The 576,716-nt window shown below is 42.5% G+C and overlaps 4 protein-coding genes and 1 long non-coding RNA gene across 6 annotated transcripts; all 5 read right to left on the bottom strand.

The window, feature by feature from the left end:
* Window positions 1–25,568: 25,568 nt before the first annotated feature.
* LOC147203326 (catenin beta-1) lies at window positions 25,569–39,659 on the bottom strand. Of its 2 annotated transcripts, none has more exons than XM_086113388.1 (17): window positions 39,491–39,659; window positions 31,684–31,735; window positions 31,075–31,302; window positions 30,738–30,991; window positions 30,423–30,661; window positions 29,882–30,083; window positions 29,650–29,794; window positions 29,420–29,523; window positions 29,131–29,265; window positions 28,535–28,738; window positions 28,295–28,453; window positions 28,042–28,161; window positions 27,800–27,950; window positions 27,154–27,275; window positions 27,015–27,075; window positions 26,440–26,692; window positions 25,569–26,270 (listed from the first exon to the last, which is right to left on the bottom strand). In XM_086113388.1, the coding sequence occupies exons 2-16, from the start codon at window positions 31,694–31,696 to the stop codon at window positions 26,478–26,480; spliced, it is 2,352 nt and encodes a 783-aa protein (XP_085969514.1). In that variant the 5' UTR covers window positions 31,697–31,735; window positions 39,491–39,659; the 3' UTR covers window positions 25,569–26,270; window positions 26,440–26,477. The 2 variants fall into 2 exon arrangements, with proteins under 2 accessions (XP_085969514.1, XP_085969515.1); XM_086113389.1 differs by having other exon boundaries at window positions 26,440–26,662.
* An 11,204-nt stretch (window positions 39,660–50,863) lies between these two features.
* Window positions 50,864–58,527, bottom strand: LOC147203325 (uncharacterized). Its single transcript, XR_015101191.1, has 3 exons — window positions 58,267–58,527; window positions 52,455–52,542; window positions 50,864–51,778 (listed from the first exon to the last, which is right to left on the bottom strand). It is a non-coding gene; the product is annotated as an uncharacterized LOC147203325 (long non-coding RNA).
* Window positions 58,528–139,032: 80,505 nt separating this feature from the next.
* On the bottom strand, window positions 139,033–151,847 carry LOC147203324 (protein lifeguard 1). The gene is made up of 11 exons (XM_086114398.1): window positions 151,777–151,847; window positions 150,620–150,740; window positions 149,331–149,499; window positions 145,157–145,235; window positions 143,869–143,922; window positions 143,484–143,574; window positions 143,327–143,364; window positions 142,637–142,724; window positions 140,884–140,973; window positions 140,508–140,555; window positions 139,033–139,700 (listed from the first exon to the last, which is right to left on the bottom strand). Exons 2-11 carry the CDS (start codon window positions 150,719–150,721, stop codon window positions 139,548–139,550), a joined length of 912 nt encoding a protein of 303 aa, XP_085970524.1. The 5' UTR covers window positions 150,722–150,740; window positions 151,777–151,847; the 3' UTR covers window positions 139,033–139,547.
* Window positions 151,848–161,460: 9,613 nt separating this feature from the next.
* LOC147203323 (CUB and sushi domain-containing protein 3-like) lies at window positions 161,461–460,527 on the bottom strand. The gene is made up of 64 exons (XM_086114399.1): window positions 460,454–460,527; window positions 459,967–460,054; window positions 459,352–459,476; window positions 458,851–458,972; window positions 454,108–454,211; window positions 453,314–453,426; window positions 452,907–453,089; window positions 451,946–452,272; window positions 451,229–451,423; window positions 450,981–451,119; window positions 448,027–448,214; window positions 442,993–443,181; window positions 437,647–437,763; window positions 432,085–432,300; window positions 430,633–430,821; window positions 427,680–427,849; window positions 426,767–426,923; window positions 415,304–415,495; window positions 411,184–411,310; window positions 407,856–408,058; window positions 405,087–405,278; window positions 404,373–404,511; window positions 402,923–403,110; window positions 402,432–402,626; window positions 399,914–400,030; window positions 368,805–368,918; window positions 364,911–365,006; window positions 364,338–364,541; window positions 352,296–352,420; window positions 352,081–352,177; window positions 349,213–349,317; window positions 334,615–334,733; window positions 333,900–333,969; window positions 332,558–332,674; window positions 331,836–332,045; window positions 330,919–331,107; window positions 329,658–329,835; window positions 323,490–323,635; window positions 323,013–323,093; window positions 322,525–322,638; window positions 306,350–306,538; window positions 305,923–306,069; window positions 303,414–303,602; window positions 295,013–295,198; window positions 293,254–293,448; window positions 292,207–292,380; window positions 288,648–288,821; window positions 287,876–288,049; window positions 279,145–279,330; window positions 276,974–277,147; window positions 261,591–261,773; window positions 258,573–258,749; window positions 243,544–243,726; window positions 212,307–212,480; window positions 209,765–209,938; window positions 209,439–209,512; window positions 203,626–203,737; window positions 189,430–189,609; window positions 187,033–187,098; window positions 180,226–180,384; window positions 179,569–179,681; window positions 175,737–175,824; window positions 170,546–170,687; window positions 161,461–169,300 (listed from the first exon to the last, which is right to left on the bottom strand). Coding segments are annotated over exons 1-64 (9,714 nt in total). The 5' UTR covers window positions 460,455–460,527; the 3' UTR covers window positions 161,461–169,140.
* A 5,481-nt stretch (window positions 460,528–466,008) lies between these two features.
* csmd1a (CUB and Sushi multiple domains 1a) lies at window positions 466,009–570,113 on the bottom strand. Its single transcript, XM_086113412.1, has 7 exons — window positions 570,059–570,113; window positions 569,642–569,864; window positions 534,282–534,394; window positions 520,440–520,634; window positions 493,362–493,590; window positions 467,312–467,424; window positions 466,009–466,028 (listed from the first exon to the last, which is right to left on the bottom strand). Exons 1-7 carry the CDS (start codon window positions 570,111–570,113, stop codon window positions 466,009–466,011), a joined length of 948 nt encoding a protein of 315 aa, XP_085969538.1.
* Between the last annotated feature and the right edge of the window lie 6,603 nt (window positions 570,114–576,716).

Raw genomic sequence — 576,716 nt, 5'->3', positions numbered from 1 at the left:
ATATTTACTGAAATAACAATTTCGATTTTCAATTTTACATGAACATTTTCACTTGGAGCAGTTATTCACACATAATCTCTCACACAATATTACTGCCTATCAACAACAATGAAAAAAATATTTTGCCACACCACAGCTCCTTTAACAGCTCTTTTTAGGGAATCAAAACAGAGCAATATAAAATTATAAAGTGCACATCGAAGGTAAACTAGTACTCAGCCTATAGTGGTTTAAGCCATGGTTGCATACTTCGTTTTTCTCAAGTTTGCTTTGAACACAGCAGTCAGGCTATGTTGATTCTGTTGGTCCTTCTTGCGCGGAAGTCTCTCTATGGTTTTGTATAGACATCATTTCAGATGACTACACTTGGTTCGAGGCACAACACAACACTGGAGACATTTTATTTTCAGTGTGTTCGCTACGACTGCCCCGCTGAACTCTCGACGTGCCTCATCGCACAGTCACTGTCAGACGAACACAGAGAAGCGCCACCCCTTTTATTTATATGGACACGGAACACGGTAACCTTCCACACAAAATAGTTCCAAACAAGTAACAATGGCGTCAGTGTCATACATCGTACTCAACAGGCTACCTGCTCTTTATTCACCAGATGCTCATCAACCTCGTCTCTTATTTCTCTCCTGAAACAGTGTCTTCTCCCGCTTGGTGTACCTTAGCCTTCTCCGCTACATACAATCGCTGTACACAGCTTGTAATGGAGGCTCTCGTTGGCAATCCGTAGTGGAGTCGTTCGAAGCAATGCAAATGATTTCAGCTTGAGTCAAGCTGTGGACAATGTTGACAGGCTTGCATGCAGTAGCCATACATTTAGCTATGGCTTCAGCAAATTTGTTCTTCGTCGTGTCTTCCCTTTTCTTCGCTTTGAAATGATCCATAGCTGTCTGTCTTAGACGAGGGGGCGGAGTACTCACATCAGCTGTGTGCTTGGCCATTAAGTGGTATTTCAGACTCGACGTGCTCTGATGATAGCTCCGTTTACGACTGCAAAACATACAGGTAACTTTGGTCTTGTCAGTGGAACAATCTGGCAGTTTTTATATATATATAGGCGGTGTCCCCCGCCTACTGCCCGAAGACGGCTGGGATAGGCTCCCGCGACCCTAGTGAGGATTAAGCGGTTCGGAAAATGAATGAATGAATGAATGAAATATATATACACACACACACACTCACCTCTCTCACACCTGTGTGTGTGTGCAGATTTTGTGTGGATACATATTTGTTTATGTTTAAATGTATGTGCTGCGATTGTTCAAGGTGTCCCCCCGCCAACTGCCCGACGGCAGCTGGTATAGGCTCCAGAATAAGCGGTTCAGAAAATGGATGGATGGATAAATGGTTGGTTAAATATTTGTGTATAGCTGAGAGTTTTGTAATGGGTAGGGTTTTTTCTATATTAAGGTTATTGTTTTACCTTTGGAAAAAAAACAAAAAACAAAAAAGATAACGATGGAAGATGATGAAAGTACATCTTTTTTCATTTCGAATATCTTTCAATTCTGATGGATATGTAACATTTGGATTGACATAAAGAGCAATGAAGTATCTTGGATAAATAAATCATAATCAAATTAAATGAAAAAAGACTCAGGGCTCTGTTATCAATTTTTAACAACAACAACATTCAACCACTATTAACACAAGACCTACACCATGTACAGTATCTGTAGAGGCAGAGTTAAATGATGTCTTTTATTTCCTTTATTACATCCTTCCTTCCTGAACAATTTATCAGTTTGAAAGTGTGATAAAAAGTCACTAGAACTCATCACTTTGTCCTGTCGATTATAGTGTCCCACAACGAAGGTAAAAGTACAGTGAAAAAGGAAAAGGCAGGCTTATTTGTCATCATACTCGGCTGTCCAAGCACTCCAGCGGTTGCCTGAAGCCGTTTCCTCCGAGGCAGGGCCACGACCGTCAGGCCAGGTGGCCGCCGAAGCAGCCCTAGCTGCAGCTCTCATTCAAGTGAATGGAACCCTGCCAGCGGTGCATGCACTCATGAAATATTTTACTCCAAACTTCAAGATTTATTATAAAAATGTTTTTAGAGTTTAGGAGGCTTTGGCTTGTTGTACAGGTCCAACCTATACTATTTTTCAGTCATCATATTGTGAAATTTGGGCGCTTGTGCACCAATATTTGGTGCCCCGTAGAGCACTGGCTTACCCTGGCTTTCGGGCAAGATAAACCTGGAGGCTTGCAAGGCTCTGGGGGAAACCCTGTCCCTTATCAAACCCCAAAAAGACTGCTGGCGTTGTTAACAAAGCAAGGCAAAAAAAAAAAAAAAATGCAAAAAGAGAACATCTGTCAAACATTCATTCATTTTCTGTACCATGAAGTCAATGTGCTAACCACTGGACTACCAGGCCGCCCCTGGCAAACATTATTCAAGCAAATCATCATAATCCGCATGTTCATTTGAAATCGAATAATCACTTAAACCCCCTAGAACATAGGTGTCAAACTCAGGTCCTGGAGGGCCGCTGCCCTGCATGTTTTCCAAGTCTCCCTGTTGCAACACACCTGATTCAAATGAACAGGTTCAATGTCAGGCTTGCGCAGAGCTTGCTGATGATCTGATCATTTGAATCAGGTGTGTTGCAACAGGAAGACTTGGAAAACATGCAGGGCAGCGGCCCTCCAGAACCTGAGTTTGACACCTATGCCCTAGAACCTTCCTCAGATGTGCACTAGAGTTTTGCAGCTTCTGTGATTGGCTGGCAACCAGTTCAGGGTGTCACTCGCCTGCTGCCCCAAGAAAGCTGGGACAGGCTTCGGCACGCCCACGACCCTTGTGAGGATCAGCAGATTAGAAATTGGATGGATGGATGGATTTTTGCAGTTTCTGATTGACCAGCTTGCTAGAGCTAAGGCTCTCATTTCAAACATTACATTTGACCCCTCAGTCCATGTCTCTTTGTTCGGCAGAGTTAAATTCCTTTGAAGCCATTTCATGAGCCAGATAAAGCCATATGGGTCCCCATATGACTTTGTACCTCCTCAATTCTTTAAGGAAATTCTCCCAAGATTAGTAAATCGGTTTTGTCCATGATCAACGGCAGTCTGTCTTTTGATGTAGTCCCCGAACAATTTCATCATGCTGTAATGTCTGAAGAGCAGAGGTGCCCTACCTTATTTGACCGAAGGTCTACAATTCCGCGATCCCGCCGTTCCTGTATGTGCACACATACACTCATGCACGCATACACGTGTGCGTACGCATGCACACACATGCCATGACAAGCAACAACTCTAACGTACACTAACATGAACAAAACTGAAAAATAAACAATACAAGAGAAGACTGAGTTTGTTGAAAGCAAATCACTGCCCACTATCCTTCCATCCATCCATTTTCAACCCCACTTCACCTGAACAGGGTTGTGGGGAGTTGCCGGAGCGTATATAAGCTGACTTCGGGCAGAAGACAGACTATACCAGGGGTGCCCAACCAGTCGACTGTGGTCGACCAGTCGATTCCAAAGCGACCGCAAGGTGTGTCGGGGAAAAAAAAAAAGTATATTTTTGTTTTTTTTTAAATGACATGACAGGAAGTCAGTGTTGCCAATTTAGCGACTTTGATGCTATATGTAGTGAGTATGCAGACCTTCTCAAGCGACTCTTTAAAAAAAAAGTGACTAGTGACAATCTAGCGACTTTTTCTGGTGTTATTGGAGACTTTTGGAGTCTGTGTGGTGAAATCACGTTGTTCTCAATGAGCAGCGCCGGGTGCTGTTGTGGCCCCTGCCCCAAATGAAACCGCTGCTGGCTGATCGCGGTAGGTTTACAATCCGGGTTGGATGTAAATGTAAAACTTTTGTTTGTCTAAAATAAAAAACCATCAACAAATAAAAATTACAAAAGAACAAAAGATAAGAGAAAAAACATCCCCTCCCAAGTAAATCACATGCCCTGATGACATCATTTAGCGACATTTAGGACAGCCAACAGCTAATTTCCTTACCGATGAGTTGGATATGCTGTTGGAAGTTGACAGCTGTTAACAGTAGCGAGCAGCTAGTGATTACAGCGGTTATCACCCCGAAACATCAACAAGGCTGAGAGGTAACAAGCCAAGAACGACCATTTTCACCCCAAGTGGGAGCAAGATTATTTTTTTGTTTATTCTCATTCAAAGCCTGTTTTGATTTGCAATGCAACGGTGGCTTTGGTGAAGAAAGCGAATCTGGAGCGTCATTTCACAACGGTACACAGGAGCTACGAGACATAAACGTGCAAAAGTGCATGTAAACGTGCCACAAAAGTGCGGGATTTGAAAGCACAGCTTGCAGCACGGCAGTCAATCTTCACCAAACTGAAGATGCAGAGCAAGGCTGCAACTACAGTATTGCTTTGTAACGGGTCAGTCACGTGCTTGTCAAACATAACAAGCCATTCAAAGATGGCGATATTGTGAAGGAAGCCTTTCTCAAGGCAGCGGATGCCTTTTTGATCACTTTAAAAATAAAACAGAGATCGTGGACGCCATTAAAGGAGTGCAACTCGCCCGCAATACTGCTTCAAGGCGATGTGAGGAACAACTCAGCAAGGATATTGATCCATGTGAGCGATTTTCCCTCCAATTTGACCAGTCAGTCGACTGATATGGTGGATGTGGCACAATTGTGTGTTTTCAACAGAATGACATGAGCACCAATGAAGGGCTACTCACCATTTTGCCATTAAAAGGACACACCAGGGGTGAGGATATTTTTAATGCTTTCATGGGATTTGTTAGCGGAACAAAACTGCGGCTCTTCAAGCTGATCTCCATCACAACTGATGGGGCGCCGTCTATGGTGGGCCGCACCAGTGGGTTCATTGCAATATGCAAAGACAGTGAACCTATCCCGGATATCCTGAGTTATCATTGAATAATTCCCCAGCAAGTGTTGTGTGGAAAGATTTTAGATATGATGCATGCAGTTAAAATCTTTCTTGGATGAACAGGTCATGGAGGTTTTTCAGTCACGTTTTAACATGGTGCATAGTACAGTGGCAGCCCTGTAATGAGTTTTTAATGATACCATCCAGGGAAATGTCACTGGAGATTACATGTGTCTTGTTTTGATGGATTTGACTGCAGCATTTGACATGGTGGACCACAGAATTCTGCTGGCTCATTTTGAGCACCAGATGGGCATTAGTGGTAGCACTCAAAAGTGGTTTAGATTCTATTTGGCAGGCAGGATTTTTTTGTGTTAGCCTTGGTTGCTCTGAGGGCCACTTTGCCTCTCTGTTGTATGGTGTTCTACAGGATTCTATTTTAGGGCCCCTGCTGTTTTCACTGTATTTTCTGCCCATAGGTCAATCCTAAGAAAAAATTGTATTTCCTTCCACTGCTCTGCGGATGTCAGTCAGATCTATGTCCTGCTAAGAAAAAAGGATGCCTTTTCCTTAATGCCTGTCCTTCATCCATCCATTTTCTGAACCGCTTTATCCTCAGAAGGGTCGCGGGGGGCGCTGGAGCCCATCCCAGCTGTCTTCGGGCAGCAGGCGGGGGAACACCCTGAACCTGTTGCCAGCCAATTGCAGGGCGCATATGAACGAAAAACCATCTGCGCTCACACTCACAGCAAGAGACAATTTATAGTGTTCAATCAGCCTGCCATGCATGTTTTTGGAGTGTGGGAGGAAACCGGAGTACCTGGAGAAAACCCACGCAGGCCCGGGAGAACATGCAAACTCCACACAGGAAGGCCGGAAATGGGATCGAACCCAAGGACCTCTGCACTGTGAAGTCAACGCGTTATCCACTGGACCAAGAAAACATGACCTGATCACCATCCCTTCAATATACTGTTTTCAAAGATCCCTATCAGTCATGAGCCCTCACCAGGACCACCCGTCCTGTCAAGAGGAAATAAAATGTTTAAAAAGTTGAGTTTTGCTGCATTTTTTGTTTGGTCTATCTAACATTGATAGCTTTCTGGCGGTGTCATAGAATGTGTCGCCACGTATATGTAACTGAAACAAAACTTCAGGTACAATCTGATGTTTCACTTTCTCAAGGTGCCTGACTTAGTACAGTCTCTGGAACATGTAGGAATGCTTAAATCGACAGGAGAATACACAGAAGACCAGATTTGACAGGGAGGGCACTAATACTAGTTTTTTGCTCCACCCAGACTGTGTATCAGGAAAGAAGGTACATTAATGACTGACTTAAGTGGATGCAAGAATCCACACAGTAAGAAAAGCACACAACTCCACGTCTCCTTAGTCTCTTCCAAGTAGTATACTAAGACTTACATAAATAGCAGAGTCAATAGTGAACAACAACCTACAATTGGCTATGCTGGGATTTATGGCCTTGTAAGAAAACATGACCTGATCACCATCCCTTCAATATACTGTTTTCAAAGATCCCTATCAGTCATGAGCCCTCACTTTTCTGCGCCCCTGTGACAACCTTATTAATGTGCCTCAAGCTCCAGCATAACACAGGGTTATAGTGTGTTATATTGATTCACCTTGAATTACTGTATTTTTAGATACAACATTAAGCCAATTTGACTAAAAAGGGTCATTTGGGGCAAAAATGTAAAGTGTATTATGTGCATAATTGAACTGATGTTTGGAGAGGTGAATCGGGTCGAATATATTTTGCATACAGAAAATTCCAATATTTATGTGGTTTCATACTCATTTTATGTTTTTATAATATATATAATAATCATAAAGTGCTGCACAATAAGTATTCTGATTAGCAACCCTCGAATAATGCCCACCTCAAGTTGTATACACCAATCGACATGTATTATGTCCGATTACTTGACATTTTGTGGATATCAGTGAGAAAATTAGAGCTGTCATTATCAAATCTTTTTAGAATTGATTATTCTATAGCATAATAGAGTAATCTGATGAATTTGCGTTGAAATGTTTCCCACAGAGTCTGGCAATCCACACAGCAACACACCTTTGCATGCCATTGCAAATACCATTTAATATTTGTTAAAGTCAATGTAACGTAACACTGTATTGTATTCATTTAAAATAAAATAAAATTTCACATACCAAAAATTTATTTGTAAAAATCAATCAATAAATAAAAAAATGGGGGGAGGGGTTTGCCCTGGTGGAGGGAGTGGGTTAGCGAGTGAAGAGTGCATCGGCACTTGCTCAATGTGAGTGCGCTGACATCTCACTGTCGGAATGAGTACGTGCTTGCCTAACACTGACTTTTTTTTTTTTTTTTTTAATGATCCCTTTGTCCATACCCTGTTAAAGTATGCAAAGCAAAAATGTCACCTGATCCCTAAATGACCCAGGACAAATTGCTCTGGCGGTTATTTACTGAACCCTAGTTACATTCTTAACTTGTTTTATGTAGACTGGAAATGTTGAGAAATCTTGTCACCATCACATGGTGCTGGGGAAGCTTCGGAGCAGAAATGTGGTGTGGGCCTATTTTCGTGGTCGACCTATCCGACTTAGTCACCGTTTTTGCCCAACCCGAGCCCAATAAACAACTGAAAAGGTAACAGCAATTTTTGACAAAGGTTAGAATAAGGTGAAGTTCATTCTCACTAACAGAAGCAACTTTTACTCAGACACGTGTCAAACGTTGTGCTCATCCATATGTTTTGCTATGGTTAGCTGTCCACTGAGAGCCAGGAGGTGTGGGAGGAGTCTATTCCATGTCTGTCTTTGCTGGTGCAGTTGTATGGAGGAAATCATGACTGCCTGTAACCTTCTTGTTCATTCACCCATCTTCTATGCATGTATTTGCTGTTAACCATTTGATAAAATGGTTAACAGCACATTCTCACTCACTAGTCAAACCATTACTCTGTGTTACAAATGATTTTGCATAAAGGATTTCATAGAAGGTGGTCGAGTGGTTAGCGCGTCCACCTCACAGTGCAGAGATGCAGGGTTCGATTTCAGCTTCCTGTGTGGAGTTTGCCTGCGTGGGTTTTCTCTGGGGACTCCGGTTTCCTCCCACATTCCAAAAACATGCATGGCAGGCTGATTGAACACTGGGGTCAGAAAATGGATGGATTTCATGTCATAAAAATTAGAATCATACAATTTCAGATTTTTTTTTTTTTGCTTTCTGCTGTCTATTTAAAGCAGTTTTGATCATTTCCCATTGACATCCATCCATCCATTTTCTGATCCGCCTTATCCTCACAAGGGTCACGAGGCGTACTGGAGCCTATCCCAGCCGTCTTCGGGCAGTAAGCGGTCAACACCCTGAACCGGTTGCCGGCCAATCGCAGGGCACACACAGACAAACAACCATCCGTGCTCACACTCTCACAGGGGAGGAAACCGGAGTAACCAGAGAAAACCAGCATGCACACAGAAAGGCCGAAGCCGGAATCGAACCCTTCACCTCTAAACTGTGAGAGCAGCGTGCTAATGCGTGGCACGCCGTGCTGCCTCGCCTCCGTGCCGCCTCGCCTTGAAATTCTCAACTTTAATTTATTAAACATGCATAACCAATCCATCCATCCATCCATCCATCCATGGATGGATTATCTGATCTGCTTATACTCATGATCAAACAATATTTTTGCTTATTTGGAATGCGTATTTGGAACCGTGAGTCGCCGCTTGGAATTGAAATGGATTTCCATGGGACAGGAGAAGTGAACCAATCTCTTTTTTCGTCAATGGATGCTACAGCTTCTTGTTGACTTTGAAACTTAGCTTGTAGCCGACGTGTGCACATTTTGAGCATGACGTCTCTGATCCACTGGTTAAAGGACACTTTGATTCTCTCCTCTTTCATCTGAAACTGCTTCAAACAACAAAGCGTGTGACGGAAAAGTGGTTAGGACTGCACGACTGTCCGTGTTTTATGTTATGTGTTGTGTTTATTATTTTACTTTATGTTAACTGTTTTGTTAAACGCTTTGTTACAGCTGCCGCTGTTGTGAAAGCGCTATATAAATCAGCATGTATATTTTGTCTTTACTACTTTTGTATATATCATTGCATGAAACAACTATATGAAGAGACATGCTTTGATGATTACAATTGCATTCAAGGGTAACGTTGTGAAGAAAATCTGTTCAGAGAGAACAGCAATATGCTACTCAAAGTTAAGAGTCGCAACAGCTACGACATGCAACTTTATCCGGAGAATGAAACTACAGACGCAGGTAAGCTAACTTCACATTAAGCTCATTGATAATGAAAACAAATAGTAATACTCCTCTGGCCATGATGGACTGAATTGAAACTGGAAACTATACTATTAAAAGAGAAGGATTGCGAACAAGTTAGGATGAACGTATTTTTAACTCATGACATCGCCGAGTCCGCCATATTTGATGCAGCTGGTCCGCCCATAAAATAAACCAAGGTTATGTACAAAGTGCAAAAAATTAATTCCTCTCATTTGGCCATTTGCAGGCACAATCCATCCATCCATCCATCCATTTTCTGATCCACTTTTCTAATCCGCCTTATCCTCACAAGGGTCGCGCGGTGTGCTGGAGCCTATCCCAGCTGTCTTCAGGCAGTAGGCAGGGGACACCCTGAAGCGGTTGCCAGCCAATAGCAGGGCGCACAGAGACGAACAACCATTCATGCTCACAATCACATCTAGGGACAATTTAGAGTGTTCAGTCAGCCTGCCATGCATGTTTTTGGAATGTGGGAGGAAACCGGAGTACCCGGAGAAAACCCACGCAGGCTCGGAGAGAAGAGCTGGAACTGAACCCAGTATCTCTGCACTGTGAGGTCAACCCGCTAACCACTGGACCACCGGGCCGCCGGCACTATACATACCCAGCGAATGTGTTGTTTTCCTCACATGAGTGAAGTGATCTGGGGCTCAGCGAATCATTTGCAAATGTGACATGTCACAATAACATTGAAATGTGAAAACATTTCTCAATTTAAAAAGTGACAGTCACAAAATAAATGTGAATGTGTATGAATGTATTCAAGAAATTTTCAAATTTAGTCCATCTTTATCTGGAATCTTTTCTGTCGAGAAATTGTGACGAATGAATGGAGGTTCACAATCCTTTGTAATCGTGGTGGGGGGGGGGGGGGGGGGGTTTGTGTGTTTATTTAACGTTCAAGCCTTTAAATTCCAGTAGAGCAGTTAAATATGGCACACAGTGCACCTGCCGGTTTGTCAAGCAAACTTTAAGGCTATATTCAAACAAAACCATATGTTGCTTGGTCGCCTCTCTTCCCCCCCCCCCCCTCCCCCCCACCTCAATTTTCACACCTGCGCAGTGGGGATCCGCAGGTGGCGTATTCCAGCCTCAGGGTTGGAGGCGCTGGTGAGCGATGTCTGTCATCCTGTGGTTAACACTGGTATTACATCTGTCAATGGCTCAGCAACAGTAAACTTTTTTTTTTATTCCGAATTTAATCAAGGGCCACTCTGCGTGTGGTTTGGGGCGGTGTGTGGCCCACAGGCCACCAATTGCCTATTCCTGCTCTAAATCATCCAGCGACTTTGGTCCTCTCCTCTGCGCTCAGCTCTTTAGCCCTCTCCACAGGTTTTCAGTGGGGACTGAGATGGCCATGGGTGGAGCTTGAATCTGTGTCTGGTAAACTACAATTTTCAGTCTGAGGGTATGCCTCTGCAATACAAATTGAATTCGAAATCTTAAATAATTATGAAAGTCACTGTATTTGGGGCAAACAATGCATGTAATTTTCAAATCTGATGATTGCGTATGTTTCGTCCCATATAAGCAGGCGCTTTCAATATTCATCCTCACAGTTCGTTACCACATGGGCAGCTGTAAACACACCTACAAATATAAGGGGAAAAAAACAACGTATTGATTTTTCTCAATAACATACTCGGTGTGTACTAATGATACATCTATTTCATCAATGTCAGCCCTGCTGTCTAAATACATGTCGACCATTAGACACTGGACTCGCAACACATTGATGCACTGACTAAGATGATAAATGCACCTTCTGAGGAAATGAGCCAGAGAAAATGTTGCATTTATTTTGTAATTGCCTTGTGTCATCAAAAATTTGGAGAGGTTTTGAAAAATATGTGGGAAGCAATGGTCATACCATTGCAATTGTAATGTAAAATATCCAATTGCCAATTTTGTTCATGATGACAAGTCTTTGTTCTTTGCAATCAATCTTATGAGGTTATTCGGCAAACATCGAATAAAAATCCCTTACAATATTTCATGTACTTTTTAGTAGTTTAGTCTCCATGTCAGACCTTGAAATTAACAAACAAGAAGTGCTCGTACATTGCAGTTCCTTTTGGAATTTTCCCCCCGTGGACCTCATATGAAAGTTACAGTGCCTTGTGGGGTTTTTTTTCTCTTTTTGCGTCGCTTATTTCTTCTTATTCTTATTATTGATATATTTACACTTTGTAAACAACAATTGTATACTGTACTTGTAAAAGTTTGATTCAAAATCTCAATAAAAATATCAACATCAATCATTCAAAAATAAAACAAACAAACAAACACACATTGGATTTTACAAGAAAGGAAATCATCTTGACAAGACAGTTTCTGGGTCCAGCCTTTGCAAATGCAGAGTGAAATACAGCGGGAACACGACTATTTATCGAAGCATTTCGTCCGTCGCCATGGTATGACAAACCGCAACAAGCTCGAATGAATCAACCACGGCACAGATCAAAAAGGTTTATTCTAAAAGTCACTCATAAATCTCCTCATGCTTCTAGAATTACTTATTATTGCGGAGCAGGCAGAGAAGTGTCTTACTGTCTTGTCTTGTCGACCAGCTAATATTTTTGAAAAATAACGTGAAAGCCTTTGGCGGCATTTTTTACTGTCACATACAGTTGTTCCTTAACCCTTTCAGGGACAGCGGTTACTACAGTGGACAGCTTATTTTATCTGGTTACAGGGTGCATGAAAAGGTGAAAGAGAATCACAGTAACAGGATAATTTATTGTGAAAATATCCAAGTTTAATCGTGGTGTTTATTTTTTTGTACCCCCAAAATAGAATGTTGAATATTGCTCAGATATATGAAACACTTTATCAAAAAGGTTTGCTTCCATTGCTTTTTTAATGCATAAAAAGAACCAACTTATTGTGATCATAAGGTAAATTAAGTTCGTTTATAAAAAGAGAACTAGCTTGCTCTATTCCACTTTTTTATGCTAGAATATTAAGAGAGCTAGCTTGGTCTCATATCAGTGTTTTTTTTTAACATATTGGAATCAGTAAAGCTGAGTTGGTTTTAAAATCAAATCAAATGAAATGCTCATTAAAGCTCAAAAAAGACTAAGTAGGCAAGCAGAGTGCAGGTGGTGCGAAACCAAAATCCAGGTTCATTATGACATATACAAAGACAGTTTTCAAATCTACAAACAGGAATTGAAAAATGCAAGACAATCATTCTTTTCAGAGGTTGTCAACGGAAACAGTAATAATGCCCGTACATTGTTTTCTGTTGTAGATGGACTGACAAACCCACAACATCAGATTCTTCTGAAATGCTGTACAAGTCATGTAAGGACTTTATAGCGTTTTTCACAGATAAAAACAGATAAGAAAACAGGTAAAAGGGTCCCTCTCAGTCACTTTACAGTTTGTTTTCTACTTATTCTTGAACATTTTAACCTTCTACACTGCACAACTTTAAAAGAAATAGTTTTAAAGTTTAAAATAATCTACAGTACAACATGTCACATATCAGTGGTGCTTCACCTTGTGAGAGGTACCGAACCCAACCAGTTCATATGCACATTCAACGAACCCTTTATTAGTGAAAAATAAAAATATGATTCAAGAAGTTAAAGTGTGTCTTCTGCCCAAATTGAGTCATGCCTGTATAACTTTCTCACGTCCGCAGTGAAACTCTGTTTTGTAGCCAGATGTGTCCTTGAAATGCCAACTCATCAGTTAACCTTGCTAAATCGGAATGCGCCAGTTGATACAAGCTAGAATCGGTTTAGACAGAAACGAAAGTCCCGACGTCGCAAAACAGTTCCGGTACCGCCCTTCTGATTATTGTATTGTATATACAGTAAATATGTTGTGAGTCCTTTGTGTCTTCGCACTTGTGATCTGCTACAGCCATCGTCTGTAACTCACTTGGGTAGGACGAGATAAGTTTTTTACTTCTTCCTACTCCCTTGAACATAATAACTGTGTTGAATGAAGATTGATTTCTTTCTTTTTACTTTTTTTTATCTACCTTATTTTCTGTCAAATTATTACTGTATATATGTTTTATGTTCAATAAACAAACAAACAAACAAACAAACAAACTTGTGCCCGGAATATTCTGCAAAGAAAACCTTTGAAGAAACTGTTCATCGTGTCCAGCCTGTATTCGGATAACCAACATTCTCAATACCCGTAATTCAATGCACACCCGGAGGAAAAAAAGGCCACCTTCCTCCAACAAAGTGTTCCTTTAGTTTTGAGTTGCTCAACTTGGCATGACAAATCATGCAGATAGGACAGTGACTCCCATCACTTTCCATGATGTGAATCCATGTTGTAAATATTCGTGATTTTTTTATTTTATTTTTTTCCTTGACATAGCCTGTATTAAAAAAACTCTAAGAAAAAAATCCAGATGAACACAACTTTACATTTCTGCATCATCACATCACTATAATCCCTTACTTGCATGAAGTAAATGCATTTGTAAAATCCCGAGTGGATGGACAGGAATTTTCTCAAATTCAATCCTGTCATGATTCGGTTTAGGGACCAACAGGTGGCACTGTAGGGCTCCCCCGGCAGCTGCACACCTGTTGGTCATAACTAATTAGGGCCTTAAAAGGACTCCCAGCCCGAACACTCAGTGTTGGGTCATTGTTGCTTCTTGCTACTGTCATGTGTGTTGCTGTTTGCTCTTAGTTTCTGTCATGTTTAGTTCATTGTTATGTTTTAGCTTTAGTCATGGTTTTTGTTTGATACTTTGGACTTTGTTTGTTTTGGATGTAGTTTTCTTTGTTTTAAATACAATTCTTCAAATACACCCTGCTCCTCCCTCCTGCCTGCTTTTTGGGGTCCACCACCACCTCGCATACGTGACAAATCCAGAAGACAGAAGAGATTGTTTTTGGCCTCAAAAATGAAAGGTCCAACATTCGCGCTCACCTTGACCCTATGAGATTGGATGTTACAAATCAAGCCAGAAATCTTGGTGCAATTATTGACTCGGACCTGAATTTTAACAACTACTGAAAAGCTATTAAAATGAGTAAATATGCCTATTCCCATTCCACTCAAATTAAGGTTTTTCTGGTTCGACAAGCTACAGAATAAACGTGTTAATGTTTTTATTTTCAGTAGGCTAGGTTTCTGTAATGGTGTCTTTACAAGTCTTAATTAAAAAAAAATAGAAAAAAATAAATAACAATCAGGCAACTGCAGCAGATGTAAAATGCTGCCGCTAGAGTCCTTTCAAACATCAGGAAACTGGACCACAAATCACTCCACTGGATTCCTATGAGTCAAAGAACAGATTTTAACCCTTTCATGCGGCAATAATGATAACCTGTCCACTGTAGTAACCGCTGTCCATGAAAGGGTTAACATCTCACTATTGGTCTATAAATCGGTGAATCTGTCTTGGACCAAAATACTTTCAAGATGTACTATTACCCTACAAAGCATCCAGACTCCTCAGGCTGTCTGGAACAGTTCTTTTGTGTGTTCCCAGAAGCAGAAGCAAACAAAGTGAAGCAACGTTTAATTACTATGCTCCTCACCTGTGGAACAAACTCCCCGAATACGTGAGGTCTGCTCAACCTGTCAGTTTGTTTAAATCTGGGCTGAAAACTGTTTATGGTTGACGCTGGCATCCTCATAAATCTATCCTTTATTCTCTTGTTTTAATCCTCATTTGCATGCATCTTCTAATTTATCTAGACTCGGGGTTGGGATCTCTAGTTCCTTGAGAGACATATACTGCCCGTTTTAGATCTCGCCCGATACCAACACACGTGATTCAATTGATCATGATCGTTTCAGGCTTCTACAGCGCTTACTGATGAGCTGATCGTTTGAATCAGATGTGGATGTAGAAGTACAGATTGATGTAAAACAGGCCAGATATGGCTCTCGGGGAACCGGAGTTTCCTACCCCTGGTCTAGACTGATGCTTGGTTTAAATAATTAAAATCGAATCATTTTATATCAGGTGTGCCAAAACTTTTTTGACGGAAGATCTAGTCTTCGATCAACCAACCTCCCGCGATCGACCCGTTACTGCGCATACGCACGCACTTACCCACGCATGCCCTGATGAGCAACAGCCATAACAGCCGCTAAGATGCACGAAACAGAAAAATAAAGTAGACACAAGAGTTGATGCGTTTGCGAAAAAGAAATCGCTGCCTACCTTGTGAGAGACCTGAGGCGGAGGCATGCAACGCATTTTTGCAGTCTGTTAACTATCCTAGCTCATGCGTACAGTTTTGAAATGCTTCTCTCGACCCTGCAGATTGCCATTCTTTGCGAGTGCCATCGGTGAATTGTACAATAAAACAAACTTTGAATGATAATAATAATAATAAAAGCTATATTGCAACAGCTCTGATCGCCAGCTGCAATTGCAGACTGCTTAGCGCTAACAGCTTCCAGTGACGCAGGTCACACGCTACCGTCGGTTAAAGGTGACCTGCTTTATTTTACTTTTTGTGAAAGTAACACAAAAAATATATTACTAACATGTACAGAGACACACAAATGTTTTGTTGTTTTTTTTTTCCTCTACACCCCTCGCAATCGACTTGGGACCAGTCCGCGAGCTACCGGTCAATCGTGATCAACGTAATGGGTACCCCTCTTTTAGATAGTCATCTAAAATAATTTTTATTTTTGGAATGTCTTATCAGTTTGTCTTTCTGCAATGCCTTTAATGTTTTATGTAACACATTTTGAATTGTCTTGTACTGTACATTAAATAACAAATAACTTGCCCTGCTTTTTATTACATGCCACAGGCCGAAAAAAATGGATGGTGGGCTACAAATGGCGCACCCGTTGGAGTTCGGACACCTCTGCTCGAAGTTTCTCATGGTGTGAATGCTTGTCTTGTCTGTCTTTAACATTACGCAGGTGGTCAAAATGTTGTGGGTTATGTGCCGCATGGTGCGCATAACCTCTCCAAATAAATCAGAGGCGAGAGTTTTACAGTTTTAATTATCAATTACAAGTTTTGGAAGAAAAAGAAAAATGGATGCATCCCCTTTTGACCAAAGGCTGTGTTTTCTCTAATCTGATTTTCAATCAGTTGGTGGACAATAGACAGTCATTATCTGCAACATATGCATGAGCACTGAATTAGTCCCAATGACTCACACACATTGACATTCTCTGTCCAACACACACCTGCACACTCAGAGAAATGATTGCCCTTCAACAAAGACTTTTTAATTATCTTTCATTGATTTCAGGCCTTTGTTAATCTAAATCAAAGATCCCGCTAATGGTTGCAAAAAAAAAAAAAAAGTGGGGGAGTGTGGAGACAGTTAGATGTGGGGGTGAATCATGTCTGAATCACTGCAATTTCCATCCAAGCCTGTTTTTGTTTTTTTGGACACGATTTGGAAATGCGTGAAGAGATTACAAATTAAATGAAAAGAAAAGGTTGATAGGAAAACACATTTAATCTGACTAAAAAAACTTTTGTTCCCTTTTCATTCACTCCCTCCAGCTTTACTTAAATGTGTTCTGGTGAGATCTCGAAATTGAGACTGCATGACACTTTTTTTCTTGTTGATGTGTTTGTATGAATGATATACTGTACACTACTGTATTTTCATTGCCACTTGCTCATGCGCCATGAAAATACATTTTACATTTTATATCAAAATATTGAAACTATTACCGGTAAGCTTTTTTTTTTTTGTGAACAGGAAAATGTGTGAATCTGTAAATCTTTACTGTGCGTGCTGGCTTATTTTATTTGTATTCATTTACTTATATCATTGGGAAAGTGCACATTAATCAACACAAGAATAAACAGTGTAAGTGCGCCGGACCGAGCATCAATGCTAATTTTCAGTCGTAGTCCCAAGGCGTGTTTCTAAAATAGCAGTGTGAGACACATAAAACTTTAAAACCACAATGACAGAAATAAGAACCAAATAAGTAAGACATGATAAAACAGACTATACAAACAATTGCAGTCCTCCGTTACAAGACAAAAGGACAGACAAATCACTGACAGCAACAAATTTGCTGGCCAGAAGCCCACTGGAACGGGCTGGAGTCTGGAAACGGTGTTTCATGGGTGCATGTTTAATGTGTTTTTAGCCAACGTAAGGTTTTTTTTGTTTTGTTTTTTGAAAAGAGGAAAGTTGTCACAGTCTCTACTGTGTATTGGCAACTTATTCCAGGAATGCGTTCCTATTACGGAGGTGACCATTTGACCGAATTTTGTTCTACATCTTGTATTGCAATCAGCTCTGGTCAAGGCCCGAGTTCTCAGTCCTTCACTGTTCCTCCTCTGAATGCATTATCTGAAGGCGGGGGTGCAAGTGCATTTAAAACTTTGTAAATGAAACAAGCATCCACAAAGATCCATGAGCGTGGGTATGTGTGCATGGGTGAGTGAGAGTGAGTAGGTGACTGGCTTCTTGCCGGGGGATTTATAAGGACTTCAATGACCGTAGGGTGTTTTTGTAACATCATTCGAAAGTTGTTCAGAAGGCTTCTTTAGTGATAGTATACACATGGCATGGAATCATTCACAGTGTAGTGGTTCCCTTTCCTGACTTTTGTGCAGTCAGTACGGGTTCAGTCGCACTCAGTGATGGTGTAAAGGTGAATGGGTACAGTTGTTTGTCCAGATGTGCCCTGTGCTTGACTGCCAACCAATCGAGAGCTGTCTCTCAGGCCATGAATTGGCTTGATGATAGAGTTGATGCAAATAGGATCCATCCCTTTTCTTTGTCGCTTGACCTCAAACTGGCCACAGGTGATCTGGAAACTAGTACAACTGTTGTCGGGAAAGAAGTGGGGTGAAACATGGACTCGTGGCCAACCACTTGCCTATATCTGAAGTGGGGAAATACAGTCAAAAGTCAGGCAGTTGTACGATTCAAAGTTCGAACAGCGATGGTGCGGTGCTATAACTCAGAAATCACACGGGGGCAGGGCAAACATTGACAAACAACCATCGGAGCTCACAATCACACCTATGGACAATTTAGAGTGCCCCATTAAGCTGCCATGCATGTTTTTGGAATGTGGGAGGAAACCGGAGAAACACACGCAGGTGCGGGAAACATGCAAACTCCACACAGGAGCTGGAATGGAACCCATGACATTTGCACTGTGAGGTGGACATGCTTTCCAGTTGACCACTGTGCCGCCCAAAATTAGAAAAATAAATTTTTGTCGGGAAGGGGTGGAGTTTGTGATTTACCCGCCGGAAATGACCTCATCCAAAAAGTTGGGGATCTTGGTTCTTACCCTGTGACTTCTTTATGATGGGGCAGCATAAATTCTGTTTTTATACAATGACGTTAATGACGTCGTTGTACAAAAATTTAATTATTTTAAACCCCGTTCCTATAAGAAGGCTACAATGAAAAATAATACAGGGGATGCTTGACTTTCGACTAAAAAGTTTTGTTCCTACATCTTGTTATAATCCAGTCGTGTACGTCAGTCAAAACACACCTTCGCCTTGCCCTTGATCACTAAAGCAATTGTAAAGTGATAATTCTTGTAAAAGCCACAAATAATTTAGACCAGGAGCAAAAAAAAAAGTAATGTTTAACCAATGCTGTGAGATGCTTGCATGTCTGCCGAATCTCATCAAATAGCTTACAATTTTTATTTATTTATTTATTTTATTGCATCCTTGTAAATCAAGAAAACGAGACTCTGGGTGAGTTGTTCGCTGCTGCGCAACTGTGATTATCTCATTCAAGTTGTGTCTTTCTGATACGACAAGAAAACCAACAAGAAGTGACTTGGAATCAACATTAGTAAAACAAAGTCCCAACTAGACAGCTGGCAGTGGGGAGTTTGAAGATGACACTACAAAGTGCAAAGCCTTTGCGTGTGTACACGCAACGACTAATTGGACATGCCCCACAAGTTCACAATCTGGAGCTCCCTGTGAAGAAGAAAAAAAAAAGTTGTTTCTCACGTAAAACAAGTCTCCTGTGAGATTTAATAAGCTCCAGCTCCATTTTCTCCATGGTCAATGATGGGTCCTGCCGTTTTAAGTGTCATCCTGATAACAGGCAACCCAGTTGACAAATGTAACAAGAGTCGAAATTAACCCTTTCAGGGACAACGGTCACTACAGGTTATTATTATTGTTGCATGAAAGAGTTAATTGTGTGTGTTTTTCTTCGAATTGTCTAATTAGCGATTTCAGGAGATTATTATTATTATTATTATTATTATTAATATTTTTCTGCCATGGCCTTTGTTATACACTTTGTGGAACTTTTTTAAATGTGTCAATGTGAATAGTTATTTCTTTGTGGGACAGCATGGTGGTCGATGCCTCACAATGCCTTCCTGTGTGGAGTTTGCATGTTCTCCCTGTGCCTGCGTGGGTTTTTTCCCACATTCCCAAAACATTCTAAATTGAACACTCTAAATTGTGAGTGTGAGCGCGCATGGTTGTTTGTCTCTGTGTGCCCTGCGATTGGCTGGCAATAAGTTCAGGTGTTCAATAAACACACTACAAAGGCATGAAATGTTCAAACTGATCAACTTTTTTTAAACACCTGTTTAAATTAACCTGTTGACTTGCGGAATGTTCCAAAACTTTTTTTTGAGCATTTCTCAATTGTCCAAGTCTTTTATCGCCCCTGTCCCCGCTTTGTTGGATCTTGTCACCAAATTCGTAATGAGAGAATATTTGTTTTTAAAAAAAAGTTCATCACTTTGAACATTTAATGTCTTTGTAGTGTGTTTATATGAATATAGATTTTAAAAAAGGATTGGCAAATCATTTCATTATTTTTTAAATTGACACCTTACAAAGTAACATTTTAATTGGGGTTTGTAGAACCCCCCCCCCCCCCCATCCCTCTTCTGGCTGTCGTCTTTCTTATTCATTTGTTATGCATTTTTCCTTTCTCCTTTCCTCTCCCCTCATCGCATCTGTGGCAAGATGAAAGCCGAGTTCAGCTGTAGTGTTTGAAGGGGCCGACCCTGGCACACTCCGACTGCTTCTGCCATAGGAGGAGTGGGGCACAGGTTTTAGAAAGAAAAAAAAAGGCGGCAAATGAGAACCGCAAAGGGAGGTAAAAGCAGCGAGGAGAGCTTTCTATTCAGGGATGAGTGGAGCTGGAAAAAACAAGCAAATGATGTCATTCAGACTTTACCATGGCAACCTGAGGAATGCCTTTTCCCCTCAAAAGCTCAAGCCTGGCCAATTGTGAAGGAGGACAGCATTGTTCTCCATCCTGAAGAAAAGCCTTTTAGGCCAAAACCTGACCAGTCCATACTTGTGTTTAATCAAAAATGAAACCATCTACTCATTCGGTGATCTAAAGATTTTCAATCCAATTTAAACCCGTTTTTGTGGGAGACACGTTCCAGAATCACCAATACATTAAAATCTGTGGGACAGAGACTATGTATAGATATGTTTTACCCATCCCACATACACACATTTCAATATATTCAAATACCAGAATAAAAAACCCCTTAAATGTGTGTATTTTCCAATACAGTCGAGTTCTAACATTAATAAATTGCCAAAGTCACATTTGAAAAAAGGTTGTTTTTTTTATTTGGTTGTTTTTTTTTTCTGAAAAATCTCCCTATTGATGTGGCTAAAAAGCAAAGTGTATGCAGGAAAAGTGATTAAGATTGCACGACTGTCTGTGTCTTATGTGTTTTGTTGTGTTATTTTGACTTCAAGATGGCGCTGCGAGAGTGGCTGCCTTTCCAGCAGCTCCTATTTATTTTGTTCTTCTACTTCTTCCTCTCATAACTTTGCTGCTGTGAAGTGGGAATTTCTCCATTGTGAGACTATTAAAAGTTTTCTTATCTTATCTTAAAATCAGCCACATCATTAGTTAAACAGCCCATTCAATTCTACCCCTTTAAATAAATCATAAATAAATATATTTGTTTTGTGTGTGTGTGTGTGTGTGTGTGTGTGTGTGTGTGTGTGTGTGTGTGTGTGTGTGTTTCCAGAAATAACGACAGGCCAGGGGTGTCAAACTCATTTTTGTTGCAGGCCACATTGGAGATAGGTTTTCCCTCAGTGGGCTGTTACGACAGTACAGTGAAACCAAATAAATGTTGTCTCTTTGCATAACTTGTACACAACCAATTGATGGATTACAAGTTTGGAAATCACTCAAATCAACTATTTGTTTGTTAAATTACACATTTTAGCAAGTACCATGGAAGTTGTTATTATTGATTTGCTTTCCCGGGCCACTTAAAATGATGTGGCGGGCCACATCTGGCCCCCGGGCCTTGAGTTTGACACCTATGTTACAACCATTCAAAATTCTAATTCTAAATGATAATTTTGTTGCTATTACTATCATTATTATCACGATGTATTGTTTTCTGTCCAATCTTTAGTCACAACAAAGTTTGCAGGAAAAGTATGGTACTTCATTTTCTGGCATCTGCCGCAGGTTTAATAATGATGCCAAGCTCAATAATTATCCTAAAACTTTGAGGGTCTCTTGTTTCCGAGCACATGGATTTTCAAGGTTTTCTGAAGCCTCTGGGAGCCGTGTTGATTCGGTTGATTATGTAGGTTTTAATTAACTTAGGACGCTGCCGGCATGGCTGTCAGGTTGTCCCTCACAGACAAGGGAAGGGTGTACAGGGGTGGGAAAGAAGCAGATTACAGTCAAAGTGGGTCAGAACAAAACTCCACTATATCAAGAAAGGCCAAGGCTCCGCGATAGTGTGCAGCGCTTTGCCTTCCTGGGTGGAACGTCATTTCAGCTCACTCTATGCTAATTTTGTCAAGGATAAAACCAAGATATTCTGTTAAAAGTTACTCAGAGAAATTCATTTTTATGAGCATATAACCATTTGCCCCTACACACTCTAATCTAGTGGTGTCAAACATACGGCCCACAGGCCGGTTCCATCAGGCCCGCGGGATAATTTAAAAGTGAAAACAATGCATAAAAGAAACGGAATTAATACGCTTATAAATGAAATGTATTTTTTAATAAGGTGCAATTCATGGAGTATCCACTAGGGGATACACTGTTTTGATCAGAGTAGAAGACAACAATGTTTTGATCAGAGAAGAAGACAATAGCAGTCTCAGTCTGTCACTGAGAGAGACCCAACACAGCAGACACTATCAAGGGCATGTGAATACTTTATTCTTTACACATAGATGAGCACTCTCCTTATTTTGTAAAGTGGAGGCTGGGATTAAATGTAGATTTTATATGCACATGTGTAAATGGTTTAAAAATTCCTGTATAATTCTCGTTTAATCTTAAAGTGCATTACTATATTTTTCAATACCAATTACTTGTTAAAATGTTGTGCCTTTGTACAATCAGTGGGATCAGTTCCAATGCATATATGTGAATGATACAAGTAAATTGCACATTTGTCTAAGTAAATCTAAGGTGCTTCATGAAATGTTTTGTAAAAGATATGTTCATTCAATTTCAACATTTTCCTAATGTTCTTGTGCTTCCGTAGACCAAAACAAAGGAAAGACATATTTTGGTTAATTATAGCAGAGTGTGGTATAATTTTAATGGTCCGGCCCACTTGACATCTACCGAGGCCGTATGTGGCCCACAATGTGAAATGAGTTTGACACCCCTACTCTAATCCAACTTCAATACCTGACTGAATAGTCACTGCTATGGACGTGAACGACTTGACTCGTGTCAAGACAAACCCTTTCATAGCTATTTCAAGCTTTCATTAAGCACGTAGACAAATCAGCCTCAACATTAGCTGCATGTGCTGAATCGATTGGGAGCCAAATGAAGAAATTAATTAAATCCAATTAAGTGTTTGACTATATAAAGAAGTTTTCATTAAACATTTTTTTATCATTGTGGTTATGTGGTTGACAATACTGTACCATATAGAGTTGTTTTTAATATTTTGCCCTCATGTAGCTATATGAGGTTCTTACAACATCCAGCGATGGCCTCCATTGTGCGGCTTTGCAATGGGGGTTTTTTGGGGGGGAGGGGGGAATCATCAAAAAAACTCAATTATGTGCAGCCTTTTCTTACCCCCCTTATTTTTTCTTCCCCCACTAGAAGATGAAATCCTGCAAGAGATTGCCACAAAAGAATGAATGCTGACCCATTTACCAAGACAGAGGTCAAGAAGCCATTTTCGTTTACCTGGAGATTGATGTTTATATATGTAGCTTACATTTTAGTTATTTTAATATGCCTTGAAAAGAAAATGTGTTCTACGCGTTCAATGTTTTTACTGTTTTAAAATGTTTTGATTCGATGATATTGCAACAGTGTCAATTATTTTTGCCATGTTACAGCCTCTTGATCTGAAAAATAACTGCAGCAGTTACAACAGTGGAACCAAGTCACATATTAATCAAGTTTATATAATCTTACTATTAATTTTGGCAATTTCAAATGGGATTAATACATACAGCAGGCGGCCCGTGGTCGTCTGGTTTGCGCATCAGCCTCACAGCGCAGAGGTGCAGGGTTCAATTCCGGCTCCGGCCTTCCTGTGAGGAGTTTGGATGTTCTCCCTTGCCTGCATGGATTTCTCAAGGCACTCCGGCTTCCTCCCACATTCCAAAAACATGCATGGCAGGCTAATGGACCATTCAAATTATTCCCTTGGTATGAGTGTGAGCGCAGATGGTTGTTGGTCCATGTGTGCCCTGCGATTGGCTGGCAACCAGTTCAGGGTGTAACCCGCGTACTGGCTGAAGACAGCTGGGATGGGCTCCAGCATGCCCCGCAACCCTTGTGAGTATCAGCGGATCAGAAAGTGGATGGATGGATAAATACAGTGAGGCCCTTTCCGATGAAAGTCAAGCAAAGGCCCGATTAACATCTCCCTGAAAGACTATCTTCACTGACCGATTATCCTGTGGTGCAGGGTGTGTTAAAAGTGATGCTTTTCCTGACCAACCTATTCAGCAACTCGTCGGCACCATCGGGTATTTCTGTGTATTATGTACCGTCACAAACGGGAAAGACAATGCTAGAGTCAGGTGACCTGAAGTTTGTGCTGTTGTCTGAAGCAAATAGGGGAGCAACTGCTTGTGTTGAGTGTGGGAACACCCCCACCCAAGTCATTAACCACAGTGGACAAGGAGCTAACGGGTGGCCTCACTTCTGTTACATTGTGTATTTTCCAGCAGTCTGGATGCCATGCGGCACCGTGCTGCCTCTCACAGACCGGTTTTAGTACTATGAAATCTGGTTTGTGAGAGGAGGCTCACAATTGTCAGTGGAGATCTGTGTGGAGTGCTATTGGTCATCTTGAGTATAGCATGCACAGAACAGCAGTACAGCCATTATTTTGTTTGGTGGGGGGTGTTTCACACTAAGAATTTGGATGAGATTGACTTGCTTCCCAAATGATCAGCTCATCAGCAAGCTCTGCAGAAGCCTGATATTGATCCTGTTCATTTGAATCAGGTGTGTTGCAACAGAGAGAGAGAGATGGAAAACATGCAGGACGGCTGCCCAGCAGGACCGGCGTTTGACACCTATGCACTGTGATGTTCACATCTTTGTATTAATACTACACAGCTCAAAAAAAATAAAGGGAACACAATACATCCTAGATATCCATTAAGAAAATGTTCCAGTTAATAATCTTAATCATATAGTGACCAAGGTAAAATTATCCCAGTACATGTCTGATTTTGAAATTAAGTTGGAAACTGAATACAGTACAGACTGATCTAACTTCAGTGAAAATTCCTCAGGATACATCAAAATCAGGCTCAACAAATGTATTACCTCCATGTGCCTGGCCATGCTCCCGGTAAGAGGATGAATTGTCTCTTGAGTGATCCTCTCCCAAACCAGGATAAAAGCATCAGCCACCTTCTGGACAGTCTATGGTACAATGCTATGTTGATGTCTGGAATGAAACTTAATGCCTCAGATATGCTCAGTTCGATTCAGGTTTGGGAAACGGGTGGGACAGTCCACAGCATCAATTCCATCATTCGTGTGGCTGAAGTGTGTCATCAGAAGAAACCCTGTGCCCACTGAACCAACTTATGTTCTCATTTCTGTAGTTAACAGCAGTCAGGGTACCTCTGACAAGGACAAAGAGAGCTGTGCAGCATCCCAGAGAAAGGCCTCCTCAAATCGTTACGAACCTTCTGCCAAAGGAGTGAAATCAGCCAGAAAGGTTGAGAGCAGGGAAATCGTCTGCAGACACCACCTGCAGAAGCACTCCTTGATCGAGGTCGTCTTTGTAATTGCCTCTCATTTCCACCCGTTACCTCTTCCAGTTGCACAACAGTGGCTGAAATGGAGTCTCAATCAAGCATAGCTAGATAACTGGACAGGCTGATTTGTCAAAACGTACTTCACTTGGAATTCCATTGTGCTGTTTTGGTGTGCCCTTTACTTTTTGAGCAGTGTACAATCCAAGTGACATGTGATTGGCGTTAAAACAATGCTTGAAGGAAAAGGGTGCAGCCAGTTGAAATAATGAGTCCATTTTATTGATTCAGAACACAGCAGGCTACAGCAATGACCTCCTCAAACTAAACTAGCCCCCCACCCCCCTTTAGTAACAGACCAGTAACAGCCCTCCGTCAGCTTGGCCAGCTACACCCCCTTTGGAACAGCAGAGACACCTTGGTGTCCATCTTTAAAGCAAGAAAATAGCTTGATATTTGGACCATGACTTCCAATGTTTTATACAAAAGCTACACAATGTTACAATGCAAATGATTTACCTTAGCGTTTTGGACACCATTTAAAATGTGGTCATGTACATTACTTGGGTGGAGCATCATCACCAAAAAAACAAAACAAAAAAAAACCACTAGGACTGCAAACAAAACAAATGGCATAATATGGAGAAATGTGAGGAGAAAAAAAAAGGCTAAAATCATTTTTGTACCATTACAGACTTAATGGGAAAGATGTAAAAACAAAAGAATAAAAAATGGAAAAGTACATAAAAAGGGTATTTCAAACGCAAACAAATCCAAATCCATGTGTGGCATCAGGATTTCAAGTCAACCGACCATCCTCTGGCGAAAACCAGAAGAAAACTCAAATTTGTCCCAATGGAGCTCCTATAGACAGGATGGGTCATCGTCAGGCACTTTCTAAAACCCGGCCTCCTCCATGTGGGAGAATCAAGATTCAGGTTCATCCGGATCACATAATACAGCTGCAAAGAAAAGCGATTGTGAGAGGAAATATCAGGTAGGAGAAAACACACTTTTAAGCAGCACACAGGTTGGTAATTAGGAGTGCAGTGCGAGCATGCAGCAGCCTCAGTGAGTTCAACTAATGCCGTCAGGCAAAGATGGACCCGAGTGGGTCAGGATCCATCTTACCTAGAGTAGGAAGTGTTGAGTTATGCTGGTCTTGGTATTTACAAGTCTGTGTCAAACCAGGCCAGTTGGTTGGAGTCACCAGGTGGTAGGCCTTCAATCAGTTCCTGGGAGTGACCCAGGTCAGGAAGCCCCTCAACAGGGGGGTAGTCCTGACCGGGGTGGTGGCCCCCACCCAGGTCATGGTCCATCATGGGCTCCATGCCCATCGAGTCTGTGCCGTAACCTGCCGAGTGGAAGGAACGGTAGCTTGGGTCTGGTAGGTGGTGTGGGGGAGGGGGAGTGGAGGGCAAGAGAAGCATAGCGGCTGTTAGAAGCATGTTAACAAACCAGGCGCTCACACAGTATGCTAGCAACACACAGCAAAACACACCACAACTGCACCACACCCCATGAATCAGCTCCCACTGTTCCACTGACTTGCCACGCTATCAAAAAACAGACACTACTAGTTTCCACCCAAATTAGTCAGTATGGTGTCAGGGATTGAACCCTCTACAGCAGAACTTCTAGGAGAGAGGATACTCTTGGGAACCGTGTGACAGTGGAGCAATGGGACTGGGGTCATTTTAACTTACCTTCTTGCCTGTAGGCCAGAGGCTCTCCCTGAGCACCAATGTCCAGACCAAGCTCTGCAGTCTGTAGACAAAAGAGAGTTGCAATAAATCTTTGTATCCACACAAACGTGTCGAACAAACGTGACTATGTGCTTCCTACTTCGTTCCAGGCCATTGGTTCCGTCCTGAAGAGCGAGCTTGTGAGTTCTACTGAGAGGCGTTTCTTGTAGTCTTGAGGTTTGTCCTCCGACATACGGAACAGGACTGCTGCTGCATACGTGGCTGAGAAGAGATGTGTGGTGACAGGTTAGCTTTCTATTCTGCACATTTGAGCAATGCGTAGAGAACAACAAACCTGCCTTATGCTCACTTGCGACTAGGGGTGCCACAGAGAGACGCATGATTTGCTGGGCACCGCTTTTTTACAACAAACAGATGCTCTTCCTGACACAGCCCACGCAATATTCTATCCGGGCTTGTACTGTACAGTATCAAATAAGTGTCCTACTGAAATGCTATTAATCAATTCCTTTTTTTTTTTGTTGTCTGTCCTCTTCAAACAACAGCTAAAAATGCTCTCCTTGCTCACGTGCAAGGAAGGACATTACAGTACTTTCATTGCTCCATTTTCTTTTTTCACATCACTTAAGCAGCTCGTTTGCCACTCAAACTTTGCCTGACAACACACCACAAATATGACCAAGCAACCACTCGTAAGTCAAGGTACAGTACAATAGTAATCTAAATTGAAATAATGTGACCATTAACGTTCTTTTTCAGACTGAAAAGCTGTCACATGGGCGTACCAACTCCTTCGTTGCGGCTGTGCAAGAGCTCTGTGAGCGGGGCGGTGGCTCCCTCGGCCTCGATGGCCTCAGCGGCCTCTTTGTCCTGGGCCAGTTCACACAGGACACCCGCTGCCACACGCTGGATGTTCTCAATGGGAGAATACAACAGCTGTACACAGATACATGAGATGTTTGTTCAAATCATGCTTGGGTGTTTGACAGCCAAACAGCAACTGAATTAATGTGACTTTTCATTTTACCTGTACAAAGAGTGGAATTGTGTTAAGTCCTCGAATGACTATTCTGTTGTGGACATCTCTGGCCAGGATGTGAAGGGCTCCTGTACAACCCTCCACGATCTCCTCCATGCGAACTCCCTCCTAAAACCACAACACACACAAACCGTAAACCAGTACCCAAGGTACTCTCAGTAGAGAGAACAACACAAGCGGCTCTTGTAGCAGGGTTACTGATGCGCACGTCTATGTGTTTGAGACATTTGTATTCGCTCACCACAAACTGCTGCTGTGTGCCACCCATACTGGTGCGTCTCTGTGTGTCCTGGTGTGCTCTGACCAGCAGCTGAACCAGCCTGGGAATGGCTCCCTGTTCCCTCAGAGGAGCGTGGTTTGCAGGGCACAGTGCCAGGTTCCGGATCAGACCAACTGTAGCCTGAGGGAGGCACATTTGCATGTCAGCCACATTTAAAAAAAAAAAAAAATCAACTTCACAAAAGCAAAACCATGTGTGTACCTTAATGAGGGGCCAATGTGATGGCGGATGCAACAATTTGACCACAACTGGCAGCCCATAATGCAGCCTGACTGCATTCTGGGCCATCTCTGCATCTTGGTGCCGTGATGTGAGGTGACGCAGAGCGCAGATGGCCGGTTCTGTGATGTCTTCCCTGTCTCCGGCCCGAAGCACAGTGCGAACCAGAGCCTCAATGCCACCCACCTACACAGGAATAAAATGATGCAAGAAGCAGTATGAGGAATTGCCTCTTTACCCTTATGCCCTTCGAAAAAAACTAAACCGAACCTACGCGTTTTACAATGTTTGAAAATTGTGTATATTGCATTATTCCAGCATGTGTTTTTTTATTTTCAATCACTCAAAATGTTCAGCGGCATCTGTGCCATCCATACATATATAGTTTATATTAATTCCTTGGGATTTTTTGCCCTTTATGGACAATAAAAGCAGTTCTGTGCTATGACACTTCAAAGAAATATTGCATTCTTTGTAAACGGTCGACTATGAGGGTTTAAATTTCACACTTTGCTCAGTTAACAATAAGCAAGGAAAACTACAAATACATTTCAATCCAAAACTGTGCGAGTACCAACCTGGCAGACCATCATCTTGTTCTTATAGTTGTTGCAAGTCAGGTTTGAGAGGATGCCGGCAGCACAGGTCACCACATTAATGTCATCACTACCGAGAAGTTGCACCAGGGTCCCCAAGAGACCCTCCATACCCTCCTGTGAGACAAATGGTGCAAATGAGCACAGCAGGAACAATTCAAGAACAGTAGATCACCATTTAAAACATTTCCTTTACTCGCTTTAACTGCAACCACTACAAAAGCGCAAGTAGTCCGAGTCAAGCTTTTCATGCTCGTGATCCGGGCTTCACCTGCTTGGTGGCAGCATCCGATAAATTCCTGAGAGTCCAGAGACAGTTTTGGACCAGTCTCTGGCTTGGGTCTGTAAGGTGGAGTCCAAGAGCCTGCATGCCTCCTGAGCAAAGAGACAACCATGAAATATAAACTGCAAAGCACAATTTAAAAACTGTCATATAAATAACAGTTTATGGTGCCAGCTAGTGGTGAAAAAGTTGCTCATGACTTCTAAATTCAAACATACCAGCTTCTACAATGGCAGGTTTATTACTGGAGCATACTGACAGGACTTTGAGTACTCTGCTCGTGGTCCACAGCAATTTCTCATAGGTGTACGTCCTCATTATGTTGACCAATGCTTGGGGCCCCCCGCTGGCCAGGATTATTAACTAGAAGACAGACAACATTTTTCCATTTTAATCTCGCCACAATTATCTGACATTTTTCCAGCACAACTGACGAGGCGGTGAACTCACCTTGCTTTCCTGGTTTCCATAGGCCAAGATTTGAAGACAATCTGTGGTGATGGCGAGGAACTTGACATTTGTTTTGTTGAGCAGGGCCACCATTTTCTGAAGACCACCGGCCAAACGGACTGCCATCTTAGCTCCTTCCTGGTGCAGTAGGAGGTTGTGAAGAGTGGTGATGGCATAAAACAGGACAGAGTCCACTGGTGAACTGCAAAGCAGAAAAAGGATTATCGGATTACAATTCATCTGGGAAACAGGAACTGGATTATAAATTGTTTCCTCTCACCAGTGACTGTTTGGCAGCACAAATTGCCAATTAATTTTGCAGTTCCCCCCCCCCCCCTCCTGCAACACTACATTACCTACCACAGTGAATAGAGGAGGCTATGCAGATACTGTCAAAACATGGTATAAACATTTCAAGAATTCTGACAAGCCTCTATGTATCGCACCATGTTTCCCATGCTAAATTACTAATTATTTCAAAGCCGTTACAAATATCACGATAGCCTTTCCAGCACAAATATCCATCAATTTTCACATGTACCCAAGCATTTTGACTAGCGCCGGGATTCCTCCAGACTTGAAGATAGCCAACAGCCCCTCTCTGTGATGGGAGAGGTTGTGGAGAGTCCCTGCAGTGCAGCGGGCTGTCTCTACGTCGTTTGTGTTCTGCATTGTCCTGACGATGGCTGACACCATCTGAGGGGAGCGCATGATGGCGTGACGGGAAGCTTCTTTTTTCGATAGCTGGTGTACCATCACGGCTGCTTTGTTCACAACAACCTACAACGAGATGTAATATTGTTGATCAGTGACAGCAGAGCGTTGTACAGCATGATGCGCCATTGATGACAACTACCTGGTCCTCATCATTGAGTAATTTGGTGAGCTCTGGTATTGCTCTGGTTGCGAGCTCAGCGTCGTCCTGGTAGTTGATCAGATTGACCACGGCATGTTTGAGCATTTGTGAAGGTTCTGCTAGTCTCTGGACGTTGGTAGGATTTGCTGCGTCATATTGTGTGGAAGGAATCTGCATGCCCTCCTCAAGAGTCTCTGGGAACATTGCTGCACGCACCCTCTGAGCGCGGGTCATGGCATACTGACCATCCAAGTCTGGAAGAGATCGAAGGTTTCTCCCCAAATACAATTTGCCAAGATCCGAAATTATTGACCCAATGGCAGCCATTGGGACTCACCTTGTACTTGATCCTGGGAGAAATTCTGGTTGAAGCCATGCTCCCACTCGAACATGACCTGGTTGTTGTCAAGATCCTCGTCTTCAGGATTTCCTTTGCCGCTGAGGGAGGGAGCTGTAGTCGTGGCTCCTGAATGGATGCCTGAATCCAGGTAGGACTGTTGTTGCCAGTGGCTGACTGCTGCCTTCCGGTCTGGCTCCATGGCCATGTCCAGCTCCATCAAATCAGCTAAAAGGGGACAAGCGTATGTATATAAAACCAGCCTATGCTGAAAAAAAAAAAAAAAACTAAACCTAGAAGAATCAATTTGGCACAGCAGATTTCAAGAGATCAACTAGTACATTTTGGTAATCCATGTAAATCCTCTTCAATGCAACACCAGGATGGAGAGATATTTGGAGTGCCATTTTAGGATTTGTCAAAAGTGTTTGTTGAGATAGCTGTCGTCAAACCCAAATATGGTAATTAAGGAAATTATTTGAACACCTTATTTGCTTCTAAAACTAAGAGCATATGTGGGCATTTGAAAATGCATGACTGTATTCTTTGTGTTCATATGTAACAGACGCAATATAAAAGGTCCATGCATGTGTTGAAGTTTCAACTCACCCTGGGAAGCCATGTTCCTTTCCTTAAACCACGGCCGTCACAGCTTCCTGATCTGAAACAGACAGGAAAGAACCATCAGCCTCAGTGACCTCTCGCTTACTTTCGTTCCAGGCTCATTGTTAATGATTACACCAAAAACAACTGCAACATGCTCACTTCACGCAAATGGAATCTGCGTCCTAGTCCCTGCCGAAACAGATGAGACGGTGCCAATTTTCCGTCTTGACCTTTGTTTTTAGTCTTGTGTAAAATCCACCCAAGCAAATTGCAGCTTGCATGCAAGGCCCACATTAAGCATGGCAGCTAGGTAGTACTTATGTTAGAGGAAGGGTGGGAAGTGACTCAACTTGGTAGAAGGAAAATAAGCAGTGGGAGAAAATGGGCGTACATATCCACTGCCTTTGAAGCAGAAATTAACACTGTAGCACAGAGTTTTGGACTGTTTTACTGAATCATTTGTTATACATTTATATCAACTCAGGCTGGACAATAATCGACACTAAATTGTGATTTTAACTTCCAACCATCTATAAAAGCATTTTTAAAATCCAACAAAAGCAACATACATGCATAGAAATGAAAGTGGACTTTCCTGAAAATACAAATGTGTGTGTATATACATATATATATATATATATATATATACACACACACACACTTATACATATATGTATATATTATACACACACAATTTTAACTGGCTTACCAGGTTTGTCGACCTTTCTAATGTAGTTGGACAAAAAAATCTCCGTTCAAGTCCTTTTCCACAAGCCATGACCACTTGCACGTATTCCTAACACTCGTGTCTATTGCACCTATGTCAGCTTGCCTGTCTACCTGTTTGAACATTGCGCCGATCACGTACCTCGCCGATCACGCATGAATTAGTTTACACAAAACGCTCTTCAAATACTCAACATTTAATGATTAATCTGCCTATCGTGTGCACATGTGCACCCTTTGTGGCTTCCGTCCTCACCAAAATTTCGAAATCTCCGAGATATGGCAAGGCCATAAGAATGCGAGGTGTGTTACTGTTACGAATGTTCGTGCCTCAACATAGCTACGCTCGTGAAAGCAAAACAACGAACTCAAAATGCGTGTTCGTTCAATGTTGTCAACTAATATCCGGATTAATTTTAGGCAAATTTTCCAGAGGAAATTTCATGAAAATCCGGAATTCTGGAGGACTTTCATCTCTACATGCAGAACAGTTCGGTGCGTAACAAGTACCAGACATGAAAGTACCCTGAATACACCATGTTGCTAGCTAGCTAGGGCTCAGCGATACATCTTTATTGTATCGAAATCGTGATCCACACATTCAATATTGAAATCAAGACGGTATCTGTCACGTTACCTAACCATGCTTGTGTTGTGTTTATATCTCAGTTCAACCAACCACATTCCTCCGTCCAAGTTTGGCATTGATCGACAAAACCAGCAGATGACAATCATCTTGCGGGGGTGAGAGAGGAGGGGAAACACGCCGTACGAGCAAGTGACACACGCAGCTGCTGTTGCCTTGACAGCACACATGCAAGAAGTCCACTTCCATCTTTGCTGTCACGTATATACGAACGGTATACTTATATTTTTTATAATATTACCTGATCATATTTATAATTTCAAAATTACCAGTGGATAAAATAGATCTTGTAAAAATGTTCGTGCAGCCCACGCTGATTTGTTCACTTGAATGGGCCGACGAGACGGGCTGCGTCCCATTTCTGTCACATTGTGCATCTTTGTTCACTGCCACGATCTTTTTGTGGGTTAATAAGTCATACAATGTAATATATTGTTTGGCCACCCTCAAAACGCGATCCAGGCATAGATCATGTCGCTGGGAGTTTACCTATCACATTGCCATGTAATAATAAATGGATACACAACCATCGCCATGTACAGGGATGAGTGGTCAACTCTTTTTCAAGCCACACAACATCTATACACACACTGAATCGTGCTTGTACATATTGGTAGAGACAACACACATGATGCAGTTCACACATGCTTGCATGCAGGCAAACAAAACAAATACTTCTGTTGTAGCATAAAATTATTATTGTAGGACAGTTGCGGTACAATGTGAATTTAATTTATTGCTGATTGCAGAGATGAAAGTTGACTTTTCAGAAAATTCCGGAATATATACATGTACACACACACACACACACACACACACCTGGCCGATCACGCATGAATTAGTTTACACAAAACGCTATTCAAATACCCGACATTCAATGATTAATCTTCCTTTTGTGTGCACACGTGCACCCTTTGTGGCTTCCGTTCTTGCCGAAATTTCGAAATCTCTGACATCGAGGCCATGAGAATGCAAGGCGAGGGTATGACTGTTGTGGCGACGCCACTCAAGCTGAGCGAGTCTCAGCAGTCGATAGACCGCTGCTCTCTGCTGTGCATGCTTCAGCGCGAACATGTACGCAAGCGCGTCTTTTGATTCCAACCAATCAGCACCGACGCAACGACGTCACACACGACATCAGCTAAGCTAAACTAGCCGAGACGACACTCGAAGTCGGACGGACACGTTTTTCTGTCAATCTGTGCGTTTCCCTTTTTGTCCAAATATACTTTTTGCGACAACTGTCTTGTCCATGGTGTCTTTTATTCGTTCCAGTGGGGTTTAGCGAGTGTGTTTATAAAGAGACGAAAATCTCTTTACTGTTACGAGTGTTTGTCTCAACGTGGCTACGCTCGTGAAAGCTAAACAACAAACTCAAACGTGTCTTCGTTCAATGTTGTCAACTAATATCCGGATTAATTTGAGGCAATTTCTCCTCAATTCTCCGGAGAGATTTTCATTGAAATTTGAAAAACCCGGAATTCCGGGAAAAGAGGACTTTCATCTCTGTGATTGTTAATGTTGATAACTGGCAGTCAGTTACTAAAAAAAAAACAAAAAACATCCACATCCTTTTGGATTTATATTTTTATAATGCTTAGTTTTCAATGGACCGACAGTAATATTGTTATCCTATAATTACATCAATCTGGAAAAAAATATTGTGATTATATTTTTAGCACATCACTCAACCCAATTGCTGGCAAAGCAAATATGTAGCGTATGCGATTGCTTTGTCCCGAAGCACCCTTTAAGCTCTTTAATAACACCCCAGTTTACTGGAAAAATAAACACACAACAAAAATAATTCCATTCATTGTATATTTAAATTTGAAAATTTTAAAAACATTAACGGTGATAATGCTCAAGTCAATGTAAAATGCCATTCAAATGCTAATGGTCATTCGCGTCAACTTCAGGAGTGGTATTCCTTCCCCAAAAAATAAAATAATAACCCACAAGTCTGTGGAAACAAATGCACGCAGGTAAGATAACACTACTCAAATGCATCATTTCGTCCCAATCTGTGTAAAGTTGAGTTACTGTAGTTATACTCCGAGTTAAATCGTACCACCTTTCTTCTGTTCTCATTTTCAGGGTGTATTTCATCCAAGCATGGCACCACACTGCCCATAAGAGGCCAAAACGTGCAGTGACAGCCAATATTTGTATTTTTTTTAATTGGTATTATTTTCGTATTGTCTTATTTTACTGTCTTACCAATTTAATTTTTACTGTCTTACTAATTTATCTTCCCATTGTCCTTACAAGTTATATTTAAAGTTGGAAAGGAATTTTCCTTTACTCAAAATTCAAGGATAAAAAGACCCAAGAACTTTTTTTATTTATACCAACACACATTTCCACATGACAGGAAACAATCCAAGGTCCCTTGTTAGACCAGCAAGTCCCAAGACCAAAAGTTAAATAAATATGATGGAGAAAAGGGAAATGCTGAGGCATGAAAATGCACGACGGTTGAATTTCACATATTTACACGGTCATTTTGTACCTGACAAAAACAATAGCGTGTTCAAGAATCAAGTGTTAAACGTGCAGGGATGAATGGGGTTGAGGCTATGATGGGAATTTAGAGAAAGCGCCATATAAATAAAGATATTGTATGGTTGAATTTTAGTGGTTGAATAAATACAATATTTTGAAATTATTTTTTCCAATCATGATTTCAATCTCAATCAACATAACGGATTTTCACCCTCCCATAATCTTCCAGCCCTCATCTAATAATAATACATTTTATTTCTAAGCGCCTTTCAAGACACCAAAGGACGCTTTACAATAACAAAAAACACAAAACAATATGAACAAATACAAAGAGTCAAAGTTGTCACAGCCTCCCGAACTAACTAAACACAGATCAAAGTAACATAGCTCTAGGGTGGTGGTGAGTGTTTATCAGCTTGGAAAGTTTATACGATTCCAAGTCGTCACCATGAAGTCTGATTTGCAAGTGGCTCGGCTCTGTAAAATAGCTACAACTCTGTCAGCAAGAGAGAAATGGTGGACTACTCGGGTTTCTTTCCGAGTATTCAGTTGGCAGTGCAACACTTTGAAAGTAACCCATTTCCAGATGACTATGGAAACTGCTGTGGTAATTTGTTCAGTAACGTCTGTAAAAAGAGAATTTGAGATTTTAGCAACTCACACTTAGATTTAACATGTCACTTTGTAGAGAGCACACATGCTTGACAATTGCATCTTTCAGCGCAAGAGTCATATCAATTAGACAAAATTTTCCATACCTTGTCCAACTGGGTAATGTACGCACACAACATTTAAATGAGGGCTGCGCAATAACGACAAAATGGTAATGATTGTTAAATCACAATTCTTCATCATGACAGGGAAAACCCATCTATTTTTGTTACAGTACAACATTTTCCATGCAGGATGAGACTAGTATAACAGATCATTATTTTAGAATAGATTTTTTTAATTGCCCAAGTTTTTATTTAGGCTCCTGCTTTAGGGAATGCCGGCTTGTTATTTAGGCAGCTTGAAGCCTTAGCTCTGGTAGTTGGGCTACTAGTTGAGAGTGCTTGATTAGCGGTGCTGCAGCATTTCATCATGGAAGACAATGTCATGATTAAAATTTGATGAATGTTGCAGTGCTAGTTCAAATTGAATAAAGTGACTGTGCCGCTTGTTTTTCCCCAAGATAGAAGGGCCGTTGGAAGTCATCATACGGAAAGGTAGCATTCAAAATCTGCATGGCCCGCGTGCCTGTCATACATACACACCCCTGCTGAAAAAACAGCATCTTTCAATTAGACAACATCCCGAGGCCAGGCGATCTGCTAAGAACACCAAACTAGCAAAGTATGTTATTTAAAAATAAAAAGGGTCAACAGCTCTTTAAATTCACCCTACCTAGGGATGTTTGTTTTAAAACGGAGCGACAGCTTTTTATACAATACTGTATTGATCAAATTGCTGTGGCTGCATTTTTAGCCGTTTTGTTTTGACACCAACAAACGTACCTCACCCAAAACGTTAGTCCCATCAACTCTCACTGCAGTCATTTAAATTGTGCCAACATGCAAAGAGGAGGCAAAACTCGCGGACTTCCATTTACATACACACAGCTCCAAATTTTAGCTGCAAAACTAAAATAATCTCCAATCCGGCTGTTGGTATGTTGTTTCATCCCACAAAGCCCTCAATTTTAATTCACTGTTCACACGCCATCCTCAAGCTTGAGAAGCGAGAACTCACTTAGCCCAAACCCCCTTTTTAATGGGAGCCATATGTGCAACACTAGACTTCCTACAAATCAAAGCACATCATTCACACAAGTAGAAAAGTGGCTCTTTGCATCCGGCTTTGAAAGATGAGCCAAAAAAAAAAAAATATCCATCGTAGTCTTCAATTGACAGCAAACAAATGGCAACCTTACCCTCAAGCTGAACAGACTAAACCATCGACCAAGTCAAGGCAATGCAAGCTTCATGTTCCAACAAAAACTGAATGGGGGTTTCTTTGAAGCCATATGTGATGTCTACAGTTCACTGCCTGGTCTAGACTAGAAGCCATAAAACACCACTAGTCCTTGGTGTCACAAGGCAGTTAGGCTGCATCAAAGCATTTCAGTGACTTGTGTACTGAGGCCAAAAAAGTAAATACATAAAAATAGGAACTGACAACCATGGTGTTCATTTTTTTCACATTTGAATGGGGGGGATCAACAAAAAGTAGAACAACAGAAGATTAATTCTACCATTGGGTCAAATCCACAATGCGGTCAACTAGAGCCACTTACATTTTTGGCAGAATCAATAATCTATATATATGATATGATGAAAAGCATTTAGAAAATTAACAGCCAAAAACTATGCAATAAATTGTGAATAGTAACACGGATCTCAATAACACACATGAGGTGCTAGCCCAATGAATGTAATCATAATCATCAGCAGAGTTGAGTGGTCACACGAGAAAATGTGGGAAGAGCAAGAATGTTCAAACATAACCAATTCCAGCGCTATATATGCATTCAACAAGCTGCATTTAAGGAAGGAGCAGGAGGTGGAAGCAGCTACATGGACATTGGTTGACGGTCAGCGAAGCAATTTGCAGGGTCAGCAGGCATCTTACTATACAATGAGCTGAATGGCAGCAGCCTCTTTTTGCAACATAAGGTGGCCGTCTCCGGTGCGTGATGAAGGATGGCACAGCAAAACGGCCAACGAGACTCAATCTTTTTTGCTAGATACTATTAAAATATTCTAATGTAAAAAGCGTAAGCTACATATATTTGCGTCAAAACCTATTTTCTAACACATTTCTTTGTACAGTCCTTTCCGTTAGTATACTACAATGGAGTTCAAAGTCATGTTTGTTGTGTTAGAACATTTGATTAACTTCAATCAAAAACGTACATCAAAAATGTTGGCTTTTACTCCAGTTAATTCGTCCTTCGATAGTAAAAGAAATTTCAATGAAACGGTTGAATTGGGGTCATTTTGATTACCTCAACCGATTTCGGCTTTTTCCATTTAAATTCACATCAGATTGCAGTAACACTCAATGCGCTTTGAGCTCTGTACCACTATTTTAGAAAATTGAGATTGAAGTTGTACGAGGTACGTCTCGTTCGGAGAAGACTCGAAGGCACGTCAACGACGGAGCGGAGCCGCATTGAGAACTTTAGCTGATACGAAACGCAGTCGCCCCTCTCGCACAGCTGCTGGCTGCCCCGACTTGGTTGTTCCAACACTCCTGACTCGAATTTCACACTCAGGCTCCACCTCATCTTCCTCCCAAAGCAGGCTGGGAGGAATGTGTGGGGCTTTGTTTTAAAAAACGACACGAAAACATACTGCCGTTAAAAGAGTAGACATTTCAACATGATGCTCAAGGGGTTTCGGTTCTGTCAAAAATTACTTTATTTTCAAATAAGGGGTGTAGCGGTTAAACACAAATGTTTCGCGAAACTTCTTTTGACGACCGTTGATAACTTCGTTTCGCTGTAAAAAAAAAAAAAGAAAAAAAACAAGTAGAAAAAATGCCCACGCATAGATTGAGAAATGCGTGCTATAAAATGGCAGCAAAACCAAAGGGGGGAAAGTCCTAAAACCATATGTCAGTAAAGTGGAATGTGGCCAACAATCTACGTGCTAACGTTGATTTCAGTTGATTGCTTTTAGGTACTTATCGTAAGATTCGAGACAGACATTGCCGTTTGGTTATATTCATTGATGTACGCGGAATACCCTTCGGCGGAAGTTAAAATTAAACTAATTCACTTTAACTACGACAAATAGTCATTATGCCCGCGAAGTGGCGGCTACTATGTCCCCAACGGAATCCATAAATGCAGCTGCAGAGTCCGACCGGCTTGTGTTGGAAGACCCTCAATTCCGGTAAGGTCTCACTGAGAGGCGGACACAATCAGTGTAGTTTAATGTTGCTGCCTACCCGTATGAAACGTAGCAAATCCTCACACTTGGATTCAGATGGAAGAAAAAAGTAACTCTGTAAAAGTCAAGGAAAATTTCACGCCGAAAATCAGCGGGAGCCCTCGTCTACTCCCTCCGTAGTCAGTCAGTCACGTCTGGTCCAGGAAGGTGCCGACTGGAAAATGTAAGATGGCGGCGGATTTATATAGACCGCAGAACGCCTCACGGTGACCACGTATCCTGCAGTTTGCTTGGATAAACTAGAAACTCTAAATCGGCAAGTCTATAAATCTGACAATTTAACACATAGAAATAATGACACATTATGATGATTGTGTAGATATTTAAATTATGCCGAATTATGACGGATATAAGCAAAAACTATATTCTCCACAACACGAGCATGAATACACAGTTAAATCAAGTTCCGGCAGATTTGAGGGGAGGAAACGTGCTCCCATTCCCAACTCACCAAACCACTTGTAATGCGCTGGAAAGGACATTTTCAACACATAAGAAAATACAGACACATACAGTTTACACGATGGGATCCTGTTAATCTGTTAATTATAACACAACTGCCGAATCCTTTCTTTTGCGTGCTCACCAAAGTTTTTTTTTAAGTTTTAAAAGTTCTACGCAAAATTACAGTTGTGCATCATGTTTATATGTAGAACTTTTAACCTTTGTAATATGTTAGAAAGCTAACCACACCTTTAGTGTTCGTGAGTCGAATTTGCCCCATGATTTAAAAGCACTAGTTATAATCCAATGCTGTTTTTCATCACAAAACTATCTTGGTATGTATTCATATCCACAGAAACACTGATTTTTCTTTTTTTCTTTTTTTGTTCTACAGATCATTTATCATACAATAAACCACTGGTTTTCGGTGACAAAAACTGGTTAAATTCACTAATTATATTTCCTAGAGAGACTAAATGAGTAATTATAATATCCATGTCTGAAAAACTCATTCAGTATTGGAGTACACCTCCCCCAAAAAGTATTGTATCATGCTCTTTTTTTTTAAATGATTAAGAATAGTGGCATATATGGTGCAATGGGTCAAAACTGATCTATATTTATGGTAGGATAAAGCGAAAAAGTAATTTCCTCTTCATAAAACCAACTTTATTTTAATCAGAATTGCAAGTGCAAATTTATAATTAAACCACAAAGTCAATTGTGAAAAACAATGAGTGAGTTTTGGGCTAGTGTGTGTGTGTGTGTGTGTGTGTGTGTGTGTGTGTGTGTGTGTGCGCACTTTTATGTCTGTTCGATTGCGTGAACCATACCTGAACCACGAAAAACTATATGGTGCCAGGGCTTGTAGTTGTGTATGAACCATAAACTAAACGTTGAATAACAATGCATTGTTGGAGAACCATAAATTGAACTTTGAGAGACAAAGTGAGTGTGTGTGTGTGTGTGTGTGTGTGTGTTGTTTATAGCGTGTGTGATGGTTATAGTGTGCTCATTGCAAATATATTCCTTACAATTCTTTTATTTCTGTCAATTTCTCCACCCATTTGTCCCAAACATCCCTGACGGGAGCAAGTTTATCATTCGTTCAACAAGAAACTCTTTTCTCCCTGTTGTCCAGGCTGAGCACTGTTGTTGAAGAGAGATTGTGGCTTGAAAAATAGAGCCGCTTTACTCACTCCCATAAACTGGCAGTAGCTTCATTACAGGAGCTTCACATCGCAGTAAGAAGCAACAGTCCCATGTAGGCACTCATTTGCATTTTATCCATCTCAATCCAGCTATTCTCTCTCTTTCAGCTACTCTTCTCACTTGCATGCTGGTCAGATCAAGCAGGATTTTCTGTCTGAGGAAGTTGTGGAAAGAACAGCTCAAACGTTGACTTGACGTCTTGGGCATGCGAAGCAGCATATCTAGTGGGCCCTGCAGTCATTTTGAGGATGTCCTACATTGGGTGTCAAGAGGCCTTGATGGCCATGAAATGTCACCTTTTCTTCGCTTGAAGACCGCTCTTTCAGCATCTGTGAAATCTGGGTCCTCCTCATTAGATGTGCACTTCATACTGAACGTCATCCTCAGACACATCCTCCTCAGCCTCACTTTCTTCACTGTCTTAAGGATCACTGTCATGACCGAAGATATGATCCAGCACCTCGTGAACAGTGTACCTCTTGCTCATGCTAACTCATGCTTCAACAGAACGCAACTGATAATAATTCACCCAAGTCCTTTTATATATGCAAATGTTAATTTTTTTAAATTCAAATTGAATGAATATGTAATTGTAAAAAAATCTACCAAAGTTTGAGTTCATGTGGGGTGAAGAGGGCCTTCGTGTATATGTGTTGCAATATTCAACTGAAATGATTTGAGTTCACATGGGGGGAGGTGTGGTGAGGGGGCCCTGTATATATGTGTGTGTGTGTTGTGCGGCACATTGAGCCACATTTGATGGACAGAGCAATCCACATCTTTAAAAAAAAAAAAAAAGCCATTACTCTTTGCCAGATCATATTTGACTCAAAACACCACAAATGTTACTTTTTCTCTGACCTTTAGAATTTACTAAAAGGATGAAAATTAATTTTGTTGCATTAAAATAGTCGTGTCTGAGGATTAGAGGAAGCCTCATTTCAGTACAAAAACTAAATAGTACTTTATATATATATATATATATAAACTTGCAAACGGGTCAATTTCAATCCGAACACAACACATGCTCACAGTGAAAATGTAACACAATAACAGAACAGTCCATTGACAATTGAGGTATTTGAGATATTCTACTCATAAATACAGTACCAACTGGAAGACCCATTGACTGGACCTATGTAATCTCTTATTTTAACCCTTTTACTACAATCCCATTACTGTGGATTTTGTGTTGCTTCTCTGTTAGTACGTATGTGTAAAATATAAAACACATATGTCGTATAAAGCGATGTCCTGCACTATGAATAAATTGCCATCAAGGCCGAACCTGCCTGGAGTTTAGGTTGCCAACCATGAGAACATTTGTGCTCATTTAAATGTATATGTATTCATTTTTTTTTAGGAAAAATGACTGGAATGACAAACTTTTGAAACCAGTGTGACATAAATAAATTACATGTCCAACTTAATCTGCTGTTGTAAACACAACCACTCACAGGTACACTGTGTTTTCCGCGTGTACATGGAAGTTTGTTCGTGCTTAATAGATATTTACATTTGAGGCCACCACTATTCATTCACGACACAATAATGATGTACCGTAAACTGTAAACGGCACAGTCCTCCTCCTCCTCCTGGGCAATCGGCCCCCGTCATGGACTTGAATCGCCCCCCCCCCCCCCCCCCCCCCGGTCCCAAACCCGCTATGACTCTCGCTGGTTCCTCGCAAGATTCACACCCAGTGCGGGCGAAAGGGCCCTTGCCTGATTATTATTTAGGGAAGGTTGTAGGGCGGCTACTCCCACTCTCCTCCGTTCCAGTGGGGCGAGCGCTGGGCGCCTCACCTTCCAGTGAGACCCCAACTCCTTCCCTGCAGGCTGGTGGGCATTTCGCTGCGTCTGGGGCCCAAGAGCCCCGGCATTCCCCCCTCGCGCCACTCGGAGGCATCCGACCACACGACGTAAACGGCACTGTGATTTGATGACAATCATCATCATCATCATCATAATAACAATAATATCTATAAATGTGTTGAATATTAATCTCTTCTGTGGTGTTCCCCAGAGTCCAATTTTGAGAATAGTTTACTTTTATATCCAACCTCTCCCCGTGATATTTCAAAAGCATGCAATCTAATTTTGAATAGTTTCTCTTTATCATGATTATAGTTTCATAAAACTTAACAAGAAACACAACAATAAAATAAGTGCTGTAAGATTTTATTGTTGGAACATAATATTAGCAGCGGGTCATTTGCCACTTGTGAACTTCCTTAACAACACTCTTTGATTAGGTTTCAATGTAACGCCAGCAGATGTCAGCAGCCATTTTTTTCAGAAGCAAGTATATCAAAAGCAGTATCTATACATACCAAGAATCAGGCTGAACTCACCCCCAATAAAATTCAGCAAAAGTGCAATTATTGGATAACTTGAAAAAAAATTACCCTGAATGACTATCCTGTGGTGTGGTTTTGTCTTTTTTTTCTCCCTGTCCTATCTGTTCGAAAAACGGCCAGGGCCGACAATGGTAAATGTTAATTCTGGACAATGTTTCGACCACAGATCCTTTTGTGTGTTGTCAACACCGAATTCAGCCAAGCCAGTGAATTTGTGATTGTGGCATAAAAAAGAAGACAATTTGGAGGCAACCTGAAATTGTTGCTGGAAATAAACAGAGCAACTGGTTAAGTTGGGTGTTTGTACAACATGCCTTGCAAGTCGTCCACCACAATAACAAAGCATTTACCACAGTCGTGTCAAAACAAGATATGCCTAGCTCGGTGCCTCCCACAGGTCAGTTTTGATTCGATGACAGAAATCACTTTTGGGGGAGGAGACTAACGATTATCAGTCAAGATATTGTAAAACGGACTGCTAGCCAATTAGGAAGCAACCTGAAGCTGTTGCCCTCAACAGAGGAATAACTGGTTGTGCTGAGTGTTCATATAACATGTCTATAAAGTCATTCACCACACTAAAAAGGTTTTGAGGATGACACAGAATGTCGTTACAAGATAAGCAAACCGTCTGCCTAGCATCTTGTATTTCTTCTTCTACTAATACCAAGTATGGCTCCAGAGATCTTTTGCTCCCTGTCCTAAAGGCGGGTTGGACTACTACAAAGCGGGGCTGAGTAATTCATATATCGATATATTTTAAAATATGAAATAATATATGTTTTAAAAGTCTTTTTTTGGTAACGATGCCACATTGGATGGAAACCATTTCAGGGTGTAACCTGCCGACTGCCTGAAGACAGCTGGGATAGGCTCCAGCACACCTGCAACTCTCGTGAGGAGAAGCAGATTAGACAATGAATGGATGGATGGATGCCAGATAGGGCTGTTGCATTTGTTGTCTTCTGAGTTAGAATAAGTGGCGAAACACCAGCAGTATGTAAGGAGGGTCTGAGATTGTGAAGGTTTTTCACATGGGTCGGACTTAAAAGCATATTTTACACATTTAGTAGGAATATAGATAATTACACGATGGGAAAGGCACAGAAAGTACAACTGATTGAAGGGATCAACCAACATGTTTACTACACCCATCTTCTGAATGTTGCGCTTGTTGTACTCGAGGCTGGCAAGTAAGCTGGACAGATCAAACACCACCTAACTTTTGAAGAGAGGCAAGATACACCCTTGAATGGTGGCCACCTTCACCTCTGTCCTTAACCTATGCTTTGGTAGGTTAGTTCCTGGCCAGCGCAATAATCTTTTGGAGTGGAAGAAGCTCATATGTAAGGACTTGGGTTTTGGAACTAGATGACATGGTTCAAGTCTCATTGTGGACGAAATGTAAAAATGTCAACTTCTTGTTGGAGAGATCCTTATTTCTTTCTGGGTGCCTTTGAGCAAGACACAATTTCCCACGAAAGAGGGGAAGCACTACTTGGTTGCCACTTCTATTCTGACTTGCTTGACTATATGCACGTAATTTTTTTCAATGTGTTTTGTGCGCAACGGAAAATATGTCAGAGTGTAAATGAAATCCCTTGAGGGATTATAATCAGTTAAAGTAAAATAAAAACATTTTGGGGACGTGGAAGAATCTCCCCAAAAGAGGGCCTTATCCAAATCCAATCCATATTCAACTTGAGCCCAGAACCTTTCACCTGTGAGGTAGACATGTTATTAATGAACATTATTACGTTATAAAATCTAAATCTGTTTGATTTTACTCCATTTGGATATTTGGTGGCAGACTAGTTGTCACATCTGCCTTACAGCTCAGAGGCTGTGAGTTCAAACCAGGGCTCCAGCCTTTCTGTGTGGAGATTGCGTATCCTTCCTGTGCCTGCATGGGTTATCTCCAGGTACTTTGGTTTCCTCATGCATCACAAAAACTTGCAAGGTAGGGTAATTGAAGACTCTAAGTTGTCCATCAGTGTGAACGCGAGTGTGAATTGTTTGTCTGTTTGTGCCCCGTGATTGGCTGGTGATCTGTTCAGGGTGTACCCCGCATTTTGCCCAGACAGCTGGGATAGACTCCAGCATACCTTTGTGAGGGTAAGTGAAAAGAATGGATGCATATGATCGGTGAAACACAGTATTGTTTGCTTTGTTTTTCAGTCTCCAGCTGTGCATTCCATCACAGGTCGCACCTGTCTCAAATCTGGCCTCGTTACCTGTCTGCTTTAAAAGCCAGGCCACACCGACAAGTGACTGTCAGATTAATAGCCTTGCTCATGAGTCTGTCTCCAAGTGTTTCATTTTCTAGATGTTCTTGACATTTTGCCTCATAAATTCTCACAATGTTTTTTCCTCAGTATCATTCCATGTAAATAGTTGTTGTTGTATTTAACTTTGTTTTCGCGCATATTGGATTTCCTAGTCCTTTGAGTTTGACAAGCGATTTATGTTTTTCTCATTCCTTGCCTTTTGCAAACTATTTTGGTTTTTCGCTTTTTACATTTTTTTTGTTACCAGAGTCCTTTGTTGTACTTTCTCACTCTCACATTCTTTATAATTTTTATTGATTTATTTGTCAAATCTCTTGTCTGGGCCTATGTTTGTTCAATCCAATTCTGTCCAAGTCATTCCGGACATCTGACAGATTTGTATAATTTGGCAGATGATTACATTTGTAATTACAGTTTACAGGATTTTAATTATCACCATAAAAACTCACCACAAACTCCTGAAAGAGTGAAAAGGCAAACAATATAGTGGAGCGTTTACTTAGTTGATGAAACAATGACAAGTGGTGGATGATAAACTCTGTAGTGTGAAAACTATCATTTAATGTCACCCTGCCACCCCCCCCCCCCAAAAAAAAAGCAACCAACTGCTGTTTCTCTCACCCTTCATTTCTCAGACATGCGTGAGCAATTCTCTTTCTTCTTCCACTGACCACACCCCCCTGACACACTCAACCTAATCACAAATCAGATGTTAAAGTTGAATAAATAACATAACATATATATATATATACCGTATTTTCACGACTATAAGGCGCCATTAAAAGTCTAAAATTTTCTCCAAAATGGACAGGACGCCTTATGATGCGGAGCGTCTTGTCTATGTGCTGAGTTCCAAAACCTGACTGACAGCCGACACGCTGTTTATATAGAGAAAAGGCGGAAGTGACTGTGGACAGGCATGCGGCAAAGAAGTCGGCCAATCAGTGAAGGGTGGGCGTGTATATATACATATATGGAGAGAAAGAGAGCGAAAAGGCAGACGTGAGTGACAGGCATGCGGGGAAGCAGTCCGCCAATGAGTGAAGGGTGGGCGTGTAAGTGGACGCTAAAGGTACGCTACAAACAGGTACCAACACCTGTATAGAGTGTGGCTATGTGCATTGTTGCAAAACAACTTCGGTTTTGGTTTCTAAGAACCCCCGAAAATAAATTCTACAAAGAGACACGCCTACGAAGCTCAGTTCAAACTTCAAGCCATCGGTTATGCTTTTGGCATGCGTGCCCATCTCACAGCAGCGGTGAAAAACCAAGTCAAGCAAATGAACTCTGAGCTTGCCGTTATTCCCGGAGCCTTGACTAAAGAACTCCAACCGCTGGACATCGGCATCAACCGGGCGTTCAAAGTAAAGTTGCGAACGGCATGGGAACAATGAATGATCGATGGCAAACACAACTTTACAAAGAGTGAGAGGCAGCGCCGGGCGAGTTACGCTACAATTTGCGAATGGATTGTGGCTGCTTGGACGAGCGTGTCTGCTTGCACTGTTGTTCGAGTTTTTGGCAAAGCCGGCATCATTTCTGTGGAGCCACATGGCAATGAGAGTGACTGACAACGAGAGGGAACACGGCGTTTTTGATGGATTACCGGTACTTGCACAATTGTTCAATTCTGATACAGAGGATGAGGACTTTGATGGATTTCTGGGTGATGATTGATCGAAAAACGTGAGTACATTGTACGATGGCTAAATAAAATACAAAGGAACTCAGTTTTCCGTTGCCTTTTTAAAAACGTGTTTTTAGCTTGTATCTGTATGTCTTGGCATGCTACAAGCTAACGTGTTTTTAGCGTGCGCGCATGCATGCCGTATGTTTAAGCTGGCGTATGTTTTACCACTTTAAAATTGCGCCCAATAATACAGTGCGTTTTGTCTATGTGTAAAATACAGAAATAGCACCCATTAATGAGACTGCGCCCAACCATACGGTGCGTCGAATGGTCGTGAAAATACGGTATATATATATATATATATATATATGCAACAGAATATATATATATATATATATATATATATATATATATATATATATATACTGTATATTCTGTTGCTAGTTTTTGACCAGTAAAAAAAAAAAAAGATACACAAACATAATAAAATCTACTACTACTACTACTACTACTATTACTTTGTAATTGGATGGTTGAGGGCATGGAGGCAGAAGTTCCGTCTGTCTGCACAAAGGCTTTATTCTCGAAACAAAGCTAAAAATAGATTCGTTTTCAGGCTCACATATACACTATGGCAGCACAGAACCACCCTGGAGTGAGGGTGTGTGGAGGTTGTGTTTGCTGTAATATCTTATTTCTCAAATCCGATCAATGTCATTGATGGACCACACAAATTATGACTTACAGTTGATCAGTGATTTTGCATAAAATGCTAAATATTCCGGTTGATCAGATTGGTTTTAAAGCTAGTGGTAACCACTTGCACCACTGTGCGAAAAGAGTATAAAAGGAACTGTCCAGGGAAGATGGCTCATTTTTCATTTAAATACTCTATGTCAGTGGTGCCCAAACCTTTTTGAAATTTTTATTTTTTAAATACTTTTCGTGAAAATTAGACTGATAGGATGATTAGGGTGCAGTGCACATTAACACAAAAAATATATTACTAACATGCACAAAGACACACAAATGGTTGTTTGTTTTTTTTCTCCTCTACACCCCTCGCGATCATCTTGGGACCAGTCTGCGAGCTCCCAGTCGATCGTGATTGACGTAATGGGCACCCCTGCTCAATGTATTTCTGATCAGTAATATAATATTGATTTGTATTTCCAATTTGATGGATTTGTTTTGGAAAAATCGGTAAAAACTAACAACTCTCAAACCACTATTTCTGCTCAGCGATATAGCCATATCCCCCCACATGGTGCCATGTCTTGATGAGGGTCAGTGGAGAAATCAGACACAGTTTGTCTATTCAAAATCATTGTACATACACTGTCAACAATGTCACTTGACTGAGGATGGACCCCTTAGCTGGAGGTCCAGTGCCCCGAATTTTTCAGTCCATCCATCCATCCATCCATCCATCCATCCATTTTCTGCACTGCATTTCTTCACTAGGGTCATGGGTGTGCTTGATTTTTCAAAGTCCGACTTTGAAATTTTGCCAAGCCAATCTCCAGGGGGGTGTTGTGCAGCTGCCTATCCAATATTGATGCAAGCGGCCACTTCAGCGAGTGCATGCTGCACCGTGACATAGAGCTCCAATTTCTGGCAGGAGAGAAGCCAGTGTTCACCCCAGTAACTTCGGCTGCATAAGCGGCGTTCACCTGACTGCTTTCCGTATTTTGGAGCTCCATGTCTGGCCGGTATCAAGACAATTTTGTTACTTTCACCTCGGTAGCCAAACGCTGAGTGGCGAAGGTTCTCAAGTGTGTGCACCAGTAGCAAATGTTTTTTTTTTCCATCAGTGTTCATTCAAGGTTGCAACTGGTTGTCGTCCGCTAACAATTGTAATGGTGTCAAACAGTTTTCTTGTCCAAAATATATTTTTAAATCTGTTCAAAATTTGATGGCAGCAAGAAAAACAGTTTGCGACCATTAATCTTTTCAGGGACAGCGGTTCCTACAGTAGACAGCTTATCATGTTATCAGGTCCGAGGGTGCATGACAGGGTTCAAACAGTTTGGCAATGTCTGGTGAATGTCTTTGCAACTCATTGCCACCGTTTGCAATATTGAACGAATGCTGGTTAAAAAACAAAAACAACAACAACAACAACAACAAAAATGCTACATGAGCACACACATGGAAACCTTCACGAGTGAGATATGGACTGAACTGCGCACTTGCTAGATGCAGTGGTGTTAGCCAGTTAGCTATGGAAGCTGGCTGCCTGCCTATAGAGTTAAAAACAAACAAACATAAACATCACTAACTGTCTTAAAACTACGATGAATCGTCACCGACGTTGGTATGCACATCCCTACTATTGTCCACTTCAACCTGTAAAAGTATAAAGAATGATTGGCACAATATTTTCAGTTTTGTGGAGTTGATAATGTCTTTTCCTCAAAGAAGCTCAGATTAATTGTCAATAAAATCCAAAATATTGTGCTGATTTTTTTCCAAAGGTTGAAGTACACACAAGGAGAGCTGTGCATCAGGATTTTGTTGATTGGTCGCCGTTTTCAAAAATGGGTGACAATAAACCATGACAAAGAAAGCCAATAAACAATATTGCAATGCTTGTCTCCTTGCTTCAATGACGTAGTCAGGCTGATATGTGAAAAATCAGTGCTCACCCATCAATAATAAATGTAATTAAGATGTGTTTAAGAAAAAAACCACATTAAATTCAATGTTCAGCCCAACAAACGATCCCTTTTACAAAGGAAACAATGTCTCATGTAGAAATGTTTATCTATTTTACAGAATGAATTTTATGTGGCAATTTTCATCCATCCATCCATTTTCCAATCCGCTTTGTCCTCATGAGGGTCGTGGGCGTGCTGGAGCCTATCCCAGCCATCTTGGGCAGTAGGCGGGGCACACCCCGAACTGGTTGCCAGCCAATCACAGAGTATAAATTCACAAACAACCTTTCACACACACACAATCACATCTAGGGACTATTTGCGGACCGTGCATATTGTTTTTTTTCTTTTTGTTTTATTTTGAATGTGGGACGAAAGCGGAGTACCTGGAGAAAAGGCTGGAGCTGGAATCATATCCTGCACCTCTGCACTGTGAGGCAGATGTGCTAACCAGTCAGTCACCATGGCACCCAGCAGTTTTCACAGCTTAAAAAAAACAAAAAAACAACAACTTTCGATTGAATCTTTTTTTTTTCTAGCTGTACTGCCCATACCATGGTTGTCACAAGGCTTTTTTCAAGCATGGGAATGGCAAAAAGAAATCCCAAAATCCCAGGAGAACTGAACACCACACACAATGCACCAAGAGGAGCGGTTCTTTTCTCTCGCGGTGAAAAAGAGGGGCTGGACACAGGAATACATTGGGGCAGACACACGCCCACACACTCACACCCCCCCCCCCCCCCCCAACCCTGTCCCCCAAACACAAACACAGCAACCATAGAAGCGCATCACGGTAGTACTTGGAAGGAATGTTTGTTTTGGACAGACATTCCTACAAAGAGTTTCAGCTTTTTTGAAAAGCAAGGTAAAACAGAACTTCAATCCCTCAACCTCTGATATATAAATATATATTTTTAAATATGACACGGCTCTCCCAAGTTTATTCAATCACTTAGAGCCTAAATATGTTCTGTTGTTGATGAATCATTTATTTTGCAAATCAATTGTCTTCTGTTTTGTGCTCTTTTGTTTATGTCCGGATGGATGCCAGTAACACAAATCAGATGTACCGAAAGGTACAATAATGTAACCTAAACCTTTGACAATATACCACGCTGAGCCTTGTTTCCCTTGAAAGAACAGTAATCTCCATTTAGGAGTGACTTTTCAAAGAGGTCCAGTTGTAATCCAGCGTTTGAAGGCGTAGGAAACAGATTTTAGGACCCACATTTGACAAGTTCTCAGGGGAGGACATGCAAGAATTCCATTTGACCCCGAGGGATTATGTCGATAGGGTATTATGGGTTGATACAGGAAACAAACAAAAAAAAAACCCGACAACCTTGCTGACTTTGTGAGAAAAAAAAATAGAAAGTGAAGTGGTTCTATAGTGTTTTTTTTTTTTTTAGCTGGAGACTAGACAGATGTAGCAATGGGCAAACACACTATACCCTCGATAGAGTGATGATATGAAATGCACTCCTTGGCGGTGACATCAGCCGCAATGGCATTTCACCTGACTTCAATGCATCCCGTGTTATTGCAGCAGCGGACAAGGCTCAGTCCTTGCATCTATACTGCATTAGTCGTTGCCATGGTAAATGTCCTCCATGCCGGCGGTTCAAGAGAGGCGATATTCTCCTCGACGGCTCCTGGCAGCACAGGAAACTGTGGGTCTCAGGGACAGAAGCTGTAAACCAGTAAAATACAATTTGTAAATCCAAGTTACGTGCAAACACCAATAAAAATCCAACCTCGATGAGTTTTCTTTCCTTTTCCATCATCTGTCGAGAGCACTTTGCAGATGGTTATGTCAAATATGTTTCATGTACCAATGTTTATTCGTAGTCAGGGCCTGCAAAGGAGAGGCTTTACACTGTATTTCTATGACCATGAAATTGTGAGAATGCAGCAGGCCCACTAAACTGTACCAAATATCCCTCTTATATTTCAGTACACTGTCTTGTTCATGTCCACATGGAGTGATGACGTTGAGGGGTTTAACGCCTTTAAAAGTCATTCATCTGACGGATTATGGTCAACGGATGCCCATTACAGTCATTCACAGCTGCATTTTAGGGCCATTTTCATCACTTCCACAGCACACACCCTACTGAGGACTCCTTTATTGTTGCCATTGCTATGACGTCATCTCGCGTTGCACAAAACAGAATCCCACGGATTGAAGGGACGTTGGGCACTTTTTACGCAGGTCAAAAAGAAGTGGTTCAGTTTAGACAGTGATAAAGCGCAATAATGTACAGAATTTAAGTTTCCTTCATTCGGTATACACAGATGAATGAATGAATTAACTGATACCTAAAATTGCATCTTAAAAATCATTTCAATGTGATAATTTTACTTACATTTTCCAGCGCCGACTTGCTCCCTAATGTAGGACAGTATCATACACACTCAGAGATGCTTCATTTGGGACCAAATGAGACTAAATTCCTGAAATCCAATAAAAAACAGTGAGGGTAATGTTTAGTTTTGATATTAATCATTAAATCTTTATTGTGTTTATTCAACAATGTTTTTTTTAAATTCCAAAATGGAAAATTCAGCCATCACTCTGCTGTGTGTATCATGTTTATTGTTATGGTTGTAGTTTGTTGTGTAGATTTGCATGTAATTGGCATAAATGTGACTCTGATATTAGAATATTTTACTCATGAAGAAATGTATCCCTGCAAACACAGAGAAAGGCTGAACCATTGTTATGAAATTAAAAATTAAGACATGGCAAGCTCGGTCAAATTCAAGCAATAAAACTGACGTAAAATACCGCGCATTCCATTTATCTCAAATCATCACTCTGCAGCATAAATCAACGTGCACGGCTGGCTGTAGCTCACCTTCAGTTCATTCAATTTAGAATGGATTTTTTTTCTCCAAATACTGAGACGGACACGGGGGCTTATATCAATGTTGCTTCAACTTAAGTCTCGTGAGTAAATCAAGTGCAAGTTTCTATTCACCTATAGGATGGGCTGGACCGAGAAGGTATTGAGACCCTCCCTCTTCCCTGCTAAATCTGCTTCTGACACATCAAGCTTGTGGAGCCTTTTCTTGTACAAAATATATTTGGAATTGTCCTTTAAACTTGCTCCAAAGCAGCTTATAGGCAACAATATCGAATTGGCCCACAGACGACCCCTAGCATGACTGATCCTCATAGTGTGTGTGTGTGTGTGTGTGTGTGTGTGTGTGTGTGTGTGTGCGCGCGCGTGCTGTGGCTCATGAGAGAGGAGAATGCATGACAGAGAAAAAAAGAATGTAAAATAGACACAAGACAAAGAGTATTGTGGAAGCTAAACCCATTTAAAAAACACATGCGCATGCACGTGTGCGTGCACACACACACGCACACGGGTGCGCGCACACACACACACACGCGCGCGCACACATACGCGCGCACACACTTATGCGCGCGTGCACGCACGCTGACAAGAACACTTTTTTGTTTACATAGGCATTGGACATGAATAGCAGCCGAAAGCTTGGGCCTCAATGAGAGCTAACGGGGTTGAATGGGACTGATAGATTCAATGGTGAAGAGAGGAGCCCTCTTTTCAATGTTAAAAGGCCATTTAGGTTAATCCAATGTCTGTGGTCATTGACTATAAAATGGCACGCTGTCGTCCAAGCAAAATATTGCAGCACAAATAAGAGGATGACAGAAAACCTGGCTTGTTTATGTTCTACAAAATAAGAATAAACAACGTGTGAATGTAACACAATTAAAGCAGTCGCATACACATTCTACACAAAATACTTTGGTACCGAGACTACTTCAAATTGGCAGTGTATATCCAGCATTTTCGTCCATGAAGAATAAAACTCCTAAGCCCCAAAAATATGGCAAAGCTAAATTTGAAAGAAAAACCCAAGATTTCATGTGCAGTATTAACCAGGTTGACATTTAACCTCCTCTCTGCTAAAACTAGTTAAACAAGGGAAAAAATGGGAGCAATTTCAGCAGTGTAAGAAAATAATATAAAAGCAAGGCCTTTCAAGCAAAGTAAAATAAAGTTGATTCAGTTGACTTATGCTGACCCGTTAGGTCAGCTGATGTGCATACACCGACGTGTTATAAAGTCAAGAAATTGCCCTTACAAAGACATGACAGTACATTTATTCTTATTTGAAATAACAATTATGCCGCATAATAATAAATCTAAAAGCTTTTGATTCATCTGATGTGTTGTTAATTTAGTGCTCTTTAATCGTCTGATCAAAGGCATGATGATGTATTTTTCATCAGGAGTCTCATCAATACGAGACGCTTGCTTTTAAAATATCCATATAGATGTACTCACATGATCCAACGGTGAAGGGATTTTTTTTAATCAGTTTTGTATTTTGGTTTTTTTTTTAAAGAAATAAAAGCAAGCTTGCATTTTTAATAATATTCGAAAGTTGCTTGCACACTTTTCATAGATGATGTTGTGCATTAAACTGAATTTTGGAGTTTCATTGAAAGCATGGCTCAAGCCCACCGGGCTAATTATTTGGAGGACACTGATTATAATAATCAATTTAATTAATGACTATATACTATCTTCAAACCTAATTTGTGGAATTTTAAATTATGAAATTATATATATATATATATATATATATATATGCACACACACACACTAAGGCAATAAGCGTCGTAGATTTTGTTTGTAACTCACATGTTTCATCCACTAATAATCTTCAGAATCATTTTTTCTTTCCAGACAAAATTAAAAATGAAACACTATGCAATGATTCTAAATGATTGTGGTGCTGTTTTCCCCCCCACTGTAATGGTTCTTTTATTTAGCTGTGCAGTATATTTTCACCTGCACTGTAGCATGTGTTTGCAAATACACTCCTCCGCACTGCTCCGTCTCGACAGCTACGTCACTCAGACACGCAATTTAGCCTGTCTCGCTTATGGTTTTACATTGCCTCGAGAATTAAAAATTGCAGCACTTTAAAAATGCTGACATGTGCACTGCCAACACTTAAAAACATTTTTTTATTTTACACATACACAAATCTCTTAAAATGATAAGACAATGAATTCATAGTCTTTAATTCCTGTAGTTTTATTTAGTTGTTGCTTGGAATTTCAAGATTCCGCTCAGATTTTTATTTTTTAAAAAGTAAAGGTGATTTTGCATTTCTTTCTCTGATTAAAAATGTTAATCCAATTTGGCTTCATAACGCGCGCACTATACACTCGCACCATTGAACATTAAATATGTAATATGTGCTTAAAATATGGCGCTTGATTTTGCCTCCATTCATGCTTTAATAAATGGGATTATGCAACGGTTTGGCAGTAATGCAGTGAAACATAAAAAAAATGCTGTATTGTATGAAAATTGGAAGAGACAGAGGTGACAGAAGCTTGTAAACAACGGTTCTGGTTGCCACTTTGACTGTGTGTCTCACACACTGCACTGTTAATCCACTTAAAAAGACAACAGACAACAGGCCGACTGATGTGGGGGCTCCGAGCCTCGCGCAGCGTATTCCAACCATTTTTAAAAATGGAAAAAAAAACCTCATTTTGCATTTTTCCTATAACTGTAAAATGATGACGTTCAGGAAATAAATGCTTAAAATTCTGAAATGCAGAGATTAAAGGGGGAAAAAAAAGGGCCCAGCTGTGGTTTATATAATTTTTCACGGTGCCGTCTCACTTGCGCTTTCTCTCTCCTCAACATTACCTTAACAAAAGCCACACACACACACACACGCACACACACACACACACACACACACACACACACTCTAGCTGTGTGACAGACAGAGAGACAAAATGGCTGAATAGTGATGGAGGGGCGGCGTGTTCTCTTATATGTCGACTAATCAGGCAGCACTAATGTGTCAACACTGCACTCGCACACTCATCAGCGTAAGGACAATGTGACACAGACTAAGAGTAAAACCAACTCCTTATTTATCTCCAGACAATGAATCGGCTTCAAGGTTCATTACCTGCCATAAAAATCAGTCACAAAATATCAGGAAAATGCATTCAAAGAAACAACACCATGTTCAGTTTTAGATTTTCATGCGCGCTGTATTTTCACGTGAACGGTGAGAGCTTTTGAAAAGACATCTCCACAGTGACGGAGAAAGGCTCGCCGTCGGCTTCCTTTTGAAGCTTGCCGCAGCGCCACTGATAGCCTCCATTCAGTGTCATCACCATTCTGCAAAAGTGGCCTGTATCAAACCCTGCTGCATTTGGGTTCAAAAAGAATGCATAAGCCTTAAATGTGCCATCACAGTTGTGTGGATGTGGAACCAAAACAGGCCATTGGTTACATGACAAAAAAATAAATGCATTTAATAAGCTATTTAGTTGTATTGTATTTTTCAGTCGCTAGAGCACGAGCGAAACGGATTGACGTGGGGTGATCAGCAATATCCTTGAGAATAGAAATGCATGAAAAGCAAGGAAAAGAGATGCTGGGCGAGCAAGGCAGAGAAGTGACTATAGAATCCGTCGCTAATCCTATAAGAGTGAGCATGTGTGAGCGTGTGCAGGAAATGTCATGGAATACAAGCTAAAATGAAAGTCTTACTGCATCTGCATTACAGTTATTCCCACTAAAGTGAAAAATGTACTCGCTGAGGCCTGCTACCCGACATATGATCTCTGTGTGGCTCGACGCCTATACACATCAGCACTGTGAGATGCATGAGAAAATATAGCAGTTTTTTTAGCATTTAGTTTCCGGGAAATTTGCATCGAGCAGAAGAAGGTGATTGTTATTTGAGATGGGTCCTACTTGACGTTTTATTAAAAGCTATAATACTGACTTTCCATCCTTCCGACCGAATAATTGAGCATTGACATTTTGGAGCCAGCCAAAAGTGTGAAAACTGTAAGAAATGCGACCTGTTTTTGCTACTGGCCTCCAAATACGTTGGTCATGATGGGCAAGAAAGAGGTCGGAACCCCCTGCCTTCTGTTCTATGACTTAGAATGTATGTGGCAACAAAAACAACAGCTGATTCTGCAGACAGGTGGACAGAAGCTCGCAATTGGCTACTGATGTGTTAACGCGTCACTATGAACCAATCTGGACAGGTTCCATTTGCAAAGCGCAGCACGACTGTTGTAACCTACACCTCCTGTGACACATTCACACTCATGTCAAGAGACAAAGATGAAGTCGGACCTAATGGCAAAAGCTGAAAGGATGTTGACAGAAAGAAATATTGCCACAATGCTTCGCGCAAACAAAAATGACAAAGCAGCCTCTTCTGTCTCGTAAAGCCACCCGCTCAAATCATCTTTCTCCTCCTCCATCTTAGCGCTGGCAGGTCGACAGGGAGACAAAGAGCCGCTGCTGCAGTGTGAAAATATCCTGACGTAGCTTGCTTCTCCTTGGCTCAAGTGAGTGTGTGAATGTGTATGTGTGTGTGTGTGTGTGTCTGTCTGTTTCAGGGTTTTACAGCTCCTTGATGATACCCCCCTGTGTTTACAATAAACAGGTACAGTAGTTAACATTTTCACCGTTGTAAGTTGCTGTAAGTTCCTTTTTCTAAGTACGCATTCCCACTACTTCGATACCTTCTTGCATGTTTTACATTTGCGAGCTCCAAAATGCCAATGTGGAGATATTAGCCAAAATAAGGTGAATTTGGAGCAAATCGGTTCTCGCTACTCAACCCACTTCAGGCAACCCACCCCCACCCACTGCACATCACCCACTCCTCTCCCGTCCTCTCCTCCTCTACTATTCCGACTCTACGACGCCATACGATATGAAAATAATTGTATACACGATAAGAGGTGGTGAGATTAGATCACGTATGGTCTCACAAATCACATGAAGGTCTAAACTGTGTGGCAAATACTATACACGGCTGAATAATGATGCATTTTGCTTCCAAATGGTGCAGGAGACAGATCATCATTGCTCTCACTGTAATATATCGTAGCACATGCACGATCTGGATCCAGCAGTTCGTGAGACATCAGAGACAAAATGGCTACTATGACTTGAGACATTTTTACAAAGTGCTCATCGTGATTTATTTACCCTCCACCTCCATCTGAGCACAACTATAAGGATTGAGTAACTCAATCCATGCTCCAGGCAATGTATTTAATGCTGACAGAAACACAAGAAAATGCAAATACACTAGGTTTGTAACAACTTGCAATGTTGTGTATACTCTCACCTATTTGAGGATGTTTCTTCCGGGATGACCACAATCTGTATGAGATTTTGAATTAATAAAAATATTTCAGATAATCCAGTCCCACCCCGCGAGGTAAGGGTTAAAACGAAAAAGCAAAATGTTTGAAAATAATCGACAAACTAGATATTTCAAAAGTGGCATTTTCGTATGACTAATCGAAAAACGATCATGCTGAAAGTGAAGGAGGTGAAATAGGGAGACGTGCTAGCACATCCCTGGTCAACTTCAAACTTTGGGAACAGGAGCAACAGATGAAGTGGTGGTGCATTGTGGAGAGTATTAAAGTGGGGGACACCCCAAAATCTCTCCCGCTGTGTGTGTATGTGTTTGTTTGCGTGTGTGAGTGTGACAGCAGGGAGCAGCTCAGCGCAGGACGCGGCACGCAGCAAGGGGCCATTAGACATGGTGGAGTGACCCACTTAAAAGGCTAAAACACACATGCACGCACACACGCGCGCACACACACACACACACACACACACACACACACACACACACACACGCACACACACACACACACACCCAAACCATGAAACTTTCTTTTCTTGCAGCCACTGTGCCATGAGAACCAGAAAGCTGTGATTCTTAAGTAACAGGTTTAAAGTGGCCTTAGCCGCATAGTTTTCACAGATTTGGTGGGCAACTGTTGCTACAGGTCAATAAACACAATTGTCCAATCATGTCTTTTCTTGTGATGATGCACATTCTTCTTGATTTTCAGAGAAAAATACTTCTTTTGTACTGGCTTATAGCATTTGTAATAAGAGGGGCCTCTTCTCATGGGAATTTAGTGGTTTTTACACCAAAGTAATTTACCCCCGAAGAAGAAAAATGAGAACGTTTAGGGGGATACATACATGTAAAAACATATAAATGAATCAATTTTTCGATCCGCTCCTCACAAGGGTCGTGGGCATGTTGGAGCCTATCCCAGCTGTCTTCGGGCACTAGGCGGGGGACACCCTGAACCGGTCACAGGACACACAGAGACAAACAACCATCCGCGCTCACACTCACACCTTGGGACAATTATATATATATATGTGTATGGCCGGCTGGATGGGCAAGTGGTTAACGCGCCGACCTCACATTGCAGAGGTACCGGGTTCGATTCCAGCTCCGGCCTCCCTGTGTGGAGTTTGCATGTTCTCCCCGTGCCTGTGTGGGTTTTCTCCGGGTACTCCGGTTTCCTCCCACATTCCAAAAACGTGCATGGCAGGCTGATTGAACACTCTAAAATTGTCCCTAGGTGTGAATGTGAGCGTGGATGGTTGTTCGTCTCTGTGTACCCTGCTATTGGCTGGCAACCGATTCAGGGTGTCCCTCGCCTACTGCCCGAAGACAGCTGGGATAGGCTCCAGCACCCCCCGCGACCCTTGTGAGGATAAGTGGATCGTAAAATCGATGGATGTATGGATAGATTTACCACTGTCGGTAATTTGGGAAAGCTGTGACAGATTGCACATTGGGTGGTACATAATACATTTATTAAGCAATCAAAAACTCATAAAATAATAAGAAAATGAGAAAATGTACACTAAAAACCTAGTTTATTGCGATATATTTATCACCAACGAACCAAAAATGGGAATTTTGAAAGTCGCTAGAGCAAGATTAACATGTACAACTTCAATTACGTACACCATCTATGAGCTGTTACGCAAAGGGTGTTTAGGATGTTGCTTTGAGTTGCATCAGCTCACAATAAAATACAGGTACTGTCGTTGTTGTTGTTGTTGTTTCTTCAACGAAGGCTATCATTTACAATTTTACAGTACAGTATCATTGAGTGGTCCAACTCATGTCCAAATCAGCAAAAAGACAACACAAATATCAGTCGGTCGTCATTCGATTAACCCCAGACGAATAGATAAAATGATTGTAAGATCCTTTATTTTATTAGTACAAAATGCTCAAAATGTTGGTGCATTGTGCAGTTTATTCCTCAGCTCCCAGTTATTAGTGTATTTATTATTCCATCCAGATAAGCCTTTTCATCATTGTAATTATGTCTTCGAATAAGAACATCAGGTTCTCAAGCAACTCCACAACAATGTGGGCTTCCACAATAATTCTTGTGCCACGTCTTTTTTTCCCCCCACTGTGATAATTACTATTTGGCTGCGCCGCTCTACTTCCTCACAGCAGACAGATTGTTGAGTTGGTGAGTTGGCCTGCAGTTCTAAAACTCTCCTCCTTTCATTATTCTTATCTGCCCATATCTCCCTCGCCTTCCCCCACCACACACACACACACACACACACACACACACACACACACACGCACATGCACACGCACGCTCGCACACACACGCTCACACACATTTATGCATACACTGCCAGAGGGATTTGCAGCAGCAAGGCGGCAAGCGAATGTGTGTAGGTGTGTGTGTGTGTGGTGTACGCTCACAGCAGGGAGTTGCCAATTACAGCAGTGATTAAAACCCAGCAGTGTGGAAAGAGAGGCTGGGAGAATGGGAGCGAGAGGCTGGTGGAAAGAACAAGGAGCAAAACATATGTACTGACAGATAGAGATACAATGCAACGTGTTTCTCCACATGCAGCCTTCTCCATAATAGCGACAGAATAGCGGTTGTTATGATATTTGTGGACAGCCTGGGGAAAACATGTCAGGAAATGGGTTTTGGCAATTTTGGGTGTGAAGCCTGAGGGCAATCTGTGCAAATGTGAGTGCACTTTTGTCAAAAAAGGCCATCATCATTATAGAATGTAGCATCATACCCATAATGATACCCAAAGTGCATTTCCTCCGTGAGTAAATAAAAGGCTGACAAAGTTTTGTGACAAAATGCGATGCTTTGTGTTGTTTTGCACAGAGTCTGACCAATAAAAAATATGTGTAATTAGCCTCACTGGCATTGACTTTATTAAGAGACAGAAATGACTTTTTAGCATTCGTTAACTTGGTTTATGAAATGCTTGTTCCTCCTAGAAATAATCCACAAAGTTTCTGTTGCCTCATTTAAGTTCCACCTATCTTTTAATCTGGTCAATAACGTCTGAACTGTGGCAGCTTCAGGATGTGCTCTTGTTGATGGTTTACTGCTGGGGTGCCCAATACGTCGATCGCGACTGTTAGCTTGTGGACTGGTCCCAAGCCAATCGCTTGGGGTACAGAGGGGAAACACCCCCAAAACAAAACATTTGTGTGTCTGTGTGCATTATATTAATGTGATATATTTTTGGGTCTGTGCACACTGCACCCTTAGCATCCTATCAGTCGAACTTTCACAACAAGTATGAAAAAAAAAAATCATAATAAAAAAGCAGGTCACCTTGAACCTACGGTGGCACGTGACCTGCATCACCGGAGGTTGTTAGCGGTCAGCAGTCTGCAATTGCAGCTTGCAATCATAGCTGTTGTGCTATATCTTTTATTGTTGTTATTATTCAAATTCAGAGTTTGTTTCATGTACAATTCACCAAGGGCACTGGCAAAGAATCTGGAGGGCCGAGAGACACATTTAAAAACGGTACACGTGAGCTACGATTGTTAACACTCTGCAAAAGTGTGTTCTATGCCTCCACGTCAGGTCTCGACGAAGGTAGGCAGTGGCTTCCTTTTCACAAACCCACAAACTCTTATGTCTCCTTTCTTGTTTCTGTTTTGTTTATCTTAGGGGCCGTTATGGCTGTTACTCATCATGGCATGCGTGTAAGTGCGTGAGGTAACGGGTCAATCGCGGGAGGTTGGTCGATCGAAAAATAGACCTTTGGTCAAAAAAGATTGGGCACCCCTGGATAGTGGCTTGTAGCAAAAACAGCATCTTGATCATTGCCGCAGCAACCCAGAAGCACTCATTTTGGTCGTCTACAATCAGGGGTGCACATAGTACAGGTGCGCATTCACACTACAAATGTAAAAGCGTACCAGATTCAAGCCTGTTACTTTACATTTGTGCACCAAGCATTCTGCATGCAAAATACTTCGCCTTTCACCTTTGTCAAGGGTGTAACCGAAAGGCAAAAGTTATTAAACCTGCCAACGCAGCCTGTATTCTTTACATTACTGCATAACACTGTCACACTTGACTTTAGTGCACATTCGTTGTGGGATTTGTCGTCAGCTCCACGATCTGTCTCTTTGAGTGTCCTTCATCCGGACTGATTTTATGTGGCGTGCGGTATGTTAATTGTGTTATTTCCACTTACAGGTCAAGGCCGACTGGTGCTGGTTCCTTGTATGTGCAATATGTTCTGATTCCACAGGACAACATTTCTTTGACACTAACCGATAAAAAAAATAAATAAATAATTATGTGAAATGGTTTTATCTTGGCATGATGACATTTAAATAATTGGAATTTGCGCTCCCTTGTGGAGTCGCCATCTGTAGAAGAAATTGTCTGTGTGTGTGTTGTCTTTGTTCGGGAATGTTGTGAAAAGGATGTATTTTTTGGAAGCATGGCGAGGAAGAGGTCCAAAGTCTCAGGTATGCAGCAATTTTGAGTGAAAAGTAAGGGAGAGGAGGATATATGAGCAAATGATGCAGGTATAAGACAGCCTTATTCTTAATGTCTGTAGTATGCTCTTATGGGTGAGGAGGTTTACAACTCTGTGTGTGAGGGTCTGGGGGGTTGGCGGGTGGTAGAGGCCGAGAGGGGTAGTTGGTGGGAGGGATGGCAATACAGTATGAATAACTTCACACTCCTCTGAGCCTCAGCACACAGGCACAGACATGAAAGGTGAATGTGATACAAGATGGTGATGCGGTGTAATTATGAAAAAGAAGAGGCAGAGAAGATCCCCTACGAAAGCCCTTTTCTCACTGCTCATTCATTGTGTATGTGCTGAGTGGCGGGCACCACAGAATAGAGTCTTGGTGGGCGACGAGGCAGAATTAGGAGGATTACAAAATGGAAAGGAATTTAAAAATGCTTTATTCTAGACAAGTGACGCGGTGACATCAGACAAGCAATTTCAATAGGTGAGGAGCAGGCAGGGTGGTTTAGTGCTATTTTGCTGGCCTTTGACAGGTGGAAAATTAAAGGAAAATTAAACATGAGGAAAATTAAAGCTGCCTGAATATATTTGGTTGTGTCAATGTCTCGAGCTTTTGGACATATTAAAGCTGACATACAGCGATGTGTTTAAGAAGACACTGCTCTCTCTTCAGACTTAAGGGGTAAGTCAAGTCAACAATTTTCTTTACAATATGTTCTTGGTGGCCCTGGTGGTCGAGTGGTTAGCGCATCGACGTCACAGTCCAGAGGTCCAAGGCGGATGTACTTGTGTGCCAACTACAACATTTGGCCTTCCTATGTGGAGTTTGCATGTTCACCCTGTTCCTGCGTGGGTTTTCTCCAAGTGATCTGGTTTCCTCCCACATTCCAAAAACATGCATGGGAGGTTAATCACCTCGGCACTGACCTCTGCACTGTGAGGTTGACGCGCTAACCACTGGACCACCGATAATAATAATGTGTTCAATTATTTTATTGCTAACAATGATTCAGGGAGATTGTCCCACTGTTGCCATAGTTATGAATGAACTCAACTCAACTCAACTGTATTTATAGAGCACTTTCAAACAGCCATCGCTGCATACAAAGTGCTGTTCATGGGGCAGCTAAATACGATGATATGGGAGAAACTTTAATCACATCTGCTACAACTTATAGTTGGGGCCCTACTTTTGTGCCCAACGCAAGTTAAGCGCCAAGTGCAGTGACGAAAACATGCGTTTGTTTTGTGTGTGTGTGTTCGTGGTGGTGACTGGTTGCTTCGAGCGGACAGCAGAAAAAAACAAAGTTCAAACATTGTTCGTCAGTCTGCTGACCAATGTTTGTGTTGGCTGCTACTGTATACACCTTGGTTCCGATTCCCTAAGCCTGCTCCTATTGTACGTTCGAATGTATGAAAAAAATGTAGGCTAAATGCTAACAACATAGATTTTTTTCCCCATAATGCCACAGGGTATTGACTTGCTGTATTTGCCATTTGGCCTACATGATACCAATACATGATGCAAGTAAATTATGTAAACATTGTTTGTAAGATTTGTATGTATTTATTTATTTATTTATTTTTGTCTGCAGTGCATGATTTCCGTTTGGCACTCTTTTTTTTCTGATAATGTCACATGGCAAGTTTTTGGCATTGGCGGTAAACATTCTATATTAGGAAAACGTGTGTGTGTGTGCGCGCGTGTGTCTCTCTCTTACTGTCACTCTAATCCCCCCCGCCCCCCCCCCCACACACACACACAACATAAATAGGTGAAACATACATTTAATATCTTACTTTTCCATTTAACCTTTGAAATTCGAGAAAATAAAAAGAAATATTTTTGCCCCAATCAATCAAGTGATTGCATTGGGGCATCCATTGTTGTTGAGTGTTTCATCCTATTATTAGTCATTCATTCATTCATCTTCCGAACTGCTTTATCCTCACTAGGGTCGCGGTGGGTGCTGGAGCCTATCCCAGCTGTCTTCAGGCAGTAGGCGGGGGACACCCTGAATCGGTCGCCAGCCAATCGCAGGGCACACAGAGACAAACAACCATCCACGCCCACACTCACACCTAGGGACAATTTAGAGTGTTCAATCGGCCTGCCAAGCATGTTTTTGGAATGTGGGAGGAAACCGGAGTACCTGGAGAAAACCCACGCAGGCACGGGGAGAGCATGCAAACTCCACACTGGGAGACCGGAGCTGGAATTGAACTTCTGTGAAGTCTACGTGCTAACCACTGGACTACCGGGCCGCCCATCCTATTATTAATGATGATGATGATGATGATGATGATTACTATTATTATAAGTAGTAGTAGTAGTAGTAGTAGTAGTAGTATAACGGCATGGAGGTCAAATCCATCTCACAGTGCAGAGGTCATGGGCAGCTGTCTTTGGATAGTAGGCGGGGTATACCCTGAACTGGTTGCCAGCCAATCGCAGCACATACATAGGCAAACAAACATCCACGCTGAAAATGTTTCATTAACCTACTGTGAATGTTTTTGCAATGTGGACGGAAACCAGCATGGAAAAGATGCAAACCCCCACACAGGAATGCCGCAACCCATAATTCAACCCATGACCTCTGCACTGTGAGGTGGACGTGCTAACCAGTCCACTACCACGTCGCCTAATAAATTATAATTTTCAGACAAATTAAGTGAAATGACAGCATGCCTGTGACCCTCGTGAGGATAAAGTGGTTCAAATAATGAATGAATGAATGATGGATGATTTCCCAAGGCACTCTTGATCATCTTTCACATTAGAGTGCCAAAGCACTGAGGGCATGCAGACAGAGGCGCCAAAGGGCCAGAGGCCCCATGAACCCCTGCAAAAATAGATGATGAGCGGACATACTGCTGTGCAATAAAGGGCATCAACTTTGAAAAACCTCTGTCCGCACCAGAACAGCGGTCCCCGGTTGACGGGGAGAAAGATTAAAATTAGCCGCATGTCTGGCGCCGATAGTGCATGAATGCGCTTGTTGAAGGGGCATCCATTTTCTATCCAGAGGGCATAAACTTAAAAAAAAACCTTCGTCCGCATGGTGTTCTGTTTCCCATTGACGCTTGGACATGTATAGTAACTATGTTTTTATCACATGTTATGTTGGTATTTTACCAATTTGTTATCTGCATATGTTCAGAAATCGACTAAAAGGTGGATTTTAAACAGAATCTGGATTGCAAAACAATTATTATTATTTGATTTATCACATCGAAAGCAGGCAGTTACAGTGGATGTTCTTCTGGCAAGTGGCAGGTTAGCGCGCTATCTGCAGTGCTCACAAACTCACCCCCTGCTGTGTTTAATCAATATCATTCTGAATTCAGGCCTTCACGCATGCCAATGGACACACACTCATACACACACAAAAGCATGCACGCACACATACATGCAGACTTTCCGATATCTTTGTGTACACTAAGGGAATACAGTATGAGTAACTTCACACTCCTCAGCACACAGGCACCAACATGAAAGGTGGATGTGTGTGTGTGTGTGTGTGTGTGTGTGTGTGTGTGTGTGTGTGTGTGTGTGCGTGCGTGCGTGCGTGCGTGCGCGCGCACATGTGCACGTCCAACAACGGGTTAGGACGTCCACCTCACAGTGTAGAGGGTTTGTTTCCTGTGTGAAGTTGATCTCCCCGTGCCTGTGTGGATTTTCTCCGGGTACTCTGATTTCCTCCCACATTCCCAAAACATTTTTGGCAGCTTAATGGAACACTCCAAATTCTCCAAAGGGATGACAGTGAGCGTGAATATTTGTTCGTTTATGTGTGCCTTGCGATTGGCTGGCAACATGTTCAGGGTGTCCCCCACCTACTGGCCGAAGACACTCCAGCATGCCTGCAACCCTCATGAGGACAAGCGGATCAGATAAAGGATGGATGGTTGGATTTACTTGAGAATACAAATGATACATCCATCCATCTATCCATTTTCCACCGCTTATCCGGGGTCGGGTCGCGGGGGCAGCAGCTTTAGGAGGGAAGCCCAGACTTCCCTCTCCCCAGCCACTTCTTCAAGCTCTTCCTGGCGGATCCCGAGGCGTTCCCAGGCCAGCTGGGTGACATAGTCTCTCCAGCGTGTCCTGGGTCGTCCCCGAGGTCTCCTGCCAGTGGGACATGCCCGGAACATCTCACCAGGGAGGCGTCCAGGAGGCATCCTAATGAGATGCCCGAGCCACAGATGTGGATGAGAAGCGGCTCGACTCTGAGCCCCTCCCGGATGACCGAGCTTCTCACCTTATCTCTAAGGGAGAGCCCAGACACCCTGCGGAGAAAACTCAACAAATGATACAAAATAATTTTACTGTATTACATTTAGTTGCCTTTTCTTTACTACTTCCATTTTTATCTATAGTATTTATTAATTTGTTGCTTACTCAACGGTGGCCTCGTGGTCCAGTGGTTAGCGCTTCAATCTCACAGTACAGAAGTGCAGGGTTCGATTCTGGCTGTGGCCTCCCTGTGTGGAGTTTGCATGTTCTCCCCGTGCCTGCGTGGGTTTTCTCCGGGTACTCTGGTTTCCTCCCACATTCCAAAAACATGCATGGTAGGCTGATTGAACACTCTAAATTGTCCTTAAGTGTATGAACGCAGATGATTGTTCGTCTATGTGTGCCCTGCGATTGACTGGCAACCCCGCCTCCTGCCTGAAGATAACTGGGATAGGCTCTATCAACCCATGTAGCCACGGGGAAAAGATTGAAACTCCACACAGGAAGGCCGGAATCGAAACTTGGACCTTTGTACTGTCATGTGGATATGTTAACCAGTCGTCCATCATGCCACTTATTATTATTACAAGTACCAGGATTAATATTACTGTAATCCCAAAATGCCCCAAATTATCAGGAAGGGCCCCAAAATGAACATGACGTTATCCAAATCAACAGGACATGACCCAGAGGTGTCTCATAATCAAAAGGAAGCGACCCAGAAGTGTCATAAAATTAACAGTAAGTGATCAAAAGTCAACAGGAAGTGACCCAGAAGTTCCCCAATATCAACAGGAAATACCACCAAATCAATAGGAAGTGACATTAAAAGAAGAGGAAGCGGCCTGCAAGTGCCCCAAAATCAACAGAAAGTTTCCCCTCACTGAAAAGGTCGTGGCCTCTTAGTTCCCAAAAATCAACAGCAAACGAAACACAAGTGCCCTTAAAATAAAAAAGAAGTGCCCCAAAACCAACAGAAAGTCTCCCAAAGATGGGTAAATACATTGTGTCAAATGGAGAACGAGTAAGCCCTCCTTCTCAGGATTTATGACTGACTTTAAAATGTTTTTCTTATGCCTTAAGAAAATGGAAAAAAGCGATCATGTGAGGAAAATATGTACAGACATTGCAAAATATCAATTGTTTGGATTTTTTCCCTTAATTATGTTCCGATGTGTTTGTATTGTCCTTTGTGAGTGTTTGTATTTTCAATGTTCCAAAATTAATTGAAAAAAAAGTACCCCAAAATCAACAGGAAGTGACCCCCCAAATAAAGAGAAAGTGACCTGAAAGTGCCCCAAATTCAACCGAAATTGACCAAAAAATATTTCAAATTCGAGAAGAAGGGCCTCAAAATGTACAGGAAGTCAGAGTCAATACGTCAGTGCAGAAGCGTAGCTCGTCATTTTGGGGCCCAAGGCAAACCCAGCCATGGAGCCCTCCACATCCACATGTAGTACATGCCTTTCCGACAGTATTAGTTACATTTTGACAAAAGGTGTGTATGTAATTTGGGACAATTTTTTCCCACAATTTTTTAATTTTAATGATTGTGAAAAGTGTGAATTTGGGAAAATTCTTCATTTTCCAGCACTACATAAATGTCTTAAAATTCGTCATCTGGATGATTATAAAACAAAGGAATCAGCTTCAGTGCTTTTAATGTAAGTGATAAGAACATGAATCAACATTCAACATTGTTAACCATTTCAACTGCTTTAATAGCATTACTCACATCTTTATGATTAACAGGGGTCACTCGTGTCAGTTGTCAGTCTCCATTTTTTTACTCTATTACATCCTCGTAGACTGAAATATGGCTCCTTTTTTTTCCAATGACACGTTTCCTCTACATTTGCATGGAACAACATCCAGGTGATAAACATTGAATGGCTGCCACTGAAGCACTTTGCCTTGCACGCTTCCAAATGCTTTACAGTCAATATTTGCTCAAAATTAGATTAAAAAAGCTGACTTTCAATTAGAAAGCTGTGGGAGGTAGTTAATTATTTTTCCTGTGAAAAAATCCTGGGGGATACACAGGGCAGAGGTGTGAGGCTTCGTGAGCATAAATGTAAGTCGCACACTTATTTACGAGATGCTTCTGGGCCTCTCATTCCCATCCCGGTTGCTTATTTCCAGCGGGTGAAAAATAACTCGGAAATATGAAAATTGGCGGCTGTATGATGGAGGATAATGAAGTGTAAGACAGAGCTGGCCCTCTCCTTTCCCCTGTCCTGCTCTGTTTTCAGGATGTTTTCTGTCCCTCCTGACACGTCTCTGCCTCGGCTGACACACCCACCTACAACACACTCACACACACGCCATCATGCAGATCCCCTGCTGTGACAGCAAACATTCATCGCGCATGATCACCATGACGATATGGAAATATGAATTATGCATAGAAGCAGCCTCGCCTCGACTGTGGGTACAAAGCCATGTGGGTGATATTCTCATTTCAAATCATATGGGAAATATCTCCTTAGTATTAATAATATAATAATCTACACCACTACATCACGTTGTGCTCTTGACTTGCAAATATGTGCGCTACGGAAGGTTTAACACACACACACACACACACACACACACACACACACACCTATTTGATTGATTGACACCTAATTTGATATACATGATGAATATCAAATTCCAGCACATTTGTGTGCTTAATCGCAAATGTTATATTCCTTATCACTGGCATTTCCCACTTGACCTTTTATTAAACTCTTGAAGCCGCCGGCGGTGAATGTAATTATATTTTGCTGATGTCGCTTTTAAGATTCTTGAGTGTCATTTCAAGGTCACCATCGAGTTCAATAGCCCAACAAAGAGAGTGCGTCACAGTCATATGAACATGTTCTACAGTTCTGTGCAGTGATAAGAATAACAGTATAATCCCAAATATATTGTGCAAGAGCAGTCCATCAGTAAAAATGTAATGTTAAGGAATAGTTTGGTGTTATTTTAAAACCCTGCCTCGTAGGACCTGTCCAACATGTCGGCTATTATTAGATATTTGTCTAAAACCAATCTGGCGCTGAGATTACTGAAGTAGCAACGGTTCCCATGTTGACAGGCAGACAAAAGACACGTCTGGCTATATTTGCCACGGGAAAAGACTGGCCGGTTCTGAACGGGAGAAAAAGAAAACAAAAAAAATGGGGTAACAGCAGCAAAATGCCCAAAGAGACAAAAACATGGGACATTTGCACCGCCTGAGCCATAAGTATAATACATCTTATTGAAAGTTTTGAACACAATAAGGTACTATGAAGCAGGCAATGCCATTAGGATGATAAACAAGATTTTAGATGGGTGAAAATAAGCAATCTTTGGACTAAGATGTATTGTGAATTAACATCACGTCAGCACACTATTGTGTGGTTCCTCATTTAGGCCTTTGCAGCAGGAAGATCCTTCTGTCACTTCCTTTCTGGTACGCTGTTAGAATCCGTAAAATGCTCACATCAAAGAAAGAAGCTAATAGACAAAACCTGTCCGGCAAATTGGCAGCATCCAACCAGTCTTATAAAAAGCATGTCATTAAATCCATTTTGGTTGATGTTATTATTTGTCTTTCAGACATCCTCTGCATGCAAAGCAAAAATAGCCATTTTACGAGTAGGGATCTTATCAAATAAAACATTAGACGAATATTAAATATGTCAAAATTCAAAGGAAAATAGTTTGCTGTCTGATGACATTTACGATAAATGAAAAACTTTGCCTCGGTGGCAATGACAGTACGCAAAGTGTTCAAAGTATCAACATCTTTACATTTACAGACTGCATCTAGGTTGAACCCATCATATTTTCAAGCATTCAACGAAAATAATAAAATTGTATTATATTCACTCTTTATTTAAATTACAGCTCTACCACAATACTCTACATCAATATATTACCATTGTGATTTGTAATGGAACTGTCTCCCATTAAAAAAATAGAAATAATATACTCAATTGAAGTTACTTAATATTCTTTAAACAGATGCAAACATTTTTCCCCCTCTAAAGTAGCTCGATCACAACGTTGTAATCATAACAACTCGCCATTCTTCCTGTAAACTTTTAGAGTCAACATAAATTAACAGCAATGACCAACTTTTTAAATTAATTGGCATTCTTCCCTGGCATTAATTATTTTTTTTAATGCTTTTACAGCAATATGCTAACAGCCTACGTCTATCTAATTATCTCCAGAGCGTGGCAAAGTTTTGACATAAGTGTGCCCGATGAGGAGAGATGACAGGCGGCTGTGCAGATGCGGATGTGAATGTGTCATTTGGGTGGGTGTGATGATGTCGCCGTTCCCACAACTGTCTGCTGACACCTCCTCAGAATGCAAGAACCCTCTCTCACCCTGCATAATTTAAAAATGGAGATAGGGGGGGCAGGGGGGGACTCAGGTATTCTACCCCAATGTCAGGCTAGAAAACCACCGCAAAGCCAAACTAATTACTAACACTCTCTATACTCGCTTTCCTCATCTATCTGTCTCACTTTCGCTTTGCGTTTTCTTTCTTTGGGCTTCAGTAACGAGAAGAAACTGAAGAGGTTCTGTTCCTGCTCCTGCCCCATCCCCGTCTCCCCTCTCATGCTTGCCAGAAGGAATATGATTAGCGCAGTGGAGAGCTGAGAACCATAGTTTGCCACACACACACACATACACACACACACACACACACACACACACACACACACACACAAACACACACACACACAGACACACACACACACACACACACACACACACACACACACACATTATTCCCCTCAGTGCTGCAGCAAGAGGAGATGGAGGAGAGGTGAGACAGGGTGGGGCTGTTAATGAGGCCAGAAAACACAGAAGCCCAGTGGTAGTTCAGTTCGTTAGTTCCTGTGTTGAGCGTGCATGATCCCCCTTGTTTGTCAGGGTTTCCTCCCACAGCTCAAACACACACACACACACACACACACACATGCGCAACCGGGGGCTCGTGCATTGAAATTGCCCCGAAGTGGGACTGTTTGTCAGTCTCAATGTGCCGAGGCGACCTGCATGCAGTTTCGCTATGGCTTCTGCACAACGCTCTCTGCATACTTCTCCTATGGCTGTGAGCCTGCACTGTGATAATTATCAAGGTCCAAAAGGGTTGATAGTCCTCATGGCAGGAGAATTTTGCGGGATATATTCAGAACTGTCACAGGTGACATTACTATGTATTAAACAAGACCACCGAATGCGGCAACCATAGTTCATCAGATTCCATACATCGAGGTCAGTTTGAAGGCCATGCTCACACATGATAATGCTTTTCAATGAGTTATTGCAGTTTTTACTTTTGTTTTGTTCAGTTTGCTTGCTGTCACTTTAACATGACTTTGTACTCTCAATGGCTCCTCCCTATTTAAACATTGAATGGATAATGATGGATTGTATGAATGTTAGGAAGAAGGAAAGGGCAATTTTACTCTCATAGCAACAGACTGTTACGTGTACATGTAAAAAAAAATGAGGCTAGCATCATGGTTTGATGCATACCTAACAAAAATACAAAATTTAAAAAATAATAATAAATAAAACTGTACAAACAAAACTGCAGAAATACACACAAGGTAGGTTGACAGTGACATACAGTCAGCTTCTTGGATGGTGAGGCACTGACAATAGAGTCAGATTTAGAAATGTATAAGTCAAACAGGGTGGCGTGACAGTCTGACAATATATATATTTTTAAAGCAATTCTAAAGGACGGTAGTCCAGTTTTGAAAAATGTTCAATGTCAGACATGATATCTTCCATTTTTGGCTTTTTCTTTCCTTTTTTAAAGGAAAATTTGTAGCTACCGGGATATGCTAATTCTCTGTGTAAAGACCCTTCATCGATGGGGGCAGTCATATTGACCTCACCTTACACTTTTTTTTTTGTCCTCGGTTTTATGTAATCAGCAAAACTAATCTCTAATAAAACACAAGCCTGATAATGGAAAATTTGAGTGCATATTAAAATTGTTTGAAAACATAATGCTGGAGACATGCCAAGAAACTGAAAAAGGGACTGGCCAATTACAATCATTCTCAAACCAATTCATGAGGGATTGCGCAAGGTGAGCTGAGCTGAGCTGCTCGCTGCCTCACTTGGCGTCCACACTTCGCTTACATCGACTGTAAAAATATGTTATACTGACTGTCCACAAACTCCGTTTATTCCTTCCAATGACTTCAATGCAATAAAAGTCTAAAACTAAATAAGAAGAGGTGGGGGTGAGTGAGAGATTTTGTGCTTCAGCGGCACATTGAAGGAATGCAGCAGTGGATGAGAAGGGAGGAAGAGGTGTGGTCAGGGGGCTGATGTGAAAGCCAGGAGGTCACAGAGGTTCCCTTTAAATTTACAACAAACCACAGACACTGAATGTCTCCTCCAAAAGGCTGAATGACTGATTATAATGGCTGCCTGTTTCAATCTCATCCCCTCAGCCTCACAGGGTCTCTTTCTTTAGGCGCAACGCGGCCAGAGCATTAAACGTGCCGGCAGCCCTGCAATTTCCAATTACAATTTAGGCATTTAGTTGACGCCCTTATCCGAAAAGAGGGACAATAGCACTACAAAAGGGCTGGTGTGTGTGTGTGTGTGTGTGTGTGTGTGTGTGTGTGTGTGTGTGTGTGTGTGTGTGTGTGTGTGTGAGAATCCTGTGATCCTGATTGGGAGTAGGATGGACAAGAGGACTTAAGAGCAGGTGCAGCCGAAACAAGTTCAAAGAGGATCTGGAAAGGCAATAAGAGAACAGGACAATACAAGCCTGCAACAACATGTGTGACGAATAGAAGAAAGTAGCAGAGCCGCAAAGAAGCATCACCAATAGTGGATTTTTTTTTCTTTTGTTTTTCTTTGAATGAATACACCTTTCCAGACACAACAAATTACAGCATTCCTTGCTCTTCACACGGATAATAAAGCACACTTTTGATTGTCAGCCTCCATGATGGTGACTTCTGTTTCCAGCCACATCAACTGCACTGCATCATACCGTGGTGTGAATAGTTTTTGGTTACGTCATTCAGCTCCATGAGAGAGGCCGCCTCTTAGGCATATTGCAGCAAATCTGCCCCGTAGCAAACGCACGGTGGAAATCGATATGATAAGATGGTTTTGCGATATCTTGCCAACGATACAGTGATATATTGGAAGAAACACAGCTACAATACATATATTTATGACTGAATGAAAAATATGCAGAAGAACATACAATGCCATTTTTTTTCTTTTTAGAATTTCTCTAATGTTTTTGTTTTAAACATCCCAACAAAGAAAAAAGTCAGCAAATTGGTTTTGTCGCAGAGCATTATCGAAAAAAAAACCCATTCTAAAATCAAGTACCATGACAGATTTCTCAAACACACATCAAACTATGCAAATATTAGATGTATGCAGTAGGGAACTACAAGTGCATCACTGTAGGTGGTAAATTTCTAATGTTTTGGACAACATTATCGCATTGAATGCATGCTTTTATTTTTCCATACTATCTTCGATTCATATACTGTACATGCACTTATTGTGTAACTATGTTTATTACATTAAAAGAATACTGAGTGAGGCAAGAATACATTTTTCAGATTTAAAAATACAGCACTTTTACATGGCAGATTTTGCAGTCGTAAGTAAAGTAAGGACGAGCATCTTTTCACCGTCATTGTTTTGTGTTTGCCGTTGGTGCTTTAAAACCTTTGAACAGACTGATAGGAATGGCTGGCACCAGGCACAATTTTCTCAGTCCTTTACGCTCGATAGCAAACTAGCATGCCACATTGACACAATGCAAACTATGAGATCACCAAGTTATTGCATTTATGTATTTCCATTGATAAATAAAGGGTGTAGACCAGTGATTAATTTCAATGGCATCAATGAAGTAACAGCGATCATTTCGATTCTTGAAGGCCGGTCGCATGAAAATGGCATGTCATCAGATAGCTGTAACAAACAAACCTTGTGTGGCCTTCTAGACAAATCGTGGGTAGATGTGAGGATGACGGATTGTAATTTTAAAGATGGTTTGGCTGTCTGTTAAAATACATCAACCGAAAAGAAATTGACACTAGTAGTCACCAGGAGGTTGTAATAGTGCAGCACAGGCAACTAGCCATATTTAACAGCTGATGCCAAAATATGCTTGCTTGTGTAAAGGTCCACAATAGCCCCCCTCCCCCCCCCGCATCTCTCTCACAATCTCTCCCTCTCTCTCTCTCTCTCTCTCTCACACACACACACACAAACAAACAAAATAAAATCCGTATTAGTTCCTGTCCACTCAGATATGATTGTTCGGTGTCATTTTCTTTGCCAAGGAAGGACTGATCGTGAAGATATTTCTTTACAAATGGGAAAACAAAGGTTTTTAGAGAATAACCTTTGAAAAAAAATGTGAGAAGCATTCTATCCAAGTGAATAATTGATGAAATTGCTTTTGATAGAGAAGGGTCATTTTAAACAAGTGCATAGTTGTGAATTTTCTCAATAGCTTCCCACTGCTTTCATGTTGATGAGTATGATGTGGGTAAATCTTGAGTTATGATCAAAATTTAATAATATTCTCTATAATTGCCATTAAGTATTTATTGGGTCTTTGCATTTCCATTGACATGTTCGCAAATGTGGCCCTAAGATATATTCTGATTTTAAAATCAGTCACATGCGAATATGCTTCATAACGGGAACATCATGTCAAGATTTGCATACTCTATGTCATAAATGCCATTTGTCTTGTGTAATGATTGGCTTGAGAGGGCTCGTGTCTCCTCCCTGTTTTCTCCACACTTTCTGCACAAACCAATTGTTGCCTCCTTAAGTAGCTAAGAATGCATGGAGACTTAAAGTCAGAAGAGAAATGTTACAACACGCTGATCAATGCCACGTGACTTTCATTCGGAAATAAAACAAATACCATTCTTACAACAACGTAGCGTTATGCTGTATTTAAGTCGCACATTTTATTTCGCAAGAGTGTTTTCCAATCCAAAGGCCGTCATTAAAATAAAGATCAAGTCTCATCAAACCAGCACACCCTAAAGCTGAATGCTTGCACTTATTTCACGCAAATAAACGAAGCAAAAGGATAGTATGTGCTGTGGAAAAAAAAAAGTCCCCGTGGAAACTGTGCAGGGAATGACTTGAACGCAGCTAACATTCAACAAAATAAAAGCAGTGTAGAGCAAAAGGGGTACTCACCGAGGATAAACGTAGCAGTAGCTTCCAACCACAGAATGTCGACTATCCTGTCAGGGTGCAAGCTAGCTGCCGTAGCTTCAGCTCAGCGTTATTTGTCAGCCAAATCCTTGAAGAACAAGAAGCCTTCTCTGTGCCTAAACCTGCCGACAGAGAAGGCAGCTTTGAAGGCCCCCAACTGAGCTCGGCACACGGCTTTGAAGCCAATGGAAAACTCGGCTCTATGGGGCCAAATGAAAATGAGCAAGGGCAAACTTGTACACGGCTGAGAAGATTGCCAGTAGTATTATTTTACCGGTCATGTTCATGGGTATCCAACAGTAGTCAAACAAACGGGCTTGTTGTATTATAGGTGGGAACTCCCATCTAACCTGATCTATTTTTGATGACTGTTAAGGAAGTATAGCTACATTGAAAAAAAAAAGTATGGTCTATTTAATCAAAGATCATCATACAGCGACATGGCCTTTCAAGTGATACCTTTTGGCAGACATTTCACACAGTATTTGAGGTTCAAAGCCAGATGTGGTCGAACCATTCACTGTCGGATGTTATTTTTCTGTGTAATAGTTTGTCACAATAAAATACATTTTGAAGTTGTATCATGAATCTAAAATCAAGCTACTCGAATTCTTAACGTTGCTATCATTTCCCCCCCCCCCTATTTTTAAGGCCGAGTGTGACTAACAAACGTGTATTCAGGGATATATTTTTAAGTGATTTAGTTTGAAAAAACAAAACAAAACAAAACAATTTGGTCGTGTTGATTGAACTGCAATATGTGATGGTTTACGTCAGACCACCTCGTCATTGTTGAATATAAAACAAACCACACTTGATGTATGTGTATTTTGAGGAGGCTGTGGGTGACTTTTTGCGCACACATGTAATCAGATCACTTGGCCTAGACTCCATTTGTCACTCTCTCCCGCTCTGCCTTCTTTCGCAGAGTCCTTTACAAACACACAAACCATCTCCAGCAAACAAAACAGGGGACACGTTTCTGTGATGTCCTGACTCATTCTGCTCCTTTCCTCTCCAAAACCAACATGCACATAATAGGGCTTTGTTGGGACCGCCTTAATGTTTCTAATGTTATGTAAATGAGGGAGGACCAGGGCAAGAAAGGAGACGAGAGGAACCGAGTGGAGGAGGAGGAGGCCGAGTGTTTGTATGTCCGAGGAGGCCGCTAAGCTGCCATTACCAAGGGATTAGGCAAATGCTGCTGTTGTATCGATGCTGGTTCGACAGCGAACCACCAACCCTAATCCCTCCTTCTTCTCTTTTCGACAACGCCTTGGCGACGCCTCTTCTCCTCCTCCTCTCCTCCTCTTTACATCATTCCCTTCTTTACACAGCAGTTTGTAAAAAAAAAAACAAATCACAGAACCTCCAGTTTTCCCATGCATACACATGCATGAACCCGTACTCCAAAAGAAAAATCATCACCCATACAAGAGTTTACTTGGGCCACAGCCAGTGTAAATGTGCGCTTGTGGTTGTGTGTGTTTATTGATTTGCCTGGCATATGATGTGTGTTTGTGAATGCGTAAGAAGCGATCGATACTAAAAGCCAGAGAGTGAATTCCTGGTTCATCTCTGCTGTGTTTGCTTTCAGCTTCCCAATAAAATCCATGACCTTGTGGCTTCTCAACGCTTCGATTCTTCAGCTCATGTTTGCTGTGGTGAGTCTGAGCCAGACTGCTACAAGTGACTCCTCACATGGGGGATTCATACAATCAGCTGTGTGTGTTTGTCTTCGAAATAGGTTTATAATTTAACGATAAACCATGATCAAATGTTGAATATTTATCATTTTATATTGCAGCTATAGTCAATACGATGTTTAGCTCATTTTAGAGTCTCTGTAGCCAGCCATCTTTGATTCAACTTGGATTCAGTTCATGCAACAGCACAGCGATAGCATCAGCACCCAATATAAAAAAGGGAAGTGTTATTGATATGTTCTCACCATGCTCGAAACTCATGACTGTGACATTTTTCATTCTTGTTTTTAAAGTCCACTTGGCTACTCGTCAACAAGCAACACTTTTTGTTCTGTTTCATATTTATTTGTGATGCATTATTTGCACACTGCCAGTTCGTGTAGCAAACCTGCCTCTTTTGAATAAGAGAACATGTGCCATGATTTCTTATGATGCATTCTGATTCTCGGAATTTGAAATAACTACAAATAGCCTTGTTTAAAATCTATCAAGCAGGGATGGCTCCAGGATTTTTTTCTCTCCTGGGGCTAAAGGCAGCCTTGACTGATACAGTACATTGAGGGTCTGAGAAAATAATGTACACACATATTTTAGAATATCAAATAAAACGCTGGAGGGGCTGAACTGGGGCTACGCAAATTTCTGAGGGTGCTACAGCACCGATGTAGAACCTGGTATCTAGTGATTGAAACCAGAAAAAACTGCACCTCTGAACTATTTGGGGTTGCTGATTATGCATATTTCTTCAGTATAAAACATCTGTAATGTTTTGTAATGTTGCAATGCTGTGCGTATGCTATATACATATATATATATATATATATATATATATATATGATGAAAGAGGTGAAAGCCATAGAGAGAGATTTGACAAGATTGGCCCCCGTCCCCCAACAGTGGTGTACCATCTGGGCCTTCAAGGCCTTGTCTCCTTCTCTGCAGGCCAACATCTTATCAAAAGCACTGACCTGCGTTTAAAAATTGGTATAAATTTGTAAAATATTTTAGAAATTTATTGCCAACTGTCTTTTGTCTTCATTCAATATTGTGTCTGCATCACAGCTTAAAGTCCTGATTGTTCTTATTGTCTTTTTTGTCCAATCAGATTTCAGCTTCTATTTGTTGATATATTGGCGCTAACTTCCCAAGCCTTCAGACACAGGATTGCAGGCTCCGTACAAACGGAACAATGATATATTCTTTTTTTTTTTTTTAAAGAATCTGAACCACTTTCGAGTAGGTCAGTACTTTTCTGTCCTCTAATTGATTCAAAATGACTGTGGGAGTCAAGCTGGGAACGGAATACTGTACATAATGGAAAATTAATTTTCATGGTGCACTCAAAAAAAATAAAATAAAAATAAAACCTGGACATTGTGAGGATAGGTCAGAGAACCCTTGTAGCTGCTTGACTTGGTGGTAAATGCATAGTAGTTTAAGTGAATACTGTACTGAAAAGTGTCCTAAAATGTGATTGAGAGTGTGAATGGTTGTATGTCTCTGTGTGCCCTGGGATTGGCTGGCAACCAGTTCAGGAGTGTAGCCCACTCTACTGGATGGAAGTTTGCAAAAAATTCAAAAGGATTTGATAAACAATAAAATAGAGGGGCCATTTAAATACACATTGTCTCTGTTTATTGTTAAACTTTAAGTAGACTTCCTGTGTGGACTTTGGATGTTCTCCCCTCTCTGCGTGATTTCTCGCGGGGTACTTTGGTTTCCTCCCACATTCCAAAAACATGCATGGCAGGTTTATTGGAGCACTCTACATTGTCAGTGTGTAAGTGTGAGTGGGAATGGTTGTTTTTCTATGTGTGCCCTGCTGGCAACCAGTATTATATACTGTATATATATATATACAGTATATATAAATAAAATACTGTTCTTTTTGCCAGGTACCAAATCTCGTGTGCAATTCAAGCCTCTTGTATTTTAATTGTGCAACAATCATAACCTTTGATGAGGTGCATCTTGCAAACATCAAGCATTGAATAATACCCTCATCTCTTTATCATATTTATTTATGTGCTTGGGCTTACTGGGCTGGCCTAGTTTTTTGGGGATTTCATGCCATGTCATGTGAAAATGTGTGTTGGTTTGACAAAAAATAAAAATAAAAAAGTATTGGATCTTTGTATCCTTGAATTTTGAGGACGGCAAAATTCCTTGAATCTTTGAAAACTCAATTTTAAATATAACTACGAAGATAAATAACTATAAATAAAATAAATTTGTTCTAAAGTAAAATAAAAATATACTTACATACTAGCAATTGAAAAAAAAAAGCTACAAAACCAAATACCAGCTGTTCCTGCGTGTTTTGGCCTCTTCGGGACCAACAGAAGGATGTTGCAATTTAACTCAATTAAGAGAACTTGTTTTTCTCAGATTGGGAATGTGCTTTTGAGTCATGTTATCTTGTGTGTATGTGTTTCCACAGCATTTGTAAGTCAATACTTGTTACTTGAAGTACGATCACTTCCGGAGCCGATGATAATTTAACATTAGCATTCGAACGAAGCATGTTTTGTATTTAAATACACCATGTGTTCTTTTTTGTGTGTTTTTACTAGACAGTAAACTCCAGCTGGGGTATCATTAAACACCTTAAAGAACGCTTTGGGAAAGCAGAATCATCTAGACGCCACAACATGGGGCATTTAGGGCAGCAGTCCTCAACCGCCGGGCTGCGGACCGGTATCGGTCCGCGGGTCATTTGGTGCCGGGCTGCACAGAAAGAATAAATAACTTACATTCCTTCCGTTTTTTTCATTTCAAAATCTGAAAGATGTTTTATTTAGAAAAATTACCGGATTCTCAGTTATATCAGTCCACAGTATGTCACTCTTGACGCAGGTGAATGGGCGCTTCTCGGTCACGCGTTAGGTTACCGCATAAAAAACAAACGTCTTTGAAAAGTTTTTTCGGGAAGGGGAAAAGGCCCAGCCAGGAGACAGAAGAGGAGCCTGTGACTTTCAAGAAAGAGAAGGCTACATTTAATAGACAGTATGAAGGAGTCCTATTTCAAATACGGCTTTATCTCAACGGGAGATTGACACGCACCAAGCCTAGTCTGCATAATAAGCGGCGATGGTGAGTCGTATTTTTCATGCACTTTTTATTTGCAATGTTTCTTATTTTTAAGGCACGTTTAAATGCTACCATAGCGACCAGAGAATGTTGTGGCCAGACAGGACGTGCCTCGTGTCATGAAATTATTATGTTTCGAAAATACCCCACTTTTCATGCAAGTCATATCATATTGTATTGTTGTATCTATCCGACCTTAAAGGCCAAATGCCTGAAAATATTGTCTGACATGAAACCGGTCCCTGGGGCAAAAAAGGTTGGGGACCTCTCAATTAGGGTACTTTCACAGCATAAAGAACACGTTGATTGTTATTCATACTGATTTAAAGATCGGGAGATGCCAAAATCAAAAGTGTGATCTCATTTTTGATTAAACATACAGCCCTAATAGATAGATAGCATGGCCACTTCACAGTGCACATGTGCAGGGCTCGATTCCAGGCCCCGGCATGTTGTTTGCATGTTTGGCCCGTGCCCGCTTGGGTTTTCCCCAGGTGCTCCGGTTTCCTCCTACATTCCAAAATAATGCACTGTATGTTAATGGAACACTAAATTGTCCCTAAATGTGATTTTGAGCGTGAATGTTTATTTGTCGATTTGTGCACTGCGATTGGCTGGTAACCGGTTCAGGGTGTCCTCCACCTACCGCCTGAAGAACGCTGGGATATGCTACAGTACAGCTGCGACCCTCTCGAGGATAAACTGATTAAAAAAATGGATGGATTCAAATTTTATAGTGGACCTTCTCATGCCTGTCGCTAGACAATTCTTATTAAAATCTAAATATTCTGGAAATTAATTCCTCTAATGATGTCTACGGAACCAGAAAAAGAACTTGTTAAAACAATAGAAAGCAGTCTGTACATCTCTGTCCTGGCCAAATCAACCACAGTTCAGCAACAACAGGTACAGATGGATACGAGTCAGGACAGCATAAAATGAGGCTCCCAAATGCACTTGCCACCCAGAGTCACAGCTCATGGTGAGTACCCACTTAGTTTGATGATGGTTTCCACAAATTTGGAAGTGTAGAATTGTCCAAAATGTCTCAGAGTTAAAAAAAAAAATTAAGTTGAAGAGAATTCTATCAAGTATCAAATTTGAAATTAGTGACACATAGTTCATTGTGTGCGCTTACAGTAAAACATTTTGTTCCAACAGCATAGGAAACTGTTCATTTCTCATTTACAAGACAGCAGAGAAAATATAAGCAATGCATTTGAAGGGATGTGTTGAAAGTATGACCAAATAATTTCTATGTGGGCCATGACCAATGAGTCAGTACAGCTCAGTCTAAAGAACACCTACAAGATATGCAAAAGCTATTCCGAGCCAAGTTAGCTGCAAGGGTGCGTGTGGAGTAAGTGTTTGTGTGCATGGTGGCATCGTTGCAGGCAGAACCCGAAATACTCAATTATCACATTAACACATCCTGGAAGTAGCCGAGAGGCTAAACACACATCACGTAGGCCGCCACATACTCACGGGCACACACACTTTCCTTGCATATCTGTGGAAGCGCAGCCCCCTGCTGAGAAGCTCAAACACACGGAAGGTGGGGGTGGTTGTGCTGATGGCTGGAGGAATATGAGGCTGGTTAGTGACATTGAGCCCAAGGTTGAACACAAACCATGCATTCTGCTATGCTATGGGCTATCATGTTCAGATTGACAGCTAAGTTGTTTTACAAAAAAACAGTCATCTCATTATTTTTGATGAGATGGCACATGTGGCCATAGGGGGAATCCTGACTCCAGCAGTCGTCATCATACAAGGCAGCATCGCCACTTCTACGTAATGGTTGCTGCGTGACATTCATTTGGATGTCAACCTTGCAGACAGGCAACTCTCCGATCCAAGAAGCTTTAGCAGAGCAGCTTTGGCTGGCTCGATACTCAAAACTACATTGGATTTGTCAAGGACGAGAAAATGCAGCTTTGTGGCCACAAAGTCGCCCACACACATTTTGCATAACTGTTGGCTCGTCAGTTGAGTCCGATTAATTTTGTCACAAGATCCATCCATTGATCCAGCCATCCATTATCCCAACTGCTTATTCTCACAAGGGTCGCGGGTTCGCTGGAGCCAATGAACCCTTAACCCTGAAAAGGTTGCCAGCCAATCGCAGGGCACTCATGGACAAACATCCTGTCACACTTGCAGTCACATCTTAGAGATATTTAGATGTTCCATTCAGCTACCATGCATGTTTTTGTAATGTGGGAGGAAACCGGAGCACTCGGAGAAAACCCACACAGGCATGAGGAGAATGTAAAAAACTCCACATAGGAAGGCCAGAGCCCGGATTTGAACCCTGGACCTCTGTACTGTGAGGTGGGCGTGCTAACCAGTGACTATACTGACATCATCTAAAACAGGGATGCCCAAACTTTTTTGACGGAAGATCTACTTTTCGATCAACCAGCCTCCCGCGATTGATCCGTTCCCGCAGACGCACACACTTACATAGGCATGCCATGATGAGCATCAGCCATAACGACCCCTTAGATGAATAAAACAGAAACAAGAGATTATGAGTTTGTTAAGAGGAAATCAATACCTACCTTCGTGGGAGAGCTGACGTGAAGGCATGAGATGCACTTTTGCAGCCTGTGAACTATCATAGCTCATGTGTACCGTTTTTAAACGCTTCTCCTGGCCGTCCAGATTGCCATTCTTTGCGAGTACCAGTGGTGAATTGTGCACGAAAAAACACTTTGCCTGATAATAATAACAGTCAAGGCTACATCGCAAGAGCTCTGATCGCAAGCTGCAATTGCAGACTGCTGAGCGCTAACAACTTCAAGTGACGCAGGTCACACGCCACCATACGTTAAAGGTGACCTGCTTTCTTTTATTTCATTCATTCATTCATCTTCCGAACCGCTTCATCCTCATTAGGGTCGCGGGGGGTGCTGGAGCCTATCCCAGCTGTCTTCGGGCAGTAGGCGGGGGACACCCCGAATTGGTTGCCAGCCAATCGCAGGGCACACAGAGACAAACAACCATGCACGCCCGCACTCACACCTAAGGACAATTTAGAGTGTTCAATCAGCCTGCAATGCATGTTTTTGGAATGTGGGAGGAAACCGGAGCACCCGGAGAAAACCCACACAGGCCCGGGGAGAACATGCAAACTCCACACAGGGAGGCCGGAGCTGGAATCGAACCCGGTACCTCTGCACTGTGAAGTCGACGTGCTAACCACTGGACTACCGGGCCGCCCTTTCTTTTATTTGTTTTTTAAAATATTTTGGGGTGCAATGTGCATTATCACCAAAAGTATATTACTAACATGCACAAATGTTTGTTTTTGTTGGGGGTTTTTTTGTTTTGTTTTGTTTTGTTTTTTCCTCAACACCCCTCACGATCGACTTGGGACCAGTCCGCGAGCTACCGGTCAATCGCGATCGACGTAATGGGCACCCCTGATCTAAAACAACAAAATCATCACCCACAGTTTGATTTTGTTCACAGGGAGTTTTTATATCCCTGAACTCTTGACATCAATCACATTTGCACGAATGTGAACAGCTGTATGCTGTAATAGATTATGTACTCCGGTATTCTATTCTGTTGTATTCTGATAATTAGTCATTATATTTTAACGAGATTTTCTCATAATCTGTGATTCCATCCAGTCTGTGGGTGTGTTTCTCCTCTGTCTGTCACTAACCGTATCAAATTAAATGTTTCTTTCCTGCATTGACTGTCTTTTCATTTCAACCTTTAAGGGACAGTGGTTACTACATGGCCAGATTATCATGTTATCAGGTTACAGGTTGCATGAAAGAGTTAAATAGGCATCAGTGTTTCTTGCAGAACCACTCACTAGTTGTGATATCCCTCAGCAGGGCCACTTCTCCCTAAATGCAGAACCCACACTGTGTGGCGCTTCTCATCTTTCGGAGTGGGCCACATTTTGCACGAGGGGACGCCATTACGGAAATGTGCAATGGAGGGTGAAACAGGTATGTGCCACCCATTGCGCATAAGCACTCGCGTGTTGTGCCAGAATGAAGGCAGTTTGCTTTAGGAAAGAGAGAGGCAATTGTTGTGGCAATGATGAAACTTACCATCTGACCAATCAGAGGGAACGATCCGACCCGCATTTGCAGAGTAGTACTTGGGGCCCTATTTTGGTGCCCAGTACAAGTCTAGCACAAAGCTCAGTCTAATTGTGCACATGGGTGGAGTTTCCTTTCTTCCGGCATTTTTCTAGACTGGCGCAGGTAAAAGAGGGTGTTTTCGCAATTGCGAGAGGGAACACGGCTGCCATTAAGCAATGAACTGTGCTGAATTTCATTTGAAATAGAGAGGAAATACTTTCAAGAGATGTAACGCTTAAATTACATAATGTGATTCGTGTCGAGCTTTTATTAAATTGCTTAATAAATGTCCTTTTAAATGTTCATTTAATTGGACACATGAGGGTTTCATGAAAAAAAAGACGACAGTGAATTTATTGTACATTTTAAACGATTCCATTTCTTTGACTTTAACTTGTGTTCTTCTTCACTACCATACAGTAGGTGCAGCTGATTTTCTTCCATCAATAATAACATAACCACTGTACACATTGTCATTTTCATTAACAAAACATCAAACCAATATCATATCCCAAATTAATCTGCATATCATTGTGATAACTTTCAGTATTTAACACTTGCTGTCCGCCACTTCATGGCCCTGATCATGTCACTTAGGCCAATGTTGCGGTTTTCCCCTTGAGTGAAATGTGGACTTTTAGGTAAAGAACACCCAGGTTAGGTGGGCCAGTGGTCAGCGCGCCGACCTCACAGTGCAGAGGTTGTGGTTCGATCCCGACTCTGGCCTTCCTGTGTGGAGTTTGCATGTCCTCCTCATGCCAATGTGGGTTTTCTCCGGGTACTCCGGTTTCCCTCCCACATTCTAAAAACATGCATGGCAGGCTGATTGAACACTCTAAATTGTCCCGTGCGTGTGAACGGGGATGGTTGTTCATCTCTATGTGCCCTGCGATTGGCTGGCCACCGGTTCAGGGTGTCCCCCAGATCGGAAAATGGATGGATGGAAGAGAACCTGAACTAAAGCAAGAGAGGACTTTGAGATTTTCACCACAATCCTTTTCTCATAGTCTTTTCTTGTTTACCTCAAATTCTAAAAGGGTTAGGGCATATGTTAATTTCCAAAAATAAATACAGTTTATTATTCATTCTTTCACTATCTACGTTTTTCATGCCCACCTGTCACAACTGCAAAAACAGGGTGATTTAATTGGATGCAGGGGCCCAGCCATGCCAAAAAGCTGAAGTGAGAGGAGCCAAGATAGGTTGCAATAAACTAAATAAATCATTGCTCTGCATAATTGCATCAGTGCCTTTAATCCTTTTATCAGTGTAGTCCATAACTGTTTGCTAGACTTTAACAACTATCGTAGGCCTACTATTAAACTGTATTTCAAAATATAATTTTTAGATCCATGTTAAACATTGATTTAGTTAGACATACTGGAATTTTGGGAGTTGTATTACCAAGGTCGTCAATGCTGAAGGTATTGCAGTATATTAGCCACAGCATTAATTACCGGTATGTCATCAGGCCTAATAAAGCTCTATCAACAAAAAAAAATGTCTAAGATGGTAAGTGTTGCTCTCTCTCTCTCTCTCTCTCTCAGTCTTGTCATAAACTATATAAAAACATGCAGAAATAAAAGAACAAAAACTTTTCAATAATTCCCTTGTGTTGAGAGTGTCGATCAAAAGGGAGCTTTACCTCTTTATGGCCACAACTCTATTGGATGTCATTAGATTGTGAAGGTACTGTATACCTAACGTGACGGCTGGGTGTATCTTATTGAGTTGTTTTTCACTCAGCTACCTCATTTATTATTCCGCCTCTAGTGAGTCTGTTCTGGCTCATACCCATCACACATTTGGCCTCCGCAACTAACAGCTGATCCAATTAACTCTCTACAGATTCCTTTGGCCAACCGAGACTTTCACCGGGGCACCTGAGTGTGTGTGGGTCAGGTGTGGTAGACTCGTTAATTGTCACATTGTGACTGAATATGTGCTGGAGATATGTGCGTGTGCGTGTGTGCGTGTGTATATGCATGTGCCTCAATACGTAACCTCCAGTGTTGGAGAGGGGTCAGGTGTGCTCCATCCCCCTAAGCTAACTGACCCATCTAAATGTGTGTGTTTGGTCAACTGTGGTGTAGTCGGTTTGAGAATTTGGGGATTAACTTGAGCTCACCTGGAACACCTACTGCTTCAAGTTTAACAGATGATGACAAAATGGTTGAAAAATCACAGTTGTCATTCTCTCATACTGTTTTGGGTTGCTTGGAGCTCAGCAGATGAATGGGGTTTGCACAGAAGGCTGAATACATGGCCGCTGTGTGATGCTGTGCATGGCCCACTAGAGTTTCATCAACAACGTGGTGATTGATCCACAAAAGTGGAGCCTGGAGTTACACTGTGCACATGTCAATGTGCTCTTTTGACAGAGCAGATAACAGTCATTTGATTCCCGTTTCTGCTTAGCTACCCAGTTTGTATGCAACCTGCAGCTCTGTGTTTCTGCCTCTTCTGTCACTCGTGCACATACAAACATCTTTTAATCTTTTGGCCTTTCATCTCAACTGAACTGACATCCACTATGAATTATTATTCAAACCCAGCCTTAGTTTATGATATCAGAGGAAAAATCGAAACAGTCTCACAATTTGGTTTTTCAGTTGTGTCACACATGGCAGTGTGATGCTGTGTATGCAAAGTATGTCAGTTTGTCCCAACTATTATTCAGGCAAGGCAGTCTCTTTATTTTTTTTTCACTATATGAACAGTCTCAAAATTATATACAGGTATACCGTAAAAAATCTTCACAATTTACTCAGCGATTCTAGTGGGCCTCTTCAAGGTCAACTGTGATGTAATTTTAGAAAATCCCAAATGAAATATTTTTTAATGACAGAAGTAAAGTAATTGAACAAAATTCATTCACTAAAGCATGAGAAAATCATTAATTTTCTAAATTTGACAATGTAATACAAGTGAGATCCTGATGAGCGTCAAACGTGGAAATGTGACAGGACAAGAATAGTGGGGCTCACTAATGAAAGTGTTCAAAGCCAGTCAGAAATCGATTCGGAAAGCGATGTTTCAAACTTATCTGAGGGGATCCAGGTGTTTGAAGAGTTGCGCAAAATGTTGTGCCTGAATAGCTGGACATGGCGTGAGGACGAGACCCATCGGGATTGGAAGAACGCTAAGCTATTTCGGCTGCGGTTATTAGACTAGCGTTCTTGTTTGCAATTTGATGCTGTGCTGTGCTGTAAATTGCGCACAATGAGATGACCTATTTGGTCCATGTATTGCCGCTAGCACAAGTCGTAGTGGGTTGGTGTCCTTCATTGTCATTGCTGAGGTAGCTCTGTCAGCCTTGTCGGTGCGCTTCCCTTTTTGCTGTCACTTTGTCTGAGCCTGCCTTTCTGGAATCCAAAACGTTATTAGGTTTGGTTCAGAACGTGACACTCCACACATTACGGTATATCTTCAGCATTGTTAGTTGTGAACCATTACAGAGGATTCCATCCATGCACTCTTGTAGTTTGAATGTTTTTGTAGAAGATTACATCCATGTACACGTATAATACTGTACTTTGAATTGAATGTTTTCATAAACAACAACCATTGATTAGCACACCTACCTTTTTTGCAAATCCGGTTGAGTAAACAGAGGGCTTTGAAGTGCCTGAAACAAAGAATGCTTATTGACACCAGTGTGAAATTCATTTGTTTTGCAAGAACGAAACTGTTTCATTCCCATTTTCATTGTTTTGCGCGTTGCTGTGGGTCTAGCTATGAACCTGGGTGGGTTGCATAAAAAAAAAAATTATTGAAAAAACCACCTTAACTACCGTTTGCTTGAACTAATATAACCAGTGGTTCTGAAGCTGGGTTCAATCGAACCCTGGGGGTTCGGTGAATCGGTCCCAGGGTTTCGACGGAGCCTCTGCCATGGAGCTTAGGACACACCCGACTCAAGATGTCAATTAGTTATGACACATCGGCTTGGCCATCGCTGGCTGAAGATGATCACATTGTATTACTTGTCCAATCAGTGCTGCGGGAAATTTAGTTCGCTCGGTTGTGCCCGTGTGACTGTCGTGATAGTATGTCATCCAATTTTAAAAACCTTCCTTTAATTTACTTTTTTCTGTTTTTAATAAATGTGTTTTGGATTTGTAAAAAAATCGTATTTTTATTTTTCACTAATGGGGTTCGGTGAATGTGCATATGAACTGTTTGGGTTTGGTACCTCTAACAAGGTTAAGAACCACTGCCCTAGGTAGAACTCAAAAGCTGGTTGGTCAAGTTCAATTTAGACCTGACCTTTAAATTCAACACAAAGCTAATAGGTGGATACACGGGTAAATGGTAACTTCTGCCATTTCCTGGAAGACATTTCATTGTTCTGTCTGTCATAATATGTCGATGGCATAGATAAATGATAAATGACTATAGAGTAAATAAATAAACAATTTCACAATAAATAAACAATCCTTTTTGGACAAATTAAGTGAAACTGGATAATTTCCCAACGCATAATTGATCATATCTTACAGCACACTAATGTGCCACGGTACGGTAGTTGGGAATCTCTGCCCTATCTATAAACAGTATGTTGTGCTACTAGCACTGGATGACAACAACAATTCAAGGCTGGTTGTTTTAAAAATACAGAAGTAATTATTTCTTATCCCTCCCCCACTCCATCACCCAAATGTTCTTTAGAATGAAATAAAATGCCAGTATTTCACTCAATAAAACATATTCAATGTACAGTTATTTTTTATCAACAAGAGGTGTGCTTGCACAAGAAGAAGTTGTATGCTGTGGCTCAAATGTAGCGCCGCATGTGAGCATGCAGAGTCTTTGTTCAAAAGTATTTCAGTGTTTTATTTATTAATCCTAGTTGTCTAGTTGTGATAAATTCCTAGATGTTTGGTAATTTATCATTAGATTATCTACTGTGAGCAAGCGGCTGCAGTGGGAGAGGGGAGCGGCACAGGTGGCATGGAGCCGCAGTAGTGCCAAGGGCATCAGATTGGCATGTGGCACACAGCCAACCAAACATAACATATGCCAATGGGGGGGGGGGGGGGGGGGTAGAGAGAGAGAGAGAGAGAGAGAGGCAAAGCAACAGAATGGAGATGGATGAATAACAGCCCACAGGTCTCTTGTTTTGCACCATATGCTTTCAGCATCTCTGTCTACCTGTCTGTGTGTCTCACTATCTTTCCGTTGTGGAACAAAGTGCTGTCAGTGGTCAACTGTCAGGACCAAGATGATGGCCGTCCTTGGCCCCTAAACATCCAACTCACACAGCCATCCTATACCCAAGTGTGCAAACAAATACCCACATTGGGCCAGCACCAGATTGTGTCATTATCATACTCATCAATTATGTAAACAATTATGTATACAATGTAACGACGGACACACAAATGAATTACACAAGGAACACATAGACATTCACAGGCATTTACAAATCTGATTTTGTACAGCGTGTGATGGTAATCAAGCCAATTCAATTCTATTCTGCTCTAATTATATCCTTTTATTGTAAGGATCTGTTGTGGGGGCAGGCATGGTCTTCACATTTGAAGAAGTTATTCATTGGCAATGTTGTATGGCAGAGTCAGATATTTACTTTGGGATTCAGGGTTATAGTGGGGAAAAATGAAGGGAAAACAAAAATCAATGTTATCCCAAACAATATTCATGTAGCCACCAAAGGCATGATTTTATTAAAATGTCTCAAAAATAATTATGCTCTCACCAGGCATATTTTGTATCCACTAACAGTACAGTATAATCTAATAGCACTGTATAATCTACTAAAATGTGATACGGTATCAAAAGAACACATTACTAAGATTTTGTTACCTTACGTTCGAAAACATCATGCTATGACGCGGTACAATTTGAGAACCACTGTCAAATCTAGCCACAACAAATTGACAAATTGATGACTCTCTGGCAGTCAATAAACATACCTTTATTTTTTGTGAAGACAAGATTTATGAGACAATTCTATATTGTATAAATGTACCTAATATTGTGGCTGGCTGGTACACACTTATTCATCTATCTGCACTGTAGAGTCTTTCAGTGGAAACACATTGGCAGGAGGAGAATATGAAACAAATGCAACGCGTGCATATTTAATTTGTTTGTCAGCTCGAGTCCAGAGTAAGTGGGGCTGCTTTTGAGCGGATTTGCCATTTTCATTAAAACGAACACACGCTTACATATAGGCCTACGCATGCACGCGCTACGCACACCTTGCTGAGTGAGCCTTTCCGAACGGTGCAAAGGCGATTTCGCTGAAATTTAGATTGAGCCAAGGGGGAGGAAAGCAGGACAGCAGAGCCAAAAGATGGTGGCTACGAAAGATAATGAGAACAGACAATTTATGATAACGTTAGCATTACAATTTATTTCAGAGTGATGCTGAGGTGTGGAGCATCAAGCATTTCGGCATTGCATTTGAGCATTAAAATCATTTAATTAATCTTCTGTAAATTGGTTCCATAAAAAGCAGACGTACGTACATATTTTGTCATTATTTAAAATGGCTTGGAAATGTAGAGTGTATGCGTACCCCTACCACCCCCCCACCCACCAGTAGCACTGATGAGAAATTATGACCCCTTCCATCGTTGAAATCAGGGGTCTAAAACTTGCACCCCGTGAGCCATTTACAGGCAACACTTGACAAGTTTATTAGCATGTCCCCCGTCGTTTCTGCCATCTCGTTGCCTTGGGCTCTTTGTGTTTTTTTTCTTTTTTTCTTTTCGTCTGTATGTGCCCTGCGATGGCTGGCAACCAGTTCAGGACGTTCTCAGCCTACTGCCTGAACATGGGCTTCAGCACGCCTCCAAGACCCTTGTGAAGATAGGCGGATCAAGAAATGGATGGATGGATGGTTTAAATTGATCATCTCTGGTCTTGAGTATCAGTTTCAGTCTTAGTACAACTTCTTGTAAATCAAGCTGCCTGACAAGGTTGGCTGTACCATAGTAAGAACTTGAACATGGACCTGCATACCACTGCATATTTGAAAAGTGACAGACTGCAAAAAAGACAAAGAGGTTGGCTGCTTTCAATTAACATCACTCTCAATGGCCTCTCCCATTTGCTGACGAGTGAGTGTATAATTGAGTGCCGTCTATTGGAGTCAGGCAGGGCCCTGAAAAGACAAAAAGACAGCAGTCAGGTCTTTCTCTTTGTTTTATCATTCTATCTGTGCTATCCCCTCCAATGTCCTCTGCAGAGATACCTATCACACCAGATTATAAATTGGATACTTATACAATTAGACATACAGGGGAACTCATTGCTGAAACAATATGTGGTTTAATCAGACAATACGCACTGAACAATTGAGCCAGAGGACGATGACAATGTTTTTTTGTTGTTGTTTTTTGGTTGTTCTTTTTTTTTCAGCAACGCAAAGCAATGAGGCACAAAAGAGCTATGCCAATCAGAACAGTAGATCTTGGCTCACAGATTTGGTTTTAAAATGAATTTTGAAGCCTTTTTGGACAAGCAACTAAATCCTCAGAGGTTAGGCTGTCCTACAAGAAGTAAATGAAGTGTTTCTTTTTCAATTATGATTGAATAAGACAATAGTTGGAGCAGGGAGAAGAGTTACAGCAAGAGTTCTCTACAGCCCATCTCCAGAGAACTCAGACAGAAAAGTAAGACAAAATGAGCTGATATATGAATGTCACATAACAAAAATTGTGTTTGTTCTTTTGACTATGAATGGAGGTCAACATAACTGCTCACCTTGACTTTTCTGGGCAATTGGGGAACCACTCGGGGCTCAATAAAAACAGCCCCACAGGCCAATGGAAAAAGTTGGCATTTGCCAAGCATGCCCGCTAGGCTGTTTGAATGATAAATTAGGGGCTCTGGCGCTGTGCCCCTAAGCGGAGAACTGGCAGAAACAGGCAGTCAGACCGACATACTTCTTAGTCCCAAATCAACAACATAAAGATTTTGCTATGAGTTTAATTTAGTCAACCGTAGCATTGTCATTGTTTTCCACTGGTTTCAGCGTTTGATGACTGGTACAAAATTGGTTGAAACCAGAGATTTTAAATATATACAGTGTATATATATATATATATATATATATATATATATTAGAGCTTAGCGCATTTTTATCGGCATTCATTTAAATGAATTTTAACGTGATTAATTTTTTTTCTCGCGAGATTAACGCGACACACGTCACAGCGGATTTTACGTTGCTCAAAAAATAAACCGGAAACAAAACAACAAGCGCGCTGCAGAAGTCCAGGCCCATGTCTGTTTTGCCAGCCACGGCAGCGCGAGACACCGAAACGGATACTTAAAGAGTTTCTAAATGGAAACTTTACTTTTATAAAGTTGCCAGATAGTTCCATTGACAAGACCAAAGTTACCTGAATGTTTTGCAGTCGTAAACTGAGCTATCATCATCGCATGTCGAGTTTGAAATACCACTTAATGGCCAAGCACACAGCTGATGTGAGTACTCCGCCCCCTCGTCTAAGACAGACAGCTATGGATCATTTCAAAGCGAAGAAAATGGATGACACGACGAAGAACATATTTGCTGAAGCCATAGCTAAATGTATGGCTACTGCATGCAAGCCTGTCAACATGTCCACAGCTCGACTCAAGGTGAAAGGTAAATATTTTTTCATATATATATTAGAGCTGTCAAACGATTAAAATATTTATTCGAATTAAAAACGCAACTGTCGAAATTAACTCAAATTAACTGAAAATTAATCATGATTACTCACGCATTTTTTATCGTTTCTGAATTTCCTTTTATATTCTTTTGTCCTATTTCCCCCCATTTTAATGCTCTCATCAACATGAAATCATGAATCAGTTTTCTATGTGCAAAATGCAAATATTTACTGAAATAACAATTTCGATTTTCAATTTTACATGAACATTTTTCACTTGGAGCAGTTATTCACACATAATCTCTCACACAATATTATTGTCCATCAACAACAGTGAAAACAATATTTTGTCACACAACAGCTGTTTTAACAGCTCTTTTTATGGAATCAAAACAGAGCAATATAACATTATAAAGTGCACATCTAAGGTAAACTAGTACTCAGCCTATATTGGATTTAAGCCATGGTTGCATACTTCGTTTTTACTCAAGTTTGCTTTGAACACAGCAGTCAGGCTATGTTGATTCTGTTGGTACTTCTTGCGCGGAAGTCTCTCTAAGGTTTAGTGTGGACATCATTTCAGATGACTACACTTGGTTTGATGACAACACTTGAGACGTTTTATTTTCAGTGTGGTCGCTAGGTCGCTACCACTGCACCGCTGAACTCTCATCGTGCCTCAGCGCACTGTCCCTGTCAGACAAACACAGAGAAGCTCCACCCCCATTATTTATATGGACACGGAACACGGTAACCTTCCACGCAAAATAGTTCCAAACAAGTAACAATCGTGTCAGTGGCATACATCGAACTCAACAGAATACCTGCTCTTTATTCACCAGAGGCTCAACCTAGTCTCTTATTACTCTCCCGAAACAGTGTCTTCTCCCGTTTGGTGTACCTTAGCCTTCTGCGCTACGTACAATTTCTGTTCATAGCTTGTAATGGAGGCTCTCGCTGGCAATCCGTAGTGGAGTCGTTCGATGCAATGCGAATGATTTCAGCTTGAGTCTGGCTGTTGACAATGGTGACAGGCTTGCATGCAGTAGCCATACATTTAGCTCTGGCTTCAGCAAATTTGTTCTTTGTCGTGTTATCCATTTTCTTTGCTTTGAAATGATCCATAGCTGTCTGTCTTAGACGAGGGGGCGGAGTACTCACATCAGCTGTGTGCTTGGCCATTAAGTGGTATTTCAGACTCGACGTGCTATGATGATAGCTCAGTTTACTCCTGCAAAACATCCAGGTAACTTTGGTCTTGTCAGTGGAACTATCTGGTAACTTTTTAAAAGTAAACTTTCCATTCATAAACTCTTTAAGTATCCGTTTTCGGTGTCTCGCGCTGCCGTGGCTGGCAAAACAGACATGTGCGTGGACCTGTGCAGCACGCTTGTTGTTTTGTTTTTGGTTTATTTATAGAGCAACGTAACATCCGCTGTGACGTGTGCCGCGTTAATCTCGCGAGAAAAAATTTAATCCCGTTAAAATTCATTTAGATTAATGCCGATAATAATGCGCTAAACTGACAGCTCTAATATATATATACAGTATATACAGTATATATATACTGTATATTTTGGGGGGGGGGGGGTGCCCTCCATTTTGGAAGCCTTTGGATGATAATAAAGGCATTTTGAGATCCCTAACCTTAAATACTTTCAAATTTGATAAGCTATGGTTTCAACTTCTGCATGTGAAATGGGTTGCAGTTACCTTCACATGCTCCGAAAGTCTTGGCACTGTTCTCTTGTGAATTGTCGATTAAAGTCCATATCCCACTGAGGGGAGAACGTTAGCAATTGTTTGCAAACGTTCAAAATTGTTTGGATGTTCAAAATTTCCTTGGGGCAAGAAAAACCTTTAAAAGTGTTAGAAAACGTCAAGAGAACGTTTGCGAGCTTGAACGAACCCTGACGAGGACTCAACATATATAAACTTCGCCAACACTCACAAACAGTCGGCCCTCCGTGGGATACGGGCTGAAGGGGAGAAAGTGGAGTCAATTCTGTTCGAGTAGCGGTGGTGACCTGGCACAAATGGCTCCCTAGGCTGGCAGGCACACTGCCTCTTCTGAAGGTCCTAGCAGCAATTTAGACAAGGCATTTAAGATGTATGCCTCATCTTACATCCAGGGATATGAAGGAATAAATATGTTCCTTTTTGCTTATGCATTGACTAAAGATGGTCAAGATGCTCAAAAACAATTCCAATTACAGTGGTGAGTGACAGAACATGTGTATGGTATGGCAGTAACCTAAATATGAACATCTCCAGTTGTTTTCGCAAATTGTGTCACATGGCTAAGATTGACTGACTGTCTGTGTTTTGTTATGTGTTGTGTTATATTATTTTGTTATTTTATGTTAACTGTTCATGTTAAGAAACCTGCCTTGGGACTATGATTGTAAACTAGCATTTATGCTCAGTCTGGCGCATTTACACTGTTGTGTTGATTAATGTGCACTGTCCCAATGAAATTAAATAAATTCATTAATTAATCAATTAATTCATGTATATTGGAGTTTTTTTCCCCCAAATCTCTTTTTGGTTTTATTATATCTGTCAAACAAAGTTACACAGACATGGTAAGTGTGCAGCCTATCAGCTTTATGTCTGTAAAGAAGCACAAAAATTACTCTTAGAGTGAATGTAGGGCTGCCTCACATAAGGGGGGTAGGCTTACCAACATCTTAACTGACATAGAGCCGTCAGTGGATCTGCACACTGATGAATTGGTGTAATTCAAATATAGGACTCGATATGTGTCGACAGCATAGCTGCGCTCCAGTGTAAAAACATGCATATCCTGATTTTTGTGCCAATGTAGGCCCCAATGCACTTGTTTGGTGATTTGGGTCATCTTTCTGCACCATAGAGGGCATTCTGGCATTGCGAGGGCATTTCTTTTGACATGCACCTGTCAACTTGATGGCTGAAAGTAGGCAAAGCTTTACACGTGCTAGAACTACGTATAAGGATTGGAGCAAGGCAGCGTAACATGATTTTGATGAATTTGATCAAGGTGCAGACAGATAGATTCTGAACTTTGCAGATATGTGTAGTGGATGTCATCGCTGCAATAGCATTCTCTACGGTACAACATCCAAACTACTCAATAAACTACAGTACATCCAGAATGCCGCCGCCCGCCTACTCACCCACACCCGCACTCGTGATCACATCACCCCTGTCCTTAAAAAACTCCACTGGCTCCCCGTTCCCCAGCGTATTCAATTTAAACTGCTCCTACTTACCTGTAAAGCCCTTCACAATCAGGCCCCCTCCTACCTTTCCGACCTTCTTCACCAATACACTCCTTCCCGCAGTCTCCGCTCCTTGCCATCCCCGTGACCGAGCTCAAAACCTGGGGGTACCGAGCTTTTTCTGTCACCACCCCCACCCTCTGGAACACTCTACCACAACACATCCGCAACTGTACTGACCTCCAATCCTTCAAATCATCTCTTAAAACTCATCAACTGCAAAAATACCAAAACTGCATCTAGCCTGCCTTAGATTGGCTCTTACCAAGAGTCAAGAGTCAAGTCATACCTTTTTCACTCGCATTCTAATGTGGCAATTCAATCCAAACTGTTTAAACTAAATTCTGAAGAGAGAACGATACAACAGCAGTGGCTTGAATGAAGTACTTTTTATCTTCGAAAGAAAAATCGGTGAATCAAATGTGCAGTACACTGCATCATCTACATAACTCAGGATGCAGCTTGAAACGCAACGAAGCGCTTGCAAAAATATTGGCAACACAACACACTGATGAACAAGGAGAGGCGGCCCGTATCCTTGTTGAATACTGTTTATGTTTCTGGATCTAAGGAGGTGTAATGGTATCTCGAACGTGTGTGTGTGTGTGTGTGTGTGTGTGTTGTGTGGGCATGCAATGGTCTGCTCAGTGTTTCATGGTGGCAAAGTAGTCTCATCTCACACCCTAGTGGACTGCACAGCCTGTACCCCCCTGATAACACACACACACACACATACACACACACACACACACACACATTGGCACACAGTTACAGTGATCCCTCGCTCTAACGCGGTTCACTTTCCACAGCTTTGCTGTTTCACTGATTTTTTTAGTGCAGTTTTTGAAATGCTTTTAAACAGTTAATTGCGTTCTGCATCTTGATTGGCGAAGGCACTGACAGACGTGAACAGTCTCCGCACCTCGTCTCTGTACAGCTTGCCAAATTTACCTTTGCACATTTTTGGTCTTTGGTTTCATTGTATCAGTGACGGATGCTGGTCTGTCAAGGAGGGAAGCTCAATTTCGGCCTACATCATATAATGTGTCCGTTTATTTGTACGTGAATTCTACTCTCAGTTCCTTTTCAAAAAAATGAGGTTGCCGTCACCATATGATCGGTGATTGGCTCATTTCGCTGTCAATCAAAAGGAGATTCAGCCTAACTAAATAACTGCAAAAAATAAAGCTGACTATCAAGTACCAAGTACAACTTTTTTGTCAATTGTGCTGAAACATACAGCACATTTGAAATGTCGTCCCTCTCACATTTTTTTTTGCTTTTTTTTAATAAATCCTACTTCATGGATTTCACTTATCACTGGTATTTTTTGGAGCGGAACCCCCGCGATAAATGAGGGATTACTGTATACAGTAAATTGAGTGCTATTGTAGTTTGTAGTGTTATTTGGACCTGGTTAAGTACTTCGCCTGGTAACCATATCTGCAGATTGGAAACTGACCAGCCAGTGGACACCACTCAGCCGCTCAGTGTTTCACAACATCACCTTTTGCCATGCATTTTCTCCTGTCACTCAGTTTTGCTGGGTAAAAAAAAGGAAAACTTAAAATAGCTCTACTTTAATTAAAAAAAAAAACAAGTTCTAATATCTAATATTTCCTAGAGACTATGAAATGCCATTTCTAAATGTCAATTGAATTTATTAAGGCATAAAAAAAAATCCCAAACTACCTGGCCCAATGTGAAGTCATTGCCCGCCCCCTTGTTAAATCACAAAGTAACTGTGACTAACGACAATTAGAGAGAACTGTGTTCACTTTCACAGGCAACACCCAAGCACTACATTTGTTGAACCAAGAAATCACGTAAACAGAATCTGTCAGACAAAATGAAGTCGGCTACAAGATTTCAAAAATCAAACGCGTTGTGCCACGATCCAAAGAAATTCAAGAAGAAAAGAAGTTATTGAAATCAATCAGTCTGGAAAAGTTTACAAAGCCATTTCCAAGACTCTGTGGCACCAGTGAAATACTGTCAGAGCCATTTTCCACAAATGGAGAAAATTGGGAACAGTCACACACATTCCCAGAGGTGGTCAACCAACTAAAATTACTACAGGAGTGCGACGACAGAAGTTGCAACCTAGAACAACATTAAAAGAACTCCAGACCTTGCGGCCTCAGTTCAAGTCAGGGTTCATATCTCTACCATAAGAAAGACACTGGCCAAAAATAATAATTAATGGAAGAGTTCCCAGGTAAAAACTACTGCTGTGCAACAACAACACAAAGGCTCTTCTCACATTTGCCCAAAGACATCTTAATGATCCTCAACACTTTTGGAAAAAACATTCTGTGGACTGATGAGTCAAAATTGACGTTTTTAGAAGAAGTGTGGCCCAATATGTCTAGGGCAGTAGTTCTTAAGCTGTGTTCGATCTAACCCTAGGGGTTCGGTTAATCAGTCTCAGAGGTTTGACGGAGCCTCTGTCATGGATGGGAAGACACACCCGACTCAACATGTCAATTAATTATGACATGCCCGCTTGGCCATCACTGGCTCCAGATGATCACATTACATTGCTTGTCCAATTTTTTTTGAAAAAGTATACTTATATCACCCATCCATCCATTTTTCAATCCACTTTATCCTCACAAGGGTCGGGGGGCTGCTGGAGCCTATCCCAGCCGTCTTCGGGCACAGGACACCCTGAACCGGGCACACAGAGACGAACAGCCATCCGCATTCACACTCACACCGAGTAACAAATTTGAGTGTTCAATCATGCCATGCATGTTTTTGGAATGTGGGAGGAAACCAGAGTACCCGGAGAAAAGTCACGCAGGCCCAGGGAGAACATGCAAACTCCACACAGGAAGGCCGGGGCCGGGATCGAACTCAGGACCTCTGGACTGTGAGGTCAACACGCTAATCACTGGACCATCAGGCCGCCTATCCTTATCTCTTGAAATTTTATTTACCGGTCCTTTTTTCTGTATTTAATGCAGTTTTTCTTATACCTTGAATTTGTAAAAAAAAAATACATATATCTATTTTGCACTAATGAAGGGTTCGGTGAATGTGCATATTGACTGGTTGGGTTCGGCACCTCTAAGACGGTTAAGAACCACTGGTCTAGGGTAAAAATGGCACAGTATTTGATAAAAAGAACATCATGCTGACAGTGAAGCATGATTCAGTGTGATGGTCTGTGGCTGCTTTGCTAGCCCAGGACTAGGACAATTTGCTGTGATTGATGGGACAATGGCCCTGCGATTGGCTGGCAACTGATTCAGGGTGTCCCCCGCCTACTGCCCGAAGACGGCTGGGATAGGCTCCAGCACCCCCCGCGACCCTAGTGAGGATCAAGCGGTTCGGAAAATGGATGGATGGATGGATGGGACAATGAGTTCTGCTGCCTCCCAAAAAATCCTGAAGGAGAACATCCGGCAATCAGTTTGCGCCCTCAAACTCAAGCACTCTTGGATCATGCAGCAAGACAACGATCCAAAACACACCAACAATTCCACCCCTGAATGGCTAAAAAAACAAAATTAAGGTTTTCGAGTGGCCAAGTCAAAGTCTGGATATGAATCTAACTGATATACGGGCATTTCAAGCAAGAAAACCCTCCCATGTGGCAGTGTTGAAGCAATTCTGTGAAAAAGAGTGGGCGATGTAAAAGACTCATCACCAATTATTACAAACACTTGATTTCAGTTCTTGTTGCCAAGGATGGCACAACCCATTATTAGGTTGAGGGTAGGTTTAATAAATTAAATTGGAAATTGCATTTTTTTTATTTCCTTGGGTTGTCTCTGTGTGATATTAAAACTGGTTTGATGAACTGAAACCTTTGTATGTGATAGATATGCAAAGAACACAGAAATCAGGAAGGAGGCAAATGCTTTTTCACGGCACTGTAGTTAGTGCTTGCACTCGTATTTGAATGCTGCTTGAGCGTTGCATCTCCCTCCCTTTTTGTGCCACTTTAATAACACTTTAATGAGAAGGGTGCGTTTTCATTTTGCATGATGCGCACAACATGTCATTAACTATAAATCAGGGAGCCGCAGTGCAGAACACAAACATGAATTATCTGAATTACGTTAATTGGAGATGACTTGTGACCTGCTGGTGTAGCGCAAATGAGACAACAAATTAGAATAACTAGGATTTAGGTTCATTGTATTCAAATTATTATTTTCTGAAGTACTCGACTCAATTGACTTAGATTTTACAAGGAATGATTCAAACATGGCAATAATTTGTCAGCCACCTGCAGAGGCCTTGGCATACACATGGATGGAAAAATAAACAAATATAATTAATGAGGCTGCATGTGTACAGTTTAACTAGGTTGCAGGCTATTTGTCTGTTTATTTTGGCACCGTCAGCAAAATATCCAGAGACACCCAAAACATAAACCAAGAGGATAAACCAAGCAGGGTATTGCAGCCACCGGGTGTAAGTATATTTATGGGTTGGAAACTTACAACATGATTGCTTTTTGTCTTCTTGTTGAACAACTTTGTTTTTGCTTGAACGTTTATGTTTCCACAAGTATGTGTTTTTGCATACTTTCTGAAACACATCTCAAGGACAGAACAAAGCTGACAGTTCTAAAATGGCACACATGATCTTCGTTTTTGATGACAAACTCTTGGCAACCCAAGAGTATTGTTTATTTTGGCTGTATTGCACTAAAAATGTGAGCTCGATTCAGAGATGAAGCCAGCATCGTATTTAGATGATTTTCACCATCTCCAGTGACTTGTTAAAAACAACAAAAACAACTCGAGCAACTTATGCGGATGCGTTCTAGACAAACATTCATGAATGCTTTATTTTTAATATTTTTTGCAATCAAAAAGACAAAACAAGTAGACATCACACATCTCCCACAGGCAATAGCTCACCTTTGGTGCATACTCGGCATTCAAATGCTGTACCGTGTAGAGCTATGAATTGATGACAACCTGACTTCTACATTGGCAGCAGACACAGACACACACGCACACACCAAGACTGCAGATCCAAATTGACAATTGGAAGCAATAGCAGACATACATATTTGGGTTTTGTGAAAAGTTGCTAATATTTAGTTTGTTGATCACAGTGTCGAGTAACAACTCTGCTAATGATACACATTTCAATTCACACTTCATTTTGGGATATGGCTTTCTAGATTTCAGTCCAAGCAGGCGAGCAGGTCTCTTTCTCTCCGTTATCTCCCTATGCCCCCTCCCAAAACCCCCCAACCAGATCCCCACGACATGGCCCATTGCTATCACACCATTCATTATCACTGTGCACTCAAGAGAGCAGAGAAAGCAGAGAAACTGAGGTGAGGGGATTTTGATAAGGGAGGGAAGTGGAAGATGGAAAAGGTGAGAGAGAGAGCGAGAGAGCGAGAGAGAGAGAGAGAGAGAGACAGAGAGGTACAGAGAGTTTTTGCTATCTGCTGAAATATTCATGTTGGTGCCAGCAGATTTTCCATTCCCCACTCAGCAGGGGGCTTGTGTTTGATACATCTCTCTCTCTCTTTCTCTCTCTCTCTCTCTCTCTCTCTCTCTCTCTCTCTCTCTCTAATGCTTGGCCTCAACCCCCCCCCCCTCCCCAGCCACGCCAAACCACCCCGCAACACAATCCCCCCCGCCAACCCCCATCCTCTCTTAACTAGTCAGGGTAGTTGACTGTAAATGCTCATCTAGAGATGGAGGCGGTCTCTTTCTCCAACACAAGCCTGTCAAAGCAGCTGCGACTCTTAATTGGACGTTTCTGCATTGACTGAAACTGACAGTACTCTTAGGATATAAGCTATTGTTTATACATTACCATTTTATTATCAATAACTTGTAAAACTTCATTGACTCTCTCATAAATGTTAAAATAATTGAGAAAATTTATGAGCATCGCTGTTTACTATCAGACACTCAAGTGATGTTGAGTTGAGGTGAGTGAGCCTCCATCATCCATTTTATCAATCTAATTATTTATTGGTCTGTTTGATGATTCTACAAAGCAAAAACATTGTAAAACACATTTTAGTGTACAAGTAAATATAGATGATGTTGAAACATATTGCTGTTGCGCAGGGCCGAGCAGACACATTTGGAGGGGCGTGGATTTTTTTTTCTTTTCAATTGCAGTCACATCATAAATGCAATATTCACACAAAATACTCATTTTGTATACTTTATTTTTTTTTTTGAAGGATGGGCAAAGCAAAGACGTCCCTTTAATTGTCCCTAACCGGGTTAAGTGCCTTCGGTCACCCAATTCACTGACTGACAAAAACATGCCCAGGCTGTCTTGCGTGTGTAATCTGCCAAGACACTACTTCAGACCGAATGTGAAATATGAGCAAAAAACGTCTCGTGTATGTTCACCGTGTTTGTATGCGGGAGGGAGTGACTTCACTTTGCTTCAAGCGGACACAGGAGCATTCGTCCTCCGTCCCAAAAAGTTTACTCATCGGCAGTGAGTCTGGTGATGGCAGCCAAGTGCTAACTTGAACAGTTGTAAACAATTTAATAAAGCTAGTTAAGAAAGCTGAGTGTGGTGCGTGCTTCTCCGCCCCGTCCAGTGGCGGATGCTGGTCTGTCAAAGAGGGGAAGCTCAATTTTGACCGACATCATAAAATATGTCCGTTTATTTATACGTGAATTCTACTTTCCGTTCCTTTTCAAGAAAATGATCTGTGACCCTGTCATACCAACAAGGCGTCTTTTCCAGGGACTTAATTAGTGTCCTACAACTTCAGGAACTACAATAAAACCCACCAGAAATAAAAGATTAATTTGTCGCGAGTTGTTTACAACAAAGAGTGTCGCTAAAATGATTAGGAGAAGTCTCCAGCTCAACTCAGAACAGAATCCGAATTGAAAAATTGCTCACACGGACGCCTACACTAAAAGGTCGGTGATTGGCTCATTTCGATGTCAATCAAACTGGCACACAGGCTCAGACAGATCATCCAATCTGATGCAGAAAAGGCTGGCGTCCGGTACCGTCCCACTGCCATCCAGTCCCAGAGACGCCGAGCGTCTGTGGGCGGGACAAAAATCAGCTTGTATCCAATGACTCGTCTCCGTTCAACGCATTGGGAAAACCTACCATGAACTCTCGAGACCTCGGCATCCGGGCAGTAGACGCTCTGCGGGCGCTCAGCGTCCACCGTTTAAAGCACAGCGAAGCTGCGGGAATGAATGAGAAGGGAGTCGCGTCGTAACCAGTAAGAAGAAGCTGATTCGGAACAAAGGTTGAGCACGTTGTAGCGCATATTTAGTCAATGACATGTACTGTACACACAATGAAATTTACATTCATATATTTGATCACTTATTCTTTGACATTTTAGGGGAAGCAGAGCTTCCCTTGCAGTCCGAGAGCAATCGCCACTGGTCCCGTCCCATCACAATATATCTGTGGGTGTTTCTTTTTTGTGGTTTTTTTTTTTCATTTGCTGTGTCTTCTTATTCATCGTTTTCGACACCAATGTAAGGAGGCCAAAAGTTCATTTCAAGCTACTAGGGCGAAATGCGCTAAGGACAAAAGTTGCATTGCAACGCTTCAAACACATCACTGGCAGTGTTGTGTCCAAGGACCGGCAACCCGAGGCCAAGGCCAAGGCCAAGGACTTGACTCCGAGGCCAAGGCCAAGGACTTGGAAAATTTTCCGAGGCAAGGCCAAGGCCAAGGACTTGAGAAATTTTCCAAGGCCAAGGACCAAGGACTGATTTTGAAGCGGAGGCCTAGCCGAGGACATGTATAAAACAATGCTATCATACCACTTGGCAGGTCTTCATGATTTGCAACACCCCTCCATGTTTTTATTCAAAGAGTAGAACAGTCAGGGTATGTGTTATTTATACTGAGAAAAAAAATAAAAGCATATGATATACTGTACATTTATGAATTAATGTTTTAGTGCAGTAGTTTCTTAATATGAAGTAAATCAACACTCAACAGGCATGACATGGCACGGAAGACAAGTTGAGAAATGACTTTACATAGAAGTCAATCACTGAGTGCAGAAAAAGCGGTAATCTCTCAGTGATAATTTTACAGTTGCAGTGAGTTGCAGGGACTCGCTGATCAGAAAGGTATGAGTCCCATTATGCATTGAGAGAGTAAGTATTGATGTGGCTTGACATCCTCTTCCCAAGACGATGCATGTGTAATCTACGATCAATTTGACGAAATAATTTAACACACGTCATCATTACTTCTACCAACAGTTAACATTAGCATTACTACACCTTGTGACGAATGTTTTATTCATAAAGTTACCATGCTACAACCAGTAAATTATAGAATAACCAATACTGTTTCATAATATTTTTCACAGCGATTAGCCTACAAATCTCATGACCTCGTAATCGTGCCTCTCGTCGTATCTCGCTCTCGTGTTCTGTGCATACATCCCGGGTGAGTTTAGTGATACGCCCTTTGGACGATTCATACGAAAAATCTGACTGGCATGCCCATTTCTTAAATGTCATAATTAGTAGACCTTTGTGAGTTTTTTTTGCCGCCAACTCAAACTTTCATCTTTGCGGACTTAAATAGCAATCCGCATGCGCACATAACGTGATCTGTTGCGTCCCCCCCAACACTGAAAACAAAACAAAAAATAAAGTAAATTAGAAGAAAGACACTCACACACCACACCACAAACACACATACAGGCACAGTGAAATTGCGTTGATCACACAGTCAACTCGTGTGCGGTGACTTTTATGGTTAAACTATTTTTCGGTACCGTTAAAATGACGCCACGGAAACGACACGCTACCGGTAACGATTGTTATCGTGAAATCCTCAGGCTTGCCGTCGTTTTTTTTTTTGTTTGTTTGTTTTGACTGAGAAATTTCCTTGCGTCCCAAAAACACACATTATTTGGAACTTTGCGTCCCATGGGAAAAATATGCGTCTTGGACGCGGAGGGAACGAGATGGCTGAATCTTTAAACATTCTCTGAGTACTACTATTATTACCACTAATACTACATTAATTAATTCAATACCTTCAACTTCACAACAATAATAATTAAATCAACCATGATTTTAAACTATGTATTATCAATATTGATAATACATAGTTTAAAATCATGGTTGATGTTCATGTTGATGATCATGTTTGGAATAATGAATATTCAATATTCATTATTCCAAACATGAGAAAGCATTCAGCAAACAACTGGAATCGAGCAAAACGACTCCAAATCCCAACGGCCAAACCTGGACGTGAAGTGCCGGCATTATTGACTCCAGCTGTAACGCAAATTACTTGGTTCAAACAAACATTCTCGACCGCACAAACGTGACGACTGTGCAAAAATAACTAAATAAAAGACACCACTGTTACAGAAAGGCTTTACATGTTATTTAAACTGCCAATCGCGAACGGAACGAACCGTGATTGAAACTGTGATGCCGCTCTTTACACGTTGCGCTGACTGTCACCCGTCAGTGTCAGCCCCGCCCCTCTTACAGCGCCAGATAAATTCATCAACATGGGTACCCCTGGATGGATTTTGTTTGGTTTCTTCATTTTTGCGGTCCTCTGGCCGACTTTATACATGTGGACGAAGGATTAGAGGCTCTAATCCTTCGTTGTGTCCGAGGACCGGCATCCCAAGGCCAAGGACCAAGGACTTGACTCTGAGGCCAAGACCAAGGACCGCCCTTCGGTCCTCGAGCCAGTCCTCGAGGGCCAAGGCCAAGGACAAAGGACTTGACTCTGAGGCCAAGGCCAAGGACTAAGGACCGCACTTCGGTCCTCGAGCCGGTCCTCGAGGGCCAAGGACCGGCTCGAGGAACACATTACTGATCATTGGTTACTCAACCGTGCGAACTGCATTGGGAACGCACCGGCAGAGCACAAGGAGGTGTGGGTGGACTTGTTTTATTAAAGACAACACTCGACTCCCTTGCTTCGCTGCTGAGGGGAGGGTTGTTTCAACACCTGGCGATATCTGCAGTCAAAGAGCACCGCCCTTGCCAGCTTTAACAAGCTGGTCTTCCTCAAGGTGTCACGTTTTGCGAGATGGTAGTTGTAGGACCCCAAAAAGCAGGGAGGCAGGGTGGATTGACCAAAATGTATTTAACAAAAAATACTCACAGGAGTACAGTGGAAAAAACACGAAGTCGAAGTACTCAAAAATGCCTGGAAATCACAAGTATCAAACCAAATTACAGCCGGAAACAAAACATGACAGGAGCACATGTATGCTCACATACTCACAGCTCACAATGACCCAACAAAGACTGGCAGAAACTCAGGGAACTAAATACAAGCTAAGTGACGAGACAACGAGAAACACCTGGACAACACACAAAGGGTTGAGGGAGCTAATTGGTTACACACAAGGAACACTGATAACGAGAACAGGTGGCGAAAAAAGGGCACATGAGGAATCAAAACCAAACGTAACCAGATCGAAACATAACAGTACCCCCCGCCCCCTCAAGGGACGGATCCCAGACGTCCCAAAGTCACCCAGTGGCCGGACTCTGTGGAAACAGGGCGGGACGCAACACTTGCGTCACCGGGGACGGGAACAGAGGGCGGCAGCAACCTTTGCCTCGCCGGGAACAGGGACGGGCGACGGCAACCCTTGCCTCGCCGGGAATAGGGACGGAGCGACAGCAACCCTTGCCTCGCCGGGAATAGGGACTGAGGGTGACGGCAACCTTTGCCTCGCCAGGAACAGGGACGGGCGACGGCAACCCTTGCCTCGCCGGGAATAGGGACGGAGGGCGGCGGCAACCCTTGCCTTGCCGGAAACAGAAAAGAGGCAGTGGGACCAGGCCTCTAGTCCTGCGGGGTCCAGTAAGTTGGGTCATTCTGTCACGTTTTGCGAGATGGTAGTTGTAGGACCCCAAAAAGCAGGGAGGAGCAGGGTGGATTGACCAAAATGTATTTAACAAAAAATACACACAGGAGTACAGTGGAAAAAACACGAAGTCGAAGTACCCAAAAATGCCTGGAAATCACAAGTATCAAACCAAATTACAGCAGGAAACAAAACATGACAGGAGCACATGTATGCTCACATACTCACAGCTCACAATGACCCAACAAAGACTGGCAGAAACTCAGGGAACTAAATACAAGCTAAGTGACGAGACAACGAGAAACACCTGGACAACACACAAAGGGTTGAGGGAGCTAATTGGTTACACACAAGGAACACTCATAACGAGAACAGGTGGCGAAAAAAGGGCACATGAGGAATCAAAACCAAACGTAACCAGATCGAAACATAACACAAGGGGAACATGTCCCTATTGGGGTAACCAATAGGGATTCATAGGACAATGCTGGGTTATTTATACCCATTGCACTGGGTTAAGGATTCGACCACTCAGCACGAGTTTGATGCAACAAGGGGTAAAATGTGTCTTTTTTTCCCGTCTGATAAGTTAAAAGCTACCAAGGAATTCATTACAAAGTTATCAATATCCATCCATCCAGTTTCTGATCTGCTTATCCGCACAAGGGTCGCGGGGCATGCTGGTTCCCATCCCAGCTGTCTTCGGGCAGTAGGCAGGGGACACCCTGAACCGGTTGCCAGCCAATCTTAGGGCACACAGTGACGAACAACCATCCACGCTCACACTCACACCTCGGGGCAATTTGGAGTGTTACAATTAGTCTGTCATGCATGTTTTTGGAATGTGAGAGGAAACCGGAGTACCCGGAGAAAACCCACGCAGGTATGGGGAGAGCATGCAAACTTGACAGTGATTAAAAATAATTTAAAAATTCTTACCAACTTTTCCCTGTCAGGGGATGCCAAGTCATTCACATGGTGTGTTTGGAACAGTTTTAATACTGGACACTTCTCTTTGAAAAACCCAGTGTTGTCCATGGTTGGACCACCCACCCTGACTGGGATTTGATCATTGACTCCATTGTCCAAAGTCATGATATTACCCACTGAGCCATGCAGCTGTCTCGAAAAAAAAAATGGCAACCAGATTCAGCTTTTCAGGATGCCACAATCCAACCTAATCTGCTGGGTCAAAAATAATTAGCCCAACATTTTTTAGTGTGTGCATATTCACTAACCATCTCATGTTTTTTTCCTGGGCCATGGTAGGAGTTAAAATAATAATCAAAATTCTATTTGATTCCTTTTATTATTTTTTGATGAAGATGGAGGTGCTCAAAGAGTAATTTTCTAATTTATTCATACTTCATGAATGTATTTCAAGGTGAAAATTGTGTGCATCATGATGCTTTTAGTTAATAATGAAGGATGTTTCTAATCATATGGCTACCTTGTTCGCAAATTGAGAAAGCCAAAATAAAATACTGGAAAAGTAGTCAGTAAGATAAAGTGCAGTTTTGTACCACTCTAACCTCCAGTCAAATCAACTCCTCTTGGACATTGTCAATAAAAATGATTAAGCGGCCCCCTTTGTGAAGGTAACAACAACAATAACAATAATCATAAACATAGTTACATCACATTCCATCCAATGTTGCAACCAGCGAATTGATGAAAATATGAAGCGTTCAGCAACTGAACCACTGGCCTCTCCACACTGCCAAGAGGAGCTTCCAAGGCAAGCACTGCACTGGCGGTCTCAGTGGACGCACTTGCGCTGTTTTCAAATTGATGGCAGGCCTGGTGGTTAAACAGGGAGGGGCTGCCTGGATAGTGATTGTAGGTTTGCATATACTCTGTGTGCCTGCATACAGCATGTGTGTTGCCAGCGTGGATTTGTCTGCTGTGGGATGTGGCAGATGTTTTAGAGGCAAGGCTTAACATGTGTGTGTGTGCGTGTGTGTATGTGTGTGTGTGTGCGTGTGTGTGTGTGTCTTTAAGTGCGTGCATTAAAATATCTTCATCAGAGCAGGATGCCACATTGGCCAATTACAGTGCTGCATCTGGCCTCGTACACATTAATGTGTGTGTGTGTGTGTGTTTTGAAGGGATGTGGGTTCATGCAGAGTTTAGGTTATTTACAGGATTTGAATAAAAGGAGCAGTGTGTGTATGTGTCAGTGACAATGATACAAGACTGTGTGAATCTAATCACACTGCAAACTGAAGAGGAAGCAGAGAACAGAAGAAGGGGGCAAGAGTGAATGGGGAAGAGGAGTTTATAAGTGAAGGAGACAATGGTGGGAAAGCTAGCGGGGAGGGGGGGGCGGGGTGGATAGAGACCCTCAAGTAAAGGTTTGTCATTTTGAGAAAATACAGTATGGGACTGCCTGTCTCTTTACAGTCAGTGTGTAACTCAAATAATGTACAGTCATTTTTGTTTCGAAAAACTAGTTTTGCAAAGGTTTGCCTGCAATAATCTTAATTGCTGTTATTAGAATCACAAAATTAGGAATATTCAACCAATGGTTAGCATTGGGTTAAAGGATAATCATATTACTTAGAATTAAATATGGGGTTCACAAAAATAAGTAAATGTCAATCTACGATAATTGATCGACTCAAGAAGGCTTGCCAGGTGTCAAGGAAACCAAGAAAACATCTAAATGGGAAGGTTATTTTGTTTGCATAATCTTAAAAACAAATCCCTCATTTTGTGTGCCATTTGAGTGTTGTGATTCATACAACTGGATTTTTGTCATCTCGTTACTTTTAATCTCTCGTTGAGCGGCTTGCGTCTGGTATTGCTGCCTGCCATCGCTTGAAGCCAAGCAGCATTTAATTCCTCTGATTAATGCAATGCAAATACAAATAAAATGCTAAAATTGATTTTAAGATTTTGGGTAACATGATTGGTAGACTTGAAGATCACTCATCAGTATACTCTACTTTTAAATGCATTTCTTTATGCCCACTACGTGCAATTTGAAATGAATGTGAAATAAATCTGTTTGGAATTTTTAAAATACAAAATATGAGGAATAATTTGCCCCGAACAATTGCATGGACAGTGTTCCTAAAATCCCCAAGCACACCAAAGTCATGATTGGATTCTTTTGTCCCTCCTCACTCTGCCCCTACCAGACCTGCGGCCTATTGGCGGATACTGTGTGTAACTATTGCCCTCCAGCGGATTGGACTAGTCACTACCACTAACCCATGTATTACGAGACAGTGATTTTTTATTTTTATTTTTTTAATAATTGAATATTCCTGTCAGCTCGGCACTCCAAACTTGTGTTTCTGGAATAAATGCTCGGAAAGTTAAAATCCGAAATTTGAGTGTACATGTGAGACCATCGAATCAACGTTTGTTTTACTAAAAATAACTCTTCTAAGGCCCGACCCTCGTGAGGATAAACGGATTAGAAATATGGATGGAACCGTTGACCTTTTTTAACTCATCTGAAAGTCGTGTGGGAGTTGAAAAGGCACTCCCGTTGACAGCAACTTGAACACTCACTTTTAGTTACATTTTTTGGAAATCTTTATTAGTGTAATAGTAACAAAAAAAAAATTCTCTCCCAGGGTTTAAGGCTTGACTGATTTGTGGGGGTGTTGAGAAAAAAGCCAATTTTCATCACTTCACTTGAGAGGTTCTCTCGTTTTTTCTTTCCCAATAAACTTGTGGCACGCACCACAAGCATGCGTACGTAACTGAAAATATGGAGTAAGCATTTTTGAGTGGCAAACTTGTTCGAAAGTATTTGCAAAGTACGTTCGTACGTATTGATAAAATGTAGGCTAAATGCAAAAAACATACCATATGTGCGAAAATGTATTAAGTAAGCATTGATTACAAGTCATTTTGATAGTTTTATTATGTCCGCAAGCAGTGGCGGTTCTGGGGGGGAGGCCAACGGGGGCCAGTGCCCCTGTAGCACCGATTCTGGCCCCCCCTGTGGCCCCCCCTCCGAGCGCAGATTACGCAGTCGTGCCGAGTCGCCGACGCGAAAGGTGGAACCAAAGTGCGTGATTTAACATTCTAGTCGGACCCTTTAGTGCGCTGCGCCATTTAAAAATGAGCGGGAAAATGAGAAGCAGTCCGCAGAGAAGGAAATTACCACGACACGAGTGCTATTTGCGTGTGTGTGTGTGTGTGCGTGTGTGTGCGTGTGTGTGTGCGCGCGTGTGTGCGCGCGTGAGCGCGTGTGTGTGAGTGTGTGTGTGCGTGTGATTGTGTGCGTGTGATTGTGTGCGCGTGTGTGTGTGTGTGTGTGTGTGTGCGTGTAACTTTTTTAGTCTCCCTTTTTATTTTAATTTTTATTTAACAGGATCCATACATAAGACATTGCCTTTTAAAATTTGGATAATTATATGCATGTAAAACATCTAGCTTCAGTGTATTTGCAATTTTTGTCCCCGGCAGGCTGGTACCATATCATCCCCTGGCTTGAATATTCTCAACAGACGTATTGTTACGCTTGCAGACATTTTAGCCCTCCTAATACTGTTTTTTTCACATCACTGTAATGTTATGACTACAATTTCAAAGTCTGAAGAAATAAAAAGTCAAATACGATTTCGAATCTGTCTTTTTAGCCCTGGGTTGAATGTGCCCCCCCCCCCATCAAAACCCCTGGCCCCAGCTCGGCCCCCTCAGTGAAATTGATCCAGAACCGCCCCTGTCCGCAAGTGCATGATACCCCCGCCCCCACCCCCACGCCCCCAATAATGCCACGGGGCATTGAAAAAATTGCAATGTTCTCAGCATTCAGCCTACATTTTTTATCAATACATTTCAACTTTGGAAATACATTCGAACGTGTTTCCCAATACGTTTGGACGTGTACTAATTCAAAAATGAAGGCACAAGTCACTGAGACACTCACACTCGCCCTCCCAACGCTCACAAACACACAACGGGGTACAGCTGCAGCACAAACACGGGGACAGGAAATGTATTGGGCTACTTGTCAGCTTTTTCATGATTTTAAACTGTCAGGTTTATCCAATTTGACACTCAGGAATAAACAAAAGGAGGAGACAGGAGACTCGATTCTGGTACCAGGAGGGAACGAGGAGAAGCATTCGGTTTCAGTTCTCCGCACGTAACCCTAATGATCTCCCCCTTCACCTCCTCATTTATTGGGAAAGCTACTACATAGGTGTGTCCAACCTAAAGGGTGGGGGCTGTTGAACACACACTGAACTTGTTTGACTGTGTGTGTGTATGTGAGTGCAAATTACGTACATGTGTGCAATTGTCACAAAAACATCATGCCGCAGCTGGTGTTGATGGCTCCATTCACTGTTCACCCTTGCTCACTGTTTAGTCTTAACACTTATCTCGTCCCAACCACGTCCTCGGAAAGGTGGTTGCGTCCCTAAACTTCCACACAGTGCACCAAGCATTCTTGATTATAAAAGTGAGTATATAATGGATAAAATGTGAGTACATAATAAAGTATGTATCTTTATTAAAAGCAGAAGCGTTCTTCATTGCAGGCATAGTCAATTAATGATTGCAAGCATAAGCGTTCTTCTTTGCAAGCATAATCAATTTATCATGTCAGGCATAAGCGAATGTATGATGACTAAAAATAATCAATCCAACATAAACTTGAATAAATGAATAAATAAGTGGGTTGGGGGACTGAACGGGGCACAACATTTTTCAGATGGGGACATAGCCCCCCCCCCCCTAGTGTTGGTATATCTCCGTGCATCCTTTGGAACGTGGAAAAATACAGTACAGTTGTAGATTTGTTGAAATATAAATGTTCCTGATGACGCATCTCCTTTATGCATCACTCTGTTTTGGGATGCTGATTCGGTTTTTGACTGTTGTTGAACTGTCTTCAAACCTTCATCTGTGTTGTTCTGAATGATATAGAAATGTTCCTGAAAACAGAAGGATTTACAGAAAAAAGGAAAACGTGGAAACGGCGAGTTTCACCAGCTGATTGGACTTGTCAAAATGTTCTCCCTCTGAACTACATCTTATGACCAAAACATCCCACTCCTCTCTGTGCTCACACATTTATTTTAAGATTGCTTGATGATGTTTATTGACACAACTAGAGAGTACATAATTGTTTTTATTGAACGCTGTACTTCATTATCAGCGCACAGGGGTGTGCGACGCACAGTTGCTGCCCGGGGCCGAATCAGGTCAAAACACGTTCATCAACACGGGTGGAGTGGGTGTTGCTGACAATTTGTTGTGTGGAGCAATCAGTAGCGGATGCTTGTCTGTCAAGGAGGGGAAGCTCAATTTCGGCCTACATCATAAAATGTGTCCGCTTTTTATACGTGAATTCTACTCTCCATTCCTTTTCAAGAAAATGATCTGTGACCCTGTCATACCAACAAGGCATCTTTTCCAGGGTCTTAACCAGTGGCGGATGCTGGTCTGTCAAGGAGGGGAAGCTCAATATCGGCCTACATCATAAAATGTGTCCATTTATTTTTAACAAGGCGTCTTTTCCAGGGTCTTAACTGTGGTGATATACAGTAAGTCAGTCTGCGAACACAAGCAATTACAATAAAACCCACCAGAAATAAAATATTAATCTGTCGCTAGTCGTTTTCAACAAAGAGAGTGTCGCTAAAATGATAAGAAGTCTCCAGTTCAACTCAGAACAGAATGAGAATTGAAAAATGCTCCCACGGATGCCGACACCAAAAGATCGGTGATTGGCTCATTTCGCTGTCAATCAAAAAGAGATTCTGCCCCATAAGGGGTGTTCACACGGCACGCATTTGCTCCGGCGCTGCACCGATATATTTTGTTGCGATATATTTTGCACCGCAGCAAATTGTGTGGAGCGTGCATCGGTGCATCGGTGCAGCCCCACTTGCGTTCACACGGCAGTTTCTGCAGCGGAGCAAAACGACAGAAAACAAATGAGCTGTCGTATTGGTTCTTTTTAAAACGTATACACAACTCAAGCGACTACTGGACAGGCACATCCTTCTCCTTCTCGGTCTCCGTGCCTTCTGCTCGAGAGTGACCGCCCCCGAAAACGTAAATCAAGATGACTTCAATGACACTCAGAAAAGCAAACACATCATGCGCCAAACAGAAAATCAAGAGAGGAAATCACAAAATAAATTATATGGGAGGCGGGGGGTTGTGAACACACAACAAAGGAACAAACTACACTAGCAACTCCGAGACAGTCCAGTCTCCTACAAAAGGAAAGATTTTACCAGCCAAGTCTTGTGTCGTTATTAAACAAACACATGACGGAAGTCCGACAGAGCACGAAAGCAACGCATTCTCACTGTACGTAAACTCTTCACAAGCATTTGCTCTGGAGCAAATTTAACCCAGTTGCGTTCACACGTGCAAATTTACACCGGTGCTGCTTCGCAAACGAGCATTTGCTCTGGAGCAAATTTTTAAACCACCTCCCTGAGGTCGATCAAATTTGGTCCGGTGTAAGCTGTTTTCCGGGGCTACGCCGGAGCTAATTTGCACGTGTGAACGCTCTACTGGGGCAGCCCCGGCGTAGCACCGGACCAAATCTTGCCGTGTGAACACCCCTAGACAGATCATCCAATCATCATGCAGAAAAGCTCAGCGTCCGGGCCAGCCCATAAACGCCCACTGCCCATAGACTCCCAGAGATGCTGAGCGTCCGATGGGCGGGACAAAACCAGCATTTTATCCAACGACTCATCTCGTTTCAAAGCAATGGGACAACCTACCCTGAACTCTCTCGACGCCCAGCATCCACGCTGTCGACGCTCAGCGTCCACACAGTTTAAAGCACAGTGAAACCTGCGGGAATGAATGAGAAGAGAGTCGTGTCGTAACCAGTAATAAAAAGCTGATTCGGAACAAAAGTTTAGCGCGTTGTAGCGCATATTTAGTCAATGACATGTCCACACAATTGTACGTACACACATATATTAGATCACTTATCTTTTGACATTTTAGGGGAAGCTGAGCTTCCCTTGCAGTCTTAGAGCAATCGCCTCCACTGGAGTTGCATGAGTTTATTTCGCTATTGGCTAAAATGCACATCAAACTTCTTTTGGATGCTCAGGCCCATCATGGGATCTGACCCCCTTTTTTTGCACGCACCCGTCATTATAGCTGAGTGCTTCATTGTATTTTTCTTGTTTTGCATAACAGTGTCCACGAACAGAAGTGAAGGGCCGACAATTTCAACCGTTAGTCCAGAAGTGCCCCACTTGTCGATCATGGTCGACTCATGGACTGCAGACCTTTAAGAAGACTTAAACATCCATCCATCCATTTTCTGATCTGCTTTATCCTCACACAGGTCGCGGGCATGCTAGAGCCAATCCCAACTGTCTTCGGGCACGAACAACCATCTGTCCTCACACTCACACTTGGGACGATTTAGAGTGATCCGTTAACCTACCATGCATGTTTTTGGAATGTGGGAGGAAACCGGAGTACCCGGAGAAAACCCACACAGGCACGAGGAGAACATTCAAACTCCATACAGGAAGGCTGGAGCTGGAATCGAAATCTGCACCTCTGCACAGTGACGCCGACGCGCTAAGCAGTTGACCACCGGGCCGAGACTTAAACATCCATCCATCCACTTTCCGAACCGCTTACAGGTGGCACTGTAGGGCTCTCGCTGCAGCTGCACACCTGTTGGTCGTTAGGTAATCCATCCATCTATCCATTATCCGAACCGCTTAATCCTCACAAGGGTCGCGGGGGGTGCTGGAGCCTAACCCAGCTGTCTACGGGCAGTAGGCGGGGGACACCCTGAATCGTTTGCCAGCCAATCACAGGGCACACAGAGACGAACAACCATCCACGCTCACATTCACACCTAGGGACAATTTTAGAGAGTTCAATCAGCCTGCCATGCATGTTTTTGGAATGTGGGAGGAAACCGGAGTACCCGGAGAAAACCCACGCAGGCCCGGGGAGAACATGCAAACTCCACACAGGGAGGCCGGAGCTGGAATCGAACCCGGTACCTCTGCACTGTGAAGTCGACGTGCTAACCACTGGTCTACCGGGCCGCCCGAGACTTAAACATTTACTTAAAAAAAAAAAAATCTAAATCCAGATTATTTTATTTTGTACAACCATTTGATGAAATAAAATGAGAGTAATTTCAATGCACCCTTTTTTTTTGTGGAGCATAGTTTAATTCGTAATATCTCTGTTGAGTTATTCTGACACTATGTGATCAACTCTGTGAAAATGCACCTAGTCTCGATACAATTTAATTCTGACAATGTTAAAATTGAGAGCGAAATTCAAATCCCAACAATTTAACTTTTATGCTTTTCACACTCCATTGTTTTGTTGTGCATGTATCATCAACAAAAACCACACATGCATGGAAGCACACGACACTGGGAATTTTGGGGATATTGATGACAAGAATAGTGTCTTGTATTTATGCTTTTAATCCACCACATGACCACATTTTATATTCACGCCTGCCGATTTAGGATTTTTTTGGGGGGGGGGGGGTGCCTTTGTTTTGTTTCTCAATTGAATGAAGCATGTTGTAGCGCCGTGCGTGAGCAAGTCTGACTCACAGTCTTTGTTTCTGGGTGCGAAAATCAAATCAGGCCTTTCATTGTGGAGTTTGCATGTGCTTGTGTTGGTTTTCGTGAGCTACAATAGCTTCCCACAGTCCAAAAACATCCCTGTTAGGTTAATTGAAGATGCTGAATTGGATCAATGACTGCTTCTTGCCTAAATTCAGCTGGGCTCGACTCCAGCTAACCCACAACCTTAAACAGGATAAGCGGAGGAAAACAGATGCATAGGTAAATGCCAATTGGGAACTATATTGAAATGTTTATGAAGTGTGTCCTGTCCATGAGAAAGTACAGTACCGTATTTATCAGATTCCAAAAGGGAGTGGCCTTCTTGGGTTCCGGCACATCGTCTCACTGAGGGGAAAAAGACAATCTGCATCAGGGCATCATCACCGGACGGATACATTTCATTTAGAATTTCAAAGTGTATTTCTTTTGTTTAGGACAAATTTTTCCAATATTCAGTTCAATTTTTTAAAAAGTTTTTATTTAGTTTTATAGGGGGCGGCCCGGTAGTCGAGTGGTTAGCACGTCGACTTCACAGTGCAGAGGTACCGGCCGGGTTCGATTCCAGCTCTGGCCTCCCTGTGTGGAGTTTGCATGTTCTCCCCGTGCTTGCGTGGGTTTTCTCCGGGTCCTCCGGTTTCCTCCCACATTCCAAACACATGCATGGCAGGCTGATTGAACACTCCAAATTGTCCCTAGGTGTGGGTGTGTGCGCGAATGGTTGTTCATTTCTGTGTGCCCTGTGATTGGCTGGCAACTGGTTCAGGGTGTCCCCCGCCTACTGCCCGTAGACGGCTGGGATAAGCTCCAGCACCCCCCACGACCCTTGTGAGGAGAAAGCGGTTCAGTTAATGGATGGATGGATGGATAGTTTTATGGGAAAGAAGTGATTGTTTAGAGTCACAATGTCTAAACTCAAGACATTTTCTGAGAGTTTTGTTTGGAGTGGTGGTTTTTTTTCTAAGACGTTTTGATGAAGTATTTGAAATATTGAGTAGCTTTGTGTTCTAAATCTGGTTGCTTTAATTTTTAATTTAAATTGCTTTAAAATCGTAGAAAATTCAGTGCTTTGGTGAAGGGCACAAAAATGTGCAAATGAGATCCATTTTCCCCAACTCTCCACTAGATGGCAGAATGACCACACACATTAATCCATCCAGGTCAGCAAAAAGAATGATTTTCTCATGTAAAGAATATATCTGCTGTTCCATCTTGGTGTTTGATGTAGTGTAAAATTGTGGTTGTACATAAGTTGCCAGCTTAGTAGGACTTGTTTATGAAAGGAGGAAGAACTGTCAGTTTATCAACAATAAGATCACACTGAGGGACAAATTTACTACCTCCCATTTTCTTGAAGACACCTTTGGAGACACGGAACCAGATGCTATAATTTTCAACTGGGAACGACTTGAAGTATTGAAATTTTTGTACGGCGTTTAAACCTACCAAATCAATTGCCTGGAATCCACATTCATTATATTCTTTTACAATTTCAGATTTTTTGATGGCATGGACTTTTGTTTTTCCAGATAAAATTGCATTTTGTTGCTTTATTGATTTTATTAATTTTGGTATAGCCATAAAATAAATACAGGGTGTCCATAAAGTCTCTTTACCATTTCAAAAATTGTTTTTTTTAACCTCTTTTAATACATTTCTACATGGGCACCATTAGTTGCACGAAGCACATCAAGACGGTACTCGATTTCTTGCCATGTTCGCTGTAGTATATGCACCCAGGATTTTAGAGTAACTGAAACTGCCAATCACAGTTGATGAGATCAACACTGTGTTTCTCTTACAGTTGTACAGCTTTCTCGGTGAAACTTGGCCTCATCAATTGTGGCAATGGCATCAGTAATCCTTTGCTTTAGGTCAGTAATGTCCCTTATCTTTATTCGAGACACTATATCTTTAACACAGCCCGATAGAAATAAGGCGAGGAATTGGCCCATCCCTTCCAATCCACCGGTCTGGAAATGTTTGATTGAGGAACCCACGAACATGCAGCCTCTAATGTGGTGGTGCACCATCTTGCTGAAAAATGATGGTTGGTTGAAGGTCATTCAGTTGTGGTGCCACATATAAGGTCAAGGTAAACATTTACAGAAATTTTGTAGGGGGTTCTTCAACATCACCTCTTTCACAAACAGGATCCCTGAAACACACAAATGTAGTGTAGTTAAAAATAATAATAATAATAACTTTAATAAACACTGAATACAATATAATAAATCTGAATACAATATCTAATCAATTGCATTTTTAATACATTTTTTAAATGGTAAAGAGACTTTATGGACACCGTGGACATCCTGCCAGAGATTCCAATTTAGGTAGGTATGTTCTTCCAAAAACGGTGTGTGTGTGTGTGTGTGTATATTCATTCATTCATTCATTTTCCGAACCACTTTATCCTCACAAGGGTCGCGGGGGGTGCTGGAGCCTATCCCAGCTGTCTTCGGGCAGTCGGCGGAGGATACCCTGAACCGGTTGCCAGCCAATCACATTCACAATCACACCTGGGTACAATTTAGACTATTCCATGAACCTGCCATGCATGTCTTTGGAATGTATTTATTGTATTTATTTATTCATCTATTTATTTCATTGGGACAGTGCACATTAACCAACACAAGAATAAACAGTGTAAATGCGCCGGACTGAGCAATCATGCTAATTTTCAGCCATAGTCACAAGGCAGGTTTCTAAAATAGCACAGTGAGACATTTAAAACTTTAAGACGACAATGGCAGGAACAAAAACACATAGGTAAGACATCATGAAAGAAACGATACAAAAAGTTGCAGTTCTCAATTACGAGACAAAAGGACAGGACAGCCAAATCACAGCTACAAATTTGCAAGCCAGAAACCCACTGGAACGGGCTGGAGTCTGGAAACTGAGTTTAATGTGTGCATGTTTGAGGTATTTTTAGACAATGTTTAAGGTTTTTAAAATGTTTTTTTTTTTTTTTAAGTGGAAAGTTATCACAGTTTCTAATGTGTATTGGCAACTTATTCCAGGATTGCGTTCCTCTTCGGAGGTGACCATTTGACCGAATTTTGTTCTCCATTTTGTTACATTGCAATCACCTCTGGTCAAGGCCCGAGTTCTCAGTTCTTCACTGTTTCTCCTCTGAATGAATTTATCCAAAGGTGGGGGTGTAAGCGCATTTAAAACTTTGAGACAGGCATCCACAAGGATCTGGTAGCTGTCCAGGTCGAGAATGTGAAGGTTTTTTTTAGAATGATACAATGAATGAATGAACTCCCTTCATCGCTTTCAACTTCAGGGGAGAAAGAGGAGAAGTCCTGGACAGCTGCAGGGTGATGCAATCTAGGTGTTAAACTACTGCTGCTTCATGGCCAAGCATAAATAAGTACACACATGGACAATATTGTTGGTCCCCTCTTTCAATGAAAGAAAGAAAGACAAAAATGATGCTACCCTGACAAAAGATCGAAACTAAGTCAGTCTATTTGAAAGGGTGACAAGTAGTCAGGGCGGCCTCTGCACTTCACAGTGCAGCGGTACCGGGTTTGATTCCAGCTCCAGCTTTCCTGTGTGGAGTTTGCATGTTCTCCCCGTGCCTGAGTGGGCTTTCTCCAGGTCCTCCGGTTTCCTCCCACATTCCAAAAACATGCATGGCAGGCTGATTGAAACACTCCAAATTGTCCCTCGGTGTGAGTGTGAGCGCGGATGGTTGTTCGTCTCTGTGTGACCTGCGATTGGCTGGCAACCGGTTCGGGATGTACCCCGCCTACTGCCCGAACACAGCTGGGATAGGCTCCAGCAAACCCAGCGACCCTTGTGAGCATCAAGCAGTTTGAAAAATGGATGGATGGATGGGCAAGTAGTCACGTGCCAAAAATGGACTACAGGAAATAAAGGAGAGAGTTGCCTCAGAAAATTGAAAAGAAAATTATAGACCAGCATGTTCAAGGTAGAGGCTACAAGCAGCTTGAGTTCAAGTCTTAAGCCAGGCGTGAAACATTTCCCAACTTCTAACACCAAGCCCAACACCAATAATTAAATCACCATTCCTCATTGTCCTGTGTTAAAATTCCAATGGTTCTGACATTTCTTTCTTGCTAGGAAAGCTTTTGGTTGTTCACAGACAGAACCACTGTCCTTTTTGAATTGGAATGAGAGAAGCTAACTGGCACGTCATGTGCATGTGTTCTCATTTTAACATGAAAATGCTATGAAGAAAATGTTGCTCCCATTAGGAGACAAAGAGAGGGTGACGCAAATAGGATAGTAGGATGAAAAGCATTCACATGTCCGTGGTCTCTTAATTCAATTCAACTGTATTTATAGAACACTTTCAAACAGCAATCGCTGCATACGCTTCTACGTTCAGCTCGAGAGGCGTTCATGTAAAGGTCCAGATTCGTGATTTATTTTTTATTTTTTGTGGGAAGGCGAGGGGGGGGGTACTCCAGAAAACAAATGCATACTTTGCTTACATAGAAATGCTCATGCGTCACAATGAGATGTCTTTCCCTACAATTAGTCTGGTTCAGATATGTTTTGTGTTCCAAATCCAATTCATTCCTTTTTTTTTTTCTGTGACTTAATGTTGCAGCTCCGAAACAAAGAGAGCTGCAGCGGTGGAATTTATCTTGCCTGATTCTGAGCCCAACACCCCTACACCTGAAAGCCTGGGAGCCCCCGGGAACAAGAGGTGCCTCCTGACGAATTTCACTTTTTGTTGTTTTAGCATAAAAAAGACACAAAAAAAGGCGTTGGACTACAACAAACGGTATTCTAGTTATGATGGGGGATTCTGTGTATGACAGTAATCACCCACAAAACATGCTAATCTGTAGTCCTTCCATTTGATCACTGGGTGCCAGTATAAGGAGGATTTCGTCCTGGATTAAAAAAAAGCCAATAATTCCTCTATTCACAAACTGTTCTGTCCACAGTAAAAGTTTCGGGATATTTCATAAAGGTTGAAAAAAGGGGTTCATAACATTTCTTGATTTGAAACATCATAATTCATGTTTTTCCACGTAAAAGGTAATTGTGTTTAAAATCTCGATCCAGTACAGTAAATATTCCCATCCCCGGAATTCTGTGGAAAGGAATATCCTTCACCCGGAATAAAAACCTATGCATTAACATTTTGACTACGATATTACGTGTTACCGGAACTTGCGTAAGCGGAAATTCCACTACCCGTAACCCGGATGGAGGTGTAATGCCGCGGGAGCTTAAATACACGTAACGCCCACCCGATGCGACGGAAAATACACAACGCTGAAACAAGTTTTCACTTCGCGTTTTTCGATCATTAGATTCTAAACGACGACGAGTTTTTATTACCGTGCGTTTTACTCTAATTGCGAAAGATTTTAACTTTATTCACTTAGGTCCCGTAGATCACGACACTAGCTTAAAAAGCAATGCCCACTCGACACGACGGAAGAAACGTGTTCGCTTCGCTGTTTTCATTCATCAGATCCGAAACGACGACGTGTAAGTGACTTTTTATTGGCGTGCGTTTTATTGTAAATGTGAATGATTTTAACTTTATTCACTTGCGTCCTGTCGATCGTGGCATCGAAACGTAGAAGAACTGTAATGACCGTAGCGGAGCGAGTGAAATGCATCCATTTGAGCGAGGCTGGACACAAAGTAAAAAGCATCCAGGAGACACTTGCAGTCGGAAAGACGCAAATCTACGAAACTTTAAAAAACAAGGCATCGATTCAACTCCTGATGACAAGCCACCATCCAGCAAGGAAGCAATGCAAATGGCAACAAAAATCCTTCAGTATGCACAAGAATCATCAGACATCGGTGATCAATGGGACAGTTACTTGCAACTAGCAAGAAAACTGTATGACATGCAGGCAAATAAACCAAAGAATGCATCCAACAAAACAATCCAAAATACACATTTTTTTCCCAAGACAGAAAAAAAATAAACATTAAAATACTGTACGTATTTTACTGTTGTGATTTTTTTGGGATACACCTGTATTGCAGTTTTTTTTGTTATATAAACAGTTTTTGGACAGTATATTTTTGTATTTTATTGATTGTGTTGTTACACGTGCATTTTGTCAACATACTTGCAGGTTCATAAAGGACATGTACCATGCTCATGAATTTCTGTTATCAGGACAAATTGGACAGCGAAAACACGAGTCCGTACTAGAGAATATTTACTGTAATCGCAATGCAATGTGGGTAGCAGACGTCGTGTTTCGTCAGACGAGGAGCTGCAGAAAACCTCACTGTGATTGTTCTAACTGGTCCTCCTGCGTTATACAGTATTCCCTTTCTGTACACCTTCGAAAGCAAAGACTGTAAGCCTGTTTGTCTTTAGAGGTACAGTATTTAGGAATCTGTTTCGGAGATCGTTTTCTCTCAAATGTCGTCCCTTTAAACTGTTGGCTCGGAACACTGCGTACGAAAGTAGCAATACCGCTAAGCTAATGCTAACGAGCTAATTAGCATGTGAAAGGATCGCGAAAGTGCCTTGATTATCGTTGAGAGCTGCATTTATGTCTGTTGTTTGGCACTAGACAATTTGTGTTGTATTTATTTACAAGACGGTAATGCATGTTTTGAATCTGTTTATTCTAGCCCTTATGCAGGAGTTTACAATATTTTGAACATATTTTGGACTGTCGGACAGTTGGACATCACAGCCAAAAACAGTGAAAACCCCACAAAGCTGAAATTTTGCATCGGATGTCAAAAAGGGTCAAAATTCAACATAACACTTTGCTGGACATTTTTGAACATTGCGGTTGGTATTTATTACATCGTGGCGGTAAAATGCCAAAATTTGTCACGTTGACACCCATTATAAATACCAATTTTCAATATACTGTACTGTAAACTTGGTGTTTTATCATGCATTTCTCGCAATTTCCGCTAAAATCACATCACTGACGACTCACGAAAGCGATCAGAGAGAATTGTGCCACTAGTTTTTAACTCTTTTTTCCACGAGATGGCGCTAGAGCCTAACAGATATTTCTCCTGTCAGCCATTGCGTCACAGGCAAACACCATTTAGAATCAAATAAACGCCCTAATTTGTTGAGAGATGTCTATGTGCATCTGTGTGTATGGATGTGATCTTACGTGCGCGTCACAGAACAGGACTGAATAAACACATCAAAGCAGTACTTATCCGCCATTTTGTGCACGTTTCAATGTATGGTGGTACGCGTCTGGAAGGAGCTACAAGTCAGGCTCAGCTCATTCGTACAACCACATTAGAAGTCCGACTTGTGTTCATAGTACATAAACACGCGAATGTGGCACGCGCGCGCACGTGCAAACCAATGTAATTCAGTTTATAGAGCATTGCTGGCTGGGCGTTTTTTTTTTTTTTTTTTTTTTTAAATCCGGTGTTATTTGGAGAAAATAAATGCATGGTCCGGCTGTGTGGTCACGCGAACGCGCTGCGCACAGGCAAAACAGCCACGTTTTACGAGTGTCCGTACGGCCATTTGAATTGATGGGCTCGTCAGTCTTTTTTCTAGTCTGTATGAAAATAGAACGCGCAATGTGCATTTGTGCACGTGCATGTACAGTGCCCTGGGCGTGTGTGGCATGTTTCAGATTGCAGCACGTGCAAACGAATATAATGCATTGCAATGAGCATTATTGGCTGGGCGTTTTTTTTGAAAATCGTGTTATTTTTTTGAAAATCAACTTTTACATCGGTCGAAATTTCATCAATTACATGTCGGAGGAGTACAGGAACTTGGTGCACGTAAACGCACCAAAAGTACATCAACATCATCTGTCACACTCAGGGGCAGGGCTATGAATGCAAAATAATCTTTTCTTGTTGTTTTGAATCGCTGATTGGTCTGTGGTGGAATTTTTTCCCCTACGACTGTATCCCATTGGATCGGTGCATTCCAAAGTCAGTTTATAAATACAAGCCGGCTCGTTAGAAGCCTTTTTCCACCACTAACACTCAGAAATGGCAAAATGCTTTTCCACTGCAGACGCACGGCAGGCAATATTAAATATGGATGAGATCCGTTCAACTGACTCTTCCATCGTAACATCTAAGGAGGAGTTTGATGAGGATTTTTCCCCTCATAGGTACGAGGAGGAGGAGGAGTCTGAGGAGTGCGTCATGGACGAGATTGAGGAGGACGACGGCGAGGAAGATGATGGCGAGGATGACGAGCAACCAACCAATTGGCCATCCAAAAACCACAAGTTGTTTTGGGCGCCAAGCTACGAGGCTGTGGGACATTATGTCCCGTCTTCCATCCCCTCGCCGGGCGCAACGTTGTTTGCAACAGCCAGAATTAGCATCCCCGAGACGGCGTTCACCCTTTTTTTCCCCTGATGAACTGAAGGATCAGATTTTTTAAAACACCAACCTACAGGGACGCCGGACAATAGCAGGTTGGTCAAACTTGACAAAAGGTGAATTCCGGGCTTACTTGGGGCTGCTAATTTTGGCTGGGGTGCATCATTCTCACAACGAGGCGACAATGAGCATCTTGGACGTGAAAATGGGGCGTCCGAGGTTTGCGCAAACAATGACGCACGGGCGGTTCTGTCACATCAACCGCGCCGTGCGTTTTGATGACAAACTGCGCAGGCCTCGTCAGCATTACAAGTTGTCGCCAGTCACTGAGCTGTGGGACAAATGGAGCAGCCAGCTCCAAAAATGCTTCAACCTGGGGAGGGATGTCTGCGTGGATGAGCCGCTGGTCAAGCAATACATCTCCAAGCCAGCGAAGTATGGCATCAAAATATGGATGCTATGCGACGTCAACACCTCCTATGCCTGGAAGCTGGAGGTGTATGTCTGAAAGACTCCAGGAGGAGAGCGCACTAAAAACATGGGCATGTAGACAGCCCTCAGACTGTGTGACTCTTTGGAGGGGCACAGAATCAGCAAGGACAACCTTTTTTGTTCGGTCCCGCTGGCTCTTGAGCTGCTGTAAAAATAAAAACACTGGTTGGGACCATCAGAAAAAAACGAGCCAGAGCTTCCTCCACAGCTCCTCCGGCTTCATAACAGAAAGGTGAAGTCCAGTGGTTTTGCATTCACCAAAACCATGGCCCCGGTGTCCTACTTGGATGAAACATCGTGAACCATGGCTGGAGGAGGGTCCAAAACAAAAGCCACAAATTATTTTGGCTTACAACAAATGCAAGGGTGCAGTGGATCACCTGGACCAAGTAAGCACACGTTTTGTCTGGGATCATCTCCAGCACGTGTTCTATAAAGCTGTCTTGTCATCTGATGTTTTGTTTTGCAGGCCTCTTACACAACCCGGAGGCGAACACAAAGGTGGCCCATGTGCCTCTTTCTACCACATGATTGACATTTCTTTGTTCAATGCTTTTGTTTTGTTTTATTTCCATCAATCCCAGATGGAATGAGAAAAAACTTCACAAAGGAGGCTTTTCTCAGTGAGGTAGGAATGGCCCTCACTGAGCCTGAAAATGTACAAGGAGGGCAAAGAGGGCTCCAGGTGTAGCTGCACAGCAGGCTGGAGCAGCAGCGGTACGAAGAGGACCTGTGAAGCCATTTCAAGCTTCAAATTTTTGTGGCAGATGTGAGAAGGCAATCTGCCACAAACACACTATGCCTATTTAGATTGTTTAAAAAAAAAAAGTTATAATGTGTTTGTTCTTCGTTCTTGTAGTAGTTGCTGGTTGTTTTGTTTGTTATTAAGTATGTTACTTAAACATTTTTCATAGTTTTTGTGACTTTATAACTTTTTCAAGGTTCTAATTACAATGTACAACATTTTTTTCCACTATATACACGCAATACACAATATCGGCCATATAGAGTTAAGAGTTACTTATATAGAGTCATAACACAATATTCATTTTGTTATTCATAAAGAAGAAAAAAGCAATACGAACTATATATGTATGGCTAGGCCTGATGCCACTGAACATTTTGAGGGGTTAAAAGTGAAACAACCTTCAAAAATGACTTAGTTATCACACCTCAAAAGCGCAGCCATGATTTGGATAACTACCATGAGCCGACGTCACATCACCCCCGTATGAGGGCTCGTTTCACTCTACATTTTCATCGAGCTGATGTCACAGTTGTTCTGTATGCTGTCAAGACGACTGAAATAAAGGAGCGAGATGCTTGGTTTCCTGGCTCATGAAGATTTGAGTTTGGCTTGCTGTTGACCTATGTTAACGTACTCAGTGCATGTAACAGGACACAAACCTATATGTATTTTACACCTCAAGCCCTGAAAGTTTTTTGTTTGTTTTAACATTGTGCACAGTTCTTGAATATAAAATGGAGATATTAAGAAATGACTCTACAAAATACGTTCTGACTCTCACATCTGCTTCAGAATCATTTTGTTCATTTTTCACACATCATTGAGGTATATCATGTCGAGGCAAACATGACATTGAAATACCATTTCACACAGACATATGACTAGAAGAAATCTGACACTCCATTACAAAACCGTCAACCCACCACAGAGTGGGGGTGGGGGGGGAGCATGCTGCTGCATTGCATGAAGGGGCTTGCTTGTAGCTTCGGTATCTCAAAGCCTACAACATATTGACGACTTTTTGGACCGAAGATCGACTTTTCGATCAACCAACCTCCTGCGATCGACCCGTTACCGCGCTCGCACACGCACCATGATGAGCAACAGGCTGACACGGAGGCATGCGACGCACTTTTGCAGTCTGTTAAATATCGTAGCTCACACGCACCGTTTTAAAGTGCTTCCCTTGGCCCTCCAGATTCCTATTCTCTGCCCGTGCCCTCAGTGCATTGTACACGAAACAAACTCTGAATGAGAATTATGATGATAAAAGAGAGAGCGCAACAGCTCTGATCACAAGCTGCGATTGCATACTGCTGAACGCTAACAACTTCCGATGACACAGTTCACGTACCACCGTAGGTTAAAGATTTACATGCTTTTATTTTTTTAATACTTTTTGTGAAAATGAGACTGATAGGATAATTAGAGTGCAGTGTACATTAAAACACAAAAAAAATATTACTAACATGCACAAAGATACACAAATGGTTGGTGTATTCTCCTCTACACCCCTTACGATCGACTTGGCGCCAGTCTGCAATCTACCGGTCGATCACGATCGACGTAATGGGCACCCCTGATGTATTCCATATGCAAATCTCAAAAGGGCCTCCTAAAAATGGGGCACATGGAGCAGTGACTATAAATCAATTAAATATGTTCAGTTATTGAGTTTCATTCTTGTGATTATATTAATGCATGATCCATTTGAATCATTTTGACATATTTAAGTGGCTTGTAAAAGTTCTTCAAGTGTCAGGACTTAATATGATATACTTTGACTTGACCGCTTGCGAGTTGAGGTATTTCTTGCCAAATTTTACAATTTCACAGCAAGTAGCGCAGGGGTGTCAAACTCATTTCACATTGTGGGCCACATACGGCCTTGGTAGATGTCAAGTGGGCCGGACCATTAAAATGATACCATACTCTGCTATAAATAACCAAAATAATATGTCTTCCCTTTGTTTTGGTCTAAAGAAGCACAAGAACATTAGGAAAATGTTGAAATTTAATGAACATATCTTTTAGAAAACATTTCATGAAGCACCTTAGAGTTCCTTAAACAAATGTGCAATTTACTAAATTATCATTCACATATATGCATTGCAACTGATCCCACTGATTGAACGAAGGCACAAAACAATAACAAGTAATTGGTATTGGAAAATATAGTAATGCACTTTAAGATTAAACGAGAATATAAAGGAATTTTTCAACCATTTACACATGCACATACAAAATCTAAATGTAATCCCTGCCTACACCTTACAAACGAAGGAGAGTGCTATTAAATGTGTAAAGAATAAAGTATTCACGTCCTTGATACTGTCTGCTGTGTTGGGTCTGTCTCAGTGACAGACTCAGACTGCTGTTGTCTTCTTCTCTGATCAAAACAATGTTGTCTTCTACTCTGATCAAAATAGTGTGTCCCCTAGCGGATACTCCATGAATTGCACCTTATTAAAAATATTCCTTCTGTGTCTTTTATGCATTTTCACTTTGAAATGATCCTGCGAGCCTGATCGAACCTCCTTGGGGGGGGGGGGGGCAGTTCCAGCCCGCGGGCCGTATGTTTGACACCCCTGAAGTCGTGGATATTACCTGTGAGATTAATCTGCCATTGTATATTCCATTTTGCTGATATAAATTCACTACAGCCTGCTTTCACCAAATACATTTTTAGGAAGTCTTGAGTTATGCATCCCGAAGAACCCTGTTGAATAGCTGTTTTAGGGAATATGTGGAAGAAAAATGGTTGACATTTTGATCACAAAATCTATTTTAGCAATTTGTTTGATATATCAGGTTTACTTTAAGACTGCTTATGATACATTACAAGCTGTAACGGTGGTGTATGACGAAGAAGAAACAACCCATGTATCTTTATTGTGTTTATTATGTGTCATTCGTATCACAGGGGTGGCACGGTGGTCAGCTGGTTTGCACAACGGCCTCACAGTGCAGAAGTCCAGGGTTCGACTGTAGCTCCGGCCTTCCTGTGTGGGGTTTGCATGTTCTCCTGGAGCCTGCGTGGGTTTTCTCTGGGTACTCCTGTTTCCTCCCACATTACAAAATGTGCTCTTAAATATTTGGCATACAACCAAGTAATACAAATATAAACATAAGACACTGTACTTCATACAAAAATTCCGACAAGTATTACGGGTCCCAAGCTGTTGGGCGACTGTCGTGGTAATTTGTGCACCCTGAACGGTCTATGAAGATATTTATCTGAAAATATATACACAGAAGGGAGACAATGAGGCCATGACTTCTGCTGTTCACATCCAGTTTGCATTTGAGGCAATACAGGAAGTCCACCACGCAAACCACTGGATGACAACAACTCGCAACAAAATCCCGTGACAGGCCATGTTTCCTCAACAGCCTCAGGAAGTACATGCTCTGCTGGGCCTTTTTCAGGATGGAGTTCCTCCCACTTCATGTCTTGGGAGACTGTGATTCCCAGGAACTTGAAGGTCTCGACAGTTGACGCAGGGCAGTTGGATAATTTGAAGCAGTGGTGGCCAACCCGTGGCTCACAAGCCGCATGCTGCGGCTTTCACACGACAAGCGTTGAAAACGCCTCGGCAGTGGGAATGCCATTCAAACAACGGTGCTAAATACACAGAATGTACTACGTCAGCCTATCATCAATCCCTTTACTTGATTGACATAGAGGGCAACCAATCAGATGACTGAATCACCACTCATGCGCAAACAACGGCGCTAGCGCAAAGCTAGTCAGCGAATTACCTCTGATGTCAAGGCAGGGGTGCCCAATACGTCGATCGCATTTGACCGGGAGCCAGCGGACTGGTCCCAAGTCGACCGCAAGGGGTGGGAGGCGGAAATGGGTGGGGGGGGGGGGGGGATTTGTGTGTTTGTTTCTTTAGCTTTCGTTCATGTTCAGGCCGTTCTGGCTGTTGCTCTTCGTGGCGTGCGTGCATATGTTCGCCAGTGCATGGTTGGGCACCCGCGTGCGTGCGTGCATGCGTGCTTGCGCGTGCGCGCGAGGACTGGATGCCCACATGTATGTGGCTCTTTGCAGTAACACAGTAAAAAAATGGCTCTTTGTCTCTGACTGGTTGGCCACCCTTGGTTTGAAACATACATCGGCCCTTAAACATTCATTCACTACTGATGCAGATGACACGCGGACCGCCACCTGGGTGGCATAGAGGTCAACTGGTTAGCATGTCCGCCTTGCAGTGCAGAGGTGCAGGGTTAGATTCCTGCTCTGGCCTTCCTGTGTGAAATTTGCATGCTCTGCCGATGCGTGTGTGGGATTTCTCAGAGTATCCCGGTTTCCTTCCACATTCCCAAAACATGCATGGAAGGTTAATGGAACACTCCAAATTGCCCCTCTGTGTTATTGTGAGCACAAATGTTTGTTCTTCTTTGCGATTGGCCGACAACCAATTCAAGGTGTCTCCTGCCTACTGCCTGAAGACAGCTGGGATAAGCTTCAGCACTTCCGCGACACTAGTGAGGATAAGCAGATTACAAAAAGGATGGATGGATGGATTAAATGACATGTCTTCCATTATCTATGAATGGGCAACGTGGGACCGTATTGTTACAGATTTCATTGAGACTTACTTAATTGTACTTAAAATCACCTGAATGCTAAAATGAAAGTAACACACTTGGGCTGATTTCATTTGTGTCACAAATTTCTATTCAATGATTTGTTCTGTTTTGATGTATAGGTGGTGTGAATTTTGTTGTTCCTTACCTACATCGTGTAACTTTTTTAAAATCTAAGGTTTTGGACAGGTGTGAATACTGCTATGACCACCATCTGCACAGCTGATATTGCTCACCAAGGGATGCTCAGGGAGTTTGTGTGAATGCTCACCGTGTGGAAAATTAGAGGAAACATTGGTCATCGGTATAATACTCATCTTCATCAATCAGGATTATTTGTTTTGAAGTGGTCATCTGGTTCAAGATTATTTTCAGGATCAAAGATTTTATGTTCAACATATTCAAAGGTTATTCGATGTATTATTTCAGTATGTGCATTAGCAGTTTCATTGGTGTTTCTAAGATTTCCTGCTCTGGTATGGCGTTAAACTAGTCTCTCAACATGCTGCTTAGTGATACTGCAGATGCTGCTGCTGTCTTGGCTTGCTAGTACAGGGATGAATTATTACGTTTATCATAACGTAATCAGGCAATTTCTCCTCTGTAATTTGTCACATTCAATTTTGGCATCAGTTCTTTTGTGTCTGATGGCTGCTTCGAAATCCTCATTTGTTAATACATTTGATGCCTTGAGGTACTTTGCTTTTTGGTAAAACCCTTGGAATATCTTTCTTTTTTTAAATCTGACAACAAACCTGGGGCTGATCCTCTCAGGTTCAGGTTTCCCTGTGTGCTCGCTGTAACATGTGGTGGTGTGAGTTGAGGAGGTAATTAGCCATGGACATGTGTTGTTGGATAGCCGATAAATTTTCTCCAAAATAGACGTGATGCCGAATAATGTGGGTGAATTGCGTACGCACCAAATCCCAAAATGTGTGAATGTTGTGTAACTTCGATGAGCGCTCTGCTTCACTGACTGATGTTGTGCCGACACGCTGCTTATATAGAAGAAAGATAACTGATGACAGCATGCGGACGTTCAACGGGGAAGGGTGGGCGTGAAAGAGGACGCTAAAGGCATGCCCCCAGTAGGTGTATATAATGCCGGTATGTGCATTTTGCAAAATAACATCCCAAAATCACACCTATGAAGAGACACGCCTACAAAGCACAGTTCAAATTGCAAGTGTTCAGTTAGCCGGAGGAACATGGCAATCAAGAAGCCGAGAGAATTTAAGATCAAGGAATCCATGGTTCACACTCCACCTTTTCCAACTGAGGACTTTGATTTGGAGGGGATGATTTTTAACCCATTGGCTTCACACTCAGTTGCAATCTGCTCCAGTTAGAGTTGAACAGCATGGCTGAAAGCAGCCAACAGTAACACATCATTTGCAAGAGGAAAAGAAATACTGAGACCATAGAACCGCACACCGTCGACACTGTGGCTATAGTTATAAATTCTGTCCATAAAGGTTTTGAACAGAATCAGTGACAAAGAGCAACCTTGGTGGAGTCCAACCCTCACTGGAAATGAATCCGACTTACTGCTGGCAATGCAGACAGTATCCATACAAGGATCGAACTGCCCCTATTAGGTCATCTGATAACCCATACTCCTAGAGCACCCTCCACAAGATCCAGCGGGGTCCACGGTCGAATACCTTCTCCAAGTCTACAAAGCACGCGAAGACTGGTTGAGCGAAATCCCATGCACCCTTATCGAACTGCAGCCAAGGGTGTCCTGGTGCCAAGTCCACATAGTGACACCCTATATTTGAACATTGTATTCGTTATGGACAATCCTTAATGAGCACAGACGTCCAGTAAAAAAACACACTCTGGTTCTGATCAGGGGGGCCATTCCTCCCATTCACACCCCTCCAGGTCTCATTGCCATTGCCCACGTGAGCATTGAAGTCACCCAGCAAAACATCGGAGTCTCCAGAACACTCTCCAGATTTTCCTTCCCAGGACTCCAAAAAGGGTCGGTACTCTGAACTGCAATTTGGTGCATAAGAACTAACAGTCAGGACCTCTCCGCTCACCTAAAAACACCCCTTGTCTGGAAGCGGGTTACCGGAGCCTCCCTCTGTAGACCTGCCTGGAAGTGGGGTGAAAGCTGAGCGTCTGGTAGCCAGGCCTGCACCCATGGGGGCCGGCCGTTCTCAGTCCGAAAGGACAATGTGGGTCCCCTTCCCATGGGCTCACCACCTGCAGGAGGGTCCACAGGGGTCAGGCGCATAGTGAGCTGGACGGCGGCCAAAGGTGCGGACTTGGCGGTCAGGTCCCCAGCTACAAAAGCTGGCTCTAGGGAATTGGATTGTCACCTCTGTGACGGGGAAAGAGCTTGAGCTACTGTGCGAGGAAGAGAAGTTTTGACTAGATATAGTCGGACTAGGCCCCACACACAGCTTCGACTTTGGTACCAGTCCTCTCGAGAGGGGTTGGACTGTTTTCCACTCTTGCCTACGGTGAGAAACGCAAAGCAGCTATGGGCATACTTATTGCCCTCTGGTTTAGCCCCCGTACATTGGACGAGAGGGTAGCCTTCCTCCTGGATTCTTTTTTTTTTTATTCATCATGAGGACTCTCTGAGCTGTCCTTGGTCTGTCTTGGTTCGACCTATTTGCCATGGGTGACCCTGCCAGGGGTATAAAACCCCAGACAATTTGGCTCCTAGGATCATTGGGACACGCAAACCCCTCCACCACAATAAGGACGGGTGTTTCCTTTGATCAGAATATTGAAAAAAAATCTTAAAAATTCAGAATCTTTCAATTTTGAAAATAGTGCAACATGATGTAAAGTCAAGAGTCACATTTCAGTGTTTATTGTTGGAAAAATAGCACTGACTGTACATGCAGTACTTTCAATAACTTGTAGCTTGCTGTCTGGGATGTGACTGAAAAATAATCTGTCATTAAATATGTGATAAACTGGGCTTGTGTGATAGATTCAGGGCTGGATTGGCATATAAGTATTACATATCAGTCAATGTATTGACTATTCTTTTTTTTCTTCTTTACTCTTCAAAATAAAGACCTAGAGGAAAAAGGCTGAATTTAGGTAATTTTATTTTAAAATGTAATTTTTAACCTCAAATAAGAGTTTTGAAGAATTATGAAAAGGTCAAATTAATTGATTCATTTAAAGATTAAGGAACTACTTTATAAAGATAATGTGCTTTGTAGGGCTGAGTGAGTCACAATGCGCATTTTATATTATTCAGGATTTGTTTTACACATTTAAAGTAAGAACAAGAATTGAATTGATTAATAATAAAAAAATCAATAAATCCCAACTACCAAGAAGAAAAGTACCATTCATAATATTTGGTCGTAAAAGCCGCTTTTGTGATCCATATTAAGTTATAATTGTGGCACAAATCCAAAGACATACTGTAGCCTCTGCCAACAGCACTCAGAATGATGGGGTCGGTGTTTGTTTCCTGAGTTTTTTAATCGATATTAGCTTGAGTGCAATTTCTACTGATATTGGTCAGGTGTCTATTGCGATAGTTTGTGAAATTGAACCATTGCCCAGCCTTAGTAACCCATATCCATAAACTTGCTTAATTCACTCATAACAAAAATAGGATCAAGTCTAAATAAAAAGCAACGTTTTGATGACTTATTTGACTAGATAATGCTATTTTATTTGCCATTGTTTTGCTTATAGTTTACTTCTACCTCATGCATTTGCCGGCTAACAGCTATTTAGCATCGACGCCACTTTGCATACAGCGATTGATGGCTCATTGTTATGTTTCTGTCTGGTTACCGTTGGTTTTGTTTCCTCATGTGCCCTTTTTGTCCCCACCTGTTCTCGTCATCAGTGTCCCTTGTGTTTAACCAATCAGCTCCCTCAACCCTTTGTGTCTTGTCCAGGTGTTTCTCCTTGTCTCGTCACTTTGCTAGTATTTAGTTCCCTGAGTTCTGTCAGTCTTTGTTGGGTCATTGTGAGCTGTGAGTATGTGAGCATATGTGTGCTCCTGTCATGTTTTGTTTCCTGTCTTAGTTTTGTTTGTTCCTTGTGATTAGTGATGGCCAAATGAAGCCCCATGAAGCAATGAAGCTTTGCAGCCAATTGGTTTGCACATGTAGCAAAGCTTCATGGTGCATTATACTCTATGGCGTCATCAAGTGGTCCAGAAGCCCAACAGGTCAACAGTGTTAAGAATTCAATGGCTATTTGCCTAAGAAAGATATGAATGTTTGTTTGTTTGTTTGTTTGTTTGTTTGTTTGTTTGTCTGTTTATTGAGCATATATATTACATACAATAACAGGTTGACAAAAGTCAAACAAAAATTGGGAAAGGAAAATTTGATAGTAGATAAAAGAAAAAACACACATCATCACAGTTGTATGCTCAAAGGAGTAGGAAGAAGTAAATAACTTATCTAGTCCTACCCCTTATTATGTAGCAATTTGAATTGATCATCTTTCAAAACAAAGAAGAAAAAGAAAAATCTACATATCATCAAATACTTTTACCCTTATGTATACTATACTTTTCTATTTATACACCTTTTGGTTTGTATATATATAGTTATTCTTTCTCTTTTTTTATTTCAATTTTCTCATATTCATTATAATTAGCATTTCTTGAATACAATTGATAAGTTGATCAAAATCCAAAACAAGAACAAACAGTTGTATTACTATATTTTATAAGTATATCAAATTTATCTTCTTAATTCTGATTCATGTAGTTTTTTTGTACTAATCTTTTGAATTTGTTTTTGAACTCCTCCAATGATTTAATCATTTTCAGGTCCGTTTCAAGCTTATTCCACAGATTGACACCTATTACTGATACACACCTTTGCTTGATGTTTGTTCTTGTTCTGGATTTTTTGTATTGATTAGTACCCCTTAGATTATAACAGCTCTCTCTAATTTCAAAAAGCTGCTGGATATTTTGGCAAAGGAGATTGTTATGTGCTTTATACATTAATTGGGTGATTTTGAAGTCAACCAGGTCGTAGAATTTCATTGTTTAATTTGATGAATATTGGATTTGTGGGTTCTATATATTTAGACCTATTGATTATTCTGATTGCTTTTTTTGTAGTTTTAAAACAGGGAGTGTGTTTGTTTTACAGGCTTTCCCCCATATTTCTACACAGTAGGTCATATATGGGAGTAATAATGAGTAATATAATGTATACAAGGAGCTCTTATTCAACACATCCTTAGTTTTGTGGAGTATCCCGATAGTTTTGGATATTTTTCTTTTAATGTTTTCTATGTGTGGCTTCCAGGGTAGTTTTGTATCTATTACTCGTCCAAGAAACTTATTTTCATAGACTCGTTCTATTTCAATTGAATTTATCTTTATTTTAACTTGGTCTTTGATTGGTCTCGTGCCAAAAACAACTAACTTAGTTTTTGTTAAATTTAAAGATAGTTTATTTCTGTCGAACCAGTTTTTTAATTTAGTCAATTCATTTTCCACAGTTTTCAGGAGTTGTTTCATATTTTTTCCAGAGCAGTAAAAGGTTGTGTCATCTGCGAATAGGACGCATTTGAATCGTTTTGACACACTACAGATATCATTTATATATAAAATGAATAGTTTTGGTCCAAGCACTGACCCCTGAAGCACTCCATGGATAATCTTCAGTAAGTTGGATTTTTTGTTTTTGAACTGCACATACTGATATCTGTTTTCTAAATAACTTTCAATCCATTTATATGCTGTGCCTCTGATACCATATCCCTCTAATTTATTCAATAATATAGTATGGTCTATTGTATCAAAAGCTTTTTTTAGATCTAGAAAAATCCCGACCGTGAATTCTTTATTATCTATATTAGTAGCTAATGCTTCCACAAACTCCATTGCTGCCATTAAGGTGGTCCGTTTTTCTCTGAAGCCATATTGATTTTCACTTAATAGCATATGTTTATATATGAAGTTGTCAAGTCTGTTCTTGTGTTAGTAATTTAGTATGTGAACAAAATACAACAAATGCTAAGGATAATTTGTTATTCATTTTCATTTAGAAATAATAGTTTTCCCACAATGGCTGGCTTTAAACGGTTTCTTTTTTTCGACAATATTTCACCAGCTTTAGAAAATATTCTTTCACAAGGCACGGATGAAGCTGGGGTGCAGAGAAATGCGAGTGCCAGTTTATATAAATTTGGGTAGGCATGGCCCAGTTTCATGGCTCTCCTTGCTCTCATGCAAGGCTCTATAATGCCTCAACATAGATGAGGTGTTATTGTTGTATACAAGTTCCCTTGCACACAACAGACACTTCACCTGTGCAATAACAATAGTTAGACAAACAAGAACAAGCGAAAAGCTGCATTGTCACATTTATATTTACGTAGTTTTTCTCCCTTACCTTATTGGAAGCAATCAAATCAAAATTTTCCCATACAGGGGAGGATCGCCTTTTTCACGCAGGTTCCATCGCAAGCAACGGACAAGGCTCAAAAAAGATTGCACTCGTTGCACTGTTGCGCACAGGTGTAACAAGTCCAGGAGGCCGAAATCCACAAAATGTGAGATAACGCCATTGTGTTTTGCAACCTATTTATACCGTAGTCTGTACTGTGTTTGCAATGCGTCGGACCACTTACAAAGCGTCAATGCAAATCAGCCGGCCAGCGAGGCTTCACACGTCATCATTTCCGGGTTTTGCCGAAATGAAGTGCGCCTCGATACAAGCTTTGTGGAAACGCCCCTCCCATTACTCGACACAAGCTTCGGAGCCTCGACCCATTTCGTCCCATCACTACTTGTGATTTCCAGGCATTTTTTGAATACTCCGACTTAGTGTTTTTTCTCCTGTGTGTATGCCCGCAGGACCAGATGCCTGGTCCCACTGCCTCCGTTTCCTGTTTCCGGCGAGGCAAGGGTTGCGTTGCCCTCCGTCCCTGTTCCCTGCGAGGCAAGGGTTGCCGTCGCCCTGAGTTCCTTTCCCCGGCAAGGCAAGGGTTGCGTCCCGCCCTCCCGCCCGCCCTGTTTCCGCCGAGTCAAGCCACTGGGTGACTTTGGGACATCTGGGATCCGGCCCTTGAGGGAGGGGTACTGTTATGTTTCTGTTACAGTTGGTTTTGTTTCCTCATGTGCCCTTTTTGTCCCGACCTGTTCTCGTCACTAGTGTCCCTTGTGTTGAACCAATTAGCTCTCTCAACCCTTTGTCTTGTCCAGGTGTTTCTCGTTGTCTCGTCACTTTGCTTGTATTTAGTTCCCTGAGTTCTGTTAGTCTTTGTTGGGTCATTGTGAGCTGTGAATATGTGAGCATATGTGTGCTTCTGTCATGTTTTGTTTCCTGTCTTAGTTTTGCAAATGCACCATTGATCTAACTTGCAAATGGCAAAACTACAGCAAACATAAACTAGTTAGAAGTTAAAACAGTTTGGTGCTTTACAATAAGTTCCAAAGGTAATATCATCATTGTGGATTGCCACAGAGCTCCCTGCAGATAAAGAGTGACCTTGAGGACCTGGGACCTTCTTTGATATGAACTTTGATGCAAGACAGGCTAAACTAAGATAACCTTTATTAGTCTCACAATAAGGAAATAAGCATAATTTCAGGATCGATAGTGGACACAGGAAAAAAAAATAGCACAAAAGGCACAGAATATGTGCCCTTCGTATATGCCACAGGTGTCAAAGTCAAGGCCCGAGGGCCAGATCTGGCCAGCAACATCATTTTATGTGGCCCGCGAAAGCAAATCAAGCATGTCAAGTTCCATGATGCTTGCTAAAGTCTGAACCAAAATTTCAAATTGTCATATGTAATCCACAATAACAGTCATTATTCTTGATTTCTGATTTTAAGTTATTCATCAATTTGTTTTGCACTGTGTATGTAATATGTGGAGGGGTTTAAACATTTATACGGTTTCCCAAAATTCATAACGGCCCTCCAAGGGAAACCATAACTACAATGTGGCCCGCAGCAAAAAAGAGTTTGACACCCCTGGTATATGCTTGAGCATAAACATTGAGTATTAGTTTAGTTTATGCAAAGGCAACGTCAGGAAAGCTAGCTATCAGCGGCAGAGATTGATAAATTTTAGCAAGAAAAGGAACAAGACAACAATGTCCAGGTAGAGGCTGAGAGCAGCAAACACATACTCCTCAGGAGAGACCTCATATTTTCTGTGTTTCCCACCCACGATGAGCTGGGTATCAAACACCAGGTACTGCAGAGATAGAGAGAGAGAGAATGTGCTTCAACAGCAGCAGTGATGACAGCTCGTTTGTGTGATTAAAGAGATATTGTGCCGGCAAGGGGAAACAGTTGGAAAGAAACAAACAGAGCAGTAGTTCGAGCGGAGGTCTAATAGTCATAGTTGATGTTGCACAGGGCCGGCCTGGTGGTCCATTGGTTAGGGTGTCGACCTCACAGTGCAGAGGTACCAGGTTCAATTCCAGCTTCGGCCTCCCCTGTGTGGAGTTTGAATGTTCTCCCCATTCTCCCCACATTCCAAAAACATGCATGGCAGGCTGACTGAACACTCAAAAAATTGTCCCCATGTGTGAGTGTGAGCGTGAGCGTGGTTGGTTGTTCGTCTCTGTGTGCCCTGCGATTGGCTGGCAACCGGTTCAGGGTGTCTCCCACCTACTGCCCCGAAGACGGCTGGGATAGGCTCCAGCACGCCACCTCCCGCAACCCTTGTGAGGATAAAGCGCATCGGAAAAATGGATGTTGCACAGCTGAAAGTAAGCCTGTTCGGTTCTGTCAGCAGTGCAATTGCAAAGAGATGGCAGCAAAATTAAACCCCCCATTGTTAAGAGGTGTATGACTGAAATAAAAGGACACAAGGAAATCAGAGTCCATCTGTTTGCTACTCAAACTGGAAATGGAGGTATGCAACTTGGCCCTTGGATCAAATTTTGCATCTCATTCACACTGGTGACATCAATCTCTATTTGATGGTTATTTAGTTCACTTGGAAAGGTCAATGTTGGGGAGCTTATTTCATTCCTGACAGGTGCAGAGTACTCACCAAGGAAAACAGCAAGGTGCCCAGGCAGGCATAGGCAATGTAAGCAAACTGTTCAAAGACAAAATTGTCAGAGGAATTCTTAACTGCAAGAATACAAATATTGCAAAAAAATGTTCTACAGCTGTGTCTCAGTACAAGTCCTTCTATCTGGAGTTTTGGCTCCAGATCATTTGCCTGATGAAAAATGGCTATCAATGCCAATTGTAATTATAAATAGCTGGCCTGATGCAAAGGAATGTGCTGTTGCTGTTGAGTAAACTGCTATGTATCCTATAGGATGTTTTGTGAGAGATCAATGCAGCTTTTGTTGTTTTGTCTGTTTATTCCAGAAGTGTCTCACTGCTATCATGGATGCAAACATGCCTGCATCATTTACCTGCGATCGAAAGATTGCACAAAGCAGTCCAAAGGAAAAGAGAGTCCAGCCAAACACCCACAGGCTTCCACTTGCCATGGTGAAGTCATACTAGTGACACAGAGAGAAAGACAGACAGACCGACAGACAGAGAGAGAGAGGCGGGGGAAGAGAGAGAGCGAGAGAGAGAGAGAGAGAGAGAGAGAGAGAGAGGGAGAAAGTCACCAGCCTTGAAAAATACACAGCACTGTTGGCAGAACATCTTTCATTTATGCTCATTACCACAATAAAGGCCACTCAAGGTCATCGAACATTACAGCCAGGCTGCAAGGCATCCCGGATTACTGAGTGATGAGGACACATTGCAGTTCAACACGTGAAACTACTCACAATTATGGGTATAATGATCCTGGATAATTAATCAACCAGATGCAACACTGACACAGAGGAAGGGAGGCAGCAATTTAGCCTGCCTGCCCTATTCAGAGAGACAGAAAAAGATGGCAGCTACCACAGGAGAATCACTATCCATGATTACCCGACCTGCAAGTGCAAGATGAATATAAAGTGTAAAACAAAACTCACAAAAAAGTAACAAGATCTATCATAGTTAATCTGTTACATGCCTATTAAACTTGATTTGGTGCCTATTAATCTGTGGAATAGTGAGGATTCAAGCATTACTTAGAACACTGCTGACATTATCCATGTCTAACATGCCTACTTTTAATTTATTGGCAGGTCACGCTGCATCCTACAGATATTATGTCACTACTTGCACACATAATACAGTACTGCAGGGGTGCCGGTTACATCGGTCGTGATCGACCGGTAGCTCTCGGACTGGTCCCAAGTCGATCACGAGGGGTTGCGAGGAGGAAAGAAATCAAACAAACATTTGTGTGTCTCAGTGTGTGTTAGTATTATATATTTTTTTTGTGTTAATGCACACTGCACCCTAATCATCCTATCCGTCTCACTTTCACAAAAAGTATTACAAAAAAAAAAAAAACAGGTCATCTTTAACGTACGGTGGCACGTGACCTGCGTCACCGGAAGTTCTTAGTGTTCAGCAGTCTGCAATTGCTGCTTGTGAACAGAGCTGTTGCGCTGTATCTTTTATCGTTATAATTATTCTCATTCAGAGTGTGTTTCATATACAATTCACAGATGGCACGGACAAAGAATGGGAATCTGGAGGGCCGAGAAAAGCATTTTAAAACGGAACGCGTGAGCTACAATAGTTAACAGGCTGTTGCTCATCATGCATGCGTGTGTATGTGCGTGCATGTGCAGGGTAACGGGTCGATCGCGGTCCCTGCGGTACTGCACATCATGTCACACTTACATTTTACAATCCAGATCAGGATTTTCCACCTTAAACTCTAAGGCGGCTAACTGGGCTGAACTTTACCACGTAGTTGAAAAGTAACCTTCGTAACATGAACCCACCAATAAATAAATACATAAATAAATAAGGGGTGGGGTTGCAGCAGGTATTGTAGATTAGTCTTTTTCAGGGTCACTGGGGGATTGCGTTGTGCCAGGAACAAGGATGACACCTGATTGACGAATGCACTGATTTTAACAGTAATAATTCTATTGCCAGGGGAGAGAGCTCATTGAGGTTTGAAGCTTTGCTGATGCTCAGTTGCTCAGTTTATCACCTTTAACTGCCATATCTTATCCCACTTATCCCGGAGCCAAGTCACTGCGGTTTTATGATGACAGACCTGCTGCTGCCAAGTGAAAATGAGTGTGTGATGCACCTCACCTTTGACTGCATTGCAAATACACTCAGCGAGAAGGACACAAACGCTGTCGCACCCACGGCCCACAGAACAGGTTCAGCTGAGAAGAACCTGCAGATAGCCAAATGAAACAAAAGGTGACTATAGTTTGAGGGACACCCCCATAGTTTCAGAACTGAGAAGCATTGACAGAAGGCCTCAGTCCTGCATGCTTGTCGCATAAAAATGTGATATTATTTCCTTTGTGTCTCGGCTAGAGATGGCGCCCACAAGACATGCAACATGATGTAATGCTCAGCCTCATTTTATATTAGTTTCCCTTACGACAGACTTCCATGAATATGATGATTGCAATGCATTATTCACAGTAAGCCTTCAACTGAAACTGTGCATCAAATCACTCATACATCACATTCTGTCTTTGAACCATGTGTTTCTTTATTCTGAAAGTACTTTCCCTGGCATTTTTACATGCTTTGTGTATTAAGCAAGTAGGGAGGAAAGAAGATGAATGGAGGGTAGGACAGGCGGCCGGGTATGTTTTTGTTTTGTTTTTAAATCTCAGGTTTTTGAACTGTATTTCTTTATATAGGTAAGCCTTAGGTCGATATCCCGGTTTGGTAGGTGTAAAGTAGATAGATCACATTTGCGCAGTACCGAGAAGATTTGCAGAAAGACCAGCACGAGGCTGGAGAACAAATGCAGGTACTCACACTGTGACTGATCCCAGCATCAAGCCCTCTGCAATAGTCTGTCACAAATGTGGAGGGAGAGAAAGAGAAAAACATGTAAATAAGAGGAAAAAACAGCCAGTAAACGAAAGCAGGTGAGGTGAGGCTTTGATTTAATGGCTGCCTGTGTGCCACTCACAAACAAACCCAGGGTGATGAAATTGAGGGGGACCCGACGGCGAATGTTGTCACAGCAGGACAAGACCACAATGAGTACGGTCACCGTCGCCCTATTTCAAACGCAATATTGGGGCTACAGTATTGTAAACAGCAAATGAAGCGAGTACAAAGAGCCAAAAAATACAAACGAAATAGCACTAACGTTAAGCATGACTTTACACAAGGTGTGATTTATTCACAGTGGAGCCAGCATTTTCATCTACTGAACTCAGTGCCCTGACAACTCTGATTTACTTGTGTGGTTTTTATGAGCAACATTTTCATTTATTTGACGTACCAACAAGAGAAATGTCGGTATCTAACATGTTCAAACAATCTGAATAAATGTTTTTTTGATGGCTTACATCATGGCATAGGAGAACCAGTTGTTGGTCCACGTCCATTCCTTTAGAGAATCCCTGTTATTTGGAGAAGAAAAATGGGAGATGAATGCTGCGTTTAATAGAGTTGCTATTTCTTTGACAGAGACGCTAGAATCATCGCATTAAATATTAACAGAGGACAGAGCATCATGCACATGGGAGCTGAATGCAATTTATGAAAAGAAATTACTATTGCAGCATTGCACTGTATCCATTATGCAACACATAAAGCTCAATAACAACTGCAAGCAAACATATAGGGAGACTTTCTATTTTGCACTCTACCAACTTGCCTCATCTGTTTACTTCAAAAAGCTTCTTAACCAATATCCCTGTGGAAGGTTGTGACATGGGTCAAGAAAAAATAAATAAATTATGATGCACAAGTAAAAGGTGCAGATCCAAGATTATTTAGTAATTAATCAAAGCAATACAATATCCCCCCCCCAAATTTGCAACCGTCAACTTGTTTCCCACTCTGGTTCTATTTCGTACCATATTACATGAAACGTGAGGAGACGGACAAGGAAATGATGTGGACTTACTTAAAAGTGAAAAACTATTTTACTTTTTGGTAGGCTTAATGATATCCCAGCAGACAAGTTTAGGGTGAATTAAATAGTCAGATAAAAATATAAAAAGGTAATAATGGTAAGACCGTAATTTTAACTGGGATTGTTATTGAACCTAATTGCACTGCTGAAAAACCTATATTACAATAAAATTGGGGTTAACTTAGATTTCTATTTCTTTTTAAATTAAATACTGCACAATATGTGTTACTGTATTCTGATTTGGAGGGCTCCCTCTAGGGAAACACCCGGCGCATATATCACTCGCTAAAATATCAATAATCAATAAAAAACATGAAAAATTATCAACATGAAAGAGCTCTAAAGAATTTATTCTAAACAAATAAATACATGACAGATTAAAATGTAAGAGCAATGTAAAAAGACATCCTAATGAAAGACTGAAAGTACAAAAATAAGTAAAAGTAAATAAATAAATATTAGTTAAAAACTTTTTAAAAAGTTAAGAAAGAAGATAAATATTCGTTCAAAGCCAGATCAAAAAGGCGGATCTTGAGCCTAGTTTTAAAAACATGAACATTCCCTGGAGGTTCTCTGACACGCTGTTCATACACAGAGGCCGTAAAACTGAGAAGATGCCTTCCTGCATGTGCATGACCTGACTTTTGTAATGACTAAAAGGCCGGAACCAGAGGACCTCAAAGCTTGCGAGGTTTCATCAGGCAACGGTACCTCACCAGTACAGAAAAGCACAGATGATCCCAACAGTCACCAGCAGCTGAATCATCAAGGTCAGGTAGACTTTCCTTATGAAAGCTGGTGAGAAAGAGAGTGCGAGGATACTGTAAGCAGAAACTTTAATGAAATGTGCAAATCAGTGTGAGTAAGAAGGTTGGCATGTGTTTATAGAATGAATGTATAAGTGCTACATAACTTTGTTCTGCATCTGACCAACCAGTGTTATATTTCAAAAGATTTGTATGTGTGGGAGGTGAAGAGCTGAGATAGATTACAGCAATGATCGGTGAAGCATTTCTACTTTTAACTTAATTTAGGAGGACTTTATGCTCTGCATGTGCTTGCGTGGGTATTGTTTGGGTATTCTGGCTTCCTCTCACTTTCCAAAAACATGCATGTTTGGTGACAAGTTGTGATCAGGTTGCAGTCTTAGAGCAATCGCCTCTAAGACTCCATTCAGCTTCCCCGAAAACGTCAAAAGATAAGTGATCAAATATATGTGTGTACATGTCATTGATTAATATGCGCTGCAACGCGCTCAACTTTTGTTCCGAATCAGCTTTTTATTACTAGTTACGACGCGACTCTCTTCTCATTCATTCCTGTAGCTTCACTGTGCTTTAAACTGTGTGGGGGCTGAGCGTCAACAGCGCGGATGCTGGGGGTCCAGAAAGTTCATGGTAGGTTGACCCAATGCATTGAAAGGAGACGAGTCGTTGGATAAATGCTGGTTTTTGTCCCGCCCATGGACGCTCAGCATCTCTGGGAGTCTATGGGCAGTGGGCGTGTATCGGCCGGCCAGGACGCTGAGCTTTTCTGCATGATGATTGGATGACCTGTCTGAGGCTGTATCTCTTTTTGATTGACAGCAAAATGAGCCAATCACCGATCTTTTGGTGTAGGCTTCCGTGGTAGCATTTTTCAATTCTCATTCTGTTCCGAGTTGAACTGGAGACTTCTTATCATTTAAGCGACACTCTCTTTGTTGAAAACGACTAGCGACAGATTAATATTTTATTTCTGGTGGGTTTTACTGTAGTTGCGTGTGTTCGCAGACTGATTTATATCACCACAGTTAAGACCCTGGAAAAGACGCTTTGTTGATATGACAGGGTCACAGATCATTTTCTTGAAAAGGAACAGAGAGTAGAATTCACATTTTATGATGTAGGCCGAAATTGAGCTTCCCCTCCTTGACAGACCAGCATCCGCCACTGATATATATATATATATATATATATATATATATATATACACAGTATATATATGGCTCTCACTGAAATATATTTCCAAATAGTTTGCTTTTATAGCTCTCTTAGTAAAAAAGGTTCCCAACCCCTGCTCTAACCCCTGGTGATATTTACTTTACTTATTTAGTTTTATAGGTCTTGTCCTTTATTTCAGCATCTTTAGTTCTCAATTTTGTAAATGTTTTATATGAAATGTTTTTCTCTTTCATGTGTTCTCTAATCTTTTGTCATCCGTGGCTTACCTGCCGGTAAGCCCTTGTACTTCCTGCTGACATTAGATAATGGAATACGCTTATCATTCAAGGAGATCATAGTAGACTGGACTGCATCTTATGCAATATTTGGGTCTTTGTTTGGAATGACCTTGGACCAGTTATGATTTTCTCGCTGGAAGGAACGTTGTGGTCTTATTTTTGAAATGTGAGTTGTTGAGTTTATTTTTAATCAAAATAATTATGAAAAACTGCAAAGTATTTCATGGTCAATATTATTTATAATATATAATTGTCTATTAACGTGGCTGTGTCAACTGTTTTTCTACTAGGTTACTGGGAAAAGACTGTTGCTGTACATTACAGTATATTTATAAAGTTTTTTTTTTATATGTCCATTTGGATTTTTAACAGGTCAATGTTAAAATCACATTTTTTAATCATTTGGGTAGCTAAGCATATCAGTTTTATTTGTTTTTTATAGAATGTGTCGAGACATGATCCTGATGTTCTATAAACGCAATTTATAAACGCAAGCATGTGATGCTTTTTTAACATGTAATTCAATAGTTAAACATTCCATCACGTTCTCCATTGAGTATGTTGAGCTGTCGATTTTACTACATCTAAGAGACATCTAAGAGATGCATATTGCGCATCCCACCCTTTCTATTTTCCATCTATTTTCCATTTCTATTTTCTATTTATTTGTCACGTTGACCGTGGACCCCAAAAAGCAGGGAGGAGCAGGGTGGGTGACCAAAATGTATTTAAGAAAAATGCAAACAGGAATACACTGGAGAAAGTAACTCAAAAACTCACTCAAATAAAGTCCAACAAATCACAGGAAACCAAGTAGCAAACAAAACCTAAGACTGAAAACAAAACATGTCACATGCGCATAGCAACAACAACAGCGACAGTGACAGTGACAGTGACAGCAACAAACAAACAAACACAAACAATGACCCAACAATGAGTGGTCGGGCGGGAGTCCTTTTATCCAACTAATTACATAACGACCAACAGGTGTGTAGCTGCAGGGGGAGCCCTACAGTGCCACCTGTTGGTCACAAACAGAAGCATGACAGTTTTTTTTTTGTTGTTATTAGAAATTCTGTGATTATTTTGGAAAAAAATGATTGCCTGGGTCCAACTTAGTCTCGGGATCGAATGTCTCGTGGTCAGCATATTCAAAGGTTTGGAAATCCATTTTTTTAGGATATGGATTTACTATTGCAGTTGAGTGTAAGAGTTTTGTTGGTCAGGTGGTTGATTTACAGTTCTCAGCATGCCGCATGACGGTGTTGAACTTGAACCTGTTGTGTACATTAAGTACTGGTGTGAGGGTAAAATATTAGTTTGTCATGCCGCAAGTAGGCATTGTCCTCTCTGTCACGTGCAGCTTTTAATGTTGGGGGTAATTATTCTTCTTATTTGATGCATGGCACCTGCTAAATCCTCATTTTTAGAGATGTTGGAGCCTTTTTAATATTTTGATCTCCGCACGATCCTTATTCTGTCTTTGTATTTTTCAAGTTTCACCACAACTGGCCTAGGTCTAATTCTGCCGAATCTCGCAGTGCGGTGAGCTCCCTCATCTCGATCTTCCCTTGTAACTGCAACGTAAAGACTGCTTAATTGAAGACTCCAAATTGTCCATCGCTGTGAATGTTATGTGAATGGTTGTTTGTTAATTGGAGGGGAAGCTCAATTTCGGACTACATCATAAAATGTGTCCGTTTATTTATACGTGAATTCTACTCTCCGTTCCTTTTCAGAAAAATGAGAAGGTTGCCTTCACCATAAGATCGGTGATTGGCTCATTTCGCTGTCAATCAAAAAGAGATTCAGCTCAGACAGATCATCCATTCATCATGCAGAGAAGATCGGTGATTCCTGGCCAGCCTCTAAACGCCCACTGTCCATAGACTCCCAGAGACGTTGAGCGTCCGATGGGTGGGACAAAACCAGCATTTATCCAATGACTCGTCTCGTTTCAATGCATTGGGACAACCTACACTGAACTCTCTAGACGCCCAGCGTCCGCGCGGTCGACGCTCAGCATCCACACAATTTAAAGCACAGTGAAGCTGCGGGAATGAATGAGAAGAGAGTCGCGTCGTAACCAGTAATAAGAAGCTGATTCAGGACAAAAGTTGAGCGCATTGTAGCGCATACTTAGTCAATGACATGTCCACACAATTGTATGTACACACATTTATTTGATCACTTTTTTTGACATTTTAGGGGAAGCTCAGCTTCCATTGCAGTCTTAGAGCAATCGCCTCTGGTCACAATACTGTCTTAATCTTAGCCTCAGCCACCAGGGCTGTGATTCACAAGACACCAAAGTCTGACAAATTACACATTCACAGATTTTTCACTATATGACACACACAGCGTATTATAAAGCTCAACTTTTGATCTGAAAGGTCGATTGCACAGTGACCGTTCATGATATATTCAAATGCAGCTTTGACCATGTGTGATGACATGTTTAAATTGAAATAAAATGTTTTAATGGCTGCAAAATAGACTCCAGCTCACCTAATAAGGATAAGCGGAGTAGAAAATGGATAGATGGATGGTGTTCCAAAGCCAATGAGATCATAAATATCAGCATTGTCCTGATTTCAGCTCTTGAAGGTACAGTTGGTCCAGTCAAACTAAAACAACGGTGCTTCTTTTTACATGCTACTCATGCTTACCTCTTCGTATAGTAGAATCTGCAAAAACACTCTCCTGAAAGCCGGTAGAGTAGACTGGTGGCGCTTGGTCAAACTGCTGCTCATCCCCAGCAGCTGCTTGTCTTTCTGAGTAGACTGTGTTTTCATAGCTGCAGGGTGGAGTCACCACCGCAATACCTCCATTCCCCACCTAGTACACAGAAACATTTCAGCGCATGCAAAGAAAGAGTCAATGTTTGGAGTAACCAAGGTCAGCTAGCTCATTGATGAGTAAAATCAGTTTCGTTTAAAATAATTTCTTTTGTGTGCTACCAGTTAGTTTCAACTGATTGTATTTGAATTTCAAAAGATATTGTCCTATTTCACAGAGAAATTCAGTTGATTATAAAATGTACCCGACCTAAGATTTGTGCCAGTCATCAATTATTAACCAAAACCATATGGTCCTGTCATACGTTCTCCTTCCAGACCAAAAGTTGCGCTCCTTTAGCACAACGGTTTCAATATATTGTGATGTTTTTGTTGAAGATCATGGATGGATGGAAGGCAATGAATGACAGATATTTTCAGTTCACTGTATGTTTATGGGAGGCACGGAGGGTGACTAGTTAGCACTTCTCACAGTCCAGTGTTCCTGGGTTCGAGCCTGTCTGAAGTTTGCATGTTCTCACCTTGCCTGTGTGGGGTTTCTTCGCCCCCCCCCCCCCCCACACACACACGGTAGGTTTATTAAACACTCTAAATTGTCCCCAGATGTGATTGCAAGTGCGAATGGCTGTGTGTGCCCTGCGATTGGCTGGCAACCGGTTCAGGGTGTCCCCTGCCTACTGCCCAAAGACAGCTGGGATAGGCTCCAGCACACCATCAGTGCTCTCGCAGTTATATGCCATTGTGTAACATTTTGGGATTTGTTGCGATTCCCATTTTAAATGATCAAACACAGGATAGCCAATTCTCTGTTCAAAACGCTGTCACCTGGTTGTCAACATTTTGTCGTTATCAAAATAACTTGCCCTCTTTTCCGCCCATTTGTCATGTCATGTAATTTCAACATGACTTAGTCTGTATAGGGTTGGAGTTGCAGGAGGGTATCCCAGCTAATTTTGGCAGATAGGCAGATCGCACCCTGAACTGGTCGCCAGCCAGTCAGAGGGCACACATTGAATCCCAAGTCAGGCGAGTGTCCCATTACACCATCAGCGACATTCCGGTAATGAAACGATTAATCTTTACAATGGGAGGCCATACATAAAAGAAAGATAGAAATTTGTCTTAAATGTGCAACAAAATAAATACAAAAATTACCCCACCTGATACGTCTGTCCTGTGTATGATTTCTTCTCACAGTCAGGATTGTAGGGTGGAGGTGAAGGTCCATCGTAATCATTTCTGCGACTATTGACATCATCCATTTTTCTCAAAGCCGAGTGACTTTTGGGCAACAGAAGCACACGAGAACATCGGTCGTGGTAGTGAACATGTGACATAAACTCATAATTTGGAATAGTGTCAGTGCTTTCATTGGTGATTTTCCTTTGGCGATTGGGCCAATGTCAGAGAAAAATTAAAGATTTATTTCAAAACAAGACATTATGCAAACGCAACGAGCCATATAAGTATTCACCTTCCTGATTATGGCTCTCAGGATGCGTTTTAAAATGCCCAATATGTACAGAATATTTGCTAATCACATCGGTGGGTCATTGATCTCAGGTGGAGTACAGAGACACAATAACCAGGATTTCCTTTTTGCATCCAGTCAGGGGGGTGGGGGGGGGTAGTCATAATAAAATATTTGACACAAAAGAGAGTAATTAATGACAAACATGGGTTTATTTGGTCATTTAGACAAATTAAACCAATTTTAAACTCCATAGGTACATTATAATACTGAACATTGAGATCCACTATCAAAGCTGCATTAAACTGGTCTTGGAAGTAAAAATTCAAGAATATGTTTAAGTGTTTCTACTTGGTAGTACTGCACTGCATTACACAGAGAGGTATATTCATTCATTGTTGGGGAAAACAGAAACACATTCACGTTTCTGTCATGAAACTGCAGCTCTCCACCACTGCAGTACATAACCAGAATCCGAAACATGTGACCAAAACTGAACATTTTTGGTATCACTGGAAGGCGTACCAAGTGAATTGTCAAGACTCAAAAAAAGTGGAGTGCTGCATAGCATTTATGATAATGTCACCATCATAACAAATCAAACTACATTAAAGAAAATTTACCTGAAGTGATCTATTGTGAACATCTTAAAATGGGAAGTACATGTATCCGAGTTCCCGAAAGGTCACTTGCATACATTGGACACAATAAAATGTTACAATTGCTCAAAGTATCTGTTCTGATTTTCAAGCCCCCGTGCCACACACACACACACCTCCCCTGAAAAAACTGTTGACTTTGTTTTTTTCACTCAAATAATCGAAAGGCAGTCGAAACGAGTCTCACCTCGGTTTGTGTAAGCCGCAATTTTAGTCTCCTCTGCTCTTCCTGTGTTGTCAGCAAGCCTGAGGGCAAAGTCTACCTGCGCATTTCCATAGAGCGAGGACAGTGTTTTCGCTGCAGGCGGAAAGGATGTAGACCTCATTAGGCTCAATGGAATATTCAAACCGAGGTCTTAAAATGCCATTAAACTAACTTGTTTGGCATTTTCTCAGTGCACAGCGCCTATTTCTTCCGTAATCCTTACCTGCAGGCTGTCAAAATAACATGCGTAACCTACTCCGCTTCTAAAAAGTCTTTCTGAAATCTTGATTTCCTGCCATGCTCAATCAATTGTTGATGATAGCAGAAGAGGAAAATGCAGTATGAATCTCAGTAAATCAGTTTATTTGTATTATGTATTTATTTACTTATTTATTGGTGCTTATGGGAGGGGGGGGGGGATTTTTGTAGCCATCCAGGGACAGTCCATTCCTAATCGTATGTAACGGGATGACAGTACATCACCTTCTCTACAGAGAGGTAGAGCCAGCAAAGGCACAATACTGCTGAAAATACATGAAGCAATGTAGGTCAACCCAGTCTTAATGCTTCTCCTTGGGGAATTTTAACTGAAGGGGATGCAGTGAAAACCACAAGAGAATTGAGAAAAGTTGAGTTCACGCAAATACATGTATCCACACGTTAAATATACACTACGTAATATCAAACATACTAATTCATGACAAGCATCCAAATCTAACAAAGGCTTTTCTGCAGAGGACAAAAGCGAGAGTAGTGTTTCATGTTATGCTAGTGTTAAAAATCAAAACCCGAATGCATTGAATTGGTTGCTATTGTCATGATTTCTCTTTTTGTTTAGATTACATTTGGTTTTGTTTCCCCAAATGCTTTTTGTCTTCCTCAGTTGGTTTTGTTTCCACTTGTAGTCATCCTTGTAGGATGCCTTGTGTTAACCAATCAGCTCACTCAACCCTTTGTGTCTTGTGCAGGTGTTCCTTGTTGTCTTGTCTGTTTGCTTGCATTTACTTCCCAGTCTTGGCCGGATTTTTTTTTCTTTTTGTGCGTGTTGCTGTCATGTCATTTTGTGCTTCCGTCATGGCTTTTTGGTTGTTTGTTACTTTGGTTTATTGCCATTTTCAGTTTTGAGTTTAGTTTTTCCACTGCACCCCTGCAAGTGTGTGCGTGTGTGTGTGTGTGTGTGTGTGTTTATTAATTTATTTTTTTAGTACGGCTATTAAAGCCGATTCATTTAAAACCATTTTAAAGTCAGACTAAGACATGTGACACGCTGCACAATTTAAGCCAAGGGCAACCAAAACAGCTTGCCTACACCTATTTTATAATCCTCCAAAACAAATATACACAATCAGTCCTTCTCAGTCTTAATTGACTCTGGGCGCATATTTTACAGCTGAAAAATCTTGCCACCAAAATATAAGAAAGTTTTGGCCTATTCATACTGATAATGATGACCTCCTTTCTATTCATTTACATTGTTTTTTTTCTTTTTCTCTTTAACTCTGTTCAGTTGAACATAAAATGTACCATTCTGTTGTATAAATCCCTGTGGTTTACTGTCACTGGACCTTCTGTCATTGAGTGGAAGATGATTTAATTGTTCCGTGTGTCATATGTAGCTGGCATTGATTGAATAAAGATACGTATTTGGAGTAAATAATACATTTCAAACCAATTAGATGACATTGGGTATTTTCACGCAATATGATCTCACATTCGCATGTGCTGCTGAACAGTAGGAAGGAGTCTGTGCTTTCATTCTGTGGAAATTGTATCCCTTTGGACAAGAGATCCTGCCTCACGAACTCCCATGTAGTTTGTCCCAATGTTGTTTGATCGGGAGGAGGTCAGAGCTGTTGAGGGTTTTTCTTAACCAACCTCACCCAACCCCACTTTTTAGGACCTTGGTTTGTGCCCAGTTATGCTGCAATGCAAAAGCGCATTCTGCTGGAAATCTAAATTTTTTGAAAATGTTGCGGAATGAAAACCTGAGATTCAGAGAGAGACAATCGAAAAAGGCTTTGCCAACCTTATTTCAAATGATTTGGTTGGCTTTGTTGTGAAACCTCAAATCACCATCCAGGCACTCAAGTGAAGAGACATCTATTTACATAATGTTTCGACTCAGAATTTTTCTTTCACTTCATTCATCCTAGCACCATGGCGGAGACACATACAGTACGTCATGCCACCACTGGGGAGCACTATACCCCTGTGCTTTTGCGACTAATTGTACTGATTGGGTTGAAGGGTTCTCAGTTCCTTCAGAAGACATGGCATGTGGCACCAGCAATATGGAGTTAGAATTTCTAACTGCCAGGTCAAGTGTTTTCTTTTCTTTACATCCCCGTCTGACACGATGAGCCTTTTTTCACGGAATGTTGAAAGTGTGAAAGGAGTTCTTGCCTTGTTTCCACTTAAGCGTGAGCACAATGCCTTCGAGGGCAGGCAGTTAAACATATTCCCGCTCGGTTCCCTGCTGATTGGCGTGTCAATCAACCCAGGCTAGATTTGCACTGCTTGCTGAAATGTGATGAGATTGCTCTCACCTATTCATGAGATCTCAGTCGGATTTGAAGCGCTTGGCATAACATTTACAATTGAACAGGCTGCCGAAAGCAAGCCTGTGTTGACAAACCAAACAGCGTGAAGTCCAGTTTGGGCTGCCATTCACCACAGAGCTGATAGTCTTGATGCTCTTCAAATAGCAGTGACACATGAGGCCGAGCTACGTGGAGTAGGATGTGAAGAGCACAGGCCTGTGTCCAGACCATACTACAAAACTTGAGGAACCTCCACAGAGATTCAGTCAAATGCCCGTGAGGTAATTAATAATTCGACCAAAACCTGAGAAAAATCCACCTCAATTAAAGCAAAAAAAAAAAAATAATAACCAGGCCACAGGTGTCATCTATCAAGGGATCAACGCAAAAAGATGTATGATGTCAAACAAAACATCAAACAAAGTTTGAGTGTTTTTTTTTAATGTAAGATGTTAAAATGTGAGATACATTGATGCTGATTGACTGACCTTCATACACTATGCCTTAGTTATTTGTCTTTTAAAGTGAGAGTTATGGCTTTTTATAAGAGAGCTTCCGTTTTCATTTGTCTTATATCACAATATGAATAGGTGGTTACATTTTTGGCTCCATGCAGTTTTTTTTTCTATTCCTGTGCTTCCTGTTTAATTTAAAGATTCAACACCTATAGGTGACACTCCTTTACCTTTGTCATTGTTGAGCCTTCCTGAATATATCACAGGGCGTCTGATCGGTTAAACTTATGTGTGTTCATCTGTTGTTTTGGCATCTGCTTTAAAGCCTGCTCAAGATTTACAGTTTATTTTTTTCGTGGTGGAAACAAGACATTTAGTGAAAGCAAAATGTAATTGCAAATGGTCGAACACGTGTTATACAAAGCAACACAAATATGACTATTTTTATCGGCAGGACTGGGCTTCCATAGTTAACAAATGCCCTTTGCTTTAAAAATTCACTGTTGGCAAGTTTTGATTTATACATTAAAATAAAATCCACGCCAATATTTTTCTTTTGTCATCTTGTTGCCTTATGTACACTTATGTGCAGTAGTTATGTATATATGGATGGGTGTATGCATGCATATATTTGTGTGTGCGTGCGTGTGTGTGTGTGTGTGTGTGTGTGTGTGTGTGTGTGTGTGTGTGTGTGTGTGTGTGTTTGATGAAGCCCCTCCGGCACAGCACCGTCATTGCAATCAAAGGACTTTAAAAGGACTTCAAAGCTGGATGTCACAATGTCAGATTATTCATACTTGCTCACTATCCTAGTACCAAGTGTTCGACTTTCTAGGCCAGGGGTCGGCAACCCAAAATGTTGAAAAAAACCCAAAAAAGAAATATGTCTGGAGCCGCAAAAAAATAAAAGCCTTTGATAAAACTTAGAATGAAGGAAACACATGCTGTATGTATGTAGGAGACTGGACTGTCTCAGAATTGTTTATGTGATTCATTCCTTTGTTTTGTGTTCACAAACGCTCCCATAGAATTTATTTTGTGATTTCTTCACATGATTTTCTGCTTTGGTGCATTATTTTCGCTTTTCTTAGCGTCATTGAAGTGATCATTAATTTCCATTTTTCGGAGGCTGTCTTTGAATGCCTCTCGAGTCAAACGAGAGGAGAGAAGGCACAGTCTGGCAGACGTGTTTGTCAAGACTGTTAAAAGCATAAATAAAGTGTACGTTTTAAAAAAACAACACCACAGCTCTCCTTTTTTCGGAGCTGCAACATGTATCTATATCAGGGGTGGCCAACCAGTCAGAGACGAAGAGCCAATTTTTTTACTGTGTTACTGCAAAGAGCCGCATCATACCCTTCCTCGCGTGCACGTGCAGACACACACACTTTTTTGGCCAAAAATCGACTTTTGAAGAGACCAACTTTCCACGAACGACCCGATCGTGCACGTGCAAGCATACACACACGCACACACACACACAGGCGCGCGCGCACGCACGCGGGTGCCCACCACAGCACTCGCGTGTGCCCATATGCACACACACTACGATGAGCAACAGTCGGGACGGGCCGAAAATGAACGAACGCTAACGATACAAACAAACAAATCTTTTTTCCCTCCCATGCCTTGCGGTCGACTCGGGACCAGTTCGCTGGCTCCCGGTCAATTCTGATCGACGTATTTGGCACCTGGCATCTGCCTTAAAATCAGAGGTAATTCGCTGACGAGTTTAGCGCTTAGCGCCGTTGTTTGCGCATGAGCTGTGATGCAGTCATTTGATTGGTTGCCCTCTCTGTCAATCAAGTACCGGGATTGATGATAGGCTGACGTAGTACGTTTTGTGTACTTGGCGCCTTGTTTGAATGGCATCGCCACTGCCGAGGTGTTTTCGACAAAGATATCTATATGAGCTATATTAGCCTCTTTTCAAAATGACTAAGTTTGCTACAATTACACGATGAGCCTTCATGATTAAATGGTGTTTTTTTTTCGTGCAGTGCATTCTGTAGAGCAGGGGTGCCCAACCTTTTTTGACCGAAGATCTACTTTTCATTCAACCAACCTACCGCGATAGACCCGCACATACACAACACACCTACAGACGCATGACGTCTGAAGCGGAGGCATGGGACTCACTTTTGCAGCGTTTTTGACTATCGTAGCTCACGTGTACCGTTTCATCCTGGCTCTTTGTTGCCAGCGACTTCTGTTGTACTTTTTCGGTGTTGTTTTTCTGTAATACATTTCTTGTTTATCATTTATCCTACATTCGTGGGATCCGTTCTTATAGGTTCGCACCCGAATCTGACAGGCTATTGAAGTCATTGGTCTGCCCTCAATCGGCATGAAAAGGTTTGAACATTGGTTTTTATTTTAATCTAAGCAATCCATCCATCCATTTTCTAATCTGTTTATTCTCACAAGGGTCGCGGGTATGTTGAAGCCTATCCCAGCTGTCTTCTGGCAGTAGGTGGGGTCTACCCTGAACTGGTTGCCATCCCATTTCAGGGCACACATAGACTAACAACCATCCACGCCCACACTCACACCTAGGGACAATTTAGAGTGTTCCATTAACCTGCCAAGCTCGTTTTTAGAATGTGGGAGGAAACCGGAGTACCTGGAGAAAACCCACACAGGCACATGGAGATCATGCAAACTGCACACAAGAAGGCTGGAACTGGAATCGAACCCTGCACCTCTGCACTGTAAGGCTGACACGCTAACCACTCGATCACCGGGCTGCCCTTGATAAGATCTGATGATTAAAAAACATATTTCCTTCACAGAAGGTTTCGCTACCACTACAATAAAAATAAGTTGGTAGATGTCTTCAGGCCTAGACTTATCAAATATTAACAAGGCATGATCATGTGGGTTACAGCAGTCTTTGTAGTCAAGACAATTCCAAATTTTAAAGTAAATTAAAAATGGTGGCCTGTTTGTCTAACATATGGCACCAAGAGACTTTTTGAAGGTCTTGGCCTGTTAAATATACCACCAGATTGTCATTGATCTAGGTGAAACATACAACTCGAGGTGCTTTGTTAAACACTTCTTGGGGGGGCGCTGATGAGCCTTTTTTTTTTAAATTGCACAATCAACCAATAACATATTGATGCTTTTGCCAGGCCTGATATGTGTGCAAAGTTTCACGAATTTTTGCATGTTTAAACACTCAAAATCAGCTTTGTTTTAATGGCAGACTGCACATTGTCACGGCAACAGCGGTTTGCAAAAATTCACACACTTTGTGTGGCAAAATCATGAAGGCTAAAACACTCTTCTGAGAAAATATGAGGTAAATCTTGTTAACCATCTCGAAGAAAAACATCAAAGAATAAAACATATTTCCTTTAGCCAGTAGATGGCACTGCCATGACAATGAAAAATAAGTTCGTAAATGTCTTCATACCTGGACTATCATCAAATGTAAATGGTAAACGGGCTGTTGCTTGTATAGTGATTTTCTACCCCGTGTACTCAAAGTGTTTCACACTGTTACCTCATTACAGCAACAATACAGCCTCCCAATTGGGGACACCAAAGGATGGGAATCCGGGGTGTACCTTATATTTTGGCCAGTTAGGCCACCCCATTAGGCACGCCTAGGAACATGAATATGGTCAAAATATTGGTGACAACTAGGAATGAGAATCCGAGGTGCATCTAATATTTTGATCAAGATGGCCACACCATTGGGGAAGTCTACACCAGTTAGTCCGAACCTTAATCGAACCAAAAGTAGATACAATACTTTGTATTGCTGTGGCCCTTTTATGCTTTGAGCCTTCATTCTGTCAGGCTCGATGTCTCACAGTATATAAACTCTGATTACTCAGTGACACGTTGTCAGTTTGTCGAGCTTTCTCTCAGTTTGAGTGTCAGCTTTTCTCTGTCCGTGTCTTCTGCATCCAGCCCTGCTCTCTCGAGTTAATTTGTATTTTCGTAGACAAGGACTTTTACTTTTCCAATTATGTGTCATCTCAGCCTCTGGGTCCAAATTCTGCCTCTCATGAGACACTTTGTGCAATCTAATAGAACCTAATTTTGTTCTCTATGTCACAATAACTTGCTGGCATAGATGGATGAACAAAGATAGGTTATTTGTTAATTTTTTTGATCAATTAATTGAAATGTGATCATTTCCGCGCACACTTGAAGAGCTCTCAGGGCATACCATTTAGCCCTGGCCCACTGGTTGAGGATTACTGGTGTACACACACTAGAATGGCTAGCCCATTGGCGGCACAAAAAAAAACACAAGGTGAAACACTCACGGCAGTCTCAATTGGAAACAGGAAGCTAGAGAACAACTGGAGAGCAGAGACACATGTGGAGCAGATTCATTCATTCACTCATTCATTTTCCGAACCTCTTTATCCTCACTCGGGTCGCGGGAGGTGCTGGAGACCCTCCCAGCTATCTTCGGGCGGTAGGCGGGGGACACCCTGAACCGGTTGCCAGCCAATCAATCGCAGGGCACACAGAAAAGAACAACCATTCGTGCTCACACTCACACCTAGATACAATTTGGAGTGTTCAATCAGCCTGCCATGCATGTTTTTGGAATGTGGGAGGAAACCGGAGGACCTGGAGAAACGCACGCAAGCACAGGGAGAACATGCAAACTCCACACAGGGAGGCCGGAGCTGGAATCCCGGTACCTCTGCACTCTGACGTCGACGTGCTAACCACTCCACTACTGGGCCGCCCTTCTGGAGCAGATGTATCGGCAAAATCATCTGGTATAGGGAGAGAGTTTGGAACTAGCTTGAGAAGCCATCTGATTGCCTGCAGGTGTGGTTTAATGAGCCCTGCTCTCCAGCAGCTCTGCCCCGCCTTCCTGCATTGCCCTGGCTGAGAGACTGAGAAGGAATTTTGGTTTTTTGAGAACACTCAAGACAAGAAAAGAGTACAAATCACAACCATAACACTCAGCCTTTACACAATAAAGTACTGAATCGGAATAACCTACCTGTGAAGGCCTTAACCTTCACACAAATACAGCCTACTTACCGGATAAACTGCTGGTTCTTCTCTGGTTGTGCAGGGCAGATTCAAAATTAGGTGCTCGTAGACATGCAGCTTGTCTTCCATTTACTGAATCGGATATGCTGGACTCCGATTGGCTTTGCCTACACGGCTGTCATGCGATTTTGTAGCGTTGCTTCTATTTTGTGCAGTTTTGGTCCACAAGGCCCGGGCGTGTCCCATCCCAAGTCCGGCGCACAGTCACGTCTGTTCCTATGTTTGCAATTATGTTAAAATTAGACTCTGTATTATTTTTAGTATGACTGTAGTATACAATGCTTTGTCTTTACCCTGTAATGCCTAACCCTTCAAGGAATAGCCAGAAAAATCTGATTTTTGGGAACTGAGATGTTCATTAAAACCCTTATAACAAAATCCACCAAAATATTTTTGTCATATGTTGTTTTAGATATTTGTCGTATCACATTGATAAGCATTATGTAGATTACATCTGAAAATGATAATTTGGGGAAAATCATATTTTAATAAACCTGCAGTACCAAATTTGATACAGATGATTTAATGCAATATAAAGAATGAGTTACTTAATGAAGTTGCATGTTATCAAATTTGATACAAATGGCATTATAAGGTTAACACTGACATGCATATATGTTTTTTAGGATGACAATATGTAATCATGTTGTGCAAATTGTAGAACAATCTCAGATGTTTGGCTTTTTTTCTGCTTCATGTCGCATGACAACTGTCATTCTTGTTGCCTGTTGCTGCTTCACACCACCTTGTGGCAAAGCAATGCTCTGAATTGCTATTTAAAAAAAATATACCTGTATATTTTTTTAATGGGATCACGGAACCAAAGGGTTAAATGCATGTCGAGCGTAAATGTAGCATACGTCTACCACGTCATTTGCTGACAGACTGTGACTGAGTGTGGTAGCTTGCCACCTCTTTAATCACAAGTGGACTACAATGACTTGAGGAACCAAGTTAAAGGCATGGAGAGGTCCTGCCTTTAAAATGTTAAATTTATATTTATATTGCCTTTATAATGTTAAATATGTTAATATGCAGGACCTCTTCACACACTGAAGAGGTCCTGCAAATGAATACATGGACCAAATGTATCTCACAAAGCATTCTGCAACCAAGAACTTAAGCGGGGAATCGGAGGAGCACATCAAAAGGTTCTCTCACCTTAAAAAAAATCAATAAATGGTCATTTAAATCCACAATTATTACACTGTTGCTTTAAACAAATTAAAATCAGGGTGGCACCGCCATATTTTCAAAATAAGTTTCCACTTTCAAGACTGACCGATGTTGTCTTAGGCACGCAAAAAAATATGCACGGTGGGAATACAATCACTGACTCATCAATTGTTTGAATATGTGGCAAATGTGTTAAAATCGTTATTGTTCAAAAGAATTATTGGTACAGTATGTTGTTGCCGGCAACCGTGTGTGGAGGTTCCCTTGGACAGTGGTAATATCAATTCTGAACTGAGCAGTGGTCAGCAAAAGGAAAACTCATAAAAATGAAGAAAGATGGGCAACTGCAGCAACATTTAGTTCTCTCTCAGGGCTTACATTCTAATAAGTGTTGCAAAGTAGCGAGCTTCATTATTCACACAGTGATGTTTGTAATGAGAAAGAAAAAAAAAGAGCAACGCTGAACTTGATTTTGTATTTTATTATATAAATTAAGGTCATTGTCAATTAAGGTCATGTACATTGCTGCTAAAGAAAAAAAATATACAAAACATTTTATAATCATATATGACATTTACATGTGAATTTGACAGATTTTCAATAACTTACAAATGCATTATTTGAATAAAAAATATATTTCTTTACAAAACATCTGTGTATGTACATATTCATTTATAATATTTCAGAAGGGTATAGCAATGTTTGAAGGTTATTTCTGATCTGAACTTACCGGTACTCTGCTTTCACCAGATGCATCTTTTAAATCCTCCTCCATAAGAAATATGCGCCTTGTAAACTATGTTACATATTGAGAACACAAGACATCTCACCAAAGAATTCCATCAAGTCTGAAAAGTGTGTAAATGTACAAAATGTAACAGCAATGACAGAGGTACAAAGTACAACAGTGAATCAATCGCCTCAAAGCCCACATGCAGTTGAACCATGAAACTATGAGCACATACGCTCACGTGCACTTTTGCTCAGCATCGTATTACATACAGCACACAGTATGTGGATTAATGCAGTAAATGTTATGCCTCCCTTGAAAACATGCCCAAACATTATTAAAGGCACTCCTATGTTGTCGAAAGGATCAAACAGATGGAAAATCTCATACTGATGGTGGTTCATGTTTGTGCGATTCTTCTTTGTTCATGTTTGTTGCACATTTATTGGCAGCAGCTGATGACTCACTGTCAGTGGGCATCAATGAACAAGATCAAGGCCTTGTACTCATCAAGCGTTTTACAATGTGCACGTCGATCGAGAACACAAAATGACATATAATAAGTGCTCACTTACATTTGCTAGGTAAAGGTACTGAGTGAGATCGGAAATGTGGGGAACCCCCCCCCCCCCCCCCCAAAAACAGCCAATTAAGCTGCAGCAATGGTGTGTGTGCTGTGTATGCTCCTGGAATAGGGTAAATAAAATAAACAAAAAACAAAATCAATAAAAATATGTAAAGGATGGGGGTTACTGGACATTTCCATCCATGGACGCTCGGGACCAGCAGGGTAGAGTGTGACTTATAAGAAAGAATTGGCTGCATACAATGGGCAGATCTCAAGTCTCTGAATTGCAACGTTCCTAGCTCCTTCCTTCTTGATTACTAGGACGTTGTTCTCATGCCGCCATATTCAGGACCATCTCAGTTGTCTTAAATGTGCATCAAGTTACGTGTATGAAGGTGAATACAGGTAGACATGTGACCCGCTGTTTTGGGGCTGGGTGCCCATGATGACGCTAAGCTCGTAGGGACGACGTGTCTCGATGGCAAAAAACAGAAATAATGAAGATGCTGGCACACTGTGCTGCACACCAGAGGCAAGATCTTAAGCTTCGGGTCAGGTCGGGCCTAAAATGTCAATCGTTGCTTCGGGTCGGGCTTCTCTCTCTCGCTGACTTTTTAAAAATAAATATATGTTTATAAAAATGTGTACTAAAACGATGTGTGGATACTCAACTAAGGAATACTTGTTTTAAAATAAATAATTTGCATAAAACAGAGAAGGCGCTGTCATGTAATTGCGATATAACAACTAAACAGGAGCCGCAGAGCCAGAGCATGCTCTGCGCACGTGAACGCCACCCTCTTAATAATCTTCCCCTCTGCAAGTCTGCATCTTTTTTTGCCCAATATGGAGGAGCAAGAAGTTAAGGATAAACTGAAGACAGGAGAACTGAAAAAACAAACACGCACCGGAAAGAGTGAGTTGTGGAAAAGCTTCAAATTGATTGTTGAAAATGCTACAGAACCTTGCGTTGGCTTCGCCGAATGAAGTCAATGTGGCGCTTTGCTTTCATATGAGAGCAAAAAGACTGGCACCTCGAAGCTGAGCAGGCATTTAAACAGCTGTACTGGCAAAATTGATGATCGTCAAACATCTATATTATCACTTGTTTCAAAAAAACGCCCCTCTTCGCGCTAAGCAGGCCATCACAGACAAGTGTGTGGACTTTTGCTGTCAGGACCTTAGACCATTTTCAGTAGTTCATGGCAAACGTTTCAAAAGTCTGGCCTAAGAACTGATCAATGTTGGGTCAACTTGCTTATTTATATATTATGTTAAATTACTCTTTACAGCAGGCTTGATTTTACTGTGATTTTTTTTTTAATTCCTATTTATTTTGTTTCAATGCTTCTTAAAGCAGGTTGTTTTTTGTGTGTTCCGATGCAAATCATTAAAATAAAGAACGTGATTCTTTATTTATTTATCTGGTTTATTTATGCCGATTTATTGTATTTCTGTGTTCTTGCTCTTCGATCATTTCATTAGATTTTCCATTTTCAGACCAAATTACAGATAACGAAAATTGAAACCTTTATGTAAAATTCTGTTCAAACAAAACTATCGAAATAACAATTTCATATATCTTTTCCCATTTATTTGATTTGCATTCTATTTAAAGCCTAGTGGGCTGCAGTATTTCTCCGTGTAAATAAGCAAATGCGCATCCAGATCTCTCTTTGTCTGGCCTCTTATTCTGTGTTTCAAAGTTATTTTGTTGTGCAAATGTATTATCATGTTCATTAAAAATATGGAGATTATTTTAACGTTGAGAAATCTGCCAAAAATACCATGGGATAAATTGAACTAAAAATTGCAGGCCATGAAATTTTCATAAAGTGTTGAAACTTGTACGTAGATATCTGGATGAATGCAGAATGCCCTGTCAGTGTCAGAGCTAGTAGTGTGGGGCCATGATGCGCAAGAAACACCGTGAGAAAATCAGTATCTTGTCACAACTGACTGTGATGTTGCTACCCAAACATCACAGTGCACTGAGGCGTTTCGAGGCCGTGAATAGTTTTGGCCACGAGAGACCGTGGTTCGCAAAAAAAACGGAAGTCGCCTCATCACAACACGTACTGTACTAAACTCTTGCAATGACAATTCAAAGAACTCCTTTCTGTCTCTGTCTATTATCCACCCATTATTGTTCTTCTTTGTCTCGCTGCTTCTCTCGCTTAAAGTGCCGCGCTCGATTCTTAAGTACGTACTGCTGCTGTGGTTTATGGCCCAATTTTCAACCCGTCAAAATGACGGACGGCCTTAAATTTTTCCCGTCAACTCTTAAAAAAATCCATCAATGATGGAAAATTGCCGGTTAATGTACTCTCTGCAGAAACAGAAATATAAAAGATGTAAATGTTTATACAGTCTTGTTTAACTTAGATTTCGTTACAAAAGACAGGCTTTAATTTGTTCTCATAAATCACACCTCCTCCTCCCGAGTCCTCACAAATAAAATAGGACATTTCGGGTTTTCTTCGGGCTCAGGCGTGCAAATCAAGTTAATTGGTCGGGCTTGGGCTTTAATACCCGCGGGCCGGGTCGGGCTGGATTTTTTTGGCCCGATCTTACCTCTACTGCATACGGTTGCACACAAAGCTCTACAATTACGACAAGGGAACTGGAAATAAGCTTTCAAAGGCCAAATTATTTTGGGTTTTTATTTTCAAATGTTCTGTCTTGATAGCACATGTTTTGGGATTGACAAAAGATTAAACCTCATGAAATGAGCAATAAGCAAAATAAGACTTAATTTCAATGAGCATGTCACACAGGCTACAGCGTGCTGGCCTATCTCCATATCTGTGAGTAGGAGGATCGACCATCAAGTAGGTTCTACGGGCTAGTTCAAATCGAGGGGTCACTGTATCAAATGTAGAAGGTTATGGTGCCTCGACAATGACATATGAAAATATGTGTGTGTGTGCGTGTGTGTGTGTGTGTGTGTGTGTGTGTGCAACACAAATGGAAGAAATACTTAAAATTTGGTAATCTTCCATTTTATTCAATTCTTGATTATTTTAGTTAGAGTAAGATATCTTGCTGAGTGTCTGTTCTATTCTGGATAGTTTTTAAGCCTAAAATGATTAAATGACATGGGCTCATGGTAACCACACGTAACCTACCACCTATTTCTAAGGTACGTAGTAATTATTTTGTCAAATGTACTTAGCAACAAAGAACTCGAGTCATATAACTTGACTTGAGCCGACTTGAATCGCTCATTTCTTGACTTGCGACATGCTTGGCATAAACTTCTGAAATCGCGACTTGATTTTGACTTGAACTCATTCTGTTTACATTTAAAAATCAATTTTACTTAATTAAAAAATATATATATTGTGCACCTTTTGTTTTCGAGGGCTGAGGCTACCCTCATAAAGCGAGTGATATATGGAGGATGCTCCAAAGAAGAATAGGTTTGGTTTCAAGGATTATCTTTCTGGTTAAACTGGGAAAAAGACAATAGCAATGTTCAACATTTGCAACTCAAGGATTAGAAAACAACATGTACGACTTTTCCCTCCACCTTTCAGACACAGCTTAGCTTGCTGTGTAAACTGTGAAGTTAAGCTAGCTTAATTAGCTCAACAGTTTAGCTTATCAATAGCTGATCAAATTTAAACTAAACTTCATGCCACTTGTGAATTTAAGTGAGAAGGCAATAAAGTGATAGATCAGACATTATGGAGACTGTTATCTTGAAATGCTTCCATTAAAAAAAGCGATTGCAGTTAAAGCATAGAAATGTGTACAGACAGACTCTTGTGGCGTTTTGAGATGTCAGTGTCCAGCATCATTGATGTTGCATGGCAGCCTGTAACCTAATGCATGTCAACTTGACAAAACTTAATAAAGCAACAACCTACAAAGTTGGACAAAGTCAGTGCCTCGAATTGATCAATTTACGCACACAAACAGATTTGCTAAACACACTGGTCCCAAAAACAACACCATTGTGTTGTTCAGGGGTGCCCAAACTTTTTGGACCGAAGATCTACTTTTCGATCAACTAACCTCACGGGATCTACCCTTACTGGCACGCACGCGCACGCACGCACGCACACACACGCACGCGCACACACACACACACACACACACACACATACACGCACACGCACACGCCATGATGAGAAACAGCCTGAAACTGAGGCATGCGATGCACTTTTGCAGCCTGTTAACTATCGTAGCTCACACGTACCGTTTTAAAGTGCTTCCCTGGGCCCTCCTCGGTTCATATTCTTTGCCCGTGCCCTCGGTGAATTGTACACGAAGCAAACTCTGAATGAGAATTATGACGATAAAAGAGAGAGCGCAACAGCTCTTATCACAAGCTGCAATTGCAGACTGCTGAGTGCTAACAACGTCCGGTGACGTAATCACGCGCCACCGTAAATTCAAGATTTACCTGCTTTATTTTATTTTTTAAATATTTATTTTGTGAAAATGAGACTGATAGGATGATTAGGGTGCAGCGTACATTTACACAAAAAAATATTACTAACATGTACAAAGACACACAAATGGTTGTTTGTTTGTTTTTTCTCCTCGACACTCCTCGGATCTACTTCGGACCTGTCTTAGATCTGCCGGTAGATCAGGATCGACGTAATGGGCACCCCTGGTGTAGTTTGTAAATCTGCTAATTACGATACACAGTTACTCATGAATAAAGTATTACGTCAATATTTATAATCATAGTTATGTGAGATACTGTAAGCAAACGTAAGTTTAAAAAATGCATTCTCCTATATATCATGATACATAACTTAATTTGATACCCTTAAGTTGTTAATTTTTAGAGATATAAATTTACTTTTTGTATGTTCATTTAACTTTTAGTTGGAAATGTATTTTTTGTGCGATATATACAGTATATTTCTTATCATGATAATATTGTGACTGAGCAAGATTGTATGACTTGACTGAAGACTTGTGAAAGCTACATAATGACGAGACTCAATTTGCTTGAAATTTGGAGGCGACCCAACTCGACTTGACTTGTTTAATATTTTTTCTACAGCAGCTTGAGACTTGCAGTTTATGATTTCAGGCTTGCACGTATGCAACTTACTTCCATCTCTGAGTTGCAGTGTTGATTTTATTTTAATTTACTGTAATCCCACTTGAGTCTTAGGGCATTACGTGGACATTTGTCATGAAAGTAATAATTGGGCGACAGTGACTGATGACTTATAAAGCATCAATGGTGTGATGAGACATCTAATAGTGTTGCCTCCATATAATGAACGAGGAATTTGTCCCTCCTCCTGACGTGCTTCTCTGTCAGTCTCCTCATCACTATGATACTAACATGGGGAAGGAGAACCTAGGAAGTTGCAAATGGAGAAGTAACATGAGCCCATAATGTGTGCACTATAAGGCACAGCTTCCCTCAAAACAACAAGCACAATAACTTGTACTCAACAATAAAGATGTGGAAGTTGCATCTTGGAGTAATATAAGAAATCAAGAAAGCGTAAGAGCTAATCTTAACTAAACTTAAAATGACAGATTGATATTTGGCATATTTGGCTTGTGATCATGTATGAAATGTTCTAAAACCTGGTCAACACTGCTGCACAAATGCTTAAAATTGACGCTAAATAGACCCTGTAAAAATGATGCACAAATGTTTCCCTTTGAGATCATGGATGCCTCTTGAGAGGGGTTTCATTCACTTTAAGAGTGGAGTTACATATAATGATCCAAATACAGCCCATGAAAATAAATTACTTTGGATCATTTCAATATACTTGTTGAAACCTTCCCCCAATATGACCAACACACTCAAAAGTCGAGACTTATGCAGAGCACTTTCAACACTCACATTTAAACACATTTCTGTGGATGAACAAATTAATAGCACACAAACATAGTGGTAAACATAAAATAAATAATCTGACAATACTGCACCTTAAAAGTGAAATCTTTCCAATTGGAACTCGAAAAGTGGCACTACACTTCAGTAATTAAACTGAGGCCCACATAATTTAAAAACAACTTTAAAAAGATGAGAGACCCAACCATAGTCGAAGAGAAGAAACTTCTCATTTTCCTGCCACTTGGAAAATAATACACCTCAATGTTGAGGCTTAAAACAAAACAGAATGTGTGGGACTCATACATCCACAAAAAGGTTTATATCCATTTTCTGATCCATTTATCCTCACAAGGGTCGCTGGGAGTGCTGGGACCCATCCCAGCTGTCTTCAGGCAGGGTACACCTTGAAGTGGCTGCCAACTCATTGCAGGGCTCACAGAGACGGGCAACCAAACACGCTCACACTCAACACCCAGGGACATTTTAGAGTGTTCCATGAACCTGTCACGCATGTTTTTGGAATGTGGGAGGAAACCAGAGTACCCAGAGAAAACCCACGCAGGCACTGGGAGAACATGCAAACTCCACACAGGAAACCCTGCACGTCTGCACTGTGAGGCCAACAGACTAACCAGTCAACCACCGGGCTGCCCTGATGTGGACATGAAAATCAAATTCAAAATGTCTCACTTGGGATTGTGATATAATTACCCGAAAATGCATACAACTATTTGACCAGAGGCTCTTATCTCAACACTCACAGAGTGTAGCAAGCCCCTCATCTTCTTCGCCAACTTATAAGAAGGCGATGAGGCATTCTTCTTCCTCATTTCCATTTCTTACCTTTTGTGTGTACACTGCAAATGGCAAGGGACCCCTCATTGTTGGTGAAAGTGTGCTTTGTATTTCTGAGCAGCTCTCTGACATTGTTTGGCATTAACCAGAAAAAAACTCTAAATAAATCCATATATATTCATGTTAAGGAAACAAAGTCTTTCTTGCAGATGCTGCAGGCATCAAACCATGGTGCAGATGGTGTTGAGACTGGGGTCAAAGCGGACGACTTTCCCCTCGGCAGTTTTTGTGTTGGTGTTGTACATGGGATTCTCAAATGTAGCCTGTCCGTTGTTGTTCTCGTGCACAGAACATCCTGTGTACTGCGCTTTGTCCGTTTTCCTGTGGATTAAGGAAAGTCTTGCAAATTATTTGAAGGAAAGCGTCCCAATTATCCTTCCTCTTTCTGAACCAATAAACATGTGTCCATTAGCCCGCTGTGGACAGCTGCAGTTCGTAAATGAGCCCCAATGGCAATTATTTTTGAAAAGAACACTGCTAACTAACATAATGAGTGGAAAAGTAACCTACATAACGCAAATATACAATGCTCCAACATTTTACAATGCAAACTATAGTGGTACCTGTACTTACAAAATTATTACGTTCTGGAAGATATTTCTTCATGAGAAAATGTAAGTAGAGACGCATTTTCCATGTAAATGCCCTTATCCGTTCCAAGCCCACCAAAATTCAGACACAAATGCTTTATGAAGCATAAAAATGCATCAAAATATGTAACAAATACATGTTACATTTAGATTATTGCACAATAAAATGAGAGTTGTGCATAATGTAAAAAACAAAGAATAAAGAATAACAATGATGGCCATTTAACTTAATTGCGTCCTCATCGTTTTTCGCCCTGTTTAGTTCATGTTCCCTCTCAGAAGTGGTTTTTGCCTGGTATTTTGAAAAGAACTGATGCAAGGACATTTGCGTTTGTTGGCTTTTAACAATCCTTCGAAAATGTCCAAGGCAAACATCAGCATAGTGAGCGATCGATCGCTTGAATGGTGAACACCTTTTCTGGGTGATTCACATTTACGTAAAACTATCGGAACGCCTCATGGCCGGAGAGGCGAATGACGAGGACGCTGCATAAACACATATCTATCCACACACACACACACACACACACACACACACACACACACACACACACACACACACACACACACACACATTTGGTAGAGGTTCCTCTTAGCCAATGGGATGCCAGGATGATGCTCAGTAATCGCCAGTGGCAAAGCAGTTATAAGTATGTTGCGTTCAGGAACCTCAGAGCTGCGACGCATCCCATACACTGTATTTTTACCTTTCGTATGTTGAAATTTCATTTGTAACAAGAGGCATTATTTTCCTGTTGAGGTGTATCGTAACTTGAAAATTTCGTATCAAGAGACGTTCGTAAGTAGAGGTACCACTGTATATTAGAAAGCATGGCATATGCTTCTGTTTAGAAGTGAATTGGATGATCACAAGTTGACCATTATTGCATCATTGATTTAAATCTTGCAAAAAAATGATAGTGTACTGTATCTAGTGAAGAAATGGATGGATTGTGGAAATGGATAGATCACATACCTCTGTTTGTAGAGATAAAAACCAAGTCCAGCCAAGATGAGGGAAAAGAAAGGCACAAGGATCGCAACAGCAACAGAACTGCTGTTGGTGGATGTATTGGTTTCAGGGTCACTGAGCGTAAAATTCTCTCTCACACTCAAACCTGGACAAAAAGGCAATAAAATAATTAAAATGGGTGTCAATAGTGAATGTTAGGAGGGGTATATGGTCCTCACCAAAAAGAAAAAAAACATTATGCAAATTTAGTTGACATTACCCCTCCCTGAGCTGTCATCTTATTGTGTCGGATGTGTTTGTGTGTCCCAGTGATCCTAGGAGGTAAACCGTGTTCAATTTCATGCCCGTGGTGGGGTCAAAATGTCCAGACAAAACACGACTCAAAAGAATTTCAATGATGGCTCCTTTTAATGGATCCAAGGCCAGAGGTGGGGCTTCAGGGCATGGAACCGGTGGCCTGCGAGCTGCTAAGGGTTTGTCCAGGCAAAGCCCCAAAAGATAATGTGAGTCTCCCTCCCCATGGGTTCAGCACCTGTGGCAGGGGCCAATGGGCTCGGATGCCAAGTGAGCTGGCATGGGGGCACTGCTGACCTCCATTAGAGATGTTGTGAGTAGGGTGGGAGAACGCTTCAAAGACCTCCTCAATTCCACCGACACACCTTCCTATGAGGAAGCTCAGTCTGGGGACTCTGTGGTGGGCTCTCCTATCTCTGCCGTTTATGTTGCCAAAGTGGTTAAAAAGCTCCTCTGTGGTAGGGCCTTTGGGGTTGTTTCAGCCTGTGTTCCTAAAGGCTCTGGAAGTTGTGGGGCTGTCCTGGTTGACACACCCCTTCAACATCGCATGGACATTCAGGACAGTATCTTTGGATAGCAAACCCTCTTTTGCAGTCCCCCTTTTTAAGAAGGCGGACTCTAGGGTGTGTTCTACGTACAGAGGGATCAAGCTCCTCAGCCTTCTTGGTAAGGTCTATTCACGTGTGCTGAAGAGGAGGATCTGTCCGGAAGTTTACTGTCAGATTCTGGAGAAGCATTGTGTTTTTCGTCCTGACTGTGGTGCATGTGGACCAGCGCTACTCTCTCAGCAGGTACCTGGAGTGTATATGAGAATTTGCCCAGCCAGTCTTCGTGTGCTTTCTGGACTTGGAGAAGGCAAGTCCACCAAAGTACAACCAGTATCAACTGTTTTGTCCACACTGCTGGCAGTAATTCATATTCATTTCCAGTGAGGGTTGGACTCCTCCAAATGACTTTTCTCAGCAGTTCTGTTCATAACATCTATGAACAAAATTGCGCAACTGAGGCATTGAGGGGGTCCGTGTTGGTGACCTGAGTATTATCCATCCATCCATCCATTTTCCGATCCGCTTTATCCTCACAAGGGTCGCGGGGGGTGCTGGAGCCTATTCCAGCTGTCTTCGGGCAGTAGGTGGGGGACACTCTGAACCGGTTGCCAGCCAATCGCAGGGCACACAGAGACAAACAACCATCCGCGCTCACACTCACACCTAAGGACAATTTTGAGTGTTCAATCAGCCTTCCATGCATGTTGTTGGAAGGTCGGGGGAAACCGGAGTACCCGGAGAAAACCCACGCAGGCCCAGGGAGAACATGCAAATTCCACACACGAAGGCCGGAGCCGGGATTGAACCCACGACCTCTGCACTATGAGGTCGACGCGTGAACCATTGGATCACCGGGCCGACCTCCTCAGTATTATGTCTCTGCTTTTTACAGAAGATGTGGTTCTGTTGGCTTCATCAAGCCACAATCTCCGAGTCTCGCTAACAGCACTTGGCAGCTCAGTGTGGAGCAGTTGGGTTGAAAAACACCACTTCAAATTCAGATTCATTGTCCTTATTTGGAATAGGGTGGAATGTCCTCTCGCAGTCAAGATCTTTCTTCACGTGGAAGAGTTGTATCCTGGGGTCTTGTTCACAAGCGAAGGAAGAATGGTGGAGGAGATTGACAGGCACATCTTTGCAACATCTGAAGCAATGCTGAGTCTGCATTGATCAATTGTGGTAAGAAAGTGAAGACGAAAGGAAAAGCTTTTACTTTATGGGTTGATCTAGTTTCTTACTTGTAAATTTCCCCAGTGTGGGACTAATAAAGGATATCTTATCTTATCTTATCTTATCTTACCAACCAAAGAACAAGGTTGCAGATACAAGTGGCCGAAATTAGTTGCCTATGCAGGTTGTCTGGGTTCTTTATTTGAGACAGGGTGATCTGGAAGGGGCATAGAGTTGAGCCGCTGCTCCCTAGCATTGAGAGTAGACAGAAGAGGAAGTTCTGGTGAAGTGTCCTACTTGGAGGAAATCCTGGAGGCCACCCAGGACACACTGGAGAGACTATGAACCCTATTTTTTTCAGACTGCTTCCTGTGCGGCCAGTGTAAAAACGGTCGCAAATTAACTTCCATGCCAGGGCAAGTTCAGTTTACATTGTTTGGGAATTTGACAGCATTTACAGCAAAACATTTTAGGGCCAAAGTATCGTCTTCAATTTAAGTTGCTCCCCCATTTATAAATGTGTCAGAAATGCTGGTACGAGCGGCAAAGTTTAATCCAAGTTGAATGTTCTATCATCTTAATTGTCTCTTACATTAACTTGTACATACCTCAAAGAATTCAAGCTGTTAGATAATTATAGTTATAAAAGAGAAGCTGCTTGCTGGATTACATATGATCCGATTACTTGAGTAATCACTCGTACTGTTGATTCACAAAATAATCACTTGCACCCATTTTTACGCTTAGTGCACGGTACCTGACAACTAAATTAGAACCCTTTATCCACAAATGTTAAAACTAGACAATGCAAAGCAAAAGCCATATATCAGCAACACCCAGAAACGCTGCTTCTCTGGGCCCAAGCTTATCTGAGATGGACAAACGCAAAGTGGAAAATGTGTTGTGGTCTGAAAGTCAGTACGTAAAATTGTTCTTGGAAAGTTTGAACATCGTGTCCTCCAGGCGAAAGAAGAAAAAAACCATCCAGATTGCAAAGTTTAAAGGTTATTGAGTCTAAATTATCGTCTTCAATTATAGTCGAATAAAGTAAAATTCCTTGAAAAAAAAGTCACAATTTTCCACTCAACATGGAAGCCAGACTGATGCTCATGCAAATCAGCACCCGTGAATATTTAACAAAGGTAAGAAGAAATATTGTTCAGATGTGTCACTTTTGTACATCTGTGTTCCCTGTCTTATAGCAAAGATTCCATGACTTTAAAATTACCTGTACAATATTCTATTCTTGTACATGAAACTCTGCCTATGGTAACATCTACTGTTGCTCCAATGTGTTTTTGCTGTGCTGTCGTTATTTCTGTTTTTTTGTTTCCTGTTTAATCCGTGCATTTTGCAAGCACTTTTTGCCAAGTAAATCAATTTGGTAACTTTCCTGGAGTTTATATTTTTTTGTATGTATGCACTCTGGCTGGTGAGCGTATGCATACAAACAATTTTAGAAGTATTATTTTGAACATATATTTACACTACACACTGATTTTTAACCGGGTCAGTTGCAGTCTCAGTCTGTCACTGACGGACTCCTGTTTCCCTGACAACTGATGGAAACACACACCATGTATGGTGCATGTTTGTATGCAGGGGCGAATATACACTGGGGTTGCTTTTAGCAGATTGCATTGACGATGGGTTGATCTCATTCCTCTAATTAAGGCGTGTCAAACGTATTTTTTGTCGCGGGCCACATTGTAGTTATACGGTTTGCCTTGGAGGGCCATTATGAATTTTGGGAAACCATATAAATGTTCAATCACCTCCACATATTACATACACAGTGCCCAACAAATTGATGGATAACTAGTTTTAAAATCAGAAGTCAAGAATAATGACTGTGATTGTGAATTTCATATGAGAATTTAAAATTTTGGTCCAGACTTCAACAAGCATCCATTAACATGCTTGATTTGCTTTCACGGGCCACATAAAATGATGTGGCGGCCAGATCTGGCCCCCAGGCTTTGACTTTGACAACTGCACTCTAATTGCTTGTTCCTGGGTCCTAGCTCCTCTGCCTAAATGCCAGCACCTTTCACCAGGAGCGAGGAGGTAGAAGTGTTTTGGGGTAATGAGGCAATGGATCCTTGATATCATCATTTGATCGCAACGTCAGCTACAGATGACAAATGTCACAAATGCTCTGTCTGTGTGTCAGAATTATGACTATCACCACAAATCTCCCCTTTCTGTTTTATGTTTCAAGTGGGATTAAATGAAAGTCAAATATCAACACTGTTCCACTGCAGATGCACTGGACTGGCTGTTGAGAACATAGAAATCTATTATCTTTGTTTGAGTGTAATGTTTGATGTATGTGTATATATTTGTATATAAACCTTTATGGTTATAGTTTTCTTTTATAATTGGGTGAAATGATTTATCTCAAAAATATTTTATAAACAATTACTTCCAGTTTGGGTCAGGAATGCCTGATGACGAGTCAGTGAGTGATTGTTCGCTGGAGATAAAAACAAGAGCATCATGTTGTGTCATGAAATTTTATTATGTTTGATTTATATACTACTGGTTTAGAGGACGCTCAGTGTGTGTTATATTTTGCCCCCTAATTGAATGTATCAGTCAAAGACATTCTTGTAAATATTAATTGATGATTTTATTTAGTTTTCATGGTGTCCTATAACGGACGAGCAATAAAACAATTGTGGACATCAGAACGAGGCCTGGTTCTTGACCGGAGTAGATACACTGCTCATGCTGCAAATGCACGTGGCGAAGTAAGTTGTATGTTCTCTACACCTGACATGCCGACGCCGAAGATCTGACAGTGGTGATGAACTGTAATTTTGTGAAAATAATGATGAAAGATTGACCGACTGGGTGACAGTCATAAAATAGCGGTGATGAACTGTAATTTAGTGATGATGGAAGCGCGTTTAAAATACCAATGATGGAGTGACGGACTGACATGACAGACTGATGATGACGGACGGATGGCCCTGGTCACTGTCGAATGACGGACGAGCAAAATTTACTGACGTGCCCGCTTCTGCATTCATCTACAGGTATCTGTCTTCTCAACATAGTCATTGTAGTTCTTAGGTAAAATGCCTCCAATGTGTCATGAAAATGTAAATCGCACAATCGAAAGAAGCTATTGCAAGACATGCAAATTAGACTTCTCACACACACTGGCGAAGACATACCTAGTCTCTGTAGTCCAAACTGTCCGTAGTCTTTAGCCTGTATAAAGCCTTGGTAGACAAAGTTGCTGCCTTCAGGCTCAGCTGAAACCTGGAAAAGTGGGGGAAAAAGCAGAACTAAAGAGAGTGTTTTGTTTCAGCTACATGTGTAGAATTGTGATTTTTTTTGGCGGTGCGGCCAATTTTGTGTCACTGTTTTCGTGCTGGGTGCAAGTCAAGAACAAAAAGCAGTGTGTGCACATAGGTGGTTGACTTTATTTTGATATTTTGCTGTACTTTGCGCCGGTACATTTGGGCATAACAGAAGTCTTTGCTTTTGTGCACCACTCTGAGATGGAAGCGGACTTTTCTCGGCCAATCCTTGCAGCATCTCTCATTTGCATCACATTCATGGCGGTTGTAGAGCACACCAAGGTCCGCCGTGCCTGACTGAACCACCCAACTTGGGGATCGAACCCAGCACAGACTAACCGCTGAGCTCAAAGTCCAGGCTGCCGGCTCGCAGAAATGGATATACGTTGGCATCTGTTAGTACCCGGAGAAAACCCATGCAGGCACGGGGAGAACATGCAAACTCCACACAGGAAGGGCGGAGCTGGAATTGAACCTCTGCACTGTGAGGTCGACGCAATAACCACTCGACCACCGGGCCATGAGTTGCAACGTAAGAGGACTAAACCATCCTATGTAAAGTGCTCGCCTATGTGAAGACATTGAAAGCAAGAGGTACTATTTTTTCAAGAAACGCACAGGGCATCAAATAGATCTAAATTAAAGAGAGGAGCATATCACAATCTCCATTTCTGAACTAAATTCAAAATTTTTGTGGTACAGCTATTGTGATTGGTAAACTTGTACACACACAAAGATCGTTAGAGACAAAAATTTGTTTTGTTACTGTACAGCAGGGGTGTTCCAAGTTTGGTTCTCAAAGGCCGGTGTCCTGCCTGTTTTCCATCTCCCCCGGCTGCAACACACCTGATTCAAATCATCAGGATCGTTCTAATGCTGCTTCATAGCTAGCTGATGAGCTGATCATTTGATTCAGGTGTGCTGCAGCTGGAAAACAGGCAGGATAGCGACCATCCAGGCCCGTAGCTGGACGTGCCTGCTGTGCAGTGTTGGCCATAAAATATGCTGGTGATATGTTTAGTTGCTATGGGCCAAACTGGAGTAACCCAAATTATAGGGTCATCTATCTAAAATGGCTACACACCACTTAATCTTACTTGATGCTGTTATTGATCCATCGCTAGATTGCTCCAAAACCTTATTCGGTCATCCGTCTAAATCTGTGTCAATCATGAAAAAAAAATCTTAAATGAGCCTGAAATCGTAATCTCATTCGAGATGCATAAAGCCTTTAGTTAAATTTGTCTAATTTTAGTATTTTTCTTTTTCAAGGTTTATTCTTGATCTTACCAGAAATTTAATTTAGACCTTGTAGATTTGAACCTTTGTGACCTGACTTGGACTCGATATAGGTGGACTTGACTACAGCCCTATTGGGCGCGAAGGTGGTTCTTGAAAAAGAATCTGGTGGGCTGGCCCTACCCAATTTCCTGCATAACAGCTGGGCAGCGAATGTAGACAGATTATTTGAATGGTGTAGAACAGGGGTGTCCAAAGTCGGTCCTCAAGGGCCGCTGTCCTGCCTATTTTCCAGCTCTACCAGAGCAACACACCTGATTCAAATCATCAGGATCGTTCGAATGCTGCTTCAGAGCTGGCTGATGAGCTGATCATCGGAATCAGGTGTGTTTCAGGCGAGAGAGCTGGAAAACAGGCAGGACAGCGGCCCTCCAGGCCTGGAGCTGGACATGTCTGGTGTAGAACCCTTATTGAAGGGGTGTGGCTAGGACTGGACTCTTGTGGAACAAATATTCTTGAATTTCAACCTTTCCAATTTAATTGATATGTGCCCCTCTACTTTTTGTAGTGGCTTCACGTACCAACAATTCGATTCTAGGAGGATGCCAGTGTACAGAATGCCAACATTTCGATCACACACAAGCTATGATGTCAATGCTTTTAGTTGGTAATTTTCTCTTTGAACCCTCTCTGATGGACACGACTTTTTATATCTGGACCAAAAATGGCGAAAGAAGCGTGAGGGACCTGTTTGTAGATGTCTCATAGGTCTTTTTGGATTATTATTTAGAGGTATCCGATGCAAATTTATTAGGTTAATTGTTGTGTGGCCTTATCTCTAATCCTTCTTTTTAACTTCCCCCCTTGCTATTTTTTGTGTTCATTATGTGACTTTGTCTTCTGTTTGATTCATTTTCCATTTGCAATGATGTTGAAGGTGACCTATATGGTGGAATAGAGGTCAACCAAATCCGACTTAATCATATATTATTTCGTAAATTACCGCCCTTGTATCACATAATGGAAGTGTTCTTTGTTGGAAAAAACAGTACAAAAAAAAATGAAAAGAGTGACATTTTAAGAAAAAACATAACCGCTCTCCTTCTGCCTCAAAAATGGTTTGATCCACCCCATGCTTCCCATCTTTTCTAGACTGTCTTCTGAGGGATGAGCATGATTTGTCCAGAGCTAAACCTTCCAGTCATACCTATAGTCTGGTGGTGAAAGTATGGCTATTTTTTTGTCACTTTTTAAGTACTGTACACCAAATGGTGATTGTGTGCGCCACGCCCAGTCTCTTGTCATAAGTCGGAGGGCACTGTCTTCTGATTGGTCAATGCTGAAGAATCGATCAAAGGATGATGAAGGACATGCCATACTATGCGGCAAGATAAACAAAAATTCTGACATGCTAGACTTTCGTCCCTGTGGTCGTGAAGCGTGTGTGTGTGTGTGTGTGTGTGTGTGTGTGTGTGTATATCTACAGTCAGGTAGCCTCATCATGGATATTAGATGGAGTGCCAGGTTCCTTTAAGAGCGTTGATGGTCTATCGAGAATGATGGATCAATATATCATTATATCGTTATATTGTTTATTAAATATGAAGCACATTTTTGGTTATCTTATTACCCATTTCAACTAATACATTGTAAAAAATAAATAAATAAAAAGGCCCGACTGGCGTTTAAGGGACATAAGTGAAAAATCCACAAGCAAATGGAAGGCCACCATTGCATTTACCAACTGCTCCCACGCCTCCTCAATGCTACATCGGCCATCTGTTTAATTTAATCCATGCCCGCCGTGGCATACAGTGGCTGTTTTATAACATTTAATGTGTGTGTGTGTGGTTGTCATGGCATATTGCTCTCTTTAAGCAGAAAAATGGGAAGGACCCCCATGCTGAACTGAATGTCCCCTTATTGGATGTGCTTTGTTCAGCACCCCTAAAATTCTGATCCTCGAATAAACCCTGGATCCTTGTCTGGTAATTCACTGCTCTTACTCAGAAATTGTCAGTGGGGAACACTGACCAAAAAGACAGTGTAAATATATGCAAAAAAAGAAGAAATGATTCACTCCTTTGTGGTCATTGTTTCTACACATGCATCTGTTCTCCTGGTGCTGTAAGAATGTCATAGGATAGAAAAAAGTGCTTGTGTTTTTCAACTGTGTAAATCTAGCCATATAAGAAGTGATCCAAATGATAAATACGCACACATTTTCTTTTTACAGCACACAAAATTTGACCGATGCATTTTCATAGTGGGTACAAACTACTCAGACCACCATGGGTTTGGGGGCATCTTCCCAACACACATGGCTAGGGTGCCTTGCTCAAAGGTACGTCAGGCATGTGCTGCACATTCACTCTCTGTGTTCCAATCATACTGGGGACAGTTGAGTGTTCCAAACTATTAGAATGACACTGGTTAGCTTCTCCTGATTTGTGTGTGATCTTACAAATCCTTCCATTGACCAGGTCTCCACCATAATCCGACTCAGGGAGCTGTGGGCCAGCGCTTTCCTGTGGTCTAGCAGAAGTGTCAACCTCGCCTCCTGGTGCTTGTACACCCCTTTGGAAGAAAATACCAGAGGCAACAAGGGCGATAAAATCATCATATCTTCAAGTTACACATTTAAAATGTACGCGTACCGTAATCAATTTTTTAATTCAATAGCAAGGCCAAGAGGAGTTCTGAGGTCAACATGAACCTTGATATATAAAATCAAATCACTTCATCCACAAGTCTAAAAAGAAATTTCTTCTGAGGCATTCCTCAGGGCCACATGCCAACAGAATAACCAACATGAAAGCCTCAATGCTGCTGGCCAGAGAGACATTTGCATGCCTCTGTGAACAATGCCGGAAAAGGCAAGGAAAAATGAGAAAACAGTCGAGATGTGTGAACACTTCAGTGAGCAGCTTGTCAGTCATTCCATGCGAACTAATATATCCGTCTTTAGAGCCAATAAGTAATTTCCACTCTCATGCATGAGATCGTTTTGTGATTGACTGATTGATACCGGTCCCCCTGAAATAAATAGAAATGACACACAGATGCAGTGATGAGAGGAAAGGGGAGGATGGCGGAAACAGATGATTTATAGATGGCTCACCAGAGAGTAGAAACTCCATGCTACTGTCGTTTAAAGTTACATTCACTTTTCCTGTTGTAGTATTAAAGCTTGTGACTGTCATCGTTATTGGCTGCTTCTGTCCCTTGTAATCATAGGAGCCTTTCCACAGGAAATCAGGGGCAAAGACGTCCTCAGGAACTTGTGGAAAAGAGATGCATTCTTTTTGACAGAAATAAGGAAACACAATATTCACACAATCAGAATTTAAATGATTCAAATGACATTGTACATTATAACAACAACAAAAATATTGACTCAAGCCAAGTTGAATGATGATTATATACGCAGTTGAGGCCGCATATCAAACTGTGCAATTAGGCAATTACGAGATTACTTCCCCAAAAGAAAAATCGAGGTTTCACTAAAAAGTGTAAACCTGGAGTGTCCAATTCTGGTCCTTAAGGGCCACTATCCAGCATGTTTTAGTTGTCTATTTAAATGGTCAGTTCATCAGCAAGCTCTGAGAAGCCCGATAGCCAACCTGATCATTTGAATCAGATGTGATGGAGGAGGTATGCTTTGAAAACATGCTAGATAGGGGCCTTTGAGGACCGGAGTTGGACACCCCGATGTAAACCATTGATTAGCCTCAAAAACAGGTCAGATTAGAGTTTGCCATGAAACATCTAAAAGAGCCTGTCCGGTTGTGGCACATCTTATGATCTCACGAGACAAAGAGCAAATGGTACTTTCCCCTGGATGAAAAATAGACCATTACCCTCATTCCCTGTTACAAGACAGGTATGCCAGGGATGTCTCAATGGAGACCATAAGCTTGCCCATGTAGCTGCATGATAATCACACGCACACATCCCAGTTATCATCGCCTTCGTTAGATTACTATTTTTTCCCCCCATACTGAAACTTGAGCTGCTCAAACGGACTGAGCTGCTCATCCGACTGGTTGCGTTACCACCATCCATCCTCCCCATTCACTACATGTAAAGTCTTGAGATCAGTCTTAAATGTCTTTTGAATGTATGCTGCATGTGTTGAGGTTTTTTTTTTTCTAATGCTCAAGCCATGCTTCCTTTCCTCTCTTCCCCTCTCGTTTTTTCTGTTCAGATCTAAGATCGTGGGGCACTAAACAGCGAACCGCGAGGCTTCTCATTTTGTCTCCCTCTGTTGGTCATTATTTTTGTTTATGTTTCTCTGGACGGGTTGGGAAGGCACCTTCTTTGTGTGTTTTACAAACTCAGCCATGAAATCTTATTCAGATTCAGATTCAACCAAAATGATGGAAAGCGAAAAGTATGGAGAAGGGAAATAACTGGATGTCTTATGTTTATTGATTATGCAACTGCTGGCAAAAGCAACAGAATTAATTCTGAAATGTTTCAGACTATATTATCTGCTCATATTCGATCAAATACTTCAAAACTGAACAAACGCAACCAGAGTTTTTCAAGGCATAGAAGTGGAATGTTCTGCAATGGCCCAGCCAATCACCTGACCTGAATCTGATTGAACATGCATTTCACTTGCAGAAGACAAAAATAAAAGGACAATGCCCAAAGAACAAGCAGGAACTAAAGACCTGGCATCAGCAGAGATGAAACCCAGCATCTGGTTTCAGGCTGACAGACTTCAGGCTGTCCTTGATTGCAAATGATTTGCAACAAAGTAATCAAGATTTCAGACTGTCCTTGAATGCAATGTTAGCTATTTCACTGACTCTACTTTTGGTCTCTTGAAAATATGGAGGGGATATGAAATCTGTTGTAATTCCTACACCCTTCAACTGTTTTGGTTGTAAATACCCTAAAATTAAAGTTACACTTAAAGCACATCTCGATTGTCTCATTTCAAATCCATTGTGGTGTTGTACAGATCAGGAATGCTGAAAATCACGTCAATGCCCAAATATGCTTGCTATCCATCTGTCCGTCCATCTATCTAAGAAAAAACCCCACCTCATCTTAAAATCGTATCTGAATGAAAACGTGCCTCAGCGGAGGAATTTTCATATCTGCTTGATGTTGTCTGTGCTGCTGTTCGTAGCCGCATTGGGCACTTAAAACATGAAATAGAAACGTGTGGGTATGTACAACATCTGTGTCCAAGCTCAAGTGTGTCCAAGCTCAACTGCTATGAAAAAAGATGTTTGCACCTTATCTCCATTGTGTTAATGGAGGAAGAATACTCCATACTTATTTGTACATGCAAGTGGAGTTCATTCAGGTACAGTGACACATCGCTGGAAAATCAGTCCAGATGTTGTGCTTGCTTTCTGACTAAATTATCGACATATTATTCTTTTCTCCTTTATTAGACTATTTGAGTTTGAGAATATGTATTGGCAAATTAATAACACATGTAGCATGATACCCTGACCTTCTGCTCTGACCAGAAACAGCCACGAGTTGACTTTTGGATGACAATGTCCACAGACGTGGGGCCTCATTTTTCAAGCCTGTGTAGTAGGCACACAAATGTGCATAATTCATTCATATAAATATTTCCGCGTAAAGCAAGAAAGGAGATATCTTGACAAAAGGGTTGCCCTGTATAGAGTAAAATAGAACGTGAACATGACAATTCGACCAGCGCAATGCAATACAAATGGCAACAAACATGAAGAATCAAGAATCACCCCAGAGGCAGCTGATGGGTACGGGCTGCCTAAGCGGAATGCGGCTTCAGCGGTCGCTGATGGCAAAAACTTGGGCGTGGGAAGAGGGCGGTGAGGCCACGGAAGCTGACTTCTCAGTAGGGGGGAGCAGTTCACCATTAACACCGTGTACAGTGGGGATGGAGGACTGCTGACCTTGACGCGGGACGTTTTGAGTCGGTGAGCAGAATACTTAGAAGACCTCCTCAACTCCACCAACACTCCTTCCTTAGAGGAAGCAGAGTCTGGGGACTCTGAGGTGGGTTCTCCTATCTCTGAGGTTTAAGTGACCGAGGTGGTTTAGAAGCTCCTCAGTGGTATAGCCCTGGGGTGTAGGAGATCCATTCGGAGTTCCTCAAGGCTCTGGATGTTGTGGGGCTGTTCTGGTTGACACACCTCTGCAACATAGCATGGTCATCAGGGAGAGTGCCTCTAGATTGGCAGAAAGGGGTGGTCTATTCAGGGGTGCTGGAGAGGAGAGTTCGTCGGGAAGTCGAGTCGCAGATTCAGGAGGAGCAGTGTGGTTTTCGTTCCGGCTGTGGAACAGTGGACTAGCTCTACACCCTTAGCAGGGTCCTCAAAGGTACATAGGAGCTTGTCCAACCACCCTGCTTGTGCTTGTAGACTTGGAAAAGGCATTCAACTGTGTCCCTCGGGGAATTCTGTGGGGGGTGCTTTGGGAGTATGGGGTACCGAACCCCCTGAAACGGGTTGTTCAGTTCCTATACCACCGGTGTCAGAATTTGGTTTGCATTGCTGGCAGTAAGTCGGAATCGTTTCCAGTGAGCATTGGACTCCACCAAGGCTGCCCTTTGTCGCCGATTCTGTTCATAACCTTTATGGACGGAATTTCTAGGTGTGGCCGAGGTGTTGACGGGGGTCTGGTTTGGTGGCTTCACCATTGCATGCCTGCCTTTTGCAGATGATGTAGTACTGTTGGCGCCTTCAAGCATGGCTCTCCAACTCTCCCTGGAGCATTTCGCAGACGAGTGTGAAGCGTTTGGGATGAGAATCAGCACCTCCAAATCTGAAACAATGGTTCTCATTCGGAAAAAGGTGGAGTGCCCTCTCCAGGTCTCGGAGTTTTAGTATCTTAGGGTCTTGTCACGAGTGAGGGCAGGAGGGTGCGGGAGATTGACAGGCGGATCAGAGCAACGTCTGCTGAGATGCGGACTTTGTGTCTGTGGTGGTGAGGAAGGAGCATGAACATGAAATCCAGGTTGCTTGCTGTTTTATACCTATGGTTGAAATCACACATCGATGCTAACCAGGTGTCATGCCAGTGCAGAATTCCAGAAAGTCCACATCAGGAGCCAGTGTTTTTGTCCTGGCCAGTGATTCAAGCCCATCACTGCACGCAGTAACAATGCACAGCAACTTGCGGTCCGACTTCCCAGCTAAAATGCACGAAATCTGTGATGATTTCCGGCCTCTTTTCCCATCCGCTGCAAAGCCGCAATGAGCTACTTTCTCCAGTGTGACTTCTACTACCGTCAGCTTTCACATCTCAAGTACAGGTCAGCTTGCAAATTTCAAAATACACCAATTGATGCTTTATGGAGTGAGGTTAGTTAAGTCAATCCATCGATCTTATCCAGCCGTTTACGGGCAGTAGGTGGGGTACACCCTGAACTGGTTGCTTGCCAATCGCAGCACACATGTAAACAAACAAACATTCACACACACAATCACACCGAGGGGCAATTGAGAGTGTTCCATTAACTTGCCATTCATGTTTTTGGAATGTGGGAGAAGACCAAAGTACACTGAGAAAATCCACGCATGCATGGGGAGAACATGCATTCTCCACACAGGAAGTCATAATCGAACCCCAGACCTATGCACTGTGAGGTGGCTATGCAAACCAGTCTACCATGGTGCCCCCCTAGTTAGGTCAAGGCACAACCAGCTATTTTGCTGCAAGCGATCATAACACCATACATTGACATGCTAATTTACACACCACAAATTCATTGCATTTTATTTCTAGAGGTGCAAATAAGAGGTGTGCAAGTGCGCATGTGTACTGAAAATGGCCACGTGCGCTCGAATTTCGATTGCCTCAGTGCACTTTTGCGTTCCAAGAATATTGCAGCCACATATGTCTGTGAATGCAGCTCAGTGCCTTCATTCACTAAGTCCAAGTCTATTTAGCAGCCACAACAAATGCTTACGAGGGTTAACTTCAGAATAAAATACAGCTAAGGTATTGATGTCCATGTACAGTATTAGTTGTGAAGCTTTAATTTTGAAGTTGGCATCATGGCTTGTTGTATCATATGAACAGCCGTTATGGTGGCCGACTTGTCATTGCTGGCGTTCACGGAAACAGCGGCTAAACTCGAGAGGTGGTCGCCGAATGCGGCAACATCGCCGCCAATGGATGGTCATCTCAGTCTCATTGCATCCCATCTTTGACGGTCCATCAAAAGTGGTGTGTGGTGCAAAAAAGAAGCTCTGCACTTGTCATGATTCTGTTTGGCACGAACAGGTGGCACTGTAGGGCTCTGCCTGCAGCTGCACACCTGTTGGTCATTCTGTAATTAGTGCTTTGAAAGGACTCCCGGCACAACCACTCGGTGCCGGGTCATTGTTTGTTTGTTTGCTTGTTGCTTGCAACTGTCATGTTTGCTTCTGTCATGGTTCTGTTCCTGTTAGTTTTTTGCCACAGTCATGGTTTTGTTTTGGTACTTTGGATTCCTTGTGTTCTTGGAACTTTGTTTAGGATTTACTGTAGTTTTCTGTGTTTTAATACAATTGGTCAAGTACACCCTGCTCCTCCCTCTTGCCTGCTTTTTGGGGTACACCACCACCTCGCGAACGTGACAGCACTTAACTGTGTTAATCAGCTAGCAGTATCATGCGTTAAAAGTCCATCCATCCATTTTCTGATCCCCTTTATCCTCACAAGGGTCACGGGGCATGCTGGAGCCTATCCCAACCGTCTTTGGTCAGTAGGCAGGGGACACCCTGAACTGGTTGCCAGTCAATCGCAGGGCACACACAGACGAACAACTATCCATGCTAACACTCAGACCTAGGGACAATTGAGAGTGTTGAAACAGCCTGCCATGCATGTTTTTGGCACCCAGAGAAAACCCAAGCAGGCACAGGGAGAACATGCAAACTCCACCCATGGAGGCCGGAGCCGGGATCGAACCCACGGCCTATGCACTATAAAGTTGACACGCTAACCACTCGACTACCATGTTAAAAGTCGTTGGTGGGCAATCAATTTTTCAAAGCTGCTGTGGAATCACTGAAACTGTTAATGAGGGCCGCACCACCACAACCACCATTTATGTATTTGTTTATTTATTTATTTATTTATTTATTTATTTAGTTTGTTATTAACAAAGCGGTAAATTGTATCGCCACTTGTGTAGCACCCGGTATCACTATTAGTGAGAAAATTTAAACTGAAACCTGCTGAGAAAAAATAAAATCAGTCACATCAAAATGACGTATCTCAATATTCACTCAAAAGTCGATGGTGTCCATATATATATACAGTATATATATATATATATATATATATATATATATATATATATTTGTAGATATTTTTAAAATCTGCTGACATTATGAGCACAAAACACTCTTGCAGGGGTGTCAAACTCATTTTTAACACGGGCCAGATTGTAGTTAGGGTTTCCCTTGGAGGGCCGTTATGACTGAATTTTGTGAAAGCATCAATGTTGAACCACCTCCACATATTAGATACACATCAAGCAATAAATAGATGGAAAACTAGTTTTGACATCAGAAGTCAAGAATAATGGATAGTTTGAATATTGTAATTATTACATTATACATGAAAATGTTAAATTCTGGTTCAGACTTTAGCAAGCATCATGGAAGTTGACATGCTTGAATTGCTTACGTGGGCCACATAAAATGATGTGGTGGGCCAGATCTGGCCCCTGGGCCTTGACTTTGACACCTGTACACGACAGCGTTAGATGTTGTTCTGACAACCAAATCATTACAAGGGCTTATTCCTCTCTTCCCGCCACCGTGCGGGAAATAAGACTGCTGCTAACACGAGATTGTTGCTGACATAAGGGATACCTCCTGGAGACAAGATTTCACAAAAAAATGTATAAGGAGCTAAATTTACAGTTGCAGAGGACAGATGACCCAAATTGAAAAAGGTGGTAGAATTCATGACTCACCATTTATTTTTGGGCTTGGTGTCCCTGGTATTAATTTGACAGTTTTTTCCTGTGACTTGGATCCGGCTGCAGAAGAAGACAAACATGTCACAAAGATGGAGTGATTCATTGCATCCAGGCATCATAGCCAGAGAAGGCAAGAAAAGTAAACACACTGCCCATCTGAAACTTTTCTTTGTTATTTCTTTTTGGAATTTGGCTCTGTTGTGACACAGTATTTGTCAAACAAGACTACTATATTTTGGCAATCAACATTAATAGTTCTTTCATACTAGTACAGTATTTCACACACCAGCCGAGGCGATTTAGTACTATGTTTCATGATTTATTTTACGGTATTTTTGTATTAATGTTACTTTATTTGGAAAATCAACTAGATAGAATCCAGTGGTACCTCTTCTTACGAATGTCTCTTCATACGAAATTTTCAAGTTACGAAACACCGCAACAGGAAAATATTGCCTCTTATTATGAAAGAAATTTCACAATACGAAAGGTAAAAATATAGTTAGTATGGGCTGCTACTCGCAGCTCTGAGTTCCCTAAATGCAACATATTTATGGCTGCTCCACCATTGGCTATTACCGAGCATCATCCTGGCATCCCATTGGCTAAGAGGGACCTCTTGTGTGTGTCTATGTGTGGAGATAGATAGATATGTATCTATGCAGTGTCCTAGTCATTCGCCCCTCGGCGATGAGGCGTTCCAATAGTTTTATGTAAATGTGAAAAGAAAAGTGTTCACAAGTCCGGCGATGGCCCACTGTGCTGCTGTTTGCCTTGGACATTTTCGAAGGTGTGTTAAAAGCCGACAAAAGCAAACATCCTTGGATCAGTTCTTCACAAAATGCCAGGCAAAAACCACTCCTGAGAGAGAACATGAACTAAAGAGGGCAAAAAACTATGAGGACAAAGTTAAAAGTTAAATGACCATCATTTTTAGTCTTTATTCTTTGTTCTTTACATTATGCACAACTCTCATTTATTGTGCAATAATCTAATTGTAACATGTATTTGTTACATATTTTGATGTACTTTAGGAAACATTTGTGTCTGAATTTTAGGGGGGCTTGGAATGAATTGAGGCATTTGCATGGTTTCTATGCACAAAAATTTCGAGTGAAGAAATTTCTTCCAGAACCAATTAATTTCGTAAGTAGAGGTACATCTGTATACCACTTGCAATAAAACAGGATTTCCCCCAAAATAAAATCTGTCCAAATTAATTTTGGTTGGAACGGCCTCTTCAACCTTATTATGAGATGAAAAAAATTGTCTTTTGGAGGAACCCTTTGTGTTATATTGCCGATCAAAAATCTGGTAAAAAAAAAAAAAAGCACCTTCAAATTAGAGTACAAGAGTATACCCTCATTAATTCTAAACATATTTCTAGAAAAATATAAATGTAATTGGCAATGCCGAATTTGATTTTGAAGTAGTTTGTTATGAACGTATTCATTTAAAGGCCCTAATTAGCATACATCGACAATCACTGTTTAGTTAATAATGATAAACATATTCACTCTTTTTAAAGGAACAAATACAAAGTAAGCCCCTCAAATTTTCAGACAATTTCAAGAAACCCATAATGTAACTTCAAAAATATAGCAAATTTGTTGTGGTAAAAGGCACTGAAAGATAATCACATGATTTCACCAGTATATTTCACAAGTAACGGTATTTCTGGGGAACTATGAACTGCATGGATTTGGCTGAAACTTGTAATGAGAGTACTTCCAAAAGCTTTTGTGTGCAATTATGAAGTTTGTTGTTACACAGTTAATTCTACTTAATGCGAAATATGCATTATGTTTTAAGACACCTCCACAAGGCTTGTCTTTCAGAATATTGACAACAATATTTTGGGAACCAGTCACAATAATTGGTTAAAAATTCTTATTTGAATTCAGGAAAGAATCATGCTAAAGTGAAAAGTGAGAATATTCAAAGGCGTTATCTTGGGTAGATATAGTAACATTTAGAGATGATATAATAGTTAGTTGTAGTAGTTTATGCCACAAGGTAAGGTAAGGGATTTCATCAGGCTTAAGAATGAGTCCGATCAGGCCTTTTTGAATAGTGTAACTCTGGAGCCATCTGATGGTTATCGACAGGCCAAGCGGAATGCAGCTTTAGTGATAGCCAAGACAAAAACTCAGTCATGAGAGGAGTTTGCTGAGGTCAGGGAAACCCAATTCCAGATGGCATTGTTCTTGTGTATGAAGAGTTCACACATCTCTTTTGACAATTAGGCATAACAAGAATATCATGAAAAAACTGAATGTAAACACTCATCGCTGATAAATGTAAATTTGCTCTGGAGGCTTTCTCTACTTCCATCTATTCAGTGGCATCAACTCAATCATCTGGCATTGGACATCTCTGCAGGCAACTTACCTCTGCACACGGGCACCTTGCCAGTCCAGCTGCCGTCAGAGCGGCAGAAGCGGTGCTCTGAACCCCCAGAAAGAAAGTATCCTGGCTGACAGGTGTATACTAGGGTGTAACCATAGGAGGCCAGGTCCAGGCCCACCACATCCGAGTTGGCTGGGCTTTGGGGCTGATTGCATGCGTGAGCTGGAGAGTGGGTAGATGAAAAAAAAAATCAGGGCACACACACAGACCCTGTGATACATATATACAAATGGAGCTGGCTACATACATAAACTGGTGGATAATTAGGAGATCATTAGGCGAGAAAGGGTGGTACTTGGGGTAGGCTTATGTGAAACTTGCTTAAAAGAGAATTCCAAACATTTTGGCATTTAACTGAGCCCAGTGAGCTATTTAGAAAATGGCATGTTAATAATTTAAAACTCAAGAATTACTGGACAAATTACGTGTGAAGGCTGAGAAGCTGGATTAAAATTTAAGGAATGATTTGACATGATTTTCAATGATGTGGAATAATATTAAATGACATAGAATGAGACAAAAACAACAACAAAAAAAACGTAAATCCTGTTTTATTTTTGGAATTAAAACCGTTTAAAAAAGTTGTAATGGTCTTTCATCGGTCAAAAAAATATTTTCAGTTTTGAATATTTTGTGGGTATTTTAATGGGTAAAATGTTATGTATGTTGGAATTGTTCACATTGGTAGGGATAAGCAGAACTGTTTCAATTTGGAACGGTTTGAATTGGTCACAAATTGGAGACATTCGAGGAGAAAAACAAAAAAAAATCAAACATTTAGAATATTTTGTGGGTATTTTAATCATAAAAAATAGTATATCTGGTCGGTGGGAATTTTCGGAATGTTGAAAAGCCTTACCAAGGTTAGCAGAATAAGTTGAATATTTTGAATTTCACACTGGAACAATATAAATGTCAAATGTTGAATTTGCCAGTGGAAATGAATGGTGAATTTTGGTCGAAAACCTTTTGAAGAAAGAGAATTTTGGTACAAGAAAAAATAGTTGCCCTGAATAACATGAAATTTGGGAGTTTAAATTTGGCACAGATCCATCCATCCATCCATCAAAATGGTAAAAAAAAATGTCAACAGTAGAACAGAAAAACACAATTAATTAAATTTTGCTTGTGGATATTTTCATGGAGAAAATGTTGAATATTTGGTAAGTGGGAATTTGGGAAATCAGTAGCCATAAGGTGGACAATTTAAAGTTGGGACAGTTTGAATCAGTCAAAAATTGTACAAATTAAAGGAGAACCCCCCCGGCCCCCCCCCCCCCCAAAAATATCATAAATTATGAATACTTTGTACGTATTTTAATGGTGGTAAGTGGGAGTTTTTGATATTTTGATAATACTTTCCAAATTGAACTGAATGAGCTAAATGTTTTGAATTACAAATTGGAATGATGTAAATGTGAAATGTTGAATGTGCATTTAGGAATGAATGGGGAAATTTTGCGTGAACATTTTTTTGGAATGAGAAAAATGGAAGCTCTGATGGCGTGAAATTTTGGAATATATAGAAGTTGAAATGGTGAGAATCAGAGTAGCATGTCAAAAAAGTTTGAGGAAGAAACTATAGGGGTGTTCACACGGCAAGATTTGGTCCGGTGCTACGCCGGGGCTGCCCCAGTAGAGCGTTCACACGTGCAAATTAGCTCCGGCGTAGCCCCGGAAAAAGGCTTACACCGGACCAAATTTGATCCACCTCAGGGAGGTGGTTTAAAAATTTGCTCCGGAGCAAATGCTCGTTTGCGAAGCAGCACCGATGTAAATTTGCACGTGTGAACGCAACTGGGTTAAATTTGCTCCAGAGCAAATGCTTGTGAAGCGTACGTACGGCGAAAATGTGTTGCTTTCGTGCTCTGTCGGACTTCCGTCATGTGTTTGTTTAATAATGACACAAGACTTGGCTGGTAACATCTTTCCTTTTGTAGGAGACTGGACTGTCTCGGAGTTGTTAGTGTAGTTTGTTCCTTTGTTGTGTGTTCACAACCCCCCGCCCCCCATATAATTTATTTAGTGATTTCCTCTCTTGATTTTCTGTTTGGCGCATGATGTGTTTGCTTTTCTGAGTGTCATTGAAGTCATCGTTGATTTACGTTTTCGGGGGCGGTCACTCTCGAGCAGAAGGCACGGAGACCGAGAAGGAGAAGGACGTGCCTGTCCAGTAGTCGCTTGAGTTGTGTATACGTTTTAAAAAGAACCAACACGACAGCTCATTTGTTTTCTGTCGTTTTTCTCCGCTGCAGAAACTGCCGTGTGAACGCAAGTGGGGCTGCACCGACGCTGTGCCGTTGCAGACACGCTCAGCGGCTTTGTACGTGTGAACGCTCCACACAATTTGCTGCAGTGCAAAATATATCGCAACAAAATACATCGGTGCAGCGCCGGAGCAAATGTGTGCCGTGTGAACACCCCTTATGATAACAATAATAAAGTTCAGGTGGAGAATAAGAGATGTATGAAGCCCCCAGCCTTCACCCAATCATGAATATCTTTCATAAAACAGATTTGGCCTTTGGCCTTTCAGAAGCAGTGCTAAAAAAAAAAATCATAAAAACAGAGGCGGAAAGTAATTTGAATGCTATTGGATGTTGACTTTACAAGTGAAATGTAGTTTTACTTTTACAACATGGCTGGAAATGTTGTGAGCATGCTTCATTGAAGTCATCATAAATGGAGACTTGTCTCCAGACCGCAACCTTATTCGAGCAAATGAATTGCTACTATTGCACCCGACAGACACTACCCTCCATATTTCTGATGCTACCGTCAGTTCTCTGTAGCGGTGCTCTTTGCGACAACAGCTGGCCAGTATAACCACAGTCAGCATTTACACTGCAAATTCATTGACCCCACCTTGAGTGCATTGATGCCCCAGCTGTACTGGATGTAGCAAAGTGAAGTGATTTGTGAAGAGGCCTCATTCACTTGCTCCTTGGAGGTGTATCATCAAGGCAGAACTAAATAGACTCATAACAAACGGTTGCTTAGATTGTATTATGTAAGTCTGAATCAATTTTTTGAATATGATTTTATGGCTAGTATGATGGCCATATCCAATATGGCGGACAAGCTGATATAAAACTCGGAAATAAAAAGAAAGAAATGAAAAGAACATTGATCTTCATTATAGATGTCCCATGGGTGAGTGACTCCTATGGTTACTTTTATGATATGGGTTCAAATGGCTCTTCAGTTGCTCACTCCAACGTAATTGCCTTACTGTGATTGCACCATTGACAGTTTTCAACGCATAATGTAGACAAGCAGAATGTCACCTAGTCTCCAAAAAAATGCTATCAATTGCCATCAAATTTATGTTAGCATCATGACTTAGAGCTCACTTCCAACTCTGAGTGCCCCTCGCCCCCCCAAAAAATCATCCATAAAATCTAAAATATTGGTGCAATCATTCTGATATTTTGTCAGGTTGATGTAGGCATAAGTTGAGATGCCCACGTACATTTTTGTGAAGATTGATTACAGCAAGCTTATTTACGCTCATATTAAGTGCTTCAGACCTTCCCGTGTGTCAATTTACTGCCGTGTCCTCGGCAAATTAATCCAGCTCTCAAATTTCACTTGACAGTTTGGCTTAAATTGCCTAAGAACAGGTAGATGCTAATTTCAAGTGAAATGTGCTTTTGTTTACCTTACCTCGGCGGCAGCATTTGGCACATTAAATGCTTGTTTATATTGTACCAAAATCTACACTATCTGGAAGGAACATTTATTTGTTCCTTAGCAGTGTTGCCACTATCTGATTTCTTTTTTTTATAATTGATTATTATATCGACTATTCCATCAATCAACTGAATACTGAAATTAAATAGTTTTATTTGGCATCGAAGTGTATTATAAAACAATTTTACATATAGCATACTGTATCACATGAGAAGGATTGATGTACTCGCAAAACATTTTGAAATTGATTCATTTATTGGTTTGTCATTGTTTCCACAGTTAAAGCAGATGTTTGCTAATGTCTTACCTTGATTAAACACAACCGTCAGCTTTCAATGAAGCCAAAGAGGGTTTGGACTATTTTAAGTTAAACAATGGTTCTTTACTCAATTATTAAGAAGACTGGCGATTAATTTGATAATCGATTAGTTGTGACACCTCTACTCATCAGTCATGGAGCTCTGCGATATTGGGCTCTCAGTTTGGTTATACAGTAATGAAGTCACAGTCTTGCAACATGTAAGACACACAATGGTTTTCAGATGGCTTCTGCATGAGAAGAAAAGTACCTACCGGTCACTCCATTCATCTTTAACAATTTTGTTTTATGAGTCAATTTGACAAACTTTGGACCAGCCATTCCGTGATGTGTCTTCAATACCGTGAAAAAAAATGATTGTGTGACGATGTATGGTCCACCGCTTTAAGATACCCATTGTGTAGGAATTTGGGCCTGTTTTAAAACCAACAACAAAATCGCTAGACCAGATTGGCCAGGGGTAGACCAATGGATTGGGAGTTGTCCCAAATTTCCCAATTGCCATGCTGTCCCTGAATCAACAATCTCAATGCAGATGGGGAACTGATGAAGACAAGAACACTTAAATGGACAAGAGAACAAGCAGAAAGAGTCTGTATCCAACTGGCAGATGAATATGACAGAGGCGCCCGGTGATTTATTCGTATCACTTCAAGCAAGCAGATACATACTAAGATGAAAAGCCTGGATAGCCTGATGGATGAATAATTAAATGACTCCCCTTCTTCAAACCAGCCCCTCCCTTACTGTCTGAGCACAAGTCTTTGGAAGCCATTTAGAATGACAAACTGTCAAGACATGTCCAGGGTACTTACAGAGTTTTCAGAATATGAACAGTGAAGACACTTACAGGGCTATGTCATAACTCCCCCCAAAAAGCCAAGTTCATCTTATGCATTGCAACTTTTGAGGTTACACAAGGGATCACTAGAGCAGTTCACTTTTACTGGCCGCAATACTGATCCGGGGGGGAGTGTTAGAGTGTTAGAAAGAGAGTGGACAGCAGTAGACGTTGCTTGCAGACTTGGGTGAAGGAACATCACCGTTGGAAATAGACACACAATGAATTCAGGATAGTAAAAAAAAAATACTATTGTGGCTTGCTCGAAAGATGAACAAAGACTTGTAAGAGGTGCTATAGAGTCATCTCTCACAGTAATATTGGATACTTTTTGTATCAAAAATTAGTGTCTTTTGCGCACTTTAAAGTAAAGTACTCACACGTGCTAAAATCAGGCCCCAGTATATGTATGATTGATATAAATGCGACAATGTTACCTAAAGTGTGCTGGAATAGATGTGACTGTGTCAGACCTTAGAGGGCCCAAGTAGATCAATTTAACAGGAATTGACGCATGTGAAAAAACATCAATCCAACCATCGATTTTCTATAACGCTTGTCGTCATTGGGTTTACAGCTGAGATGGAAACTATGCCAGCTGACTTCGGACAACAGGCGGTGAACACCTTGGACTGTTTGCCAGCGGGATAGGCTCCAGCACCCCCCGCGACCCTTGTGAGGATAAAGTGGATCCACAAGGATTGTATCGTTAAACGCCCGGTCGTTGACGAACTTCTTTGAAGTTGGTCGTGCTTTCCCTGCGTTCTGCCCCGTCTTTTACTGTCCTCCTAAATACAATCAGGACTTTTTCTTGCAGAAATCAGGCACATATGATCGTATCCTCCTCACGCAGGATTTTAATATTCACTTGTGTTGTCCTGTAAAACCACTAGCAAATGACTTTTTAAGACTTAGTGACTCTTTTAATTTTGTGCTATATGTCAACAGCCCGACGCATGAACAAGGACATACTTTAGACCTCGTTCTTGCTTATGGTCTACCAGTGTCAAACTTAGAAGTCTTGGAAAATGTGATTTCTGATCATATCACAGTTTTATTTGATGTTGTTTTATTGCATGCTGCTGTTAAATCTGCCACCGCCAAATTTTTAACCCTCTCACAGCTGGTCAACCCTCTGATGCCTTCAATAACCCTTGCTTGCCTTCGTCTAAAACAGAGGAATTTCCCTCTTGGTTCAACACATCCAGCTCTATTGGATCCGGTGGCTCCTTTAAAAACTGTGCTGTCAAAACCTAGACCTGAGCCTTGGTTTAACGACAGAACTCAGGCAGCTAAGCAGGGGTGTCATGAAGCCGAACATAAGTGGAAAGAAGTTGCAGGTACTCTTATCAAATCTGGAAAGACTGCTGGCGAAACTATCAGATCACAGTTAATTAAGAGGCCAAATGAGAATGTTTATCAAACCTAATTCAGGCTAACCGTCACAACCCATGTATACTATTTAAAACTATTGATTCTGTACTGAAACCCCCTCAGCCTACTTGCTCAGAATCTTCACCTGAAATGTGCAACATATTCCTTCAGTTTTTCATTGACAAGGTTTCTAAAGCTCGGACTGTTGTTTCGAACACTACATTTGATCCCTCTGTCCATGTTCTGTGTTCTACTGTGTTAAATTATTTTAAACCTGTGTCCTTAACGTTTATAGAGGGTGTGGTTGTCCAGATTAAGCCCTCTGGCCTCCCTTGTGATTCTCTTCCTCCGCATTTCTTTAAGGAGGTTCTACTGAGTATTGGTACATCGGTCTTGGCCATTACCAACAGCAGTCTCTCTCTCTCATGTATAGTTCCCCAACAGTTTAAACATGCTGTGGTGCAACCCTTGATCAAGACATTCAATATTATTCCCCAAAACATTTTGCATTGTTGAAATGATCACAGTTAATAGATGTTGCACTCTGACTGATTTCCATTGCGTTAATTGCATTGCATTTTCTCTTTGGCCAGCAGGACAAGATTCATTCAGCATTCACTGTCAAATCCATTTGAATTTCTTAATGAAAAGAGCATTTAATTCATAGAGACGGCTATTTCTTAAACACTTATTATTTGAGTTCTCACTGGATCTTTGGATCCACCTTATCAAATGTACAGGGTAAGCTTGAAAAAAAACCCCAACTATTAATACAAACAAATATTACATCAACAGTTTACATTTATTTACAAGGAAAAAAAACTTTCAATCGCTAAACAGCTTCTATATAGATACTTCATTACAAACTTCTGTAATAATGTAGTCAAATTTGGAGTGAGGGTCCTTACATGAAACTGTATTTTTTCCAGAAGGACAGTTAACTGCAAAAGAGGAGGTGAACTGGTCTGGAATGTTATTGAAACAAACTTACCGTATTTTCCGCACTAAAAGGCGGACTGGATTATGAGGCGCACCTTCAAATAATGGCCTATATTTTAATTTTTTTAATTTAAATTGCACGCACTGGACTATAAGGCGCAATCTACAATGCATCCACTAGATGGAGCTACAGGTACGTCTTTGTCCGTCTCCGTGCCTTCTCTTCTTCCGTTACATTCGAGAGGCGTTCATGACCGCCTCCAAAAAACGTAAATTACCGATTACTTCTATGAAACTACGAAAATTGAAAATAATGCATCAAAAAGAGAAAATCACAAAATAAATTCTATAGCCCCGTAGCTGCAACAGAACGATCAGATGTCAGTAAATTTGATCTTAGTTTTACTTTTTGGTGCCCACTACCATCTTTGTTACTGATTATTGCTTTATTGTTGTATATATGTTAGTTGCTCCATGTACAGCACTTTGTATGCAGCAATGGCTGTTTGAAGGTGCTCTATAAATACAGTTGAGTTGAGTTAAATTGGAGGAGACTGGACTGCCTCAAAAGTGTTTATTTATTCCTTTGTTGTGTACTATATTCACAAATGAGGAAATCACAAAATAAATTCTGTAGTGGGGCTATAGAATTTATTATGTGTTTTCCTTGCTTGATTTTCTGTTTTGATGCATTATTTTCAATTTTCGTAATTTCATTGAAGGAATAGTTAATTTAGGTTTTTCCGAGGCGGTCATGAACGGCTCTCGAGTCGAACGGAAGAAGAGAAGGGACGGAGACGGACAAAGACGTACCTGTATTTGTTGAGACTGTGAAAACCATGAATAAAGTGTGTGTTTAAAAAAACAAACAACACACCACAGCTCTCCTTTTTTCGGAGCTGCAACAAAAAACATATTTAATAAAGCAGCGACACAGTTCACTGAACCAACAGCAAGTTATGTCATTGTAAGCATTTCTCCAGCAAGGAGCCATCTTGGGGTCAACGTATTACTGTAATGTCCATACACAAGGCGCACCGGATTTTAAGGTGCTCGGTGGGCTTTTAAGAAAATGGAAGCCTTTTTGGTGCGGAAAATACGGTAATCAATACTCAGGTAGCAGTATGGTCCATTTTCTAAGGTCTCCTCCTTGTGAATGTATATATTTGTTCTATTTCTCCTTTCTATTCACCATTTAGGCAGCAACAATGACAGGATAAGGACAGATGAAAATCTATCAACATTTTCAAGTCACCACAGTTGATGGATGAGAGCCAGATAGCTGCTACTAACACAGGAAGTAAGGAAATTGTAATGCATCAAAGGCCTTTGCCTCTGAATGATAAGTGAGTCGGGTGTCAGACAATTACAGGTGGTTCCCATACGTTGTCACAAAATTACAATAAATTTTTAAAGAGAGTTGTCATGACATTGATACTTTGATTTAACAGACCCGGTTCTGAGTAACCCATAGACTCCGGATTTAACGGACAGAAAATATTGTCCAGTCCACTCAAATTGCCCCTTTGTACGGGAGCTGTCATAATCTGTTAGTTCCAGAATTGGCCGGCATTGGCCACAGTGCCAGTAAAGGGTATTGTGGTGCAATCAGCAGACAGAGACTGGTCGAAGAATTTTCGGGTTCTACCGCTGATGTCACAGACATGTAGTAGACTACAGCAGGATCACATGTGGTGGCCTATGTTGACTGGGGTGACTTTCCCATCAAAGGTAATTGAATGTATAGACATTAGCTCAGCATCGCCATATGCACGCAGGTGTGTGTCCTGTCTACCTATTCATATCAATGGCTGTTATTCACCGGAACGAGTTGTCATAATGTATTACAGTAATCCCGCTTAATGGGGACCAGAAATAGTTTTTTAAATTGGATAACAATATAATATCCGTGAGTCGTCACCTTACCGTGGTGGAGGGGTTTGTGTGTCCCGATGATCCTAGGAGCTAAGTTGTCTGGGGCTTTATGCCCCTGGCAGGGTCACCCATGGCAAACAGGTTCTAGGTGAGGGGCCAGACAAAGCACGGCTCAAAGACCCCTGATGATGATTACAATAAATGGATCTAAGTTTCCCTTGCCCGGACGCGGGTCACCGGGGTCCCCCTCTGGAGCCAGGCCTGGAGGTGGGGCTCGTTGGTAAGCGCCTGGTGGCCGGGCCTACACCCATGGGGCCCGGCCGGGCACAGCCCGAAGAGGCAACGTGGGTCCCCTTTCCCATGGGCTCACCACCCATGAGAGGGGCCAAAGGGGTCGGGTGCAATGTGAGCTGGGCGGCAGCCAAAGGCGGGGACCCTGGCGGTCCGATCCTCGGCTGCAGAAGCTAGCTCTTGGGACATGGAATGTCACCTCTCTGGCAGGGAAGGAGCCCGAGCTGGTGTGTGAGGCAGAGAAGTTCCGACTGGATATAGTCGGACTTGCCTCCACACACAGCCTGGGTTCTGGTACCAGTTCTCTCGAGAGGGGTTGGACTCTCTTCCACTCTGGAGTTGCTCACGGTGAGAGGCGCAGAGCAGGTGTGGGCATACTCATTGCCCCCCGGCTCAGTGCCTGTACATTGGGGTTGACACCGGTAGACGAAAGGGTTGCCTCCCTCCGCCTTCGGGTGGGTGGACGGGTCCTGACTGTTGTTTGTGCATATGCACCAAACAGCAGCTCAGCATACCCACCCTTTTTGGAGTCCTTGGAGGGTGTGCTGGAGAGTACTCCTGCTGGGGACTCCCTTGTTCTGCTGGGGGACTTCAATGCTCACGTGGGCAATGACAGTGAGACCTGGAGGGGCGTGATTGGGAGGAACGGCCCCCCCGATCAGAACTCGAGTGGCGTTTTGTTATTGGACTTCTGTGCTCGCCACGGATTGTCCATAACGAACACCTTGTTCAAACATAAGGGTGTCCATATGTGCACTTGGCACCAGGACACCCTAGGCCGCAGTTCGATGATCGACTTTGTAGTTGTATCATCGGATTTGCGGCCGCATGTTCTGGACACTCGGGTGAAGAGAGGGGCGGAGCTGTCAACTGATCACCACCTGGTGGTGAGTAGGCTCCGATGGTGGGGGAAGATGCCGGTGCGTCCTGGCAGACCCAAACGTATTGTGAGGGTTTGTTGGGAGCGTCTGGCGGAATCCCCTGTCAGAAGGACTCCCACCTCCGACAGAGCTTTTCCCATGTTCCGGGGGAGGCGGGGGACATTGAGCCCGAGTGGACCATGTTCCGTGCCTCTATTGTTGAGGCGGCCAATCTGAGTTGTGGCCGTAAGGTGGTTGGTGCCTGTCGTGGCGGCAACCCCCGTACTCGCTGGTGGACACCAGCAGTAAGGGATGCCGTCAAGCTGAAGAAGGAGTCCTATCGAGCCTTTATGGCCTGTGGGACCCCAGAGGCAGCTGACGGGTATCGACTGGCCAAGCGGAACGCAGCTTCGGTGGTCGCCGAGGCAAAAACCAGAGCGTGGGAAGAGTTCGGTGAGGCCATGGAAGCCGACTTCCGGACGGCTTCGAGGAAATTCTGGTCCACCATCCGACGTCTCAGGAGGGGGAAGCAGTGCACCACTAACACTGTGTACAGTGGGGATGGGGCGCTGCTGACTTCGACTCGGGACGTTGTGAACCGGTGGGCAGAGTACTTCGAAGACCTCCTCAACTCCACCAACACGCCTTCCTTGGAGGAAGCAGAGCCTGGGGACTCTGAGGTGGGCTCTCCTATCTCTGTGGTTGAAGTCACCGATGTGGTTAAAAAGCTCCTCGGTGGCAAGGCCCCAGGGGTGGATGAGATCCGCCCGGAGTTCCTCAAGGCTCTGGATGTTGTGGGGCTGTCCTGGTTGACACGCCTCTGCAACATCGCGTGGTCAACAGGGGGAGTGCCTCTGGATTGGCAGACCGGGGTGGTAGTCCCTCTTTTTAAAAAGGGGGACCGGAGGGTGTGTTCCAACTACAGAGGGATCACAATCCTCAGCCTCCCTGGTAAGGTCTATTCAGGGGTGCTGGAGAGGAGGGTCCGTCAGGAAGTCGAGCCTCAGATTGAGGAGGAGCAGTGTGGTTTTCGTCCCGGCCGTGGAACAGTGGACCAGCTCTACACCCTTAGCAGGGTCCTCGAGGGTATGTGGGAATTCGCCCAACCAGTCTACATGTGTTTTGTGGACTTGGAGAAGGTGTTTGACCGTGTCCCTCGGGGAGTTCTGTGGGGGGTGCTTCGTGGGTATGGGGTACCGAACCCCCTGGTACGGGCTGTTACCGATGCCAGAGTTTGGTTCGCATTGCCGGCAGTAAGTCGGAATCGTTTCCAGTGGGGGTAGGACTCCGCCAAGGCTGCCCTTTGTCGCCGATTCTGTTCATAACCTTTATGGACAGAATTTCTAGGCGCAGCCGAAGCGTTGAGGGGGTCCTTTTTGGGGGCCTCAGTATTGCATCCCTGCTTTTTGCAGATGATGTGGTGCTGTTGGCTCCTTCAAACAGGGCTCTCCAACTCTCACTGGAGCGTTTCGCAGCCGAGTGTGAAGCGGTTGGGATGAGGATCAGCACCTCCAAATCTGAAACCATGGTCCTCAGTCGGAAAAGGGTGGAGTGCCCCCTCCGGGTCGGGGAGGAGATCTTGCCCCAAGTGGAGGAGTTCAAGTATCTTGGGGTCTTGTTCACGAGTGGGGGCAGGAGGGAGCGGGAGATCGACAGGCGGATCGGTGCAGCGTCTGCTGTGATGCGGACGTTGTATCAGTCTGTCGTGGTGAAGAAGGAGCTGAGCCAAATGGCAAAGCTCTCAATTTACCGGTCGATCTACGTTCCAACCCTCATCTATGGTCACGAGCTATGGGTCGTGACCGAAAGAACGAGATCCCGGATACAAGCGGCCGAAATGAGTTTTCTCCGCAGGGTGTCCGGGCTCTCCCTTAGAGATAAGGTGAGAAGCTCGGTCATCCGGGAGGGGCTCAGAGTCGAGCCGCTTCTCCTCCACATCGAGAGGAGCCAGATGAGGTGGCTTGGGCATCTGATTCGGATGCCTCCTGAGCGCCTCCCTGGTGAGGTGTTCCGGGCATGTCCCACCGGGAGGAGACCCCGAGGAAGACCCAGGACACGCTGGAGAGACTATGTCACCCAGCTGGCCTGGGAACGTCTTGGGATCCCCCGGGGAGAGCTGGAAGAAGTAGCTAGGGAGAGGGAAGTCTGGGCTTCCCTGCTAAAGCTGTTGCCCCCGCGACCCGGCCCCGGATAAGCGGTAGATGATGGATGGATGGATGGATGGATATAATGAAGGGCTATGACGTTCATCTTTTCTTCTTATTAGTTGAAATTGTTTAACGTTTCTTTTTTTATCAGACAATGGTCTTTTTTATTTTATTTTTTAAAATACTTTTACCTAGCTGACAGTTTCGGCTGTCACTGCTTCCTTGTGACGTGTCTAAAAACAGCTAACCGGATTGGCAAACCTTCAAAGGCATACAGACCGGGTATCGGGTGACCCCCCCCCCCCCCACCCCCCGCTGCCGTTGAAACAATGTGTCCCTTTTGATGGTGCCATGCTCATGGAGGGACCTTAAGTAATCCAAAAATAAAAAAAGATCACTGAAACAAAAAAAAATATCACAAACAAAACATGAAGATACATAATCCAAGGAAATGCTGGGTGAGGCTGCAATGATGTGCAGCCAATCAGCTCATGGCCTAAATCCAGTCATGCTCTCATTGGTCGATGTCTCGCCGGGAACCAATCACGCGCCTTGAATGAGTGCCCATGGCATTTACAGTACAGTACAGACATGTTCAAAGCCTCTGAATCATTCAGCATGCAGGGAAAACGCTTTCACACATCAACATGAAACAACGCATCTTTCCGTAATATGCCTGCTCATATGTCTTTTATTTTTAAATGAATAATTATTATTCAAAATTTTTGGAATAAATACCGTTTTTTCCAAAAACCCACAAAGCACTGAAGATTACATTGTGTGTATTATAAGGGCAAATCTTCCTGACCTTCTTCCCTGTGTTGTGCAGGAAATGAGAATGTTGCAAACATGGGGGCCACTGTTGGCATTGTGGCGAGTCTCTCTTGAAAAATAGATGCGAGAGGGGTTGCAGAAGTCACTAACTATAGAGACGTTCGCAAAGTTGGCAACACCACAAGATGTCTTGCTCGCTTGTACCACCCTCAAACATGTACACATATTTTACGTTTATTTTAGCACTCAGGATGGCCTGTGGAAACATGCTGCCTTTCATCGGTTAGTCTTGGCACTGTAACAGACATCTGGTTTGGGGAAGGAAATATCACATGTACTGTGTTGACTGTGTGATGTGCTGTATTGGGCATCTTGTGCACATGAAATACAATAAAACCAGTAAGAACTGCTTTTCTCGTCATGCGTGGGGTCTCTTAGATTTAAAACATTGGATACGATGATAAAAATTGCTATGTGTGTACCCCACACACACACGCATGCACGCACGCACGCACACACACACACACACACACTATGCAAAAAATGGAATGGAGTCATTGGAAAACTGTATATCTGTCACCTCAGCACAAAATCTCCATAAAATGTAAGTGGGTTTGACACACGGGTTAGATCAAGATTTGGTATCATGTGAAAGCCCTTTTCATCACACAGCTCTTATGACCTCTCCACTGTATGTGCATCGTCAAATGGTGACAGTAGTAAGATTGCTTGAGTAACAGAGGTTGGCCTGCTTGAGTTAGTTGGCAATGGTCAGATCTGTGAGCAGGACAGAAGGTGGAGGCAGAAACTTCCATGGCAACAAGTGAATCAAGGACATAGGACTCAAACAAGGTTTGGGAAAATTAGCCAGTGATGGCTTCGCACAAGTACCATTAATTTGCAATCTGAATGCGGAGGGGGTGAAGATGTCCTGCTATGGAGGAAGCCTCAGAATTTCAAGACGTTTCCATTAACGCCATAAAAGTTTGATCATTATCATTTTTTTCAAGCAGTCGCTAAAATGGTTTAAAATGCCTTTGAGGAGCGTAAAGAAGGGGTACTTACGGACACAGGTAGGCTGGGTCCCGGTCCATGTGAGATCTGGTAAACAAAGGCGGGTTATGGAGCCCTGCAGGATGTGTCCCTCTTGGCACTCGAAGTCCACTCTGCTGCCCACCTGGACACAAGCACACAAAAAAAACAAGCGATCCACAATACGTTTTGTGAAATGATTTTGTGTGATGTGAGGGTTGCAGCGAACGATAAATCTTTGGAATGGCTATCCAAATACAAAGCTACCTTACTTCTGCCTTCACTTCGAGATCCATGCCTTATCAGATATCCTGGTGATTGCTAGGAATTTGAGATTTCCCAATCGGAAATCGGGGCCGATTACGTGATTTTCAACCGATCCGCTATTTGGTGAAAAATATCACTTTTATTCATTTTCTAAACATTTAGGGATCCAAAAACTACAAAAATAATCCAAGTGTGCAAATAATTTGCAAAATACAACATACTACTTTAGTTTTATATTATTCAATGTTACATTTCTGTTTGTTTGTTTTTTATTAGTTTGTGGTCTAGTTAGTGAGACTAACAGAGCTGCATGCACACACACACAAAAACACTCACACACAAACATACAAGCAAACACATGCCTCCACTCAGCTCCCTTGCATGCAGCGGCAGAGCGCAGGTTTGACTTCACAGATTGTTTGGAGGGAGAGACAAGCCGCAAGATACTCCTAAATACGTCTGCCTTGCCTGATATAAAGAAGCCTCATCGCTAAATGGCATCATCAAAGAGATGAGAGAGGGACAGACAGGTTTGTGACACATGTGACACTTCCAAACGACTTCACGTCAAATAGAAGTTTAACGAGTGTAAATTATTTGGTGACAAGCAAGCTTGTTCCCCACTGGTTGGATTTAACAAGGCCATAAAGCAATAGTGGCGGCATGGTGGTCGACTGGTTAGCAAGTCAGCCTCACAGTGAAAAGGTGCAGAGTTCAATTCCAGGCCCCAGCATTCCTGTGTGAAGTTTGCATGTTCTCCCCATGCCTGTGTGGGTTTTCTCTGGGTAGTACCATCCGGGTTTCTTCCCACATTCCAAAAAAAAAATACATGGTTGGTTGATTGAATGCTCAAAATTGTCCCTTCGTGTGAGTGTGGACGGTTGTTCGTGTGTGTATGTATGCGATTGGTTGGCAACCAGTTAAGGGTGTCCCCCGCCTACTGCCCAAAGATGGCTGGGAGAGGCTGCAGCACGCCTGTGACCCACATGAGGATGGTGGATCAGAAAATGGATGGATAAACCAATAGTGCCATTTTCAGATGAGAGAAGTCCCACACTAAGCACTGTTTTGACCCTTAACTTGCTCAAGTCTATCACGATTAAATGCATTGTTTAGCATTGAAAGAATCACGCAAACAGAGGATACCTTCATTTTATGTCAAAGTTTATATGGGCCACTCCACCAAATTGGTGCCATTTGCATCCTCAGGCATTACATGATTACATAAAAATACATTTTTAAAAAGCATCCTCCACATTAATGCGGACTAGGTTTAAAGTTTACCTTCAATTCGCGTAAATGCCATGGCTATAGTTCCTGTATTTGATCATTTTAATGCTAAAAACCCACAGAGATTCAGGATGATCCAATACAATACATCTTCATTTATACAATTGCTTTCAAGACGTACACCTTGTTTGAGGCAATAATATATGACAGACAAAAGCAATGACTGAGATGGATCAAGACACATTTTTAATTGTTCAATATGTGTAACATCAAATTTAGTGCTTAACAAAAGAAAGGAAAACTGACACCCACTATTAACCTAACATTATATCTTTAATACAACAAAAATATGGGAATTTAAACTGACAATTAGAGCTGCAGATGGCATTATGATCGACTGGTTAGCCCGTCCTCCTCAGAGTGCAGCAGTCGTGGGTTTGAATCCGGCTCCGGCTTTCATTTGTGGAGTTTGCATGTTCTCCCTCTGCCAGCCTGGTTTTTCTCTGGGTACTGCGGTTTCCTCTCACATTCCAAAAACAGGCATGGGAGATTGACTGAGTGCTCTAAATTGTCCCTAGGTATGATTGTGAGCACGGGTGGTTGTTTGTCAATGCGTGCCCTGCGATTGGCTTGCGACAAGTCCAGGGTGTAGTGCTGAGATAGGCTCCAGCATGCCCACGACCCTCGTGAGGATAAGCGGTGCTGTGACTGTTTGTTCCTCCTCGCTGTTTCAGTTGCTGTGGCGCTTTTATGCTTTGGGCCTTTATTCTGTCATGTAAGGTAGATTTCTCACAGTATATAAACTCGATTACTCACTGACACGTGGTCAGTATGTCGAGTTTTCTCCCAATGGGAGTGTCAGTTATCATCCGTGTCTTCTGCATCCAGTTCTGCTCTCTCGAGTTACTTTGTATTTTTGTAGATATAGACTTTTACATTTCAGCTTCCGTGTCATGTCTGTATTTGGGTCCTCGCGTGACAACTGGCTCAGATAATAGATGGATGGAGATGTATATTTCTAGATGAATTTGAGAAAAGTCTGATGCACACTTTTTTTCTTAATGCATTGCCTCAGTATCGGATCGGGACACAGTTTCAGCAGATTCTTAAAACCAAAGACTCTGATTCAGACTCGGGTGATAAAATAATGCAATAGAGACATCCCTAAAAGATAATGTTTTCACTTATCTTTAAAGTGACACTGAAAAGCAACAAGAAGATATTCAATTGAAATACACCAACTGAACATATATCAGGGCAAGTGCTGAGCCCGTGGCGGTGGTCATAATATATATACTTTGCTCGGCTGTGCTCGGTCTGAGCTGATTAACACAGACACACGCACACACACACACATGGACACACACGAGCACAAATGCATGTCTGTTTTGCCAGCCGCGGCAGCGCGAGACACCAAAATTGGATACTTAAAGAGTTTATGAATGGAAAGTTTACTTTTAAAAAGTTGCCGGATAGTTCCACTGACAAGACCAAAGTTACCTGTATGTTTTGCAGTCGTAAACTGAGCTATCATCATAGCACGTCGACTCTGAAATACCACTTAATGGCCAAGCACACAGTTGATGTGAGTACTCCGCCCCCTCGTCTAAGACAGACAGCTATGGATCATTTCAAAGCGAAGAAAATGGATAACACGACGAAGAACAAATTTGCTAAAGCCAGAGCTAAATGTATGGCTACTGCATGCAAGCCTGTCAACATTGTCCACCGCCAGACTCAAGCTGAAATCATTCGCATTGCATCTAACGACTCCACTACGGATTGCCAGCGAGCGCCTCCATTACAAGCTGTGTACAGAGATTGTACGTAGCGGAGAAGGCTAAGGTACACCAAGCGAGAGAAGACACTGTTTCGGGAGAGAAATAAGAGACGAGGTTGATGAGCCTCTGGTGAATAAAGAGCAGACATTCTGTTGAGTACCATTCGTACTCAGGCATGAGTATGTATGCCACTGACACGATTGTTACTTGTTTGGAACTATTTTGTTCTGGAAGGTTACTGTGTTCCGTGTCCATATAAATTATGGGGGTGGAGCTTCTCTGTGTTCGTCTTACAGCGACGGTGCGCTCAGGCATGTTGAGGGTTCAGCGGTGCAGTGGTAGCGACCTAGCGACCACACTGAAAGTAAAACGTCTCCAGTGTTGTGTTGTGCCTCAAACCAAGTGTAGTCATCTGAAATGATGTCTATACAAAACCATAGAGAGACTTCCGCGCAAGAAGGACCAACAGAATCAACATAGCCTGACTGCTGTGTTCAAAGCAAACTTGAGAAAAACGAAGTATGCAACCATGGCTTAAATCCACTATAGGCTGAGTACGAGTTTACCTTATATGTGCACTTTATAATGTTATATTGCTCTGTTTTGATTCCACAAAAAGAGCTGTTAAAGCAGCTGTTGTGTGACAAAATATTTTTTTCACTGTTGTTGATGAACAGTAATATTGTGTGAGAGATTATGTGTGAATAACTGCTCCAAGTGAAAAATGTTCATGTAAAATTGAAAATCGAAATTGGTATTTCAGTAAATATTTGCATTTTGCACATAGAACACTGATTCGTGATTCCATGTTGATGAGAGCATTAAAATGGGGAAAAATAGGACAAAATAAATAAATAAAAGGAAATTCAGAAACGATAAAAAATTCATGAGTTATCACGATTGATTTTCAGTTAATTTAAGGTAATGATGACAGTTGCGTTTTTAATTAGATTAAATATTTTCGTTCGTTTTCGATCGTTTGACAGCTCTAATATAAATATAAATATATATATATATATATATACATATATATATATATACTGTATATATATACAGTATATATATCACAATTGACACAGAATAGAATATGAATAAAATGTGCTGCTGTTTCCAAACAAAATTCACCTCTGTTCCTGAAAAGGTGAACAAAATCCTACATAGAATACATAACACTACAGGTACATGCTTGCTAGTTCGCGTTGTTTTCCTAAACATTTTGGGCAAGGCATTCGGTATGCCCCATTACCATATTACAATATTGCCCCTACACAAATAACAATCTCTGATGAGGCAAGATAGTCATTTCATGCCTATATTATTCAACCATGATACATATATCGATCGATGTGATGAAAAAAAAGAAAAAACATTAAGTCGATTAATCGCCAATCCAACAAGTATTAAAAAAGAAATAAGCCTGTGTGGTTGAATAGAAAAAAAAAAGGCACTCTTCGCTGCAAATATTCATCATTTTGAAAATGGCAATATAAACATTAATTTTAGTAGAACAAGGCAGCCTTAATTCATCCATCCATCCGTTTGCTATCCCGTTATCCTCATGAGCATCGCGGGGCATGCTGGAGCCTATCCCAGTTGTCTTTGGGCAATAGGCGGGGTACACTCTGAACTGGTTGCCGCCCCATCACAGGGCACACACAGACAAAAAAAACATCTGTGCTCACATTCATACCTGGGGACAATTTTGAGTGTTCCATTAACCTGCCACCTATGTTTTTGGAATGTGGGAGGAAACCGGAGCACCCGGAGAAAACCCACACAGGCACGGGGAAACTCCACATGCAAACTCCTCACCGGAAGGTCGGAGCTGGAATCAAATCCTCCAACTCTGCACTGTGAGGCAGACGCGATAACCAGTCGACCACCGGGCTGCCCCATACGTGTTTAAATGATTTTAAAATGATAAATTTAGTGTATGTGAATGTGGTGACATGAATGAATGCTTTTAAAATGTTCTGTACTGTTTTTTGTATGTGAGTTATAAGCTACACTATGTAACAACTAATATTATTATTATTATTATTATTTGAGACTGTGTGTGTTACGTGTTGCGTGGGCCGAGGAAGCCCTCCGCGCCACCCCACGGATGCAAAATTGAAACAAAATTCCTCAGTGACTAACATACCGGTAGATGCCAATGAGCACATTTCCAGCATGAGCCAGCAGTTGGTAAAACTGAAGGTGTACAATTTGGAGTTGAGCCAAATTCTGTGCTCTCCTGAGTGCAATTGGAGTTTCTAATGCAGGCAGGTTCCGCTTGGGTTCTCGAGAGGCCGCTGGCCGTTTTCCATCTCTTCCTGCTGAAGCACATCTGATTCATATGATCATCTGAAACTCTGATAATCATCCTGATCATTTGAATCAGGTGTGTTGGACTAGTGAGACACGCAGGACAGCGGCCTTCGAGGACTTGGTTTGGACAACCCTGTTGTAATGCATAAGCACATCCCACTATCTGAAAATCAACAAAATTACAATCCTCTTCACTATTTTTCAACTCAAGAAGTACACTGTGTGCAGTGTTTGCTGAAACAAAATTTACTCATTTACCTTAAAACCAGTTGTGTAATTCATGAAGCCATGTTCAGGCACTCCTGGATTTCCACATGTGGTTCTTGTGGGTTCTGAAAAAAAAAAAAAAACACAAAAAAACTCACGACGAGGACAAGTAGCATTCGCTGAAGGGTAAGAAAATCCAGTACAGCAATTGATGATGCACAAATAAGCAGTATATTTATGGGCTTTATTTCCTGGCTTCTAACATTTTACAATACTTTTATGATTTAACCTCCGTTGAACTGAGTGAAGATAAACAAAATAACATACTGTATCTTGGCATATTAATGAATATTCACGGTTAAAAAGGTGTTTAGTACCAATGCAGCGTGGCTGAGATCCACTCCAGGTGCCGTCCTCCTGGCACAAGCGTGTTGTTGATCCGACCATTATAAAGGGGGCAATGCAATTAAATGTGACCTCTGACTTAAAGATGAAGCTGCGTCCTTCTCGCAGTCCTTGCACAGGCGTACCAGGATCACCACAGAATTTGGCTGCAAAGGCAGAGATAAAAGATTAATCATCATAACAATAATCACGTGTTACATGAGCTGAAGGCAAACATCCAATATAGATGAATCATTTGCACTGGCAAGTGTGAAGCAAGGTTTTTTTGACTGTACTTGAACAGTCACACTGGGCAGACATTCATCTTGGTTAGCTAGGCGATATTAAATGTTGAGTAAATGAATACTGAACACGAGCAGAGACGTAAAAGGAAAATGGAGTCAAGTGCTGCTGCTCACCAAGGGCAACATTTTAAATTATGTTGGAGCAACACCCGCGATAGATGAACACATGTGGATTATCATTCTTTCAATTCTGCAGTTCAAACATCTATTAAACTTGACTGGAGTGACTATGAGTGATTTAGCTAAGGCGAGAGGCATATTTGTTAATGAGATTTAATTGCCATTTTTCAGTTTCTGGATCCTTTAATCCTCCATAACAAAAATGATCAGGACCCATTAGCTGCTGGAGAGTAGAAGCAAGAGTCACAATAGTCAGTCAGATAGTTGAAGCAGTATAACAGCAATATAATATGATATGGCCTGCATGAAAAGTGTGGTATTTTTGAAACATGATAATAAACACGAATCATGACACGAGGTACGTCCTATCTGGCCGCAACATTCTCTGGCCGCTATGGTAACGTTTAAGCATGCCTTCAAAATAAGATATGCCGCAAATAAAAAGTGCATGAAAAATACGACTCACCATCGCCGCTTATTATGCAGACTAGGCTTAGTGCGTGTCAATCTCCCGTTGAGATAAAGCCGTATTTGAAATAGAGTTCCTGATACTGTCTATTAAATGTAGCCTTCTCTTTCTTTAAAGTCATAGGCTCCTCTTCTGTCTCCTGGCTGGGCCTTTTCCCCTTCCGGAAAAAAAAAAAAAAAACTTTTCAAAGGCGTTTGTTTTTTTATCAATTTTGCTAGCTCCTGGATTTCATTTCCTATCACGTGACCGAGAAGCGCACATTCACCTGCGTCAAGAGTGACATACTGTAGATTGACATAACAGAGAATCCGGTAATTTTTCAAAATAAAACATTTTTCAGATTCCGAAATGAATAAAACAGAAGGAATGTAAGTTATTTATTCTTTCTGTGCGGCCAAATGACCCGCGGACCCGTACCAGTCCGCGGCCCGACGGTTGGGGACCCCTGCTCTAAAACCTCCGCCATCTCCGGTGCGGGTAGCGGCCTGTTGGTTGTTACATCCATAAAGTGTGCATCTGTGCAATGAAGTGGAGTCTACACTTACACTCGTAAATTAAGTCGCTGAGACACCGGAGCAAAGCAGCACTTTGTTCATCACGCACGCAAGGTGTGCAGATAAATTAATTCCCGCATTGTCCATGTGTTTGTGGCTCATTAGCAAACAAGCACCATGTCTGCTGCACTTCCTGGTCTACTCATTCTCCAAAACGTATTTTGTGCCATCAAAAGACCATTTCACCCTGCATTTTTCAAAATTGGAATCTCACTCGAAAGACTTATTACATAGTATTGGCTGGGAACCATATGCCTTCATTCCTTCAGCATTAACAGAATAGATGCACTCCGCTTGATGTAGCAGTGTGTATATCATTGCGCAGTCTAGTCTAAATTTGGCACATGATGCGTTATCTAGTGACTTGTTTCATGAACATGGTGGCCAGCTATATTATTCTTCAAAATTTTAAAGTTATTAAATGTCCAAGAAGATATTGATCAATTACCAAAAAAAGTATTCAATTTTTAGTAATGTAAATGGCGTACATATGTGTAGTAACCCTTTAAGTTGGAAAACCTCCAAAAGAGTGAGCAGCAAAGAAATAGTCACATTTTACCCCAGAGAAGACAAATGAACACCTGGAAAATATGGTTAAAATTGATGTTCGAGCTTACATTTGACCTTGAAACAAATTGGTGTGCAAGGTTTAAATAAAAATAGAAGGAACAGTTGTGAAACCCGTGAACCCCCCCCCCCCCCTCCCCCAGCTCTGAAATAAGGGAGCTAATGTGATGTGATTTTCTTGACTGTTCAAACAACCATGCATTAAATTGAGGTGCTGCAGCAATCTGACACAGCTTTTACACATAATGTAGGCTAAATAACTTTGCTGCTGTGAATTGGGAATTTCTCCGTTGAGAGACTAATAAAGGTTTTCTTATCTTATCTTATCTAAACAACATGGCATGCCTCATATTGTCAAATTGCTTGTTGATACATAACTCATAGCTGGCAAAAGGCATTCATTCTACTTGTCCCGTTGACACAGAGTGACAAGGTGCAACAACCATGTAACATTGCAGTCCTGAACTCCCTCTAGGGACTTCTGCACACATCATGTGACAATGATTTGATTATTACTCACGCAGGCACTGAGGGAGGTCTCCACTCCACGTCCCATTCCCAGTGCAGGTGAGAACAGCAGGGAAGGACAGCTCATAGCCTGACAGACAGCTGTAACTCACACTGGTCCCCCATTCCCACACAGAGCCCTCCAATAGGCTGTTAGGGATGGATGGAGGCGTCACACACATCACCACTGTGGGAAATATAATGGGACAGTATTAATTATTTGTAACAGTGTTTCCGGTCAAGAGCACTAACACTAAAGGTGCAGGGATACTCAAGACGTAAATCAAGCAAAACCAAGGCTGGGAAAAGTGCGGAGACACAAAATAAAACATGGAGGATTTCACTCAAAAACTCAAACTACAACTACCCCTCTAATGAAAAGATTTAAATGGGACAGTGCTGCAGGTGGCAGTGCAAAGTCTGCAGCACCAACTGGATCATTTCTTTAGTCTGCTGATGTGAATTCTTTTCTGTCGCTACTGTTGAAAAGAAAACAAATATTCAGACTATACAGCATTTAGCACAAGCACAAAGACAAGATGGGATGGACAATTAAACATTACAATTTGTTAAAATTCGGTTTCATAAAGAAAAAGCCATCATAAGTGCAGCAAACATTTTTTTTTTTTGGTATGGCTTGGATATCATAAAAGTGATTTAAGTGAATATGCAGATACCATACACAGTATGTTGGTCATGCAGTTAGAAACAAAGAGTAAATAAATCAATATCGGGATGTGGTATGTTAATTAAATAGTACATTTGCATGATTTTTATTTTTACAGCGCATATGCATTACACATTATTATAATGCTAGTCAAAGAATTTGAGCACCCTGGTGATGCCGACACAGTACGGCAAAAGCAGGCACAGCGGGACTTAAGTGAGCCACATGATCCATTTTGATATCTGTATAATTACAACATGTTTGAAATTGTAGAGGTGTCGGAAACCTAGCAACGAAGTGGGTGGAGGTTTGGCGAAACATTTTCTTTAGGCATAGAACGTAAATGATCTTTCATTAATTACGCATTCTTGAAAAGGTGTGTATTGAGTTGAAACTATGATATTCAGCCTGAAGAAAATGATCTGCTTTGAAAGCACTTCTGTCTCAAGCAAACCTTCTGTTCACTTAAGAAATGAGGTCGATCTAGACTTCAGCCATCATTCCTCTCTCTTCTCCTTCTCTTTTCCTCTTCTCTTTCTCTCTCGCAGTTATATTCATATATACAGAAGCACTGTACAACATCCATTCCAAATGGCCTAGCAGTTATCCTAATTACCACCCTCAAGGGTTACACACAGCTCCATAGATAATGTTTAGTATTCTGCAAATGCAACACCATTTGCATATTTTGGTACATAGTGGGGATGGCAGCAATAGAAAGATGTGACAGTGTGGTTTTATGGGCATTTTAAAATCAGAACAAAATCAGTACATAAGGCTTACATGCTATCTATAGATTTTACTTGTAGGTGGGAGGGGGGGCAGGATGAAATCACATTTGGTTTGTTTATACCACATGAGACGAGCCCATTATAGAGATTTTTCATGCCTGAGGATATTTAGTTTCATCATTTTAGCTTCATCAGAGAATAAGAGTAACATGCCCTGCAAAATTTTCAGGCATTAATTCCAAGGTGTCATCCATCTTCTGTTCCTCATTGGAGGCTGATTCCCCCCTAAAATACGCAGCGGTATACATCTATATATTGGTTAAATGTTAGTCTTGTAGCGGTGGTACGGTGGTCGGCTTGTTAGCATGTCCGCCTCGCAGTGCACAGGTCATGGGTTCGAATTCGGCCTGGGCCTTCTTGTGTGCAGCTTGCATGTTCGCCCTGTGCCTGTCTAGGTTTTCTCCGACTTCTCCCATTTCATCCCGATATTCCAAAAATCATGGTAGGTTGACTGAGCGCACTAGTTTGTCCCTAGGTGTGATTGTGCGCACGCATGGTTGTTTGTCTGTTTGTACCCTGCGATTGGCTGGAAACCAGTTCAGAGTGTACCCTGCCTGCTGCCTGAAGACAGCTAAGATACGCTCCGGCCTGCCCATGAGCCTCGTGAGGATAAGCGGATCAGATAATGGATGGATAGTCTTGTTGCTTTGGATCAGTAACTAGACCTTTAATGAACAGGTTGGCTATCAACAATCAATCCGGAAAATAAAAAAAATGAAAATTAAATAAAAGCGCTGGAAGCCTGGGCAAAGCATGGGGAAGCAAAGAGTGTCCCCATTTTCCTAAATAGTTCTAAGCATCATTTGTGCCTCTTCGTTGAATGCGCCAAACATGGGATGTAAGGTGTTGGCAGGACTTAAAATGTGTGTCTGAAGTGTGTGTATGTCTGTGCCACACAAACAGCACTACGGACAAGTGAATTTCTTTTTTTTTAAGTTCTCCATTCTTTCTCCCTCTATTCTAAGTCCCTCTCTCGTCCCCATCCACCCTCGAAAACTGCTCTTAACCAAGCAAAATTGCATTGTAAGATTCACTGAAAAAAAAAAGTGGTCAAAGTGTGTTGTTTTCAAACATCAAGTCCGAGCAAAACGCTGGCTCCCTCTAAAGCCCCTGTAAAGTGAAAATAAAACGACTTCAGAATTTGACACTCCACAGAGAAATGTGTTTTTAACTAGCCTGATGAATATGAATAAATAAAAACATAATTTTGATAAAATGTGGCTCCAAAATCAGGAAAAAATAGTTCATTACTGTTCTTGGATGCTACGTTTGTGTCTGCTGAATGTTTAGTCAAATACGTTCTTGTATGAACACACTATATGTGCTCAAGAGTTTGTCGTGTGAGCCAAAGGCTGAATGGCATGTGCTGATATATTTAATCACCACTTAACATTCTCAGAATTGTCTCTGTTATGTGGACCCACACACAACACAGTGAAGCAGTGACTTATTGGATGACATTGGCCCGTGGGCTACCGGGCTTGCGACGCGCACAAACCATCAAACCCGCAAGGTCATCAGCCCGCAGACCATTGTTGCAATCATCCAGTAAGTCACTGCCTCACTCGGTTTGTGTTTTCTGTGGGTCCACATAACACAGTGAACTAGCGAAGATGCGGACAGGCAGGCTAGGTGGACTGGTGACCAGGTCATCCGTAAAAACAGCGCTCAGTACTCATATTGTGGAGGAGGGCGGACAAATGCCGGAAAGCCCATGTTTGTGCTTGGGCTTGGATTTAGCATTTAGCTGTTAGAATGTAACTGGGCTCTATTTTTGTACCGAGGGCAAGTCTAGTACAACTGTGTGCATGCGTGTTGTTTTATTTCTTTTGATATTTTCAAAGACGGGCGCAGATACAAATGGACATTTGCGCCGGTGTGGGAGTGAACACAGCTTCTTTGCCGGAAAATGGAAGCAGCTCACGTCATTTCCTTGAAATTCAGCACAAGAGAAGCACACACAGTCTTTGACATTGCGCAGTTGGTTTTTAAGAAACTGCAAGCAGACTTTCACGGGTGGTTGCTGTTAATTTGGCTCGGGCGATCACAGATCACCGCTGTCAAGTGCGCACTTGGAGACCGCCTTTGACCCCGATTGCTCTCTTCTGTGTGTGACCCTGCCACTTGACAACACCGTTCCACCCCCGGCCGAGCTGTGCTGCAGCCCAAAGAGGTGTTGTTCCAAATAATATCACGAAGATGGTGAGAATAATTATGCGCTCATTGAATTGATTTCTTCAATGATTCAGAGCGCTCACTGCTGTCATGATTCGGTTTAGGGACCAACAGGTGGCACTGTAGGGCTCCCCCAGCAGCTGCACACCTGTTGGTCATATGTAATTAGGGCTTTAAAAGGACTCCCAGCCCGAACACTCGGTGTCGGGTCATTGTTTGCTTTTGCTACTGTCATGTTCGTTTGTTTGCTGTTCCTTTGCTGCTGTCATGTTTTTTTTCTGGTAGTGTTTTGGTTATTGATAGTTTTTGTTTAAGTCATGGTTTTTGTTTGTTACTTTGGACTTTGTTTTGGATTTAGTTTTCATTGTTTTAAATACAATTCTTTCAAATACACCCTGCTCCTCTCTCCTGCCTGCTTTTTGGGGTCCACCACCACCTTGCAACGTGACAACTGCACGTTGTTATACTTTATGAATAAAATATGATGACACTCACCACACGAGTCCGCAAAGCTCAGGATCTGAATGCCGAAACCTCGATCTAATCCAGCAAAATCTCATTTAACCACTACTTAGACCTGTTCCGAGCTGGTCTAAGGTCTATTCTACATTTAGTGACCAAATGCAAATGAAAATTCATTTGCGTTGGAGGTGGGTGAAACAAAATGCCCACCATGGGAAATTAGACTTTCCATAGCATGAAAATGAAGATGTGCCTGTTATAAGGTGAGTCCAACAAAGTATATGTCAACAATTAAGTGCAAACTAGTTCACGTGTTTTCAGCACTCTTCAAACACATTTCAATTATTAAGAATGAAATCACAATCAAGTCAATATACAGGGTCTTTGAGTTGAATCAAACAAAAGAAAAAAAAAGACAGTCGCACAAAAAGTTAAGTGGCAGTACTGTCTGATGGCCCTAATATCTCCTCATTCAATAAGGAATCAAACCAAATGAAATCCCTGGTTTGTCCTCAAAAGCCTTTTGCAATAGGCCAAGTAAATGGAGGCAGAGGGTGACAGGAATTTAAAAAATGAATCTGCGTTCCTTCCTAATGACGCATGATGTGGAGAAATGCCTAAATTAAAATAAAGAGCCCATTTAGTAATCACACTCCGCTCTTTGGTCTGTATTTTATTCATTTGCCCCTTGAGAGAAATAAGTGCTGTCGCAGAAGTGAGAGCAGTGGAGTGAGTCAGAGGGATCTTCTAGCTGGCTGACTAATGCACACAGGTCAGCAGGAGCTGACAGCATTCTAGCAGCCGCCATGGTCCAAGCAGACGTGAAGGTGTGCTCATTTTAGTGTCTGCCTGTGCACAAGGGAGACAGATGGTAAATTAAACACTCTCGTGGGTGCATGCGTGCGAGGTGTGCAAGCATCTGTGCAATGAAGAAGGTTTGACTCTTGTGTTTACATGGTAAAACATTAAATGCATGAGAAATAAGTTTCATGCAACTTGAAGTCGCCCAAAAAAAACGATAAAGAATCAAAGTTCTTTTGAGTTGGTAGTATGAAAACTTTCATTTTTAAACAGTACAATCTAATAAATTGCATTTGCGGTCCAATGGGTTGATGTTCTGTCTCCCGGAAGTGCCATTTTTGATATTTGTCTTTATACAGTGAAACTCCTTTATAACGAAACCAACATGGGCGAAAATACCCCCTAGTGTGAAAAGATGTTAATGCATGTAAGTAATTCCACTTTTTCTGCTCCCTCTACGACAAAAAATCCCCCCTGTTCCGTTATCTTTTAATTCTTTTTCCCTGCTCTTGCCACGCGACGAGATTCACTACAACGAAAACAAGACTTCCTCTAAAGTCTAATCCAACCTCAGCCAACAGCGACTCCTACTCCTTCACTCCAAAACTGCAACAGCAACCACCACACTGGTTTACACATGCGCAGTAGTCCAAGAAGTATTTTGTTGCATTGCTAAAATGGCTACAAAATGGACCTTTGGATGCCAAGCAGCTAAGACAAGAAGAGCTCTGACGCTGGAAGTGATCAAAATGAAAGACGGAGGAAGCAAAATAGAAAGACATTATCCAAGAAATTGATGTAAGTGAAAGTGAATGCTGATCGTAAATTTTGCAATTTCTTTAAATAAGTGTATGCTCATATTGATGCACTGCGTACAGTATTGGAATAAAAATAAAGAGTACACATATACGTTTTTTGTGTGTGTGTTTACATCTGACATACAATTTGCAACAGTGAAAAATCCCTGTTGTGAAAAATTTCTTGCTGCAAACATGATTTTGTTGGAGAGGAGTTTCACTGTACATTGTTCTTTAGGGCAAAGTTAAAATGAAGAACAGTGCTGAGAGCAGACACAACAAAAGTGCAACAAATGAAGAAATGATGAGGAGCACATTGGAGGAAGGTTGAGGAAAAAAATAAAAGTACCGTATTTTCACGACTATAAGGCGCCATTAAAAGTCTAAAATTTTCTCCAAAATGAACAGGACGCCTTATGATGCGGAGCGTCTTGTCTATGCGCTGAGTTCCAAAACCTGACTGACAGCCGACACGCTGTTTATATAGAGAAAAGGCGGAAGTGACTGTGGACAGGCATGCGGCAAAGAAGTCGGCCAATCAGTGAAGGGTGGGCGTGTATATATACATATATGGAGAGAAAGAGAGAGAAAAGGCAGACGTGAGTGACAGGCATGCGGGGAAGCAGTCCGCCAATGAGTGAAGGGTGGGCGTGTAAGTGGACGCTAAAGGGACGCTACAAGCAGGTACCAACACCTGTATAGAGTGTGGCTATGTGCATTGTTGCAAAACAACTTCGGTTTTGGTTTCTAAGAACCCCCGAAAATAAATTCTACAAAGAGACACGCCTACGAAGCTCAGTTCAAACTTCAAGCCATCGGTTATGCTTTTGGCATGCGTGCCCATCTCACAGGAGCGGTGAAAAACCAAGTCAAGCAAATGAACTCCGAGTTATTCCCGGAGGCTTGACTAAAGAACTCGAACCGCTGGACATCGACATCAACCGGGCGTTCAAAGTAAAGTTGCGAACGGCATGGGAACAATGGATGATCGATGGCAAACACAACTTTACAAAGAGTGAGAGGCAGCGCCGGGCGAGTTACGCCACAATTTGCGAATGGATTGTGGCCGCTTGGACGAACGTGTCTGCTTGCACGAGTTTTTGGCAAAGCCGGCATCATTTCTGTGGAGCCACATGGCAATGGGAGTGACTGACAACGAGAGGGAACACGGCGTTTTTGATGGATTACCGGTACTTGCACAATTGTTCAATTCTGATACAGAGGATGAGGACTTTGATGGATTTCTGGGTGATGATTGATCGAAAAACGTGAGTACATTGTACGATGGCTAAATAAAATACAACGGAACTCCGTTTGGCTTCGTTGCCTTTTTAAAAACGTGTTTTTAGCTTGTATCTGTATGTCTTGGCATGCTACCGTATGCTACAAGCTAACGTGTTTTTAGCGTGCACGCATGCATGCCGTATGTTTTACCACTTTAAAATTGCGCCCAATGATACAGTGCGTTTTGTCTATGTGTAAAATACAGAAATAGCACCCATTAATGAGACTGCGCCCAACCATACGGTGCGTCGAATGGTCGTGAAAATACGGTATATGAAAAATAAATAAATGAATTAAAAAAAATTAAAAATAAGAAATTTTGAGGCCCAGTGCTTCACCATGCTCAGAGTGACAGTAGCTGGTGAAGATCACGTCAGGTTGCCCTTATTTAAAGACCACGGCGTGTCTGGGGAAACAACTACAGGGGCACTGAAGTGTTTTTCTTTGTTTGTTTGTTTTTTCGACCTCGATGAGCACGTCTGTCGAAGCCAACTGCTGGGCAATGAAGAGGCTTCTGAGCAGGTGAGAGGGACACCAACAGGGCAAACAAAATAAAAATAAAAAGAAGGCCACTTACAACACCGTTTTGATTGGTGTTAAATGCAGTTGGAGAAGGAAAGAAAAAGTTCGGCGGTAGCTCTGAATGACGTGCGCTGAGCGGAACGAGTAAAAATTTGAGCTTTCAGGAAGAGAGCTCCCAGGAGAGGCGTAGTAGAGGGGCACCGAAGAGAGCGAGCGAGAGCTGGTGTGAGGGTGGGGGTCATCCTTTTGATAGTGGAGGCGTGCAAATTCAAAGCCACGGCCTTCAGATGATCATGTTCCAAGGTCAACTACCCTTTCCTTTGTCAGATTTTCACAGGCAGATTTTTATAAGCAAAGGTCTACTTTTCGTATTTGTGTAAAAGGGATTTGTTACGTCCACACTTGCTGTTCATATTATGCTTTCCACCTTAACACATACGATGGCAGTGTATCAGTGATATGAGAGGGTAATTATCTCACAAAGTGTGATATCTTTGACAGTAGGAAAATTGACAGTATAGCTTCAACTTTTATTTTCTTCTATTATTAGTGGTGATATTACAGTTAACAAACCACATGAAAGCCTTTCAGACAATGTACAGTCCTGTAAAAGGAAGGAGAAAAAAAAGGCAAAATTCACGAACTCATGTTTTGGACAACTTTGTGGTTAGTGCAGGGGTAGGCAACTCCAGTCCTTTCTGGCCCCTGTCCTGCCCGTTTTAGGTGTCTCCCTCCTCCAGCACACCTGATTCAAATGATCAGGATTGTTAACCAGGGCGGCCTGGTAGTCGAGTTGTTAGCTCGTCGATTTCACAGTGCAGATGTACTGGGTTCAATTCCAGCTCCGGAGTTGCCCGCCCCTGGGTTAGTGGGTGTGAGCATGCAGATATTCATCCCCACGCTCAACACTAGGATTTGCACCTACTCCAGGTTCATATGAAAGTCAAGTTTTAGGCGACTTCCGTGGTTATTTATGCACAGCTTGGTGTCGTTTGGTCGGCCGAGATGTTGAATTCCATGTGTTTGCTGGAAAGGGGCTTTCTGAAATGTTGCCCCCTGGGAAGGTTAATCTCTTTGATCTGTGTCTGTCCTATCTTGGAATGTGGTGATCCTTGTGAACCAAGAAGGAAAGGGTCTTCCATTGTGTAATCATGTTGTGTAAATTAAGAGGCAAATGTCTGTTGAAGATATCCTATCCATCCATCCATTTTCTAAGTCGCTTATCCTGACGAGGGTCACAGGCAGGTTGGAGCCTATCTCAGCTGTGTTCAGGCAGGAGGCGCAGGCCACACAGACAACCAACCATTCACGCTCACACTCACACTCACACCTAGAGCCAATTTAGCGTTCAATCAGCCTGCCATGCATGTTTTTGGAACGTGGGAAGAAATCGGAGTACCCAGAGAAAACCCACACAGGCATGGGGAGAACATGCAGACTCCAAACAGGAAGACTGGAGCCGGAATCAAACGCTGCACCTCTCCATTGTGAGGCCAACACGCTAACCAGTCATCCACCGTGCCGCCTGTTGAAGACATGCTAACTTAATTACCAGCATGTGTTCATTGGAAAGGGAAACAGTTCTGTTCACTGAAAGAGAGAAAGGTCCCGTTCTTGTTCCTCTGAGGTGTTGTGCTCCAGTCTCCGAATGTGAAGTGGGAACTTTTAATTTCGAGGTCTTCCTGTAACTTGTGTTCGAAGCAGGCTAATGTGTTGTTTAGTCATATCTGTTACATTAGACTACCGAAGAGCAGGTCTAAATGGTAGCCCAGATGGTGTCACATGATGTATTTGGTGTATTTGATTGAGGTGCAGAGAGACAGATTTGGACAGATCCGTGGAAGTGTGTGCTGGATGTCATTGTACTTCATTCATAAATATGACAGTGTGGTGTAACCCCTCCGAATCATTGTAGCAGTTAGTTCATCGAACAAATTATAATCATTATCATCTGAAAAATATATTAGCACTCGTCCTGACTGCGCAGCACAACTTCAGGGGTAGGGACTCACACACGAACGCACGATTGGGTGTTCAAGGCGATCTCCAACTGTCCATGTTACATGCGCGGCCGACTACATCATCCGCAAGAGGAGATCTTGTGGTTCCTTTTACTGTAAATGCATTTTCTGCACATCGATCTCCTGCATGCACTCAAGTGAATCCTTCAGCATGCATTTAGACCACATGTGTGCCTCTTTCTGCAACGCGCGCCTCTCTCATGTCTCCCTCTGCTGAATTTAAATGCATTAATGAAGTAAACCGCTCCCGGATCCCTCACACAAAGGCACACAGCAGCGCAAAACCACCAATTCAAGCTGCGTCAGTCAAGGAAAATAACAGAAGAAAGGAAACTCCACCCATGCGCACAGACTGCGCTATGTACTGGGAATGAAAATTGGGCCCATCGTGCTTGCCTCACCATGACAACATGCTTGCCCACAATGCCCTGAATATCCAACAGTTAATGGCCAAAATGAACATTTGCGTGCTGAAGCAACATCCCTACTCACTGACCTGGTGCTGTGGGATTTTTGTTTTTCTTTTTGGACCCTTGTGAGGATAAAGCGGATCGGAAAATGGTCGGATGTATGGATATATGGCTCCACAACATGTATAAAATTCTTTCCGAAGGCTGCACTGCTATGTGATGAAATGATGAAATTTGCCTCATGTGACAATGAGAGACTGAAAAAGTGGCATGCCCAACTATTTGGCTCCCTTAAACTTCTTGACCATTTGCCACATTTCGGGATTCAAATAAAGATAAAGTGTGACCTTTTGGTGAAGAGTCAACACCAAGTGACAAGACATACAGGTAAGTGTCAAGTTGAATGAAAATAATGATATAAAACATGTATAAAATAAATCAGCCCAACCTGAGTTAATAATTTTTAGAACCATCTTTTGCTGTGATTACAACTGCAAGTCTTTTGGGGTGTGTCTCTATCATCTTTGCACATCAAGAGACTGACATTTTTGCCCAGTCTTATAAACCAAACAGCTCCAGCTCAGAAAGGATAGATGGAGAGCATTTGTGAACAGCAATTTTCAGATCTCTCCAAAGATTCTCAAGTGGATTCAAGTCTGGACTTCCACTGGCTCATTCTATATTTCGCCCCAAAAGTTCATTTCATTTGACCAGAGCACCTTTATCGTTTTTTTTGTTCAGTCTCCAAGGTGGCCTGGCAAAAGTTTAAATGAGACTTTTTATTGTTGTCTTTAAAAAAAAATGGCTTTCCTCTTCCATAAAGTCCAGATATGCACTCATGTGATCGCCAGCAACTTGTCTGGGCTAAATGTTTAGAGGGTAGGTCTGGTACTTTTTCAATTCCAGGATGAGCTCTTTGAAGTGCTGAAGAGCTGTATGAACTTTGTGAGACATTTGAAGGTGGCGAAATCTTTTCACGTCCTTATTCTGCTTTAAACTTTACTTTTCTACCCAACTTTATCCCGGACATGCCTGGTTTGTTCCTTGGTCTTCATGATATTGTTTGCTCTCCAATATTATTTTAACAGATCTCTGACACCATTACAGATCAGGTGCATTTAGGTGTGTTGAGATTACAAAGAGATGGACTCTATTTATTATGATCAGTCAGTTAGGTCAACATTGGATCATGATGACATTATCATGTAACTTCTGGAGTGAGTTTGCTGCACTGACAGTAAATATTTTTATTTTAAATTTGACATGAATTTCATTACACTTTCCGATCATGTACCACTTGGTGTTGATTTGTCACCAAAGAATCGAATTTTATTTATTTTGGTTTAAAGCCTGACATGTGGCAAAAGGTCAAAAAGTTTAAGGGGGCTCTATCTCACATTCACTCTCTCTCTCTCTGTGTCATAAATTTTCCGGTCCGCTTATCCTCACAAGGGTTGCGGGAGGTGCTGGAGCCTATCCCAGCATTCTTCGGGCACTCAGCGGGTGACACCCTGAACTGGTTGCCAGCCAATCACAGGGCACACAGAGACGAACAATGATCCACGCTCACACTTCGGGACAATTTTGTCAATCAGCCTGCCATGCATGTTTTTGGAATGTGGGAGGAAACCAGAGTACCCTATATATACATATATATATATATATATATATATAAAGAGAGAGAGAGAGAGAGAGAGAGGACCCGAGCTGAATGTGGGACGGACACCACCCGAGGGGTGAGATGAGGAATTTATATATATATATATATGTGTGTAACGGCGTGATACATTAAGTTTGTTAAAGTATGACGGAAGTGACGTAACAGCATGGCAAACAGTATGGCACCAGCTTCCTGCCTTAGCTCAGGCAGAGCTACCACGCAAGGTACATGTTATTTCTGAGACCGAAAACCCCCACGACTTCACCTATCCCTCCCGCCATACTGTGTTGCAGTAAGAAAAAGAAAAAAAAAAGCCACATCCCAGTGTCTGGTTTTATTGAGGCGGCAGCGACGTGGAGCTCAAGACCGTCACAGTGTGACCCCCGTCACATATACTGTATATACTGTGTATATACTGTATATAAAAAAAAAAAATCCTCGTCTCACCCCTCGGGTGGTGTCCGTCCCTCATTCAGCTTGGGTCCTCTACCAGAGGCCAGGAAGCTTGAGGGTTCTGCGCAGTATCCTTGCTGTTCCCAGCACTGCACATTTCTGGACTGAGATGTCTGATGTTGTTCCCGGGATCTGTTGCAACCACTCATCTAGTTTGGGGGTCACTGCCCCGAGTGCTCCGACCACCACAGGCACGACTGTCACCTTTACCTTCCAGGCTCTCTCCAGCTCCTCTCTGAGCCCTTGGTATTTCTCGAGTTTCTCGTGTTCCTTCTTTCTGATGTTTCCATCACTTGGGACCGCTACATCCACTACAACGGCTTTCCTCTGCCCTTTATCTATGATCATGATATCTGGTTGGTTCTCCATTACCATCTTGTCAGTCTGGATCATTACCATCTTGTCAGTCTGGATCTGGAAGTCCCACAGGATCTTCGCTCTGTTATTCTCCACCACCTTCGGAGGTGTTTCCCATTTTGACCTTGGGGTTTCCAGTCCATACTCCGCACAGATGTTTCGGTAGACTATGCCAGCCACCTGGTTATGGCGTTCCATGTAGGCTTTCCCTGCCAGTATCTTACACCCTGCAGTTATGTGTTGGATCGTCTCAGGTGCCTCTTTGCACAACCTACACCTTGGGCTTTGTCTGGTGTGGTATATCTGGGCCTCAATGGCTCTGGTGCTCAGGGCCTGCTCCTGAGCAGCCAGGATGAGTGCCTCTGTGCTGCCAGCCCTCTCTAGCCACTGATAGGACTTCTTGAGATCAGCCACTTCAGTTATGGTCCGGTGGTACATCCCGTGTAGGGGCTTGTCCTCCCATGATGGTCCCTCGTCCAGCGCCTCATCCTCTGTTCCCCATTGTCTGAGGCATTCTCTGAGTACGTCATCCGTTGGAGCCTTCTCCTTGATGTATTCATGGAGCTTGGATGTTTCATCCTGGACAGTGGCTCTCACACTCACTAGTCCTCCTTCCTTTCGGCTTGCGTACAGTCTCAGGGTGCTGGATTTGGGATGGAACCCTCCATGCATGGTTAGGAGCTTTCGGGTCTGAACGTCCATGGTCTGAATCTCTTCCTTTGGCCACCTTATTATTTCTGCAGGGTATCTGATCACTGGCAGGGCATAGCTGTTTATTGCCCAGGTCTTATTCTTGCCATTGAGCTGGCTTCTTAGGACTTGCCTCACTCGCTGGAGGTATTTGGCCGTAGCCGCTTTCCTTGTTGCCAGTTCGAGGTTGCCATTGGCTTGTGGTATACCGAGGTACTTGTAGCTGTCCTCAATGTCTGCTATTGTTCCTTCAGGGAGTGAGACTCCTTCAGTGCGGACTACCTTTCCTCTCTCAGTCACCATCCGACTACATTTCTCAAGCCCGAATGACATCCCGATGTCGCTGCTGTAGATCCTGGTTGTGTGGATCAGGGAATCTATGTCCCTTTCGCTCTTAGCATACAGCTTTATGTCATCCATGTAGAGGAGGTGACTGATCGTAGCTCCATTTCTGAGGCGGTATCCATAGCCTGTCTTGGTGACTACTTGGCTCCTATGCAGAACAGCAGTGGGGGGAGTGCATCACCTCAGTATATTCCACATTTGATGGACACTTGGGTAAGTGGCTTGCCATTGGCTTCAAGTGTGGTTCTCCACATCCTCATCGAGTTCGCAACGAAGGCTCTGAGGGTCCTGTTCACCTTATACAACTCCAAGCATTCAGTGATCCATGTATGTGGCATTGAGTCATATGCTTTCTTGTAAAGAATCCAGGCTGTGCACAGGTTGGTATGTCGGGACCTGCAGTCTTGTGCGACTGTTCTGTCAACCAGGAGCTGATGTTTGGCACCTCTGGTATCTCTACCAATGCCCTTCTGTGCTTCGCTCGTGTATTGATCCATGTGTCCACTTATCTTAGCCGCAATGATGCCTGACATGAGCTTCCATGTTGTGGAGAGGCAGGTTATTGGCCGATAGTTGCATCCAACTGCACCCTTTGAGGGATCCTTCATGATCAGGATCGTTCGCCCTTCGGTTAGCCATCCTGGGTGAGTCCCATCCCTCAGCAGCTGGTTCATTTGTGCTGCTAGGCGCTCATGGAGTGCTGTGAGTTTCTTTAGCCAGTAGGTGTGGACCATTTCCGGGCCTGGTGCTGTCCAGTTCTTCATATCTGAGACTCTTTCCTGTATGTCTGCCAATGTTATGGTAACTGGGTTCTGTTCAGGGAGGTTGCTGTGCTCCTCTCTCAGGGTCACCAGCCATTGTGCACTGCTGTTATGTGCAACCTCCTTCTCCCATATGCCTTTCCAGTACCTTTCAGTTTCCAGTCTTGGTGGGTCCGCTCTGTTGTTAGGACCCTGCCACTGAGCGTACACTTTCGCAGGTTGTGTTGCGAACAGCCTGTTTATTCGTCTGGCCTCATTCTCTTTCGTGTACCGCTTTAGGCGGCTGGACAAGGCTTGGAGCCTTTGTTTGGCAGTTTCGAGTGCTTCAGGTATGGTCATCTGGATGTACCTCTCGGGTATCGGCCTTTTCATCACACCTCTCTGGGCCTCCGTCAATTGACTCACATCTTTCCGAGCCGCCTTGATCTTAGCCTCCCACCGTCTTTTCCATGGTGGGTAACGTATCTCATGGCTTCCATGGTTGCTCTTATAGCCAAGCCTCTCTAGGATCACTGATGCTGAAGCGTATATCAGCTCATTGGTTTCCGTGATCAGTACGGTAGGGATCGCCCTCAGTGCTGCATTCACACTTTCGATGAGACTTTCAGGTGGTACTTCACAAAGCCGTTGTCATCGGTTTCTAGGCTGCCCAGCTTTCATTCTCGCCATGATCTTAGCTTTCAGGTCAGTTGCTGCCTCACTCAGCATTTCATTCATTGGGGCTGACCTCCCAATCTCATCATCTGCATTCATTGGGGCTTGCCTCCCAATCTCCGGTATGACCTCCTCCTCTGATCTGGCAGCCTGGGGCCCTTCACCATGGAACCTGCGTTGTACCTCATCAATCTCAAGTTGTGACAGCAGTTGCCATTTGTGGATGTTGGAACACTGAGCTACTAGTTGTTTCGTGGTCAACCGTGACTGTGGGTTTCGAAGTAACCATTTAGCCCACATTCTCTGCATGTAACCCCTCTGACTCGGGTTGCTTGAGTAGTAGCATTCCAACAGAGCCATGTTATCGCATCTCGCCCATCTCCGCTTTGTTCCAGTAGCCCATTTTTCATCAAGGTGCTCTGGTTCCCCAGCACCTGACGCAGACCTTGTTTGGCCGGGCGACGTCTGAGGCGGCATGTCATTTGTTTTATTGTCTCTCATCATTGTATGAGGTAGGCATTAGCGTGAAGGATCTTGCCCAAGGACCCATACTGGATGGTGTTATGTGCTCATTTTTGCCCCAAGCGGGATTCGAATCACCGTCTCCCGTATATGTATATATATATATATATATATATACACACATTCAAACCTCAGTTTTCGAACGTCTCTGTTCTCGACCAAATCGGTTTTCGACCAAAGATTTCGAGTTTTTTATGCCTCGGATGACAACCGAAAATCGGTTCTCGAACAAACTGAGCACACTTCAATGCGCCACTTGACTCCTCTCGCCTTCCTTACACGAGGAAGTGACGCTCCCTCGTGTAGCATCCCATTACTGAGCAGACGTGTTCAATAAAGAATATTTTTTAAAAGAGCTGGTTTCGGTTTTCGAACAAATCGGTTTTCAAACAGCCTTCTGGAACGGATTATGGTCGAAAACCGAGGAATGACTATATATATATATATATATATATATATATATATATATGCAGACACACAAACACATTTTGATGATATTATGTACCGTAGATGATGCAATCTGTAAATTATTTGAATTGTTCCCAGTTAGGTTAGCATGTCCGCCTTACAGTGCAGAGGTTCAGGGTTCAATTCTGGCTCCGGCCTTACTGTATGGAAGTATGGAGTTTGTATGTTTTCTCCGGGTCCTCAGATTTCCTCCCACATTCCAAACACGTGCATGGCAAATTAATGGAACACTCTATTGTCCCTAAGTGTGAGTGTGAGTACGGATGGTTGTTCGTCTCTCTGTGCTCTGAGATTGGCTGGCAACCAGTTCAGGGTGTCCCCCACCTACTGTCCGAAGACAGCTGGGATGGGCTCCAGCACACCTGTGACCCTCATGAGGATAAGAATTAAATGATTAGAAAATGGATGGATGGCTTGTTGGATGTTCCCATCCTCCCTCTTGCTGCCAAGCAGGTGTTTGATGAGCATTCCTCAATTTTCTTAGTCTTTTTTGTCACCTGTCCCAGCAATTTTTTTAATGTGTTGCAGGCACATAAACCATATACATAAGTTTATGAGTAAGATGATCAGTGTGAACATTAAATATCTTGCCTTTGCAGTGTATTCATTTACATAGTGTGCAGGTTGAATATGATTGCAAATCATTGTATTCTGTTTCTATTTATGTTGAAGACAAAGTCCCAGCTTCATTAGACTGGGTTTGTACTATAATTTTATCACAATACTACCTCCTTTAAAAAAATTGTTTTGGGGTGTGGTGGGATGGGGTGCTGGAACATTTTAATGAATTACAAAACAGTTCAATTGGAAAAATTGATTTGAAATCCCCTGTCAGAAGGAGTTTCAACTCCCACCTCCGACAGAGCTTTTCCCATGTTCCGGGGGAGACGGGGGACATTGAGTCCGAGTGGACCATGTTCCGTGCCTCTATTGTTGAGGCGGCCAATCTGAGTTGTGGCCGTAAGGTGGTTGGTGCCTGTCGTGGCGGCAACCCTCGTACTCGCTGGTGGACACCAGCAGTAAGGGATGCCGCCAAGCTGAAGAAGGAGTCCTATCGAGCCTTTATGGCCTGTGGGACCCCAGAGGCAGCTGACGGGTATCGACTGGCCAAGCGGAACGCAGCTTCGGTGGTCGCCGAGGCAAAAACCCGAGCGTGGGAAGAGTTCGGTGAGGCCATGGAAGCCGACTTCCGGACGGCTTCGAGGAAATTCTGGTCCACCATCCGACGTCTCAGGAGGGGGAAGCAGTGCACCACTAACACTGTGTACAGTGGGGATGGGGCACTGCTGACTTCGACTCGGGACGTTGTGAACCGGTGGGCAGAGTACTTCGAAGACCTCCTCAACTCCACCAACACGTCTTCCTTGGAGGAAGCAGAGTCTGAGGACCCTGAGGTGGGCTCTCCTATCTCTGTGGTTGAAGTCACCGATGTGGTTAAAAAGCTCCTCGGTGGCAGGGCCCCAGGGGTGGATGAGATCCGCCCGGAGTTCCTCAAGGCTCTGGATGTTGTGGGGCTGTCCTGGTTGACACGCCTCTGCAACATCGCGTGGTCAACGGGGAGAGTGCCTCTGGATTGGCAGACCGGGGTGGTAGTCCCTCTTTTTAAAAAGGGGGACCGGAGGGTGTGTTCCAACTACAGAGGGATCACACTCCTCAGCCTCCCTGGTAAGGTCTATTCAGGGGTGCTGGAGAGGAGGGTCCGTCAGGAAGTCGAGCCTCAGATTGAGGAGGAGCAGTGTGGTTTTCGTCCCGGCCGTGGAACAGTGGACCAGCTCTACACCCTTAGCAGGGTCCTCGAGGGTATGTGGGAATTCGCCCAACCAGTCTACATGTGTTTTGTGGACTTGGAGAAGGCGTTTGACCGTGTCCCTCGGGGAGTTCTGTGGGGGGTGCTTCGTGGGTATGGGGTACCGAACCCCCTGATACGGGCTATTCGGTCACTATACCACCGATGTCAGAGTTTGGTTCGCATTGCCGGCAGTAAGTCGGAATCGTTTCCAGTGAGGGTAGGACTCCGCCAAGGCTGCCCTTTGTCGCCGATTCTGTTCATAATCTTTATGGACAGAATTTCTAGGCGCAGCCGAAGCGTTGAGGGCGTCCGTTCTGGTGGCCTCAGTATTGCATCCCTGCTTTTTGCAGATGATGTGGTGCTGTTGGCTCCTTCAAACGGGGCTCTCCAACTCTCACTGGAGCGTTTCGCAGCCGAGTGTGAAGCGGTTGGGATGAAAATCAGCACCTCCAAATCTGAAACCATGGTCCTCAGTCGGAAAAGGGTGGAGTGCCCCCTCCGGGTCGGGGGAGAGATCTTGCCCCAAGTGGAGGAGTTTAAGTATCTTGGGGTCTTGTTCACGAGTGAGGGCAGGAGGGAGCGAGAGATCGACAGGCGGATCGGTGCAGCGTCTGCTGTGATGCGGATGTTGTATCGGTCTGTCGTGGTGAAGAAGGAGCTGAGCCAAAGGGCGAAGCTCTCAATTTACCGGTCGATCTACGTTCCAACCCTCATCTATGGTCACGAGCTATGGGTCGTGACCGAAAGAACGAGATCCCGGATACAAGCGGCCGAAATGAGTTTTCTCCGCAGGGTGTCCGGGCTCTCCCTTAGAGATAAGATGAGAAGCTCGGTCATCCGGGAGGGGCTCAGAGTCGAGCCGCTTCTCCTCCACATCGAGAGGAGCCAGATGAGGTGGCTTGGGCATCTGATTCGGATGCCTCCTGAACGCCTCCCTGGTGAGGTGTTCCGGGCATGTCCCACCGGGAGGAGACCCCGAGGAAGACCCAGGACACGCTGGAGTGACTATGTCACCCAGCTGGCCTGGGAACGCCTCGGGATCCCCCGGGGAGAGCTGGAAGAAGTAGCTAGGGAGAGGGAAGTCTGGGCTTCCCTGCTAAAGCTGTTGCCCCCGCGACCCGGCCCCGGATAAGCGGTAGAAGATGGATGGATGGATTTGAAATACATGAAAATTGAGTTTATGAGCTTGGTCATGGAACAAATCAAACTTTAAGTCAAGTTTCCACTGTATGTTTAATATTGTTATGACGTATGAACATTTTGAATAATTGATACATTTTAAATTGATAAACAGTGCTGAAGTAATACCTGAGAGGGACATTAAATAATGTATTTTAAAGGCAACATTATTGCAGATGTATTATGTATTGGAGCACATTATATTGTGCGGGTTTGTCTAATGAAAATGCTCACAAAATTGACTCATCTTTATGAACACACTGAAAATTTTATAGTCCGGGCATGTCTGAATGCAACTTGCTAAAAGTAATATTCTGTTGATCGTGAAATGTATTAACATTATATACTGCTAGGCCTGTCAAGGTCTTTTTTCCCCCTGAAAATATATCTAACCATCTAACCTTTTTTTTTTTAAAATGTCACTGATATACTGATGTATAAATAATAAATAAATAAATAATGAAAGTATGTCCTTTTTAAGTGCAGTCATGTTTCAAATCTCAGGGATATGGAATATTTGCATTGAATTGTTGCATAACAAAATATCATGAATAAATCAATGAAATTAAATACTCAGATTCATTTTTTTTTTAACAACAACAATATTCAACAAATATTAACACAACTCATATACCCCAGACAAGACTATCCATTGTGGCAGTTCTATATTTCCTTCCCAATGTCCTCTTTCACTTGGTTGTACAACACTGGAATGGATGTTTTCCATATATCTGTATCTATATATACTTATATCTACTGTATACTGTATCTATCTATCTATCTATAAATATGTACACACACACATATATATATAAAATGGCAATTTGTACAGCATATCTTGTCTGCAGTTCATTTAAAAGTGAAACAAATATCACAAAAAGTACTGGTATTTTAACAGTGTTATTATTATCATCTTCATTATTGTATACTGTATATTAATATTTTTGTACATTTAAATTGTGTTCATAAGAAATGTGTCTTTTTGTATGTGCAAGCTCTGAGAAAATTCAGATGTTCTACCTTTTGATGGCAAAACCTATCTAAAGTAATCAGCCCATGTATCATTTAAGGATTCAAAACTTAATAGTTTTGTTTGTTGGTTACCCATGAGATTGTTCTCATATAAAACAGGTACCCAGGCCCAACACAGCAATAGTCTCCTAAATAAAAGCCCAAGCTTGTCAGGTATGCTGGCTCAACACTGTGTGTGTGTGTATGTGTGTGTGTGTGTGTGCTATGTGTACAGTGGGCGTGTATGTCCAGCGGGTGTACGTGTGGGTGCGTGTGTGTGTTTGGAAGCTTTCAGGTTGGTTGTGTTGGAGATGTCGGCACCTGAGTTCCATCTCCCCGATTACTACTACTCCTTCAGCGCTACAACCCATCGGCAGATTTTTACGCCAGGGGTGCCCAATGCGACACTCGCGATCAACCGGTAGCCTGCAGACTGGTCCCAAGTCAGTCGTAAGCGGTGTAGGAAGTAAAGGCAAAAAAATAAAAATAAAAAAGATCTGTGTGCCTGTGTGCGGGTTATTAATCTTATACTGTATATTTTTGTGTGAGTGCACACTGCACTAAAATAAAAAAGCAGGTCACCTTTAACCTATGTTGGCACATGATCTACATCGCCAGAAGTTGTTCGGGGTCAGAGTAAGCAACTGCAACTTGCAATCAGAGCTGTTGCGATATATCTTTTATTATTATTATTATTCACTCTCAAAGTTTGTTTCAAATACACATCTCCAATAGTACTGGCAAAGAATGCCAATCTGGAGCACCAAGAGAAGCATTTTAAAACGGTCACGTATGTATGATAGTTTCTGCACTTAACACGCTGCTAAAGTGCATGCCATGCCTCTGCTTCAGGTCTCTACTGATGTAGGCAGTGATTTCCTTTTCACAAACTCACTGACTGTTGTATCTACTTCATTTTTCTGTTTTCGTTAATGTTATGGACCGAGACGGCTGTTGCTTGAAAAGTCAAAAGTAGGTCAAAGAATCTTGGGCACCCCTGTTCTATGCTCTCCAAGAAGTTTCTCGCTACCTAAACTTCATCGCTAAGATCTACATGGAATGTATACACTACTCATAAAAAGTTAGGGATATTTGGCTTTCAGGGGAAATTTCAGGACTAGCCTAAAAGGCATTCAGACCTTAATAGGTGAACTTAATGTGACCTCTCTCAGCTCTTGAATGCACATGTCCAACTGTTAAATATATCTGTACTTTTGCACAATTTGCTGTTCTCTAAGCTTAATGGCAAAATTCACAACGGATGTTTGATCCTTCAATTGACCTGTAAATGTCCTGGTTCAATTCGACATTTTGATATCATGAGACCAAGACGACACCGAACAATGGATCAACATTATCTTGCTATTGTGAAGCTTCAAACAGGATGCTGACAGACGGAAGTGGCCACTGAGCTGTTTAATACTGGGTCCCAATTTAATTGGATTTGGGTTTGTAAATACAACAGTCCCTAAATTGGTGATTTCCCCGGAAGTTGTTCCAGATCACCTGTTTTTCGTGTTATGGATCTGGCGTCATTGGTTCAGAGGTTCTGCAATGAAGTTTGAGTGGTTAGCATTTACCTTACCCTAGCCATAGTCCATCTCGGCAGCTCGGCTTTTGCTTACATTGCCTCCGCTACGGCACCTTCGAGACCAGACAACAATCCACACAGGTCCCCACAATTGTAGTGTGCAGCAGTGAAAGTAAGACTACAGTTTGAAAGGAAAAGGCATGGCTTGGTTGTCATCGTGCGCCGGCGTCCAAACCCTCCAAGTGGGGCTCGATCGTCAGGCCGCGAGATCGCCGAGGGAGCCACAGCTGCGGCTCTCATTCAAGTGAATGGAACCCAGCCAGTGGTGCGTGCAGTCAGGAAATTTTTTACCTCAAGCTCCAACATGTATTAGTTTTAAAGAGACAAGGAGACTTTAGCTGGTTGGACATGTACAAGCTATAATTCTTTTCAGTCATCAAATCGTGAAATTTGGGCACACCATATAGAGCCCTGGCATTGCCTGGCGGGGGTGCAAGAAAAGACTGGCGGCCCGGCCCGTCAGGCCTATAAAGCACTGGGGGAAACCCTGGAACTGATCCATTTTAGGAACGGTAAAGGTTATCCAAAAATCGGTTGAGTACTTCCTAAATAAAATGTATACGGTACATGTAATTGTGACCTTTTGATTCTTTGCTTCTCTTGTGTCCATTTATTATGATGGTGGAACGTTGATGTTGCATACCATCATATTCATTTGTTGTTGTTACAAATCTGATCAGGTGCTGTTCTTTAATTGTATGTTATATAAAACCGATCCATCCATCCATTTTCAACACCACTTGTCCTGAATCAGGTTGTGGGGGTGTTGCTGGAGCCTATCCCAGCTGACTTTAGGCGGAAGGCAGACAACACTCTCAACTGGTTGCCAGTCTGTCGCAGAGCAAATAAGGAGGCAAACAATCATTCACCCCCACATCCACACCGTCCCTGAGTGGGAAGCGATTCCGCGCTGCCGGCACACGTCAGGTGAGTGTAGGACTACACCATCAGCGACTCTATAACACCTATTCTTACTTAAAATAATTCAAGTGACCTACAGGTATGCCATTTGTATCCATGTAAGTATTCCTTTATCTTATTGTATCTCTTGACGTGCTTACCAAATCTCCTCTAATCTATTTTCCTCTCACATGTCATTTGTCTTTCCCCATTCTCAAGAGAAAAACACAACAAACAATAAAACACCTGCTTTATTCTGCATAAGTGAGGGAGCAAGTTGGGAACAGTTTCATAGCAACAACAAGACTACCATCTGCCTGGCAGACCTTTCTCTTTGTGGGATATGCTTCCATACTGTGCGAGACACAGGTTTATCACCTTTCATGCAAATACTTACTTTGGGCTATGACGATAGACAGTAACTTATGAATCATAAATCATAGTGTGATGTAATGTTCATGGACCAACAGCTGCCATGTGTGGTTCTGGTGCATCCTACTAACTTTGATGTGAATTGCAGCAACAAAATGAACACAGGGTATGACAAATAACTTTTGGAAGCAATTTCAGTGATCCTCGTTTTAAATAAATAAGATTGGCTGGCCATCCATCATCAGGTTCCAAAGGTACTTCTAGCTTTGGCTTTGTGCGCGTGAAACTCTTCCTCATTAACTGTGTCACAGACAACAGTTATAAACGTCAGTTGGTGCAATAAAATCCGAATGCTTTGTTTTTAGTGAGCCCCAAAAGTGTTGCTTTAAAATGGTAGGTGCAGTATTAATTATGCAATGAAGTGTATCCTTTCTGGAAAAAAACAAAAACAACAACAACAACAACAACAAACACAAACGTGCCTTGAATGGGGGTGTCTGCATTTCCCGAATAGGCACACTTACAACTATTTGAATGGTACCTTTATCATGGCCAAGGGGGTATCTTTCACTTTCATTGGCACAAAACAACTGTAAAAAAGGTGGCAGACACCCTGTCACATTAAAAAAACTACAAATGTGCTTACTGCTAAGTCACTTCCCCCTTTCCCCATTCGTTACAGCAGGAGTCGATTCAAACGTCTATGCATGATTACTGCTGTAATTACTAGAAGCTGCAAACAGCCAAAGAAATGAAAAGCCGTCAAAAGAAAGTGAGAAATCCGGGCAGGATGTGTGAAGTGATTTTGGGCCGATGAGGAGGATTTCTGATTTGTTGTATGTATAACCCAATTCCATTGAAGGTGGGATGTTGTGTTAAAAACCAAAAAAAACAGTGACTTGTAAATTAGTTTGATGAATTTGGTCTGCATCCATTTGTTTATGTCTATACTGCAGTCGATGATGGTAGAATGAGTGACAGCAGTGATGGATTTTGTGGAGATGTAGAGCTGGGGGTCATCAGCAAAGCAGCGGAAATCGAGCCCATGGTGGCATGTGATGTGACCAAAGGGAAGCATGTAAAGGATAAAGAGAAGGGGGACAAATATTGAGCCTTGGGGGACATGGACTGTGTTGGACTGAAATTTATTCAATGTACTGTATATTCTATAACTGGTGATGGTCGGTGAGGTGTGATTTTAACTCGGGGAGAGCAGTGCCAGTGATGTTCAGGGAGGATTAAAAATGGGTGAGAAAAATGGATTGATTTATGGTGTCAAAAGCAGTGCTGAGGTCAAGTAAGACGTGAATGTTGAGGGAGTCGGTGTCAGAGGAGAGGAGGAGGTCATTGGTGAATTTAAGAGGGCTGTTTGTGTGCTGTGATGGGATCTGAAGCCGGATTGAAATGGTTCATGGAGGTTATTTGAGTCGATGTGGGTTTTGAGTGGTGAGGTGACAATTGTTCAAGTGTTTTTGACAGAATTGAGAAATTTGAAATGGGATAATAGTCTTGTGGGATGTCAGGGTCAAGGCCAGGTTTTTTGAGGACAGATGTAATAGAGGCGAGTTTGAGGGTGGGGGGAGGGGGGCAGAGCCAGTGGACAGGGAGGAGTTAATTACAGAGCGAATAAGTGGGGTGAGAGCAGGGAAAGAGGCTTTGACTAGTGTGGAGGGTACAGAGTCGGCGGGAGGGGCGGGGGGGGGGGCAGGTGGTGGTCTTTATGCTGGAACGTAATACACCGTTCAGAGGGGGTGAGCAGGGAGAACTGGGTGAGTGACTGGTCAGTTAGTGGAGGAGTGACAGATTGTGTGATGGGTGTTGAGGAAGTCCAAGTGGCCAGTTCGTTATAGATGGTGTCAATATTTCCCTGGAAGAATGATAAGAAGTAGTTCCATGTGCGCTTGAGTTTGGGTTTCGGGGTGGTAATGTTGATATCCAGGATGATGGCGAGGTGGTCGGAGATGGTGAGGTCAGAGCTGGAGAGGTGGTTCATGGTGATGCCAGTAGAACAGACCATGTTTCCATGATTGTGGGTGGGGAAGTTGATGTGTTGCATGAGGTTGAAGCATTTAAGTATGTCCAGGAATTCTGTGGCAATTTTGCAGTCTGTGGAGTCAATACGAATATTGAAGTCCCCTCGAAGAAGGATGGAAGGTGACATGGAACAAACCTGGGTGAGATATTCAGGTAGGTCGGAGAGAAAAACTGGGTTCCGTTTGGGGGAAGGGGGACGGTAAATGACTGAGACGATAAGGGGTTTAGGACCGGAGAGTCTGAAGGAATTTTGTTCAAAACAAGAAGGGGCTTGGATAGTGATATGGGTGTTTTTTATGGATGTTCTGTGGATGGCAGCAATCCTTCCGCCATTGAGAATTCTGGTCGGTTGGGAAGATTTGGGTAGTAATCGGGTTAACATGCTGTTTATTGTGGTGGGAAGATGAGCGGTACTGAGAGCCAAATGATGGGATAGAGTTGATTGAGTAGTAGTGGTAAATAAACCCTTGCTGGACCTTTGGTACAAATTACAGGCCTCTATCTGCTTTATAAGTGGCACAACTTCAAAAATCAGCAGTGTATCAAATACTTATTCTCCCCACTGTAGATGTGATTGCCTTTGCAGAATTAACACTGTTTGGAAGTGTCTGTGATCTTGTGAATGGGGAGAGTGGTAGCTGAGGGTTGTAGTGACATGTGGAGTCGCTAGAATGCGGCTACCTGATTTTATTTGGGTGGATGTCGTCTTTTTTTTTTAAAAGGAGAGGCGGTGCCAAAACAAGTTAAAGTTATTGATAAAAACAACGTCGGACCTGCAGGTGAACTGGAGCCAGGTGTGAAGACTGAGGATCCTGAAATGACCTGAGCTGCGGCCATGTGTTGGAAGGGGACCACTGATAAAAACGGACTTACCGCAGCTGCCCAAAAAATATAAAAGGCATTTAAAGTCACCGTTGGTGAGCTTGGACTGTTGGAGGTCAGTGTAATTTGTTTCCACGACTCTCTGGATGGAGGAAGGCAGTGCCTGCAGCATGCAGGGGAGTTTGTCCAGAATGTCGGGGACTGTGGCTCCAGGAAAACAGTGTGTACCTGCATTGAAGAAATGGATATTTCTAACTATGGAATCACCTATTAATATAGTCGGGGGGGGGGGATGAGGAGGAGTCTGGAGTAGCTCAGGCTTGATCGAGGATGGAGATAGAGTGGGGAAACACAGAGGAATTCATGCAATGAGGGGTGCATGGAGAGAGAAGCGGGGATTTGGCATGGTGAAGCACCGTGGAGTGGTGGGTCATAGGGCGAGAGGAGGGCTGAGAGATGGTCAGAGGAGGGAGCAGAGATGGCTCGGGTGACTGGGCTCATGTTGGGAAGATGAAACAGGGACTGGGAGGCTGCGGACAGGACAGGGATATCGTGCATGTCCAGGAAACTATATTTATTTTCCAGATAGATGTTGCAATCGGGATGTGTATGTGATGAGCGATTTCCTCTCTTTGCTGCAAGAGCGGACAAAAGACCAAGGTTCGTGGTGGGATGGAGTGTACCTGACAAATGTTTTCGGCCCGGCCCGAGCCGTGAGCAGGAGTTATCCTTGACAGTAACCGGAACAGGAAAAGCAGGAGAAGGAATAGCAGGAGCAGCTGCCAACAGGGAAGGGTGGAGTGATGTGGTGATTGGTGTTGTCGGAGTGAGCTGGGCCGAAGATGATGGTATCGATTTGTCTTTCGGCTTCCTGGATTTGATAAAAGTCTGGTGAACCATCCTATTCATGAGATTTTTCACTGCAAGTTGGGAGCATCTGATGCAGTCTGATGGAGAGATAAGTGGAGCCATGGGTATATGCTATGCTGTGCGATGCTCGAGTATGCTTTCTTACTAAGGGCACTCAACTAATAACTGTGCACTATGAACTAGTGCGCTTAATTTCAGGGCAAGTGGGTGGGTTCAGTGCTGGGGCATCCTGGAGTTAACGCCGGGGCGTCATGGAGCTAGCGCCGGGGCTGTGTGGAGCGAGTTGTTGCTGCTGTAGAGTATCTGTCTGTCTGTCTGGCTGTGGAAAGCTTGTGCCACTGGCAATTCGCTGCGTTTGCCAAACAGGCAAGTTTTTCAGAATGTAGAATTGTTCTCATTCAAAGTTTGTTTCATCTGGAATTCAATGCTGCAAAAGTGTGTCACATGCCTCCACGTCAGGTCTCAACAAAGGTAGGGAATGGTTTCCTTTTCACAAACTCACTAACTCTCATATCTACCGTATTTTCACGACGATAAGGCGCCATTAAAGGTCTTAAATTTTCTCCAAAATGGACAGGACGCCTTATAATGCGGAGCGTCTAGTGTAGGGGTGTCAAACTCAGGTCCTGGAGGGCCGCTGTCCTGCATGTTTTCCAAGTCTCCCTGTTGCAACACACCTGATTCAAATGAACAAGTTCAATGTCAGGCTTCCGCAGACCTTGCAGAAGATCTGATCATTTGAATCAGGTGTGTTGCAACAGGGAGACTTTGGAAACATGCAGGACAGTGGCCCTCAAGGACCGGAGTTCGACACCTGTGGTCTAGTGTATGCGCCGAGTTCCAAAGCCTGACTGAGAGCACTTCTGGCCGACACGCTGTTTATACAGAGAAAAGACGGATGTGAGTGACGACAGGCATGCGGAAGTCCGCCAATGAGTGAAGGGTGGGCGTGTAAGAGGACTCTCAAGGCACATCCCTAGCAGGTACCAGTCGCCAATGAATGAAGGGTGGGCGTGTAAGAGGACGCTAAAGGCACACCCCTAGCAGGTACCAGTCGCGTGAGTACATTGTAAAATGGCTAAATAAAGTACAACCGAACTCAGTTTTGCTTCCGTTGCCTTTTTAAAAACGTGTTTTTAGCGTGTGTCGGTATGTCTGAGCTGCTACCGTATGCTTTAAGCTGACATACCTGGTATGTTTTACCGTGCATGCATGCTACCGTATGCTTCAAGCTAACGTGTTTTGAGCGTGCGTGCATGCATGCCGTATGTTTAAGCTGGTGTTTGTATGTTTTACCATGCCTGGCTGCGCCCAATAATGCAGTGTGTTTTGTGTATGTGTCAAATACAGAAATAGATAATACATACGTGTATTTGGTGCCCGCGTGTGCGTGCATATGTGTGAGTGTGCATGGGTGTGTGTGTGTGTGTGGCTGTGTGTGCGCATGCATGCACGCACACGTGCAGTAACGGGTCGATCGCGGGAGGTTGGTTGCTTGAAAAGTAGATCTTTGGTCAGAAATGGTTGTGCACACCTGGCATAGAATAATTTTAGGAATAAATGTGAAAAAGATGTGTATAATTTTCCATGTAAAATCATATTGGTATACTGTAATTCCAACAGAGACAGAAATATATATTCGTGCACATTTTGCAGGGTTGGTGTTGAAGTAATGCGGAACCTTCCTACCGGGATCTGTACGTGTGTCTCCTATGAAATTATCCAAGATCACGTTTTATTTATCTGTTTCAAGGTTCTAGGTAAGGGCGTGAGAGGTACGCTTGGGAAGTTAGTTAAAGTTTATTTTAAACATCGTATTGTTTAGACACAGATTATTACCTCATCACTAGTCATCCTTCACACAGCTGCTCCACTGGAAACAGAAATGTAATTCAATCCAAGTGCAGGCCACCGGGAAATCGGGATTTCACAACGCTACACATTGGTCCTCATGGGAAATATGGTCTTTCTTCAGGCAGAACACCACCGCTTTTGTCCATATGGCGCTGCCATAATCAACGCAAACAGGCAGTTTTAAAATGTTGCTTTAAAAGTAATCTGACTGTGCACAACCACACGGGAAATTCTTTGTTACCTTCCTTGGTAATCTCATGACAGTCCAGTATGTAAACATGTACAGGTACTTGCTATTGTACCTGATAAAGTGGCGGCTTGTCAAGGTGGTTACTAGACGCGCCACACATGACCAAAGTAGAATGCATGTTGGACTAATCTCTTTATTTTTAGAATCATATTGTTTACCTTTTTGAATATTTTTCCTCAATGGATCAAATTTTTTTCTGCCAGGCTTTGTATGCTTTGTATGCTTTTCCTGCAACACAACATGCCCTGTCCTCTGCTGACTGCTCTTTCAACCATTGCCCCCTCCCCCTTGTTTTGTCTGTCACAAGTTCTTGGGAATCTATTTCTTCAATCTGATATATTCAGCTCACACACAAAGATAAGCACACACACTCTTGGTGAATATTAGTCCAGTTATATATTAGATCCCTAAAGTTTATTTGGGCTACCAAGCAGTGCCTGTATTTGTTGAAATGGTTGATCATATTCTTACTGTTAATTATGTAACCCCACAAATTCACAGTAAAGATATGCACATCTTATATTTTCATTAATTTCGTGAATTAATTTGGCAGGTGCTGCACGACAAGATGCATGACAATGTCATATTTTTCTGAAACAGATTGGACATTTTCAGTTTTAATACTGTTGCCACAAATTATTATACTCATTAAGTGTTAATGTATATTGAATTGGAAATGTAATCATGAGGATAAGCGGTTTGGATAATGGATGGACGGACTTTTCTATTTGGCCACGGCAAGATAAGCGAAAGGTGACATTTTAGAATCCACAGAGACTATATTTGTGATGATGCAGACATGATTGGATTTTTGGGGGCGTTGTTGTTTTTACAGTCGGATAAACATGAAGCTGGTTTTATTGTTTGCCATGCTGCAGGAATTTAGAGCTGTAATTGTTTGACAAATCAAGACAGATCCTAAAAAAATCTGAAATTAGTGGATTCATATCAGATGGTATCTACTCAGTAAATTTCACCAAAAGGTTTTTTTTACCGTAACATTTTTTTTATGTTTTGTTCTAAGAGTGAGCAACATTTACAAAGTATGTTTTTTCTCAAAACAATGGAAATATGTCATTTGTACACAATGTTTTTATGTTGCTTCATTTAAAATGTAACCCAACTTAACCCAATTTAAAAAGTTCAACTTTTGGGTGAATTAAAAAGTGAGATGCCAAAAACCCGTGTAATGGAATGGAATCTGATAAACTGAAAAGAAGAGAATTGATACATGTATTTGGATCATCAAATTACTTTTGCTTTCCACATGTGCTTTACATATACACATAAACTCACATACATTTTCACATACACTTCAATCTATTGAACAGTTAAGTACAGCCGGAGCACGCTGGTGACTGTCTGCAGCTGATGTAACTCTTTAAATGCCAAAAAGTTTTCATTTAAAGTTTAAAATGGCTTACCTTCTTGTGGCCAAGGGTAAAATAGGTAAAATACCTATCTCCTCCTCCTCCTGGGCAATCGGCCCCCGTCAGGTACTTGCCCCCCCCCCCCGCCCCCCCTCCCGGGTCCCACACCCGGTATGACTCTCGCTGGTGCCTCGCGAGGTTCACACCCAGTGCAGGCCCCAAAAGGGCCCTCGCCTGATTATTGTTTAAGGAGGGTTGTGGGGCGGCTACTCCCACGTCCCTCCGTTCCGGCGGGGCGAGCCCTGGGCGCCTCACCTTCCGGTGAGACCCCACCTCCTTCCCCGCCGGCTGGTGGGCATTTAGCCGCGTCTGGAGCCCAAGAGCCCCGGCGTTCCCCCCTCGCGCCACTCAGAGGCATCCCACTACGAATACCTATCTCTACATACTCATCGTCATCACCTTCTTCTTCAAGCAAGGTGTAAGGAAGAAGTGACACGTAAACGGCGTCGTGAATGGATTTATGTAAAATGAGTCGAGGCAAAAAAAACCCCAAACAACCTTATGTTCCCTGGATGGCTAAAAGGACAGATATTTTCTATACCACAACATTTTTCCCCTCATAGTCAATTGTTACAATGCTTAGTCATCACACGTCGTTTTATAATGTCACACAAGAGGCTCCAAACGAGGTAAGAAAACTTTTCTGCATGAAAAAAAAAAGAAGATCCATCTGAACACAAGGAATATATTAAATTAATATGCGGAAAATATTTACATTTTTGAGCATAGATAGAAGCAACTCTGTTAACTGTGACTGGCTTTGGCTCTTTGGGTCGTTGTTCGTTGCTTTGGGAGATTATTTACTCACACAGGGCTAGTCTTGTTTTTCTCTATGTAAGCTTAAGGTGCTTAGTTACACACTGTTAGAATGATTAGTCTTTCATGCCCTGTTGCGTCCCGCCCTGCTTTCTTTTATTTACTTAAAATGTTTTCATATAAAAACCTTTACTTTGCCTGAGTCCCTGTATTTTGCTTGAATGTTTGCAGATAGACCTTTACTTCGCCACTTTTGTCTCCTGGCTGCTGCTTGGTCCAAATCCCCCTCCTCGTGTGACAAAATGAGGTGACCGTACAGATAATATATGATGGGGAAAAAATGCTTTTGAAGGTTTATTCGAAGGGGCCATAAAATATTCAAGTGTAATTTTATTTGCGATATTACGGTATCTGTGTCTCCTATCTCATTGTATCTGCCAATTGGTTTGGCATTATTTAGTTCAACATTTTCGTAGTTTACTGTGTCCACTAATCCTCCTCCACTACAAACTACTTACTGTACAATTTGATGTGACTTTGAGTGGAACTTACCCTTGCAAATCGGAATGGCACCACACCACGTGCCGTTATTGGTGCAGGTCCTGGTGACACTGTGGTCCCCTCCACTCATCACAAAACCCGGCTGGCACATAAAGGTTACATTGTGGCCCACGGTGGTGTCATCTCCAAATCTAAGCCCATTTGCTGGGATTCCTGGATCGCCACAAGTGATCACTGTCGTTGGGGATACAGCATAGGCATCAGGAAATGTGAAATGTCAACAAGAACAAGTTTAAAATGCTTCTTACAAAATGATGACAGCTAAGCATCACTGGATTATTATGACTGTTTTATTTGAGTGAGGTCCATGACAAATATCTTTTTGCATTTACATTGTCTTTCAGTTCAGAAAGCAACCCCTAGTTGTGAAAACACGGGAGAGGGGAACTTTTTTTTCCAATTTATTGTTGGTCTCCCAATATCATTATCTTTGTTCCGCATTTAAAAAACAAAAAAAACAATAATAGTTCCACACGCACATTTATTTAGAAAGGCTGTGTGTTTCAAAGATTGTGCATCATAGAAGTAGCTAACTATAATGCGAGGGGTACCCTGAACACATATGCACACTAAAAACCAGAGGTTTACAATTATAGGATTGATGAGAATAGAAGTGGTAAGGTGGTCTAACTGATTAGCATGTCCGCCTCAAAGTGGAGAGGTGCAGGTTTCGATTCCGGCTCCAGCCTTCCAGTGTGGAGTTTGCATGTTTTCTCCGGGTACACCGGTTTCCTCCCACATTCCAATGTGAGGTTAATGGAAGACTCTAAATTGTCCCTTCGTGTGAGTGTGAGCGCGAATAGCTGTTTGTCTGTGTGGGCCCTGAAATTGGCTGGCAACCAGTTCTGGGTCTACCCAACCTACCGCCCGAAGACAGCTGGGATAGACACCAGCACACCAGTGACCCTCGTGAGGATAAGCGGATTAGAAAATGGATGGATGGATGAGATATATACTTCAAGATACCGGTAATACTTTTGATGTACAAGAGGTTTGAAACCTTCACCACCCGTCTTTGTGAAAGCTGTGTGCTAGCATGCTAAAACACAAGCATGTGGCTCAGTGCTGCCCACGACAATGCCAAGTAATGACCTCATTCTATCTGATGGATATTAAAACTGCCAGCAGTACCTATTTCATTGCTTTTTTACAGACTTTCTTTCACCTTTCAGCCCTTATTGGCACTCATTTATTGAAAATCTTGCCTGACCTTTTCACCCTTATGTAATAGACCAGTTAGTGTCATATGGTTATCCTTTTAACCACCCTTTACGTCAGGGGTGGCCATTACGTGAATCGCGATCGACCGGTAGATCGCGGACTGGTCCAAAGTCGATCGCAAGGGGTGTAGAGAAGAAAAAATACAAACAACCATTTGTGTGTCTTTGTGCATGTTAGTAATATATTTTTTATGTAATGTACGCTGCACACCAATCATCCTATCAGTCTCATTTTCACAAAAAGTATCACAAAATAAAATAAAGCAGGTAAATCGTTAACCTAGATGGCGAGTGACCTGCGTCACCAGAAGTTGTTAGCACTCTCAGTCTGCAATTGCAGCTTGTGATCAGAGCTCTCGCGCGATATCTTTTATCGTTATCATTATTCTCATTCAGAGCTTGTTTCGTGTAGGGCCGAGGGAAGCATTTTCAAACGGTACGCGTGAGCTACGATCGTTAACAGGCTGCAAAAGTGTGTCACACGCCTCCGTATCAGGCTGTTGCTCATCATGGTGTGCGTGCGTGGTAACGGCTCGATCGCGGGAGGCTGGTTCATCAAAAAGTTGATCTTCGGTCCAAAAAGTTTGGGCACCCTTGCTTTTCGTAATATTAATGAATGCTTAAAAAACATTTAAAAGTATTTATTTATCATCAGTTACTCCTTCACAGCTCTGATCATCAAAATGTTGAACGTGATCTCATTTTATGGCCGCTTTAGGAAAGCTACATGCATCTGTTTGTAATATTCAAATAACAAGAAAGGTAAAGCAAAATATTCAATTCAAATCTCTCTCTCTCTCTCTCTGCCTGTCTGTCTAGATCTGCCTGCCTGTCTGTCTGGCACTACTGTAATCAATAGCTATGAAAATGGGAGTTAGCACATTTGTCAAGCTTGACAATTGCATTTTATGATAAACAAACAGGTTAGAATAAAAATGCTGTGTCTTGTTTTAGTAATAGAAATAGATCACAGTAATTTTTATTGAATCATTTAATTAATGTATGTTAATCTAAATTTTGAGTCCATGGGCATGAGTTATGCAAGCTTTTTTAAAAATAAAAATCGGTATCAAATGCAAATTGTTGGAACATGTGAACAAGACACATTCTGTTGTAGAAGGAGCACAAAGGCTGTTCTACGGCTTTCTAAATACAAAGGCTGTCTAAATACTGTTGGGGCAAGAGTGGCCTCCTCTTCCCCGCGTGTTCGTTGAATTTAGGACGAGGAGAATGTTGGTAATCCAAATAAAGGCTGGAGGCGATGAACAGTTCCTTCGAAGGGTTTTAATTTAATTTCTGCAGTTTACAAATCGATTTGGGCCCCTGAGGGGTCTAGATTTCAATCAGGAAGCGTAGAAGAAACACAATCATGAGATTATATAGAGACAATATGATAATGAGAGGCGGGGAGGTACGCCTCTCATGCAAATGCCAGAAACAAAGAAAGTAACATGTCATCTGACCCGGTGTGGCTGGATTAAGTTGGGAGTGGTGAGGTGAGACCAAACCACCACTACCCACCATTTGGTGTGGTGGCAAGTTCCAGAACCCCCGCTGTGCATACATCCTGAGATGAGGTCTTCCCGGTCAATCACGTACCGACCCAAGGTGCGGGGGGGCCGTTAATCAACCAAGGAGGAAGAAGATAATATTTAACACCACATACGTTGTTTTAAGTGTGCAAACAGATGTTCAGGAAAGAGACTGGGATCAATAGTACTCATAGCAAGGTGCAGTCCCTCAAAAGCTGCAACACAGAAACTAGAGATGACAATTCCTCTTTTGAGGTTGAAATGTCCTCTGGAGGGGTCCAAAAAGTGGTGGGGGTGAGGGGATACCAAAGGTTGATTGTAATCACAGTAAGCAGGAAATACCTTCAACAGCATTCTACATTGTTTCTTTCAAATCCAACAAACAGAGAGGAATGATATCTTAACAATACAGACAGGAACTGCCGAAGCATCATCAGGCGCCGACAGGTATGGCAGCCTCGGTTACACGCTCTCTAGTATTATCCCTGTTTTTGTCATTTTCGCTAGTTTTTGGCGACCCTGAGCGGCTTACTTACACGAAGTTGCTGCGCATTGGGGAGTCTACGCTCGGTCTTTTTTCACCAGCACGCGAAAATCCACAAGGTTTTTCTGAGCTAATCGCAAGCGGAGCGGCTGCACTGTACGGAGCATGGAAACGCCGCCGGAGGAGGGGGAAGCGAGCCGGCGTGCTCGTCAAGCTCCGGCAACGCGGATTTCGAACCCCGCTCCCATCAATCCATTTTGCTAATCTACGATCTCTGCCAAACAAGATGGATGAACTTCTTCTCCTCACAAAGACCAACAAAACCTTTGCACGTTCTGCTGCGCTCTGCTTCACTGAAACCTGGCTCAGTGACCGCCACCCGGATTCCGCGCTACATCTACCCGGCTTTCGCCTTCTCCGAGCCGACCGCGACACGGAGCTATCAGGGAAATCAAAAGGTGGTGGGATTTGCTTCTATATCAACAAAGATTGGTGCACTGATGTCACGAAGCTCGACGCACACTGCAGCCCGGACCTGGAGTCGCTGTCTTTAAACTGCAAGCCATTCTACTCGCCACGTGAGTTCACCTCCTTTTTACTAGTCGGTGTTTACATTGCGCCACAAGCTAACGCTAACACGGCGAAACAAACGCTAGCCGAACAAGTCAACAAACTCGAACTAAAATACCCAGAGTTACCCCTGATCATTTTGGGCGATTTTAATAGAGCACATCTTAACCGTGAACTTCCCAGATATAAGCAGCACATCGACTGTTTCACCAGAGAAGGCAACATTCTAGACCACTGCTATACAACAATCAAAAATTCATACCGATCGGTCGCCCGTGCAGCATTGGGTCTTTCTGACCACAATTTAATCCACTTAATACCTACATACAGACAGAAACTCAAATGTGTTAAACCGGTTGTTAAGACTGTGAAAAAATGGACAGATGAAGCAAAGCTAGCTCTACAAGAATGCTTAGACTGCACTGATTGGGGCGTCTTTGAAACTTCAACGGGCACACTGGATGAATACACAGACACTGTAACATCATACATCAGTTTCTGTGAGGACATGTGTGTACCAACGAAGTCCTTCCGCTCCTTCAACAATAACAAGCCATGGTTTACTCCCAAACTCAGGCAACTCAGGAAAGAGAAAGAGGCCGCATTTAGAAGTGGAGATCGGGCACTGTACAAACACGCCCGAAACCAATTGACAAAGGAAATTAACATCGCTAAGAGAAGCTATGCAGAGAGGCTGAAAAACCAGTTCTCTGCTAACGACTCTGCATCTGTATGGAATGGCCTGAAAGCAATCACTAACTATAGAATGCCACCCCCCCCAAACAGTGAACAATAAGGGTCTTGCTAATGAACTAAACATGTTTTTTTGCCAATTTGAAAAGGACACCCCCATTTCCCACACACACCCACCTCTACCAGAAACCACTCTACCTACCCCCCCACCCTCTTTTCCTCCACTACAGATCCACGAACAGGACGTGAGACGGCTCTTCAAGCAGCAGAAGATCAAGAAAGCTGCGGGGCCCGACAAAGTGTCCCCCTCCTGCCTGAAAGTCTGCGCTGACCAGCTGGCTCCGGTCTTCACACAAATCTTCAACAGATCCCTGGAGCTGTGTGAGGTCCCATCTATCTTCAAACAGTCTACCATCATCCCAGTTCCCAAGAAATCGGCAACATCGGAACTGAACGACTATAGGCCTGTCGCCCTGATGTCTGTGGTCATGAAGTCCTTTGAACGCCTTGTGCTGAACCACCTAAAGAACGTCACCGGACCCCTGCTGGACCCTCTCCAGTTTGCCTACCGGGCAAACAGGTCTGTGGAAGACGCAGTCAACATAGGTCTGCACTACATCCTCGAGCACCTCGACAGCACAGGGACCTACGCAAGGATTCTGTTTGTGGATTTCAGCTCTGCGTTCAACACCATCATCCCGGAACTCCTCACCCCCAAACTTCTCCACCTCGGTGTGTCCCCTACGATCTGCCAGTGGATCCTCAGCTTCCTGACGGGACGGACACAACAGGTGAGACTGGGAGCAACAACATCATCAATACGCACCACCAGCACTGGAGCCCCACAGGGATGTGTCCTCTCTCCACTGCTCTTCTCCCTCTACACAAACGATTGCACCTCAACAGATCCAGCTGTCAAACTCATAAAGTTCGCAGACGACACCACGGTCATCGGTCTCATCAAAGACGGCGACGAGTCTGCGTACCGCCAACAAGTGGAGCAGCTGGAGCTCTGGTGCAGCCGACACAACCTCGGGCTGAACACGCTCAAGACTGTAGAGATGATCGTGGACTTCAGGAAACATCCTTCTCCACAGTTGCCCCTCACACTATCCAACTGCCCTGTGTCAACCGTCGAGACCTTCAAGTTCCTGGGAATCACAGTCTCCCAGGACATGAAGTGGGAAGTCAACACCGTCTCCATTCTGAAAAGGGCCCGGCAGAGGATGTACTTCCTGAGGCTGCTGAGGAAGCATGGCCTGCCACAGTAGGTGCTACGCCAGTTCTACACGGCAGTCATCGAATCAATTCTGTGTTCTTCCATCACGGTTTGGTTTGGGGCCGCCACAAAAAAGGACAAAATCCAACTTCAACGGACAGTTAGGACGGCGGAAAAAATCATTGGCACTGCCCTACCCACTCTTGAGGACTTGCACACTGCAAGAATCAAGACAAGGGCACGGAAAATCCTCCTGGATCCCCCGCACCCTGCCCACCACCTTTTCCAGCTACTCCCCTCAGGCAGACGCTACAGATCCATGCGCACCAAATCCAGTAGACACTTAAACAGCTTCTTCCCTCTAGCCATTAACTCCTTAAACAGTCACTGACGTAGTCACTCTTCTTGTACTACAAATACTGCTACTGGTCACTCTAAAATGGTTCAATGATTTTGCTGTTTACGATGATACTAATGCAGCGTGTTATACCGGAGACAAATTCCTTGTGTGTTCTACATACTTGGCCAATAAAGATGATTCTGATTCTGATTCAATATATAGACAAGTGTAAAAAATGCCTGGTATGGTGAATGACCATAAACCAGGTTCAAAACTTCCAAATATTTACCTGAGCCCATCACAATATAGTCTTCACTTTCTTAAGCAAGCAATTTAGAGGGATAATTCATTCATCCATCAATCAATTTTTGAATCCGCTTATCCTCACCAGGGCGACGGGCGTGCTGGAGCCTATTCCCAGCTATCTTTGGGCAGTAGGCGGGTGACACCTTGAACTGGTCGCCAGCCAATCGCAGGGTGGATATAAACAAACAACCATTTCCACTCACACTCACACACTCCATTAACCTGCCATGCATGTTTTTGGAAAGTGGGAGAAAAACAGAGTACCCGGAGAAGACCCATGCAGGCATGGGGAGTACGTGCAAACTTCACACAGGAATCGAACCCATGACCTCTGCACTGTGAGGCGGATGTGCTAACGAGTCATCCACAGCCGGCATAATTCATTTTAAATGTATTTTTGACAAATCCCAAGCATGCAAACAATGTTCAAGCGCAGACCAGTCAGACAAAATTCTTGTATTGCCTGGAAAAACTTGACATCCTGTCGAACTAAACAGGATATCGTCTACCATTGGACTACTACACCAGCACTTCTACTGTCTTGAATTTTCAAAACATTTGTGTACAATGTGTCAACCTGATGTTAACGTCCACAACAACCACTCTGAGGTACTCAAATTATATAGCTGCACGTTATTTTGAATACAACCTTCGACATGAAAAAAGTAAAGCCGGAAGGAAAAGGCAGTTGAGGAACGAATAATAATAATAATACCGGTACATTTTATAGGCGCCTTTCATGCCACCCAAGGACACTGTACAGACAATAAAGGAAATGCAATGTAAATTTAGTCGAGCTCGGTCAATTAGTATGAACTAGAACACCTTAGGGGGTTGTCGAAAGGAACTCTACTGGACTCTGAGGAGGAAAGAAAAGGAAAACAGAAACCTATTCCAAATGCAATAAATTCCCTAAAACACACAAAATGTCAATACAATGTCAGAAACTGGATTTTTTTCAATTGAAGACCTGTATTGTGTCCCTTTTGCTTTTGTATTTTGTTTCACATTTTTGCATTGTCAATTTTTATGAAAAAACAACTGTAAATGTTTGCTTACTGTAATAAAGACCAAGTTATTTACCGCATGTACCACATTTATCTGCATTACAATTTATTCTGACTGATATACAGTATAGTATGAGTTACTCACACACGAGGACAACACTGTAGATACCCTGCATTAAATCAGGAGTCAATAGACACTGAAATAACTGACAAAAGTGATACAAAGCGAATTATTTCAAAAATAAATGAACTTGCCCTGATTACTATCACATCAAACTCCGATCCTCGAGGGACACTATCCTGCATGTTATTATCAGACTCTGACCTTAATCCTGATCATTTGAATCAGGTGCGTTGGAGGAGGGGAACATCTAAAACCTGCGGGATAACGGCCCTCGACGACCGAAGGCCCTTGTGCCCTCAGTTGTTATCTTGTTGCACAACTGTTTGAGGCAATCATCGCAATTAAACGATTTAAAACAAATCATTGATGATTTACAAAGGCAAATATTTTTCTCCAAAAGTTCTTGAGAATCTTGACAAGTCATTGAATGCTGCGCACATTAAAGACACTGTACCTTCGAGAGTATAATTTCCTTACAACTGGGAGTCCGACATATCCAACAGTTCCTGTCTAACAGCGGCAAGGTTACCTACATTTGTACGTCAGTTGAAACACGAAATAGTCAATGACTGACCTATGCTAATGCAGTAGCATTTGTCTGAAAAGCAATACAAAGCCATTCATAATAATAATAAAAAAAGTGAGTCCTGTGGTAATTTAACATGGCTTCCTGTTTTGTGTGACAATGTAGTTGTACGCTGCTGTGCATCTAAGACCAGTTTCCACACCATTTTTAATGTTGGAACCTTAGCCGTGTTCGGAAATCACTTCTGACACCCGTGCACTATTCTGAGAGTGTTTTGTATTCGGAGAGGCAGAGCACACTCCCCTCCCATTAATTTAAGATCGCGGCCCATGTTTTAAAACAATCAGTATCTTGGGCTTGAACTGTTTCCACCTGCATCGCCAGACGCACTGACGCATGGTGGCCCCAGTTGGAGTGCCTAGTATGCTCGTTTTTGGTCCACTCAGAATGACGACACATTTGAACCACGTTCTGAAATTCCAAACAATCAGTGTGAAAGAGTGTGCACTTGAAGCATATTTCCAAACTCTCCTCTTATATGTTGGTACCATTGTAAATCTCCATGCTTCAATTCTGCAACCCTAACCATTGAGTTTAATTGCCAAAAGGTTCCTGTTGCATCTAATTCCTCCAAAGGACATCCTCACAGAAATGTTGAAACGCAACCCTAATGCACCTTTAAAATCTGAGACAGCTGGAGCACTTTTCCCATGAGGAGTTGGCCAGTACACCCATCAACAGGTACACAAATCTCACTGAGTTACATAAATCATTTAATTTCAGAAATGGCAGATCAAAGTACAGATTAAGGGTGCCATCATATTTGTCCAAACTATTTGTATTGTCTTATTCTTCTTCTTAACCACAATTTAAAAGCAATGCCTGATTTCCATTAGCTCATTTTCAGGATGATTTTGGTGATTAATACTTTTGTCAATTTCTTCACTGTGGGTTTTTCTTTCTCGAGGCAACATTTTTATCCACATGTATCTCTGGTTACCAGGGACTGTGATGTTTAATTCAACTGGAATGCTCATTTACACAACATTTAAGAAACCAGGTCACTGCTAAAAGCTCAACCAACACATTGATTAGCATGCTGGCATGAATTCAGCATCTAATCTTAACATTAAACCTCAAACAGGGTGATGTAGTGTCAGTATAGAGTGATTTTTAAAAAAGGACTTGCAAATCAACACACTTGTCAATTATACAGTTGAGAGGAATAATTATTAGTGTTCAGTGTTTATTTTATAACAAGACCATGAAAACTTCACAGTTCACTGAGCTTGTCTCTTTTCTTTTGCACACCAGCTAATGAGCTAATTCTTCAACATGCCCTGAAAATTCAATTTTCCAGCCACCAAATCTAGCAACATTTCCTCTCTTCTTTCTTTCTCCATGAGAAACAGTACATTGTACAGTAAATTGAATCACAGTACCCGTAAAAGTTGAGATGATGATTATTATTTATTTATATTACTGTATGCCCTCTTTAAACAAACGGCAATAATGTCCAACAATATAGTGTTGGCTTTTAACATCATATTGTAACGACAAGAGTACAGTCCCCGTGCCCCACTATCAATGAGTCTAATTCAAAAAGAGAATCCAAGGAATTGTGTCACTCTGCCTGCCCTGAACAACTATTCAAGAGTGTGTGTTCAGCTGGAAAAGTCATGGCGACCGTGTTTAGGGATAGTGATTGAGTCATGTTGGTGGATTTTATGCCTAAGTGAGACAGCGTCAAATCAGACTGAAAAGAGCTAACATTACTGACCACTTTAATCTGACAGATTTCTACCGCCCTCTTCCATACTTCGCACCCTCCATATGTCACCTGTATTGCCCTCCACAGTTACATTTCTCCTCCACCTCCCGGCACTCCTCAAACCTGTGCCGCCCCCCTGCACTCCCGATATCCAGGACACCTCAGTTTCCCTTAACACACCATAGTTGCATGTATCCACTTCTCCTACCCTCTTTTGTATTTCCTGACTCAACACCACAGGCCTATAGCTGACTGCATGTCTTCATCTTCTTTCCTAAATTTAAGGATTATCTTAATTTCCTCCCTACCCATCTTCTTTTACTACCACCCTATCCTAATCTGCAGTATATCTATCTAGACTTCTTTTATCATTTTGAACCCCTTTCTGACCCTCAACCCGATTCTGTACCTGCCCACGCTCTCGCTTACCACAAAACGACACCTCCTCATCCAAGCCATCATCCTCATCAACTTCCCCCAGCATCCTGGTTCAGTCACAAACCAGTTTATGCCTTTACGCCAAGCCCGGTAACACCCTTATCCTCGAACCCTTCATTCACTATATAGCCCCGCACTAACTTATATGATAGCTCTCTCATTCTGTTTGGGGATTTGGATAGCCAGCTAAGTACTTGGTCCCGCACCAGCACATGAAGGTCTCGATGACTGTTGTCAATAAATAATATTTATTTTAAACTGTCTATTATTTCCTTTGTTGTACCTATTTTCTGAAAAATAAAAATGACTTATTTCCATGGCGAAAGTCGTCTCTCTCTGGTCGCTTGCGCCACAGACTAAGAATGCCGTGAAAGCGACCGCCGGCCATCTTACGTTGCCGCTCGCTAAGCCCGTCTAACTTGAATACATTGATTCATCTTTGGCGTTTTCATGATGTTTTCTAATGGCGGAAATGCCACCATGCATTGCATACGGTTGTACCACTAAGTCGAGTAGAAGCACTACATGCACATTTCTTAGGTAAGAACGCAATTTTTATTTAATTTTTTTTATAAAGTATGTGTGTGTGCTACTCCGATGTCATGTTGTCAGAACGATGAACATTGGAATGAAAGCAAAGCCCATTTGGACAAAATTTGCATCGAAATGCTAACTTAACCTCTGTCAGTCACGATTCACATTACTGAGATAAAATACACTGAACGGTTGATACAATCAATGGAGTTGATTCTTTGAAAGGTTTCGATGACTCTCAACAAGGATTGTAGCGCAAAACACACATTGACAGAAATGTTTTCAGTAAGAACAGCTGTCAGGAATGGTGGTAACATAAAATGGCTGGCTTCAGCCACGTGGGTCCTATTGATTGTCCATTCATTTATAAATTGATGGCTTAGGCTGTCGATCGCTCGCTCGCAATGCAATGTGGTCAATATTCAGAAGTGCACATTCGCGGTGCGCCACTGTGGATGAGCACTGCAAATTGAAAAATGTGTTCCACTTCAAGTCTGTCATCGTGGATTTGCCCACTACAAAAATGGAGCTCAGTCAGTCTGCTTGACAGCGGGCAGGCTGTGAAGCCTCAATTCGAAGTTAAGCCAGTCGCCACAATTGCTCCCAAAGGCCAACTTCAAAGTAAAAGCTATGATTGATAAAAGCATGGATTCTCATGTAGAGCCCAATTTGTTGCGATTTTATTTTGAACTTGACCCTTGCGGTGGGTCGTGTAAAGTATGATCAATTGTTGCTGTCGCAGCTGGCTTGACGAGGCTAGCTCCAGCGCCAGCAACTACATCACCATTAGACTGTGGCCAAACAGGACATAGGACAGCCATGTCGCTGTGTTACAGGTCCAACGGTCCGTCAAAATATGTCATTGGGGTCTGTCTTGCAAAAAAATAAATGCTTGGGCACTGGACCATTACCCTAGAGATCACATCTGACACTGCAAGTCAAAGGGGGCAAATTCATTTTTTGAATGGGCCATACAGGTCATTTGTGTTAGATATGTATTTATATTGTTGGGGGTGTGTTTCACAAAAAGTGTTCAAGAAACTCTGTGTCTAATGCTGAACTCTGAGTTGATCCCCTCGGAAATAGGAAACTGAGATTCCGGTTCCACAACAGTGGATTTGAATCAGTTGAATCGACTCGGAGTCGCTTCACCTCGAGTTAAGCACGTGCACCACAACTCTGAAAAGCCAGTATCAATGAAGCAAAAGATTTGAGTCACCACGGTAACGGGGAAGAGGAGGCCTGCGTTTTTCACCCTTCTCGAACGGGACGTATTAATGCGCTCATTCAGTGAGTTTGAACTCATTTTCAGAAAGAAGTGCAAAATCGCAAAGGTAAACGAGAGAGTCTTGAGAGCAAGTTACCATGTCGCTGAACTTGTGGCTAAATCAAAAAATGGCAGAGCAATTAATACTTGCCGCCTGCAAAGCCATTGTACAATACAATACATGCTGATTTATATTGTAAATGAGATGCGGCTAAAGAAATAGCCTGACTGCTGTAAAAACTAAAAACAGAAAGAATGAGAGCTGTGGAGGAAGAGCTTTGTGTCTTTCATCGATTGCTGCCAGGATATCAGATCTGTGTTCATCCAAACCATTTATCACACTGAGTGAAATAAATATGAAAGATGATAAAATATTGGATCAATTTGATTCGCATTAAAGGTGTTATAATATAGCATTATTTTTCAATTTTCAATAAATTTTCTGGCCTTCCTGTGTTGAGTTTGGATGTTCTCCCCGTGCCTGCATGGGTTTTCTCCGGGTACTCCGGTTTCCTCCCACATTCCAAAATCATGCATGGCAGGCTGATTGAACACTCTAAATTGTCCCTCGGTGTGAGTGTGAGCACGGATGGTTGTTCGTCTCTGTGTGCCCTGCGATTGGCTGGCGACCGGTTCAGTGTGTCCCCCGCCTTCTGCCCGAAGACAGCTGGGATAGGCTCCAGCACCCCCCGCGACCCTTGTGAGGATAAAGCGGTTCAGAAAATGGATGGATGGATTTTTATTCACTTATATTAAAATGACATACATAAAATGATAAATCAAGCACAGATGTGCCGTAAGTCTTCCATGAGGTTGATATGGGTGAGGAAAACAATGAGCACTAAACGAATTCTGGCGCTAATTTGAGGACCACACCAACATTTTTATGTGCATTCATGTCTGTGTTAACCTTATGAGAGATACATCGATACTCCAAGTGGATGTTTCCAAGTGGATTTTGGGTACACTAGATGTAACTCTCTGGGCATTCCGACACCCCTACAAACAGGCGTGACCCCTCAACAATGCACTATATAGGGAATTTGGATACAGTCATGGACAAACAAACATTCACACTCAAATCCATATCAATGGAAATCGTTTTTTGATGGAGGAGGCCAAAGAAACAAGCATTGGCACAGCATGCAAATGACAAACAGGAACGAGATTCGAACAGACTGTAATTGGTAATATTGCTTGAGTGTGTCACTAAAACAAAAAGAATTGGAGAGAATGTTGAGGATTTTTGGAGTCATGGACTATGAAATGTATTTGACAGCTTAATATAATTTGCCATATGTACTTATCATTGCAATGCTCATTTGCAGATATTGACAATAAAAATAAAACTTTTCAATTCAGTGACAGTTCACTGGATTTATGTGTTGCTTTTTGTCTTAGGTGTCGATTTTAGTGTTTTTTTTAAAGCCACTTCTCAAAACTGATGATGTAGATTAAGAACAGTGACTGGCTGAGTTAATTATGTGCAACTGACAGTCAGCACCATGACAATTTATGTTTGTGTATTGCGTGTGTGGTTGTGCGTGTCTACAACACCCATGGAAATGCTTCAAATTCATCCATCTTATTTTAGTAAGCAGCAACAAAAGATGCATATAAAATTGAGTTACTGACAGATGTGCGTTCTATTCATTCAAACTGAGCACACTTCACCTAACAGTCAGAGATCATTCATTTTTTTAAATTTCAACAGCAGAATTGTCTCTGTTTTTCATATCTACGGTCAATATTATGCAGCTGGGAAATCTTTAAAGTCAATCAAAAGGTCAGATTCCAAAGATTTCTTCCTGCAAGTTGTCAACCACAGTTGCATTCAAATTTTTTTTTTAATTACTCATTTCAAGTGTTTCTGAACCTACTGGAAGCTTGAGGCGTCGTGGGTGTAGTTACTATAGCCACTGCAAGGGTTACCGAAAGTGACATTTTAGTCGCCAACCAGCACGTTACACCATAGAGATACCGTACGATTTCCGTTAATGACACAACACAGTGTACATTCAGTGGGAAGTGATGTTTTGGAAATCGAGGAAGAGGATTTTTACACACAGGAGTCGACAGAAGCAAGCATTGCCAAAACCTGCATGTTTGAGCTTGTCAGTGGACGAGAAAGTCAAACTGAAAGTGATGACCGTGACAATGACACTGAGGAGCTTGGTTTGGGGTTGACACAATAAGTCAATACAATACCGCGCAGAGCAGATTGGAAACAGGCTGGTATGATTTTGCACTCCTACATCTTTATATATTTGCTCTCGCAACTCCAACTCGGGAGCGCAACATCTTTAGAGCTATGAACAGTCGGCCGGCCGTGCTGCGCGTGTGGGATTCATCATCATGTGTTGGTCGTACATGTAATGTTACAACGCAGGGACAATCTTGAGCTGCAGTTTCCATGCATGAAAGTTGGAGATGTGTATCATATGGACAGGAAAAACAAAGATAGCAGCAAACAAGAAAAGGGCCTGTTTAGAACATGCCATCCTGACAGGCTTTGCCATGTCGGGCAGCTTGTCATGTAGGCAGAAGAAGTACTTTTTTTTTTCCTCCGATGACTCAATTCACAATCTCCATGATTAGGTGTTGTTGGTGAATGCAACTTTTCAGCCACTTCCTTCACCATTCGTGTCAACACTTCACCAATTGCCACAGCGAATGTTCCGTTGTTTAAGTGTGGAAGCATGTGGAGACCAAGTGAACATGGAAAACACACAGTCGCATGCCACGGCAGCCACTAAATCTTTGTCTTCTGTGACATCACAGCTCAGGAAATACGAGAGGGCGCGAGATTCAAACTGCAGATGACGCATTCTGAATCTTATTTATTGATTAAACCGCTGTCTACCAATGATCTAATCACTTTTTAATGCCCGTTATGCATTGTAAAAGGGTACTAGAGGTCTAAAAAAAAAAAACTCTTCAATCTTTGGTCTGTGACCTTTTAACAATATTCTGTGCATACAATACTCACTTGTGCAGTTTGGAGCAATGCCAGACCATGTGCCATTCGCCAGACATTGGCGTGTAGGTACGCCTGAGAGGAAATAGCCTTCCAAACAAGAATATATAATGGAGTGGGAGAAGGTTGTGCCATTCACACGGGCAATACGGCCATGAGCAGGTGTCCCTGGGTTCCCACACTGCACAGCTGCAACAAAGGTGAGACATGAGAAAAGGTGAGGATCGCAGGGGAAAAACAATCGAGGACTTCAAATTTTCCATTTTTTGACTTGACTTAACCTGACATTTGGGAGCCAGGGAAATAATCTGTGTTGGTCTCTAGGTGTTTGAAGAGTTTTGGAAAAATCTGTTTGATATTACAATGATAATCATATTTATTTCTGAGTGAGATGATGCCTTGCTTTGGACCACGTGGAGTGTTTTTCTTTTTTTAAAGACTATTTAATGCTCATTAGAAAAGTTGGAAAAGGGTAAATGAAACTTATTGGCTTGTTCTCTCATTATGCCTATTTGCCTCTAATAAGCGGATGCAGGGAAGCCTTGTTTTTGTTTTAAGAGGCCGTGAAGCAGCAAAGAACCTTTCATCCATAGTCTAACAGCTTTATTTAAGGAATACTAATGAGCGAAGCAGGAGCAGCAATGAGTCACTCGCCGTCACGGCACTGATAGGGCCTCAACACAGGAAGTAGGCAGCTGTTAACGTTTAATGTGAATGTTTAAATACACTTTCAAAGATTTCATGCTTATAATGTTGGACAAGAGGCAAAGGCAATCAAGAAGAAGAAATTAACATTATCCAGTTACTGCGGACCATTGATAATATCATCATTGTATGAGTATCCTCAATTTACCACGTTAGTCTGCATTTGACTGAAAAGCTAACAATTTATCAACAATTTTAAGAGATGCAGCAGATTGCTCCAAACCATAGTTCATCTGGGATGACCACATTGAAATCAAACTAAAAAATCGAAGCTAAATTGGCATCATCAAATTATCATTTTACAACTAATTGCAATATTAATGAGAGGGTTTCCACCCAATGACTCTTGACCAACAGAGGCCTTTTTGCAAGGTGTCTTGGCGACTGTCGTTTTGGCAACTTTTGTATGGAATTAGAAATGATAGTTAATTTGGAAGACATTTGTAGGGACAACCCCAGCTCGTCATCCTGCAAAGGAAACTCAATCGGATACTGAAGTACATTTTCGAGTTGTTTTCTCTATCCTTTACTGTTGGCCATCTTGGCACAGTGACAGTGTCATTTCTAATATGGCAGGCCAACTCACCAGACCTTCTGAACTCTTCTTGAGATGTCTGTTTTTCATTCAATTTCTCTATTTTGTCACAGTCTCGCTCAATCACTCATTTCCTCTCGTCAGCCTTTTCTTTCACTGTTCTCACTTTTCCCCAGATTTCAAGATAGGCTGCCTCTTGTTTCATGTCTACACTTGCCTCTGTCCCTACTCTATCTCCTGACTGATTTACCAATATGTGCGTGCGTGTGGGTGCGTGTCGAATCAGGATTATGGAACCTGGTGATGGTGTGTGTGTGTGTGTGTGTGTGTGTGTGTGTGTGTGTGAGTGATGTCCTCACACACCCGTGAGAGTGTGCTTGAGCATATGTGCTAATTGTCAAATCTTAGTCACGTTTGTTTTCAGCATAAATCACAGTTTCACATTTTCCAGGGAATTAGGCAAATTAGTTTTCCAATTAAACTTGATCGAGAGGAGAAAAAAAAATCACTTCTGTTTACTTTTCATTGAAATTCAAGAAATTCAGTCAGTGCCATGCTGGTCTTGATTTCCTCCAGCCAGGACAAAAGTGGCCTCAATGAGAAAGTGTCCATTATGCTCAGCAGGACATCCATTTGACAGTCATTGGCAAGATGGAACCCAAAGGGAGCAGATACAGTGAAATAGCACAGAACCCCAATTTCTACCCTGTGGAACACCATATGACAGTGACATGACTCTGGACAAACTAAGGCTAACACGAAAAGCTCTGTCACCCAAAAAGCATCTAAATCTCTCCAGGGTGCAACCACGAATGACCATCTGGTGCTGCGAACGAGCCAACAGATTAATTACTCTGATCCATAGTAGCACACACTGCAGTTAAATTCAATAAAACTAAACACACACAGTTTCCAGTGTAATTTGCCAGGACGTCATTAAAAACCCATAACAGGGCCTTTTTGAATACAGACGTCAAAATACAGTTTATAGCGTTTATACAGTAAGTCTCATGTGTTTGTGCTTGTTGACTGGACATTTAAGTTATTGGGTTTTTTTGTATTTAAATGGGAGGCACGGTGGTCGACTGGTTAGCACATCGGCCTCACAATGCAGAGGTGCAGGGTTCGGTTCAGGCTCCGGCCTTTTCTGTGTGGAATTTGCATGTTCTCCCCGTGCCTGCGTGGGTTTTCTCCAGGTACTGCGTTTTCCTCCCACATTCCAAAAAACATGCATGTCAGGTTAATGGAACACTCTAAATCATAGGTGTCCAACTCAGGTCCTGGAGGGCCGCTCTCCTGCATGTTTTCCAAGTCTCCCTGTTGCAGCACACCTGATTCAAATGAGCAGGTTCAATGTCAGGCTTCCGCAGAGTTTGCTGATGATCTGATCATTTGAATCAGGTGTATTGCAACACGGAGACTTGGAAAACATGTAGGACGGTGGCCCTCCAGAACCTGAGTTTGACACCTATGCTCTAAATTGTCCCTCGGTGTGATTGTGAGCATGAACGGTTGTTTGTCTATGTGTGCCCTGTGATTGGCTGGCAACCAGTTCATGGTGTACCCTGGCTACTGCCCGAAGTGAGCTGGAATCGGCTCCAGCAGGCCTGCGACCCTTGTGAGGGCAAGCAGATTAGAAAATGGATGGATGGATGTATTTAAATGGAAACTATTATGGGTTAAAATTCGTGTTAATAAGTCACTTCATATTCCTGTCTTTTTGGGAATACATTTATTCATGATCGTGCATTGTTCTCTTTCAAAAGAATTTAACGTGAGAGTTCCCTTACATTTGCAGAATGGCTGTCTGCCTGACCACGTCCCATTGGGGAAGCAAATCCTCTCTGCTGAGCCGTACAGCGTATGTCCAATTGCGCAGGTGAATCGCACCTTGCTTCGCACTTTGAAGTTCCCTGCTTCCCTGCTAGCATGTGCAGGCGTGCCAGGATCCCCACAGGTCCCCGCGATGTTGCCTGTAGTGAGAGATAACCACACAGAGAGCAATGAAAGCAAAAACACAAGCTTGTGTGCCCTTTGGCAAACGCTACGCTCTCACAGATGAACCCTTTTGATATGTACCACCGTGAATCCAACTGTCAAGCAGCACAACGGAAAAAAATACTTTGGTTCATATATCTTTTGATTTGTTCTGAAGGCTGCAATGAAACACCCAAGACTCCAACGAGATGTTGTCACCAAACCAACAACCTGCAGGAGTAATACTTTTTAATGGTTTGACACCAGCCGCTCTCAATCTATAAAGACAGCGGGGTAGATATAAGTGGCAACAAACTGGGGTTGTGAAATATGACACACGAAGGTCGATCTCAAGAGCCTGGCGCACATTGTCATTGTTCCAAATTCTCTTCTCACAGCAATGTAGTGGAAGATACAGCAGTACTTTCCGCGTATCCCAACTAAATACACCTCAATAACTTCCACTGAACATTGATATCTATCATTAGTTGACATAACTGTTCAAAGAATATTTGTTGGTGGATGTAAATAAGACCAAGTAAAAGCCATGTCACAAAAAGAATCTTAGGCTAAAAAGTGGAGGGAGATGTGGTGACTGGTTATTCCTTGATGTTTCAGTTGCTATTCTGTTCTGTTACCTTTATCCTGTCATAGGCTCACTGACACCTTCTCAGTACGTCAAGCTTTCTTTGAGTCAGAATGTCAACTTTCTTCCATGTGTTCCCTATCCAGTTACTTTGTATTTTTGTGGACGAAGACTTTTACTTTTCAACTTCCGTGTCGTGTCTGCTTCTTCAAATTCCGCTACTCACGTGACAAACGAACTCCAACCTGATAAATGATGTGAACGTTTAGATCTGCGTGTTCTCACATTGCTGTAGGAAGGCTCTTCTGATGAACGCAGTGGAGCATACAGGCAGGCGACCAGAGATCTTCAGTTTGAATCAGTTCAGTTGGAATGGGGATAAAAAGACTCTTCATATAAATCACGTAAAGACGGTGACTTTTGTAATTTAATTTTGACCACCTTTTCTTGCTTTTGAAATCAATTCCAATTATCTGATGGCTTAATTTAGTTGACTAATATTAACTACAAATGATTTTTAATGTGTCCCACCAAATAAAAGGTAATGCAAATTCACTTGTATAGCACATTTTATGTACAAGACGATTCAAAATGCTTTATGTGTAGCATTATAAGCACTATAAAAAGAGACACAAAATATGACGATTTTGCAAAAACCATCATCTAGCACAGGGATGGGCAAACTACGGCCCGCGGGCCGGATCCGGCCCGTTGGTCTTTTTAATCCGGCCCGCCGAAGATCGATGCACAATTAAGGTTCGATTGCTTTCATTTCGTTTGGACTTGTAATGACAGGTATTTCAACACCAGGTGGCGCAGTTACTTCAAGTTGCAGAGCACAGGGAGGGAGGGGAAGACCAAGAAAGAGGGAGAGAGTAATGACCATGGAAGGGAACGTGATATGTATCTGATTAAACGAAGCGGGTAACAAAGTACGAAACATTCAGGAGATGCCTGGAGTCGGAAAGACTAAAATCTACGAGACTTTGAAAAACAAGGAAGCGATTCTTACTCAGTCCGATTCTGGCAATTTCCATGCTCAGAGTGAATTGCTTGTGGCTCGAGTAAATGAACATTTCCGAGAATGGTTTGAGAATGGCTTTCCGCAAACAAGAGTCGGAGAGCAGTCAAATGTGTAGAACGTGAACAGCAGGGGGCTCAGTACACATCCTTGAGGAGAACCGGTGCTGAGTGTGATGGTGGAGGAGAATGTTACATTATTACTGGCATACAAAGACATTGTGCTATCTTCTTTATTTTCTATTTCTATTTCTAACTTTTGGCCCAGCCCTCCACAATATTTTCTGCTTCTCATTTGGCCCCCCCGGGAAAATAATTACCCACCCCTGATCTAGCATGTTAAAAAAAACAATATGTGAACTGAATATACTTGACTGTGTCCCACAAACATGCTCACAACTCCAGCTCACATGGAAATGGATTTCTCGGGTGTGTGCAGTCTTGCTGCGGCTGCCTCTGCTCCCTTTCTCTCTCCTTGCCGCACTCTGCAAGATGATTGTCATTGGCTGGATGTTGCTGTTGATCAACGCCAAACTTGAACGGAGCAATATGGTTGGTTGGACTGAGGTTTACACGCAACAAAAGCATGGCAAAGTCTCGTGACTGATTTTGTGCTAATTTCGATGTAAGTATCCATCCATCCATTTTCTGAGCCGCTCATCCTGTGTGTACCTCAAGTACATCCTGCATTTTTGCAAGAAATCTGCTCCTTATTGTCTTAGAGATCATTTTCCTGGAGCTGTGCATCATTTCCTGTGTGTTGACTGCTTGCTCTGCCAACAGAGCAGCAAGCAGCTGAGCTAATAGTGTGTTGACAAAGCTTAACTGTGCAAAGCTCCTATCTTCTATGCACATCATTATTCAGAAGCACACAAATGGGTTTGTTCCGTCAACTGGAGATGATACGCCAGTGTGTGGCACGGGTAAAACATTGAGCATGTGTGAATACATTCGCTACCGTTATACTGCAGTCGAGTGTGTCTGGAGCGACTGCTCTTGAGTTGTCTCCATCTGAATGTAGTCTTGTAAAGCCACATATACGTGCCACAGTGCGTGCCCTCAGACAAGCCGCATGTGAGTTCTGCATGTTATTTGTGTTTGTGTGCGCGACTCCAAAAGCATCTGCCAGGACTTAATGAGACTCCTTAGTTTAGGTAAGGCAGACCGGTAACACATGCCCTGTGACAGCTATAATCTCACTAATTGGGATGGTGGAGGATTTGACTTCATGTCTTGTAAGGAAATTAAAGGCCTTCAACTCGACCTGTCCTGTCCTGCGAAAAACATCTGTGTACATTTTTGTCATGTTTTACTTTTTTCTTTCATGTCTTCTCCATCCAGCCCTGCTCGCTAGAGTCGGTATGCTCATCAAAGTCACATAATCATCATGAAAATGGAGCTGAATAGTTGAATTCTGAGATAGTACAACATCTCTGTCCTGTGAAACACACTTACAGATTATTTATTTATTTATTTTTAACTACTTTCATGGGATGCTTGAAAGGCGCACAGCCCATTAATGTAGAAATGTGAGAAAAAAAGACCAAAATGGGCATATGTGTTTTTCACAGGAAGGCAATGATATGTATTATAAGTCGGCAATCATTTGCTCACATAAAAGAAACATACGTTTCTTTTAAACCTTCCTTTTATACATTTTTTTTTTAGTAGATGTACTGTACTTTCTTTGCTCTTCGAATCATGAATGATTTATTGGGATTAAACCCGGGTGGCACGGTGATAGACTGGTTAGCACGCCGGCCTCACAATGCAGGATTCGATTCCGGGCTCTAGCCTACCTGTGTGGAGTTTGCATGTTCTCCCCTGTGCCTGTGTGGGTTTTCTCCGGCTTCCTGTCACATTCCAAAAACATGCATGACAGGCTACTGGAACACTCTAAATTGTCCCTAGATGTGATTGCGAGCGCGGTGGTCTATGTGTGCCCTAAGATTGGCTGGCAACTAGTTCAAGTTACCTGAAGACAGCTGGGATAGGCTGCGGCACGCCGGGTGACCCCTGTGAGGATCAAGCGGCTTCAGATAATGGATGGATGAAATTAAACCCTGAAGACATTAACTATTCTACAACTCAAATCCATTAAGAACAAAGAGCAAATGCAGACATTGTCAAGTAGATTCAAGTTCTTCTCGTGACTAGTAGGTATGACCAAATTCACCTATGCCGCTACTTCGGAGTGACAAGAGTATACACAAACAATGGTGCGTGCAGAGTTCACACTGCTACACGAAGAACAAAACGCTGGCAAACTGGTCTGCTGACTAACATTACATCTGGTTCAGTGAGTTGATCAAAACAAGTCAGCATTCAAAAGGAAGACAATCCACTTAAACGCTCACAAGAGCTTAAGGGTGATGGGACGGAAGAGCCCAGGAAGAAAGAGGAGCGCATCCAAAAAAAAAAGGTCTTTTCCTCTGGCGTGCTTTCAGATAAAGTCAAAGATGATGTCCTCCTATGGAGTGAATTGATACAGGAAACAACTTTTGCCTTGTCACGATGAGGTCATAGAGGATTGAGCGTTACTTTTTAGGTTATTTTCTACATTTTGCTTTTTGCAGGCACATCGAAACGTCGTCTGGTGTGTCTTTTCAAAAGTGGGAAATGCTGAAACGTTTTGGTCCACTGGGATGTGGTGAACAGTAATGGCCCATTATTTTTGGCACAAAGGCGCTGTTTCAAAAATTCGGGAAGAGCTCAACGGAGGAATAGTTTGAGGCCAGTAAATGTGCTCAGTCAGCTGTTAACAATCCTATTCTGTAATTTGTCTGAACCTTACTCATAGGCATTATCCAAATGTCTTTTTGCGCCACAGCTGGTTCATCACTGTGGCGACGGTCTACAGCAGGGGTGGCCAACCAGTCAGAGACTAAAAGCCATTTTTTTTTACTGTGTTGCTGCAAAAAGCCCCATTGCGCATGTGCACGCACACACACACACACACACACACACACACACACACACACACACACACACACACACACACACACACACACACACACACACACACACAAACACAAGCTGCAGTAGTTACTTACTACTTGGGTCAGCTTGCTACATGTTCAGTGGGAGGTCATTCCAGAGCGAGTGACCAGCAATAGAAAAGGCTCGATCCCCTCTGAGCCTCAGTTTAGTTCTTGGTACTTCTAATAATGTCTGGTCCGCAGACCTGAGCCGCCGGGCAGGTGTGTAGGGGCGGATGAGCTCAGAGCGGTAAGGTGGCGCAAGATTATTCAGAGATTTGAAAACAAATAAGAGGATCTTGAAAATAACTCTAAAATGTATGGGGAGCCAGTGAAGGGATGCCAGAGTAGGAGTTATGTGCTCCCTCTTACGAGTACCAGTAAAGAGGCGAGCAGCGGCATCTGGACCAGCTGAAGGTGCTTAATGGAGGACTGGCTGACTCCAAAGTAAAGGGCATTGCAGTAATCGAGCCGGGATGTGACAAAGGCATGAATTTCTGTCTCAAAGTGTTCATGAGCGAGGAGAGGTTTTATTTTGGCCAGCTGTCTAAGGTGAAAGAAGCTGGATTTAATAACGGCACCAATTTGCCGATCAAGTTTGAAATCACTGTCAAGTTTAAGGCCCAAGTTTGAGACTGTTGACTTAAGATAAGGAGACAGGGGGCCCAAGTCTACAGGATGGAATGTACAAGGGCCACTGGGACCAAATAGTATCACCTCTGTCTTCTTTTCATTGAATTTCAAGAAATTTTGTGCCATCCAGGTTTTGATTTCTTCCAGGCAGGATACAAGTGGCCTTAATGAGAAGGCGTCTTTTTTGCTCAGTGGGACATAGATCTGGCAGTCATCTGCATAGCAGTGCAAGGGAATACCATGTTTTCTTAAGATGGAACCCAATGGGAGCAGATACAGCGAGAACAGCAGAGGCCCCAGAATTAAGGCCTGTGGAACACCACATGACAGGGGAGCAGTGTGTGACTCAGAGCAGCCAAGGCTGACACAAAAGGTTCTGTCAGCTAAATAGGACCTAAACCACTCAAGAGCACTACTGCCAATGCCCACCAAGTGGGCATTGGCAAACGAGTCAGCAGAATACTGTGATCCACAGTATCAAATGCTGCAGTTAAATCCAATAAAACTAGACACACGTCTCCAGTGTCATTTGCCAGGAGGATGTCATTAGAAAAGCACCGAATAAAACTGAAGCGTTTACAGAGTAGCAGTGACTAATAAAACTGAAAACTGCTGGAGCAGAGTCTGGCTGGAAGAGGTGTACTATCAGACAAGTGCATTCCCACACAGGAGGAAGTGGAATTTTATTTCTTTCTTTCTTTCATTCTTTTATTTTGGGTTATTGAAACCCCCCTGTCCTGGGTACGACGTTAAACTGCATCCAACTGGTCCTCCAGGTTGGGGGTTGGGCGTGAGGTTAACAACCTCACCCTGTAAAACAAAACCTGTTACAGAAACGACGAGAGGAAGCCATTCCGGTAAACCACGGCGAAGAAGAGACGGCACATCCTTGGATGTATCTATGACGGGGCCGGGTGAAATCCAGCAGGAAGCCCGACCCCTGATGACCCCGATCTTTGGAACCAAAACCAACACCAGAGTAGGCACCTGGAATGTGCGCACAATGTTCCAGTCTGGTCGCATGGACCAGGTGCTGAAGAATATGAGGGACTATCGCCTGGACATCTTAGGCGTTAGTGAAATGAGGTGGACGGGGCAAGGGCGTCTCGTGGTTGATGGAGCAACTTTTCTGTACTCTGGGAAGCAAGACCACCATTCCCATGGAGTCGGCATCATCCTCTCCAATAGTGCAGCAAAAGCATTGATTGGATGGAAGCCGGTGAATGAACGGATTATTACAGCAAGGCTCTACACCAGATATGCCAAAGTAACCATCGTACAAGTCTATGCCCCAACCGAAGCTGCCTCAGCGGACGATAAAGACACCTTCTACAACCAGCTCCAGACCGTGCTTGAGGAAATCCCCAGACATGACATCAAAATGCTGATTGGAGACTTCAACGCAAAACTGGATAATGACAGAAGGGGCCTGAATGCCACAGTTGGACCACATGGGTCTGCAGGCTCCACGAACGACAACGGGGAGAGACTGTTGATGCTAACCAGTACCAACGGCCTCAGCATTGGCAACACCTTTTTTGAGCACAAGCGGATCCACAAAGTAACCTGGGTTTCACCTGGTGGCGGGACCCAGAACGAACTGGACTACATCTGCATCAACACAAGGTGGCGCTCGTCATTGCTCGACGTTCGCTCCCACAGAGGTGCAGATGTGGGTTCAGACCACTTCCTTGTGGTGAGTAAAATCAAGCTGAAGCTGAAGAAGGTGAAAAAGGTGCAGCCCAAGAGACCTTACGCAGTGGACAAGCTAAAGGATAACAACATCTCAGAAAGCTTCTGTGAGGAGTTGAGTAGGAAGCTCAAGGTATCACAACACCTTGCAAACATTGAGGAGCAGTGGAGTATGTTCTCTTGTGCCATTGCTGAAACTGTAGAAGCAGTTATCAGCAGAAAGAGGGGTACCAACAAAGAGAGATGGATAACAGACAACACCTGGAAGTTGATTGATGAAAGGAAAGTGGCCAAGATAAAAAGAGAACAAAAGAGGAGGCTCCGGAGCTGGAGGATGGAAGACGAGGAGTACAGGCGCTTGGACAGGGCAGTGAAGAAGAGTTGCAGGAAGGATAAAAGACAGTGGCTAGAAGAGAAAGCAAGAGAGGCACAGGAAGCAGCCGAGAACAACAACACGACGACCCTATACAAGATCGTGCGGGAGCTAACCAACTCCAGGAGCAGCTCTAGCGTGCCAATCAGGAGCAAGGATGGCAGGACACTTCTAAGCGACGAGGAGCAAGAAGCAAGATGGCTGGAACACTTCAGGGAGGTTCTCAACCAACCAATGCCTCCCGTGCTCTTCAATTTCGATCAAGAGACACCAGCTCCAGCTCTAAATATTACATCGAAAGAGATATCCGAGACTGAGGTTGCCAAAGCAATCAAGGGCCTTAAGAACAACAAGGCACCGGGACTCGATGAGGTAGCTGCCGAGATGTTGAAACACGGCCAAGACGCTGTTGTGGAGAGCCTTACCCACCTGTTCAACCTGATTTGGCATGCTGAAGAGGTTCCTGCCGACTGGAGACGTGGGGTCATTGTCACGCTTCCTAAGAAGGGAAACCTCGCAGACTGCAATAACTGGCGGGGCATTACACTGCTGTCAATCCCCAGCAAGGTATTCTGCAGTGTCCTGCTACATCGCCTTAAAGATGAAGTGGATAACATCTTGAGGGAAGAGCAAGCCGGTTTCAGGAAGGGAAGGTCTTGCGCCGAACAGATCTTTACCCTTCGAAACATCATAGAGCAGTGCCAAGAACTTCAGACACCACTCATGATCAACTATATCGATTTCAAGAAAGCCTTCGACAGCATCCACCGGGAGTCACTGTGGCAGATCGTCCAGCTGTATGGTGTACCCCTCAAGTACATCAACATCTTCAGGTCATTGTACCACAACTCAACCTGTTGTGTCAAAACCAACAGTGGCACAACTGATGATTTTGACATTGTCACTGGTGTAAGACAGGGTTGCATTCTGTCACCCCTACTCTTCATCATCATAATTGACTTTGTGATGAGGAAGTCCATCACAGGGGAAAAAGTTGGTATCAAGTGGGGAGGGAGCAGACTAGCTGACCTGGAATTTGCAGATGATTTGGCTCTGTTAAGTCACACCCAGCCCACACTCCAGGAGTTGACCAACAATCTGCATGAGCACGGAGTTAAGGTCGGTTTACGAATTAGCCAGGAAAAGACCAAGGCCATGGCCGTCGGACAGCACCAGCACCTTCAACCACTCACTCTACACCAACATGACATAGAGTACATCGACAGCTTCACATATCTTGGGAGTAACATCTCAAATACAGGTGGTGTGGAGAAAGACGTCAACAGTAGACTTGGTAAAGCTGCGGGAGTGTTCCAACGCCTCCGCAACATCTGGTCATCGAAAGCCATCACTACGACCACCAAGCTACGCCTCTATATGGCAGTGGTTATCCCAACAGCGATTTACGCCTGTGAGACATGGATGAAGACAGCCAACATTACCAACAAGTTAGATGTCTTTCATCGGCGTTGCCTGAGATCCATCCTGAGGATCTCATGGAGAGACCACATCACCAACGAGGAGGTGATGAAGAGGGCAGGAGTGGCTGAACTGTCAGACATTGTCTCTGAAAGGAGAAGGAAAATGATCGGCCACGTACTCCGGCTGCCAAGAGAGAGACCGGCAAGTGTGGCCATGGACTGGATGCCAGAGGGTGGAAAGAGGAAGAGAGGTAGGCCAAAGAAGACGTGGAGACAGACTGCCAAAGAAGACCTCAGTGAGATGGGTGTCAGCTGGCATGGAGCAAGAAGGGTCGCCAGTGACCGGAACAAATGGAGGAGGCTCGTCGCCCAATGTTCCAAATAGGAGCGGGCGGAACTAACTAACTAACTAACTATTGAAACCCCCCATTCTTGCGAGTTGTCAATGTTAGTCTATGTCTGGGGGTGAATGGGATCTTGTTGGGGTCTCCCAGGTGTGAAGGGTAAAGCGGAGGCAATTTACTGCTCAACGAACTCCTTACAACTCGCATGATGAAGAGAATTAGTTTGTTCTGATATCAATGATACCATATCAATGACATCATATCGAATCAAATCATATGGTTGTGTCAAATCGTTAGGCCAAATATCAATACGGATCTTGTTGGTCAAAAACATATAGTTACACACACAGTTAAACATTATCGAAACAGATTATCGACATACATACACACACACACACACACACACACACACACATACATACATATATACTTACAGTATATATATATATATAGAGAGAGAGAGAGAGAGAGAGAGAGAGAGAGAGAGAGAGAGAGATACAGATATATCTACTCTCTATCTATCTATATCTATATAGATATAGATATATAGATAGACACACACACACACACACACACACTGTTATGTATCTGTATGTTCAAACCAGTGCTTTCATTATTGACCTGGATTAAATGTTTAACGGAATTAAATTACAATAATGAAGGTTTGCTGCCTGATTGTCACAAAAAGAGGGAAACAAGTGTTGTTCATCACTGCCCTGAATGCGCGTTTCACAAGTTGGTCTGCGAGTGTATCCACTTTTCATTTAAAATCTATACCACCACCACTTCCTGTCTGTTTTTCTTTTTTTTAAATTTTGAATTACACCCCACCACCTCCTGTCTATCAGTACACCCGGTCCGACAGTGCACCCCCTTCGGCCAGAGCTTCTTGGACTGCTAGAAAACTATGGGCCTCTTCGGATTCTTGTTTTTGCCTTGGAAATTTTCTTTCCTACCCTTTTCAAGCGAGTTGAGATATGGAAATACAGTACTTGGAGGATAGGATCATTTGAATTGTGTCATGCAGGGGTGTCAAACTCAGGTCCTGGAGGGCCGCTGTCCTGCATGTTTTCCAAGTCTCCCTGTTGCAACACACCTGATCATGACGTCTGATCTGCAGGTGAAACAATTATTCAGAGCTGGACATACATATCCTGGAGAGCAGGGGGTGGGGGCTGCCACATTATCTTCTCTGCTGCCTTAACTAAGCTGGTCATCTGAGCTTTATATTTAACAGTTAGGTTCCCAAACCAACTGGTTATTCCAAAGGACAGGACTGACTCAATGGTCGCTCTGTCGAAAATCAACATAATGCTTCTGCCAACTCCAAATATTCTCAGATGCTGCAAGAAGTGAAGACACTGATGGATCCTTGAGCAGACATTTGATAGGTGTGTCTGCCAGTTAAGCCTGCAATCCCTGTAAATCCCCAAGTATTTGTAAAAGGAGACCTGCTTGATGTACGCACCATTCATAGAAATGGGTCTGTGGTCGCCAATTGATTTTGAGTTAAATACCATTTTCTCAGTTTTTTTTCCCACATTTATGCTTTGGTGGTGCTCATTACACCAGTCAACAAATGTGTCAATTCTGTCACAGTGACTACTAGTCACTAGTGAGCAGACTATGGATCACTCTGTCATCTGAAAATGTTACGATATACTGATTTGGTTGGGAACTAACACAGTCATTTGTATATATGGTGAACAGAAAAGGTGAGCTCATGCAACCTTGGGATGCCCCGTGCAACTCACAACCTCATCAGATAATGCAGAGTTAAATCTCATTAGCTGGGGTCTTTTTCATAAGGAGTGTTACCACCTAAGAAAGGATTGACATTCAACTGAACATGTTGAATGATAAAGAAACTTCAGAAATAAGCTCATCTCAAGTAAGCACAAAACACATTGCTGCAGCAGAGACCTTGAAGAAAAGTGTAAGAATGAGAACGCTCACTGAGAAAGGACAAGCACTGCATGAAGAAAGCGTAAATAAGCTTCAAGCTCGTTTCAAGGTCAATTATGACAAATGGAAAACTGCTGCTCAACAAGCTAAAACAGCACTTGATGATCCTGTTGGCGCAGAATTGCACAACCACATTGATTGCATGAAATACACCTCAGAAGAAGTGAAATAAACCAATGAAGAGCTACATAGTTGTGGAACTCCTGACGGACACACGCAGCAGATTGGACACATGATACAGTTTCGTAGATCACGCAACAAGCATGAGCAAATCTTGCAGAAGATGAGAGTAAAGTGATAACAACAACAAGATGCAACAGTAGAACTAGCAGCAACTGAAGCCACTCTTAACGTAACGGCCAGATGGAATGTGAAAGAAAGAAACTAAAAGCTCTTGAATTTCAGAAAAAAAGTAAGGCTCGCAAGACAGAAAGCAGAGAATGTTGAAAACCAAACAGTGTGAAAGCATAAACGGAGAAACTTGAACATTTATAAACCTTGAAGCAAATGAATGCTGAAAATTTTATAAACAAGACAGCAACTCAGATGACAAATTATCAGAACTTTCTTCATGAAGGGAGCAGTTCAAGAAAAAAAAAAGCAATTAAGAAAATCAATCTGAACCCAGGATAGAATCTTCATGCCTCAATCCAAGTGCACGGAGATTCGCTATGTCACAAAACAACACTAGAGGGATGCAGGAAAGCGCAGTTACTGCATTGGCCATTGCTTTCGCCAAAGCCATCAAGATAAGCTCTCTATCTGTACCAGAGCCTGCAGGTTTTTAATGGCAAGCCAATTAAGTACATTGGAAAAGGGCTTTTCAAATGCTGATCGAAAGAAAGAACATCCCAGTAAAGAAAAAGATCCACCACCTCCGCAAGTATGCTGGTGGTCCTGCAAGAAAGGCTGCTGGCAGTTGCTTCTTGTTGAGAACAGACACAGCATATTATCCAGCTAGGAACAGTCTGGAGGAAAGATACGGAAGTTCATTTGTGATTGATAACAATCGCAAGCAATGTTCTAGATTCCAGTGTTGGAGTCCTAAATGACCGGCAAATGCTCAGCGACCTTCCTGGTATGCTTTTAGCTAGTTGGAACTGGAAAGTAATTGAGACTGAAGAAGGGTGTGGTTCATTTCCAACATTTAAAAGCTTTGTTAACTTTGCCATGAGAGGCCAAGGTAGCGTGCGATCTTGTGAATTCTCTCCATGCACTCAGAGCAAATGATTCAGAGAAGATGTAACCTCGCAAGGCTTGAAATATTGCAGCAAAGACAAAAACAGTGCCGAAGAGGAAATAGAAAGAACAAAATGCGCCTTCTGTGTGAGATTTGTAAAATAGATTTTTAGCGTGAAATTTGAATATGTTCACGTAGTCTATCAACTATGTTGATGTCTTGTTGCTTGAAATGTTGCTGCTGTGAAGAATTGTGTGTAATATCATTTTGCAAATGTTAGTCGGGAGTAACCTTTGCTAAAGGGGTCTTAAATGTTGCTTGCAGGCACCTTTCCTAAACATTTGTAGAATTCTAACGATCCTCCCCTCAAGGTACTTCTAGTTAATCTCATAGAAGAATGGGAAAGGAAATTTCCTTGACCAAAACAAGGAAGCATACATACATACATTTTCCAAACCACTTAATCCTCACGAAGGTCGCGGGGGTGCTGGAGCCTATCCCAGCTGTCGTGGGGCAGTAGGCGGGGGACACCCTGAATCGGCTGCCGGCCAATCGCAGGGCACGCAGAGATGAACAACGACCCACGCCCACACTCACACCTAGGGACAATTTAGAATGTTCAATCAGCCTACCATGCATGTCTTTGGAATGTGGGAGGAAACCGGAGTACCCGGAGAAAACCCACGCAGACCCAGGGAGAACATGCAAACTCCACACAGGGAGGCCAGAGCTGGAATCGAACCCGGTACCTCTGCACAAGGAAGTCGACGTGCTAATCACTGGACTACCGGGCCGCCCCAACAAGGAAGCAGTGGTTCACATTTTTTTTTCAACTTGGGACCCAATTTTGATATCAGAACTCTGGCAACTCCAGACATTCAAAACAGAGACAACTTTACCAGAGATGAAAGTGGACTTTTCTGAAAATCCAAGAAAAATAAATAAATACACACACACACACACACACACACACACACACACACACGCGCGCACACACACACTTGGCCGATCACGCATGAATCAGTTTACACAAAACGCTATTCAAATACTCGACAATCAATGACTAATCTTCCTTTTGTGTGCACACGTGCACCCTTTATGGCTTCCATTCTCGACGAAATTTCGAAATCTCTGAGAAATGGCGAGGTCATGAGAATGCGAGGCGAGGCTATTACTGTTGTGGCGACGGCACTCAAGTTCAGCGAGCCTCAGCAGTAGATAGTCCGCTGCTCCCTGCTGTGCGTGCTTCAGCGCGAACATGTACGCAAGCGCGTCTTTTGATTTCAACCAATCAGCGCCGACGCAACGACGTCACAGACGACAACAGCGAAGCTAAACTAGCCGAGAAGACACTCGAAGTCGGACGGACACGTTTTTCTGCCAATCTGTGTGTGTTCCCTTTTTGTCCAAATATTTTTTTTACGACAACTGTCTTGTCCACGGTGTCTTTTATTCGTTCCACTGGGGTTTTTTAGCAAGTGTGTTTATAAAGACACGAAAATCTCTTTACTGTAACTAGTGTTAGTGTCTCAACATGGCTACGCTCGTGAAAGCTAAAAAACGAACTCAAACGTGTCTTCGTTCAATGTTGTCAACTCATATCCGGATTAATTTTAGGCAAATTTTCCTCAATTCTCCGGAAAGATTTTCACAAAAATTTGAAAAACCCGGAATTCCGGGAAAATCCGGAGGACTTTCATTTCTGCCACTTTCTTTACTTTTGTAACACATTTAGGCTATTTCTTGTATGAAAATGTCGGTTAAAGTTGTTCTAAATTGAGTGTGCAATATTATTTCATTTTATTTTAACAAGAGGATTTTTTCGTTTCTTTTTTAGTTTGCATCCATGTGGAGCTATCCAGGTGATTTGTGTTGACGATAGTTCACTAGCTGCTCGTAGATTAGCTCATACTCAAAACTAAACTAGCAATGCAACTGAAACCATAGTTGCCCGACCGGTATAACACATCTCAGTTAGCACAAATTCAACTTCACACCCAATTATATCAACAAGTGACGACTAACACTACATTTACATGAGACAGCATTACTTTGTGGTGGGTTTGTTTTTGTTGGAAGTATATAGCCGTTGTTTTTCTAACTCTTTGTTAATTTACCAAGATGTCTTTGTGGTGAGCTATGATGTGTATCTTCAATAGAGTGACAATTGTTGTGGCAATGTGGTTGTATGCGGAAAAAAAAACAAACTGCCCCTGACACTTGAGCTAATATGCGGCTGATCTGATTTTTGGTGCAAAATTATAAAATGTTTCCACATACCCCCAATTTGGTCACATATGGTTATTGCTGTTTGGTGCGAATGAGTACAGTACTTGCATTATTTTCCACGCAGCAATCGATCATTGAATGCAAGCACTTAAAAAACAAAACAAAACAAAACAAAAAAAACCCTTAAAAGAAAACAAACTCGTAACGGTTTCACTCATTGTAGCAAGGGATACCATTGTTTCAAGTGATAACTATTGGCACAACAGTTAAATAACTGAGGAGGAGAAGGAGAAAGAATTTGACAAAATGATACATTTGTGTCATCTCTGATCATGAACTAAAATGTCCATATACTGTATATTAGCCCAGTCTTAATTTCAGTGAGCTGCATTTTTGTTTACTCTTCATTAGGCCATGAAAATGCATCCTAATTTAGTCCCAGTTATTATTATTTTTTATTAATGGGGTTTTTAGTCTCATCTGGTCTAGTTTTCATCCGGTGAAAAATCTGCATTGATGAAAATATTTTTGTGTAGTCTTCATTAACGAAATTAACACTACCTATAACAGCCCATCCATTGTGAATTGTTGATTTCAACAAAAATGTACAAAATGCTGTCAGGATGGTGATGCTTGTAATTACATTTTTGTCAATGTCATAGGAAGCTGAGGGGAGAATAAAGACTTTAACATCTCATTAATGTGCACAAGTATGTTGTCTAATGTGATTCTATTAGAGTGGTGTGTGTGTGCGTGTGTGTGTGTGTGTGTGTACCTGAGCAGTGGGGCAGCGGGCCACTCCAATGGCCATTAAGCTGACAAGTGAGGAATGAGTCTCCCACGAGCTGGCAGTCTCCAGAGCAGGAATATTGCACCGTAGAGCCAAAGGTGAACTTTTCTCCAATCATAACTCCGTGTGGAGGACATCCTGGGTGTCCGCAGTCCACCTCTGCAGAGAGTGAGCAGTCAAAAATAAGAATATCAATGAAAAAACAAATGGATGGAAGAATTGCGATTGCATGGCTCAGTGCCTTTCATAAAACAGAAATCCATACAGGCAGTACTGTATGTGACACGATTTCATTCTTCTTAAACACCCACCGGATTGCTAAAAAAAAAAAAAAAAAAGCTTAACACATACTGCTCCTTTATTCGGCCCCACTGGGGTGCACTGGAGTAAGACAGAGTAAGAGCAGTTCATCAGCATATCCACAAGTAAACCTTTATTATTATTATTATTATTTTGTCTCTGCAGAATACAGGACAGTTTTAATTGGAAAACGTTCGTGTATTTTCTAAAAATGACTATATTTGGTGTGAAAGTAGGCACACTGGTGTCTCTGTGTTGTCAACCACATGTTGTCATGTTCTCTTTGTTGAGTTATGCACGGTTTGTTCTCAACTCAACTGTATTTATAGAGCACTTTCAAACAGCCACTAACATATACAACATGTTCTACACGGGTTTGGCTCCTTTTGTCCTTTTGAGACAAGCTATTTTCATTTATCTATTCCTTGCCTTTTGCAAGCGTTTATTGGTTCATCTTGTTTTATCCTGGCTTATTGTAACCTACGTCATTAGTTGTACTTCGTCAGTCTGGCGCCATTTTTTTGTCAATAAATACTTTTTGTCCAAAACTTTTATCTGAGTCTGCGTTTGCAGAATCTGATTCTGTCCGTATCTTTCCGTACACATGATAAAATGTACGGTATACAGATTGCATGTATATTTTGAAGGTCACTGGCCATGCACTGTATTGGTAGTTATTCTTGAGTTTGTGTTGGTTAATTACCACTGTCAAATGCAAGTTAACGTCTTTGTTACCGATTTGTTGCTTTACTGTTGTATATGTTAGTTGTTCCATGTACAGCCCTTTGTATGCAGCGATGGCTGTTTGAAAGTGCTCTATAAGTACAGTTGAGATGAGTTGAGGTAATTTCCAAAAAATCCAATTGATCGCCATCAGCCATTAATACCTTCGGTTGGAATACATTGTGTCCCTTGCATTTTTATATGGTTAGAAGAATTGTGTCGTTTGCAAAAATGTGAAGTCATTTCTCTCAGCATGGGAGCAACATTACAATCTCAAATACTGCTGCACATACTGTACATTCGAACACAAGAGGCTACTTTTCAAAATTGTTGCACTTTGAAAAAGCATTCCACTCTATTACTTAGATATGAGATGAGCAACAATTTTCAGAAAAGGCTCCCAGTCGAACCATTTATGTACACTGTTCACAATTGAGAGCAGAATAAAGAAGAAATGATAGACACTGTAAAACTGGATATGAGAGTGAAAGACAGAGACGGAGAGAGAGAGAGAGAGAAAATCAAAAGACAAATGATATTTGGTCAATCTAAAAAGAAAGAAAAAAATAAAAATGAAAAAGGGAAGCAAATACAAATGAAAGATAATGAAAAAAGGTAAATAAAAGAATGAACGAAAGAAACACAAAAAAGGAAAAAAGAAAACCAAGAAAGAATGACAGCAAAAATGGGGAAAAAACAAGATTGAATGTAAATGAACAAATAAAAGAAACAGGAAAGCAAGCAAGACAAAATATGAAAAAATACACAAAAAAGGAAAACTAAAGATTGAAAATAAGAAAAAAAGAGGGAAAGGAAAATGAAAGAAGGAAAAAAGAAAACAAAAAACAAATGAAACTAAAACAAGGAAGAACACAGAAGAAAGAAAGAAAAATACAAAAGAAATAAAAACAAAAGAGCAAAAGAAAGAAAAAAAACTAAACAAAGGAAAAACAAAAGAAATATAGAAACAAAAAGAGAAAAAAATGAAAGGAAGAATAGACCATCCAAAACAAAATAAAGAAAATCTAAGAAAACAAAAGAATAAAAGAAAGAAATAAACAAGAAAGAGCAAAATAAATAAATAAAGAAAGACAGAACGAAAACATGAATAATTGTTAAATTAACCACAGTACCGATGCATTCTGGCAGAGGTTTGTCCCAGTGGCCAACTGGTAGGCAGGTTAGCACCGAGGAGCCAAACAGGTCATATCCAGGGTTGCAATTGTAGAACACCACACTGCCAAATGTAAAGTTGCCGTGCTCAATCTTGCTTTCACGGATTGAATTGGCAGGGATGCCAGGGTCTGTGCAATTCACCACTGTATGGAAAACAAAAAGAAAAAACATGTACCGGTTGGTTGCTTTTTATGAGAGCTCAAACAAATCCGAGGCATTTGGGGATCACGACTAAAAAAAATACAAAAAATACTGGAGGCATCATTTTTGCCTCGAGTACCGAATACCCACTTATTTTCATGGACACTGTCAAGACCAAAAACTATGGGGAGAGATTTCTCTAAAATCTTACTCATGTTTCTAGAGAGAAAAATAGTGTGCTGCTCCACACAGTTTAAATCCATCCATCCATCCATTTTCCGAACCGCTTGATCCTCACTAGGGTCGCGGGGGGTGCTGGAGCCTATCCCAGCTGTCTCCGGGCAGTAGGCGGGGGACACCCTGAATCAGTTGCCAGCCAATCGCAGGGCACACAGAGACAAACAACCATCCACACCCACACTCACACCTAGGGACAATTTTGAGCGTCCAATCAGCCTGCCATGCATGTTTTTGGAATGTGGGAGGAAACCGGAGCACCCGGAGAAAACCCACGCAGGCCCGGGGAGAACATGCAAACTCCACACAGGGAGGCCGGAGCTGGAATCGAACCCGGTACCTCTGCACTGTGAAGCCGACGCGCTAACCACTGGACTACCGGGCCGCCCACACAGTTTAAATGTAAGTATAAAATGAAAGACCGTTGGTGAAAATGTGTCTTCAGCACTATTGACCAAGAATGTTTTTTTTGTTGTTGGTGTTTTTAATCTGCATATCCGATTTTTCAACTGAATTTTGATTTGGCTATCCAGATATTAAAATATAAAAAACTAAACAAAAAAAAAGATATTTATTTATGGTATTCAACCTTTATTTATCCAGGTAAGGCTATTGCAAACAGATTATCATTTGTGATATCAACCTGGCCAAGAGACAGCAGACAAGAGGAAAACTAAGCAAAATACAAGCAAAAGTAAGATGATATGAGAAGTAAAATGATATGCAGCGCAAAACAACTGCTCCAGGGGGGTCAAACTCATGTTTGTGCAGGCCACATCGTAGTTAGGCTATCCCTCAGAGGACCATTATAAATGTGAGCCCATATACAGTAAATACATGATCGCCTGATATCACGGTGTCCATAAAGTATCTTTACCATTTCAAAAATGTATTAAAAATGCAATTGATTAGATATTTTACTCAGATTTGTTCTATTGTATTCAGCGTTTATTAAAGGTTGTTGTTTTTTTTTACCTCTTTGAATACACTTCTACATGGGCACCATGAGTTGCATGAAGCACATCAAGACGGGACTCGATTTCTTGCCCTGTTCGCTGTAGCATAGCCTCATCAATTGTGGCAATGGCATCAGTCATCCTTTGCTTTAGGTCAGTAATGTCCCTTATCTTTGTTCGATACACGATATCTTTAACATCGCCCCATAGAGAGAAGTCCAGGGGAGTGATATCTGGTGAACGTGGCGGCCAAGGAATTGGCCCATCCCTCCCAATCCACCGGTCTGGAAATGTTTGATTGAGGAACCCACGAACATGCAGCCTCCAATGTGGTGGTGCACCATCTTGCTGAAAAATGATGGTTGGTTGAAGGTCATTCAGTTCAGTACAATAGAACAAATCTGAATAAAATATCCAATAAATTGCATTTTTAATACATTTTTGAAATGGTAAAGAGACTTATGTACACCCTGTATTACACACAAATCTAATTTTAAAATGAGAAGCCATTTTTTTAGAGCTGTCAGTTTAGCGCGTTTTTATTGGCATTAATTTAAACGAATTTTAACGGGATAAAAAATTTTCTCGCGAGATTAACGCGGCACACGTCACAGCGGATGTTACATTGCTCTATAAATAAACCAGAAACAAAACAACAAGTGCGCTGCATAGGTCCACGCACGTTTGTTTTGCCAGCCACTGCAGCGCGAGACACCGAATATGCATACTTAAAGAGTTTATGAATGGAAAGTTTACTTTTAAAAAGTTGCCAGATTGCTCCACTGACAAGACCAAAGTTACCTGTATCATACAGGTATACGATTATGCCACTGACGCGATTGTTACTTGTTTGGAACTATTTTGTGTGGAAGGTTACAGTGTTCCGTGTCCAAATAAATAGAGCGGGTGGAGCTTCTCTGTGTTCGTCTGACAGTGACGGTGCGCTGAGGCGGTGACATGACAGCGAAGGTTCAGCAGTGCAGTGGTAGCGACCTTGCGAAAATAAAACGTCTCCAGTATTGTCATCGAACCAAGTGTAGTCATCCAAAATGATGTCTACACAAAACCGTAGAGAGACTTGCGCGCAAGAAGGACCAACAGAATCGACATAGCCTGACTGCTGTGTTCAAAGCAAACTTGAGAAAAACGAAGTATGCAACCATGGCTTAAATCCACTCTAGGCTGAGTACTAGTTTACTTACTTAGATGTGCACTTTATAATGTTATATTGCTCTGTTTTGATTCCATAAAAAGAGCTGTTAAAGCAGCTGTTGTGTGACAAAATATTTTTTTCACTGTTGTTGATGGACAGTAATATTGTGTGAGAGATTATGTGTGAATAACTGCTCCAAGTGAAAAATGTTCATGTAAAATTGAAAATCGAAATTGTTATTTCAGTAAATATTTGCATTTTGCACATAGAAAACTGATTCATGATTCCATGTTGATGAGAGCATTAAAATGGGGAAAAATAGGACAAACAATTATAAAAGGAAATTCAGAAACGATCAAAAATGCGTGAGTAATCATGATTCATTTTTAGTGAATTTGAGTTAATTATGACAGTTGCATTTTTAATTAGATTAAATATTTTAATCGTTTGACAGCTCTAATATTTTTGTTTAATTATTTTTCAATTAATTTTAAAGGGGAATTGGTAACCAAACACAATTGCAATATCTCATTTTTTGGAAGAAACATCAGGTCGAGGCACCCTCAGTCACTTTACCATCATGGAGGGGTTTGTGTGTCTCAATGATCCCAGGAACGAAGTAGTCTGTGGCTTTCGGCCCCTGGCAGGGTCGGCCACGGCAAACAGGTTTTAGGTGAGGCACCAGACCAAGCACGGCTCTCAGACGCCTTATGAATAAAAAATGTTGGACTTTTACCTTGCCCGTCACTGGCCTGGAGGTGGGGCTCGCGAGCCTGCACCCATGAGGCCTAGCCATGCACAGCCAGAAAGGGCAACCTGTGTCCCACATCCCAAGCTCACCACTTGTGGGATGGCTCGAAGGGGTCGGGTGCCCTGTGAGCTGAGCGGCGGTCTGACTCCCGGGTGGAGAAGCTAGCTTTCGGGACCTGCAAGATCACCTCTCGGACAAGGAAGGAGCCTGAGCTGGTGTGTGAGGCAGACAAGTTCTGACTAGACATAGTCGGGCTCACTTCTTACACACCTCGGGCTCTGGTACCAGTCCTCTCGAGGGGGCTCAGACTCTCCCACTCTGAAATTGCCCATGGTGAGACGCATAGAGCAGGTGTGGGCATACTTATTGTCCCCTGGCTTGGAGCCTGTACGTTGAGGTTGACCCCATTGTAGCACAGGATAGCCTCCCTCAGCCTTAGGGTAAGGTCCTGACTGTTGCTGCTGCTTAAACACCAAACAGCAGCTTAGAGTACCCACCCTTTTTGGAGTAGAGGGTGTGCTGGAGAGCTTTCCCCCTGGAGACTCCCTCATTCTGTTGGAGGCCCTAAATGCTCACGTGTGCAATTTTTGAACATGTTTCAAAATTTCCTTGCAAAAGGAAAAAAAAAAATGAAAGTGTGCAGAACATCTAATGACCATTTAGCTAACATCTCTGGCCTTGAACGAACTCTGACAAGAAGGTAACATTCACTGCCTTCGCAAATGCTGGCAATTGTTCACCACTCAGTGGATAGGGGCTTTTACTGGACCTTTGAGCTCGTCACAGATTGAGACCCAGGATAAAAGGTAGACAGACCATGGATAGACAGATGGATTGATTATGTCGATGCATGTGATTTGCCTTAGCAGGCCACATAAAATGCTTTTGTGGGCCAGTTTTGGTCCCTGGGCCTTGAGTTTGACACCTGTGCTTTATTAGGCTGCTTTGTGTGTTTTAACAAAAGGCTATAGCAACTTAAAACATGTTATCAGTTATCCTCAGTAATATGCACACAATATTGTCGGTTAAATCAAAAAGCAAAGCATGAGAACATTTTCACATCTCATTTCGGTGTGCTGTCTTAACTACATCAACCAAGACCATTTTATTTCAAGATGACATGACATAGAAAGAGGCATCATTCAAGAAACTTTCAAATTTTGATCCCCTTTGACCCCTTTTTTGATGCCTCATTTGAATAAACACCACATGCACCCTTGTTCATATCAGCAAAATTAAAATAGGTTTACATGACCCAAGGAATATTTTTTTTTCTACCAATGGTGACAACTGTGTCTGAGCTATCTTAAGCACAGACAATGAAAGGAACATCAGACACTTTTTCCTGAAAACAAAAGGACTGAAAGCGTCAATTGCACACAAATTTGCAAGCATCCATTTTCAGAGTAGCTAAATCTTCAAAACGCTGCTGCTGACAAGGATTTATAGGCCACTGAAAAACAATGAGGGTGAAATTAAGTTCAGCGCAACATCAAATTGCCTCAATAATGCAAATGCTCTGCAGAGCTGGCTGAATGTTAGTAATTATAGCTACTTATAGACAGATTTTGACATCGGACATCCTAATGACAGATGAATATGAACATTTTGTTGATTATCTAAGTTTGCCTTTATGGAGTCATTTATACCCCACAATTAAACTCACAACTCAACTCATAAAGCTTTGTAGTTTTGAACTGCAACTATGATCCCCACTTGGAATTTTTTTTAAAAAAAACCTACACACCCTTAAAAAGTCCAACAGTTTCTTCTTCTTCCTAAAATAGGAAAATTACAGGAAACTGGGAAACTCGTAGGTCTTACGTTCAAACAGCGACATATTATTTGGTAAGCCTAAACACCTGACATGTTCAGTAAGGCTGTTGCAGATATAGACTTGCGGTCGATTTTATTTTACCACTGAAGTTGGTAAAATAAAAATACAAACTGAATACAATTATTGCAAATGTTTTTCAACCTATATTGAATTGAATCAGGGATGAGAGTGGCTAGTGATGAAAAAAATCAGAAAATCAGCCGGGGGTCTGTGGGCCACAGGCCCCCAGTGGGGTACAGGGGCAACGTCCCGGATGGGGATACAGGGGGGCAAAGCCCCCGGAAGCTAATGGGTTTTAGAGATTTTAAAGCCTTAAAACCATTAATTTTATCAACAAAATGTTACAATTTTTGTTGAAATACCATTCCCTATTTGCTTACAAAATTGGCACTTTATACTAAACATGCTAAAGATGAAGTGTATTCAATGTACAGTACACACTACTTGAAACTTTCACAGAAAAAAATCCCAAGATTGCTCACTATTCTTTCAAGTGAATGAAAATTTGACATAGGCCTTTGTGTAATTTTGCTTATGCATTCCTGGTGAGCACCAACATGTAACTTTGCTGCTCAAAATCAAAACTAAAATAGGAAACACATTCCCTGACATATTTAAGATTTGTTAATTACTGGTATTCATAAAATGTGTAAATGTGATAAAAAGCTGTTGATTCTTATGTCATACAGTGATAGTGAAGTCCCAAACTGTTTACTATATATGGGTTATGAATGCATTTTCCGTATAGAATGACATCGTCACACACTGTACACAGAGCTTTACCAGCGACATCGAGCTTTTTCATGAAATCCGACACAAGCACAGACAATGGTTCCTCTTTACTGGTTCCTACTACTAGGGACACCGTCAGCTTTCTCACCAACCAGTCCCATCGAAACTTGTTTTTCAGATCCGCATCTATCTGACGCATGTTAGCTTCGTCAGAAGTCTCGATAACATTCGGCATTTGTTTAATACAGACTACATACGCAAGTAATTTCAATAAACTACTTCCCTTGTGCAAAACCATTCCTAATTCGCGGAAAAGGGGTTTAGGAAGGCGAACACGAATTGGTTGTGATTCTGCATTTGCCGATATAGTGACCAATCACAACAAGTAAGACATTGGTTTTAGCCCATATATGAAGTAAGGACAAATTAATGCTTCACGAGAAAAAGCGGTATTCAAAATGGATGCTTGCAAAACTTTATTTGTAAACATTACGAGTCCTGAGTCTGCCGAAGACAAGTCCAGCAGCCCAGAAATAACACCAGACCCCCCCCCCCCCCCTAAAATGTTCTAACGGATTTGGAACCATATAAAAAAAGGTCAATTTTGACTGGAAAAAAAGCGCAATTCCGCCAAAAAGCGGAAAAAATCTCATCCCTGTTGAATACACTACAACGGCATGACATTTAATGTTCAAACTGATAAACTTGATTTCTTATTCATGATTCAGTCATTCATTCTTTTGTGAATGACTATCAAGATGGCGCCCGAGTAGGCAGCCGTCGGCAAGTGCTCTCGTGAGCCTTGCTTTTTTTTGTTGTTTTTTGGTTTGTTTCGTCACTTTGTGTTTGTTGTTACGTCGTGTGGACCTGATGTGGACTTTTTTCAGCATTTTTTGGCCACGACATTCATCAAGGAGGAAACTCTGTGCTTGTTGGTTGCGCCTTCTCGGCAGCATGGGTACACCAGCACTGTTTTTGCCTGGGAGGAATGTCGGCGCCATTTGACTGTCGTTGCTGGACAGTCCCGGGGCGCTTGTGTCTTGCGCCTGTAATGGGCAGCATTTTTCACAGCCCCGCTTTGTTCAGCGGAGAGATCGGTGCTGTTGAACGGTCTGCGGCTGGATGGATGTAAGGCTTGAGGAGCCGACGATGAGAAGAAAGGAGCGTTAGCGCGGAGCGCCGATGCGGATGTGGAACTGGGAGTCGCGGCTTGGAATTGAAGTGGATTTACATGGGACAGGAGATGTGAGCCAATCTCTTTTTCGTCAATGGACGCTATAGCTTCGCGTTTGCTTTCAAAACTTAGCTTGTAGCAGACGTGTGCACATTTTCAGCATGACGTCCCTGATCCACTGGTGAAAGGACACTTTGATCCTCTCCTCTTTCATCTATAACTGCTTCAGACAACAAAGCGTATGCAGAAAAGTGGTAAAGATTGCACGACTGTCTGTGTCCTATGTGTTGTGTTATTTTTGTTATTTTGACTTCAAAATGGCGCCGCATGAGTGGCTGCCTTTCCAGCAGCTCCTATATTTTGTTGTTCTACTTCTTCCTTTCATAACTTTGCTGCTGTGAATCGGGAATTTCTCCATTGCGAGACTAATAAAGGTTTTCTTATCTTATCTTATTTACTCGATTTGAAGTTGATCCCTGCAACACATCCCAAAAAACATGGGATTGGGCACACATTGTGACAACCTTTCAACAATACTCATTAAACATTTGGGAACTGAGGATACTAATTGCTGAAGCTTTGTAGGTGGGATGTTTTCCCATTTCCTCTTGATGTACAACCTAATTTGCTCAATAATCTGGGGTCTAGGTTGACATATTTTGAACTACACATTTTCAAAGAGAGACAAGTCTGGACTGCTGGCAGACTCTTTTACGACAAAACCATGATGTTGTAAAATTTTCAGAATGTGGCTTTGGATTGTCTTGTGACATAAACAGGGACGGCCCTGAAAAAATATGTTGCTTGAATTTCTGCATATGTTACTCTAAAACCTGTATGTACCTTTCAGCATTAAGTGACTTGACAAATAATGTCACAGATGCTGGCTTTTCAACTTTTCACAAAAAATCTGGGTAGTCCTTTGCCTCTTGGGCCCCAAAGAACACGGCATCCATGATTTCCACAACCGGTTTGACATGTAGACTCGTCAAAAGACAATACACTTTTCTATCTTCAATCAATCCATCTCAGATTACCTCGGGCCCAGAGAAGCATGGGTGATGTTGATACATGGCTTTCACTTTGCACTGTACAGTTTTTACTTGCGTTTATAGTACTATCAACTCAAAATGGTTTTCTGCAGTGTTCCTGAGCCCTCGTGGCAATATCCTTTTACACAATAATCCTGGTTTTTAATGTGGTGCTGCTTGAGGGATTGAATGTCAAGGGAATTCAATGTTGCTGTTCGACCTTACTGCTTATGTGCACAATTTCTTTTTCCAGCTTCACTGAATTCGTTGATGTCATTATGGACCACAGATATAAACTCCCGAAATTCCTTGCAATTCTATCTTGACAGATGTTCTGAAACTGTTGGAATACTGGCCTCACCTCATCCTTGCTTGTGAACAAATGAGCCTTTGGGGAATATTCCTGCCACCATGACACTCACCTGTTTCCAATTAATCTCTGCACTTGTGGAACGTTCCAAACCGGTGTTTTGTTGCCGGAAAATGGATGGATGGATGAATATATATATACTGTATATATATATACACACAATAACATTAACCAGTTTGAACATTAAATATCTATATCCTGCCCATGGCGATAGGTGTGCCTACCTCCTTTAGTTGACCTTTTAAACGTTTATTATAGCAAAAATAAACCAAAACATCATTCATATGCCAATGCTATAAATGTCACCTCTACATGTTGCAGGCAGCTGGCTCCACTGGCGGTTAGCCTGGCACTGGGCTGAAGAAGGCCCCTCCAGGCTATAGCCTTTATTACAGGAGAAACGCACCACATCGTTGTAGTTATAGCCCTCGCCGATGGTTCGCCCGTAGATGGGGCTGCCGGGATGGCCACACGTGACAGCTGGTATTGACAAATATCATCCAGGGACATGAGTGGAAGGTGGAGGAAGAAAGAGAAAGGGAAGAGGGGGAGTGTTGGGGAGAAAACGAGTGGAGGGAGAGCAATTTATTAAGAGGCGATCGTCGGGAGTGGGGTAGGGGGGCTGACACTTTTATATCATAAAGGAATACCATTACCATAAAATTACCTTCACATCACAGCAGGGGAAATGAAGGACAATAATGATAAGTGTTCGTGGGGGGGAGTAAAATGTGTCTTTCAGTTAGTCAATAGGTGAGGGTCAGATTATCGGGACAACACTGCCACTTATAGAACTCTCAAAAAATATGACATTGACTATGTTTCTCATATTTTTGTCAGCAACAACATCCGTTCACTTGATTTGATTTACATCGTAACATTGGACAGCTGCTTCTTATGGTCATATACACCGGTAGATTATTTTGGATTGTGTGACTCAATTCTTCAAGTAAAAGCATTTTTTTACGGTCACTGTTTATTTTCTTTTAACACGGGCACAAATACATCACAAAACAATACACACAAGGCCCCATGTAATTCATTAGCCACTGGACTGCCAGAAGGACTAAGTACTTACGGATACACACTGGGAGTTGTCCAGACCAGTTGTGGTCCTGTTGGCAGATCCGTACTGAGGAGCCAATGAGCCTAAATCCAGAGTTGCACTGGTAAACCACAGTGTCTCGATAACCGAAGTTCTCACCGATCACCTGCCCATTCACTATCTGCTCAGGAATGCCACAATGACCAGCTGGAGGAAGAAGATGAAAGGAACATTAAAATCCAGGTACTGTATGTATCTAATTGCTGCTGCAAAACTCCTGAAGATTATAAGCAACTTTGATCATAATATACCAATACTCGCCAACTTGCAGTGGTAATTTTAAGGTACTGTTACCTAATCATAAACTATTCCGCCACCTGGCAACTTCCACTCTCCAAGATTTAGTGGGACACTATGTCCTAGTAACTTTGTGTGCAACACAGTGGTCTTTTGTTGATTCTTAGAGCTGAAAACTAGCCCTCAGGTTGAAGAGTGTTCTCTATTCGGGCTCCAGTACTCCGGAATGTCCTACCTGACAAAACTACAGCCGCTACCTCGGTAGATTTATTTAAATCTAAACTTAAGACTTCTTGCATTTAGTGAAACCACATATAGGCTTGTTTTACATCTGCTTTTCCTTTCTCCTGCCCCCTCCCCCCGTTTGGAGAAGGAGCAGTATGGATTCTGCACCGACCAACCGGGAAAAGAGCTGAAGTGGGCCACTTTCCCATGGGCATGACTACAGGGACTTCTGCATCGACCGATTGGGCCAAGTTCTGAGGAGGATCCACTTCTCCAACGGTGTCTTCATCTATTATATGCAAAACTTCATATATTGAATGGACTCTCAGATTGTCCTACTGTAACACACGGCAGAATGTGTTCGCGATAAATGTTGCCCTCTCAGCATCCATTGCAGCCTTGTCAACCTTGAAGGGGGGTTTCCTTCATATGTCATCCATTCTGTTTTTAGATTGAGGATTTTGCTAGTATTTATCAACTGTAGGCTTGTGAAGCCATTTGAGCCTCTCGTGACGAACAGTTTAGCTCCTATTCCAGTGAGCTGCGAACAAGGGAGTGTTTTCAAAGGTAGTGAATGTTGCGCTCTTGTCAGTGGTCGCAAATGTTCGCCAAATGGTTGCCAGACATTTGTCAACATTTTGTGTGTGCGTGTGTGTGTGTGTGTGTGGGGGGGGGGGTGTTCTTGTTGCAATGTGCAAAATTCCCTTGCGACAAGAAAAGTATGGGTGATCATCTGGCGAATGTTTGTCCAACAGTTGCGACCCAGAATGAATCCTGACAAACCCTGATGAGAATGCAACATTTGCTACTGTGGAAAACATTCATAATTGTTCTCAGCTTGGTGAGATAGGAGCTTAAACAAAGAAACAAACTTGACATCCTGCAGATAAACTACCACCTTCCAATTAATGGATAAGCACACTGATGTCTTACTGCAGTGTTTTTCAAACCCTGTGCCGCGGCACACTGGAGTCAGGTGTGCCGTGGGAAAATATCCAGTTTGTATGCCTGTGCGGTCTATCACCCAGAAAGTAATCGTGCAGTACCCTCCCATACCGCTAGGGAGCAGCAACAGCTAGCCAATTGCCTTGTGTTTCGACCACGAGAGACAAGCGAATTTGTGCCGCATGAATGCAGGACGACAGTGAAACAATAAATATGAAAGATTATAAAATACTTTTTTCTTTTGTGTTCATTTGATTCCAATTCAAGCTGTTATAGCGTCATTCTTCAATGTTAAAAACAGTTATAGTAACAATATAACGCGTTAATTGTTAAAATAAGTGGGGGTTTTTTTTCACATTTTCAGATAAATTTTTCCAATGAAAGAAGTGTGCCTTGGCTTAAAAAAGTTTGAAAAACACTGTCTTACTGATTATCCAATGTTATTATCAAGGGTCTTCCTAACTCAAGGTAAACACTGGATTTGGATTTACTGATTCAGTCCATTTCTTCCAATGGATCTTTCTCAGTTTAAATACAGTGAAACTCCTCTACAACGAAATCATGTTTGCAGCTAGGCATTTTTCAGGGGACTTTTCACTATCGCAAATTTTATCTCTGATGTACACACACACACACACACACATAAAATGTATATGGGTATGTTTCTTTGTATTCCAATAGTGCATAAGTATGATCATACACTTATTTTACACTTCATATCGCCAGCGTAGAAAGAAAAAAAATGGGATAGAAATTGCGAAATTTACGATCAGCATTCACTGGCATCAATTTCTTGTTTTTACTTTGCTTCCTCCATCTTTCATTTTTATCACTTTTACCCTGTCTTCTAGCATCAGAGCTCTTCTTTTCTTAACTCCTTGGCATGCAAAGGTCCGTTTTATACCCATTTTAGCAATTTAACGTTCGTGCTGCGTCTGAAACTAACAATAACAAATACTTCCTGGACTAATGCGCATGTGTAAACCAGTGTGGTGGTTGCTGCTGCCATTTTGGGGCGAAGCAGTAGGAGTCACTGTGGCAGGCTGAGGTCGGATTAGACTTTTTGCAGAAGGCCTTTCGTTGTAGTGAATCTCGTTACGAAGTAAAGGCAGAGAAAAAGGTTTCGTATAACGCAACAGGGGGACTTTTCGTTGTAGGGGGAGCAGAAAAGTGGTAATGGCTTTCATGCGTGAAGGTTTTTTCACACTACGGGGTATTTTCGCCCATGTAGGTTTCGTTGTCGAGGAGTTTCACTGTAGTCTACATTTTCATGTTTGGTCATTATTCATGTTTTTCTTTCTTTGTTTAAAACAGCAATCACGATGTGACCTATTTTTTGGGCACCTATAACCACACACACACACACACACACACACACACACACACACACACACACACACACACAAAAAGAAAACACATTTGTCTTCGATTGAGGGGGGGCATAAAAATGTTTTTCTTATTTTTGTGCCAAAATACTGTTTACTGTATGAATGTATGTACTTTGGGAGAGCAGTTCTGAGGTGACAGTGGTTAAAATGTTACTTTGGGAGCAGCTGTGTTTATCAATGACAACATGCACCAAGCGCTCAAGTACATTGCTGCCGGCTCTTTTGTGTGCAGTCCTGTCGCAGCTCCCGTGGAAAGTTTATCTCAACAGTGAGCATGAACACAGCATTTAAGTACTATCCTAGATGCATTTTACCTTCAACACAATCCATTGGGCAGTGGTTCCCCTGTTGTTTGGCTCAGTGACTTAGGCTGTGTCTGTCTGGTTTGTTGTTGTCAGAATGAAACCGACTAGTTAGGTTAGCTTCGCCTTGCCGGAACCTGCCATGTTGCGGGACACCAGCTAATTGTCAGGTCCGAGCTGGCCGGACGAATAAACAGCAGTTCCGGTGAGGTTTATTTTATTTTTATTTTTTAAGATATTCACACCAGTTCTGTATTGTACGTTTACTTTGAGTAAAAGCAAGAACTCCAGCTCCACATCACAGTAGCAAGATAAATAAAAACACGCTTCTGTTGAGAACACAACATTGCAAACATGACCAACATGCAACAAGTCGTCCCAGCTGCTTTTGCCCCAAAATATGACTTTGGTTTTGACGTTTTTCAGAACACTTACCCAGGCAATGAGTCTCTGTTCCACTCCAAAGTCCGGACAGGAGACACTCTCTAACAATCGATCCAGTTAAAACATAGCCAAGGTTACAGCTGAAAATGGCTGATGCTCCAAAGGTAATCTGGGTCCCAATTTTCTTCCCATTAGGTGGAATGGGCAGGTCGCCACATGAAATAACTGCAAGAGATAAAAAGAAAGAATATGGAGGGGATGGGTTACAGGGGAATAAAATACCAAGAGGGTGCAGGACTGTGTTTTACGCGGACCACAATACGGCAACAACTGACCACCTTCCAATCAAAAACAACACGATTGTGATGTTTATGTATGTGTTACCTTTAGAATTATCTAACTGATGCACTCAAGACATTATTATGTATTGGAGAGACATGTTCCGAAACATGTTCATTTGTCTGAAGCTTGGAGCACAGCCTACATGCTCCTGCTCCATAAAATGCGGTGAATAGTCAGTGTTTTTGAATTGTGTATTGCAACATTCGGGTTATTCTTGGCACACTGCAATACATGGAAACAGAACAAGAACTTGCGCGAAAAAGCAAGACATTCTGATGTTTTATTTATTTATTTATTTAATCATTTCCCGGCCCAAACATTGAGCAGTAATTTCAAAGCATTTTACCACCCCCAGACAAAAGTGACTGGTAGACTTCACAAAGAGCATAATGATGACGTTTACCCATGTGCCAGAAAAGTACATTAAAAAAAATCTCATCTCTTTTCTAAATATCTAAAAATAGCTTTGGCACAACCATAAGAAGTACAAAATGAGTCTCTGAATTTATGTAGAATAACACATGGATTCTCTCAGGCTTAGAATGAAACAGAAGCCAAGCGAGACACTCGGAGTACGGTTGATATTAGTTTACAAACTCATCCATTCTATCCTACAAAAATCAGCATGCAGTGTTTAATGCCATGCACTTCATGTATCTTCTCAAAAATATTATACTTTAGTATTGCATCTCCTTATATTGTATTGGATTAAAAATAATAATAATAAGAAGAAGAAGAAGAACAAAAACAACTCACTTCTGCATCGGGGCCTTTCATTTCTCCAACTCCAAACCCCATTCGCTAGGCACTGGATGTGAGCAGGACCAACACGGAAGTATCCCGGGTTACAGGTGAAGATTATTTTTGTGGCATATTCATAGGACGACCCATTGACGATACTCCATTTTCCATGGTCCAGCGAAAAGGAGCTGAGACTGGGGCACATCATAACTGAGCCAAAGCAAAGTAAAAGAGAAAGAAGACATCTGAATTATTCCGATGTGCTGACATCTGCTCAGATTTGCTCTGTCACTGCTCATAAACAGAGGAGAACTCAAACTTATTTTGGAAACGACTTTGTTCAAAGTATAATGTAAATGCAACTCATTTATTTTAACTAATGGGCATGAACCCGCAGAGCTGTTTGTGAGTTGGTACATTATAAAACCAAATGAGTCGAACCAAAGTCAGCTGTACCTTTTTTCTTTCTCTGTAACACACATACAGAATAAACACGAGTCCCAGTGAGAAGCAATCCTTCCTTCCTCTGACTTTTCACCCTGGAGCATGCTGAGTACTTACTTAGTCAGCACTACTACTCTGCTAAATAAATATAGAAATACATTTAATACATTTCAAAAAAACATTGATCAACTTGGTTTTGTTGTGTTTCCGTGCGTCACCAGCAGGAGAAAAACAGCAAAAGCAAAGTAAAATGGCCAAGATTCAACCAGTCAACCAGTCGATCACTGGTCTACCAATTGAACCAAAGCCACTCAGCAAACTTGCTGTTGTTGCCCTGCTGGTAGCTGGTGACACCAGGAAGACTCCATCTGGTCACCAGCTATCACCAGTTCCTGGCTGGGCCCCAGCAACAGGCTGGTCCTGATGGGACGCTGTGAATGAGTTCATCGAGCAGGTTGCCCAAGTGGCCGAAGGTTCGGCTATTCAAATCTTGTCTGTTTTGTTTTGCCATCTAACATTAACACTCACAAAGCACGCCTGACCTGAATACGTTTTTTTTTGTCTCTACGGCGACAATGCCTCAGGATGTGGCGTACGGTTGCCCCAATAATTCTCTCATGCACATTCCATCGGTAAGAATGAGATTACAAATTGTCTTTCAAAAGGTACCATGTCCAAGAGTGATATACGGAAATATTTATCTGCATGATATTGTCGGAACAGCAAATAGCAAATCCCATAGCACAAAATTTGCTGCGAATTGTAAACCAAACCTCTGGAAATCACAATTCACAATACAGTAGTGAGATAATATATTCTGAATGGTCGATGCAAACAGTAAAAATGCATCTGGGGTTCATCGGAGACGAAATTTTCCATGTATTTGAACATGAGTTTGAATTGTCATTTGTCTATATGCGTCCTGAGGTTGACTGGCGACCGGTCAAAAGTGTACCCCACCATTTGCCCAATTAGGCTCAAATTGCAGCTCACTCGTGACCTTGATGAGGAGAGACAAGTTCGAAAAATTTTGACTGACTGGGGGAATGGATTTATTAACTCTCAGGCATTCCTAACGGTGACTGAGCAGGATTTTTTTCCCTTCATATTAAAAGTATCCCAAGGTAAAAAAAGAAATGGGTGAAGGAAGACTGTTTTCAGACAGAGACCGTATTTTGACAGTTCACAACTGAACAGTGTTTTGTTGGATGTGAATCCAAGGAGAGATTTGCAACTTGAATCATCACCCCACAAGTGAACTTCTTGACATCACTGTCCCCCTTTCTTGGTATCTCTCTGCCTCCTCCTCCAAATGTGTTTTTGTACTCACGGATGCATCCGGGTATCTTGTTGTGGTTGCTCCAGGTACCGTCTGGCTGGCAGACTGTTGTCGTTAACTCTTTGGAGGAAAGCCGGTAACCACTGTCGCAAAAGTAGGTCACTCGTGTGCCAACGGAATAATCGGCAGCGAGAACACCTCCATTCACTGGCGCGCTGGGCACACCACATGACACAGCTGGGGGACACGAGAAGACATATATTGATGACCATTTGTTGGCATTTATGACACAGACGCACAGTCGAGACGGATTCTGCAGAGAGGAAGAATCTCTGTGTAGTCTCGCTTTGATTTGTGAGGTAAAATGAAACCCAAATCCTGAAACGCAAGCACCTTTGTGGGTAATTAATATTTGATATTAAGACAAACCACAATTAAAAATCAAGAACAGAGGTTATTGGATACTCCATTTATCTTTCATACGGTGATGAATACAGATGAAAGAAAATAAAAGTCAATTAAACTCTTGCAGAGTTCTGATCAATGAAATAAAACATTTTGGTTTTGGACATCCTCAAATAGAACCAGCACAGGGAAAGCCAATGGTCTAATAACAGAGACATTTCAATTTTTACGGAGATTATACAGACAATTCAGCAGTGTTGAGGGAAATGTTTGCATGTCCAAACCATGGAGCTCTTTGCACTCTTTATATACCTTACACCAATCCAGAGCCTGATGACCATTTGGGGCCAAAGTACTCTTGCTCAGATTCTTCGACCTAGAAGTATATCCCAGTTGGTGTGTTGCCACATCACATTTGTGGCAACAGATAACTGTCTGACCATTCAGACATATAGGACACATAAAGGAATCTGAGAATGGGAAAAATGTTTTTTACGGGTAATACACCTTCAATCCCTGAAGGAGTCGATGTTAACAAAGTACCGGTTGCAAATCTGGAGCGATGCTTTTTTTCAGTAAACAATAAAATAAATCGGGGGATTATGGCTCTTGAAACATCGGCCAAAATAATTGGCCAAATGGCCGGCCGGGTTTTACATGGACAGTATGTGCTCTCACCGATTGCAGCCGTTCTACACAAGTAATCCTGGTCTCATTATTTCTTACACATAAATAGATACCATAAGCTTGTATCCTGGAAAATCTATCTATCTATCTCAGAGGTGCCCAAACATTTTGGACCTAAGACCTACCAACCTCCCGGGATCGCCCATTCCCGGCACGTGCGCGCACACACACGCACGCCATGATGAGATACAGCCTGAAATTGAGGTACGCGATGCGCTTTTGCAGCCTGTTAACTATCATAGCTCACACGTACCGTTTTAAAGTGCTTCCCTGGGCCCTCCGAGATTCCTATTCTTTGCCCGTGCCCTCGGTGAACTGTACACGAAGCAAACTCTTAATGAGAATAATAACGATAAAAGATATAGCGCAACGGCTCTGATCACAAGCTGCAATTGCAGACTGTTGAGCGCTAACAACCTCCGGTGACGTAATCACGCGCCACCGTAAGTTCAAGATTTACCTGCTTTATTTTATTTTTTTAATATTTTTTTGGGGAAAATGAGACTGATAGGATGATTAGGGTGCAGCATACATTAACACAAAAAATATATATTACTAACGTACAAAGACACACAAATGTTTTTTTTTTTCTCCTCGACATTCCTCGGATCTACTTGGGAACTGTCTTAGATCTACCGGTCGATCAGGATTGACATAATGGGCCCCCCTGATCTATCGATATATATCTATATCTATCTATCTATATCTTAATCTCAATCTCTCTCTCTCTCTCTCTCTATATATATATATACTGTATATTCTCATTCATTCATCTTCCGAACCACTTCATCCTCATTAGGGTCGCGGGGGGTGCTGGAGCCTATTCCAGCTGTCTTCGGGCAGTAGGCGGGGGACACCCCGAATTGGTTGCCAGCCAATCACAGAGAGCACACAGAGACAAACAACCATGCACGCCCGTACTCACACCTAGGAACAATTTAGAGCAGGGGTGCCCAAACTTTTTGGACCAAAGATCTACTTTTCGATCAACTGACCTCACGGGATCTACCCTTACCGACACACACACGCACACGCACACGTACACGTACACGTACACGTACACGTACACGCACACGTACACGCACACATACACACACACACACACACACGTACACGCACACGCACACACACGCCATGATGAGAAACAGCTTGAAACTGAGGCATGCGATGCACTTTTGCAGCCTGTTAACTATCGTAGCTCACACGTACTGTTTTAAAGTGCTTCCCTGGGCCCTCCTAGATTCCTATTCTTTGCCCGTGCCCTCGGTGAATTGTACACGAAGCAAACTCTGAATGAGAATAATGTCGATAAAAGATGGAGCGCAACAGCTCTGATCACAGGCTGCAATTGCAGACTGCTGAGCGCAAACAACTTCCGGTGACGTCATCACGCGCCACCATAAATTCAAGATTTACCTGCTTTATTTTATTTTTTAAATATTTATTTTGTGAAAAGGAGACTGATAGGATGATTATGGTGCAGCGTACATTAACACAAAAAATATATTACTAACATGTACAAAGACACACAAATGGTTGTTTTTTTTTTTTCTCCTCGACACTCTTCGGATCTACCTGTTTTAGATCTACCGGTAGATCAGGATCAACGTAATGGGCACCCCTGATTTAGAGTGTTCAATCAGCCTGCCATGCATGTTTTTGGAATGTGGGAGGAAACCGGAGAACCCGGAGAAAACCCATGCAGGCCCGGGGAGAACATGCAAACTCCACACAGGGAGGCCAGAGCTGGAATCGAACCATCTTTATTGGCCAAGTATGTAGAACACACAAGGAATTTGTCTCCGGTATAACACGCTGCATTAGTATCATCGTAAACAATGCACTGTGAAGTCGACGTGCTAACCACTGGACTACTGGGCCGCCATATATATATATATATATACGTACACGTCGATATATATATATATATCTATATATATATATATCTGTTCAATCAGCCTGCCATGCCTGTTTTTGGAATGTGGGAGGAAACCGGAGAACACCCACGCAGAGAATATATACAGTATATATATATATATATATATATATATATATATATATATATATATATATATATACTGTATATATTCTCTGTATATATATATATATATATATATATACATAAAATACTGTATATATTCTCTGTTGCACACAGATCAGTAATCATGATCACAGATCAAGCTATATATATACTGTATATATTCTCTGTATACATATATATATATATATATATATATATATCTATACATAAAATACTGTATATATTCTCTGTATATATATATATATATATATATATATATACTGTATATATTCTCTGCGTGGGTGTTCTCCGGTTTCCTCCCACATTCCAAAAACATGCATGGCAGGCTGATTGAACACTCAAAATTGTCCCTAGGTGTGAGTGTGAGAGCGAATGGTTCTTCGTTTCTGTGTGCCCTGCGATTGGCTGGCAAACGGTTCAGGGTGTCCCCTGCCTGCTGCCCGAAGACAATGAATGAAAAAAAAAATTATATATATATACAGTATATATGTACATATGGGCAGCCCGGTGGTCCAGTGGTTAGCACGTCGACCTCACAGTGCAGAGGGACCGGGTTCAATTCCAGTTCCGGACTTCCTGTGTGGAGCTTGCATGTTCTCCCGTGACTGCGTGGGTTGTCTCCGGGGACTCTGGTTTCCTCCCACATTCCAAAAACATGAATGGCAGACTGATTGCTGATTGAACACTCTAAATTGTCCCTAGGTATAAGCATGAGCGTGAATGGTTGTTTGTCTGTATGTGGTGTCCCCCACCTACTGCCCGAAGACAGCTGGGATAGGCTCCAGCACCCTCGTGACCCTTGTGAGGATAAAGCGGATCAGAAAATGGATGGATGGATGGATGGATTTTCAGTTAAAAAAAATATTTAGCATGTTACGGTGCATTTAATTCATGAAGTTATAAGAACATTCAGACGTGTGTTTGTGTTTCCTAGTAGTTGAATGTGTGTCATATGTTACATATTTGTGAATGTCAATGTGGCACTCGGTTTTTATTGCATTATCATTTTGGGCGGCATGGGGGTCGATTGCTGAGCATGTCTGCCTCCCAGTTAAGAGGTGCAGGGTTCGGTTCTGAGCTCAGGACTTTCTGTGTGGACTTTGCATGTTCTTTAAAAAAAAAATGACCATGAACTTCAACGAACTTGTTGTTGCTTTGATGAGCATTGGTGTGGTTGTAATAAATGTTATGCAATATCATGCTGAACCTGTCGTAAAGTTCCCTATCCATGCTCTGTGATAAGCTCCTTTGTTTTGTCTTTTCATGTATTTCGTATGTGCGGTAAAATATATTTTAAATTGAATCTTTCCATGCTGCCTTTCATGCACGAACGACTCGCCCACTCACTACATAGCTGTCAATGTGTGCCCCTATTTAGTCTGAATGTGGGCCAAAGTGATGAAAAGTACTTTAACCAAATACAAATCTAGGGTTTGAAATTCTTTTGTCATTTGATCCAACTCAGACAGATGGGACAAGAGTGCAAGAAAACCAACATCTGCCTCGCCACACCGGAAGAGTTATTTACACAAACAAGCAGACAATAAAACGGAGCAGCAATGGTCACTGCATACTGAGAGGCATCCAGAGGTACATCTGCCAATATGGCCCACAGCCACTGCATTGCCCTTCACGACCCCAGAGAGAATCAATCAACATCCATTTGACTCCGGCTTGCTCACAATTTAACACATACTGATTACAAGCCTGAAAACTGCTCGAAATGCCAATTTGTGGATGGGGGGCTGTGTTTGTTACAAAAAAAAGTCATAAAATGAAACGACACAGGGCATTTTAGATGATTAGAAAAAACAACAACTCCTATTTAGTGACATTACCTGTACTCTGATAGATAGATACTATATACAGATAGAATGGATCGTAAGGGCTTCAAGGGGAGACGTTATAATTTCATCTCTTCCATCCAGAAGAAACCAGATGGCCAATGTTGGCATGAATATATTACAGCATGATTTGTGGCCTTTAGGTTATGTGTTTTTGACAAGCTGTGTGCAATTATTACACTGTTGAAATACCTGTATATCCCAGTGTTTTTCACTCAAATTAAAGTCCAGCACATACTATGCCATGAAAAAAAAAAGTATTTGTCCTCTTATCAAATTCTTACTCTTGGTTTTCCCACTTTAATGTTGAAGATGATCAAAAGTAGTAAATATCAGGAAAAGAAAACCGAAATAAAAAGCAGTTTTAAATGCTGATATTATTGTATGGCTGTACGGATTCTTCTCCGATTGATGTGGACGTGCGGAAGCAGTGTGGTGTTGAGAACATGGATAAATACCTGCAGCTAACTGTACAACAGAGCCCCCCCCCCAAAAAAAAAGTCCCATCATCATCCTTGACGGATACGCACGCGCGCACACACACACACACACACACACACACACACACACACACACACACACACACACACACACACACACACACCTTTAATTGTAACGGAGTGATGTATCAAGATTATTAAATGATGACGGAAGTGACGCAACAGCGCAGCACCTCCTTCCCACTGTAGCTTCAGGCAGAGCTACGAGGAAGTCGCATTGATGAGTCGCATCTCGTTGATGGTCTGGATTAATTAACAATTCTTTATGAATTGTTTTTTTTTTCTCTTTCTACTGTGTGATGTGCTCAAGTAGTTCTCTGAATTGTGACTCGGCCGCCTTGCTTTCTGTGTTGTTATTAAAGTGACGCTTTGGCGATTGAAACTTTTTACACGTTGAGTTGATTAGCAAATGTTTGTTTGTTGCGCAATAATTGTCCGAGACTGAATGTGGCTTTACCATTGCTCCCACCATACTGTGTTGCAGGTAATATTGTTTCTTTTCAGTTTTGCTGTAGGAAATTGTTCATGTTTATTTTTCATTCAGTTGATTGTATCATTATTGCGAACCTGCAGTTCGTCGCGGACGCTATTCTTGTTTGCTACGCAGCCGTTCCTGTTGCTTGTGATGTGTTCAATGACATCTCTTAAAAGGGAGCGAATGTCTTCTTTTTTCTTTTTCTTTGTATAGTTCCAATACAATCACACTTGTATATTTATGATTATTTTTTTCATTTTAATAGAGACAATGTTTTGTTAAAGGGCAGAGCTAGGAGGAAATTACATTGTACAGTGAAACTCCTCTGCAACAAAATCATGTTTGCAGCAAGAAATTTTTCACAACACGGGGTTTTTCATTGTAGCAAATTTGATCTCAGATGTAAACACACACACACACACACACACACACACACACAAAAACATATGTGTACTCTTTATTTTTATTCCAATAGTGCATAAGTATAGCACACATTTATTTGACACTTCATATAGTCAGTGTAGAAAGAAAAAAAAGGGAAAGAAATTGCAAATTTTACGATCAGCATTCACTTTCACTTACATCAATTACTTAGATAATGTCTTTTATTTTGCTTCCTCCGTCTTTCATTTTGATCACTTTTACCGTCTCTTCCAGCGTCAGAGTGCTTCTTGTCTGAGCTGCTTGACCCGGTGGCTTTTCATTCTACCATCTTACTGTCTCTAATTCGACTTCCCCTCGATCGCCACCCAAGACACCGTTACTCAGCTGATGTCATGCAATGAACTTTTAAAGCCAGCCACGGGACACTTCATAGTCCTCGATAGTTAGCGCGATGGAACTCGCCTTCTCTCTAATTAGCGCTCCAGTTAGCGTAAGGTTTTTAGCATGATAACAAGTAAAACATTCCAGGAAACGTTTGTTTGACTGTCCGTCGAGCCACAAGCAATTTACTCTGAGCAGCTAATCGGATGCATTCCACTCTATCTTCCACGGATCTAGCTAAAGTATCTACAAACGTAATTAGTGAGGTCCCTCTTGGCCAATCGGAGGCCAGGATGATGCTCGGTAAGCCGATGGCAGAGCAGCTATGAGTATATTGTGTTCAGGAAAGTCTGGGCTGTGTAAACCAGTGTAGTGGTGGCTGTTGCCGTTTCTGAACGAAGCAGTAGAGGTCGCTGTTGGATTAAACTTCGTTGTAGTGAATCTCTTCGCGAGGCAAGAGCAGAGAAAAAGATTTCGTACAATGCAACAGGGTTTTTTTTGTTGTATGGGGGGCAGGAGAGTGGAAATGGTGTTAATGCATGAAGATTTTTTTATTTTCGCCCATGTAGGTTTCGTTATAGAGGAGTTTCACTGTAATTGTTCGACACTGAATGCGGCTTCACCATTTTTCCCGCCATACTGTGTTGTAGTGTTGAATTAAAAGAACAGCCGCAAGCCAACTAAATGTCAGTGCACTTGAAGCGACAGTGACGTGGAGCTTCAGACTGCCACACTATGTTCATGAAAACTTAATGACAACTTCATGCATATGTCATGCATCTGTGCAGCATTTATCTTGCAATAAACTGTTATTTTGCAATCAAAATGACCTTTTTTGTGTTATTTTATTATGTAGGAGAGCATTGTTTGGATATTTGAGGAATCACAAATGAAAAAAAAATAGCATCAAAGTTAAAACTGCTTGAAATGCATCTTTTCACAAAAAATAAGCTTTATCTCAGAAATGTTCTTGGAACTGAGTATTTTAAAGAAATGTTCAACTGTTGTTGATGAAAGAATGGTAAGAGGTAGAAATGTACTTTTTTTGTTCCGAGTGAAAGAAGAGAGTCAACATTTCTTCTTCTTTTGGTAGGTTCCATGTTTTCAATCTTCTGGAGGCCTACAAAAATGACTCAAATGGTCAAAAAATGGTTGGCAGCGGCTCTCCCAATTTGAGAAAAACGCATTCAAATGAGAATGCGTTCAAAGCATTCAATGAGATAAAGTGGGGAACCGATGCAAAAAATAAGAATTTGAGGGGGGAGCAAATACTTTTTTGCAGCACTGTACATACTCAAGTAATGTAGTCACTATGCTGTACAGTATATTACACATGTTACATATCTATTAATATCTAGTTCAATGAATGTATTTTTTCACTTGCTGCTGTTTGCTGGACTGAGAGTGTGTGCCTGGACTTGTGCATGCAACCAAAGAAATATAATTGCAGACATTCACATGCCCACATCAAATGACCCAATTAGTTGAATGGACAATAGCAGTAGTAGACTGTGCAGCTAATGGCTAGTTACCCAATGTCATATGAAGAGATGGATATTGACAGAATATGGGTGAATGGATTATTGTTTCCTTTCCAGCAGACAACACTGCTTCGCAATAAAATCAACAGATTCGGCCCTGAGATTTCGCAGTGCCTCGCGAGCGTGTTGTGTAGAAGCTAAATGAACTAGTGTGAAGCTGGAAAAAAAAGGCTGCCCGTGGTAAATTAGCTCACCTTGACAGGCGGGAATTGGCGCGTCCCAAGTGTAATAGCCATAGGCGGTCTTCTTGCATACAGCAGTCCCCTTTCCGATCAGCTTGTATCCCCTGTCGCAGGCCCAGCGCACTGTGCTGTTCACATGACCCCCAGTTTGACTGACCACAAAACCATGTTGTGGAGAGTCAGGGGTACTGCAGTACAGTGCTGTAGAGAATTAAAAAAAATCAAATGTTGGGGAATGACAAGGAAAAGGAGGAGAATGGTTGAGAATGAAATGAAGGAGGGAAGGCAGAGGAGACAAGCGGGCAAAGAAAAAAAACAAAACAAAAAATCCCAAAACAACTAAGTCTATTCGGATAAAACAGACATGTCCAGCTCCGGGCCTGGAGGGCCACTGTCCTGCCTGTTTTCCAGCTCTCCCGCCTGTAACACACCTGATTCAGATGATCAGCTCATCAGCCAGCTCTGAAGCAGCATTAGAACGATCCTGATGATTTGAATCAGGTGTGTTGCTCCTGGGAGAGCTGGAAAACAGGCAGGACAGCGGCCCTTGAGGACCGACTTTGGACACCCCTGGGATAAGAGTTCAAATGTGTAAAGGCCAATCAAGTCAAAGGTGAGTGTCCTTTACAAAATGTATCAAACTGCCTGCTTTCATTATAATGCTTGTGTATAAAATATAATGGAGGCATAACATGAAAAGTGAATCTCTTTTGCATATTTTTCCATTATTATTGATGCATTTCAAATGGAAGAGGAGCCCCAATTGCTTTAGCATTACCTGTGTTATTAAGCAGACAATTAAGAATTGAAAGCCTTTTGAAATGGAGTGCAAAACAACACGCAGGCTGCCTGAAACGTTATTCTCTTTTTCATTGGTTTTTAGATTGTCAAAACAGTGGCTATTGTTGGCCATTTTAGTTTCTCTAGAACTAAAATTACCCGGAAACCCATAACAACATTATATCTTGTAACGACAAGAGAATATGTGGCATCTAACATCATACATATGAAATGCACAGTACGTTGCTATCTATCTATCTATATATATACACACACACACACACACCGTAAATTCCAGGCTACAGACCGCACCTGATTAAGAACCGCATGCTCAGATTTATGAAGAAAAATCAATTTTGTAATTATATGCGCCGCACCGTACTATAAACCGCTGGCCAATGAGGAGGCGGGGGTTTGCTTCTGCGTCCCTGCCGCCGTGGAGCGCCTCCGGGTGAGGCGGCTGACGCGGTCCCCCGCTGAACCCCCGCAGAAAAAAAACGCAAAATTTCTTAAGGTTAAAATAATCTCCATCTTTTTATGAGCATGATAAATGCATTTGCACAACGAAATTACGCTGAAACACATAATAAGAGGCCAGACAGAGAGATCTTGATGCGCATTTGCGTAATTACGAGGAGAAATACTGCAGCCCACGAGGCTTTAAATAGAATAATGCAAATTATATAAATGGGAAAATATATATGAAATTATTTCTATAGTCAGCCGCTTAAAAATGATCATCGTTGGCAGCTTTAGGCCCGATGCTGCGCGGCTCAAAACACAGGTAAAATGTGTTCTCTCGTGGCCGCTTGTTTTCAGTATGACGGGGGAGTCACCTTTTTTATTTACAGTCCGAGTGAGAGGCAAATCAAATATCAGAGGGTCTTCGTCCATATTTATTATTTCATCTGAAGGAATTCTCCGCTATCTTTGTTTGTGTGAATGTGCGGAACGAAGCAAGTTTGTCCTCGTAATTGGGAGGGAGCTGCTGACACAACGTCGTGCGTGCCCTAACAGACGGGCTTTTCCATTTAATGAATCTATAACACCACGACGGGCCACCTTTAAAACCTTTAAAAGCTTTGGTTGTCTTTTTACACTGGCTCAGTTCTTCTTGCCGGAGCCTCCACCTTCGCATCATCGACTCGTCGATGCCAAGATTACGGGCAGCAGCTTGATTTCCTTATTTAACTGCCAGAGTGATCGCTTTTAGTTTAAAAGCTGCATCATATGCTTTTTGTCTGGTATTCTCCATGTTGATCAGGGTTAGAAGAAAACTGAAATAAGGAAGTTGTGATTACCGGTAATCATACAATTTCATTGGACCCCTGTGTACTACTCATTCATTTTATTGGTCGACTGTTGCCGGGTAACACATTTTTCCCCCGCTACGGCAAAAAGAGCAGAAGTTGTGATTAGTCATACAATCTCATTGGACCTCAGTGAAAGACTCATTCATTTTATTCGTCCATGTTTTTCCCCCGATGGAAAAAAAAATAAAAAAATGCCTCATATTACACGCCGCAGTGTTGAAAGTGTGGAAAAAAAGTAGCGGCTTGTAATCCGGAATTTACGGTATATATATACACATAGACTGACTCTTCATGGTAATATACAAATAGTCACGTTGTAAACCCATGGAATTTTAGTATGTTATTGTTGTTTGGAGATGTAATATACAAACATGTTGCTATTTAAAAGAGAAAATAATCATAAACTGGATACATACTTTGATACTCACCCACATATCTGATGTGGAAGCCTCGTCGGTTGGTGCCGTGGTCAGATGACCAGCGCAACAGGAGCTGATGGCCAGTGGTGGTCAGATTGAATGGCGTCTCAATGTCACCACTGAGTGATGCCAGGCTCTGGCTGTAAATGTTTGGACCTTGGAAAAAAAGAGAGGAAGAGACTCAAGAAGAAGAAGTTCTGAATTAAACCTTTTGTAACGTCATATAACTACCTGCACTTATATATGGGACCAAATGGTAATATGACTTTGTGTGTGTGTAAGGGTGTGTGTGTGTGTTTTATTTGATGGCAACACTTTGAGTGTTGCCATCGCTTGAAAGAGTGAACTGCTGGAACTGCTGAAACTGAAATCCAGCCTCAAGAACAGACCATGTTCGGTGTGGATATTCAATGTACTCTGAACTCTGTAAACCCACCATCAAATATTTCCAAAATGTCAAACTCCTTTTCCGTTTGGAAGAGTTCAAAATGCAGCGAAATGTTGTAACCCTTCTCCACATTTATCAGCCAGGAGCACATCTGGAGGTTGGGGTAATTTTCAGGGTAGCCTGGGCTCAGAATTACCCCCGTTGAGTCAAAACGGACCTCGTGAGCAGGACATTGGACTAAAAAAAATCAAAAACAAGACAGCGTTAGAGCAAGATTGATTGAGATAAGCACATAAGAGAAAGTAAATGCATGGTTGTGTGAAAGAGTAAGACGAGAACACGGAGGGAAGAAGTCGTTTTTGAAGTGACATCAGTGGGGTGCAAAGCACCTGTGATTATTAATTTTATTGTTTGGCTTTGTAAAAAAGTAACATTCAAATTTAAAAAAATATTACATTTATCCAGTGATAATTTTACAGTTTGAGCCCTGCGAGTTCCAGGGACTCACTGATCAGAAAGGTATGAGTCCCATTATCTATTTAGAGAGTCCCAAATTTCGAATTCTGAAATGGTCTACTTATTCAATTGCACATGATAATAACACAAACAACAACAATATACGTTGATAATTATATTATTTCTTATAAACAACTGCTGAAATAATTTAAATAATTCAGGCATACAAGATTTGCTGAGAAATAGGTTCTTATTTCATCCCATGGTTCAGTCTTTGAGTTCATATCTCTGTAATAAACTTTCGCAACACTTGTTCGCAATACTTGTTTTAATGTCACAACTTGGCAATTGTCTGCTTTCCACGAGGTGAGGGCCGATCTGGCCAATCTCGTCTCGCGAGAACGGAAATCTCGTCACATGAGATTACTAAACACACAAAAGATTTACTATAGTTTTTTTAAATTTTTTTTTTTTTTTGGACTTAGAAATTTCCTTGCGTCCCAAAAACACACATTATTGGGAACTGTGCGTCTGGCGGGAAAATTATAAATCTAGGATGCGGGACGTAGAGGTAACGAGATGGCTGTTTATCTACAGGTCAATCAAGGAAGAAAATAAGCATAAACAGAAATTTAAAATATGGGAAAGGCAAAGCACATGCTCGAAGGAAGAAGTATAAAACTTATCTAGTCCCCTTACATTCAATCCTAATTTTTCCATAGTCCATATATATATGCTGTATATATATACGTATATACAGTCAAACCTCGGTTTTCGTCCATAAGCCGTTCCAGAAGGCTGTTCGAAAACCAAAATTGTTCGAAAACAGAAACCACGCTCTTTTTAAAATAAAAATGTTTACTGAACACATTTGCTCACAATGGAAAGCGACACGAGGAAGCGTCACTTCCTTGTGTAAGGAAGGCGAGAGGGGTCAAATGGTGCATTCAAGTGTGCTCAGTTTGTTCGAGAACCGAAATTTGTTCATCATGCGAGGCATTAAAAAACTCGAAATTTTTGGTCGAAAAACGAGACGTTCGAAAACCGAGGTTTGACTATATATATATATATATATATATATATATATATATTAGAGCTGTCAGTTTAGCACGTTTTTATTGGCATTAATTTAAAAGAATTTTAATTGAATTAATTTTTTTCTCGCGAGATTAACGCGGCACACGTCACAGCGGATGTTACGTTGCTCTATAAATAAACCAGAAACAAAACAACAAGCGCGCTGCACAGGTCCACGCACGTTTGTTTTGCCAGCCACGGCAGCGCAAGACACCGAAAACAGATACTTAAAGGCTTTATGACTGGAAAGTTTACTTTTAAAAAGTTGCCAGATTGTTCCACTGACAAGACCAAAGTTACATGGATGTTTTGCAGTCGTAAACTGAGCTATCATCATAGCACGTCGAGTCTGAAATACCACTTAATGGCCAAGCACACACCTGACGTGAGTACTCCGCCCACTCGTCTAAGACAGACAGCTATGGATCATTTCAAAGCGAAGAAAATGGATGACACGACGAAGAACACATTTGCTGAAGCCATAGCTAAATGTATGGCGACTGCGTGCAAGCCTGTCAACATTGTCCACAGCTCAACTCAAGCTGAAATCATTCGCATTGCATCTGACAACTCTACTACGGATTGCCAGCGAGAGCCTGCATTACAAGCTGTGTACAGATATTGTACGGAGCGGAGAAGGCTAAGGTACACCAAGCGGGAGAAGACACTGTTTCGGGAGAGAAATAAGAGACTAGGTTGATGAGCCTCTGGTGAATAAAGAGCAGGTAGCCTGTCGAATACGATGTATGCCACTGACGCGATTGTTACTTGTTTGGAACTATTTTTTGTGGAAGGTTACAGTGTTCCGTGTCCATATAAATAAAGCGGGTGGAGCTTCTCTGTGTTCGTCTGACAGTGACGGTGCGCTGAGGCACGTCGAGAGATCAGCGATGCAGTGGTAGCGACTGAGCGAACACACTGAAAATAAAACGTCTCCAGTGTTGTCATCGAACCAAGTGTAGTCATCCGAAATGATGTCTACACAAAACCGTAGAGAGACTTCCGCGCAAGAAGGACCAACAGAATCAACATAGCCTGACTGCTGTGTTCAAAGCAAACTTGAGAAAAACGAAGTATGCAACCATGGCTTAAATCCACTATATTCTGAGTACTAGTTTACCTTAGATGTTTATAATGTTATATTGCTCTGTTTTAATTCCATAAAAAGAGCTGTTCAAGCAGCTGTTGTGTGACAAAATATTTTTTCACTGTTGTTGATGGACAGTAATATTGTGTGAGAGATTATGTATGAATAACTGCTCCAAGTGAAAAATGTTCATGTAAAATTCATTCATTCATTCATTCATTTTCCGAACCGCTTAATCCTCACTAGGGTCGCGGGGGGTGCTGGAGCCTATCCCAGCCGTCTTCGGGCAGTAGGCGGGGGACACCCTGAACTGGTTGCCAGCCAATCGCAGGGCACAAAGAGACGAACAACCATGTGCACTCACATCACACCTAGGGACAATTTAGCGTGTTCAATCAGCCTGCCTTGCATGTTTTTGGAACGTGGGAGGAAACCGGAGTACCCGGAAAAAACCCATGCAGGCCCGGGGAGAACATGCAAACTCCACACAGGGAGGCCGGAGCTGGAATTGAACCCGGTACCTCTGCACTGTGAAGTCGACGTGCTAACCACTGGACTACCGGGCCGCCGTTCATGTAAAATTGAAAATCGAAATTGTTATTTCAGTAAATATTTGCATTTTGCACAGAAAACTGATTCATGATTCCATGTTGATGAGAGCATTAAAATGTGGAAAAATAGGACAAAAAAAATACAAAAAGGAAATTCAGAAAGGACAAAAAATGCGTGAGTAATCACGACTAATTTTTAGTTAATTTGAGGTAATTATGACAGTTGCATTTTAATTAGATTAAATATTTTAATCGTTTGACAGCTCTAATATATATACACACACATTTTCTGATTCGCTTTATCCTCACAAGGGTCGCGGGGGGTGCTGGAGCCCGATACCTGAACTGGTTGCCAGCCAATCGCAGGGCACACAGAGACGAACAACCATTCGTGCTCACACTAACACCTAGGGACAATTTGGAGTGTTCAATCAGCCTGCCATGCATGTTTTTGGAATGTGGGAGGAAACTAACAGAAACTCCACACAAGAAGGCCGGAGCCGGAATTGAACCCTGCACCTCTGCACTGTGAGGCCAACACGCAGTCGACCTTTCCTATATGTGATATAAAAAAATAAAACAACAAAACCAAGTTTAATCAAGACACAATTGTGTTAAATGTGTGCAAACTACAGTTATAAATCGGTGTTATACTTTTCTGTGTCCAAGTTTTAACTTGGCTGAAAAGAAATATTGACTCAATTATTCATATAGTTGACTAAAATTGTTTTGTTTTCAGTCAACTAAAATTAGACTAATACTAAAATACAATCAAATGCCTACATTATGACTGACACTTTAATTAATTTTAGTGTATAGAATATTACTAAAATTAAAATGTCTTGTCAAAATTAACACTGGAAAAACGCAAAATAGATCATAAAAGAGCAACATAGATCACGGCTGCGAATAAGAGTGACTTCGCTTGTGTGGGAACACTTTGGTTTTTGCAAGAATGGAGATCGTCTTGAAGAGACAGTTGCCATGTATCGCCTTTGCAAATGCCCAGTGAAATATAACGGGAACACAACAATTTGTGGATGCATTTCGACAGTTGTTGTGCCAAAGCCCTGCGGGAGCGTGCACACATTTAGTGAAGCGGTGCAACGTTACTTGCTTGTTTTCATTTTAAAGACACGAAGAGCACACTCTGTGTTTTTCGGTTTTCAGATTTAAAAACAAGGTTTTCATTTTTTTGAAAAAGTGCTTGCATTCAACATTAAATAGAAGTGTGGAGAAGCAAAAACAAGCAAGTACTGTCTGCACTGGCGTTTGGCAGTTGACTCGAGGTGTGTTCACTGACCACCTATCCAGTAGGGCATCTCAAAAATCCATAGAACTCCTAATTCACTGCACCAAACAGATGTGACTAGTACGTGAGCACTTTGAATGGGGCACGTGAAAATTATGTACTGTATCATGTATTTGATGCACCAAAGAACAGCTGCATGTTTCTACCCAACTCAACTGTATTTATAGAGCACTTTCAAACAGCCATCACTGCATACAAAGTGCTGTACATGGAACAACTAACATATACAACAGTAAAGCAACAAATCGGTAACAAAGACTGTAGAAAGCATCGAACAGCAAAACCAAGAACAAATCTAAGTCATGCTGAGTCAAATGCCGAAGAATACAAGTGAGTTTTGAGGTGGGTTTTAAAGATGGGCAGCGAGGAGGCTTGCCGAATATTCAGTGGGAGGTCATTCCAGAGAGAGGGACCAGCAACAGAAAAGGCTCGATCCCCTCTGAGCCTCAGTTTAGTTCTTGGTATTTCTAATAATATCTGGTCCGCAGACCTGAGGTGCCGGGCAGGTGTGTAGGGGCGGATGAGCTCGGAAAGGTAAGGTGGCACGAGGTCATTTAGAGATTTGAAAACAAATAAGAGCATCTTGAAAATAACTCTAAAATGTAGAGGGAGACAGTGAAGGGATGCCAGAATCGGAGTAACTGTATGTGCTCACTCTTACGAGTACCAGTAAGGAGGCGAGCAGCGGCATTCTGGACCAGCTGAAGGCGCTTAATGGAGGACTGGCTGACTCCAAAGTAAAGGGCATTGCAGTAATCGAGCCGGGATGTGACGAAGGCATGAATTACTGTCTCAAAGTGTTCATGAGAGAGGAGAGGTTTTACTTTGGCCAGCTGTCTAAGGTGAAAGATGCTGGATTTAACAACGGCACCAATTTGCCGGTCAAGTTTGAAATCACTGTCGAGTTTAAGACCCAAGTTTGAGACTGTTAACTTAAGATAAGGGGACAGGGGGCCCAAGTCTACAGGATGGGATGTACGAGGGCCACTGGGACCAAACAGTATCACCTCTGTCTTCTTTTCATTGAAATTCAAGAAATTGTCAACTCAAGCTGCAGGGACAGAGGATTCAACATTTTTTGCTTGTTCTCTTGCACTTTGTTTATGGTAGAATATGAAAAAATCTAGCCTGTTCTGGTATATTAATGTTTTGTTGTTGTTGTTTTTTTTTTTACATTTCAAAATCAGTAAAGCTGAATTGGTTTTAAAATGAAATCCAATGAAAATGTGTCTGTTTATTTGGAGTTACCTTGAATATAGTATCGGCTTATTTCCAGAAAACAAAACAAAACATCCTTACTAGAACAAAATAACGTCTCAAAATATCATATTGGAATCACTTTTATCATATTGAATTATATTGCTCAAAAAAAGTGATTGCTTTGTGTCAAATCGTTAGGCGTTACATTGATAGTGTCCGGCGGGTTTGGAAGGTGTTCCCTCCAGAGCCGCACCTGTCTCTTATCATCATCGTTATTCTGCTGCTTTAAAAGCTCAGCCACACCGCCAACTGGCGGTCAGATTATTAGCCCTGCTCAGAACTTTCTCTCCAAGTACTTAATTTTCCAGACATCCTTGATATTTTGCCGCATAGATTTTCGCCACGCTACAGAATACTTTTTATGGAAGCATTTTCTTGTTGTGTATTCTTAGTTTGTATTTGTGCATTGGATTGCCTTGTCCTTTGACATCACGAGCATTTTTTTTTTTGTTCCTTGTCTTTTGCAAACATTGACAGCGATCGATGATCATAACTGTTTGTTTGGAAATATTTGACAAGATCTCTTCATGTGCTTGTCGACTGTAGGCAGAATCAAATCACATCACACATCACATTTGCATAATTTGTTTACTGGTCTTCAAATGGCTGTAAAGTAATTATAAATGTTTTAAAAAATGTCAATGCTCATCAGCCGTTCCCTCAAAGAAACCAAACTTCTCCCAACTCTGCATTTATTCTGTGCAGTGAAGCCCAAATATGCCACAGAGGTAACAAGAACAAAAATGTTTTATGAATAATTAAAATATGTCAAATGAAACATGGTTTATATTGCTATAAACAACAATGTTTTAATTAAGACAGCGATAATCAACTTGGGCGGCCCGGTAGTCCAGTGGTTAGCACGTCGGCTTCACAGTGCAGAGGTACCGGGTTCGATTCCAGCTCCGGCCTCCCTGTGTGGGGTTTGCATGTTCTCCCCGGGCCTGCGTGGGTTTTCTCCGGGTGCTCCGGTTTCCTCCCACATTCCAAAAACATGCCTGTCAGGCTGATTGGACGCTCTAAATTGTCCCTAGGTGTGAGTGTGGGCGTGGATGGTTGTTCGTCTCTGTGTGCCCTGCGATTGGCTGGCAACTGATTCAGGGTGTCCCCCGCCTACTGCCCGAAGACGGCTGGGATAGGCTCCAGCACCCCCCGCGACCCTAGTGAGGATCAAGCGGTTCGGAAAATGGATGGATGGATAATCAACTTGAGGGTTGAGCTGCAAAACCTGTTTTTTTATGGGTCGCATTATGCTGCATGTGTTTTGCACATCTGAGTCACAGTCAGACGTTTTGGATTTTAATTGATGTATGTCGATCATGCCAGGCTTGCTTTGATATTGGCAGATATTCAATACATGTCCGTTTTTGAGCCAAAATTCAGAAAAGATGTGATTCTGACATACTGGAGGGCAGGGGTCACCAATATGGTGCCTGTGAGCATCAGGCAGCCCCCAAGCACCCCATGAGTAGCCTATGGGCCTGTTCTGAAAAGAGCTAACGAGTAATGGGACATTGTGATTTCTTCGGAATATTGGAGAAGTGATCATTATCTTTTAATCACAAACAACGATATTATTTGAGGTAACACCTTTTTTGTGCTGATTTCGAATCTGGGGGTTTGGTTCAGCAAACAGGTGGAATTCTTTTCTCAAACAATAGGTCAAACTGAAAAAACAAAACAAAAAAAGAAAATATCTCAAATACCTGATGTTTGAAGATTTTTTTTTCCAATCATCGTCAAAATTACATTTAGGGACACAATAAGTGATTGTATATACAGTAAATATTCTCTCGTGCGGACTCGTGTTTGCGCTGTCCAATTTGTCCTGATAACAGAAATTCCTCATTTGGGAAATGAGCATGGTACATGTCCTTTATGAACCTGCAAGTATGTTGACAAAATGCATGTGTAACAACACAATCAATAAAATACAAAAGCATACTGTCCAAAAACTGTTTATATAACAAAAACTGCAATACAGGTGTATCAAAAAAAAAAAAATCACAACAGTAAAATACGTACATTATTTTAATGTTTATTTTTTTCTGTCTTGGGAAGAAAAAAATGTATTTTGGATTGTTTTGTTGGATGCATTCTTTGGTTTATGACAATGTTTGCCTGCGTGTCATACAGTTTTCTTGCTAGTTGCAAGTAAGTGTCCCGTTGATCACCGATGTCTGGTAATTCTTGTGCATACTGAAGGATTTTTGTTGCCATTTGCATTGCTTCCTTGCTGGATGGTGGCTTGTCATCAGGAGTTGAATCAATGCTTTGTTGTTTAAAGTTTCGTAGATTTGCGTCTTTCCGACTCCAAGTGTCTGCTGGATCTTTTTAACTTTGTGTCCAGCCTTGCTCAAACGGATGCATTTAACTCGCTCCTCTCCAGTCGTTACAGTTCTTCTACGTTTCAGTGCGATGATCTACACGACGTAAGTGACTAAAGTTAAAATCTTTCGCAATTACAGTAAAACGCACGCCAATAAAAACTCACTTGCACGTCGTGATTTAGAATCTGATGATCGAAAAACGCGAAGTTAAAACTTGTTTCAGTGTTGTCTTTTCAGTCGCATCGGGTGGGCGTTGCGTGTATTTAAGCTCCCGCGGCATTACACCTCCATCCGGGTTACGGGTAGTGGAATTTCCGCTTACGCAAGTTCCGGTAACATGTAATATCGTAGTCAAAATGTTAATGCATAGGTTTTCATTCCGGGTGAAGGATATTCCTTTCCATAGAATTCCGGGCATGGGAATATTTACTGTATATATATATATATATATATATATATATATATATATATACAGTATATATAAATCCTCGTCTCACCCCTCGGGTGGTGTCCGTCCCTCATTCAGCTCGGGTCCTCTACCAGCTTGAGGGTTCTGCGCAGTATCCTTGCTGTTCCCAGCACTGCACATTTCTGGACTGAGATGTCCGATGTTGTTCCCGGGATCTGTTGCAACCACTCATCTAGTTTGGGGGTCACTGCCCCGAGTGCTCCGACCACCACAGGCACGACTGTCACCTTTACCTTCCAGGCTCTCTCCAGCTCCTCTCTGAGCCCTTGGTATTTCTCGAGTTTCTCGTGTTCCTTCTTTCTGATGTTTCCATCACTTGGGACCGCTACATCCACTACAACGGCTTTCCTCTGCCCTTTATCTATGATCACGATATCTGGTTGGTTCGCTATTACCATCTTGTCAGTCTGGATCTGGAAGTCCCACAGGATCTTCGCTCTGTCATTCTCCACCACCTTCGGAGGTGTTTCCAGTCCATACTCCGCACAGATGTTTCGGTAGACTATGCCAGCCACCTGGTTATGGCATTCCATGTAGGCTTTCCCTGCCGGCATCTTACACCCTGCAGTTATGTGTTGGATCGTCTCAGGTGCCTCTTTGCACAACCTACACCTTGGGTCTTGTCTGGTGTGGTATATCTGGGCCTCAATGGCTCTGGTGCTCAGGGCCTGCTCCTGAGCAGCCAGGATGAGTGCCTCTGTGTTGTCCTTCAGGCCAGCCCTCTCTAGCCACTGATAGGACTTCTTGAGATCAGCCACTTCAGTTATGGTCCGGTGGTACATCCCGTGTCGGGGCTTGTCCTCCCATGATGGTCCCTCTTCCAGCGCCTCATCCTCTGTTCCCCATTGTCTGAGACATTCTTTGAGTACGTCATCCGTTGGAGCCTTCTCCTTGATGTATTCATGGAGCTTGGATGTTTCATCCTGAACACTGGCTCTCACACTCACTTGTCCCCGGCCTCCTTCCTTTCGGCTTGCGTACAGTCTCAGGGTGCTGGATTTGGGATGGAACCCTCCATGCATGGTTAGGAGCTTTCGGGTCTGAACGTCCATGGTCTGAATCTCTTCCTTTGGCCACCTTATTATTCCTGCAGGGTATCTGATCACTGGCAGGGCATAGCTGTTTATTGCCCAGGTCTTATTCTTGCCATTGAGCTGGCTTCTTAGGACTTGCCTCACTCGCTGGAGGTATTTGGCCATAGCCGCTTTCCTTGTTGCCAGTTCGAGGTTGCCATTGGCTTGTGGTATATCGAGGTACTTGTAGCTGTCCTCAATGTCTGCTATTGTTCCTTCAGGGAGTGAGACCCCTTCAGTGCGGACTACCTTTCCTCTCTTAGTCACCATCCGACTACATTTCTCAAGCCCGAATGACATCCTGATGTCGCTGCTGTAGATCCTGGTTGTGTGGATCAGGGAATCTATGTCCCTTTCGCTCTTAGCATACAGCTTTATGTCATCCATGTAGAGGAGGTGACTGATCGTATCTCCATTTCTGAGGCGATATCCATAGCCTGTCTTGGTGATTACTTGGCTGAGGGGGTTCAGTCCTCTGCAGAACAGCAGTGGGGAGAGTGCATCACCTTGGTATATGCCACATTTGATGGACACTTGGGTAAGTGGCTTGCCATTGGCTTCAGTTGTGGTTTTCCACATCCTCATCGAGTTCGCAACGAAGGCTCTTAGGGTCCTGTTCACCTTATACAACTCCAAGCATTCAGTGATCCATGTATGTGGCATCGAGTCATAGGCTTTCTTGTAATCAATCCAGGCTGTGCACAGGTTGGTATGTCGGGACCTGCAGTCTTGTGCGACTGTTCTGTCAACCAGGAGCTGATGTTTGGCTCCTCTGGTATCTCTACCAATGCCCTTCTGTGCTTCGCTCATGTATTGATCCATGTGTCCACTTAGGTTGCTGTGCTCCTCTCTCAGGGTCACCAGCCATTGTTCACTGCTGTTATGTGCAACCTCCTTCTCCCATATGCCTTTCCAGTACCTTTCAGTTTCCAGTCTTGGTGGGTCAGCTCTGTTGTTAGGACCCTGCCACTGAGCGTACACTTTCGCAGGTTGTGTTGCGAACAACCTGTTTATTCGTCTGGCCTCATTCTCTTTCATGTACCGCTTTAGGCGGCTGGACAAGGCTTGGAGCCTTTGTTGGGCAGTTTCGAGTGCTTCAGGTATGGTCATCTGGATTTACCTCTCGGGTATCGGCCTTTTCATCACACCTCTCTGGGCCTCTGTCAATTGACTCACATCTTTCCGAGCCGCCTTGATCTTAGCCTCCAACCGTCTTTTCCATGGTGGGTAACGTATCTCATGGCTCCCATGGTTGCTCTTATAGCCAAGCATCTCTAGGATTACTGATGCTGAAGCGTATATCAGCTCATTAGTTTCTGTGATCGTTATGGTAGGGATCGCCCTCAGTGCTGCATTCACACTTTCCATGAGACTTTCAGGTGGTACTTCACATAGCCGTTGTAATCGGTTTCTCGGTTGCCCAGCTTTCATTCTCGCCATGATCTTAGCTTTCAGGTCAGTTGCTGCCTCGCTCAGCATTTCATTCATTGGGGCTGGCCTCCCAATCTCATCATCAGCATTCATTGGGGCTTGCCTCCCAATCTCTGGTATGACCTCCTCCTCTGATCTGGCAGCCTGGGACCCATCACCATGGAACCTGCGTTGTACCTCATCAATCTCAAGTTGTGACAGCAGTTGTTGTTTCTGGATGTTGGAACATTGAGCTACTCGTTGTTTCATGGTCAACCGTGACTGTGGGTTTCGAAGTAACCATTTAGCCCACATTCCAACAGAGCCATGTTATCGCATCTCGCCCATCTCCGCTTTGTTTGTCAAGGTGCTCTGGTTCCCCAGCACCTGACGCAGACCTTGTTTGGCTGGGCGACGTCTGAGCCGTGAAGGATCTTGCCCAAGGACCCACACTGGATGGTGTTATTTATATATGCTCATTTTTTTGCCCCAAGCAGGATTCGAACCACCGTCTCCCGTATGCCAAACCGATGCCTTGCCAACTGAGCTATCCACCTCAGTTTTATATATATATTAATGAATTATGTTTCATTGCTTTTATGAAATTAAAGAAATACAATAAAGAAATCCAGTTTTTGATGTCATTTGTAATTTGAGGATTTGAAAAATCAACAACATAGAAAGTGCATAACATGCACCTTATCTGGGCAACAAACAAAGTGCAATAAAACAGCAGCCTTTTGAAAAAGTATATAAATTCAAATTCATACAGTTTAAGTTTGATTTCTGTGCCAATGCCAAGCAAGTCAGTGAAAGCGTAAAACGCAGCAGCATCCTCTCATCTTTTGACATGCAACCAACGCAGCTATTCTCGGACCAGTATTAACCCAAAGTGTCATTCTAAATATATACTGAACTGACAAAAATCTGAAATCACTATATATATATGAGCAAGAAAGACGCCTTCTCATTAAGGCCACTCCTATCCTTCCTGGAAGAAATCAAAACCTGGATGGCACAAAATTTCTTGAAATTCAATGAAAAGAAGACAGAGGTGATATTGTTTGGTCCCAGTGGCCCTTGTACATCCCATCCTGTAGACTTGGGCCCCCTGTCTCCTTATCTTCAGTCAACAGTCTCAAACTTGGGCCTTAAACTGGACAGTGATTTCAAACTTGATCGGCAAATTGGTGCCGTTGTTAAATCCAGCTTCTTTCACCTTAGACTTCTGGCCAAAATAAAACCTCTCCTCTCACATGAACACTTTGAGACAGTAATTCATGCCTTTGTCACATCCCGGCTCGATTGCTGCAATGCCCTTTACTTTGGAGTCAGCCAGTCCTCCATTAAGCGCCTTCAGCTGGTCCAGAATGCCGCTGCTCGCCTCTTGACTGGTACTCGTAAGAGGGAGCACATAACTCCTACTCTGGCATCCCTTCACTGGCTCCCCATACATTTTAGAGTTATTTTCAAGAGCCTCTTATTTGTTTTCAAATCTCTGAATAATCTCGCGCCACCTTACCTCTCTGAGCTCATCCGCCGCTACACACTTGCGCCTCAGGTCTGCGGACCAGACATTATTAGAAGTACCAAGAACTAAACTGAGGCTCAGAGGGGATCGAGCCTTTTCTGTTGCTGGTCCCTCTCTCTGGAATGACCTCCCACTGAACATTTGGCAAGCCTTCTCGCTGCCCATCTTCAAAACCCTCCTCAAAACTCACTTGTATTCTTTGGCATTCGACTCAGCATGACTTAGATTTGTTCTTGGTTTTACTGTTTGGTGCTTTCTACCGTCTTTATTACCGATTTGTCTTACTGTTTATTGTGCATGTTATATTGCTCCATGTACAGCACTTTGTATGCAGCGATGGCTGTTTGAAAGTGCTCTATAAATACAGTTGACTTGACTTGACTTGACTATAAAAACAGCCACTTTGTTCCTAAATATGTGCTGATGACAGGATTGTGTTCTTACCCGTTTAATGTGACTTCTGCTTTCGGACATCACTGGTCAGCTTCTAAACATCTCGCTACAGTGCAAACATTCAGGCAATCTTTCCGCCTTGGCAATGAATGCAAATGATTCGGTCCAAGAATCGTTGAATCCTCATTTCTCCTCATTTCTTTTTCTATTTTCCCATTGTGATCCATGGCACATCACACAGCCGTCATTTATTTATTTTACAATAGCCACCTGCCTAGCATCCCTCCCTGCTATTAGAAACATGTGTCGCAGGCTATGACGCACATTTTCGTTGACAGAAATGTTGAAATTTCATATTTATTCTCAACATTTTTACATCATTGGAAGAATGTTTGTGTCATGTTTGTCCTGCTATAGAAACCATATTAAAAAAAAATACATGTCCCTCCCCCATCTTTTTCCATTTTCAAACATTTCAAACCACTCGGGAGGCGCTAAAAATGTATTATTATTATATTATTATAAAGAGCTGCATACGGCAAACAATCCAGGATGTCCTTTTCTCATCCAATACCAATGTAATTAATTCCGGTCTTCTAAATATTAAATATTGAAGAAACAGAATGTGTACCGCAATAAAGAAGAAATGGAAATAATAGAAGTCTTAACAGAAAACAAAGCAGAGAATAATTATTTGTTCCTCCCTTATCAGCAAGCTGCTGACAGGAAATGGTCCCTTTACAACCTGGCTACAGCAGCCTTCTGGATGTGAATAGCAGGTCAACTCAAATTACGTTCAATTTAAGATGTCCCAATGAGAGCAATTAGCTTTGCGTAAGAGGTGGCGCGGGGACAGAGCATATCCAATAAAAGAAAAAGTGATGAATTCTTGATGACGGTAATGAGGTGATCCATGAAAATGTCACACGCAGCAAACAACTCTAAAATAGGTTATTCTAGTATAAACCTGAAGGTAGGTAAGAAGTGGATCTAAACTGTATTGTCCTGCATTTGTCTCCCATATACAATATAGAACTGTATATGAGAAACTTCAATGTCAAAAATGCACAGTTTTCATCATAACATACTGTATATAAGGCGGTTGACTGGTTAGCACGTCCACCTCACAGTGCAGATGTCGTGGGTTCGATTCTGGGCTCTGGCCTTCCCGTGTGGCGTTTGCATGTTCTCCGCGTGCCCGCATGGTTTTTCTCGGGTTTCCGCTCACATTCCAAAAACATACATGGTAGGTTAATTGAACGCTCAAAATTGTCGCCAGGTGTGATTGTGAGTGCGAATGGTGTCCATCTGCCCTGCGATTGTCTGGCAACCAGTTCAGGGTGTCTACTGCCTGAAGACAGCTGGGATAGGCTCCAGCAATGTATTACGAAGACAAAAGAAGGCATCCACTTTCTTTCTTTTTTTTTTTTCTTCAATTAAAGCACAGGTGTCAAAGTCCAATCCTCTAGGGCCGGTATGCTGCATGCATTATTCAAGCGCTCCCTGGCTGCAACACACCTGATTCAAATGACAGCTCATCAGCAAGCTCTGTCGGAGCCTGATAATGATCCTGATCATTTGGATCAGGTGTGTTGCAGCAGGGAGACATGGAAAACATGCAGGACACCGGACTTTGGCACATGTCAATTAAACGTTAGAACCTTTAACGTGGCTCTAAGTCAACAGTGGTTCAAATCGAGAAAAAAAAATACATATCTTATTATTGGCTTTAGAAAGTCAGAAAATTCAAAAATCCCATCTTTTTCAACCAATACCGATCAGCTGAAAACCATGCGATTGGCCTTGCCGATCTGGATCAAGGACATCTCTACCACTAGGCGTAGTGTTGACAAAGGGATTAATTGTTTTGTTTTATCTTACAGTGAAATGACAAAGCATGAAGACACATTGTAAGCACATTCACACTGAGAAAACTAAACAGGTTGATATGGTGTTGATAGTGATTTCATTCATGTTTATATTGAATATTTGATTATATTAAAATATTCATCATAGTGTTTGTCAAATGCGCCTGCATGGGTTTTCTTCGGGTACTCCGGTTTACTCCCATATTTCAAAAACATGCATGTCAGGCTGATTGAAGACTCTAAATTGTCCCTAGGTGTTATTGTAAGCACAAATGGTTTGTTTGTTTGTTTGTGGGTGCCCTGCGATTGGCTGGCAACCATTTCAGGGTGTCCACCACCTACTGCCCGAAGACGGACGGCTGGGATAGGCTCCAGCATGCCCTTGTGAGGATAAAGCAGTTTGGATAATGAATGAATGGATGGATGGATGGATGTTTGTCATGTCATTTGTTGAGGTTTGGGGTATTATTTTCAGCTATTATTATGTGTTATATTTTTGCAGATTGAATTCTATATTTTCAGCTGTTTCCCTGAACTTAAACAACTTGTATTCTAAAAAAAGTTTGATTTTAAATAAAAATATGATCTATTGCGAAATGACCTGTTTGTTACATGCAGGAGCATTGTCAACTGGAATTTCAAGCGCACTTTTTTTTAACTTGAGTAGTTGGTTTACACCATAGAATGTTCTGCTCACAAGTAGCGACACATAGAAAAAGTAGAATTATGTGTCCTTTTGTGACAAACCTCTTTTGTTTCGCTTCACTGAGTTGTATCCAACATAACTTATAATGTCAACAGAGGCCCAAATGCTGCGATCTCCTCACAGAAGGTTGTTCGTGAAAGAGCATTTCAAGTTTATCGGATGTGTTGAAACAACATACACACTGGCATTACAATGAAGCAGGAACACCAGTTTGCACAACACATTTTCAGTGCCAATAACTCATACTGTTACGTTGTTATAAGTTATGTCCAGTTTGTTGCTTAACTTGATTAAACATACATTGGTATGTGCAAAAAAATTCTCATGGCAAATTCTCGACAAAGACTCTTATGTAGAATGACCTTCTTTTTTTTGATAATTTTACAGTGCAACACTGATCTTGGGTCCGCTATGTCTACTTTACAAGTGTCAGTGAATTCAGAGCTGCTGATGCCATATCTTATACAAAAGAAGACCCAGGTCATTGTCTGTTGAATGATGCAAACTGCAGTCAACCTCAGCAGGCAGATGAAGTATGTGTACACTTACCACATGAACACGTGCAAAACAACTTCGAACTGTTTCTCAAGCTCATTTGAATTTGTTCTTGTCAGTCGTGCACGCACAGCGTGAGTGTATTTGACCTGAGGCATTGTTAATAATATAAAAAGAGACTCAGACAAAAAAAAATAAAAACAACCTTGACAGACTGGTGGGGGTCCATCCATCTGAAGCCGCTCTCCAAGTCGACAGGTCAGAATCTCACTCCCAACCAATGTGAAGCCTGGCAGGCATGAGTACTGAATAATGTCCCCTGTAAGGGGGACACACACGCACATACACAGACACACACACAGGTCACGGCTACGTATGGGAAGAACATGAATAGCAGAAACATCCATCTCTCACAAGACACAAGCACATGCTTGCTTCCTTCTCACCACCATGACAGCAATCACGAACACATTTTATAATGAAGTTTGACGTCCACGCTTGAGGCATTTCATAAAAAGTGACGAGCAGTTTGATTTCTAATTCCCCACACTGACACATCCCTCTAATAAATATAGGTAGATGACAGGATAAAAAGTGGAAAGTAACTTTACAAAAAAAAAAAAAAAGACAGACAAAAACCCATGATGAATGTTTTTGACATAGAATCTCAACCACGCCCACGATGAAACAAACCTATTTCAAAGTGGTTGTCATCGGTTAGAACGGTGGCGTTGGCAACAGGAAGGGGTGGCTGACATTTTCTCAGTTGGTATGCTGTAGGGGAGGGCACACTCATCATCAGCGAATCTTGATTGGCTCATAAATTGTCAACTTTCACTGTTCATTCAGGATCATCAAAATGCTCTCACTAAATTAGCTGAGAGGAGACATTTTATTATTAATCGAGTTCTATTGAAAATGGGTGTTTTATTAGCAGACAAAATAAGTAAGAAAGCATTTATCATCCCATGTCAGGAAAAAAAAGAGGAAGGTCAAATCATGACTGAATCAAATGCTAAAAATCGTGATGGTTGTGAAAGGAATATTGGATCTCCCGCACTTTTTTTTTTTTTAATGAACTGTGTAGTCGAGCTGGAGATCTAATTGGAAAGGGACATGTGAAGAGTGTCAAATAAGGTCTTCACTTTGTGGTATGAAAGGGCGAACTACCGTAATAATTCAGCACAAAGAAGCCGCTTGTACTGAAGTCACTGTGGAACTTGATGAGGATCTGATTGGCGGTAGTGGATATCGAGTCCTGCGCAGAGCTGCCACTGAATTGACCAATCTGAGGTGAGGTTTGGTCGGGTCCATCCCTGCAAAGTAAGCGAAATCGTGATGGGTGATGTGGAAATTTTAAAGGGAAAGAGACAAGGTATACAAATAAGGCACCTAGGCATTGATTTCCTAAAGGTTTTTATGTGCAAAAACATTCAGAAATTCAGTTGCTCATAATATAGAAGCTGGTCTGCTAACCAGGCATATCCAAAATGCAGGAAAATAAATAAATAATGCAACCTATATAGCCTATTGAATTGGAATTTCTCGATGATCGAAATCAGTGGTTCTTAACTTGGGTTCGATCGAACCCCAGGGGTTCGGTGAATCGGTCTCAGGGGTTTGACAGAGTCTCTGCGATGGAGGTTAAGACACACCTGACTCAACATGTCAATTAGTTATGACATGCTCGCTTGTCCATCGCTGGCTGCAGATGATCACATTACATTGCTTGTCCAATCAGTGCAGTAGGAAATTTAATTCGCTCAGTAGTCAACGTGTGACTGTCGTGATAGTACGCCATACAATTTAAAAAAACTATACTTAGGCCATGTAATTGTTTTTACTTTTTTTCTGTTTTTCATAAATGTGTGTTTTTTAATGTCTTGAATTAGTAAAATATACATTTTTTTTATTTTTCACTAATGAAAGGTTCAGTGAACGTGCATATGAACTGGTTGGGTTCGGTACCTCTAACAAGGTTAAAAAACACTGATCTAAATGCTGACTTGGAGCCAATCACAGGTGTGTTGTGCCAAGATTTAAACACATGACGGTTAGATTCACTGAATTCACGTGTACTCTGCATCAATTAAATCAAACAGTGTTTTGTATGCAGTTGGTTGACTTCCCAAAATGATCTGATTGACAGATTTCTTTTCATTCATAAAATATCCTAATTTTAAATCTGATTTTGCATAGGGCTGGGCATGACATCATTAGCTATCCTCATAAACCCATGATCAATATCAATAGAAAATATGTTTGATAGAATGATAGAGATGTTAAAAAAAAATCTTGTGAGGAAAAAAAAAAACAGATTCTGACCTGCAAGTCATTCTGCAGGATGTCGGCAGAGGCCACCGCATTGTGCCACAGTTACATGTATGTGAGAGGACATTTTAAGCACATAAGTGTCACGGTTGATTTATTTGGGACCAATATGTGGCTCTGTAGGGCTCCTCCTACAGAGGCACACCTGTTGGTTATCATGTCATGAGTAAGTTTTCTGTTAAAGGGACTCCTGGCCATTGATGCTGTTTCTGTTGCCGTCTCTGTTGCTGTCACTACTTCTGTTGGTTTGTGTTTATCACGTCCGATTTTTTTACTTATGCCATGGGTTTTGTTGTTACTTTGAATTCTTGTTGTTTGTAGGACTTTGCTTGTTTTGGATTTGGTTTTCTCAGTGTTTGATTTATACATTTTGTGAAGTTCACCCTGATCCTCCCTCTTGTCTGCTTTTTGGGGTCCTCCACCACCACGCCCGTGACAATAAGCGTGCCTTCACCGCACGAGAACCGCTCTTTTGAGTCAAAATAGGAATAGGTACTTGTCTTCCGTAGAAGAAGCTGCTGAACCAATGAAGAAGCGAATGCAAACACACACTTCATCCATGTGTCGTTCATGCACTGAACCAAGATGTGGCTACAATTTGTTCAAATAAATGACTAGTTGCCTCAATGCAATAATTGCAAAAAATTATTGTGTAAACTAATAGGATTAAACACCTCTGGATGGATATGTGATGTAGAAGTAAAGGAGTTCCCTGTCTATAATGTGCTTGTTCCAGTGTAGCCGGCTCCAACGCTCAGTATCGTGCTGAAGTCACAATCAGTTAAGTAAAACAATAAAATATGTCTTATGCCAACAATGAGGCCTCGAACAAGTTAAATTTGTCCTAGGATGATACGTCACTAAAATGCATCGCCCTAACAGGAGTATCAGTTTGTTACATATAGGCGGACAAAATTGATGATACCATCGGTTATTGACAGGTAAATAAAAATAAATAACAATGCAACTGAAACGGAAACCAGACTCCCCCCCCCACCCATTTCCCCCTTCCACCTCTCGCGATCAACTTGGGACCAGTCCGCGAGCTCCGGGTCGATCGCGATCTACGTAATGGGCACCCCTGGTCTAGCGCATACAGAAAACATTTCACGTTACGGATCAACAAAAACTAATTCTAAGTTGAATGCCATTTTGAAAAGACAGTGCTGCTGCCAAGTTACTGGTACTAAACCACTGCCACAATTTTTTTTTTTGGTTCTGTTTTTAAAAATGTGACAAACTGCAGTGTGTATGCAAATATACTTGAAAGTGAGTGACCATTTCAGTCCTAAACTGTTTTGTACTCACAAATTTAAATTGTCTTTGACCTTTGACCTCACCCGCATCATTGTGCATAGAACACAATCACATTAAAATGCATCTTGCTTTGACATAAAAATATTTTTTTGGGGCGGTCTGGTATGAAGCATCTGGGCATCAGCAAAGTTTGAGAGATGGACTTGCAGCCAAAATTACAGGGATTTCTCCTGGTCCATCGACAAGTGTTCAAAAGAAGTGGAAGTGACAAGTGGCACAGTTCTGAAATGTCAGCGATATGTGATGGTGATGGGGATTTATGGAGACAAACGTTTGAGAGAAGCAAACTGTGATTGTTGGGGTCAAAGCAGAATTGAGAGGAGTCCAAAGTACTTTCTGCAGCACCACACCTTTTCTCAGTCTAACAGTTGAGATAACTCAGACATTACTGTTATTACCAGACTGTCTCCATGACAATGCTCTGTAGGCAAAGCTTAATCCACATCTGCACCTGAGAGTCCGGGGCCATAACAAAAACAAAATTAGGCATTTATATTCTCTTGGTGGACCAACTGAACACCAAAGTGTTTACCGTATTTTCACGACTATAAGGCGCCATTAAAAGTCTAAAGTTTTCTCCAAAATGGACAGGACGCCTTATGATGCGGAGCGTCTTGTCTATGCGCTGAGTTCCAAAACCTGACTGACAGCCGACACGCTGTTTATATAGAGAAAAGGCGGAAGTGACTGTGGACAGGTATGCGGCAAAGAAGTCGGCCAATCAGTGAAGGGTGGGCGTGTATATATACATATATGGAGAGAAAGAGCGAGAAAAGGCAGACGTGAGTGACAGGCATGCGGGGAAGAAGTCCGCCAATCAGTGAAGGGTGGGCGTGTAAGTGGACGCTAAAGGGACGCGACAAGCAGGTACCAACACCTGTATAGAGTGTGGCTATGTGCATTGTTGCAAAACAACTTCGGTTTTGGTTTCTAAGAACCCCCGAAAATAAATTCTACAAAGAGACACGCCTACGAAGCTCAGTTCAAACTTCAAGCCATCGGTTATGCTTTTGGCACGCGTGCCCATCTCACAGCAGCGGTGAAAAACCAAGTCAAGCAAATGAACTCTGAGCTTGCCGTTATTCCCAGAGGCTTGACTAAAGAACTCCAACCGCTGGACATCGGCATCAACCGGGCGTTCAAAGTAAAGTTGCGAACGGCATGGGAACAATGAATGATCAATGGCAAACACAACTTTTGAAAGAGTGAGAGGCAGCGCCGGGCGAGTTACGCCACAATTTGTGAATGGATTGTGGCTGCTTGGACGAACGTGTCTGCTTGCACTGTTGTTCGAGTTTTTGGCAAAGCCGGCATCATTTCTGTGGAGCGACATGGCAATGAGAGTGACTGACAACGAGAGGGAACACGGCGTTTTTGATGGATTACCGGTACTTGCACAATTGTTCAATTCTGATACAGAGGATGAGGACTTTGATGGATTTCTGGGTGATGATTGATCGAAAAACGTGAGTACATTGTACGATGGCTAAATAAAATACAACGGAACTCAGTTTTCCGTTGCCTTTTTAAAAACGTGTTTTTAGCTTGTATCTGTATGTCTTGGCATGCTACCGTATGCTACAAGCTAACGTGTTTTTAGCGTGCGCGCATGCATGCCGTATGTTTAAGCTGGCGTATGTTTTACCACTTTAAAATTGCGCCCAATCATACAGTGCGTTTTGTCTATGTGTAAAATACAGAAATAGCACCCATTAATGAGACTGCGCCCAACCATACGGTGCGTCGAATGGTCGTGAAAATACGGTACTTATTTTATTCATTTTATTTATTTCATTCAAATTATTATTTTTTCAAAATGTTGTGATACTATTGATATTAATGAACTCTGTTCATTTTGGTCCCTATAATCAGGTTATGAAGCAATTGTGTATGTGTGTGTGTGTGTGCATGTGTGTATTGAGTATAGACAGACAGAGAGAGACAGGGCGGCAAGGTGGTCCAGTGGTTAGCGCTTCAACCTCACAGTGCAGAAGTGCAGAGTTTGATTCTAGCTCCAGCCTTCCTGTGTGGGGTTTGCATGTTCTCTCCGTTCTTGCATGGGTTTTCTCTGGATACTTCGGTTTCCTCCCACATTCCAAAAACATGCATGGCAGGTTAATGGAACACTCTAAATTATCCCCAGGTGTGATTGTAAGCGCCTATGTGTGCCCTGTGATTGGCGATTGGCTGGCAACCAGTTTAGGGTATACCCAGCCTACTGCCCGAAGACAGCTGGGAGAGGCTCCAGCACAAATGCTACTCTTGTGAGGATAAGCGGATTAGAAGATGGATGAATGGATATATAAATATCCTTGAAAGCAGCACGTTGCAGCTATTGCCTATTCCCACACAATAAATGATATCCTATAGATGCTTGCAGACATATCTGTTGTCAAACATGCAGGCAGTTTCAAGGTTTTCTGAGATTGACTAAACCACAGAGAGTCTTCGAGAGAAGTCAAGGAGAAATGAGTGACAGTTATTGGAGAAATAGAACTCATATATTCTTGTACTGTGTGAACATCAGACAGTTCAGGGCAACGGTCTCAAACTCAACTTGTGTAAGGGCCGATGGAGATAGATGAGTCTGTGTGGGTTACATCAAGTATTCCACAAAAAAGGAATTCAAGTATTCAGAAAAAAGTATAACATAGTCAAGCTTCTGAATCTTAAAAACAGTTCAGGACATGAATGGTTCAGATCGGCGACCTTGTGCTCTCGCTTGTCTCCCTGGTACTTGGCATGTCTTGTTGAGTAATGACGTGTTTTTTTTTGGTTTTGTTTTTTGTTCGTTTTTGTTGGGGGGGGTTTGCGCACCGCAACCTCCATGTGCAGTCAAGATATGTCTGAGTGCCCTGTGTTAAAAAATAAATAAATAGTCTCCTGTTTTTCTTGAAATTGTCTGTTTTTGTCACCAACATTTACTCTTCACAGCAGGTTTTGAAAAAGACATGACAGGTACTGGGTGACAGGATATTTTTTTCCAGAGGAGGACAGCCGAGCCACCCGCCCATCATGGCCAGTTCGTAATTTTTTCAAGCTGAATCAAAACTGTAATCTTCACTCCATCAATCTCTCATCGTTATTTTAACTGTTCGTCATCACCTCTATGTTAGAGTTCGTCACGGCTATTTTAGGACCAGATCTTTATCAATTTTTTTTACGACCACCAGATTTTCTTTCTCTTTGTAATCTTCTTCTTCTCTTCCTCCTCCTTTTGCTTCTTCAGCAACGTTGAGTCAGCGACAGCCAATCACCGTCGAGAATATACTCCTATGCCACAGCAGACGTAGAGAGGCTGTACTATGATCCGATCCTTTATCATTACAATTTCTGGGTAAACATAACAATTGAAAAAAAAAAGTGAGAGGCCAACCAATAACTAATGTAAACATAGTACACTGAGGCCTGTTTTTTATACGCCACCATTGAGGAGCTATGGGATTTCTGCAGAGGATACATCAGACGTCCCTTGATTTAAGATAGCCCGTGGAAGCTCCTCAATGTTTGGTCGTCACACCTCGGCATGCATTTAAGACAAATGGGATGCTTCTTAATGTGAACAACACGTATGAGAACAACTTCCTGGTCACGCTCAGAGTTTTGAGGAGGGAGGAGCGAGGAGCATTGCAACTAAGAGACATGAGATGAGACCAGAGAAAGAAAAGGAGAAAGCAAGAGAGTACTTACCACACAGTGATATAGTCGTAGATTGGTTCAGTATCGATAATAGAAAATTTGATATCGATGCCATAACCGGGAGGTACTCTGACAGTCCACATGCAGTCCTGGAAGTGGGGGTATTCAGCTGGGTGTCCAGGAGAGTAAATTGTGCCAATCATTGATGTTACATTCCCGCCACAGAGAGCTGTAAGTTCAAGACAAATGTATTTGGTATTACAGTCATATTGGTAACGATTTTCAAAAAATAACCATAGCAGCATGCTATTAGGCTTTCAAGGAGGAATTGAGTCGAGTAAGCATTTGTCGGAAATCCACTGCAGGGGTTGCGTGGCACCGGTTGCTGGGAACATGATGACTCTGAGTGGTTCCGACATTAAACCTTTTCTGTCATTGTCCTAATAGAGAGTAACTTTAACATTGAACTTGGACTCAAAGCCAAAGCACTGCCCTGGAGACAATGTTTCTTCTTGATTAAAGACAAAACATAAAAATTGTAGTCCAACAGAAAAATTGCTGCTTTCGCGCTGGTTCCTTGGTAAATTGGTGCATCGAAGGCCTCAGAGCAGAGCCGGTATTCGCCTGTCACTTTTGGGCCGGATTGACAGAAAATCAACATTTGTGTGTCTGAATTCTTTCAGGCGGTATAGCTCGTCGCACTAAGATAACGAGATGCATGGCGATGTCAGAGTTGCAGCTCAAATAGGTTTTGACACCAAAGGGTGTGGGCATAGGGTGTAGGTCTTTAATTAAACAATCACACACTGGCAACTATTAATTATTTACAGGTTGATGTCAAGCCCCCCATTGGATATAGAACGGTAAGCTGGTATAAAGACGGAAGAAAGCCGGCTGTAACGGCCTCTCTGTAAGGGGCTAATGTGGCATGATATAGAGCAAGGGGAAAATGGTTTACCCACACTTTCCTCAAAACACCAACCTATGTTGTAAACCATAAAAGTGATTGTGTGTTTCATGGAATCACTGAAGAAAATTAGGGGAAGTCCTGACATATTAACCCTGGGCAACGTGAGAGGATTCACCTTGACATTTACTAGACTTGATTGGCTTTGCCATAAAGATTTGCAAATGGTTCATATATCAATTTAATGGGCTGTATCCATTTATAGTGCAATGAACATGTGCTATGTGGGTGGTCAAAGTGTTTGAGATGTCTCGTGTGCGCAAGAAACATTCAGGACGACAAGTCGGTGGCTGCAGTTGGTAATGATGACAAAAAGAGTGTTTCTCCACGATGCTTGCGAATCACCTTCACAGCGAGGTACGGGGTGATTCCAGTTTCTGCTGACTCCATGCAGGCAAGTGAGTGAAGGCTCCCCGAGCAAAGTATAACCCGGGAGGCACTCAAAAGTAATGGTCATCCCCACACTGAAGTCTTGGCCGATCACTGCGCCATTACGGAATGGACGTGGATCCGGGCATCTTTGGAGCTCGTATGCTGTTAAACAGTTTGTCAAATTAAAGAGTTGGCCAAAATATAGGAACAGGCAGAAAAGAGGACTTAAAAATAATTTACAACTATCTTGCAACTGTCAAAATATAATTGTCAAGAACTAACAGACTGCACTGTTAGTTCTGCACAAAGCATAGTTTTGGTCTCTTTATGAAATATTCATCATTTTATCATTATGAATATTTCTCCCATACAGTAAGAATCTGTGTAAATGCTCCTGCCACTGAACTATGGATGTTCGAAAACAGAAAAATAAGGCGAATCTTATGGTCGACTAATTTCTTTTCACAAAATCTGCCTTGAAAATGGATTTAGAATGTTGATTAGGACTTGAAAACACTACAGGATCAAAACTTGAGGTCTCGCCAAGTTCCGGTTCAAATTCGACAATTGTAACATGTAGGGTACCATTCAAATCTCCAGAAACTCAGCTTTTAAAAGATGTATAACATGTTCACACATGTACTCAGCTGACGACATGCATCAGCGATTTGTTTTGACAGATGACGGAGGGCCCTTCGGCGGGCCCTCCTAACTTTCAGGGTTGAAAGGTGTTTTACTGTAATTATTACAACTATCACCATAATGTTTTCAGTCTCTCAGCTAACTGCTAAATGTAACCCTCGGTGCCGTTTTAACATTGCACATTACATTTTCAACATGTAAAGATGATTTACATATGTTTATGTTTGACTGTACTTTCTTGACCTTACCTTGATAGATAATGTTGAAGCCAGGCTTGTTTTGGGAGTAGTCGCTGTGGAAGAAGAGCGTCGTCTCATGGGTGGTGCTGAACAGAGAGTTGGGTACCAGTGAGCCACTGAACCGATCAATCACAGTTGCAGTCTCCAAATTCCCACTGCGCACTTCAAGATAGTCATGAACTGGCTCTGTGGAGAAGTTCAAAAACTGCAGATGGATGCCTGAAAAAGCACAACACAAGAGTTAATGGGGGAAATAAATTAAGAAAATAGAATCCAAGTCACAAATTGACACTGTGAGGTCATATCCACAAAAATCAATGTGACTGGTAACATTTTACATCTGTCTTGGGGTTTTACAAATGGTTTATCAATGAAAAAGTATTGATACGAAGTAGTGACTAAATCTTGTTACACTGTTGTATCCTCAAATTGTGCCACTATCTTAAATTAAAAAAGAAGGACCAAGGTTATAGATTGATAGGGCAATTTCATCCCACTTTATCTGACGTAAATAGTCCAAAAAGATGTTCTCAATTCCAGCTTTTTGAAAAGTCACTCTAAAGGACCAACAGTGAATCTATCTGATAGCAGCAGTTCTGTGATACTTAAAAAAGGGCTCTGGTAACTTGATTTTAGAAGACTGCATACAAGGAAGCACAATAAAGAGAGGTCACATTATGGACAGAAGAGAGTAGGAGCTGATGGGGGCAGTGACCGTCAGTGTGACAGACCAAAGCCAATAGGAAGTCGAACTCTCCAGCTGCAGTCCAGGCTGCTCTGGTAATTCCCTGGAAATCCCGGGCTGAGGATGACGCCGCTGAAATCGGACATGGAGCCGCCACATTGAGCTGAGGGAGACCAACCAAGGAGAGAGAACATGTCAATTCTCTGCAGGATGGTTCCGTGGTGGGGCGGTCGACATCTCTGACATAAAACCCATGTGGACTATGCCCCAAAGACTCAGAACAACATTGCCTGCTTGGTGATGACTTTGAATAACAATGAAACAAGTGGCCCATAACACGACAGCATCAATGATTGCTGAGAACTGAGAACGTCATCCACTCAATGCATCCGCGTCCTTCCTTTGTTTTGTCATTTCTTCACTCACCACCCTGCCATGGGGCAACAGCTCGGCTCTTACGTAAACACCTAGGTGAGGAGTGATTGCAGTTCGAGGAGGAATCAATGTGAACTTGGAAGTAAACCCTCCCTCTTTTCTTTCCTGATATAAGAACAGCTCGTTTACTGTCTGTGGTAAATGGCTAGAAACCTAAGGGGATATTATTGCCACCTCATTGGGGACTATCAAACACAGGCAGATATACATAGAAAAAGGGATTTGACGATGATGTTGGTGGTGGGCACGTGCTTGACCACATTGTTTTAAAATGAGCAGTGGAAAAGAGAACCTGAGTAAATTATAAAATACATTTTGAAGAGCAATACAGCTACTCTCGTGTGAGTATATCAGCAAGAAAGTATGGGAAAGACTGAGTATAGGTTGAGTGAACAAATACCCACAAAGGTCTAATACGGGTCTTTCTGTCAACTAATGCCAGTACTTACATCTTTAGTTAACTGTGAACACTGCAGGGACAGAACATTTATAAAAGGAATGTGGTTTCTGTGTTCCCGTGTGTTAATGTGTGTGTTTGTGAAATTATGTCATCTGAGGGGATGTAAAGATCAGACGTTGAAAGTGAGTGAAGGGTTTGGTTATCAATATGTAGAATCTATCAGTGTGGCAACCAACATCTGAGAAAGTAGCCGTCTGCAGCGCAGAATATTGATGCTCATCAAGGGTATCAGAAATACAAAAATACATTGAGATGGTGAAAAAACCTTATTGATTTTCAACCGGCGGGAAAGTCGAGAATTCAACCTTCAGGCCCACACATCCAAAATTTTGGCTACCATGAAGGCATAGTGCTCTTATTACTTTCCCTCAAATGATTAAAAGCCCTCTTTAAGGTTGTACTCCTGTTGTGCTGAACAAATATAAAACATCGACAGGAAAGACTAAACATGGTTTTTGATGCTCTTGAATATCAAATGAGTGAAATACATTACCTAAGCATAATGGTACAGGGTAATTCCACCTTCTGACAGGACCAGGCATGCACGTAATATATGCATTACCCTGTTTGGAAAAACACAAAAATGCAATTTATAATTTCCAAACACGAATAAATGAAGCATTAAAATGCATTTTTTCCTGGTTTCCAGGTTCAACCTATTATGGTGTTTTAAAGGTATTCTAAGTAAACACAAGACATTTTGCAATCTACAGTCTTATTCGTAGTAAAACATGTAAATGTATCCAGTCCAATACAATACAGGGCGGCACAGTGGTCGCCTGGTTAGGTCATGGGTTCAATATGTTTGTGTGTGTATATATATATATATATATATATATATACATATCAGAAGTGATTGCTCTAAGACTGCAAGGGAAGCTCAGCTTCCCTTAAAATGTCTAAAAGTAAGTGATCAAATTATTGTGTGTACATACAATTGTGTGGACACACACACACACACATATATATCTAAATCTATATATATGTACAGTATATATATATATACTGTATGTATATATATATATATATATATATATATATATAGATCACTCACTCACAGATGGAGGAAAGAACTTTGGAATACTGTCCTAAAAGATGAGTGATAAAGGCTATTTACTGAAATTGTCACTCTGGGCAGGTGGATATGATTTGCTTATCATAGTAAGCTGCATTGGACCGCTTTGCTCACACAGAATGTTTTCACGTACCTGTAGCGAGAAGCCTTCGTCGCACTGGAAGGAAACCATGTCGCCGACAGTGTAGCGGTCTCCCACTTTGTGGCCGTTAGTTGGGGGCTGCGGTTCGGGGCACGAATCCAAACCTATTGCTTAGGAAAGAGTCACAACATACGTGTAGGCAACAATCATTCTTCTGCACGATGTAGGATCCAACACCTGCTTATGAGTAGGGATGCAACGATATCCAAATGTTATAATATGATCTCGTCCTGACATGAACCTCACAATAGGATAATTATGATTATATTGTGGGGAGCTGGTGATATATTAAAAAAAAAGACACATACAAATTAAATTACAATTAGAAATGATATAAACATGAGCAAATGCATGTAAATGTTTCATCTGTTATATTATTGAATGCATATAGAGTGTTGAAAAACTTTGGTAGCGTATACTGTCCAATCTATTCACCTAAACAAAACTTTCACACTTGGCACATTGCATTGACAGTTTGTGCGAGGACCATCTGAGCCACAAAAGCTAGAGCACCTGCACAAGCTATTAAAAATAGAAGATAAACGTGCAAAAGAATAACACCTCTTGGTCAAATGTTCCCAAGAGTTGTCGGCTTGAAACAAGTGCTAGAGATGAGTTGATGACTGTAAACATGGCAACTGTCGTGACCTGATAATGGTGCGTTCAATCATAGGAGATGTAGCCTTAAAAAAAGCACACACAACAACCCAATGAACGCTCAAGAAATACATGAGACGTTAGATGAGTGGACTGAATGAGGTAAGCCTACACTTGGAGTAATATTTTGGCACAATTGGCCAGCCAAAAAACACGTCTTTATAAAGGTGACAATAATCTTTTGGGGAGAGGCAGAAGGGTCCTGCTGAAAATCCCCAGCAGAGACCAGCATATGTGCTGCATTTTTGCGCTGGTTTTATACACTTGCAAGAACAGCGTAAAAAACAAATAACAGCAAAAACAATTTTTTTTTGTTTGATGGGTGTTACAAATTCATTCAACAAAAACTGTGTTCAAAGGTCTTGCGATCATCTTCTTATTTTTGTCTTGCTGTGCATTTTTCTCTCCCTTGAGATTGAATTTAGGAAACACTACTCAATGTTGTTCCCCCCCAATTTTATGCCCGTGACATGCATGCATTGGTACCTGATATCTCGCTGTGTAAGCCCTGGCTACAGAGTGCGGTTCAAAGCTCAGCTCAACGTGGGGTAGGCCTAAACCACGGGTGTCAAACACAAGGCCCGGGGGCCAGAGCTGGCCCGCCACATCATTTTATGTGGCCCGTGAAAGCAAATCAACCAGGTCAACTTCCATGACGCATGCCAAAATCTGTACCAAATTTCATAACGTCATATGTAGTAAATAATCATGATGAATAATAATGTAAAACATTTTCGTGTTTTACATTATTACAGAAACTTGAACAACAGTGTAACAAACTACTCTCCTGCCTCGACTTTTGATTTCAAAAATAGTTATCTATTAATTGTGTACTGTATACAGTATTTAATAATATGAGGAGGTGATTAAACATTTATACGGTTTTACAGCCATAATGGTCCTCCGAGGGAAACTGACTATAATGTGGCCCGTGACAAAAATGAGTTTGACACCCCTGGTCTGAACCTTTGACACATGGGTTCTCAATGTCTAAACGCCTTCCTCTTCTTTCTTTCTTTTTCTTCTTTTTTTGTTCAACTATTTCCTCAATGATGTGCTGTCTCATCATGTCACGCTTATTGTTTTTGTTCACACTTTATTTAACATTGAAAATTACAAACCCTCGATTGACTGAAACCCAAATAATAACCTCAACCATACAGAGTGCGTCCGCCACTGGGATCATGTGATACTGCATGTGTCACACTCAATTTTACACAATATTTGGAAGATGTCTTTTGACCGCAACTTTTTTCTGTGACATCGACACTCAGAGCCAACATCGACACTCCCATTTTCAGAACCCTTAAACACACGTCAACAACGTTTGTCAAACAGTTCATTTGGCTCTCCCCTGAGTGGCAAGGGTGGGAGCTTCTCATTTTTTATCTTTTAAAAATATGCGTAATGTCATAATACAGTTCATAATTTGTGTGGGCAGAGCCATATGTTTAGGTCCACCCTATGGTGAAGCACACCTCCCACTGCGTTCTGCAGCCAGGCCTACTCGATCTCGCTTGCATTTAATTGCCGCATTCAGTCAGACGCGTAATAGTGTGCTATAGAAGTGAAACCAGGGACTAAAAAGTGAGACTTTTCCAATTGGTTTAGATGAGTAGTAGACCCATGGACTTATGCTGCTTCGAGGAAGGTGGGAAGTTGGACTTGTAACGTGATTTGTACAGACTACAGAAAGTTATTTGGTGAATTGTAGGAAATACTCCTGAGATAAGATAGTCCTTCATTTATAAATGCTTGCTGGAGGTCAAAATGTATTGTGATGAACCAAAACATAAGTTGGGACAACATTCGCTACGAGATGCAAACCTAATTTCTGTCAGTCACAATTCACGATACTGAGATAATAGCAGAATCAGAATCAGACGCATTGGCCAAGTATGCAAGAAACACACAAGGAATTTACTTCCCAGTTCCAATCCGTTCAGAGGAGACAGAACGAGAAGCCTGGTGGGTCGCTCTTACTATATGGTTGATGCAAATAGTGAAATTCATTCTTTGAGAGGTTCTCATTACCCTCACCGGAATCCTCGTGTAAAACATGCACTGTTCACAGTGTTTTCAGCGAAAAAAATGACATTAGTTGTCAGTAACTGTGCCAACGTAAGATGGTTGTCCTCTGGCTTCAACTGCAAGGGTTGTATTGATAAATTGTTTCAATACAACCCATTGTTTTCTACATTTTCTACTTTCTTCCTTCCAAACTTTGCTACTGTAAATTGCAACTTTCTCCATTGTGAGACAATAAAGGTTTTCTTATCTTAATAAAAAAATATGTCCACATTTGACAAAATGCATCTTTAATTGTTACAAATCAAAGCCCAGTCTGTGCTCATTTTAAGAATGAAGGGAAATTGGAGAAAATATGTATCTTTCATTAATACAGTAAATACACTGTATGAGGTATATGTAAGACTCCATTGCCCTCATGCAATTACCAGTACATAAGTCTATCACAATAGGAGGAAATCACTCACAAGCTCCTCTCCAATTGCAAATGCTTTCTGACATCACTAAAACAGAATACTGTATGTTTTAATTTGAGGTGACTTGCCATCGCGGCAGACATCCGAGCCACACAGCTCCAATCCCTGGTGACCGCCCCTTACCACGTACACAATGGGGATGATAAAGGCATGCTGCAAAGTTCAGCGTTAAAAGCAATTTAAGAGCTGCATGAAACCAGGCAAAGAGTCGGATGCTGGCCATAGGTGGGCCTACACTCGTAAGATCGACCTCAAATGATGTGGACTTGCTGTTAAAAACCCATTTGTTCACTGCAACAATGCAATACAGATGGTGGATTGTTTTACATTTACATCTTTACAAAGCTAAACTTATGACAGTTTTTGTACTAAAAATATCAGTCATTAAAAAATATCCGCCAAGTAAATACTCTAAGTAAAAACATACAAGAACTACATTGGTAAACCTTGGGTCTGGTTTATTTTTAATACTGTACACACTGGTCTGATCTTTCCTCATGAGAAATTCTACGACTGCTCCCTTTGCTAACAAACATACTTCAGGTGGAAGTTTCACCTGCTGTGAAGTACAATTTTGCTTGTCACTATCACCATCACAACTTGAACCGTGCATGTTTTTCTTGGCTTACAGCTGTGCAGCTGCGCTTCACCAACATGCTTGCTCGAGTGGAGGAGATGGACTCTTGAAGCAATGAACTGGACATGTTTATTTCAAGAGGCGTCTGCAGGACAGCATTACAACATCAATCCCATCAGCCCTCACCTACACTCATTGGTTTTGGCAGGTGTGGCATGACAAAAGTTTGAAAATAGCCCTTCTACTCTGAAGTTTTTGTGATGTCTTTCATAATGTCACTGTTGCAACATTTTTTTGTTCACCATTTCCATCCTATCCCGATCACATTTTGTTTTGAAAATTTCTAAATAAAAGCCTAAATGTATGTTGTTTTTTGGGGGGGTCTCGATTTTTTTTCCCTGATTCAAACCATTCCAACTTTAAACTGTTCAGCTCATACCACATTTTTGTCAACATTTCAAAATCAGAGCCACAATTAGTTTTTTCTTTCTGATAGTTTCCTTTTTTTTTATTGATTCGGCTGTTCTAACTTTAAACTGTCCAGCCTATTCAAACCATAAATTTTCTAATGTTATTTCAGATCATTTTTTATAAGTGCATCATTCCATATCTTTCAATATTATTCCACTTTTCCATATTTTTCATTCAGCAAAATACCGATTGCCAGCACGGGCTCTTCCTTTAGTGAGGAGGCAGATGAGTTGTTAATATGCAGTGTGATCCTAATGGTCCCTCACCAGCTGGACGCCGTGAAGCGACAACGTACTGTCTGCTTGCCTCCTCCACCACCATGAGAAGATGACAGTGATTGTCGCCTATACCCCCACGGATGTCGCTGATGACAATGCGAAGGACATGTTCTTTGACCACCTCCACCAGGCTGTCAACCAAGCTCCACCGCACGCTGTCACCATCATTCTCACTGACACCAACGGCACTCTATCCAGCAGTGATCGGTCCACCGGCTCGCCTGTCGGTACCACCTTTGTTGATAGGGCCACAAACGCGCACGGCAACCGCCTCCTATTCTGTCATCATAACAACCTCTGTGTCACTGACACCTGGTTTCCCCGGAAACGTATCCATCATTGGACGTGGTACAGCCCAGATGGCAGAACAAGGGCCACATCCTCATTTCTCGACGCAGGAAGTCATTTGTCACCAACTGCCGGGTTTACAGAGGAGCACAGCTTGGCAACACAGAACAATGCCCGCTGCTGGCTCAGCTTAACCTTAAGGTCAGAGCCAACCAGCACTTTGCCTCACTTCAACTCCTCCCTACTCAATGACCTCAACAACACCACAGACTTTAGTCGCTCCATTCGCCGCAGTCTTGATGCCCTGGCACCCAACAAGGTGACAGATTGGGCGACCTTCAAGAAAAATATTCTCCAGTCTCTTCACAATGTCCTTGGGTGCTTATAATCCTCCCCGAGAAAGCCCTGGATATCATAGAGGACACAAAACATCATCGACCAGCGGCGTGAAACCCTGGCTCCTCGGCAATATCACGGAATATCGGCGACTTAACCACCTGCGCAATGTGGCCATCACTTAGGAGAGCGAGAGGTTCTGGGAGGCAGAAGCCCGACAGCTTGCATCCTTGGCCAGCAGCAATAACATGAACCGCATAGTTAGTCTACTGTGCCAAGGCCATAGCGGTCCACGCATAAAGACAGCCCTGTTAAAAGATTCAGACAGTAATTTCATTACAACAGAAGCCAACTGCCTTGCGCGCTGGAAGGAGCATTTTAGCCTCCTCCTGCAGCACAGAACCATCCTGGCTGATCCCACTCTCCTAGAGGCTGCAAACGCTGCACCACCTAGCGACCCCTACTGAAAAGACCCTGTAATCCCGAGGAGAGCTGCACTAAAGAAGATAAACATCAGAAAAGCCCCCGGCATCTGTGCCATGACCGGGGAAATGCTCAGAGGTGGTGGCATGGTGAAGTGCCTAACCCGCCTATTCAATCAGGCGTGGGAGCCCAAACAGCTGCCCTGTGACTGGACCAGAGGGGTCATCCTCCCCTTCTGTAAACGCAAAGGTGACAGGCTTGTCTGTGGAAACCACAGAGGAATAACCCCGCTCACCAACCCTGAGAAGGTCTTTACCAGAATCTTGCTTAGCCATGCCCTACCAGTGAACAGAAGCTGCCGCCATCCCCAGCAGGCTGGCTTTATACCCAATCGCTCCATGATTGACCACATCTCTGTCGTCCATGTGCTGATAGAGTAGACCCGTGAATTCCGTAAAGACCACCGTTTGTACATCAGATTCATCGACCTGAAGGCCACGTTTGACACTGTATCCCACTCCTCACTGTGGAACATCCTCCGAGCCCTCAGAGCGCCACCCAAGATCATCGCCCTGCTCCAGCTACTCTACAGCAAGGCAGAGAGCTGCGTCTGTATTAATGGCATTGACTCCGACTGATTTACCATTTCTAGTGGTGTTTGCCAGGGCTGCGTGACTGCTCGGGACCTCTTTAACTGCGTCATCAACCATTCAATGTTTAGGTTCTGCGAGTGCGTCCTCGGAATTGTTAGGCTTTGTGAGAGATGGGCACTGGACCCTCACGCAGACACACTGAACTCAGAAGGGTTTTATTGTCAGGAAGTGGGATAGGTTGAGGTGGCAGGAACAGAATGATAGTCAAAATGACCAATTCAACGAGTGCAGGAACGCAGGAGTGTAACGGCTTGGCAGAAGCGAGTGCGGCGGGAAAGATCACTGATGAACTGGCAACAGGTGGCTATTCGGGCTGGCTTTTATGCTTCAAGTGGCTGATGAGTAGAAGACTCTCAGGTGTGGAGGGGAGGCAGGTGCACCGATTAGGCAGGCACCCAGCCCACACTGAAAAAGGTAGCAAAACAAAAGGGAGGGGCGACACCATAGACAAACAATGTATTCTTACAGGAATGACCTTTGGCAACTACCACCTGACTGACAAGGAGTACGCCAATGACACCATCCTGCTCAGCACAACCCAGTCAGCTGAGAGACGCTATGGGCATTTACAGTGATGAGGCAGCACAGCTCGGCCTTCAAGTGAGCTGGACAAAAACCAAGTTAATGTATATCGTGATGGACCAGATCCACCCACAATTCGCATTGGTTGTGACATTATAGAGCCTGTCAAGATCTATGTGTATCTGGGATCCATGGCGACATTAGACCATCTCATGCAAGATGAAGCTCCGGATTTACACTCAGCCATACTCTCCATCGTGCTCAATAGCTCAGACACATGGCCCCTGAATGACACTATCGCCGCAAGAATCAATGGTTTTGATAGCAGGGCTCTCAGAACCCTAGAGAACATCAGGTGTCCCCAGCGAGTTTCCAATGAAGTGCTTAGATCTCGCACGCGCCAGCCCCGAGCATCTTCATTGATCGCACAACGCCACACCCGCTCGTTCAGCCATGTTCTTCATCTGCCCCCCGACCATTCTACATGAGCCATCCTCCAGTTTGACCCAAAGGCTGCAGGCTGGAGAAGACCATGAGGAAAGTCTCGTACCCGATGGCTCGACGTCGTTGAAGGTGACCTCCAACAACAGGAAGTTGCTGTGGAGGATGCAGAGCAGCTGGCACAATAGCTTTGGAAAAAATTGCCGCATTTGGTAAGCTCAATGCACAGGGACGGGATACCCCGACCCTCGCTGTAGCACAAGTAATAGTAGTAGGAGTACCCTGAATTGCTCACAAGCAAAGATGGGGCAAGGTTCACCTCTTTTGAACACCTGTGTGAGATAACAGTTGGACAGTGTAAAAATTATATTCCACAATAAATTTAGGAATTTCATCATTGATCGTCCAAAAATTTCAGAGAATCTGGAGAAATCACTTCATGCAAGCGGCAAGGCCAAACAACAACAACGTGACCTTCCGTCCCTCAGGCAGCACTGCATCAACAATCAACATCAACGGATAAAGGGTATCACCACACAGATTCACGAATACTTCTGAAAACCAACGTCAGTATATACAGTTAGGCACACCATCATAAGTGCAACTTAAAATGCTACGATGCAAATCAAAAGCCACACCCAGAAACATTGGCGGCTTCTCTGGGCCCCAAGTTCACATAAGATGGACTGATGCAAAGTGGAAGAGTGTTCTGTAGTCTGACAAGTCTGCATATCAAATTCAATTTTGGACGGCGTGTCCTTCGGACCAAAGAGGAAAAGAACCATCTCGTTTGTTATCGATGCAAAGTTCAAAAGCCAGCATCCATGATGGTATGGGACTGTGTTAGTCCCGATGGCATGGGTAACTTCCATATCTGTGAGGGCACCTTGAATGGTGAACGGAACATAGAGGTTTTAAGGAACAATATGCTACCATCCAAGCATCTTTTTCATGGACACCAATGTTTATTTCAGCAAGACCTGGCCAAATTAAATTCTGCATGTGTTACAGCAGCATGACTATGCAGTAAAAAAGTGTGGGTACTAGATTGGCCTGCCTGCAGTCTTGACCCGTCTCCCTGAAAATGCATGGCATATTATGAAGTGTAAAATTAATGATTAAAATTTATAATTACTTGCTAAAAAAAATAAAGTTTATAATTTTGAACATAAAATCTCGTCTTTGTCATGAATTCAACTGAATATAGTTTGAACATGATTTGCAAATCAATTGTGTTCTGTTTTTATTTATGTTTAAAACACTGTCTGAACTGCATCGGAATTCGGGTTGTATTCTTATTATATTGCAAGCATTCCATACCGTAACTGTGAAGTTATTGCATTTCTAATAATAATAATAATAATAAGAAGAAGAATGGCGGCACGGTAGTCAACTGATTTGCCTGTCAACCTCACAGTTCAGAGGTCGTAGGTTAGAATCCGGCCCCGGCCTTCCCGTGTGGATTTTACATGTTCTCCCCATGTCAGCGTGTTTTTTTTTTTTTTTTTGAAGGAGAGTGATCTAAAACAGACAGCATAAGGCTCTCAATGAGCCAGACTTCCCAAGCCCTGTTCATGAGAATAACTACTACTACTAAAAATAATAATAATAGGGCGGCACAGTGATTGACTGGTTAGCAGATCTGCCTCACAGTGCAGAGGTCATGAGTTAAATTCTGAGCTCTGACCTTCCTGAATGGGATTTGCATGTTCACCCCGTGCCTGCGTCTCAAGGTACTCCGGTTTCCTCCCACATTCCAAAAACATGCATGGTAGGTTAATTGAATACTCTTAATTGTCCTTAGGTGTGAGTGTGAATGGTTGTTTTTCTATGTGTGCCTTGCAATTGGCTGGCAAACAGGTTCAGGGTGTATCCCGCCTACTGCCCAAAGTCAGCTGGGAGCCTACTCCAGCCTGAGTGTCGTGAGGATAAAGCTGTTCAGATAATGGATGGATGGAGGGATAAAAGTAATGTTAGCAAAAGTAAATTAACAATGTTGCCTACTGGTGAGCACATCACCTCACAGTTCTGAGGTTGTGGACTCAATTGTGGGCCACACCTTTCCTTTGTGGAGTTTGCAGGATCTCCCCGTGCCAGTGTGTGTTTTTTCCAGGTATGCCTGTTCCTCCAAAATTAAAAAAACAGGCATGGTAGGTCACTGAAGACTCCAATTTGTCCGCAGGTTTGAATGTGAGCGTGAAAGGTCTTACTGTATTTGTGCCCTGCAATTGGCTGTCAACCAACAACAACAACAGTATTTATAGAGCACTTTCAAACAGCCATCGCTGCATACAAAGTGCTGTACATGGAGCAATTTAACATGCACAATAAACAGTAAGACAAATCGGTAATAAAGGGGGTAGAAAGCACCAAACAGTAAAACCAAGAACAAATCTAAGTCATGCTGAGTCGAATGCCAAAGAATACAAGTGAGTTTTGAGGAGGGTTTTGAAGATGGGCAGCGAGAAGGCTTGCCGAATGTTCAGTGGGAGGTCATTCCAGAGAGAGGGACCAGCAACAGAAAAGGCTCGATCCCCTCTGAGCCTCAGTTTAGTTCTTGGTACTTCTAATAATGTCTGGTCCGCAGACCTTAGGCGCCGGGCAGGTGTGTAGGGGCGGATGAGCTCAGAGAGGTAAGGTGGCGCGAGATTATTCAGAGATTTGAAAACAAATAAGAGGCTCTTGAAAATAACTCTAAAATGTATGGGAGCCAGTGAAGGGATGCCAGAGTAGGAGTTATATGCTCCCTCTTACGAGTACCAGTCAAGAGGCGAGCAGCGGCATTCTGGACCAGCTGAAGGCGCTTAATGGAGGACTGGCTGACTCCAAAGTAAAGGGCATTGCAGTAATCGAGCCGGGATGTGACAAAGGCATGAAACCAGTTCAGGATGTACCCAGACTCTCGCCCAAAATCAGCTGGGATAGGCACCAACACACTTGCGACCCTTGTGAGGATAAGCAGGAGAGATTGGGTGGATGGATGATAATAATTCATTGAATTAATTATAACTTCAACTAACAGACTGATTTTATGCTGAATGGTCAGTAGCTAGAGAGGGGTTAGTGATGGTCGAGTGTTACGAATGGGACGGTCTGTAATATTACAGTGTTTTGACATAAATCATTCTTAATCAATATCTGGAAAGGCCCTATGACTGACTGGCAACCACTTCAAAGTGTATTCTGCCTTTTACCCAAAGTTACCCGCAATAAGCTCCAGGAACCCCCGTGACGCGGTTAAGGATAAGCGATGTTGAAAATAGATTGATGGAGGGAAACGCCCAGACATGATTAATTTAATCAAGACAACAGAGTACTGGTAGGCTATACATATAATTCTTCTTTACAACATTGCATATGTTGTTGAGAAACGAACATCCCATATACAGTAGTTGATGCTTCCCCTGGGTGTGAAAAATAGATTCATTATGCTGTCACATTATCTAGCTTATACAGAAATAACACTGGCCTCTGCACACTTCACTCAATAACACACAATGAGGGACTGCATTTGCGATATAAAGCATGATATTTCATGGAAGAATAAATACAATATAAGTCTGGCTTTAGGAGAGCTGCTGAAATGTTAGGGGAGGCTGAAGTGAAGGCCCCTAAAGTAATGAAATCAATAAATAAATTGTTTTCTCACCTACCTGGCTGTATCTCCTTAAAGTGGAGACCAAGTAAAAATGAATCAGGGAGTCAATGTTACACTCGTTTTGAGCATCCCAGTTTATGTCATCCATGCAGAGTAGGTAGCTGACCGTTATTCTACTTCTGAACCGATACTCACCACTACTTTTGGGTATGATATGACTGAGTGAGATCAGGCCGATGCAGAACATCAGTTCTCAACTCGAGAGGAGTCCATTCAATTTGAGAGGCGTTCATTACAGCCTCTGAAAAATGTAAATTAACTATTACTGTACTTAAATGAAACTACGGAAATTGAAAACAATGCATCAAAACAGAAAATCAAGCGAGGAAATCACAAAATAAATTCTATATCCCCCCCTACAGAATTTATTTTGTGATTTCCTCGCTTGATTTTAATAACCTTTAATAGTCTCACAATGGAGAAATTCCCACTTCACAGCAGCAAAGTTATGAGAGGAAGAAGTAGAAGAACAAAATAAATGGGAGCTGCTGGAAAGCTGCTGGAAAGGCAGCCACTCTCGCGGCGCCATCTTGAAGATTTCAGTCGTACTTCTTTATTCCTTTGTTGTGTACAGTGATCCCTCGCTATTTCGCGGTTCGTTTATCGTGGCTTCGGTGCATCGCGGACTTTTTCATTCATAATTTTTTTTTTCAGTGTCTAAGTGTTGTTTACTATGCGTGCTGTGTGTGTGCACTCTGCTCAAGCTCGGAGGGTCCACGTGGGGCGCGCGTGTGTGCTGCAAGCATGGGCCGCGCAGGTGAGTTTATGTGTGTTGCTGAGAGAAAGAGAAGGACAGAGAGAGGAGGCTTATAAGAACAAAAGCAGGTCTCTCTCATCCTTAATTGTCTTAATTGACTAATCATAAACATAATCATAAACACGTCTGATGCACAAGCTGGATCGCTGGCCTGTGTGTGTGGGGGGGGGGGAGACTTATAAGAACAAAAGCAGGTCTCTCCATCCTCAATTGTCTAAACAACCTTCATTGACTAATCATAAACACGTCTACTGCACTCAGTGGGATCGCTGGGCTGTGTGTGCGTGTGCGCGCGCGCTTTGCTCAAGTGCAAAGGCCCACGTGGGGCATTTTTTAAAAATATACCTGTATATGTTAATTAGTCGCTACTTCGCGGATATTCGTTTATCGCGGGTGGTTTTGGTCCCCATTAACCGCAATAAACGAGGGATTACTTTATTCACAAATGATGAAATCACAATATAAATTTTATTATTATAATAAATTTATTTGGTGATATCCTTGCTTGCTTTTCGGTTTTGATGTATTATTTTCAATTTTTGTAGTTTCATTGAAGTAATCGTTAGATTACGTTTTTCGGCGGCGGTCTTGAACGCCTCTTGAGTCGAACGGAAGAAAGCACGGAGACAGACAAAGACGTACCTGTATTTGTTGAGACTGCTTTTGAGAAAATTGAATGCTTTTAGGTGCGCCGAATCGTGCGGAAAATACAGTATATGACACAAAGTTGCATTTGTGGGACACACAAGGAAAATGTATCTATGTATGTGTGTGCTGTGTATTCTGTAAGCTAAATATTACATGGGCATTTGTACTTTTGTGTTGACTCACTATTTTCGTTCCAGGTTAACTTGGTGGCTCAATTTTCATTTGATATACTAACCCAATTTTGACATACAGTCTGGTTCTGCACCAGTCCTAATCCAGCTGCTAAACACCATCTGAGGCCATATAGCAAGATGGCCAACACAACTGCCACCACAGCAAGGTCCCAGCACTGAGCAGAGCTGGACAGCTAGGCAAGAAGGGGCCGGCACACTTCGGTGCTGCAGCCACAGGCGCCTGGTGAGGAACGGGCGCTGGGGCCAACTGGGAAGATGACCGGCCAATGGGAACGGGTCCCAACCAGGCTGCCGTGCACCCGTGCCGTGGCTTCGGAGGCGACTATTGCGCACCAACATTTTTTATTGGTTCTTCTTTGTTTGGGCTTCTTCCGCAAGGCGAACTAGCCATCAAATGATCCCAGGAGGACCAGAATGTTAGGACTGGTCACACTTGCTTCTTGGTTACCGATGCCAAACCCTAACCTCAATGTATCCAGCTGTCAAACTCCTGAAGTTTGCAGATGACACCGCAGTCAGGTAACTCACAACAGTGATGAGTCTTCATATAGACAGGAAGTGGAGAGGCTGGTGGTCTGGTGCAGAACAACTGGGAGATTAACACACTCAATACTGTAGCTATGATCATCGACTTCGGGAAGCTAACTTCGCCACAGTTGTACAAGCCCAGCAGAAGATGTAGTTCCTGCACCTGCTGAGGAAGCCCAGGCATGCGACAGGAGCTGTTGAGGCAGTTCTAAACAGCAGTCATTGAATAAGTCCTGTGTTAATTCATCACAATCTGGTTTGGTACCACCTCAAAGAAGGAGCACAATCTGACCACAACGGACAGTTATGACTCCAGAGAAGATTACTGATACCTATCAACCCAGTGCTGTGTTCATTCATCACAGTCTGGTTTGGTGATACTTCAAAGAAGGAACAACATCTGACCACAATGGACAGTGATGGACTCCAGAGAAGATCACTGTTACACACCTACACATTCTTCAGGACTTTCACGTTGTAAGATCCAAAACAAGGGCAGGTAAAAATCTTCATGCTGGTCACCACTTCTGACTCGTTCCCACAAATACAGATGGCGCTATCAAACGAACTATGCACACTAAAACCAGCAGTATGATTCTTCAACCGACCAATCACGGCTGACCTGTTTTCTGAAGCTGAGCCATGATTGGTCATGACCTGAGCCATGAGCAACTGTGATGTCATTTTCAGTCGACAGCAAGTGGCAAGATGGACAAAAACGGGTGGATTTTACTCGTTAACTCCAACATATGCAATATTAATCAGAATGTCATGTTTAGACTAGTGGGGCTCCATAGAACATCTGCTTGTCAGGAACATTTTGGGGTTGCTTTCAGTCTTTTCACACTTTTTCAACACTTACCATATTTAATGTATTTGTAAACACATTGTGAAAATTACAGGGTATTTTGTATTAAAATAAACAAAATGTACATTCTTCATGATATGCACCCACCCGTCATTGTCATTTGGGAATGATGAGCCAGTTTGCTTCCAGATCACTACACCAAGGAGCCCTTGACCGTTCCAGGGAATGGTTGTTTCAAAGCACTGTCTAACACTGACTATTTTTTTACTTGTTTTTTTTATTTAAAATTTTAAAACATCAATCGATCCATTTCAATAGCATTGTCCCATTAAGGTTGTGAGTGAGCTTGAGTCGATCCCAGTCGAATTCGCGGTGAGAAGCAGGGTGTGGTCTAGACTAGTTGCCAGCTAATTGCAAGACATATAAATAAATAACCATTCAAAGGTCTTTCACAATGCTGACATACATTTTCGGAGAAAAATGGAAAAGGAAAAACTACTGGAAGTGCCTGAAGACAATCCACACAAGCACAGGAAGAAAATACAAACACCGCACAGGAGGGCCAAAATTCTAATTCAGAGCCTTTTGGTTGTGAGCACTTGTGTGAACCAAGACATGTTGTGCTGCCCCAACCTAAAACATTATCAATCATTTCTAAAGGTTTACTCGAAAATATATTCAGAACTGCTTTGCCAAAAGGCCAGCCTAAGTAGATGGAATACCTCACTTATTCAACTACAGTATTGTCACTCAGATTAATCGTTGCATTTTTATTTGTCTTTTCCAAGAGAAGAGCCAAGTGACAAACAACATGACAGGTTTCAGACAAGTTGTTTCTTCTCATACCTGTGTACTCCAAATGGAAGCCAGCAGCCGAGACACTGATGTCAGACTGAAAGGTCAGGTAGAGGTTGTTTGATGTGCTGTTCAGTAGTTGAGGAATCGTCGTGCCTGTATTATGGAGGATAAAGTTCAAGCTTCAGCATTCCATATGTCCATTCCCTATTTAGATCCACCTAAACCATACGGACACTTGTTACTCATACTGCAAGGGAAAAACAACTGTTAATTGATTTTATAGAGTCTTCAACTTTCAACATGAAAAGGAAAAAAGGTGAATTTTCTTTCTCTTCTTTATATTTATTCATTTACAGTCATACCTTGGTTTTCGACCATAATCCTTTCCAGAAGGCTGTTAGAAAACCGATTTGTTCGAAAACCGAAACCATGTTTTCCATTATAATCAATGTAATAAATGTTAATCCGTTCCAAGTCTAGAAAACATTTTTAAAAACTATTTTACACCATACAATGTACAGTATACAGATGTAATAAGAGAGCAGGTAATATGTAAAATACTGTACAAACATTTTGTATGTTTTATTTTGACCAATTTTAACATACACATTAACATTGTAACATAAAAATTCCAGTAACATCTCTCTCTCTCTCTCTCTCTCTCTGTCTCATCGTGGCAATGGTAGATGACATTATTTTACACCTTGAACTAATAAACCCTAAAGTCATGGCTGTAACTATGGACTCTCTCTCTGCAATCCTACGCTACGGTACGTGGTAACATTCCTCCATCCATTTTCTGAACCGCTTTATCCACACAAGTCCAGTCTCGCCCATATTAAAAGTTTGCTGGGTAAGATATTCCTGGGCCTTGATGAGATTTTCAAACTCAACTTTAAACTTTTTAGCAGCTTCCTTGTCTGAACTGGCTGCCTCCCCATGACGAATCAAGGAGTGTATCCCACTTCTTTTCCAAAACTTTTCAAACCATCCTCTGCTTGCTTTATATTAAAATCAAACTCTTCAGAAGCAATGCTAGGATAATTATATATATTTTTTTAATCAAATCTCCATACAATTGTCTTGCTTTGCCGCAAATTGTATATTGGCTAAGACTGTCCACTGCTTGCTGTTTATGAAAATCAGCAAAAGTTTCTCCACTTCCTCTAATATTTGTGACCTTTGTTTGCTAAACACACGAGATCCTTTAGCCACCACATCAGTGACTTTAAGATGGTCTTTCTTTTTTAGGATGCTGCTGATCGTCGATTTCGACATGCCGAACTCCTGAGCCAACACAAACACACACACACCTAATTCACATTTCGCTATCAAATCTTTGTTAAATGCAAGACTTTGCGCACTATTTTCACCATCTTTACTACAACCACTTGCTTTCTTTGGTGCCATGATTAGGGGCTGATACACAATGCAGAAATAACAGTCCGATTTGCGTTGATGTCAACAAACACGATGCATTAAAAAAAAATCTTTATTGAACACGTCCGCTCACATTGGACACTCTTTTTTTTTCAAATCTTTATTGAACATTCAAGTGTGCTCAATTTGGTAAAGAACCGATTTTCGGTCGTAATCCAAGGCATAAAAAACTCAAAATTTTTGCTTGAAAACCGATTTAGTCGAGACGTTCAAAAACCGAGGTTTGACTGTATTTATTTTTTGGGGGGTGGTGGTGATGGTATTGGTGGTGTACACACAAACACAATATAAACTATGTTGGAAATAGAATGGGTCCATTCTTAATTTCAACAGTGTATGTCAGTATTTGGTTGAAAAAAAGGCTAATGTGGGAGAACTTCCATTTTGAAACGCGCAGATGGAAACTAAAGATAATAGTAAGCATGTAAGTACACAACTTTATATTTCTCTGATGACCAACTGTTCAAAATGTTTTTGCCAGATCAAAGCTGATTACAATGAGAGCAATGACATTACAATTACAATGAGAGCAATTAGATCTGCAGCAACAGAGCCCACCCTTAAAAATATATTGACCCATTAATTAATTTAATTCTGATGAACAGTAACGGTGAAAAACATTTTCACTTTTGCAATTTAAAACCAAATCCCTAACTTCAAACACTGGCCTGTGTTCTTCCATTAGAACTTGAGGCAAGAGCACCTGTCATGTTTCTGTTTGTTTTTATTTCAGTCCCTGCGGAAGTGGAAGGAGTTCCCTCCAGCACAGCACCTGTCACAAATTAGAATCGGTGGACATCTATGCTGGCAGTCACCTGTTGGATTATTCGCCTTGCTCACTCCACAAATCCCAAGTGTTAGAATTTTGTACACGCTCTTGGTCACGTTCACAGTTCATGGTTTGTTCATCTTTGTACTTTTTGATCTCGCGTGTAAGTGTCATTTATGTTTCATTATTGTTTATGCTGTTTTTGTTCGTATAATTGGATTCATTGCAAGTGATTTTCCATTTATTTCTTACCTTGCCGGCTGCAAACGATTTATTTTATTTAGTCTATCCTGGCTCTCTGTTACCAGGGACTTTTATTGTACTTTGTCGGTTTTGCATTTTTCTGTAAGTACGTTTTTTTTTATTTTATTTTATTTTATTTTTATCCCTGTCTGCATCTGTGGGATCCCATCCTTATTAATTTGCACCCAAACCGGACAACACCATTGCCATTAGCAGGCGCTACAGAGAAATACTTCAATTCCACACTGGGGACAGAGAATTCTTTAAGAGGTTCTTTAAAGATGTGCGATAATTTTGTCGGGGACTACGTTCTTTTTCGTTTATTGATTGTTTTACACAGTGCGCTCAAACAGCACATGAAGTGTTATCTGCTCCATCACCATATTTGTGCTACCTCCAGGAACTTGTGAGCTCTGACTTGCAATTCCACATGCCACATAACATGCACTTGAATTTATTTTTACCTGAGTAGCTACCAAGCCTTGGAGAATTGCCATCGATTCCATCAAAAAAATCCAGAGAATCCCAATTGTGCTCTGTTGCAAAGGTCACGACTTGAATCTAGAAGAGGTGCAAACGGTACAGGCGTACCGATTATTCATAAGAGAAGGAAGGCCCTGCTTCTTAATCCAAAACACAAAGTGTCAAATGAATATCAAACAGGGAAAGGGGGTGTTACTTGGATGCCAGCTCCCTCTGGAACAGTTATTTTCCAGGCACAGTTCAAGTAGTTGGCATATGGGTCTGGGTATCCTGGAGAGAGAATAGTGCCTCTGCGGCCCGTCAGCACCCCTCCACAGGGAACTGAAAACAGTGAGACAGAAAGTGACAGAGACATAATTGTTGGAAGGAGGGGTGGTCTTAAATGGAGAATTTAAACCAACAGATGACGAATGATCTTAATGTAAGATGATTTAACCTGAACAGAAAATGAACTCGTTGTTGTTGTGGAAGGCTGTCTTTTATTTTGGGCAGTTTTTGAGCAGAATTGTATACCCTTACCCACATTATTTAATGCCAAGCAAAGTTTATGTGTCATCACAAAATTATGTGCTGCCGCATGCAAAAACAGTTCAGCTTTAACGTGAAAGTTTATCCCCTGCTGGAAGCATGAATCACCTTTTTTAACTGTGAATGCTATTTGTCTTCCCAGGGAATAATTTTACATAATCATAATGAAAATAAAAGAAAATGTTCTAAAAACAATAACACAGTCATTCTAAAAATGTACATTTGAGTAAGACTGCACACCATGCACTGCCTTAACACTGACATATTCAGCCTTACAAAAAAAAAACATGCACAGATCTTGAGTATGACTTTGTAATCGTATATTTAAAATTTCACACAGCCAATCAATCAAAAACCAATATTTGATAAATACCTACATATGTGCCTATTTAATTCAAGGCATGCCACAATTATGAAAACCTTTGCAAACTTTCAGTCAATCAATGTTGAGGGGCCAGAATTACTGGATTATAATGTTGGGCAGGATGTTAAACTGGTTGTCCCATATTCACCAGAAGACCAGGATAAATTGAGCCATCTCCCTTTTCTAAATTGGATAGCATTTTTAAATTGGTGTTTAAATCCATCTTTTTTTTTTCATATTAGGCAGCAGGCTAAGTAAAATTATTTTGTCAACAGCACTTTTTAATCGATGCCTTTGTTAAACCTCAGCAGGGTTACTTTAATGCACTTTATTTTGGGGCCAGCCAGTCCTCCCTCAAGATTCTACAGTTGGTCCAAAATGCTGCTGCTGGCCTTTTAACTGGTGCTTGTAGGAGGGACCAATTCTAACCGCTCTTCAATGGCTCCCTGTACATTTTACAGTTCATTTTCAAATTATTTTATTTGTTTTCAAAACTGTAAATGGTCTCACCCCAATTTACTGCTCTAAGGTCTGCACCTGCCCGGTGCCTCAGGACAAAGGATCAGACACTACTGAAGGTATGAGGGCTAAGCAGAGGCTCAGAGTGTACATGGCCTTTTACGTCGGTCCCTCTTCTTTGGAATGACATCCCACTGAGCATTATCCAAGCCCCTCTGTGTCCGTTTTAAAAAAAAACAACACATTTTTATTCTCTGGCTTTTGACTCAGATAATCTCCAATGTTTCAGTGTTTACGATGTTTGCTGTTTTTATGTTATTGATTTGTCAGTCTTTGTTATCCTATGACTATTTTTTACTCAATTTGCAGCACAGTGTAAGCAGTGTTCTTTGCTTTAGAGTGTTCTGTAAATATAGGTTAGTTGAGTTTTTTCCCTTCCTACATGTCATAGTCTTCCACCCGTAGATCTTTCAAAATGTCATTCCCATCGTCCATCCTTTTTCTTCCTCCCTCACTCCTCATACTACTTTTTTACAACTATTTGTCCCTTCTTTGCACCAATGTCACAACCTTACACCTTGACTGTGCATTCCATTTCTCCAGGTAGAATTGTCTAGGGAGGCATCAACCAACTTTACTTTTCTCACATCCTTGGCAGCTTTGTCAATGACTTCAGTGTGGGGGCTGAACATCTGTTCATTTTGGGCTCACACACAAGGGGCATAATGTCCAGATCAATTCATATTTTTTGAATGCGTTTATGTGATTTCACTGAAACATAAAAGCCAATCTTCTCAACCAAATGACCAGTTGTCAAAACACATTTACTAAATCTCGCCACAATTTGCCAATACCATAAACACATTTCACACGAAGACACAATTCACAAAACACAATCTTCCATTCTCATACCTCTAAACACTTTTTTCTTGCTAAAACACAAGTTGCAAAACAACTCTGCTCATATTCTCAAATGAAAGCTCATGTGATGCAAAATGCTTTCCACAGTCAGCAATATTTGAACAAGATGAACTTAACTGATGTCACTCATTACACACGACGACACAAAATTGAAGACACCTCTTGCTAATGCTGTGACCACATGTATAAAAGCAAGTTCAGAGTGCACAGTGTGCTGAACATTCCAAACAAACACTATAGATGAAGACAGAGTCAGGGGAAGAGGAATTTGAGCCAGTAGCCTACATTACTTCGGGATAATATTGTGCTACCTGATTGACTGCCGCTTCCCAGATGACTTCGGGCATCTAGGCGGGGGACACCTGAACCGGTTGCCAGTCAATTGCAGGCCACACAGAGACGAGCAACCATCCGCGCTCACACTCACACCTAGGGACAATTTAGAATGTTCAATCAGCCTGCCATGCATGTTTTTGGAATGTGGGAGGAAACCGGAGTACGCGGAGAAAACCCATGCAGGCCCGGGGAGAACATCCAAACTCTACACAGGGAGGCCGGAGCTGGAATTGAACCCGGCACTGTGAGGTCCACGCGCTAACCGCTGGACCACCGGGCCGCCCTGTAAGCTACCAGGAGAAAAGAAAAAAGAGATATATTACACAGTATAAAACTACTCCAAACACAAATCAGTATCCTGACGACAGAATTCAGGTTAGTATCATTTTTAGTAGCTGACAAGAAATTCATTATTCTATTGTTGGGAGAAATTATCATTGGCTGTAGTATCATTTTTAGTAGTTGACAAGAAATTCATTATTCTATTGTTGGGAGAAATTATCATTGGCTGCACAGGACTAACGTCTTGCAACTTAGCTAGCAATGGCATTTATCTCTATGTGTAAACAAAATCAAACAAATGTAGCCTCTATTGTTTTGTATGAAGCTCTGCTGTTAGCCAATAATGTGCATCAAGCCGTGATGGCATTACTTGTCCCATTTAACATATCCACATGCACTCTTGCCACAATCTCTTTTTTTTTTTTTTTACCTCTGCACTGTGAGGTCGATGCGCTAAGCACGGGACCACCGGGCCACACTTTTACATTTTCACAGAGGGTATTACAGTTGGACACAATTACCTCATGAGTACCTTTTTCTGGTTGAGGCTGGTTTCAATTTGCAGAAAAACCAATAGGCAAATAGGCCGCAACGTCATTCTTGGCCATCGGGGGCCTGGGGGTTGGGGGGGGGGGGGGGGGTAATATTACTCTCTAAGCAGTCCATGGGTTCAGAGGGGCTTGTTCACGCATGCTGTCCTTGGGTCTTACAACACCCAACGTCTCCTCACCTTCCTAGCGGAACTAAGAGACATCCTCCTGGACTGCCAACAACACCATCCTGTGTGTTTGTGAACATTTGGAAAGAAATCCACTTCCACAGAACAAAATCAGAAAGTGATTCACCACCATCAGTAATCCATTTTTAAATGTCATTCTGCCACCCTAGTCCACTTTGCTGAAACCCTATAGAGCAGGGGTGTCAAACTCATGAAGTGATGAACTCTTCAATCCGTTCACCATGGAAGAACTCTTGGAAGCCATGAAATACCTAAAACCTGGCAAAGCAGCAGGACTCGATGGTATTACAACAGAAATAATTCAGCACTTCGGTACAAAGACCAGATCATGGATACTCGCTCTCTTCAACAACTGTGCAGCAAGCCTAAAGATCCCGAAGATATGGCGAAGAGCAAGCCCTGCTAAAACCTGGTAAAGACCCAGAGAATAAAAAAAGCTATCGTCCTATTTCGCTCCTATGCATCCTCTACAAATTATATGAACGAATGATATTGGCCCGAATGTACCCTACAGTGGAACAACAACTATCGCCAGACCAGGCTGGATTTCATCCAGGGCGATCATGCTGTAGCCAAATATTAAACCTCACTCAGTAAATCGAGGATGGTTTTGAGGCCAAGCAAATTACTGGTGCAGCTTTTGTAGACCTGACTGCTGCATACAACACAGAATTCTTCTCCTGAAACTTGCCAAAGCTGTTCATAATACAACGATTGTGAAAATCATACAATCACTGCTTACAGACGCTTCTTTGTAGAAATAAGATAAGATAAGATATCCTTTATTTGTCCCACACTGGGGAAATTTACAGCCTCCAGCAGCAAGAATGTAGGCAGAAAGAAGAAGAAAAAAAAACAAACAAACACCGTTCAATTAAGTGCAATATAAATACAAAATGGATAAATCGCAGTGCTATTTACAGTTGTTTTCCACATCATTTAATTATTAAATATTATTGTTGCTATTTTTTATTCAGCAGCCTGACAGCAGTTGGTAGGAACGAGCGTCGGTATCTCTCCTTGCAGCGCGGGTGTAACAGTCTCTAGCTGAAGGAGCTACCTAGTGCTGTCAGGGCGGGCTGGTGAGGGTGGGAGGGACTGTCCATCATAGCTTTTAGCTTAGTTAGCATCCTTCTGTTGCCCACCTCCTCCAGAGTGTCAAGGGAGCAGCCCAGGACAGAACTGGCCTTCCTGACCAGTCGCTCCAGTCTCTTTCTGTCCCGGGCTGAGATGCTGCCTGACCAGCAGACAATGCCATAATGGATGGCCGAGGCCACCACCGAGTTATAGAAAGTCTTAAGGAGCGACTTTTTAACATTTACACAAATGACCAGCCAGAGTTTGAAAACATCCGAAGATTTATATATGCCGATGATTTGTGTATTGCCACCCAATCGTGCTCAATTGAAACCACCGAAAGGAGACTATCAGCTGCTCTTCAACATCTAACAGAGTATTATAAACAAAACTCACTTAATGCCAATCCAGGAAAGACGCAGGTGTGTGTATTCCACCTAAATAACCACCAGGCAAATAGAAAATTAAGCATCCACTGGAATAATGAGAGACTTGAGCATGTTGACTATCCCGTCTATCTTGGAGTCACATTAGATCGAACGCTCTCCTTCTCAGAACATGTAAGGAAACTCAAGTCAAAAGTCGCCACAAGAAACAACCTCTTAGCTAAACTTGCTAACTCTAACTGGGGAACAGATCCTAAAACTCTGAGAACAACAGCTCTAGCACTATGCTACTCTACTGCTGAATATTGTTCAGCAGCATGGGCAAGATCGTGTCATGCTCACAAAATGCCTGAGCTGAACAACACATGCAGAATAATTACTGGCACACTAAAACCAACACCACTGCCAGCACTCTACAGATTGGCGGGCATCGCACCACCACACATACGTAGAGACATTCATGCAAGGACACAAAAGCATAGTCAAGAAAATGACACAAGACACCCCCTCTACGGTCATAGTGACTCAATAAGAAGACTGAAGTCCAGAAAGAGCTTTATGACCGTCCAAAGTTTAGATCCTGAGCAGTCAACAAACCACAGGCTCGAAGAACGGAGAGAATGGGACAGCTCTGCACTAAATGGTGCAATCCAAAGCCCAAACGAACATCTTCCAAGTGGAACTGCCCTCTCAAGAAAGAACTGGGTGACATTAAATAGAGCAAGAACCAGAGTAGGCAAGACTGGGAACAACACCTATAAATGGGGACTCTCACTCAGCAGTGAGTGGCCGTGTGGCCACCCAGTACAAACAATGGAGCACATTCTTCGGGATTGTGAACTGGGGCCCACCTACACAGATCAAGACCTCTTAGACACTAGTGATGCTGCCAAGCAATGGATCCAGTACTGGCGCGACAAGATATGATGATGAACACACCTGATTCAAATTATCAGATCATCAGCAAGCTATGCGGAAGCCTGACATTGAGCCTGTTCATTTGAATCAGGTGTGTTGCAACAGGGAGACTTGGAAAACATACAGGACAGCGGCCCTCCAGGACCTGAGTTTGACACCTATGCTATGAAAGTTTTATGACAGACAACCATACACTAGAGCAGTGGTTCTTAACCTTGTTAGAGGTACCGAACTCAACCAGTTCATATGCACATTCACCGAACCCCTCATTAGTAAAATATAAAAATACAGTCATACCTCGGTTTTCGACCATAATCCGTTCCAGAAGGCTGTTCAAAAATATATTCACTACACTTAGTGTAGTGAATGTGATTTTTATAATTATTTTTTAATTCTCAGCCAATACCTACAGTATAACATAAAGATATGCGGATTCTTATCACTCTTCCTTTCCAAATGTTTTTTTCTAGAACTACAGCTCTATGAATCTTACATGACCTCTTAAGTGTCTTATGCATTCCTGCGCGTTACTCTCAGTACCTGCGGGATAAATACTAAAGGCAACAAGCACACTTGACATATTCCTATTGCCCCTTGGGTCCCATTTCAGAACAGGTTAACTGGAGGTTTTATGAGTTTTTAAAAAATATCTAATGTACACTCCTAACAAAAAAAAAATGCAGATGTATTTCATGGAAACACTTGGCTTGAACAGGTGCTTTGAGTCCCCTGAGCTGTCACTTCATGTAATTTGTAGAGCGAGATTAGAAATCATGAGGCTCATAAAAGCATGAGCTCCCCACCCATCTCAATCTGCAACAAGCACATAATTCAGAGTTACCACGGGAAGACAAGCATGAGGACTTCACATTATGAAACATTGTTTGCACTGTTTGATATTTGATGTGTCTTCATTGTGATTTTTAATTAGATATTTCTATCAAGATATAAATTATGACTGTCTACAACAGGGGTCGCCAACGTGGTGCCCGCGGGCATCAGGTAGCCCATGAGGACCACACCAATAGCCCGCCAGTGCTTGGATTGTGATTTGCTCGTAGAAATTATGATTTAATAATGCTAACACTGGCAGTATTGTGAGACAACTTTAAGATGATCAGAGCCTGAAAATTAAAATCATTAAGTATTAAAAATAACACATTCTAATATTATTAAATGTAATTTGTACAAATGTTATTTCATTTTCATATTTATTTGGCCAGCTGTCTAAGGTGAAAGAAGCTGGATTTAGCAACGGCACCAATTTGCCGGTCAAGTTTGAAATCACTGTCCAGTTTAAGGCCCAAGTTTGAGACTGTTGACTTAAGATAAGGAGACAGGGGGCCCAAGTCTGCAGGATGGAATGTACAAGGGCCACTGGGACCAAACAGTATCACCTCTGTTTCATTCATTCATTGAAATTCAAGAAATTTTGTGCCATCCAGGTTTTGATTTCTTCCAGGCAGGACAGAAGTGGCCTTAACGAGAAGGCGTCTTTTTTGCTTAGTGGGACATAGATCTGGCAGTCATCTGCATAGCAGTGGAAGGGAATACCATGTTTCCTTAAGATGGAACCCAGTGGGAGCAGATACAGCGAGAACAGCAGAGGCCCCAGACTTGAGCCCTGTGGAACACCACATGACAGGGGAGCAGTGCGTGACTCAGAGCAGCCAAGGCTGACACCAAATGTTCTGTCAGCTAAATAGGACCTAAACCACTCAAGAGCACTACCGCCAATGCCCACCAAGTGCTGTAAACGAGTCAGCAGAATACTGTGATCCACTGTATCAAATGCTGCAGTTAAGTCCAATAAAACTAGACACACGTGGTCTCCAGTGTCATTTGCCAGGAGGATGTCATTAGAAACGCGTAACAGGGCTGACTCCGTGCTACACATCGTCTTGAAACCTGACTGGAAGACCTCCAAGATGTTATGTTCATCCAAGAAAAGTTTCAACTGCATGTGCACCACTTTTTCCAGAATTTTTGAAATGGAAGGCAGTTTGGAAATGGGCCTGAAACTTGACAGCACATCTGGATCAAGACCAGGTTTCTTGATCAAGGGTTGGACCACGGCATGTTTAAACTGTTGGGGAACTATACCAGAAGTGAGGCTGCTGTTGATGATGTCCAAGACCGATGCACCAACACTCGGGAGAACCTCCTGAAGGAAATGCGGGGGAAGGGAGTCACAGGGGGAGCCAGATGGCTTCGTCTGGCGAACTACATGCTCCAAAAGCGTCAAGGACACAGTCTCAAAAGAATTTAGCACAGCTGAACACGGAACATGGACAGAGGGGTCGGGTGCGGTATTTGAGACCGGAGTTCTAGCTGTAGAGACCTTATCATTGAAGAACTCAAGAAATCTGTTGCACATCTCGGGTGAAGAATCCAATCAAGTAGGCAGAGGAGGTTTGAGTACAGAATCTATCGTTTTAAATAGTGCACGTGGGTTGTGACGGTTCGCTTGAATAAGGTCCGACAGATATTCTCTTTTGGCCTCTTTTACTGTGAGCTGGTAGTTATGCCAGCAGTCTTTCCAAATTTGATAAGAGACCTGCAATTTGTCTTTTTTCCACTTGCGTTCGGCTTTGCGACACCCCTGCCTAGCTGCGCGAGTTTTGTCGTTAAACCAAGGCTTGGGTTTAGGTTTTGGGATCACAGTTTTTGAAGGAGCCACCAAATCCAGGATGGCACGGCATGATGAATTGAACCAAGAGGTGAGTTCCTCTGTGTAGACGAGGGTACGCAAAGGTTATTGAAGGCATCAGAGAACCGACTCGCAGTGCACGTGTGCACATTTTCAGCATGACGTCTATGATCCACTGGTGAAAGGACACTTTGATCCTCTCCTCTTTCATCTAGAACTGCTTCAGACAACAAAGTGTATGCAGAAAAGTGGTGAAGATTGCACGACTGTCTGTGTCCTATGTGTTGTGTTGTGTTAATTTTGTTATTTTGACTTCAAAATGGCGCCGCGAGAGTGGCTGCCTTTCCAGCAGCTCCTATCTTTTGTTGTTCTACTTCTTCGTTTCATAACTTTGCTGCTGTGAATTGGGAATTTCTCCATTGCGAGACTAATAAAGGTTTTCTTATCTTATGATACACCCAACAGGAAGTCGGCCATTTTGACTTTATTTTGGACTTGGGTGCCATTTTTGCCCTTTTGTAGAGGTCAGATATTACCAAATTTCTCAGGGAAGAATTTATCCACTTGTCTTAACACTTTGGGTTTATCAGCAACATTTATTGGAAGCTCATTATTTCATTTTAGTCCCCTGCCGTGGTGATGTGCCAGATGCAAAGAAAAATGACCCTTTTTCCGAAGATTTAAAACAGTGGTGTCAAACATACGGCCCGCGGGTCAGAACCGGCCCCCAAAGAGGTTCAATCAGGCCCGCAGGATAATTTAAAAATGAAAAACTGCATAAAAGACACGGAATGAATACTGTATTTGTAATACGGTGCAATACATGGAGTGTCCACTAGGGGACACACTGTTTTGATCAGAGTAGAAGACAACATTGTTTTGATCAGAGAAGAAAACAACAGCAGTCTCAGTCTGTCATCGAGACAGACCCAAAACAGCAGACGCTATCAAGGACATGTGAATACTTTATTCTTTACACATTTAATAACACTCTCCTTAGGTTGTAAGGTGTAGGCAGGGATTAAATTTTGATTTTATATGCACATGTGTGAATGGTTTCAACATTCCTTTCTTGATAAATCTCGTTTAATCTTAAAGTGCATTACTATTTTTTCAACATCAATTACTTGTTCTGAGTTTTGTGCCTTTGTCCAATCAGTCAGATCAGTTGCAATGTGTATATGTGAACGATAAAAGTAAATTGCACATGTGTCTAAGGAAATCTAAGGTGTTTTACAAAACATGAAATGTTTTGTAAAAGATATTTTTATTAAATTTCAAAATTTTCCGAATGTTCTTGTGCTTCGTTAGACCAAAACAAAAGAAAGAAATGCTATGTTGGTTATTTATAGCAGAGTATGGTATCATTTTAATGGTCCGGCCCACTTGACATCTACCGAGGCCGTATGTGGCCCACAATGTGAAATGAGTTTGACACCCCTGGTTTAAACCTTGGTGCTAACTCATGAAATGTTATACACATATCGGGCCTGGCAAGAACATGTTTTTTTGAGGGTTGTTGTGTTATTCTTACATTATCATATAAAAATAATTCCTAATGCCCAAATGCGGGAACACACATTAGGGCCGAATCTGATCTCAAGCTAAATCTAATCTGTTTAAAATGGTACTGCATACTGCAGTGCTTCCCTTATGTGGCTGTCAATTTCGACAATCCTTGAAGACTCAAGGTCTCCTGTACTCAGAGACAGGGAAATTTCCCTGGCTGGCACAATGCCAGACTTTTCATCCACATGTCCCCCATTCAGTCTCAGTGTCCTTGTCAGATGTAATGTACGTCCCGCTGAATGCATTTGTTTTGGTAACAGTGGGTGCTGACATAGCATGTAAATCATAGGCATAGTGTGACTATGTCATGCCAAACAAACATCAGACACCCATGTTGGTTCTCTTAGTTAACCATGCCTTCACATGAATATACTGAGGCTATTCATGACAGCATCCCTGGATTAGTTCGTTTTCTTATTCAAAGGTACACTATCACATTTTATATCGTTTCATAACCAAATAGTCTTTTTTATTGTCATTTCCTATTTTAAGATAAGAAAACATTTATTTGTCTCACAATGGAGACATTTTGCAAATGATCTTTTCTGTGTGTACACAGACTATGGAAAGACTAACATGAGGGTGAATGGATGACCTCCAGTTTCATTTAACTGCGCGCTTGCGCAAAACATAAAGCTCTTGATCTTCCGACCAAACCAGAAATCAGTCCATTCTTTGAAATACTGTTCTGGAATAAATCTGAAACAGCTCCTGACAACCGTAGAAAACGAATTAAACAAATTAAAAAACTGGTTCGACAGAAATAAATTGTCACTTAACCTGAAAAAATCGAAGTTAATTGTTTTTGGCACAAGACCAATCAAACACCAAGCTAAAATTATGGTAAACTCAATTGAGATAGAAAGAGCGGATGAAACCAAGTTTCTCGGATTAGTAATAGACTCAAAACTATGTTGGAAGCCACATATTGATAACGTAAAAAGAAAAATAGCCAAAACCGTAGGGATCCTCTACAAAACCAAGGAAGTGCTAAATAAGAGATCTTTGTACACATTATACACTTCATTATTATTACCATATATGACCTACTGTGTGGAAATATGGGGAAATGCCTGAAAAACAAACACACTCCCTATTCTCAACCTACAAAAAAAAGCAATTCGAATCATTAATAGATCAAAATATACGGAACCCACAAATCCACTATTTATCAAATTAAATACGATGAAATTTTATGACCTGGTTGACTTTAAAATCGCCCAATTAATGTACAAAGCACACAATAACCTGCTCTGCCAAAACATTCAGAAGTTTTTCGAAATTCGAGAAAGCAGCTATGATTTAAGAGGTACCAACTTATTCAAAAAACTCAAAACAAGAACAAACATCAAGCAAAGAAGTGTATCTATCAAAGGTGTTAATCTGTGGAATAATCTCGAAACGGACCTGAAAATGAGTAAATCGCTTGCTGAGTTCAAAAACAAATTCAAAAAAATAGTACAAACAACCTACATCAATCAGAGTTAAAATGATACATTCAAAACATTAAATATAATGATAAATCAGAACTAAGTTGATAAATAGAGAAAGGTATATAAATATCCATTATGAATACAAGAGAAAATTGACACAAGAGTGTCAGGGTGTGGAAGTATATAATCCCGATACAAACCAAAAGTTGTAAAAATATCACGGTTAAGGGTAAAGTATGAGCCTTAATGGAGACTTCTTTCTTCTTACTTTTTTCTTTTCTGATTGATATAAAAATGATTTATTAGATACAATCACATAACGGGGTAGGACTAGATAAGTTTTTTACTTCTTCCTACTCCCTTGAACATAATAACTGTGTTGTATGAAGATTGATTTCTTTCTTTTTTTTATCTACCTTATTTTCTGTCAAATTATTACTGTATATATGTTTTATGTTCAATAAACAAACAAACAAACAAACAAATAGGTGACAGACATTATCTTGTGTAACACACTGGATCCATTGGTGTTCGACTGTGGAGAGGGAATCAAAAGTGGCAGGTAAGGCTACTTACCAACACATGTGGGCACAGTGCCGTTCCACTGGGCCAGAGCATTAGGCACAGTCTCACACTTGATGGCACTGGCACCATGCAGCAGATAGCCTGGATTGCACTCAAAAAGGACGACCATACTCGTGCCAAATTCGTTCCCGACACGCTTCCCAAATCGGGGCTCTGGGACCGAACTACACTGAGAGGAACTTGTCCTGGGGACGGCTAGGAATGAGAGAAAAGAGGGAGTAGACAAGGACAGCAGTGGGAGAGTGGCGAGTAGGCATGATAGACGGAGAGAAAATGAGGGGAAGAGACGAGACAGATAAAGGAGGCAGAGGGGAATGGTTAGAACATGATGAGTCTCCTCTCGTGTCATGCATTATTGTTTTCCGGTCTGCCTGGATAAGCAGCACTTTGACTGCACACCATTCTGCTATGGGGTGCTCTGCCACACATAATGACAGAATGACTGCCTCGTTAAAGTACATTTACAAAACAATCTGACAAAACAATTCAACTCATTGGACCTTCAGGCTTAATCAAGACAGCCAATGTCAAAATCAGTCAATCTTTTCTGAATAGAAACCTTACCTTGGTAAACAAAATGAAACCCTTTTGCCGTGTCAGTTCCGTTTGAGCTAAACTTCAGTGTTACCTTGTTTCCTGAGCTCAAAGGGAGCGTCTCCCCTGAAATGTAACAGCAAATGAGACATAGTCAACATTATTTCAACACAATGTAAAAACACCCTATTGTGCTGTCATGTTTATGCTCTCAGCTGGGTGGAAAAAAAAGTGTGGTTTTCAATATGATTTACACTTACGATTTCATTTAAAAAAGCAATAATAATAATAATAATCCATCCATCCATCCATTTTCCGAACCGCTTGATCCTCACTAGGGTCGCGGGGGGTGCTGGAGCCTATCCCAGCTGTCTTCGGGCAGTAGGCGGGGGACACCCTGAATCGGTTGCCAGCCAATCGCAGGGCACACAGAGACGAACAACCATCCACGCTCACATTCACACCTAGGGACAATTTAGAGCGTTCAATCAGCCTGCCACGCATGTTTTTTTTTGGAATGTGGGAGGAAACCGGAGTACCCGGAGAAAACCCACGCAGGCCCGGGGAGAACATGCAAACTCCACACAGGGAGGCCGGAGCTGGAATCGAACCCGGTACCTCTGCACTGTGAAGTCGACGTGCTAACCACTGGACTACCGGCCCGCCTGTAATAATAATAATAAAGACATAAATATATACTGTATATTTTTAAACTGTTGTCAATCGGAGAAAAAAAAGAGGATTGAGAATTATTTTCTATTATTGTCCCTTCAACAATGTTTGGAATCGATGGACAACAATGGGATTCAAGACTTTATTAAATTTCCATGATTACTTGTTTTGTTTTATTCCTGTGCTTTAACTGGAACTACCAGAGCCATCGAAGACTTTGATTTGGCAAAAACCTGCTTACATTGATGAACCATGCTGAACCGTTTTCCTAGCCTTTTGACTTTTCCTGTCACACATTGCTAGCTAACTAGCTAACTATCAAGTTAGCTAGATAGACAGATAGATGCATAGAAATATAGTTAAAATTCCCATGCTACAATTTTATTGGATTAAAAATATAAAAATATTCATTTCAATATAAATCCTCTCGCACCCCTGAGACTGCCACAACCAGCGGGGCACTGATTTTTGATAAAAGCTGGTAGTCACCATTGACTATGCATGTATATCAGAGGCGATTGCTCTAAGACTGCAAGGGAAGATAAGCTTCCCCTAAAATGTCAAAAAGTAAGTGATCAAATATATGTGTGTACGTACAATTGTGTGGACATGTCATTGACTAAATATGCGCTACAACGCGCTCAACCTTTGTTCCGAATCAGCTTCTTATTACTGGTTACGACACGACTCTTCTCATTCATTCCCACAGCTTCACTGTGCTTGAAACTGTGTGGACGCTAAGTGTCGACCGCACGGACGCTGGGCGTCAAGAGAGTTCAGTGTAGGTTGTCTCAATGCACTGAAATGAGACGAGTCATTGGATAAATGCTGGTTTTGTCCCGCCCATTGGACGCTCAGCGTCTCTGGGAGTCTATGGACAGTGGGCGTTTATAGGATGGACGGGAAGCTCAGCTTTTCTGCATGATGATTGGATGATCTCTCTGAGGCTGAATCTCTTTTTGATTGACAGCGAAATGAGCCAATCACCGATCTTATGGTGAAGGCATCCTTTTCATTTATTTGAAAAGGAAGGAAGAGCAAAATTCACGTATAAATAAACGGACGCATTTTATGATGTAGGCCAAAATTGAGCTTCCCCTCCCCTCCTTGACAGACCAGCATCCGCCACTGGTGTGTGTGTGTGTGTGTATATATATATAGATATATATATATATATAAGACCCGGGCAATAAACAGCTATGCCCTGCCAGTTTATCTGCCCTGCCAGTGATCAGATACCCTGCGGGAATAATAAGGTGCCCAAAGGAAGAGATTCAGACCACGGACGTTAAGACCCGAAAGCTCCTAACCATGCATGGAGGGTTCCATCCCAAATCCAGCACCCTGAGACTGTACGCAAGCCGAAAGGAAGGAGGACTAGTGAGTGTGAGAGCCACTGTCCAGGATGAAACATCCAAGCTCCATGAATACATCAAGGAGAAGGCTCCAACGGATGACGTACTCAGAGAATGTCTGAGACAATGGGGAACAGAGGATGAGGCGCTGGAAGAGGGACCATCATGGGAGGACAAGCCCCTACACGGGATGCACCACCGGACCATAACTGAAGTGGCTGATCTCAAGAAGTCCTATCAGTGGCTAGAGAGGGCTGGCCTGAAGGACAGCACAGAGGCACTCATCCTGGCTGCTCAGGAGCAGGCCCTGAGCACCAGAGCCATTGAGGCCCAGGTATACCACACCAGACAAGACCCAAGGTATAGGTTGTGCAAAGAGGCACCTGAGACGATCCAACACATAACTGCAGGGTGTAAGATGCTGGCAGGGAAAGCCTACATGCAACGCCATAACCAGGTGGCTGAGATAGTCTACCGAAACATCTGTGCGGAGTATGGACTGGAAACCCCAAGGTCAAAATGGGAAACACCTCAGAAGGTGGTAGAGAATGACAGAGCGAAGATCCTGTGGGACTTCCAGATCCAGACTGACAAGATGGTAATAGCGAACCAAACAGATATCGTGATCATAGATAAAGGGCAGAGGAAAGCCGTTGTAGTGGATGTAGCGGTCCCAAGTGATGGAAACATCAGAAAGAAGGAACACGAGAAACTCGAGAAATACCAAGGGCTCAGAGAGGAGCTGGAGAGAGCCTGGAAGGTAAAGGTGACAGTCGTGCCTGTGGTGGTCGGAGCACTCGGGGCAGTGACCCCCAAACTAGATGAGTGGTTGCAACAGATCCCGGGAACAACATCGGACATCTCAGTCCAGAAATGTGCAGTGCTGGGAACAGCAAGGATACTGCGCAGAACCCTCAAGCTTCCTGGCCTCTGGTAGAGGACCCAAGCAGAATGAGGGACGGACACCACCTGAAGGGTGGGACGAGGATTTTTTTGTTTTATAAACACTCTATATATATATATATATAAATATATATATATATATCCAGTAGAGAAGGCATTACATCTGCTTTTAAAATATTGGAGAGGATGAGTCTGACGTTGAACAGTGGCTGCATTGCTTGGCTGCCAACGAGAGCTGACAAGTAGTTCCCCACATTCCATAATATATCATAAGATATCGGCTGTTAGATGTGATGTGTGTCCAGTCCAGATAGACGAAATCAATAAGCAAATGTTGTGCTTGTTGACATAATTAAACCATGGAACCACGTGCTGAGGGGTGTGTTCGGGAGGTGTTGTTTCATGTGCCGGACTCCTGGTTTACTCCCTCGTCTTGTGAAGTGACGTTCAATAAAATTGTGTTTCCTTTCCTTCAGCATCACATGAATATATTTATAACACAAGCAGTGCAATCGCCATCAGGGACAATAAGCGTGCCACCACCTGTTTCTCATTCAGTGATCGTAAATAATTTACATAAAAGACACAAAATAGTTTTAATGAACAAAATATCTTCATGAACCACCCAAACAACGAGTAATAATCATTTTAGGTGATTACATTATTGTCAGAGCACAACAGAACGCAGGGCTCTGGCAGATCAAGGAGTTTAGAATTCTGGTAGCCCGGGAGAAGTATAACTGGAGTTGGAGCTGTTTCAGGGTCTTCTTTTTGCTTATCTGGTTAAAATTATGTGAGGTGTGCCGATTAACTCTTGACCAAAAAGAAAGAGTTAGATTCACAAGATTTTTGATACCTTTGCTGCTACAAAACACACACACACACACACACACACACACACACACACACACACACACACACACACACACACAAACATGCGCGCACCCAGACAGGCGCACTATAATGGTCTTCAAAATGTATTGTGTATTTTCACCTGAATGGGATCCATAAATTGATGAGAGAAGCGATGAATCTGTAGAGGATCCGTCATAGATCTCAACAACATCACTGGCTAGTGTATGAAACACCACAAACTGCCCAAACAACACTGCAAGCAAAACAAGTAAATGAAGAACACGTGAAAATTAAATATACACTGTAAATTAAAACCAATTTCATCAATAATTCCACATCATGAAAAATTACAGAGGTTTAGGAGTGGTCCTACATGTAAATACATAAACTACAAACATATTTTTATTGATTTATTTTTAAAAATCTCTCACATAGATCTTGTTAACACTTTTTTTTTTTTTGCTGAGTTTTGAGCCTAATTATTGTTTACCATGAAAGATTCTGCTTTTGTTCCATACAGGATGTTGGTTGTGTTGAAATTGTTTGAGGACAGGGGAATGCCGCGACCCTCGAGAGGATCAAGCGGTACGGAAGACAGGGGAATGTCACTAGCATCTTGTTTATAATGTGAAATGAAGGGATAAAAGGATGATTTACAATTGTTTAAAGGCAATTCAGCCTGGGTAGACCAAACAACTGTGGACATTTAATAAACCAGTGGTCCCCAACCACAGACAGAGTAAAGTAAAAAAAAAGAAAAAAGATAGTGCTCGGACTATTGCCTGATGTTTCTGCAAGACGGCTCTCGACATTTGTTGTGTCCAAACTGTCCTCTGAGCGCCACTTTGACAGTAATATACTTTAATTGACTAAACCCATTAAAACTACATCTATGATACAGCCATCCATCCATCCATTTTCTCATCTGCTTATCCTCACAATAGTCATGGGTGTGCTGAAGCCTATCCCAGCTGTCTTCGGGCAGGAGGCAGGGTACACCTTGAACCGGTTGCACCAATCGTAGGGCACACATAAACAAACAACCATTCGTGCTCACAATCACACCTAGGCATAATTTAGAGTGTTCCTTGAACCTGCCCTGCATATTTTTGGAATGTGGGAAGAAACCAGAGTACCCGGAGAAAAGCCACGGGGAGAACATCCAAACGCCACACAGGAAGGCCGAAGCAGGAATCTAATCCTGCATCTCTGCACTGTGAGACAAACATGCGAACCAGTCGCCCACGTGCCGCCTATAAAACAAATAATGTTTTTTTTTTTTTTAATGCCCACATTCCTCCTTTCTCCTAAATTTTGCGGATGACAAGTAGTTAGTGAAGAGATCAGCCCATGCCCTGAGCAGCATCTGCTGAATCACATCTTCAAATCAAGGGCTCTATTTTTAGGCAAGTCTAGCACAAGTGCAGTCTAAATCTGAGCAGATGTGGAGGAGACAACAGTGTTGGTATTTTCTCTGAGGCGCACAGCATAGCACAATTTTAAAAGGCCATTTAGCACTGTTGTGGGCGCGAACCCAGCCTTTCGTTTCCTTTAAATATAAGGGGCACGAAGTGAACTCATCGTCTTTGACATGGCGGAAGAATAAACTGATTTGCTCAAGTCCGGTGGAAAGATGAAGTATGCAAAGTGCATTTATAAGGAACAGCAAAAATACCGCCACAGGTAGATGATGTAAAGTTCATTAGGGATATCACAGATCTGCACTGTGAAGTGGGCACCATTCTCCAAACCCATTGATCATGTGTGCATGTATATGTGTGTGTATATCTATCTATCTATGTATAAATATATACAGGTGTGTATATATATACAGTACACATATATATATATATATATATATATATATACACAATATATATATATATATAAATATCCATCCATCCATCCATTTTCTGATCTGCTTTATCCTCACAAGAGTCACGGGGAGTGCTGGAGCCTAACCCAGCTATCTTCGGGCAAGAGGCAGGAGACACCCTGAACCAGTTGGCAGCCAATTACAGGGCACACATAGACGACACCTAGGGACAATTTAGAGTGTTCAACCAGCCTGCCTGTTTTTCACTGTCCATCAACAGCAGTGAAAACTATATTTTGTCACACAACAGCTGCTTTAACAGCTCTTTTTATGGAATCAAAACAGAGCAATATAACATTATAAAGTGCATATCTAAGGTAAACTAGTACTCAGCCTATAGTGGATTTAAACCATGGTTGCATACTTCGTTTTTCTCAAGTTTGCTTTGAACATAGCAGTCAGGCTATGTTGATTCTGTTGGTCCTTCTTGCGCGGAAGTCTCTGTACGGTTTTGTGTAGACATCATTTCGGATGACAACACTGGAGACGTTTTATTTTCGCGAGGTCGCTACCACTGCACCGCTGAACTCTCGACGTGCCAACTAAGCGCACCGTCAGTCAGACGAACACAGAGAAGCTCCACCCGCTTTATTTGTATGGACACGGAACACTGTAACCTTCCACACAAAATAGTTCCAAACAAGTAACAATCGCGTCAGTGGCATACATCGTATTCGACAGGCTCCCTGCTCTTTATTCTTATTTCTCTCCCGAAACAGTGTCTTCTCCCACTTGGTGTACCTTTGCCTTCTCCGCTACGTACAATCTGTACACAGCTTGCAATGGAGGTTCTCGCTGGCAATCCGTAGTGGAGTCGTTAGATGCAATGTGAATGATTTCAGCTTGAGTCGAGCTGTGGACAATGTTGACAGGCTTGAATGCGGTAGCCATACATTTAGCTATGGCTTCAGCAAATTTGTTCTTCGTCATGTCATCCATTTTCTTCGCTTTGAAATGATCCATAGCTGTCTGTCTGAGACGAGGGGGCGGAGTACTCACGTCAGCTGTGTGCTTGGCCATTAAGTGGTATTTCAGACTCGACGTGCTATGATGATAGCTCAGTTTACGACTGCAAAACATACAGGTAACTTTGGTATTGTCAGTGGAACAATCCGGCAACTTTTTAAAAGTAAACTTTCCATTCATAAACTCTTAAAGTATCCGTTTAGGAGTCTCGCGCTGCCGTGGCTGGCAAAACAAACGTGCGTGGACCTGTGCAGTGCGCTTGTTGTTTTGTTTCTGGTTTATTTATAGAGCAACGTAACATCCGCTGTGACGTGTGCCGCTTTAATCTCGCGAGAAAACATTTAATCCCATTAAAATGTATTTAAATTAATGACAATAAAAAGGCGCTACACTGAATATATATATATATATATATACTGTATATATATATATATATATAAATCCTCGTCTCACCCCTCAGGTGGTGTCCGTCCCTCATTCAGCTCGGGTCCTCTACCAGAGGCCAGGAAGCTTGAGGGTTCTGCGCAGTATCCTTGCTGTTCCCAGCACTGCACATTTCTGGACTGAGATGTCCGATGTTGTTCCCGGGATCTGTTGCAACCACTCATCTAGTTTGGGGGTCACTGCCCCGAGTGCTCCGGCCACCACAAGGCAAGTCCTAAGAAGCCAGCTCAATGGCAAGAATAAGACCCGGGCAATAAACAGCTATGCCCTGCCAGTGATCAGATACCCTGCAGGAATAATATGGTGGCCAAAGGAAGAGATTCAGACCACGGACGGTAAGACCCGAAAGCTCCTAACCATGCATGGAGGGTTACATCCCAAATCCAGCACCCTGAGACTCTACGCAAGCCGAAAAGAAGGAGGCTGGGGACTCGTGAGTGTGAGAGCCACTGTCCAGGATGAAACATCCAAGCTCCATGAATACATCAAGGAAAAGGCTCCAACGGATGACGTACTCAGAGAATGTCTCAGACAATGGGGAACAGAGGATGAGGCGCTGAAAGAGGGACCATCATGGGAGGACAAGCCCCTACACGGGATGTACCACCGGACCATAACTGAAGTGGCTGATCTGAAGAAGTCCTATCAGTGGCTAGAGAGGGCTGGCCTGAAGGACAGCACAGAGGCACTCATCCTGGCTGCTCAGGAGCAGGCCCTGAGCACCAGAGCCATTGAGGCCCAGATATACCACACCAGACAAGACCCAAGGTGTAGGTTGTGCAAAGAGGCACCTGAGACGATCCAACACATAACTGCAGGGTGTAAGATGCTGGCAGGGAAAGCCTACATGGAACGCCATAACCAGGTGGCTGGCATAGTCTACCGAAACATCTGTGCGGAGTATGGACTGGAAACCCCAAGGTCAAAATGGGAAACACCTCCGAAGATGGTGGAGAATGACAGAGCACTCGGGGCAGTGACCCCCAAACTAGATGAGTGGTTGCAACAGATCCCGGGAACAACATCGTACATCTCAGTCTAGAAATGTGCAGTGCTGGGAACAGCAAGGATACTGCACAGAACCCTCAAGCTACCTGGCCTCTGGTAGAGGACCCAAGCTGAATGAGGATTTTTTTTTATTATAAAAAAAATTCCTCGTCTCACCCCCCCTCGGGTGGTGTCCGTCCCTCATTATATATACATATATATATATATATACATACATACATACATACATACATACACACACACACACACACATACATACTACACACTTCACGCTATAGTATATACCGGTACTTAACATGGTACAGTAACCCAGAGCAGAACATTTAACCCCCTTCCTGTATTTGATGTGAGTGGGAGTGCCCAGGGCTCAACCAGATTCTGAATGACAGATGAATTTCCCCTCGGGGACAGCTCAGTACCATGGAATTAGCATAAGGACACTGTACTGTTGTGAATCCCTTGCACTACAAAAACTATGCACACACACACATTTAAGCACAAATGCATGATGTACACTCTCTGAAGAGCAATGTCGCTCATATCTACCTCTAATCTATAAAGCCAGCCGTGTGTGTCTCCAATCTTCTCCTCTGCTATAATCATGTCCACATATTGAGTCAATAAATCATTGTAAATGTGTTGCCTAATTTATGCTGGCCTGTGATGAATCTTCTGTCCTCTGGGCCTAGTCATGGTATATACTACAGAGTTATGCACTTGGAAAATGAACAGAATTTCCATGCCTGCATCTCCACTTGGATTTATCCCAAAGCAGTCTTTCAAATTGCATGTCCACACCTAGCTGGGTGTCAGATCATGATATTCATTCCTCTCTGAAACTCATACCAATATCCCTGCTGGTCTTAGATGAGTATTGGAGGTTGACCTCATTCTTTTAAAATGGTAATCTCATTCCCGCTTCAGAGTCATTTGGAACATATGACAAACGGTTGCAGTGGTGTCCATTAGTTTGGGTTTCTGACAGGCATGACATTCTGGACTGCATTGATGAAGGAGTGTTTAATAGTAAAAGGTGTATTGATATGCAATTCGAAATATCAGTCGTGTGGCTTCAAAACAGCCATTTATCTTTTACAGAAACATTTTTCCCTGGTATGTTAACAGACGGTCTTGAACATTCTTTGGTCAAAAGAGACAATATGATTCGGCAAGCCCCCTCGCTGCCCATCTTTAAAACCCACCTCAAAACTCACTTGTATTCTTTGGCATTTGACTCAGCATGACTCAGATTTGATCTTAGTTTTACTGTTTGGTGCTTTCTCCCATCTTTATTACTGATTTATTGCTATATTGTTGTATATACCGTATGTTAGTTGCTCCATGTACAGCACTTTGTATGCAGTGATGGCTGTTTGAAAGTGCTCTATAAATACAGTTGAGTTGAGAATATATACACACACAAACACACATGCCCAGCCGAATTTGCCGCAGTGGCAAAATCAGCGTTTTTTTTTAAACTGCGATCAGTGCATAACACTATGTGGTTCTTCACATTAAAGAAAACAAAAGAGAAATATTAATCTGCTGAACAACTATTAATATTGTTTACACTCCCTGTGCATATTCCGACAATGTGAGCACCACTGCCAGCTACTGTAATGGATGTGCAATTACACTTTGTTATTGTATAGCAAAAAACAAACAAATGTTTGATGAGGTTAGGGGCAAGATACATTATTGTAATATAAATTGTATTTGATTTTGGAATATAAAAATATCTTTGGACACATGCAAAGGAGTGTCTCATTGTTATGGTACTTGATGAGCATGAACACAATTATACATGAAGGCCAGATTAAGTACAAAAAGGGTGTTGTGCAGATTTGTGAGCATTCTACATCTGATTTTCTAAGCAATTCATTATGCATTCAGTTCCTAGACCGCACCTGGTTTCTCTCCACTCTTTCTCAGCCTGAGAATGACGAACCCTTTTGCACTACCCAAAAACATCTCTCAAGAATTCATGACATTCCATCGAATGGATTTATTTAGATGTGACATACACCAACACATCTGTTGATAGCAGATAAGTGTAGGCATCTTATTTGATGTACAAATTTATGTGCAGAACTGACTCAATTCAATAATAATTAAAATGACATTATCACAGTGATATCTCACTGAGGGTTTGAATCTTGAGTATGGTAAAAGTGTGGTTTCTTCGACTTTAGTACTGAGACAAATGTCTCCATTTTTGTATATATGTATTGCATAATACAGGTATGTGCATTTTGGTGAAATATTTGCTATGCATCCATCATGAATGTGTGCTATTCATTATAAGTGGAAGAAATCCATATTGTACCTGTCAAGGAGACAGTATTAAAGGGATACTTCACCTATGTCTGGCATGTGTGGCAGTAAAAATTAATAGTTTGTCTATAATTAATTTGATAGCCATTATTTTCATGTACATTTAATCACAAAAACATTGTTTTAATACTATAGCTGGCCAACATACAATTGCAAGGAATTTAGGGATTTCATTGTCTAAGGTCCATGTTCAGTGAATCTGGAGAAATCGCTGCATGGAAGCAGCAAGGTCAAAAACCAACAATGATTGCTCGTGACCTTCAATTCCTCAGGCGGCACTGCATCGAAAACTGACATCAGTGTGTCAAGGATATCACAACATTGGTTCAGGAGCACTTCAGAAACCCATTGTCAATAAATACAGTTAGGCGCTATAGACGTAAGTGCAACTTAAAACCCTACTTTGCAAAGCAAAAGCCATTTATCAACAACACCCAGTTCGAGCTCATCTAAGATGGACTGATGCAAAATGGAAAAGTGTTCTTTGGTCTGATGAGTCCATATTTTAAATTGTTTTTGGAAATCATGGACATCGTGTCTTATGGGCCAAAGAGGAAAAGAACCATCCGGACTGTTATGGACGCAAAGTTCAAAAGCCAGAATCTGTGATTTTATGGGGCTGTGTTAGTGCCAATGACATGGGTAACTTGCACATCTTGGAAGGCACTATTCATGCTGGATGGTACATACTGATTTTTGGAGAAACATATGCTGCCATCCAAGCCTTTTTTTATGGATGCCCCTTCTTATTTCAACAACACAATGCCAAAAGACATTCTACACATGTTACAACAGTAAAATAGTGCCTGCAGTCCAGACATGTCTCCCATGAAAAATCTGCGGCGCATTATGAAGCGTAAAACACGACAACGGAGATGCCCGAATGTTGAATAGTTGAAGCAGGACATCAAGCAACAATGGGAAAGAATTCACCTGCAAAGTTTCAAGAATTTGTCTCCTTGGTTCCAAAACGCTTTATGAAGGTTGTTCAAAGAAAAGGTGATGTAAAACAGTGGTAAAGATGACCCTGTCCCAGCCGTTAAAAACAAATAAATAAATAAATAAAATGCTAAAAACAATAAAGTTAATCAGTTTGAACATTCAATATCTTATCTTTGTAGTGTATTGAATTAAGTACAGGTTGACCATGACATGCAAATCCTTATATTCTGATTTTATTTATGTTTAACACAACATCTTTTGAAATGGGTTGCACTTATTTATGCTTACTTTGTCTTGTAAGGCAAAGATAATACAATTGAATACATCATTATTTATACAGCACTCTCACCACAGTTGTATTTGTAACAAAGCGCTTAACAGAACATTCAACATCAAACAACAATAATACAATAGAACACAAAGACAGATTTAAATAATCTATTTACTGTATTAGTAGGGACGGAAGATAGTTGATAATGTAATAACAATATGCTCAGCAAATTACCTTATTGATCAAAATAATAATGAGGAGCTTAAAATTATGAGGGGCAGTATGAATAAGGTGTGGAAGTAAGTAACCTTCACTTCTTCCCACTCTGTTTCTGATGTGCAATTAAACTTTCTTTTTTTTGTTTTTGTCTATTCTACTTTTTTTTTTTTTAAAATAAGTGTAGTACATGTTAGAAATAAAAATAGCTAACTGTCTGTGAAGGGGGTTATGGGACAATCTTTTTCAAAAACATGCAAATGATGCAACATTTCTGTTTTGCTGGCTTGAACAAGGCAGATAGTATGTGAAATGTGCCTTTGTATGTTTAATTTTTTGTGATGTTGTACACCTTGTCAGATTGACAGGTAAAAAAACGAAATCAAAAAAATAACTTGAACTGGACTTCAAACATGGGAAATCAGTTTGCATTGATATTTTGAGTTGATCCTTCATCTTACAGAAGACATGAGTTTTTCAAATGAAAGGATGACAGTAAGGACTATTCTAGCCTAGCCCAGCTGTCTTCGAGCAGTAGGTCGGGGACACCCTGAACCGGTTGCCAGCCAATTGCAGAAAAATTTAAACCCGGAAACAAAACACATTTCAAGCCATGTCATTGGATAATAACTACAGTATAAAGATGTCAGGCACGTCCGCCCCCGAGCATTTCTGCCCGCTCAGTTTGCCGGACCCAGTAACTCACCTGAATTTATCGCTAAATTAAAAAAGCCGTAATCGTGCCAACAATTTGTGTTTGATTTGTTTAAACAAAAATGAAGTCCTCCCTCGATGGGGGTGTTTTTTCACTACCTAGTTAAATTGATTTACAAACGATTAAAGAAATGTTCGTTTGAAAAATGTGCCTTTCAAAAGCTAACACACAAGATAAAACAAGCAGCAAATTCCCCCCCAGGTCAGATGGAGTTAAGCGGAATTTATTGATGTATTGTCCTTGGGTGTCTTGAAAGGCGCTTATAAATAAAATGTATTATTATTATTATTATTATTTATTGGGGGGGGCAGGTCATACTGAACATTAAAGGCCTTGCAAACACACGTTATTATGCAAAAACTCCTGTCGATGATTTTAATGGCAAAGGGATTTGCTGCACTCCACAAACGTACAGCTCAAGTCAAGTCAAGTACAACTTTATTGTCAAATGTACAGCACAGATGAAATTTCCTCCCTCTTAAACAGACAACAGACAACAAGAGGATCCACTGCGGGTGCCCGTGCCGCCATCAAAAGAACACTTAACATAAAATGACAGCTGATGCATAAGTGGCATCTATCTTGCCATGTAAAAAAATATACTGCAGCAGAGATAAAGTGTTGAAGAAAAGGGCAAGACAGGGCAACAATCCCACAGGTAATGACAATAGCGGCATGTGTTTGTCCTTCTGGCACTGAATTATGGAACGAGGCACCTGTCATCTTTTCTTTGTGGCAGGATCAGCCTTTTAAGACTTGTGGGCTCTGACAGCACACAAAGGCCTCACATACAGAAACCAAAGCGACTGTATGACAGCACAGACGCATACATTTTTAATGACTCATTATCACAGTGAAACTGCATCAAGATTTTTGGCAGGGGGGCTTGTGGCTTCACCTTGGCACAAGCTCTATGCAGCTCATTTGGCTTCAGTCTTGAGCAAAGTTCACCCCTTCTCCTCTTGTGGAGGAGAGCAATCATGTGCTGTATTAGTCACTGGCAAAATAACAGAAAGCAAAAAAGGGAAACTGTGATGTGTAGTCACAGACACTCGTCCTTATGTGCTTTTATTTTGGAGAGTCCACTTCCGGGGACCTTCTGTGTCTTTTTCCCTTTAATTAACAGTCTGGGGCTGAGGGTGCTCCCACACCTGCAGCTGATCAGCAATCACCTCCTGCATAGAAGAGCTCTGCTGATCTGCAAGCGGGTGCCAGATGATTCACACATTATGAGTGGTATCTAGGCCTTTGCTAGTGCACAAGCCACACGCTTGTCTTTTTTTGTATTTTTTTGTGCATACTCAATTGTTCTTGTTTGTCTTGTTCCAGTGCCTGCCTCCCTGCTCAGCCTGGCTCCACGTTTTCCTACCCGGACCATTTGACCCTGCACCCATCCTTCCCCCCATCTCCTTCGCTTTTGGATCCTCTGCCGCCATTACCTTTGCTACCCATAAAAGAAACACAGTCGTCCAAGGTTGAAGTTTCTATTTTGTGAACGTATGTTGGGCACACACACACATTGCATCCCACCAGAAAAAACTAAGCAAAAAACAACACCACAGCCTTGTGCTGGGATTGGAACCTTTGGCAGTGTGGAGGGAATTATGAACAGTTCCAAATAGCAGTAAGTGTTAAGTGTAAATCGTTAGCCTGCTAGAACAACTGAATGCTTTTGGAGTTTAGGCAGAGAACGGTGACAGGTGTTGATTTCACGGGTTTGAATGTGGTAATTATGAACACTGCCACATCCCCAGTTATAACATTACGTGCACATTCACCTGTTTTTAATTTTCTATCTCAAAAAGTTTTCTTTGAGTTGTACAGATTACATGTCATAGTAATAGAGTATGTTCTGAAATGATTTATGTCACTAAAAGCTGACATTTGAACAGGGGTGCCTTGACTTTATAACCACTATACGTTTAGCAGAGGTTACGGTATGTTGTCTTCTGCATTTTCACTATTTCAGTATAAATTCACTCCACTTGGTCTTATTGTGATTAGGTTTAAGTACACTGTTGATGGTTCTCACATTTGTGAAAAAATTAATTCATTTCAAACATTTATCTTGTTTTTCATCCATCCATTTTCTGATCCGCTTATCTTCACAAGGTCTGTGGGCATGCTTAGAGCCGATGCCAGCTGACTTCAGGCAGAGTAATGCCCCGAATTGGTTCTCAGGCGAACACTTTTTTTTTTTTTCATTTTGAATATGCAACATATACTTTTTGTCATGGTTTTGTTTGTGACCAACGGGTGGCACTGTAGGGCTCAGCTTGCAGCTGCACACCTGTTGGTCATTGTGTCATTAGTTGCCACTTCACAAGACTTGATGCCCGACCACTCGGTGTCAGGTCATTGTTGCTGTTGTGTGTGTTGCTTTGTGCAAGTGTCATGTTTTTTTGCTAGTTTAATTTCTTGTGATTTAGTTAGTTTCTCCAGTGTCTTTCTGTTTGCATTTTTGTTAAATACATTTTGGTCTGCCACCCTGCTCCTCTCTGCTTTTTGGGGTCCTCCAACTACCACCTCGTGAAACATGACACTTTTTTTTTTCTCCTCACACTTGACAAATACACCATAACAAAAAAACAACCCTAAAAAAGATACTGAAAGAAAGTATTTTCCCTAAAACTGATAAAAACTAACGAATGCATAACTGATTTAACATTAGCCAAAGTTGACAAAAAGGCAAAAGGAAATAAAAAAAACTAGAATGAAAGTCCAAAGCTATAATAACCCTGCTTGTGTACCACTAAAACCATGGACATTTTTAAAATCTCTCTTGATGGCATCAAATCAAGCACAGAAGCAAAAATTGTTTCGTACAGTTCCAATAATACTTGAGCAATAATTTTAATCGGATAGGGAGGAGAGAGATGGCATTTCGACATTATTATACTGACTTGTATAGTGATGATATGAATATGCATATTGAAATGGACAAGTTTGTTTATTGGAGACCCATCTCATTTGATAAGTGAACACTATATGCATCAAAAAACTTTGCTGGTAAACCAACAGTCAAGTCAAGTCACGTACAACTTTATTGTCAAATGTGCAGTATGTGCAACATACAGCACAGATGAAATTTCTTCCCTCTCAAACAGACAAGACAAGAGGAGCCGCTGCGGGTGCCCGCGCCGCCATCAAAAGAACCGTTAACATAAAATGACAACAGGAACCTAAAGCAAAGCCATCTCATCTGTCTGTCTGCATTGGATCAACTTCAGGTGTTTGTTTTCTTTGTGACATCACAACTGGTAAAAATAGCTCAGTGCCGGGCTACTAGAAAGTCATGAATAATAAAATAATTTAAATGTCTCAGCATGTCTCAACGTCGCTGTTTTTGACATCAAAGCAACAGCATAAAAGTGCACGTGTGTGTTTGTGTGTGTGGGTGTGCGTGTGTGTGTCAAGGGAATGTACACAAGAAGAGGCAGGAAGAATAGCAAGATAGAAGAAAATGGAGAGCCGAGGTTATGAAATATTCTTTGTGCATTTTCTTTACAAAACCAAATCAGTCGAATGAAATCATTTATGTGCCATTTGACACCTAAGATGAGAGAAATTTAATTGGGGGAATCATGATCACATCTGCCACTATAATACATTATTTATTTGTTACAAACTGTTCAACTACTCTGCTTTAATAATAGCACAGTGCTGTTATTGCATTACTCCAAGACATTGGTTGATATTGCAGCGGTAGTATGATTGATCCAAGGACAACAAATATTTGGTTTGATGGAAAAAATATATATATATATCACCATAAAGCAAAACAAAGTTTGGTTTAGTTTAGTGTGGGTGAAGCTTCATTTAAATGTTGAGTAGCTTAGCTTAGCTCACTATATGTTTTTTTCCTCACAATGAACATTTATGTATGCAAGCTAACGGATGAATAGATTTGTTTCAACAACAGAATTTGGCTCATTTCTCCATAAAGACTTATGTTGCTTTTCCATGAACCCCAAACCACCGCATACCACACTGCACGGCCACTGTTGCTTTCCATTACAACAGGCACAAGCACAATCAACTGTGTGCAAACCCGCACACTAGCAACATGTGGAGTTCTGCCGTAACATTTCACAAGTAGCGAGTCTTGGCCTCAGTTCTTGCTGCGATTCAAAAATATGAATTACAGGTGCATGATGTGGTGACATTGCAAAATGCAGCCCCAGAGAGAATTTCACTCATACTTGAAACATCTATTTCCGTGTTTAAGACAGCAGGACACAGCCACCCGTCATCAAGACAAAAATACAGTGTACCTAGTCCACATATATTGATTTTATGTATTGTACGCATCAACACTGAAGGGGCGGAACCATATTTGCAACGTCATATGTAGCTGTTGTTGTAAATTCACAGGTGTCCAACTCAAGGCCCAGGGGCCAGATTAGGCCAGCCACATCATTTTATGTGACCTGTGAAGGCAAATTGTGTTGCACATGTTTACTTTGTGTTTCTTGCTAAATATAAAAATTACAAATTGTCTTCACTTTTAAAAATCTTGCAATACTGCAGGCATTTTTTTCAATCTCCCTTTTAGATTCGAGTAAAATTCAAACAAATTATTTATTTTTACTGTTTTCTGATTTCAAAACTAGTTTTCTATCCATTTATTCTGTGCACATGGTAAAATGAGACTACTGTATATTTATCTGGTCCTCGGGAGGAAAACATAATTACGATGTAGCCCATGAAAAAATAGAATTTGACACCCCTAGCCTTACATGTTTATTCTAAGTAAAATGTTTTGTGTAACCTCAGCCCTAAGCCTACCCATCTGCTGCAGTACGAATCAAGTTATCACAACATAAACTAATAAATTCAACCCCAGAGCTTTGGACTATTTTCTACAAGTGCACCTTCTACTTTTCTACATTTAACCAGATTTCTTTAATATTACCAAACCCCATACAAAATTGGCTCAAAAAACCAAATGGTTTTCAAAGTTGCAAATTGATTCTCATTGTTGATCCCAAAGGAGCTATTTAAACGAATGAGTTGTTCATGTGTGGCACAACACTAATACAGAATAAGTTCTCACATGGATGATGACATCCAAGTTACTTTGATTGCTCAGTAAATCTAGATGATTGACTAATGAGCTGCTGATGGGTTGGACAGAAGCCAAATCCTCTGCGCGCATCCATGTCACTGCTGCCACAGCCAGCCTGACTAGCCAGGGGCTATAAATGAAAATAAAAACTGCATGAAAAGTCAAAGTTCTGCCCATTGTGCACATAGGCAGTACTTTAATAGCTCAGAATACCGAACAAAGTTTTTTCTCATGGGACAACAGGGCACGTACAAAGTATGAAATACTGAGTGAAATATGGCCCAATAAGAGTACCAGTCACCCATCACTTTGTCAAAGCCATCATGGTCACTGTGGCTCGACTGAAATAAGAGATAAATTTCATCTCGGAGTGTATAGCAAAAAGTGACGACACTTCCACTACAGCTCTCTCACTCAACAGAGGAGAGAGAGAGAGAGAGAGAGAGAGAGAGAGAGAGAGATACAGGGTGCATGAAAGGGTTAAACTGAAAGTCATTATTTTTGGTCACATCTTTGGAGGGTCAGAAAATCTTAGTTGGGTCTGGCAGATTGGTAAATCTAACAAGAAAGTCATATGGAAACATTGGGCAGCGATTTGATTGGTTGGTAGCGACATGTGGGGCTCTGTCCCATCTAGAAGCAGAGAGGAAGCAGTAAACACTACAACTCATTGTCACCCGTTGAATGGAGCAGAAAACAGACATACATGTCTGTTTTACCCGTTTGCATTCATCCACAAGGGAGAGAGAAGCAGAGGAAGAAAAAAATAATTATTTTCCAGAACAACTCAAGCTTTTCCGGAGCATTTTACTTTTGTTGTCTCCTTTGCCATGTGTTTTTCATGGCTGGAAAATCGGTCAATCATTTTCCAGGATTTCCAGGACACATGGGAACCCTGAATTGAGATTTTAATTGACATTGTCATGATTTCATCATAATACCTACATATACCATTTCTTCCATCATAGAGATCATACTCAACTAATACGTACATGTGATGTTACAATGGCATGCATACATTCTGCATCCATGCCATTGCTCTCAAGTGAACATCACAGATGAGTCAACGGTCACCCTCAGCGTCCACACTTTCATGATAGCTCTCAGCAGTGTTATTTCTCACTCCGAGGTTCCTTCATGATAACCCGTGAAACCATCATGGCTCGTTTCATCTCATTCTCTTTGCTGTTCTTTCTTTACTGCAGTTACACGCTTTACTTGCTCAGTCACTCACTCTTTCTTTGCCCACCTAGTTACAGCTAATATTTCTTAGTGCAATCAATCAGTCCCTCTGACACACCACTGGCAGCTGTTATGTATATCGTCGCTCTCCTATGAAAAACGCATATGTAATTTATTTTTGACGTAAACAGGCTGTCCGTGTTTTGAACATCCCATTAATGTAAATATTTAAAAAATGACAAACATGACATACGTGTTTGTGACAGGACAGCGACAATATGCTGGTGCTCTCGATACATGTAGCTACACAAAGCCCCAGATAGAAAAATAGGAAAATGTGACAAAATGTTTACCCGTAACTCATTCCTGTCCATCCAGTTATATTAACGTGGAGTAAAACTTGAGTGGTGTCAGCCAAACTTAATGTACCCAAAATGGGTATTTGGCAACATGGGGGCCAACTATGGAAAAATAAAATACAATAAAATAAAAATGAAAAACCTATCCAGGGTTAACTTCAGTATTTTTTTTCTCTTCATCTCCACTAAAAGGGACTTCCAACCGGTTCAGGGTGTTCCCCGCCTCCTGCCCGAAGACGGCTGGGATGGGCTCCAGCACGCCCCACGACCCTTGTGAGGATGAAGCGGTTCGGAAAATGGGTGGATGGATAAAAGGGACTTCAAAAAAAGTATCCAATAGGCAGAAACAAGAATAGGTACGGAACATTTACAAATCCCTCGATCCTATTTTTAGTCTGATGGATTCAAGTAGTGTGAGCAGAGGCGCCATAACACTGTGAGGCAGGCCTTGGAACCCGAAGTGAGGGGGGGGGGGCCCACGGGACAGCTGACACCGGCCCATATCACTAAAAAAATTAAAAAAGGCACTGCGTTAACACTGCAGTGACAGCGTGTGGCAGTCAGCAGTACCTCCAAAGGGACCCCTAAGTACCAGCACTGGCTGCTGGGCCCCACCTCTGATAGATGGCTGATATTGGTTGACATCAACGGCACGATTGTAAATAGTGCAATGACACACAATTTGTAATGACACTACTCGCAGGCTTGTTGACACTAGCATCTGCAGCACAACAAAAATGAAGCAAATTTACTGATCAGGGCAAGCCAAAGAGGGGGGGGGGCGGGATGAAGAAAAGAGAAAAAAAAAGAGATCGTGGCAAGGGTGCCTGTGGATGTGTTAAATGGGACAAGTAATGCCATGACAGTTTAATGCAGATTATTGGCTAACAGCAAAGCTTCATACATAACAATAGAGGCTACATGTGTTTGATTTTCTTTACACATACAGATAAATGCCATTGCTAACTAAATTGCAAGAAGTTAGTCCTGTGCAGCCAATGATAATTTCTCCCAACAAAAGAATAATGAATTTCTTGTCAACTGCTAAAAATGATACTACCCTGAATTCTGTCGTCAGGATACTGATTTGTGTTTGGAATAGTTTTATACTGTGTAATATATCTCCTTGATTTTTTTTTTTCCTGATAGCTTACAGGGTGGCCTGGTGGTCCAGTGGTTTTCGTGTCGACCTCACGGTGCCGGGTTCAATTCCAGTTCTGGCCTCCCTGTATGGAGTTTGCATGTTCTCCCCGGGCCTGCGTGGCTTGACTCCGGGTACTCCGGTTTCCTCCCACATTCCAAAAACATGCATGGGGGGCTGATTGAACACTCTAAATTGTCCCTAGCTGTGAGTGTGAGCGCGGATGGTTGTTCGTCTGTGTGTGCCCTGCGATTGGCTGGCAACCGGTTCAGGGTGTCACCCGCCTACTGTCCGGAGACGGCTGGGATAGGCTCCAGCACCCCTTGTGAGGATAAAGCAGAAAACAGAAACTTGATTTTTTTTCTTTTTTCTCGAGTCACTACGTATCATCAGATGGTTCCAGTCCATTGTTGGATGCATTGTCTGGCGTTCGGCCAGAAAATGGATGGATGGATGGTAGCTTACATGCAAAATGCATATTGAATAAAATGTTAAAATCAAGTCGTAGAGTTGTTAACTCATTTGACGTATAAATACATCAATTAGCGCATAGCCGTTCCCTCCCCATGACGTATTAATACGTCAATCACGTGTTTTCATGGGGGAGGGTGCAAAAGAGTCCGATGCAACTTCTCACCACAGGATTAGGCTTGACGGCAATGTTAAATAGCAAAAAAATGGCCATCGGGTGGCAGTGGTGCAAAAATCAACCAGGATCACGCCGCAGAAGTAGTAGAAAGGGCGTACAGTGAAGGAGGGTCGTATGTGGATCGTGGATTGGAACATTACTAGCAACTAGCAACGATGGAGAAAAGGAAATAACTAACTAAAAATGATTTTTTTTTTTCGGTATAAAAGCGTCCTCGAAACAAAACAACAAAGGAGCTTCGGTCACTAATCGAAAGTGGCACCCATCAAACGAACGTCGGCCTGCACAAACATGGTGTGCTACACGCGGCCCGCATAGCTCACGCCGAGTTTCGAGTTCATCTGTTGAAGATGAACTTGCTCTACGTCAGCGATCATCGCTTGGCAGAGCATTTTGTGCCTCCCGATGCCCCACATTGCCCACAAATCGTCTCCCCAGCGACTTCCAGCGATGACGGCAAAGAGGCTGCATTGCTTCGCATGGCCGACGCCGGGCACACATCAGCGATTCGTTGGAATCGTCTCGTAATGACGACGGTGAAAACGATGAATTTGAGAGTGATTTGGATCCCGATATGTCGGACGAATACGTGCCTTCGGACATAACGGAAAGCAGCCGAGAGTCCTCGCCAGAGCCGCTGGAACGAGGAGGTAACTGCTGACTAGCTTGCAAGTTCCCATGCAAAACTTCATCACTTCTTATGCCTCCTCAGTCACTTTTATGTACCGCTACATTCCCCGCTATACTATGAAGTTGCCAGTAACACTAATCATTTATGTACGGTTGATGCGTCTTGTAGATGTGGATGAAAATATGCGCCGTAAATGTGCTGACTTGCATGTCGCCATAGGTTTTAAAAAAACAAAACAAAACAAAAAAAAACGGACACATTTGGTCCGCTCAGCTCTTAAAACCACTAGTGTTAAATTCATATTCCATTTAATTTCAAATTGGATGCTGAGCAACGTGGAATGAATGGTGTAAATAGCAGTGTGCGAGCATGTATGTGTGTGTGTGAGAGATGTTGAAATGTAAGTGGAAAGCAACAATAAAAAAAATAGAAAAATAAAAGTGTGGTAATTGTACATACTTCTATAAATTACAGATTGTCCAACCAGAAGCCAAAAGATGACGACTCCTCGCTTTGGTGGTGGAAAGAAAGGTAAATAAAATTATTGTACCTCACTCTGCAGCAAGATATATTTGCAACTTTTTATGTTTCTATAATTTATAGGTCGTGCATCTGGACGTGGTGGGATGAATCGATGTAGTGACAAACTGGATGGAAGCAAAAAACCATCTTCTCCACAGCTGCACTTTTGTTCATAGTTCAATAGTTTTGTTGTGTGCAAATAAATTATTTTGCTACAAAAACATTATTTGTAATGTTCTTTTGTAGGAGGAACACATTATTGAGGTATTTGAGCTGCCACAAAAGCAAAAAATAGTGTACAACTTGAAATGATGCTTGAAATGCATGCTTTTACAAAAAGCTCATTTTCTCTGGATTTCTGCAGAAAATCGACCTTTTCCATAAAACTTAGCAGTTTTCTAATGCTGATTGCCAACGAACGGAGAAACAAACTTTTTTTTCTGCTGAAAGAAGAGAGTCTCACCTTTCTTTTGACAGGTTGCATGTATATATAGCCATAGAACAGAAAATTCTGTGGGCCTTGCAAATCAGTCAAAATTCAGTAAAATGTGAGGAATTGAGGGGGTTGCTCCAGTGAAAAGGGGTGGTATTCAATGAGTTAATGGCTGTTCATAAATGATTATGCATTGCTCATTGTTTTCCAACCTGGCAAACAATATGGAATTACCATCTAAATCTTAGATTCTCAGAGGATGTTAATTGTTTTGTTGAAAAAAATAAAGTGGGGGTAGGGGTGGAGGGGCTTGATGCGGATTCTGATCACCTTGAGCCAAAACATACAACAGGTGGGGTCATTCCAAGTTGGATGAAACAGATATAAGTTGTCATATGTATGAGAGAGCAACTTAGCCAGGCAGACAGGCAGGATCTTCTGCATTAGTATCTGCATTTCGTTTGCCTATGATGGATCTTCTTTATCAATTGACTCATCCCATTTTTTTTCTCCAGTGTTCCAGATTTGGTTATATGAAAACATCATACTTTGGTGGATGTTCTGTATGCAACCTCAAAACGGTGAAACACTAGAAGCTGAACTTGGTGCAAAGAAGAGCGAACCGCTGCTCGCTAATGTACGTGTATGCATGAATGTTTACAAGCAGTGCCTTAGGCAAAGATTGAGTTCCATGAATAATTCAGCATTTCAAAAAAGAAGCAGACTTATTGTTTGAAATGTGACTGCAAGTATTATTTCAACCCATAATTAAACATTGAAGGGCAAGACAGATGCACACTGTACCTTAATGGCTTTGGAATGGTGCAAAGCACAGACAAGCCATGAGTGCTGAGTGTCAAAGAATGATACCTCGCTTTTGCTAACCTGATTCATTTTTTAAGAAACACATTGGATTTCCTCCTTCATCATTTTTGTGTTGAAGAGCCATGACAGGGCACATGCATAACTTGAAAACACAGATAACAGAGGTACCAAGAGATAAAAATGGAAATGGAGTTCTGACTTTATACTCAGTTATGGATATTGTAGTACATTGTGTATATTTAAAATGCAGGTTTGCGAGTAAGCAGGTATATGATTTTTTCCGACATAAAACATGAAAAAGTGGGTGGAACACAGAAACACCATAAAAACGTAACTATGATACTCCCAAAAATGCTTCTCTCATTGTCAAGCGTGTGTGAACATTCACAACCAAAATGAGAACCGATCAATGGTTGAAATTACAAAGCGAGGAACTAAGAGAGCCAAATGACTATGTACGAGATCTAGAAAACAACACGAGCATAATCAGCAAGCACGGTCAATAATCCAACAGTGACTAGGCATCTTGGCAGTCCTGAAATACATGACAGGCTTGATTGGTAAACGCGGAACAGATGTGTTTGCTGGAGGGAAATGGCCCTCACTCCAGCTGGGTCTGAAAACAAAACAAACAGACAGACATGACAGTAACCCCCACCCCCTCAATGGATGCTGGACGCCCCTTTGGTGAACAACCTGATTTGGACGGACGGGTGAGCTGCATGTAAATCATGGAGGAGTGACCAATCCTGGATCCAGGAGCAGGGGACCCACTGACGCTCATCCGGACCATAGCCTTCCCAGTGGACCAAGTACTGCTCACCCCTGCCTCTGCGTTTGGAATCTAAAATCTCCCTGATAGTGTACACCGGGTCACCATCAACAATATGAGGAGGAGGTGGAAGGGCAGGCGGTGCACAAGTGGACTGGACCCCATGGGCTTGAGCAGTGACATGTGGAATACAGGATGGACCTTGAGAGTGGGTGGAAGGCAGAGCTTGACAGGAACTGGGTTCACACTAGCCTCCACCTCGAAAGATCCAATTAATCTTGCTCCGAGCTTGCGTGAGTTGCCTGTCAGATGCATATCCCACGTGGAGAGCCATAACTTACTGTATGTCCAGGGCGATGCTTGAGCACAGGATGTCGTCAACGATCTGCAATACGCTGATTGTGTTCGACAGTGTGTGATGCTGCTGCTCTGGTTTCCCTCCAGACATGATGGGCCCGCTTATGGAGTTGGATGCATAGGACATCCACTTGCCCTTCTTGGTAAGGAAACACAGGGAGTTGATACACCGGCATGAATGGAGAGCAACCTGTGGCAGACGAGGGTGTTGTGGGTATATTCAACCCATAGTAACTGCCTAGACCATGTAGCAGGTTGATGCAGGCATACACACTGGAGGGCTGTCTCCAGGTCCTGGTTGACCCTTTCGCTCTGCCCATTAGATTGTGGATGATGTCCAGACGAGAGGCTAGCTATGGCTCCCATTGCTCTGCAAAATCTCTTCCATACATGAGAAATGAACTGAGGACCACAATCAGAAACGATGTCCCTAGGAATACCATGGACACGGAACACATGACAAATGAGCAAAGAGCGGTCTCCAATGACGATGGCAGCTTGGTGAGAGCCGCAAAGTGGTCCATTATGGTAAGTATGACTGACTTCCTTCGAGACACAGAAAGTCTCGTAATAAAATACAAGGAAATATGCAACCAAGGACTAGATGAGACAGGAAACGGCTGGAGCAACCCAGCCATAGGTTGGCGGGAGATTTTGCCGCAAACACAGGCTGCGCAAGCCCAAACAAAGTCCTTAATTTCTCTTTTAAGGTCAGGCCACCAGAAATGCTGATCAATCATGGCGAACGCACAGTTAACTCCCAGATGACAAGCCAATTTAGAAGCATGGCCCCACTGTCGCACCTCAGAATGGAAGGCCTTAGGCACAAATAAACGACCTTTGGGACAATCCTCGAGGACAGAGGTTTCCTTAAAGGCCTCAGTGATCCTCAGCTCGATCTCCCATCGAAGTGTCCCCACTATGCAATGGCCTGGCAGAATGGCTTCCATCCTGGTTTTGTCCACCGCCTGATCATAACGTTGGGAGAGAGCATCAGGCTTATTGTGAGATCCCTGGCAGTAAATAAATTTGAACCTGGTGAACAGCAAAGCCCATCATGCCTGTCGTGAGTTGAGTCGGTTGGCTGATCAAATGTAAGCAAGGTTCTTATGATCGGTCATTTGGTTCCCTCCAACCAATGACACCATTCCCAGCGTGCCAACAGTTCACAGTTTCCCACATCATAATTTACTTCCTCAGGGGTGAGTCTTCTTGCAAAGAAGGCGCAGGGGTGGAGCCTCTGATCAACTGGGGATTGCTAGGAAAGACCCCCCCTCCTGAATCCGAGGTGTCAACATCGACAACAAACGGTAGATCAGGAATAGGATGGATGACCACAGGTGAATTGGTGAATAATCGATTAAGTTTATTTAACGTTACTTTTGGATCATCCCTCCATTTAAACATAAGGGGTGTTCACACGGCACACATTTGCTTCGGCGCTGCACCGATGTATTTTGTTGCGATATATTTTACACCGCAGCAAATTGTGTGGAGCGTTCACATGTACAAAGCCGCTGAGCGTGTCAGCACCGGCACAGCGTCGGTGCAGCGGAGCAAAACGACAGAAAACAAATGAGCTATCGTGTTGGTTCTTTTTAAAACGTATACACAACTCAAGCGACTACTGGACAGGCACGTCCTTCTCCTTCTGGGTCTCCGTGCCTTCTGCTCGAGAGTTCCTGCCCCCGAAAACGTAAATCAACGATGACTTCAATGACATTCAGAAAAGCAAACACGTAATGCGCCAAACAGAAAATCAAGAGAGGAAATCACAAAATAAATTATATGGGGTGCGGGGGGTTGTGAACACACAACAAATGAACAAACTACACAAACAACTCCGAGACAGTCCAGTCTCCTACAAAAGGAAAGATGTTACCAGCCAAGTCTTGTGTCGTTATTAAACAAACACATGACGGAAGTCCGACAGAGCACGAAAGCAACGCATTCTCGCCGTACGTAAACTCTTCACAAGCATATGCTCTGGAGCAAATTTAACCCAGTTGCGTTCACACGTGCAAATTTACACCGGTGCTGCTTCGCAAACGAGCATTTGCTCTGGAGAAAATTTTTAAACCACCTCCCTGAGGTGGATCAAATTTGGTGTAAGCTGTTTTCCGGGGCTACGCCGGAGCTAATTTGCACGTGTGAACGCTCTACTGGGGCAGCCCCGGCGTAGCACCGGACCAAATCTTGCCGTGTGAACACCCCTATAGTCTTGCTAGAAGTTAACTTAGACCAGGGGTGTCAAACTCAGGTCCTGGAGGGCCGCTGCCCTGCATGTTTTACAAGTCTCCCTGTTGCAACACACCTGATTCAAATGAACAAGTTCAATTTCAGGCTTCCGCAGACCTTGCAAATGATCTGATCACAAACGCTAGCTAACCATCTGAACAAACATGAGCTAAAGCATCCAGAGCCACCCTTTATCATTTTGCGTGATTTTAATAGAGCACAGCTTGACCATGAACTTCCCAGATATAAGCAGCACATTGATTGTTTCACCAGAGAAAGCAACATTCTAGACCATTGTTACACAACACTTAAAAATGCATACCAATCTGTTGCAGTACTGGGTTTTTCTGACCAGTTTCATACACTTAATCGTCACACAGACGCACAGACTCCAATGTGGAAAACCAGTTGTCAAGACTGTGAAGAGTTGTACCCATGAAACAAAGCTAGCTCTACAAGAATGCTTGGACTGCACCAACTGGGGCGTCTTTGAAACTTTAACTGGCAGCCTAGACAAATCCTCGGACACAGACATCAGTTTATTTTCATGCGTGTACCAAGCCCTTCCACTCCTTTAGCTAAAACAAGCCAGGGTTAACTGCCAAACTCGGGCAACTTCGAAAAGAGAAAGACTCCGCCTTTAGAAATGGAGGTAAGGCACTGTACAAACAAGACCAAATCTAAGTAACAAAGGAAATTAACATAGCAAAGAGAAGCTATGCAGAGAGATGGAAAAAAAAACAGTTTTCTGCTAACGACACTGTATCTGTGTGTAATGGCCTGAAAGCAGTTACTAACTACAGGACACCATCACTCCAAGCAGTGAACAACAAGGACTTTATTGATGATCTAAACATGTGTTCTGTCGATCCGAAAAGGACACCTTCACTTCCCACACCTGCCCACCCTCACCAGAAACTACCTTATCCACACCTGAGACCTCATTCCCTGCCCTGGAGATCGACAAATGGAATATGAGATGGCTCTTCAAGCAGCAGAAGATCAAGAAGTTTGCGGTGCCGACAAAGTGTCCCCATCCGGCCTGAATGTCTGCACTGACCAGCTGGCTCCAGTCTTCACACAGACCTTCAACAGATCCCTGGAGCTGTGTGAGGTCCCATCCTGCTTCAACAGTCCACCATCACCAAGAAACCAGCAACATTGGAACCAAATGACTATAGGCCTGATGCTCTGATGTCTGTGGTCATGAAGTCCTTCAAACGCCTTGTGCTGAACCACCTAAAGAACATCACCTGCCCCGACTGGATCCACTGCAGTTTGCCTTGGGAAGTGTCTTTCTAAATTGGAATTGTGTGGGAGTGGAAAAGTTGTCGATTTTCCAAGCCCACTAGAATGCAGCAATGCATGCACACAAGTGTAATGACGCCACCCACTCAAACAGGCTTTCACATATGCTAAAAATACATTCCCATGATTGAAGTGAGCGAGACTTGCCTGCGACCACACCAAACAAATACAGTTTATGTACATAGTAGCAATGATGAAGTGTCACAGTTCTTAGCATGCTTTGCTTGAGCATGCGGGAAGAAGTAACTTCGCGACCGGTGGTGGCTGGCGATGTTTCTGGGTCCCTTTGGTCAGTGCGGGGCTGAAAAAGTAACCTCATCGTGTTGCCCTGCATTGACAGCAAGAGATCTTCACTCGCCGAATCGAATCATGCTGAGAGGTGCCGGCTTCACCATTGCTACAATATTACGATTACTGTACAATTATACTGTATACATTGTGTGGTAGAACAATGCTTAAAAAATATTTATAACTTCATATGGGTGAAATTGCGAAAGCTTGTGGCCGAAATGTAATGACTATTGCGTACCACAGTGGTTATATTAAAATGATTCATTTGATTCTAATTTATCTCTTTGTTTTCACATCCCCTTCCAACCGTCTTGTTTTTTTTGTTTTATGCGATGCTTATTTCCAAGGTGGGTTCAAACTCATCACGCAACATGCAGCAGGCCTTGCGTTCTTGAAGAACAACTGCACACGCAACCAAGAGAAGACTAACATTTATCTTTGTTCCTTGTTTAACCTAGTTCCTTATGTTGTTCATTGCAAAGAAATTTGCTTTGCACTTTTTATTTGCTTTTGCACTTTCCATTTTGTGTTTTACATATTGCGTAATAAATGTTGAATTGGAAATTATTTTGATTTTATTGTTAAATAAATAAGCATTTATAATCACAATCAACAGCAAACTGGTACAGAAAATTGGGCCATTTTATATTCCACGATGAAGAAAAAAAGTATCAAGAAAAGGTGAGGAACGGTCATGTGTGCGAAGAGAAGACGACACATTTTTAGAGACATGATGAGCGGTGATGCATGATAGGGCTGCTCTGGTTTCTCTCCAGATACGATGGGCCTAATTCAGGTGGAGCTGAATGGAGGGGTTGTCCACTTGACCTTCCTGGAAAGGGAACAGAGCGGGTTGGAAACCGTACAGAGCCATAAACGGGGACCGGCCTGTGGCAGACAAGACCAGGGTGTTGTGGGCATATCCGACCGAAGGCAAATGGCTGGCCCAGGACGCCGGTTGCTGAAGACATGCACAGCGGAGGGTTGTCTCCAGGTCTTGGTTCACCTCTCAGTTTGATCATTAGTTTGAGGGTGATATCCTGATGACAGGCTTGCCATGGCTCTGAGTGCTTTGCAGAATTTTGTCCACACGCATGAAAGAAACATAGGACTACAATTCGACACAATGTCCATCGGCAGATTGTGGAGCCGGGTGACATGACGAATGGCTCAGTGCCTGTACATTGGGGTTCACATCGGTAGACGAGAGGGTTTCCTCCCTCCGCCTTCGGGTGGGGGGACGGGTCCTGACTGTTGTTTGTGCATATACACCAAACATCAGCTCGGCATACCCACCCTTTTTGGAGTCCTTGGAGGGTGTGCTGGAGAGTACTCCTGCTGGGGACTCCCTTGTTCTGCTGGGGGACTTCAATGCTCACGTGGGCAATGACAGTGAGACCTGGAGGGGCGTGATTGGGAGGAACGGCCCCCCGATCAGAACTCGAGTGGTGTTTTGTTATTGGACTTCTGTGCTTGTCACGGATTGTCCATAACGAACACCTTGTTCAAACATAAGGGTGTCCATATGTGCACTTGGCACCAGGACACCCTAGGCCGCAGTTCGATGATCGACTTTGTAGTTGTATCATCGGATTTGCGGCCGCATGTTCTGGACACTCGGGTGAAGAGAGGGGCGGAGCTGTCAACTGATCACCACCTGGTGGTGAGTAGGCTCCGATGGTGGGGGAAGATGCCGGTCCGTCCTGGCAGACCCAAACGTATTGTGAGGGTTTGTTGGGAGCATCTGGCGGAATCCCCTGTCAGAAGGAGTTTCAACTCCCACCTCCGACAAAGGTTTTCCCATGTTCCGGAGGAGGCGGGGGACATTGAGTCCGAGTGGACCATGTTCCGTGCCTCTATTGTTGAGGTGGCCAATCTGAATTGTGGCCATAAGGTGGTTGGTGCCTGTCGTGGCGGCAACCCCCGTACTCGCTGGTGGACACCAGCAGTAAGGGATGCCGTCAAGCTGAAGAAGGAGTCCTATCGAGCCTTTATGGCCTGTGGGACCCCAGAGGTAGCTGACGGGTATCGACTGGCCAAGCGGAACGCAGCTTCGGTGGTCGCCGAGGCAAAACCCGAGCGTGGGAAGAGTTCGGTGAGGCCATGGAAGCCGACTTCCGGACGGCTTCGAGGAAATTCTGGCCCACATCCGACGTCTCAGGAGGGGGAAGCAGTGCACCACTAACACTCTGTACAGTGGGGATGGGGCGCTGCTGACTTCGACTCGGGACGTTGTGAACCGGTGGGCAGAGTACTTCAGACCTCTTCAACTCCACCGACTCGCCTTCCTTGGAGGAAGCAGAGCCTGGGGACTCTGAGGTGGGCTCTACTATCTCTCTGGTTGAAGTCACCGATGTGGTTAAAAAGCTCCTCGGTGGCAAGGCCCTAGGGGTGGATGAGATCCGCCCGGTGTTCCTGTGTTGTGGGGCTGTCCTGGTTGACACGCCTCTGCAACATCGCGTGGTCAATGGGGAGAGTGCCTCTGGATTGGCAGACCAGGGTGGTAGTCCCTCTCTTTAAAAAGGGGGACCGGAGGGTGTGTTCCCACTACAGAGGGATCACACTCCTCAGCCTCCCTGGTAAGGTCTATTCAGGGGTGCTGGAGAGGAGGGTCCGTCAGGAAGCCGAGCCTTAGATTGAGGAGGAGCAGTGTGGTTTTCGTCCCGGTCGTGGAACAGTGGACCAGCGGACCAGCTCTACACCCTTAGCAGGGTCCTCGAGGGTATGTGGGAATTCGCCCAACCAGTCTACATGTGTTTTGTGGACTTGGAGAAGGCGTTTGACCGTGTCCCTCGGGGAGTTCTGTGGGTGGTGCTTTGTGGGTATGGGGTACCAAACCCCCTGATACGGGCTGTTCGGTCACTATACCACCGATGTCAGTAAGTCGGAATCGTTTCCAGTGGGGGTAGGACTCCGCCAAGGCTGCCCTTTGTCGCCGGTTTTGTTCATAACTTTTATGGACAGAATTTCTAGGCGCAGCCGAAGCGTTGAGGGGGTCCGTTTTGGTGGCCTCAGTATTGCATCTCTGCTTTTTGCAGATGATGTGGTACTGTTGGCTCCTTCAAGCAGGGCTCTCCAACTCTCACTGGAGCGCTTCGCAGCCGAGTGTGAAGCGGTTGGGATGAAAATCAGCACCTCCAAATCTGAAACCATGGTCCTCTGTCGGAAAAGGGTGGAGTGCCCCCTCCGGGTCGGGGAGGAGATCTTGCCCCAAGTGGAGGAGTTTAAGTATCTTGGGGTCTTGTTCACGAGTGGGGGCAAGAGGGAGCGGGAGATCGACAGGCGGATCGGTGCAGCGTCTGCTGTGATGCGGACGTTGTATTGGTCTGTCGTGGTGAAGAAGGAGCTGAGCCAAAGGGCGAAGCTCTCAATTTACCGGTCGATCTACGTTCCAACCCTCATCTATGGTCACGAGCTATGGGTCGTGACCGAAAGAACGAGATCCCGGATACAAGCGGCCGAAATGAGTTTTCTCCGCAGGGTGTCCGGGCTCTCCCTTAGAGATACGATGAGAAGCTCGGTCATCCGGGAGGGGCTCAGAGTCGAGCCGCTTCTCCTCCACATCGAGAGGAGCCAGATGAGGTGGCTTAGGCATCTGATTCGGATGCCTCCTGAGCGCCTCCCTGGTGAGGTGTTCTGGGCATGTCCCACCGGGAGGAGACCCCGAGGAAGACCCAGGACACGCTGGAGAGACTATGTCACCCAGCTGGCCTGGGAACGCCTCGGGATCCCCCGGGGAGAGCTGGAAGAAGTAGCTAGGGAGAGGGAAGTCTGGGCTTCCCTGCTAAAGCTGTTGCCCCCGCGACCCGGCCCCGGATAAGCGGTAGAAGATGGATGGATGGATGAAAATGAAAATTTCTTGTCAAAATTAACACCGCATTATCGTTAAGTTGCACCCTTAAGAGTTCTGGTCTCTGACAAATTAAAGTAATTTTAGATTGATTTAAGTTTTGAAGGCATGACGAATCAATTTAAACTCAATGCAACCATTATACTAACGGACATGTTTGGTCATTCTTGCTTTGAGTGGTTATGCCTGCAGACTGGAGAGGGATGGGACGATGACTTTGCAACGTCACTGCTCAATGCAAGTTGTCACAAGTGCACTCAATCAATAAAATGTCAGGGGTAAGGAAAAGCAAGCTTAACAAACAGAAAATCAAATGAGTAAAATTGGGAAAATGTACAGTGCAAAATAAAACTAAAATTTAAAAGTAATAAATTGATCTACACAATCAGAATGAGGAATGCACTTGAAAAAACACATTAATGATCAGAAGGTACATATTCTTTTTCACACAATGTCTTTTTTATCTGTCGACGTTGCAGGATTGTGACTTCTGCTGTCACTTAGAGTGCCCTGGCATGTCAGCGTGGTGCTGCGTGAACAAAACCTTAGAAATAGTTGGAAGAGTGCAGAAAATTGATTCAGCTGAGGACATTCTTTTTGTTTGTTTTTAAGGTGTTTCAATTTCTTTGGATGTCTTAATGGACGGAAGAACATTAAATTACAACTGAAATAGAGTTTTTTAAAAGTTTGGAAGTGGTTCTGGGTCACCATGCAGAGGGGTGGGGTGGTCAGTGGGAATTTCAGGAATATATGTTAATTTTCTCAAACGGCCGGTGCTGGGCATCACGTCCACAATCATTTTTTTAGCACGTGACTGCCGCACCCCATTTCGGTGCATGAGGGCCCATCAACGACAAATTTTCAATCCATGACAGTCACACACAACAAACCCCATCCCCTGACCCTCCCCATCCCCTGTCGACGACTATTCCTGGGATGGATTGTTTTCCCATTCACGTCCTTGGCCACGCATAACATTTCTGTGCGGACAAGAGGTTTAATCGTTAAACAATGAAGAGATTAAGCAAACTATTACCAAGGCTTCAATCTGCAAAGTCCAGTGTGGATCAGGATGGTGATTTAAGCACAAGAAGGGAAGAGGACAGTTCTGGAGCCGAGAGCAAATGCTAAAAGTGGTACTGTTAGCCATAAAGCCCTTTCTAGCAGCGGCGAATAGCAAGCAATCTTTCCAGAAAACACAGGATAATTACACAAATTCAAATGTGGATTTATGTGGAGCAGGAGAGGAAGAGTCCAGTCCGCAGTGCAACACTTGAGGACGTGTTCAAAAAATTTTCTCTCAAATGGCATTTTGTAATAAAACACACAGCACATAAGGACAAACTGGCATGAATTTCTCTTGTGTGATGACGAAATAAAGAAGAAGTTAACCCTTGAGTGTTGTTCTGGAACAAGTACAGTAAAAGTAAAAGACATTACTGTGGCATATTTTTCATCACTGGAGCCGGTACGCCCCACTCAATTGGAGAACACACACATTTGGAAAATAATCTCATTAATTCCTCAAATGCGGTGAAACAGTGAGAATTTTTACTTGCCGCTGCGTACACACAATTTTTGATTTTTTTTTTATTTATTTATATCCCGATATTTATTTTTGACTTTTGTGTGCAATACAGTTCACTTGAATCATTAATGGAAAACAGCTATTTTATGTTCAAAGAACGTGTTTGAGAACCACTGAGTGTAATGGTACTGTTCAAACTGCATAACACACTGTCTTTTATTCCTTACAGTAATATCTGCCTCAAATTTTTGTATGAACATTTAAGCCAACTGCACATTTATATTCTATGTTGGCCATGTTGGTGGTACTTGGACAGGTCAGTGTTTTTGGGGGCGAAACATTGCATGGAAAGTTTGATGACCCGTGCCCTCATTCAAATGCACAAACAAAAGAGAAGCAGAATTTAGCTGCTATTCGGCAAACTGCAACAAACACAATTGTCATGGTTCTGTTTGTGGCCAACAGGTGGCACTGTAGGGCTCCGCCTGCAGCTGCACACCTGTTGGTGATTGTGTCATTAGTTGTCTGTTTTAAAAGGACTCCCGGCACGATCACTCGGTGTCGGCTCATTGTTTGTCATGTTTCAGTCATATTTCGGTGACTGTTAGTTTTTTAGCTTCAGCCATGGTTTTTGTTTGATACTTTGGATTCTTTTTGGTCTTAGGACTTTGTTTTGGATTTAGTTTTCTGTGTTTTTATCAATACAATTTGTCAAGTAAACCCTGCTCCTTCCTCCTGCCTGCTTTTTGGGGTCCTCCATCACCACATTTCGTGTCAACAATGTTGTATAACTCAAAATAAACTTTTTTTTTTCCAATAGAGTGACTGAATATAAAAACCTCTCACCTCTATTTTTTTGCAGAAGTGAAAATGCGCTGAATATTGGTTTTGCCATTTCTAATGTTCATGTTACTGCGTTTGATGATTGGTACTTTCATTGTATTCTGTGTTTCCAATCTGATACAGGCTGACTTTTTTTATTTAGTTTGGGATGTTTATCCTTTACATACAACACCGTAAATTGCCTTTGTGGATGAACTGGGCTATATAAATAAACTCGCCTTGCCATAAAATAAATGTACTACAAGGAAATAAATTGCAAGAGTGACCATCTTTGAGAGGGAGCCTCATTTGTTTTCACACTGTTCATACACAGTACCTCATCATTAACTGTCCATCCGCACAAACCATATATTCACTCAGCCCTTGTGCTGTATTCCACATTAGGAAAGTGAAATACATCCACCCTACAAATGGGCTGTAGGGAGTAAGTGAGTACTTTTCCAACTCAACTCATGGGAAATATTGCTTAAAAGGCTTACCAAAGTCCCCCGGGACAAAGATATCATACACACAGCTCTGTCCTCTGGTGTAATTATGTGGATAGTTTGGAGACAACACGGTGCCCTCTGAACCAGTGAAGTGACCACCGCAGGGAGCTGTGGTGACAGGAAAAAGTATAACGAAAAATACAGTTAAGAAATGTGGGGAAAATGAAGCAATACTGCGCCATCAGCAAGCGCGCATGTAAGCATTTCAGTCGCAAAATGAGATGAGGAGTCACTGCTGGATTTGTACCTGCTGACAGATGTGGATCGCGTAACACTAGGATTCCTAACTTAATTTGTCATTTGAGAGGTACATCTGGGACTTTTTCAACAGCAACTTGAAATAGGCAAACAAGGAGCTCTGATTAATGTTTACATTTGTAAAACCCAACGGTGACCGAAACAAGCCGGGAAAAGTGCTTTGGTCTTCGAAATACATGAAAACATCACTCGTCAACAAACGCGCAATTGTGCCTGCAAATACCTGTACATTCGACTCAATCGTAGATGGTAAATTATGAAAACAGCCTTTGTTTTAGGAAACTAATTCCAATCAAACTAAAACTATTTTTGTAACCATTTCATGCGCCATGTAACCTGACAACATAATAAGATGTCCACTGTAGTAACCACTGTCCCTGAAAGGGTTAAAATCAATTTCTTGAGATCAGTAATGATACCATCTGTTTGGGAGAAAAAAATAAATAAATAGATAAAACAAACCACCATTTTCAATGTCCGCTCTTCTCCAAAGCTGACATGAAAGGTTTTTTCAGGACATGGTGATTGAACCAAGTGTTTGTGACAAGGACCTTCTTAACCGTGACATGTCCCTTTCAAGCACTTGCAGTCTCAAGTGTCCTACACATGCAAGAGCCTTACAGCACCATCGATGACAGATCATGAGATGTCACTGAAATTTGGCAAATCGTGGGTGATGCAATGCAAAATACACATTTCTGGCATGAAAATGTTCAACGCTAAAGTAAAGAGAAGCTGACTTTGAAAATAATTGTCAAACAAAACCATCATTATTAAAATTAGGCCCAATACAAAATTGACAAAAAGGTGATGGAAAGAAAATGTTTTAAATAGGATTCAGCTGCATTCATTTCAGATATAAATCATGGGTGTCAAACTCATTTCATTTTGTGGGCCACATACGGCCTCGGTAGATGTCAAGTGGGCCGGACCATTAAAATTATACCATACTCTGCTATAATTAACCAAAATAATATGTATTTCCTTTGTTTTGGTCTCAGGAAGCACAAGAACAATAGGAACATGTTGAAATTTAATGAACATATGTTTTAAAAATCATTTCATGAAGCACCTTAGATTTCCTCATACAAATGTGCAATTTACTTTTATCATTCACATATATGCATTGCAACTGATCCCACTGATTGTACAAAGGCACACAACTTTAACAAGTAATTGGTGTTGACCAATATAGTAATGCACTTTGAGATTAAACGAGACTTATAAAGAAAGGAATTTTTCAACAATTTACACATGTGCATATAAAATGTATTTAATCCCTGCCTACACCTTACAAACTAAGGAGAGTGTTGTTAAATGTGTAAAGAATAAAGTATTCACATGTCCTTGATAGCCTCTGCTGTGTTGGGTCTGTCTCAGTGACAGATGAGGTGGCTATTGTCTTCTTCTCTGATCATAACAACATTGTCTTCTACTCTGATCAAAACAGTGTGTCCCCTAGCAGATACTCCATGGATTGCACATTATTAAAATATTAATTCAGTGTCTTTTATGCATTTTTTCACTTTTAAATTATCCCGCTGGCCTGATGGAACCTCCTTGGGGGCCGGTTCCGGCCTGCGGGCCGTATGTTTGACACCGCTGTTATAAAGGGACATTGATCAGATTCACTGCAAACACACACCATTTTGAGGTGTATTTGTTCTTAAAATATGTACTATTAGTTGCAGAACATAAAATCTTCAGTAACGTTCAACATCAGTGATTGGTGGGTAGGTGTATTTCATATCTTCATGTCGCAAGCAACATGTTTTCCTGTTTGTGATGACTATACCTTGTGTGTAATGTTATTGAAAAAAGGTACAGGTAGTTATCCGAACTTCAAGACATCTGTTCTTGACACTGGGATGATGTTAATCTCTGTGAAATGGCAATCAGATAGACCCAAATGTAAATGATAATAGTATTGTGTGTGGCTGTAGGGTATCGTGCATGGTACATTTTTATTTGTTCGTTTGCTTTGATGACTGGGTCACAAAAAATATATATATACTGTATATATACTGTATATTAACTTAAAACAAAGCCAAGTACGGTCGATGCAAATTTGTAGACATTTTTAATGACTTTTCTCAACCAAAATATGAATGTGCTTTATTTCACTATCGTAGCCAATTCTTGCGCGGCGATGTCAATGGTTTCTGTTGAGTGTGCACTTATAGTCGTTCATCACACAGAAGTCAGAACATCACAAAGCATCACGTATCGATCCGGCAGCTTTGCCTCTCACCTTGACAGCTTGGCTTGCTTCTATCCCACTCTGGTCTCTTGCTGTTGCCCATCATACATGTCAGAGTAGAGTAGCCTTCCAGCAGGTATCCGGCCTCGCAATTATATGTAACCATTGATCCCAGCTTGTAGTCAGTGCCCATTTTGGTGCCATTCATCACATTACCTGGATCAAAACAGGCCTCCCGCAGTTTGGCTGCCAATCAAAAGACAACATTTAGAACAAGGCTGTTATGCCGCAGAGAGATTATAAACATCAGAATATTCCAGCCTAGATTATTGGTATGCATCACAAGGGACTGTTTCATTACATTGTTGAAGAAGACTTGTAAATAGGGATGATAAAAGAGAACGGCAATCAGGAATAAAATGTGAACAGTATTTGCAACGTAGTCAACCTCAAAGATGCATTGAATCTCATGCATAAAGATGCATGAGACTTAAATACAATGCAATACAACATGTGCATAGAAATCCACAGCTCCACAGTACCTTTGTACTCTAAATGAAAGCCAGTGTAGCTCACAGAACCGTCACTACGAAATGCCAAGTACATGAAGTTGGAGGAGCTCTCAATCTTCTCAGGTAGTTTGCTATCCTGGAAACTGCCAATCAGATACGTGCTGCTGTCTGGTCCATCGTAGATGTACAAGAAATCATAGTTGGGCTCAATACTGAAGCTGCAAGGGAATTAGAAACAATTAGATACAATTGTTATTTTTCAAAGCCTAATCTCCAATTCAACACACTGTGGTGTATATGAGAGTCGAAACCTGCTCCTGGTTTCAAAACGTAGATGGTGTGCTATAATGTGAGGAGTGAGTCATGCAATTAGTTTGTCATCAGACAAAAAGATGAAAAAATAAATCAAATAAAAAACGGATAACTCCTCGAGGAGGTGGGGAGCGATTAAATTGCTGGGACAACGTGGCACAAAATCTTCCCAGGTGGCAGTTTGAAAATCATTTCATATTGTTGCTTTGTAAAACGAATGACTTGCCACAAGTGAGAATGAGGGCAGACAAGTGAGAAAGAGAGCAGAGCTTCTCTCTTTTCAAAATAATGAGCATAAAGTATGACAAAAATGCAAATGGCTCCGAGATAATTGCGTTTGAGTTGAATGGAGGCAACTCCAATTCAAAATGACGCCCCCATCCTTTTGATGGCAATCCAAGGTCACCAAACAGCAACATGATATTTTTGATATTTATTTTGAAAGACAAAAATCGAAACGAAACACTACACCTCAGTACCAATGCTTGAGACCTGCATGAAAAAAAAAATACTCAACAGTGAAGTGTTCGGGCTGCCCTCAGGCTCATCTTACCCTGCCAGACTTGCAATTAATGCCTCAATTGTCATTAATAAAGGAAAGCCTCTGAGTATCATGCAGCATCGTAAATTACTTGCAATCCTATCACACCTCTTCCTGTAATATACATTATTAATCTGAAAATGCTATTTTACAGCATTTCAGCAAAGTGGCAATAATATCTGCTTCTGAAGCAAAAATTCTGCTTTTCTGCGATATACCAATATGCCTGGACTCCAACCCAAGTGCATCACTGCACAGACACGGCCAACTTAGCTCAGTGGTGTTACAACTGGTTCCGTCACAGAGAACAAGCCATTCCGAGGTGCAGCCTGTGCTGTGGTGCATTCACTGACAACTACAGCAGTTTCAGTTTCACGTTAGAAAACACACAACATGTTTCGAGAAACCTCGCTTGTGTGATCTACTGAACCAGCTACCGTTTAAAAAAAAAACTCCTCCTTTCCTTCTTTATCCTAGGTACGAAGGAAGAAAGCGAACATGTTGTCCAATTCAATCCTAAACTTCAATAAGCAGGCCAACGGTGTACGCTGGTTTACATTCCCTGTTGTCATTTGGGAACCTTGTTATCCTCGGCGAATAAGCAGACAGCGTCGCAGATAGACATACCTGATAAAAGCCAAGGAGATGACATAGTCGGAGTGGACAGCAATAAGCCAATCACAGTCTTTACTGTGTGGGTAGGGGTGTGGGTAGTTGGGTGACAGGATGAATCCTGAAGATCCAGTCACATTCCCCCCGCATGGAGCTTGACATAAATAAAGAGTAGAAATAAGACATTGCAAACGTCCTGCATTTTGCCATCAATATATGTCTATCATGGTGACTGCAGAAGGAGCTCCTGCTGACATTGTCAAACTGGATTTAAAATTCGGAAGTATTCCACCCTGAGTAACAACATTAGCATAAAATGCACTTTAGTTTAAGTAAAGCTACATGAGTCACTCGATATGAGCTTGGAACTGCAAGAGGAAGTGCAGTGATCCAAGAACATCTATTTCTTTCGACCCGTTGACCTGAATTATTTCTAATTGCATTGTAGTGTAATTAACTGGTAACATGTAGGGTGGTATAGAGCAGACCTGTCCACCTCAGTGGCTCAAACATTCAAAAATACTTTAGTTTGTCACGCATTTCAACAAAAAATAGACACTGCCATAATCTATTCAAGGGAAAATCTCTACACTCTAGCTTTCCCTTTGATCCCCTGCACTTTTGTCCACCCCCTCTCTCTCTCTTATACCACATATCGCTCCCTCTGACTTTTACTCATCTGTCTCCTGTCTGACTCACGCGATAGCAGCTCTCGCCCCCTAAACTCACCAATGCAGCTTGGGGGGCTGGGTTGCCAGTAGTATCTATTTTCCACTTGGATGCAGGTGATTCTGCTCTCCCCCTGCAATTCATATCCCGGATCACAAGAGAAGGTCACAGAGTCACCGGGCTCCCGCCCTTCCCCGTTGCGACTACCATTCATTGGAATACCTGGATCTCTGCAGGCAGTGGCAAGAGAACCTAAGGGAGAAACACACACGGATGAAGATACATGTCACATGCAAGCACAGTGGATTATTATTATTATTATTGCTTAAACCTGAGTTACTCGTCAAGATTTTTCAATTGTCAGCAGCCTTCCAAACTCTGAGGGACCACGCGACTGATGAGAAAAACTCAAAGGTGTAACAGTTCTGAGTATAAAGTGCGTGTGGTGGGAAGCCACACGGCAAAATCATACATGAACCAATTTCATTCATGAATATTTTGACGTCAGACGGGAAATCTGGCAAAATCTTCCGAGTTAAACGTGATTTGAGAGTAAATAAACGTGGCTGATGAAGAGGAGTCAGTGGCGATATTTGGTGGTTTGTTTTGAGTAGTAAAAAAGAGACAGCATAAGAAAGGGTGCAGCATAAGAAAGCACACACGGTGAAAAGTCAGGCCAAAACATGGCCCCAACGTCCTTCCAAGCGGTCCAGATCAGTCTGAACACAGCACACCATGGCAGGATTATCTGGCAAGATTACTTTTTGAGCCATTACAGTAATCGGAGCATCCTTACGGTTGTTGGAAGGGGGGATTTAAAATTGCACTAACAATCCTGCTGTGTGAACTGGACTTAATGGCTCATCAAATGAAGTGACAACTATTTAATCGTTTAGAACCATTGTTTCACTTCAAACAGTCAAAATCCTCCCATTTTAGCCTCTCCATAGTAAATACTCACTGATGACCGCAGGACTTTAGGCAAAGCAGAATGATTATCTTTGTGTCAAATCAGAAATGAGATATCTGCAAGCAACTGCTTTTAGTTTGGAAAACAATCATCAACAAAATTACGGACCAAAGCTCACTCAATCATAATTATTTTATGGACAATATAATAGTTTCTTCATTATTTGCAGCCACAGTAAAATGAACCTCAAAGTGAATACCAAACTAGTCGCCCTTCACATTTATCAAGACCCACTAAGTAGCGTTCAGCTTCAAAGGCTACAAAGGAGTACATCACTCCCTCTCATGTATTATTGCTTACCTGCTATTTATTTGTTTTTATTTCAACACTAAGCAAGACATAATAAACCACAATAATCCATTAATAAACAGAAATGTCCAAAAAAGATTGCAATGAACTTCAATGAAAAAGTAAGTTTATCCAATGAATCAATGGAATAATAAATGATAAAATATTGTTTCTAAAAATAGTCAGTTGTGACAGCTCTTCATGTCATTTGCAATAAATCAGTAACCAAGAGAGAACATGCACACTGGGCTCTATTTCGTGAGAAGCATGAATATGCACAGAGGTCGACTGAACCGGGTTTTGGAAATTTTGCTGAGGAGGGCAAGTAGGCGGATCTGAAAGAGGGAGGTCTGTGCCGCTGGGGATGTGAACACAACCCACTAAAATCACAAGCAATCAAACGGCTCCTCTCATTCTCTGTGCGTATGACAACGATGCAATATTATGTAGTCATATTACACAACCTCATTTACAATGGTGAATGTGTTCCATATGATGAGTGATCAACATGAAAATGAGGGAAGGCACGGGAAGATGACATTCAGGAGGTAACATTGGGCCCGTTTACTTATCTCTTTAACTTGCCAATTCCAGTCAAAAAGACAAGTCAAGCCAGCTGCTGTGATTGCCTTACAGTAAAATGCCGCCAACATGCTGCAAGGACCCAACTTAAAAATAAAAGTCAAACAAAAGCCCAACAGAGCATTGAAGTCCATGTAATTTCCTTGGGCTTTTATTTCGAAGTTGTTCATTGCAGTGCATGGTACCGCAATGCAAAGGATGATCGTTGTGATGGCTGGCCTGACCGCGGTCTTATTTGGTACATGAAAACAAATCCGAAGGAGGATGATTCTCCGCCGGCTTTTATTTTTTAAAATCTGTTCAGGATCGATGCTAGAGACATTTGCATTGGCATTATCTATAATTGTGCTTTTGGTGTCTACCTGGGTTATCCAGTCACGTGTTTCATAAATGCGGCGGCGCTCAGTACATTGACCATTTTTTAAATTAATTAATACAAAACTAAGGGTGGCCGGTAGTACAGTGGTTAGCACGTCGGCTTCACAGTGCAGAGGTACCGGGTTCGATTCCAGCTCCGGCCTCCCTGTGTGGAGTTTGCATGTTCTCCCCGAGCCTGCGTGGGTTTTCTCCGGGTACTCCGGTTTCCTCCCACATTCCAAAAAAACATGCATGGCAGGCTGATTGGACGCTCTAAATTGTCCCTAGGTGTGAGTGTGGGCGTGGATGGTTGTTCGTCTCTGTGTGCCCTGCGATTGGCAGGCAACTGATTCAGGGTGTCCCCCGCCTACTGCCCGAAGACGGCTGGGATAGGCTCCAGCACCCCCCGCGAACCTAGTGAGGATCAAGCGGTTCGGAAAATGGATGGATGGAATACAAAACTATTAACTTTTTTTTATTTAACTTAAAAAAAAAAAACACCATTAAAAAAAGTACAGTCTGCCTTTCAGATAACTAGTCCTTACAGACACCATCATCATACCAAGTTTTAAGCATACTCACAACCTCATTAACATTAGTGCATTGTCTTGTAGTAAGAAGAAAATACTCACTGGAGAAGTCAATGGCAAACCCAGACTTGGTGATGTAAAAGTCAGTTTCAAACTGAATGGTGACCACATTGAGAGTTGAGTGAATTCCCTCAGGCAGCAGTGAGCCGCTAAGCTCCTTCAGAGACATTTCATTTTCCGGAGGCCCATCCCACACCTTCAGAATATCATGGGATGCCTCGGTGTCAAAAGCAAGAAACTGGAGGCTGTAAGATGCAGGATAGCAGTTATTATGGCTTCAGTTCTTTCCCTCCGCTTTGGACTATGGCTGCAAGAATGAATCAATAAAATCGACAAAAAAAATCTGCCATTCAAAATGTTGGCAAGGAATATCGTTATCAATTTCAATAGAATATTGTAAAAAAACCAAAAAAACTATTTTATCATCAATCACCTGATGCATGATGCTTAAAAGAGCATTTGAGCATTTCACTTAAAGTATTTGAGTGTGAAGTCCAAAGTGTTGGAGCATTTCACTCTACTCAACGCTCGACAAATGCTCAACAACGTGTCACCTGCACGCTTTGCAGTGCAGGGCAGGCAGCATCACAACCATGACAGCATGTGAAGTGAAAGCCTGTTTTTGTTTTACTATGCTGCCTGCTGCCAGGTACTGCAAATGAGAATGCATTCTCAATTGCCTTACCTGGATGAATAAAGGTTCAATAAAGATTAGTTGGAGTCACTGATGAGGAATAAGCGAGCTCCGCAGGGTGAGTCCCTACAGAGTGGATGTGTGTACAGTCGACCACAGCGATTCAAGGACGATAGGGACCAGCAAATCGAGAAAATCTGTGTATATTTGAAATGGCCATTGACATGCATTGGGAAAACAAAAAAATAAATCATTAAACTTGGATAAAAAAGCTTCCAAAAACATTGATAAACATAAAAAAAACAAAACAAACTAAATGTTAAAAATAAATAAATAACGAAATAAATACATCTTGGGATAGGCAAATACGCAGCTCCTTAACCACGGAGATGCATGGATTGACTGTAATTTGATAACAATAATTTCTCCGAACAAGGCGCAAAATGATTTTTTTTCTTGTTATTTGTCACTCCTAGTTTTAGTTTATTGTAAAACAGAGACACAAATAATAAAAACAAACTTCCACTAATTGAATGCTAATGTACTGTAATGTAAAAAAGAGGCATAGATAGACATGCTGACAAAAATTTGCACCAGTGTCACGATTATTATAAACCTTCACAAAAACTAAATGGCCCAAGTGTCGTACACTTATCTTCTGGAATAATTGACAATAAAGAGACAGGAAACAATTGGATATTTGCATGTATTGCTCTTTACCACAGAACTAATGTACATCACAACAATAATGGATGACGTGGTGGGTGACTACAATATTTTGGAAGGGACTCGTTTAACCTGCCCACAACAACATGTGTCACATTATCTACGACACCTAAATATAGAAACACAAAAGGATCTTACGCTCAAACCCGTGCACTTGTATGATTGATCACATAAAAAAATAAATAAATAAAAGAAAATGATTAGTGTTTGGAAATTGCTAACTGATGTACGTGCAACAACGTAAGAGGGATGTCAGGACTTTTATTAAGCAGGTTGCTCAAGACAATTACCGCAGTTTTCACAATATAAGGTGCACCTAAAAGCAGTCGATTTTCTAAAAAGCTAACAGTACGCCTGATAATCTGACGCACCTTATATATATATATGCATCAATTTTCTGATTTCTTGGACGTACTCTTCTAAATGTTCTGGAAAGCGCTTTGTTACAGCTGCAGCTGGAGGCTAGTCGTATGCTTTTGGAGTATCCTGTATATGCTCAACAGCTCTTCATTTTCTTTACTTTTTGCCATTTGTTCAAACATCTCGGGGCTCTTTTAATCAATACAAAATAAGTGAAGATATTGAACACTGTGCATTTGTATGTTTATGTTTTGGTTCATGGCATATTGAAGATTGCACGACTGTCTGTGTCCTATGTGTTGTGTTGTGTTATTTTTGTTATTTTGACTTTGAAATGTCGCCTCGTGGGTGGCTGCCTTTCCAGCAGCTCCTATATTTTGTTGTTCTACTTCTTCCTTTCATAACTTTGCTGCTGTGAATTGGGAATTTCTCCATTGCGAGACTAATAAAGGTTTACTTATCTTATCTTATATTGTCAAGCTATTTGACATGTTTTTCAATTATTCATCTTGACCAGGCTCAGAACCTGGGGGGAACAAGCCTTCTCAGTCATTGCCCCCACCCTCTGGAACACTCTACCACCACACATCTGCAACTGTACTGACCTGCAGTCCTTCAAATCATTTCTTAAAACTCACCTGTTCTGCAATGCTTTTAACACCTTTTAATCCATTTTACCCATTTCTGCTTTGTTTTTCTTCTTCTACGTGTGTTTCTTTTAAACCGTGTATGCTTGGCTTTGAAGTGTACATTTTATCCCGTGTTTTAAACTCTTGTAAAGTGTCTTTGAGTACAATGAAAAGCGCTTTCAATATAATTTTATGATTATTACTTTGTACGTAAACATTGATTACATTGTACATGCAGCAAGTTCTGCATTTGCATTGCCAATTTGAATTGATGTCCTGTTTTTTAATAAAGGAATTGATTAATAAAAATGAGTCAATTCATTGAAATAAAAAATGACTGGTCAATCGATGTTTAAAACGATCGTTAGTTTTCACCTTACATTGAACCTACACCTACTACCTGAAAACGGATGGATATCAGTTATAATTGAAAATGATTATCAGAATTATCATTTGTGGGATTATTTCATCAAGCAAAAAAAACATTGCTTCCTACAAACATCTTGCACAAATATTTCCGAGAAGGGAAGCTGAGCTTCAGTTGAACTTGGCAAGGTAAAATGACAAATACATTTAGAGAGTATTCTTTCACTTTTGGGCATTTTTTGTTGAGGTTTTGGTGCAATCGGGGCAATATCTGCTATAACAACAGAGGATTTGCATCAGCAGGCTCATTGACAGATATCAAGAAGAAAAATCTATTTTTTAAAACAACATACAGTATGACTGACTGGATCAAATTATGTTTCCCCTGCCCAGACCTCGACTAAATTAAGTTGTCTGTCAAAGCCTTTCAGATCATTCAGTCCATCCATCATGTGCAATTTACACATAACCTTGTACAAAGCAATGTATTTTCCTAGTCTCAAATATGTATGGCTTTCTCAATTGTATTATTTTTGCTTGATTTGTGTCATCACATTTTGATATTCTGACATTTCCACTGAAATACGATTGAAATATGAGGGAAAAAAATATGTATGTGTATTTTTTCGTTTACTGCATTAACAACTGGAGTTACCTGACAATATTTCCAGAGTTGACCTCAATGGTCCATGTGCACCTCAGGTTGTTGTCATAAGGAAACGGGTAACCAGGTGAAAGGATGCGCCCTGAAGATTTCCCCTTGAAATTGCCACCACACTCCGCTGTGCACGCACCCCCACACACAAAACACACACATAGACACACACACACTTTATTTTTATTTGGAACTGTACAAAGCAATAGTCAGTGTGCCCGTGCAACAAACTAAATTCTATTACCACTACTACTAATTAGACTCATTCGAATCATTAACTTCTTGCATGGCTATTTTATCTTCGATATGGATCATCAACAGTTTCAAGATTTGGCCTTGTATCAAAACACAAAGAGAACTCTTTGTGTTCATCCTCTCTGGAGCTGGAGAGTCGGGTTTATCTCCCAGTCGGGAGTATGAGGACTTGCATTGTGACATGTGAATATTCCCGTGACATGTGACCAAAGATGACACCGGAAAAAATACTTTTCTGGATCTGGCATCACATGCCTACAACAACTGCAAATGTGTTCTTTACGTTGATAATGCCACAGCACCTTGAAATATGAAACTTCATGTGAAAGCAATTAAAGTAGAACATACAAAACATTGTGAATATATTTCCTGTCTGGGTGTGCACATTTTTCCCCTTTATCTTGATTAGTTAGTTGAATATAGTCATAGTCACAGCTTTAAATTACAACATGTCATTTTTTTTTCAATTAGTTGTGGTTGGATTGGTTGAATTTTGTTTTTGAGGATGCATTACGAGTCAAGTATAATGTTAAAAACCAACATAAGGACAAACAGGTACCAAAATACAAAATCATTTCTTGGAAGTTAAAAAAATGCTGTCCGATTGTTAATAAGCGTGCTTTCTCGTTCTTATGAACATGTGATCACCTGAAACATTTTCAGTGGCGACGGAAGTCCAAATAAAACAAGAAAGCATGGAATACCCGCTTGTTGTTTTTTCCAGCGATTTCAAACCAAGGTCGCATCGGCTGGTTAACTCGTGAAGATTTAGCTCGGGAAATATCTCAAGTTGCATTTTGTGCTGCGATCACAGAAACATGTCAAGTGTCTTTAGGGAAGTTAACGACTGCACAACCATTCCAATTTCTACTCTCATGTGCGTTCTTAGGAATCCTGGACTTGGCGTGTAATTGCAGTCTGGGTTCCTTTTGAGATGTATTATCAATAGTGGCTTTCAGACTAAAAAGCCCAAGAACGTCAGGCCTGTGGATTTCACGGTAGTGATCGTTTCCGGTAGCATGTCGTTTCCGTGGGATCATTTTCACGGTCCCGAAAAATTGTTTCCCATAAAAATCACGGTACACTAGTTGACTGTACGCGATCAATTCTCTCCTGTGTGATCAATGCGATTTCCCTGTGCCTGTATGTGTGTTTGTGATGTGGTGGGTGTGTGTGTGTGTTTCTTCTAATCTACTTTTGTGGGGGTTTTTCAGTGGTGGGGGGCGGAATCGATAACGTTATGTGCATATGCGGGTTGCTATTTCAGTCTGCGCGCTGAGAAGTGGATGACAGAGTGAGATGGTGGCGAAAAAAACCCAAAAAAGAGACAAGTGTATTACCGTATTTTCCGCACGAAAAGACACTGGATTATGAGCCACACCTTCAATGAATGGTTATTTTGTAAATTTTTTTCAGATATTAGACGCTTCGCACTAAAAGGTGCAATCTACAACGCGTCCACTAGATGGTGCTACAGTCCTTCCATTCAACTCGAGAGGCGTCCGTTCAACTTGAGAGGTGTTCATGACCGCCTCTGAAAAATGTAAATTAACTATTACTGGACTTAAATGAAACTACGAAAATTGAAAACAATGCATCAAAACAGAAAATCAAGCGAGGAAATCACAAAATAAATTGTATATCCCCCCCCCCCCCATCCCCTACAGAACTTATTTTGTGATTTCCTCGCTTGATTTTCTTGGTGTTTTCATTGAAGTAATCGTTAGTTTATGTTTTTTGGTGGCGGTCTTGAATGCCTCTCGAGTCGAACGGAAGAAAGCACGGAGATAGACAAAGACATACCTGTATTTGTTGAGACTATTTTAAAAAATTAACACCACAGCTCTCCTTTTTTCGGAGCTGCAACACAAACTTATTTAAAAAAGCAGCGACACAGTTCACTGAACCAACAGCAAGTTATAACATTGGAGTTAATCTTTGCAGTGTGAGACTGGAAAAAAATACTCAGATTTTTGTGGTATGCTGTTTTCATAATGCCATTTGAGTACAATAAGTGTTAAACAACATATTTTGATCAATTTAATTTATTGCCTAAACCTTGAGTAAACAGCTGCTGATGTAATGGTCATTGTTAATGCATAGTTAACCTTTAAATATTATACTTTTGAATATCAGAATTCTTGCTTATGAATATCAGTTAAAATAGAAAAATGGGTTCCCATGTTGAACGTTTACAGAACCCAACATTAGTTACCGTGGTTTCCCATTGGGTAATCCAATGGAACCGAAAAATGGTTTCTGTTCATTTCTGAAATCCCCAGGCCTGAACTTTGACTTCCTGGTAGCGGGAGTTCCTGATAAGAAGACATTTGTTTGGCCAATCACAAAACTCACAAGAAGTGACTCATAGTTCAGGGTAATTTACGCAAATTAGACCAATGACGTATGTAGTCGTGGAAAAGCAAACTGCACTACCCCTCTTGTCTACCAAGTGGCAGGAACAAAAAAGCCAAGTTAGAAATACAGGAATACAAAAAGCCAGAATTACAGCAGACGTTACACATCACATTGCACATTTGGAAGATTAAAGGGCAGGTATAGATGCTTGTTAAGATGCAATGACTGCTGCCTGGCAAAAGTTAAATCTATACTTACCATTTTATTTATTTACCCTTGATCTTGGTAAGGCAGTTTAAATGATTCTCATTTGCATTGCCTTCCTGGCTTTATACAGTCTTTTAGACAGTGATTTACATTACATTATAAATATGCCTATTTATATGTAGATAGATTTTTTTTTGAGGGGGGTATGCTTTTAAATAGTACACATAGTTGCTACACCAGTTTGTAGCCTGTCATGAAATTATGATCCACAATGGTCTCAAAGACAGTGGAATGTAACGTGTGACTTTGTACCCTGTTTGTATGTGCTTTTATTTTGCCAATTTTTACTCTGCTCTCTGCAGCCGGGCTGGCATCTTTTTTTTTTCTTATCTGTCTGAGTAAAGGTTAAATAAATGAAGTAAATACGTGATATTATTGACAGCTCTTTTGGTACCTGTAAATGTGTTTGGCAAATTTGGGAATACAAACAGAATGAACCGTATATGCAACTTTTTATTTGTGCACCAAAAATACAAAATAAATCCATCTAAACGTCATGCTGCCCTGTCACCCATGTTTAGCTAGTTTGGCCATGCTGGTAAACTTGGTCATTCCTTGTTGCCGAATCGAAGTTGCGCTGGATGTCTTAATCCCCGGAAGATGCTCAGAAGAGTCTGCACCTATTTGTATGTCAACCTATGTATTTGCTTTTTGTCCATTCTTAAATATTGCTACGAGTGAAGACAGCACAACTAGTAAAGGGTATACTCGCAAAAACGGCACACCCCCAAGTTCTTTAAAAGCAGTGTGTTTACTGTTGCTAGAGAGAGAGAATAATTCAGTAATTCAGTGAATTCAACATGTTTTAAGAACAACACCAAAGTGTGTCACTAAAGGAGGAAGTGCACATAGTTGTTGCATGTGGTAATTCAGCTCAAGCTTTAGAATTGTTGTTGATTTTCCTTTTTAGTCAAGTCAAGTCAAGTCAACTGTATTTATAGAGCACTTTCAAACAGCAATCGCTGCATACAAAGTGATGTACATGGAGCAATTTAACATGCACAATAAACAGTAAGACAAATCGGTAATAAAGACGGTAGAATGCACCAAACAGTAAAACCAAATTTTTTAAATTTAATTTTTAAATTGTAAGTTGCGGGACTTCACTAAACAGAAACTGCCTCATAACAACTTCACAATTTTAGGATAGTGGAGGAAGACTTCAGTTACCTGAACATGAAAATACAGCCTACAGATGTCCAGCAAAATGAGTGAGACAAAAGGTAGGTGATACACTTACCTATACATGATGGTAGGCTGTTGTCCCACGCCCTTCTCTCGCCGGTCATGCATTTCAGAATGCCACTGCCGTGCAGGGTGTAACCTTGGTCACAGCCATATGAGATCGCACTTCCAGCAAAGTGACCTTGGTCACTGACTTTAAAGCCAAACTGTGGCACACCAGGTCCATCACAATGGGATAGCTCAAAACCTGAAGTGATATTGAAAAGTGTCGTCAAAACAACAAACATGAACATAGCAAAGGATATATGGGACAGACTTATCACAACTAATCAAGTCCACTTTGGAACACCATTTTTCTTCTCTCCCCATGGTGTTATGAGGCACTGATTGCCATTTGGAAAGTAATTACCCATTCTATTACTTTTCAGTAAAGGATTCCTTCTAGACAAATTATAATTATGTTCACAATTAAACAGCAATTAAAGGGGGGCATTTATATAATGCCTATGTATTCATTCATTCATTCATTTTCCGATCCGCTTATCCTCACATGGGTCAGGGGGGTGCTGGAGCCTATCCCAGCTGTCTTCAGGCAGTAGGCGGGCGATACCCTAAACCGGTTGCCAGCCAATCGCAGGGCACACAGAGACGAACAACCATCCGCGCTCACACTCACACTTAGGGACAATTTTGAGTGTTCAATCAGCCTGCCATACATGTTTTTTTTTGGAATGTGGGAGGAAACCGGAGTACCCGGAGAAAACCCACACAGGCCCGGGAGAACATGGAAACTCCACACAGGGAGGCCGGAGCTGGAATTGAACCCGGTACCTCTGCACTGTGACGTGACTCAACGTGCTAACAAGTGGAACACCGGGCTTCCATGCCTATGTATATATATTTAAAATGTTATACTCGAAAATTATGGCAGACAATATTTTGGGGCGGCATGGTTCAGTGGTAAAGAGGTTGTCTCCTAGTCCAGAGGTTGGAGGTTTAATCGGCCATTGCAACCATGTCGAAGTGATATTGGGCAAGACACTGAACCCCCAGTCACTGTTGCACCAAAGGTAGAAAAGCACTATCCAAGTGACAGCCCATTTACCATTCCCATTCACCCATCCATTTTCTTGACACTAGTCTTCATTAACATAGCGGGTGAGCTGAAGTCTACCTAGTGACTGAGAGCAGAAAGCTGGGTATAACACGGACTGGTCATCAGTCAATCACAGGTAACACCATTCACATCACGGTCTCCAATGAACCTAGCATGTATGTTTTTACAATGTGGTAGGAAGCACGTGTTATGATTCAATTGGATTCCAGACTGACTCCTGTTTCCAGCTGTACATGTTAGTGCAATGTGACTCCACTAACTTTGTGTTTACGGTATGCAGATTCATCACAAGCTCCGTCAAAATCATTTAACTTGCATCCTTGTATAATTCACGTGAAATAAAACTTCTCATTTACAATACTGACTGGCTGCAAGAAATTATAAATACTGTATGGTAAAGATAAAAAATATAAAGGTAGAGACTGTATTTAAACTTCTAAGTTTTTAACACCGGCTGATTCACAGTGCACTTGTTTGACGTGCTGCCAGAGTTGCCCAAACAATGTCGTGAACTTGAGCATGCATTGCCTATCTTCAGGTACTAAAGTTAAGTGTTCTGCCATGCAGCAACAGTGGCCTCAGTTAAACTTAGATGTGCTTATTTACAGTCTTCCCTTACCGTGAGGTCTTTGACCATGCCAGGTGTTATGGTGGTATTACAAGTGTCATTCCGAGTATAAATCAGGAGTTAAGGCTCACATTTAAAAAATTACATCGACACCTTTGGTTAAAGAGTAAAAAAAAAAAAAAAAAAAAAAAAAAAAACGAACCGAGATTTCATATTCCAGAGGATGATTTAAACTTGCCACATTAAAACGTTTTTTTCATACACCAGTCAATACACTCCTCAAAATGGCCATTCATTGTACTTGAAAAGACTGTGCTTGAGAAAGCCAACGGTTGATTTTTTTATTTTTTTTTATGCTGCTATTTAAGGTTTCACTCCTGCAGAAAAATCTGTCTTGGAACCTTTTCGAAATACAGTATTTCAGACAATGCTTAGAAATTACACTTGGAACCTTTTCGATCTGCAGTACTGCACACAATGCTTAAAGATCATGCAAAGTGAATCCAGAGATATGTTTCTAAATACATTATACATGTTTGAAGGTAATTACTGAAAATGTACAAAGACTGATAACTATGATGTACACAGTTGTGGAAGAGCGTTTTTACCATTTCAGTTTTCCGAATGTCTTGGGCCTGGCTAAAACACAGACGACGGACACGTCTGGGCTTTCAGCACAATTCACCCCTCTTCCCCACTATATAACAATGAGTGTCTTTGTTCCATTATCGACTATCGAGAGAAATTGTGAGGTCTGGTGCACACAATGATTTTCCTTTTGCTTTATTTGTTTTTCACTGTGAGAGACGAAACAAGAACAGACACGAAAAGATTTTTTTTTTTAAATCAGGCATTTCAGAGTTTGGCCACGTTGTGCATTGTCTGCTCCGATAATCACAACACATTCAACACATACATTAAGTTTTTGCCCCACCATCGATCTTGAAATGAAGCCCAAAGAGGCAGAAATCTTGAGTGAGCCCATGTGCTCTCACAAAAACAAATAAGAAAAGACACTTCAGTGGGAACTGCACTTCAGGACATGCACCAATCTTCCCTGAAGCATTTCTAAAGCGGACCAGAAGCAGGACCATTTTAAGGTGATGTCGGCAAGAAACATCTTGATTTGGAAAATACTTCTTCAGATCTGCTCATATATTATCTTATATATATACACAGTATATATATATACATACACAGTATATATACATACCGGAACCGAATTTAATTGAAAAAATGCTGAAAAGACGTGGATGAATATTTTTAATAAGCTGCAATGCTTGGAGTATCCGCTAGGGGGACACACTGTTTTAATCAGAGTAAAAGACAACATTGTTTTGATCAGAGATGAAGACAACAGCAGCCTCTGTCTGTCACTGAGACAGACCCAACACATTATAATAATAATAATAATACATTTTATTTATAAGCGCCTTTCAATGGGTTAGGGTTAGGGGGGTAGGGTTAGGGTTAGGGTTAATTAGACGCTATCAAGGACATGTGAATACTTTATTACTTCTTTACACATTTAATAGCAATCTTGTTTGGAAGGTGTAGGCAGAGATTACATTTAGATTTTATATGCACGTGTAAATGGTTTAAAAAATCCTTTCTTTATGAATCTTGTTTCATCTTAAAAGTGCATTACTATATTTTTCAATACCAATTACTTGTTCAAGTTGTGTGCCTTTGTATAATCAGTGGGATAAGTTACCCACCATGGAAAAGACGGTTGGAGGCTAAGATCAAGGTGGCTCGGAAAGATGTGAGTCAATTGACGGAGGCCCAGAGAGGTGTGATGAAAAGGCCGATACCCGAGAGGTACATCCAGATGACCATACCTGAAGCACTCGAAACTGCCAAACAAAGGCTCCAAGCCTTGTCCAGCCGCCTAAAGCGGTACACGAAAGAGAATGAGGCCAGACGAATAAACAGGCTGTTCGCAACACAACCTGCGAAAGTGTACGCTCAGTGGCAGGGTCCTAACAACAGAGCGGACCCACCAAGACTGGAAACTGAAAGGTACTGGAAATGCGTATGGGAGAAGGAGGTTGCACATAACAGCAGTGCACAATGGCTGGTGACGCTGAGAGAGGAGCACAGCGACCTCCCTGAACAGAACCCAGTTACCATAACAGTGGCAGACATACAGGAAAGAGTCTCAGATATGAAGAACTGGACAGCACCAGGCCCGGACATGGTCCACACCTACTGGCTAAAGAAACTCACAGCACTCTATGAGCGCCTAGCAGCACAAATGAACCAGCTGCTGAGGGATGGGACTCACCCAGGATGGCTAACCGAACGATCCTGATCCTGAAGGATCCCTCAAAAGGTGCAGTCCCATCCAACTATCGGCCAATAACCTGTCTCTCCACAACATGGAAGCTCATGTCAGGCATCATTGCGGCTAAGATAAGTGGACACATGGATCAATACATGAGCGAAGCACAGAAGGGCATTGGTAGAGATACCAGAGGAGCCAAACATCAGCTCCTGGTTGACAGAACAGTCGCACAAGACTGCAGGTCCCGACATACCAACCTGTGCACAGCCTGGATTGATTACAAGAAAGCCTATGACTCGATGCCACATACATGGATCACTGAATGCTTGGAGTTGTATAAGGTAAACAGGACCCTAAGAGCCTTCGTTGCGAACTCGATGAGGATGTGGAAAACCACACTTGAAGCCAATGGCAAGCCACTTACCCAAGTGTCCATCAAATGTGGCATATACCAAGGCGATGCACTCTCCCCACTGCTGTTCTGCATCGGACTGAACCCCCTAAGACAAGTAATCACCAAGACAGGCTCTGGATACCGCCTCAGAAATGGAGCTACGATCAGTCACCTCCTCTACATGGATGACATAAAGCTGTATGCTAAGAGCGAAAGGGACATAGACTCCCTGATCCACACAACCAGGATCTACAGCAGCAACATCGGGATGTCATTCGGGCTTGAGAAATGTAGTCGGATGGTGACAAAGAGGGGAAAGGTAGTCTGCACTGAAGGGGTCTCACTCCCTGAAGGAACAATAGCAGACATTGAGGACAGCTACATGTACCTCGGTATACCACAAGCCAATGGCAACCTCGAACTGGCAACAAGGAAAGCGGCTACGGCCAAATACCTCCAGCGAGTGAGGCAAGTCCTAAGAAGCCAGCTCAATGGCAAGAATAAGACCCGGGCAATAAACAGCTATGCCCTGCCAGTGATCAGATACCCTGCAGGAATAATATGGTGGCCAAAGGAAGAGATTCAGACCATGGACGTTAAGACCCGAAAGCGCCTAACCATGCATGGAGGGTTCCATCCCAAATCCAGCACCCTGAGACTGTACGCAAGCCGAAAGGAAGGAGGCCGGGGACTAGTGAGTGTAAGAGCCACTGTCCAGGATGAAACATCCAAGCTCCATGAATACATCAAGGAGAAGGCTCCAACGGATGACGTACTCAGAGAATGTCTCAGACAATGGGGAACAGAGGATGAGACGATCCAACACATAACTGCAGGGTGTAAGATGCTGGCAGGGAAAGTGTTCAGTTAATTTTCACGGCCCTCTGAGTAGGGATCGTCGGCCAGCATGGAAGGATCACTCTTTCTGTACTTTTTTGATACATTTATTGGAACACTTTGCAGCAGAAGTAGTCGTAGATGAAACAGAAGTAGTTGCAGTAGCAGTATCAGAAGCAGTAGCAGGTAATAACCTAAAGCACACATAAATGCAGTAAAAAATGAATATATCTATCTTTCTGCATCACGATGTAAATATGTATAGAATTGACATTAATTAATACTTTTATTTTAACAATAAATTTAATAAATACTTTAATCAACTATGATTTCACTATGTATTATTATCGTCATTATTTTAAACCTAAGAAACCATACATCATAAACATATCAAGTCGACTCGAACAAAAGAACTACAAGTCCCAAAAGGTCCAACCCGGAAGTGGAGCGCCGGCATGATTAAGCCCAGCTGCAACGCAATGTACTTCGTTCAAACATCAAATTGCAGCTGGACAAACATGACAACTATGCAAAATGAGTTAAATAAAGACACCACTGTTCTAGCAACACTTTAGCCCACGCTGTCTAAATTGCCGATTGCGAACGGTAACTGACTGTGATTGCAAACATAAAGCACAACGGACACAATGCAAAGCAGACAAATAAAGCAACCGATCATCATCGAATCTAAAGCTAACTTTAGATATCTGGTAAAGAAAAGCACACGCTTAGCTTACTATTGGGCCATGCCGACGACGAAGCGAGTGTATTCACTAACGTAACATACTGCGATGCTGCTTTTTATACGTAGCGCGAACGGTCACCTGTCAGTGGCAGCCCCGCCCCTCTTAAAGTGCCAGGTTAATCCAACAGAAAGCCTACATGGAACGTCATAACCAGGTGGCTGGCATAGTCTACCGAAACATCTGTGTATGGACTGGAAACCCCAAGGTCAAAATGGGAAACACCTCCGAAGGTGGTGGAGAATGACAGAGTGAAGATCCTGTGGGACTTCCAGATCCAGACTGACAAGATGGTCATGGCGAACCAACCAGATATCGTGATCATAGATAAAGGACAGAGGAAAGCCGTTGTCGTGGATGGAGCGGTCCCAAGTGATGGAAACATCAGAAAGAAGGAACACGAGAAACTCGAAAAATACCAAGGGCTCAGAGAGGAGCTGGAGAGAGCCTGGAAGGTAAAGGTGACAGTTGTGCCTGTGGTGGTCAGAGCACTCGGGGCAGTGACCCCCAAACTAGATGAGTGGTTGCAACAGATCCAGGGAACAACATCGGACATCTCAGTCCAGAAATGTGCAGTGCTGGGAACAGCAAGGATACTGCGCAGAACCCTCAAGTTTCCTGGCCTCTGGTAGAGGACCCGAGCTGAATGAGGGACGGACACCACCCGAGGGGTGAGATGAGGATTTTTTTTTATTTTTATATAAATACCCCTCCGTGAGCCGTCACCTTCCCGTGGTGGAGGGGTTTGCGTGTATCAATGATCCTAGGAGATAAGTTGTCTGGTGCTTTATGCCCCTGTTAGGGTCACCCATGGCAAACAGTTTCGAGGTGAGGGACCAGACAAAGCATGGCTCAAAGACCCCTTATGATGAGTAAAATGAATGCATCTCAGTTTCCCTTGCCCGGACGCGGGTCACCGGGGCCCCCTCTGGAGCCAGGCCTGGAGGTGGGGCTCGTTGGCGAGGGCCTGGTGGCCATGCAAGTCTAAGTACACACGGCCCGTTACAGTGAAACTGCGAATGGCTCATTAAATCAGTTATGGTCCCTTTGAACGCTCACAGGTTACTTGGATAACTGTGGCAATTCTAGAGCTAATACATGCAAACGAGCGCCGACCTCCGGGGACGCGCGCATTTATCAGATCCAAAACCCACGCGGGTCCGGCTCCGCGGTCACGGCTCCAAGACCCCTTATGATGAGTAAAATTAAAGGATCTCAGTTTCCCTTGCCCGGACGCGGGTCACCGGGGCCCCCTCTGGAGCCAGGCCTGGAGGTGGGGCTCGTTGGCGAGGGCCTGGTGGCCGGGCCTACACCCATGGGGCCCGGCCGGGCTCAGCCCGAAGAGGCAACGTGGGTCCCCCTTCTCATGGGCTCACCACCCATGGGAGGGGCCAAAGGGGTCGGGTGCAATGTGAGCTGGGCAGCAGCCAAAGGCGGGGACCCTGGCGGTCCGATCCTCGGCTGCAGAAGCTAGCTCTTGGGACGTGGAATGTCACCTCTCTTGCAGGGAATGAACCCGAGCTGGTGTGCGAGGTAGAGAAATTCCGACTGGATATAGTCGGACTTGCCTCCACACATAGCCTGGGTTCTGGTACCAGTTCTCTCGAGAGGGGTTGGACTCTCTTCCATTCTGGAGTTGCTCACGGTGAGAGGCACAGAGCAGGTGTGGGCATACTCATTGCCCCCCGGCTCAATGTGAACATTGGGGTTCACACCGGTAGATGAGAGGGTTGCCTCCCTCCGCCTTCGGGTGTGGGGCCGGGTCCTGACTGTTGTTTGTGCATATGCACCAAACAGCAGCTCAGCGTACCCACCCTTTTTGGAGTCCTTGGAGGGTGTGCTGGAGAGTATTCCGGCGGGGGACTCACTTGTTCTGCTGGGGGACTTCAATGCTCACGTGGGCAATGACAGTGAGACCTGGAAGGGTCTGATTGGGAGGAACGCCCCCCCCGATCAGAACTCGAGTGGTGTTTTGTTGTTGGACTTCTGTGCTCATCACGGATTGTCCATAACGAACACCTTGTTCAAACATAAGGGTGTCCATCTGTGCACTTGGCACCAGGACACCCTTGGCCGCAGTTCGATGATTGACTTTGTGGTTGCATCATCGGATTTGCGGCCGCATGTTTTTGACACTCGGGTGAAGAGTGGGGCGGAGCTTTCAACTGATCACCACCTGGTGGTGAGTAGGCTCCAATGGTGGGGGAAGATGCCGGTGCGTCCTGGCAGACCCAAACGTATTGTGAAGTTTTTTGGGAGCATCTGGCGGAATCCCCTGTCAGAAAGAGTTTAAACTCCCACCTCTGGCAGAGCTTTTCCCATGTCCCGGGGGAGGCGGGGGACATTGAGTCTTAATGGACCATTTTCCGCGCCTCTATTGTTGAGGTGGCCAATCTGAGTTGTGGCCGTAAGGTGGTTGGTGCCTGCCGTCGCGGCAACCCCCGTACTCGCTGGTGGACACCAGCAGTAAGGGATGCCGTCAAGCTGAAGAATGAGTCCTATCGGGCCTGTGGGACCCCAGAGGCAGCTCACGGGTATCGACTGCCGAAGCGGAACGCAGCTTCGGTGGTCGCCGAGGCAAAAACCCGGGCGTGGGAAGAGTTCGGTGAGGCCATGGAAGCCGACTTCCGGATGGCTTCGAGGAAATTCTGGCCCACCATTCGACGTCTCAGGAGGGGGAAGCAGTGCACCACTAACACTGTGTACAGTGGGGAAGGAGCGCTGCTGACTTCGACTCGGGACGTTGTGAACCGGTGGGCAGAGTACTTCGAAGACCCCCTCAACTCCACCAACACGCCTTCCTCGGAGGAAGCAGAGTCTGAGGACCCTGAGGTGGGCTCTCCTATCTCTGTGGTTGAAGTCACCGATGTGGTTAAAAAGCTCCTCGGTGGCAAGGCCCCAGGGGTGGATGAGATCCGCCTGGAGTTCCTCAAGGCTCTGGATGCTGTGGGGCTGTCCTGGTTGACACGCCTCTGCAGCATCGCGTGGTCATCGGGGAGAATGCCTCTGGATTGGCAGACCGGGGTGGTGGTTCCTCTTTTTAAAAAGGGGGACCGGAGAGTGTGTTCCAACGACAGAAGGATCACACTCCTCAGCCTCCCTGGTCAGGTCTATTCAGGGGTGCTGGAGAGGAGGGTCCGTCAGGAAGTCGAGCCTCAGATTGAGGAGGAGCAGTGTGGTTTTCGTCCTGGCCGTGGAACTGTGGACCAGCTCTACACCCTTAGCAGGGTCCTCGAGGGTACGTGGGAACTTTCCCAACCAGTGTACATGTGTTTTGTGGACTTGGAGAAGGCATTTGACCGTGTCCCTCGGGGAGTTCTGTGGGGGGTGTTTCGGGAGTATGGGGTACTGAGCCCCCTGATATGGGCTGTTCGGTCCCTATACTGCCGATGTCAGAGTTTCGTTCACATTGCCGGCAATAAGTCGGAATCTTTTCCGGTGAGGGTTGGACCCCGCCAAGGCTGCCCTTTGTCGCCGATTCTGTTCATCACCTTTATGGACAGAATTTCTAGGCGCAGCCGAAGTGTTGAGGGGGTCCGTTTTGGTGGCCTCAGTATTGCATCTCTGCTTTTTGCAGATGATGTGGTACTGTTGGCTCCTTAAAGCAGGGCTCTCCAACTCTCACTGGAGCATTTCACAGCCGAGTGTGAAGTGGTTGGGATGAAGATCAGCACCTCCAAATCTGAAACCATGGTCCTCAGTCGGAAAAGGGTGGAGTGCCCTCTCCGGGTCGGGGAGGAGATCTTGCCCCAAGTGGAGGAGTTTAAGCATCTTGGGGTCTTGTTCACGAGTGAGGGCAGGAGGGAGCGAGAGATCGACAGGCGGATCGGTGCAGCGTCTGCTGTGATGGAGACGTTGTATCGGTCTGTCGTGGTAAAGAAGGAGCTGAGCCAAAGGGCGAAGCTCTCAATTTACCGGTCGATCTACGTCCCAACCCTCATCTATGGTCACGAGCATTGGGTCGTGACCGAAAGAACGAGATCTCGGATACAAGCGGCCGAAATGAGTTTTCTCCGCAGGGTGTCTCTCCCTTGAGATATGGTGAGAAGCTCGGTCATCTGGGAGGGGCTCAGAGTAGAGCCGCTTCTCCTCCACATCGAGAGGAGCCAGATGAGGTGGCTCGGGCATCTCATTAGGATGCCTCCTGGACGCCTCCCTGGTGAGGTGTTCCAGGCATGTCCCACTGGCAGGAGACCCCGAGGACGACCCAGGACACGCTGGAGAGACTATGTGACCCAGCTGGCATGGGAACGCCTCGGGATCCACCAGAAAGAGCTCAAAGAAGTGGCTGGGGAGAGGGAAGTCTGGGCTTCCCTCCTAAAGCTACTGCCCCCGCGACCCAACCCCGGATAAGCGGTGGAAAATGGATGGATGGATATATATACTGTATTTATATACAGGTATATAGCGCCTGGAACGTAAAGGTGACAATAATGCCTGTGGTGATCAGAGCACTCGGGGCTGTGACCCCCAAACTAGATGAGTGGTTGCAACAGATCCCAGGAACAACATCGGACATCTCAGTCCAGAAAAGTGCAGTGCTGGGAACAGCAAGGATACTGTGCAGAACCCTAAAGCTTCCTGGCCTCTGGTAGAGGACCCGAGCTGAATGGGGGACGGACACCACCCGAGGGGTGAGAATAGGATTTTATATATATATATGTACAGTGTGTATATATATATATATATAGGGAGGGGCTCAGAGTAGAGCCGCTTCTCCTCCCTATATATATATATATATATATATAGTTATTTCATCAATCAGGCCACCTCTTATAAGTTATAATTGCCTGGCCAATTAATACCATTACAGCAATGCAGTTAGCTAACTTGTGATGCCATACCCCGAAAATACAGTACAAAGTAAATCAAACCTTAATCCTTAAATTTACAGAACATATTAGTGTTATGATGAAAACTAATCAGAGTTCCGATCTTAATTTTGTACAGTCGTGCCATTTCTCGTCAAATTATCACATAATTTACAATGTCCTGTTCCTGTGAAGACAGACAAAAATGGTTTTCAACGGGAAAATAGCTTTAAGTTGGAACACAAAATAATACTGTGCCATTTATTTGTGGAGACAATACATTGGAAACAATTACAACACCTTTGCCCAGTCAGCAAATTAATTAGCAAGAGGAATAAATCTCATCTATTACCGGCCCGCAGTTTGCATTAGCCCAATATTTACCTCACCACAATGAGAATACATGCATGGTATCTTCAAAACACCCCTGCAAACTAAAATGTCAATTTCATCAATTATTCATCTGGCGTACGATGTACCTTTTGGCAGGAATGAGTTTTATTGCGTGAATAAAGAGCAAAGGAAGGTTAGATAGTAAACACTTAGAATGCATGCGGGAGGGATGGCAGGAAAAAAAAAAGTATTACACTTGGCTTTTGGAATACATCATTGTGTGCAAAAATGCTAGACTGTTCAAGACACAGCGATGAATGTTGGGATAAATTAACAGCTTGTTCTTCACGAAGGTATAATGTACATCATTCAATCCATGGGCAAAGCTTGTGCAGCAACTAAAACCAAGGAGATGGACAGTAACTTACTGTGGTATTTGAAGTGAAAACCTGCTGCTGTGCCATCCTGGTCAGAGTAGAATTCCAGCCACATATAATTGGAAGTGCTGGTCATTGACAGACCTTGCATGGATGTGCCCGTGTATGTGCTGAGGAGTGGAGCCGCACCATCTTTCCCATCATACACCTCGTCAGAGGAAACCGAAACGGAGGACACAATTAGTGGAAGCTCTTGGCACTGTAAAGACTCTGCAATTGCACAGCAAATCAATGTCCTATCCGAAGTGTGAAAATTCAGACCCAAAGTCCTCTTACTTTAAACTGCAAATAATTGGTGGTTAAATTCCAATCCAGATGGTAGAATGCATAACGTCAAACAGTGTTGCAGCACACAATTTCAATTAGAGGTTACAAGCAGTGAATTATCTGCGAGACAATTGCAACTTCTTTATAATTGCAAATCCCAATTTGAGGAACTTTATTTTTTATTGACAGGTATTATTTATGTAAGTATTCCCATTGCGTTTCCTGACTGGAATCTTTGAGAAAACAAAAATAGGGTTCTTCCTTTGAGCTACTGTTGGGTATCCATCTGAAATAAAATTACCATAAACGAACAGGAAGGAAATGTCATCGACATAAATGCATGATGAGAGACAAAGACGGTGTGATGACATGTGCTATTGATCGCACCATTATACATCTGCACTACAAAGACTGAGCTCCAGCTGAGATCAAGGGTTACTTGCATCATTTATTCGACTCATCTTGTCATGCTATGACTTCTCAGGCAAAGTATCTTTCTCTCTGCACACAATTCCTTTTCCCATTTTTCAGCCCCAAACCAGTTTCTATTCATTTTGAAAAATGACACAAACTGCTCTGGTTAAGTTTTTGTGTGTGTGTGTGTTTGTCAAAACAGAGCGGCGACTTGTGCCTTTACCTTGAGGATGTCACCTTGTGCAAGTTGAAACATGCTGGCGGTAATGTTGATGCCTTTCCCTCTTTGAACATGAATACTGTAGACACATTCGTGACTGTTGTCATATGGAAATGGGTAGTTTGGGGACAAAAGAACACCCTCATTTTTGGAGACTGTTGATCCACATTCCGCTGAAAACAAACAAACAAACACATGATTAAATCAAAAATCGAAAGATATTATGGCAACATAACTCTGGTGGAAACCTCTACCACCACCGCCTGGCACCTAATTTAATGGTGTTTTGTTTCTGTTAATCTAGTTTGAATGCACCTTAGCATCCACTTATCATTTGGTGCTGTTATATTTATTTCGCTTTGTATGCTTTGTGATTTTGTTGTATTTGTTGTCATATCGCCCTCTTGTGTTCATGTAGGTTAGTTCACCGTTGCATCCACCTCATTCCTGAGGGCTCTCATGGCGAAACGACTTTGTGAGCGACGACAAGTAAGACGCTTGTAGTGAGAATTTGCTTACAGCGACTTTCATTTCACAGATTTTTTTTTCACCCCCTTTTCTAAGCGATCATAAGATACCATTGCATTGAAAAATGTCTTGCCTGGCTTGAAAAGTTGCTGCACTGTTGGCGGTTGTACAAACAAGTAGAAGAAGTTTAATCTGTGACCACAGGAGCAATGTTTTGAACTGGCTCCCCAGACGACGATGAGAAAATGCGGTGATGAACGCAATTTTTCCAGCGCCTTCCCGGGGATGAGGATCACAGAAAAAGATTGTCTGAGAGTCTTCGTTTGAAAAGACCACCACCTCAACGTTGCACCTGTGCTCCTTTTCATTTTGTGAAAGGGCACAGCACTGCAACACGCGCATTTAACTTTGTGCTAATATGCCTGCGGCTTGCATTGCGATGAGCCGCTGAATAAGATTCACCAGGTGGCATGAAGTGCAACAGGAACATCAGGTATTGTTTTTATGTGTGTGGAAGCCACTACATATTAGTATTTGTCAATCTGTGAAATCATTACAAGGATTGCCACAATATTTTGTAAAGTTAAGCTGCCGTGGGCGCCATTGGAGAACACAATGTCATGCTTATAAAATCCCAAATATTTGGCCGATTGTTCTAATATTTGCAGCGGTTGAAGTTGATATCACCAAAAAATGCTCACATTTGGCTGACGATCCAATGCAGTTTTATGACATCAAGCGATCTGAAGCTTGTTTTCATTAAGTGTCACAGTCGGAAGAAGAAGGTTTGGCTGGCTCCTACGTCTTCTTGAAACTAAATAACACTCTGTCCATAAAAAAGCAACCAACCTTATTACTGGATGGATCCTGATACGCCTCATAGATTTTGAGATTGCTCATTGCCTCACGTCTGAAGCGACATAGTTCAGAACGTAGTCGTGACTGTACCTTGTCAATGGCCTCTTTTCTTTCCCAGCATCTGCCCACCCAACTATATTTGCAAGAAGCGGGATGAAAATGTTTGCTCTTCAAAGCTGCAACAACTGGCATTCCCACACTGCTTTAGTCTGCAACTGTCATAGAATGTGAACTCGCACTAATAGTTTCCATGTCAAAATCCCAGTTCGCTATACCAGAAGTCGCGCACCTATTTCACACAAAGGCTCATGGGGTGCAGGGATAAGGTGGATAAGCAAGCAGCCTTGATTCTTTGTCTGGAGGTCAGTCCTTTTTTGATTTCTGTTGTTAAAGCTGACCTCTTTCAAGTCTTTATAGATCAGTTGTTTGACCTTAAACATTTTTTCTCATTTTTCACTTCACTAAATGTATTTTTGTTCAAATTTGAAGCACCTTTGTCCTGCATATGTGTGTACTACTACAATAACTGTATTTTTTGTAGGTAGCAAGCGTTCTAGTGGTCACCAAGTTCTAGATGTTCGATGGGACAACGCATTCTACAGTGGTTATGGTATCGCTCGCAACAATGGCGGAACCAAAATACTGTTTTCAAAACATATCTCAGTATGTTGCAGTGCAGTTGCACTACGAGAACACTTCACATCAAAACTTACAATTACTATCTTTTTAAGAACAGAGCTATAAAATAACTGTACTGGATCTGTTTTGATTATCGTCATAATGCTGTGGAAATTTGATTGCAAGATGGGCTTCATTTGCGTTGTTGCGTAACACTTTTACTCTTTTTTTTCTATTTGCAACAAACAGTTTTGGTGACTCGTGTTTAGTGAAGTGTGTTTATCCTTGTTTTTGATTTAGTAACACAAAATGAATCATAGTTGGGCATTGGCAGTGAAAAATGTTCTTCATTTTATTAAACTGATGGAAGAACATCTTACTTTTTACATTAGGCTGAATTAGTTTGATGCAAATAAGTGAATCAATAATCTGCATACTCACCCATTCTGATTGAAGACTTTTAAATGGGAAGGGAAGTTATACAATATAACGTGCATCAAGATTTTCCTCTTTTGCTGTTTTTATACCAAGCAGCAAATTATCAATACAACATGAATATTTCAAAATGTGAAGCCAATTAAACAAGGAAGTTTCAGAAGAAGCCTTCCACTGATATTTCTGCTATTGTTTACAGCACAGACATGTAAAATGTATAAGTTAATTGCACTCTCAGCACTTAACTGGTGAGCCAGGAATCAGCCTTTGCAATCGCACTTCACGCAAAATAATTCAGGGTGTGATGAGACAGCAAATGACAAAGTGCCTTTGCTCTGAAATGCACACTATCTCAAGAGTCAGCTATTACTGAGAGCCGAATGGGGGTTTGGAGGGGGGGTCTTTATGGCCTCATGTATTTTGCTTGATTCTATTTCATTGATTCACCAAAACAGTATCTCCAAGTCTATCAAGTATGGAAGAATATTTCTGTCAAATTCATAACAAGCTAATACGGGCAAAGCATGGAGGCACAGCAATGGGGCCAACAGGAGAGGAAACAAGAAATGCAACGTACCCACACACCTTGGCAGAGGGGCACTCCACATACGGCGGCCACCTCCCAGGCATGTAATCTCCTTTGCCCCCTGCAGCCGATAGCCAGTGTTGCAATGGAACATAAGGGTGTCACCAATGCCAAACCTCGAGCCTGTATGCCAGCCAAAGTGGGGTGTTCCGGGGTCTTGACAGGGCTCAAGGACATACTCTGAAAGTCATGACATTTCAAATGAATTTGCAACAAATTAAAAGTTATTGTTTTATCATTCACTGTGTTTCACCAACAACCACTTGGAAACTTAGCGCTTAAGATCGGATTCATCAATGTTTGTTCCTCTTCGAGAACACCAAGCAATTGTAATTCCATCCTTTGTGTTTTAGCAGTTGGAGTGTGTTTGAAAAACGAAAAAGAAAAAAAAAACACTCCACAGTCAACATGATGGTATATACCATTTGCATATCTGCTATTTGTTTTGACACTGGTGCAACGTTCCTCATATTCTATATAGAATCTAAATGATACAGGCTTATAATTTTGAACACGTTAAAATAAAATTTTACACTCGTGGGATGTTACCTTGACAACATGGCACATTTTCAAAGGTCATGAAAGGTTAAAAATGAAATCCAATGCTATTTACAGAGCATGTAAGGACAAGTAATAGCATTGTACACAGGCAAAAAGAACACACACACACACACACACACACACACACACACACACACACACACACACACACACACACACACACAGAGTCTTTCTCATAAACTACATTTCATGAATATTCATAACCGCATAAGTTATTCTTCGCTTCAGTGAACAGCAGGAAAACATTTAGCCAGAATGCCCGGCATGCAGACCCTCTCTTTTGCCCTTCTACTTTACAATATACAGTAGGTTTTTTTCTTCTTTCCGTTCTCTTTACCATTTCTTCTCACTCAACATGACCATCTGCCTACTCTCCTCCCTCTCTATTTTACTCATGCATGTCCACCTTTTTGTTGTTCCCCACTCCTTGGTATTTGCAGGGGCGTGGGACACAAGGGGGTATTATTCTTACCCCAACCACACCCTCCACCAAGCTCCTCAGTCATCAAGACAGTGACCCACATGGCATGCTTTGATGATCATTCCCATCACCGCCAGACAGTCTCTACCTGCTTGACCTTGTCGTCTCTTAATTATATCACTTTGATCGACACTTTAAGCCTGCTCCCTTTCTCTCTGATGAGTCCTCAAGTTACTTTAGACATGATGTAGAGAGGCTTAGCATTTATTATTCAACCAGCCAATGCTTTTCATATAACCACCATTTAGCATTAACTTACTCTATCCAACAAATTGTAACAATCTGCACTCCAATCCTTTGCCTTCCTGTTTTGAAACGTCACTCAAGTTCTTCTTTCTAAATTCCAACCAATGACCCGTCCCTCTGCCTTCTGCAAACAGAATCCTCATCCGCTCCCATACCTGAGAAGGAGATGTTGAATCCCTGAAGAGATATGGAGAAGTCCGAAATGAAGCGAAGCTGTGCTTTGAAGTTGCCATACAGGCCCGCGTTAACTGGAGCCGGCCTATCGGAGCCAGTGAGTCGAGCCAGTGGCTGAACAAAGCTACCATTTTCTGTTATCAGAAGATAGTCATGGTGGTCCTCCAGGTGGAAGGAGTGGAAAGTGAATTGCACACCTTGGAAGAGAAAATGAGGCACGTTATTGCCATCAAACAGGTAAATACAATTGCAGACACGTTCAAACTCATAATACACACACATATACAGTATATATATATATTCTTAGTCATCACTTTACTTTCTTATATATTAATTTTTGTTTGAAATTGAAATTGACTGTTTTGTTTGCTTGTGCGTTTGTGTAGCTGTTTTGTTGTGGCTAGGATTACTGCTTTTTTTCTCAGTGTGACATTGACTAATCACATGTAAAGGATTTCTTCTTTATTGCAGGTTTGATGTTGACTTACTTTGCTTATAAATGTTTTTTATTAGATGGTGACTTTTAGTTTGGACTCATCCGGCGGTCATATATTTGAGAATCTCACAAAGTGCTGTCTGCACAGAATCACGCGAGGAAGTCCCTCAATGGCGCCTCCAGTTGTGATTTTTGTTTTTCCTTTTGGTTTTTCGGTTTTGGCATTTATATTTTTTGTATCTGATTTTTTTTTTTTAAGTGCTCAGTTGCGAAAGCCCACATTGTTCATTTCCAAACAAAAATGTGAAACTGTCCCTTACCAGGGACCAGCAGTTAACTCATTTTTGTCAAGTAAAATAAAAGTGAAAAAAAATATTCCTTGAGACCTTGCCAAGTCAGAAACAAACAACCTAAAAAAATGTCAAGGCTCTTAGCAAGTTTTAGTGAGCTCCACATATAAACCACAACATCCTGTTCTTGACTTCTACTGTTTGGTCCAATCTGTCAATGGTCTGTGTGCTGTTGTATACCTCGGCCGAATCTGAATTCTTGACTGACGAATATGCAAAACTTCTTCACAGCTTTTTAAATGTGTTGGTGTTTTATTAGCATTGGGTTTGCATTTTACCTGAAAGACATTCTTTGACTTCTGGAGCAAAAAAAAAATTGTGTCCAATGTCTGTTACAGGCCAGTAAGTGTACAGTACCATGAAAAAGTATTTGCCCCCTTCCTGATTTCTGTGTTCTTTGTGTGTAATGTGTAATGTTAAATTTAAATCCTGCTGCTCCTACCGATAGATGTGCGCTAATGTTAGCATTAGCTGTGGCATTGCCCATATTGTCATTTGTGCCTGTTTTAAGTTAATGTGCCTTATGCAGCACCATGAAAAAGTATTTGCTCCCTTCTTGATTTCTGTTTTCTTTGCTTCTTTATCACACACAAAGGTTTCAGTTCATCAAACCAATTTTAATATCACACAGAGACAGCCCAATGAAATACAAAATGCGGTTCGAAATGCCAATTTAATTTATTCAGGCAAAAAAAAAAAAAAAATCAAAACCTACGTGAAAAAGTAATTTTACCCTGAAACTAATAATGGGTTGTGCTACCTTGGGCAGCAATAACTGAAATCAAGCGTTTGTGATCATTGGTGATGAGTCTTTCACATTGCTGTGGAAAAATGTTGGCCCACTTTTCTTCGCAGAATTGCTTAAACGTCACCATATTGGAGGGTTTTCGTGGATTAATTGCCTTTTCAGGTCACACTACAACATCTCAATTGGATTCATATCCAGACTTTAACTAGGTCACTCCAAAACCTTAATTTTTTTTTTTTTTTTTTTTGAGCCATTCAGAGGTGGGCTTGATGGTGTTTTGAATCGTTGACCTACTGCATGATCCAAGAGCAATTGAGTGTGAGGGCACAAACTGACGGTCGGGCGTTCTCCTAAAGCAGGGGTCGGGAACCTTTTTGACTAAGAGAGCCATGAAAGCAAAATATTTGGAAATGTATTTCAGTGAGAGCCATATATATGCACAGAAGGGCATTGGTAGAGATACCAGAGGAGCCAAACATCAGCTCCTGGTTGACAGAACAGTCGCACAAGACTGCAGGTCCCGACATACCAATCTGTGCACAGCCTGGATTGATTACAAGAAAGCCTATAACTCGATGCCACATACATGGATCACTGAATGCTTGGAGTTGTATAAGGTAAACAGGACCCTAAGAGCCTTCATTGCGAACTCGATGAGGATGTGGAAAACCACACTTGAAGCCAATGGCAAGCCACTTACCCAAGTGTCCATCAAATGTGGCATATACCAAGGTGATGCACTCTCTCCACTGCTGTTCTGCATCGGACTGAACCCCCTAAGACAAGTAATCACCAAGACAGGCTCTGGATTCCGCCTCAGAAATGGAGCTACGATCAGTCACCTCCTCTACATGGATGACATAAAGCTGTATGCTAAGAGCGAAAGGGACATAGACTCCCTGATCCACACAACCAGGATCTCCAGCAGCGACATTGGGATGTCATTCGGGCTTGAGAAATGTAGTCGGATGGTGACTAAGAGAGGAAAGGTAGTCCGCACTGAAGGGGTCTCACTCCCTGAAGGAACAATAACAGACATTGAGGACAGCTACAAGTACCTCGGTATACCACAAGCCAATGGCAACCTCGAACTGGCAACAAGGAAAGCGGCTTCGGCCAAATACCTCCAGCGGGTGAGGCAAGTCCTAAGAAGCCAGCTCAATGGCAAGAATAAGACCCGGGCAATAAACAGCTATGCCCTGCCAGTGATCAGATACCCTGCAGGAATAATAAGGTGGCCAAAGGAAGAGATTCAGACCACGGACGTTAAGACCCGAAAGCTCCTAACCATGCATGGAGGGTTCCATCCCAAATCCAGCACCCTGAGACTGTACGCAAGCCGAAAGGAAGGAGGCCGGGGACTAGTGAGTGTAAGAGCAACCGTCCAGGATGAAACATCCAAGCTCCATGAATACATCAAGGAGAAGGCTCCAACGGATGACGTACTCAGAGAATGTCTCAGACAATGGGGAACAGAGGATGAGGCACTGGAAGAGGGACCATCATGGGAAGACAAGCCACTACACGGGTTGTACCACCGGACCATAACTGAAGTGGCTAATCTCAAGAAGTCCTATCAGTGGCTAGAGAGGGCTGGCCTGAAGGACAGCACAGAGGCACTCATCCTGGCTGCTCAGGAGCAGGCCCTGAGAACCAGAGCCATTGAGGCCCAGGTATACCACACCAGACAAGACCCAAGGTGTAGGTTGTGCAAAGAGGCACCTGAGACGATCCAACACATAACTGCAGGGTGCAAGATGCTGGCAGGGAAAGCCTACATGGAACGCCATAACCAGGTGGCTGGCATAGTCTACCGAAACATCTGTGTGGAGTATGGACTGGAAACCCCAAGGTCAAAATGGGAAACACCTCCGAAGGTGGTGGAGAATGACAGAGCGAAGATCCTGTGGGACTTCCAGATCCAGACTGACAAGATGGTAATGGCGAACCAACCAGATATCGTGATCATAGATAAAGGGCAGAGGAAAGCCGTTGTAGTGGATGTAGCGGTCCCAAGTGATGGAAACATCAGAAAGAAGGAACACAAGAAACTCGAGAAATACCAAGGGCTCAGAGAGGAGCTGGAGAGAGCCCGGAAGGTAAAGGTGACAGTCGTGCCTGTGGTGGTCGGAGCACTCGGCGCAGTGACCCCCAAACTAGATGAGTGGTTGCAACAGATCCAGGGAACAACATCGGACATCTCAGTCCAGAAATGTGCAGTGCTGGGAACAGCAAGGATACTGCGCAGAACCCTCAAGTTTCCTGGCCTCTGGTAGAGGACCCGAGCTGAATGAGGGCGGACACCACCCGAGGGGTGAGACGAGGATGTTTTTTTTTTAATATATAAAATACTGTATTTTAAAAGTGATATCAACAAAATGCCAGTATAATAAGCCTCTGAATGTATTTTTTTAAATAATTTTGTGATAATATTCACCATTAATGTGAATGGTATCCTCATGATTGCTAAAAATCCAGCAAAACTATCGAATGAAAGTCATCTTTCCGGGTCCATACGCGAAGTTTCTGCTGGCTAGCTTGCACACTGCTCAGGAGCTTGCACGCTTCCTTTCGGCCGTCTTTCGCACAGTATTTTGATGCGACCATAGCATGGGGCATGTCAAAGTGCTGCTCTGCATTCGACCGTTTCATCGATGGTATTTTGTCATTGGAAATCAGACACAAAAGGGGGCGTATACCTGTTTCCAGAGCAACGGCAACGTTGGCCAGTATCATCCAATCAAAATGGCTCCTGGAGCCAACTGCAGCCCGAACGAGGAAATGAGCAGTGAAAAATCAATCGATGGATGCATTAATACACAAGCGAGAATATTTTTTTTATCTGCAAGCCAGATGCAATCATCAAAAGAGCCATATCTGGCTCGCGAGCCATCGGTTCCCGACCCCTGTCCTCAAGGATTTGCTAGTAGACAGCAGAATTAATTGCCGCATTAATCAGAGCAAGTTGTCCTGGTCCTGAGCTAGCGAAGCAGCCCCAGACCATCACACTGCCACCACCATGTGTTAGCATAATGTTGGTTTGTTTGTTTGTTTGTTCGTTTTTAATCAAATGCCGTGCCATTGTTACGCCAGATGCAATGGGCCGCTCATTTTTCAAAAAGTTTAATTTTTGATTCATCAGTCCACAGAATGTTTTCCCAAAAGTCTTGAGGATATCATCAAGATGTCTTTTGGCAAATGTGAGAAGAGCCTTTGTGTTGTTGTTGGACAGCAGTAGTTTTTAACCTGGGAACTCTCACATTAATTATTATTTTTGGCCAGTGTCTTTCTTATGGTAGTCGTGAACATTGACCTGAACTGAGGCCAGCAAGGAGTTTTTTTGCATATTGTTCTAGGTTCTTTTGTGACCTCCTGGATGAGTCGTCGTCGCACCCTTTGAGTAATTTTGGCTGGTCAACCACTCCTGGGAATGTTTACCATTGTTCCCAGTTGTATCCATTTGTGGATAATGGCTCTGCCAGTGGTTTTCTGAAGCCCCAGAGTCTTGGAAATTGCTTTTTAACATTTCCAGACTCATAGATATCAAAAACCTTTTTTCTACTTCTTGAATTTCTTTGGATGATGCGTTTGTTTGTTTGTTTTTCAGATTTTGTAGCCTACTTCACTTTGTCTGAAATATTTTATTTATGTGATTTCTTGATTCAACAAATTTGCTGGTAATCAGGCTTGGTGTGACCTGTACAATTAAACTCGGCTTTTACAAAACTATCATTACTCACAGTTAATTTAAGGTGGGTGGTGCGTGGGGGGCAGATACGTGAGATTTTTCCACCCTTGGGAAATTAAATTAGTATTTAGAAACTGCATTTAAAATTTCCTTGGGTTGTCTCTGTGTGATATTAAAATTGGTTTGATAAACTGAAAACTTAGTGTGTGATAAATATGCAAGAACAAAGAAATCAGGAAGGGGTCAAATATTTTTTCACAGCACTGTATGTGTGTATAGTTCCATGTAAAAGAACCAATGTATGTGTAGTTTATGACAAACCTTTTCCATGGCTAACCTCCACGGTCCATGTACAGTTCAGGGAGTTTGGATACAATTCAGGGTAGCCAGGCGAGAGGATCACACCACCGGGCCCTTTGATATCACCACCACAAGATGCTGAATAGGAGGGGAAGATAATGAATGATAAATGCTGCTGGGAAAGAAGAGAACTGTAAATGAAGGAATAAATCCCTCACCTGATGAAAAGGAGCAATTTTGATGAATAATGCATTTCAGTCACATCACATCACATCCTACTATTTTATGAGTCCCTGTAATTCTGCCAACACAATGTTTTTTTTTTCTAACTTGTTTCTAACCAACCCTCTCGCTACCCAGCCAATAAATCATTCATTGATTCAGCAACCCTCTATGTAGTATTCACCTTTCATAAATTACTTTAAAAATGAAATGTGGTGAGAAAACGGCATATTGCATTGCATTTACTGGCAATTAACTAACACAGGCATACTTAGGGGATTCAATCTGTTTCATTGCAGTCATTACTTTAAAGGGATTTTGAAGTCTTTCCGCACAAATGAGATTAGCTCAATGCACCATTTAACTCAAGTCAGTATGGGAAGATCATCCAGTGGCAACGACCCAATAGTGTTTGCTGATGAGGCAACAAAAGCCACAACACGTATTTTCACGCAGATGAAGGTATGCTCATGTCTGTTGATTATTGACATACAGTATCATTTAATAGCTAGACTACCTCTAGTAGTAGTTTCCTCCTGAAAGTAAATTGATGAGATCATTCTGCGCTCTCAGTGGCTGCGGTGAGTGGAGAGGTTAACTGGTTCAATTAGATATTGTTCAAACGAGCCTTTTTTTTTCATGTGGTCGTGTTATTTACCTAAAAGGTTATATGGCATGAAGGGTGCTGTTTAAAATAATAAATGAATGCAGTTTCACAGGTTTGTTTGTGTTTGCCCTCCTTGTTCATTGAGCATAGTGTTCACGTTTGCTGTTCGAGCTGTGCCTTCTTTGGCCCAGATGCCCTAAAGATGACATTACAATCAAATGCCTTGAAGCCTCTCTCAATATTAGAAGTACAGCTCTTGTGAATAGACTTATTTTCAAAGTAATGAACGTCAGATGATGTTTTTGGAGATCATGGCAATGCCTCAGGCCTCACAGCTGCACACACACACCTCTCCTGTCCTCACTCCTTCCCCCCTTGGGCCCTCCAGCAAGTACATCACATCAACAACGCCAGAATCCTCATCCACCAAACAAAAATAAATCAAATTCTTAATTAATGAGCTTGTATTACATAAGGTCATTAAAATTGGATGAGTACACTTGGCAAAGTGTCGATTTGCAGGGTCTATAGGCAGAAAGCCAGGATGTTTGGCACCAGTCTGGCATACACACCGAAACAAGGAAAAGCTCCAGGACATGAGTGCAATTTACAGGCCATTACACCTGCATTCTCGCATCTCATTCATGAGATAGTACATACAACCAACTCATTGTGTTTGTTATGTTCCTGGAGATGAGTGGTCTGTGACAGCAATAACATTTTGCACAAAGGGACAATAATCACCACATTAGCCCATGACTGTAAAAACAACCCAGAGAGAGAGAGAGAGAGAGAGAGAGAGAGAGAGAGAGAGAGAGAGAGAGAGAGAGAGAGAGAGAGATGATGATGTGGGACAACACAGGTCAAGTTGTTGCTTTGAAGTTAAGATCATTCATTTTCAAGTTTACATGATTCCTAACACCCTGAACTAAGTTGTTCACCAAAACACAGAGTCTATATCGTTTGAGGAGAAAGCAGGTTGACAATCATATGCTTAATTTGGAGCCTTCCACCAACAGCGAATACACATGATGCCTGATGTAATAAGACCTCAAATGGCATGCGATAAATTAAGATTAAGATATCCTTTATTTGTCCCGCAATGGGTAAATTACAATCAGAATTCAGAAAGGAAAATGCTGGGTAGGGAGAGGGAAAAAAACCCACGCTCGAACTATCCTCTTCTGAGGATAATTTAAGTCCAGGATAAAAAAAGACCCTAGCACATAAATAAGCATATGACAGTTACAACAAGTCACAAGACATAACATGTAATAAGGGGGAGGATGAGTGGGAAGGGGGGGGACCGCGACGCGGCCAAAAATGACCAGCTGCACGGATTCACACGAGCGCTCTGCATGTCAAACCGCGTCACGGGGGAAAAAGAATCGGAGCGATGAAGACGGTGATAATAAGGATGTGTATGCGCGTGTGGTTGTCCAGTTGTGTATGTGTATGCGTGTACAGGTCATAGCTGCTTCGTCGAGGTCTGCTCATCATGAAGACAGTCCCGGCTTATCAGTCCATGGCCGAGAAGGAGGGGGGTGATGGTGGGGGCCCTAGATTCCATGCGTACTTCCATCCAGGGGAAAGGGCCAGATAGCGTTGTTTGTTTTGGAGGGACGGCCGCCAACAATTTCAGACAGCCTTGAGTCCGTGGTCTGTATCTCTTCACTGGCGCCGATCAGCCGAATCCGAAAAACTCTTTCCGCAGCGCGGATTCCAACTTCTCCATGATGTTATCGATCGCGCGGAGTTGCTCCAAAACCGCATCAATATTGCGGTTGAGTTCAGTCACCGCTTGAGTCTGAGTGTTGGACATTCGCGCCAAACCATCCAGAATGACCGGCAGCTTCTTCACTTCCAATAAAGCCGCTCCCGTCGGTTGAATTTTGCGATAGAACAGAAAGCTGCCAACACCAAACAGCAGCATACCTGTTATCAAAAGGCCAATAATGTAGATGTCTCCCACATCCTCCACGGACAGTATTGCCAGGCACACCAGTCTCCACTTTCTCCATGGATCCAGGGCGTATCCGGCAGCAAATGTCCCCGGAGGGCAAGCAGGCTCCCCACTGCCTGCTCTTTTCGTCGAAAAAATTTTGTCGATTGTATCGAGAGACCAGCCAACTAATTCCATGGTTAGTTCTTCGGATGAAAATACGGTAGGAGGCTAGGAAAAGTTAGACAAAGACAGCACAAAGACTAAGTGGCGAGCAAGGAGAGGGTGGGGGTGAGGGCAGGAGCTGTGCAAAAAGCGTCCGCCTTTGTCGAGAGCCAAGCAGAAAATCTCACTCCAACAAATGATATGCGCACCTAACTAACCCTAAACCTCACCAGCCACCAATGGACCCTGAAAACACGCACACACGCACGCACAAACACACACACACACATACAGACACACACAAACACACACATGCGCGCACACACACACATACATACTTGAGGCACTGATCTCTAAAAATAAACTTTCCTTTTTAATTTTTAATTGAATTGATCAAATTAGTGTTTTTGTGTTGTAGACTATTATTGTTGAGTTGTTTATCAATCCATTCATCCATTTTCTAATCTACTCATCCTCACAAGGGCCGTGAGAGCCTATCCCAGCTGTCTTTGGGCAGTCGGCGTGGGACACCCTGAACTGGTTGCCAGCCAAACGCAGGGCATAGATGAACAACCATTTGCACTCACGGTCACATCTAGGGACTATTTAGAGTGTTCCATTAACCTTCCATGCATGGTTTTGGAATGTGGGGGGAAACAGAAGTACACAGAGAAAACCCACGCAGGCACGGGGAGAATATGCAAACTCCATACAGGGAGGTCGCTTTTACAGTGAAACTCCTCGACAACGAAATCATGTTTGCAGCAAGAAATTCTTCACAACGGGGTTTTTCACTGTAGCAAATTGATCTCAGATGTAAACACACACACACACACTCACAAACGTATGTGTACTCTTTTTATTCCAATAGTGCATAAGTATGAGCATACACTTATTTGACACTTCATATAGCCAGCATAGAAAGAAAAAAAATGGAAAGAAATTGTGAAATTTACGATCACCATTTACTTTCACTTACATCAATTTCTTGCATCATGTCTTTTATTTTGCTTCCCCCATCTTTCATTTTTATTACCTTTATCATGTCTTCAAGTGTTAAAGCTTTTTTCTTAACTCCTTGGTATGCAAACGTCCGTTTTGTCGTCATTTCAGCAATGCAATGTTCCTGCTGCGTCTGAAACAAATACTTCCTGTACTACTGTGCATGTGCAAACCAGTGTGGTGGTTGCTGTTGCCGTTTCCAAACGAAGCAGTAGAGGTCGCTGTTGGATTAGACTTTGTTGTAGTGAATCTCGTCGCGAGGCAAGAGCAGAGAAAAATATTTCGTATAACGCAACAGGGGTTTTTTTTCATTGTATGGGGGGCAGGAAAGTGGGAATGGTGTTAATGCATGAAGATTTTTTTCCACTAGGGGGCATTTTCGCCCATGTAGGTTTCATTGAAGAGGAGTTTCACTGTAATCGAACCCTGCACCTATGCACTGTGAGGCTGATGCGCTAACCCGTCCACTACTGGGCTGCCCTCACTACAACATTAAAAATGTGAAGAAATAATGTTGTGATTTTATTTGATTGATGGTCAGTCTTAGCTACACCAGCATATCACTTCACCGCCAGGTAAACTGGCTCTATATTTAGCTTAACTTTTCCAACCTTTCTAGCTACTATTCCCCCCTGCCCCCACCCAAAAAAGAGAATATCAAAAATGACAACAGTGGCCCTAATGTTAGCAACATTTTGATTTCCTGCGCGATGGAAGGTAGTGGGCCAAGAAGATTTGGCCAGATAATAATGAACACAAATGTACAGTTTTAAATACTGTATATATTAAGTGTAAGAATAGGTCATGACTGTATCATTATACATGAGTGTCCTAATATTATACTTCATGCTTTTCTATTTAGGAGCCAAGATGAAGAATGGCTGATATGAGTTGTCAGTTGGTGCAAAAAACAAAACAAAACCAAAAAAAAAAAAAAAAGGGTAATTTTGATGAACTACAAACTACATTATACTGTATAACTGTTTATCGAAATGGCTTCACTGCAATTATTCGTGAACTTTATTATTTGGATTATTTAATTGTCTTGATCTAATGCCACTCTATGTTGTCACAGTATATCAAGTTGATACACTCATGGTAAGACACAGTTTATTACAAACCTCACTAAGGTGGTATCCACAACGTATGGATTTGGGGTGGGGTTGGGGGGGGGGGCAGTAGGAGCAAGGCCCAGAGTTACAAACTTCCTCCCCACAAATTAATAGTGAAATGCTTTTAATGTATATTTACTCCCAGTAGTTTCAATTAAACTGCTTACATGATTGTTTGACATGTTTGTTTTCTAATTAATACAACATTCAAATGGGAGCAAGCACAACTGAGGTTTGCACGGTGTGACAACCACTTCAGTTTACTCACATGGCCAAATGAATTGCCCACCCCTGCTTTTAAAGCTGTGTCGACATACCATCACAAGTGGGTAGAGGGTGGCTCCAGAAGTGGTTCTTTTCACAAACCAGTGGTTCGTCAAAGCTCAGACTATATCCAGGATCACATTGGAAGGATATTGTAGAGCCAATTGACAGGTCGTTGCTCAGCCGCACACCACTGACTGGGATACCAGGATCCATACAGGAGTAGGTGTCCACTGTAACAACTGCAAAAAAGTGTTAGTTACATATGCTGTCACATGATTGAATGCATTGTTCTTTAAGTGAACTACGGTATGACTGTCAAGCAGCCATTGGAGTTGTATAGAATTAGGGATGCTCCAATTTTGTAGGCTAGTTAGTGCAAGTAAACAACAAACCACAGATGTCTTCGATGTCCAACTAAAACCATGTCGCAGACTCATTTTGACATTTGTTATGCACAAAACAGTAGGAAAAAATGGATGTTGATGGGTTGGGACCTTTAAAATACTTTAATCTCATGTTTAAAAATGCATTCTTTTATGAAAATGTAAAGACAATATGACATAGGGTGCATTCAGAAATTCACTCTGATGCCCATGCAATACTCTAGAGCAGGGGTCCCTAACCGCTGGTCCGCGGACCGGTAACGGTCCGCGGGGCATTTGGTACCAGGCCGCACAATAAGAACTTACATTAATTCCGTTGTATTTATTTTGGAATACGAAAGATATTTTATTTTGAAAAATTACTCAATTCTCCATTACATCCGTCTGTGTCACTCTTGACGCACATCAAACCACGCTTCTCCGTCACGTGACTGATTATGCTGAAAACAAAACGCCGGAGCTTGCTAAATGAATAAAATAACCTGCTGGAGATCGCAAATGACGGCGGCCTTAAAAGTACGTTTGAGACAACAACTCTGCCGGTGTTCTGGATTCAAGTTATGGCTGAATACTGTGAGATCGCCACAATAGCCCTGTTGCTATTTCCGACATGCTACCTGCGTGAGGCGGGGGTTTTGTGCAGCAATGGCGACTAAAACAAAATTACGACATAAAGCACACACTTCAGGTGTCATTGTCTCCTATTACCCCGAGATGGGACCTGCGGTTGCAGAAAATCAAGCTCGGGGCTCGCACTGATTCAGCATTGTTGTGAGTTGATATTTTCATGCACTTTGAATTTGCGTTGTATCATATTTTGAAGGCATTAAACATTACCATAGCGATCAGAGTGTTGCAGCCAGATTAGACGCGCCTCGTGTTTATTATTATCTCTCGAAAACAGCACAGTGTTCATGCAGCTCTCACCATATTATTTTGTAGTATCCATCCGCCACACCTTAAATGCCAGTGCGTGAAAATATTGTCTGACATAAACCGGTCCGTGGGGCAAAAAAGGTTGGGGACCCCTGCTCTAGAGGGTGTGTGTGTTAGGAGAGGCAGGTCATGCTCCCCTTAATTTCCAAATGCAGCCTATGTTCTAAACCAATTGTGTTTTAACTATTTCCATCTGTACTGCCTGGCGCACTGTTGCACCGTCCCTTCGCTTAGAGTGCCTAGAGCAGGGGTCGGCAACCCAAAATGTTGAAAGAGCCATATTGGACCAAAAAAACAAAAACACCAATATGCCTGGAGACGCAAAAACTAAAAGCCTTATAATGAAGGAAACACATGCTGTATGTATCTATATTAGCCATATTAGCCAAAATCAAAATGACTAGGTTGATAACAAATACAAATGATTTATGATTAAATGTTTTTGTTTTTGTTTTCCCTGCAGTGCATCCTGTAGAGCAGGGGTGCCCAACTTTTTTTGACCAAAGATCTACTTTTTAATCAATCAACCTCGTGCGCTCTACCTGTTAACGCACACGCACGCACGTACACACACATGCCATGATGAGCAACGGCCATAACGGCCCATAAGATAAATGAAACGGAAAAATAAAATAGACACGAGTTTGTGAAACGGAAATCACTGCCTACCTTTGTCGAGATCTGACACGGAGGAATGGGACGCATTTTTGCAGCATGTTAACTATTGTTGCTCACGCATACCATTTTGAAATGCTTCTCTCGGCCTTCCAGCATGCCATTCTTTGCGAGTGCCATCAGTGAATTGTACATGGAACGCTGTTTTTTTGTTGTTGTTGTTTTTTTTAACAACAGCCACCTGCCTGACATCCCGCCCTGCTAATAGAAACGTGTGTCGCAGGCTATGACGCAAGTCTTCATTGACAGAAATGTTGAATTTTAAAATTTATTCTACACATTTTTACAGCATTGGAAAACGTGAAGAATGTTGGTGTCATGTTTGTCCTCCTACCGAAAACATGTTAAAACAAAAAATAAATTTCCCTCCCCCATCTGTTTCAATTTTCAAACATTTTTTGAAAAAGCTCCAGGGAGCCACTACAGCGGCGCTAAAGAGCCGCATGCAGCTCTAGAGCTGCAAGTTGCCGACCCCCGGCCTAGCGCGAGCACCAGCACTCTGTTTTGGTGCACTCTGAATAATCGAACGGCACATTTGAACAGCCCTCAGTTTCCTAACGGTGAGAGTGAGCCAGTGCTTGCTTGGAGAGTATTTTCAAATGCATCCCTAATGAGCAAAAGACACACTCTAAAAAGGGGTAACAGCAAATAGTGGTCATCATTAGCTATAAAGTAATATATATTGGACCCCCACACTTGCGGGTTTGCATATTCAGAGATTTTCTTTCACTAACGTCGCTCCATATTTCATGGAAAATTCAAATAAAATGTCAGTGCTTTGTGATTGTTTTTTTTGGGGGGGGGGCAGTGCATTTAAATGGGAATTAATTATTTGCAAATTTATGCTACTCACAGACTGGTCTGGTCCTTATTACCCGAATAGCGGAGATCCACAGTACACAGTTTAAGAACATTTTTGGGGGGACATTTATAACTCACCATCCTTGAATATGGCATTTAACTGATTCATTTTTTGTAACATTGTGTAAAAACTTAAGTTTTAGAAACAACTTCATGTTTTGTGTCAAACTGAAGATGTTTTTTTTAAAAGAAAACTGAAAAATACTGTGCAGTCCTTTTTAGAGCAGGGTTGTCAAACTCATTTCACATTGTGGGCCACATACGGCATCGGTAGATGTCAAGTGGGCGGGACCATTAAAATTATACCATACTCTGCTATAACTAACCAAAATAATATGTCTTTCCTTTGTTTTGGTCTCAGGAAGCACAAGAACATTATGTTGAAATTTAATGAACATATCTTTTACAAAACATTTCATGTAGCACCTTAGATTTCCTTAGACAAATGTGCAATTTACTTTTATTATTCACATATATGTATTGCAACAGATCCCACTGATTGTACAAAGGCACACAACTTTAACAAGTTGACAAATACAGTCATGCACTTTGAGGTTAAACGAGATGTATAAAGATTAAACGAGATGTATAAAGATTAAACGAGATGTATAAAGAAAGGAATTTTTCAACCATTTACACATGTGCATATAAAATGTATTTAATCCCTGCCTACACCTTACAAACTAAGGAGAGTGTTATTAAATGTGTAAAGAATAAAGTATTCACGTCTTTGATGGCGTCTGCTGTGTTGGGTCTGTCTCAGTGACAGATGAGGCGGCTGTTGTCTTCTTTTCTGATCATAACAATGTTGTCTTTTACTCTGATCAAAACAGTGGATACTCCATGAATTGCACCTTATTAAAATATTAATTCTGTGTCTTTTATGCATTTTTTTCACTTTTAAATTATCCCGCGGGCCTGATGGAAGCTCCTTGGGGGCCAGTTCCAGCCCGCGGGCCGTATGCTTGACACCCTTGTTTTAGAAGAAGATAACTCAGGGCCTCAGTGTACTAAATAATACACTAATGCTCGTTGTGCTTTTCGTAGCATTTTGATTTCATCGTATGGTATCAGTTTTAACATTCGGTGAAGTTAAAAAGAAGCCGTCAAGTTTTTCAGCACAACCATTTTTGTTATTCCAAGTGTTTTGATTTTACTACAAAGTTCAAACAGAGTAGGAAGTATGGTTAAATTAATCCACCCATGCATTTTTCTTTACCGTTTATCTGAATTCGGGTCAACTGGAGTCTGTCCCAGCTCGATGCCCAACCCTAAATCCAATTTTTCACACCCGGTTTGGGTCTCATGTCTGCTGCTTCAATAGTATTTGGGGATTCGACAAGTGTCATGTCAGGCAGAAATGAATGTCCTGTTCATTGTTCAGATTATTCTTGTATGATATGCAATGGATCAATTCTGCTTGAATTCAGAAATTATGTGTTGTGAGGTTTGACAAAGGCTTCTATTCTAAGTTTCCAGTTTAATTCCACAGTATAATTTCGAACCAAACATTTTACAAATGATGTTGCTAAGGTCCCCCCAAAGAATTCCAGCAATAACATTTGATCTAAATTGCAGTGGAAGAAACTACTATTATTTTACTCTAATTGTTTTGCACTAGCCTCGTCAATTAAAGAGTAAGGAACTTGAGAAGAGGGAAACATATTAAGGAAAAACACTTGTGGTCTGATTTCAGTCAACTGTACCAACATAACAAACTTGGTTTTATGAATCACATGTGTGATATTACAAGCAGACTTGAAATTGATCATTCCCGTTACATACATTTTTTTTTCTTTCAAGCACTCCATGTCATGTCGTAGTGAAAGGGGGAGAGAAAACAACCACTTCCACATTACACAAGAAGAGAAGTGTTCTACCGAGACTGGAGCAGGTACACTGTGACAAACATTTGGAGCGATCTATTCTCAACGCCCAGACATTCTTTAACTCAAGGTAATTGTGACAAACTGACTCATCTAGCTTTTTCCTCTCTATCGGATAGAGACAGAAGACGGACAGACAGGTCACAAGGTGGCAAAACAAACACACACTTGCATCAGCACAAGATCTACTGTATAATGGGCATGGAACAAATTGTTTATAGGTACAGACAATTCTCTGAATAAAATCACAATTGTCAGATACATGAAGGTACAACTCATTTTGTCCTGAATTTGAATATGATCACTGCTAAGTACAGGTATCATGGCATGCAAGTACTGTTACCTTCATAGAAGATTTTGAAGCCACTGTTGGATCTGCTGTTGTCTGTAGTGAACAGCAAATATAGGAAGTTGCTGGTACTAAACATAAACTGAGGAACCTGGGTTCCATTGAATGAGCCAATCAGAGGTGAAAGCAGGTTCGGCCCATCATGTACCTCCAGAAAGTCATAGCTGAGTTCAGTTTGAAACCTTCAAAAAATGGGAGAAAAAAGAGAAAATGACAAGTGCAAACCACATGAGAATTATGCTGTGCATTTAAAAAAAAAACACATTCTTGGTAGGTCAGTGAGTCCATGGCACTTTGACGTATATTAATGGTTTTGTGTCTTGTAAATACCAGGGATCATCGTCATTCTTGCTATTAAGTGCCACTTTAAAACATCCCTTTACGTCAATTTGCCGTAAGATTAATAATTCTTAAAAATTACATTATTAAAATGTAAAATTGAAGTTCGCCATGCAATACAAAAGCATTTATTTGCTATCCCTGTCACTAGGCATAGATGGAATAAGAACTAATACTAACAAAAAATGAATGACACAATAATAATAATAATCATAATAATAATGATAATGATAATGAATGCTATATATACCTATATATATATATTGACTGTGTGTGTGTATGTATATATATATACATACACACACACACAGTCAAACCTCGGTTTTCGAACGTCTCTGTTCTCGACCAAATTGATTTTCAACCAAAAATTTCGATTTTTTTATGCCTCTGATTACGATTTAAAATCGATTCTCGACCAAACTGAGCGCACTTGAATATGCCACTCGACTCCTCTCGCCTTCCTTACACGAAGAAGTGACGCTTCCTCGTGTAGCGTTCCATTGTGAGCAGACGTGTTCAAGAAAGATTTTTTTTAAAAAGAACGTGTCCAATGTCAGCGGACGTGTTCAATAAGGATTTTTTTTAAAAAGCATCGCGTTTGTTGACATCTATGCAAATCGGACTGTTATTTCTGCATTGTGTATCAGCCCCTAATCATGGCACCAAAGAAAGCAAATGGAAGTAGTAAAGCTGGTGAAAAAAAGAGGAAAATAGTCCGCAAAACTATTGAATTTAAGAAAGATTTGATAGTGAAATATGAATCAGGTGTACGTGTTTCTGTGTTGGCTAAGGAGTTCAGCATGCCGAAATCGACGATCAGCAGCATCCTAAAAAAGAAAGACCATCTTAAAGTCACTGATGTGGTGGCTAAAGGATATCGTTTGTGTAGCAAACAAAGGCCACAAATATGAAAGGAAGTGGGGAAACTTTTGCATATTTTCATAAATGAGAAACAGCTAGCAGTGGACAGTCTTATGCAAGATATGATTTGTGGCAAAGCAAGACAATTGTATGGATATTTGATAAAAAAAGGATCCTAGCATTGCTCCTGAAGAGTTTGATTTTAAAGCAAGCAGAGGATGGTTTGAAAAGTTGAGGAAAAGAAGTGGGATACACTCCGTAATTCGTCATGGGGAGGGAGTCAGTTCAGACAAGGAAGCTGCCGAAAAGTTTAAAGTTGAGTTTGAAAATCTCATCAAGGGCGAGGACTATCTTCCCCAGCAACCTTTTAATATGGACGAGACTGGGCTTGTGTGGATAAAGTGGTTCAGAAAATGGATGGAGGGATGTTACCTCATACCGTAGCGTAGGGTTGCAGAGAGAGAGTCCAACCATTACTTTAGGGTTTATTAGTTCAAAGTGTAAAAAATTGTAATCTACAATTGTCACAATGAGAGAGAGAAAGAGAGAGAGAGAGAGAGATGTTACTTGAATTTTTCTGCTGCAATGTTAATGTTTGTTAAAATTGGTACAAATAAAGCATACAAAATGTTTGTACAGTTTGTTTGTACAGTATTTTAAACATTACCTGCTCTCTTATTACATGTGTATGCTGTTTATGGTTTAAAATAGTTTAAAAATGCTTTTAAAAAGTTGTTTTATAGACTTGGAACGGATTAAAAGTTATTACATTGATTATGATGGGAAACATGGTTTCGGTTTTCAAACAACCTTCTGGAACGGATTATGGTCGAAAAACAAGGTATGCCTGTGCGTATATATATATATATATATATATATATATACAGTGTATATATATATATATATACAGTATATATATTTTTTTTCCCCTCGGGTTAATGGAACACTCGAAAATCAGGGGTGTCAAACTCATTTTTATCGTGGGCCACTTTTTAGTTACTGTTTCCCTTGTTGGGATGTTATGACTGCAGCCAAATAAGAAAAGTCAGTATGCTTATATCTTATACAGTATTTTATCTTATATATTGCATTCTGCACTGTGTAGAGTTCATTTTTGAATGTATTTTATTCATGCAAATACTTCGTTTGTCTACGTTCTTCCCTCCAAATTTTGCTGCTGTGAATTGTGAATTTCTCCATTGTGAGACAAATAAAGTTTTTTTTAATCTTATTATCTTGTGTATAACAGTTTATTCAACTATTGTTTTTTTCGTGACTGTAATGAGGGGTTTGGTTACAACAAAATGTTTACAAATATGTCTCTTATTTATTACATATGAAAATGTTAAATTTTGGTAGAGATTTTCAGAACCATCATGCATTTTGAGATGCTTGATTTGCTTCCGCGGGTCACATAAAATGACGTGGTGGGCCGGGTCTGGTCCCCAGGCCTTGAGTTTGACACCTGTGCTCTAAATTGTCCCTAGGTGTGAGTGTGAGCACGGATGGTGGTTCGTCTACATGTGCCCTGCGATTGGCTGGCAACCACTTCAGGGTGTACCCAACCTACTACCCGAAAACAGGTGGGATAGCCTCCAGCACGCCCTACGACTCTTGTGAGGATATATATATATATATATATATATATATATATATATATACACACACACACACACACACTTACACGCTGTAAGTTGTGCACCCCATATGATGCAGGTGTTCTACTGCATTGACATTGATGTACAGACCTGTCAAAGCTGATCTTGATGGAGCGTCCTGACTCAGCTTCTAAGACCCACTCACAACTCAGTGAGTCTTTGTAGTAGCCAGGCCATCCTGGGGAGAGGATGACCCCAGATGCACCTGAGTAGTGACCCCCACAGGGAGCTGGTTGGGGGAAAAGAGTAAAATAATTGAAAAAAAAAGAAAGTTGTGGAAGGGTGTGGGTGGGTTGTGTGTGTAGATACAAAAACATCATTCTATCCTAGTTGTGTACCTTCACATTTTGGAATGAGGCCGCTCCACATCACCTTGCCTTCCTCTAAATTGCATGAAATGGTGTCAGCACCCTGCGTCTTGATGAAGCCCTCTTCACAGACCACAGAAATGGAGCTGCCCAGTTGGAAGCTGTCCCCGAAGCGCCTGGCATTCAGTGGTATGCCAGGGTCAGGGCACTCATTACGCCCGAAAGCTTGTAATGAGGAGAAAGAGAGCACGATCTGGTGACAGGCACTCTTGTTTGCATGAGAAATGGCTTCTCTTTGAAGTGTGTAGAGATAAGGTAAATAGATGTAGCTGTCGAGAAGACAGCAAGAAACCTTAAACAGCTTGTTCTCCTTACACCTACTGTTGACAATAGCTGCTGAGTCTTGAGTCTTTGCCAATATATGAAAAATGTGTTATTGTACCTATAAATGAGGAATAAAAGCTGATGACGATAAGTTGCTTTTCGCCGATTTACTCAAACTTTGTGCCTGGACGCAAATTACATAGAAATATGATTTTACATTCTGAACAAATGCACGTGATTGAATGCCATAACCTGCCATATTATGTACAGAAAAACATGAGCATAAAAGAAACTTGCAAACATTTAATTTGCATTTTAACAAGAGCAATTTAATATTTGGCCCAGTTGGAAGTGATAAAAGGCAGTAAGAGTATGTGGTGATGACATCGCTGTTATGAACAAACTGTGCAAATTGCCACTCACTGCTATAGGTGATGTTGAATCCTCGCCCTGACATGGAGTGATCAGCTTGAAACTCAAGCTGCAGGATGTTACTATTGGACGTCAAGTGGGAAGGAACCTCTGCTCCAGAGAAACGTCCCAAAATAGTGGCCCCTGATTGGTCGCCATCTTTGATGGTGAGGAAGTCATAGGGTGGTTCAAGGTCAAAGTCATTAAATGCCAGGTGTATTCTGGAGCCAGGCTCTGAGATTATCAACCAGACACAGTTGAGGTTGTTCCCATAGCCTTCTGGATAGTCGGGAGACAGCACAGTCCCCATGGGAGCCGTGAAGTTGGAAAAACAGGGAACTGAATAAGAAAGGCAGGAGAAAGATGAATAACTCATAAAAAAATAACATATCCCAGGTGAGGCAATTTGTTTTAACAGCAACATGACAATGTCCATTTTCCCAGACCACGATCAGAACAGAACATTTTCTGAGAGTTGTGACGAGCTGGGGTAGAAAGTACTGTTCCCCTGAGTCTTGAGGCATTGGAGAAACATTGAGGCTTGCCTTACAAAACCATCGTCGGAAAACATGATGGGCAAAGGAGTTATGGAGTGTCCCAACAGACACAGTTAGGTACAATATAACAGAACTAGAATTTGGACTACAGTCAGTGAATTGGAATAGGTATGATGAAACACAGTAGATATTCGGGTTGCATTTGAGAAATCCAACGAATGTGTCCTATGTGCCGAGCATTGGCGTTGTGTTTGTGGGCCTTATTTTTTCCCTGCTTAACAAGGTAACCATTTGCTGGAGAATTACCTTGCCCTTTGACATTCTGTGCGTTGCTATTTACATACATAGCAATACATTGCCATTTTACTGCATTGTAATTAATCTTTGAATAGCTTTCTGTCATTGTGAACTCTTCATTGTGAACACAAGTAATTGCTTCATTTGTTCACATTAAATGAAAGGCATGTAAAACTCACATATGCAGATGGGAATATTGGCAGACCACTGATTGTTGTTTTGACAGGTTATCATCCTCTCCCCAATGAGCTCAAATCCAAACTGGCACTCAAATCGCAGAATGTCTCCATTTAAAAAGCCACTTCCCTCTTGGTAGCCATAGAGTGGTGTACCAGGATCACCACAGCTCTCTTTGTCAATTTCTGTGGGTGAGGGCAGAGGGAGGGGAAGCAGGAATGGAAATGGTAAAGCCAAGTACAGACGCTTGACGTAAGTTGAATATCTCCGACACTAAATCCAGGAAAGGGGAGTGTGAGACAGACAGACAAAATAGTGTGACAGATAGGAGGATCGATTGCTCTATGAACACAGCCATTGATCACAGCCATGCATACAGATAATGGCATCAACACTAAACTCTTAATACCTTTGTAGTTGATCTTGAAGCCAATTGAGCCCACACTTTCATCAGATTGCAGATGAAGCCACATCTGATGAGACATACTCACAATCAGGTCTGGGACGAAGCTCCCTGTTAGTCTAAAGAAACAAAACAGACATTAAAACAAACAAACAATGACAGAGGCAACTGAGACTTACATATTTTACTATCACGTGACGTAAAATGCTGGAAGCCAAGTTGGGTGTAATCCAATAGGTATAAATCATTAAAGGGCAAATCAACTAAACATGGCATTCTGATTAATATCGCATTTGTAGAATATGAATTAACCCGCAAAATGGCCCCCCCAAAAGCGGGGGGCCATTTTGCCTCTTGCTCTCGGATGAAAATTTTATCACAGTTGCTCAGGACTCAGGTCACAACTAATAACAGCTCAGTTTATGAACGTCACATGAGCAAGCTCAGAGAACGGGTGAGTCGAGATTGCTTGGGACCAACCCATTTTCAATCGACAGCAAATGGCAAAATGGCCACCCACAATATGGATGAAACGGTTGAATTTTGGTGCGTAATTCATATTCCTCAATTGCAATTTCAATCGGAATATCACGTTGAGACTACTGGGGCCACCTAAAATATATATTTTGTGAAGAAAATTTGGGGATGACTTCGCCTTTAATTAATCAAGATTTTGAATAAGAATTCAACATTCACTTAAATAAGAATAAAGCCTGTTGTACAATTGCATTTGGTATACAAAATGAACTGGAGCACATATGACTAAATGAATCTCCTGAATTTATTTAAACTTTACTTACACTTGGATTATTGTTTTAGAATCCCCTACTTCCCCTCCATCGCCAATCGTTAGCGAATCATATCCAATCTCCAAGTCAAATTCTTCAAAGTTGATCTGAATAACCTGTAGGAAGGACACCTTTAGTATTTAATTACCACACAAACACAGTAATACAGTAATCCCTCGTTTCTCGCGGACCACAACCACCCGCGATAAACGAAAATCCGCGAAGTAGCGACCAATAAACATATTTTTTAAAAAAGCTTTTTTTTCCCATATACATGGAGTACAGTACTGTATATGTTACTCTATGTGACTCGCTGTTGCTTTGCAGCTTCTCGCGGCCGTTTGCGGACTTTTTGCGGGCAAAAAAAAAATATATATATACCTGTATATATTTTATGAATATGTTTGAAAAAATCTGCGATGCACTGAAGCCGCGATAAACAAACCGCGAAATAGCGAGGGATCACTGTATACCGTATTTTCCACACAAAAAGGCGCTACAATGTATAAGGCGCACCTTCAATGAATGGCCTGTTTTTCGGGCACACTGCATTATAAGGCGCATAAAATAGAAGCTACAGTCATGGCTGCTGTTTTATTATGCATCCTTTAGATGGAGCTATGCTAAAGGAATACAATGCAATACAACACAGCTTTATTTATATTGAGCTTTCACAACCGCTGCAGCTGTAATGAAGCGCTTTATAGAACATTTGAAATACTATACTACTTCCAAAAAATCTGAATATTGATCCATACTGCATATAAGGTTTATAAGGTGCACTGTCGGCTTTTGAGATAATTGAATGCTTTTGGGCGCACATTATAGTGCGGAAATTACAGTACGGAGAAAGTGAAGTTGAAAGCTTTCCTCAGAGTACTATGTTCTGTGCAGGCCCACTCGTCGAAACACGACATTCTGATTAACACTGCATTTGTGCACTACAGATTAAGCATCAAAATCCACCTGTTTTTATCCATTGCAGCGGGCAGTCATTTTGTCAGTTGCTGTCGCCTGAAAATTACATCACAAAAGCCGAAGGGCTCAGGTATCAAACCCAGGAAAGAGCTGAGCCATGATTGCTCATTACCTGAGCCCTGATGTCATTTTCAGTCGACACCAATTGACAAAATGGTCATCCCCTAAAATGGATAGCAAGGTGTAGCTTTAGCTGCTTAATTAATCCACAAATGCAATATTTATAATAATGCTGTTTATTCTAGTAGGAGTGTATATAACATATCTTAGATAAGGTTTTTGCCTGAATTTCCCTTTCAAATGCTTCTCTTCAGAGATTGATCAATATCTTGAGTGATTTTATCGATGGTGTTATATTGCATTATCTGACTAAATGTCAGGGCGGCTCGGTAGTCCAGTGGTTAGCACGTAGACTTCACAGAAGTTCAATTCCAGCTCCGGCCTCCCTATGTGGAGTTTGCATGTTCTCCCCGGGCCTGCGTGGGTTTTCTCCAGGTACTCCGGTTTCCTCCCACGTTCCAAAAACATGCATGGCAGGCTGATTGAACACAATAAATTGTCCCTAGGTGTGAGTGTGAGCGCGCGTGGTTATTCGTCTCTGTGTGCCCTGCGATTGGCTGGCAACCGGTTCAGGGTGTCCCCCGCCTACTGCCCGAAGACAGCTGGGATAGGCTCCGGCACCCCCCGTGACCCTAGTGAGGATCAAGCGGTTCGGAAAATGGATGGATGGATGGATGGCTAAATGTCGTAGCAGGAGCTGTATCAATAGTTGGTCTGGTGTTTCAGAATTAATCCATCCATCCATTTCTGATCTGGGCATGCTGGAGTCTATCCTAGCTGTCTTCATACAGTTGGCAGGGTACTCCCCGAACCGCTTACCAGCCAATCGCAGGCCACACACAAACAACCATGCGCACTCACACTCACACCTAGGGTCAATTTAGAGTGTTCAATCAGCCTGCTATGCATGTTTTTGGAATGTGGGAGGAAACCGGAGTACCTGGAGAAAACCCACGCAGGCAAGGGGAGAACATGCAAACTCCACACAGGAAGGCCGGAGCTGGAATCGAACCCACGACCTCAACACTGTGAGGTCGATGTGATAACCAGTCGACCACTGGGCCGGCCATCAGACTTAATATTTGTTTTAAATCACTCTACAGTATTAATTTATGTGTTCTAAATATTCTGATACATGCATTTCCCCGCACACGTGCAGTCTGGCAGAGATGTCACGATTGGAGTGTCGGTCAAAGGCATTGCACCGCATGAGCAGTCTGAGGTTATGTGCCTTGAAAAGGAACATCAAACTTAAATTTCTCCAATAACCAGTTTTAATTTCCAATCTGTGGTGAGATGCAAACCTTGGAAGGAAGATGCAATAAACCGGTCAATTTATATTGAGCAAACATAATCACATAGTGCGTATCTCCACACTGCACACCAATGGAACTCATGCTACTCAATGGGGCATGAAACACATACACCCCATCAATTAGGGGAGCGCAATGACTTTTAAACCTAAAAATAGAAGCAGTGCACTCAAAATGATTTACATGTTTTATTGTCTACAAACCATCTAATTTATATGAATTCAGTCCAGCGATTGTTTCCATATATTGCCTTCAGAATAAGTGCATCAAGAGCGGACCAGGGCAAAGTATAGCCCGGGGTAAGATTCAGCCTCTGACTGGCCCTCACATTAACCCGGAGGTCAATGTCTAGTGTAAAATAGCAGGTGCTTTTATTTTTAAAATTGTGCTTTGATTTTGTGTCCATGCATGTGGATGTTGGCACAAACGAGGTAGCGCATAAAAGGTATGGCTGCAGTGTTGCCAATTTTTACTGTATTTTGCAACTTTTTGGACGCATCTAGCAAGTAATTTTTCAAAAAGAGACTGATGAAAATGATAAAGGGTCCTAGCAACATTGTGAATTTATGCATGGTGGACAGAAGAAGACCAGAGTCTGTCTGTTATAAGTAATCACTGTAACATTTTACATGGCTGTCAATAAGATTACACTTCCCACTTGTTGATCTATATATTTGGTGCACAAAATAAAATTTTAATTGTAAAGATATAATTTTATTGACTGCATGTACTGTAATTATATTTAAAATGTGGATTCCCTCATTTTAAAAACACGGCCTACAATATTTACACACACGTCGAAATTTGTTGAAATAAGACAGCATGATTGTTTTCCTAATTTCACTGAAAATAAAGTGGAGGTCAACATGTTGGCTTGGCCTTTGACAAAATGTTCCAGTTTCTCATGCGGCACATTTGCTAAATTAACTGTTCACCCCTGATCTAGAGATAGCCCTACTGTGCCGAAGAGAGGCTTGTTAAGAAAAAAAAACTATTGACAACATCTTCAATCTCACAGTGCTTTGAAGCCAAACCCTTCTGCTAGCTTCTTTGCGGCACATAAGGCAAGGCTTACCTCCTAAATCTTGCATCAACAACAGCAATACCCCATAAGTCAAATCACATCAAATCTTGACTGCTAATCGCATAAGCCTTTAACAAACAGTGCGTGCAGCCAATGTTGCACGCATGCACGCACACAGAGACACACACATACGCCGCTTCAAAGAAATAACAAATATCTTTCAGAGTACAACAAAAGCTGACACTCGCATCTCTGCATATTATTTCAATGCACAAATGAAATATGTATTGAATGCAAAGAAAATGTAGGTAAAAAAAATCTCCCACCCCCCCAGCTGTCACTGAGATCATTTTCTTGTACATATGCTCCACTGTGGAATCATTTCAATGTTAAAAGCTTCATTATCTCAGTTCAATGTCCCTGCCTTGATTTTAGATGAAAGGATGTTGTCAAAAAATGTACGTCACCTCTGTTGATGACAGACATATGATGGCGACTTGATCATTCTTATCAGTCCACTCTCCATCCGTGCGGAAAAATTCAGCACAGTATCCATTCATAACACGAGAATAATGACCATAATACCACAAATGGATCAACTCCCTTCTGGCAATGGTTTGTTTTCCTAAAGGGATGCTGCTACAATGCTTGGATGTGCTTAGCCCTCTTCTGCTAATAAACAATAACACACTCACTCAGCTGACACCCTTGGATTTATGGAAAACTGGACAGAATAGCAACTGCGGGCCTGATCTGATGTAGGAGAACAGTAATGACCATTCGGAAAACAGCTTTGCCCTCTTAATATTGGGGACAAGCAGGTCTCATTCAATCATTATATATCTCAAATTGTGTTACCCCCGACAATTGAGCTGAATTGCTGAATTGCCAATCGCCACCTGCAATACAATGCACTCTTGCTATGTACATTAATTTGACAGTTTTGTTGAAAGACAAAATCGAACATTGCTTCGTCAAACAGATTTTCAACACTGTACCTCCGTCAATCTCTTTAGATTGGTTAAAAATCTGTAAAGATAAAACCCACACCTGTGGACTGACCAATAGTGACAAACAAAGTCACTGTTATTGATAATCGTGAGACTATTTGGCTGTACCCCGTTTTCACTTTTTAAGCAATTTTTGACCACATACACATTAACTATGAAAATGCATCACCACACCTTGCCTCTGCAGTCTGTACACTGTTATGGTGTCTTTATGGAGAGCCTCCACGTTCAGATTAATATGGCTGTTATTTGCAGCTGCATTGTTGTGGTTTCATTAGATGCAATAAAACAAACAATGCATATCAGATCAATCCAAGTTTCGAAAAAAAAGACAAGAAAAGGTTTAACAGATATCCTCTCTTGGTACTACCTTGTTTGGATCACTGGCAGTGACGATCCACAAACATTGGGAGTTACTCTCATATTGGATGGGGAAGTTAGGAGATGTGAATGTTCCCGAAGGTCCCAGTAGATTAGACCCACAAGTTTTCACTGCAGCAGAGTAAGAGGTAAGATGAAATAAAAGAAAATCGAGAGTGAGCCTAGAAATGTTACATTTCCCTAAAAACAAAAAAGCTAGATGAAATAATGTGAATGAGGTAAAGTAATAACTCTTGTGGAATAAAGTGACAGAAAAGTAATTTAGTGTGAGCACAAAGTGGGTCTATTACTAACATAACCATTAATCAAATTCTGAAAGTTGCTCCAGGTATTGTCGAACAAACACAGAGAGGACATTTTAAATTAGAAAAGCAACAGGCTTTTGTTCATAATTAACAAGAATTTACTTTCCTTTGCACGTATAGAGTCGATATCCAGAGGCAGTGCCTAAATCAGTGTGTTGTATTTGTTCTTGAGATGCCTCTCTCACCCTTGCAGACGGGCCTGTGGTCGCTCCAAGCAGCAAAGACTTCAGCGACACGCTGGCAGGTAATCGTTTTGGAACCCTGCAGCACATGGTCTTCATGGCAGATAAATTGAATGGTTGCTCCAATGCTGAGAAGATAAACATCATTAAGGCCTGAAAAATCAATCAATTCCTCAGAAAGTGACTCCTGATGAAATGTCAAATTCATCATTTATACCACGCCAATGATTACACGTGAACATCAGTCATTATATTTTTGTCGATAAATAATGTAACAGGAATGGATGTAATGCCACTCCATTATTCTTTTGTGAGTCGTTCAAAAACGTTTCCCTTGATCATCTTTTTTTTTGTGTTTGTGCATCAAAACGCCATGACTTGCAATATGACATATAACAGTAAAAATCCAACACAGTCGGAATTGCGAGCCATAGACTGTGACCTTGACCACAGAAGGTAATAATATGATCTTCTAAGGGGCCTATATCGTGCATTTTAAGATTTCTATAGCCGCATATATACGTTGACTCAACAGAATTAAAAAAAAAAAACAACAACAACAACTCTGTTTGAGTTGGAAAGAACTCCTTAATTTAAACTGGAGGGGCATCACGTTACCTGAAGTCTGAGCCAATCCGTCTGCCATTCTCTGGCTCTCCTGGGTCAGGGCAATAATTCGACAGCTGTTTGACTCCTCCTTCATTCACTGAGCATCAGAGAAAAGGAAGACATTGACATTAACAAACGTTGCACTTCCATAACATCTGTGCAAGTAGAATGGTAATACCAGTGTGACGATTCTGTGTGCGCGGCTGCTAAATCAAAATAATCTGGTTTGAGAAAATTTGGCTCCATCTTTTTTTTTTTTGTCAGATTTTCAAAGTTCAGCTAGTTGGCAGCAAAGTTGTGAATGCACACTTCATGTTTGTGAACCAACACCAAATGCATCTCTTCTACCTTAAATATACAAAGTAGAATGATCAAATGTGGATTTCCACATTTTCCTCAAGCAAGAAAGAAAGAAACACGCAGAACAACAAGTCCCAACAAAAAGTAAAAATTCCAACAAATGAAAAAGGTTGAACAAGAAAAATAAGCAACTTACTCAAAGACAGTTTGTTCGTGTTGTCCTTGCCTGGTAACAATTTTACCCCTCTGGATTTAAGGTCTCCAGAGCTTTTCACTATTTGAAAGTGACACACACACACACACAATCATTGGATAAAATAAGTGTAAAATAAATACTGTTTCAATACAATACAAAACATCGTTATTGATATATCGCCTTTACAACAGCTGCAGCTGTAACAGAGCGCTTTACAGAACACTTCAAATGATGTAAGAAAATATGATACAACAGAACACATAAGACAAGGATACAGTACTTGTATGTCTTTCCCTGGATATTATGTAGGCCTATGAGGAAGCATATGGACACCACAATTTAATTGCTACTGGTGGGCATAATTTGCAAAAATGTAAACGCCCTTCTATATTCCAACATGTTGCAATAACTGTACTGCAGCATAAAACTGTCTCAAAATCGATGCTGTAACTCATCATCAGAATCACGAAATCAGAAAGTGAATGATCTTGCCATCTAAGCAGAGTCATTGTTATAATGCAGATTGAAGGGATGAATTACATATGAAATCAAAGAGGTGCCCCAGGACTACATTGCAATAATTAATTCAACACAGTTGTGGCATGATTCTTATAAAGGCCAGGTGATGCAATCTGCTGTCACCATTTTGAAGCATACACGCAACACAAAAGAAAGGAATGGAAGAAAAAATAAGTTCAGAAATAATGATGAGCACTGTAGAATCAATAAGTATTAGTGAAAAGCTCAAATTAAAAAGGTACAGTGCTGTGTAATAGTATTTGCTCCCTTCCTGATTTCTGTGTTCTTTGCATATCCAAAGGTTTCAATTCATCAAACCAATTTCAATATCACACAGAAACAACCCAAGGAAATACAAAGTGCAGTGTCTAAATGCCAATTTAATTTATCAAGGCATAAAAAATAAAAATAAATCCCAAACTACCTGCCCCTGTGTGAAAAAGTAATTATCCTCCCTTGTTAAATCACAAAGCAACTGTGACGAAGGAGTTTTGAAAAAGCTGAGTACAGTTTCACAGGCAACACCCGAGCACCAACATTTGTTGAATCAAGAAATCACAGAAATAGAATGTTTAGACAAAGTGGCTCCAAGATCTCAAGAAACAAAAGCATCATGCCACGATCCAAAGAAATTCAAGAAGAAATTAGAAAAAAAAAGTTATTGAAATCTATTAGTCTGGAAAAGGTTACAAAGTCATTTCTGAGACTCTGGCTTCAGCAAACCACTGTCAGAGCCATTTCCACAAATGGAGAAACAGTCGTACACATTCCCAGAGGTGGTCAGCCAACTAAAATTACTCCAAGAGTCTGACGACAACTCAACCAGGAAATCGCAATAGAACCTAGAACAACACCCAAAGAATTCCAGGCCTCACCGGCCCCAGTTCAAGTCAGTTTTCATGACTCTAGCATAAGAAAGACACTGGCCAAAATTGGCATCCATGGGAGGGTTCCCAGGCCAAAACTGCTGCTGAGCTGAGTTTCTCCAGCAGGCTGTTCTATAAACGAGGGCGTAAAAGCAGTTCTGAATGATCAGGAGGCTCTAGAACAGGGGTGAGCAACTCCAGTCCTCGACGACCCCCCATCATGCACACTTTAAATGTTTCCCTTCTCCAACACACCTGAGCCATCTGTAGTGCTTATCCTTGACCAGAATTGCACGTCCTTGCCCGAGATCAAACCTAGGTTAAGTACAGCCCAGGGACCACATCTGCCCTGCCCACAGTCTCTGACTGGCACCTCACAGTGACCATGAAGTCAAAGTAAAACATAAAACACAGTATCTGGTGGGGGTTTTTTTGAAAGTTGTGCTTTAATTTTATGTTCACATGTGTGGATACTAGTCCACAGGAACTATCAAGCAAGAGCAAGACTTCTGTGTAGTGTTGGCAACTTAGTAACATTTTCACTACATTGAGTGCATTTTCCGACCCCTCTGATAACTTTTTGCTCCCCAGAAAAGAGACTAGCTAAAATGACAAGAGGGGTCCTAATGTGAGCAACATTCTTATTTCCTGCACAATGGAGAGAGGTTATTATAAGTCATGAATGTATCATGATAAATCATTTTCTATAATCTTATAATTCCCTCATATTTAGGAGTCCTGACTTGGAACTGCCAATATGAGTTGGTGGTTGGTGCCCAAAATTAATTATATTAATGTAAAGAGGGCATTTCAATGACAGTTTAAAATTTATAATTTATATAATGTTCTACCCATATTATAAATAACACATGTCGACACAAGTAGAAATTTATTGAAACAGGACAAAAAGCTTTTTCTCAATATATTCAAAATAATATAGACAAAGTTGTATGTTGGCCTGGCCCTCGGTGTCATGATTCTGTTTGTGACCAACAGGTGGCACTGAAGGGCTCTCCCTGCAGCTGAACACCTGTTGGTCGTTATCTAATTATTGCTTTAAAAGGACTTGGCACAACCACTCAGTGTCGGGTCATTGTTTCTTTGTTGCTGCCATGTCTGTTTGTTTGCTGTAGCTGTCATGTTCTCGATCATGTTTTGTTGACTGTTAGTTTTAGCGACAGCCTGGGTTTTGTTTGATATTTTGGATTCTTTCTGTTTTTTGGACTTTGTTGTGGATTTAGTTTTCTATGTTTTATCAATACACTTAAAGTACACCCTGCTCCTCCCTCCTGCCTGCTTTTTGGGGTCCACCACGCAACGTGACCCTCGGCAAGCGTTCCAGTTTTTCATGTGACCCCGTTACAAAATTAATTACCCACTCCTGCCATAGAACAATAGAACATTTTTAAAGACCCGTCATAGAAACTTAAAATAAATCTGCTCCCGCAGAACAGATGCTACCCAATTCTGTGGTAACTGTAAACATAGCATGGAAGACCAGAAAGCCGGGCTTTACAGTAATCAATTCAGTTAGTGACCTGAGAGTTCAACTAATGAAACACTCCTCTTGTTAAATTTTTGATAAGCAGAATAAAAGTGAGCTCAGAGTCCACAACGACACCCATTATCGTTATGACTAGTTGTTATCCTAGTGACCGGAAGGTATAACGCTCCTTCACCCCAAACGCGGAAGTGCTGTGTGCATAATCCATTGATGAATTTAAATTGACAGATGGCATATTTACATCATATGGTTGCATTCACCCCCTCTGTGAGCCGTCACCTGACCGTGGTGGAGGGGTTTATGTGTCCCAATGATCCTAGGAGCTAAGTTGTCTAGGGCTTTATGCCCCTGGCAGAGTCACCCATGGCAAACAGGTTCTAGGTGAGGGACCAGACAAAGCACGGCTCAAAGACCCCTGATGACGATTACAATAAATGGAACTCAGTTTCCCTTGCCCGGACGCGTGTCACCGGGGCCCCCCTCTGGAGCCAGGCCTGGAGGTGGGGCCCTACACCAATGGGGCCCGGCCGGGCTCAGCCTGAAGAGGCAACGTGGGTCCCCCTTCTCATGGGCTCACCACCCATGGGAGGGGCCAAAGGGGTCGGGTGCAATGTGAGCTGGGCAGCAGCCAAAGGCGGGGACCCTGGCGGTCCGATCCTCGGCTGCAGAAGCTAGCTCTTGGGACGTGGAATGTCACCTCTCTTGCAGGGAAAGAACCCGAGCTGGTGTGCGAGGTAGAGAAGTTCCGACTGGATATAGTCGGACTTGCCTCCACACACAGCCTGGGTTCTGGTACCAGTTCTCTCGAGAGGGGTTGGACTCTCTTCCACTCTGGAGTTGCTCACGGTGAGAGGCGCAGAGCAGGTGTGGGCATACTCATTGCCCCCCGGCTCAGTACCTGTACATTGGGGTTCACACCGGTAGACGAGAGGGTTGCCTCCCTCCGCCTTCGGGTGGGAGGACGGGTACTGACCGTTGTTTGTGCATATGCACCAAACAGCAGCTCAGCCTACCCACCCTTTTTGGAGTCCTTGGAGGGTGTGCTGGAGAGTACTCCTGCTGGGGACTCCCTTGTTCTGCTGAGGGACTTCAATGCTCACGTGGGCAATGACAGTGAGACCTGGAAGGGCGTGATTGGAAGTAACGGCCCCCCCCGATCAGAACTCGAGTGGTGTTTTGTTGTTGGACTTCTGTGCTCCTTACGGATTGTCCATAACGAACACCTTGTTCAAACATAAGGGTGTCCATATGTGCACTTGGCACCAGGACACCGTAGGCCGCAGTTCGATGATTGACTTTGTGGTTGTATCATCGGATTTGCGGCCACATATTTTGGACACTCGGGTGGAGAAAGGGGCGGAGCTGTCAACTGATCACCACCTGGTGGTGAGTAGGCTCCGATGGTGGGGGAAGATGCCGGTCCGTCCTGGCAGACCCAAACGTATTGTGAGGGTTTGTTGAGAGCATCTGGCGGAATCCCCTGTCAGAAAGAGTTTCAACTCCCACCTCCGGCAGAGCTTTTCCCATGTCCTGGGGGATGCGGGGGACATTGAGTCTGAATGGACCATGTTCCGCGCCTCTATTGTTGAGGCGGCCAATCTGAGTTGTGGCCGTAAGGTCGTTTGTGCCTGTCGTGGCGGCAACCCCCATACTCGCTGGTGGACACCAGCAGTAAGGGATGCCGTCAAGCTGAAGAAGGAGTCCTATCGGGCCTTTATGGCCTGTGGGACCCCAGAGGCAGCTGACGGGTATCGACTGGCTCAGCGGAACGCAGCTTCGGTGATCGAGCAAAAACCCGGGCGTGGGAAGAGTTCGGTGAGGCCACTTCCGGACGGCTTCGAGGAAATTCTGGTCCACCATCCGACCTCTCAGGAGGGGGAAGCAGTGCACCACAAACACTGTGTACAGTGGGGATGGGGCGCTGCTGACTTCGACTCGGGACGTTGTGAACCGGTGGCCAGAGTACTTCGAAGACCTCCTCAACTCCACCAACACGCCTTCCTTGGAGGAAGCAGAGTCTGAGGACCCTGAGGTGGGCTCTCCTATCTCTTTGGCCGAAGTCACCGATGTGGTTAAAAAGCACCTCGGTGGCAAGGCCCCAGGGGTGGATGAGATCCGCCCGGAGTTCCTCAAGGCTCTGGATGCTGTGGGGCTGTCCTGGTTGACACACCTCTGCAGCATCGCGTGGTCATCAGGGAGAGTGCCTCTGGATTGGCAGACCGGGGTGGTGGTCCCTCTTTTTAAAAAGGTGGACCGGAGGGTGTGTTCCAACTACAGAGGTATCACACTCCTCAGCCTCCTTGGTAAGGTCTATTCAGGGGTGCTGGAGAGGAGGGTCCGTCAGGAAGTCGAGCCTCAGATTGAGGAGGAGCAGTGTGGTTTTCGTCCTGGCCGTGGAATTGTGGACCAGCTCTACACCCTTAGCAGGGTCCTTGAGGGTACGTGGGAACTCACCCAACCAGTCTACATGTGTTTTGTGGACTTGGAGAAGGCGTTTGACCGTGTCCCTTGGGGAGTTCTGTGGGGGGTGCTTCGGGAGTATGGGGTCCTGAGCCCCCTGATACGGGCTATTCGGTCCCTATACTGCCGATGTCAGAGTTTGGTTCGCATTGCCGGCAATAAGTCGGAATCGTTTCCAGTAAGGGTTGGACTCCGCCAAGGCTGTCCTATGTCACCGATTCTTCACCTTTATGGACAGAATTTCTAGGCACACCCGAAGCGTTGAGGGGTCCGTTTTGGTGGCCTCAGTATTGCATCTCTGCTTTTTGCAGATGATGTGGTACTGTTGACTCCTTTGAGCAGGGCTCTCCAACTCTCACTGGAGCGTTTCGCAGCCGAGTGTGAAGTGGTTGGGATGAAGATCAGCACCTCCAAATCTGAAACCATGGTCCTCAGTTGGAAAAGGGTGGAGTGCCCTCTCCGGGTCGGGGAGGAGATCTTGCCCCAAGTGGAGGAGTTTAAGTGTCTTGGGGTCTTGTTCACGAGTGAGGGCAGGAGGGAGCGAGAGATCGACAGGCGGATCGGTGCAGCGTCTGCTGTGATGCAGACGTTGTATCGGTCTGTCGTGGCAAAGAAGGAGCTGAGCCAAAGGGTGAAGCTCTCAATTTACCAGTCGATCTATGTCCCAACCCTCATTTATGGTCACGAGCTATGGGTCGTGACCGAAAGAACGCGATCCAGGATACAAGCAGCCAACATGAGTTTTCTCCGCAGGGTATCCGGGCTCTCCCTTAGAGATAAGGTGAAAAGCTCGGTCATCCGGGAGGGGCTCAGACTAGAGCCGCTTCTCCTCCACATCGAGGGGAGCCAGATGAGGTGGCTCAGGCATCTAATTAGGATGCCTCCTGGATGCCTTCCTGGTGAGGTGTTCCGGGCATGTCCCACTGGCAGGAGACCCCGGGGACGACCCAGGACACGCTGGAGAGACTATGTCACCCAGCTGGCCTGGGAACGCCTCGGGATCCGCCAGGAAGAGCTCGAAGAAGTGGCTGGGGAGAGGGAATTCTGGGCTTCTCTGCTAAAGCTGCTGCCCCTGCGACCCGACCCTGGATAAGCGGTGGAAAATGGATGGATGGATGGATGGGTTACATTCACTTTATCATTGTTAAGCTTTATGCTTAAAACCTAAGATCTGATGTAAAAATCCTATTGAAACATGTATGCGGTGCCTGACCATTTTTCCAGCTGAGAATATAATCCATTAACTTTACAAAGTATTGAAAGACACTACAGTATGCGTTGCGTTTATCTCTAAAATATTAGATTACAAAGGCCCATAGAAGTCAGTGGCAGAAATAACCAGTTATGCCTGCGACAGAGGGGCTGTTGACAAAACTGCTTGGCATGCAGTTAAGAAAGATCAAAAAGGCTTTCTTTAGTAATTACATAGCTTTTTACTTTATGATGGACCATCCTCTTCTAGTAGAGCTCCCGCCATAATGCTGTGCAAATTGAGTAAGCGTGCCCTACCTTGATACTGAGCCCTGAAGCCTTTGTGGCGATGGTTGCTCTCTGTCACAAAATGCAGCCGCAGCCAGTTTTTGTTGCTGATGATGGGTGCAGGGATATTCATACCAGTCAGCCTAAAGATGAAGAGCACAATGTAAAAATGTTTAAACTTTTATTTCAGGAACACAGGAGTCATGTTCATGACATTATTGTTTTATTTTCCAAAAATGAGCGCGCGCACATACACACATTTCAAAAAGGTTTCATCGTGTGCCTGCCATTCAGATGTTAATGTCCTTCCAGAGCTGACAAAATGTTCATGAGACATAATCACTCTGTTCTGTTCTATCGTCGAGTGTGTGATTTTTTTCTCGAGAATCAAAAAAGTAATTCAAATAGCTCATATTACTCACTTTGAACTGAATTGCTACGTAGTCAGACTGACAAGGTTTGACGTCAAACTAACTGCCATAAAAATCTGATCCTGATTCAGAAATACATTTGTGAAGAAATGCTAGAGCTGGATTAAAACTTTACCTGCTTAGAGCTACAACCATATCTCCATTGTAGCCATCAATTCATACAAATATATATATATATATATAGATATAGATATAGATATATATATATATATGGAGGCCTTGGCAGAGATCTCGAGGGTATTTTTTTTTTTAGTAATTATTTTTATATTATGGGGCAGTAGCTTACTCGCTAATAATTTATTTTGGATGACAATGTACCCCAACTTCAGTGGAATAGTTGCTAGACAAGTGTCACCTCGTTTCCTAATGTCCAATTGTGCATCCTTGTCCATGCACATCATTAATGCATGTCGAGAGAATCTAGCTGAATATAACGTGTGTGTATGTGTGTACACCACAATCATGTCTCATAAAAATATTAACAAATGAAATTCCCCATCTCGAGTTCTGATGCAGCATTACTGTTCGTTCACGTCTTTTTTTCTCTCTTTTAATTTGAAGGTGATTCTCCGTGCTCGTTCCACGCACTGGGAATTGACCAACATGTAAACTTGTTTGAGATATTAATTACGGAATAGTTGTGAACTATGTGAAAGCCTCTTCAATGTTATTGTATTGTGACTGACTGAGGGCTCTAAATTGTCCCTAGTTGTGATTGTGAGCGCAAATGATTTTGTGTCGATGTGTGCCCTGCGATTGGCTGGCAACCAGTTCAGAGTGTACCCCGCCTGCTACCCAGAGGCAGTGGGGATAGGCTCCAGCATGCCCACGATCCTCATGAGGAGAAGCGGATCAGACGCTTATCCTCATGAGGATCGTGGGCATGCTGGAGCCTATCCCCACTGCCTCTGGGTAGCAGGCGGGGTACACCTTGATGGATGTGATGGATGGATGGCTGAAATGTGATTGGATTGTGATCGTGATGTGAACAGATGAGACATTGCATTCAATTAGACATGGTGTTTGACTGGATAGACATCCACTTCAAAGCTCTGAGAAGGTGGGTTCAAATTCCGACTATGGAATTCCTGTAAGCAGTTTGCATGCTCTCCCCATGGTTACTTGGGTTTTCTTCCACATTCCCAAAACATGTGTGGTAAGATAATTGAAGACTCTAAATTGTCCGTAAGTGTGAATGTGAGTGGTTATTTGTCTGTGTGTGCCCTGCAATTGGCTGGCGAGCAGCTCTGGGTGCACGCCAAACTCAGATGGGATTGGGTTTTGGGAGGAAGGGAGGGAGGGAGGGGGGTGATGGACGAATGGATGGATGGGCAATGTATACGCACGAGTGTGTTCCCAGTTGGGGTGAGTAAGTGATGTGTATCCACACCTATCCATCTATTTTCTGATCCGCTTATCCTCACAAGGGTCGCGGGACATGCTGAAGCCCACACACCGAACTGGTTGCCAGCCAATCGCAGGGCACATGAAGACAAACCACCATCCCCGCTCACACTCACACCTAGGGACAATTTAGAGTGTTCCATTAAACTGCCATGCATGTTATTGGAATGTGGGAGGAAACCTCAGTACCCGGAGAAAACCCACACAGACACGGGGAGAACATTCAAAGTCCACACAGGAAGGCCGGAGCCGGAATTGATCCCTGCAACTCTGCACTGTGAGGCCGACACCCTATCCAGTCAACCACTGGGCCACCACATCTCCACACCCGTAGTATTAAAAAAAAAAAAAAGTTGACATAATGTAATGACAGTTACCTGGTTAGTTATTTTAAACACCCTAATGGCCACAAATCCAGTGTAATTAACATATTTCTCATGAGACATTCTGTGGTCAAACCACGACAGATGATCATTGCATGTTAGTTTGCCCTATTTAACAATTTCAATGGTAATAGGACTGAAGTCTTGGGTGTTTTCATGCACCCTGTAAAAAAGGGGTACCCGAATCCGGTTCTCAAAACCCACTATACAGCCTGTTTTAGATTTCTCTCTCCTCCAACACCCCTGATTCAAATGATCAACTCATCAGCAAGCTTTGCAGAAGCTTAGTAATGATTCGAGCTAAATAGCTAAATACCATTGCAACACAAAGTGCACCAAGTTGGGGTTTTTTTCCTGGTTATTTCAATTCCCAAAAGTAATGCAGTGATAATTTTACAGTTTGAGCCCTGCGAGTCCCAGGGACTCGCTGATCAGAAAAGTATGAGTCCCATTATGCATTTAGAGAGTCCTAACTTTCGAATTCTGAAATGGTCTACTCATTCAATTGCATATGATAATAACACAAACAACAATATACATTGATAATAGGTTTATTCCTTACAAACAAATGCTGATTTGTTTTTAATAATTCAGGCATACAAGATTTGCTGAGAAATAGGTTCTTATTTCATCCCATGGTTCAGTCTTTGAGTTCATAAATTCTCCTCTCTTTTCTCTGCTTCCAATGATGCAAGGCTTTCTCAAAGCCAACTTATCATTGCAAAAAAACTATCCAACTTTAGCTGCTTCCTCTGTGCTATCGCCGCAATAAACCTTTGCAACACTTGCTCGCAACACTTAACATTTCACAACTTGGCAATCGTCTGCTTCCCGCGAGGTGAAGCCCGATATCGCCAATCTCGTCTCGCGAGAACGGAAATTTCGCCACACGAGATTTATTACTTAAAGCGAGATCAAAACAACAGTGGCGGTGATTGTCGAACTGCGATCATGGCTGGGAAAAAAAGATTTACAGTAGTTTTTTTTTTTTGTTTTGACTGAGAAATTTCCTTGCATCCCAAAAACGCACATTATTTGGAACTGTGCATCCCGCAAGAAAATTATGTTATGCGTCTAGTACGCGGGACGCAGAGGTAACGAGATGGCTGTAATGGAAGAGCGGGGCCACGTCTATATATATATATATATATATATATATATATATATATAAAATCCTCGTCTCACCCCTCGGGTGGTGTCCATCCCTCATTCAGCTCGGGTCCTCTACCAGAGGCCAGGAAGCTTGAGGGTTCTGTGCAGTATCCTTGCTGTTCCCAGCACTGCACATTTCTGGACTGAGATGTCCAATGTTGTTCCCGGGATCTGTTGCAACCACTCATCTAGTTTGGGGGTCACTGCCCCGAGTGCTCCGACCACCGACTGTCACCTTTACCTTCCAGGCTCTCTTCAGCTCCTCTCTGAGCCCTTGGTATTTCTCGAGTTTCTCGTGTTCCTTCTTTCTGATGTTTCCATCACTTGGGACCGCTACATCCACTACAACGGCTTTCCTTTGCCCTTTATTATGATCACGATATCTGGTTGGTTTGCCATTACCATCTTGTCAGTCTGGATCTGGAAGTCCCACAGGATCTTCGCTCTGTCATTCTCCACCACCTTCGGAGGTGTTTCCCATTTTGACCTTGGGGTTTCCAGTCCATACTCCACACAGATGTTTCGGTAGACTATGCCAGCCACCTGGTTATGGCGTTCCGTGTAGGCTTTCCCTGCCAGCATCTTACACCCTGCAGTTATGTGTTGGATCGTCTCAGGTGCCTCTTTGCACAACCTACACCTTGGGTCTTGTCTGATGTGGTATACCTGGGCCTCAATGGCTCTGTTTCTCAGGGCCTGCTCCTGAGCAGCCAGGATGAGTGCCTCTGTGCTGTCCTTCAGGCTAGCCCTCTCTAGCCACTGATAGGACTTCTTGAGATCAGCCACTTCAGTCATGGTCTGGTGGTACAACCCGTGTAGTGGCTTGTCCTCCCATGATGGTCCCTCTTCCAGCGCCTCATCCTCTGTTCCCCATTGTCTGAGACATTCTCTGAGTACGTCATCCGTTGGAGCCTTCTCCTTGATGTATTCATGGAGCTTGGATGTTTCATCCTGGACAGTGGCTGTCACACTCACGAGTCTCTGGCCTCCTTACTTTAGGCTTGCGTACAGTCTCAGGGTGCTGGATTTGAGATGGAACCCTCCATGCATGGTTAGGAGCTTTCGGGTCTTAACGTCCGTGGTCTGAATCTCTTCCTTTGGCCACCTTATTATTCCTGCAGGGTATCTGATCACTGGCAGGGCATAGCTGTTTATTGCCCGGGTCTTATTCTTGCCATTGAGCTGGCTTCTTAGGACTTGCCTCACTCGCTGGAGGTATTTGGCCGTAGCCGCTTTCCTTGTTGCCAGTTCGAAGTTGCCATTGGCTTGTGGTATACCGAGGTACTTGTAGCTGTCCTCAATGTCTGCTATTGTTCCTTCAGGGAGTGAGACCCCTTCAGTGTGGACTACCTTTCCTCTCTTAGTCACCATCCGACTACATTTCTCAAGCACGAATGACATCCCAATGTCACTGCTGTAGATCCTGGTTGTGTGAATCAGGGAATCTATGTCCCTTTCGCTCTTAGCATACAGCTTTATGTCATCCATGTAGAGGAGGTGACTGATCGTAGCTCCATTTCTGAGGTGGTATCCATAGCCTGTCTTGGTGATTACTTGGCTTAGGGGGTTCAGTCCTATGCAGAACAGCAGTGGGGAGAGTGCATCACCTTGGTATATGCCACATTTGATGGACACTTGGTTAAGTGGCTTGCCATTGGCTTCAAGTGTGGTTTTCCACATCCTCATCGAGTTCGCAATGAAGGCTCTTAGGGTCCTGTTCACCTTATACAACTACAAGCATCCAGTGATCCATGTATGTGGCACCGAGTCATAGGCTTTCTTCTAATCAATCCTGGCTGTGCACAGGTATGTATGTCGGGACCTGCAGTCTTGTGCGACTGTTCTGTCAACCAGGAGCTGATGTTTGGCTCCTCTGGTATCTCTGCCAATGCCCTTCTGTGCTTCACTCATGTATTGATCCATGTGTCCACTTATCTTAGCCGCAATGATGCCTGACATGAGCTTCCATGTTGTGGAGAGACAGGTTATTGGCCGATAGTTGGATGGGACTGCACCCTTTGAGGGATCCTTCATGATCAGGATCGTTCGCCCTTCGGTTAGCCATCCTGGGTGAGTCTTAGCCCTCAGCAGCTGGTTCATTTGTGCTGCTAGGCCTCATGGAGTGCTGTGAGTTTCTTTATCCAGTAGGTGTGGACCATATCCGGGCCTGGTGCTGTCCAGTTCTTCATATCTGAGACTATTTCCTGTATGTCTGCCACTGTTATGGTAACTGGATTCTGTTCAGGGAGGTTGCTGTGCTCCTCTCTCAGGGTCACCAGCCATTGTTCACTGCTGTTATGTGCAACCTCCTTCTCCCATATGCCTTTCCAGTACCTTTCAGTCTCCAGTCTTGGTGGGTCAGCTCTGTTGTTAGGACCCTGCCACTGAGCGTACACTTTCGCAGGTTGTGTTGCGAACAGCCTGTTTATTCGTCTGGCCTCATTCCCTTTCGTGTACCGCTTTAGGCGGCTGGACAAGGCGTGGAGCCTTTTTTTGGCAGTTTCGAGTGCTTCAGGTATGGTCATCTGGATGTACCTCTCGGGTATCGGCCTTTTCATCACACCTCTCTGGTCCTCCGTCAATTGACTCACATCTTTCCGAGCCGCCTTGATCTTAGCCTCCAACCGTCTTTTCCATGGTGGGTAACGTATCTCATGGTTTCCATGGTTGCTCTTATAGCCAAGCATCTCTAGGATCACTGATGCTGAAGCGTATATCAGCTCATTGGTTTCCGTGATCGTTACGGTAGGGATCGCCCTCAGTGCTGCATTCACACTTTCAGGTGGTACTTCACATAGCCGTTGTAATCGGTTTCTCGGTTGCCCAGCTTTCATTCTTGCCATGATCTTAGCTTTCAGGTCAGTTGCTGCCTCGCTCAGCATTTCATTCATTGGGGCTGGCCTCCCAATCTCATCATCTGCATTCATTGGGGCTTGCCTTCCAATCTCTGGTATGGCAGCCTGGGGCCCTTCACCATGGAACCTGCGTTGTACCTCATCAATCTCGAGTTGTGAGAGCAGTTGCCGTTTGTGGATGTTGGAACACTGAGCTACTAGTTGTTTCGTGGTCAACCGTGACTGTGGGTTTCGAAGTAACCATTTAGCCCACATTCTCTGCATGTAACCCCTCTGACTAGGGTTGCTTGAGGAGTAGCATTCCAACAGAGCCATGTTATCGCATCTCGCCCATCTCCGCTCTGTTCCAGTAGCCCATTTTTCATCAAGGTGCTCTGGTCCCCCAGCACCTGACGCAGACCTTGTTTGGCCGGGCGACGTCTGAGCCGGCATGTCATTCGTTTTATTGTCTCTCATCATTGTATGAGGTCAGCATTAACGTGAAGGATCTTGCCCAAGGACCCAGAGTGGATGGTGTTATGTGCTCATTTTTTTGCCCCAAGCGGGATTCGAACCACCGTCTCCCTTACGCCAAACCGAGGGGGTTATATATATATATATATATATATATATATATATATATATATATATATATATTGTCTCAGACAATGGGGAACAGAGGATGAGGTGCTGGAAGAGGGACCATCATGGGAGGACAAGCCCCGACACGGGATGTACCACCGGACCATAACTGAAGTGGCTGATCTCAAGAAGTCCTATCAGTGGCTAGAGAGGGCTGGCCTGAAGGACAGCACAGAGGCACTCATACTGGCTGCTCAGGAGCAGGCCCTGAGCACCAGAGCCATTGAGGCCCAGATATACCACACCAGACAAGACCCAAGGTGTAGGTTGTGCAAAGAGGCACCTGAGACGATCCAACACATAACTGCATGGTGTAAGATGCTGGCAGGGAAAGCCTACGTGAAACGCCATAATCAGTTGGCTGGCAGTCTACCGAAACATCTGTGCGGAGTATGGACTGGAAACCCCAAGGTGAAAATGGGAAACACCTCCGAAGGTGGTGGAGAATAACAAAGCGAAGATCCTGTGGGACTTCCAGATCCAGACTGACAAGATGGGAATGGCGAACCAACCAGATATCGTGATCATAGATAAAGGGCAGAGGAAAGCCGTTGTAGTGGATGGGGCGGTCCCAAGTGATGGAAACATCAGAAAGAAGGAACACGAGAAACTTGAGAAATACCAAGGGCTCAGAGAGGAGCTGGAGAGAGCCTGGAAGATAAAGGTGACAGTCGTGCCTGTGGTGGTCGGAGCACTCGGGGCAGTGACCCCCAAACTAGATGAGTGGTTGCAACAGATCCGGGGAACAACATCGGACATCTCAGTCCAGAAAAGCGCAGTGCTGGGAACAGCAAGGATACTGCGCAGAACCCTCAAGCTTCCTGGCCTCTGGTAGAGGAGCCGAGCTGAATGGAGGACGGATACCACCCGAGGGGTGAGACGAGGATTTTATTTTATTTTATATATATATATATACAGTATATTTAAAAATGCAATTGTGAAGCTGAGAAAAGACGGAAAATCAATCAGAAACATTGCACAAACACTGGCCATAACCAAGACAATGGCTTGGAATGTCCTGAAGATCGACAAAACCACTGACAGACTTGGAGTAGGTACCTTAAGGGGAACAGCAAGTCAATGACAAAGACATTATCAGAGCTCTAAAAAAGACCCTTAAAAAACTGTTAGTGACATCAGCAACGATCTCTAGAGCGGAGAAGAAAGGGAATCACAATACGGTATTTTGTTTGCAGAAGAAAAACATCCAAAGGCTCACCCAGAAGATTCAAACTACTTGTTAGCAAGAAGAATAGGAAGGCCAGGCTGGAATTTAGTAGAGAGATTGTGATGGACTGATGCGACAATAGATTAAAATTGGGAAAAGGAAAGGATCTTCTAATGATCCACAACATACAAACTATGAAGCACTGTAGAGATCATGTCAAGGCTCAGCCTTGCATATTAATATTTACTAATTAAATATCTTGCAATGCCAGCAGCAGCCCGGGGTAGTGGTCTCCCTTTTTTTAAGAAGGGGGATTGGAAGGGTGTGTTACAACTGCAGTGCGATCACACTCTTTAGCCTCCCTGGTAAGAAAAAGAAGGTAGTACAGTTATCCCTCGCTATTTCGCGGTTCGTTTATCGCGGCTTCGGTGCATCGCGGATTTTTTCAAACATTCATAATTTTTTTTTTGAAGTCCGCAAAAATCAGTGTCTAAGTGTTGTTTACTATGCGTGCCAGTGTGTGAGCACTCTGCTCAAGCGCGGAAGGTCCACGTGGGGCACATGTGTGTGCGTGCACGCATGGGTGCGCAGGTGAGTGTATGTGTCTTGCTGAGAGAAAGAGAGAGAGAAGGAGGCTTATAAGAACAAAAGCAGGTCTCTTTCATCCTTAATTGACTAATCATAAACACGTCTGCTGCACAAGCTGGATCGCTGGCCAGTGTGTGCGCGTGTGTGCGCGTGTGTGTGTAGGAGAGAGAGAGAGAGAGAGAGAGAGAGAGAGAGACTTATAAGAACAAAAGCAGGTCTCTCCATCCTTAATTGTCTAAACAACCTTAATTGATTAATCATAAACGCGTCTGCTTCACGCCGGATCGCTGGCCTTTGTGTGAGTACGTGAGAGTGTGTGTGTGTGTGTGTGTGTGTGTGTGTGTGTGTGTGTGTGTGTGTGTGTGTGTGTGTGTGCACGTTGGTTGCACAGTCCAATGGTCTGTGGGTATGATTCCGGGCCCCGGCCTTTCTGTGTGGAGTTTGCATGTTCTCCTCATGCTGGCGTGACTTTTTCTTGGGTATTCTGGTTTGCTCCCACGTTTCAAAAAGTTGTTTTTGGCACAGTTGTGCTCAAGCTTTGACTTATGCTAAATGCTATTTCCATTTTGGTTCACAGTTCTACAGTTTTAACAAGTAAATAAGATGACTAGATACACCAAGTCACTCACTCCCCATTCTCCATGTCTGCTCTTTTTTTGGGCCGCATTGTAAGCCGGTTGTGTGATACAGCCCCCAAAACTGACAGACTCCAATGATTTTGGTCCTACATTGTTGCTGCACACTATCTGCACAGGGCATCTTGTTTTGTTTTGTTTTTTCTTCTTTTTTACACTTTGTATGTGAGTAAGTATATTCTCCATGCAATATTTATTCCAGTCTAAATTTACGAACTCGAGTTAATGTACTCGTCCCTACTCACATGACCTCAACTGTGTTCATGGTCGGATTGGTGCCTACTGTATCGGCTCACACTGCACTGACTTTATATATAATCACATTTTGAGAATAGCTCAACTTGTGTGCGATCTGACTGCAGGATTAAAGATAGGGTGAGAAATTCGACTATCCGGGAGGGGCTCAAGGTTGAGCCGCTGCTCCTCCATATTGAAAGGAGCCCGATTAGGTGGGAGACCTCCCTGGCCGGAGAGACTTTGGCCAGTGGAGACACCTCGGGATCCCCATGGAAGAGCTGGGCGAAGTGGCTGCACATAGGGAAGTCTGGGGTTCCCAGCTTAAGATGCTGGCCCCATGACATGACCTTGGATAAGATGAAGTCGATGAATGGATCGATGGATCGTGATGACAGCAGCAACATGAGCACCAGAATAGGCTCTTGCTCACCCACAGTTTAAAATAAAATGTAACCATATTCCTTTGGATATCATGAATCACTCAGTTCGTCAATGACCCAAAACATACAGTTTATCATGGGGAAATAGTGAAAAATGTATTGAACTGGCCAAGTGAACCCTAAACTTTAGCTGCTCAAGATGAGAATGGAGCCACCTGACAGATGAAACAACTGGATGTGGCGAATGCTTCAAAAACCATTGCAAAAAACATCATGCAAGTTGGGTGATTATCATTTTTAAGTCTTTTTGTTCCAATACTTTTGCTTAGCTAAAATATTATGTTTTGTTCCAAATGCTGTCTAAGATGTGTATCAGGTACAGGTGTAAATAATGGGAAATGTCTGTCGATGTATGCCTCCGTGTTCTGTCTTCCTGGTACTGACTGTGTGATAGATAAATCATTTTATTTTGCGTGCAGGCTGCAGCATCTGGTAGAGATTTAACACTGCCACGGGCCTACTCATTTTTCTGGCGAACCAGCTCTGAATTTGTTCTGTCTTGCCATCCCTGTACTGTCTGTCAACAAGCACACACAGATGCACACGCGTACACAAACACACACACCCACACATACGCACGCGCACAAGCACACTTATACACAAATGCAGTCACTCACAGTCACACATAGATACACAAAGACACACACACACACGTTCACAAACAAACGTGTGGTTGTTTTATAGTAACATGGGACTGCTGGAGCATGGTGCAGGATTCTAAAAACAGTGTGATAACTTCACGTTTCATCTATGTGTATGCACACCCATGGTAATGTCACTGTTATTGTGGGTGCAGTCATTTCTGAGGTTTGTTTATCAATTTCATTTATTTGACATTTACTGCAATGTGACCTCAGGAGCAGATATTCAAAAGAGGTCTCTAGCTGCTCTGCACAAGTCTAGCCCTGGTTGTATTGTATTATTTAGTCATTAATCTAAATTTAAAGTGTCTTTATTATCTTTAAAACATACTGTCAATTTAACAATGTTAATGTGTCAATGTGAACGTGTTGTCATTATCAATGTGATGTTGCCCATGTAATTGTCTTTGAGGCAGGGAATTATTTCTTTTCACATAAACTTATTTTTGAAAACAATTTCTCCAACATTTTGGCATTCTGGCAATTACTTTTTCAAAGCAATTTCTCAGGTTTGGAAAACACTCTTTTATAAGACATTGATGAGGCCGGTGTGCCTCAAAACTTTACAAAATGCAAAAAAAAAAGTTTCACATTAAATTAATTAAATATATAAACTCCATCTGTTTATCTTTCTATACACGTGTGTGTCTCTTTAGGGAATTAATTATTATAACTGCTCCCCATTCCCCACACATTTTAGTGCTGAATAAAATGTGCCTCATGTCTACAAAGTGACTTGGAGTCACTCCAAGTGACAAGACAGGCATACACTCAGCTCTTGACTCTCAAAAGGGTCTGGGAGTGCCCTTGCATACCCATTTGAGAGCTAGAGCAACTTAGCGCGGTTCAAACTACTGACCAGCAGCAAGCGCATTCCCTTCTCGAAGCAGGAAAGAGTTGGTGGTGCTTCACAGCCCAAATCCCAAAGATCCACCATAGCAGCTTTAATTTTAAACATTGTATATAATGGCGTGGCGGCCCGGTAGTCCAGTGGTTAGCACGTCGGCTTCACAGTGCAGAGGTACCGGGTTCGATTCCAGCTCCGGCCTCCCTGTGTGGAGTTTGCATGTTCTCCCCGGGCCTGCGTGGGTTTTCTCCGGGTGCTCCGGTTTCCTCCCACATTCCAAAAACATGCATGGCAGGTTGATTGGACGCTCTAAATTGTCCCTAGGTTTTGTCTCTGTGTGCCCTGCGATTGGCTGGCAACTGATTCAGGGTGTCCCCCGCCTACTGCCCGAAGACGGCTGGGATAGGCTCCAGCACCCCCCGCGACCCTAGTGAGGATCAAGCGGTTCGGAAAATGGATGGATGGATATATAATGGCTGCAGTGCAGTGCGGTGTATTTCTAGAGGCTAATTCATGTGCCGACCTGCTGAATTGTAACCCAAATTCCCCTACCACAGGGCTTTCCAAATGCAAAGTGTGTGTTAATTGGCCTTAAAAAATGTGCTGTATTCAGGTAATTTGTAAAATGTATTTATTTACACGCTAAAGTTGACATCACTTACATATATATATATATATATATACAAATCAATTTCTGCCAGGGTGTTGATGTGTGACGGGGATAACAGGTGGGTATTCATTCAGTGATTCCATAACATTTGATAGTTCTGTGTTTTGCCACATTAACGCCCACCAACCATTTACAATTCTGCATTTCAATGGATTAGTTTGCGGGCAAAAATACACAATTTGCATCGCAACAGTGATGCCACACCACTTTTTTCAAGCTTCTCCTTTAGGAATAAACATATATGATATATTTAAGAAAGATGGTCAGCTTACAACGTTTTGCTCTTTTCACTCAAACATGACTTCCACAAATAAGAAACAAGAAACTAAGGGGTCAAGATTTTAACAAAAAAATAATTATATATACATAAACACACACGAGAGAAGAATTTGAAAATGGTACACGTGAGCTACGATCGTTAGCAGGCCGCAAAAGTGTGTCAGGTCTTGATGAAGGTAGCAGTGATTTCCTTTTCATAAACTCTTGTGTCTACGTTACTTTTGTGTTTCGTTAATCTTTGAGGCTGTTATGGCTGTTGCTCATCATGGCATGTGTGTGTAAGTGCGTGCATGTGTGCGGTAACAGGTCAATTGCAGGAGGTTGGTTGAGCGAAAAGTAGATCTTTGGTCAAAAAAGGTTGGGAACCCCTGGTCTAGACTATGAAATCATAAAGAAACCACTTTCGGGAAGGTATGTCACTGATATACACTCTGCTTATGTGGAGCATCAGGAGCCTATAGGTTTTGGACATGGGAGGGAACTTTTCTCTTTTGAGGAAAAGTAATGGGTCTCAAGGGTAGGTTAATGTTTGCGTTAAATCTTTTTTTGAAAAGGTTGTTGTTCTGGCTCCTGAAGAGCCATGTTACATTTGTTTCCTATTTTCTATAACTACAGAGCTGCTTTATTTTGTAAGGTTAATTTGTTTTTGTGAAGGGCACACCGGACGTTATGGAGTGAGACACTTCCGGTTGAACGTGGCACGGGGAACCTCCGAACGATGGACTGCAACTTCGTGTCCTAGGCCAAGCACAGCCTGTATGTAAACATTTTATGTAAATGTATGCCATATTATTAATTTGTGGGGTGTGTTCAGCGTGGATTTACATTTGTGGGGTGTTTCTATTGTTTAGTTCGCATTTATGCACAGCGATTCGCACATTAGCGTATTAGCTAGTTAGTGTTAGCTACACTAGCGTAGCCACGCGTTCGTCACATGTCCATGTTTTACGTTGCAACGAATCAGTGTGTTTATGTCTGTCTGTTCCAGTTTTACACCTTCTTGACTCGCTGGTGAATAAATCGCTGGAAATATCAACGGTGTGGTCATTGAAGGAGTTGTCTGTCTGTCTAGCCGCAACGGGGACGCGGCGAGGGCGGAAAAGTGGTGGTGACCCAGAGTTGGGGATGGAGGATTCCCTTCATGAAATACCCGGATTTGGTACTGCATTTATTCTTCCTATAATGTTGCTCTCCTTTTAATTTTATTTGTTTTTTTTTAACATGAATTATGATAAATTTGATGATAACATGATGTCCACTCAAGTGTTAAGAGTAAATATTAATGGGCTGAATGGACAAATGAAATGCACAATGTAATATAGATGTAGTATGATGGCGGCGCAGACACCCGCAGCTGCTACTCTTGTTTTATGTTGAGAGGGAAGAAATTTCATATGTGCTGTATGTTACACATATGTACAGCACATTTGACAAAAAAGTTGTATTCAATTCAATTCAATTCAGGAATCGAAGATCGAAGTCTCAGAGGTTAAACAATTTACTAAAAAGGAAATAATATACGGCTGATCCTTTTTCATTTCTAAATCATGTGGTTTGCCGGTCATCCTTAACTTAAACGCAATCTTTCTTTATCAATTATCGAAACATTTGATGAATTTTGAAGTTTTTAGATGTGGACAAAAATATGTTTTATTTCAATCCGTGCTCCCAAATCATATGTCCCTGAATTTCACAAATATGTTACTGAACTTTTATGTGCACTTTTTTTTTTCTCAGTATAGGGGCCGATATGAATGCCACATTAAATCCTGGCTTGGATCGATCACTTAGAGGGAACCAGCACTCCCAAAATTTAGCTTCCACAGCATTTCAAGGCTGGGTATTACATTTCAGCCTTATTGATTTATTTCGTATTCGTAATCCGTCTTCCAGACAATACACTTTCATTCAAATAGATTTAAAACTCATTCTAGAAGAGACAATATGCTGGTGTCACCCTCTACCTCTTTTTTTTTTGCAGTTTCATGATGCAATAAATGTTCTTCCTTAATTTGGTGTCTGAGCACAGTGTTGTTACAGCCAAAATAAATCAAGATCACAGAAAATAAAATCGCTAGACGCTGCTGTAAAACTTTGCACAACTTAATTGAAAATTAATGACTTTTGTACATACTTCAGAGGAGAGATGGTCACATTCACCACATTCGTAACGGGGACATGTTATTGTTCTGTTTTGTTTGTGACCAAAAGGTGGCATTGGAGGGCTTCGCATGAAGCATCACACCTGTTGGTCATCATGTTGTTAGTTCTTTTCTTCTAAAAGGACGGCCACGCTGACCATTCGGAGTCGGATTGTTGTTCTTCTGTCATGGGCTTTTGTTTGTTTGTTTCTTTGGTTTATTGGGGTTTTCGGGACTTTGTGTTTTTGTGAATATATTTTGTCCAGTCCACCCTGCTTCTCCTGCAGCCATCTCGTTACCTCTGCGTCCCACGTCCTAGACGCATAATTTTCCCGCAGGACGCACAGTTCCAAATAATGTGCGTTTTTGGGACGCGAGATTTCTCAGTCAAAAAAAAAAAAAGAAAAACTACGGCAGGCCTGAGGATTTCACGGTAACGATCATTACCGGTAGCGTGTCATTTCCGCTGCATCATTTTGACGGTACCGAAAAATCGTTTAACCACAAAAGTCACCGCACACAAGTTGACTGTACGCGATCAAGTCTCTCCTGTGTGATCAACGCGTATGGATGGATGGACGGAAGGATGGATCAACTTCACAGTTCAATTCCAGCTCCGGCCTGCCTGTGTGGAGTTTGCATTTTCCCCCCGGGCCTGCGTGGGTTTTCTCCGGGTACTCCGGTTTCCTAACACATTCCAAAAGCATGCGTGGCAGGCTGATTGAACGCTCTAAATTGTCCCTAGGTGTGAGTGTGAGCGTGCATGGTTGTTTGTCTCTGTGTGCCCTGCGATTGGCTGGCAACCAATTCGGGGTGTCCCCCGCTTACTGCCCGAAGACAGCTGGGATAGGCTCCAGCTCCCCCCCCCCCCCTCCCCCCCGCGACCCTAGTGAGGATAAAGCGGTTCGGAAGATGAATGAATGAATTTTATAGTGCAAAATATCCAATGTTGTGTTATAGTCCTGTTCCTGGAAGATTAAATCTCACAAAGGTGTGGATGTGACTGTGAATGGCAGTGTCACGTCTGTGAGTGACAGTTGATCAGTGCAGTGTGTACCTCTGATCTCACTGCTTGCTGGGATAGGCACCAGAAAACCTTTCTTACCCTATCTCGTTATATGTGCGAGATGTGATGTGGACTTTTTTCAGCATTTTTTGGCCACGACATTCATCAAGGAGGAGACTCTGTGCATGGTGGTTGCGCCTACCAGCACTGTTTTTGACTGGGAGGAATGTCGGGGCCATTTGACTGTCGTTGCTGGACAGTCCCGGGGCGCTTGTGTCTTGCGCCTGTAATGGGCAGCATTTTTCACAGCCCCGCTTTGTTCAGCGGAGAGATCGGTGCTGTTGAACGGTCTGCGGCTGGATGGATGTAAGGCTTGAGGAGCCGACGATGAGAAGAAAGGAGCGTTAGCGCGGAGCGCCGATGCGGATTTGGAACTGGGAGTCGCGGCTTGGAGTTTGAAGCGGATTACGTGGGACAGGAGAAGTGAACTCATCTCTTTTCGTCAATGGACGCTACAGCTTTGTGTTTGCTTTCAAAACTTAGCTTGTAGCAGGCGTGTGCACATTTTCAGCATGACGTCTCTGACCCACTGGTGAAAGGACACTTTGATCCTCTCCTCTTTCATCTATAACTGCTTCAGACACAAAGTGTATGCAGAAAAGTGGTGAAGATTGCACAACTGTCTGTGTCCTATGTGTTGTGTTGTGTTATTTATGTTTTTTGACTTCAAAATGGCGCCGCGAGAGTGGCTGCCTTTCCAGCAGCTCCTATATTTTGTTGTTCTACTTCTTCCTTTCATAACTTTGCTGCTGTGAATTGGGAATTTCTCCATTGCGAGACTAATAAAGGTTTTCTTATCTTATAAAAAATGCAATTCATGAGACCAAATGGTCACAATTAAATATATCTGCATTCAAATGAATCAGTGAGTAAATTGGCTCCATGTGTACAAAGATTTTGTTGTGTGAAAGGAAAGGGAAAGCAAGAGTAAAGTTTTGTCTTTTCAAAAGTTGTAATTATCTTCAAGGCAGCAGGGAATTAGCGTCCCAAATTCAAGTCAAATCAAGTTCAATATACCGATATAAAAAATGATGACAGAAAAGTTGAAATCAGCTGTGCAAGTGACATGAAGAAAATGCTTTATGCTCCCTAGACATTCTGGAGGAGGTCGGCAACAGGAGGATGCTAGCTAAGCTAACAGCTATGATGGACAGACCCTCCAGGCCACACGGACAACACTGGGCAGCTCCTTCAGCCAGAGACTGATTCACTTTTTATGACAAGCTAGGCTGATGAGTGGCCCAGTGCACGTCTTTTGGCTTCAACCAATCAGTGCTGACGCAACGGATGTTACACATCAAAGAGCTTTGATCTACGGCAACAGCTAAACTAGCCTAGCCACGACAACAGCTAAGTTAGTGAGTTGAGACGACACGATGCTCGAGGTCGGACGGACACGCTCTCCATCCATCTGTATGTCTCTCTTCTTTTCTTTTCTTATTCTATAAAAGATACATATATTTTTCGACAAACAGTAGCTGTCCTGTCCACGTCTTTTTTCGTCCCACCGGGGTTTAGCCAGTGTGATTATAAAGAGACCAAAAATCTCTTGAGTGCTCCCATTCGATCAGCACCTATTGCAGTCTGGCTGTTGACTTTTGTTCCTTTACAGACATGCAATATGGCTTTGTGGAATTAACCTCTTAGCATGAATGTGCCGTGTTTTTTGTTTTGAGTTTGTCCAAATTGGTTGGTGGTACATATTATCAATATGACATGGCTCATTATGCTATAATTACATAGGTTCTTAGATGACTTTGTTTGGCACATGAAAGGTATCTTAGTGAAAAAAATGATTTGATCAAATGAGGGCTGAAAGAGAGCACGGTGATCTCATTAAATTCCAAATAGAGAGTCACAGTGACCACACATGGCCTTGACTTCCGGCCATGTGTGTGAAGTTGAAATAGCCGGTGTCACAGCTTCAGGCGGTGAGCTGCCACCCACACAGTCTGCACAAAGTCATTCATAATTAATTCAAATAGATCAGATTAGTCTGATCTCTTACTACTACTACTACGACAACAACAGTGAACCTCCTCTACAACGAAACCTACATGGGCGAAAATACCCCCGAATGTGAAAAAATCTTCATGCATTAACACCATTCCCACTCTCCTGCCCCTCATACAACGAAAAAAAAACCATTGTGTTATACGAAATCTTTTTCTTTGCTCTTGCCTCGCGAAGAGATTCACTGCAACGAAGTCTAATCTAACAGCGACCTCGACAGCTTCGTTCGGAAACGGCAACAGCAACCACCACACTGGTTTACACAGCTCCGAGTTTCCTGAATGCAACATACTCATAGCTGCTCTGCCATTGGCTTACCGAGCATCATCCTGGTCTCCGATTGGCCAAGAGGGACCTCACTATCTATGTGTGTAGATACTATAGCTAGATCCGTGGAAGATAGAGAGGAATGCATCCGATTAGCTGCTCAGAGTAAATTGCTTGTGGCTCGACAGACAGTCAAATAAACGCTTTACTTGTTATCATGCTAAAAACCTAACGCTAACTGGAGCACTAATTAGAGAGAAGGTGAGTTTCATCGCGCTAACTATGGCCATCGAGGACTACGAAGTGTCCCGTGGCTGGCTTTAAAAGTTCATTGCATGACATCAACTGAGCAGCGCTGTCTTGGGTGGCGATCGAGGGGAGGTCGAGTTTGAGACAGTGAGATGGTGGAAAGAAAAGTCACCGGGTCCAGGAAGTATTTGTTATTGTTAGATTCAGACGCAGCATGAACGTTGCATTGCTGAAATGGCTACAAAACGGACCTTTGGTTGTCAAGCAGCTAAGACAAGAAGCGCTCTGACGCTGGAAGAGGGTAAAAGTGATCAAAATGAAAGATGGAGGAAGCAAAATAAAAGACATTATCCAAGAAATTGATGTAAATGAAAGTGAATGCTGATCATACATTTCGCAATTTCTTTCCCTTTTTTTTTCTTTCTACACTGACTATATGAAGTGGCAAATAAGTGTGTGCTCATACTTATGCACTTTAGGAATAAAAATAAAGAGTACATATGCCAGGGGTGTCAAACTCATTTCACATTGCGGGCCACATATGGCCTCGGTAGATGTCAAGTGGGCCGGACCATTAAAATTATACCATACTCTGCTATAAATAACCAAAATAATATGTATTTCCTTTGTTTTGGTCTAAAGAACAACAAGAACATTAGGAAAATGTTGACATTTAATGAACATATATTTTACAGAACATTTCATGCAGCACCTTAGATTTCTTTAGACCAGGGGTGCCCATTACGTCGATCCTGATTGACCGGGCGATCTGAAAGGCATTGTGGATAGATCAGGTCGACCATCCGTCCTGACAGTTTTTTTTTTAAACAACAATCTTTATTTAAGAAGTCAAATTACAAATCACAGGAAATCCGTCCTGACAATTATTATTATTTTTTTTTATCCGTCCTGACAATGACATTCGATCTTTCTCTGCCACATGCGTCACTGCGCATGCACATTCAACTCCGCTAATTACTGCACAACTGTCGCAAGTTTGAGAATAAGACAGGAGATAAATATGAGTGCAAAAGCCGGACTAAGTAAAAAGCCGAAGACCTACCACTACCATAAAGAGTGGGAGGAGGACTTCTTTTTTTACAATGTTGTTTTCAAAGTGCATTTGCCTCATCTGAAGAAGGGAAATTTGGAGCACCATTTTCGGACTGTTCATAAAAACTGTGACGCCAAGTTCCCGCCAAAAAGCGAACAGAGAAGGAGAAAGGTGAAGGAACTAAAATCCCAGCTTTCCGGACAACAGTCATCTTTCACACAGAGAACTTCAAAGTTAAAGGCAGCCACTGAAGCATGGTTACGGGTGAGTCACTTCATTGTTAAAAACAAGAAATCCTTCCAAGATGGAGAGATGGTAAAAGAAGCATTTGTTGAAGCAGCCGACTCGTTGTTCAGAGACTTTTAAAACAAATCAGAAATACTAGCTTCCATCAAAGCTCTCCAGCTATCAAGAACTACAGTAACACGGCGCAGTGAAGCCATGCCTGAGGATTTGAACCAGCAACTTTGGAAGGACATTGCAGATTGTGATTGTTTCTCACTGCAGTTGGACGAATCTACAGACGTGAGTGACACAGCACAATTGTGCATTTTTATTCAAATGGTGTTTACTGACATGACTGCGAAAGAGGAGCTGTTAACAATACTGCCCATGAAAGAACACACACGAGGAGAGGACATATTTCAGTCTTTCAAAAACTTTATTGAGAAAACCCAGCTCCCAGTCTGCAAATTGGTGTCCATAACCACGGATGGCGCAACCACCATGCTTGGCCGCATGAATGGATTTATCGGCAGGTGCAGGGAGGAGGATGATGATTTTCCAGACTTTCTCAATTACCACTGTATTATACATAAATAAGCATTATGTGCAAAAATGCTCAACATGAAAGAGATAATGGATGTGGCAACAAAGATCGCCTGATCAATTCGGGCCAGATCTCTTCAAAGATGGCTGTTCTGTGCACATCTGGAGAAGGCTGAGTGCGACCATTCTGAGTTGTTGCTGCACACCGACGTGAAATGGCTAAATCGGGGGAAATTCCTGGAATGATTTCGAGAGTTTTTGCCGGAGATTAAGACGATTTTCTTTGAAGGTAAACATGCAGATTATAGCCAACAAAATGACCATCAGAAGCTGCTGGATTTGGCATTCTTAACCGATCTGACCAACATGTTGAATGACCTTAATCTGGAGCTGCAACAAAAGGACAATATGATCAGATGATCAAGATGCTGAGGTTTTTTCACTGGCATCAAAAGTTGCAACACCGTTTCACCTGAACTCTTCTGGAGTGGAGGATGAGATTCTGACACTTCAAACCGACATTCAGCTGAAGGCCAGAGCTCATGGACAATTCTGGAATTTACTCCCAGAGGTCTAATACCCCAACATCAGGAAATTTCCTTTTTGACCGCATTATTTGGCTCCACTTATTTAAGTGAGTCCGCCTTTTCCCCACATAAAGATCATTAAATCCAAGTACCGTTCCACCATGACTGATGAGCATCTGGAAATTTGCTTGAGGTTGGCTATCAGCAGCTACTGTTCGGACTATGCGTCCCTGTCTGATTTAATTCAGTGCAAGTCAAGGTAATTACAAAACATTTATTTGTTGTATTGTGCTATACAGGTTGATGCACTGATGCATATCTATAATGTGCAAATAAAAATAATTCTAAATATATTTATAAATAATGTGGTTTTAATTTTCAACAGGCGCTAGATCAATTTGACTTGGTCATGTCATAAGTAGATCTCAGGCTGAAAAAGTGTGGGCACCCCTGCCTTAGACAAATGTGGAATTTACTTTTATCATTCACATATACAGTATGCATTGCAACTGATCCCACTGATTGTACAAAGGCACAAATCTTTAACAAGTAATTGGTAGTGACAAATATAGTTATGCATTTTAAGATTAAATGAGATTTATAAAGAAAGGAAATTTTTAACCATTTACACGTGCATATAAAATCTAAATTTAATCACTGTCTACACCTTATAAACTATAAGGAGAGTGCTCTTAAATGTGGAAAGAATAAAGTATTCAAATGTCCTTGATACCGTCTGCTGTGTTGGGTCTGTCTCAGTGACAAACTAAGACGGATGTTGTCTACTTCTCTGATCAAAACAATGTCTTCTGTTCTGATCAAAACAGGGTGTCCCCTAGCGGATGAATTGCACCTTATAAAAGATATTCATTCCGTGTCTTTCATGCATTTTTTTCACTTTTTTTCACCTGCGGGCCTGATCGAACTTCCTCGGGGACCGGTTCCGGCCCACGGCCCGAATATTTCACACCACTGGCATACGAACTAGTAAGTAGTAGTTGGAAGTGACTAACCAGTAAGTAAATCCCAATTATCAAAATTGAATAGGATAGACATAGTAATTCAAATTGTGTAATAATCTGCAGCATAACCTATACCCAAACTGAGTTTAAATAGTGTCATTTTTATCTGACAAACACATCATGATATTTGAAAGCCATGTTATGATAATCAGCAACCCGTGTAAAGCACTGTAGTTCGGAGCAAAAGGCAATTAAAAGAGAAAAAAAACACTTATGAGAACATACTGCATAAAATATATATTTTTAGTCCACAATTAGTTTTGCAATGGCTGGCATGTAATCTACAGCTTGTTGTTTTGCCCTTTGTGAGCAGGGCTGTGCAATCATATTTAAAGGTCACAATCATAACAAGTCTTCTTTAGTCCAGACGCACCTTAGAGTTAGAAGCATGATGTTCTTGACTACTCTCACCTTAATTGGACCATAGCCTTCCACCACTTTGTGAAGACCATGAAATCAATAAACTAATATCTGTTCTGAAAAATTAGATGTGAAAAGTGGAAATCATATGAGACATTGCATCAAGGGGGGAAAAAACAAACCTGACACTGCAATCTGCAACACAAAACGATTCGGCTATCATCACCGTATCCTCAACAGAAGGAAATTGTTCCTGGTTCAAGTGGAAGCTGACGGATGTTTCAAACTTTTTCTACAATTTCAAGAGCCTTCTGAAAACCTGTACAACAAGAGTAATAGTTTTTGTAATGCTCAATTTAATTTAGAATCCCAGTGGCCACAGGAGCCCCATTTTCACAAAGTGTAGGGCACCATGGGATGTTTCTCCTCTGTATGTCTCAGTTTCTCAAGTTCTAATCAAGGTATCCCAAATAGAATGTGGTGGGGAGCAGCTGCTGCTGAGTCCCGGAAGCTCAAAGGTGCACTACGGTTTCAGCCTGCAGTTTACCCAAGACGCAAGTACTAACTCTCCTGGCCCATCACGTTCTGATGGGGTCCCCTCATGTTTCTCACATTCTGTTAAAGGGCTACCGCACACAAGATTTGTGTGAAAAGTGGCCAAGTGTCAGCCATTGGTTTTGCGGTGATTCCAAGTAGGATGTGCAGGATGCAGTGACATTACAAATGATAACATATATCAAAATGCATGGAAGCTTTCACACCGGCAAAAAAGTAATTTCTGGGTGATAAGCACGCGACACACAGCCACCCACCACACGCCACCAAGCATGAGAAATAGTATAAACAGTACTCATATTTAGTTCCCAAAAATGCTTCACTATATTTATAATTTCTTATGAACCAGAGATGACATAGTGAAGCTTGTGGTTAAAATAAATGTGACTCAAGTGAATGGAAGGGAGCCCCAGCTTTCAATATATTCTATTTTTTTTTTCATTTTTATTCTTACCCAGATCTTCTTTCTGTAGCAAACTGGGTCCTCCTTGATTGACTCATGTTTTTAAGCATTAAAAAAATGTAAACACGTTGTACAACATATTGTATGAGGAGCCTCAGAACATGATACAGGCTCACTGTTATGTTTTTGTTTGGATTACATTTGGATTTGTTCCCTCGTGCCCTTTTTGTCTTTGCCTGTTCTCGTCCTACGGGTCCCTTGTGTTAACCAGTGATATCCCTCAACCCTTTCTGTCTTGTCCAGGTTTTGTCTTGTCACTTTGCTTGTATTTAGTTCCCTGGGTTCTGTCAGTTTTGGTCGGATGATTGTGTGCTTCTCTCATAGGTTTTCTGTTTGTTTGATACTTTGGTTTTTTGTGGTTTTCAGGACTTTGTTTGTATACTTAGAGTTAGTCTTTCCAGTGTACCCCTGCATCCATCCATCCATTTTCTGATCTGATTCATCCTCACAAGGGTCGTGGGGCATGGTGGAGCCTATCGCCGCTGTTTTCGTGCAGGGCGACACCCGGAACTAGTTGCCAGGCACACAGAGACGAATAACCATCCGTGCTCAGACGCACACCTCGGGATATTTTCATGTTTAATCAGCCTGCCATGCATGTTTTTGGAATGTGGGAGGAAACCGGAGTACCTGGAGAAAACTCACTCAGGAAGGCCGGAACCGGGATCAAACCCACAACCTCTTCACCGTGAGGTCGACCACCGGGCCTTCCTATGTACTCCTGCAAGTATTTGTTTTTGTCATTTGTTCAGCCCACCCTGCACCTCCTGCCTCTCTGCTTTTTGGGGTCCTCTACCTACCATTTTGCAAAACCCTGACGAAATGATCTAACCAGCAAATGGACCCTGCAGAACCAGAGGCCTGGTCCCACCGACACCCAACTTCAAAGTAGTTCTGGCGGCGCAAGTGTTGCGGCTGCCACCCCGTTCCCACGGCGCAAGTGTTGCGGTTACTACCCGATTCCGGTGCCGCACGTGTTGCGGCTGCCACCCTTTTCCGGCGGCGCAAGTACTGCGTCCGCCAACGCGTTCCTGTGGTGCAAGTGCTGCGGCTACTGCTGGGTGACTTTGGGACATCTGGGATCCGTCCGTTGAGGGAGGGTTACTGTTATGTTTTTGTTTAGATTACATTTGGTTTTGTTCCGTGCCCTTTTTGTCTTTGCCTGTTCTCGTCATCCAGCTCCCTTGTGTAAAACAGTCAGTTGTTTGTTTGCTACTTTAGTTTCTTGTGGTTTTCAGGACTTTTTTTGTATACTTGAGTTAGTCTTTTCAGTGTACTCCTGCAAGTATATGTTAAAATATTTTGTTCAGCCCACCCTGGTTCTCCTGCCTCACTGCTTTTTGGGGTCCTCGAACTACCATCACGCCAAAACTTGACACTCACACAGTTAACATTTCAGGGAGGTTTTTTTTTTTTTTTTTTGCCATGTTCAGGTCTTTTGAAGGGTTGTGTCTGCACCTACTCTGATCTTTCTCGAATGCATTTCATATTTGTGATTAGAAAAAGCATGAGCTAATCCATCTTTGGATGTTGTCTTCTGGCTCAGTGTTGCATGCTTAGCGACACCTCATCTGCCTTTAGTGATAACGCCAGTTGTTACAAATGTAGCTTATTTGCTGCCACGAAGGCGAGGATTATGTAATAGAGGAGAAGATCCGCACCATGTAGCTCACCGCAGCGCCCTGCATTTGCGAGCAGCCGGATGTGTGACTAGGTCACATGCATGTGACACTTTTTTAACCAGCGAGGAATTGATTGGTTTATGTGATCTATCCACCAGTAGTGTCCCACGTCTGATTGATGAGCTTGGGGGAAAGCGGATAGGAGCACTTAAAAAAGAAAAAACACACAAAAAAACGCAATTTTAACCATCCCAAAATCACATAATCTGAGATCACGATTTTGATCCCACAACAATAAATTGTTTAGCCCTTTTATGTACTATAAGTGTGCTAAGATACTAGACGGTATATTTGGCCAATGGCCAGTCAGAGACACATAAAAACTTGAAGTCAGCACTATTAATTTTATGGGCAAGGGGCAATTGCGCAGTGTGATTACTTCTTTTTTTTTTTTTTTTTACGCCCGACCAATTTGAACATACAGTATTCCTAAAAATACACTTAGCCAATCTAAACTATGCGATAGAAAAGAGTTCAAGAGAAACAATGTCCACCAACTCACTTGCATGCATAATAAATAGCCTATAAAATGGAAGATAAATTGGGTTAATAATGTGTATGTTTCCCCTGGTGGGGAAAGCTGGAGAACATTAAAGAGCAGATTAAATTCAAATTCACAAAAAGTTGTTGCTATTTCTTACAGCTATTTCAAAAAAAGTTGAAGCTTATTAACAATGTCTTAAATGGCTGTACATATATCAATTGACACAAATTGTCAATTAAGTGAAGAAGTGAGTGGCACTGTGGCCAACTGGTTTGTGTGTCCACCTCACAGAGGTCATGGGTTCAATTTTGCACATTTCCCCCCTCCCTGCATGGGTTTTCTCCGGGCACTCCGGTTTCCTCCTATATTCAGGGATGGCAATTTTCCGCAGATACGCGGAAATCCGCCATTTTATTTCTTAAATTGATCATTTTTGTGAATTGTCTAAATCCGTTGAGAAAATTTTAAGGGGGGTCAGGTACCTTATCGTCGAGTTTTCACGAGCTCTCCCGATCAGTCTTTCCATCTTCCGATTGTAAACAGCCCTGCGATTGGACGTGTATGATGTCTTACTTGTTGTGATTGTTCGCCCCGTCCAGGCCACGCCCCTTTCCGCTTTTTTCATCACTGGCCATTGCCATCCCTGTATATTTCCTAAAACATGCATGGTGTCTTGACTGAATGCTCTAAGTCTAAATTGTCCTTCGGTGTCATTGTGAGCGTGAGTAGTTGTTTGTCCTGCGTTTGGCTGACAACCAGTTTAATGTCTACCCCGCCTACCGCGGCCCGAAGACAGCTGAGATAGGCTCCAGCATGCCCGCGACCCTCGTGAGGATAAGCAGATTAGAAAATGGATGGATGAATGGATGTGGCTTGTTGGGTGTGACCCTGAATTAATGTGCAGGAAAATTCCAGTTTGTCATTCGGAGTAGCATCATTGTATGTGCAGTATTGGCAGCATGAACTCATAACACACACATTGTGATTGAAACACCTAACCTGGCTGTAAATGTGAATAAGTACAGTGCAGATATAAGTGACAAGCCACCATCCAAAGCAAAATTTTAACTCCACTTACCAGATTGCTGGTGATTCAGATCCTTCTACTTCAAGATAATCAGACTTCTCTTCCATTTGGAATTCTGTAAACACCAATGAGATGGTGTCCCCTGGGTCAGCGAGGATGGTCCATTTACACTCTCCACTGCTGCCCAGTCCTCCAGCACCAGGGGAGCCCCCGCTGGGGAAATCAAAGCTGGATATGAAGCCACTGGAACCCCTCAGGGTTCCACCACATGTGTTCTCCGCTATCAGGTACCAAAGAGAAAAGACAAATAACAAGATAACAGTTTATTAAAATGGGAAATTCAACCTACATATATATGTGGCTAGGCTTTCAGATACATGTATGAGGGGAGAAAAAAAAAGTGCGGAAATTATTGGAACCACAACCCATTTTGGTTAAGTATTTCAACACAACAAAAACTAAGGTGTTTCTCAAACCATGAGATAAACATGGATACACCTCGATTGGTCTTTCAACTATGGTCAAATCATTTTTCTTCAGTACGTTATCGATGCTAGAGGACAAAGAGTCTCCATTTATATGAAGTGGTTCGTTTGTGAAATCTGAGCAAGACCTCATGTTGCAGGAAACTAGCAAATGGTGATTAATATTGTACATTTTTTCATTATGTTTTTACATTTTTTCTAATGTCTTTGAATATTAAGTATGATATAAAGTCTTTGAATATTAAGTATCCTTAACCCTTTCAGGGACAACGGTCACTACAGTGGACAGCTTATCATCTTTTCAGGTACAGGATGCATGAAAGGGTTAATGTAGTTGTGCGGCACGGTGCATGACTTGTTAGCACGTCAGCCTCGCAGTGCAGAAGAGGTGCAGGGTTCGATTTTGGCTCCGGCCTTCCTGTATGGAGTTTACATGTTCTCCTTGTGCTTGTGTGGTTTCCTCCCAACTTTCCATAAACCTGCGTGGCAGGTTAATGGAACACTCGAAATCAGAGGTGGGCAAACTACGGCCCATGGGCCGGATCCGGCCCGTTGGTCTTTTTAATCCGTCCCGCCGAAGGTTGGTACACAATTAAGGTTTGATGTAAATGATTGCATTCATTTCATTTGGATTTGTAATGACAGGCATTTCAACACCAGGTGGCGCAGTTACTTGAAGTTGCAGAGCACAGGGAGGGAGGGGGAGACGATACGGAAGCCTGCAGTAGCGCCAACTCAAGCAACTCCCGCTCAATACGATGGAATAGGTGTGTCCGCGCCGCTATTTTTTATCATTGGATCCAAAACAGCGACATGCAAGTGACTCTTTATTGCAGCGAGTTTTACTGGAATTGCGAAAATTTTTACGTCCTGTAGATCATGGCATCCATACGAAGAGGAAAAGTAATGGCCGCGGAAGAGAAAGTGAAGTGTATCTGATTAAATGAAGCGGGTTACAAAGTACGAAACATTCAGGAGACGCTTGGAGTCTGAAAGACTCAAATCAACGAGACTTTGAATAACGAGGAAGCGATTCTTGCTCAGTCTGATTCTGGCTATTTCCATGCCCTAGATTGAATTGCTTGCGGCTCAATGGACAGTCGAGTAAATAAACGTTTCCTGTAATGGTTTGACAGTTATCGTGCGAAAAATTTTCTGCAAACTGGACCGCTAATAAAAGGAAGCGAGTTCCATAGCGCTATGGGCATCGAAGACTTGCGTCCCGTGGCTGGCTTCAAAAGTTCGTTGCACGACATGAGCTGATCAACGCTGTCTTGTGTGGTGATCGAGGGGAGGTCAAGTTCGAGACAGTGAGTGAGTGGAAAGAAAGCCACCAGGTCTTTTCCTCATCTCATTTTGTAGCAAATAGTCCTAACTTTGTTTTATTTTGTCATATACCTGTACTGTATGATGCAGTTTTTGGGCAATATATTGTTGCACTTTGTGGCTTGTGTTGTCATGCATGTACTGTATGTTGTTAACATACTTGGACATTCATACAGGACATATATCTTAGTTGTTTCACTGTTCTCATGAAAAAAAGTATAATAATACTTTACTGCTTTTGTTCTGTTGATGTTTGGTATGGACTGTCAACATATACAGTTTTTATATGTACCGTATCTAGTGTTGACTCGGCCCACCTGTCAAATTTAGAAATCAATGCCCCCGAGCCAAAAGGTTTGCCCACCCCTGCTCTAAATTGTCCCTAAATGTGAGTGTGAGCGTTAATGGTTGTTCGTCTGTGTGTGTCCTGCGATTGGCTGGGAACCAGTTCTGCACGATGACAAATTGGATGGATGGATAATATAGTCGTGGTTGTCTTTCACGCTACATATTTTTTTCAGTTTCTTCCACATCTTCTCCCCATTCCCCTGTTTCCGGGGTTCCTCGGATCACCCTCTATTTTTCACAACACCCCTTATCGGATTTCTTTTAAGGATTGTAATGATGACAGGAGTTTCACAGTTTTCAAACAATTCAATTCTGTCATGCTGGTCGGCTGATGTCTTTGAAGCATCAATAGTGTAAGTCAAAGTCACCAGCCTTAAATCATTCCTGTGTTCTTCATTCCACAGTGGGACAAGGGACTGGGAAGATGACCAAATTCAAAGAGCTATATTGATTTAAAAAAAAAGCGCAATTATAATAGTGCAAGGGTTGTAGTTAGCTACATCCCTGCAGAGGTTAGAGATGATGAATGAGACAACCTACTGTACTTTGACATTCACTCCATTCCTCCAATCACATCTCCACCAAGCTTTCATGTCTTCATCATAACTTGCCTTACAACTCCAAGAGTACTACAAGAAGAATCATGACACAGCTTTGATTGAGTGGCAAATGATTGGTATGAAAGAAAAAATATTAATAATCACCAATGAAAATCAGACATTGCTTTTCAATTGTGGTTCAACAGAATTATTTAAAAAAAACTGTGTGACTGTTCTTCATCATTCTTAGGCATTTTTATCTGTGTGTTGGGTCATTATACTGCACACTACATACTGTATTGATTGCTGCAGCAACACTGGGGAAACTGCTTGCAGGAAAAACATGCATAGAAATGTAAATTCCGCAAAGCCCACAATACAATAAACAATAATTAACACATTAAACACATTTCAATAGTAAATTATACAGAACAGATCAGATTAACATTTGAATCAATGGACTCTGAATAAATTGGGAGTATACATTTTCTGCTCTACCATCCACGTTTTGCATCAAGTTTACAATAAAATGCAGGATTTATACTATTGCCTGACATAATGATGACCCACTGAATTATTCCAAAGTCAAAAACAAGTGTAAACTCCTCTTTGACAGGCCTATTTTTCACAACTAGTCAACTGGACACTAACACACTTTTCACCAACGTTACATGAAATAAAGGGCTGTATCTTTGTGAACGGTGATACCATCGAGAGTTTAGAGCGACTGTTGACAATTTTGCAGGTGAGCACACGCTGGCAGATTTGGGAGCGGGGGGTCTACATTGCTTTAGGAATGGTCACAGTTAACTTCAATTATGAGCAATCACAGTGGCTCGTCTCATTCCTTTTAAATGTGGTGCACTAGTCATGGATAGCGGAGTGCAAATTTGTGCAGTGAAGAGTGCACTCGGAGAGGTCATTCATGTGTCCTCCCGTAAAATGATCCGCCAATTGGAATAATTAAAAAAAATAAGTATGACAAGAATAATCCCTTCATCCATTTTCATCTGCTTATCTGGGGTCGAGTCGCGGGAGAAGCAGCTTTATCATATCAGGGAAGCCGAGACTTCCCTCTCTCCATGGTGTCCTGAGTCGGGACGTGCTCGGAACACTTCACCAGGGAGGTGCAATTGCGTACGTGCACAGATTAGATTGAACATCGCTTTCGCCCAAAGCCCTCAACAATGGAGGCCTGGAGCATGGTCCGATTGTACTCAATGTCCATTAATAATAATACTGTGTTCACCGAATTGATTTTTACAATGCATTCAAGGGTTTGATGCCTGCTGTTCAGATGTTTGAACGAATAAAATACATCTGACATCCACTATGTGCCCTTGGAGCTCGATATCGGTCTGCCTTCACCCCAATCAAATTGACCAAAGTCCCGTTCAACCAGCTGTCCAACCGACATCGGCACCTCACTCCAGTCTGAGCAGGCAAAAGATTAAGATTGACTTTTTGTGACCAAATTGTCACTCAGCCAGGCACATCTCTAACGACACCCCCAATGCTGCACCCAGTTTGGCAGAGAGCGGTTTGCCTTATTGGCAAACACGGGCAGTGAGGCGCGTGCTTGCCGAAAATAAGGATCATACGGCAGATGTGCTATGGATGACAATAGAGCCCAAAGCTTCTAATGAAATGAAGGCCAAGACAAAAAGGAATATTTCGATGACCAGAATTCCTGAGACAGAAAGCCTCACTAATGAATAAACTGTGTCTGCAGCTGTATTTTAGTCAGATTAGACAATGGTATTAGGTGCTTGGGAGTAATTGCTGTACTAGCCTAACATGGGAGGTTTCTTTGAGGTTTCGTTGAGAAGCGGCCATGTTCCAATTAATCATGAGACAGTAGCTCAAAAATCTTCCACAAAGTTGGTCATACTTTCAATGGGATACTGCCTTAAAGCTTTTATATATTCACATTTTAATAGCCACCAGTATTCAGTGGGATGCTTGGCAGAATGTGGAGTAAGGTTTCCAACAATGTTCACTGAAATAAAATTGGCACTGAATGCTGTACAGTGTATTCATGAGCAAATCATTAGAGCATGCTGTGGATTTGGAGACCAAAAAAAAGGACCTGTCCCTTTTAAAAATCAGTGCCGGGGGGAGGGAGAGAGATGGCGAGGATTAGAACTGCTTTAACTGAGCTCATTTACATCCCCGCCATCAGTAATCTAATGCTACTTGAGGAGGGATTAATCCTCACTCCCCTTGACTTTGATAAGATACATAACACTTCCTATGCAGAATTACTCACCCTGATGGGAGGGAGGGACTTGTGTTTAATTTCCGATATCACCAATTCATGATGCAATAATCCCCATGTCTACATTAAGTCCTTCTTTTGCCAAGTGGCAAGACATAATTCATGTTGGATAGGAGTATGGAACCTAATATTTTCTATTTTGTTGTGGTGCTTCACCACACCGTGTCTAAAATAATTGACAAGTCAAAAGATATACTGTACAGTGGTGGCTCTACTTATGAACGTCTCTTCGTACGAAATTTTAAAGTTACAAAACACCTCAACAGGAAAAGATTGCCTCTTATTACGAAAGAAATTTCAAGATACGAAAGGTAAAAATACATTATGGGCTGCTTCTCGCAGCTCCAAGTTTCCTGAACACAACATACTTATAGCTGCTCTGCTATTGGCTATTACCTAGCATCTTCCTGGCATCCCATTATCTAAGAGGGACCTCAACCACATGTGTCTGTGTGGAGATAGAACGTGTTTATGCAGCGACCTCGTCATTCGCCCCCGTTCAGATAGCTTTACGTAAATGTGAATGACCCAGAAAAAGTGTTCACCAGTCCGGCGATCGCTCACTATGCTGATGTTTGCCTTGGACATTTTCGAAGGATCGTTAAAAGCCAACAAAAGCAAACATCTTTGGATCATTTCCTTGCAAAACGCCAGGCCAAAACCACTTCTGAGAGAGAACATCAACTAAAGAGGGCAAAAAACGATGAGAACACAGTTAAAAGTTAAGTGACGATCATTTTTATTCTTCACTCTGTTCTTTGTTTTTTACATTCTGCACAACTCTCATTTATTGTGCAATAATCTAATTGTAACATGTATTTTTGCATATTTTGATGCATGTTTATGGTTTGGAAAACATTTATGTCTGAATTTTGGAGGGCTTGGAACGGATTAAGGCATTTACATGGAAAACATGTCTCTACTGACAAAATTTTCTTGTTCAGAAATTTCTTCCAGAACCAATTTCCTAAGTAGAGGTACTACTGTACAAACGGAATATAATAGAGTGGAATTAATGAAATCCAGGATACTGGTCTTTGACTCGCTCTTCTCTCACCTGTAACCATTTCAAACAACAGGGTCTATGTAGGAATAGTTGTTACTTTTGTTTTGGTGTCAGTGTTTTATGTTATGGTTCCGTTGTTTTATTGTTATTTTATTATGCATGATCAGTAAAACCATTTGTTACAGCTGAAGCTGCTGCGAAGGCACGATACAAAGATGTATTGTACAAAAGTTGTTTCACTCATTTAATGCCATATGTCTTTCTCAAATTGGGAGAGCCACTGCTGGCCATTTTTTACCATTTTTAATAAATTTTGAAGATTGACAAAAAATTTGGTTTTGTAGCTTTATAAGCATGGAACCAACCAAAGGAGATCTTTAACCCTCTTTTTTTCATCAGAGAAAAAAGTACATTCCTGCATTTCACCATCCTTCCGTAAACAGCAGTTGAACATTGGTATGATATTCGTTTGAAAGAAAAGAAATCTGAGAAAAAGCTTTTTGTGAAAGGATGCATGTCAAGCACAACGTTCACTTTGATGCTTTTTTTTGTTGTTGTTGCATATTTGATACCTCAAATATCTAAACAATGCTCTCCTACTAAAGAACATCAACAACACAAACTAGCTCTCTTTGATTGCAAAATTTACTGTGTTTTACACGGTTCCAAGATAAACTGATGGATGAACTATGCATGACGTTTTCATGAAAATTGAAGTGTGTGTGTGTGTGTGCGTCAGAGGCGATTGCTCTAAGACTGCAAGGGAAGCTCGGCTTCCCCTAAAATCTCAAAAATAAGAGATCAAATATATGTGTGTACATACAATTGTGTGTACATGTCATTGACTAAATATGCGCTACAAGGCGCTCAACCTTTGTTCCGAATCAGGTTCTTATTACTGGTTACGACGCGACTCTCTTCTCATTCATTGCCGCAGCTTCACTGTGGTTTCAACTGTGTGGACGCTGAGCGTCTGGAGCGCGGACGCTGGGCATCTTGAGAGTTCAGTGCAGGTTGTCCCATTGCATTGAAACGAGACAAGTCATTGGATAAATGCTGGTTTTGTCCCGCCCATCGGACGCTCAGCATCTCTGGGAGTCTATGGACAGTGGGCGTTTATGGGCTGGCCCGGACGCTGAGCTTTTCTGCATGATGATTGGATGATCTGTCCGAGGCGGAATCTCTCTTTAATTGACAAAGAAATGAGCCAATCACAGATCTTTTGGTGTCGGCATCTGTGGGAGCATTTGTCAATTCTCATTCTGTTCTGAGTTGAACTGGAGACTTCTTCTAATCATTTTAGCGCCACTCTCTTGGTTGAAAATGACTAGCGACACATTAATCTCTTTTTTTTTTTTTTTGGCTTTGAAAAATTCTGCTGTCGAGTTAGTTGACGGTATTTATCCATGTTCTCAACACCACACTGCTTCCACACGTCACCTCGCGACGTACCACACCCAGCACCAACTCACACTGTGTGTGGACCAAGATCTGATCAAAGCCACTCCTGCCATCTACTGGTCATTTATCATACTGAAATCATTCTAACAGCCTCGATACTGACCGAGGAGGTGCACCAAGCCAATTATTATTATTTTATTTATTTATTTATTTATTTTTAGCAATGGCAAAAAACCTATGATAGAGTTTTGCAAATATACTTTTACATTTTGGCATTAAATGAGTTGAGTGAGAGAAATAAAAGCCAAGCCTAGAGTGGCCTATCCTTATAAAATCAGAGCCCAAAGTTTGCAAAGTAAGCAAGCGCCCATAAAGACATAGACAAAAACAACAACAACAAACAACAATATTTCCACTCGAGGAGGCAGCTTTTTATGTACAGTAATCCCTCGTTTATCACAGTTAATGGGGACCAAAACCACCCTGCGATAAACGAAAATCCGCAAAATAGCAACCAATTAACATATATATTAAAAAAATGCCCCACGTGGGCCTTTGCACATGAGCAAAGCTCGCGCGCGTGCGCACACACAACACACACACAGGCCAGCGATCTGCAGAGTGCAGTAAGTGTTTATGATAAGTCAATTAAGGTTGTTTAGACAATTGAGGATGGAGAGAGACCTGCTTTTGTCCTTATAAGCCTCCTCTCTCTGTCTCTCTCTTTCTCTCAGCAACACACATACACTCACCTGCGTGCCCCACGTGGACCTTCCGCGCTTGAGCAGAGTGCGCACACACTAGCACGCATAGTAAACAACACTTAGACACTGATTTTTGCGGACTCCAAAAAAAAAAATAATAATTTATGAATGAAAAAATCCGTGATGCACCGAAGCCACAATAAACGAACCGCGAAATAGCGAGGGATCACTGTATTACACTGTGTACAGCAGGAGTGCCTAGTTAGTCGATTGTGGACTGGTCCAAAGTGGACCACGGTACAAAATAACAAAAAAAAAAAAAAAAGAAAGGATTTTTGTCAAGTCAAGTCAACTGTATCTATAGAGAGCACTTTCAAACAGCCATCGCTGCATACAAAGTGCTGTACATGGAGCAATTTAACATGCACAATAAACAGTAAGACAAATCGGTAATAAAGACGGTAGAAAGCACCAAACAGTAAAACCAAGAACAAATCTAAGTCATGCTGAGTCGAATGCCAAAGAATACCAGTGAGTTTTGAGGAGGGTTTTGAAGATGGGCAGCGAGGGGGCTTGCCGAATGTTCAGTGGGAGGTCATTCCAGAGAGAGGGACCAGCAACAGAAAAGGCTCAATGTACAACAAGTACATTGTGTGTACTTGTGTGTCATTAATATTGTATCGGTTTATGTGTACGCTGCACCCTAACCACCCTGTTAGTCTCATGTCCACAAAAAAGTATTTACAAAACATAAAATAAAAAAGGAGGTGACTTTTAACCTATGGTGGCACATGACCTGCATCACAGGAAGTTGGTCGCGGTCATCAGTCTGCTATTTTTTTGCTCGTTCTCATTCAAAGTTTATTTGATTTGCAATGTACCGGTGGTATTGTCAAAGGAAGGGAATCTGGAGCGTGAGGAGCAGTGTTTTAAAATGGTACACACGAGCTATGATACTGATGTTTTTGTTCATAACACGCTACAAAAGTGCGTACCTGGCTGCCTGTGTTAGGTCTCCCACTAAGGTCGGCAGTCATTTCCTTTTTACAAACTCCATCTTGTCTTGTATCTAGTTTATTTGTCTGTTTCATTCATGTTATTATTCGTGCATATGACTGTGTGTAAGCGTGCATGTGTGCGTGTGCGGTAACGGGTCAATCGCGGGAGGTTGGCTTCTCGAAAGGTAGATCTTCAGTCAATAAATGTTGGGCATTGTGGTGCAGCAGATATATTGCCTGACATAAATAACCCCCTCACAACTACATCAACAAGCAAACACTTTGTGCACCCCACTCAAAACAGCTCGACTTACCATCGGGCTTTGACAAGATTGTGTTTCCAACAGTACTGCCTCATTTGGTGCTTAGACTTTGGCCGTAACTTGAAAGTGAACCTTGCTGGGCGGATAAACTCAGTGCGGGGACGGTTATTATAGAAATAGTGATGCCACAAGAACAACTCACTCACAAACACAGTGTCAGCAATAGCAGCAAATAGCAAAAGCGGATGATAAAATATTTACTTGGTTGATAGATTTGACATTTGATGGGTGAGACCCAACTATTTGTTTTCTAGAAATTAAATTATTTGCAATGTACACTCTCTGATCATAGTTTGCAAAATGTTTGCTTGCAAAACTTAATTGAACCAGTGATGTCACCAAGCTGGTGTGTTATTCTTTTGTGATGCTTCTGCTGGCTTTTGCCATAGCCCATTTAAGACGATGTATTTATTTATTTGTTATGAAGTTACTCTCCACAGTCTCCTCTTTAGCAAGGACAATGCAAGCTCTGAAGGGGGATATTGTGAAAAGGATCTTGCCATGTCGGCTCAGGCGCACTTCAGAAAACCACTGTCAGTTAACCAGGTTAACATCTACATCTACATCTACAGATGAAAATTAAAACTTGACCATGTAAAGCAAATGCCATAGATCACCACCCAGAAATGCTGCCAGCTTGCCCAAGCTCATCTAAGACGGACTGATGCAAAGCAGAAAAAGGTGATGTGGTCTGACGAGCCCACATTTCAAATTCCTTGTGGAAATTACGGATGTTCTCTCGGCCAAAGTGAAAAAGGACCATTCGGATTGTTATCAGTACAAAGCTCAAAAGCCAGCATCTTGTTGGTTTGATGGTTTGCTAATGCTAATGCCATGTGCGAAGACACTATGAAAGCTAAAACTGGTTTTTGAGCAACATTTGCTGCCACCCAAGTAATATATTTTTCAGGGACATCGCTGCTTATTTTAGCAAGACAATGACCACATCCTGCATGTGTTACAACAGTAACAAGAGTGTGAGTACTCGTGGGAGTTAAAGCAGTCCAGAGTTGTCTCCCATGACAAATGTGTCGCACATTATGAAGCACAAAATACGACAACAGAGACCCCAGAGTGTTGAGCAACTCAAGCTGGACATCAAGCAGGAATTGGAAATAATTCCACCTACACAGCTTCAGCAATTAGTGCACTCATTTCCTCAACACTTTTTGATTGTTGTTCAGAGGAAAGTCGATTTACTGTCACACAGTGACATGCAACTCTCACAGTTTTATTAGAACATTTTGCTGGCATCGAGGTACCTCAACTTACGAATGTCTCTTCATACGAAATTTTCAATTTATGAAACGCCTCAACAGGAAAATATTGAAAGAAATTTCAAGTTATGCAAATAATAAAAATACAGTATGGGCTGGTACTCACAGCTCTGAGTTTCCTGAACGCAACATACTTATAGCTGCTCTGCAATTGGCTACTGCATCATCCAAGGCATCCCTTGGCTTAGAGCAGAGTTTCTCAATTATTTTCTGTCCTGCCCCCCCCTAGGAAGAAGAAAACATCTCGCGCCCCCCGCGCGACTATAAATAGTATAATTTGTCGATGAAATTGTTATAAGTACACCTCTGCAAAACACGGTATCCTTATTAATGTATAAGAGAATAAAAAGAAAGAAATATGGAACTACTTACAATAAAGAATAGCTTCATTAACTGTAACAGAAAAGATTTAAAGTGCATCTGAAATTCAAAAATAAAATTAAATCCTTAATTAAACTGGAAACACTTTTTGACTGACCATGTCAAACCATACGATACTGAAAAATAAAAGTCCATAAAATCAACAAATAATACATTCAAACTGATCACCAACATTAACTCAGGAGCACAATATTTAAAAAAAAACCTTTAACCTGCAAAACAAAAATAGATACAATTTTTTCTGCTTTTTTTTTTAATCAAAGATGATGTCGGGATTAATGGCTACAATGAACACGTTTTGCAATGCACAGTTTTTCAAAGCAACTTTCAGCTCCTGCTCAATGTGTAGCTGGGAGCTGTATTTTAGTTTCCTGAAGTAGCAGTCACAAAGCGGGATGATTGTTGGCAATATTCGGCACACTTTCGCTGAAAAAACTAAAGCGGCTTATTGTGATTGACGCCTTAATTTATTTGGCTTCATGTTGTCCACTGCCAACATTTTTAGACACAGTAAGCACACTGGTCTTTCCTCGTCTCCCACCGTAGTCACATTGAAGCCAAGTGCTACATACGCTTCGTCATATTTCCTCCCTTCGAATGCTCCCTGCGCACACTCTGCCAATTATAGCGCCATTGCCCCCTAATGTAGTGGAGGTGCAACTGTATTCTTTTCTAGGACAGTAAAAAAAAAAAAAAAAAAAATCATAGTAAAAAAATAAAAAAGCATGTTCTCTGAGTTCAAACGCACCCCCCTTTGACAGAGCCTCGCGCCCCACTATTTGAGAAGCACTGGCTAAGAGGGATCTCTTCCAAACATGTCTATGTGTGGAGATAGATAGATATGTCGATGCAGCGTCTTCGGCATTCGCCCCTTGGGTCATGAGGCGTCCCGATAGTTTTACATCTATGTGGATCACCCATAAAAAGTGTTCACCAGTCGGGCGATCGCTCACTATGCTGATGTTTGCGTTGGACATTTTCAAAGGATTGAACAAAAGCAAACGTCCTTGGATCGGTTCTTTACAAAATGCCAGGCAAAAATCACTTTTGAGACAGAACATGGACGAAAGAGGGCCAAAAATGATGAGGACGCAGTAAAACGTAAAATGACCATCATTTTTGTTCTTTACTCTATTCTTTGTTTTCTCATTTATTGTGCAATAATCTAATCATCACATATGAGAAGGGAGTCGCGTCGTAACCAGTAAGAAGAAGCTGATTCGGAACACGTAGCGCATATTTAGTCAATGGCATGTACACACAATGAAATTTACATTCATATATTTAATCACTTATTCTTTGACATTTTAGGGGAAGCCGAGCTTCCCTTGCAGTCCGAGAGCAATCGCCACTGATATATACATATATAAAAGAACCAGGTTTGATGAATGTCCACAGACATTTCAGATGAAGGGAAATGAATGGTCTGGTGGAGAACGCATGCACAAGCGCGCACATAAACACATGCAAACAATAAAAGTTTCAATGATCGTGGGCATCCAGTTAGTAGCACCTCAACTTTATAAAATCACATGAGCATGCCAAAAGTATACTCCTCTCATTGAAATTCGAAATGAACAGTAGTATTGTCTGACCACATGTAATGTTTCCTACCCAGAAAAAAAAATCCACTAACCCCGACCTCAAAAAATAATGGTTCAATTCAGCAAAAACAAGACCTGGTAATGATAATAATGTGTTGATATTGAGTGGTAAAAGTGAAATTCTTCACAATGTCATCGTTATGCAGATGACATGCTACTAGAGCTATAATTGTCCCCAATTGACAACACTTCAATTAAGGTGCTGTGTTATTGTCTATAACAAATTAATATCATTATCAGGAGTGCCCACTAAGTAGATCTTGAACGACCAGTAGCGTGCGAAGCAAGTGTTTCTAGCTCTCATTGGTATTAACTTCATCACTGCCAGGCCTCCCAGTTTTATACTATTGATAGACCTGCCTGTCAACAGCAGTGAAGGAGTTAAGAAAAAAAAAGAAAAAAGAGAATTCTGCACGGTCATCCGTTGTGAAATGTGTAACTTGAATGACATACAGGGCAGCCAATCATTCGTTGCATGCCTCACAGCGAAAGAGGCATGCTGTTAGTTAACTCTTGGGGCCCTATTTTCATTCCCAGCGCCAAGTCTAGCTCCGCGCAGTCTAACTGTGTGCATGGGAGGAGGTTTCTTTCTTTTGGTATTTTGTTAGACTTTGCAAAGGTAAAATTCGGCATTATGGCGCATAGTGGGATAGAACCTAGGAGAGTCCCGGCCAATCGTAGCGATATCACTCATTTGCAATCAAATCAGGGTGGTCGCAGCGCAGGCTGTGCCTTGAACTGCGGAAACAGAAACAGACTCTACGGGGACCGTGCATGACATTGGCAGGTAAACTGCAATATCTCTCCTTGTGGATTATGTAGTCTGTTGCGCGTGTGACAGGCTGCCTTGCATCCGTGTTTGATTCCCCCACCCCACAAAAGATGTGCTGGTAATCAGGGTGTTGCTGTTGAGATAATTCATTCAATGAATGGATTTTTGCAATGATTCAGAGGGATTGTCCCATGCCATGCCTATCCACTGAAATTGTATGCCTGCGCCTTGATCAAAGCCAACAAAATCACATTGCACCACAAGTAAGATCTGCTTTTGGGTAGTGTAAAATTTTGGAGATTTTCCATCCCCAAATGGCGAGAGGTGGATCAGCACGTGACAACTGCCTCACCCACTGAAGCATCGTGCATCTGCCAAATTCACAAAAAAAACGCTCAACTAGACTTGCCTCAGCATGAAAATATTGTTCTTCTTGATTTTATATTGAGCACAATCTACTTTCTGCTTCAAAGATTTCTGGTGCGTCTGGGGCACAGCAGCTCTGTGCACCGCAACCCCCAGTGAGGTGCATTGCAGTAACAAACACTCTAGATTCAACTTGCCCTGGCACAAAAATGAAGATGTGCCCGTTTTGAAGTGATGTGCATGGTGGATGGTGGCCTCCCAAATGAGGGCCGTTGGAGTCAAGTTTTGCTTCTGGTCTACACAAATCACTGAATGGTGTCGGTCCTAAATACTTTTAAGAAATACTCATTGAATATAGAGTCAATGGAGCTCTGCGGAGTGAAGAGTCGGTTAATTAGTGGAACCCAGAGTTCAAAGTAAACATGGTGAAGCAGCCTTTAGCTGTTATGGTGACAACAAATGTGAAATCAGCCCTAAGTGTAAATGCCTTTGAATATGTGTTAAAAACTATGCTTTTTTGTCCCCATATATATCCATGATTATGGTCTTTTTAAAGCAATTTTAAAACTTTTTTTTAATCCATAATCTTGTTTTCGCACCATACATTCTTTTCGTAATTTCAGTCACCTACTTTTTATTTCTTTACTTGGCTTTCAAATGTCTGACTCTCTTGTTTGTAAATTATTTTAAATGTTACATTTTAAATTCTGTGAAGCACACTGAGTTCACACTATATCAATAAATAAACAAACCTGCATCACTTTTTTTTTTATATGACTGGAAACCTTTCAGTTGAAAAGAGGTGGGAGTGGCTTCAACCATTTTTGAGGCAACGATACTGTATTTTTCTTGTTAAAATTAACTTTGTCACTGCCAGGCCTCCCAGTTTTATACTATTGATAGAGCTGCCTGTCAACAGCAGTGAAGGAGTTAAAAAAAAAAAAGAAAGAAAAAAGAGACTTCCGCCCGGTCATCCGTTGTGAAATTTGTAACTTGAATGACATACAAGGCAGTGTTTCTACCAAACACTGTATGGTTTTAACAATTTCCTTGCTTTTTAAAAAAGGACGTACAGTAAATAAAATATGAAAATCTCTCAAATTTTGAGGCTATTTGGATTTAATTTAGGGGTAATTCAGCACCCCCAAAATTGGGCTTTGCACGCCTATGCCGGCTCCACATTTTCCTACCGTATATTGAAGTGACTCCACTGATTTGAATATGAAGATGAGACTATAGTAGATTTGCACCAGCATCCTGCCGAAGAAACGTCTCCTGTGGCAGCCATATTGGAGCCGGAAAGTTCAGATTAGAAGTCACTCAGCTCAGACGAAGCCCAACCGGAAATGATGTCGGCTAATGCAAATTCATGTTTGGGGGTTGGGAGGGATTAAACATGATTGGCTATGGGCAGTGGAATTCAGCACCCAACAGTGCCACAAGCATGTGTATCGTGCAAGGACTGACTGTACGAGCCACCACCAATGAGTAGCGGCATTTCATTATTAGAATGATTAATTTCCCATTACACAGCTGTTCCCCTTGGAGATCACTGAGCCTGTTTGCTCGTTCTTTCTCCAACTCTCATGTACAGTACAGTCCATGCTCAGCATTACATCCCTTCAAGCGTGTCTTCTTCCTTTTTCTTGTCAATGAGGAAAACATAAGATGACGTACAGTATATGCCATTATGAGTGAAGAGAGATGACCCTTTTAACACGTGTGACTAGTATTAAGTACCGGTTATTAATCAAATGATGCAAAAGATGAAATGTTTCCAACTACACTTTTGACTATTACAGTGCTAGCGTGCACACACACACACACACACACACACACACACACACACACACACGCATATAAATGGATTCACAATGCTCACATTTTCTGGAAAGTAACATAAAGCTTGTAAATGGCATCAAATAGCAGGAGGAGGCAGAATATGTTGCAAGGAGACTGCCACTGTCAAATTTGTGTGGAACACTGCTTTACAATGCTTCTATAAGAACAGAGCAGGCTTGGGGAATAGAGATACAGTCTGAAAATACATTGAATTTTTACCCTATAGCTCAGTTCTTCAAATGTCACGCACAACGCACACCCACATGCACACAAATTCTGGTCTGCAGAAGATAAGCATTTGGAATAAGATAAAAGGGCACAAGGGTAAAATAATAAATGAAAAAAGGACCGCGACAAGACAGAGAGGGTTACATGACAGTTAGTTTAGTAAATCGGGGGAAATGAACAGTATGTTTTGCTGTATGAAACAATTGGTGAGCATGGAGGGCAGGATCTCCCGAGGACGTGAGATCAAAAGACCATCTGCTAACACACAGGAGACGCACTGGCTTTAGATGAGGGGAAAGAGGGCTCAAGAGGTGGCCTGGCCTGTAAAAGCACAATTTCGGGCCCATGTGCGAACACACTCCTTTAAATGACCATGAACTCTCCAGCTGCAGCTTTTTGTTTCTTCCAGCATGTCCCCTCTGAAAAAGTATGTTTATCATTTACGTTTCATGGTGTTATGCATTCACCTTTGGAGAACCAGGCAATTTTTAGCAATTTATTCAATGCATTATTATTATTATTCTCTTTTATGAAACTGAACTGGACTTTGATTACAGAGCACTTTAAAAACAAGCACAGCTGCAAACCAAGTGCTGTACATAAAGTAAAAATATGAATAATGAAAACAAATACATACAAACAGTAAACACAATAAAGCACAGAAACAATGCCGAGGCAAAAGCCAAAATAATAAAATGTGTCTTAAGACGAGTTGCCGTGCCTAACGTCTAATGGAAGCATACTGCAAAGGGAGGGGCTGGCAACAGAAAATGCTTGATCCCTTGTGAGGCTACGCTTTGTCCTCCAGTAGCGTCTGGTCCGCTGACCTGAGACACCGCGAAGGTACGTAGAGCCGGAGGTCTCGGAGAAGAAAGAAAGGTGCAGCGACACCTTTTCAAGATGAATACGAATCTTGAAATGAATTCTAAAACATACGGGGAGCTAGTAAGGGGAGGCCAGAATTGGAGTTATATGTTCCCTCTACATTCAAATCCAGTCGCAATGTAACGAAGGCATGCATTACTGTTTCTAAATGTTGTTGTGAAAGGAGAGGCTTTACTTCAGCCAGCTGCCTGAGACATAAAAAGAAAAAAAGATGGCTTGAACAGCAGCGCCACTTTGCCAGTCCAATTTAAAATCACTGTCTTTTTTAAAGCCCAAATTCTAAACTGCTGGCTTCAGATACGATGCCAGCCGTCCCAAGTCAACAGGGTGAAGTGTACAAAGGCCAGTGTGACCAAACCATAACTTCAAGAAGTTGATGCCATCCAGGCTTTGATTTCCGGCAAACAGAACACAAGTGTTCCTTTGGGGGAAAGTGTCCTTTTTGTTTCGCTCATCAGCAAGCTCTGCAGAAACCTGATAAAGATAGCATGTCCTGATCATTTGAACCAGGTGTGTTGGACGAGGGGAAAAAATCCATGCAGGATTCACAAAATCCATCCATGCAGGATAGTGGCCCATGAGGACCGGAGTTTTCCATAATGATTTGGCCTCATTTGGTGTGGTCTTGACTACAAATACTATAACTCTTGGTTAATTTGTGTTAGCTGGCCACTTCAAGGAAGGCTCAGCACTCCTCCATTTTTCTAAATGTCTTTGTGGAAAGTGTTTCTCATAGTGGTTCACTGGAGTGTTTCTCATAGTGGTTCACTGGAGACCTCAAGCTTTAGGAATGGCTTTGTTTGCTTCCAGACTCATACAAGTCTCTTTCTTTGTTGTTGTTGTTTTTTGTTTTTTTTTGTTTTGCGGGGGGAGGGGGCATATGTTGCATCTTTTTGAGATATTTTGCCCAACTTAACTTTGTTAGACAGATAGTAGCGACATTATTTCTTGATCAAACAGGTATGAGAGTCATCAGACATAGGTGTGGGCAGTGAAAATGAACTGTGAAGGAAATTTGAGAAAAGGTCGAATAGTTTTTCATAGCACTGTGTTTCACTATGCAGCACACTGAAGAGAGCAAGCTAAAACTTTACCTGAAAGAAAATTTAGAATTTTTAGTTTTTTGTTTAAATATTAAAAGATGATATCACTTTTATATCTGGTTGTTGGTTAGAAATTAAGAAATGGAAATGCTACTCTCCCACAGTTGGCCGGTGACTAGTCCAAGGTGTACACTGCCTTTCACAGTAGGTCAGCAAGGATGGGCTCCAGTTATTCTAATTTGGACAAGATGCTATTTAAAATGGCACGGTGGAAAATAAAGGTTTCTTTGACACTGAGACTGCGAGCCAGGTAGAGTTACAGACTCTGTGTACATTATTTAATTATGAACAGTCAGAGCAGTTTATCTGAGAGCGTGCAGTGATGTGCACAGAATTTGAACTGGCATCTCATCCATACAAAACTCAGATGCACACTCCAAAGTTGCCACCCAATAGGAAATCCCTTCCACGGCAATTTGTCGGACTTTGCATATTTTGGACATTTGGTCATTTTAAGCAGTAAGTAAAGGACATGAATGGCTGACAGGTCATTATACTGTGTGAATTAGGGTTAGCACCATATTGGGAAAAACAAGCAATGTGTGATACGGGAGGTTATTTCAATAACCTCAATAACCCCGTTAAACAATAAGCAAACGCTCTATTTGCCCATCTGTAAAACTCCTATTTATTGTTTGGCTTTTGACTCAGCATGCGACTCTGTATTGTTTTTGTGTTTTGTGGTGTGTCACTGTTGTTTTATGTTATTAATTTATTGTTTTAACTGCCTTTGTAGTTGTATGTACTCATTTTTGCTCCTTGCACAGCACTTTGTGAGCAGAGGGGGTTGTTTTCAAGTGCTCTGATAAATAAAATTGAGTTGAGTTGATTGTGTATTATTAGTGTGTATTGTTAGTGATAAAATTGTCTCGTTTCAGTTGATTGCACTCTCTATACATCATGCAGTATATTTCAAATGTGACTCAGTCAAAGATGACATGTTTAGAGAAAAGGCAGACGTGAGTGACAGGCATGCGGGGAAGCAGGCCGCCAATGAGTGAAGGGTGGGCGTGTAAGTGGACGCTAAAGCGACGCTACAAGCAGGTACCAACACCTGTATAGAGTGTGGCTATGTGCATTGTTGCAAAACAACTTCGGTTTTGGTTTCTAAGAACCCCCGAAAATAAATTCTACAAAGAGACACGCCTACGAAGCTCAGTTCAAACTTCAAGCCATCGGTTATGCTTTTGGCATGCGTGCCCATCTCACAGCAGCGGTGAAAAACCAAGTCAAGCAAATGAACTCTGAGCTTGCCGTTATTACCGGAGGCTTGACTAAAGAACTCCAACCGCTGGACATCGGCATCAACCGGGCGTTCAAAGTAAAGTTGCGAGCGGCATGGGAACAATGAATGATCGATGGCAAACACAACTTTACAAAGAGTGAGAGGCAGCGCCGGGCGAGTTACGCCACAATTTGCGAATTGATTGTGGCTGCTTGGACGAACGTGTCTGATTGCACTGTTGTTCGAGTTTTTGGCAAAGCCGGCATCTTTTCTGTGGAGCCACATGGCAATGAGAGTGACTGACAACGAGAGGGAACACGGCGTTTTTGATGGATTACAGGTACTTGCACAATTGTTCAATTCTGATACAGAGGATGAGGACTTTGATGGATTTCTGGGTGATGATCGATCGAAAAACGTGAGTACATTGTACGATGGCTAAATAAAATACAACGGAACTCCGTTTTGCTTCGTTGCCTTTTTAAAAACGTGTTTTTAGCTTGTATCTGTATGTCTTGGCATGCTACCGTATGCTACAAGCTAACGTGTTTTTAGCGTGCGCGCATGCATGCCGTATGTTTAAGCTGGCGTATGTTTTACCACTTTAAAATCGCGCCCAATAATACAGTGCGTTTTGTCTATGTGTAAAATACAGAAATAGCACCCATTAATGAGACTGCGCCCAACCATACGGTGCGTCGAATGGTCGTGAAAATACGGTAATCACTTCAAGGCAAAGGAAATAACGGTGCAGAAGAAATGTGACGTTAGAGGGCCTCATTCAGAAATCATGTTTGCCAGTACCTTCACATATATGAGTCTAAGCACTGCATACATTTATGGCCTAAATTAAAAGCTAATCTCATCAGTTCATTCTTTTTGCATGTTTAAAGTTAAACAAATATTATAGGACAAAGTATGGTAAAAAAAATCAAATGGTTTGCCTGCAATTCATATCATTATTTTTGTGACTTTGAAGGGACCAAAAAGACAAGTTATTTATTTTATCTTATTCAAAATAATTGGCCAATTACTCAGTTGTCTACCAAATATTGGAATCAGCATCGGCCTAAAAAAAATCCATATCTGTCGTGCCCTGCTAATGTATCAGGGCTATCAAAAATCAGCTCCTCAGAAGTACAGAGAGTCAAGGTAAACAGCACAGCATATAGTTATTGCAGTTGACCAAAAGCAGAATAATTGAAATGTTCTGGTACCCAACAAACTCAGTCAAATTGTTGAAGAGTATTCCCAGCTCCAGCAAGATTAAAACGGTGATGGTTAATATTTCAGCTAGATGTGCCTGTGCCAAATGAATAATGTGTCAAATCTTCAGAGGGCCTTTTCTCTCTGCTGTACAGATGAATTTAAGATGCCATTCATCTCAAGGTTTGAAGCTATAGTATATGAATAACTGAGAAATTGTGTGTTTCTTTTAATGGTCTGCTAAACATGAGAAAAAGTCTTGTCTCTGTGACCTGATGTAGCTAGCCACATAATCTTATGTCATTTCGCCATTGTGCAGGTGGCCACAGAGTATGATTAGGTTGTATTGTGCTTTAATCCATTCTTTAAATCATTTCTGAGATCCTTTCTAAATTGGGAGACCCTTCCAAGCAGGGTGGAATTGACAACACATTGATTATATTCAATCTCCCAATTTATAACCCTCTCAAGTCGATCCGGCACACGAAACACACATTCAGTGTTTTCCACACTATAAGGCGCACCTAAAATAATTCAATTTCTTCACAAAAGCCGACGGTGCGCCCTCTAATCCGATGCGCCAAAGACTATGACTCTCTTTATATTCCCCATTAAGTTGTTTCCCGGTTAATGTTCCGATGCCATCTTGTGGTGATTATTAGCAGGCACTAATTGTGACGAAAAGGGTTGACATGTGCATTCGCCAACACACAGTCAAATAGACAACTACTTTTTGAGTTTTTTTTTTTTAAACGACGTATTATCACGACAGTCGCACATTGGCTTCTGAGCAAAATAAATTTCCCGCAGCACTGATTGGACAAGCAAAGTAATGTGATCATCTACAGCAAGTGATGGCCAAGTGGGCGTGTCATAACTAATTGACATGTCATCAGGCGCCGACAGGTATGGCAGCCTCGGTTACACGCTCCCTAGTATTATCCCCGTTTTTGTCATTTTCGTTAGTTTTTGGCAACCCTGAGCGGCTTACTTACACAAGGGAAAAGTTGCTTAGCATTGGGGAGTCTACGCTCAGTCTTTTTTCACCAGCGCACGAAAATCCACAAGGTTTTTCGGAGCTAATCGCGAGCGGAGCGGCTGCGCTGTACGGAGCATGGAAACGCCGCCGGAGGAGGGAGAAGCGAGCCGGCGTGCTAGTCAAGCTTCGGCAGCGTGGATTTCGAACCCCGCTCCCATCGATCCATCTTGCTAATCTACGATCTCTGCCAAACAAGATGGATAAACTTTTTCTCCTCACAAAGACCAACAAAACCTTTGCACGTTCTGCTGCGCTCTGCTTCACTGAAACCTGGCTCAGTGACCGCCACCCGGATTCCGCACTACATCTACCTGGCTTCCGCCTTCTCCGAGCCGACCGCGACACGGAGCTATCAGGGAAATCAAAAGGTGGTGGGATTTGCTTCTATATCAACGAAGAATGGTGCACTGATGTCACGAAGCTCGACGCACACTGTCCTGGACTGACCTGGAGTCGCTGTCTTTAAACTGCAAGCCATTCTGCTCGCCACGTGAGTTCACCTCCTTTTTACTAGTCGGTGTTTACATTGCGCCACAAGCTAACGCTAACACGGCGATACAAACGCTTGCTGAACAAGTAAACAAACTCTAACTAAAATACCGAGAGTCACCCCTGATCATTTTGGGCGATTTTAATAGAGCACATCTTAACCGTGAACTTCCCAGATATAAGCAGCACATCGGCTGTTTCACCAGAGAAGGCAACATTCTAGACCACTGCTATACAACAATCAAAAATTCATACCGATCGATCGCCCGTGCAGCATTGGGTCTTTCTGACCACAATTTAATCCACTTAATACCTACATACAGACAGAAACTCAAATGTGTTAAACCGGTTGTTAAGGCTGTGAAAAAATGGACAGATGAAGCAAAGCTAGCTCTACAAGAATGCTTAGACTGCACTGATTGGGGCGTCTTTGAAACTTCAATGGGCACACTGGATGAATACACAGACACTGTAACATCATACATCAGTTTCTGCGAGGACATGTGTGTACCAACGAAGTCCTTCCGCTCCTTCAACAATAACAAGCCATGGTTTACTCCCAAACTAAGGCAACTCAGGAAAGAGAAAGAGGCCGCATTTAGAAGTGGAGATCGGGCACTGTACACTTTACATCGCTAAGAGAAGCTATGCAGAGAGGCTGAAAAAACAGTTCTCTACTCACGACTCTGCATCTGTATGGAGTGGCCTGAAAGCAATCACAAACTATAGATTGCCATCCCCCCCAAACAGTGAACAATAAGGGTCTTGCTGATGAACTAAACATTTTTTTCTGCCGATTTGAAAAGGACACCCCCATTTCCCACACACACCCACCTCTACCAGAAACTACTCTATCTACCCCCCCACCCTCTTTATCTCCACTACAGATCCACGAACAGGACGTGAGACGGCTCTTCAAGCAGCAGAAGATCAAGAAAGCTGCGGGACCCGACAAAGTGTCCCCCTCCTGCCCGAAAGTCTGCGCTGACCAGGAACAACATCATCAACACGCACCACTCACACTGGAGCCCCACCGGGATGTGTCCTCTCTCCACTGCTCTTCTCTCTCTACACAAACGATTGCACCTCAACAAATCCAGCTGTCAAACTCAAAGTTCGCAGACGACACCACGGTCATCGGTCTCATCAAAGACGGCGACGAGTCTGCGTACAGACAACAAGTGGAGCAGATGGAGCTCTGGTGCAACCGACACAACCTCGGGCTGAACACGCTCAAGACTGTAGAGATGATTGTGGACTTCAGGAAACATCCTTCTCCACAGTTGCCCCTCACACTATCTAACTGCCCTGTGTCAACCGTCGATACCTTCAAGTTCCTGGGAATCACAGTCTCCCAGGACATGAAGTGGGAAGTCAACACCATCTCCATCCTGAAAAGAGCCCAGCAGAGGATGTACTTCCTGAGGCTGCTGAGGAAGCATGGCCTGCCCCAGGAGGTGCTACGTCAGTTCTACACGGCAGTCATCGAATCAATCCTGTGTTCTTCCATCACGGGTTGGTTTGGGGCCGCCACAAAAAAGGACAAAATCCGACTTCCACGGACAGTTAGGACGGCGGAAAAAATCATTGGTACCACCCTACCCACTCTTGAGGACTTGCACACTGCAAGAATCAAGACAAGGGCACGGAAAATCCTCCTGGATCCCCGCACCCTGCCCACCACCTTTTCCAGCTACTCCCCTCAGGCAGGCGCTACAGATCCATGCGCACCAAATCCAGCAGACACTTAAACAGCTTCTTCGCTCAAGCCATTAACTCCCTAAACCAGGGTGTCAAACGTACGGCCCGCGGGCCGGAACCGGCCCCCAAGGAGGTTCGATCAGGCCCGCAGTGGAAAAAATGCATAAAAGACATGGAATTAATATTTTTAATTCGCTGCAATTCATGGATTATCCGCTAAGGGGCGCACTCTTTCCATCAGAGTAGAAGACAAGCCGCATCACTGAGACAGACTGAAAACAGCAGACGGTATCAATGCGCCATCTGCTGCTTAGACGTTGTTAATACCTTGGTCTCTACCTGTCCGCTACACCCTCATTAGCCAAAATGTCGTTATCCAAACGGAGAAAAGTAGATAAGGAGTGTAGAATTTTCAAAGAAAAATGGACCACGTCCTATTTATTTACAGAGATGCACGGAAAACCTTCGTGCTTGGTGTGTTTGCAACAAGTTTCGGTATTGAAGGAATATAATATTCGACGCCACTACGAGACTCATCACAGCGAAAAATATGACGGCTTGCAAGGACAACTGAGAAGAGATAAGATTAACGAATTGCTGGCGGGTCTGAGGAAACAGCAGTCAACTTTCATCCAGAGCCGAGAAGGCAGTGAAGCAGCGGTAAAAGCCAGCTACCTAATTGCTAGCGAAATAGCATTAGCATCGAAGCCGTATTCCGACGGTGACTTTGTTAAACGATGCATGATGAAGGCGGCTGAACTTGTATGTCCCGAGAAGCGACAAGCTTTTGCCAATATTAGCCTGACGAGGAATACTATAGCAGAGAGGATTTCGGAACTATCGGCAGATTTAGACAGTCAACTAAAACAGAGAGTCAAGTCATTTATTGCATTTTCCGTGGCAATTGACGAGAGCACTGACATCACAGACGTGGCCCAACTGGCCATATTTATTCGAGGAGTTGATGAGACATTGACTGTTACTGAAGAGTTTCTTGAGTTGGTGCCAATGATGGACACCACAACAGCCGAGGACATTTTCGGCTCTGTCGTTGCTGCATTGGACAGAGTTGGAGTGGACTGGTCCCGCGCTGTCAGCCTGGCTACAGACGGCGCGCCATCCATGGTCGGAAAGAAAGCAGGTGTCGCGACAAAGTTCAAAGACAAAGTACAAGCCCTTAATGGAGGAGATCGTTTCTGGACATTTCACTGTATTTTGCACCAGGAGGCATTGTGTTGCAAGTCGCTGAAAATGGACCACGTCATGGAGGTGGTTGTTCGCACTGTAAATTTCATCCGGTCCAGAGGTCTGAACCATCGTCAGTTTGACAAACTTCTCAGCGACAGCAACATTACCCACAGCCTGCCATACCACACTGAAGTGAGATGGTTAAGCCGAGGTGCTGTGCTGAGGCATTTCTTTGATCTACGAGAGGAAATCGGACAGTTCATGGAGAAAAAAGGAAAACCGGTGTTGGAATTACAATCTCAGGAATGGCTACGGGACCTTGCATTCTTGGTTGATATTACTGAACACTTGAACAATCTGAACAAAATGTTGCAAGGCCGCAAAAAGGTTGTCACACAGTTTTCTGACAACATACATGCATTTAAGTTGAAGCTGACTTTGTGGGAGATGCAACTGGCAAATGGCAACCCTGCTCATTTCCCCTGTCTGAGAGATGTGTGTGTGACCAGACCTGATGCGGACATGAAACGGTACAAAGACAAAATTGCAGGACTACTGCGGGAGTTTGAGAAACGTTTTCAGGTATTTGGTGAACTTGAGACAGAATTTTCAGTTTTTCGCTCACCTTTCACAGTTAGAGCTTCTGATCTGCCGGTCGAAATTCAGCTAGAGATAATTGATTTGCAGTGTGATGCAGATTTGAAGGGCAAATTTGCCTCTGTAGGTCTGGACAGATTTTATCAGTATCTACTACCAGGGTACCCTAAATTAACAGCCCTGGCTGCTAAAATTTTGTGCATGTTTGGGACAACCTACCTTTGTGAACAAATTTTCTCAGTGATGAATATCAATAAAACAAAAATGCGCTCAAGGCTCACAAACAAGCACTTAAATGACATTCTGAAAGTGACAGCTAGTCAGGACATGACACCTGGTGTTGATGCACTTGTACAGGCCAAAAGATGCCAAGTTTCAGGAACAAATACAAGTCCAGACTAGACTAACACCTTTAAAATGCTGCCTTAGATACTGTTTGCATTGAAAGAATACAGCTCTGTGAAGATGAATCCTTACTGTGGTGATTTAAAAAATGTGCACTTTAATGTTAGTCAGCAGCTTCAAAACAAAAGTTGTGTGATGGAATTCTACTGTTCATACAACTCTATACATTTTCAGTATGTATTGTATGTGTATGTATGTTTCATGTATGAAGTTTACAGATTTACAGGACAGGCGAACACTTTCTTCATTACACATTTAAAATCACTCTCCTTAGTTTGTAAGGTGTACGCAGGGATTACATTTAGATTTTATATGCGTATGTGTAAGTGGTTTAAAAATTCCTTTCTTTAAAAGTCTCATTTAATCTTAAAGTGCATTACTATATTTTTCAGTACCAATTAAAGTTTTGTGCCTTTGTACAATCAGTGGGATCAGTTGCAATGCATATTTGTGAATGGTAAAAGTAAATTGCACATTTGTCTAAGGAAATATGAGGTGTTTCATTAACTGTTTTGTAAAAGGATAGTTCATTAAATTTCAATATTTTCCTAATGTTCTTGTGCTTCTTTACACCAAAACAAAGGAAAGACATGATATTTTGGTTATTTATAGCAGAGTATGGTATAATTTTAATGGTCCGGCCCACTTGACATCTCCCGAGGCCGTATGTGGCCCACGATGCGAAATGAGTTTGACACCCCTGCCCTAAACAGTCACTGACGTAGTCACTCTTCTTGTACAACTCTTCTTGTACAACAAATACTGCTACTGGTCACTCTAAAATGGTTCAATGATTTTCTGCACCAACTGTACAACTGTCATAGTATTGTATTCTACAACTGATCACTTTAGCTCTGCTTGATACTTTGTCTCACATTGTCTCACAGTTGTCACTGGGTGGGACCACCGCACTACGGTTCACTTACATTACGAAATGTCCTTCCATACCTATTTGTCATGTCCCTGTTTATGATGATACTCATGCAGCGTGTTATACCGGAGACAAATTCCTTGTGTGTTCTACATACTTGGCCAATAAAGATGATTCTGATTCTGATGTTGAGTTGAGTATGTCTTAACCTCCATGGCAGAGGCTCCGTCAAACCCTGATTCACCGAACCCATGGGGTTCGATTGAACGCAGGTTAAGAACCACTGCTCTATATAAATAAATCTGTATTGTATTGTATTCCCTTTAGCAAAGCACCATCTCGTGGATGTATAACGCAACCACAGTCAGTATTGTAGCTTCTATTCTATGCGCTTTATATATCCAAACAGTTTTAAAATAGGCCATTCATTGAAAGTGTGCCTTATCGTGTAGGAAATATGGTACTTACTTTCATTTTTTTTTTTTTGCTTTCAGCATAATGTAACACAGTAATGACAACATCACACTGCTTAAGAGTCTTACCTCTACACATTGGCACAGGGAAGTCCCATACGGACACACCAGCTGCATTGGTGACACAGGTGAGCAATGAATGGCCATCCAGGACATAGTCAGAGATACACCTGTAACGGATCTTCGCCCCTATATTGAACTGAGTTCCATTCAGTATGCCTTTAGGTGGAATGCCCGGATATCCACATGAGCTGCTCCAAAGCTCTAAAGAGAGAGAGAGAGAGAGATAGAGAAATTGTTGAACCCGATATATAAAACATGATGGTGGTTGTGCTAATAGCTCAACACATTATTTCTACCTGGAATTTTGAGCAGAAAGACAATGTATGTACATTAACTCCAACACAGGGGGCTAGAAATTAACATTAACTACAACAACTTCCCTTACATGGATCTATTGTTTGATTAAAATGGTGGAGATTTTCTCTTGAAGCATTTTGTGCTAATTAGTTGGAGTCAATCTGCAAGGAGGTGAGTTGGACCAATCGTTTGTAATTTCAACATGTGCAAACCAACACAGCCGACATTGACTGCCAATCAAAATGTCTTCTCTCATTTCCTTTAAATGTTGCGCCATGACAGTCACATGGAGACATTGTGGTCCATTGTTTTGGAAGGGTAAACTCTTCTGGGCTTCTTGCGAACGATTACCAGGGGTGGATAGCGATGACGAAAAACTCAGTGACACTGTTCACTTTGGTTGGAAAACCTGTTTTCTAAAGCTGATCCATGATTGTTTGTTATCTAAGCCCTGAGCAACAGTGATGTCAATTTTCAGTCGACAGAAGGTGGCAAAAGGGTCGCACCCTCAGATGGACAACAATGGATTTTACTATTTAATTCATGTTCCACAAACGCAATATTAATCGTTTAGCTTAACTCATGGAGCTTCATAGATCATACAACTGTGAAGAAAATTTTGAGATTCTCTTTAAAGGCAAATATGAGAAGAGTATTCTCATCACCATCTTATACTGGAAGGTTTTTGAGTCTCTTTGAAAAGTATTTCCTGCCTAAAAGAAAATTCAATCCGACTTCAAGATCCCTGTCCATTGTCTCTAACGCCAGGTTCAACCACTACTTGACTTTTTGCATAAAATGATCTCTTTAGCTTTGTGTTCAGTGGGGAGCTATAAATTTGCATTGAATGGCCATATATTTTTGTGCACCAATTATTTTTATATTAGTCCCACAATTATTAAACAACAGTTCTTTTGCGCTTATCTGTCACCTGTGTTGTTTCTCTGTGACTGCATTTTTCTGATATTGTTTTCGCAGCACCTTTTCTTACCATTTAATTTTATTTATACTCAGTTTACGTTTACTATTTGGCATCCATCTTCTGTGGCACTCCGCCCCTCCACTTGTGTGAGTGTGTGTGTATTAGGCAATACGTGAGCAGGCTTTTTGGGGTCGATTAGCAATCAGCGATCATCGAGTTTGAAAAAAATGATTCTGGATCAACGATTTGATCAGAAGATGGAGCAATATAGAGCCTGATTGATTGAGGGACTTAGTCAATTGAATTTTATTTAATAATGTATTTGCATGAAGGCAGCATGGTGGTTGACTAGTTATCATGTCTGCCCCACAGTGCAGAGGTCGTGGTTTCAAAACTGGCCTCCGGTGTTCCTGTGTCAAGTTTGCATGTTCTTGAGCCTGTGTGGGTTTTCTCCGGGTACTCCAGTTTCCTCCCACATTCCAAAAACATGCATGGCAGGTTAATGGAAAGCTCTAAATTGGTCATAGGTGTGAGTGTGAGCACAAATGGTTGTTTGTCTCTGTGTGCCCTGTGATTGGCTGGCAAGAACCAGCATGCCATCAGAATCGGCTTTCTGGGCTAGAACAGCAGCCCACAAAGGATAATGGCCAACTGAGAATCCTTCCGGTGCTCCAGATTGGCTACTCTGGGTCTGCATGAAGGTCAAAACCATGCAGGTAAATTAATAACACCAGAACACTCAGGATTTCTGCTGTTTAGTTTAATTATTAAAGAATAGCAAAAAAACAACAACAACAAAAATTGCAATAAAAATGTACTTTTTTTATTCAATTGGGACAATATTCAATGGTGACCGCTGAAATTTACATCGTGCTTTGTTTTAATTGTCTGTCTTTCTGCCATTGTCCGGTTTTGTTTATTTCCTCGATAGTCATCACATTATAAATAACCACAGAAGCAGTCTATTAAACACCACTTGCAAAGAAAAACTGTTCCCATGTTAAAGGTGTACAGAGCCTCCATTCTGCCTGACCTAGCACCAAATATGAAATCTTTAAAAAGATAGAGAGAGAGAAATGAACTTGCATTCATCCGCTTTACACGGCCAACGAGTGAGTTCTGCGAAGTAGCAAAATAAGCTAGTTGGGTGCAAGATTTCTCAGAGGCTGAGCTATTTATTTCACTTGTGTATCTAATACCTCTGAAGGTCTTTGAAGAAGATGGATTTTTGACACAGAGAGGTGGTGTTTGCGCTATTTCTCCACAGCAGCCACATGTGCCGAGTGACACTCTGGCTTGCGAGTGAGACGCTTTGATGGACTACTGCAGTGGTCCTCAACTAGAAATGCTGAAGGTTCACTTTTTTTTTTTTTAATAAGACTAGGGTCCGGTCCCATGCATGGCGGTCATGGGGAGCAGGGCTATATGCCCATTTAGTATGGGCAGATATAAAATAACAATTATTCACTCTGCCAGTACACAGCAAATAATGAGAGGTATTGTGTTGAGGCACAGGAATTCTTTTATTTTGTTAAGTTGTGCCTGCTTAAAAATAGAAATAGCCCTTTTAGGGAAATAAGACATTTTTACTTTAACTTTGTTAAACAGTAGTTGTCTTTTTTCCCCCTTAATTTAACAAAAACAAAACTCTCTGTTGCTTTTTGTTGGTTTGTCATACATGTCACAATCTTCCTGCTTGAGTCTTGTTATGACCTTTTCAGTTTCTTTATTTCGTTTGTTCTTAGCTCTGAATTAGGAGGCAAATCCCGTTCAAAAGAGCTGTGCTCTGTCACATAGTGGCGTTTAATATTTTGACTCTTGACCAGAGCGACCGTCTTTAGGCATATTAGACACCGTGGCTTGGTGCTCGACAGAGGTAGAATGAAAGCATACTTGTCAGTCCATTCTTCATTGAAACGCCGATTTTCACTGTCCACCTTTCTCTTTGTAGCAAATTTAGAGGACGCCATTATGACGTTCATTTACCTGTTCTGCTGTTAAACAGCTGCAAAGATCCCCGGGTAGACGGGAGCAAAACTGCACACAATCGAAACCTTCGTCTTAATTGTCTGTGTGCGGCTCTCCTGGATTGAAGCTGTGAGCACACTGTGGCGTCGCGCATGCGTCTGTTTCCTGACACGATCATCCATTTTGAATGCGTGTGTATTGGGATAGACGCGTGCTGACGCTTATGTATGGGCACACCTTAAGTTCAGAGGAGCCAATCAGCGCATCGTATATGCTGACGCTGATGTATGGGCACACCTTAAGTTCAGAGGAGCCAATCAGCGCATCGTTATCGCCGACATGCCCTGCTCAGCCAGTTCGTCAAACATTATACACACACAGTCGCGCTGCTGCGTCCTCTGCAATACATCTGTTCGTGCACGCAAATAATAAAACGGATAATTTTAACAAGCGATCGCGGTAATGCGCAGATTATAGTCCACAAATATAAAATGTATAACGTAAAAATCACTTTATAAATTATTATTTTATACAATTTGCCGAGGGTCCGGACAGAGGAGGTCCGGACAGAGGAGGTCGGCGGTCCGGACAGAGGAGGTCGGCGGTCTGGACAGAGGAGGTCGGCGGTCCGGTCGTGGATCGCGGTCAACCAGTTGAGGAAGACGGGACTACTGAGTTTCAACCAGACAAGGCAAATACTGAGCTCATGTTTTTTTTTTTTCCATCATGTGCAAATGAGCTGGGTGCACTGCATTGCCACAGACACCCAAACGGAATACATTTCCCTCGAAACGATTATGTTTCAGGGACTTGTTTTCAAGTTTTGTGGCAGGTCGAAATAGTACTCAAGTAGTGGCAGGCCGATTTTAAGACATTTTGACATCATACACAACCTTCAACAAGGAATGTAGGAATATTTTTGAAACATATTGACAGAGTTACTGAGCATAGCTACAGCCTATTCGAATCACTTGTAAAGCTATGAAGGAACTAATACTCCCTGTGTGTTCGTGACGTGAAGTCAGCCTTCCTCATTTTTCTAAATACAGCTTGACCTCTTGAAAGCCATTTTGGGTTCAGCCTTCTTTGTCACAATTGATGTATATTTGGGGTTTGAAACTTTTTGGATTGCAATATGTTTGAAAAACATTCACATTACAGTGGAGAAATTAGATTCGCTCTGGCAGGGCCCATGACTGGATTTCAAAGTCAATGCACTTAATTACATGTGTGATATAATCAGCTTGCTCTGTCCGCCAGCATTGAACATTTTCAGGCATGTGAATGTATAGGATGGGTAGCGCTGGAGCTACATAACGAGGATGAGCAATATGTCATGGGAGAAATGACTGACAGAACTAAATACGGTAGTGATATTTCAAAAGCAACAATCATAAAACTCTCCACCAAATAAATGACTGTACGAAATAAATTATTGACATGAAAGCTAGTCTGTGTTAACATGCGCGCATATAAAAAAAAAAAATCCTCGTCTCACCCCTCGGGTGGTGTCCGTCCCCCATTCAGCTCGGGTCCTCTACCAGAGGCCAGGAAGCTTGAGGGTTCTGCGCAGTATCCTTGCTGTTCCCAGCACTGCACATTTCTGGACTGAGATGTCCGATGTTGTTCCCGGGATCTGTTGCAACCACTCATCTAGTTTGGGGGTCACTGCCCCGAGTGCTCCGACCACCACAGGCACGACTGTCACCTTTACCTTCCAGGCTCGGAGAGCTCCTCTCTGAGCCCTTGGTATTTCTCGAGTTTCTCGTGTTCCTTCTTTCTGATGTTTCCATCACTTGGGACCGCTACATCCACTACAACGGCTTTCCTCTGCCCTTTATCTATGATCACGATATCCGGTTGGTTCGCCATGACCATGTCAGTCTGGATCTGGAAGTCCCACAGGATCTTCGCTCTGTCATTCTCCACCACCTTCGGAGGTGTTTCCCATTTTGACCTTGGGGTTTCCAGTCCATACTCCGCACAGATGTTTCGGTAGACTATGCCAGCCACCTGGTTATGGCGTTCCATGTAGGCTTTCCCTGCCAGCATCTTACACCCTGCAATTATGTGTCGGATCGTCTCAGGTGCCTCTTTGCACAACCTACACCTTGGGTCTTGTCTGGTGTGGTATATCTGGGTCTCAATGGCTCTGGTGCTCAGGGCCTGCTCCTGAGCAGCCAGGATGAGTGCCTCTGTGCTGTCCTTCAGGCCAGCCATCTCTCACCACTGATAGGACTTCTTGAGATCAGCCACTTCAGTTATGGTCCGGTGGTACATTCCGTGTAGGGGCTTGTCCTCCCATGATGGTCCCTCTTCCAGCATCTCATCCTCTGTTCCCCATTGTCTGAGACATTCTCTGAGTATGTCATCCGTTGGAGCCTTCTCCTTGATGTATTCATGGAGCTTGGATGTTTCATCCTGGACAGTGGCTCTCACACTCACTAGTCCCCGGCCTCCTTCCTTTCGGCTTGCGTACAGTCTCAGGGTGCTGGATTTGGGATGGAACCCTCCATGCATGGTTAGGAGCTTTCGGGTCTTAATGTCCGTGGTCTGAATCTCTTCCTTTGGCCACCTTATTATTCCTGCAGGGTATCTGATCACTGGCAGGGCATAGCTGTTTATTGCCTGGGTCTTATTCTTGCCATTGAGCTGGCTTCTTAGGACTTGCCTCACCCGCTGGAGGTATTTGGCCGAAGCCGCTTTCCTTGTTGCCATTTCGAGGTTGCCATTGGCTTGTGGTATACCGAGGTACTTGTAGCTGTTCTCAATGTCTGCTATTGTTCCTTCAGGGAGTGAGACCCCTTCAGTGCGGACTACCTTTCCTCTCTTAGTCACCATCCGACTACATTTCTCAAGCCCGAATGACATCCCGATGTCGGTGCTGTAGATCCTGGTTGTGTGGATCAGGCAGTCTATGTCCCTTTCGCTCTTAGCATACAGCTTTATGTCATCCATGTAGAGGAGGTGGCTGATCGTAGCTCCATTTCTGAGGCGGTATCCATAGCCTGTCTTGGGGATTACTTGGCTTAGGGGGTTCAGTCCTATGCAGAACAGCAGTGGGGAGAGTGCATCACCTTGGTATATGCCACATTTGATGGACACTTGGGTAAGTGGCTTGCCATTGGCTTCAAGTGTGGTTTTCCACATCCTCATCGAGTTCGCAACGAAGGCTCTTAAGGTCCTGTTCACCTTATACAACTCCAAGCATTCAGTGATCCATGTATGTGGCATCGAGTCATAGGCTTTCTTGTAATCAATCCAGGCTGTGCACAGGTTGGTATGTCGGGACCTGCAGTCTTGTGCGACTGTTCTGTCAACCAGGAGCTGATGTTTGGCTCCTCTGGTATCTCTACCAATGCCCTTCTGTGCTTCGCTCATGTATTGATCCATGTGTCCACTTATCTTAGCCGCAATGATGCCTGACATGACCTTCCATGTTGTGGAGAGACAGGTTATTGGCCGATTGTTGGATGGGACTGCACCTTTTGAGGGATCCTTCATGGCCATCCTGGGTGAGTCCCATCCCTCAGCAGCTGGTTCATTTGTGCTGCTAGGCGCTCATGGAGTGCTGTGAGTTTCTTTAGCCAGTAGGTGTGGACCATGTCCGGGCCTGGTGCTGTCCAGTTTTTCATATCTGAGACTCTTTCCTGTATGTCTGCCACTGTTATGGTAACTGGGTTCTATTCAGGGAGATTGCTGTGCTCCTCTCTCAGAGTCACGAGCTGTTGTGCACTGCTGTTATGTGCGGCCTCTTTCTCTTTCTCTAATATTCTTTTCCAGTACATTTTCAGTTTCCAGTATTGGTGCGTCTGTTCTGCTGTAAGAACCATGCGTACACTTTCGCAGGTTGTGTTGCGAAAAGCAACAGTCTGGCCTCATTCTCTTTTATGTAAATCTTTAGGAGACTGGACAAGGCTTGGAGCCTTTGTTTGGCAGTTTTGAGTGCTTCAGGTATGGTCATCTGGATGTTCCTCTCGGGTATCGGCCTTTTCATCACACAATTGACTCACATCTTTCCGAGCCGCCTTGATCTTAGCCTCCAACCGTCCTTTCCATGGTGGGTAACGTATCTCGTGGCTCCCATGGGTGCTCTTATAGCCAAGCATCTCTAGGATCACTGATGCTGAAGCGTATATCAGTTCATTGGTTTCCGTGAGACTTTCAGGTGGTACTTCACATAGCCGTTGTAATCGATTTCTAGGTTGCCCAGCCTTCATTCTCGCCATTATCTTAGCTTTCAGGTCAGTTGCTGACTCGCTCAGCATTTCATTCTTTGGGGTTGGCCTCCCAATCTCATCATCCACTGCATTCATTGGGGCTCCCACTCTCTGGTATGACCTCCTCCTCTGATTTGGCAGCCTGGGCCCCTTCACCATGGAATCTGCATTGTACCTCATCTATCTCAAGTTGTAATAGGAATTGCCGTTTGTGGATGTTGGAGCACTGAGCTACTTGTTGTTACGTGGTCAGAGGGAGCACATAACTCCTACTCTGGCATCACTTCACTGGCTCCCTGTACATTTTAGAGTTATTTTCAAGATCCTCTTATTTGTTTTCAAATCTCTAAATGACCTCGCGCCACCTTACCTCTCTGAGCTCATCCGCCCTGACACACCTGCCCGGCGCCTCAGGTCTGCGGACCAGACATTATTATAAGTACCAAGAACTAAACTGAGGCTCAGAGGGAATCTAGCCTTTTCTTTTGCTGGTCCCTCTCTCTGGAATGACCTCCCACTGAACATTCGGCAAGCCTCCTTGCTGCCCATCTTCAAAACCCGCCTCACTTGTATTCTTTGGCATTTGACTCAGCATGTTCGGTGCTTTCTACCGTCTTTATTACCGATTTGCTTTACTGTTTGTTGTATACTTTGTATTCAGCGATGGCTGTTTGAAAGTGCTCTATAAATACAGTTGAGTTAAGTTGAGTGGTCAACCGTGACTGTGGGTTTCAAAGTAACCATTCAGCCCACATTCTCTGTGTGTAACACCTTCGACTCGAGTTGCTTGAGGAGGAGCGTTCCAACAGAGCCATGTTATCGCATCTCGCCCATCTCCGCTTTGTTCCAGTTGCCCATTTTTCATCGAGGTGCTCTGGTACGCCTGACGCAGACCTTCTTTGGCCGTATGAGGTGAGCATTTGCGTGAGTTGCCCACACCGAATCGTGTTATGTGCTCATTTTTGCTCCAAGCAGGATTCAAACCCCCGTCTCCCATACACCAAACCGGTACCTTACCAACTGAGCCATCCAGCCCCTATATACATACACATATATATATATATATATATATATATATATATATATATATATATATATATATTAGAGCTGTCAGTTTAATGCCGATAATAACGCGCCAATTTAAATGAATTTTCACGGGATTAATTTTTTTCTCGCAAGATTAACGCGGCACACGTCAGAGTGGATGTTACGTTGCTCGATAAATAAACCAGAAACAAAACAACAAGCGCGCTGCAGAAGTCCACGCCCATGTCTGTTTTGCCAGCCATGGCAGCACGAGACACCGAAAACGGATACTTAAAGAGTTTATGACTTGAAAGTTTACTTTTAAAAAGTTGCCAGATTGTTCCACTGACAAGACCAAAGTTACCTGTATGTTTTGCAGTCGTAAACTGAGCTATCATCATAGCACGTTGAGTCTGAAATACCATTTAACGGCCGATACAACGTCTGCATCACAGCAGACGCTGCACCGATCCGCCTGTTGATCTCTTGCTCCCTCCTGCCCTCACTCGTGAACAAGACCCCAAGATACTTAAACTCCTCCACTTGGGGCAAGATCTCCTCCCCGACCCAGAGAGGGCACTCCACCCTTTTCCAACTGAGGACCATGGTTTCAGATTCGGAGGTGCTGATCTTCATCCCAACCACTTCACACTCGGCTGCGAAACGCTCCAGTGAGAGTTGTAGAACCCTGCTTGAAGGAGCCAACAGTACCACATCATCTGCAAAAAGCAGAGATGCAATACTGAGGCCACCAAAACGGACCCCCTCAACGCTTCGGCTGCGCCTAGAAATTCTGTCCATAAAGGTGATGAACAGAATCAGCGACAAAGGGCAGCCTTGGCAGAGTCCAACCCTCACTGGAAACGATTCTGACTTATTGCCGGCAATGCGAACCAAACTCTGACATCGGCAGATAGGGACCGAACAGCCCGTATCAGGGGGCTCGGGTCCCCATACCCCCGAAGCACCCCCCACAGAACTCCCCAAGGGACACGGTCAAATGCCTTCTCCAAGTCGACAAAACACATGTAGACTGGTTGGGCAAGTTCCCACGTACCCTCGAGGACCCTGCTATGGGTGTAGAGCTGGTCCATAGTTCCACAGCCAGGACGAAAACCACACTGCTCCTCCTCAATCTGAGGCTCGACTTCCTGATGGACCCTCCTCTCCAGCACCCCTGAATAGACCTTACCAGGGAGGTTGAGGAGTGTGATCCCTCTGTCGTTGGAACACACCCTCCGGTCCCCCTTTTTAAAAAGAGGGACCACCACCCCGTCTGCCAATCCACAGGCACTCACCCCGATGACCACGCGATGCTGCAGAGGCGTGTCAACCAGGACAGCCCCACAACATCCAGAGCCTTGAGGAACTCCGGGCGGATCTCATCCACCCCTGGGGCCTGGAGTTGAGGAGGTCTTCGAAGTACTCTGCCCACCAGTTCACAACGTCCCGAGACAAAGTCAGCAGCGCCCCATCCCAACTGTACACAGTGTTAGTGGTGCACTGCTTCCCCCTCCTGAGACCTCGGATGATGGACCAGAAAATCCTCGAAACCATCCGGAAGTCGGCTTCCATGGCCTCACCGAACTCTTCCCACGCCCGGGTTTTTGCCTCGGCGACCACCGAAGCTGCGTTCCTCTTAGCCAGTCGATACCCGCCAGCTACCTCTGGGGTCCCACAGGCCATAAAGGCCCGATAGGACTCCTTCTTCAGCTTGACGGCATCCCTTACTGCTGGTGTCCACCAGCGAGTACGGGGCTTGCCGCCACGACAGGCACCAACCACCTTACGGCCACAACTCAGATTGGCCGCCTCAACAATAGAGGCGCGGAACATGGTCCATTCGGACTCAATGTCCCCCGCCTCCCCCGGGACATGGGAAAAGCTCTGCCGGAGGTGGGAGTTGAAACTCTTTCTGACAGGGGATTCCACCACACGCTCGCAACAAACCCTCACAATACGTTTGGGTCTGCCAGGACGGACCGGCATCTTCCCCCACCATCGGAGCCAACTCACCACCCGGTGGTGATCAGTTGACAGCTCCGCCCCTCTCTTCACCCGAGTGTCCAAAACATGCGGCCGCAAATCCGGCCGAGGGTGTCCTGGTGCCAAGTGCACAGATGGACACCCTTATGTTTAAACAAGGTGTTCGTTATGGACAATCCGTGACGAGCACAGACGTCCAACAACAAAACACCACTCGAGTTCTGATCGGGGGGGCCGTTTCTCCCAATAACGCCCTTCCAGGTCTCACTGTCATTGCCCACGTGAGCATTGAAGTCCCCCAGCAGAACAAGGGAGTCCCCGCCGGAATACTCTCCAGCACACCCTCCAAGGACTCCAAAAATATCAAACAATATTTCAAACAGTACGCTGAGCTGCTGTTTGGTGCATATGCACAAACAATGGTCAGGACCCGTCCCCCCACCCGAAGGCAGAGGGAGGCAACCCTCTCGACTACCGGTGTGAACCCCAATGTACAGGCACGGAGCCGGGGGGCAATGAGTATGCCCACACCTGCACTGTGCCTCTCACCGTGAGCAACTCCAGAGTGGAAGAGAGTCCAACCCCTCTCGAGAGAACTGGTACCAGAACCCAGGCTATGTGTGGAGGCAAGTCCGACAATATCCAGTCAGAACTTCTCTACCTCGCACACCAGCTCAGGCTCCTTCCCTGCAAGAGAGGTGACATTCCACGTCCCTCGAGCTAGCTTCTGCAGCCGAGGATCGGACCGCCGGGGTCCCCGCCTTTGGCTGCTGCCCAGCTCACATTGTACCCGACCCCTTTGGCCCCTCCCATGGGTGGGGAGCCCATGAGAAGGGGGAACCACGTTGCCTCTTTGGGCTGAGCCCGGCCGGACCCCATCGGTGTAGGCCCGGCCACCAGGCGCTCGCCAACGAGCCCCACCTCCAGGCCTGGCTCCAGAGGGGGGCCCCGGTGACCCGCGTCCGGGCAAGGTAAACTGAGATCCAATAATTTTACTCATCATAAGGGGTCTTTGAGCCGTGCTTTGTCTGGTCCCTCACCTAGAACCTGTTTGCCATTGGTGACCTTGCCAGGGTCATAAAGCCCCAGACAACTTATCTCCTAGGATCATTGGGACACACAAACCCCTCCACCACGGTAAGGTGACGGCTCACGGAGGGGAAGAACGTATTTGTTTCTCAAAAACGACACATGAAGGAGAACGAGAGTAGCAACCAGACTGATCGAGAGCTGGAGGACATGGAGGAAACAGCCAATGACCAGATGAAGAGCACAGAGGTCCTGCTCTGGCCTTGTCTTGAGCATGAGTGAGTCTGAGCAGAGGGTAAAAGTGGAAGGAAAAATGGGTACCGTATTTTCACGACCATTCGGCGCACCGTATTGTTGGGCGCAGTCTCATTAACGGGTGCTATTTCTGTATTTGACACATAGACAAAACGCACTGTATTATTGGGCGCAGTTTTACAGTGGTAAAACATACGCCAGCTTAAACATACGGCATGCATACGCGCACACTAAAAACACGTTAGCTTGAAGCATACGGTAGTATGCCAAGACATACGGATACAAGCTAAAAACACATTTTTAAAAAGGCAACGAAGCAAAACGGAGTTCCGTTGTATTTTATTTAGCCATCCTACAATGTACTCACGTTTTTCGATCAATCATCACCCAGAAATCCATCAAAGTCCTCATCTTCTGTATCAGAATTGAACAATTGTGCAAGTACCGGTAATCCATCAAAAACGCCGGGTTCCCTCTCGTTGTCAGAGTCACTCTCATTGCCATGTGACTCCACAGAAATGATGCCGGCTTTGCCAAAAGCTCGAACAACAGTGCAAGCAGACAAGTTCGTCCAAGCAGCCACAATCCATTCGCAAATTGTGGCGTAACTCGCCCGGCGCTGCCTCTCACTCTTCGTAAAGTTGCTTGCCATCGATCATCCATTGTTCCCATGCCGCTCGCAACTTCACTTTGAACGCCCGGTTGATGCCGATGTCCAGCGGTTGGAGTTCTTTAGTCAAGCTCAGAGTTCATTTGCTTGACTTGGTTTTTTACCGCTGCTGTGAGATGGGCACGCATGCCAAAAGCATAACCGATGGCTTGAAGTTTTAACTGAGCTTCGTAGGCGTGTCTCTTTGTCGAATTTATTTTCGGGGGTTCTTAGAAACCAAAACCGAAGTTGTTTTGCAATAATGCACATACCCACACTTTATACAGGTGTTGGTACCTGCTAGAGGCGTCCCTTTAGCGTCCACTTACACGCCCACCCTTCACTGATTGGCCGACATCTTTGCCGCATGCCTGTCCACACTCACTTCCGCCTTTTCTCTATATAAACAGCGTGTCGGCTGTCAGTCAGGTTTTGCAACTCAGCGCATACACAAGATGCTCCCCATTATAAGGCGTCCTGTCCATTTTGGAGAAATTTTAAGAATTTAATGGCGCCTTATAGTCGTGAAAATACAGTATTTTGAGAATTGGAGAAACTTGTGGATGAGGTCAGCCTGTCAAAGCTGGTAAAGAATAAATCAAGCTGTAAAGAATAGCGGAAGGGGACTGAGGGGAAAAAGGATGTAAAGTGTCAGACATTACATTAAAATTACATTTTCGATAGAAAGGCGAAGTCTCGCATTAAAAACAAAGACACAGGATTTTAAAAAAGACCAGAAATGGGCAGGTTACTGAAAATGTAATCGTGCACAAGAAAATGGGCAAGCAAGATGGTCACAGAAGAATAATTCATATTTAGCTCCCTACTGCACTCAGCTCGGCTTCAGCCCACATAACTTGGTGCATCCATTAGTTCAACTAATTCCAGTCGCCATCTGCCATGCAATTCCAGATGCACCTCTGGAGTGGCAGAAAAAGTTCAGGACTTTGGGGGAGAGGGATGTTGATTTGTAAAATATGAAATTAACTTAGTTAATTGAAGTACCAGATGCTTTGATAACTAATGGTGGAAACCCTCGAGGAATCACATGACCCTCCCTGCATAATTTCTCCTAGCATAAATGATATTTAGTATTTCTTCTAAATGCTGTATCTCACTTAGCGTGTGCGCACCTAGCGAATGTTTTTTTCATCAGGGTTTGTTAAAGGTCGCAAACGGTCTCAAAGACATTTGACAAGACATTAAATGGTCTCACTTTTTCTTGTCACAGAGTAATTTGAAGTCAACAAGAAAAACACCAATCATTCATGCTGTTTGGGATGCCTGGCCAACATCTTTACGACATTGAATGAAACTTGACCAAAAATAAATAAATAAATAAAATCATTTGCTACGTGTGCACACACTTGCAAACCTTCGCAGCTCAGTGGGATACAGCATGAAGTGATTCCAACACACACATTCCATATTTATTGAGGGTGTTTATGTGATACAAGTCGCGGTGTGTCATTTGAAGACAGTTCTAATGTTCTTACCTTCATAGAATGCTTTAAATCCATGTGCACTTACTGCAAAGTCACTGGTAAGCCTCAGTGAAAAAATTGAGCCAGAACTGGTCACAGGTGGAGGGATGCTAAATCCTGTTAATCTGTGGATAGAAGTAAGAGACACCATTACCCCAAAAAAATGATCAATCACGTTCATGCAGCAATCAAAAACTATACTTTGCGAAGCTTAGTGTATATCGTACATTTAACAAGCCCACAAAAGCAGTCTCTCCATGAAAATCCTGGAGTGCATTTCCAGTATTCGATGTTACAAATAATCAGTGTTTTTTCCTTTCAAAAATATTTTAAAATAAATAAATTGCACTCCACAAGCCAGTAAAAGTCAACTGGTTGTGTGATCAAGAGACAGCTATACACACATTAGCAATCACAAAAATTCGGAAGACCTGGCACCACGAAACAGTTTTGGTTATGTGTCTAATTAAAGACAGTATGCTTTAATATGCATTCAATATGTTGGACCAGCAATATAATGGCCATTATACAATTGAAAGGCATGTAAGAACCCTTCTAATTGTTGGATGCTGCGTGATAAGAGGCCGATGTATTGTAACAGACTGCTTCATTACTGCATTTCAAATTAGGTGCAGGTCCAAACAAATCCATTTAGTTTCACGACATCATAAACAAAATGTGTTGCTGGCCATTCCGGTTGCTGGTGTTCTATTGACCCTCCACTGCTCTAAGTCACCTTGTGTAGCGTGAACAGAACTTAAGCATGAAGCACAATGTCTCCTTCAATATTGCCATCTCGATTTGTCATTCGTTTTTTTCTTGCTAATTTGGCTGTCCTAAGTGTTACCAAACGTCTGCTCCAAAGTCAGCCAGATAAATAACAGCTGCAGTGTGCATGTGTGTGTTCGTGTATAAATGGTAGAGTATTTACAGCTTCAATAGAGTTTCCAATTACAGCACCGTTCACACGGTTGATCCAGGCAGTAAATAACTACACTTTGTATTGTACTGAGCATGCAGACAAACCCCAAACTAGGCCATACTAAACAACTACGGATGAAATGTGCTGTCACACATTAATGCTACTGTGACAAAACTCAAAAATTTTAGTGCACCACAAAAAGCTTAAAAGCATGCAGGATAAAAACAAGGCCAGTCAATCTTCGTCAGTGTTTAATCATACAAAATCATGTTTGTGAATGTGGACTCTGTAATCCAATCTGATGAGAGAGGGGCAATTCAAATATTTGACCAATACAAAAATAAATAGTGTGCTAGCTAGCCAGCTAGGTAGATAGATAACTGGAGGTTGTCGGGTGGACAGAAAAATGTATAGTGTGTCTGCTCAGTATCACCCACCTGGAGGAGTGTAATGCATTAAAACACTTAGAGCACTGACCTGCAATGTAACAACAGTGGCAAATGACTTTGCTTGAATTATTTAGTACATTAATCCAAAAGTTATGCAAAGTGACTATATTGTGTTGCAGGAGTGATTACCATGACAACATAGACAGTAAGGTGATTATGCTATGCTGGCAGCATTCAATGCAAGGAGGCAAGATGTGCGAGAGAAACAGATGCCTTGTTACAGCACTATGTGAAGTCTTGCGATGAATTAGGCTTGATGAGCGAGAGCCTTTGCACTTAAGTGTTTTCTTTACCTCTGCCAACTTTAAAATAAAAGCTGAGGTACAGTATACACTTCCAAAATGTTGGTCTGACAATTCGGACCTTCTTAGATAGGAGCGTTGTCATTCTGGCATCAAACATCGAGGCCAGGGGAGGCCAACCATTTTTTTTTACTGTGTTACTGCAAAGAACGATATCATGCACATAGGCAAGCATAAACATCACCCCATCCCTTCCTCTCTCACTCACACACACACACACACACACACACGCACACACACACACACACACACACACACAAACTCTCAGTTCAACCAAGTCCACAAACAAATATAACGTTTTTTTCTCTAACTATGCATGTTGATTAGCGCCTTAGTACGGGGACTTCTCGCATTCCTTCTCTTGAACAATCCTCTTCAAATTTGGCTTGTACTCTGTTGTTGCCACTCGAAGCAGGTACTGTCTGCATGTGAGCTGGAGCGGTTACTTACTACTTGGGTCAGCTTGCCACATAGGGCAAACCTTTTTGACCGAAGATCGACTTTTGAAGCGACCATCCTCCCGCTATTGATCCAATCGCGCACTTGCAAGCATATAAAAAAAAATCCTCGTCTCACCCTTCGGGTGGTGTCCATCCCTCATTCAGCTCGGGTCCTCTACCAGAGGCCAGGAAGCTTGAGGGTTCTGCGCAGTATCCTTGCTGTTCCCAGCATTGCACATTTCTGGACTGAGATGTCCGATGTTGTTCCCGGGATCTGTTGCAACCACTCATCTAGTTTGGGGGTCACTGCCCCGAGTGCTCCGACCACCACAGGCACGACTGTCACCTTTACCTTCCAGGCTCTCTCCAGCTCCTCTCTGAGAGCTTGGTATTTTTTGAGTTTCTTGTGTTCCTTCTTTCTGAGGTTTCCATCACTTGGGACCGCTACATCCACGACAACGGCTTTCCTCTGCCCTTTATCTATGATCACGATATCTGGTTGGTTCGCCATTACCATCTTGTCAGTCTGGATCTGGACGTCCCACAGGATCTTCGCTCTGTCATTCTCCACCACCTTCGGAGTTATTTCCCATTTTGGCCTTGGGGTTTCCAGCCCATACTCCGCACAGATGTTTCGGTAGACTATGCCAGCCACCTGGTTATGGCGTTCTATGTAGGCTTTCCCTGCCAGCATCTTACACCCTGCAGTTATGTGTTGGATCGTCTCAGGTGCCTCTTTGCACAACCTACACCTTGGGTCTTGTCTGGTGTGGTATATCTGGGCCTCAATGGCTCTGGTGCTCAGGGCCTGCTCCTGAGCAGCCAGGATGAGTGCCTCTGTGCTGTCCTTCAGGCCAGCCCTCTCTAGCCACTGATAGGACTTCTTGAGATCAGCCACTTCAGTTATGGTCCGGTGGTACATCCCGTGTAGGGGCTTGTCCTCCCATGATGGTCCCTCTTCCAGCGCCTCATCCTCTGTTCGCCATTGTCTGAGACATTCTCTGAGTACGTCATCCGTTGGAGCCTTCTCCTTGATGTATTCATGGAGCTTGGATGTTTAGCTTGGATGTTTCATTGCATATATCGCATCGGCAAGATGCGATATATATACAGTATATATATATCCATCATGAGCAACAGCCGGAACGCGCCCTCACATGAACGAAACCGAAACACACAGACACGCAAATCTTTTTCTTTTCCCCTCAATTTCCTCCTCCCACCCCTCGCGGTCGATTTGGGAACAGTCCAAAGGCTCCCAATCGATCATGATCGATGTATTGGGCAGCCCTGCCTTAAAATCAGGGGTAATTCGCTGACGGGCTTTGCGCTTAGTGCCGTTGTTTGTGCGTGAGTGGTGACGTAGAGGTCAAACTTCAGTTGTCATCTGATCGGTTGCCCAATCCAAGTAACGGGATTGATCATAGGCTCACACCGTAAATTTTGCTGTACTGAGCGCCGTAGTTTGAATGACAGCGCCAGCCGAGGCATTTTTGATGCTTGTCATGTGAAATGTGGCTCGCGAGCTGTGGGGTTGACCACCCCTGATCGAGACAATGTCATTGGGTGAATGCACAAAGTAGGTGAAGTCGCAGAGCCATCTACCACATCCCCAAAGATGCAAAACGAAGCTTGCACCGGCACGAAAAGCAAGATACGTTAATTTTGCGTTCAAGCACATTTGCTCTGTCTACCAATAAAGAGCCCCTATATTCTGTGGCTCGGCTGACTAATGGGGATATTTATGGAAGGCTGTCACTTTGTATGAAAATGAGAGGTTGACATTTGATAGCCTCTCAAGATCGACAATTGGCTGCAAAGCAGTTGAGTTGCCTCTCGCCCAAAGACAGTTGGGACACATTCCAGCATGCCCGTGACCCTAGTGGGGATAAGTGGTGCAGAGAACGGATGGATGCATTTAATGTCATACTCTGAGCCAGAGATTCTCTCACACACACACGCACACACACACACACACACAAGGTGATACCTGGAAAAAGTACACTAATGAAGAATTCTCATTTCACCACTGACATTCACAGACAGGAGTTGCTTTGGCAACAGGAGCATCGGGCAAATTGATGGAAAAACTAATTAACTAATGCACAACCTGGGGCATGCGACCTCCAATGAGATGAACATTTGAATATTACACACATATCTGCCAGCTCGGGGTGGGAACCTTAAGTCACCTCTTGACTCTATTTGATTATGGTTCATAGAGATGCAATTTAATTCCTTAATCCCAATGCACCTTACATGGATGCATATTCTTTAAATTATTTTTTTGTGTGTCTGTGACCTCACTGTAAAAAAAACATTATAACAATAAACATCAATGACTTCAACTAAAAATCAATTTAACTCTGTTATATTTATTATAACAAAGAAAGTGTGCATGTAGCATCTGCAAACCAATGTTTCAAAGCAGGGCTGCACGTCCGCCTCACAGTGAAGAGGTGCAGGGCTCGATTCCGGCTCTGGCCTTCCTGTGTTGAGTTTGTACGTTCTCCCCATGTCTGTGTGGGTTTGTTCCTGGTACGACGAGTTTCCTCCCACATTTCAAAAACAAGCGTGGAATGTTCATGGAAAACTAATCTAGATTGTCCCTCGGTGTGAGTGTGAGCACAAATGGTTGTCCGTCTATGTGTGCCTTGAGATTGGCTGGAAACCAGTTCTGAGTTGTACCCTGACTACAGCCCAAAGACAGCTGGGATAGTGTTAGACTGATAGGTTTTTAACCCTGAAAGATAGGCTTCAGCACTCCCGCGACCCTTGTGAGGATATTTCATTTATTATATTTTATATGTTTATTTATTTGTCAGGGCTTTTGCAATAAACATAATAAGAAATCTGATGTGTTGCATATAGAGTATTTAGCGCTGAGCTAATTCGCAACCCTTGTCCCTGGATGGGCTTTTCAGATTGAAACAAGAGCTGAAAACATAGCATAGCATCACAACAGTGTAAAAGAGCAAAAAGCACAGACATTCAAACATAAAAAACACGTTCACTTGTCCCGCACCAAACAATCTTATCTTCACATTAGCATGCGAAGGGTCATTGCTGTGTTGGTCACACCAGGGGAAGGCATCTCAGTCACAGCCAATTCAGCCTTATGCTGCAGATAAAGAGCCAACTGCTTTGGTCTGAAGAACAGTGTCGAGTCGCTAACAGAGTTTCTTCTGTTTCATGACTCTGGACATGCTTCGAACTATTCAGGAGTGCACTGTTCAGCATGGACATCAGACAGAGCATGCCAGTTGGTTCATGGCCCTCCCTGAACTAATGGCGTCCATTGCTATTCTCCTCTTGCGGCACCGAAGGGAGCTTCATCACCCCCGACAAGTTTGGCAACATTCTTTTCTTCACATTAACATGCGAACGATCATTGCTGATTAGTGTTTTTCACACCAGAGTTTGCATCATTTGCAGATCAATGGTGAAACTAATCTAGCCAGTTGGCTGCCATTTGGGCGATTATACGTAGGAAAGCCAAATGGCTTGGCTGAGGTTGTGCCAGTGTAATAGGGTCCACAAGAGGTGAGGGTTTATTCAAGTCTTTCATGGAGTTTGCCCAAGAAAGAAAATCTACCTTTGGATAAACTTCTCTCAGTGTGCACTGATGGTTCTCCGTGTTTGGTGGGGAAAAACAAAGGATTTGTGACGCTTCTCCGTAAACATTAAAATAGACCCATTCTTAGTTTCCATTGCATTCTACACCAGGAGGCACTTTGTGCTCAGATGTGTGATGGGCAGTTTGGCGAGCTGATGTCGCTGGTCATTCGTGTGATCAACTTTATTGTTGCCTGAGCCTTAAATGATCGGCAGTTTGAAACACTGCTGGATGAGTTGGAAATGACTATCCTGGTCTGCTTTTGCACAGCAATGTGCATTGGTTGTCAAGAGGGCAGGTGCTTTGCCGTTTTGCGGCCTGTCTGAACGAAATCCGGACTTTCCTTGAAATGAAAGTCATCGAGCATCCTGAGCTAGCCGAAACTGAGTGGCTCCTCAAGTTTTAGTCTCATAGATATGACCGAACAGCTGAACCAGCTCAACGTGAAAATGGAAGGCATCGGAAATACATTGTTATCCCTTCAACAAGCTGTGTTTGCTTTTGAAAACAAGCTGGAGCTTTTCATCATGGATCTTGAAGCAGGGCGGTTACTACATTTTGAAAAACTGAGCCAATTTACAGATGCATGCACAGCAAGTGAGTCCATTCAAAACTTTGATCTCCACCAGCAAGCTTGGCTTCACATTCAGTCTTCTACAGTCGTTCAAAGCACACTTTGGAGAATTTCGTGAGCACACTAATGATTTTAAGTTCCTCACCCATCCAAACGAGTGTTCACTGAGCCCAGCCAACTTGAGTTACATTCCTGGTGTCTCCGTCAGAGATTTTTACGCCGAAGTGGCTGACCTGAAGGCCTCAGACATGTGGGTGAATAAATTCAAGTCACTGAATGAAGATTTGGAAAGAATCGCACGACAGAAAGCGCAGTTGGCGAGCGAGCACATGTGGACAGAAAAAAAAAAAAACTTCAACCGAAGACGAGCTGATTCTCAAAACTTGGAACGCGCTTCCTGTCACATACCACACACTGCAGCGTGTGAATATTGCCGTGTTGACCATGTTTGGATGTGCAGTCCTTCTCACATATAGAAAACATAAAGTGATCACGTTTAACGGATAAAAGCCTCAAAGCTTGCATGAAGTTTAACCTCACCAAGTACCAACCAGACTACAGAGACATCAGCAAATCCATGCAGCACCACAGGTCACATTAATGGTGAGTACTAGAACAACATTATTTCAAAGAATAAATTCAGAGGCTAAGTATTCTGACATTTAGTTGAATTTTCTTAGAAAATGTATTATATGGCTCCCACTGAAATTAATTTCCTTTTTTTTTTTTTTGCTTTCATGGCTCTTCGTCAAAAAGGTTCCCGACGCCTGGTCTACATTATCGTACATCATAGAACACCCTTAGGCTGTGTTTGCCTTCATGCTGGTTATTCAGAGGAGCGCACGTCAATCTCTGGTAAGATGGCAGTTATTTAAATATTTCAATGACACACACATCCAGCGGAAGCAGCTCTACCATCAGACAATCACAGAAGACACTTGGCTCTGATATTAATGAAGATGGAATCTGTTCTCCGATGAATAGTTTGAACAATTCTGTTTATTCTTCATAAGGTTTCTGTCATGTCTTGTCTATTTTATTTGATAAGTCACCAAGATGTGCAAACAATGCGCTCTGAGAGGCTTTTAGAAAGCTAATTTTTTGTAGGTTGTTATACATAACAGATTTTAATGTACAGCATCACCATTATTTTGAGTTGCTTGCTTTTCCTAAAGCCACTCCGGGGGCAAGCCTGCACCACTCATCCGAAAATAAAGCATCAGCTCCTTGATGGAGCTTAGGTGCTCCAATTTTGTCAAAGTCCACACATCCATCCATCCATCCATCCATTAATTTTCTGCATTGCATGTCCTCATTTCGGGTCACGCGCAGGAATGCTGGGTTTTTCAAAGTCAACTTTGAAATTTCACCAAGGCAACCTCCAGGAGTTGTCATGCAGCTTGCTATGTGGTATTGACTGTCAACATCACTACAGTGGCTATGGCCTGTCTGCCTCAGACAAAATTTTAGCGTGGCTAAATGATCAATAATTACGACCAATCACTACCAAAATTTATTTGCACATCACCACATACCTACTCTTGTCCACTTCAACTTGCCCAGTAGCTGACAACAGAACATGACAAATTAAACAATAGTACAATGCTCACCTGCCGTGGACAGGCTGAGATGGAAAAAGGAAAAAAAAAAGCTCAAAATCTGGGCATGTCAATCAATATGTGGTAATAGTTATCACAAAAAAATTGCTTCAATCACTACAGATTTTTAAAGGGGGTGAATGTTAGTGCTGACATATTTTATTATTAATCTATGATTCTAATTTACTATTTATTTATTATTTTACCATTAAGACTTTAGGCTTCCACAGACTTGTGAGTTCTTCAAGAAGCCCTCCTGTTCTCCACTCAAAAACTCTATTAACTTCATGTGGTTTAACTCTTTAACTCTATAAACGACACCTGTCCATAAACTCAATCAAACTCCAACTTCTCCACCAATGCCAAGATCAGAGAGCTGTGCAAGGACATCAGAGATAAAATTGCCGACCTGCAAAAGGCTGGGATGGGCAGCCTATTGTCCTGTAGCCCATCAAGGGCTACAGGACAAAAGGAAACAATCAGTCATAGACTCTTCCGTAATGGATTAACATCCTGCACTGCACGCAAGGTACCCCTGCTCAAACCAGCACATGTCAAGGCCCGTCTGGAGTTTGCCAATGAGCATCTGGATGATCCAGAGGAGGAAAGGGAGATGGTCATGTGGTCTGATGAGACAAAGCCAGTCTCTTGGAGTGACCTAGCCAGTCTCCAGACCTGAATCCAATAGAAAATATTTGGAGAGAGCTGAACATCCATGTTGCCAAGCGACAGCAACGAAACCTGAATGCTCTGGAGAAGATCTCTATGGAGGAGTGGGACAAAACCCCTGCGGCAGTGTGTGACAACCTGGTGAAGAACTATAGAAAACGTCTGATCTCTGTAATTGCAAACACAGGTTTCTGTACCAATTATTGAGTGCTGTATGTCTGATGTATCAAATACTTATGTCCTGCAATAAAATGCAAATTAATGATTTAAAAATCATCAACTGTGATTTTCTGGATTTTTGTTTTAGATTTTGTCCCTCATAGTTGAAGAGTACCTTTGACAGAAATTACAGACCTTTACCTGCGGTATAAGTGGGAAAACTTCAAAAATCAGCAGTGTTTCAAATACTTGTTCTCCCAACTGTAAGTGCCCCTTTAAACAAAAGGATCTGGTTGCACCAGGGAAAACAGAAACATGATCAACAACCCCCCCAGGATAACAGAATAAGTAACAACACTCAAAAGAAGTTGCATCGCAGCAGAGAGAAGGTGGAAGAAACTGAAAATCACAGTAAGGTGGGTGCTAAACAGATAACTGCCAGGCTTCTCATTCTATTTTGGACTGGTCGTAACGAGGATGGTACATTCTATGTGTGCTTTTCATATTTGGCCAAGAAATCTCATTCTGGTAAACTACCAAATATGCAACAAACTAAAAGATCACAACAATGCTGTGAAAACATCAAGAAATGCACATTTTTCCAAAGTAATCACAGAAAATGCAAATAAAATTTGACTTTTTAAGTTCCACTAATCACCTTTTTTTACGGGTAGAACCACGATCTCCCTTTTCAATGATTTTAACACCTTTCCCCTAATTCCAACAAACTCTCTTCATGAGGATTTTCCTGGCCACTTGAGAGAAACGATTAAGACAATCAGAGGCAATATTTTACCTGGTTAAGACATGGTTCTCCCCACAATGAGGGCCACCATGTCTTCTGGTTCCAGTGGCAAGCTCTATTTTAAAAACATATTGTATGGAACTTTTCGAGAGGAGCTTTTAAGTATCATAAGTGGCTCATTTCAGATGAGAACCTTCCCTGCTGCCCTCAAAGCACTTAGATTTTAACAATGACCAGTGTCAAAGTGAACATTTTTGAGCAAAAGTTTCGAAAAAAAATAATTTTTAAATCAACTCAATGACCTTTTAAGAAATGTTTATACATTCGAAAAGTATCAATCAGGTTTTAGGATGAACCACAGCAATGAGACCGCCCTTGTCAAGATTTAAAATTATTTTAGAGGGAAACTGGATTAAATATCTGGTTAGCCTCTCTGATGCTGCTCACAAATGTTTTTTATCATACCCCAGGGACAGAAATTTAATGGTAAATTTGGATACTTGTTACTCGTGAGTCTATGAAGTAACATGTAATGTCCCTAAGGGTTAAATTTTAGTCCCTTTATTGTTCAATTTATCTAAAGTATGCTTCCTCTTGTGATGTGCTGTCACAGATCCTCCTCTTTCTGTGTTTGTATTATGACTTCTTCATTTATTTTGGCGGTCCACTTCGGGGGACTTTGTGTATGTCTGCTTCCTCTAATTATCAAGCTGGGTCGGACGGTGCTGCCGCACTTGCAGCTGATCAGCAATCACCTCCGGTGTATAAGACCTGTGCTGATCTGCAAGCGGGTGCCAGATGATTCGTGAATTATGAGTGGTATCAAGGGCTTTACTAGTGCACTTGCTTGCCGTTTTCTGATTTTTGGTGTATAACTATTTCATCTTGCTTGTCTTTTTCCAATCCTCCCTGCCCAGCCTGCCACAGTGTCCCCCCCCCCCCGCGGACCACTTGACCCTACAATTATCCTGCTTCCCATTCACTCTTGGATCCACTGCTGCCTCTACCTTTGCTACACCACAACAATCTGGCCATAGGAAACATGGATCAGCAAACTCCACCCCTTACCACGAAGCCCTCATAGCACAAGGAGTCTTGGTTGGCAAACATGACCAACTTCTACAAGGGCTCATGGAAAGTCTCCAGACCCACACCCTCGAAGTCCAACAAGACCCAACTCACTCAACTGTCACTGCCCAGTTCACACTCAACCTCTACTGTGCAAAACCCTCCTGGTCTGGCTTCTCCTGTTCTCTCCCACCCTCAACGTGAAACCTTCGTTTCAACACTTGAGTTTTACTCTGCAAAACCAGGCATGTAGTCGCCCATTAATTTTTCGTCGGATGCCGCAAAAATAGCTTTTCGTGTTTACTTTTTATGAGGCAAGGCGGGTCAGTCGGTTACTGCTCTTTGGAAACAGGGATCCCCTGTTTTGAATTCTTTTGAAGCCTTTTCTGGCAAGCTTGGCAAAGTTTTCGACCACCCAGTTTGGGGATGTGGGGCCAGAAATCGTTTATTTTCATTATGGCAGGGCTCACAATCAGTTGGCGCTTATTCTATTGATTTCAAGGTCTTGGCTGCAGAATGTGGGTGGGGGGAGCGTGCTTGGATGTACTTCTTTGAATTTTAATTTGACTTTTATTTGGTCTCTCGTAGAACAAACTTTCCCCTTGCCCTTCGTGCCGCTACATGCATTGGACAATACATACAGCATACATTGGACGTTACATACAGTATAGGACAGTATGTACTCTACATACATTGGACAATACATTACAAGCATATGCACACCGCACACTGCCCTCATGTCCTCCTGTTTGTCTGTCTGTGTCATTCTAATTGTTTGTTAATTAAGCTGATAGCCTGCGGTATGAATGAGTTTTTGTATCGATTTAGTTTGCAGAGAGGAGTCCTATACCTCCTTCCTGAGTTTAGGAGCACAAATTGGGAGTGTAGCTCATGGGAAGGATTGCCTAAAATGTTGTTGGCCTGTTGAATAACGGATTGGACATATATGTCTTGGAGAGCTGCTCCATTACCTTCCTGCTGTCTTAAAAAAGCTGATTATCTGATCTTTAGATTTAACAGTTAGGTTCCCAAACCAACTGGTTATTCCAAAGCGCAGGACTGTAGAATAGGGGTGTCCAACCTCAACCTCAAGGCCACTGTCGTGCCTGTTTTCCAGCACTCTCAGGAGCAACACATCTGATTCAAATAATCAGGAACGTTCTAATGCTGCTTCAGAGCTGGCTGATGAGCGGATCATCTGAATCAGGTGTGTTACAGCCGGGAGAGCTGGAAAACAGGCAGGACAGTGGCCCTCCAGGCCCGGAGCTGGACATGCCTGCTGTAGAAGATGAACATAATGCTACTGCCTACTCCAAGTATTCTTAGACGTCGCAATAAGTGAAGGTGCTTATGGATCCTCGAGCAGACGTTTGATACGTGTGTCTGCCCGTAATTTATTGAAGGAAATTAAGGATGAATTGGCAACTCAGGATGAGCCGTCATCTTTAGAGGACTTAATTTTGTTTTCCATCACGATTGACAACCACCTTAGGGAATGAAGGAGAGAGAGAGCAGCCAGGGCTCATAAACAAGCTCCTTTCCCAGTGTGTCCCAAAGACCCCGCTTGACACACGAATACAGGGGTGTCCAAACTACAGCCCGCACGTCAACTGCGGCCCACGGGTTCGTTTTTATTGGCCCGCAGCAAATTCTGAAAATATAGTTGAAAATGGTGCGAGTTGAACTCTGTTGTATTTCTCAGTTTCAACACTAGATGGAGCCAGTAACAGAAAAGGTGCTTCTCCACGAAGCAAAATTAAACTCATTTCGGCCGCTTGTATCCAGGATCTCGTTCTTTCGGTCACGACCCATAGCTCGTGACCATAGATGAGGGTTGGAACGTAGATCGACCGGTAAGTTGAGAGGACCATTGTTTCAGATTTGGAGGTGCTGATTTTCATCCCAACCGCTTCACACTCGGCTGCGGAACGCTCCAGTGAGAGTTGGAGAGCCATGCTTGAAGGAGCCAACAGTACCACATCATCTGCAAAAAGCAGAGATGCAATACTGAGGCCACCAAAACAGACCCCCTCAACGCTTCGGCTGCGCCTAGAAATTCTGTCCATAAAGGTTATGAACAGAATCGGCGACAAAGGGCAGCCTTGGCGGAGTCCAACCCTCACTGAAAACTATTCTGACTTACTGCCGGCAATGCGAACCAAACTCTGACATCGGTGGTATAGTGATCGAACAGCCCGTATCAGGGGGTTCGGTACCCTATACCCACGAAGCACCCCCCACAGAACTCCCCGAGGGACACGGTCAAACGCCTTATCCAAGTCTACAAAACACATGTCGACTGGTTGGGCGAATTCCCACATACCCTCAAGGACCCTGCTAAGAGTGTAGAGCTGGTCCACTGTTCCACGGCCGGGACGAAAACCACACTGCTGCTCCTCAATCTGAGGCTCGACTTCCCGACGGACCCTCCTCTCCAGCACCCCTGAATAGACCTTACCAGGGAGGCTGAGGAGTGTGATCCCTCTGTAGTTGGAACACACCCTCCGGTCCCCTTTTTAAAAAGAGGCACCACCACCCCGGTCTGCCAATCCAGAGGCACTCTCCCCGCTGTCCACGCGATGTTGCAGAGGTGTGTCAACCAAGACGGGCGGATCTCATCCACCCCTGGGGCCTTGCCACCGAGGAGCTTTTTAACCACATCGGTGACTTCAACCACAGAGATAGGAGAGCCCACCTCAGGGTCCTCAGACTCTGCTTCCTCCAAGGAAGGCGTGTTGGTGGAGTTGAGGAGGTCTTCGAAGTACTCTGCCCACCGGTTCACAACGTCCTGAGTCGAAGTCAGCAGCGCTCCATCCCCACTGTACACAGTGTTAGTGGTGCACTGCTTCCCTCTCCTGAGACGTCGGATGGTGGACCAGAATTTCCTCAAAGCCGTCCGTAAGTCGGCTTCCATGGCCTCACCAAACTCTTCCCACGCCCGGGTTTTTGCCTCGGCGACCACCGTAGCTGCGTTCCGCTTAGCTAGTCGATACCCGTCAGCTGCCTCTGGGGTCCCACTGGCCATAAAGGCCCGATAGGACTCCTTCTTCAGCTTGACGGTATCCCTTACTGCTGGTGTCCACCAACGAGTACGGGGATTGCCGCCACGACAGGCACCAACCACCTTACGTCCGCAACTCAGATTGGCCGCCTCAACAATAGAGGCACGGAACATGGTCCATTCGGACTCAATGTCCCCCGCCTCCCCCGGGACATGGGAAAAGCTCTGCCGGAGGTGGGAGTTGAAACTCTTTCTGACAGGGGATTCCGCCAGACGCTCCCAACAAACCCTCACAATACGTTTGGGTCTGCCAGGACGAACCGGCATCTTCCCCCACCATCGGAGCCTACTCACCACCAGGTGGTGATCAGGTGACAGCTCCGCCCCTCTCTTCACCTGAGTGTCCAAAACATGCGGCCGCAAATCCGATGATACAACCACAAAGTCAATCATTGAACTGCGGCCAAGGGTGTCCTGGTGCCAAGTGCACATATGGACACCCTTATGTTTGAACAAGGTGTTCGTTATGGACAATCCGTGACGAGCACAGAAGTCCAATAACAAAACACCACTCGAGTTCTGCGTTCAGCGTACCCAAAAAGGGTGGGTACGCTGTGTTGCTGTTTGGTGCATATGCACAAACAACAGTCAGGACCTGTCCCCCCACCCGAAGGCGGAGGGAGGCAACCCTCTCGTCTACCGGTGTGAACCCCAATGTACAGGCACTGAGCCGGGGGGCAATGAGTATGCCCACACCTGCTCTGCGCCTCTCACCGAGAGCAACTCCAGAGTGGAAGAGAGTCCAACCCCTCTCGAGAGAACTGGTACCAGAACCCAGGCTGTGTGTGGAGGCAAGTCCGACTATATCTAGTCGGAACTTCTCTGCCTCACACACCATCTCGGGCTCCTTCCCTGCCAGAGAGGTGACATTCCATGTCCCAAGAGCTAGTTTCTGCAGCCGAAGATCGGACCGCCAGGGTCCCCGCCTTTGGCTGCCGCCCAGCTCACACTGCACCCGACCCCTTTGGCCCACCCCATGGGTGGTGAGACCATGAGAAGAGGATTTCAACAATGTCAGCATATTCAGAAATACAGTGAATCAAGGACTTGTCAGCTAACCTGAAACTTCAGCTGAGACAAAGCATGTGCTTTTGATTTTTACTCAATAGCACGTGATGAGAGCACAGACGCCACAGACACTGCACAGCTGTTAATTTTTTTGCGGGGAGTCGATGATAATTTTTGCTGTATGATATGATGAGCCTAATAGGCACAATGATGGGTGGAAATATTTTTGAAGCTGTGTCAGAGGCAGTTGAAAAGATGGGGCTTAAATGAGACAAGCTCTGTGGAGTAACAATGGATGGAGCTCCGGCCATGACGGGTGAGCGCAAAGGAATGGCATCCATGGTGTGCGCCACGGTAAAAGAGAGTGGAGGTGAGGCTGTTAGGATGCACTGTATAATCCACCAAGAAGCACTGTGTGTCAAGACTGTCCAGCTGGGCGATGTGATGAACACTGTTGTAAAAACTGTCAACATAATTTGAGCGAGAGGACTGTACCACAGGGAATTTCAAGCTTTCTTATCTGATGTGGATTCTGAATACGGAGAGGTACTCTACTACTCTGATGTGCGCTGGCTCAGCTGCGGCTCTGTGCTGCAGCAGTTTTTTTTTTTTCTCGCTGAGATCAGAAATCGACAAGTTTTTGAAAGAGAAGGGCCGACCTCTTCCTGAACTGAGTGACCCTCTATGGCTGGCAGACCTGGCATTTTTAGTTGATCTCACTCATCATCTGAATACACTGAACAAGAACTTACAAGTGTCACACCAGTATGCGCACATGAAAGCCTTCTGTGTAAAGCTCCGCCTGTTTGAGACACAATTACGAAGCTATAATGTTGCACACTTCCCTGCGCTGTTTGAAATCAAGTCTGCGTTTCCAAAGGCAGACCTTTCTGCTCAAAAAGGAGAAATATTGTGTCTGTGATTACATCTCTCGTGACAGAATTCAACCAGCATTTTCAAGATTTTTCTGTCATTGAAAAACAAATCAAGCTGTTCTCGGCCCCTTACTGGTGGATGCAGAAGAAGTGGAAGAGAGTCTGCAGTTAGAACTGATTGAAATGCAATGTGATGATTCTCTGAAGAGTCAACATCAGCTTCTCTACCTCTCTGACTGATAACCAGAGCCCCGCCCCCCAACCCCTTCCCTCTCGCGCCAACATGAGACACTAATTTATGCTTTTATCACCAATCATCAATTGGATTGACTACTTTATGGTCTTCCTGAAAAAAAAAAAAAAACTTTTTTTTAAAACGCATTTAAAGCTTGCAATTATTAAAGAACTTGGCAATGACTGTCCTAGCTATTACCAGAGGGCGGGTGCACATTACAACGACATTAAAATTACTGCATTGGCTTCCCCTGTGTTTCAGGATCGATTTTAAGTTTTCTTTTAAATTGTTTTTTAAATGTCTAAATGGTCTTGGGCCTTCTCATCTCGATGAGCTCCTTTTACCTTATGAATCCTTGTGAGATCTGATGTACTCTGGCTTCGGCTTGTTAGTTATTCCAAAAGTCAGGAGCCGAATATACAGTGAGACATCTTTTTAGCTCTACAGTCCCCATTTGATGAAACAACTTCCCAGAGAACCTCAGAGCTGCAGAGAATGTTATTGTTTTTAAAACTAGACTCAAAACCCACCTTTTTTTAAGTTAGCTTTTAACAAATATTTGTCTATGTACATTTTTTTTTACTTTTACCTATATTTAATATTTTCAGATATACTGTGTAGTTTTTGCGCCTCCCATGGTTGTCTTTTCCGTGGAAACCAGGTCGAAATGGCTCTTTGAGTGTAGTAGTTTGCCGACCCCTGCTTGAAGCAAAGCAACCTCAAAAGTAATGGTACTAATGTATATTCCTGTGTGTGACCATCCATTTTCTAATCCGCTAATCTTCACGAGGATCACAGGAATGTTCGTGCCTATCCAGGCTGGGTTCGGGCATTTCAGAATGAAGAAGCCTGGCATTTCAGAATGAAAATGGCAACACCGGCTCTTCAAGCGATGGCAATGATCCAGCTGAGAATGTGAGTGTTTTTGCACCAGCAGATTGTCCCCTCCAAAGGCACACCAGGAGACGGGAAGCCAAGTATGTGGTTGAGCAGGACAGTTCAAACACTGAGCCCTCATCTGATAAAGAGGAAAACACAATATATGGCAACCCTCCTCAAAGTAAAAAAACAAAAAGTTGGTCATGTTGGCACACTGCCTGGATCCACATAGAGGGCGGAAGATGGCACTGTTTGGTTCCAATGGAAAGTTGGAGACTTGATTGCTGCTGAAACCCCAAAAACTGGCTTCAACAGATCTGGAAGGCCAACAGAGTCAGTGAGACGAAAAATCACAAGTCGCCTTCAAAGTTTCCTGTGTTTGGTGGCTGAACATTTGGCAAGCCTCCTCGCTGCCCATCTTTAAAACCCGCCTCAAAACTCACTTGTATTCTTTGGCATTTGACCCAGCATCACTCAGATTTGTTCTTGGTTTTGCTGTTTGGTGCTTTCTACCGTCTTTGTTGCCGATTTGTTGCTTTACTGTTGTATATGTTAGTTGCTCCATGTACAGCACTTTGTATGCAGAGATGGCTGTCTGAAAGTGCTCTATAAATACAGTTGAGTTGAGTTGAGATGTAAACATGTTGCTGAGCATCAGATAACACATAGTCCACGAGAGCCACAGAACCAACCCCAACTGGCAGATGACTGTCCACGAGCTGATGGCGTTCTTCGCAATCCTTTTTCGAAGAGCGGCAATGGGTTACATAGGTCCCAAGCGAGATGTGGGCCAATAAGTTTGGCACGCCAGATATGAAACCCATTATGTCTCGTAATCGCTTTTACAAAATAAAGCGGTACCTCCGCTTTGACAACAAGGACACCGAAGGGAACGCATACAAAATGACAAATTTGCTGCAATTTCAGAAATCTGGCAGAAGTTTGTTCAGAACTGTATATAAGCCTCCAGTCCAGGACAGCAGGTCACTGCGGATGAGCAGTTGTTTCCGTCAAAGGTTCGCTGCCCCTTTCTGCAATTCATGGCATCCAAGCCTGACAAGTTTGGAATCAAATTTTGGATTGCATCGGATCTGGACATTAAATACATTTGTAATGCCAACCCCTACTTGGGAGAAGATCCCACTCGTCCAACGGGAGAGAGGCTGTCAGAGAATGTTGTTCTGAAATTGGTGGAACCATTTCTGGACCAGGGAAGGACTGTAACTATGGACAATTTCTTCAACTCTCTGTCTTTGGCGAACAGGGTCCTTCACCGCAATACGACTCTGCTTGGCGCCATCAACAAAAATCATCGGGAGCTACCAGCAACTGCAAAGGAAACCTTGGGGCGCCAGTTACACTCCACACTGGTGTTCACATCTGGAAGAGCTTTGCTGACTGTGTATACGTCAAAAAAAAAAAAAAGGTTGTCTTTTGAGCACCATGCATCAAAAAGTTGAAATTGTGGATGCCCGAAAACAAAAACCAAACACAGTTGATGATTATAATAATCTCAAATGCGGTGTCGACATCATGGACCAGAAATTGCGCAATTACTCTGTGAGTGCAGGTACAAGGAGATGGCTGATGGCTGTGTTTTACAACCTTCGTTGACATGGCTGCCACAAATGCGCATTTACAGGATCAAAAGAAAGTCACCGATTGTTCATGCTGGAGCTTTCAGAGGAGCTCAAAAGGAGACTAATGCAGGAAAAACAACAAGTGGAAGAGCGTAAACAGCTGAGCCGTGAGATGAAAGTTGAGAGTCATCAGAAAAAGACTAAGTGCCAGGCGCGTTTACACTGCAATAATAACAGAAGTACTTGGCGTTGTGGAGCCTGTGGCAAATTTACCTGTGGCAAATGTAGGCGGACTTCACCTTAGTTATGTGATAAATGCGAGATGTGAAGATTGTATGGAACAATTGTTTGCTTGAAACATTTGTCCCGCTTGGTACATTTGTCCTTTTTTTTTTTTTGCTTATCTTTGTGTGAAATAAAAATTGTATTTTTCAAATTATACAGTTTGTTGTTTTTCTAAACTGAAATTGAAATGTGTGGGGTGCTAATTTTGTTCCTCTGTCCTCTAAAATTTTAGGATTCGCAGTATGCAAGTATGCTCTCCATAAAATGACTGGCCATTAGAAAAATAATTTTCATGGCAAAAAAGTAAATAAAAATGTTTCTTGAATCAAAAGACAAAACAGGGCGATTGTGGAAAGCTGTTGAGCATCAAACACAACCAGGGCTGAGCATGCAAAATTAGCAATTCAATGGAGACAAAGAGTACCTTGAGTGGAATTTGCAAGTTCTGGAAGTGGGAGGGGGCATGGAGCAGAAGTGGAAGAAAAACAGGCCTTCTAGAAAAGAATCGCAGTTCATTTTTATTTTGGTGTGGGAAGTCAACCTATGACATTCTCTGCCCGCTCATTTCGCCATGATAAAGGGTTAGCATTAGCGTCACTAATCTCCGCCGCACTGCCATTGTTATATAGCGTGTATGAGGAGAACACGTGCACAAGTACTGTCAGTGGCCGTGATTGAACTCATCGCGTCATTGCATTGCATCGTATGATTGGCTGGACACTTGTCACTCACTGAATTACACAGCAAAATGACAGAAAAAAAAGTTATATATCTCATTCATTTGCAGTGTGTTCACTGCGTTGGATAGGTTTTCTTGTGCGCTGAGAGTGTGCGACCAGTGCGCAGTTGTGCAGCTGAGAGGGAACATTGATTTCAGTGCTGTTCTATTAAATGCACTCGATTTCTTAGCACCATCAAGACTAAATACATGTCCTAAGAGACATACTCCACAGTTTACAAATGAAACGCACACACTTAAACGATCCTGTAAGAAGCGTGAATGCAAATGGTGTGCAGCTAAACCTGAGGTCAACATAAGGCATGGTCTTGATTGAGGAAAAACCTATAAATTCTCCAGAATAATTGATGTTTTTGAAAATAAATGTAAATACGTATTTGATACAGTAGTAATGCTAATACAACAGCAGCTGACGTCCATCAGCTCCCTCCATTCAGCTCACGATTTCATGCATTTTTTTTTTACTTTGCAGATTCAGCTCATTAAGGATGAGTTTATGGATATGGGCCTAAAACTCAGTCAAATCCCGTGATTACTGATGTTAATTGGGGCAGTAAGGCTGATAATTGTCTGATAACATGCTCTCATTTTAATAAAATATCCCTGCAAAGTCTGTTACAACAACATGCAAACTTTTGAAAATTAACATTAAAACTGCATAAGAACAACAAAAGGAAGCAACTTTAATGTTCCATTTAATGCGGTAGGTATTGATCCCCAGGTTGACCTTGACGGTGAGGAATGAGAGGTTTTAAAGTTATTTGCATAAAATTAATTATTGGCAGAAAAGGCAAGTGAGCATGCAGTGCTTCGAACCTCCTTTATTCTTTCGAGGAATGAGCAAGCCGGACACTTACAATGAGGAAATTGAAATATTTATATTGTGCTACGTGAGTAAGTACTAAACTCCATCAGGCCAACAGTGGCTGCCAAATGGCTTATGTCTGGCCACAATCCGCAAGAATGTCTGGACAGAAGCAACATTTCCTCCCACCTGAACAACTACATTTACTACATTTACCCTAAAGCTGTGGTTCTTAACATTTTTAGAGGTACCAAACCCAACCAGTTAACATGCACATTCACCGAACCCTTCATGAGTGAAAAAAAAATATATATATTTTTTACAAATTCAAGATATATATATTTAAAAAAACACATTTATTAAAAACAGAAAAAAAGTTCATAACATTTCAAGGGATAAGTATACTTTTTTTTAAATTGAACGACATACTATCACAACAGTCACACATTGATTACAAAGCGAACTAAATTTCCCACAGCGCTGTCATGTGATCATCTGCAGCCAGTGATGGCAAAGCAGGTGTGTCATAACTAATTAACATGTTGAGTCGCATGTGTCTTACCCTCCATGGCAGAGGTTCCGTTGAACCCCTGAGACCGACTCACTGAACCCCTGGGATTCGATCAAACCCAGGTTAAGAACCACTGCCCTAAAGGTAGTGTTCACACATTCCCACCCTCCGATTCGTGAGGCTTGGTAGCAGCATGACACTAAAAAGGAAAAGGCCGAAAAAGAAACAGAAGCGTGGTGCAAACAGAGAAGACCAGAATGTCTTGAAGTGACAGCAAGCAACGATTAAAGTAAAGCTATTCTGCTTAGTTTATTGTCAAGTGTCAGAGCCAAATAAGACTCATAACTCATGTGAATAATGGCTTCGTGCTGGCCAATTCAACTGCGAAAAGAACAGCATGGAATGATTTAAAGACTTGTCCTTCCTCTTTACAGTGGCCCAGCAATATTTTATTTTCATAATCACAGAAGAAAATGTCAAATCATCGAAGCAACTGATTTTTTTCCCGACAAAAGTGACTATCACACGCTGTTTCGAGAACAAAATGTCAGTAGCTTATCTTGACTCGAACTGAACTTTAGAACCAAAGGGTCGTGGTTTAGGTCTTGCTACGTACAAAATAAAAATGAATTATTTGTTGGAGAGATACTAGTGTACTGTACTTACATGGCTAATTATTGCACAGCTTCATTTCGCATTATTGTGGAACAGGCTGTCCCTTCATTTCCCACTGTCAGTGAACAATGTGGCAATAATAAAGGCAGCCAGCTACCAGAGGACTGCAATTCGTAGTGATTTTTGGCTCACAATCAGTTGTCACATGCCCACTAACAAATGATGTGTGCCATCATCGTGACTGCATAATGACAGCAACACATTGACAACCTTAGTGAGGTTTGATGTTTGCCGTAATCACTCATGTCTCCTACATTCTCCTTTAAAAACTCAGCACAAAACTACAAACTTGAACCTGCCATTCGCCGCCAAAAACGCATAGCTTCACAGAGCAAAGTGTAACAATACTTCAGTGGAAAGATAAATCATGGAGATATTGCTTCATTTTCATGAACATTTACTATTTTAGTTGTGACATTCATTATTAAGTTATCAGGTTACGAATGGCAAAAGCTGTATTTTAAGCCCCATCAAGCTTTGTTTGGAACGGGTCCAAATAAGGAAAAGTGCATCGGTTTCTTCTCAGCGTGGGCCGTTTTGGAGAAAATACTGTCAACTCTTTGCGATCGTATTCGCCCCGTATACATTTTAGGCCCGAGAGACAGATCAGCTCGAGCCATGGAAACAGAATCTTCTGACAACCAAGTCCATTACACAGAAAGCCCCCTGCACACTAAAGTTGTGATGAAGGCAACGAAAACAACTCCGCTATAAAACTTTCAAAGAGATTAGGTAAAAAAATGGTACATTGTTTTTAGTTTATTTTATTTTATTTTTTTAAATTGGAAGCAGCGATCATTGTTGCTGATCCTTACTCCCACTTTGTATTTCCGCTTTGAAAACAAAACACAGTCACTGTAGGTACAATGTAGATGCAAATGTGAGCCAGCAAATTTGTGAAGAGAAGTCAGAGTCTGAGTTTTCACAGGCTTTCACAGATACAGATTTTATCTCAAAATTTCACGATACATTAGGCACATTGAACTAGGGCTATACTGGCTAGCAAAAGGTTATTGAACATTGTCCAAACTGTGTTTCCCGGATTTGAAAACAATATTAAAATTCCATATTTTCATGATTATACAATTAAAAAGTGATTGTGTTTACTCAAATCATTGCAACCCCCCCTCCCCCCACACAATTTATATTAAATCTGATAGAGATTATATGTTAGCATGACACCAACCAGTTTTATCACACACAAGTCAATTCACTGGATGGAGCTCTTCAGTCTTCTTGTCACTGAAAGCTCAGGCTCCTGCTCTGTGATTTGACGGCCTTGACGTGTGAGGTGGTCACCTTCCTTAAAACAACAGCCACACAAACATATTCCACGATAATTGCCCTAAGTTATGGTTTTGCCGGGTCTGCTTTCACGTTCTGTAGCACATTACGTACTTGTATTGATTGTGCGAGCAAGATGAGCAACAAGGTGTGCGCACACGTGTGGCTTTGTGTCGAGCAAGTTATTGTTTGTGAAATGTCTGAGTTAGCGTTTTTACTGTTAATCTAACAGCTTTTATTTAATCATGATTATTCAAATGTATTTAACGAGTTTTCTCAGGTGGTTTAGTACGTTTCTCGGATCTGAATTGAAATGTGCAAAAGAGAAAGGGCATATCTCAAAACGAATCATACAAATAGCAAAGTATCATGCTTTCCTTGCAAAAACCATTTTCTTTCTCAAAATCATTTCTCTCGAAAGTAAATATTTGTGCTAGTAAAGTCTTGTGTCTTTGTGTATGGATAAATTGGATAAATCAAATTGCTTAATCGTGTCAAATATAACGACGCTGGCGGGATGTTCTGATCGAAACTGTCACTTAAGTTTTGACGACAAATTCAATGCTCTAAATTGGAAATTTCAACTTTGTGTCTGTGAAAGACTGATTACAAGAGACTGGGCAGGATTCACATTTTTTGCTGACGTGGGCACAGAAATTTCCATGTCAAAATTTGCCCCCCCCCCCCCAAAACAATAAGTATGACATTTTGGGGGGGCTCCTGAAAAGTGCTGATTTGGATTACATACAACGTCAGCTGTATGTCACCCAGAGGCAGCTGACGGGTATCTACTGGCCAAGCGGAAGGCAGCTTCGGTGGTCGCCGAGGCAAAAACCCGAGCGTGGGAAGAGTTCGGTGAGGCCATGGACGCCGACTTCCGGACGGCTTCGAGGAAATTCTGGTCCACCATCCGACGTCTCAGGAGGGGGAAGCAGTGCACCACTAACACTGTGTACAGTGGGGATGGGGCGCTGCTGACTTCGACTCGGGACGTTGTGAATCGGTGGGCAGAGTACTTCGAAGACCTCCTCAACTCCACCAACACGCCTTCCTTGGAGGAAGCAGAGCCTGGGGACTCTGAGGTGGGCTCTCCTATCTCTGTGGTTGAAGTCACCGATGTGGTTAAAAAGCTCCTCGGTGGCAAGGCCCCGGGGGTGGATGAGATCCGCCCGGAGTTCCTCAAGGCTCTGGATGTTGTGGGGCTGTCCTGGTTGACACGCCTCTGCAACATCGCGTGGTCAACAGGGAGAGTGCCTCTGGATTGGCAGACCGGGGTGGTAGTCCCTCTTTTTAAAAAGGGGGACCGGAGGGTGTGTTCCAACTACAGAGGGATCACACTCCTCAGCCTCCCTGGTAAGGTCTATTCAGGGGTGCTGGAGAGGAGGGTCCGTCAGGAAGTCGAGCCTCAGATTGAGGAGGAGCAGTGTGGTTTTCGTCCCGGCCGTGGAACAGTGGACCAGCTCTACACCCTTAGCAGGGTCCTCGAGGGTATGTGGGAATTCGCCCAACCAGTCTACATGTGTTTTGTGGACTTGGAGAAGGCGTTTGACCGTGTCCCTCGGGGAGTTCTGTGGGGGGTGCTTCGTGGGTATGGGGTACCGAACCCCCTGATACGGGCTGTTCGGTCACTATACCACCGATGTCAGAGTTTGGTTCGCATTGCCGGCAGTAAGTCGGAATCGTTTCCAGTGGGGGTAGGACTCCGCCAAGGCTGCCCTTTGTCGCCGATTCTGTTCATAACCTTTATGGACAGAATTTCTAGGTGCAGCCGAAGCGTTGAGGGGATCCCTTTTGGGGGCCTCAGTATTGCATCCCTGCTTTTTGCAGATGATGTGGTGCTGTTGGCTCCTTCAAACGGGTCTCTCCAACTCTCACTGGAGCGTTTCGCAGCCGAGTGTGAAGCGGTTGGGATGAAAATCAGCACCTCCAAATCTGAAACCATGGTCCTCAGTCGGAAAAGGGTGGAGTGTCCCCTCCGGGTCGGGGAGGAGATCTTGCCCCAAGTGGAGGAGTTCAAGTATCTTGGGGTCTTGTTCACGAGTGGGGGCAGGAGGGAGCGGGAGATCGACAGGCGGATCGGTGCAGCGTCTGCTGTGATGCGGACGTTGTATCGGTCTGTCGTGGTGAAGAAGGAGCTGAGCCAAAGGGCAAAGCTCTCAATTTACCGGTCGATCTACGTTCCAACCCTCATCTATGGTCACGAGCTATGGGTCGTGACCGAAAGAACGAGATCCCGGTTACAAGCGGCCGAAATGAGTTTTCTCCGCAGGGTGTCCGGGCTCTCCCTTAGAGATAAGGTGAGAAGCTCGGTCATCCGGGAGGGGCTCAGAGTCGAGCCGCTTCTCCTCCACATCGAGAGGAGCCAGATGAGGTGGCTTGGGCATCTGATTCGGTTGCCCCCTGAGCGCCTCCCTGGTGAGGTGTTCCGGGCATGTCCCACCGGGAGGAGACCCCGAGGAAGACCCAGGACACGCTGGAGAGACTATGTCACCCAGCTGGCCTGGGAACGTCTCGGGATCCCCCGGGGAGAGCTGGAAGAAGTAGCTAGGGAGAGGGAAGTCTGGGCTTCCCTGCTGTTGCCCCCGCGACCCGGCCCCGGATAAGCGGTAGATGATGGATGGATGGATGAACAACGTCAGCTTTTTACAATATACACTGTAATATGTTGACAAATCATCTCATTGGGATACAGAAAGAAAAACACAGCACTGTATAACACAGATATTGCTTGAACAGTGCTCTGCGGGATATTTGAAGCTTGTGGAGTTGTTTTATATCCTAGCCCTGTTTTAAACTTCTCCACAACAGTTTTTGGGACCTGCCGTTTGTGTTACTCGGTCTTCATGATGCGACTTGCTCTTTTAGCAAACATCTGAGACAATCACAGAGCAGGTATAATAGGGCTGGCCGAATTAATATCAATAAGTATCGTGATAGACGTGATCAATATCAATAGAAAATGCCTTTGGTAAAATGCTAATCAGGAAGCATACGGCGGTGTGTGTGCTGTCGCCAGGGGCTTCAGAGCGGCGTTGTATTTATGCCACACTTAGAAGAGGGGATTTTGAGCAGAAAAAGAGTGTTTTGAGTGAAGCCCATTCCAGACACAAAGTAGTAGCTAAACAAACGAAGATGTGCGTGCGTGCATGTTGCAAACTCATGTGGAAAAAGCGTGTGGTTTCACTTCATTCAAGTTAATGACCAGTCGACTCAGTCCTGCCGTAAGATGATATTGTGCAATCTAACCAATGAGCCCGCTATAAAGGTAAAGTAGTCGTAAAACAGTTGGCCAACTGCAATGCATCCACATACTTTATATGCAGTGAATGAAGGTTCAACTGCTGGAGTAGCAAATTTGCACATTGCATTACAATGTACATTAAAAAAGTGTACACACTTTGATAATTTTGTTTTACTACCAGATATTTTGAATCGTGTTTTTCCTAGTAGCCTCAGGCATAAATAGACATTTGCTTAATCTTTATACGAACCGGATTATTTGGCTTTTTCATAGTACTGTTGACCTATTATCAAAGGTTCACCATTATATGTTAAATTAAAATTCACAATGAAAACTAGAAATAAATGTATTACAGTACACTCCTCCTTCAGAATGTATTATGTGCTGCATCCCTTTTATCTGACTTATCTGCCACACCTTTGTCCAAAAAAATAAAAAAAATTAAAAAAACTGACAGAGCAAATGGTGCTGGTCCACTGGAATATACTTCTTGCATAATGGTCAAGATAAAAATACATGGTGGTAAAGATATGAACCGCCACTATAGGTGTTGCACAATTTTGATGTGTTACCCTTCAAACTCTGCAGACACAAGTGCATAAAGCATTCAAATTATTCATGCAATTTTTCCAACACATTCCTCAATTCCCACATAGCTCAGAAATAACACCATTTATGTTGCTGTTTGCTATTGTGTGAATGTAAAATGGCTGCCTCATTCTGGCATTTCAGCTCACAGATCCCTCAGGTGTCTTGCAACAACATAATGAAGCTCTCTCCAGTTTGTTTGTTTGCGGCGGCCTTCACCCTCGGCGGATTGAGCTGGCCTCTTCCTTGGCTCGCACGACGTCCCTGATGATGGCGGCCCAAGCGCGGCGATCCTGTGCCAGGTCAACCGAAAACCTCAGCCAGTCCTGGTTCCACCGTCACAGACCCACCACGAGCTGCAGTCATACTCCTGGTCATTTGAAGGAAGCGCAGGCTCTAACAGTGGTGGTGGTTGATTGAGTAGGGCTTCAAATTGTTTGCACCAACAATGCAGTTGTTTCTCTAAGGAGGTTATCACGGAACTGTTCTCTGCGCAGATCGTTTCGCTGACTCCGGTTGATTTCCGGCTCGCCTGCTTTACCATCTGATAAAGCTTGCGGGTATCTCCCACAGCGGCGGCCCTTTCAGTTTCTTCGGCAAAGTCGTGCCAATAGGCGTTTTGATCTGCCCGAATCGCCAGAGTGGTACGTCGCCGTAGTTCGCGGAATTTGGCTGCTGCCGTTACTCGTGCAAGCCTGGATCGTTCTGCAAGGGCCAGCGTGTTTGCAGTGATCCAGTTTGCGGTTCTAGCGTTTGGTGGAGCTGAGGTGTGCGCGCGTGGCTGCAGCGATGGTAGATTTGAGTTCCCGCCACTCCTGCTTCGGCTCATCGGAAGCCGGTTGTAGTTGAGCGAAGCGGTTTTGGATCTCCACTTGAAAACTCTTCTCCGCATCCAGCTTCAGCTTCGCGACATCAATCCGTGTGGTGTGTATCGGAGGGCGATTAACTTTAAGTGGGATGCGAAGTGTAGCACACACAAGTGCATGGTCGGAGCCGCTCTTGCCGCCCGAGTCTGCGCCGCGGTACGCCCGCGCGTAAAGGACTGAACTCACCCATTGTGACTGAGCCAGAATGTAGTCAATCTGGTTAGTTGTCTGCCCATCGAGTACCAATGTGACTTGCTGACGTTGGGGGTATTGGAAGCGTGTGTTCGTCACGACTAGGCGATTTGAAACGGCGAAGTTGACGAGCCATTCGCCGTTGTCGCAGCCTTTTCGCAGAGCAAAGCGCCTCAACACTTGTCACGTGGTCCGGTCCGGGGCACCGGTGCGCCGGTCCGGTGCGCGCATTCCAGTCTCCTGCAACCACTAGGATGTCATTGGAGGGGATGCCGTCGACAGTCGTCTGGAGCTTATGGTAGAACTGCTCCTTGTCCACGTCAGCAGCAGTCATTTGGGCGCATACACCGCCATGTCAGGGATGTTGGCAATGGCACCCCTCAAGCGTACCTTAGCAAGGCAGTGGGAGATGGGTTCCCACGCCAACAGTGCAGCCTGCGCCTCGAAAGCAAGGGCGACTGCAACGCCCTACCAGCCACTGTTGTCTGTCACTCCTCTATGGTAAAGGTTGTAGACCGCATCGATACCAGGGACATTCAACTGTCGCTGCCTGGTATCAGGGAGGTGTACTTCAGAGAGGCATGCCACGCTGATGCCGTAGTTGTGAAGCGAACTCATGGCGAGGGCTTGGGTCCCTTCATCGCTGAGAGTCCGGACGTTTCAGCAAGAAATGTTGAGGCGCTCAAGGCGTCGGAGGAGGTGATGGTGCTGGTGGTGGTGTTCGGCTTGCACATTTATCACCCACCCCGCTGAGCTGAGGGCAGGCACGTCGTTTCCTGCGGATACCGTAGCTTGAGTCGTAATTGCAGTCGGCCGTAAGGTCATGAAGAAAGACGTTTCGTGGGGATTTATTTAAAAGCCGGGTCCCCAGCCCTGCTTATACCAGAGCCTTCTGTTGGCCGGGCAGTTACACGTTCCTCCCCACCACCACGATGCGGTTGAAGGTTGGAATTTAAGCTCTCTCCAGTGGCGTTTATGGTAAAGATAGCTTCCAAGGCCAACCAAAACAAACGAAAAAGAGGAACTCTGTAGATACTGTTATGCATTTGGATTTGTTTTTATGGGGAAAAAAAAATATATCATTGTTTTTTTGTTGGGGGGGCTTGTTTACCAGTTTTAGCTCACTATCGTTCCACTCCCACGTCAATAACATAACCCGGTCTGCATTTTTCCACCTACGCAATATCAATCGTCTTCGCCCGCTCTCACACCGCTGCTGTCCTGGTCCACAGTCTTCTCACCTCCTGCATTGATTATTGCAATTGACTTCTTTTCGGTGCCCATCATAAACTCCAGAATTCTGCCGTGCGGATCATCACCAGAACCCCCTACTTTCACCACATCACCCCCATCCTCCAACAGCTACACTGGCTCCCTGTCAAACTGAGAATCAATTTTGAAATCCTTCTCTATACATTTAAGGGCATCCATGACCTTGCCCCCCTCCCCCCATTTGTCTGATCTTCAGATTTCTCTTGCTTCTTGCAGGTTCAGATCCTCTTCCTGCCTTCACCTCTGTGTACCCTCTGCCCGTCTCAGCACAATGGGTTGCAGAGCTTTAGCTGCTCTGCCCCCAAACTCTGCAGCTCACTTCCACCCAACATCCGTGATGATTCACTTCCCACATTCAAATCCCGTCTCAAAACCCACCAATTCAAAATTGCATAATACGTTTAAATTACATGTCTTATTTTATTATTTATAGTTTTATATGTGGATTTATTGTTTTGTTCTTGATTGTAAAGTGTCCTTGAGTGTTTTGAAAAGCACTTATAAATAATGTATTCTTAGTCTTATTTTATTTTATTTATGCATTTAGTCTTATTACAATTTTTAAATATCTGGCTCCGAATTTATTGGCAAATTTGCCACTCTGGTTGGGTCATAAATGTCATGAACCAACCATGAGCCTCACTGCACGTCACTGCTCTAAACAGTGAATTCAGAGAAACTCATTGTTTTGCAGTGGTCTCCCCCAATTGTGACCAGTTCTGGCTAAATAGTTTTCAGGGGTTAAACAATACAAATTGAGATGGTAAAATTCTACTTCATCACTTAGTTCCCTTTATAATGATATATCATACATTGAAGTACCTAAAAAAATGAGGTAAGAGCAATTTTAATGTTGCCAGTGTGAAATGAGAAAAACACATTTAAAGTGCTGGCACATACAGGTCCATAGCAACCAACACCTTTGGCAAAAGATATTGACCCCAAACTGTCAGGAACAATTGGAAGACCACTGGGAAGTCAATTCCAACAACAGGTAACAGCAGAGATTTTAACCCTTGAAGAGCTGAGGAGGTTTGACCACTCACCAGATGGAATCGGTCAAAAGTTGTGATAACAGACTCAACCAAAAAACAGCATTGAAGAGTCAAGTAAGCTTACAAATTATGTACTGATTCACCGTGAGGCAAAGTTGAATATTTTGTTGTTGCTACTTGTGCCTATTTTTTTATGAAGTCAAATTACTGCAAAAAACTGCAGAAATAGCAACTGAATTTAATGAGTATTTTGTCAACATCGGCAGTAACCTAGCAAAACAAATTCCTGATCCAACAAACTTGTTTGAAATAGATAAGATACGTAGAAAAAAAATCCTCCATGATGTTCCTTACTGCTGTAAAACAAAAAGAAGTATCAAATATTATAAAAACTTTTAAAAATAAAAAGTCAACTGATTGCTTTAATATTGATATGACAATACTAAAGCAGATTATAGAATATGTAGTGCGACCTTTCACGCACATATGCAACCTGTCATTCAAAGCTGGTATCTTTCCATCAAAAATGAAAATTGCTAAAGTTATTCCAATCTATAAAAGTGGAGAAAGACATCTGTTTACAAATTATAGACCAAAAATCACTACTACCACAATTTTCAAAAATATTAGAAAAACTATTTTCTCGCAGACCTGATAGCTTTATACAAAAGCATGCGCTGTTAAGTGAGAATCAATATGGCTTCAGGGAAAAACGGACCACCTCAATGGCAGTTATGGAGTTTGTGGAAGCAATAGCCACTAATATAGACAACAAAGAATTTACTGTTGGGGTTTTCCTAGATCTAAAAAAAGCTTTTGACACCATAGATCACAGTATATTATTGAAAAAACTAGAAAGATATGGCATTAGAGGTGTAGCTTATAAATGGATAAAAAGTTATTTAGAAAACAGATATCAGTATGTGCAGCTCAACAATAAAAAAACGAATCAACTGAAAATCACTCATGGAGTTCCTCAAGGGTCAGTGCTTGGTCCAAAACTATTCATCTTATATATAAATGATATCTGCAAGGTCTCAAAACAATTTAAATGTGTCCTATTTGCTGATGATACAACGTTCTACTGTTCTGGAATAAATCTGAAACAGCTCCTGACAACCGTAGAAAACGAATTAAACAAATTAAAAAACTGGTTCGACAGAAATAAATTGTCACTTAACCTGAAAAAAATCGAAGTTAATTGTTTTTGGCACAAGACCAATCGAACACCAAGCTAAAATTATGGTAAACTCAATTGAGATAGAAAGAGCGTATGAAACCAAGTTTCTCGGATTAGTAATAGACTCAAAACTATGTTGGAAGCCACATATCGATAACGTAAAAAGAAAAATAGCCAAAACCGTAGGGATCCTCTACAAAACCAAGGAAGTGCTAAATAAGAGATCTTTGTACACATTATACACTTCATTATTATTACCATATATGACCTACTGTGAAATATGGGGAAATGCCTGCAAAACAAACACACTCCCTATTCTAAAACTACAAAAAAAAGCACTTCGAATTATTAATAGATCAAAATATACGGAACCCACAAATCCACTATTTATCAAATTAAATACAATGACATTTTATGACCTGGTTGACTTTAAAATCGCCCAATTAATGTACAAAGCACACAATAACCTGCTCTGCCAAAACATTCAGAAGTTTTTCGAAATTCGAGAAAGCAGCTATGATTTAAGAAGTACCAACTTATTCAAAAAACTTAAAACAAGAACAAACATCAAGCAAAGAAGTGTATCTATCAAAGGTGTTAATCTGTGGAATTATTTCGAAACGGACCTGAAAATGAGTAAATCGCTTGCTGAGTTCAAAAACAAATTCAAAAAAATAGTTTTATATATAATATATAATAAACAACCTACATCTATCAGAGTTAAAATAATAAATTCTAAACATTAAATATAATAATAAATCAGAACTAAGTTGATAAATAGAGAAAGGTATTGAAATATCCATTATGAATACAAGAGAAAATTGACACAAGAGTGCCAGGGTGTGGATTTATATAATCCCGATACAAACCAAAAGTTGTAAAAATATCACGGTTAAGGGTAAAGTATGAGCCTTAATGGAGACTTCTTTCTTCTTACTTTTTTTCTTTTCTGATGGATATAAAAATGATTTATTAGATATAAACACATAACGGGGTAGGACTAGATAAGTTTTTTACTTCTTCCTACTCCCTTGAACATAATAACTGTGTTGAATGATGACTGATTTCTTTCTTTTTACCATTTTATCTACCTTATTTTCTGTCAAATTATTACTGTATATGTTCAATAAACAAACCAAACCAAACCAAAAACCAACCCAATGGGAAATTTGATTTAAGAAATTTCTGTCAGCTAAAAGGGTTATTTGCCATTTGTATTCTATCTCAAATGCATCTGATGGTTCAATAGTGTTTTTGTTTTTTTTTCTTGCATGTGATGTAATACATAAGCAACACTTCATACACACTGTACAGTGAATTAGAAGTCACTCCAAATATGCGCTGCAGGGAAGACAGGCTTCGGAAGGACTAGTCGCGATCATCTTTTCATCTGCACGATTATTTATTTATTTTTATCATTTAATCTGTATTGTTTTGTTTTACAAATACTTTCAAATTTGATGCCGGCAATACGTTCCAAAAAGATGGAAGAGGGAAAATAAAAGACTCGGAAAGTACTCAAAAAAAAACCTCTTTGGACTGACCAGGTTAATTGGATAAAGGCATGATTGCATGCAAAATAAGCATTCCCGCAAGGCTCAGTTGGTCACAAGCAAGGCTGGGGCAAGCTTCACCGCTTTTTCAACAACTACATGAGTAAATAGTTCAGCAGTTTAAGAGTGTTTCTCAATCCACAATTACAAAGACTTTAGGGATTTGGGTGCGAGCAGCTTGGGATCGTTCCCACTCAGTCATGCATGTGGGTGTGACTGGTTGTTTGTCTCGATATGTGCCCTGCGACTCACTGGCGACCAGTTCAGGGTGTAGTCTACCTTATGTCTGAAGTGATCTGGGATAGGCTCCAGCAACTCCCCGCGACCCTCTTCAAGATACGCGGTTTAAAAATGGATGGATGGATGGCTCATCTATGGTCCATAATAAAGAAAGACTTTGAGTATCAGGAGAAATCTCTGCACAGAAGTGACAAAGCTTGTGACCTTCCACAGGCAGCACTGCATTAAAAAAACAGCATTTGTAAAAAGCTGTGATTTCCAACCTATATTGAGCCAAGGCACATATTTTTGAGTTTGACCAATCAAACAAAAATATCACAGAAAGTGCATATCTGTTATGTATTTTGTGCCATCTTACAAAAGCTCATTTATTTGTCCTGTCAATCAATAAAAGTCATTGGCATAGATAGATGGACAAGAATACATTATTTGGTATGGATTAATAATTTTCTGCTGTAATTGGCTGGTAACCAGTTCAGGGTGTACTTATTTGAACTTTGATGCTGTAGAGGCTCGGAAATATGTATGCGTATGCAAAATAAACTAAGGAACGTGACTGTACTTTACCGGACAAGAATGTGTTTGAACAGTAAAGCAGAGGCTATGGACACTGAGAGTAACATTTGATGTACTGTAAGTCAGTTGAACGTTTTGTGAAGAACAATACATATTCTGCATGTGGCCTCCTCCTGGACTGCAACAACACCGCAGACCATAAGAGCTCTCATGGTACACAAATGTGGCCTGGCACACTGTTTGGGAATCGCTGGGTAAAGAACATATCCAAATAACCATAATTAGTTACCACATTTTCTCGCTACATCTCAAACTTAAAACTCTACCATGCAAAGGGAAAGGCAAATATCAACAATAACCAGAAATGCGTCGACTTCTCCGAGTTTGAACTCATCTCAGATGGACTGACACATTAAAAAAAGTATGTTGCGGTCTGACGAGTCCACATTTCAAATTGACTTTGGAAATCATGGACATCATGTCTTCAGTGTGAAAGATGAAAAAGGCACTAGGCAGAGTACACCCTGAACACCCAATTGCAGGGCACACAGAGACGAACAACTATTCACGCTCACACTAACACCTAGGGACAATGTAGAGTTCCATTAACCTGTCATTCATGTTTTTGGAATGTGGTAAGAAATGAGAGTACCCTGACAAAACCCACACACGGGAAGATTTTTTTTTTTTTTTGGTGTTTTGTTTTGTCACGTGGTGTAGGTTTTACGTCGTGTGGACCTGATGTGGATTGTTTTGGCCACGACATTCATCAAAAGAGAAGAATCTGAGCTTGGTGTTTGCGCCTTCTCGGCAGCACGCGTGTACCAGCACTGATTTTGAATGGGAGGAATGTCAGTGTCATTTCACTGTCGTTGTTGGACAGCCCCCGGGGCTTGTGTTTTGGCGCCCATTTTGTTCAGCGAAAATGTCGGTGCTGTTGGACAGTTTGCAGCTGGATGGATGGATGGTTTGTGGAGCCGACGATGAGAAGAAAGTACAGTATCATCGACGCAGAGCACAGAGGCCAATGGAACTGGGAGTCGCGGCTTGGAATTGAAGTGGATTTACATGGGACAGGAGATGTGAGCCAATATGTTTTTCGTCAATGGACGCGACAGCTTCTTGTTGCTTTCAAACTTAGCTTGTAGCAGATGTGTACACATTTTCAGCATGACATCTTTGATCCACTAGTGAAAGGACACTTTGGTTCTCTCCTCTTTCATCTATAACTGCTTCAAACAACATGTGTATTATTTTGTCATTTTATGTTAACTGATCTGTTGATGGCGGCACGGGCACTCGCAGCGGCTCCTCTTGTTTTTTCGTTGTCTGGTTAAGAGGGAGGAAATTTCATCTGTGCTGTATGTTGCACATACAGCGCATTTGACAATAAAGTTGTACTTGACTTGGTCAAGTTGTGACCTTTAAAAAATACAGTATATACTGTATATTTTTTTTAATCCATTATTTTTCATCCAATACCCATAAAATGACAACTAGGTGACCTGTGTGAAATTCCGATCATGTGACCAGATCAGGAAAACTCCAGCTTTCACATATGAACCGATATCCTCGGATGTGCTGCAATTGGCTGGCAACCGGTTCAGGGTGTCCCCCGCCTACTGACCGAAGACGGCTGGGATAGGCTCCAACACCCCGCGCAACCCTTGTGAGGATAAAGCGGATCGGAAAATGGATGGATGGATCATCGGATGTGATTGGCCACCGCTCTTCATAAAAGACATGAAATTGTAATTGTGCAAAATGATTGTTACATTGTACCTGGAAACTAATTATGTGCATATGTTGCATTCCTCATTCAAACAAGCTTCAAGGACCATAGAAGCAGGGAGATGTCTTTGTCACAAGTGTGGTGGTGGAGGACCCCAAAAAGCAGGTAGGAGGGAGGTGTAGGGTGAACTTGACAAACTGTATTAACAAAACACTGAGAAAACTAAATTCAGAACAAAGTCCCGAAAACAACAAGAATGCAAAGTAACAAACAAAAACCCATGGAAGATGCTAAAACAAGGTGAAAGCAATACAAACAAAAATCCATATGGCATTAAGGCACAAACATGAACCAAGAGAAGCAGTGACAGCAACAATGACCCGACACTGAGTGGCTGGGCCAGGAGTCCTTTTAACAGATAACCTACTATGACATGATGACCAACAGGTGTGCCGCTGTAGGAGGTGCCCTACAGAGCCACCTGTTGGTCCCAAACAGATCAACCATGACATTCTTACCTTGTTCTGAAGTTTGCCGTTTGTGGATGGCCATCATACAGAGATAAAAAGTCATATTCTTCTTCCAGAGCAAAAGATTGAAAAACTATATGAATCCTGTTGCCCTCTCCAGCGACGATCACCCAGGTACAGTTTGCTCCATTGGGATAACCATAGGGAAACCCAGGGCTTTCTAGGGTCCCATTCCTCCCCTTTAAAGTACCTCCACATGTATGGACAAAACCTGGAAGGGAAGAAAAGACTATTAAATGGGTTCGGTCAAGGTGAATGTCACGACTCGTGTGCTCAAAACACTCAACAGATTAAACAAAATGAAATGATTGGAGGCATCCCTTCAGAAGACGCATCCATTCAATAGGTGTCGTCATCCAAGCGACAGCAACTCAAATGGGTACATGATGCCTTTGCGGATGCTACTCTTGATAACAAAATCCCAGATCATCAGCAGGGAAGGAATATCCGACAGTGTCATCCACCCATGTTGTTGCTGTTTTTGCTAATATTTTATGTTAAAATTATTGTCCTTTGTATGATCCTGTACAAAGTATGATCTCTATAAAGTCCAAATGCATTTTCAAGAGAAAATTGCTTGGAAAATAGAGTTTATTTTCTTTTCATTTTTATTTTATTCTTTAATTTATCAATAGGTAATTCAAATGTAATGCATCTGGTTCCATTATGACTCATTCGAGTCGATTGGAGTTCCTCATGCCGAACACTTTCACAAAGGTAGAAAGTAGGCCTATGCACGGAGGAAGAACAATAAATATTCTCCGCGTGAACTAAAGGCACGAAACGTGTGCTCTGCCTCCTTTGGTCAAAACGAATACATTCAGAGTACAATATAAACTATAAGTGTCCAAAGACATCATAGATTATATTGTTAGAAGTGTGAGTCTCAAAACAGGTACTGCAAATGTATTTGTGTCACTTTTGAGGTGGTGTTGAATAAGCTAATCTGCTATTGGTAATGGCCAAGCAAATGCAAAACGGGTCGAGTTCACCAGGATGTCAGGAAACATTTCATTACTTTTCCCAAAGACGTTTCTGACACATTTTTCATGCAATATGACATTTATCGTGTTTTGTGTTTCAACAAATGTGCACATTTTGAATTTATTACTAACAACCAGTGATACCAGCGATATTAAATACATGGTAGTTATGTTTATGTGGTTTTTAAGAACAATGCTATCAGATGTCCATTTATCAGAGTGCAAAGAAACAAATGATTCATGGTTTATTGTAAGTTATAAGTTTGAATATTTGAACAGGTTAAGACTAATGCACACGTAGAAGAGATTTATAAAAGTAATGTATTTGATGATGAAGGTTATTAGTTGAAAAGGTAAATATATTGAGTACATGTTACATTGAAATGTGTTAAACTAAGGAACGTGATTGTAGTTTACCGGACAAGAATGTGTTTGAACAGTAAAGCAGAGGCTATGGACACTGAGAGTAACATTTGATGTAAGTCAGTTGAACCTTTTGTGAAGAACAATACATATTCTGCATGTGAACTGATGGCATGAAAGGTGTGCTTTGCCTACTTTCTATATCACAGACTTCCACTACATGTGTGCTGACTTTAGACGTACACGTATATATGTAATCATAATTAGTTACCACATTTTCTCGCTACATCTCAAACTTAAAACTCTACCATGCAAAGGGAAAGGCAAATATCAACAACAACCAGCAACACGTTGACTTCTCTGAGTTAAAGCTCATTTGAGATGGACTGACACATTAAAAAAAAAGTGTGCTGCAGTCTGACGAGTCCACATTTCAAATTGACTTTGGAAATCATGAACATCATGTCTTCAGCGTGAACGATGAAAAAGACCATCCATTTTCTAATTCCAGCTGTGTCGGGCAGAAGAGGTGGAGTACGTCCTGAACAGGTTGCCAGTCAATCGCAGGGCACACATAGACGAACAGCCATTCGCACTCACAATTACACCTAGGGGCAATTTCGAGTGTTTCATTAAGCTGCCATGGATGTTTTTGGAATGTCGGAGAAAACCGGAGTCCCCGGCAAAAACCCAGGCAGGCACGGGGAGAACATGCAAAGTCCACACAGGAAGGCCCGAACTGGAATTGAACCCTGCCCCTTCGCACAGTGAGGCAAGTGTGCTAAGCAGTCGCCCACCGCGCAGAGAAAACCCACAGAGGCACGGTGAGAACATGCAAACTCCATACAGGAAGACCGGAGTGCGGAATCAAACCCAGCAAGCACAAGAGAACATGTAAACTCCACATGAGATTTACACCCAGAATATCCCAACTGCGATTGCATAAGTGATGATGTGACATTGATGCTCTTGTATGGTGTTAGATCGATCAATTGATTGTGTTGCCTCGTAACTTCCTCATTCTTTCTTGAGGTCGTAAAGTAAGAATGACACCAGCTGAAACAGGTTCCTTCAATGTTTCTGCACATCTTTAACTCAGTTTTATGGATGGTGACAAATTTAAGGAACAGGCTCAATAAAGAACACAATAGAAATGTAATTGAATGTATAGTGCAGTGGTCCTCAACTAGAAATGCTGTAGGTCCACTTTTTTTTTTTTTTAATAAGACCAAGGTCCGGTCCCATGCACGGCGGTCATGGGGAGCAGGGCTATATGCCCATTTAGTATGGTCAAGCCAAGCTTATACAAATCAACACTCCTCACAACCAACCAATAATGGGGTGCATGAAAATAACAATTATTCACTTTGCCAGTACACGGCAAATAATGAGAGGTATTGTGTTGAGGCACAGGAACTCTTTTATTTTGTTAAGTTGTGCCTGCTTAATAATAGAAATAGCCCTTTTAGGGAAATAAGTCATTTTTACTTTAACTTTGTGAAACAGTAATTGTCTTTTTTTCCCTTAATTTAACAAAAACAAAACAAAATACTAATTTTACCAAAATAAATACTAAACATGAAAACAAAAACATCCTTTTCATTTGTACAATTCCCCTTTTCACATCCCCTCTGAAATCACTGAAAAATATATCAGAAGAGGAGTTAAGAACCATTTTAAATACTGACACAAGGGAACACAGGAATGTGCAGTGCTGTTCTTCCACTAAAGGTGAATGCAATGTCTGAGGCATGCAAATATTATTTGAGGACGCCATTGTGATGTTCATTTACCATGTTGCGGTGTGCTGCTGTTAAACAGCTGCAAAGATCCCCGGGTAGACGGGAGCAAAACTGCACACAATCGAAACCTCCCGTGATTCGTCTTGTCTAATTGTCTGTGTGCGGCTCTCCTGGGCTGAAGCTGTGAGCACACTGTGGCGTCGCGCATGCGTCTGTTTCCTGACACAATCATCCATTTTGAATGTGTGTGTATTGGGATAGACGCGTGCTGACGCTTATGTATGGGCACACCTTAAGTTCAGAGGAGCCAATCAGCGCATCGTATATGCTGACGCTTATGTATGGGCACACCTTAAGTTCAGAGGAGCCAATCAGCGCATCTTTATCGCTGACATCCCCTGCTCAGCCAGGGTCTCCAGTTAGTCAAACATTATCCACACACAGTCGCGCTGCTGCGGTCCTCTGCAATACATCTGTTAGTGCACGCAAAGAATACAACGGATAATTTTAACAAGCGATCGCGGTAATGCGCAGATTACAGTCCAAATATATAAAATGTATAACGTAAAAATCACTTTATAATTTATTATTTTATACAATTTGCCGAGGGTCCGGACAGAGGAGGTCGGTGGTCCGGTCGTGGATCGCGGTCCGCCAGTTGAGGAAGACTGGTATAGTGCCATGAATGATGTGAATTTAAGACTTTACACAGACACATTAAGCATGATACAGAATCTTGGGTATTAATTATAAGCCATCAATTCAGTAGTATTGTTTTATTTAAATGCTCCCATGAGTATCAAATGGGTATCGACTTCAGAAATACAGTTCGAGCGTGCATGGCTACACACCGACCATTTGTAAACCCGCAGCATTATTTGGAATGTGCCTTTCAGTTATTTGGAGTGCCACACTCAGGGGGTGCATGGAGCACGCTGTGGCCGCTAAGTCTGGGGACACGGACCATTAAAGCATCAGGCATATGGAAGCTATTCAAGCCAGTCATAGGCTGAGGGGGGATTTGAATGGATTTGACAAAAAAGAGGATCGCTCTACCTTTCTTTCAGATACTTCACAAATATTAAGTACCCATAGTTTCCGGACTAAAGAGGGCACCTGCTTATAAGTCGCACCCACAGCATTTTTAAAGGAAAAAATATTTTGTACACACATAAGCCGCACCTGTCTATAAGCCACAGGTGCGCACATTGTTACAGTGAAATTCCTCTACAACAAAATCATGTTTGCAGCAAGAAATTTTCACAACAGGGGTTTTTTCACTGTAGCAAATTTGATCTCACATGTAAACACAAACACACACACAAACGTATGTGTACTCTTTATTTTTATTCCAATAGTGATTAAGAATGAGCACACACTTATTTGATACTTTATATAGTCAGTGTAGAAAGAAAAAAAAGGAAAGAAATTGCGAAATTTACGATTAGCATTTACTTTCACTTACATCAATTTCTTGGATAATGTCTTTTTATTTTGCTTCCTCCGTCTTTCATTTTGATCACTTTTACCCTCTCTTCCAGCGTCAGAACGCTTCTTGTCTTAGCTGCTTGACATCCAAAGGTCCGTTTTGTAGCCATTTTAGCAATGCAACGTTCATGCTGCGTCTAAATCTAACAATAAAAAATACTTCCTGGACCCGGTGGCTTTACTTTCCACTATATCACTGTCTCTAACTCGACCTCCCCTCGATCGCCACCCAAGACAGCGTTGCTCAGCTGATGTCATGCACAATACCTCATCACTGGCCAAAAAAGCCAACCAGCGCCTGTACTTCCTCCGTAAACTGAGGAGAGCAAGAGCCCCGCCCACCATCAAGCAGACATTCTATACAGGCATCATTGAGAGCATCCTGTCCAGCTGCATCACTGTGTGGTATGGTGCTTGCACTGTGTCCTGCCAAAAGACTTTACAGCGCGCCGTGAGAGCAGCTGAGAAGATCATTGGTGTCTCTCTCCTCCCACTCGTGGACATTTACCACTCCCGTCTGACCCGCCAAACCATCCGGATCGCAGGTGACCCCACCCACCCATCCCACAGCCTCTTCGGCCTGCTGCCGTCGGGAAGGAGATTGCAAAGTCTCCGTGCCAGAACCAGCAGGCTCAAAAACAGTTTCTTCCACCAGGCAGGCAGGAGACTCAACTCCCTCCCTGCTCTGCCCGCACTCCCCGCCCTCTGCCTCTGACCGACCCCTGCCTCCTGTCACAGACTATGACCCTCCCCTCATCATCCGACATCTGCGTATTGCACAATTGCACAATGCACTACCTCACTTTACCCACAATAGCCACAAGTGCCATTGTTTATGCTGTTTACATTGTTTATATTGTCTATACTGTTTATACTGTTCAGATGACATATTATGTCTTTTATACAGTGGAGCTGCTATTTTGTCTTAGCTGTGTGTGTTTAATGCACAGCATGTTTGTATGAGATGTTTTCAGTGAGGATGGAGAGGAAGAAATTTAATCTATGCTGCATATCATACATAAGCATATTTGACAATAAAGATAAGATAAGACAAGAAAACCAAGATGACCTTGACCTTGATAAAAGTCACTGTTCGCTGTCGAGAAATGCTTTTTTTCTGTGAAAAAAATCCACACTCGGTCAACCATTCCTTAATTAGTCTTTCTACCATCCACGCTTTCGTGTCAACTTTCACGACAATGTCTTTCGGGAAGTTTTTTGGCATGGTAATCCTTGGTGGATGCAGTGCAGCCCAAAACAGGTCAAATGTGCCCTCTCATTGCCGGTTGTTTTCAGTGGGACAGATGATCGCGTCTTCCTTGACACGTATATATCAACTTGTCTCACTCTTACCTTTTATGCTTGAGCACTCCCTGGTGGCCGTTCGAAAAATCTTTACATAGGCCGCTTCATGAAATAAGCCGCAGAGTTGAAAGCGTGTGACAAAATGTGCGGCTTATGGTCCAGAACATACGGTAATGTAATATGTTTCCACTAATCTCTGAAGAACAATAATATTGTTCAATTATTGGTTATTGTTTGGGAAAAAACACACACACACACGCACACACAAAGTGTGGGTGCCTGTCCTGTTATTGAAAAAAACAATTACTAAAAAGTAATTTGCGTCAAATGAAAATTGCTTGGTATTGCCCATCATTAGCATTAATCACATTATAAACTGTATTGGATTGAAAAAAAAAGAATAATCAAGAATTCTTGCAGAACAGTTTAATTTTTCTAATAATTTTAAAAAGAAAATCCATTAAAAAAATAAAACAATGAACTATGTCAAACTGAGGTAATTCGAATTACATTTCTGAATAAGACTTAGGCAACAAGCAATAATGATGACAACAACTGGCCTTGGTATGCATGATTAAGTTTCTCCAGACAGGGAAACATTAAAAAAAAATGTGTTGTCTAACATATCCTAAATTCCAGATGAGAAAACGTTCTCACTCTCGACGTTTATTCTTCCATTTGAATTTTAACAAGTAGACACTCTGCCAAGAGCACTGATTGTGTTCTCACAGTTTCTGTTGACTGTTAATTTGTTTGAACACTTACATGCATCTGTGGACTGCATCTTATAGGCTTGATGAAAAGCAATGTAGTTCACTTTTTATTTTATTTTATTTTTTGTCTACAATGTACAATTTTTGGTTGGTAACTTGGCACAACATGGTATTCATATGCATGGGAAATTTTGATATTGGCACAAGTTTGGTCACTGCACCCGTTTGTCACACATGCACCTACATATCTTTGATGAACAATGTAACACACAATGTAACGTGCTTGCGTATTCTGTTTCTCTCTGTTTAAAATATTTCATCACCTTTCAAATGTAGCTCAATGTAGTCGTGAAAATATTACAAACAGCTCTCAATGTGACGCAAGTCAGTTTTGCACCTCAACAAATTACAGCCATGTTTGCATTTTCTCAATTTAGGGGGAAGGGCGAGCTACATGACATGACTGTTT

This window comes from Hippocampus guttulatus, chromosome 6 (assembly GCF_054856545.1).
Source record: "Hippocampus guttulatus isolate MCC_2025c chromosome 6, RoL_Hgut_1.0, whole genome shotgun sequence".
NCBI lineage: Eukaryota > Metazoa > Chordata > Actinopteri > Syngnathiformes > Syngnathidae > Hippocampus > Hippocampus guttulatus.
Note: the sequence above shows the minus strand (reverse complement) of the source record. Positions and strands in the feature narration are given on the sequence as shown.

What these genes read in the sequence shown, in the direction of transcription:
- csmd1a (XM_086113412.1), bottom strand. Translation starts at nt 570,113, where the DNA reads ATGACACTGTCGGATATTCCTTCCCTGCTGATGATCTGGGATTTTGTT. An exon ending in ACGGCAAACTTCAGAACAAG is followed by an intron (nt 534,395 to 569,641) that starts GTAAGAATGTCA and finishes TTCTATCCACAG; the next exon opens with ATTAACAGGATTTAGCATCC. An exon ending in ATTTAAAGCATTCTATGAAG is followed by an intron (nt 520,635 to 534,281) that starts GTAAGAACATTA and finishes CTCTCTCTTTAG; the next exon opens with AGCTTTGGAGCAGCTCATGT.
- LOC147203324 (XM_086114398.1), bottom strand. Translation starts at nt 150,721, where the DNA reads ATGGATGATGTCAATAGTCGCAGAAATGATTACGATGGACCTTCACCT. An exon ending in TCATCACCCTGGGTTTGTTT is followed by an intron (nt 143,365 to 143,483) that starts GTGAGTGGCACA and finishes CATTTGTGACAG; the next exon opens with ACTATTGCAGAGGGCTTGAT. An exon ending in GTGCAATCTTTCGATCGCAG is followed by an intron (nt 140,556 to 140,883) that starts GTAAATGATGCA and finishes GTCTTTGAACAG; the next exon opens with TTTGCTTACATTGCCTATGC.
- LOC147203326 (XM_086113388.1), bottom strand. An exon ending in CACATTGGCCCCTCATTAAG is followed by an intron (nt 28,454 to 28,534) that starts GTACACACATGG and finishes TGCCTCCCTCAG; the next exon opens with GCTACAGTTGGTCTGATCCG. An exon ending in CAGCCGCAACGAAGGAGTTG is followed by an intron (nt 27,276 to 27,799) that starts GTACGCCCATGT and finishes ATCTCTTCTCAG; the next exon opens with CCACGTATGCAGCAGCAGTC.
- LOC147203323 (XM_086114399.1), bottom strand. An exon ending in ATTCAACATCTCCTTCTCAG is followed by an intron (nt 430,822 to 432,084) that starts GTATGGGAGCGG and finishes CATGACTTTCAG; the next exon opens with AGTATGTCCTTGAGCCCTGT. An exon ending in CCCGCTGCCCCACTGCTCAG is followed by an intron (nt 261,774 to 276,973) that starts GTACACACACAC and finishes CTCTCACTACAG; the next exon opens with GCAACATCGCGGGGACCTGT.